Source organism: Acipenser ruthenus, chromosome 2 (assembly GCF_902713425.1).
Source record: "Acipenser ruthenus chromosome 2, fAciRut3.2 maternal haplotype, whole genome shotgun sequence".
Taxonomy (NCBI): Eukaryota; Metazoa; Chordata; class Actinopteri; order Acipenseriformes; family Acipenseridae; genus Acipenser; species Acipenser ruthenus.
Window position 1 is genome coordinate 69,597,698 of NC_081190.1, and position 512,500 is coordinate 70,110,197.

The following is a 512,500-nucleotide window of genomic DNA, read 5'->3' on the forward strand; positions in this document are numbered from 1 at the left end:
ACAACAAAAATGGACACATCTAACAAAATGAAGCCTACAGTGAAACCATCCATATTATCATCTAATTTGGTTTAACTTGAATTGGAATGCATGTGAGCACAAAAACTCAGTCAAGTGTACTCTGTGATCTGTGATGTTTAGTAAGCTTTGAATATGAAACCTGAACTCAGTCCCTCCAGTTGACTGAAGATTGTTATATCAATCTACATTCCTGTCTAAAACTCCAGCAAACTGACAAATACAGATTGTGTGACACCAGACTCTTTCAGAAGCAGATGGGAAACTTAATTCCTTTCTCTGCTCAAGATAGAAGGCGGCCCACCTTAAAACTAGCTGACAACACTGTGCCAGCAAAAATCGAACAATACGCTTATATCAAGGTATAATATAAAAGATAATGTACAATACTTTATAGCACTTAATCCAAGATGAAATTCATTGTTTAAGGTCAGATATGAAATATATATTAAAACAAATGACATTAAAAATAACTGTAAATACTTAATTTAAACAATTACACTTTAAAATTACACAATTTTCAGTTAGAAATCTTTTGAAATGTATTCTACATGAAAGACATGGAGAAAGACTTCTGACCGAAACTGGAACTGGAAATCATTGGATTTCATACATTTTCGTTTCTACTTTTGAGTATTTTTTTTGTTTCGTTTTGTTTTTTAGTTATGAATAGATATACAATTGTACCCAATTGGCTTTTATGACAGTTTTTTGTGTCTGTCACCAATTTTGAATCAAAGTACTAGCTTGGATCATGCAAGAACCATGCATGCAAGTAATAAAGTGGATTCATGTTTCTATTGCAACAGGACCGCACATAAATAGAAACCAAATCCAGTTTTATTTCAAAACAAAACTGCAACCATGAATCAGAGCACTCAAAAACAGTGACTGTAAACCAAGAACCACCACACTTTGAAAATGTAAAACAAAACTACTTGCCGTACGTGACATTATTACAACAGATGGTAGCACAACATACAGATTACAGTACCCCCCCCACCCCCCATTGTAAAATAACTGAATCCTACCATCCATTTGAAATCAGATCAGTCTTAGCATCTTGCAACCTAATGTGTTTCAATGCGATCGTTGAACCAGGACTGCAAAATCTCCACAGGGCTACTGTAAGCAATAAAACAGAATCCCTGAAACTCAGTTTTACACACATGACACCAGGTTACAAGCAAGATATATCAGGTTTCTGTGAAACACCCATTATGGTCAATCCTTTTACTTCATAGAACAGTGCTGACCTGTACTTGCAGTCACCAAACGAACTGTCATCGTAAACCTCTTAGCAGTTTTTTTTTTTTTTTTTTACAAGCACTCGGTCCCTTTGCTAGACCAGTTCCTTTAGGTTTCAGTGCACTGCAATACAAAATAAATAAATAAATGAAATGCTGCAGCACTTACCCTTCCAGCTTAAGGGGAAGTAAAAAGGCAGGAGAATGAACGTCCAATCCAGTTTACCAGTTTCTCTTCATTCACTGTAACCTTCCTGGCTGATGATACGCTTGATTCGATAACGTAAACAGTTTCTCAGAGCAGTCTATAAGCTCCCCCTTATACCCACCGGGAGAGCGTGAGTCCTTACTAGGTGAGCACAGTGCATGGTAATGCAGAGTACAATGAGGATTTGCAAAGGAGGCTGTGTGTGTGCGTGGGTGTGTGGCTGGGTGGTGCCTAGCCTAGCACTCGCTCTGAATACCAGGCAGGTAATCAGATGCTTGCTGTCTGTCCTGAGCCACTGCCTCTACCAGACTTGTTTATACAGATACCTCGTTTATCTTTTGGTTCATAAAAAAATAATCACAAGGCTCTGTGATTTATCACTAATCTCCATTGAGCTTCCCATTGTTTTTTTCTGACGTTACTGAAGACTACGTTGTTAGTTCTGTAGTCATTTCCAGCATGCTTGCTTCCCAGGTGCTACAGTTCTACTCTACCGTGGATATGTGCGAGTCAATAATTTGCATGTGTCGTAGTGGCTGGTTTAATCACAAAAACGTGTGCTTGCTGCTTGCTTTTCCATCCAATGAAGAGATTTCAGTAATGAAGTATTCCCAAAAGCATTTTATTTATCCAAAATCCTAGCTCTTACAATTTCAAAGACCAAGTTAATTAAACTAAAATAAATGTGACTAAATTGTTAACATGCTAATTATCTTTGGTGAAAAGAATTAGTGGGCAATACCCCACAGTTATTACAGAGTAAACATACATATTCTCCTGAGATGTTGTGCTCAGGAGAATAAAACGTTTGTCCCTGTATTTAACACAGACAGTGGATTACCCCCCTACAAATGGGCAGCAGATTACATTCAAACTGATTTCAACTGGGACACTGCTTTTCTTGAATATAACACTTACTGGCTACTGTATTAGGACCCACACCCTAGTTTGCAAGTACAGTATTTACAATAGTTTGATTGGGGATCCAAATAAAGGTAGCTAATAAGTGTATTTAGAAATATGTAAAGAAACTAAATTCAGCACTATTGAGTGTTGAACAAAACCAGGTAAAAGCACTACAATAAAACCATATGACACTCCCTTATACTCTCTCCCTTATAAAAGTTTCTCATAGTAAAAGCATAGAAAAGTGTAATAAAGCACTTTGAAAGCATGGGTAAGCATTGTAAATAATTGTAAGGTATAGTAAAACATTCATAAAACATGGCAAACTATGGTAAATGCATAGTATAACCAAGGGAAAAGCAAGGGGAAAACTGCAAAAATACAGTGCAAAAAAATGTATAAGGGCTATAACTGGTGGAAAAAATAACTACATTATGTTGATGCATATGTAACAGTCTTGATCATAGTTTTGCCAATAGAATTTTTTTTTTTTTAAGTTTTATTGATCTGGCAGTTTTCCGATCTGTTGCTTCTGGTGTGTATGGTCATGTCGCTGTGAAAGTGTCTCATCTACAATTTAAAAAAATCGCATCACATGCGGTGGCCTTAAGAATACATAACATAACATACTGGTCTGAAAACGTCTATATAATAAAGACATACTAGTTATTTTTTGGGCTCCAAGTCAGTCAGGTGTTTTTGTGGCTCATTGTAGCCAGCGTGTCATGTTCTTATTAAAAGGTGCTTGCTTTTGAAATAAAAAAATAATAATAAATTTAAAAAAATAATAATAATTACCAAGACTTTTTTTTAGTTTTTACTGATTTAGTTTAGTTTTTATTGAGCTTCACCTATATAATTTTGGATCACTCAAGAATATTAAAATACTGATTATACTAAGAAAATGAAATATTTCTGGTGCTCAGTTTATGTTTCACAGTGGACCCCATTGCAATTTGTTTGCTACCTCTGGGCTCCCATAGTCTGGGTTTAACCTAGTGGTACTACATATTAACTGCAATGAAATATAATTGACAAAATACACCACAGCATATTTAATTATTTTATCTCTCTCTGTTGCCTTTTTTTCTAATTACATGCTTGCAGCAATTTCATCCGTTTTTAGTTTTTGTAATAAATAAATACTCTGGATATTTTAAATGAAAATAAGAGCCTTGACAATGACATAGCTGACCAGCAAAAGTAATGCACCAGGTGTTTTGTAAAATGTATTTGTAAAAAGCTATTTTGGTATTTTTGCTTGTTTCTATTACAAAAATCTGAATGAATTCTTTGTCATCAGTGACTGAGTGAGAGTCAGAGAAGTTTGGAACAGCAAGTCAAACAGAGCAGGTTGTCAGAACTGGCAAACCCACCAAGGATATTATAAGACTAAAACAAGACTATTACATATCAACAAGTCAATGTAATGTGTGTCATACAGTAAGATATAGTGGTATCATGTATATGTGGTCTGATATATGATACAGAACGTTTCTAAAAATATGGTATGTTGCTAAACACTGTCTTCTATGAATATAGTCCATTACACAGTATCAAACTGAACATTGCTATACTACAAAAGGCATCTAATCTTTGCTGGAATTACCCTAGGTATGAATACTTCAATTGAACCCATTATTCTCTAGTTAAAGCATAACGCAATAAAGATGTACATTACTCTGCTAAAATACTGCAAACCACACCAAAGAATGAGACCTCACACCTCACAAATGTACAGCTGTGAATCATTCACTGTCATCATAAAGACAATGAATGCCTGTATTACCAGTTGCATGATTATAAGGCAATGCCTTGTGGTGCTGTAACATTTGTGGAAGAACTGGTAGCTAAGGAGACCCTGTTTCAGATCTGAGAACAGGAAAGTTATGACTTACTCTGTGCTAAGCTACAACAATTAAACACCACCAGCCCACCTCAAAACAGTGAAACGATAGGACTAAAAAGAGACATAACTAAGGTTTTACCTCCTCCCAACTGCTTGATGCCATTGTGTTTATGGTTTCCAGAGCGTTACCCATAGGCTGCAAGTGATTGGTGTCTGGCAAGCACTGCAGAATGGCACCCCAGTTCAGCTGTAAAAACACATTGTGCACACCGTGTGTCACTGAATGGGGTGGAATACCAGCTTTACATTCCAGTGTTTTACGTGTTCCACCCGTTTAGTCCAGTATCTGCAGGTTCCACAACAGGAATTCCAGCTGTCATTTCCCGTAAGCCAATTGTGATGCTTATACTGAAAACAACTTGGGCTCGACTGGATCCAAAATTACTAGTATTGCTTTATTTTTTTTTAAAACTAATTTCCATGACACTATTGCTGATTAATTGTACATTAAAATGATTAATACATGTTCAAGACTTACAGTGCACTTTACTGGTGTACATCAGCTGCAAGCTCTGCTGTTTGTATCTATGTGGAAGTGTTTGATTTTTCTAGTTTTTTTTTTTAATTTTTTTTTTTAGTTAAACTAGATTATAATTACATTCATTGTTAGACATTAGTAAGTGAACTCCTAAGTATTTCTAGGAATAGTATTTCTATAAATGTGTTGTCTTAAACGAACAGATGCTGTTGTAATTGGTGAGTATTTTTGAAATTCAATTAACTTGTCATGCTTCTGCAAGTTATTGTTTTCGTAAAAGAATTGTACTGTAAGGACTCGATCTTACAAAAAGGACTTGATATTAGAGAAATCTAGGAGATAATAACATTTAAAATAACATACAATAAATCAGTGCTTCACCAAAATACACTGCATCTTAAAAAATGATTTTTTGCAAGAACTGTAAATCTGTCCCTGTGGCAGTGTGGTTTGCAGTGCGTAGGTGTAGTGGCGATGTGATTAGGAAACAGAAGACAGACAAAGTTCACGATCCAAACAGGTTTTATTTTTGTAATCCTGGTCTGGCAACCACAAAGAATAATCCCAGGCAATACACAGCAATGTGTATTGCACCGTTTCAAAACAATGGGTTGCAGTCCCGAAATAATGAGACACAGTTCGTAATTAATGAAACACAGTATAACACACATAAAGACACACGTTCACAAGTCCAGAGTGATTGTTATTGTGCTTGTGGTGAAAATACAATTTATTTGTGTACAATGGTGCAGTGTTATCCAGGTTTAGTGCTGGCTTGTAGTGACAGCTCCGGATCGTGTTAGCCGTCTAATAAATAACAAACAGTACAATTAGAACCGACAATACAAACAAACAAACAAACAAACAAACAAACACTAGACACTCACTGTAATATTTCACTCGTCCTTTAGCATTCTCTTAACCATAAACAAATGGAACAGATCACCAAGCCACGTCCCCTTTTGTACCTTCAGTCACGCCCCCTTGGTTAGCAAGTGCAACAGTTTCTCCTCCAATCCGCGGCTGCCACATCGCTTTCCCTCTGGAGCGACGACAATGTACCGCAGCTGTGCCCCCTTTCTAGATGGCCAACTTCCACCTAACCCTGGGAATTAATTGTCAGGCCATCCAGTCTAGGGCACTCTGTTCCCTTTACACTGCGTCCTTACAGGTCGTGAAGGAGATTTATCACCAAGAATCATTCGGTCACAGACCTAGACTCCGTTTTTATTATTGTTGCCCAAAATGCTGGGTCTGCAGTGGCATCCTCCAATAGGCTTGCACTCCCCTTGTGAGCTTGCTGGGATGCAAATTCCCATCTCACTAGATGGGAGGTCACTGCTTATGCACAAGCATTTAAAGGTCATTTGAATGGCAAATAACTTCTGCTGATCCAGGTTTCATTTTTTTTATAAAACATGTTTGTTGAAAGACTTCAAAATATAACCACTTTAAGGAACAGACAGAGATTGGATTGTGAGGTGAAGCTTGTCCACACTTTTGTTGGAGAAGATTTTACTAACACAATTAATAAAACAACAAGGTGTTCATTATTCAGACATAATTACACACCTGGGACAAGTACTTAAGTGTCAGCCACTGGTCTCAGAACCCAGGTGTGCAATGATATCAGAATACTGGAACGAGTAATGCTGTAATGAAATGACTTATTAAATTAAAAATAAATCCCTTACAGTACTTTTTTTTTGAAGTCTAGAGAGAATGCTGTGCAATTATACTGAGATACAGTAAGTGAACTCTAATAGAACTAAATCAGACAACTAGGTTGCAATGTTGATACCTGCCGTTTTATAAACATGGCAGGACTTTAGTTTACTTGAACCAACCATTCCCTTACCAATGAAAATGCAACTGTCAGGTTCACGCAAGACTTGGAAGTACATAAATGCAAGTTTAAGCAAGAATCATGAAAGGATTAAACAAAATGAAATATAATGCCTTGTGTGATCTTTGCATCCAAGCATAGCCATTGGATATCGTTCAAGGCATGCATGAAATCTTTCCTTATTCTTTCATTATTATTAAATTATTTAGCAGACACTTTTATCCAAAGCGACTTACAGAAATTAAACAAAAAATAATAAAATGTAAAAATAAAAGAAGGAAAAACAAAATAGAAAAAGAAGGATACGAAGAGAAAACACCTATCAGACATATAAAAGCAAATGAAGTTACAGCAATAAACAAACAAGCCTCAGTTTAAAGTGCACCTCGTCGTGGTTTGTTAACACTAGATTTGCACTGCAGTGTCTTGAAGGCCAGTAACAACAAGTCGTCTGTTGAAATCAATTCATACACATCAGGAAGCTGATAATAAAATCATCCTCTTTGGTGCAGGTGGGGTTTCAGGTACTTGCCCTGACCTCTGATTCCGATCACATCAAAACACAGTATTCCGACGCTACCATTCAGTTGAAGGCAAAGATTATGCAAAGCAAGTGCTGTGCTGTAACCATAACAATTCAGTATATGTCAAGTTACTGGTTCTTGGGGGGGGGGGGGGGGGGGCTATTCATTGATCAGCAGTAACATTTAAAAAGGCTCCTGTTTAGACTACATTGTACATTAAAATGATTAATACATGTTCAAGACTTACAGTGCACTTTACTGGTGTACATCAGCTGCAAGCTCTGCTGTTTGTATCTATGTGGAAGTGTTTGACTTTTCTAGGTTTTTTTTTTAATTTTTTTTTTTTAGTTAAACTAGATTATAATTACATTCATTGTTAGACATTAGTAAGTGAACTCCTAAGTATTTCTAGGAATAGTATTTCTATAAATGTGTTGTCTTAAACGAACAGATGCTGTTGTAATTGGTGAGTATTTTTGAAATTCAATTAACTTGTCATGCTTCTGCAAGTTATTGTTTTCGTAAAAGAATTGTACTGTAAGGACTCGATCTTACAAAAAGGACTTGATATTAGAGAAATCTAGGAGATAATAACATTTAAAATAACATACAATAAATCAGTGCTTCACCAAAACACACTGCATCTTAAAAAATGATTTTTTGCAAGAACTGTAAATCTGTCCCTGTGGCAGTGTGGTTTGCAGTGCGTAGGTGTAGTGGCGATGTGATTAGGAAACAGAAGACAGACAAAGTTCACGATCCAAACAGGTTTTATTTTTGTAATCCTGGTCTGGAACATTTAAAAAGGCTCCTGTTTAGACTATTAAAATGGTGTACAGGTTATGTAAATCAAACATGTACTGTAACAGTGAGTACAAGTCATTTCTCTGTAAGAAGAAATAAAAACGCATTGACAATCATTGTTGTTAAAATGAACTGAACAGCCCATTGTAATCATAAATATCAAAACTCACTAGATGCATAATATGATATTTTGATACAATCGCCAATAAAATAAGTTATTCTTTATCTACCAGTAACACTGGCTTTTAAATTGTCTAGGATATAGGGCACACATCCCATTGTCTATCAGAATTTACACATCCCATTGTCTATCAGGATTAGAAAATTAATGAATAAAGGATGGAAATGAAGCAAAACTAGCCCAGAGTTATAATACATCACCAATACCCCATAGTGATACAGTAGCACCGTTGGAAACATACGCTAGCCTTTGAGGTTACAGATTACTGGTTCAAATTCTCTTAGGGGTAACCTACAGGGGGGATTAATTTAAAGAACAGCTTTTCCCTCAGATAAGACATAGAATGTTTTCAGTCTTCACAAAAGAGTATAAAGTTCTGTTTACACAATCATCTCAAAGTCTGTTTCCAGTACATGCCTGTGTAAATATCATTAGACCTCACAAAAGGTTCTCGTCATAAAATGAAACACTTCCTGCTTGAAGAAAAACCCTTGGACTCAAAAGATGTTGTCTATATGGACTATGAATTGGCTTGATAATTCCTTATCTTTTTTTAGTCAGGTCAGTTTGTGTTCAGTCTAGAATATTAATTGTTGGTGTATTTTATTTTTATGTATTTGAGGAAAAGGTACAAACACTGAAATGCACAAACCAGTTTGTAAAATTTGTATTACTGATTATTATTTTTTGAAAAACATATACACAGACATTAGTAACAAATCAGGTTTTGAAAAAAACATTTGAAAAACGTACAAGTGTAAACCATTGTCCCCACGGATACGACAGTCAAACTACCTGATTTGACTGCTTTGTAAATAAACATTCCTTGTTTTGGTTTTGATTTGCCTGTGTAAAGCTTGTCATGGTCCCCTTTAACACATCTCTAGAAAACTAAGTGACAGACGGATCTGCTGATAAATCCAGATTTGGATACTCTCAAATACCAAAAGAATGTCGTAGCCAAGTTTAATCTCAGCTAAATAAGTGGTTCTCGCTGCTTAGATACATACAAGCACTAACGGTAGCACCAAATGGCCAACTAGTCGACTAAATTTGAACGTAGTTGACCTCAGTGCTGGTATTCAACGAACCGGAAATGTCATGTGACCATTCAAACCATTTGCTAAAATGGCGGATGATACATCCGATATGAGTACTTCAGCATCAAAAGAAACGCGTGTCACAAAGATGGCCGGAGTGGGTGGCGTCAGACCAGATGCAGGAAATAAACAGACAGAGACTTGGGGTTTTGGTGAGGCTGAGCGCGTGATCGCGCTCAGCATTTAATAAACAGAACAGAAAATAAAAGGTTTGAAACAAAACAGGACACGGCACTTCACGCCAAAATAAATAGACAAACAAAACGGACTACACAGACAAACGGTGCACGGAGACAAACAAACACGGTGAGTACAAACACTTATATTTACGATCTTATTTTACGTTTCTCCTTCTCTCTCTCACCCGTTCTCCACTCTCGAACACCCAACCCTGACTGAATGAAATGTGCGTCTATATATACTATTGTGCTGGGATTCAATTACTAATTAATTATTCACTTGAATCCCAGCACGTGAATTAATTCTGTGCAACCCCGTGCTCACATATTACATTTAACCAGCACGTGAAGTGATTTGTGCCCTCCTCGTGCCTAAATACAAATCTACACTTTTAAATACACGTGAAACACAGACCCGTTTATATCCCGTGTACCAATGACTATACACCAACATTAACACACGCAACATACAACACATAACACACAAATGCACACAGGGGCGGGGCGCATTGCCACACGCAAAAACTAGTTTAGTGTGGAAGTACTTCAAAAAACAGGAAGACAAACGTGAAGTACAATTCACACTTTGTCAGAAAGTGCTCAAATACAACCAAAGCAGATTGTCTATACATGCGCACCTCAGAGGAAAACATCCATTAAACCTGTCGGGTGAAAGTCAAGCAACGAGTGGTACTGCAGTCAAGGCAAGTGATACGCAGAAAAGGCAGTCAAATTTCTGAATTTTAGAAGCGTCCAATAAATGAAAGACGTAAACAGGAAATAACGGAAAAACTAATAGCATTCGTTGTGAAAGATGTACGTCCAATTTCAGCAATTCATGGGCAGGGATTTCAGGATCTTATCCATTTTTTTGAACCCGGGTACACAATCCTATCCTGCGCTAGCGTCTGGAAACAAATTAAATGCAAGTATGACAATGTAAAAAGCCAGCTTGCTGCAGAACTTAAAACAAAGCGTTTGTCTCACAACTGATCTCTAGACATCGGTCACAATGGATGCTTCCATTACTGTAACTGCACATTACATAACAGAATCATGGCAGCTGAAGTCTAAAGTATTGCAAACTGCAATTATGTCTGAAAGACACACTGCTGTAAATATTTCTGAACGTATGAACAATATTGTGCAGGAGTGGGGCATTTATGTTTTTTGTACGGTTCATGACAATGTCAGCAATATGAATCTGGCAATGGAGATCTGTGATCTGTTCCCGAATGACCTGGGCTGTTCCGGCCATAGACTACAATTAGCGATCAAGGCAGGTTTAAGTCTTCCTGACATCTCCAAAGCAGTAGAAGCAGCAAGACGAGCTGTGGGGCATTTCTGTCGCTCTGCAATGGCCACTTACAAAGAGGATATCACAAAGAGGAGCTGAAAAAACAGCAAGTTCAGTCCGTCTACTAACAAAACAAGCTTCTGAACGACTGCGCCACACGGTGGAACTCTAATGTTCATCATGTTGGAGTGCATATTTGAGCAATGACTGGCTGTTCAGACTGTCCTGACTGATGAAACTGTCACAAAAGTGGCTGTTGTTGAAAAGTAACGTCTGGGAGCTGATAGAGCAGTTGTTACCTGTACTAAGACCGCTGGCAAAAGCAACCACTATTATGTGTGCAGAACAGCATGTGGGGCTTTCTTTCATTTACCATTATGAATTTGTTACACAAGCCTTTAAGGCAGAAGTCAGCAAGCAACTAACGAAGCTATTCAAACTGGATCAGCAAGGACTTGCGGAAACACTTCCCATCATGCCATGCCTGTTGGACCCACGTTTCAAGCACCTGCAGTTTCTACAGAATGACGTGAGACAGGCAGCCAAACACCACCTTTCAGAATTGGTTCTGAATCTGAACCAGTCAAGATCCTGTGATTCTGCTGCTGCCATGGTAGCTGCTGCCACCTGCCAGCCCTGTGATGATGACGCCTCAGAAAGTGCTGCCGCGGACGCGGAGCCTCAAATCGAAAAAGTCCAAAACTGAAATGAACTATGCAGAAATGTTTGGACGTCACTTTGAGGAAGGAAGAAATCCACGGTCAGCAACAGATGACAGCGAAATAAATGATTACCTCAAGTTGACCCCTCACATTCTGACAATGGACAACCCGTTACTGTGATGGAAGAAAAGGAAAGACTGATATCCCCATCTGGCAGCTTTAGCGAGGAAATATCTTGTTACCCCCTGCACGAGGACTCAGAGCGAGAGAATACCCTTATTTTGTTTATAAGGGTAATTCCAGCAATATAATATTGTGTTTCTTATATGAAAGGCTTTGATTTTGTTACCCAAGTTAAAAAAAATCACCAGAGTAAGATTTTATTATTGTGTTCCATGGTAGGCTATGCTATTGCATCAGAACAGAATATGAGTGTTTCTGTTGTTTTCTGTAACACATAAGCATATTGCCTGAACTAATGATTCAAATGCATTTTACTGAAATTTAGGTAGATAGTGCATGTCTGAACCCACACACTCAGGTAAAACTCATAGTAAAATAAGGACTGGATCAAACTGCTATATAATGGGAGTTTAATTTTGAACTCTGGTGTCCCAGAGGTACATTCACATGTGCTAGAATACCTACAGAAACAACAACACTAGTTACTGCCATAAATAAAAGGAAAAACTTAAATGTGTGGATAGCAAAGAAACAATGTTAATCTGTGTCGTTCCTCCTGCAAACTGCCTCCCATCTGCTGAGCTGCTGAAAACATTATAATGAGCAGTGCGATATCCTCGGTATGGAGCAGCAGGTAACACACGGCAGCCCTCCGTAGTGGAAACACTAGACGTGTAGGCACAGCCACTCAACCAGCAGCAAACCCCAGGTAATCTGAGCCAGGAGAAGCGCATTAACAATACAAAACCAGTATATCTTAAAAAAAAAAAAAAAAAGAAAGCCAGCTTGTAGAAACCATGCTCCCATTTAGAATATGTCTGCCGAATGATCTGCAGATGCTCCGTGCTGTTGCTAACAAAAATGCACATCAAGGTTTGAAGGTACTGCAGGAGTACATGCAAAGGGATACTGTTTGACCCTTTCTTCACCTAGACAACAGAAACCTGCTCTTCCTTGATAGAAGCAAATCCTGGTTCACCTAAAAATCAGCCAGAGTTATTGGGCAACTGACTGTACTTTTGTATTACAATTCCCTAGATAAGTATGTACCCGTTATCAGCTGCAGTATCATTATCACTTGTACCATACATTACTATTTGTAAAACACATGGAGCGGGAATTACTGTAGTCCCTTAGAGCAGAACATTTTGTCTTCATACTGGATTTCTTTTAATTAAAATTACTCAATACTTTGGAAAAATGCAAAAAAAAAAAAAAAATCACTGGTGTCAAGTTATTAATATTAGCAAAACAAGGCTGCATGAAACACAAAACTAAATCAATATCATTGTTGACCAAATAACCAGACCTGCAGCTGTGCAGAATACAAGAGGAGAGTATAATGAAGAGATTATGGTTATCAAGCAGCATTTGTTATTGTTTGCGTCAGGCATTAAGCATATATTGCTGTAAGCTCAGTTAACTGAGATAGCCCAACTGAAATACAATGATGCACTTGCATTAGGGCTGAACCATTATTTATTTTCAACAAAGAAATATAATAAAAACATAACAAAACAACTACATAGAGAAGCATTCACCCCTGAAGTTTAAGTGGCCTACACATAACATAGTTTTGTCTCTCAGATTCATGTCCCTTCAAGTGAATTTCACAGAGCTCTGAGAACACATCCATGATTGTCACTCGACCCCACAAAATGAATGAACCTGTGCAAGGATAAGAGTGCTGGGGGGGAGGAAAAGAAAACTAACATTGGCAGCGAACTGAAAGTAGTTAGGAGGAGTCTCGTGAAACCCAAGCACTGAGGTACAGTAAGTACTGTAGCTTTTTTCTGTATCGTAGAAACAACATTTTTGTTTCACACTGGTTAAAAAAAAAAAACTTACCAGAGCTTGTTTTTAGACTATTTACCCCCAAGCATGGATCAGAATGTTGGATTGAATGTCTTGGAAGCCTATTTCAAATTCAGAGTACTACTGATCTCAATTCATGAATTCTTTATTAGAATTTTTTTTTTTTTTGTAAACCAGGACATTTGCATATCCATTTCTTGGAGAATAACTGAAGCAGCATTCAATTATTAAAAGTATAAAAATTAGAGCAGGAGAACAAATCATAGTAAAATATGAATTTAAGTATATAATCCTACCTAGTGCTTTTTTGCAGGTGGTTTTGGTAAGAAATGATGGCGTAATACCAGATTACAGTAATTAAACCACCTCTGGGAGATCATTTATTTTAATATTCTGCAAATACATTTCAATTATAATATTCCTCTAAAAACAATGTGAAGTGGTTGTACTGCATCACTTTGCACGTAGTATGGTAAGTGAACACATTTGCATCAAATGCAAACACAGATTTCAGATTTTGAAGGAAGAGGAATGAATATGAGCTGTAACATATGAACATGAGCTGTAACATAACTAGTGTTCTCTCTTACTTGTAATGTTGTTGTCTGGAGAAGAGGACACTAGTACATGAGGTAATACTCATTTGAATTGCCTAAAGGATTGTAAACTGCATTATACAGAAACACCAACCAATGAACTTTACAGTGCTACCAGAGTTGATTACATTACAAACTGAATACTGTTAAAATTACTGAAATTTAGTACACCAGGGTAACAGACTGTTTAGCAACTGAGAGTCTATCTATCTATCTATATATATATATATATATATATATATATATATTGGATCTTGCATTTAAAGCAATACAAATCAAACCGTATCTATTTTTTTACCTATATACAGTAATCTGTCGCTTTTCCGCACGTCACATATCCACCCTAACCATTTCTCCGCCACGATCAACCTCTTCAGCAACGCTAGTTTATTATTGAACAGAGAAGATTAGTTCAGATCTTGTAGATCTTACCAAAGTTTTCATACACTGTGTTGTATATGCTCCATGCCTATCAACTTCAACCTCCATCTCGCTCTCCTGCCTGTCACTCAGCAGCGAATGTACGCACCCACACATTAATACGCATTAATACCCTGTATCTTTCTAAACAAGGGATTTAGGGGAGCTCCCTAATAAAAGCTGAATCTCAAAACAATAATTGTGTGAATATAGTAATTGTTACAGCTGTGTAGAATGGATTAATTTATCCAACTTTCTACATCCGCCCCTACTCTGGTCCCACCGCAGTCGGATATGCGAAGGATTGTTGTATATTTTTAATATATTTGCTTTCTGTTACTCCCTTGTGCAGTCAATCTAACATTTTCATTTTACTGTGCGACAGAGTAGTTGCTATCTTTTTTTTTCCATCCTACTGTATTTTCTGTTGTACTGTAATAAGGCACAATTGATTATAACCACACTTTCTGCAATTATGTCCATTTACTGTACTCCTAAATAACATTATATATATATATATATATATATATATATATATATTGCATGTTGCGTAACCATTCTCTTACCTAAATAAGGGGCAGCAGAGCTAACCAGTAAGAAGTGAAATTAAAAAATCATTGTACCTGAATGAACGTCCAGTATGTCAACACTGCTCTAGGTGTGTAAAATGAAATAATAAAAGTGACTACAAAAGGAAGCTATAGAAATAAAAATACAAAGTTCTGTATCATTCTTAGCACCATTACACATCCTGAAAAGTATTTTACATAGAGCAACGATAGATAGAATAGGGGTTCACAGGCAGATAGACGTGGAACTAATGTACTGTAGGCAGGCACTTTTTAAATACGTGGATGTAGACCACATTCCTTAAATCTCCCACAATTATTATGCTTACACTACAAACAAGACAACAAAGGGGTAAACAAAGGGGCCTGCTCTGAACACTCCCTCTTCCTCGGTTCTGAGGTCAGCATGTTGCTGCAATCAATCAAAATGAACTTCCCGCAATGATTAGATCTATCCCATTAGCTAACTGCATTAGCTTACAGACACTCAGAGGTTACTTTGCTTTAATACTGCTAATTTTATGAATACGACCTTCAGAGACTTGCAGTAATGTTTTACGTATCGATACACACACACACACACATCACTCATTCTGTATCACTTTCTAAACGTTTTCTATAGACACACTAATGGTGTTCTTTGTAAAAGACCGCAACTGAAACAGAGATGCTGGGATTGACAAGAGAAAAAAAAAAAAAAAAAAAAAAAAAGCTGATCCTAATTGCAGTAGACAATATGTATCTTTTGTGGCTTCTCTAAAAAATATTAATACACAGTTTTTATTAATTATATATATTATATACACACATTTGAGATATATTTTTTGTATTTTTACCTTGCTCTTAATTGTATTATTACTTGTACTGTGATTCTTGAAATGTATTTTTGTTTACGAATGTAAGTCGCCCTGGATAAGGGCGTCTGCTAAGAAATAAATAAATAAATTATAATATAAATAAATTATAATATATATATATATATATATATATATATATATATATATATATATATATATATATATATACACACACACACACACACACACACACACACATACATACACACACACACACATTATATATACTGTATATATAATTGCAACAGGGCGCGGCTGAATCGATTTAGGCTAATTTGCAAGCAATTGTCTGCAGCAAACAGCTCTTGACTTCCAGGGCATTATATAAGCACTGATGCCAATCTAGTGTGCCAGCTCAACGAAGGGCCTCATCACCGAAGGGCCGGTAGTCTACACTGGTAGTCCACACGAGGACCGGCTGCAAAATTTTCTATCCAAGCATCGAACTGAAGGCTCCAACTCCAGACCAGGTTTGCATATATTTCTTTCTTTTCTCTTTATTATTTAATGCTCTCGCTCCTCCTGTACCTGTCCATAGCCATTTCTAAATTCCTTTCCTCTACTGCTTTCTACCATGACTAACTTCAATATCCCAGTAATCCTCTCATTCCTGTCCTCTGACTTCTACCTGCCATCGCAAATCTAACTCCTCTAACCTCATCTCCTTGCCTCTCCCCCTTTCCTCTACTCATCCCCCCTGCGCTCTCTCTGGTGTCCTCTGGAATTGTCGCTCTGCTTCCAACAAAGCTAATTTTAGCTCTGCCTTCGCTTCTCACCTCTCTCTTGACTTCCTAGCTCTCACTGAAACCTGGATCTCCCCTGATAACACTATCACTCCGACTGCCCTTTCCTCTCTCTATGTCCTGTCCCACTCTACTCGTCCCTCTGGACGGGGTGGGGGCCCAGGACTTCTGCTCTCTCCCTCCCTGTTCTTTTCTGTCCTCCCTCCTCTATCTCTCTCTCTCTCTCTCTCTCTCTCTCTCTCTGTTAGCACTAACTAGGAGGTCCCCGGTTCAAATCCCATCTCAGCCACTGACTCATTGTGTGACCCTGAGTAAGTCACTTAACCTCCTTGTGCTCCGTCTTTCGGGTGAGATGTAATTGTAAGTGACTCTGCAGCTGATGCATAGTTCACACACCCTAGTCTCTGTAAGTCGCCTTGGATAAAGGCGTCTGCTAAATAAACAAATAATAGCACCTTTGAGTTTCACGCTGTTGAAATCACCTCCCCTTGTTGCCTCCTCCTCATTGTTCTCTACCGCCCTCCTGGACCCCTTACTCACTTTCTTGATGAGCTTGACTTCCTCCTCTCCTCCCTCCCCTCTCCCACCACCCCTGTTGTTCTACTAGGTGACTTCAACATCCACCTCTCCAACCCTAACCACTCTGCTGGATTTCTTCCCCTTCTTCATTCCTTCGCATTCTGTCTCTCCTCGCCTCCCCCCCACCAACCCACACTCAAACAGCGGACCTCGTCTACACCAGCGACTGCTTGGCCCCCGCCCTTTCGGTCACTCCTCTCGACATCTCTGATCACTACTTTAGCGCCTTCTCTGTCTCTCCCATCCCTTCCTGCTCTGCTGACCCCCTCTGTCACCTTCCGTCAAAACCTCCATTCCCTCTCCCCCTCTGTCTTCCCTCTGCCGCTCTCTTGCACCTCCCCTCTATCGACTCCTTCTCCCAACTCTCTGTAGACTCGGCTACCTCCATCCTTTTCTCATCCCTCACCTCCTGCCTCGACTCCCTTTGCCCTCTCGCCCCTCAACCTGCCCGCCTCTCCCTGGCTCTCCTCCGTGCTCTGCTCTGCTCATACCAAACTGTGCTTTGCTGAAAAGAAATGGTAGAAAACCAATCTCCCTGCTGCCTTGGATCTCTATCTCTCGCTCCTTGCTTCCTTCTCTTCTACACTCACCTCTACCAAACGATCCTACTTCCACTCTATCAGTCAGTCTTCCACTAACAATCCCCGTAAACTTTTCTATACCTTCTCCTCCCTCCTTAGCCACCCCTCCATTTCACCTTCAACTATCTCAGTTGATGACTTTGCCTCCTTCTCCTCCAAAATCACAGACATCAGCAAAGTCTTCACTACCTCGCCTCCTTCCCCACCCACACCATGTCCTCTGCTCACCCACTCCCCATCACCCTCTGCAACCCCTACTATTCTACCCTCATTCTCACCCTCTTGGACCCGGATCTTTGCTCCCTGCTCCAGAGCCATAAACACACCAAGTGTGCTCTGGGACCCCCTCCCCACTCACCTCTTCCAGGCTGCTTCCCCTGCTCTACACCTCTCTGCTCTATGGCTGTTTCCCCTCTAACTTCAAACAGGCCTGCATCAGCCCCATCTTAAAAAAAACCCTCCCTTGATCCCTCATCCCTCCAGAACTACCGCCCTGTCTCCTTTCTCCTGTTCCTCTCTAAAACCCTTGAGCGAGCAGTACATCACCAGCTCTCTGCTTTCCTGTCAACACATTCTCTGCTCAACCCCTCCAATCAGGTTTTTCCACTGAAACTGCTCTTCTCTCTGTCACTAACTCTCTACTCTCTGCCCGTGCCTCTCATCTGTCTTAATTCTCCTCGACCTCTCTGCAGCCTTTGGCACTGTCGACCACTCCATTCTCCTTTCCTCCCTCGCTGACCTGGGACTCTCCGGCACTGCTCTTGCCTGGTTCTCCTCCCCCCTCTGACCCAAACGTTTCCTCCCGTATCTCGACCTGCCTCTCGGCCATCTCCTCCTGGATGCACTCACATCATCTCAAACTCATCCAATAACTGCTTGCATCCAATTCAAAACTCTTGTACTTGCCTATCGCTGTCTTGACCTTTCTGCTCCCTCCTATCTCCAGACTATAATTTCTCCCTACACCCCCTCTCGCCCCCTTGCTGTATTCTACTACTGCTCTTAACTACAACTACTTCCTGTATCTCACATTTGATTTTATTCTTATAGGTATCCTTATTCACATTTTTTGTAATTGCTCTTATTTGAAATCATTCTCATCCATTTATCATACTTGCTATGTGCTCATACTGGACTTTACTCGTACAAGCAAATATTTTTAATAAGTTAACTGCTCTTAGTCGAACCCATTCTCACATGTAATTATTTACTGTATTTTATTTATTGCTCTTATTTGAATTTGGTGTTTTTGCTATTGATTTTCTTGTACTTTACAACTGCTCTTATCTGTAATATGATAGATACTCTGTACTGTGATATTGTGTAATGTAATATTCTTAAATGTGATACTTTACAATGTGATTTTTTTTTTATATACATTTAGTCGTTGCCAATTATTTTTATTATTTTCACCCAATTTGGAATCGCCAATTATTTTATTATGTTCAGCTAACCGCTACCACTCCTGCGCTGACTCGGGAGGGCGAAGACGAACACACGCTGTCCTCCGAAGCGTGTGCCGTCAGCCGCCCGCTTCTTTACACTCTGCAGACTCACCATGCAGCCACCCAAGAGCTACAGTGTCGGAGGACAACGCAACTCTTGGGCAGCTTACAGGCAAGCCCGCAGGCGCCCGGCCAGACCACAGGGGTTGCTGGTGCACGGTGAGCCGAGGACACCCTGGCCGACCTAACCCTCCCTCCCCCTGGGCGGCGCTCGGCCAATTGAGCGCCGCCCTCTGGAAGCTCCCGTCCTCGGTCGGCAAAGGAATAGCCTGGACTCGAACTCATACAATGTGATATTTTGTAGTGTGATATATTGTAACAATTGTAAATTGCCCTGGATGAGAGTGTCTGCCAAGAAATAAATAATAATTTATATATTTCAAAGAAAAACTTGAATAAAATAACATAACATTTCTAAAACAGGCTTAATATCTACATTCCAACTTTGGCTTTACATTTTGTAACAGCATAATTTACATTCATTTACCCTTTTAGAAGACAATTCTTTCAGTGTTACTCAACCCCTAACAGACAAAGAAAAAGTCAAGGTTGGTTCATCCCTTCTCTTTCAACACAAGCATTCACTGCTTTGTCTACAGCCCACAGTATCGACATTCAGATGTCTACAGTGAAGACAGCACGTTTTACATCCAGAAGTACAGATCACTGTTGTTACTCCAGATGCTCACTTGTGCTTTCTTTCCTTGATCTGAAGGGAATGTACAGAAGCTGCCCTTTTTTATAATAAGAACTGTCCTTGCAGAAATAACCTCTATTTCTTCAATAGGAATGTAGCACTGCAGTATGCCATGTTGTTTCTGCTTGTATGCATCAAGAGATTGTCCTGACTAATTTTGTATTGGCCATAGGGCCATATTCACAAAGCATGCCTACGGAGTTAAGGAGACTATTAATACACATTTCTTGGTTTGCATGAGATTTTTCTTCTGTTTTATATACACAAAAATGAATTCATTTAATCCAAACAACAGTGTGATAAGGGCTAAATATTTGTTTTAAATATCATCAACGACGAAGGACAAGATTGTTCAAAAGACAAAATATTAGCTTGTCTTATCAATTGGGAGTCATTTGGAAAAAAATAGATGTACTGGTGTTGTAAAATGCTTTGATAGCCAGTATGTATCACAATTATAGGATTTATATTTCTTCAAAATTACCATGCTGCTGTCTCTTTTCCTCTCTTGAATCAGTTTGCCTTGCTTCAGATGCACCCCCTGCTTTTCTCCCTGCAAACATTTCTTCAATTCCAGCCCGCTTAGATTTTATCTGCTCTCTCCATCACAACACTATTCTCTTATCCCAGCTATCTCAGTCTGATTGCACCTCATTTCTATTGTACCAGACAGCTGTTAAGTAGCTTCTGTCCCCAATCTGATTCCTCAGTAGTGTATGCATAATACAAAAGAAGCATGTTGAGAATCTAGAATACAAAAGACACATTATATGAAATCCGTTTACCATCATTTGGTAATGGCAAATGGTGGCCTGGGTACTAAATACTGTAGAACTCCACCAATTTTAATGTTGTCAGTTTGAAATTCTGACAATTCACAATTCATGATAATTCACATGTTGCTTACCATGTAGCTCTACTATGGATTAGGTTTATATGGGTCGAACTGCCCTGCCCGCCCAAGGAATGCTACCCTACCAGACTGATGAGTGTTTCTTTAAGGTAACATTTGCACTCGGTATTTACATGTTATATATCAATCTGGTCATTTCCAACTCAATCATTAACCCTTTCGAAATAGTAAAACAAACCTGTAAAAGTCTATTTATCTGACCTAAAATGTCAGATTTAAATAACAGGAAGTTATTAAACTGTAGTTTTGTCAAAACATTGATTTTTGTAATCTGTTGAACAGGGAACACCACTTAATTGAATCGATGGTTAAATCAACCGCTTACTGTGGTCAGAACTGTAATTATCCACCTTCCAGTGTTTCAAAAATATCTATGACTTGAATCACAACAACAGGCTTTAGAATATCCCAACTGCCCATATGTTCCAGTATCCACTAAAATGGATGTTGGGATTTTCATTATGAAATCAAAATACAGTATCTTTTTTGACCACACATTCAAAAAGCCAGCAGCAAAAAAAAAAAAGAAAAAAAAAAGAAAAAAAGAACTGCTTGGTTAAGATTTTTAAATTAAATCCCCCACATTTAAAGTAATACAATTAGGTAACTAAGTAAGTACAGGATATTGAAAGGGAGCGGAAAGAGCATGTGGACCAATTAGAACATATTGAAGATTAAATGTTGCCAGTTTTACCTCAGGTTATAAAGACTTGTCTAATGTGATCTCATCCATCTATTAAAGGAACACTACAGAATCTGTGTGGTCCAGTGGTTAAAGAAAAGGGCTTGTAACCAGGAGGTCCCAGCAGCAGTGTCCCCCACCAAGGGTACAGCAGCAGTGTCCTCCACCAGGGATTGAACCCACAACCCTCCGGTTAAGAGTCCAGAGCCCTAACCACTACTCCACACTGCTCCCCACAAACCCCGGCTCAAGTCACTTAACGTCCTTGTGCTCCGTCTTTCGGGTGAGGCGTCGTCGTTGTAAATGACTCTGCAGCTGATGCATAGTTCACACACCCTAGTCTCTGTAAGTCGCCTTGGATAAAAGGTGTCTGCTAAATAAACAAATAATAATAAATAAACTAATAATAATGTCTCTTGAATGGTTATTATAAGCAGCGTTGACCAGTGAGACAAGTGTACAGTATATGGAGAGAAACAGATACCAAATCATAAAAGGATTGCTAAAAAACAAACCTGTTTTTCATTGTTTTCTGCCTCTTGTGACCTGCTGCTCAACATGATGCAATTCACTGCCTGCTGAAGGCACCAGTTCAGTTCTCCTGAGTTTCTCTTTCAGATCTGTGCTACAGCTTGACTCCACTTCAGTCACTACAGCCCTGCACCAAGAGAATGCCAGCCTCTGCCAAGCCCCTTCTCACACGCTCAGCCTGTCTTACAAGACGACCTGCTCCCCAAGGTCCTCGTTTAATCCTGAGGGCAATCATTCAGGGGAACCAAAGAAAACATCTGTTATGCTAAGAGCAGTTTTATATTCACAACGGTTCCTCGTTATTTGCATGGAACAAAACCCTCCCTTATCCTTTTTCTGTGTGTGTGTGTGTGTGTGTGTGTGTGTTTTAAATGATCAGCCATACACTTTGCCCCCCTCACCTAGGTGCATGCCATCTCATTCATTACCAACATTCTTTTAACTCAGGCTTGTATCCCACTCCTGGTGGCTATGCCTGTCGATTAAAAAAAAAATCCTGCAGGCTGCAGATTGCTGGAAATTATGGTTTTAAAGTGGTATATACAATATACCTGTCTGTTCTCACTGGTTCAAATGTTGGAGAGCCAGCAGATACGAAAGTAATGAGTTTGGCCATTGACCTAATTATTTTGCAAGTGTTGGATCCAGCATAGCTAACAATGAATGCACACAATGGAATATTATTGGGATAGAGGGTGTTTAAATGAACATAAAGTGAGAGCATAGAAATGCTGACTTACTTCACTGATATCCATTCCCTTTCTGCCTGCCTTAAAATATCATGCTAATTTTGAGTTGTGCTACACAAACACACCGGTTACTGAATGGCAATGGCCTGCAAACTCAGCTATCTACATTTTTCAATGCTGAGCAATATTGTACCCCGACTGTGCATCTATTCTATATTAACTACCGTACATAGGAATAGGATGCTTGTGACTGATTCACATGTCAGTTCTCATGGAGAAAATATTTTTATTGGAACATTTCAAAGCTCAGTGATTCTGGGCATATATCTTGACATTCACTCTTGTATCCATCTCACGCAAGGCACAAGTCCCTTGTCCACTGTTTGTCAATTATTCTCTTGTTTTCCAGCTTTCTGTTCACCAAGCATATGTTATTATCATTCTTGCTCATTAGCATTGCTAGGCACCAATTCCTCACGGTACGGTACAAGCCCACATTAGCACCATCCAGTGAAATTTAAATAATACAGCATCGGTCTGATCCTTACTAGCAGATCAACGCGACTTCCACCCCTGTTCGAAAATGTATTTTGAAATTGTTTACCAGGATTATTCATTAAATCGCAAAGTCCTGTTTCTGCTGCTTTTTTCAACTGTGTGTACACAGAGTGATAATCCCAGTCAGAAAATGGAATAGTTTTAGAATCTTTTAAATAATAATCCTTTCATTCAGTGATCAGCAATACATTACCGGCCCTTACAAAATGAACTCAGCTGCTGCTTATTTGCTTTGTTGATGTATCTGCACTGGGAAAATGAAAATGAATGACATGCTGGCTAATTCAAGGATGATCCTTGTTGAAATAAGTCAGATATCTTTGATATCAGATGTCTTATGTCAGTGGCAACAATTGTATTTACCTATGCAGCAGCCAACAGTTCTCTAGCAAGGCCACCACTATCTAATGCCCTTGTTATATGAGCATTAGGAGCAAGGAGTATATTGACCCAGTAGCGTAACAAAGAATCTGTTTAAAGATTTACATGTTTTATTTTATTGTGGTCTAGAGAATATCCCCTTCAGTCCTTGGCTAAATAACTCTTCCCTTCCTTTTACTGCTAACCTTGATAGTGTGCTAAATAATGTTCACGTTGAGATTCTTGTAACAGTTCCTGGTGTATGTATACATGGCCTCTGCAGTAGTGTGGTATAATTGTGTCCTACTACTCCACTAAAGGAGCCTGGCTCTTTCAGAGGAGCGGTGTTGAGTTTGCACAGGATGTCTGTGAAATAACTGGAAAAACAGTATGTTTTACGGTTACCTATAATGTGTAAAGAATCCACTACACTCCTAGTAGATGCAAAGACAGATTAGCTTGAATCCAGCAGGGAGGGCGCAACCAGCGTCATAGGACAGTCTGAGGCATTAGGAATTGTGGGTCTCAAAGCGTCAATCCCTGATGAACTCACACTCATAAGATTTCCATTCTTAACTGCAGGACCAAAAAAATTAAAATAAACAAAAAGCACTGTAGGAAGACGTTTGAATAATACTGTAATTCTAGTAATAATAATAATAATAATCATTTTGAAAACGTTAAATGTTAATCTTACAAATTCAACCATTATTATTATTATTATTATTATTATTATTATTATTAAATAAACCCTGCTTAAAGTAGGGAATCAATCAGGGACGAGTTTATGTTTATGAATCGGTGAAAGCTTCACGCTGTATTGCACACTGTACACAAAATGGATCGTTTTGTGGAGTGCGGAAAAGAAAACAAAAAAAGAAAAAAAGACTCCCTTTCGAACACTGATCGAGCCTCGCACTGAGGCACAATCAATGTTTTTTGCAATACCAAGCAAGCCCAAATTTCCCACCGACTGCATCAGCTGCACTGGTATACTGTATATTGTAATTCTCCTTGAAAATACAGGCAGTATTCATCCAAACTGTTTATTGTGAACACAGGTAAAAGAAATAAAAAGAAAAGGACCGCTGTCAGCCACTGATCACGGCAAATAAATAATAATAATATAACTGTCTATTCTCAGTCTCTCACATGCTCTCCGCTTCAAAATGATTATGCCAGAGAATATGTTCTTGTGTGAGTATATATATATATATATTATATATATAAATATATATATATATATATATATATTTTTTTTTTTTAAATAGGCAGTATTAATCAATCACGGGTATGTCAAACTGTATACAGTGTAGTAATAAAATATGTCTTTTAAAAAATAGTCCTAGTTATCAACAGCATTATGAATAGCAGGTTGACGCTCAGGACAGATGAAAACATTATGCTAATGAGGTAATCGTTAAGCTTTCATAGATGAAAATCGTTGGGGCTTAACGACGCATCTCAATGATCTCTTATGAATAGCAACTGCCGTTAAATAGGCGGCTGTGGACTAAATCCGATCACGTACTCCTGTTTTCTCATTTCAACAGGCGTTAACCCTTTATGAATAGACCCCTAAATATACTGTGAGCGATAATCCTCTCTGTATACGCCTGTATAAAAAGGCAAGTAAGAAATCGACTATTACGTCTTCATTTCATACACTAATAGCTGTTACTTTGTGTGTAAATTGTAGGTTATTAAATAGGTTGCAGTTAAAGCTGAATTCCATAGTTTAAAAGAAATAGTTAGTACTCAAGTATTATCCTTTTTATTAAAATGTAGTATTTTTTTATTTTAACTTTATACCATTTAATGTGTAAGTATAACTACAATCAATTATTGATCATTTTTGGAATTTATCCTTTCAAATTTTCATAACCAAATAATTCAGCAAGATGTATTTATTTCGCGATAGTGAATCAGTGAATCAAACGAACAAATCTGTTGAATTGATTCACTAAACTGAATGAATCAAACGACTCGACTCAGTAAAAAGAATCAAACTGCACATCGCTAGTCTTCAGGCCAGAAAAAGAGGTTTAAATAGCGCGCCTAGCAGTGGTTATAGCCTGGTCTCCGTACGCACTAATAAATGATCACTTTAATGCCCACACTAAAATTAACGCCCTTTAGTAAACACCATGTGAATACAGCTCATCTCATTATTCTGAGCTGGATGCTCATTTAAATGCATTAGCATGCATTACCATAAAAATCACATATTCATTCTGATTACCATAGCGTGAAGCACGAAATTTAGTGCGCAGCATAATATGCCAAGTATCGCACTTGAATAAATAATGAATAAAATTGCAATAGTAAATACGGAAATCATTAACGTGCACACTAATGGCAATTATGGTGCACCATAGAGTTTAACGCTGTTTCGTAAATTAGGCACATAGAGTTCTTGGTAAATCACACTATTAATCGGAATGCACCAAGAGGGACACCTACCAGAAACAACTTTAACTATGCCTTAAACATCATACCATTCATAAACTAACATACAGACTTCTCTACCTTGTCCTATCATGGCATTTCACTTTCCAGTCACATTTTTCAAAAAAAGACGACACTGGCTTCAGGATATATTTGAACTAGTATGCATGCTTGTCGGATTCAGTTTGTATAAACACAGGCAAAAAAGGTTTTGGCAGCAATATAAATACTAAACAAGTTACCATGATATGACGCCTATCTAACATTACTGCACACTCCATTAGAAATGAAGCCCACACAGTCAAGCTAACTCATATAAGTGTGTGATTCATAAAATGCTTTGTATGATCATGTACAGGATATAAAAACTATAAATGCCAAAACGTAGCAGTAGTCTTTAGCGTTTACCGATGTCTGCAGGTAGCAATGCAAAATGAAACAATCTTATTTTCTGTAAAAATTCGGTTTACAAAGCTTTCCAGGAGCAGTGACCAATATTTCAGAGTTGGATTTGTAATTTCCTTGTTTGCAGCTTCACTAACTTTCAGTGCGGGAAAATCCCGCAGAGATATTTGAAGACACCAAGCTACTGTATTTTTCACCCAATTTAGAATGTCTGAAACGCTACAACAATCTCTAAGGAAGGTACGCGTCCTCTCTGACACTGCATGCTGTGGGTTTTCCAGAGGCGGTGCTGAAAAGGCAGGACACCAGGGCTGGTTATAATAGCGGTTAAAACCACTCTTTTTGGTGGCTCCCGATTGGCGCATCCAGTAAAGGCGCTCCGCGTGGAGTGCAGGATTTGCCCTGTAGCCTGGACAAATAATTGGCCCAGGCAAAACTAGATTCGCCAGACCACCGAGTTTCGCCCTTAACACACACACACACACACACACACACACACACACACACACACACACACACACATTATATTACGGTAAAAGTCTGAATATTGGCAATTTACTGGTAAATGTTAACATTTACCAAGCAAAACGGCAAAATGTCAGAAATAAACATGACAACTTTATTTCGGACATTTACCAGTAAATCTTAAATAACCAAGTGCCTTTGGCTAATGACCGGATGTCTCACTTTCACACGTTGTAAGGCTTCAGGAGTCCTGTGTAACTCCAAGTGCCACAACAGTCTACCATGCTGCAATAAGCAAGTAAATATATTTATTCAGTCTGTATTTGTCTAATTTTGTTTCATTACCAAAGTGGGATTTTCTGTTGAAAAAACGAAGGTCCTAAATGATTTAATTTGCATTTAACAGAATGTTATTTTTCAAACTGCAATGTATTTGCAGTACAATATCCTTCAACACCATGTGAATTGTTTTATGCGCAAATTTACCAGAATGTTGGTTGTTCTACATAAGTAGGGATCTACCTAAATCGCAATTTCATGGATTTCGCGGAAATCGTGAATTGAGGGGTCACCGCGAAATTCACCTCTTAGGGGGCCAATGCATACAAACAAGTACGGAGAGGAAAAAAAAATAAACCTTGTTTAAATGAACTACTGCACAACGCAAGCTACGTATCTTCCTTCTGTAGATAGCCCTTTTTGATTCCTTCGCCGTCCCGTGTGCATTGCACTTAAGCAAAAAACAAACAAACAAAAAACGCCCACAAGTAACATTTACAAAAGTAATTCTCCGAAGCAGTTAACGTTCTTGTTTACTATTCAAATGACAAAGTCTTAATCAGCCTATCAGTATGTCTACTGCTTTTATGTGACCTGTACTGTGCAGTAGGGGGTGGGACAAAGTTGGTGCTGCATTGTTTTGATTTAGGTTGCTAAAATCTAGTTTTCAGCATTGGAGGTAAAATAGTAGAAATGGACGACAAAAAAGCAAAGTATATTTCGGCTGATGATCATTTTAAGATATTTCCCAAAGAAATTGTACATGCAGACTGAGGTAATTGTTTTGCATATCTTAATGTGTATTTGGAGAAAATACGATTGATGGCTATTTAGCTTCAGAATCACACATTAAACAAAAGGCTACTACAGAGGATGCTGAACAGAGAGTAAAATAAACAGCTTTCAGAAACCAAACTGGAAAGTCAGCCCAGACAAGAAGTATTCCTGTCTGCAAGTTAAATCAGTACTAAAACAATCCAGCACAGCCACCTCGCTTCAACCTGCTGCTTACTATTTTAGACCCGAATAGCCACGTTTTCTTTGTTTTGACTCGGTACTAATAAAATAAATTATTGGATGCCCTTCTGTAACAGAGTTTTTGGGCTGTTTCTAATCGATTTCGCATCTGTATAACTTGGCAAAGCTTTGCCTTAACTTCCAACCAATTCAGTGGATGCAGAACGTGCAGTCTCAGTCAATGTATGGGCAAGTCAACTGCTGGGGGATGCTGCATGCTTGCCTTTATTAACAAATGACTGCACTCTGTTTTAGTAAGGAAGCAAATACCACTATTTTAGGTTTTATAGTGTTCTGAAATACTGTTTATTTAATGTTTAAACAGGTCCACGAAATGTCCGCGAAATCCTAATATTACTCCGTAACATACCCGTGAAAAATACGTACATTTACCGCGATTAAAGTAGACCCCTATACATAAGTGGATCACAATATTGTTCAGTACCATGCTGAACTAGTTTTAAATTGCTGAATTGGGCATTACTGTAAGCTCATTAATGATTTTGTTCATGGAAAATGTGTATGCAAAAATAAATATATTGTTTGACAACCAGTAAATGTCTGAAAATCTATTTACTTTTTGATAATTTCTGACATTTAACTTATTTGGTAAATGATGACGTTTACCGGTAAAACTTAAGATTGACCAGATTTGGACTTTTACCGTAACATATATAAATATAATTAGGCCTACAGTTGCATTGTGCTTTCTTTACAAATCAAATATATTACAAAGTAAGGTGCAAGGACTCCAATAGTCAACTAAGGCCATCAATACAATACAGTATATGGGCTGCAATAACAATAGTCCTAGCTCAACTGGTGCTATTTCTAATTTAATATATGTTAATATCTCCACTCAGCTGACAGCATCAGAAATCAATTCACCGCAGATAGGAACCAGGTCCCCAACGTAAAGACGACTATGATTGCAAAACCTAGATACACCACCTTGACAAATTAACATAAAGATAATGTGAGATATTTGAGGCTTCTGTTATGTCTCTGTATCCAGTTGTAGTTGGGGTTAAATCAAATAATCAGAGGACAAATAAAGACGTCTCTTTTCAAATGAAAAATCAATAAGGCTGTGTTCTTGCGACTGTTAAGTGCTGTATGTCAGTCAGCGGCTGTCAAAGATCCTCCGATTCTTTTCCAAAGGAAATTATGAAGGGTTTCCTACTTCTGCAGTAACATTATTCTACTGAGAGAGAGAGAGAGAGAGAGAGAAAAAGAGAGAGAGTTAAAAGCAGAACAATAAAAACTAATGTCCTGCAAGTTGAGCAGTACATAAACCCCCCAGGGAAGCTGAAGTAGGTCTATTGGGTATAAGTGGTAGACTGGCTTTCTCGTGTAATAGAATGACACAAATCAAGTATAGAAATGGAAATCTTTTTCTGTTGTTTCAGGTCTGATATACAAGATTTGCAGCTTCTAGTAACAGGCATTTTCAGATTGGTTGTTTTTATGCATCGCGCCCTGGTGTACAAGAAGTTGTTACTCTTATAGAATAGAATGCATTGAACAAGAACAATGGAACAATAGCTATTACAATGTGTGTCACGAATGGGACCATTTTTTAAATTTGTATTTTAACACTGGACTTGTGGAGATGGATACTAAATATAATCAATATCATAGCACCAACAGTACACGTGCCATGATAAATGGAGATAAAAGCAGTCACAGTAAGTGTCATTAACGAAGGTGTTTAAAATGCCTAGTAATCTAATGGCACTTTTGAGTTATACTGTAATATAGTTCTGCTGTAGACATTATCAGTGTTGTGGTGCTCATGGCCTGTACCCATATTATCATTATATAATATGAAAATGTTACAACTAGTTTGCTCCATTTCTTTGGTTTAAAGAAAAAAAAAAAACAGCAACGGTTACAGAAAAAACTCAAAACCGTGCCCAAGTCATAACATAATGATCCGTTTCCTTTTTATTTTTTCTGAAATGTCATAGTTTCCAAAGATTTTGAATAAATGTAAAAATAAAATAAGTGGTGGATCTCTCATGTTTACCATTTCACTGCCCTTGTGTAATTTCAAAACTGTGGATAAAGAATTTGGAGATTCAAATAAATCCACAGTGAAGCACAGAGAGTTCAGCTCTGATCCTAAACTGTTTAAGAGCTGCAACTGCACACAAGGTATCAAATTCCACACACCATCTCAAATGAAGGATTCGTTTTCCATTTAAAAAAAAGGCAATCATAAATCTGCCTGCCAATGTTCTGTGATTCGGTCTTTATGATTGTGTACATTGCTTTATCACTATAGTGCTAATTATCCATTTAGAGCCACAAATGCGTTACTGGGGTTGTAGGTTTTAAGAGCAAAGTGAAGGAGCCGAATAATGCACTGTAAAGCCTCAATAACAACTACTGTACTGTTCCTCTACAACACACCAATTTAAAGGAACACCAAAATCACAATCTATGAAAGCCATGGCACTGATTAACTACTTTGTTTGATGTGTAATATGCTTACATTGTCCATTACTGACATGCTAACTCGAGGCAAAACTTTGCCAACTCTCGCTGGTTTAAGTTGGAACTTACACCAACAACAAATAAACCACACTTATAAAAACACCACTACACACAAACAACATGATAGACTACATACAGAAGGAATTAAATACTAGTATCCTTAGGTGTGCAGTGTTTCAGATTGTGTCCCTATGGTTGCAGAGAATTGGGACAAATGGGTCAAAATGAAGAAATACTATATAAAAGAGTATACAAGTACAGTATATGTGTTTGCGAATTCTCATATTTGGAAGTACCAAATTCCTTAACAGCTGTGTTTGTGATTATGAACCACTCTAAATCTCCAACACCACCAGACACAGTGAAACACTCCCTTTCCCAAAATCATGCATCAGTTTTTCCATAGTGGAATACCACTGGTTACTTCATGTGGAACATCAAGAAAGATCTGACATGGTCATTAATTATATTAACAACATGATATGAGAATGCAAGCCCAAACTAACTAATCCCAGCATGTTTACACACTGAAAAGGCAAAGAAATCCTTGTGCACAACCAGTTAACACTGTGATGAGCAAGGTGAAACTGTGCAAAAGGACACTGCTCTGAAGGCTTCGTCATTTGGAGCACAGCAGCAGTGGTGCCTCTCATTCTAAGTTTTAAGGAACAGTAGAATGAGTACAAGGTTGTGTCAATCCTGCCAAATTGTATTGTGTTTTTTGTAATGTGAACTACTCTCCACTCTAAGGACAAAGTTGGGCACAACACACAAACACAACTAGCCACACGTTTTTCATAATAAAGCAGGTATGGTGTGCAAGAATATGTGGAGCAAAGGGAACCTGCATTGCTACTGTAACAGCACTGAAATTATACATTCCGAGAAAACTTGTTATAATAAAGTTATGTAAACAAAACAAAAAAAAAGTACATGCAAACCTACTTTCTTTCATAGGAGTACTATGGAGAACATTTGTTGATTTAACAAACATAGTTTTACCATACCGTTTATGATTGAGAAGTTTCTTGCTAGTTTTTTAAAGTTAAAGTAGAGAGTCAATTATCCAAACTAATTGGAACCGATACTAGTTCACATAATCGATTTGTATGAATTTATAGAATAAAAGTTAACATAAACAAGTATCTACTGATGATATATAGCTAATAACCTATTATATCATATTAAGCATACAAAATGACAAATTCGCCACCAGGCACAAAGAAATAATAATTCTCAAAATCAAAGCAATAACTAATATTAAAAACATATAAATATATTAATTTATAGCCTAAAGCTGTTTCTATGGTTTCATGTTTTGAACACCAATGCAAATAATATCATCATTTTTAATATATATTTACTATATGAATTGCACTGTTCTGCTATCTTATACTAGGGAAAATATGTCATCAAGCAGTAACAGACCCTAAAAAACACATGTGAGCAAACAACCAACGAATGGGGAGTCCTTGCTTTTTGTTTTGACCTGCAATTAACCCTGTCATGAAAACAGGCTTCCCTTTTCCATTCAGAAGATATCCTGTGTTTCCTTTGATCGTAAAATGCTAACGGCAATGTCATCAGTCCATATATCCAGCTCCATTTTTTGTTTACATTGTACTTCAATACTATGCTCTGAACCCTAAGGCAACAATTTTTGGTCTTTGTTCATTTGAAGTTAATCCTTTCCTGCCTATTCACTGGCACTAACCCACACGTCTATTGATGTACAAAGAACAGAGAAAAAAACAATTCTGATATTTGAACACAATGTCATCGATAACTAAACAGAACAAAATATATAACAGCAGAGCACTAAAGTACAGAAACAGAACAGGAGTGTGACTTTTTGGCATACTTAATAGACAAGTAAAAAAAAGAAAAAAAGGTTTTATTAACTTATTAACTTCAGTTTTATACAACATGGTTTAGTGAAGTTCAATTGTACAAAAAAAACGACCTTTAAATCATCCAAGCTTGCTCTTCATGGGCCTAAAAGTATATCTCAAACATTACAAAAACTGCAGGCGTCTGCCTTGCCATGCTATTCAAAACATGCTTTAAACATTACTCAGAACCTTTACTGATTGTGTATGTATTTCTGCAGTTCCAGCAGAAAAAAGCTGTAAATAAATCTGAGCACTGCACCAACAGTACCAGCATAACTCCGTCCAAATCCACTGATCTCCATTTAAGGGTTTGTTTGCATTAGGGTCCAGTGCTAGATAAAGTTGCAGAAATTGAACTTTGCTACCTTGTACATGCTGTGTAATTGTTCAGCATTACTTTGCAGGGTAGGGCCTGCTTACATCCGTCTTTTCTTATTGGGAAACAAAACTCAGGGCCAAAGCTATAAATACTGTATGTGTAAGAAAAACAATGGCAGCAATCTATGCTTGGATATTCTGCTAGTGCATGACCTCTACTCAGATCAGAGTCTTTCTAGAAAACCAGCTTTTATCTTTCTAACAGTTTAATCATATTTAGGTGACACAACACAGGGATATTTTGCTGAAAACAAAACTAATATGTCAAGGGGAGATACAAAATGTACAACATCGTCACGTCAAGATTTTAACTGTGAGAAGTAAATGAAAGCTGTGACATGCTTTCACAGCTCTTGGAATAATACAACACCGATAAGAAAATTGTTTTACTGCCTTTGCAGAATAAAAAAGTTAAGAATTCACAAACCATGTCTTTGAAAGGGCCCCTTATCTACACTCAAACTCAAAACCAATTCCTGGATCTCTGAAATAGCCAATAATTGATACAAGAGTTATAAATACTGAAACCATCAAGGTTCATTGAAAATACTTCACTATTCACTTCACTCTGCTGTCCTCATGTACAGAATATCCACCTGCAATTCCTGCTTTAAAGCTGCTGTGCCCCCATGTAAGAATTGATTCTCATAGAATGGATAAGCTCCTTTTTGAGATTCATTTTGTTAAATCGTGATGATGTGCTGGATTGGCACTGAAGACTGCACAGGGATTGCCATGACAAATCACTCAAGCCTGTCCTGATGAGACTAAGGTAGGGATGGAAATGAGACTCCTATTGCATAGCATTTTCACCCATTCCAGGTTTTAGTACAAGCTTGATTAGCCACAGTGTATAACTAACAAGTCCAGATGTGTCTTTATAGCCTTGTAGTAAAAGTAGGAATGGATCAAACTGCTCTGCAAGTTTTATTTCCATCCCTGCCAAGGGAAAAGTGCCTTTTGCTTTTTCTCTCTCATTGAAACCCCTTGAGGGGTGCCTAGTCCACAGTTCCATATGTTGTGGTGATTTTGTGATGTGAACAACTATCCACTGAATATGAAAAAATCACCAAACTAATTTAAATTGTCCCCTAAGCTTCTTTCTAACCCAAAGCCACCAGTGTAGTTGTCTTCCCCGCTTGCTTCATGAATCTTAGTGCTCCGGCACCCATAGTGAATGAAAGGCATGCTCATCTGTGTTAAACCTGCCTCACTCATTACTCTGCAGTAGAGTGACCATTCTCTCAGGGAGTGAAAAGCAGTGTGGCTTACACTTAAATAACCATTGCAGTTTGAGATAGCTGCCAAGCAGAAATATGTTTTCCACTTGTTCTTTTACTGTGCTTTTTTTAATTAATTAATTTTTTTGCTGCACTATTGTAGGTGATCTCTTTTAGCAATTACACAGTACCAACAAGACAATGGAGAGATTATGAACCACGCATTTTTGAAACAGTATTTTTGCGCATGCATGCTTTCGTTTGTTATTAATTTCTTTAAATGCAAATTTAAAACAAGGCTTTGCTCAGCACTTGTATGCAAACTAGATCTCTGCAGCTACTCATAGAAAAGCTATGAAAAAAGGGGGCAATACCCTAGAGCCTACAGCCACAGGGAGAAAAAGGACTGGAATGCAATTGTCTATCTCTTGTGCCTTGATAAATTACACAGGAGTAGAGGTCTTCACGGGTCCAAATTAATCAACCCAATCCGACCACGAACTGATGTAAAATTCTTGTTATTAGACCCGGATCCGACCCGGCCCTGAAAAAACAGTGGAATGCTTTTCCTTTCCCCAGCTTAGTATATGCACTGACCAGATACAGTACAAAGCAGTGTTTTTTTCCAGTCAACATGGAAAAAACCTACACAGAGGACTGTAAAATTAAATATGTTTGTGTAAAAGATACAAAGATAAATACGTTATCGGAAAATCTAATGAAATGAAGTACAATCTCGTAAATGCGTGATTTTATTACAAACTTACACAAGAGCAAATGGAACTGAGATGTAAAATTTGTGTTTTGCAAAACTTGTTTTCTTTCTTTGTCCACAATAACAACAAATGATTCCCACACCAGAGACTTGCATTTTTCTGTGAGCTTTTGTTCATGGAATTCGTTTTTCTTTCACGTCCTTCATAAACAAATCCATTACTCCTACTTTTAAGAATGATCTAAAAGAAACACCTTCGATACGGGTCACTTGTCTCCTGCTGCACTTTGCAAGTCGTGTGCTACTGGGGGAAGCCAATCCACGCAACAGGAATTATAAACAACGATTTTTAGTGCCAAAATCGACAGCTTGTGTATTACAGAATTAGTAAATAAATAAATAAATAAATAAATAAATAAATAAAATAAAAATTGGACCCGACTTATTTATTATAAAATAAAAATCGGGTCTTGGGTCCGGGTAGGCCTCTACACTGGAGATCTCAGAATACTCACACATTGAGCTTTTTGTTTCAGACCACGGACAGGGTAAGTTACAGAATTACTGTATCACTATGTAGCCCTGCAGATCTGATGGTGTGCGATCATGGATGTGACATCATTATGTTCTCGGCACAGAAAAAAAACTTTTTGCTGATGAGGTATCTCAATGAGTTAAAATAAGAATGATTCACTCAATCATTGGTCAGATGAAACCATAATCAACACTAATTCCACTTGCCTAGGAAGGAGTATCTATTTACCATACTCTGTCAGGGCGAAGTCACCATGAACTACAATCACAGCATGTAGAAAAGCATTGCATAACAAGAGAAATTCTGTGTCATAAATCAGTGCCCCTCCTGCTGAACCTCAAACTTCCCACCCTGAGAGACTAATGGAGCAAACAGGAGCCGCTGCTTGATAGAGGCACTCATTATCAGAGTTTATCAATGTGACCTGCACTGAGGGGCATGTTGCAAACACCCTCCATCTGCTTGGAGAACACACTCCCCTCAACACAGTAGCCTCCTGCTGAGCTGCATGTCGCGCCTCATTTAACACAGTACACAGCTCTCCCAGGTTAGACCCTTGGGTGACTGCACCACCTCAATGTTATTATCGGTAAACCAAGGCATAGGCCCAGGCTTCCCAAACTGGCGACTGCAGACTGCATTTTATTCACATGACTGCTGCTGTTACTGTACTTGGGAACGTAACACTACCTTGATTCCAGCACAGATCTTACATTGTCAGTGCCTGGACTACAGTAACTGTATGTGCCAAAATACTGCACTACAAAAGGAGGTGATTTACAAAACTAGCCAAATGTATAAATGCACTTTATATATATTGTGAGGGATTTGTTAAAGAACACAAACAAAATGTGGGAATGACAATATAAACCAACTGGATGGTAAACAAAGAAAATTAATGTAAAGTGTTTGGGATCAAAAATTAAGTTGGGTTAAAGAATACACTTTGTAAATAATTGTGTGTTAAATAAATGAGAGAAAAAAATAAATAAGTATGGTTTAAAATAAATATTTACCATTGTGCAGAGATGATACATGGGGGCACTAGGACCAGGTGGAAGCTACTGGAGTCAGGGTTGACTCCAGTTCAAATTAATTATTCAACTTGATATGTCAATTGTTTAACAATGTAATTGGTTACCATTTAAAATGTCTGGGTTTGTGAGTGTTTGGTGAAGGATGATGGTAGGAGTTTTGGTTGGGGAGCTGTGGAGTGGGAGTGGGAGTGGGATGATTGTGAAACTGGATAACAATGATTGGAAAATGTATTTGGACTACGATTTGGACTGTGATTTGGTTTTGGAGATGAGGTAACAGGCTTAGCCTGCCTCATTATTAGTTAGAGAAAGCATCTTTTGGGGGCAGCAGTGTAGAGTAGTGGTTAGGGCTTTGGGCTCTTGACCTGAGGGTTGTGGGTTCAATCCCTGGTAGGGGACACTGCTGCTGTACCCTTGAGCAAGGTACTTTACCTAGATTGCTCCAGTAAAAGCCCAACTGTATAAATGGGTAATTGTATGTAAAAAAAAAATAATAATGTGATATCTTGTAACAATTGTAAGTCGCCCTGGATAAGGGCGTCTGCTAAGAAATAAATAATAATAATCTTTTAGATACCCGAGATGGGGTTAGGTTTTGTTTTCTTTATTTCTTTTGTTATTGTAAATAATAAACACACGCTACAGCATTTCCTCGCATCCTGGTTGTCAAGTGTTCATTTGAAGAAGGAAGACCTGTGACCAGAAGGCAATATGCCACTAATTTATATATATATATATATATATATATATATATATATATATATATATATATATAATATACACACATTCACACACACACACACACACACACAGACAGGTAGTGAACAAAAAAATGGAAACACCAATGTAAAGTCACAGGTTGAAATTTGCAGTCAATTGATCTGCACTTGCTCGCCTGTTTTGCCTTGCACTTCGAATTAATGCACGGATATCACGATCCTGGAGTGTGCGCTTCTGCCTACTGTCGCCCTTTGCTGATGATGTCTTTCCCTCGGAGTTCCATGCCGACATCACCTTAGACACCGTTGCTCGTGAAACATCAATAGTCATCCTTCTTTCAAAGTCACTGAGGTCTCATCTTGCAGCCATGCTAGCCATAATTATAGGCAACTAGGTCTCTCCAGCATTTTTATACATGACCCTAAGCATGCTGGTATATTATTTGCTTAATTAACGCATGAGCCACACCTGTGTGGAAGCCCTTGCTTTCAATATACTTGGTGTCCCTCATTTTCCCAGGTGTTTCCATTTCTTTGTTCACTACCTATATATATATATATATATATATATATATATTACACACACACACACACTACCGGTCAAAAGTTTTAGAACACCCCCATTTTTCCAGTTTGTATTGAAATTTAAGCAGTTCAAGTCCAGTGAATAACCTGAAATGGTACAAAGGTAAGCGGTAAACTGCCAGAGGTTAAAAAAAAAAAAAAGTTTAGGTTACCAAAAACTGAAAAATAATGTACATTTCAGAGTTATACAAAAAGGCCTTTTTCAGGGAACAAGTAATGGGTTAACAACTTACAGCTGTTCTGCAGCAATGGAAGTAAATTAAGCCTTGAAAGTTGATGCTAACAATTCCTACAGGTGTCCCAAGTTTTGTTGATTACTTACAAACCCTCTGTCTGTATAAAAGCAGTGTTGGAACAGACTGTGTTACTACACCCTCTTAAGTATTATTTGGACAGTATTGTACTGCAGGAAGTAGTATATTGCTCTCATAATGGCGAGAAAAAGGCAAGTAACAAAGGAAGACAGACAGACCATTATAACCCTTAAAAGTGTAGGTCTTTCCTTTAGAGAAATTGCAAAGAAAGCCAAGGTGTCAGTGAGTACAGTTTCCTACACCATCAAAAGGCACTTGGAAACTGGAGGAAACTCTGACAGGAAGAGATCTGGCAGACCCAAAGCCACAACAGAATCAGAAGACAAGTTTCTGAGAGTCAATAGCTTGCGTGATAGGCGGCTCACAGGACAACAGCTTCAAGCACAGCTTAACACTGGTCGAAGTAAGCAAGTCTCAGTTTCAACTGTGAAGGGAAGACTTCGAGCTGCAGGTTTGACAGGTCGAGTGGCAGTAAGAAAGCCATTGATAAGATGGCAAAATAAGAAAAAGAGACTTGCCTGGGCCATGAAGCACCACCAGTGGACTACTGAAGACTGGAAGAAGGTCTTATGGACCGATGAATCAAAATTTGAAATCTTCGGTTCATCACGCAGGGTTTTTGTACGCCGTCGAGTAGGCGAAAGGATGTTTCCTCGGTGTGTGACACCAACTGTCAGACATGGAGGAGGAACCGTGATGGTCTGGGGCTCTTTTGCTGGATCCCGAGTCGGCGACTTGCACAGAGTGAGTGGCACCCTGAACCAAAACTGCTACCACAGCATTTTGCAGCGCCATGCAATACCCTCTGGTATACGCCTAGTTGGTCAGGGGTTCATCCTACAGCAAGATAATGACCCAAAACATACCTCCAGGCTATGTCAGAACTACCTTAGAAGAAAAGAACAAGACGGTAGGCTTCAAATCATGGAATGGCCAGCACAGTCTCCAGACTTAAACCCCATCGAGCTGGTTTGGGATGAACTGGACAGAAGGGTAAAAGCAAAGCAACCTACAAGTGCAACACATTTGTGGGAACTTCTGCAACAGTGTTGGGAAGAACTTTCCGAACAATATTTGATTTCCATTGTAGAAAGAATGCCACGAGTGTGTTCGGCTGTTATATCTGCAAAAGGTGGCTACTTTGATGAGTCAAAAATTTAGATTAAATTTTGTTAAACAAAACGATTCCATGATTTCTTTTTTATCTCCAATTGTTTATTTGTTCTATGCTTTAATTTCAGAGTACATTGAGACATTAAACTGCGTAAATTTCAATAAAAACTGGAAAAATGGAGGTGTTCTAAAACTTTTATATATATATACACACACACACACACACACACTTCTTAAAGCACTGTTTTTTTGTATTCAGCCGTAGGACATTTGTAATCAATTATTCTACCTTTTTAAAGTACCTGAAATATCCTTTTCTTTTTTTCTTATTGATCATTTTGGTACACAGCAGTTTTCCTTTCTCAAACTATATATATATATATATATATATATATATATATATATATATATATATATATATATATATATATATATATACACTGAGTGTACAAAACATTAGGAACACCTGCTCTTTCCATGAAATAGACTGACGAGGTGAATCCAGGTGAAAGCTATGATCCCTTATTGAAGTAACCTGTTAAATCCACTTCAATCAGTGTAGATGAAGGGAAGACAGGTTAAAGAAGGATTTTTAAGCCTTGACACAATTGAGATATGGATTGTGTATGTGTGCCATTCAGAGGGTAAATGGGCAAGACAAAAGATTTACAGTAAGTGCCTTTGAACGGGGTATGGTAGTAGGTGCCAGGCGCGCCGGTTTGAGTGTGTCAAGAACTGCAACGCTGCTGGGTTTTTCACGCTCAACAGTTTCCCATGTGTATCAAGGATGGTCCGCCACCCAAAGGACATCCAGCCAACGGCAGGCCAGTGGTCGAAAACAGCTCATTGATGAAAGAGGCCAAAGGAGGCTGACACGAATTGTGCAGAGCAACAGACGGGCTACAGTTAGTCAACTGACAGTCCAGTACAACATTGGTGCCGAAAGACCCATAAAAGTATGCACAACTTGTCGTACCTTGACACGAATGGGGTATGGCAGCCGACGACCTAACAGAGTTCCACTTCTTTCAGCAAAACACAAGAAACTGTGGTTGCAGTGGGCTATAACGAAAACACTGGAGGAATGGAAAAACATTGCCTGGTCTGATGAATCCCGGTTCCTGCTGTTTCACGCTAATGGGAGGACTAGGGTATGGAGAAAACCACATGAGTACATGCATCCATCATGCCGCGTGTCAACATTGCAGTCTGGTGATGGTGGTGTGATGGTGTGGGGCGTGTTTTCATGGCACACATTAGGCCCCATGATAAAAGTGGAGCAACGTTTGAATGCCACAGGATATCTGAACATCATTGCCAATCAGGTGCATCCCTTCATGGCGGCAGTGTATCCATCTGCTAATGGATTTTTTCAGCAGGATAATGCCCCATGCCACAAGGCTAGGATTGTCCAGGAATGGTTCCACGAACATGACAATGAATTCAGCTTACTGCAGTGGCCTGCCCAGTCACCAGATCTCAATCCAATTGCACATCTGTGGGATGAGATGGAACAAGCTATTCGGAGTAGAGATCCACTACCAGCCAATTTGACACAACTGTGGGAAGCAGTCAACATGGTCAAGCATCCCTGTGGAACGCTTTCGACACCTTGTAGAGTCCATGCCCCAACGAATTGAGGCTGTTCTGAGGGCAAAAGGGGGTGCAACTCAATATTAGGATGGTGTTCCTAATGTTTTGTACACTCAGTGTATATATATTATATATATATATATATATATATATATATATATATATATATATACACACACACATATACATATATATGACACACACCAATTGTTTTTTTCTAGACAAAGGAGTTTGGATACCATTGAATTAGACCACATTATCAGAAACATACTGTAAATAGACTTTACAGTACAACTGAGTCTCCTTCACAGAGAAATATTAGAAGGATTTCAGGAATATGAAAGGTACGTTTGCAGAGGATTGATGGTAAAAAAATAAAACAAATCAAAATTGTATTGTATTCTTTTAGGATGAATATAATACACTTAAGTGTATTACATTTTGGTGATATTCACACATTTGAAAATAATATTGTAAAAGTAAAAAAATAAAATAAGAAAATGAACATATTCGTTCAAACTGACAATATCCATCAATACTGTTGATACAGCTTTCTGCTTCTGGATGACAGACTGCCGGGTTTCTGTTATCCAACACAGCAGTCTCCGCATATAGGAACACCTCCTAAGAGAACACTTCGGCTTAGGGAACACACTTGTGGTGAAACAGAATTTTCCCATTGGAAATGCTCCACCTAAAGGAACAGGAACTTCGCTTAAAAGAACACCTTTTTAGCACGATAGTGATTCATTGCTAACCGATTCAAAACTGACACAGTACTGTTTTGTAACCTGATAACTCACCATCATCAAACTCAAATTCAAATGGTTTATTCAATCTTTTCCAAATTGACTTGTCATCGCAAGAGTAATCTAGAGCTGCTGCTGCATTTCTTAACGTGTGTATGGGTGCTATGTTAATAACCATTGATTTAAAATTAATTCTCGTATTCATAATTACTGTTAGGGGTGCTTTGCTAATTTAGTTTGTCAGTTTGTTTATGAACGTGTTTTTTTTTTTCTTTTATAAGAATTTAGTCGTCGCCAATTTTTTTTACCCCGGTTTTTCTCCCCAATTTAGCATGCCCAATTATTATCTGTATCCTCGGCTCGGAACACGCGTCCTCCGAAACGTGCTCCTGCCAAGCTGTCATTTTTCGCACTGCAGATCCACAGCAATGCCACCAGACCTATAGTGCCGGAGGACAACACAGATCTGGCAGATCCACTGCAGAACAACAGGCCCTTGGCCACAGGGGTCGCTGATGCGCGGTGAGCCGTGGATTCCCCTGCCGACCCAAGCCTTCCCTACCCAGGTAGCGCTCAGCCAATTGTGCGCCGCCCCCTAGGAACTCCCGGTCACGGTCGGCTGTGACATAGCCTGGATTCGAACCTGCGATCTCCAGGCTATAGGGCATATCCTACACTCCGTGCGGAGCGCCTTTACTGGATGCGCCACTCGGGAGCCCCATTTATTAACGTTAGTTTGTCACTTAATTTATTATCATAGTTTATTAACATACACTTGCCTATTGCTTCTCTTATACTTATTTTGTTCATTTCACATGTTGATGCACGTGCTTCATGACATAATTAATAAATACATTTGTATTTATTGATTCATGACGTGACTGACCTTGGCATATTGTGGTCAACTCTGTCTTAGAAAACTTTGGCTAAGAGAACACTTTGCTTGCTTCCCAAGGGGTGTTCTTTAGCCAGAGACTACTGTACTAATATTTCGTTCTCTCTGTAGCACAATTGAAACCAGTAGCATATCACTTTTTAATATTTAACGCCATAAAAGAACAATGCATAGGATGACTGTGATTTCTTGTTGCTCACTTTTTCCTCAAGCAGCTGCCAAATTAAAGATTAAACATGCTCTGCATTCTTAAACAAACAGCAACTAAGGCTAACTAATTGGGTATATCTCTCCAGCAAAGAAATCATTGAGCAAACAAGTAGGTTTCTCTACAGTGTTGTACCTTCAGAGACATTTCTAGGTGAATAAAAATGTAATACATCTGAAATGTGATTTACTGTAACAGAAATGGTAAAATGTTGATGAGACTAACAAAGGGTGGATTGATTTCAAAACCTTGAGGAGAAAATAAACAAAAAAAAAATAATACATTTTACCAAAACAGAATACAGCATTTGTATTATATGAGCAGTCTAAATGTACTGCTCTTGCTGAGATCTTTTACATGAAATCCATTGCTGAACATTCCAGCGATCTGACTGACAAGCAACATTCCATGGGTGAGTAAATATTTCAGTACAAACACACAGTAGGGTTTGGTCTCTTATTACTTCTTTTTATTTTTACCATTGTATAAGGTTAACAACATGCTCCAGGCTGTACACTCACATCTGTATATTATATAGATGTCTTGGGTGGATGGAAGCACTCGTCTATATATTACAGCCATTCAGCCTGTCGTGAGTTATTAGCTTTCTAAACATTGGACCTTTGCATTGGTGGTACTAAACTGGTTAAACTATTTGACATTACTTGATCATAATTAGTCACCTCAGCCACTTCTTCAGGTTTGTATTAAATAATGATAAATCTGCATCAGAGCAGATCTCTCTAATGAGTAGATCAGCTGTTTAAACAGCAATGGAGAATGCCAGAAGAACCGGAGGAATGCTGCCAGCAGCTCTGTGCAGAACCCCGTCATTTTGCAACTTCTTCTGAATAAAAGGGTGCATTATACCTAACAATAGTGTTCAATCACATACCTGGGGGCTTAGGACTTAGTGACATAATATCTAGTAAACAACTGTGTAAAACAAATTACATACGTAATTTACATAAGCAAATTACATAAGGTACCCTTTGCAAGTCAGTTTCAGTCCTAAGGGGCAAAAGCAAATATGAGATACAGGTCACACTCCTATTGCATAGCAGTTTTACCCATTCCAGGTTTTACTACGAGCTTGATTAGCCACAGGGTGTCTTATTAAGCAGACAGTAAAAACTGGAATGGATGAAACTAATATGAAATGGAAGGGGGGGGGGGGTCTTATTTCTGCAGCTACTCTAATATTGGACTTGGTAAGCAGGTGCTACTGTGTGTAACAACAAGTACAAGGACAAAGGGACATTTTCTGAAAGGATTAAAAGAAAAACCAATGGGTTCAAACTATAAAGAAAAAACAATGTAATTGCAGCTAGGAGCAGGGAAATTATTGCTAATGATCTTCCTGACGATTTTTTTTTATTTATTTATTTTTTATAAAAATGTAGAGTGTCTAATTATTTTACCTATACACTGGCGCTAATCAAGCTCGTAGTAAAACCTGGAAGGGATAAAACCACTATGCAGTAGGTGTCTTATTTACATCCCTGGAATTACCTGGGAGATAAAAAGTGAAGGTGAACAAAAAAATCAATTAAAGTTGTTGATTATTGGTCAAAACACCCTGTGTATTTAGCCATAGTGCCTTCAGTCAGGGTCAATGTGTTGTGCAGATATTGTCAAGACCTGTGAACTCCACACAAAGAGAAACCAGAGCACTGTGTAATTACCATTGAAAAACTATGCATGAAAGGAAGCAGCAGGCACACTCCCATTCCAGTGAGCATGCCTTGGACTACAACACAAACCGTTTGTTAGGACATAAGCCACATAATGTACATTACTGGGGCTGAGCCGCTGAGCAATGGATAGCCCGCTCAGAGCTTCAATATGCATTCAACAGAATGGGAAAGTGATACCTCAGAACTCTAAAAGGAAACAAAAAGCGTTAGATGACAACACCAGGTCTTTTAAAAACAACCCGGTGGGTGCAAACACATAGTGCTGTCGGCACCACGAGCTTCAAAATACATCACGCGCGCGCGCATGTTTCACTCAAATAATAGTTTGACAAAAATGTTCGTTACTTGGTCCCCAATCTTAAGCAGAACGTGACTGGAAAAGTACTTTTCACACGTTTGTTCATATACAGCACCACCGTATCAAGAATTCTTCAATGAACACTCGTTAAAATGTAGCCTGTAGTAATGGTAGGCTTCTAATTTATGTGGAAAACGCCGTAACAAACATGTTTTTAAACCAATAAAACAGCAGGTAGCCTGACGCCACGAGTAAGGAGAAAAGAAACACAAATAAAAAAAAGACTTAATAACGGTTTAATCGAGTGATTTTAACTGAGGTATACCAGCCCTGACCCTTACCCCCGTGCACGCTGCAGCACTACAGATATTTGTAAATAGAACTTTACATATTTACACTGTAGTTTCCCCAGGAACATGATGCAAAAACTATTTTAATACGATGCTACCTTAGAAGCGCCCACTTCTAAAACACACAGCCACTGGCATTGGTATTTGTTTTGTCCTACCTTTGTGATGGTCATAAAGGATGTGTCCAGGTGAAAATCAACGTTTCTCGTGAAAAGTGCAATCTGCTGCAGGGAGTGGATAGCAACACGCTGAAGTGGAAGACTGACGACTAAGACAAACGTTTTATTTCCTTGGGTTGCTAAAGTGTCCAATGCGGGGGTTAGGTCTCAGGGATGTAATGTTCATTCAAAAATCATACACAGAAGGTTTGTTTTTTGAGCCAGAGAGTGGATGAGTAAAACAAAATAATAATAATAATACAGCAGGTGGGTCTGTTAGACACTGCAGTGAGTCACAAAAGGGCTGGCGCTGCACTATGCGAAGGGAGGGGAGGTAGAGAAAGGAGGGGCCGACCATAGCAGGAGCGAGAGAAAGAAAAAAAGAAAGAGATTCCTTTTGTGTGTCTGCGGTTTAGGGGGTGCAGTATGTTTGGCCTTTTGATTAATCACTAGCCATATTGTACGTCTTGCTTAAGTAGGTTTCAGATTCATATATTGCGACTCATCCCATATGGGCCGTTTAAATGTCTTTTAGATTTGATATATTATCGTATAATACACACGTGTTTAATATATTATACACGTACACGACCGGGATTTTGTAATATTTATTCACAACCAATTCATAGGACTAAAAGGCAAGTTACATTTTGTAATGTTGTAATGCGTAAACACTTTATTGAAATATATACGCTGTGCTTATAAACGAATTCGGGATGGCTCAGCTTCAATGTTTTGTTTTTAACCTAGAGATCTAAGCAATTAAGGTGCTCTGGTTTTGTTTCAGCAACGGCCCATGAATAAAATAAATATAGAGAGATCTATACCTTGAATACACCTCAGATGTTATTCTATCTATCTATCTATCTATCTATCTATCTATCTATCTGTCTATCTATCTATCTATTTATCTGCCTGTCTGTCCCCAGTGTGGCCCAAAATATATTGTAGATATGATTTAGGTACATTGGGGCTGATGTAAGGATAGGTGTAGTGCAAACAATTGCGGCTGCAAAATCCAAATTGCCTAGCGACCAGGCAATTATTTTGCATTGTGGCCTATGTAAGCTTAAGAGCAATGCAAATTACTCAACACACACAAATAATGAGCTGCAGTCATGATAATGAGGGTCATAATGAGTGCTGCCTGTGCATCAGGATATTTAGCAGCCGCACTTACAGCCCAGAGTTGAGGTGATTTAGGAGTACAGAGAGCAGTAGGCGCTGTATGAGATTTGTGGAGCCCAAAAATCAAATCAAACAAAAAAATATGTCAGAGGACGGGCAACAAAGTTCTGTTGGCGCACAGAAAAGTTTTCTGAGGAAGCTGAGGTCACTCAGCATGAAACTGAGTTATTTAGAAAAGCAGCCAACATGAGTTATGCTACCAAAGAGGTGATATGGTCCTCTATAGTGGATAAAGTCAATGCTGTCGGTGTTACCAGGAGGACAGTCAACCAGGTGATGAAAAAGTGAAATTAAGCTATTAGGTCTAGGATGATCTGCGGAGTGAGACGATAAAGCCTTACCACGCATCTTACCGCATCCCAAACAAAGTGACCCTGGTTTTGAATATGCAGGGTTTTCTCCTGCCTGTCCTCAACAAGAGCCAAGTGTCGCCGCATCAGGAAGTGTACCCCAGCAGCCACCCTGAAGCCAATGACAGGTCTCTGCAGGTGTGTGCTTTTATACAGCTCTTAGTTACTCGCTTCTACAATGGTTTGCACCTTGTAAGAGGAGGTGCAACATTTTTGGAGGGTCAGCAATTGCCTAAGTGCAAGGCAAAATCCTTACATCTCATTATAATGTCTGCGCCCGCTTAGTATTCCAGATTCCTGCCCAATTCCATGCTCTTTTTTTCATTTGAATACATTTAAATGGCTTAATGATGGCTAATTTGATAGCAGGTGCCGAACGCCCGGTGAAAACCATTCTTTACATACAGCTTTACATTTTCAGTGCCTGCGAAAGTCCCACTTTACAGCCGCAAAACACGGTTTGCGTGTGCAAAATGCAGATTTTGGCCACATTATGGGTGTTTTCCAGCCGTAAATCACTTTGCATGTATCCTTACATCAACCCCATTGTGTCTAAATCACACAGGGATAGGACAGAATCCCTGCTATAATACTGTGAATAGGGTCCACTATGGGGAGTCAGGACACCACTGATTTGACCTCAAGAGTCTCCTCTCCTCTCCTCTCTAAAATATACAGCAGATACTGCATGGTGCAGTATGTAATAATAATACTAGCGTTTTTAAAAAATATATAAAATGTAAAAAAGAAATAGAAAAAAAGAAAAATAAATATTATGAAGAATGCACTTAATAAGAAGAACTGTTTCATCACAAGATATTGATTAGGACATCACAATGGTAACCCACTTTTGGAAATAACATGATTTATGTTCAAGATTGTCAATGCATATATAAAAAAGTACATATTGTTGTGTTAAAAACCGAATTATGCCTCTGCCTAGTGGACTTTTGAATATGGTAAATTTGTTGGGGAAGAAAATATAATATTCACTTTTAAATGGGCTTAGTGTGTTGAAAAAAAGTGTTAGTAAATACATTTATGGTGGCTAAATAAGAAAATTTGAAGTAAACACACAACTATAGGATGAGCCATTCTGGAAAACAGACTTTTTATGACCAGCAGATTTCCACCCCCAACTGTTCTCAAGAACTTCAAGTAATCATTGAGGATGGCCGAGTGTCCCTAAATCTGTGCAATCTGTGACATCCTGACTGCCCATGGTGGCCCTATCCCCAATTGATTATATTATGGCTGCTGTTTCTAAGTAATAATTGAGTATTACTATCTGCACTTTCAGTGCTGCAATTCATATTCCCTATCTTGGCGAGCTTCCTGCTCGTTGTCAGGGGTACCATTACTGTATACAGCGGGATGAGACAGACTCCTTCAAAACTTAAACTGAGGAGGAAGGCAGTCTGTACAAAGCTTACAAAAAACTAACTGGGATAGCGTAACATATACTCAGGAATATATTTTCAATGTATCATTTTTAATTACTGTTTTGAATGCTGCAGTATATACTGGTAAAAAGCACAGCATCACCTGTAAATTTGCCATGCTGTCCTACCCAAGAAGATGTGGTATTTACCTGTTTTGCTAACCCTGGTCATAAGACAAGAAAATTCCCACTTCACTGTTCTAGACAATTTTACCCTTGGGAAATTGGCTGTATGTAAACCAACAACCAAAAGGCAAAAGGACATAACCACTGCAAATCCAGCACCATTTACTATCTTTGTATGGTCTACAGAGATTTGTTGATGCATACACTTTCCCAGCTACCCACAATTTCAATGGAATACTTATTCCCATTGATTATGGTATGGCGCTTTGCATGATGAACTTAGAATTATAAATTGAGTATTGTAATATGAGCTACCTCTATTGTGATGTCACTCATTGAAATACTTAAAGAATAATTTCATAACGGGACATGTAGACGCCATTGTAATCTGTGGCTGTAGTCCAAATAAAAAATCTTTAGGCAGATCTGCAGTCTATATGGTGTAGCTTGGCAGAAATGAGGAATAATTTAGACTTCCCTGCGATTTTACACAAAGCGTAATTTTTCAATACACAATTGACTGGAGACAGAAACCTGGAACGAGTGGAGACACCTTACATTTTGATATTCTGCAATCCCTTGCATCCTGTTTGAAAGCTATGAAAGAAAAAATGTGCCACATTAGCACTGTTTATGAACTGGAATTGTATGTTAGGAAAAATGAATAATAAATAAAACAAAACAAAAAAATCAGCTAATTAGAAAGGAGTCCACTTCCTTGCAATAATACAAAACCCTTTAAGCCTCATTTGACATTTGTTTCTGAAACTATTCTCTTGAAAGAGCTGTTAAATGTCCTAATTAATGAGTGGTCAAGATGTCACATGTCATGAAGAATGTCATTTAGTAAGAGGCAACAGCGATTGAATTAGGACCAATATACAGTGCCCTTGGCTGTGAGGCATTTTTTTTACTAGATGTTTTCAAGACTAGGGTAGGGAGCGATTTACTTATTAGAGTCTGTGACTGTAATTTGAAGCAATTATCTCCAATGAGATTGCGCTCTGTTCATATACCAATTAGCTGGACCTTGGTCGACTCAGAAAAATGAAAAAAATACAGGCCATAGAAAGGGTCTTTGATACAATATGTGCCCAGAACTGAATACTGGTATTTTACTGATTTTTTAAATCTAATTTTCAGTACAATACTTACAGTAAAATGCAACATGTTTGCAGAACATTGGGTGGTCTAATAATACTGACACACCAATGATCTTTTGTGTGAGCAGAAACAGCCTTGATGCTGGGTTCCACCAAAACAAGACTGGTACTCAGGACTTTAAAAAGGGAAACACATAATAGCTGTAACTAGATTTGGCATTGAATGTATAGGAGACAAACATCTCCCTCATAAGTATCAAAATCAGCACCCAGGCCTTTTTGTACACTGCACCCTGTGTATATAGTACAAACCAAAACTAAGTACTCAATCTTAAACAACTGAGAAAAATCTCTCTATATTAAAACTGCCACGTTCACATTTTTTTGGAAAGGTGCACACACGGGTGCATACCTAAACTCAACGGTAGTGTTCAGCATTGAGTCAACAAAAACATCACTAAAAAGGTCAGCATTTCCGGGTATTTAGGAACGCTTCGTTGATTATGGACGTCATTGCAGTGGTGGCTGCAGCTGTCTGAGATTTTACGTGGATAACCAATCAATTATATAAATATCTGACAAAGATGTGGCTATAATGGTAGCTTACTGATACAAAGCGCAATGCAGAGCAAAAGTACATGTCCCAGACGTGGTCAATCTATAATTCCGAAATATATTTCAAGTCGCATTTGAGACTTTCTAGGAGCTGAGTGGGTAGCTATTTCTCCCTTAATGTTATACAATAAAACAGTTTTACAACAATAATGACGTTAATTAGTTAATTTGTTTGCGTATGCACGGTTTTATAAATTAAAATTCATGTTTTTTTTTAACATTTGCAGTTTTGAAGCTGATTTGCTTTGTAGCACAGTAGTTCAATCTGTGAGTATGTTGAGTCTTCGTTGATCCATACATCACTAGCTCTCATCTTTGAAATTAGGAACGTTTTTTTTTTAAGTGTTGCTACTCATCGTTGTGTTTAGGAACGCACCAACAACCTGCAGTAAACTCCACGGCACCCTGTAAACGATGGGTGGGTCCATGTAGCGACATATATACTGAAGCGATCTTGTAACTTTTCGACTGCTGTATCGCTGCCTCTGCAGGGACTGTAAACATTTGTGTGTCTGTTCCTTTGTGTGTCATTCTTGTGTATTGTGAGACCGCCCACGCCATTAGGGGAATTGGGGGGAGGGGTGTAAGAGTGGGTGGGGCAGGTCGTTTGGGGATCTTAGTGAGTGTGTGCGTGTCTGTTGGTGTGTTTGGGGGTAAATAGGGAAACGAGGGTTGGAGGGGTGGTAGTTGAGGCTCCCTGTGACATCCCCTCGTCTTCAGGGGCTGTGGTAGTTCCTGGGGTCGGAGTTTAGTCCGACGCGGGAACCACAGGGGTGCAGCGATTGGGAGGAGGGGATCACGTGTGATGGAACTATAAATAGTGGCCGGTCCTCCACGTGAGTGGGTGAAATAACGTTCCCACAAATTAGAGGAAAGGAGTGTGCTAACGTATGTGGGGAAAAAAAATATATAGCTGGTTATAGAAATGACTGGGGCTGTATAAGAGGAAAGAGCGACTGGTTAGAGATAAGTTTTATTATTTTGTTTTGGCGTGGGCCTGGCCAACAGAGTCCTTAGTCTGTTAGCGTGAGAAAATAGACCTGATTCGGCGGTTGATTATTTTAAGTTAAGTCGATAACAACTGAAAACGCTACAATAATATTTGTGACTAAATCGGAGGTTCATGTCATTTGAAAAAACTCAATTGATCCTCGCCTACCATTTTTTTTTATACAGATTATATTGGGCAGCAGTGTGGAGTAGTGGTTAGGGCTCTGACTCTTGACCGGAGGGTTGTGGGTTCAATTCCAGGTTTGGGGACACTGCTGCTGTACCCTTGAGCGAGAGCAGACGTGTGTGAGGAGAGCTCCTGCTCTGAGTTAAGAAAACAGTGCTTTAAACTTTTTATTTTCCAAATCTTTTTATTTTATCTTTTGTCTAAAGCAGCAGGGCACCTTTTTTGTTAATTAAAACTTTTATTTAGTGTTTTAAAAACACATTTTATTTCTTTTTTCTTTTGTTCTCCTACACTTGCTTTGTTTGCAAGTGTAGGAGGGCAGCCATTTTGGCTTGTTTTTTTTCCTTTTGTTTGTTTTGTTCTTTTAATTTTTATTTCATTTAAACTTGTTTCTTTTCTTTTCTTTTTAATTTTGTATTAAAGAGCACTTTCTTTAGTTTATTTTAAAATCATTTTAAATCATAACACTGTTTTAGTTTTCGTTTTAAAAATACTTTTGTTTTAATCCCCTGCTTCTGCCTTGTGCAGAGTGGGGGAAGGGCAGGCAGGGAGCACAGGCCATGTGCTCCTTTGTTTGCCCTTAGTTTAGTTTCTGATTTTCTTTTAAGTTTGAAGCTATTTTTTAGTTTCAAACTTTGATTTATTTTTGAATTTTTCTTTTACCCCTGCACTATTGGAGTGCAGGGGTGTGTGATTTTGTATTTGTTTATTTATTAAAAAATAAATAAAAAACGTTTGTTTGTTTATTAAAAAAAAAAAAAAAAAAAAAAACACTTTTCTATTTGTTTCATTTTTATTTTGCCCCTGTGCTATTGGAGTGCAGGGGTTTGTGTTTGTGTGTATTTTATTTTATTTTATTTCTTTGTTTTAAAAATAAATAAATATTTTTTGTTTGTTTGTTTTTAATTTTTTTTTTATCTGCCTCTGCACTATTGAAGTGCAGGGGTGGGTGTATTATTTTGTTTTCTTTACTTATCTAAAATAATAATTAAAAAAAAAATAAACAAACAAATAAATAAATAAACAAATAAATAAATAAAATGAGTGGGCAAGCTCTACAAGCCCCTCAAAAATGGGCAAAGGTGGCTGCAGGGGAGGCTGCAACACCTTTTAAAAATATTACCAGGAGGCACGGGGTCAGGTGCCTCCTGAAGGACTCCCTCTCAATCGAGGGCTTTGTCAAGGCCATGGCCAAGGTGGTGGGGCCATCGGCCATCGTGGCGGCCTCCAAGATGTACGGCAAAGCCGTCTTCTTCTTAAAATCGGAGGCCGCCGCGAACACGGCGATTGAGAGGGGTCTCGCGGTGGCGGGGATTTTTATCCCCGTCGAACCGCTCGCGGGCCTGGGCACAAGGGTCGTCCTTTCCAATGTGCCACCTTTTTTGAGGGACGACCTGCTCAGGCCCCATCTGCAAGCCCTGGGGGAGATAAAAACAGCTATCCACCCCCTCCCCCTGGGCTGCAAGGACCAGGCCCTCCGCCACATCCTGTCCTTCCGCCGCCAGGTGACCATCCACCTGGCGGGGAGGGACACCGCGGAGGGTAGCTTTGTGGTCCCCTTCGAGGGGACCAATTATGTAATCTTTTATTCCTCGGAGGAGGTGCGGTGCTACCACTGCAAGGAGCTGGGGCACCAGAAAAAGAGGTGCCCCAAGCTCCAGCAGGGCGCAAAGCCACCCGCGCCCGCACCGCGCCCCTCCGAGTCCACCTCGCCCCCGGGGCCCTCAAAAAGGCCCACAGAGGGGGGCAAAAAGGTACCCGCCCCCCTCCCAGGAACATCTGAGGGGGGAAAGGGAGAGAAGGCCCCCGAGGTGGCCGGACCCTCCGCGCCTCCTGAAAGCGCGCGGGGGGAGAAGGCCGCCGAATGGACCTAGGTCGCCCGCCGCAAAAAGAAGGTGGCGGCCAGGTCCACGGGGGAGGCCAAGCGGGGGGAGACGAAGCCCGCCGCCACACCATCTGGCGGTGGGTCTGGGGGAGTCCCTGATAAGGAGACTCCCCCCACGGCACCCCCCGCAAGGCAGGGCGGCAAAGCCGCCCGAAAAACAAAACACCTCACCCCCGGGAGTGAGGAGAGAGACGCTGCCGGAGGTGAACTCCCCGTCGCCGTGGCAGGGCAGGGGACAGCCTCCGGCAGCTTCAGGGGGAAGAGGAAGGCGCAGGCACGCCTCCCCACGTGTGCACGCAAGTGCACACGTACCGGCCTCATGGTGGGGGTCCCCGGGGGGGCAAAAGAGGGCCCCCCAAAACCAAAGCGACCGCCTCGGCGTCCCCCCTCTGCCGGCAATGAGGGCCCCGGCCCTCGTAATGCCACAGAGGGGGAGAAGGATCCATCCCCCGAGGCGGTCCGGGGCTCCGCGGAATCTGCGGAGCCCATGGAAGAGGCCCCCGCCGAGAGGTCAAAGGGGAGGGAGGAACCCGCGAGGGCAGATGGAGCCCTTCGGGTAGATCCCCTCCCCGTCACTAAAGAGACCTCGGAAGCCGGCCCTGATTCCACCACCGAGGGGCCGGCCGCAGGGGAGGTCGCCGAGGGGGCGCAGGAGGGGCCCCCGACACAACACCTGCCTCGGGCACCGCCTTCCTCCGACGGCGACACGGGTCCTGAAACCTGTGTTGCCGAGGAGGGGGCGGCGGAACCAGCTCCCGAGGCAGGCATGGGCTCCGCGGATAACGCGGAGCCCATGCAGGCGACCTCCGCCGAGGGGCCAGAGGGGGGGGAAGAACCACCCCTCCCACAAAAAGAATTGCCTCTGGCTCCCGTCTCCGGGGAGGAGGCAGATCCGGCCCCCGAGGCAAGCGTGGGCTCCGCAGACAACGCAGGGCCCATGCAAACGACCCCCGCGGAGGGGTCGGATGGGGGGGAAGAACAGCCCCCCCAAGAAGAAGAGCTGCCTCAGGCTTCCCTCTCTTGCGGCGACGGGGGTTTCGGCCCTCGTGCTGCCGCGGAGGGGGAGAAGGAAACACCCCCTGAGGCAGCGGCGGGCTCTGCGGAGCCCGCGCTTACATTGGTCTCCGGAGCGCGGAAGGGAGGGGAAGAACCAGAGAGGGCAGAAGGTGGTGCCCTCACGGTAGATCCCCTCCCCGAAGTGCAACGGGGCCAAGAAACCGGTCCCCGACCCAGCATCGAGGGACCGGTTCCAGTCACCGAGGGGGCGCGGGAGGAGCCCCTGAAACAACAACCGCCTCGGGCTTCCCTTTCCGGCGGCGACGAGGGCTCCGGCCCTCGCGCGTCCGTCGGGGGGGAAACATCGTCCGAGGCGGTCCCGGTGACTGATGCGGAGGAAGGGGAAGGACCCGAAAGGGTGTATCCCCTTTCTCTAGGGGAGGGAGGGGAAGGACCCGAGAGGGTGGATCCCCTTCCTTCGAGGAAAGAGGACGGGCCTGAGACCGTGCCTCTGACCTCAAAGGAGGGACCCAGAGCGGGGACCAAACCATCTGGCTCGGCAGCGTATGCCGAGCGCCCGTCTGCGCCCCCGAAATCGAGGGTGCAGACGGTCCCCGCGAGGGTCCCTCCGCCGGTCTCTCCCGTCGCGTCCCCTGGGGGTGGGGCGCAGGGAGGACCGGTGAAGCTCAAAATAAGGCGCAACGCGCTCACCCACCAACGGGAGTGCGTTGTGCTTTACCATCGCGAGGGGGGCGATGGAGAGCTGAGGGAGAGGGAGGAGGATACCGAGTCCACGGGCAGCGTGGGCTCGGAGGTTCCGTCCGTCTCTCTCCCTGACATCCCTGCGGCGGATCTCCTGGAGTTCTTGGAGGCCACCATCCACCGCAGGGACAAGGTACAGCTGGCCCTGGACAAATGGGGGGACTTCCAGAGGGTCCTAACCTCTGTGAGGTCCTTCCTCAGGGCCAGCCACGCCAACAAAACTTCGGGCTCGAACGTGCACATTCGGGCCCGAAAGTTACACGACCAGTTGGTGAGCTTCGGGAGAACTCAGGATCTCCCGTGAGCGTCACCGACCACTCCTGACAGAAGATCATGTATCACATCGGTGCCGTGAACGTCAACGGGTGTAGGGACCCTTTCCGCAGGGCCCAGGTAATCTCCTTCCTGAAAAAAGGGGGTTACTCTGTGTGCTTCCTGCAGGAAACCCACACGACTCCAGAGACGGAAGCCAGCTGGCTTCTGGAGTGGGGGGGGAGAGTGTCGTTCAGCCATCTCACCGGCACCTCCTGTGGGGTGGCGACGCTCTTCTCCGGGTCCTTTCTTCCCACGGTACTCGATGTGGTAGACGTCGAGCCGGGCCGTCTGTTACACCACCGGATCCGGGACGGCGACAGTATCGTTCACCTGGTGAACGTGTACGCGCCGTCCACGGGTCCGGCGAGGGTCCAGTTCTTTCGCCGGATGTCGACCTACATGAACAACATCGGCGCCGACGAGTGCGTGGTCCTCGGGGGTGATTTCAACTGCACCCTCGAGGCCGCGGACAGGGTGGGGGCGCAAGAGCACTACCCTCTCTCGTCGGCAGCCCTGAGAGAGCTGACCGCTCAGCTCTCTCTGGTCGACATCTGGCGTTGGCAGCATCCGGACGTCCCCGCCTTCACCTTCACCAGGGTGAGGGAGGGGCCGGTGTCTCAGTCCCGGATCGACAGGTTCTATGTCACCAGGAACCACGCTCACTGCGTCCGCTCCTCCGACATCAGGCCGGCGCCGTTCACGGACCACAACCTGGTGGCCGTGGCGGTGGCCCTGGTGCCAGTCGGGCACGCCTCCGCCTACTGGCACTTTAACAACGCCTTGTTGGAGGACGAGCGCTTTGAGCGGTCTTTCCGGGACTTTTGGACGGTCTGGCACGGCAGACGATCTCGCTTCCCCACGTGGCGTCAGTGGTGGGACGTGGGGAAAGCGCAGATCAAGATCTTCTGTCAGGAGTACACGAGGGGCGCGAGCAGGCGGAGGGACTCACGGATTGAGCGGCTGGAAAGGGAGCTGCTCGATCTGGAGAGCCGCCTGGCTCGCGGGGACCCACTCGAGCAGAGCGCGTACGTAGAGAAGAAGAGCACCCTGCGGGACCTGCAGCTCCAGCGGTCCCGGGGGGCGTTTGTGCGCTCGCGGATCCAGTTCCTCCGGGAGATGGACCGCGGCTCACACTTCTTCTACGCGTTGGAGAAAAAGAAGGGAGACCGCAGGAACATCACCTGCCTCCTGGCAGACGACGGCTCCCTTCTGACGGATCCGGAGAGCGTGAACGAGAGGGCCAGAGCCTTTTACTCTGACCTCTTCTCTCCGGATCCCGTCGACTCTGACGCGTGCTGGGTTCTGTGGGACGGGCTTCCCACGGTCGGCGAGGGCGTCAGGGAAGAGTTCGAGGGCCAGCTGACCCTGGCCGAGCTCTCCGACGCCCTCAGTCGGATGCCCTATAACAAATCGCCGGGCATCGACGGGCTGACCGTGGAGTTCTTCAAGAAGTTCTGGGACTTGCTGGGGCCCGCCTTTGCGCGGGTCCTGGCGGAAGCCTACGAGACCGGGGAGATGCCCCTTTCGATGAGGCGGGCGGTGATCACGCTCCTGCCCAAGAAAGGGGATCTCCGCTGCCTGAAGAACTGGCGCCCGGTCTCGCTGCTATGCACGGACTATAAAATCGTGGCCAAGGCCGCCTCCTTGAGGCTCAAGTCCGTGCTGGCAGACGTGATCCACCCCGACCAGTCCTACACGGTCCCGAACCGGACGATTTTCGACAACATCTTCCTGGTTCGGGACCTCCTGCACTACTGCAGGGGGACCGGTCGGTCGGTCGCCTTCCTGTCTCTCGACCAAGAGAAGGCGTTCGACCGGGTGGATCACGAGTATCTCTTCGGAACCCTGCGGGCATTCGGATTCGGGCCGAGGTTCGTCGGCCTCTTCCGAATGCTGTACGCCTCTGCCGAGTGCCTTTTGAAGGTGAACTGGTCCCTGACCGCGCCCCTCGCCTTCAGGAGAGGAGTACGTCAAGGCTGCCCTCTGTCCGGACAACTGTACGCGCTGTGCATCGAGCCCTTCCTCTGCCTCCTTCGCAGGAGGCTCACGGGGTTGGCGCTCGGCGCGCCGGACACGAGGGTGGTCCTGTCGGCATACGCCGACGACGTGCTCCTGGTGGCCTCCGATCCGGTCGATCTGGAGAGGATGCGGAGCTGCCAGAGCGTCTACTCTGCCGCTTCCTCTGCCAGGATCAACTGGGACAAGTGCTCCGGGTTACTAGTAGGTCCCTGGCGGGTGGACTCCCTTCCCGTCGCGCTCCAGCAGTTCAAGTGGAGCGCGGACGGCTTCAAATATCTGGGAGTCCACCTGAGCCCCGCGGAGACCTCGGTCGCAGCCAACTGGGTGGAGTTGGAGGACAAGGTGGCTGCGAGGCTGAGGTCGTGGTCGGGTCTGCTGAAACTGCTTTCCTTCAGGGGACGGGCTTTAGTGATTAACCAACTGGTGGCGTCGATGCTCTGGCATCGACTCACCGTCCTGAGCCCGCCCCCTGAGTTTGTGGCCAGGGTCCAGAGGAAGCTGACGGACTTCTTCTGGGCCGGAAAGCACTGGGTCTCTGCGGCGGTTCTGAGCCTCCCTCTGGCCGAGGGAGGGCAAGGGTTGGTGTGCATCAAGACCCAGGTGCACACCTTCCGCCTCCAGACCCTGCAGAGATTCCTGTACGCAGACCCGGCCCCGCAGTGGTGCACGCTGGCGTCCCTCCTCTTGCGCCAGTTGCACGACCTGGGCTACGACCGGCAGCTCTTTTGGATCGATCTCCGGGGAATCCGTCTCCCCGAGCTGCCGGTCTTTTACCAGGACCTGCTCAGGACCCGGAGCATGTTTGACATCGGCCGAGACGCGGTTCCGACCGAGGGGGAGGAATTCCTTCTGGAGCCCCTGCTGCACAACCCCCATCTAGGTGCGCAGGCGTTGGAATCCCCCGCGGTGCGGAGCCTGTTGATCTCGGCCAAGGTGACCAGAGTCTGGGATCTCCTGGATCACCAACGCTCGGCGTGGCTGACTCCCGGGTCGCTGGTCGCCAGGGCGACTCGGGGGACCCTCAGAACGGCCCGCCGAGCGATCCGGGAGTGCAAAGCAGCTTTGCACCCAGACTCTGTCGGGTATCTCGAGGGGGTCCGGAGAGCCATCGTCCCTCCCTACCCCCGGCTCTCCGGCCCTGCTGATCAGACCAAAGGATCGGGCTCCCCCTCAGCCTCCCCTCGAGAATCACCTGAGCAGGACCTCGCAGTTCTCCTCGACCCCCCTTCGTTCCGTGTCGAGGAGGACCCTGTACGCGATGGCGCTCCACACCCTCCACTTCCTCGCCCTCGTCTCCCGCCGAGACACCGCTTGGCGGGAGCCCCTCCAACCCCCGGAGGGCGAGAGGCCCCAGTGGGAGGCTTTGTACTCCCCGCTGGTCCCCAGAGGCGCTGGGGACCTGGGCTGGAGGGTGCTACACGGAGCGCTCGCGTCAGGAGAGGTCCTGCGTCACTTCACCGACTCGGACCCCGCATGCCCTTTCTGCGGCGAGTCCGAGTCGGTTTTCCACATTTATTTTCTTTGCGCCAGGCTGCAGCCGTTCTTTTTGTTCTTGAAGAACCTCCTGCTGCAGTTCTGGCTGCATTTTTCCCCCACCCTTTTTATTTTCGGGCACCCTGTTCGTGGCTCCACCAGGAAGAGGGACCTCCTGGTGAATCTGCTCCTGGCTCTTGGAAAACTTACCATCTACAAGACCAGGAAGCGTAAGATCACCGGGGAGGGTCTCTTTGACTGTGGGGCCATGTTCAGGGCCCTCCTCCGTTCCCGGGTGGCGTTGGAGCGCGCCGACGCGGAGTCCACTGGCGACATGGCGTCTTTTGTCGACCAGTGGGCTCTGGGTGGCGTGCTCTGCACCGCCCCCCCCTTTGTTTTGAAAATTTAATTTACAGTTTTTTGCTGGCACCCCCTTTTGATTAGGGGGCGCCATACTGTATTTTTTCACCGGCTGCCATTAGGCAGCTGGTGCACCGGCTGCCAATAGGCCGCCGGCGCAGTTTTTACCGGCCAATAAATAGGCTGTACCCTTGAAAGCAAGGTACTTTACCTAGATTGCTCCAGTAAAAACCCAACTGTATAAATGGGTAATTGTATGTAAAAATAATGTGTAAAAAACAATGTCGTTGTATGTAAAAATAATGTGATATCTTGTAACAATTTTAAGTCGCACTGGATAAGGGCGTCTGCTAAGAAATACATAATAATAATAATAATAATTGATACAGACTTCTCAGCTGCGTAATATTAGTTTATGTTTTTATACACATTTATTATCAGTAAACTAAAGAGAGGTGTTTACACTAGTGTAGCATTTTTATTCTAAATTTGCTATGAGATCAAATCATAAATTGTGTTTCTCCACAGCAGTCTTGTTAAGAAAATGTTATTTATATAAACCTTTATAAAAACAAAGCATAATATTTTCAGTATAATAAGGTTTTGTTTAATAAATCTAAAACACAAAATGATAATACAGTACTAGCATTGGGTGTTTATTCAGTTCAAATACCTTACACAAAGGATGCAAAAATTCATACAATTTCATCAGACAAAACAAGTTCTGTTACATTATACAGCAGAGAACATGCTTTGAAAAAGGCACATCTCAGCCAGGTAAAGTATGTTCTGGGTTTCACAGTTTAATCTTGTAAGGAAAGTGACTTTGGTAAGATACAAATGCTTGTGCAGTAATAGACTTTCCTAAAATAAAAGTCCACTTTGGGAGACTCTTTGACTCAGATTGCCATCACATTATAAAACAACAGTACAAAAATAAACGTCTAAATATTAGAAATGTTATCAAATGTAAATGGTCAATTTTTAACCCCACCTTTAATTCTCCCTTTTGTGCAATTACACGTACATAAAACAATCTAATAAAGTATTTTAATATGCAAATACAGTACACAATGTTCTAAATGTTTTTATATGTTTGTATGTCGTTAGTCTTTGACCAGATAATCAACATATTTTAAAAATCAGATGAAGAGACATTATGCAGCCATGCTCCACAAAAGAAAGCTATCCCTACTATCGACACATTAACGTCCATATTTTTATTTATTTAACAACTGGTATTTAAAAACTGTAGACACTCAGTTGTTACATGTCTGGCACCCCTAAGAAAAAAAAAAAAAACATATTTGGAAAAACATTGAATTCAAGCGTTATTAATATATTATACACACACGTGTATATAGCATTGTATGCATCCTAATTTTTCCTTTTCAAGCTCAGTAAAAAATGTTTGTGTTTTTGCTTTTGTCATTTAGATTAGGTTTATCAGAGGTGAGTGAATTAAAACTACCTCTTAAATAAAACGTGATCCCCTGCTGTGTTACAAAATCAACCAATCTGCATGGAATTCATGCAAGACATGCAGGATTGCCATACAATTTAGCATAATTAAACAAAGCAACATATTTCACTTAACTTAGCAATAACTGAACTATGCAGTGTACAGGAATATAAACAAACAACCTCACCATAATAAAATAAGTTTATTTCAGAGGTAGGCTCGTCTAAAAAATCTGGAACCTGGTTGCCATTCTGAAAAGTACCTGGGTAATCTCTGTACTTGTTCAGGTAAATTTGAAGTTGACATTGGTTAGCCTGGCCTTGAATCACATTTCAAGACATTCATGTTCAAGTTTTAGTTTTCTTGGGAAAGTATGAAATAATTTAGTAAATGGAGCTGAATGGAATGGAATTGCTGATTGAAGAAATTCAGACACAGATAGATGACAATTATAGCAAATGGCTGTTTTATGAGATAAGAAACATGTTTGCCCCTCCACCTTTGACCTCTCTTTTTGAGGCTGCTAGGTGCGAATTGTGCTGCACTCTGCGTTGGTTTTGTGATGTGGACGTCTGTCCACTTGGGGCTTAGGACCAGCATACTCCTTTCACATGTGACCTAAACTGGACTTGAAGTCAAGCATCCACAGAATAAGTGTGTGTATATTACCAACACACCTACCTCCATTAATATTCTGCATTCTGGCAGGTCTGGTAAACTTAATTTGTTGGCTCTAAAACATATATCAATAACATACATCACCCACCATTACAAAGTGTGAGCCAGTAACTTAAGAAAGTGGACCACCATGACCTACGTCAACAGTATGTACATGTAAAAATGTAAGTGACATACCTATGTACTTAACAACAGACAGAGGATAGCAGTTTTCTAGATGTATGTGTGACATACACATATATCTATTCCACAGCAGGTAATATTAAAGTGAACGAATGAGTTTAACTAGTATCAGTGATGTGTCAGTCTATTTCTTCTTCGTCTTCGCTGACAGCAGTGTCCAGGTCCTTGTCTTTGCGCTCCACTTGTTGTTCTTTCACAAACTCCTCCTGTATCCTCTCCAGCTCCTGCAGCTCGGCTGTCAGCCTCTCCATGTGAAACTCTCGTCTGTTCTTCAGCAGCTTCATAGGGAAGGGGTTCATATCATTAAACGCTATGTTCATTAGTTTCCTAAAGACAGAGGAAACAAAATGTCACCAATGAAACAACTGCAAAGTTAAAGCACCTGGGAACTCTGCATTTCACCCCCTTTAAAAAAAAAAAAAAGACAATAAAGTATGGGCTTACCAAAATTTAATTTATAAAAAGACAAAAAAAAAAAAAACATACAAACTTGAGAAACAATGTACAGTTCTAAAAACAGGAACAAAATGTAAGTCTGACAAAGTTGTTTATTGCTAGTTTTATCTTAGTAATTTTTACTAAGACCCAATGGCAAGACAATTCCAGTTTTATTAGTATCTTAAACGACTGGTTTCACAAAGTATAATTAGCACTAATCTTGTACTACCTAAAATAACATTAGGTAGTTCAGGATTAGTGATAATCAGGGTCTGTGAAACCAGCCAATAGACTTTCTTTTTATTCACATCTGAAACCTACCATTTCTAAATTAAATTATTCAACATTTTAATAATCTGCTCTCAAACTGTTAATTTAACAACTATACCTACAGTATATCTTTTTTCTGCAAAGATGACATTGTGGGTCTGGGAGGTGGGGGCCCCATTACTTGTATGAAGTGAATGGTAAAGAAGGACTTGCAAAGCATTTTTTAATAAGTTTCAAGGTGGATGCAAAATCACTGTTCAAATCATCAAAATGGTATATGTATGCAGACAGTTTAATGAAATCACTAACTTTGCTAGGGGTTAAATGCATGGCCACTGCAGTGAGTGAGACGAGTGTGAACAGCTTGCACACAGTGATTGATACCAACTAGTCTGATGTGTCTGCTGTACATTATCATCACCCTCATTCTGCCTCACCTGCCATCAGAGATCGTTTTGGTGAAAAAACGGAGGTACAGGTAGATCTCCAGATTGTCGTGGATCTTTAGAATGTCCTCCTCCTTGTACTTAAAGAGGGCCAGCGCATAGCGAAATATCACCTGCAAACAGAAAGAAGGAAATACTGTACAGGTTTAAAAAAAAGGATACTTTCCCTCATCAAGTCGCCACTGGACTGAGCTCTTTTAAATGAATTAGATTTGAGTTGTTTCCATATTTTTTCATTTTTACTCTATATAACTCTAAAATGTATTTACCATAATTTAAAACAATTGGATAAGCAGTTAAAATGTAAGTGTAACATACTGTGCATATTTTCTCAACGATTTGTGTTGAAAAAATATATTCAGCATGTTTCAACACAGTTGGGTAAGTGTGGTTGGTGGCGGTGGTGGCGGTGGTGGCGGTGGTGGCGGTGGTGGTGGTGGGGGGGGGGGTTATTAAAGGATCAGTTACTAACACAGCCAGCCCTGTACCTTTGTTCCCTCATAGAGGAAAGCGTCCCACACTCTGAGCAGGATGTCGCTGACCAGGCTTTCCACGAAGACCACTAGGAACCAGTTGAAGGTGATGAGGGAGTGGTCGATGCTGTGCTCTTTGAAGTGGGCCGTCAGGCGAGGCATCTTCTCAGCAAGAAAGTCACGGAACACTCTCTGATCAGCCTGCAAGGAACAAAGAGCTCTGCTTAGAGCAGCAGGAGTTGCTCAGCTATTTGTCAGAACAAATAGGGACTAATATGGCCTCCTGAATGAGCACATCCACAGTAGTTACTGGTGAAGCAAAGGAGCCAGCATTAGATAAACTCAGCTATAGGCTAACAAGCAATGTCACTCATTCAGAGTAATGTTTTTTTTCCTTCTGCTTTATAAAAATATTAAGCTGTTCATTAATATTTACCACAAAAAAGGGATTTACGGGCTCCCGAGTGGCGCATCCAGTAAAGGCGCTCCACGTGGAGTGCAGGATGCGTCGCGAGTTCGAGTCCAGACTATCCCTTTGCCGACCGAGGACGGGAGCTTCCAGGGGGCGGCGCTCAATTGGCCGAGCACTGCCCGGGGAGAGGGAGGGTTAGGTCGGCCAGGGTGTTCTCGGATCACCGCGCACCAGCGACCCCTGAAGTCTGGCCGGGCGCCTGCGGGCTTGCCTGTAAGCTGCCCGAGAGCTGCGTTGTCCTCCGACGCTGTAGCTCTTGGGTGGCTGCATGGTGAGTCCGCTGTGTGAAAAAAAGCGGTCGGCTGACGGCACACGCTTCGGAGGACAGCGTGTGTTTGTCTTCGCCCTCCCGAGTCAGCGCAGGGGTGGTAGCGGTGAGCTGACCCTAAAAATAATTGGCCATTTCCAAATTGGGGAGAAAATAATAAAAATTATTGGCAACGACTAAATTAAAAAAAAAAGGGATTTACAGTTTTATAAATCAGTTTATAAGTCAGTGCTCCTCTACAGATCCGAATGTTGGTGGACAAATTAGCCTCTTTCCAGAAGTGTCTTCAAAAAATAGGCAGAATCTTCTGATCAAACAAAATCTAAAATAAAGACCTCCACAACAAGGCCAAATCCTCACATATCATCACAGATATAAAACGAAGAAGATTGAGGTGTATAGGATACGTACTCTGGATGGAACAAACCTGTATCCAGAAGGTAGCTCAACAATGGACACTGCAAGGAAAAAGAAAACAAGGAAGGCCAAAAACAACCTGGCGGAGAATGAAATGGGCATGACCTGGAGCAAGGCAGAGAAAGTTGCAAAAGATCGAAACAGATGGTAAATGATTGTTGTGGCCACTGGCGGCAGAACCGCGGGGGCAAGGGAGGTGTATCTGTATATTAAAAAAATGGATCGATTTCCTTTAACCTGAAAAATACGTAAATACAGTATTCTTTTATGTAGTTAACCTTTTTCTGCTTGATGAAAGAAAATCTCCGTTCTAGTACACACCGTCTGAATTTAGGTTTTTTATATGACACGGTCAAAAAGCATTGGCGGGCAAAGGCAACTTAACTAAGCGAGGTGGTTAAACTTTCGTTTTTTACACTGTCAGATGAGTGTTGTGCTGTTGGGTGCACCAACAGAAGAGGAGAACAACTTTGCTGAGCCAGGCAGGAGGGCAAAGTGGATTTCAGCCATTTAGCAGGGCAGCCCTCTGCGATTTGTCATGTTTTGGCAGCAATTGAGCTGCATTTATTGAAGATCTTATTATTTTCAATCCTAACTCATGAATTGTGTTTAGGTGGGAACACTAACAATAGCACTGAGGAAGCTGCCTATGGTTGTGGCCTTATGTCCCTGGAGGGGCGAAGAGGATTGATTGGTTTGAAATCAGTTTTTGTACATACTGTACCTGAGAGGCAGTGAGGGTTTTGCTGTAGTAGTCTCGTGGCATTATGATTTCAACAACAGCCACCAGGCACCAGAAGGCATCCTCTTCATCCTTCAGGACTAAAAGTGCAATAGCTGCCAACCTGCAAGAGGAAGCCCGAACTGTTACCAAACACACCCACCACATGACTTCACAGACAGTGTGCTGCTAATATTCAGGACAAAAGGGGGAATATAGGAGTGACAAGTTGTTGTTTTTTTTGTCCCACACATTTTAGGCCGTATTTTGAAAGATGCATTTTTAGAGAGGAATAAATACATTTTAAGTATGAAACTAGCAAGAAACTGCATACGTAAATTACACAGTTTACACTTATTCTTTATTATTTTTAATCTGCCTCCATGTGGCCACTTGTGCTTTCCACCACAGTAGTCTTTACAGTTTCCCCCCAAAAAGTCTATTCCTTCTAGAGAGAATACAGTATTTTAATTAAAGTTACAGAAACAACCACTAGGTGTCAGTATTTCTCAAATATTTCTTAACTCATTAACTAAACACTTTGAATGTATACTCGTCTTGCTATTTATAATACAACAACACATTGCTCTAGTATAGTGTCCTGGCATAGCTACCTCCATCTAAGTGCTCTCAAATGTTAAACACCTGTAATGCTGCCATTATCTACGACACTGCTTACTGGTAAGAGGCATGTCCGAGAAGTAAAATAAAGTGTTTTTTTTTTATTTGGTGATACGTTTTAATAGGATCAGCTGGATATACATATAAAATACACAAGCTTTGAAGGTAAACGCAGGTAAATTCTTAGTTTTCAAAAGCTGTAATTCCAAGATACAAATAAATGAGCGAATGGTATTGAGGACTTTCACTACAAAAGGTACAGTACCGGTTGAGGCCCTGGCAGTAGCCGATGGTGGGGTTTTGCCAGGAGAAGGCTAGCAGAATGCGCTGCAGCTTTTGGACTGCGCTGGAGGTGGGCGAGGAGAAGTGCTTGTTGCCGGTGAGGGTGCGGTGCAGGTCCAGCCTGATCTGCCGCGAGGCCGGGTGCTCCGACACCTCGCAGTGCTTCGTCAGCTCCTGGTAGCGATTGGGATTCCGCTTCCTATAGACCTGCGTCCGCGTCCTCACGATCCAGCGCCACACCTGCTCCCGGTACTCCACAGGGATCCCACACCGGATCAGGCCCTTCAGCTCCAGAGAGGGAGCCAGCTCGCCCAAGCGACGGTTGCCCAGGTAGTTAGCCCACCTGGTCCGCAAGGGCTTGTCCACCATCTCGTTGCTGCGCAGGTTGTTGGAACGGATCTCCAGGGCCTGGATTTTGGCCAGGAGCTTCATGTCCTCTACTTCGTAATCAGGAATAGTCTTGAATCCATAGTCGTCATATTCACTGGGAAGCAACAGAAAGTTAAACAAGGATGTTGGTATCATGCAGTATTCACATATTCCCTAAATGATCATAAAGATTGTATAGTGCATGGCTACAGGTTTTTAAAAATGTAGTTTGGTGGTCATGCATATGTAAGAACCTCGATGTTAAACTGCACTGTGCCTTTAAGGTGTTATATTTGTAATCACTCCCCTCTGCGAGCACATCTCCTCCCCAACGTTGCACGCAGAGAACAGAGTTAGTTAGTTGAGTTAGCAGCTGAAAGAGCAAGATGGAGACAGAGAGGGAGTAGATGGAGGGTTAGATGGAAGTAACTGTGTTTGAAAGCCAGTAAAATAACCAGAAATGGGTTATGTGTAAATGGTATGTGTGCATTGAAACTAACCTGCCTAGAGTTATGTATGGTGTGAATCCTGGTGATTTTGCAATAAATCATAGGCTTGCTGCAGCCTCTGACTGCTTTTTGGGCATATATATGCCTTCACCGCCTAACATCAACCCTTACACATGGTCCTGGATTTGCAGCACTCCAATCTTTGACCTTTGTTTTTGCCTGCTATGGAGGCCAATACCGATGGTGCCAAATTGAGAAGTGGTATTGTGATGTGGACTACTCTACAGATACCAACAATCTAATTTCAACTGCTTGCATCAATCACTCTAACAGCAGATGTTTTCTGCTCAATTTACCATAACCAATACAACTAAATCTCTGTTTGCAAAAAATACTATTCAGTGAGTTCCTGTGCAGTTGTTAAGACTACAGTAAATTTTATTAAATGAATTCCTGTAATATTGACAAAAATAAACTGTGAGAAAATAATTGTGAAAAGTGCATTTATAATTAGTGCTTCCGTTATTCTTCTTAACGACCATGCATCAAAAAAGAGATCTTTTTTTTTTTTAAAGAAGAGACATAAAGCAAAGTTGTTTTATTTCAATTATTAAATTTAAAAAAGCAGGGGCCAGAAATTGAAGATCATCGACAGCAAAGCCCAGAAGCTACTGCAAGTTCCAATTCTTTTTAGGCTTTCCATTTGCACACCTATTATATCACAATTGCAACAAACCAACTTTTTCATCTTCTGCTTGTTTTTATACTTCAATTAATTTAATTGAAAACGTGCTGCTTGCTGGGAACTGGGAATAGCGTTGCATTTAAAATATTTGGGAAAACTTTTCTAACCAGGGAAAGAAAAGTTTTCCCTGCGAAAGCGCAGTATGGAAATCCTGTTCTGTCTTACCTGACGGGGTTGAGTTTGAGCACGTCCTTAACGTCTCCCTGCAACGAGTCCTCAATGAGCCTTTTCACCATCTCCTGCTGACTGCTGTCCAGCCCTTTGCTGTCCTGCAGGCTGCGCAGCACGATCAGGTACTTGCTCTCAATCTGGCAGTTCTTAGCCTCCAGGTAGGCACACTGCAACACAAAAGAGAGGTTTAGCTCTAAAACAAAACCCAGTAGTTGGTGAAAGCAGTAACCCTCCTCCACCCCCAACTGATTTCCAAGATTGGGCAGTTCAAAGGGAGAGGCTTTCTACTCCCTGTTACTTCTGACCTGGACTGTTGTTTATTAAAATGTAAAAAATAATACAAAAATACATTATAATAAAGGCTTCTGCCTTTCTTGACTTAGTTTTATTTTTAAATCCTCTTTGCTACCTGTGGCAGGGGAGAACAGAGCCCTGCACATGAATAGGGGGCAGGGCAAAACCCTGCTGTAAAATGTATTGTTATGATTTCAAATGTATAGTTTTGGTTATTTTAATGGATGTTGTGTTACTTAAATACAATGTTTTCTTTGTTATTGTTTGGTTTGGATGTGGTCTGGCAGACGCGATGGTAGCAGCTTGTATCTGCCAGACATGACCTCGTGAGAATGTGGCTGGTGACGTTTATTGAATTATTGTTAAAGTGTTTGTAATTATGTTAACTGCGCGTGTGTATAAACCTGCATGTTTGTGTGTTTGGGGTGGGTGTTCGGAGGAACGACAGCGAGCAGAGATGAAAGAAAGAAAGAAAGAAAGAAAGAAAGAACTAAAGTAAAAATTAACAAATGCAACGTGTGCTGGAGAGCGCCAGCACGGAACTTGTTATTTTGTTTGGATTTTGTGTTCATGACTTGTTTTGTTTAAACCTTTTATTTATGCTCTGTGAGCGTTGTTTTTGTTAAAATATTTTAGTTATTTTTGTTTAATAGAACAAACGGCACAACCGTGCTTTCACCTGAGTACCTGCCTATTTGTGGCTTCATTTCCCTGGTCTGACATCACCACTCAGCCATGCCTGTCACACTGCCTTGAGCTGTTTATATTACTACAAGGCTGCTATTTCCTACAGCCAGTGCATACAGCATGTGTGCCACCTGAGTGCTTACTGGACACTGTGGCAGTGGTGGGTCATTTCTTTGAAATTTAAACTGTTGTATACTGTACATGTTTTTCAATTAAGATTTGGAAATCAAAGCGTTTATGTTTTTGGCAATTTTAGTAGTTTTAGCGTAACATGCAACTGAAATGATATATTTTTACATTTTTTGCTATTTTAAAGCCGGTCACCCTAATTACAATGTGATACTTATTAATTCACATGCTCCAAGAAATCCTGAAACAACGCTACTGTAATGCAACAGTTTTTCATGACACAAAAACATGGTCTGATCCTACTTATATCTAAAATAATTTAAAACCATCGCCAATCAGACCAGCTAGATAACACGTTAAATTTCCTGCAATCACACCAGCCAGTAGCTGTTTCATTGCACAGTGCATCCAGGAGATAGCACTATACAGAGCCACTACACAGGCACTAGGACAGATCAAGTGCTGTTAAAAACAAAAACAGCTACAACTTGACCCACTCAAAGAACACACGGATTGGGGCCAACAAGATTAAATGTTAATTTAATTTGCAAACCAGACATTTGTGTTCATTTGTGTGCACAGTGCTGCAAAGAATCGCGGAGATGTGCTGTAGACGTCACTCAACACAGATTCTGCTAAATAAAAAAAAAATAAAAAAAAATACGTTGAAAATGTGTATTCTGTGTCGTTGACAGTTTCATTCAAAACCATTATCAAAATACAGTATCAGTTCACAAAAAGATCTTCCCCAGACACTTTGCTAAGGCTGCAAATACCATCGCTTGATTTAGAAGAAGCGTGTTTGCAGTTGAAAAAATGCGTTAACCAGTGTATAAAGGAATTCTGATAATTGCGGTGTAGAATAAAAGGAACGGTATTAATACCGTAATGTACCTAAACCGTGGTAAACCGAAAAAGGGAAACGTCCCAATCAGTCTGATTTGTTCATTCTGGGAGGCTGCAGCTGGCTCAGTAGCTAACTTACATGCGTTTTTTTATTAGTAATGCATCAACACACCTGTGGCTGCAGACCAGGCTAACAGCCAGCCAGTTAGAATGAAAATATCTTTGTGTTGGTCAAAACTACTATGACAGTCAACTAAGAAGAGGAAGCAAGGAGTCAAAAAAAGCAGGAACACAAGTAACTTTCATGATCATTTGAACTGGTGAGTAAAATTATCTCCACACCTTCAGGGCCATTTTTCCTGTTACTAACCAACCAGCTGCTGTCCTTAATGACTGACATCCTTTGCAGCCATTAAGATCATTGACCCCAAAGCCACTGCTGTGGTGAAATAACCCAGGAAGTGCAAATGTAACATATTGCCCAGAAGGGGAGGGAAGGGAAGGGAAGGCAAGTAAACCTAGTGTAGTACAAGATGTCAATTTAAAAATGAAAATGCATATATGTGCATTATCATATTTCTGTCAAATCTGCATATTTTAGACCGATCTAGTCAATGGAATTGTGTGACAGGTAAGATTTATGAAAGTATTTTGTTAGATACAACCACTTTAACACTAGAACGACCAAGGCTGTCATTTTGACTGTTTTTAGGAATTTAAATTTAAATTGCGGTGCGTGTGTTTAAGATACAGAGCTGTGCTTTCCTGACTTTTCCTAAACATATGTACTAATTACCCTGACAAAGAAAGAATCACGTAGCTGCAAAAATTAGGGAGATAAAATACCGTCATATTCCAACCAGGCGCGGTCAAATTGACCACTACATATAAAACATATTATAACAATTAAATGTTGCAGTATTATTTGTATTTATCAGTCGGGACTTGCCAGCAATTGAGCTGTCTTCTGATATTTATATTGTTTCAATGAGCCTCCTGATAGCCCATCAATCAGCCTTGACAGCTCACAGCGCCCGGCTGTCTGTTGATTATATCAATCTGCATTCCTCAAGTGCCGCGGAACACGCATGACAGCAAAGCAGCGTTTGGAATTACTGCAAAGTTTACCAAACAACGATTTTGATGTAGCTAGGGCTGTATTAGAAGGTTCGAAGGTTCAAAGGTTTGTTCGCTAGCCAGGAATTCGAAGATTGTTTTAAACCTTCGAAGGTTTGTTAGACGGCATTCACGCACTGTATGTTTTTTGTTTTTTTGTTTTTTTCTGTTAACAGATATCGTTTGACAATATGTGAATACTATAAATCACATATTAAATGTCATTCACATGCAAAATTCGATCTTTTGATTTGTATAATGCATATTACTTAAACAAAAGTTGTTGTATTAAAATCCAACCAAATCGTTATACGTAGCAACTCTATATGGCGCCGCTGCAGTGTATGGAGCAGGGTATATTATCCAAAGCACTCGGGGGCACCTATAGCAGTTGTAGTGCTTCAGTAAAATATGTACTGAATACCTTGTGTACAAGACAGCGTAAGAGAAGTGCTATGGTAGAATATGTTTGAAACATACAAAATATACACAAAGACTAATCATTTTAATTTAGAAAAAACTGAGCACCGTCCGTCCCTCTCCACTCCAGCTCATGTTAACCAGAGGCAAATTTCTTCATTCACCATCTCCACAACAAAGCGCTGTATAGCTTAAGCTGTATTGAAAGAAATGTCTCAAAACCACGCTGCTGTTGTTTGGGATTTGTTTTTGTAAAATGCCCAGACAACCAAAAAAAAAAAGTTCAATGCAAAATGTGCAAGCGACTGCTGATGTATCATGGAGGCACATCCAATCTCTGGGGTCACTTTACAATCGAAAGTTCATATTACTACTACTATTATTATTATTATTATTATTATTATTATTATTATTATTATTATTATTATTATTAATAATAAACTACATATTAATGTTTTATTCCATTTATATGGCTTACCTGTAAAATAACAGGATTTTCTATCAAATATAAACAAGTAGCTATGGTGACGTCACCAGTAAATTATGCAAATGAGTACCATTGAAGGTTCAAATTTTCCTTCGGTAATGTGTCCCGAACCTTCGAAGGTCAAAATGTACCCTTTGTTGCAGCCCTAGATGCATCAGAGATGGACAATGACAAATCTGGCTCTGAAGCAGATTGGGTCTGCGAAGATGAATCTTCCAGCAGCAGTGACAGAGGAGGATGCCAGCGAAGTGCCAGGACCGAGTGCGCGAAGAGGGCGCAGGAGATCCCGTGGGAGAAGAATTTTATTCAGTTTATTTACAATGTTTCGGTTGTGTAGATGCTTTATATGATCCTGAACGAAACTACGACTTATATTCAATGTTCTTTTATTATAATATTTATGTTGTTTTTAATACTCCTGTCAAATTGACCGCTCATGATTGTTGTAGGTACGCCTATAAACGCGAGCAGTTTATTGTTCTGAGTAGTTTCCTGTTAGTTTTATACTGTTAAAATGATTAAATTTGCCTTTGTGTTTGTTCTACAGTATATATTTATTATATAGAGGCAGAGTGTAGCAGAAGAACCAGTTAATTGTTACACTCTGGTGCACCAGATGTACTTGCAAGTCCCAAAGTTTACCATAGTAAAAGCAGAGGTAAACATTGTAAAAAAAAAAAAAAAAGGTATGGTAAAGCATATTAACAAACATCGTAAACCTGGGTAAATTATAGTAAATGCGTGGTATTGCCTCACTAAATTAGAACCACTTGTAATTCACATGTCACTAAGCAGTTTGCTTTGTTATACTGTACCTGCATGCTAGTTGTTCTTTAATTTACTGTGGCTTCTTAGTGCAGTCAGAGATGTGTCAAGGCTAAATCACTGGTCTCATTGTGGTTTTGTGGTTAAAGCTATATGAAAAAAAACTAAAACAAAATTCATAGACGCAGTTACTATCAATCTAGGGCCTAGGCTATAAAAGCTGAAAATAAGATGTTTAGTATTAAATAAAGTCAATCATATATTAGCCTTACACAGTGACGATACTACAGTAAAGAATTACCGGTAAGGATAACATATTTTTTTAACATAATTTTTTTTTTTCACAATGGTTAAACAGTTAAGCAAAATTCTAAAATGTATAACATTTGGCTTGTGCTTTGTTATTTGACTTTTGTTTTTTGTGTGTTTGTTTTTTCTTTCTGTTAAACAACAAACAGTTGGTGAGAAATGTAATGTCTAGATCTTAATTTATTTAACCTGGCTTTTCCTTTGCTAGTTTGTTTTTTTTTTTGGCAGAGAAACTTGCCCCTTTTGAGTTATTTATTTGTAGTTGTGTTTCGCAAGATATAAAAAAACAGCTTTGACCTGTTCTCCTTTTTTGTATTTTCATCTATTTTCTTAGATTTTCTGTATTTATTCACCTGTCTCAGTATTTGCTGAAGGCTAGTGTATATAGGATCACATCAAGGGCGTATGTTCTCTTTTCTCGCCCTTTGATTTTCATGAGGTATGTAATCTTCTTGTTTCCATTCCACCTTGCCTGGTGTACAGATCTGTCACACAGCAAGCTGTAAGGCACATACCTTCACTAGGAGGCCCTTCTCCTGTTCTGAACTGTTCCTCCACAGTTTAGTAAGCTGGTAGATTTCAGAGTTGAGGAACTTGTTTTGGATCTTGTGCGCCTCTATATCGTCCTAGTAAACACAGTAAAAGAATGAAATCAGAACACAATTTGTGGTTGTACTTAAAATATTTCTACTATGAGCTCTATTGATTAAGAGCAGGTTTGACCTAGTCCTGACTGATAACTGCTTTTCTTTGCTTTCATAATTGTACTCACTTGTACCCTATAAAACATACAAACACATTTGAAATAGTTGGGATATGTATTTCAGGCATTTCTGTCAGGCATACACAGTAAAGCACACTGCATGTGGCACTTTGCTAGCTGTTAAGGAAGAATTCAGTACTATTGAAGGAATTCCTGCTCTGTGTTTACTTGTGGTCCTGCGTGTGCAGAACATTGGTATAAGTGGGTGTTTACATGGTCCCTTAAGTTTTTGTGCCCCTTTAGTAAATGTTTATTTCCGTAAGAGTGGCATCTCACACATTCTTTGTTTTGCAAGACCAGCAAAGATGCTTTGTTTTATAAAGAATTCTGTGAAGACCCTGATAAAATACTTTTGACCTATTCAGTGTTTACTAGTTTATTTTACCATTTATATGCCTGACATAATGAAATTGAAAAGGAAAACCAGAAATCTTGGCTAGGTAATATTTCAACAATTTTGTGAAATGGATTCTGCACTATGTCGATAATCAATGGTGTGACATCAAGATGTAACTGCAATTTAACTGTCCAATCACTGGTACTGCTTTTTCTGTTCAGTGTTTTAGATCAGCAGAATGCAGTATCTGATAATCTGTTATAATCACCATTGTCCTCATAAATTTAGTAGACAATATTATAGTATTCTAGACCTCAGCAAATCATTTAATTTTGAAATAAAGTAAAGTTAAACACTTCAGCAAAAGTGACTAAAATTAATCTTAGCCTAGTGTAATTTTAATAGCAGGTTAATCTGTTTGGAAATACATGTTTCTATTTTTGTTTTATATCGAGGGGTTGTTCTCCTCTTCAAATGCACAACAGACCGCAAATACTGGCATAGGTTTATATATATATATATATATATATATATATATATATATATATATATATATATATAGTAAAGTATTTTTATTTAAAAAAAATATGAAATGAATAGAACTTTAGTAGTAGATTGTATTATATAATAGTTGGTGAAGTTAGATATTTGATATTCATTATTATTATTTATTATTATTATTTATTTCTTAAAAGACGCCCTTATCCAGGGCGACTTACAATTGTTACAAGATATCACATTATTTTTACATACATTTGCCCATTTATACAGTTGGGTTTTTCCTGGAGCAATCTCGGTAAAGTACCTTGCTAAAGGGTACAGCAGCAGTTTCCCCCACTTGGGATTGAACCCACGACCCTCCGGTCAAGAGTCCAGAGCCCTAACCACAACTCCACACTGCTGCCCTATTACTGCCCTGTGCTGTATTGCACAGGCTGTTTTTATTTATTTATTTATTTATTTATTTCGATTTCAACTCTACCTACGTGGATTGTAACACCCATGTGATCATTTCACCCAGCTTGGAAACACTTCAGTCTGTGAAGAAAGTGGTAGAACTACTGAATTGAGTGATAAGGACATGTTATGGATCCTTAAAAAGTGTGGGTAGCTAATGTAAGTGAATACAGTGTACAAAAACAATGCACTTGTTTTGTTCAAATGACTGAAAGAGATGAAAGAAAAAACAGTTGGCCAACTGATCATGTGTCTGGAATTATTATTTGACTTTATATTAGTGGATTTAAGTTTTGCTAATAAGCAGATAACCGATCTCCTAACTTATCAGAGAGCAGTGTTGTCCCTCAAGCCTAGTAGCCTGGGGTTACACAGAAATAATATTTTTGATACAGTATGTTGATGTTATTATAATCATTTTGGCAGTTTATTGTAAAATCACATCAAGACACTGTGCAAGCCTCCCTCTACAGTACAAAATGAAAGTAAACGTGATACAAAGTACAGTCGAAGCTGTCTTATCCGATCCTGTAAGATACGATACCCTCTATTAACCAATAGACCTTTGGCACGTGCCATTCACACAGGCTGCTACCAACTGAATGGTACTGATGGAAACTGATCATTGCACTTCTTATTATGGGTCTAAACAGTACATTCAGCTCTTGGCAGGACACAATGGATTCAATTGCAGATAAAAAGAAAAGACGGTGCATTTGGGAATTCGGTTTCACTTTCTACATGCTGTCACTTCATGTAACTGCCCAGTGGTAAACAAAATAAATCAAGTAAGCAAGGGGTTAATATAATTAGTGTACTGTTAAAAAGCTAAAAGAAGATTTCATTCCAAAGCCAGTTTATGTTTGTGTGTGTTGTTTATGTCTCAGGTTAACACGCATGATGTAAAAAAAAATTAAATGACTTTGGCAAACACTGAGAAAGCACGTGAAGAACTGTTTTTGGAATGCTGTTTTGAAAACTGCCAAATACTGTATTTCAGTGCTTTTGTAGTCATTTTCACTGATTGTACTTGTGTAGTATACGTGCTGTGTGATACTCTGGTGTTTAAGACACCTGGCATTGTTGATTTATAATGCCCCGATGTTAATAAAGCAATGTAGTATAAGGACTCTGAGACTCCCAAACATTTTTACATCTCCATTGGACCACTGGGACCAATTCAATCGGATATGACAGGTTCTACTGTAAATTAATCATTCTTAGACTGGAGTGGCCAACAATAATTGTGTCTGCTCCAATGCTAATTAAGCCAGTTAATAAGATGCAGAGAAGGTGGGTTACTGTATGTGACAACCCAGCACTGAAAACTTTACTGCTTTTTCACATCATGCAGGATTACATAGTGGCCAAACAAAATCAAAAAAGAGTGTGGTTTTATCATTGTTTCTTGAAAGATTTGACTGCACTTCCCATGGCGGTAATGTGAAAGTAACTTTTTAAAATAACCTCAAGATGCTCAATCTTCTCCTGCAGCTTGCAGAAGGTATCTGTGCCCATGGTGTTGGATATGGTACGCTTGGGGTCGGCCATGCAGGAGTCCACCTGCTCGGAGAGCTTGAGGATGACTTCCTGCTTGGCGTTGTTCTTCTCCATCATGAGCTGCACGTGCTGCTGCAGCTCATTCACTTGGCAGTCCCGCATGGCCAGGCTCTGCTCCAGCTCCTCCTTGTCTTTGAGCAGGGCCTCCAGGCGGCCGTCCAGGTCCGCGATACACCTCTCTTTGTGCCGCACCAGCTCCAGCCGCTCCTGCTCCCCTGCTGCTGCCAGGAACTGTTTGCAGGTCCTCTTCTCCAGCTGTGCTGCCTCCAGGGTCTTGTGAAGGAGTTGCACCAGCTCCTGATTTTAAAACACAAACACTCTGGTCATTTACTCTTAAAGCAGAAGCTTCATCAGCTGCCTTGCTCTGTTGGAGGTTCTGTAACTAAATTATACTGTAGGTGGTCCCTAAAAAATGCACCTGTACTTTCTCTGTAATCTGAACCAGGTGGGACCAGACCCTGTTCAGATCAGTGATTTGTTCTGGAATACCAATAATAAACTGTACCATACTAACAATGCCTTGTATAGTATTTGTTTTACATTTTTGATTCTTACATTTTCTTAAAAAAACCGTAATATCCTATTTCAATTCAAAATACTGTTTTACTTATCATATAAGAACAGCTGTTACCAGCATGCATTTAATTATGGTTCGGATTATTGGTTAATTCAAACTACTGAGCCTTGGATTAGCAACAGTATTGTACAATGCAATTTCCCCTAAAAACTGTTGCAGTATTTTTCAAACTGTGTTCCACAGGAAAATCACATCACAACAAGGTAGTGCATATGAGAAAAGGGCACTGAAGCTCTGCCCAATATTATACCTCAATGGCCTGAAAACCAATTATCAGATTTACTAAATATTCCCATAATAATGTCCTTTTTCAACCAATTATAAAAGATTAATTTAGTGAAGTGGTTTTAGAAATGACCAGCAAAGAGGTTGAAAATTCTGCATACTGCCAGTGGTAATTTCAGTCTGGAAAAAGGAGATCAGCTTAACTTGAAAAGTGTGACAGGCTCAAAAAAGTTTGACAGGCTCAAAAAATACCTTGTTTTTGAAGCTCTTTTCTTTGTACTCTGAAAGAATAAAACAGTGATAACGCAATAAAAGTACCGAAAACTGGACATCCTGTTCCAGTATTACAATAATAAAAATCTCATGGACAATGAGGTCATAAAAAGTGTGTGAACAATGGTGTGTTTTAAAGAGGTTTCATGCAGTCCACGATAACAATGTCTTTAATCAAGACACCAAAACAAGTGATAGTCAAAATACAGATGCAAAATAAAGATTGTCGGTTGATCTAATTTTAGCTGCAAACTCTTGCATGTTGCAGATCAGGTGCATCTGAGCACCGTGTTGCAAGTTACTAACAGGAAACAAGAAGGTGATGCATGATTAAAGTTTATGTTTGGGAAGCAACAAAATATGCTTGTAAAAATGTAAAAGGAAGCTTTGTGACCATAAAGGCATATCTGAGTGGGATTAAAATTAAAAACATAATAAAATGTAAGAAGTATTTTTATCATCATCAGATAGAGGGGGAATGAGTGAAACCCAGCTTGGCATTGAAAATTATGAAAAATGACTGTTCAATAAGTTCACAAGTTAGCTCAATCAAAGACTTTTCTATTATTTGACCCCTGTTTTTTCTCTCCAATCTAGAATATCCAGTTATGTTCCCTCACCGCAGAAATCCCCACAATAGCTCTGGAGAACTGAAGGTAAGTGGGTGTTCTCCAATCTCACGAACAAGCAAGTCAACTGTCTCTAAACACACAGGAATATTGTGGCTGTTTAGATTTAGCCCTGCAGAAACAGTCCCTGCGCAGGGCACAAAACTGCCCCTGACTTTATAACACACTGCACACACCAGTCCTGCCTTTATCAGAGGAGCCTCTCGGGGAGCCCCAAAGATTTTGTATTTGAATACACTTGCATTGTAAGTGTTGGTGACAAGAGTCCAATAACCCAAATTAACAAGCTGTTAAATTCTGCATTTTAACCTTTATGGATTCATATGAATAGTAGGACAGCACAGGAGTTTCAGTTACAGACAATAAAGCAGCAACAGACTCTCTTCACTGCTTCAGCAGTGCCCTTCAACCCTATTTTACAAAGTGCTCTACTGTTAGGTAATGTAGGGGTTATTCCGATAAACGGGTTTGCCTTCACACCCAGTGATACCTCAGCCAAAGAGGCGAGCAAATGCACAGTAATGCAAGCAATTTGTGGTCAGCATGCAGTAACTGAGATAGTGTTCTCAGACAGGGAAAGGTCATTCAACTTCAATAATAGGTGTAATGAAACAAGCACATAAAAATAGCAAATATGGTTTCTGACTTGCATAGAAAAAGAGTTAAGACATCACACAGGTAATACAGTAAATCAGTACCTTGTTTGGGCAAAATCTACACACTTGGATTTGAGTTTGCATTCATTTGTGTAACTGCTTCCCTAAATCCAGTGTTCCTGTTTTAAGTTTGTTTACACCATGCTATTTATAATTACAACATCATATTTAAATAATATCATGACAACCCTTATAAAGTTTACCATGGTATTTTTTGCAGTTTTGCCATACTTTTCCCATGGTTATATTATACAATTATTTTCCCATAGTTTACCATGGTTTGCCATGTTTATTAATATGCTTTACCAAAACTTGCTGGTCTTTACAATGCTGACCTATGCTGTACCCCGCTCTCACTATGCTTTATTACACTTTGCTATGATTTTACTATCAAAACTTTTATAAGGGAAGGGTTCAAGCATTCATTGTACAAGTGCCTCACAAGACATTGGGGGCCATGTATCAAGGAGTGTAAAGTAGCCTTCTGCCTAAGCACAAATTTTACCTCATCCCGAATGTATTAAATTGCCCAAAATTAATGAGGCACGGTGTAAGCGGGCACATTTAAATGCATAAATGTGCTGCCCATTTGGAGCAGTCATTTCTGCTTCTCCAAATGAGCTTCCTCGTATTGCTTGATTTAGGTAGTTTATTTGGAGGGGGGGCACTATTTATCAGACTAGTCTGAAAACCTGTGCTACGGGAGGCCCATTTGGAGGAGGAGACTCAGATTTTCAAAACACCAGCACTGCCTGCATGCAAGCGGTGCCTGGTTCTACGTCAGCCCTGATTTCCTCCAACAAATCCAAAATATCGAGCTATAATTTCATCCTCAGGGAGATCAAAAAGGGTAATGCAGACCCTAAATACCCTTCCTTCTTCTTAGTACTCTCCCTCTGTTCCTGGGTTGTTCGGGAAGGTTAGGAGCCTGCACTCTCCATAGTAACAAATTCATTATGACTGCTGCCATAATTCTCTTTCCTATCAGCTGCTTTCTGACTTTTTTTTGCGCCCAAATAAGACCAATTTGAAATCTGATTTATTTGTGGACCCTTTTAGGGCCGGTGCAGCTGTTCTGCTGCTTCATAAATCTTATTTTAATATCACAGACTTCATTAACAAATAAGCCACATCTACAATTTGCCCATGCATATAATTAAGGCTTGACACGCCTTAAAAAAATTTCAGTCAACCAAACCGAAGATATACCTTTTGTGATTTGAGCTCCTCAGTAAGCGTGAACACCTCGTGCTGAAGTCTGGACCGTTTGTCAACAGAGCTCCCCTCCTTTCCTGACACATTCTCCCCAGAAGGCTGTAGAGAACTGGTCATTTTCTTCTCCCTCTTCTTCATGCTACTTGACGGAGAATTCTTCCCTCCAGTCCTTGCTTCCTGAGCAGGCCCGTTTGTAACTGAAGAAACTGAAGGAGCTGATAGGACTGTAGGTGCTATGGGTGCCAGAGGCACTAGGAGTGGGACACAAACAAAGAAAGTATTTGAAATGGATGCATTGTATGCATTGTATATATTTTTATTTAATATATGCTTGCTGGTTCTTTATTTTACTCTGGAGCCCCCTTCTGACAATATGCCCTTCATAGAAGGGGGGAGGGGTAGCCTATACCTGTACTGTAGTGTATTATTGTTTGTACCACAGTAACAGAAACTAATAATAATTAAAAAAAATCATTAAACAAAGAAAAAAGAACATTATTTGATACTTGTGTACAGTTTATTTCTGGATTTAAAATTGGTTATACGCATAAACAGCATTATCAATTCCAGGGTGCCTAGCCAAAACTACAGTTTGCTACTAAAGAAAATAGTTGTAGAAAGCGCTCGTATTTTTAATGAGAAGGGAAATCGTGAGCTATCAAGTGAGTTTTCTAGAAATGTCTTTAAAAAGGCCTTATTGACACTCATCCTTTATCGTATGAACATGTTTTACTCCTGCATGGTTCACCTTTTAGGAACAGGAAACCTCTGCATATTTATAACAGCAGAAAGAGTTACTACCCTGCATGAGAAGAATGTAATAGTTTTATTAAAGACAGCTACTGTGTTGGTCCCCACATTGAACTAATCCAGTCATGAAGTGAGCAGTCATAGCCTTTGCAGGGCAGTTTCCTGTCAACTGAAGGGCGCACCTGTTGTTTCCCCCAGTGTCACAGGATCCTCACAGGGACTGTCCAGAGGCTGCCGAATCTCGTCAAAGTTGAACACACTCCGCCTCAGCTCCTGAGCTGGCTTGTTTCCACAGATATTGAGAACTGTGTTCCTGTAAGGGCAAAGCAGGGGAAACACAAACCGACTTCTGAAGGCAAAGTACAGAGAAAATTTAACTAAATGCACAGAAATAAAACACACACATAAACTAACGTAGCACACAACAAATAACAAAGTTCAATGCAAGTTCAACTCGTTGCTTCTCTTGCTTATAGTGTGACCATTTAGAAGGTGCATGTTTTGAAAGCCTGACCCATTGTCTCTGCCAAACACACTTGAATTATTTTATCAATATTTTTTGTCAGCCCATTTTAGTATGGTTCCAGGCAGCTGCCTGGATATGACTCACCTGTTTTCATAACAGGCTTGAACAACTTCTCTTAATTTTCAAATACAGAATGACCTTAGGGTAAAAGCACAGGTTGTTTCGCACTAGTGAAGACATTGTTATTATTAAACCCAACAGCTTTTTGTAAATAGAAGCCAGGGAATATATTTTGGTTACAAAATATTTGCTGCTAGCAAATCAGGAGCAACTGACATTCCCTTTAAAAAAAATGATAGCCCTAGCGATTGCCTTTGCTGTGAACAAAAAGCTGCTCTTAGTGCTTACTCTGTACGTAACTGTGTGTCGTTCAGTTTAGTGTGTTTTCCCAATAAGGGACATAAAAACAAGGTATGCAGGTAGTGTCTCACTGTATCTCTGTGATGGGGTGCTTGAGGGAGAGCTTTTGCAGTGCATTTTGTTGCCAGGGGTCTGGCAGATAGGCTGCTGCTTCTCCGACCAGGCCCTTGGGGGTCTTTATTGCTGGGAGGAAGTCCTCGGTCCTTTCTGAAAAAGAACACAAGCATCTCAACCATCCCTTCAGACAAAGTACACATTTCATATATATTAATTTATCATGTGGGAAATACCATTCGAATGTACTGTAATACAGGGAAATAGAGTGCAAAAAACAAATGGTTGAGACTGGAATTATTAAACACACCATCCCGCCCTAGTTATACTGAGGAAGCAAACAAGAGACCTTGTAAATGCACATCTCATATGCACACATCACTGACACAAGTAGCTACAGACTCTGATTGACACACAAAATATCAATTAAAGTTGCTGGCAGCATGTTTTCAGGCATACCCACCTATGTATTAGTACAGTATGCAACCTGCATTTACTTTACCACTGGGCAAAATGCAATAATTATGCTCTTCGAAGGAGTTACAGATCGCTTTGAGGTATAGCTCATGAGGAAAAGTTGCCCCTCTCTCTATAACAAAAAAAAAAAATAACAAAAATACTGTAATGCAGCAACCAAAGTGACACTGCATATTTCATCTGGGTTTTGTGATAATGTTCATAAATGCCGGTTTACTGTGCCATTATTTTCTTAACTCTTTCAGAACTTTATAGACAGACTACCCTAGAATAGATCATTAAATATGTTTCAGAGTCTTGTACTGAAAAACAAGTAAGACTGACATAGATATGCATTTTTAGCGTATTGGATGCTCAGTGATCAACAGTTCTGAGTGCAGTGGGGTTATCTTTCCTGTACTACCAGAGCAGGCTGCATTTGATAGTGGAGTGGATCTTTGGAGCTACCGGTATACAGGTTGGCAGTGTCACAGGAGGTAAACTATCTACACCACTATCTAACTAACTGAAACAGATATGGATTTCTGTGATTTAGTCTGCATTCAGTTTGACATCTTAAATATACCCATGTTTATAGAGCTGCATTAAGGGATTATTCAGGCTGAGCAGGTAGTGACGCCCAGGCGAGGGCTAATTTATTATTCTAATAGAAATAGCTGTTTCCTGAGCCACTGTGGGGAGCAACATGCAGAAGAAATTCAGGCAGATTTTTCTTTCATTTTTCTTCAATTTGAATGGAATGGAAAATTAGCCAAATCAGCACCATCACCTGCTTGCTAAGGAGAGTGCAATCAGAAAACAATTAAAATAATATGTTTTCGGTGATTCTATGCGTTTTCACTTAGTTGCTGGACTTCATGAAGTAAATATAATTAAATTATTAGATATACGGTCTACAAATGTAATTAATGATTAATGCTTTAGCTGTGGCTATAGCGTCAGACCAGAATCCTGTGAAATAGTACTGTGCCTTAACCCTAACTTTAACCTTCACCTTATGCCTAATATTAACCTTAACTATAACACTGACCCTAACATTCACCTCACCCCCTATTTGAAATTTTCTAACTGCCAGGCAAACAGTTGTAGCACTGTATGTCCGGAACCCAAACAGACTTCTACAGATGACTGCCGGATGGATTGACTGTATTATTTGGTTCCATTTGGCATATTTCCAAAATCTGTAGATATATTTGTGTTTTAGTCAAATTAAAATGTATCTTAAATAGTTTACCGAATTACGTGATGCTGCATGCTTCATCAGTTTATAATTGTATATGTATTTGTGGCAGAGCTAGAGCTGTGCCTGTAAACATTGTGCTGTTTGTGTGTGTTTTGGTGGTGGTTGGCAGGGATGGGGTTAATTCCTGTCCCTGCCAAAAACATGTGAGACTGTGACTGCTCCTAAATAGAATAACTGGTGCTAATTGGGAGCAGCTTGCCCGTTTGTTTGGTGTTATTTTGTTTATTAAAGAGCACGTTAGCACTTAAACTGCAGCTTCTTTGCCTCCGAGTCTCTATCCTGCCGCTATCCTGCTACAGTATTATTTATTTTTAAAGATGCTCTCAAGTTCCTCATCCGCAGTCGACAGGACGTTGGAGAAGATTTGCAGTGAGGCTGTCTTCTTGTAAATATCTGAAACTCTTTTCCCAGCCCTGTGTGTTTACATCTTGTGTAACTGTATGCTATTAGGAAAGTAGGAACTTCCCCTCGAGTGTCTGTTAATTCACATGTCAGCAGGGGCTACACACCACGTGTGTCTGCTTCCCTGCACCTTTTGCTTGGGAAAGTTTCTGGCAACATTAAAGAGAATCTCACTGAGAACAGCTGTCAGAAACTGTATATGTGAGCTGTGTTGTTTAAGCTGCTGTCTTAAAGTACAGGTTAAAAGTATATGTTATGTCTTATACCAGAAGAGACAGTTCAATGGTATTTAGATCTGGTGCTGTTAAGACAGCTCTTCTTGTGAGTAGTTTGGGCAAGCAAAAGGACTGCAAAATATCACAATTGTACAGTTTTTATTATCATGGCAAAAAAGATAATAAAACCACCCAAATGGATTATCATAACCCAGTAAACTGAGAAATAAGAAATAAGATAGCATTGGGATTGGGCAATATTAACCCAATTTGGCTTGTAAAATAGCTTGTAAATTCATGACCATGACATGAATCAATGCAGTTTCCTGAAAAGTGATTCTCAAGATGGTATGACATAGATATAAATGGATGCACAAGTGCTAATACTCTCAATAAATACGTTTCTCAAACCACAGAGTTTCATCAGAATGAGATAAGTGTGACATACAGAAGGACAGATGCACAGCCAGAGAGACACCTCCCCACAACAGATACTCCCAATAACTTATCAGTTTTCCAGATCTATGAAAAAATGTATGTGTATGCATGACTACACCTACTATATAATACCACTGACAAAGCAACTATTTTGGCTGTTGTTGTAAAAAGTGAATCCCTGCCTAGTTACCATGTTTGTGTTCTCGGCAACTAAGCCTGCTTCAAGGCGTCAAGCGCAGCAGGTGAGTCATCGGCAGAAATGAGACAACCACCAACGCCTCCCTTTGAACATTCTCAGCATGCGTATGGTGCAGAATTGACATCACCCTTTTATCATCTTGAGTTTTTTTCCACCACAGAGTACCAGCATTCTCCTGTATGATTATCATTTTTGATTGTTTGAATCAATTAAGATTTCTGACTCCAGACACAATAAACAAAGTTCTGGTACTTGAGACACGTTTCATTACTTCACCTAATTAAAGCAATGCATTTCTTGCTTCACATTTCAAATCATGAAAAGATGTTAGCTGTAATTACAACAAAGGACAAAAAAGGAAAAAATTGGTGGTGGTTACCAGAGTATAGCAACACTTTGTACGTGTTTAGAATTAATAACTTTCAATTGGGTTATTCTGATTCAGGAGTACTCAAGTGTCAATGGCTTAATGTCAAGAAAGAGTTTTTTGGGGGGGAGAAAGCCCATGAAACAAGCTGTAACGTTGGTAATTGTTGGTAATGTTGATCATTTCAGCTGCTCTTGTTTTGAATACACACACCTACCCTGGAACCCTTTCCTCCATCCCATTTATATCATCAATCACAAATTGAAGAAACACCACCCCCCCCCCCCCCCCTACCCCCCCAGAATTTGGTTGACTTGAGCTGGAATTAGAACTGCAATCAAAACCTGCGTCACTCAGTGCTGTAGCCTTGGGCTGTCAGTGAGCTTACCTTCCTCAGGTGCAGAAGGCAGCTGGCAGGGCTGTGTGGAGGTAGTGGAGGGCTCTGCAGGTATTTTCACCAGGCTGGTATTGTGCTGCCACCGTTTCATTTGCAGCTGCTGCAACCAATACAGCATGGCTTGGCTGTTTAATGCCTGTAAAACCGAACCAAAAAAAAATCCTTGAACCGAGAGCTCTAATCTGGAACCAAATGCAGCGTCATGTTCCAAATTACAAGAAAGATGGTTGGTAATCCATGTGGGGAAACATGCTTAGGAGGATAGTTCTGTGTTTCAATGCAGCATGAAGGGTATCAAAGCAGCATCTGAAGAGGATTCCCTTTGTTATACTGACAACCTTTTTACCGCAAACACTTACAGAGCTGATATTTTATAGCTTTATAAGAAAAGAAGAAAAGAAGAATGAAGATTAAAATGATAGCCTTGCTCTGGTCCCTTAATTCAAACTATAAAAAGGCTGTGGAAATCTGTTTTTGTTTTACAGTTGTCACAATGCAGTCAAATATCAAATTCTATATAATTGTAAGTTTAATCTTTTGCCTTCAACATGAGGCCTCAACACACCGTACACTAAGTTTTTGACTTTTTTTTATACATTTCTCTCCCACATTATCGTACAACTTCACCAACAATCAGAGCTTTTTCTTGCACAACTGGCTGGATTATGTTCATAAAGGATTACAAATGAAAAGTTCATAAGAAACCCTTCTTTCATAACCATAACTTGTCAGATGGACAGTTTAAACCAATGTAAGAATGGTGTAGAGTACTGCAACTTATAACTGACTATTTACTGTTAGAAGGGAGCATTAATTAAATATAACAGTGCTACTGTTTCAAATGAATTCAACAATCTCTTTAATAATTGATCAAGCTCATTATTACGCACAGTGTTAAGCATGCTCTCTGTGACCCCCTTATAGCTGCAAGCTGCTAGATTGTTAATATACATTTTAAAGACTGTATATTAACAATGTATTTACCTTTGTATATGTTGCCCTTTGTGAAAGAAAGAATGCTTTAAGTTGCTTGCAGACCCATAGAAGAATAAGCACAAGTACAGAATAGCCCCTCTTATTAATGCATGATGTCATTTAGCTAGAGAAATCTTATTTTCAAGAAAAGTATTCACAAAAATCCAAGTTTCTTGTTGTATAATTAAAAATATATATATCTGCTCCCAAATTTAAAAGATTAATTTAATTATTTCACATCGAGAATAAAATCTGTGCTTTATAAACTGGGAGATGTTTCTACACCAAACTTCCTGAAAAGCTGTGTGCTGTGAACTCTTGAGCGCGACGACAAATGTGATGGGCTTAACAAGCATATTTACCTATTGTCAAATACTGATAATCTATTATCACTGATTTGGAATTGTAGGATCAAAGAATGCAAAAAACTGCACTATTACCAAAGTCACCAGTATAGCAACTTTCAAGTTCCCAGTTCTCAAAAGTTAATTTGACAATCTGCACCAAACCACAGACATTCAGAGAAATGCTCAACAATGCTAAAATAGTAAAAGCATAGTGAAATGTAATTAAGCATAGTGATTAAGTGATAAAGTAGCTGTAAAGCGTACAAAAGCATTGTAAAGAACAGCAGGGATGGAAATAAGACCTGACCCCTATTGCATAGCAGTTTCCCCCATTCCAGGTTTTAAAATTAGCCTGATTAGCCACAGTGTATAGGTTACAAGTTCCGACGTGTCTTATTAAACTCAAAGTAAAACCAGTAATGGATCAAACTGCTATGCAATGCAAGTCTTATTTCCATCCCTGGAACAGAGAGGTACGGTAAAGCACATTAATAAACACGGCAAACCATGGTAAACTACAGTAAATGTGTTACTTTACCATTGTTAACTTTTATAAGGGAATCCTTGGTACTGCACATGGGCACTTTCTTAAAACAGTTGTCTGTACCAAGAAAGGCATGTTGTATCAGGTTCATATATATATGACTGTATGACTGTTTACCACTGTTTATGACTGTTTATGACTGTAAGTCGCCCTGGATAAGGGCGTCTGCTTAGAAATAAATTAAATAAATAAATATATATATATATATATATATATATATATATATATATATATATATATATAGTGTTTGTAATGAAGAAACCGGAGATCCTGCACATCCTGTGACTCTGTCCCACCCAGATGTGTAACTAAGCAGCAGAAGATAAAATAAGTGGCAGTCCAAACTGATTAGTGTATTCTCAAACAAAGTGGTTGTAGCTAACAAAATAACTTAATTAAGACATCAGTATAGGCACTTATAACAGTGGATGTTTTTTTAAAATGAAAACACATGTTTGTTATAACCTGTGCTTGTTTGAACTCAAAACTGCAAGATTTATATAATTATTTAATTGGCTATAGCCTGTTACTGCTTCAAATACCTCTGTAGATCAGTCTGGAATAAAAAAAAACAAAAAAAAAACATACCTTGAGAACAACAACCCGTCCTGGTATTTGAATCTCAAAGGTCCCTTCCTCCGCCTCCGCCGGGTAACCAAAAGTAGCGTTAGCCAGGTCAATGCTTCCCAAGGGATTGGCGTCCTGTGACATTCTGTAGTAGTACAGTTGGCACTTCTTCTCTTCGAAAACAAACCAGCGGGCTTTCCAAGCCTTCAAGGGCCCCCCCAGTTTGTTCAGATACCCGCACAGTTTTGTGGAGGTTTCCACTTCAGTTTTCATGACTGGCTTCTCTTGGGTATTGCTCTGGTCTGTGTGTCTGGAATCCACCCCGTTCTCCTTGGTCCTTCCCACTTCCTCTTTTGCACTGGCAGTGAGGTCATGGTGATTGTGTGGGCTTGTCACATTGGGATCAGAGGATTGAGCTGCAGGCCTGGGTTTTCTGACTTGACAGTCCTGCTCCATCGTTATGGTCCTCACCATGTGTGGGGCTGAATGCAGATTAAAAACTGCTTTATCTTTGCCTATTGAACAGATGTGTAGTAAAGTATAATCAATTTTCATTCCTTTTATTAGCTTTTTCCTGCTTCTTATCAGTTAGTTAAATGTTTCCAAACACTTCAGTGAGGGATGAATTTGTAAATAAAATGTTACATCCCTACAGTCCTATGCGAATACAGAATACAGTAAATTGTTATATAATGTAGTATACTGTTATTTTCTGTAGATACTACAGGGGGGGGGGGGTTGCAGCATTTTACATAATTTGCTATGATTAGTATTTTAATGCAGGATTATATTGTTAATGATCCTTTTTGCTGTAAATGCATTTTTTGAAATACTGTATAAAATATAGGTACTATAGTAAGCACACTATGCCATAGTAAATTTAGCAAAATACTAGATATGCATTATTCAAGGAGATTATGCAGTATTAAGGATGGTCACTGTAGTTTGCTCCAGTACAGTAAAAACGGATTTACAGCAAATTACCACTTTAAAATATAGCATTTACTGTAAAACACCACTGTATTTTACAAAATGGCATACCCATGCATAGTGAAGTGATCGAAAAGATTACAGTAGTTACCATTACATAACTTTCAATATAACGTTTTATACAACACAGTAGCATAGTTTGTTTTATGAAATAAATAAACAAAGTACCACATCTTAAATCATCAACAGACAAATGTAATGATCTGATGCAGTGAAGACTGAAGGTGACCTCCATAAGGAAAAACACGTATTCATGTGTAGTAGGCTAATGTCCTGTTTCCATACATAGAGGTTTAAAGCTGCTGCGACAATGGGAACTGTAGGCTATGCACTGGATATTACAGCCTTTTTTGTTTTTAACAAACTCCCTTGCCGTAATGTCACAATTAATTTACTGCAATAGGCTTTCATTTTACTAGAAAAAAAAGCTATTATTATTAGACTTTCACATCGGTAATTTGCCATACAAAACTGAAATATTGTGAAAGAATGGGCATTCTCTTGTTTTATAAAATGTACTGTGGTTAGACGTACCAAAGAGTGCCCGGAATATTTTTAGTTAAAAAAATTACAGGAAACATCACAGTCCCACTTGTGCAATTGTGTTACTGGTCTATATTCTTAACAAGAATACAAACCCGTTCGTGCACTAAACAGGTTCGCTTTTTATCCCCGAACATTCTTAATTGCCAAGATACATTTTTAACTAACTTTAAATTGTCTTCAGCTGTTGGTTCAATATACATCCCACTTTCAAATTCTCTTCACAGTAAACAACTTCTGAATTCCATAACCTTATAGAGCACTTAAACATTGATAACACGTTTCTGACTTTAAAGTTTTATTTTCTCTTGGTTTTTACCTGATTCGCTTACAGGAACGACTTCTTCATTGTCGTAAAAAAGCTTCATAGGAACTTTGTGCTCCTCAATGTTTCACAGAGCTGACAGATTAGGTCAATCGTCTTGTTCTGTCTCCTCTGACGATGATTTTGTATATTCATTTCCTTAGGGTGGGTTATTTCAAGGGTCTTACTTATTGACTAACCTATGCTTATTCGTTTCTTCCTGATTAGTCTTTTGGGAATTCTTGCAATTTTACGTCTTTCGTGCTTGCATAATCCCAGACACCACCTTTTTTTCGGCAAACAATTACACCAGGTTTAGACGCATTGGTTGGTGGAGTGTATTCGCAGGAGACCTGAGAAGCATTTAGCACAATGTGCTAACTTGAGCGGTGTTGAAATCGGTTATAATATTATAGTGTATCTATTTTTGTATGGTGTATTTTTACACCATAACCAGAAACCGCGCACTACCCGTCTCTACAGTAGCATATTGCTTAACTAAATGAAACCTGACGACATGGAAATGTCACATCGTATTAATAGTATGATGGGTCATATGCACTAGCAATAAGTATATGTTTATGTAGGAATTCAAATAGATGTACAGGAAAAAACAAAAAACCGGAACATACCATATACCATACTTTGTACTATATATCATATTATGTCACAATATCACTTCCTGTTCAATTTTCAATTTTAATTTTGTTTTGATAGGTTTCAATAATTATTTTTATTCCTGAAACTATGCGTGACTGTTGTTAAAATAATATTTCACGAATATTAAAAGGCACCAATTTCAATTTTGAAAACATGCTTTATGAATAGGGCCAATTATTGCAAATCAAGGTTTTTCACTGATGGACATATGGTTAGCTTACAAAATGTAGGGGTTGTTTAGAAAATGTGTGCAATGAAGCACTTTACAAAGCACGTGATAGACACACAGTAGATGCCACTGTATACTCTGCAATAGTCCTGCTACACATATAGCCATATGCGTTATAATGTGAATCAATGTCCAGGCAAAGCAGAGTTTACAACACCTGTCCTGAAGGTATTGGCCCTGACCAAGATGGTGTCTGTTTTTTTTCACAGAGTTATAATGTGAGACCAAAAAAATGTAATGAAGGAGGAACCTTGAATGCCTCCTAAGATAATGTTAAAATATGGTAATCTATCTAGCAGTGTTTAATGAACTAAAGTGCACAGCAGGATAAACAATTGAATGATGTAGTAGGAATCATGTTGATGTGCAACATTGAACATGATTGTGGAACACCTTTTATTGCACATCATGCACATAATTTGCCTGGTTTCAGATGCTTATTAGCATATACAAAACGGAGGCGTACACATCAACCTAGATGGATGTTCGGAATCAGCCATATAGAGCTGCATAAGCATTGTCACAATAGAGTTCGTGCTGTTGTTAACAGTATAAGCTGCTCTTTTGACAGCTAGATACTGGTTTTAAATAGGGCCTAAGAATACTTTACCAGAAAAGTGACCATTAACAAACTAGTCATTGACAAACAATAAATCACACTTGTTAACATGTTAGTAAGCTAGTTATTAACAGTTAATAAAACATCAACCATGGAACAATGAAATGCACAAGACTTGCTGAGGAGTTTTTGTACTGAGTCTAGAGCCCAGGCAAAACTTTCTAACTTTCACAATGGACAGAAAGTGTAAATAAGAGGAAACTGTAACCACATCATTATTATCACATAGTTTGGTGGAATATTCTTTTTAAGACTTCATGTAAAATGTGTTCCTATTTTATTGGTACATTTCAACTGGAAATAAAGTTTTTTTTAAAAGTAAAGTGGTTGTTGCCCGATCCTTAATGATAATACAGGTAACAATAGGGTTATGAGGAAGTTAGAAGTCATGGCTGCCCTGGTACGAGTCATTGGTAAAATCAATTTCACAGTGATTATGACTTTTATGTTTTGACAATGACATACACATTGCATTACAATGGTAGAAATCAATTTCCCTGGTAAATAATTACAGTAAGATGTATTGTTTAAATGTATTTTCGCAGTACCATGGTAATATGATATAAAAACATTGCAATGTGTTACTGTATCAGAACCACACAATACTTGCTCTAAATCCATTGTGATAATGCTAATCATTCTGAAAGAGTTCTTCATGGTAATTCAGTAATATTATAATGGTAACCCAGTGGTATTTATTAACCATTTATGTAAGGTATGCATGCAGCGCAAATTCTATTCAAACAGTAGTTGGTTTTGCAATAGTGGTGCTTACACAGAATTAAACATTGGCCCCATTTATTATTATTGATTTATTAGCAGACACCCTTATCCAGGGCGACTTACAATTGTTACAAGATATCACATTATTTTTTACATACAATTACATTATTTTTTACACATTATTTTTACATACAATTACCCATTTATACAGTTGGGTTTTTACTGGAGCAATCTAGGTAAAGTACCTTGCTCAAGAGTACAGCAGCAGTGTCCCCCCACTGGGATTAAACCCACAACCCTCTGGTCAAGAGTCCAGAGCCCTAACCACTACTCCACACTGCTGCCAATTCATATGGATTCCCAGTGGAATGGAATGTATACCTTTATGTGCCACTTCAACTCATTCTGAATATATAGATGGCATTTTTTTATAGTAATCGATATAACTAGTAAATCCAATTGAAAACATAAATAACTACTCAACATTACTAGGTAAAGCAGATTTCACTGAGCATTAGGTAACAATACAATGACAATTATAATAAACATTGGCGCTAGTGTGATGTTGATGTATGTGTTAAAAGTCTGATGATCAAAGTCGATGTAATCGACTGTATAAAAATACTACACTACCAATTTAGCCAATGATCTTCTAAGAATTGGTCCGATTCTGTACAGAATCTGCGCAGAATTATCTCCGTGAACACATGTCATTTGTTTTTGTTTGTTTAAACAGATACCTATTGATAGAGCCGAAATACACTGTATAATTGCATCAATCTACAGCCACATCGAATTGCAGACAAACATGATTTTTTATTGCACTTGTAGTTTAACCTTGTCACACCTGTGTAATTGTAATTATAATGACCGTATACTTGATCAGTTGCAGCGCACCCTCGTTCACAGTTCCATGTTTTAGCGAACATTCTTCTTGTATTTTCAACTGCTTTTAGTGACCCCATTGTTTGAAAACAATGTTCTTTCGTATGTTTTTGTATTTGTACCTGGGATTGCTGCTTGGTAGAATACACAGAGTAAACATGTTAATGTGTGGAGCTATTTTTGTTACTATTTGGTGTAATTGTAATTATAACTGAACAAAATAGCATTGTAATTGCAATTTCAGCAAACAGTTATGATGTAATTGTGATTTTAATTATAATTGGCCCCAGGTCTGATAAAAATGTTTACTACAAAAAACTATCAAGAAACATGAAAATAATTTTGAAAACATTTGCAATGTTTTTTTTTTTTTTGTGAAAAATAGTACCTTTCGCTGGAGAAAAAGCTTAGTAAATCGTTCTTTCATTCACTGGTCTTTGATATATGATACCGCATTGATATGGAACGTAAAAGCACTTTAACCTTCCAAAATTACTTGTCTAAAGTAACAACATAATTACGTTTGTAAAATGTTATGTACGCCGTAGTAACATATTTTTTTTTCCACTTAGAGTCGAGACGGAAATATTCTGGTTGGGGATCTCAAGCATAGAAATAAAGAAACGCTGATGTACGGGTAAGTAAGCTGGGATGAGTTGAGAGGGGAACAGAGGGAGGTGATGCTGGGACACCAGAATCACCATCAAGCCCTCTTGAGATGTCGTGGGCTAGTCGACGAAACACAGAGGACGGAAGGTGCCCCTTGAAGACCCCAGAGATGTACCCTACTTAGCTCAATCCAGAAGGTTGTCATGCTGATGCGCTGGGGAGACTGCATTGTGGTTGATCCCCGGAGCCAGCATAGCAGCCGTTATGTGTGCTGATGCTCTGGGGAGGCAAAATAAGCTGATGTCTGGAGGCAGCATTACACTTCAGCCATCAACACGAGGCAGAAGGATATCTACATCATCAGATGGAAGGAAACGCAAATGGATGGAGACACAGATAGATTACTGTAAAGCTACGTCTTAGTTGGTGCTTATCTTGGCGAGAGCCGAGTTCAAATCAGCATGAAGTTTTAACATCTGCTCTCATGTAATGGAAATCAAGGCAGCTGGATTTCAAGATGAAGACAGTCCATTGAAAATTAAAAGTACCCACAGCAAGCACCTTGGGTCACATGGTCTGAGACTGGCCTACAGTATAGCAAGCAAAAAACTGCAGCAACGTTTTTATTTTTTTTTAATCTGCACTACAGAATTTGAAGAGAACCATATGAACTCCAGGGCATCTTCACTCTTTTATTAAATAATAATGACTGAGGCCGCTGTTCTCTTTTAGTCTGTGTACCGTACATTTTTAGAATTAACCGCGGTTTTCTTTTTTGTGCGTGCAGGTGGTAAACGAGGTATCCCCCTGACTTCAGAAACTATCTAAGGTGGCAGTGGAACGGATGGTGGGATTCAGGATCTGCCAGACCAACATAATATATTCATAATAAAGTTGAGGTCTTGCCTATAAACAACAGTAACAAGTTTAAAGTTTGGGACCCGCTGTCTTTCGATTGGTGTTGTTTACATTACTTTTTTAAAACACACTTCTGGCAGATTCTACTGTAGCTGAAGCGGTTTTCTTCCACTGCTAATTATAAACAAATGTAGCCACTGTGATCAGGTGGCTTGAGTGGTGCGTGTGGATGGTGCCGTCAGACCAGGAAATGAAACAATAACAATGGTTGTACGGGCAAAACGGCGCTGCTGTGCTCGTATTTAATAATTAACAAAATTAACAGTTTAAACAAAAGAACACATAAAATGTAAGCCTATTTTTAGGGACCCCAACTGTTGTTGTTGATTCCAACTTAGGCACTTCACATCAGGACTAGTGTGTTTCAAAAGGTACTTGTCCTTTGGAATTGTTTTCCTCTGTCATCCCTTTGGACTAATACCACAATATTGTTAGTTTCTAACCCTGTAGATAGATTATGTTTACAATTAGACATGCTTAAAATTCAAAGGTAGAGCACAGCACACAAAAGAATCAAGAAGTGCAGTTAACATATTTATTGACTGGTGAAATACAATTTTTTTTTTTTTTTTTTTTGGATTTAGTAGTCGGCAATTTTTTTTTTTTTATCATTTTCTCCCAATTTAGAATATCCAATTATTTTTAGGCTTAGCCCTGTGCTGACTCGGGAGGGCGAAGACGAACACACGCTGTCCTCCGAAGCGTGTGCCATCAGCTGACCGCTTTTTTCACACTGCAGACCCACCATGCAGCCACCTCAGAGCTACAGTGTTGGAGGACAATGCAGCTCTGGGCAGCTTACAGGCAAGCCCACAGACGCATGGCCAGACTAGAGTGGTCGCTGGTGCACGGTGAGCCGAGGACACCCTGGCCGACCAAAGTAACTGTTTATTTATTTATTTATTTTTTCCATTTTGGACCCAAACTCGTACTGTATAAATTTAGGTGGTGTGTCCCATTTGAGATGCCAAAATATATATTTCAATGTTAAGGAACATAACAGCACCTTCACCTTGACCTTTGACCTAAGATGGGTGACATTGTGTACTTGTAACTGTTTGGATTCTGGATGATGAACACTTTGAGATATTAACTTCATACACTCCACACAATTACATTATATGCTTTCATATGCTTTATATGCTGTTCAGTAATGGATAATGTACAAGAAACATTACCATTTGAGACAGTGACTTAATATTTGCAAGGGCTAGGCTATATAAACCCTGCATGCTAAATGAGACCGTGACTGCCATATTGAGGTGATGTGACATAAGTTTCAGGGATTGTTATTGTCTTAATATTTGCTATATATATTCACAGCTGTGTATGCTTATATATATTCCAGCATATTTATATTCCATTTCCAGTCCTGTCCAGTAAAAATGTTTCACTGCCACATTGTTTTAACCACTAACCATATGAATGATACAGAGCTTTTTCACAAATACATTAAATTAGTCAAGAGGAGAAATTGCTTTGCAAATTTACATTTTAAGTATCAAACTGAACAACTCAGTCAAAACATAAACAGTGTTAAGAAATGCACAGATGCTATGTTTACGGTAGTAAAGAAAACTTTTATCGGTTTACTTTATAAGAATAGGAGTGCATATTTCAAAGAGTTCTTTTCTTGTCTTGACCATCATGAGAATCTTGTTTTTCCAAGGAAAGTTTGTCACTGTTGACTGGGGAAAGAAAGAAACGCAGTTCCATGGATCAGAGGGCAAGGATGCTGCCCAGTGCAAACTGACAGTAAGTCCTGTGTAACGCCTGTCATGATATTCAGAAGTACTAAAAGAAAATGACCCAAGAACCTGCCATATCCGATCCTGTGAGATAGGATACCCTCTATTAACCTCTGGCATGTGCCATTCACATGTGCTGCTACCAACTGAATGGTACTGATGGAAACTGATCAATGCGCATTTTGCTATGGGTCTAAAACAGTACATTCAGCTCTCAGTAGGACAGAAGGGATTCAGTTGCAGATGGTGCGTTTGGGAATTCAGTTTCACTTTTTACATGCTGTTACTTCACGTAAACCCCAACCCAGTTTAACCATGTTAAATAAAAGAAAACAAGAAAGCAAAGTATTAATACAATTAGTTAAAAAGCTGAAACAATCAGAAAGCATGTTAAGAACTGTTTTTGGAATGCTATTTTGTGACTTGCCAAATTCTGTATTACAGTGCTTTGTTTTGCAGTCGTTTTCACAGATTTTCTTTGTATATTATATGTGCAGTACTGAACTTGGGTGTTTTAGACACACTGTACCTGACATTGTTAATTTATAATACCCCAACGTTAATAAAGCAACTACAGAGCTAAAAAGCTCTCCTATACATTAAAGACATTCTGGTCTCGCTGAAACGACTAGTAGGATGAGATTGATCTCCTTGTCTTGACCCCGACTAGCACTAATCTTGGACTACCTAATGTTATCTAAGGTAAGGTACTTCAAGATTAGTTTTAATCAGGATCTGTGGAACTACCTGTTATGAGTGTTATGAGTAGACATTCCCTCGCACTTATCTGTCAGGAGGTACAGCCAGCTGTGCCCTGGGATGATTAAAGACCACGTGTCACTTGGAGGGGAGATGGCCAGCTCTTTGCAGTGTGCTGTATGTCCAGAGACTGGTATGTCCCTGTCATCAGCCCCATTCTGATAATATATTTTAGTTCTGTTTAAAAAAAAAAAAAAAAAAAAAAAAAAAAAAAAAAACATTAGCATACGTGCAAAGTGCAGATTCAGAACATACACGCACACAATTACAGGAATCCGTCGCATATCAGACTGCAGTGGGACCAGAGTAAGGGCGGATATGTAAAAGGTCGGATGAATGTATCCTGTTTTAAATAACATTATACACAGCTGTAACAATTACTATATTCACACAATTATTATTTTGAGTTACAAAATGGGCCTCAAAAGACTACAGATTATTATTAATAATATCTATAAAAATGATGACGATGATGATGATAATAATAATACATGTTAAAGGTCCATCTTTATCCTACTTTTTTAACTTTAACACCATTATAACAGCTTTCAATTGGTTCTTTCCTTAAGTAAATAATACTAATAAATAAAAAAAAAAATCAATCCACAGTCCATTTTGTTTCCAGATGCCCGGAAGGTGAGAGTTTGGAATAGATTGTTCTGCAGTCTACTAGCGACAATGTCAATGGGCTGGAACAATCACTTTGTTTGTTTCTGTTGATTTTTAAACAATTTTGACATGCAGCTAAACTGCATGAACTAGGGAAAATAGGCCTGCTTGTCCTTCTTTCTGTTATCTGGTGGTTGAGTGTGTGTAATGCCTGTTAATACCTTGTCTTGTGTTCATTTTTTTGTTTGATGTAATTTTTGCAGTGCCAAACTTGGTGCCAATACTATACCCATTCAACTGAAATTAAACAAGCCACACCTAAATGTTTTTTGTGTTTGTTCACACTTTTGTGTTTTGTCAGTAAGTGCGGTCATGGGAAGTATGGCATGTATACTTCCTCAAAAAGTAAGAATACTGAAAAGCTGCATTGTCCAAGAAATGGAAACACCTACAGAAGTTAGTTTTGATGAAAGATAAGAAAAATGGTATTGTCAGACATGATTGCTCCCCATAGTCCTGCAAGCACGTCCCCTGTAGTTCAATCCTTAGCCCCACTCAAAGAGTCTGTGATGAATTGTGTTTGACTAATGTGCACTGACGCGATCAGACTGTGTTTTTGTTAGTAAATTAGCCTGATGTGCTACCTTGCCCCATGCTATCGTTTTTTCACTGTATAGTAGCCGCCTAAATGCATGCACATTTTTCTTTAGAGATAAATACACCTGTTTCTGTTTTAGACCCTCTGGAAGTCTGATTGCATCGACAGAGGAAACCTAACAAACATGACGTGGTGTTTTTCGAGAGGAATGGGCTCCTGCATGGAGAATTCACCCTTCCTTTTGGCAAGGATCAAGTCAAGGTACATTGTGAATTCTAGTGCTGAACTAAGCAGTCACCATTGTCAGAAATCATACATCAAGCAGCATTATAGAGGCACCTGAAATTGTTCATAAAAGTCAGTCTTTCCAAGTAATTTACAGTACCTAATCAACATCCAACGCTTCAAACTGTGGACTGAAGATAAGACGCGGAGAGCAGTGATTTAGTTATACTACATGTATAATGAAAGTACTGGGAGAAGGTCATTTGAATTTAAATGGCAGTTGTAGGTAATAATGATAGAAAGAGGCGACTTTTGAGTAATAGTGCAATCAAGAAGCTTCTTAATTGATTATTACATTTATTTATTTTTTTATATCAAGACATTAGAATTATCAGAAGATCCAATAACTGAAAATGCTGTTGTGCATAAGTTAAACAGCAAGTCACAGCCTGCATTTTGATTAAAAATAATAATAATAATAATAATAATAATAATAATAATAATAATAATAATAATAATAATAATAATAATAATAAAAAATCAATACTGTTTTTAACAAAAGGAATTTCAATATGAAATATGAAATCCAACAAAATTGGCAAACATCACTTTTCTGTCCTCCCTTTCCTTTACCCCAAAAATGACCACTAGTCCTGCCAGATCCTTTTTTTTTTCTTTTTTTTTTTTTAACATATATTGTTTAGCTGCCATTTTTAATCAGGAAAATGAACATTAAATATTTGAATGGATGCGACTTGTCCAGCGCAAATCGAGAGGCTGAAAGTATGTATCCTGTCAACACGCTGACGTTGGCTACCTACTGTACAATCGCTAAAATAAGTGCATAACTACATTGTCAATGTTATAATGCAAACTGGCAGTGGGAGTGTAATTTAATGCACCGATTCACCAATATTTAATTGAAGTTCGAGGAATTTAAGGACAGATGATAAATAATTAATTGTTGGATCTCTACTTTTGACCTTTGTGTGCATGTGATTGCTGATTGGATTGTTGGAACAGTTGGAATAGACGGACCCAGTTTGATATTGGAACAAGATTGAGTTTTACAGGGTGGTTTCATTGAACCAATGGAAACATAGCATAAGATTGTTTGAAGAGATTTTTATGTATGTATTTACTGTTAACTGAACCCAGCAATGTTTAACTCTGCTGCTATGGTGTTTAGGTGAAGGAGTTGCTGCGGAACATTGACTCGACATTGCTGGCAGTCTGGCTGGAAGATATACTGTCAAATGGAAACAGCAAAGCAAACACCTATGGTATGAGCCAAAGTTGTTGCATTTGATTTATACATGAACTGAGCACCGGTAATTGGCTATGTATTGTTAGGTGACAAATTTCTTCCACTGCCCATAATTCATATGTTTGCAGAGAATGCCTCCCTTTATTCACCTTTAACTTTCAAACAAGAGCATGCCGTATGATGTGGTAGGTAGTGAAAATGAGTTGATTATGTAATCATATGTAGGACCATACTCAGTGGGTGTTGAGAATGTAAAAACGCAGTGGGGTGATGATAGCTGCTTTAAGGGGGCTTGTTTTTTCATGTTTTGCTGTCCAGTTGTGGACAGTAGGGAACTACCACTGGTATTTGAAGCAGTCTTCATTTCGGGAATGCTCCGGAGAGTGCTGTGGAGTCTGTGAGCTGGGATCCAGAGGCTCCCTATCGCCTGCATGTCCTGAGCAGCAGAGAGCAGTACCTGTGCTATGACTGGTACTGGAGCACGGAGTGCAGTACTGGTGATGACTCTGTGGCTGTTATAGATGGAGGTAAGGGAAAGCAGAACAAATACATCGCCCATGACAGATGTCTTGCACTGTATTTACTTACACAAAATAAATAGTTTGTGTTTGGTATTTGAATCGCCACATCAGGTTGGTTTTGCACAATTCCAGAAATTCTTCCCATCACTCACTCAAAGGGACTGTAGCTAACAACATAATACCACAACTCTTACAGTTTGTGCATTCCCATTGGTAGTATATAGCTGTCAAATGTGCAGTTTTTAAATAAATATATATAATAGCAAACATGAATTTTCTGTTTAAAACATTATATCAGGTTCTCAGTTTCTGTGCCTGATTCACAAGTCATCTGTTAGACTTGCACTTTCTGGGTCATTTTGCCTAAGCAGTATTTTCTGGGTCAAAGCATGTTACTGGCTGAAAGCATGTCAGTCATTAGGGGAAGCAGCTGTTTGGTTTACAGCCGTTGAAAGTGGGGACAAATTCACCCTCCAGGTGAAATGATAAAGCAAACGCAACACTAAATGAAAGCACGGCTTGCATAAAATGAGTTCTTTAACCAAGTGTAGCACCATATATCACATTTTAAAATGGAAATACCTGTTTACTGCACAGACTGCACATTTGAGACCTATACAACTAATTATTATTATTATTTATTTCTTAGCAGACGCCCTTATCCAGGGCGACTTACAATTGTTACAAGATATCACATTATTTTTACATACATTTGCCCATTTATACAGTTGGGTTTTTCCTGGAGCAATCTAGGTAAAGTACCTTGCTCAAGGGTACAGCAGCAGTGTTCCCCACCTGGGATTGAACCCACGACCCTCCGGTGAAGAGTCCAGAGCCCTAACCACTACTTCACACTAATTCCCCTAAAATTTTATTTTATGAATATTAAATTTACCTAAAATTATCAAAAGATTCATTAGATATTGTAATTCCTCTTCATTCACACTGGAATCATTATAATAAGTTTTGGGTAGGCTACACATTACATTATGAAAACAATGTGAATCTGTACAGTACGCCTAGCGCACTTTCTTTTTACTTTAGCCTGTAGGCTACCGGTATGGTAACACAAAATAAATCATGCTGCTGCATTGCACACATTGGTGTACAATGTGAATAAAATATTATTTTAAATTGAAACTAAATGTTTTTAGATTATTATTATTATTATTATTATTATTATTATTATTATTATTATTATTATTAACTTGGCAGCCTAGACAATTTACATAAAATAGATCATGGTATTGTATTTACAAGTTATGATACTTACAAGGAGGACAGTAAATTGTCATTAATACGAAAGGACCAGCAACACATTTTGCATTATACCACTAATTCGTATTATCATGAGTAGCCTATAAGCCAAATGTATAGTCAGTTTTTATTTAAGTTAGTCGGGTGCAGTGCTAAATTGTGCACAATTACAAACCACCTGCACATTATACAAAATAGGTGTGTTTCCTATTCCTATACAGATGCTCAGAATGAGCTGGAGGAGTTAGCAGCACATGTGTGCAGTCTATTGCTCCAACACGTTGGGGAAACCAGAAATGTCATAGAAATTTGTTTTCAAGGCTTGTGAGTACACCCTGCTTTTAGGGGAAAATAGGTATTTGGCTGTTTGCCTTCAAAATGCATTGAGCACAATTGGCAACGCATGAGAAAAAGTTCTTATCAAATTGATGCAATTGCTTACCACTTTCGTACATCTCATTATAATATCTGAGAACTCTCATCTCGACCCGCTTTTTGCGAATTTATGCTGGAACACCCATAATTACATATTCATCTACGCTTGAACCGCAAACAAACTGCAGCCACAAAGCATTCCATGAAAAGTCGCAAATAGCATTGCGTTTGTTTAGTACATTTCACCCAAGACTTCCGACTCGTTTGCAGCTGATTTGCGACTATTGCGACAGGCGCAACACTTTACCCCATAATCTCAGAATACAGGTGTTCCATAGAACCACACGGAGAGGCATGGTTCTATGGACACTAGAATAAGAACAGGCTTGGGGAAGTTAAGGATGCTGCAACTGCTGTCTATTTTATTTTCTTGGTATTCTGTGAAGTGCTTTGAGATGCCATGGCATGATAAGGCACAATATACTGTTGTCTAAGGACTTGAATATGTGTGTACATAAAATAAAGCATGTTTAAACCTAAATGAAACCACTGAATCCAGAGACTTGCTTTCCTAAGATCAAGCTGCTCAACAGCAACTTAATTTGGAAAGGTGTGATATGCCGGGCCATCTGTCATTGGATTTGAATGAATGCAAGTTAGATTCCGTTTAAAAAAATAAAAAAATAAATAAATAAAAAAATTCACTCAACAGCATTCGATATGAAAAAGTTATTTAATGCTAGATCTCTCTAAACTTGTTATACAGGGATGGAAACAAGTCTCCTGTTGCACAGCAGTTTCACCCATTCCAGGTTTTAATACCAACCTGATTAGCCACAGTGTACAGGTAACAAGCTAAGCTTTGTCTTATTAAACTCAGAGTAAAACCAGGATTGGCTCAAACTGCTATCCAATTTTCAACCATGTTATATAAAACCATGTTATATATTTTTTATGTTTTAGTAAAGTTTGTTGGTGTGTAGTTTAGTAACTGTATGTAAGATACTTCCTTTGTCAACTATATTACTGTACTTTCAGTGAGGTAGGTAACAGCTGAGGTACTAAGGAAGGGGCTGTTGAAATTAGTGCTGCCATCAGTGGACATTAATCTACATTCCAAGCACTCCATATCACAGTGCCAGCATAGTTGACACTCGGTGGGCACCAGAGCAGACAGTCTGAAACATGGTTTAGATTGAAAGATGATCCCTTCAGTGATGCCAATCCTAGCACCTGGCATGAATACAGATATCTGTCGCAAACTAAAATAAACAAAAAACGAAAACACCTGTGTTACCTTTGAATTCCATAATCTAGTGTTGTGTGATTGACTGGGATTTGTTCTTGTCAAGGTTGTAACCCACAGAACCAGGTGGAAAACCGTACATTTTCCTGTGTGCGTCTGTATCTCTGTAGGCATAGTGACAGCACTGAATAGATTGTGCATCTTACAAAATAAGCTAAACTATTGTGTTTGACATTACTAGAGCAATGGTACTCAATTCTCACCCCTGAGGGTCCTAAATGAGTGACTTGAACTAGAGTAACTCTCATCTGCGGAGAATCATATCCCTGGGAATGTTAACAGGCACACATTGAGAATGCACACATTTTCATATTGCTAGCTCTAGGTTTGTATTTACTGCAGTATGTTAGTAACAACTTGTCTTGTATCTGTTACCCTGTAGAGTCTTCAGGGCCATCTGTTGAAGCGTGGCGGAACAGCAGTGGCTGTGTTACCCAGTTCCCTCAGCCATGTGTGCAGACTGCCCTAGGCACGATCGCAGGGGCACAATCGCAGGGGAGGTAAGGCTCAGTACCATTTCCAGTGCATACTCATTCTTACATTAATAATTTGTACAATTGTTAAATTGACAAGTCATCAACATTACAACTAATAGCAACCCAGGATGAATTATCGATTTTCAAAGTCTTTGGCTTGTCTGTTGTCTGATATTGATGAGTAATGCAATGTAATATACAAAACATAAATGAAAATCCTGCCTTGTTTTGCACTACTTTCTGTTTGGTTGAATTTTGATTTGGGCCGTGATTGTCTTGTGCATTTCAGCAGGAGCAGGTTTTAGGACTTGCTGACTGATCTCGCTTTTTTTTTTTATCAACAACGCTGAGGTATCTCTTTTGTCTTATTTTATACACTGAATGACAATTATAATGATTCATTTTATATCTGATATATTTCAATCGTGTTAGTTTTATATTCAGTTTTGTGTCTACATACTGTACTCCACTGTACTTAGTGATGCTAATACAGCACAAAATGTTTTAAGATGCTGTAATTATACATCTCTTTTATATTTATTTGTTTAAACTATTGCTTTTACAGATTGCCTTTAACATCACCTCCTTTAGACTGTATGATGAGTTTCTTCTGCTTACAACTCATTCGCATACCTGCAGGTGCGTACGTTTACAAGAGGTTTCAATAAAAGGTAAACTAGTAATCTGTTCAGGTTGTTTGTTTTAGGTTTGCGCATGCACCCCTTAACCAAACCCAGTTTTGTTCAGATTTGGAAGCTCGTATGAACTAATGTTTCTGTAAGGCTGGCCAAATTGAACATATGGAACTGTTCCTGAAGCAGATAAACTTAATAAACCATGTGAACCTGTTCCTAACAGAGCTAAAGTAAGTCTAAATTCTGATCCTGAGTTGTTTTTTTTAATGTTTATTTATTTATTTATTTATTTATTTATTTATTTATTTATTTATTTTATTTTATTCATTTTTATTTTTTTTAATAATAATGTATTAGTAATACTAAGAATAATAGAGAGTCAGGGTTTGGTCAGTCACTGACAAAAATAACCATTTCACGATTTGAGCATTTACAAATTATCAAAGAACAAAATGAAAGGTTATTTCAGTCATTGAGCAAATTATTTTGCTCCAATTGCAAAATGGAAAATCTCAAACAAGCAAAGAACGAAACAGAAAAGAAGAGAGCTTCTTTGGTCTTTGAGTAAAGCGATATAATCAAATTGTGAAATGTGCTTTGAGCAAATGCACAGTTCCTGAACAAATTTTGAAGATGCAAGGCTTCTTTTCTTGCAGGTGCAATAAGTTTTGTCAAACAAGGAAGTGGTTCTGTGTGCGTAACCGCGTTCAGTGCAATTCTAAATGCCACAGCAGCAAGCCTTGCAAAAAAAATACAAATACAGTTTTTTTTTTTTTAAATGAACTTCCATTATGGTTTCTTTATATGTATCTAATTTGATTGAACTTCTTTAAATTTTACCCAACTGTTTCTATCTAAACAATCCAAAAGTGTTTTAAAATGAGGCTCAGAGCCCAGTGGAGCTCTCAATATGGTTTCTTTTGAAAATCTTAATTTACCAAAGTTGTCATCATCTAAAATAAAAACATTTAAGAAGGTTTTCTTGTTGTCAAAGAAGCAGTCTTCATCATTCAGGTTTTATTCATTAAAGACTTGAGTGCAAATACAGTATTCAGCCACCAGATGGCCCTATCTGATATGTAAACAAGAACACATTTCACAAGATTTTATCCACAATGTTTTAACATAACAATAACAGTGAGGAACTTTTGGACTAGAAGTGTAGAATTTCTTCAAAGACATTGAAAAAGACTGTTCAAAACGTTTGTCATTGAATTAAGTTTCTTTTAGTATAAACAACACACTAGATTTTAAAATAAAATAAAACAAAATTTGCCACACCAATTAAAATATTTACATTGAACTTGCACTGTGATTTGTTTTTCCTTCTTGTAATATCAGTGTAATATGGTATCGGTCTTCCTAGTGGATTTGAAGGGGTGGTAGAACAAAGTGCAAATCCTAAACTCAAATTGAGCTGTAGGGAGATACAGAAAGCTGTTGTGGGTGCCCCACAGTGCTAAATTTGTAATGCTGGGTAATTTTACAATGTCACCCTGTGGGTTAGGATTATATTCCTGCATGTAACTCATTTTTGATAACATTCAGGGTTAACACTTTAGTTACTTACTGTTTCAGCTCTTCAAACTCTAATAGACAGTTTGAGTGTTGTACTTGTGTTTTATTTTTAGAGAAGAGGATATGACCAAGACAATGTATCCATGCTCATCCTCCAGTATAGTTCAAACAGCCCCGGAGTTTGATGGGAAGAAAGTAGACATTGTCTGTGATGCCCTGACAGTCGCTATGGAGAAAATTGACCCTAATAAGTAAGTTCTGTCTAATAAGTACATTAGTTCCTTTGTGTCCTAATATAAGAATCCGTGGACTAAAACAGTTTGTAAAATTATGCAGCAATCAACAGGCAACGTGAAATCGAAGATACTGCATACTGTCCGAGGGCTGAAAATATTTTAAAGACTTGAATTGCCATTAGTCTCGAAAGTGAGATAGGCCAATAGATCGTAAACCCCACAAGGCACATATGTAGCTAAACATAGGTTACAGATAGATTGCTAACATTCAACACCACACATTTTCAATTTATAAAAACCTTTTTAAAGTAAACAGACATAAAGACATTACTACTTTAATTCAACAAAAAATGTGTTATATAGTTCACTTGATCCGTTCTGGATTGTTGAATTTATTTATTCTAATTGTTGTTAAGGGAAAAATCTTGACGCATTGTGTCTCTTTTTTTCTACAGGTACTGTTTGTCTATATTGACTTCATATGTGTGAAAAAGCACCTCAGAACTGGAAATAGCTCTTCAAAAGGTCCACGAGCTAAGAGGTTAGTTTTGTATTGCAATATTGCACTGTGGAAGGGTGTTGGGCAATTCACTGACACACACGGGAGACAGAAGGTTTATTTGCAACACTGCACTGGTGCCCAGTTTTATTATTTTCTCTTTTTCTGGTTTTATTTTCTCTTTAGCCCGCAGAGGGCGCTGTTGTCTGTGGCCTGAATACCGACCGAATATAGTCAGGTCCACAGTAATACCAATACAGGTGGAGGTGTACATTACCATTTTATATTCCTGTAGCTGCTACGCAAACTCCCCCCTTACTCCAAAGATAGAATTGCCTTGTTGTCTCAAACGATGGTTTGTCTGCGTGAGCCTTCTATGTTTCTGTACACAACACGTCATTACATGGACAGAGTCGAATGAGAGGCTGTCAGACTGTCACTGTCTTGTTCACGCAGAAATTACCACAGAAATAAAACAGAAGTGGACATCAATGAGTATTTAAATTATTAAAGTCGAAAAATATAATGTTCTTTATGATGCCAGTGTCAGCGGTTATAAAGACAATAAAAAGAAAGACGCCATATGGGAAGAAATAACAGAACAATTGGAAATTGATGGTTTGTCTATCTCTCTTTATTTCACCCTAATTTTAGTAATGGGGAGCACCACACACTGGTTTCGTATTTCTGTAAATTTACTAATTTTAATAATGTTGACCAATAATAATAATCACATTCACACACTAACTGAAGATTTTATTAAAACTGAAAATCAATAAAAAAGTATATTAAACTAATTTTCTCAGTATTTACAAAGAAGTTTATTTCGTCTCCACAAAAGGAGCACAAGCAGACAATAGTTTCTCTTCTTTACTAGCTGCAGTTGTGTTTTTTTTTTATGTACTCGTGCTGTATTCGTGTCGTTTGCGTAGCTGTCAGCCATGTGCAAAAATCATGATCCGTCACCAGCAACCCCCCCACCACCCCACTCCAAAAAAAACCTAAATCTAGTGGTTTAGGTTACAATTTTTCAGCAGGGGTCTCACTGGTTTGAACACCTTAGGGGTTGACATGTCTGAGGATATAGCAGTTATAATTTGTTCTGCACAAAAACTGTGCCAAACAAGACTGAAACCTGAAGGATTGTCTCATACAAATTGTTGTTTTTTTGGTGTTCATAATAACAATAGTATCCTTGTCCTTATTTTTGCTTGCCATACCTTACTGTCACTGCAATCAGTTATCTAGGAGATAATTACATTTTTGCCCCGCTTCCACTGCCTGGTGCTCCTGGCTACAGCTGCCCACAGCAACAAAACCGGGTGTTTCCACTGCTTGCCGAAGCAGCTGAATGCGGCTATCTGGTCAGGTTTTGTATCTCACACTCGATGTAGCCAGACTGGCTACAAAGGAAGCGCGTCACCACATAGCCAGGAGGTGTTTTAAGCTCTTTGTTTACAGCCATGATGAAAAATGTGAACTTGATATATAAAAACTAAGCAACGTTCGCCAAAAAAAAGAAAAAAGTTCCTACACACCAGTAGCTGCAGAAGTTATTAAGGCATTTCTTTACAATGTATTATTTTACGTTTAGCAGTTTGAAGCCTTAATTTTTAAAAGAGAACACCCAAACTGAAAGCTAAAAGAAAAAAATAAAATCATCGTCGTGATCTGTTGATGAAGAACAATCAGATTCACTTTGAGGGTTCATTTAATTGGGTCTTGAGAAGGCTGTCTAAAATCGTATGTTGTGCCATAATGAAAAGAGCAATGAACATTCTTTCAATTTCAGCTTCCATTGCTTGGACTGCTTTGTTCTAAACACAGTGTTACTGCCGGTTTGTTTAAAACAAAACAAAATACAATCCCACAATCCTTCGGTGATCTTTGACGCATGGCAAGAATTTCCGAGGTTGGCCAGGAAAAAAAAAAGCACCGAAACGCTCTTTTGATTTTGGCATCTAGCCGTGGGCAGCAGAAGCCTGTAGCGCCAGGCAGTGGAAGTGAGTAATTATTAGTCTCCTGGCCATTCTAGCTTGTAGTTGTGTAGAAAAATGCACAAAGTCTCTTGTTAATTGTGTCTCAGCAGAGTAGTTTTAATTCAATAGACATCTTCATAGCTTACAATGCTGTCATACGGATTGGGTAGCTCCCCGCAGTACAGAGAACTACAAAGAAGCACCCTTTTCACTTGATATTTATAGCCACCAGCACACAGCCTCCTCCAGACTCCTCCAATGGTTACCATACTTCTTATCTGATAACTGGATAACATTTTCTTGTTTTCTGGTTTTATTTTCTCTTTAGCCCGCAGAGGGCGCAGTTGTCTGTGGCCTGAATACCGACCGAATATAGTCAGGTCCACAGTAATACCAATACAGGTGGAGGTGTACATTACCATTTTATATTCCTGTAGCTGCTACGCAAACTCCCTTACTCCTTACTCCAAAGATAGAATTGCCATGTTGTCTCAAACGGTGGTTTGTCTGCGCGAGCCTTCTATGTTTCTGTACACAACACGTCATTACTCGAATAGAGTCGAAGGAGAGGCTGTCAGACTGCCACTGTCTCGTTCACGCAGATAACATGGAATGTACCCAACAAAATGTTCAAGGACACTCTGCTATGCAAGTAGAAAAACACAACCCAAGCATCTCCTGGCCCCGAGCAAACTAAATCAATTTCATCAGAATTTTATCCAATATATCAATACGTTTTCACATACATTCTTCTCTTTTGCTGTGCCATATATAAAACTTAGAAGTTACAGCAGTTAACACCCCCACATTTCCTGCAACAAAACTATACAACTCGTTCCGTAGATGCTTCATCTTATTGCAAGCTTTGTCTTATCAGGGCCGTACTTATCCATATTAACAAGCTGTGCCTGCATGTCTGGATCAGGGTCAACACTAAGAACATTTAGATACACCAGCTAACCACAGTTTGTGTCAGCGTTTAAATGAGTATACACAAAATTAATACAGTAAGTGTTACTTCCAATAAAACATATCATTACAGCCGTGTTTTACTGGCTCAATTGAATAAAGGCACTCAGAATTAGTTTGTTTAGTAGTATTCTTCCATCCACATCCCAGATATGATTTTTATCTATCATCCGGGCACATAATTACAATCCTCCTGACAACAGGATCTCTTCATGGTAATTAATATATATAATTATTGCCTACATATAGTATGGAATGTTTCAGAACCTTGAAGTAGCCCCCATGCCTCGTCCTGAAGCCTGTCTGCAAACTGACACATAGACACTTAAACTTTATTGGTGAGCGAAAAAGCTACCAGGCTGCTTTTGGCCTACAAGCTGACAGCATATAAAAATAATAAGCATGCAGATAAATAATACATTGACAGGGTTGATAAAACCTATATTGAAATCCAAACAAGTTTCAGAGATAATGTGGTCTCTTCCTTTCCATTCCTCAGTTATTTTGTCAGTAAAAAACAGGTGAAGTGAAGTCATTGCGGTGTGTTTGTGACCAGCCTGCCTGTGTATTTTTGTTTCATAATAAACCCCCTTGTGGTTCTCTGGGCGGTCAGTGCAGAGGAAGCTCTTAAGTACTTGCTGTTCCTGGTGAATGTAACTGAACTCTGTGAACACTCTCTGGGAACGTACGACTTTGATTTAGTCATCATGGTTTCAGAGAAGTCTCAGAAGGTAATGTAGGTGCAGAGCTGGAATCAGCTATAGGTACACCTGAGCCAAGAGCAGGGATTCACAGCTGGTGAAGAGATTTCAGGGCAGTATTTTAATTGCTTAAGAGAAAAAACATTCCAGTTTCTGACCTAATTGTTTGATTTAACCTTTTGACTGCCACACAAATAAAGTTGGTACTCCCACTATGCCAAAGTCACAAAATTTAATTTTACATTGTTCTGTGAAAATCCCTTTAAAGCACTGTACAAGCACATGGCACTAAGTTAACCCTACACTAGAACTACAGCCCATATTGATTAAGGATTTCAACTTTAATCTCTAAGTAGCACTGTAGTAGTTGTTGTTGTTGTGTATTTTTTTTTGCTACATATCTGTGGCAAGTACAATGATCCTGAAATAGACAGAGAATTGTCATGTTTACATATCACAAATAGAAATCTGATTTTCTAATCAAATTCTTCCAGGATCCAAAGGAACAACTTCCTTTTCTAAATACCCTGAAGAAAATGGAAATCAACTACCAGCGATACACCATAGACAAGCATTTGAAGCGTTACAAAAAGGCTCTACGTCATCTTAGCAAATATAAGAGGCAGAAGTGATACGGTAAACTTTAGTCAACAATGAACGCTCTTCACCATTTGTGTTTTTAATGTTAAGGCGGCTGGCAGGCTGGTGGTTATTGATTTATTTTAAGGTTATCCTTCAGGTCAAGAACACTTTCCAGAATTTTTAAACCTGGTAAGGGACCAAAAGTTATACAACGAAGCCCTAAAGATGTATCCAGTTGAGAGCCAAGAGTATAAGGGAGGCACAGTTTTTCATTGTGGAGTCCAGATATACAGCACTATTTGCTAGTAGATTGTGGCAACACATTGGTTTATTCCACTTTAGTTACAAACAAGCAACAAATTACAGCTCAAATGTATTTACAGCTTATTTTAAACTTCAGTTATAAGCAAGCTTTTATTAGCTGAATATTCTGGAAATGCTTGTGAACTGCTTCAGTCTGTTACCCGAGAAGTTACAGTTGAAATGTAGCAAGAATGTTTCCTTTTGTTCCCAGGAGGTGAGCTTGTGCCTATGGGGAGTACCTGAGCGAGCAGCAGCACCAGGAGCAGGCCGGCCTCCTCTTCTCTCACTGTGGGGAGACCCAGAGGGCGCTTGACGCCTTTGTGTCCAGCACCAGCTGGCAGCACGCCTTGTGCATGGCGGCAAAGCTCGGCTTTCCTGAGGACAAGCTGGCTAACCTGGCACGCAGCCTGGCAGGTATGCATCACTGAAAGAGACACTTGTCAGTTTTAATCCTGTTTTTATGCAGTATTTAGAGTATGGATAAGGATCTGCAGAAAAAAAAACATTGTGATGAATTTTGATGTTCATAAAAGGTGCAGAATTGGTGCACTAACAAGACTGCTGTATTTATCCATAGAGCAGCAGGGTTAGCATAAGCAGTGGCATTGTGATCGCCCACACATTGCACCATGAACATGTCCCAAGCCTGCCCTGGAGGGACCACCATATTCGTGGGTGAGGGAGCAGTTCATTCCCCTTGCCCGTCCAGTCCCCGGTGTAACGTCATAGATAGTGGTTGTTGCTCTGCCATTTATTTTACCACCTCCAGTTGTTAATGCTTGCATTGATGTTGTTGTTGTACTGCTGTATTACTTTTAATTAATAAATCCAACCCACTGCCATTCAAAGCCCATTCAGTAAGGCTATTCTACTCCTTTATACCTGACGTTGGGCAATGTTTTCAAAACCCATTATAAAATAACAAATACAATATGCATTTACTAGAGACACAAACAAACAAACAATATAAAAGTAATGATGTGGTGCCTGGTGCACCATCAAGAGATGGTTGACTGTCACCTTGTATAACATTCACTCAAGCTCTGAGGTGAAGCTGGACTGTTATGCCTTTGTTGTAGGACTGTGAGGAAGCCATCACTGCTCTGATAGAAGGTGCAAACTGGGATGAAGCTTTAAGACTGGTATCTTTCCACACTATGTATGTTTATACGCCCTGATTTAGTCCTTCTGAGAGGGAGTTGTATTGCAGTTTTATTGGAGTATATCTAAATAGTGTCGGATTAAACACTGCTGCCACTTAAGTAATTAATAATGTGATAAAAAATTTAACAAACTGGCTGCGATATTAAGATCTGCCACTATTTAGATGAAGTAATCAAACCCCAGTGTTTCTTAGCAATAGCTATTTTATTATAGAATTGAATTAAAAGTATTTTGTAGTTCCCTTATTTACTTCATTTAAATATTAAATTAATAACAGTAATTCTGAGAACAATAATTGAAAAGCATTGAATTATTCTTATGAGTTCCTTTTTCTTTTTTCTTTCTTTTTCATAAATCTAGGTTTACTTATAACAGGCATGATGTTTTGGAGACAAACCTAAAACCTGCTCTACTGGAGGGTAAAGTGTTTTTTTTTTTCATTTCTGTAACACTCTTCTGGGACTTCCTGTCCTCCGCTCTAAAACTCAGGGACAGACTGGCTTCAATACTACATTTCATTGATTGTCTATTCAAATAGAATATGTGAAGGACCCTATTTTAATGATCTAAAGGGCTACAGTTCTGAATACTGCTGCCGGTTTTAAATAGAGACGAGACTAGCATGCCCTGTTTTTTTAGAGATGTTGATACAGGATAGGCCTCATCTTGAGGTATCACAGTAGTAGTGTTGCCAAGAGAAGGCAAGGCAGGAGCTTCTAGGTAAACACATTCAAATCCTCCTCTCTACGATTTCCTGGGAGGTGGGGGTGTTTTAACATGTGTTGGCGTACTTAGTAGATGTATGTAAAAAAATTCAACTGAGATTTTAATAAATTAAAATTGAGCAGAAAAGGAATAATACTGTAGTAACTACAGCAATAATACTGGTTTTCAAAAGGTTCTAAAAGATTTATACCAGATGCCCAATTCCATATAAAAACCTGCTTGCCACTGTGCTTGATGCAGATGATGAGATAACAGACTGCCCAGACTCTGACCTATTCTCAGAGGCCAGCAGTGTGATGACAGCCAGCAACATGAGTTCCAAGTACTCTCACAGCAATTCTAAGATCTCTGCGTAAGTGTCAGGGGTCATCTTATTAGTCTGAGTGCTAGTCATGGCTGATAATTCTGGAATGCGGATGATTTAAGATCAGTCTTTTTACCCTTGAATGATCTGGTCACCTAAATCCCCAAAAATACATTATTTCAAAAGAGCAGCCAGGCTAATCCCGGTGATGTGGTTTGCAGGTTAAATAAGATGCGATTACAGTTTATGATCTATATAGTAGATTTACCCTTGTTCAAGAAGCACTGTGTTAAAAAAATAAATAAATAAATAAAAAAAACTATTAGATACTGACCTGGTAATAAAGATGTGTGGGTAAGGGATAAGCCTCTGTGTACCGGGCAACTTCTGATTCTCCACATTTGTAGTACTTGTAAAATGTCAGCTATTCACTTTTTTTCGTGCTTTACACCATTGTGGGAAAATATGTTAAATTCAGTGTTCCAAGCATGGTAGTTATTGTATGTGCACTTGTGCCACTCCTACAAACAAAAACAGGTTTTATTCTAGTTATTTTTTAGCTGTGTTGTTTTCTTTTTTGATGGTTTCTGAAAACCTTATGTAAAATGAAAATTAACCGCTTGGTCGCCATGCAGGAGGTCTTCTAAGAATCGTCGGAAAGCAAGGCGCAAGAAGCACGGCCTGAAGGAGGGCAGCCCACTGGAGAATGTGGCTCTGCTGCAGGCTCTGAGAGAGACCGTCCGGTCCGTCAGCAAGTTAACAGGTACAGCTTGTCCACAACTGAATAATAAACAATTACATTCACTGCCCAGCAATTCATTAGCACCTGTGGCGAATATTGGGTTGGGCCACTATTTACTCTGACCACAGCCTTGAGACAAAGTGAAATGGACTCCACAAGGTGCTGGAAAGCATCCCAATGGATGTTAATCCATTCAGTCATCAATGATTTGGTGCAGAGAAGCCAGGGTTGTGATGATGAATGGTGTGTTAAATCCAGGGCGATACATAATTCTTTAAGAAAAAAAAAAGCTGTCTTAATCATAAAAGCTGTCTTAATCCTACCACAGAAGATGACATTAGAAAAATCATATACAAAATATTTATATATGGTTTAGGTTTTAAGTGGTGGTTTTGTTCTATTAACCCTTAGCGGTCCATTTATTGCTGTGTTGTATTGTTCACCAAATTAAGGCTATAGATAGCAGGTGTACACAGTTATTAAACCTCTTAGTCAGATTTAATTTTCAATCCCTAAATCTAACGATTTTGCAAGCGAGGTGAGGTGCACAGCCTGTTGAAAGCGCTGGTTCTTTCGGGTGTGACAGCCAGGCCCTGATACTGCAACAGACTTTAGAAGAAACATTGCAGCTGATTGACAAATCCATCCCTGAGATCTGGCAGGAGGGCCTCCAGCAAAACACAGGCACTCCAGTAGGTTTCTCTTGCTTATCCATCGCTTGAAACACACGCTGCCGATTTCACTGACAGATTGTGGACTACCTAATGTTAACTTAGGTAAAGGGGTCCAAGGTTAATGCTAGTCGGGGGCAGGGTGGGGGGGCCTGTAAAACCAGTTGTCAGTCATAAGATATAATATAGTGCTAAAAAGAATCTTAAAATTGTAGATGTCTTTTGTGTTATACACAAGTCATGTGATTCCTTAAAGCATGTGCAATTAGTTCAGTTTTATTTAAAACAATTTACCCAGCAGTCCTCATAAAACACTTGCAACAATGCAGGCTTAAGCATTTGTAGGTTTTAGTGCAGAGCATTTAACTAATAATTTTTCACACTTCATACTTCAGTAGTTATACAGCCACTTATTGTTCAGCATAATTGTTAAATCGGTACATCACTTGTCTAGTCTTTTGTTTCCAGCAAGCATGATGCTAATTTGATAAAGTATAAAGACTCACAACAAATGCATGCTACCACAATTGTGATCACCTGTGGCCAAGGTACTCGGAAGTAGAAGAAATGCAATTTGGTTTGTTGTTTTTTGTTGACGCTTTTTTTTTATGTTTCTAAGTTGTTGGTCCAAATTCAAGAGCTAATAGCATAATGGCCTCATACCAGCAGCCAAAACCTCCTGTACTGCCCCATCAAGGTTTGTAAACTAATATAACTAATCGAAAGTGTTGGTGATTTAATGATTTGTGTTATTATTATTTTTACTGTTTTCATTATGATTTGCATTATAATTCTTGTTTGTTTTGGATCGGCAGGGAGTGGGTTAAATTCCTCCCTGTAAAGTACATGTGAGAATGTGGCTGGAGCCTTAATTACAGACCATAAAAGACAGGTGAAATCCTTTGTCTAGTGGAGTGGTTTGGTTTGGTTTGGAGAGACATGGAGTAAGTGTTGTCTGTAAAAATGTGTATAAATACCTGTTTAGTTTGATTTATTTTGTTCCAGTGTTTTGTTGAAAGCCTTTGTTTTGTGTTTATACCTTTTGTTTGGCCCTGGTGCCTTTTTATTTTGTGTTTTTTGTCAATTAAAGTATTTTTTTTTCACTGCATTTTCTGACTCTGAGTTTTCCCTCTGCGGCTATCCTGCCACAGGGCTGCATTCAATATATATTTTTAGCAGAACCAGGATAACAGTATGTATACACTTTCCACCTGAGTTTTGGCACAGTATTGTAGAAGGGCAGGATGTGTGTTGGGGGGGGGGGGGGGGAGGGGTTCACAAAACAATGAAGGGATGTTCTGAGAATGAGGTGCATGTCAAGTACATGTATACAGGCACCGAGGCACATATTAGTGCTCATGGTAATCACACATGGAAGGTAGACAAAGGGGTAGGTATGGGTGGGTGGACCCTCTTACCCAGCAATATCAGGTTTTTGCACTCTCTCATTCCCTGACACCTCACCCATTACCCACTTTTTGCATTAAAATGACTGTAGCGGGGTGTTAGGCGTTATTTCAATACAGCATGAACACACACTGAACATACTGTACTCATCTCTGAATATCTAATTCAAATATATTTTTGGCCTTTTCTGCAATGATGACACTGGTAACAGGTTTTGAAGTCACCATTGCAAAAACACATTCCAGGTATTTTTTAATCTCCGTAATAAAGCACAGTATTAAAATCAGTTATTTCCCAAATTTACTTTACACCCACTGATCTTTTAGTTATCACAATAACAGTGCTGTACAGAATAGTTTTTACTAAAGCATGTAGTTACTCAGTATCACTAGATACAGAACTTTTAATTCCTCCAAAGATGAACAAGAATGTCAAGTGGAAGCTGAATCTTCTGGAGTAGATTACTTTACCTACATCTTCTTATGTACAGATCTGTTAACACTATTTCTTCTCCCAAATTTTTAACAGTTTCCAAATCCAAGAAAGAAAGAAAAAAAAAATAGCCAGACATTTTCTTTTGATTTCTGTCCCAAAAAATGGTATGAAGACCCAGGAACAGTACTTGAAGAACATTAGTTTATTAATGCTATTACTTAAATCATCAAAGTCTTAGGTGTGGAGGGAATTATACACCAGCCAAGCCTTAAGGAACTCTGATTAAGCAATACTGTATAAATGTGGCGTTTAAATCTGCCCTTGGGAATTTAGTGCCACAGATTTCGAATTTCAGCCATGCATGGATTTTATAAAACATATAACCAACCATAGAAGTAAGTATAGAGAAGTCAAATACATTTTTTGTGGCTGACCCGTGATCATCTGGACATCAAAGTTTTGACCTGATTAAAAAACTAAACATACCTCAAATAGAATATTTATGTTATTCAAGAAGTTTTGTATGTAAAATGGATCTATCTAAACCTGTATAATGGCAAACACATGTTATTGTGAGTTACGGGTGGGTTTATCACTGACGGACTGTTGATAAAACAAACTCACGTCTGAATTATCACTCTCGCGACCTGAAAAGGTTAGGCTAGGGTAGTCTAACATTAACAGCTCATAAAGATTTGATAGATAGATAGATATATTTATTTATATTATCGTGAAAAACTGTCAAATGTTTTCTAGTAAACTATTATTCCATGTTTTGTTATATTTGTGCCTTTTAAATGATTTAAAATTTAATACAAAAAAAACGGAAAGTCATTCAGAAGATGCCAGAAGTGCAACTTTGATAAAATAAACAATAAAACGCCCCCTTCAAGAACATTGGTTTGACCCATAGTCCGCACTGCACTATTTACAACATCTAACATTAGCAGTGGTGTGCCGACTATGCTGGGCAGTTTGTGGAGACTACAAAAATGATTACTTAAATATAGGCTAGGTAGTTGTTAGTTTAGTTTGTTTTTGTTCTCTATTCATTGTTGTTACTGTTATTAAGCACTTGTAATAATTTGAAGCTGTGGCATTTCAAGTAACAGAAGCCCGTTTTTACTTTAGTGAAGTAGGCCAACACTTTCAATTAGTTATATTAGTTTACAAACCTTGACGGGGCAGTACAGGTGGTTTCTTAGAGTTTCTTAATTGTAAAAAAATAAATAATTTTTATTTATCTCTACACTGGGCACTTAGTCCTTCAGTTTGCCCCCAACTTTTTAACCAAGGTTGGCATCTATGATTGAGACACAAAATTATTTAAGTTGTAGGTAATTTCTGAATTTCTCTTTCTACAAAGTCAAGTTCAAATTTGCTTCTGAAAGTGGTCCAAAATGGCTGAGAATGCATCTGAGAGCATGTACAATCCCAGAGCTTTGGGGGGCCTAGGCGACCCCCAGAATACACAACTCGCTACCAACTGGTGCTCACGCCCCCAGTCCAGTACCAAACCGGTCTTCAGGTCTTGACCCGCCTGGTCGCCGTCTATAAGCAGATTGAGGCAGCACCTGTACATCTGTATACTGTACACTGCATTGCTTGCTTCTTGCATGCCTGGGTTTTATCCCTGTGAGACATGCAAGGCTAGACTGCCAATTAAGGAGAATCACAACAAATGCTCTTCCTGCCTGGGGCCAGAGCACGCCATGGAGGCACAGACAAACCACAGTTTCTGCAAGTTTTGTGCACCTTTCTCTAAGCACACTCTTGAGAAACATCTCTCCTGTAGCTCTACAGAGCCCTCTGTTTGCCACTGGTAACACTGTTTTTAAATGCCCTGATCATGAAAGCAGCTTATAATTGCACAACTGTGTAATGTCTGTGGGATTCATATGAGATTTAAAAATTGGTTATATCAAATGTGTTTAATTTTTTATTACAGTTTTGGGGATAAATTAGACAACTATATGCTATGAATAAATTAGGCACCTAAGCACCAATACATCCAAAGAACAGGAAAAGATTTCAGTCATTTTTATTTTATTTTATTGTTACTATGATTTTGTTAGTAGAGGGTATAGCTGTTGTCCAAAGTCTTAGTAACATTTGCGGTAGATGACAAAGGGCCCCCTCTCGTCATAGTCTTTCTTCTGAACCCAGAGCTGCTGGAATGATTTCAGAGAAGCAATAACTGATCCACCTATCCACACTAAGTATTACCACTTTGTTCTGCAGGTGATCCGGGAAGACTCTAAACAGTGTGGATCCTCTGCAAACCAGGATGTTCTTCAGCATATCCTATTTCAAGTTAATGTCACATTTATTGATGCTGTTCATGGTTCAATTATGCAGTCCGGGTTCTTGCGATCCTAGGAGGTTTGGGCGGAAAAGTGCTTCTGGGCACCTGAACCTCTCTCCCCACAGTATTCAAGTGCCCATTAGGAAGCTTGTAGTCCACAAAGACATCTCATGGTTTATATTGAGGGAGGTATAGCAGCATTTCTATTTGATGTTGTCCACGATGTTGAGGGAGCTGTCTCTGAATGTCCGTCTGCCTTCATTTAAGAGCTTAATCAGGTACGTGTTTAGGTCGCCTTCAGCATAATCCACCCTGCCGTCGTGTATTGGGACAGCATAAGAGACACCATGTCAACTTTCTACAACTATCCCGGTGGTCCTGCCATAAGAGAACAGGACAATATGGACTGGTAAGCAATGTACAAAACCGGGATGCTGAAATTTTCTAACATGATCTCTGTAAAGTTCTCCCTATTGGTGGTGGGGCTCAGAGAAGGGTCAGACACCATGACTGTGTTCTTCACTGGGGATCTTCAGCTCATTTTCAAAGACAGTTCCAAAGGGATTCCACCGAGTCCCAGTCAGTTACTATGCCGTGCTTCAAAAGATTAATGAGGTCCAGGTTTGGCTTGTCTAAAAACTCTTAAACTGTTTCCAGATGCAAGATCATTTTTTGTTTACCTGAAACTAAACTTCTTCTTATTGCATTCTGTTGCATGTCATAACGACAGAAGTTGACAGTCGATTGTGATGTAAGTATTACCCCATGGTGATGTTCCAGAACGCAGCAAGCACTGAAGAATCTATTAATGCATGATGCTTATGGACTGGAGGGAGTCTTGATGTATGACAATAAAACCAAGATATATATATTTAGACAGAACAAATTGTTAAAAATAATAACTGTGATTGTTGCCTGTTGTATCGCAAATGTTGCTGTTTTTTTCTTTATTGTAGTCCATAATTACTGTGTGTGTATATATATATATATATATATATATATATATATATATATATATATATATATATATATATACACACACACACAAACAACTCACTGGACTCTATGGCATTTTACCTGATGAAGAGCACATGTCTGAAATGTCCTGAATTTATATTGTACTTTGTGTGCATCACCCTATAGAATTAACTAATTTTGCTTCATAAAGTCAAATGAAACCGGCTGAATAATGTTATGTTAACATATTGAATTACATAGGGCCAACAGCTTTGCAGTTTTCCATATACTTTCATGTAATGAAAAAGTGCCAGTGTGACTGTAACAGGGCGAGCAGCCCTGTACATTGTTTTGTTTATTTTATTTTAGAGCGGGGTCCCCCTCCGCCCCTGTGTTATTTTGTATTGTTTATTTGTTTTATTGTAATTTATATGACGGCGAGTGCCGCGGGGCTTATTATGTATTTTGACGGCGTATCCGTTTGTTTATTTTGTTATTGTTTAGTAACGTGGATGGGAAGCCCCATCCACATGGTATTTTAAAAAACTCGTGCAGAAGGTGGCCATCTCCCGAATTAATTATGTGATTTAATTTGTTGCTAATCGGGAGATATAAAAAGCCTGCAGCTCGCCAGCTCGGTGTGGGTGTATGAGGAGCGAGCGAGGGAGCGAGGGAGGGAGGGAGGGAGGGAGGGAGGGAGGAGCGAGCGAGCGAGCGAGGGAGGAGGGAGGAGGGAGGAGGGAGGAGGGAGGAGGGAGGAGGGAGGCGAGGGAGGAGGGAGGAGGGAGGAGAGAAAAACAAGTGTAAAAACATACAGGATCAGGGAAGGCTACAGTTCAGCCTGACCTGTGTTTCGTTTATTTTGTGTTCGAGACTTGTTTATATTTTAAACCTTTTATTTTGCTCTGTGAGCACAGTTTATTTTTGTTAAAAATATTTGATTTCTTTTTGTATTTGTTAATAAAACGGCAAACGCTACCTTTACCTGCAGTACTCCCTGGTGTCAGTATTTTGTTCCTGCTTCTGCCGTGACGTCAGACCACTCAGTCACCCTGTCACAGTGACATTTCAGAATCTAACATTAAATACTGTACTGCTATTATGACTTCTGGTAGCCTTTTGCGATATCATTTTGTAGTTTCATTGATTACATTGTAAGAGGTTTGATTTCTTCTTAAAAATAATTAATCGTGTTCAGGTAAAGTTAATCCAAAATAGTTTATTCAGGAATCAAAATTCAAACAGGAACAAAGCAAATCAAAGAACACATGCAGCATAGGGTAGACCTGTAGGAACGTGTAATGTCTGAGCTGACATCAGTGTAGATGTTAGTTTCTGAGCCGGCATCTTTAGCTGAGCAAAGAAATTACTTTGTACAGCACAGTTATACAGCTAGCTGACGTAATTTCCTTCACTAAATTTGGTCTTATTTCCCTAGCATGATGCATGGTGTGAGACAAAGCACATTGGCGTTTCTAATTCACTTTACCAATGTCAACAGAAACCCAGATAACAAGAAGTTACATTTAAGAACAATGCTATGAGTTTTGCTCTATTCTCACAGGCAGTAAAGCGCTGTACCCACGCATCACAAGGTCGAACAACAAGACGGTGATTACAAACGGCTGATGTGCACCAGCTATGTACAGCTTAATTTTAAGACTTTATTAACCCTGCGTTGATCCAGAGCTTACATTAAACACAGAAAAATCACACAATGTTTACAGACAGTTTCAATGATTTCTTTACCATTTAAATGGGAAGCATAAGTAACAGTAGTATAATGGAACAGGAACAAAGGCTGATGAAACAATAAGGGCTTCTGCAATTTAACTGGAACAATGTGTGACTGCCCCACACAAGGTACGTGGTTATCAGAAAAAAACTATGTGTTCCAATTGTATAGTGTATTATTATGCGTTCTGTGCCATCTAAAGTTATAGCATGTCACTTTTAACAAAAGTAAAAGGTTTGCACATAGGCTCAAAAGCAGAAACAATTTATGCGAAAACAAAAGTGTTATCTGTCCCAAGGTCACAGCTGCACTCTGAGTTATGAAAAGCCAGTCACTCCCTACAAGGCCACGGCAATACATTGGCAAAAATCCTTACATAATTCCCTCTTTGAACCCTGGACACAGCCACAAACGCCAAGGGTTCAGTTATGCTTACCTGGGCAGCATGATGGGCCTGTCGTAGGTTGTCAGATCTTTAAATATCCGATTGTACCCGTCCTGGGCTCCGTCACCTACATTCTACCCAGTCTACCACAAGTAATTACCTTCTTAGATAGCCGATATTCTTATCCTTCTATTTAATCTGACACTTGACAACAGAATATAACGAGAGTGGCCATCAGTGTGAGAACTGGCAGACATACTCCTTCCCTGAATATCCTCAATGTCAGGTAGATGTGCCAAAATCATATTCAATGCATAATCGTCCTCTCCAATTACTTCTATTTTAAGTGGGATCCAAATTATTTCCTGATCATCCAGAAACATTGTGTGTTTTAACCTTGTGCACAAAGAAAATAATGAAACATAAGATGAGGTTTAACTGTTATTAGTAATCTATTATTAACTATACAAAACATATTATATCCCATAGGACAGAATCTCTAAAAACTGGAGCTATAATTACAAAGATTATCACTATACTAAAATAGTACATACATGCCCAATCATCTATTTGTAAGACATTGGGAGCAATTCTTTTTCCATACGCAATTACACAAAATAACATTATATCTTGTGATGTTCTCTCATACAATACCCACAGATGTATCCATTTTGTATAACACACTATTGCTAACCCATTGTTATAAATAACATTACCATTAATTTCCCTACATTCACTTTAGACATATGCTACAGTAAATCATTCAAATTCCACATTGTTTACAAAAAAAAAAAATGTCCAGAGTAGGTGACAATATTATCACATTTCAGGCATTGGATCTTGAGCAGAACAGCAGTCCTGTTGTATGGTCAGCTGCACGTTCCTGCTCCCGGTTGATTCCCCCCTTGTCCCGCTGGTTGAATCGCCATCAGAATCAGCCTGCAAGAAATCAAGTGCAGTATTCATTCTTTTGATAACATCTAACTTTTCTTTATGAATAACAATAGTCACCACCAGGTGGCGGTGTGTAACAAGTGTTGTATACCCAGTAGTTTGACCAATTCCCTATGTACCCTCGCTACAAAGTGTGTACCCTTTATCACTCTCTACTGATAAGGAATACCCCGGTGCCTTTACTGTTATAGAAGCTGTGCTATTTTTAATTGTGAACATATTAATCCAATTTAAGAAGGCATCTATAATTACAAGTATATTTTGTAGCCCCCCACCCACCGCTTGCTGGAGGACAAAATATAAAATATTTGTTCGCAACCACTAGGTGGTACCCATAAATGTATTCAAAAATGTTTTGCATCTAAATCCAACTCACTGAAATTAAGACAGGCATTATTCATGCCAGCCTGTTTTTGCCAATAAATGTATTTGTACTTTAATGGTAGCTGGATTTAACCATTAAAATAACCACTTTTGCAATATAAAAGTCCTTGCTTTCATTACTGTTCAAATTAGTATTACCAATTTGTAATTTAAAGCATACTACCAATTTATGCAATTAAAACAAAATAAAACCACATCTGGCTTCACTTATAATCATTAAAGAATTACCTGTACACTTCAACAACACATTTGAATTTTCCTTAAATTGTTTTTAACAAAATTACATTTATGCAAATTATACTCTAAATTTTCATAGTGTAATGTGCTCTCTCCTCCTATGAAGGAAAGCTGTAATTACTTCAATGCAGACAGGGTAATGATTAATATCGAAAACAGTGACACTCAAAAATGCATGCAGCATCCCTTTTTGCTGCTTTCCACAGTGTCCTTTTAACTAAAATATACCCTCTATTTTTCATGTAATCTATATTTATTGGTGACTTCTAAATTCACCTGTCTCCTTAAAAACATAAAACTCACACACAAACAAACAAACACTTGACAGTCTGCGACGTCGCTGCTAGCACACTTAATTCACACACAAACATTCAATCACGAAAATATTTGTAATAAAATATTCCCGGGCCTACATACATCTTAATTTGTTGCAGATAAACATTTTTCTTTCTCTCTCACTGTAAAAAGTTTTCCATTAACACAGTCATTTTAGCAAAAAGATGCCGCTTCACATCCTCTTATTTCTAACTCTTTGATCATACTCTAATCTGCAGACGATGTGTCCTGCTTTGATATTCAAACATCTCTGTGTCAGACAATCACATGCTCTCTGCACTTTCTCTAACTCCTTCACCAATGCATAAACATCCCCTTATATCCGTTCTATTTCCTCCTCTTTTCCAACACAAACTGCTCTCAACTGCAACTGTGTTGTCGCATTCAGTGTGCTTTCTTGTACATTTCTCTTAATAATTTCACCAAAGTCCTTGCATTGACCCTCGGGTGTAATTTTACGTTCTTTCAAATTCTTTGCATTCTTTCTGCACATTTCCAACTTTACCTTATACACCAAACAGAATATTTCCTCCTTCTTGTTCTTCTTTTTCATGTGTGGATCATATTCAAACAATTCTGCCAGTTTCTTTAGCCAAATCTCCAAACACGAGTTCACAATAGTTACCGTGTTTTTATATGTGTGCCTTAATAAAGTCTTCCATTTCTGCAACCCTGATACAATGCAAAAGTGTGTGCACACTCTGCCTTTCAATCCAGGCTACAAAACAGTTCTTCAAACAGTTCTTTTACCAATGTACTCTGAAGAGACAGAACATGTAATCCTTTTGCGCTCTCTTATCAACTGGTCTGTGTATTTATGGCACATTTAATTTACATTTTTGAATGAGCCTCATTTGGGCTTAACTGGAACTTATCGTCTGATTGTTCCTTATCAGTTCAACCTAATGTGAACTGTTAATTTAAAGGCTTATCCTAATGCCCTTTATCATGACTTGCAAACCGGACAGTAAAAAAAAAAAACAAAGGCAAAACAGGTCTAAGAAATCCTCTTATACAGTCACTTTCACTTGCAAGAGGGTGTACAGTCCCCTTGCTAATTACTCATAACCCTATATACTATAAATACCCAAAAGACGTCAAAATACCCCTGTAAGACACAACGAGGAAACACCATGTAATATCAGCCAATTTTAGACAGTATGTTACCTAGTCACCCAGACGGTTACATTACCTCTGCTGATCAGTCAGAGCTTGTCTGTGGCTATGGCTTTGAATCCCCACTTGCTCTCTTATCACAGCCAGCCACATTATCCCTGCTCAGTGTAGTAAACACACTTTATACTCACCGAGATCAGAGCCCGTCTGCTTCTAGGAAAGTGATTCTCTTCAGGTCTGTTGTCCCCAAAAGGGTCTTGTGGTCAGGGGTCGACGCCTCCTGGCTAAGCTCGCCAGTTGTAAGAGGTTTGATTTCTTCTTAAAAATAATTAATCTTGTTCAGGTAAAGTTAACCAAAAATAGTTTATTCAGGAATCAAAATGCAAACAGGAACAAAGCAAATCATAGAATACATATAGCATACGGTAGGCCTCAGAAAGTGTAATGTCTCAGCTGGCTGGCCCAGTACTCCTGCCGTAACATGGTGGTGGCCAACCGCTCAAAAGCAACCAAGTACGCCTCTGGGTCATCCTCCTCAGTCATCTTTTGTGCCCGCACTTTAGGGGGCACCATCACGGGTATTTGTGGTGCTTGGGGTGCGTTTCTGAGACCGACCCTCTCAATCAGCGCCGTGTATCTCTCCTCTCTCTGTCTCCCGTCTCTGCTCCAGTGCCGGCAGCAGCAAAATGAACGCAGCGACGTCCATCTCCCAACTCTGACACCACGTGTGAACGTGTGTGTTGCAGTGCATAGGTGTAGGGGTGGTGTAGGTGCACCAGACAACAACAGACACAAAGTTACGGTTCAAACAGTTCTGTAATTCAGCCTCCTCCTTTGTTTGAGACAATGGGTATTGCCAGCATATAACAAAAAGGTTTGCAGTCCTAAAATAATAAGACAAAACACAGACTCTCAACAGACACAAATAGATCTCCAGACATGCCTCCTGTGTGCTCTTAGTGCAGGTGCGGTGCTTTGCAGGACACTTGGGAGTCTACAAGATGAGGGAACGTATGTGGGCTCGATTTTATTGGGTAGGGCTTCGCACTGATGTGTCGAAATATATAGCGACAAGCCCAGACTGCCAGCGAGTAACGCCAGGTCGAGTGCGCCCCGTCCCTTTGGTTCCACTGCCGATTATTTCCACCCCCTTTGAGCGCATTGCAATGGACATAGTGGGCCCTTTGCTACCTTCTGATTCTGGGTATACGCATATAGCAGTGGCGGATTTGGCTAGGGTCACAGCTGTCTTGCAGTCTCTGAGGGTAGCCCGGCTGACAGCCAACTTATGTAAATGTGCATTTGCCAAAGAAACCCAATATTTATGATTTATTATGGGACAAGGGCAGGTGAAACCCGTTGTCACCAAAATCCAGGCTTGATGGACGCGGCAATCCCGAAAACCAAGTCCCAGGTGAGGTCTCTATTGGGGTTGGCTGGTTATTATGGACGACTCATCCCTGAATACGCCACAGTGGTCAACCCCCTAGTGATCCTCACTAAAAAGGAGAATGTCAGGGGGACTTCCATACCATTAAGCAATGACTCTGCCAAGCCCCCGCCCTAATCTCTCTAGATTTTGATAAGGAATTCCTCCTCCACACCGACGCTTCGGATGTTGGTCAGTACAACAGGAACCGTGTGCCACATACTCAATGGTTGGGCTGTTCATTCCAGGGGCAGTCGGAAGCTGGCCATTCAGGAAGGGGGCAGCGTCACAGTACCAGGAGTCATCGGCCTAGTACGGTGAGGGAAGTTTTAGTCATGAATTGGAGGAGACGTGACTGAACTAGCTACTGGAGGAGGCGGGGCTGAGGGTACTATTTTAATATTTATGTGGGGTCAAACTAACATGGTCTTGATGTGGTTTCGTCATTGAAATATCTTTAAATAAATGGGTATCTCCATGGGCCTAAAAATATGTCATATCATCACTACTGGTGTGTGTTTACTGAGTAGAGTTAATATACTTATATTACAGGTAAAGAAAATAAAAGTTGTAAGACATAGGAGGCGGTGTGGTCCAGTGGTTAAAATCCAGGGCTTGTAACCAGAAGATCACGGGTTCAAATCCCACCTCTGCCACTGACTGACTCACTTAACCTCCTTGTGCTCCATCCTGCAGATGAGATGTTAAATCAGTGTCCTATTGTAAGTGACTCTGCATATAATAAACAGTTCACAACCTACCTCTGTAAAGCACTTTGTGATGGTGGTCCAAAATAAAGATATTATGTACACTGCATACAACTATATGTCTTTTACAATAATAACATTCAGAAAAACTTTCATTTTTAAACATTTTTATAATTAAATGAGTAACAACTTTACACATTTCCCACCAATTATTGGATTAACATTCAAAGAAGTTGCACACTTTTATATTAGGTGCCTGAAGCAGATCATGAAATTGTAAATAACAACATTTTACAAATGTGAGCTACCACATCCTTAGCACTTATTCATTTACTTGACGTGTTTCCTGAGATAAACAGCGTATTTTAATAATCTTTCTGGTTAAACTCCAGTTCATATGACTATGGCAAGTGCATTTTCAAATGTTCTTTTAACTGAGGAATAGTGGACAGCTCCTTTCTGCAGACATGACATCGGAGTGGCAGTTTAAGCAATTCGTTGGTCCCATCCTTTACTGTGACTTTTCCGTTTCTCTCCACCATTTCCATGACATCTGCCGGATATAGAAAATACATTAAATAACTGTGGGAACATGCACAACTTATACTCAAATACAATTAGATCTGAAAAAAACACATATTGGAAATGTGAAAAAATGCCAATTTATCACAAGTGCCCAGACATTTAAAGTAGAGATATCAAAAACACAAGCCAAGCAAAAAAGCAAATAGGCACAACTGTAAAACCAATGGGGGCCAAGGTTGCCCCAATTGTTTCTACTAACTTGGCTTGTGTTTTAGATGCAGGTTCGATCCGCTTTTTTAGTTGTGCGTTTCACAGTTGTCCACTTTAAATGGCTGGGCACTTTTGATAACTTGGCGTTTTTTCACATTTCCAATGTGTTTTTTTTTCAGATGATATAGACATCACAATAAGTGCGTTCAATAGTATATTTCCATGTTGACATAACAAGTTAATTGTCATTAAACTCAAATGTCCTGTAATATACATATGCGTGGACAAAAGTGCCCTGGGTCTGCAAAAATCTGCAAAAAAACAAAGGAGGACATTTTTACCTTACTTTGGCGACTTATTTCTCTTACTGTATGACAGATATTTACTTTTTTTTTTCTACATTTCACCTAAGAGTGTTGGGAACTACAAATTAAAATTGAAATGGTGCTTTTGACTGATTTGCTGCGCCAATACCCTGAAAACACGTAAACTATCCTTGCTGTATAGAGTCTAATAACAACTTGGCATGAGGAACTACCGTTCCTCTCAACACTATGCAATAATGTTGGTGCAAGGAAAATGGGTAGTTTTGTTACGCTTAGACACATTCTGTTCATTGAAAGCTCTGCATTTCACCTCAGGATTTCAGCTACATAATTGTGTTCTGGTGAACAATAACAAAGCATATGCTGAGACTCATTGTTATGTGAATATTAACATCTGTATTTCAAACTGTGTCTGATATGAGATGTTTAAGGTGCTTCTTGATTCTGCATTGTTTTCTTTGTCCTGATTTAACATAAGAACATAAGAAAGTTTACAAACGAGAGGAGGCCATTCAGCCCATCTTGCACGTTTGGTTGTTAGTAGCTTATTGATCCCAGAATCGCATCAAGCAGCTTCTTGAAGGATCCCAGGGTGTCAGCTTCAACAACATTACTGGGGAGTTGGTCCCAGACCCTCACAATTCTCTGTGTAAAAAAGTGCCTCCTATTTTCTGTTCTGAATGCCCCTTTATCTAATCTCCATTTGTGTCCCCTGGTCCTTGTTTCTTTTTTTAGGTCAAAGTCATCCCCTGGGTCAACATTGTCTATACCTTTTAGGATTTTGAATGTTTGAATCAGATCGCCGCTTAGTCTTCTTTGTTCAAGACTGAATAGATTAAATTATTTTAGCCTGTCTGCATACGACATGCCTTTTAAACCCGGGATAATTCTGGTTGCTCTTCTTTGCACTCTTTCTAGAGCAGCAATATCCTTTTTGTAACGAGGTGACCAGAACTGAACACAATATTCTAGGTGAGGTCTTACTAATGCATTGTAAAGTTTTAACATTACTTCCCTTGATTTAAATTCAACACTTCTCACAATATATCCAAGCATCTTGTTGGCCTTTTTTATAGCTTCCCCACATTGTCTAGATGAAGACATTTCTGAGTCAACATAAACTCCTAGGTCTTTTTCATAGTTCCCTTCTTCAATTTCAGTATCTCCCATATGATTTTTATAATGCACATTTTATACCCTGTATAAATGCTGTACCCAAAAATAACCTGGCATGAAATGGTTAATTAAAAAAAATATATACAATTAACTTGACCAACACAATCATATAATACTTTTGTGTACCAAATAAAAAGAAGATATTTCTAATGCTTGTAGCCTATTATTCAGAAACCAAAAAAACTTAAAGGGTACATCAGCACTACATGAAAGATCAAACATAAACTATCCCACCTTGCTGTTCCAAATGTATTTGGTCATTGTATAATAATCTGCATGCACCCAATCATCTGCATAATGACACATTGCTTTGTCCAAAATCACTGTTCTCGAGCATCTCTTCTGAGCTAAAAAACATGACTTCCGCATGTACCCTCACATGTGCTCTGAAACGTACTGGCGCATGCCCAGTGTGGAAACACACTAGTCTGTGTGACAAACATGGTCCATCTAATTTTGCATAAGGAAGGAACTTGTACCTGCGTTCGTTTTGTGTAGTAGACATCTTTCATGTTCCCTTTGCATGTTGTATTTTGATGTATTATTATGATTATTATTTATTTCTTAGCAGACGCCCTTATCCAGGGCGACTTACAATTGTTACAAGATATCACACTATACATTATTTCACATTATACAGATATCACATTATTTTTACATACAATTACCCATTTATACAGTTGGGTTTTTACTGGAGCAATCTAGGTAAAGTACCTTGCTCAAGGGTACAACAGCAGTGTCCTCCACTGGGGATTGAACCCACAACCCTCCGGTCAAGAGTCCAGAGCCCTAACCACTACTCCACACTGCTGCCCTAATTAATGTTGCATTAATAAAAATAAAAAAAGAAAACCCAAGAATGAGCTGTAAGAACATAAGAAAGTTACAAATGAGAGTAGGCCATTTGGCCCATCTTGCTCGTTTGGTTTTTTGTAAATTATTGATCCCAGAATATCATCAAGCAGCTTATTGAAGGATCCCAGGGTGTCAGCTTCAACTAACTAGTTATATTATCTCATGAAGGGACCTACCCACAATTATAGCAGCATTGTGTTATTTCAATATACGTCCCAGAAGTCTAAGATATAGCTCCAGCTGATTCGGAATGTTTGCAGAATGGACACGTATCAAATAAACTAGCAAATGAGATTTGGAAACAACGTATTTCCTTTCGGAATTAGGTCTTTAAGGATGATCTGACCTAAAAAAAATAAATATTGCAACGTATTTCACATTTTCATTTGCATTTCCTGACACAACACATGCAGAATCATCTACACACCGTTGACTGGGAAAGTCGAATTTGGCCACAAATTCCATCTCCCCATCAGTTTCTGAACAATATAAAATGTTGAAATATTGTCTGGCATTATATCGGACGTTCCCTTTTGTTTGTGGGTATAACTTAAACCTTGTTGTACTTGAGCAAATACTTTGGGTCAATCCACAAAACAAAAACACTCTTGTGAGGGATGTCCTTTATTAATTTAGGTGTTGATTTTATCACTAAAGCCTCTGCAATTACTTGATCTCAATATGTCAGCCATATAGGATTGGAGCTTGCATGATGTCAAGGCCAGCATTTGTTTATCAACCTGAACTGTGTATAATTAGCACCTGCCTTAAATATTTAATCTCAGTTGGACAGCTGCAGGTAAATGATTGGCACCTAAAAACAGAATGCAAATAAAAAACCTCTTTTGTTAAAGACAAACACTAATGTATTACGTACAGTTGGGTTTTCTTTCTTACAAATACAATCAAATTAGGACATTTACTATTGCAACCAAAAACTATGCATTTAGAGAAAACATTCTTACCTTGAGATTCAAGAAAATATTCTGTTGTAAAGGAATTCCAGTGTTTTTTGTTTTTCAAGAAAGGGGAATCAAAGTCTTGGCTGATAACATGAAGATGGACGTGGCTTAAAGAAAGGTACACGTGTGTCGTTAGCAATAAGACATTTGAAAACCTATTTGAAAGCCCTATAAACAAAAACAATTACATATAGATAGATCTTAAAAATACTGAAATCAGTACAAGCATATCCGATCACAGCACCCCCTATAAAAGCGTACCTCCCTCTAGTCATTGTCTTTTCTGTAAAATATAAACTTCATACAACATTCTCTTCTAAGGTTATGGCCACGAAACACAATAGTGCCTAGGACTATGACAAGTGTCCATCTGCCACTGGGACTGTCTTGAAAGCCAGTTTTGAATTAGCCCCAGTTATGATTGTGGTCTGGCAGAACTCACACCTCTTCAATTCCTAAATTACCTTATGATCAGTGCAAAAAATAAAAATGAAGTATGAAGAAATTTCTAGTTGCAGGCTGGATTATAGACTGTAGATAGAAGCAGCGCTAGCCACAGGTTGCTATAGGAATGAGATAAGATTGGTTTCAGGGTGTAGATTGAGACGTGGCATAAGTAATACAGTAGAACCTCAGAGTTATGAACACCAAATTTACAAACTGATCGGTCTACCGAACACCCCACTTTCAAACAGAAGCATGCAATCACTCACCCATGTGTGCAATGCAACCAGATAGGCACTACTACAAGCGGAGTGCTAGTCACAGAGAAGGCAAAATTACTTTACATAGAAATGTATCCAGAAAGGTAAGGCAGATTTCAAAGCACGGGCAATTTTACTCGGAACATTTTCGTTTTAAACAAAGCACATGCATTTTTTTTCCAACCCAAAGGAGGTTGAATGACTGAGCAAACTGCATGAATGCATTTTGATTAAAAACAAGCACTATGTTGACCCAGATTTTCCTGGATGTTTCCTGGGTGTTTCTGCTACACTAACGATTTCAATGGTAACTTAAATGTAGCCTTTTTCCATTTACAGTACTGTTTTAAAGAGCCATAACAATAGGAGTATTGCATTACTGTGCTGTATTGTTGTAGTATTCACCAAATTAAGGCTATAGATAGCAGGTGTACACAGTTATTAAAGCCATTGAAAAAAATGTCAGAGTTATGGATATTTCCGACTTACGAACAACCTCCATTCCCAAGGTGTTTGTAACTGTAGCACCCAGTATGAACTCCAGAGACAAAAGGATAGGTGGTGTCTCAAATTAAGGGACATAGAAATAAAAAAATCAATATTGCTGTTGACAGCCTTTGTATTTTACCTCATGCTTGGAATGGCATGATATCCCAGTCGAAACTGCAGCGTGCTGAAGGCAGGGCAATCTTGTACTATCTTCTCCCCAGCGCTGTGCATGTGCTTCAGGAGGGCCAAATGCTCCTTCTTGACTGCCTTCAGGCTGGAGATCGATTCCCAGGGAAGCACCAGCCAATGATGCCGGGCTTTGGGGTACTTGTCCTTTATAACAACCACTTGCTCGTCTTTGTAAACCTGCATCAAAAATCACAACAGGAGTTAGTATACTTCATTCAGGATGTTTGCCTGAAAACTGAGAAAGAGAGCATTCAGAAAAAAAGTGGCCAGGTTTTATTTTAGTGTTTAACTCTTTTAGTACTGTAACTTATTATACAGAAAGATAATAAATAGTTTCAGGGGATACACACATTTATCATTCCTACAGAAAACAGAAATCTATACAGGTTAGCACTGCTGAAGGAGATAAAATTGTACAGTGCCCAAGAGGTTACGGTTTCATTAAAAAAATATATTTATAACTTTTCTTTTTGTTATTGTTACACATCATATTTCTGGGAGCTAGCTGACCGATTACCTGCATCTTGGGGTCCTGCATAGAGGATTTTAGTCCTTGACTCCAGTGTCCTCCAGACTCCTAGAAAAAAATATATTATGAATATTGCTATATGGCACGTTGCCAGTAACTCATCTACTAGAAGGAGTGCAGGGGGTCATGCTAACACGCACACATACATACACGAATGACGTACAATTTTTAGTTTTTGAAGAAATAAAATACTATAACGTACACTAAATAAACAAATAAAGTAAAATAAATGGATAAATACTCAGTACCATGATGCCTGAAGGTTTAAATAGAAAGGAATACTAGATCATTAACATCATTAACTATGTAGTAAATGACATCACAAACACATTCATAGATTTAAAAATAGAAATAAGTAGGCGTGGTTACCATGACATCAAAACCCTATAACTACCTCCACTGTTTGTTTTCAAACACACTTTCCCTTGACAAAGGTATGTTAAACATACCAAAACATTCAGAAGTTGGGTCTATATATACAGTGTGTGTGTGTGTGTATATATATATATATATATTTATATACTCATTTATTTTTTTACTTGAAAGTCTTTGCCTAACACAGCAGATCACACAAGTTTGCTCAGAAAAGATTTATTAACAGCCAGCACTCATCCTAAGCTTACCTTTCTCTCTGGTGCTTTAGGAGAAGGAACGGAGGTACTGCTGTGGCTTTCCTGTCTACATCTTTCAGAATCCCTGTTTGGTGCCTCCAACCTTGGAATCTTGCTGCTTAGGGGTGCGCTTTTAGCACTGCTGTTTTCAGGGCTGGCCTCCTGTGGTCTCTTTGAACTTGGCTTTCCCTCTTTGGTGGGAGAGATTGTGTTGTCTGCAGCCCCCTCCCTGAACTGCACTGTGTAGGGATACTTCTGATTGACTATGTGCAGAAGTTGCCCTGGCTTCAGCTTCACTTCATTGCCTTTACCAACATCCACCAAGTCCACACTGGTTGGATTTACACCCAGCTTGAGAAGACAATTAAAAAAAAAAATCAACAGAATGAAACAGAATAACTTTTAATCAGCTTTGTAAGGTCACGTTAATGAAAGGTTGTATGTGAAAGACATTGTAAGTCAGTTTCTTCTTGTGTTGATCACACTTTGCCATAGGGTAATACATCCATAAATACAATAAAACTATAAGAAACAATCAACACTGACATTAGCTGAAATGCATGTTTATTTCCTTACAGTATTTCTTATAGTTCTTTCCTTTCCTTTTTAAATGATTCTTATTTTCATTAATATTTTTCCAAGAGCAGATCATCTCTGTTTGTTGCTATGCTTACCTGCTTCACACTGATGTATCCTTTATTGTAGTCTGCCTTTAGTTGTACTTAAAAGAAAAATAAAGATTTAGTGATGTTGAAGTACCTTATTGAATTTATAAGACAAATTTGAGTGTCTTTTCATCTTATTTACAGGAAAGCCTTTCATTTCTTAAAATAATTAAGAATTCATATCCAACACAGAAGGCATTCCTGTTTGCATCAACCACACTGACAACAATTTTTTACATTCTGAGATCATCTGCCGATTGCAGACAATCCATAATATGTTTTATAGAAGCATATGTTTTCTTATATAGGACTGTCCCAGGCTATAGTGTAAAATACAAGCAAAGAACCAAAAGATCTTCAGCAAACAAAAAGAGAAATCTCTGCTAATGTTGCTAGTGCTAACTACAAGCATGTCAGTGACATTCATTCCTCACCACAGATGTAAATAAAAATGTACTGCTATCAGTAACAAAAAACGGTAGGTCACCATGACCTATATTTACTGTATGCACATGCTGAGTAACTGGTACTAACACAAAGTTTCATCAGAATTGAATAATGAACAGGTGTTTTACTTTCATGTGGGTACTGGAGTGTTTTAAACATATCCACTAAAACATGGTTGCAATCTAGTTTTCAAATTCTGTAAAGATAATTATGACTATTTACATCTATATCTTATTTTACACAACACGAGGTGTTGTTTTTCTAACCTTGTTGCCTGGAGCACTTCTTGTCTATTATTTTGGTTTCAGGACCCCGGCCTAACAGGACTGTTTGAAGATGGGCGAGTTTGATAGGCTGGTGGCTCCCATCCCGCCTAACAAGCCAGCAAACACGCACCATTCCCCTGTAATTAAACAATATTTGTAATTACTGTATTGAAATCCTTCTTGTGTGTATTTTTTTCCCCCACTGGCTTTGTGCAAAACATCCAACTAGTAACTCTTGAAATAGAGCCTGAAAATACAGAACAGTAACTATTCACTTGTGCTAAAAAACATAAAACGTGGTATATTAAACTTGGTCGATCAGCGGAGGCTCCATCAAAGACCCTAATTATTAAATAAAACCCTTGACATTCCTAAAGCACTTATGTAGGGTTGTCATTTACTATGGGGGGGGGGGGGGGGGGGCAGTTGCCCCTGCTCCAGATGACCTACATAACATTATGTCTTCCACTTTTTGACCCTCCCAGACACATAATATAATCACATATAAGATGGTCGAAGTTTTCTTCCCAAACGAATAAAATACATTTTTCAAACATCATTCTTTTCTAATCTAACCTGGATCCGGAATGAAGACGGCCACAGTTACCATGGTGATGTAATTGCTCGCTCGCGCTCAGAGTCTCAAGGCGTCGGCTGCATTCATTAATTTTGATCACAGAATGGCACTGCATTTTATTGTTTATAATGATGAGTCAAAGGGAAATGTCGGATATGTTTGCCACAACAGGTGGAAAACAGAAGAAATGAAACACAGCGAGACAAGGAGGGATTCACTTGTGGAAGAAACTATTAATATTGCTGATGGCCAGGTACAATTATTTATACATACTCTAAAAAAAAAAAAAAAAGTACCATCGATTTTAAAATCAGATTTAGGCTGATGTGTAGGGCTGTGCTATCCGTTTTCGGGTTTAGTACCGGTGTAGTGCTGTAAAGTGGTACATCGTTAGATGTCAGAAAGCAATACGTTGTCACATTGAAAGTCAGATTTTGGTACAGGTGCAAGCAATTGCGATGTGATGTGTGTTGTCAAACAGAGGTACATTTACCATTAATTACACATTATTTTTTGTAAACTTACACCGGAAACAGACAATCAGTTATCTAAAAAGAAAAAACAAATCACGACGAGCATGACAAAACGATAAGTCCACCGCAAAGTTGCATATGATAAATAGTTGCTAATATTTTCTTAATGATGGAAAAATATGATAAATTACATTAACAATGCTGTAAAAGACTGGAAAAATATGATACATTTAAAAAAACATGTAAGAGACCATACTATTTTCTTAATGGTGGAAATATATGACAAATTACATTAACAACGATGTAAAAGACTGGAAAACATGATAAATTACAATATGATAAAGTACCAGATTTAAATGGGCGCTCCTCTGCTTTCTTAGCAGAAGTTACTTTTTACCGCGTACCTGAAAATACCAGTACACCGGAATGCATAGCTGCTCAACAATATCTTTTTCACAGTGGATCGGCAGAAAATGATAAATTAAAGTGGTGGACTACAGTATTAGATACACTCTGGTTGAAATGTACTGTTATAATTATTGTTTTAAAATGTTACAAATGCATTTATATGGAAAATAAAATGATTATGCAATGTTATACATGGTTATTTTGGTTATTGCTAGCTAACCCAAAAAGCTAAAATATTAGACATACAAATACAGGCTGGCCCAACTGTGGCCCCTCCCAGAAGAATGTTTCTGAAATTAGGCCCCTGCACTTACGGTGGCCTGTTTTATAGAACCCGCGATAATCACTAATCTTAGACAGCCTAGTGTTTATTAAGGCAAGATAGTGCAAGATTAGTGCTAATCGGGGTCTGTGAAACCATATATTTATTTAATTCTGCCCCAGCTTCAAAGTTTTCTACCCTTGGTATAACCCTAATCTACCAGGTTGACTATATGGCGCCCTGCAGCTTATATTATTATTATTTAAAATGAATTAATATTTATTTTTTAAAAGCAGCACATGTTTCACCACAGCAAATATTGTAAAGTCAATCATGACAGTTGCAATGTGTCCCATGTTTGAGCAGCCAGTCTTGGATAAATCGTAACATTTAAAACAAAAGCATTTATATAATTTTTAAACACCACTATTTCAAATTAAAATCGTAAAGAGAAACATCGTATGTGAGGAAATCAAACTCGAAATATGCATTGAAGTTTAAAAAAAAAAAAATCATTACAACGTAGGTCATAGTTACCGGTATTATTATCTGTTCAAACAGGATTTGAATTTACAATGGCACTGCGTAGATTACATTCATAAACTCTTCAACCACACACTGCATGGGATAAAAACAACACATTGCACCGCTGTGGCTTTCGGGTTTGCCACAGTATGGAAAGCGAAAGGGGACAAAAAGCATTTGTCAGTGGACGTTGAAATAAAATGCGAAACGCTTCTCCACAAAGATTTCTGGAACCTGGATGCTGCGACTGATTTATGTTCTACTAAAAATGCAATTTTCAATAGAACATTTAGTCGTAAGCCCACCGTGCGACTCTGCATGTACATGGTCATCATCTCACGACAGCCGTTTATTTAATATTATTTATCAATATGTTATTTATCAATGTATGCTGTACATGGTCATTTTCTTTTTGTTTGCTTTACAAAACAAACATTTAATTGTTTCAGTATTTGACGTGGTTGTTAAATTGCATTAATTTATCCGTAGAAATACTGCTTTCATTTTTTAAAAACGAAATTGGTAGTTTTTACATGATAGTAATGTTATCTATTGTAGGCTAATGGGAGAAAAATGCCTGGCAACGTGACAAATTTGTAGCCGTAAGGCCTTTTTCTATTGTAAAAGCAAGCAGCCACTGAACTTTAGGCATGTGCAGCTCGACCTCTTGCATTTTGTGATAATTCTGTATTAAGAAATGCATCAAGTAGCCTATTATGTCTTAAAGTGATATATCAGCGACTGTTTAACCTTTTTTTTTCTTTTTTTTTTTTCTACAATAGTCGTGCTTAAAGTTGTAATTTAATTTCAATACATGGAATAGTCCGGGGGGAAGAGATGCCCACCCGCTTTTAGAAAGGCTCTGGCGCCATTGAGATCTGGCTGTGCTCTTGTGTTTAAACCGTTTTAAAGAAGATAAGGTAAACCTCTGCTTTAGGGTGTCAACATATGTTTTGTTCACACTGTACAGTACTGCAGAAGGGAAATTGCTAGACAGTAGCGACTGAATGTGGTTCGCTACAGTTTAACACACTGTTTACTATTGGAAGCCTACTGTTTTTTCAAGGAACTGCAGGACAATTGTTTTTTTTTTCTTACAGAAGGCAAATTTTACTTTATGGGCGGCACTTCTATATACAACGTCACAGGTTTGAATGGTACAAAAAGCCGGATGCTGAAACCAGCCAGAATATTCTGTAAGGCTCACGCTGCTGAGGGGGGTTTGTGTGTGTAATGTAAGTACAGAAAATGTTTCGATTAAACAATCCGTGTACAATAACATTTTTTAAAAATGTAATTATTTACGTTTTTGTGTTGCATAACAGACTAATATTGATATCATGCTACTAATGTAACCTTAAAAATATATCAGCAGTGTGCCATGTAACATATGTGATATTGTATATCTTTATTTTTTATTTTATAAAAGATGTGTTGATATACTTACGTTCCAAATGTGAAACATAAGCCTTGAGTGACGGATGTTAAATCTAAATATATTGAATGTGATGTTTATGATGTATTTGGGCGGTATTATCAATGATATAGTGTTTTTATGTATTACGTTTGTGTTGTAGAAATGTCTCGAGAACCGTGTTACATTTTAAAAATGTGTTTTTATTTTTTACTTTTTCCCTCCTGAACGTTCGAGATCTTCTTTGTTCTTAGGTATCGTGTTAATGTCCCCTGACTCAGCCGTTAAGCCTCGCCTTACACTAAACTGCGTCATTTCCACAAGGAAGATGAGACCCTTATCCAAACCATGTGCAAATCTCATTTTCTTAGGCACTTGGTTGTCATCTGATATTAACTGCGCACTGCAAAAGTTGACTAATCAGACGGTTTATAATATTCTGGTTTTAAAAAGAAGGGCGGGGAGGACATAATTCCAACACTGATTACCACATGATGTAACTACTGCACGTGTTCGACCCGATTAAGCTTTAGATAAAGAAAAAAAGCCTCCTGGCCCATAAAATTCTTGCAGTTGACCCCCCCCCCCCCCCCCCCCCCCTCGTTTGAGTATAGTTCTGCACTGTACTCTCCTCTCTGAGGCGGCCTTTGATAATAGGGGACATTGTGCACCGTTGAAGACGTGTCTGTTTCCCAGTAACAACTGGTTATGTAACTATTCAGATGAAAGCACACATTTTGAAATTGAGAAATAAATAAAACTGTTATTGCAAAATTATTTATCTCAATAACACCAATTTAAGTGTATTGTAAAATCTACCGGAAGCCATAATAGTAGTACAGTATTTCATGTTAAATTTTGAAATGTCACATTTTTTTAATTTCAGTTTTGGAAAACTACAAAGAGGTTAAAAAGTATATGGAAAACTAAAAAGTGGTATGCAGTTTAATATGTTAACATTATTCAGCAGGTTTCATTTGACTATGAAGCAAAATTAATTCTTTTGAGTTATGCAGAACATTTGGCTACATTAAATCGGTCTTTATATTTGAATCTTCAGCCATAAGCTTTGAACCTTGAATAATATGACTGGGGGAGGTTTGCCATACACTAAAATATTAGTCTTTTAACCTACTACCAAAAATATATATTTAATACAACTGAAATTAATGCAACCCTTATTTCTGTTTGCAGACTATAGACTCTAAAGTGAAAATGGTGAAGGAAACTGCATACTATGATGTGTTGGGTGTCAAACCTGATGCAAGTGCAGATGAACTGAAGAAAGCCTACAGGAAACTGGCTCTGAAATATCACCCTGACAAGAATCCCAATGAAGGTGAAAAGGTGAGTACAATGGCCTCATTATTTGTTTTCATTGTTAATACACATCAGCGGGAAGCACTAAATTCCTTTAGCAAAAAACACCTTAAATATATTTAAATATAGAAAGAGACAGGAATAGCCATACATACTGGAATGTATAGGGATAGATAAGGGAAATTTTACAGTGTTCACTTAAAATTGGCTTGCTTTACTGAGGTTTATTTAACAAAGTTCCCTTTTAAAATGAAAGACAAACCTTGTTTTTCCCCTTTTTTAGTAATCAACAAAAATAACATTAGCACCATATGCTAAAATCTGCTCGTCACAAATGCCACTAACTGTGCGGGTGCTGCTTTGTGGTGCAAGTGTCAATACTAAAAACACAAATAGAGTGGAATTCTGGACACACCAGATCAGATAACCATTTCCTTATAAATAAATGAATCGGCGTGACACTGGAGTGGAAGTCACCCTTTTAGACTGCCCTTGTCTAAAATGACTCCTGTAAATAAAATACAACCCTTCCACCTGTTTTTATATGTAAACATTTCTAAATTGCAATATTTAAGTGGATCGTAACCCTATATGCTACTTTTCGATTTGTTTGCTATTAACATTTTATGGTAAACATGTTGTGAACATTATAACAAGGACTGTGGTTAAAGGTTTTACTTCAATAGATAAACAAGTGTTGATGCTGGTTTTGTTTTATTAACATGTTTAATATAATTGCAACCAAATGCATAGCTTCTATCATATACAGGGATTACAGTTTTGTTCAATGGCTTTCAGCACCACCACAATAAATGATCCTGGCGCCACTGTTTTAGAAGCCTCACGTTGACCGAGTTGGCTCCTGATTTAGAAATGTGTGTTAATCATTTGGTGGAGCAGGCTTTGCACTAGAGTACACGTTTTTGGTTAATCTGTCCCCTTTACCTTGTACAGCCGGCATCCACATTTGTTTAAGAAAATTGACGACATCAATCACTTTAACATTCTCATTTTTGCCCCTGTACAGTTCAAACAGATTTCCCAGGCCTATGAAGTGCTCTCTGATTCCAAAAAGAGAGAGCTGTATGACCGTGGTGGGGAGCAGGCCATTAAAGACGGTGGCACAGGAGGCAGTAGCTTTGGCTCACCGATGGACATCTTTGACATGTTCTTTGGGGGAGGTGGAAGAATGCATAGGGAAAGAAGAGGTACATATTTCTTTTTTTTTAACAAGTTGTTCAAAAAATTTAAATGAAACTAAAAATGGAGAAGTTACTTTACTAGTAACCTGCTTTAAAGAATCCCAGGTGCACCCACGATTTTCAGATTTACATTTTACATTCAATGAAGGGTTATAAAATGTAAATGTTTTATTTTATAGGAAAAAATGTGATTCATCAGCTGTCTGTAACCCTGGAAGACCTTTACAATGGGTGCACAAGAAAACTTGCACTTCAGAAGAATGTGATCTGTGAAAAATGTGAAGGTAGTGTAATGATCCCTTATATATTAATACAAGCTCTGCACCTTTTAAGGTTTGGAGCGCTTGAGAGTTGTGCAGAGATATGGGGACTCTTACAATAATATGCATGTATTGGCTATGTGTAGTTTATGTACTCGATTGTGAGGCTGGAGTAACGAAGTATGTGATGAGGAAATAAACTGAAGCCTTTACAAAAGTATGGATGTGTATGTATTCTCTTAAGGACTCTTTCCTACTCTGTTACTCTGGTAAAAACCTTGCAGTAGGTCTGTTTTATCATAACCATGTTTGTAAGAATCCAACAACCATCAGATGGCCTGAATGTAATCTATGTAACTAGGTCTTCATATTCCCTTAGTTGCCATTATGTACTTGGTCTGGGTCTTTAGCTCGGATTCTTGTGGGTATCGGAAGTAAGATCACAATGACATACTTCTGCATCAATGTAAATTTGGAATGCCACACTCTACATAAGATGAGCAGTGTTCATAATTAAATATCTAATTTTTGTATTGTGTAATATAATCTGAATTTTTCTGCCTGTAAATATCTACAGTAGGTATATCTTCTCTTTTTTTTTTTTTTAAATCTCAGGGCGTGGTGGCAGGAAGGGAGCGGTGGAGTGCTGTCCTAGCTGTCGTGGGACAGGAATGCAGGTGCGCATTCATCAGATCGGACCCGGCATGGTGCAGCAGATCCAGTCAATCTGTACAGGGTGTCATGGCCAGGGGCAGCGCATCAATCCCAAAGACAAGTGCAAGACCTGCAATGCAAGAAAGATTGTGCGGGAAAAGAAGATACTGGAAGTTAACATTGACAAAGGTATGGGCATGACATTTTGATGTGGTTTTGTTGCTGGTAATTTTAAAATTGAGCTCTATATATGTTTGTAACTCTCAAGGGGAACTGACTTGCTTCCATATATTATTATAACAGGTGTTGTTAATGTTCAGGGTTATGTGAGGGAGCTACAGTACAGGGCTCTAGAATAACTTTTTTAATTTATTTTTTTAGCTGGACATGTGCGCCTAAATATTGCATTACATTTTCTTTCCCTATCCATTCTTCCACCTCCCCCCAAAAATGTAGGCACACACAAGATGAATATCTACAAATCCTTTTTTATTTTTATTTATTTTCTTTCTTAACACTTGTGCAATTTAATACTTTTGCATCAACAAAATTATAATGGGCAACTTATTTTTTCTAACTTTCAGTTAAAAAAATAAAGCTTTGCTCAAATAAGTAGACTATTATAATTTCCTATGCTGCTGAACATTGACAAATGTTTTCCCCCTTTTTTTTTACATAGCACTAATGCAGTTTTATACAGTTAAACATCAACATTAAATACAATGGACAACTTTTTTCTAACTTAAATGTTTATTTTCTTATATATTTAATAAGCAGAACATGTGTAATGTTCTAGATCTATTTTTACTAATTTATTTAAAGTAATGGGTTTATTTTAAATAAACAAAATGCTAATCCAAACCTAGTAGTGTGACTGTAGAACATTGCTACTGTCACAATGTTAATGTGCTTTTTTTAATTTATAGAAATAAAACATGATAAAGAATGAAAATAATTTACTTACCTTTTGCATATGAATGCTGTAGCATCTGTTGTCCAACAAGCCGATTGACGGGCTTTCCATTTTCAAGAATTCGGACATACACAGTCTCGCATTCCTTGGTAAAGATGTCAGTGTCCCCATCTGTTAGAATTGCCAGGTAATGAGCGGAACTCACTTTGGCTGCTAGTTCATTTAATTCCATAAGCAATTTCTGCACATCGCGTGTCATTTGTCATATGTTGGGTTGATTTTATGCAGAAAAATCAGTGGACAAATTTGTAACCAGCAGTTCTTTTGCAGTACAGTGTGCAATGTTACATTTTATTTAACTGTCTGGTAGCATCTTCCTCAGAATGTGCTGCTTGCCTGTCTGTGGCAGCCTGCATGGTAGTGGGATAGTCTGGCTGGCGTTTCTGAATATGTGCATCTCTGCACATTTGTGAGCCTTTTTGAAGCGCTGTTTTAAAAAAAATATGCATTTTCATGCCTGTGGCTCCCTGTTAAAAATGCAGCCGTGCCTGCCATCGGTTCCCCTGCATCCTGACTGTGCAAAACATGGATGTTTTAACATTGTCAGACTTAAGCCAGGGAAAATCTTTTAGCCACTGTTGGTTAACTTGTTGGTTCTTTTGGTATAATCCGTCAACTGTGAACACGCTATATATAACCTAGCCCTTTTCGGAGTTCCCTGTTCACTTTCATTTTCTGACGGTTTTCTTTTGAAACCTCTCAAATCACATAAATATATATATATTTTTTTTTTTAATTTCCTCATCTTGGTTTGACAAGTTTTCAAACCGCCTGGAAACGAATAGCCATTGCACTGATAAATCAGTCAAATTGACGGGATTTGGGATTTGTAGTTTTTAATGTGTGATTTAACAGTGAGTAGTGGACACCAATAAACTACATTCCCAGAGTACATTACGATTGAGCTATGAGAGTTTAGATCTGTGAGGTTTTTTTTACTTGTTTTGTAGTTTCAGCAGCAAAATCATGTTTTTATGCTTTTATAGTCAACCTTTCTAATAGCACATGTGCACCTAAATTTAAAATGTATGTTTTCACAGGCACATTTTTAGTCGCATATGTAACCAAATTAGTCACACTGTAGATCCCTGCAGTATTTAGCCAGGTTAATGATAATATTTTTAGGGCCATGTCAGTTACTTGATAGTTGCAGTCTAAATTAAGAGAGGAAGCATTAAGTTTACTTTAGAGGGGAGATGCTTTTAAATCTAGCAGTAGGGATATTTTCTAGGATCCTTTGCAGATCTGATCACTTCTACTGCACACTAATGCAATATGGAGAGGAACATGGTCTGCTAAATTAAATGGGGATTGGAATTCATAGTACTTGTTCTATACTTGTACTGACTGTTCCCTTGTGTTTCATACACAGGCTCTCCTTACAATCTGTTATCTTAATGTCCTGCAATCTTGTAATGTTTGATTATAAAGCTTCTTTTTGTCAAATGCAATTCGCTATGCTGCATTTCTGCGGAAGAAGATTAAGGAAGCCACATTTTACCCACTTGGATGCACTTGTTACTAATTTACTTTGAGATCTCCCTAAATTGAAGATTTGTCAAAGTTTCTGTAAGAAACGGGGGGGGGGGGGGGGGGGCGGGACTGTTAATCTAGGAAGAGCACTGGATTCATTTGACATGATGCGTGCAAAAGGATAGTACTGCTGGCACAAGAGCAAGATGTTCTGTAGCACTAGCAGTGCTACGAAAGATTCATGATCGCTGCTTATGGACAAAGAACTCCTGCGAATATGTAATCCTTGCAAATGGGCATCTGGTTACCATAGTCATTGCCCACAGCTTCAGTGACAGGGCAGTAGCACAGACCAGCATGTGGACAAAGAAGGGCCATTCGATCAGTGAGATTGAATAAAGCAGCGCAAAAGCCTTTTGTTGCTTCAGAGAATGCAGCATGTTGTCCTGGTGTATTTAGAATTAACTTTGGCACTTGAAAATGCTTATCGAAGATTCTTGTTCTACCCATTTAGGTGCTCCTTATCCTACCCAAGAGTGTGGTCTGATTACATCATTCTAGCTCTGAAGGGGCTGGGTAATGTAGCCCTAGAACGGTTTGGGCATGCTCTTGGTATGCTTTTTGGTCTGAACTAGATCAAATTGTAAAATGTTTAGACAATCATGATAAATGAAGGGACAGGGTATTTGTGAAATTGACACCAACATGTGCTCTTGTATGATTAGGCATGAAAGATGGACAGAAGATCACATTTGCAGGTGAAGGAGATCAAGAGCCAGGGTTAGAACCTGGAGACATAATTATTGTCCTGGATCAAAAAGAGCATCCTGTGTACACCAGGTAAGCATTTAGTAATTTTTTTTTTTTTTTTTGTCCCCCTTCGTTTGTATTCACGATAGTAAAATATTCTTGAATTCAGAAACCGTTGGGGGGGAGTTGTTGCACACTGTGACCTGTTTAAATTGGTTATTGGTTCTGAATAAAGGTAAACGTCCTGTGTTGCTTTTTTGTATTTCTTTTTATCATTCTTAGACAAGAAGAAGACTTGCTTATGCAGATGGACATTCAGTTGGTAGAGTCGCTCTGTGGCTTTAAAAAGCTCATCACAACACTTGATAACAGAACTCTAGTCGTAACATCACATCCAGGTATGTCTTTAGTTTGTAACATTGCCCCCCCCCCCCCCCCCCCCCCTCACCCCGTCATGACAGACTGATGGCTATTTTGTTCATATTGTAGGTCAGGCAATCAAACCTGGTGAGCTCAAATGCCTTTTGAATGAGGGGATGCCAACATACCGCAGGCCATATGAAAAGGGTCGTCTCATCATTCAGTTCAAGGTATGTTTTCAGCTTCTCTAAATGAAGGGACTATATAATCAAACCAGAAACTCTTCCCCTCTCCACAGATCACAGCAAAAAAAAAAAAAAAGTATATTAGGACTTATAATTCAGCTTTTTTATAAACAGGCTAACATGAAATTATTCAGGGCTGCCACACACACACAGTAGGTTTAACACAAGTGCCTAAACTTGAGGTTCATTATAGATTGTACTTGTTTGCTTTTCATTTTCTCGAATAACTGGTTGGGTTTAGACTCGGTTACCTTGGATTTTAAACTCCATGTAACACTGTTTACACAGAATTATTAGGCTTCCAAGCCCATGGCGGGGAAGCCTATTGTTAAGATTATGTTAAATAATCATATAAAAATATTATAAAAATTCCACCAACAAAACCTTAAGATGCATAAAATGAAAACCGTTGCACAAAAACTCTTAACTTCAGAGTTGTAGACACCAATGGGAATTAATGTCCACAGCTGAATGAACGAGATTGGTCACATGGTTTGGCAGCCATATTTAATTTTACGACACAATTTACAAACATCTTGTCGGAAACCATTTACCGCAGAGTTCTTAAATTTGGTATACATGGTTAGGGATTGTCCAAGATGCACGGTGCTCGAAATGAGCAGCCAATTGGTTCAGTGGTATGGCGGCCATGTTGGATAACCTAATTAACCCTTTGCAGTCCATTTATTAAGTGTGTGTCAGGCGCGTCAGGTCCAATTTATTTTCACAAGCGCAGTTAATTTTAGACTTGCTGTTTAAAATTATTTTTTTTCCACAGTCAAACGGGTTTAAAAGGCCCTGCATATCAACAAAGCACTCACTAGGCATCTCCAGCCCCGCCCCACCCTTTTGTTCGCTATAGCTTTCACATATGCTAATAAATAAATAATAATAATAATAATAATAGTCATACATACCGATCCATCATCTCCTGATCACTCGGTTTATCACCAAACGCCTCAATAACGCGATCCAAGTCATTATTTTATTACTATAACATCTCAAAGAAGTTCTGCAAATGTCCGTGATATTCTCTGAGCGCTGATGCAGTAGCAGCCAGCTTGTTTCCTTATGGCCGTCATTATCTGATGCCAGGGGCAAGTATGACTATTCATGAGATACGCCCCTTTTTTTTTCCGGCTTGTCTCGGCTCCTGTCGCTCCCACTTGGCCATTGAATGGTTCTCGGCTTTTTCCGGAGAAAAAACGACTAGAAACCCATTTTTGCGTCTTTTTGATGATGTCGGACAGGGTCCGACATTGGACCAGATAGGAATAATTGCAATGTCGGACCAGGTCCGACATAGGACCGCAAAGGGATAAGCAACGTCATCCACAGATGTCTAATGTGTGCCTGTCTATAACATAGTTTCAATGTGTGTTTTGTTGTGTGTTTTATATATTTATTTTTTTTAGGTTGTCTTCCCAGAGGAGAATTTTGTCCCACTGGATAAACTGAAGCAGTTGGAAAAGTTGCTTCCCAAAAGGCAAAAGACTGAATCCATTGAAGATGTGGAGATAATGGAGGAGGCTGACTTGGAGGATTTTGACATGTCCCAGGAAAGAAGGCGGCATTATAATGGAGAGGCTTACCATGATGATAATGACAGTCGTCAGAGAGGTGTTCAGTGTCAGACTTCTTAAAACAAAAAAATCCCCTTCCCCCTTCATCCATTTACTTTTAATTTGCTGTCCTTGTAAACTTCTTAACTGCAGTGGCCTACATGTTTTGAAATTTGTTATGAAGCAATTGCCTTCTGTGGGTGTCTTTCCAAGTTAAGCGTTTTCATTTCAATCCAGTTGCATGTTTCTTAATAATGAAAATTATGCTCTCAACAAAAAGTGCAGTGGTTAGCAAAATCTGGAAGTGTAGACTAGTGTCGTTTTTCACATTCACGTTACTGGTAGAAGGTATGTGAACAGTGAAACTTTAATGTCAGTCAAAATGCATAGACCTAACATGAGTCATGTGCCATGTTAGTGTTGCCCCACCATTTTGGTAATTAAGTGCAAATGTAACTTCAAGAATGTTTTAAAAGTGTAGATCAGTTTTTATACATATATTTTTTTAAGAGCTTGTGTTCTGTAAATATGGCATACTTTAACATGGCTTTTGTTATTAAACCTTTTTACAGTGAAAACCATTCAACCTTAAAGATCTTCAGACAGAAATCATGTGAGGAATACTGTATCAATAATGAATCAATACGCATGCATAATGTAAGGGACTCGCATCTATATTCAATGTGTTTTGTTTGTAAAATACATATTTGAAAAAGCCAATGTCCTAGTTCCCAACCCACCATTAATACAAATGCTCTCTAGAACGAAGCTCTGTCAGGACCGTGGTGGCGTCTTTGTCAGTGTACTGCCACAAAAGGGTTAACTGTCAATCAACACATAGAGAATCATATCTTAACCACAATAAAAATGTTCTTGTGATTTCATACAAAAAAAAAAAGTACAACAGTACTTCGAAGATGATACCCACAATTGTGTCCATGCTAATGGTTGAGAATGATATGGCTTTAGTTCTAATGGCATCAGTGCAAACCTGTTTCAGATTTTTCTCCAGTAAACAATTCAGTAGAAAAATGCGAAGGCAAAACAGCAGTGATGATGTTGACTGACAGTAAGGTAGAAGTGGATGGAACGTTCACGTGTGAGGCTCGGTGAGACAACCGAGACTTGTTTTGTACAGGACGTTAATAAAAAGGTGTTCATGTGAAAATGGCCTTTTCCTTCACATTGTTCATAGAGTAGGAACACAAACATAACGTGAACAGGAACGGTATCAGTACTGTAATGCACCTAAACCGCAAAACCTATAAACAGACTCGCCCTTCATGCACAATTTACATTGGGGGAATTTCAAAAATGAAATGTTCTTTTTGTTGAAAATGTACCATTTGTTCCGTCTCAAAGCAGAAACAATATTCATATTCTTTAAAATAAAACTTCCCTCAGTCTACCAAGAGAAACGCAAGGCTGACAAATATAAGTTCTGGTTTAAAATTGTGTGTGTATATATATATATATATATATATATATATATATATATATATATATATAGCTTCGCTTTAATCGCATATTAAATTGATACAATTACTAAATAAATGTGTTTTATTACTGATGCTATTATTATTATTAACTGTAAATAAAATCGTTTAAAATGTATTTATTTATGTATTTGAGACTGAACTCTGTACCCGGTGTACCCCGTACAAATTCCCCATCTTTGTCGAATTATTTATTTTTGGCATTGGCGCAAATAAGTAAAGCAAAACCATTTTTAAAAATGCATCAACACGATGCAAGATTTTTGATTGTCGCATTGCCTGCTATGTAGTGTGGTGCAAGTAAATAATTAGTACACAGTTACAGTTATACAAAAAAAGATGTATTTACGTAAACGTTTTGAAAACTAAATAACTTGTTGAAACAAACTCAAGAAAACAAGCAGGCAATCCTAACTAGACAAAAAAAAGACAAAAACACTAGGGGTCAATTGCAGCGAACTTGGGAATTTAGTACGGTACTATCTCTGGATCATCCTCAGCTCTACTAATTTAGTACCAATTGCAACGAAAGAAGATGCGGAACAAAAATTGAGTATCAAATAATCCCATTTTTAGTACGCAGCACAGGATTAAACTTTCTTGTAGTGTGTTACGAAACAAGAACTGAGGGTGGAGTTCAAAATATGAACCTGGCCCTTGGACCCCAAATAAAAAAAAAAAAATTAAAAAGATAATATAAACACACTGTCAACATCCCGGTCTGAACAAACCGGATGCCATCTCCGCAGTGGTCAACTCTTGTTTAATAAGAACCGAGCGCTGTGTAACTATGCATTCGAAACGATAATGTTTTGTGTTTTTTTGCAATAAAGCTGGAAACTATATTGATCGTTTGAAAATATGAGTAACACAGGCATATCTCTGTGGAGAATACAGGTTGTCAAAAAGCACTCTGTTTTGTTTGTTTTTTGGCTTGCTCAACAACCATGCGGCAAAGCAAAACTAAATAAATAGAATAATAATAAAAAAACGAAAATAAAATATTGAGGATTTGATGAACTTTTTATGTCGGATTAATATGGAATAAAAACTGTGATTCTTGCATGTTGGATTAAGATTTGGTGCACTGAAAAGATTCATGTTTTTTTTTTTAATGAAAAATTCAGCTTCAAATCGGGATTTTTGATTTTTTGTACTGCGTTTTAATTCTTTAACGAATACGATAAATCAAAGTCAGAATACTACATACATGAGACGAACAGATACATGTAATTCTACTTTTATTCACAATACCATCTCATTAACTTACTCCAACAGGTTACCGTTCATTTTGATTGTCCTTTCGCTATAACAAACCACTCGATATCTAACGAACAAAAGGCTTGGACCAGAATAGGTTCGTTATAGCGAGGGTGTAATTATTAAAAACAAGAGTCTGGTTTTGATATTTCCTCACTGCCCTTTCAAGGAATTCTTTCCTTTCACTCTCATTAAGATCTGCAATAGTTTTGTGGTTGGTGTCGAAATGGCATTTTACATTTGAGGTTTGATAAACAACACTTTCCCTTTATGGTCAAATCATTCCTCTGTCCAACCCTCCTGGAAAGATCTACCACTGTCTGTCTGAAGTTTAGCTTTTTTTTTATTGTGCTCATTTTCTTAAACTTCACTTTTCAGAAGCACAGTGAAACAAGCTGTCTTACTGTCTCCCCAGGACAGGTCTCTATACAACAGCCGCTTGCAACATGAACAGCTGTACCACTACTGGAGATATTTGCTGGGTGCTATACCTAATAATAAATTACCACATTTTGCCCCCCTCCTACCAGACCAATAGCCCAACCCACTCCTCTTCCCCTTTATACTTCGGTGGGCACTTAATGCTGGTCTCCCCTCACCTCCCATAATTTCCACTCTTCCCTGAGAAGCTGCAATCTATTTTAAGCAATTCCCTTACATTCCCCATTCCCTGTCCCTTAGTAAACAGCACATTCTGATCTACACTCGCATGCTGTTCTTGCTGGAGTCAGCTGGAGAGCGTGGCTGTGGTAGAAGGCAGGGGGAGACTACTACGTTGTGGACTAGTGGGAAGCAAGGTGAGGCAGCAAGACTGATCAAATTCAGATAAAAATCAAATATATAAACATGCAGGTTCTTTCCATCCCTCCATTTTTGCTCACAGATTACATTATAGTGTATTGTAAATTTACAGACATAAAAAAGCAACAGTGATAGTGCACCTCAACTTTTGTATATTGGACAGTGTGTGGCTCTCTGGCCACACGTGCCATAGGTTCGCCATCGCTGATCTATAGTTATTTTTCCTTGAAGACAGAATTTTATTAATAACTGTATGTATTTATGGAGAAACCTAAAATCATACTGATTTATTTTTGTTACATATTCAAATTCAGTACAAAAGTGAATAGGCTGAATTGAATACAAACATTGCTCTATTCTTAAATCAAATGTATAACCTACTTTTCATAAAGTGGCACTAAAATGAATGAAGTTCGTAATTGAAAAAACAAAACTGTCATTGGGCCTCATTAGTCAAGTCACACATAAAAACATGCATTTGTTGAGGTGTAGCCCATATTAAAAGGTGTAATGAAAGCACAAGCAGCAATAACGGGTGGGTATTATTCAGGCAGACTGTACTGGACGAACATAAGTCTCATAGTGGCTCTCCATCATGAAAGCAGGTCAAAGGGGAAAAGCTTTTTAAAAACAATTGAACACCACTGAATGAAGCATTATATTGAATGAGCTTCTGCACAACAATCTTCCTATAATTTAATTTCTAGGACACAATAAACAAACAAAATCACAAGATGCATTGGTTGGATTTAAATACTACATGCAAAAAAAAAAAAGCAATGCAGCCTACTGCTACTCCTTTATATATATATTTAAAAAAAAAATAAAAATCTTATACTACCCAAAATAAAAGCACAAACAGCTTTGAAGGAGATTTAATTCCACCAGAATGTCCAAACATGTGTATTTCAAGTTTACAGTCTCAATGTTGATCCTAATTCAGGAAAATAGGTACATTAGTAGCTGTGTATTTTAAAACTGGAAGCAACACCAGAGAAAATAAACCTGGAAAGCAGAAAGAAACAAGTTTATAAAAGTTGTGTAAAATGCAACCAAAATTCTTATCAAAACATAAAAATCATGATATGAAAGCAAAACAAGTCCAATTGATGCAGCCCCTCCTCCTCCTCCTCCTCCTCCTCCTCCTCCATATCCATTGAATCCAACCCGGGGGAAACAGCTAGGGTTTCCAGAGTTTGAGGAGACCATCTTCACTGTACGTGGCGATCAGATTCTGATGTGGGTGGTGTGCAATTCCAATGACATCCTTCTCATGGATCTAGTCAAAAAGAAAGGAGTTTAGAATATTTTGTACACAATTAAGTATGTAGTCTCCTAATGTTTTTTTTGTTATCCACTATCCAAAGTTTGTGCCATTTGCTTGGTTCCTCTTTGTAATTGTGCAGATAAAACATCTGGGATTGATGCATGCAGATCAATATGGAGGAAAAGGCAGCTTTATCAGATGTTCAGAAAATGTTTTATTTATTTTTAACACGCACCATAATTCTCAGTCATGGAGTTGTCATTGCTCTGGATTATGATTATGCTTATTATTCACATATGTTCTCACATTAAGCCCAATCTCTCTAACAGACACGTGATTTGGGGAGTTTCTGAATTGTATTTAATTGCATGCACTGATTTAACATAGTTTTTTCAGAGCTCCTTTACAAAGACTGGTAAAGATAGTACTCATGACAAGTATTTAAATATTCCCAATCATAGATTCCATTTAACATGGTTTAATTTCAAGAATCACATCCACAAGACTAAATATGTAAATACATGCACAGCTAAAGTCAGTTTAGATAGGCTTTTTAATATGTTTTAATTTTTTTTTTTTTTTTTTAATTTGTCGTCGCCAATGGTTTTTACCCCGGTTTTCTCCCCAATTTGGAATACCCAATTATTATTTTTAGCTTGGTTCACCATTGCAACTCCTGCGCCGAATCGGGAAACTGCGGCAGACACACGTGTCCTCCGAAACATCCTGCCAAGCCGTCTTTTTTCACGCTGCAGGTCTACAGCAAAGCCACCAGACCCATAGTGCTGGAGGACAACACAGATCTGATTGGCTTCTACAGCAGACCCCGAGACGCCTTATCGGCCACAGGAGTCGCTGGTGCGCAGCGAACCGAGGATTACTCTGCCGACCTGAACCCTCCCCACCTGGGAACTCCCGGCCACGATCGGCAATGGCATAACCTGGACTCCAACCAGAGATCTCCAGGCTATAGGGCTCATCCTGCACTCCACGTGGCGCGCCTTTACTTGATGCACCACTCGGAAGCCCACCTGGCTATTTTATATGTTTAACTTCCTGTATATCTGAATTAACCCTTTGCAGTCCACTTTAAGTGCGTGTCAGGCACATCAGGTCCAATTTATTTTCACATGCGCAGTTAATTTTAGACGCGCTGGTTAAAAATATTTTTTTTCCCCACATTCAAACGGGTTTAAAAGGCCCTGCATATCAACAAAGCACTCACTAGGCATCTCCAGCCCCGCCCCACCCTTTTGTTCGCTATAGCTTTCACATATGCTAATAAATAAATAATAATAATAATAATAATAATAATAATAATAATAATAATAATAGTCGTACATACCGATCAATCATCACCTGATCACTCGTTTTATCACCAAACTCCTCAATAATGCGATCCAAGTCATTATTTTATTACTATAACATCTCAAGAAAGCTCTGCAAATGTCCGTGATATTCTCTGTGCGCTGATGCAGTATCAGCCAGCTTGTTTCCTTATGACCGCCCCTATCTGATGCCAGGAGCAAGTATGACTATTCATGAGATACGCCCCTTTTTTTTTTTTTTCCCCCCCCGACTCGTCTCGGCTCCTGTTGCTCCCACTCAGCCATTGAATGGTTTTCTCGGCTTTTTCCGGAGAAAAAACGACTAGAAACCCGTTTTTTGCGTAATCATCACATAACTGCATTGTGCTGAACACCAAGATCTGCTGCTCAGCTTGGAACAGTGTAAAAACCACCAAGCGCACTTACTGTCAAGGTCCTCTCCAGTTTGCCAGTGACTGTGCTAAAGCAGTACAGCACAAAGTCCTCTCCAACACAGTATATCCATTCACCACGGGGAGACAGTGTGCAGCACACAAAGTCACCACCTTCCCTCTTACCGGAGCTGAAGCTTCTCACAATCTGAAACCGATACACATTTTAAACATTAACTACAGCAAGTTTTCATAACCTATATTCACATAAGGTGAAATGCCAAGCATAAAGTCCGTGTGAACAGTTCATTATCTCATTCAGGTCTAAGTCCAGAACTTAGGTCTTCATAACCTTCTTTACCAGCTTTTTTCTTTTTTAATCCAGCTTGTGGAAGGTGAAAATAATTAACCTTTAAGATATCTCAAAATGTAAGTACTTTATTAACCAATCACCAAGAACAACTTCTTCAAAAAACTGCACTTAACGAGATGGCAAAAGATTCTCATTACATAGCAGGTTAAGCCACTCCAACTGAGTGAATATTTTCCTTGCTACGCTTTGCCTAATTCATTTCAAGTGGACCTAGTAAGTCTCGCAGTAAAACTGAGAAAAATCGCTAAAATTACTACACAACACAAGGTATATCACTAACCCTCTTAATATTTAATGTTCTTATGACCACCCTTTTACCCTTGTCCCCCATGCCATTAACACACCTGTCCCTGCATGTTCATGATAACCACTGTGTTGGATCTGTTACACACTACGAAGTGCTCTGGGTTCTTGGGCAGCAGGATGACGTTGTTTACAGTAATGTCAGTTCCTGCTGTGGTACCCAAGGACTTGAAAGTATTAGAGCACTCTGTTGTCTTCATGTTCCAGATCTGTAAAAATAAAATAAAGTACCGTGAGATTCAAAATGTCAATAAAGTCACAATATACAGGGTGATTAAAAAGTACGTTTACCACATCAATGCACCATGCATTGTAAAATGTCATATGTCTGTATTTTATTTTACTTAAGATGGTATTAGGATAGCCTAATAAAAGTTTTCTATGACCTTTCACAGAACAAAGGCAAGTCTGTGACCATTTATAAATAACCTAGTGTAATATTTACACTCCCAACCATTTTGTATTTTTAATTAAGTCATTAACACACTAATATATATTAGCACAACGCAGTAAATAACCTGGGTTGTTTACTTTTTGCTGTCTAAAACTTTAAATAGAGGCTTAAGAGCTGCCGTGTTGATCCTGTGTGTTTTTTTAAATATATTAAACCTCACATATCACACAGAGCTCTTTTTCATTTGCCATTCTTGAAATTGTCACACAACTTATGGTGAGGTGGTAAATAAGTGCAAGGTTTGTCATTTCTAGCAAATACAAATACTGATTTTTGTATCTGAATACATGTCAGAATATTAATTCGAATATTTGTCCCAGCACTAATTGATTACATTAAATTAATATATATATATATATATATATATATATATATATATATATATATATATATATATATAAATAATTATACACACACACATGAAAGTTGCATGAGGTTACTGCATGATTCGATATACTATAATGTAGGGGTATGAGCTGAATAAAATGTTAGAGAAAATACTAAGTTTTAGTAAATAGTTGCTGCATCTGCAAGGCCACAACCAGAAATGTTTCACTAGCATAAGGGATAAATTTGAAGCAAACAGAATGATGTAACTAGGTCTGTAACGAAGGGTACAGTTTGACCTTCGAAGGTTCGGAACACATTATCTAAGGAAGATTCGAATCTTCCATAGTACTAATTTGCATAATTTACTGGTGACATCACCGTAGCTACTGGTCTATATTTGATTGAAAATCCTATTATCGTACAGGTAATCCATATAAATGGAATAAAACATTAACATGTAGTTTTAAAATATGTTATATAGAACAGTAATCATGTTTTTATCCTATGACTAAAAATACACGTTTAAGTACACGTAATTGATGCTGCGTACGATACTCATATATATACAGTAGTATTGGACAATAATGCAGTTTTGTTAACAATTATCGGCTGTAAATGATCACGATCATGATTATCGACTGAATAAAATATATAACATTTCTTGTAATATCTAACTATTTTACAAAATAAAGTTCTCAGCTGTGTAACAGTTTCCCATTCCAAACACAGATCATATGTTGCAGTAACCCTTGGTTGGGATCTTCATATACAGCTCTTGCTAATTTATTTAACCCACAAAGTAGGGTTGCAACCTTTATAAAGTAATGATTAATTAATACTTACAATTTATTACACAATGCAGAGTAGTTTAACCTACTCCATGCTCAGTTTTCAAAATAAAAATTTAGTGTCAGCATATATTTTATGTTTCATACTTATTCTACTGTAACACTTCTTACGTCTTGTACACTAGGTATTCAGTACATATTTTATTGAAGCAATACTGCCGCTATAGTTACTTCCCCAGTGCTTTGGCATTATACCCTGATCCAATACGCAGCGGCATCGATAGAGCTGCTATGTATAACGATCTGGTAGTGGATTTTAATACAACTTTTGCTTAAGTAATAGGCTTTATACAAATGAAAAGATCAAATTTTGCAGCGACATTTAATGTGCGATTTATAGTATTCACACGTTGTCAAACGGTTTCTGTTAGAGAGAGAGAGAAAGAAAAAAAAAAAAAGTCAAATGTTGCCTGACAAACCTTCGAAGGTTCTGATCTACCTTCGAATTCCTGGCTAGCGAACGAACCTTCGAACACAGCCCTAGATGTAACCAGAGCGTGGACTATTGGGCAAAACAAAAAGCCAGTTATGAAAGATGTAAACATCAAGTGCTGTATAAAACAGGCTTATTTGTTGGAGCCGGAAGATTGCAATGACTGTAGCCTCTCTCTCCAGAACATAGGTCAATATTTCCTTATTCTGTATTTTGCAGTCAATAAAGTTTACTAAACTTAAACCTTGTTGTATTTGAGCAAATACTTTGGGTCAATCCACAAAAATAACACTCACTTACATGAGGCAGTCATTAGCCACTGACAAATATACAGTACTTGCCACATTCACGATGTACCCTTTAACAATCTTTTGTAAAAGCCTGTCAAACAAAATGCTTCTGGTCATTATACCTTGACTGTGCCATCAGAAGATGCACTGATTATGTAATGTCCATCCTGTGTAAAAGTGGCTTCATTTACAAAGGAGGAATGACCGCGGAATTCCTTCAGGGTTTTGCCAGACTTGAGTCCATGAACTCTGCAAACACACACAAAAAAACACCACATGTTGGATGTCTCTCATCAATGCTCGTGCATTACACCCAAATGTTTTCTTCAGCTTAATCAAATGTACAGTGGGGGAAAAATTAATAAATAATGAAGAGCAGAACCACACAATAGTGGTGTTGTGTTATTCTGGTGCTATGTCGTTCAACATACCTGATAGTCTGGTCAAAAGAAGCGCTGAGAAGCTGACTACTGTCCTTGCAGAAGCTGAGACAGGTGACCCCTTTGCTGTGAGCACGCTCAAAACGTCTCAGGCACTGGCCACTCTGAATCTTCCACACCTGCAATTTAAAAGGATGGCCCATCAGTCTTCTGGATCAACTACTAATGTTTGCCTCTCCTGGGAGATGTACACAAAAAGACTGCAAGCTTGGCCTTAATAGTTTACCATATGACAGAGGGTAGATGGGGTTTAGAATCACACGATTTTTATTGGTTGGTAGAAGTATCGGGTTCAAAACACTGAAAGTTACAAACAAGGAGCCATTCAGAAAGAAGCTGTGTGGAAATATGCTGTCTTTGTATATACAAAAAAAAGTAAAATGTCCCTATGTAGTTATTAAAATACAGGATATGAACATGTAAACTCAGTGGCCACTACATGTATCCCCACATAAAAATCGAGTAGACTTGGGAAGGATATTATACGGTACAAAATATTACTTGAACCAAACGACATCCTAATGGCCACTAACTGCTGTAAAACACACACCCAAAGCCAAGGTTTACTGTGCACCTTCATGTATGGACCAAGTGAAGTTTAACAGCCTACATTCCAACACTTCATACCGGTAAAGCTATCTCCAGGAAAAACATGGTCTTATTTTTGCTGTATTGTTGCAGACTGCTTAAAGTGTATAGCAGTTAATAAATAAAATACTGAGTAAAATGTGTAACTCTTACCTTAATCCTTCCATCCTGTGCACCACTGGCCAACATTTCAGTGTCCCGACTGAAGCACATGCACAGCACTGCATCATCCATCATCATGAAGTTGTCTTGAGCCTGGTACTTCAAATCCTAGAACAAAGACAGCAAGCTCTGAAAAGCAATCACTGTTGATCATTTGAAAATACTGTATCCCAATTAAAATAAGCAAAGTATCAATAAAGTGGCATAAATAGCATTGGGAAGAACCATCTCCTCATTTAAGCAGAAATCCCTGATCCTCAGTATCCCAGTTAGGCGGCGCCGACTGTATTCACAGTAATCAAAGAAATTTATTAACAGGAGGCGGTCATTCGGCACATCTAGTGTCACACGGTTCCTAGCAGCTGACTGATCTCAAAAAGGATCCAAGTAATTCAGCATCAAACACATGATTAGGTAACCCAATATATAACCTGACAATGCTCTTGCACTGCAAAAACCTACCTTCCTGATTTTGCCAGTGGTGAAGTTCCACACTTCAATGAATCCATCCACAGAGCCAGTGACCAGATACTGCCCATCAGGTGAGAATCGTGCACACTCAACATGGGACTTCTGGCCAAACTGTTAGGCAACACAAGAGATCAGTTCAAATCCTCATACAGAACTGTATCTGAATTATTATTATGTATTTATTTTTACACAAAGCCAACATGCAAAATTGTGTCAGCATAATTTGCTCTGGATTTACCTTGATGTGTCTGTTGAGCTGTGTGGGGAACTTCTCCTCCTCCACATCCTTTACAGCTGCTTTACCCCTGAACAAATCGATGGTCATGCCTGGTGGAAGGAGCCCCTGGTGCTGCTGCCACTTCAGAGACTGCAGGGAAGCAAAACGTTTACCGATGAATTTTACAGCTTGTGAAAGGTCCTGCATAAGCAGCACTAGAGACTTAATTGCTCTCTATGTAAATCAACAGTGCTTAAACACATTGCCCTACAAGCATTCCATAAGCCAGAACTGGTGGACCACCTTCTTAAGAGCAGTTTGTTTAGTCCATCTGATCCTTGGCATTGAGACTGCCTGTAAATGTGCCCAGTGTCAGTTTGTGACAAACTGCATGCTGGTTTTGTTATGTAGACCATTGTCTACTGTAGAATACATTGAAAACACAAAATCTAATTTCCCTTAACCTGAGATCAAGTGTAGCAAACCCATTATATAAACCCACCTGCCCAAGTAGGGCCATAAGACGTGAAGGGGGAACCACACTGACTTCTCCTGCCAGAGCCTGAGCGATTGCTACTCTCCGTTTCTCTTTACTGCTGCCATCTGGGTAGGCCTGCAAGGAAAGAGATTCACATTAGAGATGAATGTGCTGCGAAATTAGGTACTGAAGTGATGGGTTGCGCGGTCGCTTAAAGTATCACAAACTGTGAACAAAACAAAACTGTTGAATGAATTGTAGGTCTTTATGTTAACTAGTCCTGAGAAGACATCCTTGAGCCGAGGTAGCATTTTATAGTACCCTCCCCCGTCTTTTAATGTATGTGCATACATTTAACATTTCCATCCCTTCAAAACTGCACCTTGTAGTTGGTAATGTAAAGTTTGTTTTATTTCCTAGGCAAGAACACTCACTCTGCAAATGCAAAGTAGGAGAATATTTTGAATAAGTGCTCCGTTACTTCACATTTAAAATCTTTAAATTAAAAAAAAAAAACTTCTCCGAACAAAGAATCTGGAATCATATGGAGTTTAGCTTACCTCTCGGGGATCAAAGTAGGACCTGGCCAGGAGGTTCTCCAGGTGAATATATCTCTCTGGCTGGGTTTGCTTCAACATGATCATGGGGTCTGTCTGCCTTAACAGAGACCTGGCAGCTCCCAGCTCTCGAAGCTCAATCAGCTCCAACACCACCTGTGAGGGACATGAAAAGCAACTCATTAAGAATGCAGCAGGAGGAACATGTGCAACTCAGTGAACAAATAATATCATGTATAATAAAAATACAAAGCTGTCATTGGTTTTCCTTTTCCATAATCATTATTCTGCAGCTCTAATATTGACTATTTCTCCCATACAGCACACAGTATATGCCACTTTTGTTGAAGGTCATGTGTTAAAGTTATCCTTGGATTTCCTCATTCCAGATCTAGGGACATTTATGTGTGGAACAGCACACCACAATATTTGTGCTGGTCTAGTAGAAGTGTGACCTGTATTAATGAACTACAAGCATCAATTCATCCCTCCTGACCTTTCAACTTTGAGCCCACAGAGCTCAGTGTCCCATTGCTTCCTGGAATGAAGGAATCAAAGACATGGTCAAATTAATTGTGCATTTAACTGAAAGCTAGTTAGAAATAATTGTTGAACCATGAAAAAAATGTAACTAGACTCGAACATGACTCCAGAAGATACAATTAATTTAATATTTAAAGCGTGCAATACAATTCACACCATACCTCAAATTTCTGAAATAACTTTCTGTACACTAAGCCCATATGGAGCACCACTTACCTGCTCATAAAGATCAATGAGAGTCTTGTCAGGCAGCTTGAGAGACTGTATAGCCTGCAAGACTGTGTCCCAGTGCCCACTGTTTATATCGGCTACAAAACTCTCAATACTGTCCACAGTGTTCAAGGAGACGGTCGTCTCCTCTTGTAGGGTAACCAGTGTCCGGTGCAAATTGTTTTCTTTCAGGTACTGCATGATCAGACGTATGACGCTGTAAAACAAAATAAAAGGGTTACATTTGCTGTGAATCTGAGCCAAGTATATATATTTGTTTTCATCAATAACCTAATGACCTTTGGGAAGCCTCGCTATTAAAGGCGCTACAGATGTAATTGTGTTGCTGTACATATGCTATGTGCTACCTGGCATTAATAGTAATACGCCCACAGGAATCCCAAACATGATTCAACTCCATTACTTACACAGTAATGTTATACAATTTCTTTACAACTGTATTGTTTTTTTTTTTAATTTTATTTGTCTTATTTCGTTTTTGTGGCGGTACCCTCAAACGCCGAAGCTGGGTAGCACACGTAGCGTGCAATATTAATTACAGCAGAACTCAACGAAACCTTACAACACATTTTGTATTGTTTCGTTGCATGTGCATGTGCCAGCATTTCACTTCGTATATACAGTCCACTGATTTTTTTTAAACGATGCAGTTTTTGGAAGCTAGGCAATTCAAACATTCCCGGATTGGGAAAAACAAACAGCATCCACAGCTACCGCTTTGACTAGGCCTCAGTGCACACACAGCCTCCATTCGCATACATTTAGTGGACATAAACACAATACAATAGCAGTAGTGCAGACTCGTTCTACTTAACACATATGTAACTTCACGAAACTTACTCTGCCGATTCGACTTCCAGAGACATGATTCAAATCCAAAACTAGACCAAATCTAATAAAACAACCTGCACACAGTCTACCCCACAGTGAACCACTGCACAGAATCAGACCCTCTTCACGTGACCTAATACGTATACCCCCTTGTCACGTGACCATGGATTTTGTTTTTGTTCCGGAATAACAAACTAAGCACAAAGAATCAGAATATTAAATTATTTTTATCAATAGTTTTAAAAAGTGGAAGACACAGTATCGTGTGAATTGGTTTTACAAAAAGCAAATTACTGTTTGTTCTGTTCTTTCTAAATCGAAGAAAAACGCTTGATCATTTTCCTTACATTGTTTGGTTACTGGTACCTATAATGTATTTTTTATTTAAATAAAAATCATATTCTCCAAGCATAATGAGGGTTGTTTTGTATTTAATCTAAATTCTAAATAGATTATTAATATCAGGTGGGTAGATCTTTTTTTTTTTAACAGTCATAAACATTGAGGTTATATTGCAACCTCACTCTTGTCCACTAGATGGCAATGTTTTTATTGAAACATGGTTGGACAGCAAGGCTTACCATTACAACATTACCACCAGGGATCCTAGGAATCCGTTTGCTGCAGAATAACACAGAAAAACGCGATGTTCTATGTTTTTGGAGATTTTTTAGTTTTACACTTGGGGAGGGTCAAAACATGCAAGGATTGTTTGTTTGATAATAACCAAATCAATACACGTAATATATAAACATCATACATGCCAACAGTCCCTATATGGTCGGGACAGTCCCGATTTCCTAGCAAATGTCCCGCGTCCCGATACATAGGAAGAAAGTCCCGATATTTACACATAGAAAAAAAATATATTCTGCACGGTAGAGTTAGTGAAAACCACACGCTGTGCTCTTTGTGCGGCTGACACACCTGCTGATCACTAACTTACCGGTATACAAAGGTAAGAACGCTTCATTGTGTCTATGATACTATGTTTACTGTCATGCTGGTCGTGTGGTGTTGAGTTGAAGGGATACGTCTATTAAGGATAGTGTTTTTTTGTGTATGCAAGTAAACGTAAACAAGATGAGGCTGAGTTTGGATCATTTCAGCGTCTTACAACTGCCAAAGAACAGCGTGAAACCCATTTTTAGCCCTTTTATTTTACTCGTGGAATATCGCGGATTTTTCTTTTTTTATCGGAGAATTTCATTTTTTTATTGCGGAAAACTAGGATCCCTGATTATCACCAATGACCCACAGCTCAAAAACCACGTGATTGAACACAACAGCAGTCCGGAGAAAGAATACAAAATAAAGTCTGAATATTCCCACAGGGTGAACCGTACAGTTGGTGGAAAATTCCAAAATGCTACCTATAAAATAGTAATAATAATAATAATAATAATAATAATAATAATAATAAATCAATCTTTATTTTTGTATAGCGCCTTTAACGAGGGCCGCCACAAAGCACTTTACATGAAGAAAAAAATAAAAATATAAATAAAGTAATAACAATAATGGTAATGATCACAAGAACACTGCGCATACAATAGTTAAAAGTATTTAAAATAAATGAAACAGTAAAATAATGTTAACCGAGGGAGCTTCCCTTACAGTACTGGGCAGGTCATTCCATAATTTCGGTGCAATATAGCTGAAACATCTACCACCTGAGTTGTTGTTTAATGGGTATAGAAAGTAATCTGGCCTCCTCAGATCGGAATGACCGATTGGCGACGTGTGGTGTTAAACGATCTTTAAGGTAAGGTGGAGCAAGGCTATTTAGAGCCTTATAGGTTAATAACAGCGCCTTAAAATCTATCCCAAATCGGACATGAAGCCAGTGTAGGGATGCTAGCACAGGAGTGATATGATCTCGTCTCTTAGTCCCAGTTAAAACTTGTGCAGCAGCATTTTCTACAAGTTGAAGACAATATGTCACATTGCTACCAATACCAATTAAAAGAGCATTACAATAATCAATTATTGATGATATAAAAGCATGCATCAATCTCTCAGCATCCTGTCTGGAAAAAATACCTCTCAATCTGGCAATGTTTCTTAAGTGGAAAAAAAATTGTAACATTTTTAATGTGCGCCTCAAATGAGAGGTCTGGGTCAAAAATGACACCTACGTTTTCTTTAATTTCTGCTCTAAAATCTGTACAAAGACCATCAAGCACAAAATCAATACAATTCTTGTATTGTTTCTGAGGTCCCAAAACATCACTTCTGTTTTGTCTGAATTTAGCATTAGGAAGTTTTTTAAGTATCCCATTTTTGATCTCAGCAAGACAGGTATTTAAAATATTAGCAGCAGACCCATCACCCTGCTTGAGGGACAGGTAAAGGTGAGTATTATCAGCATAACAGTGAAAATGAATGTCTACATGTCTACAAATAATATTACCCAAGGGTAGCACATAAAAAATAAATAGAATTGGGCCAAGAATCGATCCCTGGGGGACCCCACATGTAACCTTTTACAAAAAAGAGGTCTCCTCCTCAATTTTAACAAGCTGAAACCTGTTGGAGAGAGAGGGCAGGAACCAGGACAGGACAGTACCTGAAAAGGCCCACCATATTCTCAGGCGGTCAATTTAAACAGAGTGGTGTCAAAAGCTGAACTTAAATCAAGTAAAACAAGAACTGAAGGCGAGCCCGCATCAGAGGACCACAACACATCATTTACCACTCGAATGATAATAATTACCAATCATCCACATTTTCCAAAAGTTTACCGGAATAAAGGTGATGTATTCTGGGCTTATGAAAAGATAAACCCAAACCCTTTCAAAGTGGCAGATTAATTTAAACCGCAAGTAATTTAATTTTCTTTAACTTAATATTAGAAGGGCACAGTTATCCTACTAGGCACATTTGAGAGAGAGAGAGAGAGAGAGAGAGAGAGAGAACGAGAACGGTTTAATTTCATCTATTTCAAACAGCTTAAATGCAATTATTTCAGGATCATTTTGAAGTATCTGTAATTGGAAATGGATAGTCCCCTAATAACTCAGTCATGCTTTCCAGAAGTCTATACACTGACTTTGCAAGATTAGTTAACCTGCTATGTACACCATGCCGCAGCAGTGACTGTCATACTGCACCACTAGAAATACTGAGTTTGTCGGCAGTATTCTGCAGCTTTTGTAGTGCTACAGCTTTCTTTGTGAGTAGCTATTTATTGAGCTCTTATTTCACTGGTCAATTCACACTTCCTCTTTTAGTGGTTGCATAGGCATTCTTATTACAGGTCAATGGTAATCAACAGACAAATGGTTATAGTCCCAATTTTTATATCAAATACCTGATACAAAGAAACCAATATATACATTAGATCTAGGGATAACCACATTATCAACAATAAAGCACTTGGTAGTGCACACAGCTCAGTTTGCAAGTACACTAGCTGATTATGCAAGTTCAGGCCTAATTTGAATTACTTACCAATTCCTTAGTTTTGAATGATAAAAATGCAAAAATCAAGATGACTACATATATTTGGAATGTTTATAATTTTTGGAATTCTTAATCTAGGCAGTTAAAGGACTTTTTGGAAGGCTCAGACCAGTACACTCTGAAGAACCTGCCATATAGTTATATTTAATAGGCTTTATTAATTTGCATGACAATTGGGATGTAACTTGGTATGGACATTTATGTTCTTTAGTATTAGAGTCTAGGTCACAGTGACCTACTCATGGGTTCTGCCTAGATAATAAGTTCTATGCGTATTTGTTTAACCTTAATGTAGGTCATGGTGACAGCAACATTTCTGTCTTGGTTGTGCTAATCATTATAAAAAAAATAATGACAAAACTGTTTTCAATTCAATCAACTACAGTTTACATTAGTGCAATGATGCACAGTCTACACACCTGTCTGATAAGAATCCCAAACTAGAAAGGGTAATGATTACTTTTTTTATTTGTCCACTAGATGGTGCTCTGTTCAACCAATTACAATGAAAGATAAAATACTGCAAACCCTGCAGCCACAGTTGTGCTCCCAATCTTTCTGTTTGGTTTAGAAGAGGTTCCTAGCATGTGAACATTAGACTGATTTAGATTGTTTTGGTTGGGTTTGGACTGCAGGGATTCAGATGGATTTCATATCCAGTAGATTAGTATTTAAAACATCCACACATCCATTGTTTGCCTAATGGATGTCCACAAGTTTTATTTTTCATCATGAATATTCAGTTTATTGCAAATTAATACTACCCTGAGTTTTCAGTTTAAGTTATTGGTCACACAGCTGGATACCTCAAACTTCACTTTGTAAACTAGCTTTATAGTTCATGTCAATGGAATATGGGGTTTGGGTGTACTACTTAACCTACTGTTAATGCACTACTTTAGAAAGTTTGAAACCTCAAGTACATTGTGATGTACAATTGAATTAACTTGTACTTAAGTGAGTTGATAGCAGTGGTATGTTGATGCCATTTTGTAAGACAAGTAATGGCGTTTGCCATGTCCTGAGCCATGTCGAAAGCTCTTTAGATTGTTGTAAATTTTCAGCGTTTAATTGCACAACCTATTTAAAAAATACACTGTGTAGTCAAGGTTGGTCATTGTACTTGTGGCATCAGTTGTACACCTTACAAATTCCTTGCATGCTTTGGAATGAGTAATTCTATTGTCTCTTTTAAAAAGCAAGCCCCCCTCTTTGTTTTGCATGCCTAACATACCACACAGTTCCATACAAAGCAGTAAATAAAAGGAAAAAAAGCAGTGCTACAATCTAGTGGGGGGTCTGGGAAAGGGATGAAACACAGGAGCATTGTGAGTGAGCCTTACATGCAATCTATCCATTGTGCTGCGAGCTCAGAGAGCCTTACTCGCAATCTATCCATTGTGCTGCGAGCTCAGAGAGCCTTACGCATGTTCTATCCATTGTGCTGCGAGCTCAGAGAGCCTTATGCATGTTCTATCCATTGTGCTGCAAGCTCAGAGAGCCTTACTCGCAATCTATCCATTGTGCTATGAGCTCAGAGAGCCTTACGCACAATCTATCCATTGTGCTGCGAGCTCAGAGAGCCTTATGCATGTTCGATCCATTGTGCTGTGAGCTCAGAGAGCCTTACTTGCAATCTATCCATTGTGCTGTGAGCTCAGAGAGCCTTACTTGCAATCTATCCATTGTGCTGCAAGCTCAGAGAGCCTTACTCGCAATCTATCCATTGTGCTGCAAGCTCAGAGAGCCCTACTCGCAATCTATCCATTGTGCTATGAGCTCAGAGAGCCTTACGCACAATCTATCCATTGTGCTGCGAGCTCTGAGAGCCTTACGCATGTTCTATCCATTGTGCTGTGAGCTCAGAGAGCCTTACTCGCAATCTATCCATTGTGCTGCAAGCTCAGAGAGCCTTACTCGCAGTCTATCCATTGTGCTGTGAGCTCAGAGAACCTTACTCGCAATTTATCCATTGTGCTGCGAGCTCAGAGAGCCTTACTCGCAATCTATCCATTGTGCTGCGAGCTCAGAGAAAGCTTGGGCTGCAGGCAGTGTGCCAACACATTGCAGGGAAACATGGATACCTGCAAATACCTTGAGTAATGAGACTGGGAAAGCATCACATCTTGTTATCACATCAGTTTTAAAACACTAGAGGGAGGAAAGGTGGGGGGGGGGGGTGGTGCTTATAGGAGTTTCTGTTTATTCGTTGCTCTTATTATAGTCAGAATATTTTAATCCACCTTTCTGAAAGCGAACAGTCTGTACCATACCATAATCTTGCCATGCGTGTTATGCACAGTTTGTAGTTGGATCCTCAACAGTCTTCATAATGCATGGGACATTTCTCGGTGACACTTGAGCAGCAGCACTTTTTCTTCACTAAAGACAAAGTGTTCCTTAACTTCTAATGTGAAAGTGTTATTAGGGTTAGTAACTTTGTCAATGACCGCCCTTTTTCTTGTGCTAAAGAGCAGCTTGGTGTGGATATGAAATGTTACAGTTGTCTTAACTAATGTAGTCGTCTTTTTGTTTATATTCCCTTTTGTTTAGCATTTTCTGTTTCAGACATCACAACATGTTGCCTTTTTTTAAAGCACCCCTGTGTGATCTCGATAAAGCTCTCAAACATGTCTTCTCTATAAGTACAGGTGGTATACCAGAGTGTAACTATTATCCTGTCCCCTAGGTAACACATCAGAAAATAGTTCAGCAAGAAATACCACAGAGACCAAATGTGTATGTTACGGTTAGTGGCAGTTACACTTCAAATGCAGGCTGGAAAAATATTGTTCATTTGAAAAAGTGTGTCTTGGTTATTACTTGTCTTGGAGCTGAACAATAAGACGTGTTACATCCATCCATCTATATGTCCCACCTACATTTGTGCATATATCTGGAAAAGCACTTAGCCAATTGTCATGAAACTTGGTAATAACATTATTAAGTTTAAATAGTTCAGAATATCAGATTTTAGAAACATAGAGGGGTTTCTGTCTGACCGTTCATCTGTCCCGCAGTTCACACTTACAGTACATTTTTGCATATATATAGGAGGCTGTGTGGTCCAGTGGTTAAAGAAAAGGGGCTTGTAACCAGGAGGTCCCCGGTTCAAATCCCACCTGTGCCACTGACTCATTGTGTGACCCTGAGCAAGTCACTTAACTTGTGCTCCGTCTTTCGGGTTAGACGTAGTTGTAAGTGACTCTGCAGCTGATGCATAGTTCACACACCCTAGTCTCTGTAAAATAATAATAATCTATCCAGAGAAGTGTTATGAAACTAGGTATTATTTAGCATTGCAAGTTATTGCATATCTGATTCTGGAGATATATGGAGGTGTCTGTCATTCTGTTCATCCATGTCTTACAGTTTTGCATATATCTGGAGAATTGCTAATAAAGTTGCGATTAAACATTTCACGTCTAATTCTTGTTTGATACTGTTCTGTACATACTATTGTTATATGTCATGAACTTCATCATACCGATAGCTCTAACTCTGAATTTACAGCCATGGCAGGGGATGCATCTTACTGACATGCTTATTTTAGCAGTGCCTGAATAACCATCATCTTGTTTGCCTGACTAGATGAGCATCTGTATCTTAGCAGCAGTTAAAGCGTGCCTCTTTTGGAAGGGTATTGCTGTAAACCCCAAAGCAGCATTTGAGCCAAATTACACACGATACAGTCTATTTTAATGACTGAAACTGCAGCGTATCTAAAGAGTGAAGTCACTTTCATCTTGGTCTGCTGCGCCACCCGTTCTGTTCTGTTTTTATTGTATGTAATAATGGTGTTTAAAAGTGGTTCAATCAATCACCCCTAGTTAAAGGACAGCTGCATTTTAATCTGCCATTGTTTTTGCCACTGAAATACACCCCAATATGTATGTCATTTTAATTTAACAGTGGATTGACAGTCTCGGATGCCAAAGGATTTATTAACACACAGGGCACTCACATTGCCAAGTCAGAAAGCAGGCTCTGTAAGGTTAGTTATGAGGAAATATGAAAGTTCACAAAACAATGAAGCCATTTAATGTGTGCTGAGTCACACAAGTAGCTGGACGCTGAAGCTGACAGGTGATCCCTTTTTTTGAAAGTGTAAATGAAGTCTGAACAGTGCAGTGCCAAGGGGAATGTGGGAACCCTCAACTCTCTTTTTGAACTGCATATTTATTTACAGTATTTCTGGCACATGTAATAAGTAGTGTATTGACAGAATAGCTAGAGTTGTAAGGGTCTAGTGGTATGAAAGGATAAGCATGATAGGAACCCACTGGCTGATTAATGTGTTATACTTCAGTTCCCATCTGCAGTGATTAATTTTTTCAGCATGAGATAACAAAACTTTTATGCTCCATTTGATATTATGCATCCCCACTGTGGATGAAATCCCCTCTGAAGGGGGAAATAGTGGAGCCAGTATAGTTGTTGTACATGTGTATGTATCTCACACTGTTACATATGTCTGGAGAACCACTTATGAAATTGTCATGAAACTTGGCGTTAATGTTATTCCAACATAAGTTGTTTAGAAAATAAGATTCTGGGGATATGGGAGGTGTCTGTCAATCCGTCCGTCTGTCCAACTGTATGTCACTCTCACATGTTTGCATCAATCCGGAGAACTGCTTATCCAATTGTAATGAAACTTGGCATTGCAATTATTTACTGTTAGTTGTTTAGATTATCAGATTCTGGAGGTGTCTGTCTGTCTATACATCTACCCGTCTGTATGTAATTTTTGCATGTATCTGGGGAATCACTTGTCAATTGTGACTGAACATTTCATTGCCAGTTCTTATTCTATATTACTCTGTACTGTTGATACATGTCACAGCCATCAACTTTTTCATCACACAGATAGTTCTTATTTACAGCCGTGGCCATGGGGGATGTAGAGTATGATGCTGATGATTAAAACAGACATTTTAGCTATGGGCTTTTTATTAGCACTTGTAAAATCCTAGCCTTCTTATTGGTTTACAGAAAGCAAAAGTTATTCATGTTGTCAGACAATATTTGCTTAAAGTAGTTGCAGCTAAGAAAATAATGCTATAAATCCTACCGGTTGTGCACTTCCAGTCACTAATGGTCTCAATGGGAAGTTCTGAAAAAAAGTGTACGAGCGAACATGAGCATTTTAAATGTTATGTTTTCATTTTAAAACATGGCATCAGGTACTAAACTAGGTTAAAGAAAGTTCTAATTTTGTTTACTTCTTTTTCCAGGAAGTCTGTTTCTGCTTTGCTTTCTGGGTCATTTCATTCTAGTCTTTTCAAAAGCAGACCTGGTAGTGGAGTTAGTAATCCTAGCAAATACTGGTCACAGCAGAAACACACAGTGAGACTATGCTACCTTGACACACAAAGCATTAGTTTTATGCCTCCCAATTAAGACTCTTACTATTCATTTAATCATTAAACCACTAATGAATTAATTTGGCGAATTAAGCAAATACGGGTGTTATTTACATAGGTTGTTATTAGATTAGAATCTTATGTTCAAAGCTTTCTGTGTAATTATACAGTAGACCTGTCTTTATCCTGCGAATCCTCAATGCAGATATTAGGATGTGGTTAAGTGGATGCAGTTCACTCTTATCATCTGCCTTCAAAGATGACATGCTCACACTTCCACTTAGTATAATTTACACTGTTATGTTATGTGTAAGTTATATCCCCTTTAAAAAGTGGTGAATGCTCATGGTCATTTTGCAGTTTGCCCAGGCTAATAATCATTTACGATAGTTTGCCATTGATTTATATTGCTTGCCATACATAGCTCTCTGTGCTTGCCTATGGTAAACCCTATTTTCATTATCTTTTACTACACTTTAAGTAGAATTCCTTTATTGAATCAATGCCAGATAAGATACTGTATATTCTGTAACCCAGAGCTTGTGATCCATAGTAGCCACTGTAATGTAAATAACAGCTCTGCATTTAATATTTTTATTTGAGTAAGAATACAAAAAAATCAAGATTTAATTACAACCCAAGATAAACAGTGAAGCACTTTGGGTCTGTGTTTCTCGCTATTAGGCTCAGGACCACAGGGGGTGTCGATTTAATTAAGCTGGACATAATGTCACTCCCCAACCAGCCCTGCTAACTAGTTCCAACTCTCTCTTACAATCCCAGTCCCATGTAGGTGTTTCCTATATGCCCTAAATCTAAGCCTGTGAGCATTGTGTTCTACAGAACTAAAGTCCATAGACTGTTGTAAGAAGGTTCCGGACACATCACAATACACAATATAATGTTATCCCTTAAACAGAAAAAAGAACAACACAGCAATGAAATCACTGAGCTATCATTACCTAAATAATTCTTCTTCTTCTTCTTCTTCTTCTTCTTCTTCTTCTTCTTCTTCAAATGTAAGTGCGGGCCAGACCACAGTAAATGATTGAAAAAAAAAATCAACATTTGTCAGGAGGAGATTCTGTACCTTTAATGTAGTTACATTTCAGAAAATCTAGAAAATAAAAGGGGACCAATAGTAATATTGCTAGTTCTAATAAGATGTAGAAAATGGATTTTAAAATCGTACTTTTCACTCTGAACACTGAACCGAATATTGCCATATTTAACTTATTTTCATATTTGTGATGTGGTTGCTGCAAAACTAAATTTACAACAAGAAAATGTCTAGCGTTTCATGGTTTTGTCAACAGGTCTCTCTCCTTGCGGTAAGATAAGTGAGCAGAGCGATGTGTCACTTCTTGCTGCAGTAGCACATTGCCACCTACTGACCAATATTTACTATGTCACTGTATCTGCAATAATGATAATGCATTGTGTAACTGTATGACCTCTTCCTGAACCTTACCCTGGGGCTATCACTCCCATAATAATGTGGTGGGTAGAGCGCCAAACCTACTACTCAAATGGAAATGACAGAGAAAAAGAAGAGTTGGATAAGAGGGAGAAGAATAGAAGATGCTTAACTAATACAGATGTCTCTCCCCTGACAGAACACACCTTAATTAATGAGTTTTTCTTCTCAGCTAATTAATTGACATATACAGACATGCTCAAATTTGTTGGTACCCTTACAGCTCATTGAAATAATGCTTCATTCCTCCTGAAAAGTGATGAAATTAAAAGCTATTTTATCATGTATACTTGCATGCCTTTGGTATGTCATAGAATAAAGCAAATAAGCTGTGAAAAGAGATGAATTATTGCTTATTCTACAAATATATTCTAAAATGGCCTGGACACATTTGTTGGTACTCCTTAGAAAAGATAATAAATAATTGGATTATAGTGATATTTCAAACTAATTAGTTTCTTTAATTAGTATCACACATGTCTCCAATCTTGTAATCAGTCATTCAGCCTATTTAAATGGAGAAAAGTAGTCACTGTGCTGTTTGGTATCATTGTGTGCACCACACTGAACATGGACCAGAGAAAGCAAAGGAGAGAGTTGTCTGAGGAGATCAGAAAGAAAATAATAGACAAGCATGGTAAAGGTAAAGGCTACAAGACCATCTCCAAGCAGCTTGATGTTCCTGTGACAACAGTTGCAAATATTATTAAGAAGTTTAAGGTCCATGGAACTGTAGCCAACCTCCCTGGGTGCGGCTGCAAGACGAAAATCGACCCCAGATTGAACAGAAGGATAGTGCGAATGGTAGAAAAAGAACCAAGGATAACTGCCAAAGAGATACAAGCTGAACTCCAAGGTAAAGGTACGTCAGTTTCTGATCGCACCATCCGTCGCTTTTTGAGCGAAAGTGGGCTCCATGGAAGAAGACCCAGGAGGACTCCACTTTTGAAAGAAAAACATAAAAAAGCCAGACTGGAATTTGCTAAAATGCATATTGACAAGCCACAATCCTTCTGGGAGAATGTCCTTTGGACAGATGAGTCAAAACTGGAGCTTTTTGGCAAGTCACATCAGCTCTATGTTCACAGACGAAAAATTAAGCTTTCAAAGAAAAGAACACCATACCTACAGTGAAACATGGAGGAGGCTCGGTTATGTTTTGGGCTGCTTTGCTGCGCCTGGCACAGGGTGCCTTGAATCTGTGCAGGGCACAATGAAATCTCAAGACTATCAAGGCATTCTGGAGCGAAACGTACTGCCCAGTGTCAGAAAGCTCTGTCTCAGTCACAGGTCATGGGTCCTCCAACAGGATAATGACCCAAAACACACAGCTAAAAGCACCCAAGAATGGATAAGGACAAAACATTGGACTATTCTGAAGTGGCCTTCTTTGAGTCCTGATCTGAATCCTATCGAAAATCTATGGAAAGAGCTGAAACTTGCAGTCTGGAGAAGGCACCCATCAAACCTGAGACAGCTGGAGCAGTTTGCTCAGGAAGAGTGGGCCAAACTACCTGTTAACAGGTGCAGAAGTCTCATTGAGAGCTACAGAAAACGTTTGATTGCAGTGATTGCCTCTAAAGGTTGTGCAACAAAATATTAGGTTAGCGGTCCCATCATTTTTGTCCATGCCATTTTCATCTGTTTTATTATTTACAATATTATGTTGAATAAAAAATCAAAAGCAAAGTCTGATTTCTATTAAATATGGAATAAACAATGGTGGATGCCAATTACTTTTGTCAGTTTCAAGTTATTTCAGAGAAAATTGTGCATTCTTCATTTTTTGTGGAGGGGTACCAACAAATTTGAGCACGTCTGTAATTGTGTGAAATTGACTTACTTATTAGGATAGGTTTGTAAACATTTGAAATGAACCCTTACAGTGCCCCCTGGTTTTTTTCCCCACAATTTGATAATTAACAATTTAGGTTAATTCATTGTTAGGCCGTACATGTACTTTACTTTACAATATAAGTTACTTCACTTACTTTCCTCAGTATTTCATGCTTTTTTTCATGTGGAATTATGAGCTGCAAGGGTTAAATATTATTGCACTAGATGGTTAGCATGTGTTTCTGTTAGTATTGTACCACTCGTTGAATCCAATTATGTGACTCGCTAATAAAAAAAAAAAGCTATACAAATTAAATGTGATAGAGTTAAGAACTGCACTTAGCCAAAACTTGCTAATATAATTTACAAGGCAGTTTCATTGCTGAATGTGTTTTAAATGTGTAGCATATGATATGTAGCATATAAACAAAATATGTTTTTTTTTTTTTTACAGGAGTCTGTGTGTGATGCAGTTCTAGGCCCCTTTCAGAAATTCCTGGTTATAGAAACAGATTGACAATTAGACATTAACAATGTGAGCGTGAGTGGTAATTATTGGGGACTAGGTGATGCAGTGAGTTAATGGCCCTGCCTTTACCTCAAAATGCTGGCATAGATTACCCTCAGTGGACAGTGGACCACATCACAAAACCAATACACAGGAACAATTGCTACCAGACACTGCAGGCAGTCTTCAAACGTGAGGCCAAGGTGCATGGAGACTGAAATCCCTTAATTTCTGAGAGGGTGGTCCCACTGGGAAGACTGAGGCATGCAACTAGGATAACATAGATAAATCACATTAGCAATACTTGTGTAAATCCCTTCTCTGTGGCAGCCCCTGCATTAGTTAATAAACCTGATCAATAGCGAAACAGCAATAAGAATGATTCTAGGATATCAAAGGACATTAAAACAGGTAAGAATTTTTTTTTTTTTATTTGTTTATTTAGCAAACAACCTTTATCCAAGGCAACTTCCAGAGACTAGGGTGTGTGAACTATGCATCAGATGCAGTCACTTACAATTACGTCTCACCCGAAAGACAGAGCACAAGTGACTTGCTCAGGGTCACACAATGAGTCAGTGGCTGAGGTGGGATTTGAACCGGGGACCTCCTGGTTACAAGCCCTTTTCTTTAACCACTGGACCACACAGCCTGCTGAAGATGTAGATGGTATAAAGCTTTGGATGGGGGTGTTGTCATTCTAGGTAGAAATCTAAAATTAGGATTGGGCAGACACAAGAGTAGGTCAATGATAATAGCTGATAAAAGTTGGAACTGAGTTACAGTACTTTTCTGCTGTAGTTATTTGAGACAGTGGTGTTAATGACCTTTAGTTGGGCATGAAATGAATACTTCGATATGTATTTGTCCCCAGGCTACCGCTGCTGAATCAATTTCCAGCTTCACTGCTTAGCTTTTACTGTAACAATAGCAGAGTGAGTAGAAGAATTAGATTAGTTGTTTATACTTCATTTATTTTATTGATTGTGATAGGACGGGCTTGTTTTAAGGTTTTCACATGCAGGTGGAATTTTGGAGCTCCCAATTTAGTCTTTACTCTCCGGCTTTGTGCCTCATGCAATAAACAAGATGGCACTACTGTGTCTAAAAAGGCAGCCGAAGCTTCACCGAACTCAAGCTTCATAACTGAACAGCAGCCGAGCATTGAGAGCTTTATTTTAGGGCTCTGGTGAACATTGGGAGCATGAATGCGAGTCCATGTAAAAAGGGGCTTTGAAGCAGAGATCAAATTTGTTTTTGTGAGCGTACTTGTAGAAATGTGTTATGTGTTATGTGTGTCCACTGTCCATGTGCATGCAATCAAGTTTTCAAATTGTATTTAGATTTTACTGCTAGGCCACCGGTGTACTTCATAACCACTGTTAATAAATGGTGTATTACTTGCTTTTTTTGAGTAATTTGTTTGTCAGCTGCATGCTCTGGTGTAATTGTAGCCATGTGGAATGATTGAACACTGCTTTCTGAGGTAAAAGGTTTACATTCCTTTCAGCTGCGTTCTAATAGAGATGAACCTGAACCTCCTCTGCGTGTCAGGCTGTAATACAAGAATCTCATACCTCACATACCTGTATTATTGTGTGCTCTGCCCCCAAACTATGATTTAGACAACCCTACAAACACACAGAGAAAGTGTTGTTATTACTATGGTATATCTACTCTACTCAAACCTCACCCAAGCGCACCTTATGCACAATACCATGTAAACTGTTTCAAGTCGTCTGCCTAATTGCTGCAGAGAACATATAACAAGAAGGTTTTGGTCTGTAGTGCGAACATCATTAAACTCCAAACACTAATGCAGGTGGTCAAAATGTTTGTATACTAGACTACGGGCATTTTGTCAGAGAGTTTACTACAGTCTGTAATTTACTCCTATATTTTAATAGAGGTAAAACAGAGAAAGTGTTTCACCTGAGAATGTATGGAGGCACCTGTCTGTACATACTGAGATAACCTGTCATGTTGATCTACTAATTTTTTGTTTACAGTGATGGCTGGGTAAATAAATGTTGCTGTCTCTCTTGTTGTAATTCTGTAGCTGGAAACCATTATTTAGAATTCAGTAGTTCAGGATACAGCCCCAAGACACAGCTTGAGGGCAAATGATTCTTCCATATTATACTCCATAATCAGCAATAAAAATATTCTCATATGCTGGCTGGCTGGATGAGGCGATAGGACAAGAACCAAAGGTGGTGGTGACTGGGGGAGGTGGAGGGAAATGAATCATTTGCACATACGGAGGTGTACATGTCTGGTATATTTATGATCTCCTGATTGGTTGGTAGAGGATGGAATGAGTGTGGGGACAGTCCTTCCTCCTGAACTAAACTTTGATATAGTGCAATAATGGATTCTGCATCTTCAGAATGAAATGGCTTTATGGGAAAAATTGGAGCCACAGCTGTACTGCCTATATGATACTGGTTGTAATTTGAAACTATGTTTTTTTACTAAATACCTGCAGCTCTTAGACATAAATGACTCTGACTTTACATAAGCTAATAGGACCTCTTCAGCTACCTTACAAAATCCGCCCTACAACTATTTTAGCCCATTCATTTGAAGTTTTTTTTTTTTTTTTCGGGAAGAAGTGGATGTCTTTAGCTGTTTAAAGTTGGTGTAATGACAGGGTTTACCCCATATGAAAGTATTTAACCAGAACCTACAATTAACCTTGAAGGTAGAAAACCACGATGCTCATTCCCCAGCTTGTGACAGGGTGATACTTTATCCTTTTTTGTTTCCTTTGATGAAACATTTACATACACCATTTTGTGATTGTATTTATACTTCTTGCTGCTTTGAGTAATTATAGCAAGTTTATAACAGTTTAAAACAGTGCAAAGGAGAGGGGGAGGAAGTGTGTGTACTCTTCCTTGTGCAAAGTAAACAAACTGGACTGTCAAGAGTGCTTGCATTCTAATTAAGTATGGTGTATATATGGCTAAAGTTTTGAAACAGGGAATTACTTTTCATTAAAGTGTAACATTTACGTATGTATAAAACGCCGCAGTTTGCTTTCCAGTTTATAGAAATAATGTATATATGTTTTTCTTTTTTTGAACGCATTTGAGGTTAATTTGAAAACTCTCCAGTGTGAAATAAAATGTGTGTGAGGTGTACTTTATATATCGAACAGAGTAGTTTATTTGCATATCTCTACCTTGCGAACAGAAAAACGCTATTCAACGTGGGAATATGTTATGACAAGTCATATTAAGTATTAAAATAACACATGCTTTTTTTTTGTTGTTTTTGTTTTTTTTTGCAAGTTGATTCATGCTGCCAATTAAAACGATAGACGTGGTGCCGTGGCGTTGCCCAAGGAGATCATAAAATGTGAGTTGCCGCTGTGGTGACTTCATTGTCCCATTGTCTTGTCGTAGTACTCTACTGTTTGTTTTTCAATGCGAATCTGTCTCTTTAAGAAATGTAAGGTGGGTGAGCCCCCTCTCTGACGCACGCCTGGTATGCAAACTTATAAATTTTGCAACAACGTGTCTCAGGCACAAAACTCTTAGACGCAATTGTCAGGTCATTAACTGCATTTTAATTATGATGAGCATTTGGTTTGGAGCAGAAGCTGGCGCGCCCTGACTGAAGAAGGACTACACCTAATCTAAAGGGGGGGTAATCACAGTTCAGCTTTTGAGTGATTCAACAATACAGTAGTCTTCATACTTATTTAACGTTAGACTCATTATAGATAAACACTTGTCAAGAAAAATCACGAACATTTTATTTTTATTTTTTTATTAATCGTCAATTGAAGATGGCAGCAATCTGCTGGAGAAGAGTTGTTGGGATTTTGGTTACAATATCTACTTTATCGTGCGAGGTAAGATTTACAGTATCATTAACATTTGGTTAGGGAAGCGAGATAAAGCATCTTTGTATATTATTTTAGATAGTCATAACAGTGGAAGTACAGGCTAACAAGTTGTGCACCTGCATAGTGACATTCTGTTAAGAGAACGCACTGGCAAGATCCTACACACGGAATACACATATTAAGATTTTAAGATTGACGGTGCTCTGTGATTGGAATTGAAATGAAACCTCTCTGGTTTGATCTATCCACTATCAAGGAAGAGTACAGTGGCACAGCTGCAAAAAGGTGTTTAATAATTATAACTACTGTAAATCCTAATGTCGTTATTACGCAGATGAAACGCTGTATTACGTAATCCGTTAACAAACGACGTTAACAACACCTGTTACCTGTCCTGCAGTGGATTTCCTTTTGCAGGTGTCTGGGACTTTTCAGAATTAGAAAATCTCTTCTTAAAATAGCAATTCAGTTTACAGAATTTTAATTTTTGAGGTCTTCCACATTTCTTTTATTTTTTTGGTGGGAGTGAGAATGCAGCCGCCTTACATGCCAGAATGTTTTCACGTTGAAACATGTGCTACAACTTACCCCACTTGTCCCTTCAAAAATCACTGTTCTTCTCTATTTTGGAGGCAGTATATTAACAGTATTACTGCGGTGCACCAGGCATTATAGCAAAGCAGTAGAACTGTATTGCACCGAATTTAACGTGAAATATCTTGAAACATGAGCCCGTTTTTACTTTAAGTTTTATGGAGTTGTGTTGCTGCAAATCAAACTATACAGGATGTGGCCAGAAATATAGACTACAACAGTGTTAGAAATATGCATTTCTGTAATTTCTTCTGTGTGCCCTCCTAAAATGTAAGCTTTTTTTATTTTTTAAATACATATACCATATAATGTATGTGTCAAAATTACACAGGAGCATTGACACATGAATGTACCCTAGTTTTGTCTCAAGAGGCACAGTTTTTCTATGGGTCTCATTAAGAGTGGGGAGTTCCATAAGTAGTAATGGTTGTGTTTAAAAACTTTTATTTGTAGGATTACAATCAGACATATCTATTAACATCTCTCTCCTTCTCGTGTGTGTGTGTGTGTGTGTGTGTGTGTGTGTAAGAGTTCTGTACATATTATATGTGAAGTGCATTCCCATTACAGTGGATTCAGGTAATTTGCGTTGAATTACTAGAATAGTGTTGCATACCAGAATAGCAGGTTTGCAGCACACAGGTACAAAGTACCTATCTTTTGGAGGTGTGTGCCACTGACACAATTTATCTAACAGGCTTTTCTTTGTGTATTATCAATGATTCATCGTCTGTAATATTTGCTTTCAGTGAAGGATGTTTAAACTGCCCTATTCAAGTGGAATGGCCATATCCTAAACTCCTTGGACAAGCTCTGACCATTCATTTAAAGAACAGTGTCAAATTGTCCCAGATTTTTTAAACATAAGTAAATGACAGCAGTTTGCTCAGCCTCTGCACTAGATAACACCCCTATATGGTCTGTTGCCAAGGTGAGGTTTGACTCTTTCACTGCTGCACTGTAGTCCTCCTTCGCAAAGCAATAACTATTCAGAGTTGCTTAGCGGTGAAGAAGCCTTCCTTCCTTCTGGGTTGCTCCATTGAAAGGAGAAAAGAATTACAATTTGACTGACAAAGTGAGTTCCTTCTATAACGGCCACAGAGTAAAATGACATTAAAAGAAGTAATTTTGTATCCTTCTCTACATATTGTTTTGTCCAATTGTTTTGTCCGTAGGTATGCATTTCATTTAGTATGAGAAAGATTACTTCATAATAAAGATATTTATTACAAGGTAATAGAGCTTTCTTGTTGGCTCAGGAACTTGCCTCTCAAGGTTATAGTTTTTTAAACAAAATATGTTTTTCAATGATACATTTTTCTAATGACAACATAGCTCTACTATAGCCACACAGATCACACCACAATATTTTATTGACATTACATCACATGTAAATGAAAAAAAAAGTGTACATGAATAAGTAGTAATGTGTTTTCATTTGATAATAATAATAATAATAATAATAATAATAATAATAATAATAATAATGTCTAAGAGAACTGGACTAATACAAGGAGATCTTAATACTTCTATTAAGTGGCACCATCTTCCTTCAGGGATGTCACTTTTGAAACTGGAGACCTATGCAGCACAGAGGCCACTAGAGGGCGCTTGATGTGTGTCACAACAGATTAGAATTATTACTTTAATATTTTTTAGTTGCAAGTAAAAAATCCCTGAAGTACTACTTCCACTCATCATTATATTTAACCTGGTGTGGTCCTTCAGAGAAGTATTTAAGTAAAATATCTTTGGTTTATGTCATGACTAGTCATTAATATCAACTAGTTAAAACTTGCCTGTATAATGTGCTAACTGAATAGCTTTACCTGGTGTTACTGAACTCACCAGAAAATGGTATTCAAAATAACCTTTCTGTGCAAATGTAAAATATAAGAATAATTTACTATACCTTAATAAATGCATTCAAATGTTACATGAAAGAATATGGAAGTCCAGCAGGGATATCAAAAGCTGTAGTATGGACATTTATTCTCATAGAGGGTAAGGGAGCCATCCAGTCTCCCTACCCAACCACCCTTGGTCTGTCTTTGAGTATGTCGGCAAAGATGAGTGCTTGCCAATTCAGAATTGTGTGGGGGTTTTGAGATATGGACAACCATTCACTTAAGCAATAACTACTGAGTGCACAAGGATTGGGGATATTATACTAGCGAGGCCATGTAGCTGTAGCTTTTATTTGACAGGGGTTTTGATGTTTTCTTTTGAAGTTCCTGGAGTTAAGCTTCCGCTCTGAATCCAGCTTGAATTAGTCATTCTGCCATTTTGTGTTATTGCAGGGTAACAGAATCTGCAATCACAATGAAGGTGAATGTTCCAGTTTGCAGGTTTGTTCTGAAAGAGCCATTGGTCTCTCTCGAACTCCAGCCATTCTTTTGTTCCTGTATTGAGCTTCAGATGGTCCTTTACCCATTCATTTAGTTAATGTACCCATTCATATCAGAAAATGAAGAGTCACAGTAGAGGAAGGCATTTACCTTATAAACTGTCTCAAGAGGCTGGTACTGAAGACCTAAATGGTCCAAAGGAAATGAAAAGGGAGTTATTTTGTCAGTTACACAATACACAATAGCATTTCTAAATAATTATTCTAGGATCTCATTTAACAGCACAATGCATGCCACTCTTCACACCCTTGAATCTACACAGAAAGACCTCCCCCAGCCCCCAATTAGCTCAGTGTTATTCTAAGAGTTCCCTGAATATTAATGCATGGATGCAGAGGCACACCAGTCCCTAATGACATCATCACTCCATAGACACATTCTAAAGTTTAATAGACAACTTAATAGTGCATGATTTGACTGTAATTTGTGGGTGTATACGAGTGGTTTTCAAAAAACTTGCTCAGAACATCATAATTTGGCTTCCGTACACAGGTCTATTAAGCCATCTGTGATCCTTGGTCCACACATTTTTCTGTTGCCTGTGAGTTTATAAACTTGCACAGGACAATGTGTTCAAGGATTGTTGAGCACTATTGTCCAGAATAGTTTAGTTCTCAATTTGTTGACTGATGTATTTTAATCATACATAGGGAATTCACTCACAACATGTTGTAGACAGTAAATTGACCTGCATGTGATGGCCTTCAGGATTCTGAAAATTACTTCATCCACATGGAGGAGAGGGGCATGAACCTAAACGGATGTTTTACAGGTCAGCTAAAGGAAAAATATAGTCCAGTTAGTGATTGAAAGTAATTTCAATCTGGCTTAGATTTGCTAGATTCAGTTTAATTGTTCCTAAAGGTTTACATTTAGGGATTAAACATGTTTAAATGGTAAAGTGGTTGTTTCATTCTCTATGTAACTTTCAATAATGCAGTTTTGAAGAAAGAAATGCTTTAGCAAACATGTATTAGTAAAATAATGAATGCTTTATCAAAACACGAAATCTGGTAGTGTCTGGTTGAAGAAATCTCTTACTTTACTTGCTTTCAGGAAGCATGTTACTGTTTAATTCCACTGTTTTCATTTCACCTCATTATTGTTAACAAGTCAAAACATGTCACTGGCTGCAAAGCATGCCAGTCAATAAGGAAGCAGCTGGTGACTTTAATGACTTTTAAAGAAGGCATTGAGGCATGGGGTCACCTTCCCTCTGCAGATGAAGTGACCAACGAAGTGCAAGACTACCTGAAAGCAATCCTCGCAAACATATTCTTTTGTAGAACCAGATATGATGTTTTAAAATGAAAAACATGTGTTTCTTTCGAAACTGCACCTCTGAGACCTATTGAGCGAGTGCAAGTACATGACAGGTTCTATTGTTAGCTACAACCACTTTAACACACTGAGAATCTTCTAACCAGTTGGCAAAGATACACGTGTAGAACATTTGTGTAAGGAAAATACTTTGGATTAATATTGAATAAATTACCTTACATATGCATATAGTATCTTACTGTATAAACACTAAATCTATATTTGACATGTAGGACAAATTCACTTGGGAAAACTTTTAAACGTATAACATCTCTAATTACCATCCCTAATTTGGTTGCCGTTGTACCATGAGTTATGGAGTAACAACACATCACAGTTGCACAGAAGGGCTCTTTTACAGGCAGTCAGAGTATTGCTTGGATGGTGATTATTATTATTATTATTATTTATTTCTTAGCAGACGCCCTTATCCAGGGCGACTTACAATCATAAGCAAATACATTTCAAGTGTTACAATACAAGTAATACAATAAGAGCAAGAAATACAATAACTTTTGTTCAAGCAAAGTACAAGTGTGACAAACCACAATTCAATAATACAGCAGATAATAGTGATAGTTACAGGGAAGAGTTGAGACACTTTGGCACAGCGATTATGCTGTATGCTTTCAGTTCAGCCAAACCAGCATCTCTCGTGGAAATTAAACAAATAACGGTAAAGTGTTTAAGGTAGGCACTCTGCAAAATAACATAACAAGAACAAGTAGACAGTACATGTAATAAAACTGTGGTTAGATTTTTAGACTGTTGTGTTTTATTTATAGGCCTATTGAACTTAGTGATACCAGTTTTAGGAATATTTCTGTGTACATAAACTTAAATCATGTGTGCTCTGTTTACTGCTATTAAAAATGAACTGCTAAGAAACATTGCCAGTGTCTGCTACTGCCTTATGTATTCAGAAATGTGCCAGTGAATTTGTAATCCTCGCAGTTTGGTATGCCAGTTGCCATATGTTCAGTGGGCTGCAGTGTAAGCACCTCAGTCCTTACCCTTCATTGCTTGTATGTTCTCTGCTGGCTATAACTCCTTTGTAAGAATTAAACATGTTACCTTTATTAGTCCATATTTATTTTAGTATGTTAACCTCAAAATATCAAGAGTGTATGGATATGGTTTGGCCCAGTGGATTAGGGTGAAGGCACAGATCCTTTCTGGGTTTTTGTTTCCCTTGTAACTATAGTAACCAGTACTCCTACCTCCATAGCAGGGCTTCCCAAACCGAGTCCTCGGGACCCCAGTGTCTTCTGGTTTTCATTCCAACTGAGCTCTCAATTACTTTACTAGACCCTTAATTGAACTAATAATTTGCTTAATCAGACATTTTTAATTGTTCTTAGCTCCTAAAAAGTTGCAGTGTTCAAGTTACTTGTAAAATGTTATAGCTAACTTGAAATCTGCAACTGTTTAAGAGCTGAAAACAAGTAAAAAGGTCTAATTAAGCAAATTATTAGTTCAATTAAGGGTTTAGTTAAGTAACTGAGAGCTCAGTTGGAATGAAAACCAGAAGACACATGGACCAGAGTTGGGAAGCCCTGCTCCAAAGGCTCCCATGAGATGTTCCTCACTGGTACCACTGAGCTCTTGAGCAGTAGGATGTTTAATCCATATGTATAGTTAGAAAACATTAAAACATGTGCTTAAGGTTTTTTTTTAAATTACTTCATATTCTAATAAGACACTTTAAATCAGGTGCTATCACCTGGTAATTTTGCTGTCAATTTGGCAAGTAGTGGCAACATTGGAAAAGGTAATCAATAATAGTAGTGTTTTATGGCCAACTATATGTTTTTATAAATCCAGTGGCATCAGCATTGCTTCTTCAACTGCTTCTTCATATTTTAATTATTAGGAAAACTCACAGAAGAATCTAATGGTACTCTTCACTTTGACCTAACATGGCTGCCACATTGCTATCATGTGACTTTTTTTTCAGATGATAAAGACCTCAAAATAAAAATTAAGGGCCACAGGGAAAACTGTACATAGTACTGTATTCAGAAATGTGTACATGTGTAGGTGAAGAGGGGAAATTTGGGGATATTTGACGTTGCTGAAAATGTGGTCATTAAACCTTATTTTTGTTGAGCTCTAATAGAGTGTAGTTGCTTTAGTCTTACGTTCCGCATATACTTTATAGGTGAGTTCTCCATACAGATTTCCGATTTTCTCCCTTATCGGAACGTCAGTAGCAGTATTTATTGTTATCTAGTCAGTGCAAGAACCTCTTAACTCTGATTACACTCCTAGCCACAACCACGTTTTTTTCCTGGTTTTAAAAAAGTGGGTCTTATCCAGTCCTCCAATTGTATCTGTCAGAACTGACCTTTCTCAGTTAAAAATCAGATATTCAAATCTACTGTCAATACAGATTGCTACCTGGTAGAGTAACATTTGGGTTTACATTGCAGTCTTGTTTTAAAGTCCACATTAAACACAATACAATTATATTATCTCAACTGATGGGTGACAAGTATTTAATGTATTTGCTGTCATGAAGAACATAATTTATGCTCGCCCATATATACAAAACTATTTTGAATGAAAGATATTTGGCATTGGGGTATTGGAAAAACAATTCACATTGAACTTTTTTTTTCTCAATGATTATATAAAGCAAAGCTCATTGTGCAATAGGCTTTGACACTTAAGCTTTTTGCCAATTGCTTCAATATCTTAAATAGTTTAAGTAGAGAAAGCACATATGATTAATGAGCTCCAAAGGATTGTACTATTGTTGATGACATGTAGAACTGAGCTTCCTGTCAATCGTGGCACCTCCTTCAGTGAATTTACTGTAGTAAAAGCCCCTGCTGACAGTCAACGAGTGGCTCAATTGACATGCACTTTGAAGCTAGTTTTGCTTTACAGAGTTGAATAGGGTACAGGGAATAGAGTTTCTTTTCTTGCTTATGCCAACTTGGGAAATAGGGAAAGTCACATCCATTCCAGTGCTGGAGCAGGAGCTCTGTTAACTTGTATGTGTTTGATAGAGTGATAGCACCTGTACAAGAAAGGAAACATTACAGAATCGTACCAACATAGTTGTTATGAAGTCTCTATAGATGCATTATCATTCGCTGTACACCAGCTGTAACAAATAGTGAAGTGAAGCCAGAAATCTCCACTTATTTTCTTTTGATACTGTACAAGCTGGACCCAGATCAGGTGGTATCGGGGTGGTAATGCCAGTCTAATAGGTGAAAGAGTTGTTGGCTGCTGTGCCCATACTACTTCAGTCAAATGGTTCTTGGGACATTCCAGGCATGTCTAACGGGCCTTTTCCAGACCATAGCAAATGACAGCTGTTGGTCGACATGATTGAGATAATGACTGATCAGAGCTCCTTTGACGATTATGATTAACAATTTAGTTTGAGCACAGCAACTGGATGAAAGTGAGATTTGGATCACCTTGATAAAAATTTAGTCATCGCCAATGATTTTTACCCTGGTTTTCTCCCCAATTTGGAATGCCCAATTATTATTTTTATCCTGGTTCACCGCTGCAACTCCTGCGCCGACTCGGGAAACGGCGGCAGACACACGTGTCCTCTGAAACGTGTCCTGCCAAGCCGTCTTTTTTCGCGCTGCAGATCCACAGCGAAGCCACCAGACCCATAGTGCCGGAGGACAACACAGATCTGAGTGGCTTCTACAGCAGACCCCCAGACGCCCAATCGGCCACAGGAGTCGCTGGTGCGCAGCAAACCGAGGATTACCCTGCCGACCTGAACCCTCCCTACACGGGCGGCGCTTGGCCAATTGTGCACCGCCCCCTGGGAACTCGACAATGGCATAACCTGGACTTGAACCAGCGAGCTCCAGGCTCTAGGGAGCATCCTTCACGCCACGTGGAGTTCCTTTACTGGATGTGCCACTCAGGAGCCCCTGGGAAGTAATTTTTGACCACTGTTTCTTCATGCCCATCGAATTCTGCCAGCCCCTTTTTGTTTCGTTTGCTGCCTAAGTGGCTAATGCCAATTGTTTGAATTGTATATTGGTTTTGTGATGTTGACTACTGCTCACTGATTTATTTATAGCAGACATAATCCCGGGCCTCCAGAGAGGAAACTCTGCTGGTAAACTTTAAATGGGGGACATACTGTATATGTTACAGATATTTTTTTATTATTGTATTATTGCAAACCACAACCAAAATCATTTTCTTTAATATGCCAGTGAATAATAACCATCGTCTGGGTTGCGCCTACCTTACAATGATGTTTTGTTTGGATCGTGCATCGGACATTCCTGTCATTCCGTACTACACATTCCTTGTTGAATGCCAGTGTCAGGTCATTTTGAGAACTTAAATAAACAAAAATAACTTGTGGGAGAGATGTATTGACAACCTGTTAAGTGTTTATAAATAACTTTTAAAGGTTAAAAAAAGTTACACCTTTAACTATGCCATTTAATTTAGCTAGTTATGCTTGTAAATGTATGCCATAACAGGTTGAATGTGTGCTAATTTCCTGTCTACATCTTGAGAAGTGAAGAACCATGGATTGGTCATTATGGGTCTGTTCACCCCATGCAATGTTGAAAGGATCTTCAGTGTAAAACTAAGATAACAAGTTAAGGAAGGAATCTTTAACTTGCCAAGTCATGATTATTATGTCAGAATATCATCTGTCCAGTGGTCCTCGAACTATGCTTGTGTTCAAAAGTTGTGACACGAGACCAGAAAGTGCAATACTGATGTAGTCTTAGTGGAACATATACTGTAAATCATCTCAATCTGCTACTCTATGCTCCCAATCTCTGCTTTTGTGTCCTTTTTTTAATTCTATATTTTGGAATAAGTAGTAATGTTAAATGTCAAGAGGTAAAATAATCCAGTGCTGTTGACCTTATGAGAAATACACATATATGTGCTTATGGCCAGAAATCTTTAAGGACCACTTCAAAGTTACACAAGATAAAAACTTCAACTGGCCTTTGGAAGCTTCAGAACGTAGAAATTGCTTCAAGACTTTTGGAGCATATTCAGCCAAACTGCTCAAACTGACAGAATGTTCTATAAATGAGGCATTCAGATGAAGAACCAGATCCATACATTTCTTTGAGAATGGCATACAACAACTGGCATATAGACAACAAGGAACTCTGATTCAAGACATAACAAAATATGTTTGGAAATGACAAAGCCGTAAATAACTCAAATCCTGGCAGCTATATGCTTAAGAAGGACTTAACAAAGTAAATCAATTTGAAAATGAGCTATTTTGCTAGTTATTGAAACACAGAAGTATGAGACCTGGTTTTGCAAATTGTTATAGTGTGCATGAGAATAATTTAAAAAAATGTATGAATCACTCCATCATTAAATCACTAGGTGGATGTGGTTTCGGGGAAACACAAACACAGATAGTCAGCAACATTACTTTGCTGCACTCTCATTTCTGCCTGCTCTTGTACGTGATTGACTTTAATAGTGATTATTATGATTGTGTCTAACTTTGCTTTGAAAAACGGCCAAGGGAATAAACCAAAAGTGTATCGCAAGTTTTTCCAGGAAGAAAACCACATCTGTAGCTGATAATCGTGACAGGGAGGGCTTTGTGAAAACTGCAATCTGAAAACTAAGAAGTCCTTTTATTTCTAGATTTGCAGTTTTAAGTCTATTAAGGGACCATTCTTAAATTGTTGGTTTACTGTTCACCAACTCGGCTCTCTGAGGTTTGATAGGTTAGAAAGAGATTTTATATTTTTTCTGGTCAATAGTAGAAGTTTTCTGGATTTACATGTTGAAGAATGTACTGGGAGAAACTCTCTGTACACGTTGTTTCTGTGAATGCAACACAATTATGAGAAAAAAAGATGATATGCTCTAGAGTGCATGAAAAAATATTTGGGCGGGAGTTAATGATAGGATAGGTGGGTTATGACCTGATGTGCAGTGCTATGTCTGTTAGAGTCTCTGTAATTCCCATTATAATAGCCTATAATTAAGCAATACAAAACTTAAAAGGTATGACATAATGCCAACATTATAGTTATGCCTGAAGCTGAAGGTCAAGAGGTCATTTTTACATCAGGAATGATATTACAGTATGTCAGTACATTTAAGTTCTTTTAATGTAATTATCTTTAGTACTATTTTTTACATTTGTCAAGCACTTAGCATCTGAAAGCACTTTACAAAGCCAATAAATGACAGCGCAAGAGGCCATTCATAACTGGGTCATTCCATGGTAATGGGGTACAAAAAGTGGGACCAACGAAAAAAAAATAAAAAACAAAAAACAGGGAAAGTAAAACTATTATAGTAATCTAAAAAGTGTCTATTTTCTGTATTTAACAGTAAAAAGATGCAGAAGTTTCCTTCTGCATTTCATGATCAGAGCTGATTGAACTCCATGATCATTTTATAAAAACATATATAACATGAACAAAAAATAAATAAATCCCAAATTTGAAATAGAATATATTGTTTTACAGTTTCTAATTGTTTTATAATAAATATGGGTTAAACTAATTATTTTAATTTTGATCAAGGGCAGGAAAATAAGAAATGCATCGGCTACATTGCAATACATATTTGAAAAGTACTGGGACCTCAAGAACATCCATCAGATGTTTTGTTCATTACATATTTATTATACCTATGCAATATTTGTTACTGTATATTGGACTTAATCCATAAGATTGATAAACTAAAATCTTTTGACGGTTTGTTTGAAGTCATGATATAACGGATGATGGTTATTTTGAGCTGGTAGTTTTTGCAGTCCTTATAACATATGTAACAGGAGACAGACACAGTTAGGAAAACAGTTAAGTTTGTCCCAGTTACAAATAAAACCTTCCATAAAGTAATATGAACCAAGACATGTATTATTAAGACTAATATTAATAATAACTTGTGACAAGAATGGCTGAGTGGGTGACGTCAGACCAGAAGACAGGAACACAAACGACAGAGAGATGTGGAGTTTGGTGGAGCTCAGCGAATGCTTTCGCTCAGCATTTAATGAATAAACAGACAGAAAATAAACGTTTGTAACAAAACACAAAAAACAGGACACGGCACTTGCGCCAAAATAAACAGACATACAAAACGACTAACCACTAAACAGACGGTGCAGGACAGACGAACAAACACGGTGAGTGAAAACACTTATCTTTACGATTTTACTTTACTTTTACTTTATAATACCCTCCGTCTCCTAACCCGTTCTCCACTCACCGAACACCAACCCCCAGTGAGTGAAAACATGCAGCTTTTATGCAGTTGTACCGAGATTCGATTGCTAGTCAATCATTCAATTGGAATCTCGGTACAACTGCACGTGAATTAATTAAAGTGCAATTCCCCGTGCTCACATATTACTTTTTACTTGCACGTGATGTGATGTGCCATCCCCGTGCCTAAATACAAATATACAATTTACACACACGTGAAACACAGACCGCTTATATCCCGTGTACCAATGCCTATACACCAACATTTACACACAACACGTAACATATAACACACACAGGGGGGGCACTTTGCCACATAACTGCATTTATCCAGTAAGGACTGTGAGGAGTCAGCCCTGGGACTTGAAATAGGGATTATGTGCCTGTGACTTCTGAAAGACGACATGCTTTCCCCTTGGCTCACGGAGAGCCACCCTCACAGAGGTGAGACCGAAACGATCAGCCTCCAAGGCTAGGAAGCAAGAGCTACTTCCCAAAGGTAAAATTAAGATTTTTTAATTATTGTTAACCACTAGAACTGCCACAGCAGTTATTTTGACAGTTTGAGGTTTTCAAATTTAAATTACTCTGCGTGTCTGAAAGTTATGAGGTTGTCCATTTATGACTTCCTAAGTTATAATCCTGCCCACCTAGAACCGCCAAAGCAGTTATTTTGACTGCTTTTACAATAGATGTTTTTATTTTGAATATATCCTACAATAATCTTTTTTTTTTTTAAATATTCAAGCCTGTTGTTATCTCTACCCCCACTGAGCTTACCTGTGCAGTGCCAGTCACTTTGCCTATATCGTCTCCTGCAGCAACTGCAGGCATGCCAGCCATGCCAACCTCTTCACCCGCAGCATTACCAAGGACAGCGACTCCAGCTGCATCGCCAGCACGAACAGGCATTCAGGAGACTGGGAAGGATGGCACTATTTGGGAAATTATAAATCCCAGTATTGACGCTGATAGGCTGCACAAAATCGATATGCGAATGCTACACCACATTCAATGCTGTACTGTAGCAGAGGCACATAGGATACAAAATGATGATTCCTGGGTAATGTCATTGGAGAAATGTGGAAAATGGTTTGCAGTGCGCAGGTGTAGTGGTGATGCGGTGCTCAGGAATGATAGACAAATACAGTTCACGGTCAAAAACAGCTCTTTATTCAGCTTGGTTGCTTGGTTTGCAACCTGAAATAATAATACCTGGCTCTACACAACGATGTGTATTGCACAAGTAAACCACGGAGTTCAGTCCCGAAATAATAACAGTAATCATACGAACAAGACACACACAAACACGGTCACGCCCTGAAAGAGTGCTATTAGTGTAAGTGGTGAATGTGTACAATGGTGAAGTGTAGTCTGGGAGTTTAGCCTTCTGTAAATGACAAACATGACAGTTTAATAGAGAGACAAAACAAAACCCAGAAACTCACGGTTTCTTTTTACAACACAGTAGTCCTTTACGGGTCCTTTTGTAACCATAACCAAGGAACAGATTGCTTGGCCACATCCCCTGATATACCTTCAGTCACACCCCCTTCGGTAGCGAGTGCAATCACGTATCCTCCAATCCATGACTGACACATCGCCTACCGCATTAAGGCGATGACTTCTGGTATTGTGACTCCACCCCCTTTCTGGATGGCCGACTTCCAACTGACCCTGGAATGAACTGCCAGACCATCCAATCTGGGGCACACTATTCCTGTTATTCAGCACCCTTACAGGTCAGGAGGGAGATTGTTGACTAGGATTAATTCGCTCTCTGTCGCAAGGAATTAGAAGTGTTTATTGCAATCTTGTATGTTCGTGGAGCGAACATACCACTGACATTTTTTTTACTTCACTGCAATTAGCAAAAGGGTTGAAGGGAAAAAAAACAGCCTGGTTGGAACAGTGAACAAAGCAATAAGAGAGCTTCCACCATCTGCGCAAAACTTGCAACCACAGCTGTACTCCAGTACAATTTTTAAAGACAATGACTGTGCTATGCTAACAGTTTACAAGTGCAAGCCGAGAAAGAATGTAATTATTCTCAGCTCCCTTCATATGTCAGTTGCCATCGGGACTGTTGATAAGAAAGAAACGGAGACTGGATTTCTACAATGACACAAAGTACAGAGTACAGACGAGATGGCACGTCAGTACTCTGTGAAAGCCAGTTCTCTCCGGTGGCCAGTTGCGGTATTTTACAATGTACTAGACCTGGCAGCCATCAATTCCTTTGTTTTGTATAAGGACTTAAAAAAAATAAAATAAATAATAATAATAATAATTTCTGTTGTTACAGTTTTGTATGTGCATATACCTGTTTACATCTTTATACACACTAGTTTCTTTTGAAATGTTTATTTTATCATAGTTTTTCATTTTTTGAAGTACTGCTATATATGTTGTAAGTTATAAAATAAACCCTTTTATGTTTAATTGTTCATTTAAATACAGTGTTTCGGCTGTGCAGCTGTTTGATATGATGTGCTTGAATAAAACTTTTGAGTTGTATCCGATAGTTTGTCTTTCATTTTAATATTGAGGTTGTTTAAAATATAAGCATCTTAATGACCGCTGGTGGCGGTTCTAGGTATGAGAATAACCACAGCGGTTCTAGTGTTAAGGACTAATCTCTCCCTTAACCCTTTGCGGTCCTATGTTGGACCAGGTCCGACATTACAATTTTCCCTTACCGGTCCGATGTTGGACCCGGTCCGATGTTGGACCCTGTCCGACATCATCAAAAAGACGTAAAACACAGGTCTCTAGTTGTTTTTTCTCCGGAAAAGCCAAGAAAACCATTAATGGCTGAGTGAAACCGATAGGAGCCGAGAGAAGCCAAAAAAAAAAAAGGGACAGATCTGAGCAATACATATAGCCCCGGCACCACAGAGATAACGCGGCCATAAGCAAACAAGATAGCTGCTTCTGCATCCAGCGCTCAAAGAATATCACAGACATTTGCAGAGCTTTTTGAGATGCTATAGTAATAAAATAATGACTTGGATCACATTATTGAGGGGTTTGGTGATAAAACGAGTGATCAGGAGATGATTTATCGGTATGCACGACTATAAAGAGGTATGTGAAAAATACAGCGAACAAGGGGTGGGGCGGGGCTGGAGATGCAGTACTGAGTGTCCTGTTGATATGCAGTGCCTTTTAAACCTGTTGTACTGTAAAAAAAATACTTTTAAACAGCACGTCTAAAATAAACTGCGTGTGTGAAAATAAATTGGACCTGACGTGCCTGAGATGCGGTGAATAAATGGACCACAAAGGGTTAACTGGGAGGAAACCTCTGGTGGTCCTGGCGGAGAGATGGCCCTCACTCTGGGCATGCTGGCAATATTCTGTTGAAGACCAGCACCCCATTTTTAATTTTATTTTTTTATAATGAACTGATTAACATTAACTTTAGCTGCTGAGGTTGCTGCACCTGAGGGAAATAAGGGGAATAGAACTGAGGGGGCAGACCAGCTTTAGAAATGAGAGCAGAAAGATGTGTTATGATGTCATGGTTAGCATTGGTGAAAAGATGATCAGAAGGGTTGTAGGGGCTGCGGCAAGAAAGATAGGGAGGAATAAGAACAAAGAAGAGAGTTGAGTTTACAGAGGAACACAAATTGACCCTGGCGGAGCTGGTCTATTTTGGAGATACGAACAAAGAGGCGATAGTGTGAATTGGGGTCTGGAGAGAGTTTGCAAGAATGAAGGCCCAGGGATGGAAAACTGAAAGGGGAGGGGACAGCGAATTCGGAACAGCGGAGAAAACCAAAGAAGGCTGAAAGATAAAGAGATTCCATGACTATCATTGAAAGGAGAAAAACAGCCTTGATGGAGGATTGAGATTAGATGCAAGAGAATATCAGTAGTGATGGGGAGATAGGAAGAAGGAAGAGGGGCACTTAGCCATCCACGATGAGGAGGCTGGTTTGGGGCAGAGAGGGGTGGAGTGGGCGGTGGAACCGCACCACAACCGTTTGCATGGAAGCCACTGAAAAAGAGGTCAGGATCAGGTTGGGACCAGTCTATGAGGGTGTTATCTAAAGCGAGCCGGGATGCTGCTTTGGCAGAAAACGCTTTGTGATATTCCAAAAATATGGTGCCGCCATATCTGGCAGAGAACTCAATGAGGTTAAATAAATAAGAGTCCATCTCCTGCATGCGGTGGGGGCAAACTTCACAAAGAATGTCACGGAGAACAGAAAACACAAGAAAGAATTCAGCAAGAGTAAGATTTGTTTTGCAATCTGGGATCCCGGATTATTTAAGGGAAACAGATACATCTCTGCAGTCAGCTATCCTATGATCCAGAAATTCGGAGGTAGAAATGAGGAGTGAGACCAGGTTAACGTCTTTACCTTCAGTAATATTTTGTCTAATTTTGAGGAGAAAGAGTGTTGGTGGACAATTGAAGCCGAGGAGGAGCCAGATGTAGAGGCTGTCGCAAACGTGAAGATCGGCAGCTGGACAGTGGGGGTGGGCACTGCTGACATGGCAGACACTGCGGTGGCTGACGCAGGGGAGGGGCAGACTGCTGGTTCCAGGTGTGTAATTCTATTATCGAGCGATTCCAGGCTGTCCGAGTGAGAACACAGAAGCATTGAGAGGTTGAATTAAATGTTTAATGCCATTGAATATTTGTAGACCCAAGTCGGAGAAATCTAACAGTCAGAAAGTACAGCTAGGATGGGAGGTTAATTGATGGAAATCTAAATAAACCATGTCATATGCTTTGCATTTATCCATTGTTGATGTTGCATCCTCAAAAAAATCAAGCAGGTTAGTTAGACACGATCTCCCTTTCCTAAAACCATGCTGACTGTCTCCCAGGATACTGTTACCATATAGGTAATTTCCCATTTGGGATCTTATTTTAGTTTCCATAAGTTTACATATAATAGAAGTCAGGCTTATTGGTCTGTAGTTACCTGGTTTGGTTTTGTCTCCCTTTTTGTGGATCGGTATTACGTTTGCAATTCTCCAGTCTGTCGGTACAACCCCTGTGTCAAGAGACTGTTGCTTTATCTTGGTTAGCAGTTTGTAAATAACTTCTTTCATTTCTTTGAGTACTATTGGGAGGATCTCATCCGGTCCAGGGGATTTGTTTATTTTAAGAGCTCCTAGTCCCTTTAACACTTCTACCTCTGTTATGCCAAAGTTATTTATAACTGGATAGGAACAGGTCGACATGTGGGGCATGTTGTCTGTATCCTCCTTTGTAAAAACTTGTGAAAAGTAATTATTTAATATATTTGCTATTTTTTTTCTTCGTCTATGATTTTGCCATTTGTGTCTCTTAGACATTTAACATTGTCTTTGAATGTTCTCTTGCTGTTATAATATTGGAAAAACATTTTGCAATTGGTTTTAGCCCCCTTAGCAATGTTCATTTCTATCTTTCTCTTGGCTTTTCTAACTTCCTTTTTGACTTGCGTTTGCTGTTCCAAGTATTTTGTTTTTGGTCCCTTTTAAACACTCTGTAAAGTGCCTTTTTTCACTGAATTTTTTTTTTAAATTATCTATTAAATCATTTTGTTTTAGATTTAGATTTGTCTACTTTTGGGATGTAATTGTTTTGCGCCTCTAGTACTACATTTCTGAAAAACAGCCATCCTTTTTCTGTGGATGTTTTCTCTATTTTACTCCAATCTACTTCAGTTAGTCTCTTTTTCATACCTTCATAGTTTTCTTTTCTAAAATTGTAAACCTTAGTGTTAGTCATTACTTTTTGGGTTTTAAAAATCACTTCAAATGAGAACATATTATGATTTGAGTTTGCCAATGGTTCTCTGACCTCTAAATCAAGGCATGCCTCCCCTCTAGTCTGTGCCTTGACAAATTGCGTTAGGATGCAGTCATTTGTCATTTCCACCATTTCAATTTCGTCCGTCGTGCTCCCCACCGGGTTTGAAATCCCCCATTAGTATGGCTTCTCCTTTGCTACACGCATTTCTAATGTCATTGTATAACAGATTATTTTGCTTGCGTCTGAGTTTGGCGGTCTATAGCATGCCCCTATTATTTTGCCCTTTTGAATTTTTGTCCATTATTCTGACCCATATTAATTTGGCGGTGTTTTCTTCGCCCAGATTTAACACCTGGGCTTCAAGACTATTTCTTATGTATAGCGCTTCCCCTCCGCCTCTTCTGTCCTGTCTGTGTCTTTCCTATACTAATATTATATTCGTCTCCATCACTCTCAGACAAGTTCTAGTGTTTTCAAGTTCTAAAATTTTGTTTCTGAGACTTCTAGCATTTAGATAAATACATTTAATGGATGTCTTACCTGAGTTGTTTCCCGTGTTTTTTATGTGGTCTCCCTTCTGTTTTTTGGTTTTCTCTACCCTTCCTTTGTAGTGCTTCATTTACCACTATACAAAATGCTGGACATACTTAATGTATATACATAACTGCATTTTTAGATTTATATTTTTTTAGAGTACTGTTTAGTAAATCTGTAAGGTTTAACAATTGTGTATACATTTATTTATATAGGGGCATCTATATATTTAAACATATGTTAATCCATTGTATCATTAGGGCAGAATGTACCCCATTAGCATGGAATGACCCAACTTCAAACAGTGAATCATAAATTCAGTGGTGAAATGTTAGTTTGCCACAACCAAAAGCCTAATATAATAATGCCCTTTACTTCAAAGTGCAACTTGCACTCTTTGCTCTACTAAGGTTAATTTAATAACTCAAAGATATGACTGGTGTTTTGTTATCAGTTTGATATATTTTTTAAAATAAAAAATAGACTTTAAAATAACTCATGAAACTTGTGAATTAAGTGTAACATTTTTATTTGATAACATTTTGTGTTGAACAGGATTTGTAACAGCATTATACACTTAAAAAGCAACTGTATGGGCATGAATATCATATACTGTATCTTAACTATTGTAATTTTTGTTGTTATTGTTTAGCTTCACTTTGTATCATTTTCAGAAGTTTAACCCCACCCTGTGGCCCCACTAGAGCTCATAGAAATATGTCTAAGTTCCAAGTACACTTGGTACAAAAGAGTGTAACCATTAAGCTGCAAAATGTGTTTTACGTGGCATTTCTTCCTGATGTATTTCTTACATCGTCTCAAGGCAGTGCTGCAGGGGGACAGATTAATGGTTACACTGTGGTGTACCAGATGTACTTTAGACATGATTCTTAGACCTCTGTTGAGACCAGTGAGTGTTTTAAACACCAGGATATGATGACTGAAAAGAAAATTAAACACAATTTATCTAAACAAGAAGAATACATTAAGAAAACTCTGACATTTTACTCCCATATCAAGTTATTTTTTAAATTGCTGCTAATTGTGCTGTGCTGCATACTGGAAAATACAGTTTTGCTAACATACCGTGTCTACTATTTTTTTTTTTTTTTAATTTAGTCGTTGCCAATTATTTTAATTATTTTTTCCCAATTTGGAATGGCCAATTATTTTTATTATGCTCAGCTCACCGCTACCACCCCTGCGCTGACTCGGGAGGGCGAAGACGAACACACACTGTCCTCCGAAGCGTGTGCTGTCAGCCGACCGCTTTTTTCACACTGCAGACTCACCATGCAGCCACCCAGAGCTACAGCGTCGGAGGACAACGCAGTGAGGATGGGTGGGATGGGTGAGATGGGTAATGAAGTTTGCAGTAATCGAGTTGCAAAATTCCGCAGTGGGCAACTCCGACCTCTGCACAGGAAACTCCAGACTATAGGGGTCGCTGGTGCGTGGTGAGCCGAGGACACCCTGGCCGACCTAACCCTCCCTCCCCCCGGGCGACGCTCGGCCAATTGAGCGCCGCCCCCTGGGAGCTCCCGTCCTCGGTCGGCAAAGAAATAGCCTGGACTCGAACTCGCGACGTCCAGACTACAGGGCACATCCTGCACTCTACGCAAGTGCTTTTACTGGATGTGCCACTCGGGAGAACCGCGTGTCTACTAATTTTGAGTTCCTTTTTTTTTTAGTCAAGTACTAAAAGTGTGTGTGTGTGGTGGGGGGGGGGGGGAAATAATATTTTAATTATTCCAAGTTGTGTTTCATCATTGTGAATATATTGCAGTACATAATTTTCTCAGTTAGCCAACTCTCAAGCCTGAGCGGTATAGTTGCTGGTCTTTGCCAAGTGTTCGAGACCTAGGAGTATATGTTGATACAGGACCTGTCATGCTGACAGATCACGGGGCAGGAGCAAGGCCACCCGAGGTGATGTTTAAGGACATGGAGTTAGTAACAGATGAAACATATACAGAGAGGGGCTCCGCCTCTTCGAAGGCCCAACACATAGAACGGGGGTTCCGTTACTGAGGAGACCCGACAAACAAGAGGGGTCGTTGTCTCTGAGGAGACCCGACATATGAAGAGAGGTTCCATGGCTTGGGGGCCCACATGTAAATAGAGGCTTCAGAACCTGAAAGAGGAGGAAAAGATCATGTGATGCTAAGAGGTGGGGTTTGGCTGGGGGTCCCCTCTGTCTCGTGGAGAACCCTCCTCTAAAAGGTAAATGAAGCACAGCTTAACAAAGGGTTGGAGAAAGTGGAATCACTAACCCCCCCAGAGGAGACCAATGCAAAGGCGGTTGAGATTATAGAGGAGGAAGAGGGAGGAGGAGGAAATGAAGAAACGTGAAATGAACACAAGACAACTACATAGGGGTGACTAATGGTTTAAATAGAGTAGATTTGATTGATGAAAGGAGATGATAGGATAGAGGGGAGCCTAGCATCCGCCCCCTGAACCACACTTAATAGGTTATCATTAAAAAGAAAAAAAAAAAAAAAAAAAAAAAAAAAAAAAACAGAGAACATTCATATTTTGGGTGTTGTCAAAATATGTTACCTGGAGGGCTGGAATTTAATTAAATAGGCCTCATTTTTCTTTCTCTTTTTAAAACCGTGCCAAAATGTCTACTTCATTCTCGGAAGACATGACATTCTTATGTTTCTAATCACCCTTTTTTTTTAAATCCAGAAGGAAAGCATGATGTGCAGTTTTGAAAGAAGCACACTTTTTTTAGCAAATACAAAATGGCATCTGGTACTTCACTAGATTAATCAATCGTTTGCGTGCCTGATTTACAGGTAGTCTTGCACGCCAAACCTTCAATGACGCTTTCAATAAATCAACCAGCTATTGATTGCCATGCTTTGCAGCCAGTAACATGCTTTCAGCAAGATATTGCCGAGGTCAAACGACCTAGGAAGTGAAATAACAGACTTCCTGAAAATAAGGCAAGCAAACCGAGAGCCTTCTTTCATCTAGTGTTGTAGTTTAGCAGCAGACTACAGTACTTGTAGTACCAAGTACCGTGTGATATTGCTAAGAGGGCAGCTGGTGTTGACTGAATGTCAGGGAGGCAGTTTGAGTAAGTAAAGGGAAGCTTGCTTTGGTTTACAGTAGAGGAGCATCATACTATGTGTAGCTTTACTTTAATAGGGTCAGTAACAGCTGTTATGCTGCTTGATATTATTGACAGTTAAAAAATGGTCACTTACAAAGTTAGTTGTGTAAATCCGGTAAAAAAGAATCCAGTAAAAATACCTAGTTGGCCATGTTACAGAGACAGATTGATTCTTGGTGATAAATCTCTCTCCTGACCTGTGAGGGTGCTGTGTAAAGGGACAGACAATTCATTCCCAGGGTTACAAGGAAGTTGGTCTAGAATGGGGGCGGAGGTAAAATACACTAAATCATCGACCCGGAAGAGAAACGACGTGGCAGCCGCAGATTGGAGGAGCGGTTGCACTAGTTAACCAAGGGGTCATGATTGACGGTACAAAAGGGGCCGTAGCGAAGCTGAACAGGAAAGATGTTATTATCGCGAGTGCTTTGTTTGTTTTGTTTGTCGTGTCTAAAGAATACTTGTTTGTTATTATTAGACAGCTAACACGATCCGGAGCTGTCGCTAAAGGCCAGCACTAAACCCGGACAACACTGCACTTTGTTTCATGTTAAACTGTATTAGCCCCACAAGCACTAGAGCACAAACTGTGGACTGGTGATTGTGTTTGTGTTACGTGTCGGTGTAAAAAGAACAGGACTGTTCGGTACCAACCCATGGATTACAGCAAAGCAACACACGCCACTGTATTGCTTGTTATTATTTACTGTGTTTTGTGTCATCAGACCATTGGAATTACAAATACAATATTATTGCACCTGGATTATCGTTGTCTGTCTGTTCATTGATCACTGCTGCATTCCTGCACCTGCACACTGTTAACCAGTTTGCGACTGGTTTTACAGACCTTGATTAGTACTAATATTGGACTAACTAATGTTACTTTAGGTCGGGTTCTTCATGATATATTTTGTCTTTTTAGGCTCCCCCCCCTTGAAGAGGGAGCTCACGAACGTATAACTGATCCGTTTAAAAAGCATAGCGTGAGACGGAACAACACAAGATCCGGGGTCTAATCTGTCAACTGCTGCTGTATACTTTTTAAGGAACATCCATGCTTTGACAGTGCTTTTCATTACCTCGCACAGAAATTGCATGGCATTGAAACAGCATTGTTTGTCACTAGATACGACACCAGTCGACATTCCATCCTGTTATATCAGATTCATTTAATGTATTTTTTGTAAAATAGCAGTTGGGGTAATCTTCAAGCAATGTGATAGTGTCTGAATAGAAATATACTGGCAAACCCTTGTGTTATTTGGTCAGTCAATGTAATTGAGATTTTTACAACGGATAGCATTTTTGGTTCAGGTGATGACTCACACCTGGCTGTTTCAGGGCCTGCAGGTAAATGGCTCCCTGCTAAATGTACAGAAATAATACAGTGCATTAATATCACTTGCTGTCTGCTTTGATACCTAATACTGTCTTGTCACAGAGCTTGTATAATTTGAGGACGGCTAATATCCTAAAATCAAATACATTTTTGACACCTGTATTCATCCATAGAGCAGACATGACACAAAGAATGGCAATGTGAGGTGTTTTTTTTTTTTGTTTTTTTTTAAACATAAATCCACCAGCATCCCCACACCTGCCCTGGCATGACCAACTTACTAGGGAAGGAGGACACAGTTCTGTCTCCATGCCCATCCAGTACTGTAGGTACCCAGTGCCAACTGTGCAGAAGTAAGGGTCATTTTGTGATGTTCAGTGAGGTTGAGATAAGCAAACACTTGTGAACTCAAGCTAGATTTGAACCCAGGCAAAATAACTTGCAATTCCATGATGTTTTCTCTCACAGTACTTTAGCACAAAATCGAAAAAAAAAAAGAGTAGCAGTAAGCACCTTCACCATGCAATTTTCCTTGTCATGTTTTAAGGGGATCGTTATAATATAGTTAGGTGTTGTCTCAGAAAATATGCACGATTTATCAGTCATTTGTGGTACGTTGTGCACAATTTAATTTGTATAGTGTATGCCATTGCACTGCATTGCTGCTTTGAAATACTGTATGTTCTAGTCTGTTATTTTATTCTATGTGGCCATCAGAAAACACATTTATGTACCAAGGCTGTTCTTTCAGTACCATAAGCTCAAGTTCTGTATAGGGTAATGACCTTTTCTAAAACACTGTTTCTTAATTGTAAAGCAATAAAAAAAAAAAAAAATGACCACTTCTCTGCAATGCAAAATATACAGTATTGAAAAGAAAACTGTAACAATGTTTTTGCGGGTGGTGTGTGTCTGTGTCTGCAGTACTGACGTCATCATTACAGTGGAGCAATCTCCCCTTGCCCGTTCCTCATTCTCATCACATTATGTTAAATATTCACATGTGAACTCATGACACAGACTGCATAACCCCTCCCTTATGTTCATATTATCATGTCATCATGAGCTACTGTACATATAAACGACCTCTTTCAAAATTGATGTGGCAAGTAAACACATACATGATTATGTAAATTAATGGCAATTACATAATGTACTGTTGAAAAAAAAGTGCCTGACTGTTAAACAGCAAAATACTTCATATTTGTATAAAACAATATAATTCACATACAACTCCTGCTTAAAGAAGAAAACATTGTTTTCTTAAAGTATAATTGGCACAAAACTGCATATATATATATATATATATATATATATATATATATATATATATATATATATATATATATATATATATATAGCGCTAGTTTTTTTTTCAGTTTGAAAATGTCTGCTCAAGCCTGTCAGAGGCAGCAATCTCCCCGATCCTATTCCCCACGGCATTTACACAACAAAAATCTGGTAATTTTAGAAAACCTTTTTTTTTTTATATAACTCAAATTACACTTCGTGTCTGGTTTAAAATAAATAAAAAAAGGTTATTTGTAGTTTTATAGAATATTGTATTGTTAATTTGAGTAGATTATGTGGTGGTGGGGGGGTTAACCTGTGATTTTAATCTGTTCTATCATAACCAAAACATTGTCTGTTTCTCATTTAGGGCTCAGTAAAAAATGAAGTGCTTTGCAGGCTGAGAGTTGTGTGAGAAAAGGATATAAAAGGCTTGCCGTGTAGAGAGGGAGCTGTACGATTTTACAACCTTCTCATAGTCAAACAGAGCTCAAGTACTCCCTCCAGTCATCACACATGGGCCACTGGTAAGCCAGGGTGTGGCTGTCAGTGCTGGGGGTGTGATTTATGCAGACAGCCAGCAGGCTGCGAGGGCAAAAGGTCTTGTACAACTTTTGTTCCCATACTCATCCCTTCAATTTTAGTCACGGCCTGTAACTTTGAGGGGCTGCAGTGTGAACCTGACAATATTTTTCTGAAGTGCAGTTCAAGGAGTAGGTTATTCTGAAGTTAGCCTAGGAGTCTGGTTCTCGTAAACAACAATAGCTCTCTTCCCAGTATCAGCAGATGTGTTATCTGCAAAGAGAGCTGCTACAGTCAACCAGGTGTACCAACAGTTGATGACTGAAAATAAAAAACAAAGAATGCCCCTCTTCCTATAAGTAAACGGCATTTGCATTATGAAAGTTTGTCATCACAAACGAGCTGTGAAAATCCCTCGTGTGTAATTATTGACGCTATTCAATTCTCAAAAAACCTCAGCAGCCGTTGCCTTCCCGTTAGTCACTCGTACTGCCTTAAAACTTGTAATTCTTTGATTCATACTGTTCTGTTGCCAGCTTACTAGCAGCTAACTCTTACTGCTGACATGATGTCCTCATAGTCAGTATATGTGGTCACGCCTTGTAGTCAGAACTGTTATAAAATGTAACCAGGGATTTTTTTAAATCTAAGTTGTCAAAAGGTAATGTATGATTTATGGTTTAGTTCAAGAAAGGCTCACACCTGCTACTATCTATCCACCCAGCCATATTCTGTACTGCTTATATATTACTATATTTTGCCTTGTTTTCAAATCCCCAAGTCAATCAATGTATTTGGTTTTCCGACGCGTATCTGTCTGTCTAGATTGTGGGAGCTGACTTGGGGAAATCTGATATTAAAAACGATTAGGTTCAAACTTGACAAGCTGGGTTACATTTCCTGCTGCCCCTGCTGCCTGCTTGCTGCTTCCTGCAGGCCCCTCCCTTCCATTATGTCATTTATCTATTATTTCTCACATTAAATCTGCACCGCATAGCATTTTTATTCAAAAATATTAAAGTAATGTTTACCACTTTCTGACCACACGGATAGTCCTTGGTAAACTGCTCTTAGGTGGGAAAATGCTATGCTGCATAGAAGTATAATACATCATCTTTATAATCCATACAAGTAGATTTCGACAGGCACTATTGCTTCATCTAGACCAGGAGGGCCATGCCACTTAAGGATTAATAGGTAAAAATAAATTAAACCACTACATTATATTTTAAAATGTGGAAGGTTACACACTTTAGATCTTTTTAAATGGAAAACTGAAGATATTAGATTCAGCTCTTACATTGACTGAATTAACATAGCATGGAAGCATCATTGGGCTGTGAAGATGTGGACTATATTACTGTTTTCCATGCCATAGCTATAAAGTACCATAAAAGGTCTGGAGCTGTGTGGTGCAGAAAATAAATACTCCTGAGATCCATCAAGTTGGCAAGCATGGATAGTGGTGGGGAGGAGTCAGCAATGCACTGAATTCATAACACAACGGACTCAAAGGTGCTCCAGTGCCACGTGAGATTTGAACAGACCATCCACGAATCCTCACAAAACCCCTTTTTGGTTAAACGCTTAGTAAAATGCTATGCCGTTTTTATTTATTTATTTTTTTTACATTTAAATGTTTACAGCCTCAGTTCATTAATATGAGTGGTGTAAAAATTACAAACAGCTGACATGTTCAGACAGGGTTCCAATATTTATACTTTGTTGAGGTAGTTTTACCTTAGTTTTGCCCAAAGTTGCACTGCAAATCAAGATACTGAGTGAAATCCACACTGTGAGGCTGGGTTTAAACACCATGAATAGGGACTTTTCTCACTACCCACTCTTTAAAAGCAAGTAAAGAGAAAAAATAAATACGTGCAGCCGTGTTTAAATACGACTTTGAAACGCAGTCAAGAATCTGCATTACGATATTCTGTGGTTACTCATATACAGATCATCTTGGGTCCATATAAAAATGTACAATTAGAAACACATTGGAAATCTAAGACAGTTGCCTGCATTTTGGTAAAGCTATGTAGAGGTTTGTTAAGCATGACCTGCTTGGTCTTTATCAGGTTGGGCTATCGGCATCATTTGTTTTCACAGTGAGTCTTCCGCTCATGCTTTCATTCCTATCGCCAGGAACTTACCTGCAGTGATGAGTCATGCTTACTGACCTATAATTACTTATTTCCTGGCCCTGTCTGTATGTTTGGTGAAGATTGGGTCAAAATAAAGGCAGTTATCGTGTTCACCGTGACAGACAGACAGACAGACACATTTTTTGAAGAATGAGGACCCTCAAAACACTCATCCCGAGGTCACATTTGTTTTCCACGAAAGTACCCTGCTATACGATAAAATCATTTAAATTGCGTTGTTACAATTACATATTGTGGCAAAGTGCCCGCCCTGTTGTAAATAAATGCGTGTGCACTGATTATTATTGTTACTGTGTGTATTGTGTTGTGGAAGGGTGGTGGGTAATTCACTGACTCAGAGACAGACAGGTGTATTTGGAGTCACCACACAGGAGCCCAGTTTTATTTTCGTTTTGAGGAGGTATTTGTTTTCTTTAGCAGATGGCGCTGTGTGTCCGTGGTCTGCTTACCAACGATGGTAAACAGAACCACGGAGAATACCAGAAGTCTGGTAAACCAGTGATCGGGCAGTAGCACTCGCAGGTGCTTCAAACAAAAACAATGAAAACAAAAGCCAAAAGAAAAAGAGAAAATAAAACACAGTAATAAACCTACAAAGAAAAAGGTGCTGCCCTTGGCAACGATCTCCCAGTTGCCGCTACCCGCACGACCCGGATCTCCGTCCTACTCTCCCGGCTCGCTATGCTTGCCTATTCAATACTTGGGGTTCTGCCCAAAGGTTCCCCGCTCTCCCTATTTCTCTCTATCAGGAGGCTCCTTTCTCTCCGCTGATCCTCGCTCCCGACCAGCACTTTCCGCACCTCCAGCGCGTCTAAAAAGGCAGACCTGAGGAAACAGCAGAGCATTATCTTATAGGGCCAACAATCTCCCCAAGACCCGCCTCCCAGCCATTCAGAGAGAGGGAAAGTCCACACACCCACTCTCCCACCTCCCCGTGTCACGGCCATGACTGACAGGCGGTTGTTGGATGACTGCCGCCCCCCTCCTGCAGCACTGTGAACACGCCAGCAGAGTCAGCACAGATCTCTCCCCTATCACATGTGTATTATGATTTATTGTAAATGTATGACTGGCGAAAAGCCGGTATTATAATGTATTATTATTTAGAGGGCGGACAAAAAGCTGTCTGCCATTACTGTTATTTGTGTGCATTTTGTATTTTGTATTTGTGTAGCCAACTCTCATGGGAATGCGTGACTGATCAGCTACTGATTATTAAATGAGCTGACAGTCACGCATTTATATTTAAACTCGTGCAAAACACTAGCCGATGGGGTAATAGGATGATTGATAGTTAGTTAAACCCTCGGCTTGTAAAGTATAAAAACCTACCGTTTGCCAGTGTAAGGGGTAGAGTGTCAGAGGAGACGGAAGACGTGAGTCTGAACAAAGACTTAAACAATTGCTATATATTTATATACTTGTTTATTCCGTGTTGTGCTTTGTTTTGGCCCTTGTGCCATTTTGTTTGTTATTTTGTTCGGCTGTTTCAAAGTCTGTGTATTATTTAAATAAATTACTTCCTGGTTCTGATGTCACCGCTCAAACCATCCTGTTCACACATATACAGAAGTTACAGTAAGTTGCTATTTGTGGAATTTCTGCTATGTACTTCTGACTGCTCCAAGAACAATGGCATAAACCAGTTTTGCTGAAGTCAAATGATTAGAAATTTTGAACAAGAACCATCCTGTTCTCATTATATAAACTTGCCCTAGCTTCTCGGCATGTTGCAATAAGTGAAATGAGGTACTGAGTTGGTATATCAACACCTGTGAAGAACTAACTACATGGCAAACAGTCGTTCCAGTATTTCATCCATTTTACATTCCATTCCAGGTGACTTCAATCATTATACAGGTTCCATAGACCTAGATACAGCATGTGTCTTTTTTTTAAATTTAGTAGTCACCAATTATATTTTTTTGTTATTTTCTCCCCAATTTAATAGTGTCCAATTATTAAGTATTCTACCTCATTCATTGCCTTCATTAGGCACGAGGATCTTGAGGTTGCACGCTCGCATCGCTAACCCCTGGGTTAAGCGGTTCTGATGCGCTCCTCGTCTGTTGCCGTTCCTTCTCCCTCGCGACGGCTCTGGTATACTTTCCCATAAGTATGTTTTGATGGTCATCTTCGAATTCAAAGTTAATGTTAGGATACTTACCGTAACCCTGGTTCCCTGAAAGAGAAGACAACCACCAACCAGTGAGTTCGCATCAGTCGCCCTAATGGGTTAGATGCAAAAGAGGAAATGGTCTCTGCGGATTGACTGTTTAATCCCTCGGTAAGCGGGACCGAGGACGTCACTCCACGTAGGGGCCTATCGGCAGCTCTGACATAATTACCTAACCTGTGGTAGACATATCCCAAAAGTAATGTTGGTGGTCGTCTTCTCTTTCAGGGAACCAGGGTTACGGTAAGTAACCTAACATTACCCCTAAACATATGTAGGTGGTTGATCCAATCATGATGGAATGCTCCTGGATTAACTTTCCTGTAACCAAAATAATTCTAATAAATGTACAGGGTGCTCCAGGAATATTCTGTTTATAACTGGCCTTAACCTAATTCAATATGAATTGTTATTATTAACTTATCTTTTCCTTTTCTATAACAATTGAAAATATAACCAAGCATAAAAAAATAAATAAATAAATCCTAATCTTAATTTTCTTTTAAAGGAATTCAAATCAAAACAGTAAACTGCTTTTTAATAATTAATAATAATAATAATAATAATAATAATAATAATAATAATAATAATAATAATAATAATAATTGCATATTCGCAGACGCAAACCCAGTTCTATGAACTGGAAGTCCAGGATGCCACCCACAAGTCTGTGTAGATGGTCCAGGACTCGCGGATGTTCCTGGATTTTTTTTATTTTTTTTTTACAGGACATCAACCTGCACTTAGTTTAACTACTACTACTTCTCATAATCGTCTCAAAGTGGCTACATCCTGTATATTTAAATTACTGCAGCAGTATAAAAAGACCATATTTACATGTGTAACCAATCTGATAAATATCCATATTATATACAGTATTTTCCATGTTGAATCACTTGGATACGAAGACCACCTGTGTATAAAGGCTATTTTTAAGTCCCTCAAGAAGCTTCTATAAACTGGTTTGACAGTAATGCATTTTGCAGTATATGTTCGTCTTTAATGCAATGGGAGAGACTGGATGAAATGATAATGTTGCCATGTTTGATCGTATTTCAGAGTTACACAAATGTGTATTGTTGCTTGAAAAGTAAAGTCTGACAGTGTCTGAAAGTAACCTGGCAGCTCAGGCTGGAAAGAAATTAGGAGCTTCCTGAAGAACTAGGGGGTAATGGAAAATCGAGAGCATTGGACTGAAATACTCAATTTTTATAAAGATTTTACACTGCTCCATTAGTTGATTCTCATACTGTCATTTTATTTATTATTTCTCAGGAATATACAGTCTGATTGATGTATCTAAACACCACTGGTTGCACTGACATTCATGGAAATGTGACCCTGATCGCTGGTAGAAGCACAGCTGCTTGATGTGCAGAGTGACTGTGTGAAGAGGTCGGCTGATGGCACACGCTTCGGAGGACAGTGTGTGTTCGTCTTCGTCCTCCCGAGTCAGCACAGGGGTGGTAGCGGTGAGCTGAGCCTAAAAAGGAAATATTTGGCCAATCCAAATTGGGAGAAAATAATAAAAAAAATAATCGGCAACGACCAAATAAAAAAAAAAAAACAATGCAATCACTGCTGCTCTCTTTAGAAGGTCTGTTATTGGTCTTATTTAACGTTAGTGTTCTAGATTTTGTCATATGCACGAACGCTATACAGTTTTAGCTTTCCCTCTAATGACTCAAATCCTCTATGTGGAAATGAAAAGCAGTGCTGTGTTAAATTTGAATACCGGAGTGTTCTGAATGAAAAACAACAGTGCAGGGGAGTTGCATTGATCTGACGTGGTCCTGAAAAAGCTCTTCAAATAGAGGTGACCCGCTCTGAGGAGTCTGTTTTAAGTTGGAAAGGCCTTCTCTTCAAGGTAATTTCTGTACTTCTCGATCATTACAGATGTTATGACACAGGAATTTATGAAAAATCTGTTTTAAAGTATTAGTCGTCATAGTAGTTATTATTATTATTATTATTATTATTATTATTATTATTATTATTATTATTATTATTTATTTCTTAGCAGACGCCCTTATCCAGGGCGACTTACAGGACATTTCAAGAATCACAGTACAAGTATTAATACTATTAAGAGCAAGATAAAATACAATTACTTCGGTTCTAATACAATTCTAATACAACTACTAGTTGTAGTAGTAGTAGTAGTAGTAGCTCTCATATCAACTGAAGGTATTGGAGTATTTCATCAAGTAGCCTACTACTAGTCTGTACCCAATCCATCCCTAAACATGTATTTCTACTGCAAGTGTATGCTTCTGATTGGATGCCATCATGCGTCGCCGGAGCACCAGAGCAAACATACTTCCGCTGCTCCAAAAATGCCAGGCTCCCTCAATTCCTTGCACAAGGCCCCACATTGTTGACCGTGTTTTCATGTGTGGAACAAGGAATAGGGCCACTTGGATCCTTGCCTTTAGCCCTTAATGTTAGGCTATGTTAATGATGGACAATAGCATTGCCTATAGTTAGGCATGTTACTGGCAGGTGCCATGAAGGCTTTTTCTCACTGCTAAGTGTGCAAACACCTCTGGTCTGATCCTAAAGAGTTGTGTGGAATCATGCAGTCTAATGCCCACTAGAACAAAAAATGTGTTTCATTTTTTAAATGGATTTCATCTCCACTAGAGGCAAAAGATCTGAAAGTCTTGTGAATTTGCCCTCTATCACACTCTCCTTGTTTGAAAACTGTAAACTTTAAAAGATCAGAAATTGCATTTGTTATATTTTAAAGTATCTTAAAAATGCCTGAAATGCTATGAATCTATGTAAAAAATAAAAATAAAAAAAAATTCGGAACCTTGCCATGCTTTGTACAAACCTCAGCTAGAGCACCAGGCGTCCGGTTGCAATCAATAAAACTGAACTCCATAGAAATTGTTTCAAGAGACAGTTAGAAGCATGCAGCAACAATAAAAGACTCCCACACTGTACAAGCCATGCCATGTAACTTAATGCTTATTCTCACTTATGTGTTGCCAGCATCCATTTTGCGAGATATATAAGAAAATACTGTATCTGCATAATAAATGTAAAGGTTTGGAAGAACTTTAAGATCAATATACAAACAAGGGTGTGTGTGGTGTCCGTCATGAAATAGGGCAGCAGTGTGGAGTAGTGTTTAGGGCTCTGGACTCTTGACCGGAGGGTCGTGGGTTCAATCGCAGGTGGGGGTCACTGCTGCTGTACCCTTGAGCAAGGTACTTTACCTAGATTGCTCCAGTAAAAACCCTAGATTGCTCCAGTAAAAAAACAACTGTATAAATGGGTAATTGTATGTAAAAATAATGTGATATCTTGTAACAATTGTAAGTCGCCCTGGATAAGGGCGTCTGCTAAGAAATAAATAATAATAATAATAAAAATAGTCTGTGTTGCTCTTTTTAAATCTATGCCTCTTCAGTGGTTGGGAATTTGGCTTGCGTGTTCATGGTGGTAGTAGGGGTACGAATGCAGATGGAGCGTGGAGCTGGTGAAAAGCTACTGTTACATAATAGTTCTTTTTATATGGGACACCTGTTTCTTTTCTGTGGGATTTTCTTAACTTTGCCAAGACCTTAACTAGAACAGATGAAAATTCAAGTTTTCAGCTCACCGCTACCACCCCTGCGCTGACTCGGGAGCGGCGAAGACGAGCACACGCTGTCCTCCGAAGCGTGTGCCGTCAGCAGACCGCTTTTTTTCACACTGCAGATTCACCATGCAGCCACCCAGAGCGTCGGAGGACAACGCAGTGGGGATGGGTGAGATGGGTAATGAAGTTTGCAATAATCGAGTTGCAAACTTCCGGAGTGGGCAACTCCGACCTCTGCACAGGAAACTCCGACCTCTGCACAGGAAACTCCTGCTCCTGCGCAGGCAGCTCCGTCTCCTGCGCAGGATTTGGAGATGACAGAGCTTCTCCCTCTGGCTCTGCTCACAGCAGACGCTCCCATCTCTCTTGATGTACCTGGAAGGCTTCTCTTTGCAGATGATTGGCTTCCTGTTGTGCAGCATACGAATGCAACAAGGTTTTTAGTTCTTTTTATATCCATTTTTTAATTCATTTTTTTTTATTTCTGTGCTGGGTCCGTAGCGTGCTCTTTTACAGCAGCTACCACCTGTAACATAACCTCTCTCTGGTCACTCTCGTTTGCATCCTTAAACAGCAGACCCAGTCATGTTTTAGCACTTTCATGAACTTTAAAAAAAAACGAACAAAATAAACAAAACAAAAGCCTAGCTCCCACGTACAGCCTAACTAAACTTTTAACAGTCCCTAACTAGCACACTGGACGGCTAAGCCGTTTACCAGCCAAAACACTTGTTTCACACACAGTTTATAACTTTTAAACAAACCACTATGGTTCTTTTGTTCCCAGCTTTTCATACTCTTTTTATGCTTTGTGGCTTCTTTGTGCCAAATACATTCTCACATGTACCACCAAAACACATAACACCAAACACTTTATTTACAGGCATATATATATAAGGTATTATATATATATATATTTCCACACATATATACATACTGTAGTTCCCTAATTAAAATATCAAAATAACTCTAATTGCATTGAAAACCAAGGCTTTTAAAAAAAATCACTATTCTTCCTTCTTGCTAGCATTGGCACCATTATCACAGGTGACCTTATCATGGTGCTGAAGAACGTTTTGTTCTGACATGCCATTTGACCATGTAAACTAGTTGGTCTTTCATTTAAACAGACTTTATCATGTTTCAAAACACTCTCCAACCTAGGAGAAAGTTTACAAGTAAAGTAATTGAGTAAAAGTTTCATGAATATGGGGAGGAGGGGAAAGGAAAAGAGTACAATGCATTTCTGTTTGCTTTTTCTCCTAGGTTTATAACCTTCCAAAATGTCCTCCTCACAGAAAGAAAACACAGGCCAAAATGTTTCAGCACTCACATATGTCATAATGTAGTTGAGAATGGTAGAGTTGTAATACAATAACAAAAAAAGTGTGTTGAGCAGTGCAGGGTCTTCAGAGGAGGCAAAGGGGGCAGTACCTCCTCAAAATTTCAAAGTAAAACAAATATATATAATATAATATATTAGGGCTGTCAAACGATTAAAAAAAATTATCTTGATTTTAATCGCATATTTAATTGATACAATTACTGGAGATGTATGCAATACAATATATTACAAAGACCGAAGAATTTTTTAAAATGAGTTTACTTTGACAGTGTTACTCCTAGCAAAATCAAAATGCGATATACCCCCAACCCCGTTTTCCCTAGCTTTTTCTGGTATCAATTTATTTTTTTATTTTTTATAATAATAACAAATAAATAGAAATACTACAAAGCTACAAGATCATAAGACATTTTATGATGGGAATAAGCTATTCAGCCCATCAAGCTCACAATTGTCCTATAAACTACGTTGTGTGTCTAGCAGCTAGAAATATCACACGGTATTAATGTTAATTTATTCCACACATTAACACTAAGTGTTGCTAGTTTTCTGGGATTTCGAACAAAAAATACAATTCCAACTTGTCTTGCATTTCAACAATATACTTACCAACAGAAGTGGGGTTTTTTTTTGTAATAGCTTTTTTTAAACAATTCACTGCTGCAAGTTGTTCTTTTGAACCATGAGAAAGTCTGTGATAGTCTTGTGTTTCAGTGAGGCAAAATATATTTGCTGGTCTTCACTAAGTTAGTAACTCCCTCAGGAGAACTCATTTTACAGAATTGGCATCCTTCTGCTGTTCATACCAAGAAATAAATCCTCGCATCTGTAGTGCTGCTGTCTTGGCGTCTCGGATAAAGTGGTTCTACTGTGTTGTTATTATTATTATTATTATTATTATTATTATCCAAAAAAGAAGCCAGCATAAAAACTCTGTTTTCCTATTTCTGGATTCTATTTGTTGGTCCCTCTTTTTAGTTTTATATTTATTTACAATCCAGCATTTGTTGTTAAATTGTTTGAACCAACCGCTAAATCACAATGGAGTCAGTTTATTACTCGCCTTACTGCACTTCAAATGATCACTTTCCTTTACTCATTGAAATTGCCTAAACAAAACAAAACATTCACTGAGTAACGGTTATTTCCTCCGTAAATGTAAATAATATCGTTTAAAATAAATGTGGTTATTGAAATAAAGCTACGATGTTAACAGGTCTGCAGTCGGGAGCTGTCCACTTTTCAACAGCACTGGTTATAGTATCGTACTTGGCTTGATTCGTGGGTTTGCAGCGATCCTGAATTTAGAAATTTGTCGGGATGTCGTAAGAGTGTCGGGAGATCGCAGAACCCATTAACGGGGCATCGTAGACCCTCTCACACTTATCGACCATTTTGTCCCCGACAACCTCATTTTGTCCCAGATTTCAAGAGATTAGTCGCCGACTCCTCAGCTCGTCGGCGATCAGCAAAAATCGTGCAGTGTAAGCCTTAAGAGTACTGACGGCTTTCATATATGTTGTACTGTTGTCTGTATCAGAGGAACTACTCAAAAGTGTATTTTGAGACGCGTTTAGCAGCACTCAGGTGGCACAGCAGATTAGATGCACTTTGTCGATACTGGAAATCACTTTGACAGCAGATACCCAGTCAAGTAACCCTCTTTTTATCCAAGTCAGTAAAGTGAGATATATTTTCAACATTTCATATTATGATACCATTTCCTTTCTCTGGGAACAAATTTAGTTGTTGTTGGTGTTGTTTTTTTTCTCAGTTAGTGTTTGTTGGAAGTCGTATTTATATTATTTTAGTCCTTCCTCAGCAGTATTTGTTTATTTTTCCCAGCACAGGTAACCTCTTTCACTTTTTTTTCGCCGGTACAATATATACTTATTTTCTTGGTCATTTATTTAAGTTTAGCAAATTAAGGCTATAGGATGTGCTTGATTTTTGTCTGCCTTTCACCTGCTGTAACAACTTTTGTTTAGAAAATATTCAATGAAAAGTATGTTAGTGATGTGGTCTTGAAATAGATATGCTATATTAGTGTTGTATACAGTGTATTTTTAAACATATGCTGGCTGTGCATAACAGTTAAGTTTATTCGAATAAACTACGATGGGCTACTGTTTTCTTTTCTCTGTTGGCTAGTGGAGAAAATGTGTTTAACAGCCGAATTGGAGTAAAACCTGTTTAGATTACACATGTAGATTGATCTACCCCTCCTTCTATGCACTGGACTTGCCTGATTTATGCTCAATGTTACTGGATCCTCAGCTGATGCACTATTGCACTACTAATATGTAATTGTAGCTATAACTTGTTGTAATCCTAGCTTGTATTCATATTGTATTTTAGCAGTATTATTTGCACTTACTGTAAACTACACTGTATTTAAATATTAAGCTTGCATTGTAACCCAGTACTGCCCTGTAACACATGTAAGCCACCTTGAATAAAGGCGTCTGCCAAATAAACGAATAATAATAATGTGAAAAGTGTCGTCAGTCAGAATACAATAAAACAATTCTACTGCTGTGGGCTCTTCAGGCCTCTGCCTTTTTTCTGCCTTCCCATTTTTCTGGCCACCAGCCAGCAAAGAACAATTTAGAATGGCGAAAGAAAACAGAATGGGATTTTACATGACGGTTGTATCCATGAAAACAAAACAAAAAACTCTCTACAGCAGTATGACACATTTGGGTCACCGATTTGAGCTCCTTGTAAGGTGATCCCAATGAGGATAAACTAAAACATAGATTTAAAGGTCATTGTGGCCAAGCAAAAATCCTAATGGTTTAAGCTATGCATTGTGGCAGCCTGCTGAATTGACATCAGGACTGGCAATATTCTGAACCAGGGAATCTGATTCCGTTTAATTTGCATCATAAATATCATGTTACTATGCACACTGTGTTGTGGATTATCACTGCAATTTAAAGGCAAGTTATATTACTGTAGTTATTTTATAGATAGTTATTTTTTATCCCTATATATTAAATATTAAGAGTCCCCCAGCCCTGATGCTGGGATTTAACCCTTGAGCCAGAACATGTTTTGTAAATGACAAATTTGCACAATGACAGGACAGTGAAAATGAAGAAAAAAAGAATCAAGAAAAAATGGTGAAGCCATTCAAATAAAGGAAAATGAGTATGTTGCGGAAGCATAGCAGTCTTTTCAAAAGCATTTTTTAATTTTTTTTCTAGTTTGTTTTGAAAAACAGTAATGTGAGAAACTGTGTTTCTTTTATTTATAATAAACAAGTAAAATAAGTATACGGTCTAGACTAAATGTCATATAATGCAGTGTAAGGTGGGTTATACCATTATACCAATTTTTATAATGGCCTAGGAAGGTGTCTTCTATTGAAAGGGGCTGCAAGTGCATGGTCTTAGTGATTATTATTATTATTAAATTCTTAGCAGACACCCTTATCCAGGGCAACTTACAATTGTTACAAGATATCACATTATTTTTACATACAATTACATTATTTTTTAACACATTATGTTTACATACAATTACCCATTTATACAGTTGAGTTTTTATAAGTACCTTGCTCAAGGATACAGCAACAGTGTCCCCAACCTGGGATTGAACCCACGACCCTCTGGTCAAGAGTCCAGAGCCCTAACCACTACTCCACACTGCTGCCTCCGGTCATATGGAGGGATTTTACTGTATATGTAATACATATTGTAGGTTTTTGCTTTTGTACAAAGCAATGATTGTTCATCCAGTATGTAAGCACTTGAATTCAGTTCTAAACTAAATTCCGCAGATATATTAGGGTGATTAATTGCTTTAATTATCTTGCTGCAGAGAGTTTGTGTTTCATTAATGTGAAGTTAAACACTGGCTTATTTTAATGATGCTCACTTGCTATGACAAAGGCTTCCAGTGTTGGTTTTCCTAAATATATTACATCTATCTGGACTGTGTTTCTCTGGAGCCTATGCAGCTTCCCAGTGGGACAGTCTAATCAGGATATTCTGGGCCACCTACATAACCTTAATTGCCAAGGTAAACAGCTGCCAGCAGGAACTCCTACCTCAGCCCAATGAAATTGCCATCACATAAAAAAAGACATTTAAAAAAAACAGCAAATGTTTCCCTAATGTCGGCTTTAGTTTTCAAATGACAGGGTAGGTGTTTTATGACCTGTTGACATTTCCACAAGTTTAATTTCAATTTTTAAAATGTATTTCATTAAAGCATCTGTCCTGCTTTTTGTTGACTTTGTAGGTGTCAATTCACAGCTGGAAATGCTTTGTGTGCTGCTGTACTGGTGTGTGTTACCAGCGTGATGCTTTTCTGTAAATGTTCTGGGCAGCAATAAAATACAAAATCAATTATTTTGAATAGTTTCAGTTTTGATTGCACACTTCTGGTAATCATCTCATCGACTTTCAATTAATACAGTAGTTTTGTAACTAGTGTGGTTTTCTTTCCCAAAATGGTAAATGGGGACCATTGTGGCACTACAGACATACTGGATAGAAAAAAAAAATGTATGCTGCATTCTTCCAAGGGAAACAAATTTCAAAGTTCAATAAACTCTAATCTGCAAGCTGATACATTTGGTTGTTCAAGCTGAGGCCCTATTTTAATATTGTTAACATTCTTCACTAATCATTTGTCTTACTGAAATTAATGACATTTCACAGACCGGGACCAAATTAATTTACTTCACAGGTTTCCAAGGTCTTTTCCCTTGCAAACATACGTAACATCCACAGAGAAGCAGTTGTGTAGAGACTGCATATCCTTGTATCTGATCATGTGAGGCAATTACGCTCATTGATATGAGTAAAGGCTGTTGACAGCTCTATATTAATTTTTTTCAGCGCTTGCTATTTTACAGCAGAGATTTAAATTAAGTTTCCACCCCTGGAAATGTGAACCATCTGTCTCACTGTATGGTCCAACCCCAACCAGATACTGGATGGAGTTTTTGAGTGTTGTGACAGGGTGACTGGGTGGTGACGTCAGGCAGAAGCAGGAAGGAAAAATACTGACACCAGGGACTGCAGTTAAAATAAAGAAAGAAGCGGCGGAGCCGCCGTTATATTTACAAATAACAAAAATAAATAAAAGGTTTTAACAAAAAGAAACTGTGCTCACAGAGCAAAATAAAACAGGTAAACAAAACAAAATCACGAACACAAAATATACGATCAATGATCCAGGTCAGGCTGGGCAGTAGCCTTCACTGATCCTGGAATTATTTTTAAGTTTCCCTTTCACTCTCTCTCGTTCCTTTCGCTCTCTCCGCTCCTAAAACACCCACCCGAGTGCCGAGAGCTGCAGGCTTTTATATTCAGGTGACCATCTCCCAATTAGCAACAAAATTAATCACTTAATTAATTCGGGAGATGGCCACCTGCTGCACGAGTTTATTAATTATTCCTGGCAGAGGACGAGCACCAATCTCGCCTCTGCCAGAACACGTTTTTAAAAATAAACAAAACCGCACATTGTTTCGCCGTCATATTTAGATACAATAATAAATCATAAAACAAAACAAATACAAAATACACTGCACAGGGGCAGAGGGGGGCTCCGTTCCAAAATAAAATAAACAAATCAATGTACAGGGCTGCTCGCCCTGTTACAAGTGTTTTAAAAGATTTTCCGTATTTCCTTATCTGCATGCTTCATGTGTCCCCACTTTTCTTTTTCAAAGCAAGCTCTAGATCATTAGGGCTGCCAACAGGGCGGCTGGCTAGGCTGTTGGAGAGCTGAGGCCGGAGAGGTGTTGTGTCAGATTGGTGGGGTGGAGGGGGTGAGTGAAACCACATACTGACACATATTCATTTTCTTTTTATTACAATAAAATGCCCATAGTGCCTTGAGTTACCTAAAAACACTTGTCATTAAATGACTACTGTAAAACCTTTAAGGTTTATAATAACAACTACTGTAAAAGAAAACTAGAGATACTGGTGGCGTCGATTAAAAATGGAAATGTTTTAGCAACTGAAGCAATTTTTTTATTGTTCGAATAACAGAATTAATGGTGATGAGACTCTGCAATGGAGGATTTCCTAACCTTAGACCAGGGGAGAACAACCTGAGCCAACCCCTTCAGGGCCACATGACCCCCTTACGACACGGCTCTGTAATAAGAAGTTTAATTCTTTGATTTTGATAATACATTTGCGATAAGAGAACTACTTTTAATCGTAATTGGAGTGAGTTGTTTTGACTTGATTTTAAAGAAGTTAAAGAACCTTTGCTTCTGTGCATTATCCAAATAACAAGTAGGGTGAGCTCGTCTAGACCATGGTAAGAATGATAAGGTTTAATTTGGTGGGAGGTGAGCATCAAAGGTCACTTCCAGGATAATGGAGGCAGAGGCAATGCTGCCAAAAAGGTTGAGGTATATCACAGGATATGAATAGAGAGACTGATAAGTGTTTGAACAGGGTAGCCTTTGCTTCGCTCCTGAACCACACCAAAGCTCCAACTAAGTTTTTAATTTAGGAGACCCAAAGATATTTGATTCTGTTTAATAGAATCTTTAGAATAGAATAGAATCTTTAACGAGACCAAGCAACAATGCAGCACTTTTGTAATTTGTCAGATAGTCAGTCAGAATGTGTTTTTTTTTCCAGCTACTTTTGATTTACAATGATCTCCTTCCGGTATTTGATACCAGTACGGACCTATATAATGGGATTGCCCAGGAAGGGAGTGAATATTATTACTTAAGAACCGGGTGACCATATTTGAAATGTATTCCCCGGTCTTTAAATAACTTAAAATAATTTAAAGAGAGAGAGAAATATTGGAGCACATCCTAGGCTCTTTCCACAGTGGCATTCTCTACCTGGGTTGCGACTGGGTATCATGCGGGTCAGCTAAGCGTTTTCACACTGCTTTTTGAACGACTAACGGCTAAACTAACCAACTTATAAATACTCAGAATGCCTCAGGCTACTCACAACTTGTTTTGACCTGGTAAAAAAACCTTGCTGAATCTGGATACTATCCTTCAAGAAGCTTTTAAATGGAATGTGACACATTTACGTGCAGGCTAAAATTCCATTATTATTATGAATAAGCAGCATTCCAGTCATGTAAACAGCATATTATGAGTAAGATACAGTATGTGGAATATTAATGTAAACACTGTATTCCAAATGCTTGTCTTTTTTCTATCCCTGTGCATGTCTGTAGTCACGATTTAGAAAATGTGTGATTGGCATTGTTAGCCGGGTTCTGTATTGTTAGAGACCCAGTCACAAACTGAGGCATGTATCAAAGTGTAAATGGTGGAAACACGGCTAAAGAGCAAGGCTCAGTGAAATGAACATCTGGTCAGGTCAAAGAGGCTAACATAAAAACATACGAGATGCTGTCGGTTTCATTCAGATATTTTTACTAAAAACCAGGAGGACTTTATTCAATGGAAAGCTGGTAAGCTGATGAAGCTTGGCCTTGCATAACAGTTGGCTACAAAACAGTGAGGGCCATCTGTATTGAAAAAGCATGAACCTCATACATTTTCACACAGTAGGACCATCTTTCTATTAGGCCTGTCTGGACCTTGTTTTCATTAACAAATAATCCACACAAATAGATAAACACATGTTTTAAGTATGGTCTCTAGCTAAACAGGCAGCATGTGCATTCCCTGTCAATCCTTCCACGTGGAATAACAAGCTGATATCCTGTTTTTTTTTTGTTTGTTTTTTTAATTAAGTGACATTGCTTAAACTGTGCTGTAGTCACAGCTGCTAATTTGAATACGTTTAATTCACTAATTATAAATGATAGCATCCATCATTAAAAAAATAATAAACAAGGTTGTTAAACTGTGACTTTCAAATGGGGGGGTTATACCTACCTTGACCTGACTGCTGCAGTTATTTGTTCAGTAACATTAAACACTACACCATTTAGTGTTATTTATGTAGGGCTTGCACAATGATAATTACAGTCCTTTATAATCAGCATTATTACCTTGAATGCTGTGCTATTAGCCATGCTTGCCTCATTTATTCTAGGACTACATAAAAGCATGCCTCATGGGGAAACATGGCATTGATTTGAATGTGATTTATTTTAGTTAGGTCCACAATACAAAAGCTGATTTTTACATTTTTAGATATTGCACCATTGTGGATTGAGATTAGAGAACCATAATACAGCAGAGTTCGAAACTAACAATATTGTGGTACAAGTCCAAAGGACTGGTACCTTTTGAAACTTGCTGGTCCTGATGTGAAGTGCCTAAGTTGGAATCAACAATAACAGGGGGTCCCTAAAAATAGGCTTAGATTTTATTTTCATAAAAAATAAACACCGTTGGAAATTCAGCTTTAAAAAAAATTGTAATTTAACAACGCCACTTTAGTAAACGCTCCTACGTATCGACCAATCACCTGTTTGCACCTCGTTACTGAGCGACTACTGTACTGTGTGCTGAGAAACTGACACTGACAACACCAGACAGGATGACAGAGGGAAAAAAATCTCTCAGCCATGTAACCTTGCTAACCCATGAAGCTCTGCTTGAAACTGACACCGATGACACAAATACAATGTTTATTTTATTGTTAATTACAGGTGTTATTATTTGCTATTTACAAAAATGCTGGCTGGTTTGTGGAGTTTTGGGTTACAGCCTGCAAGTGATTAAATAACTATGAATTACTACCTACAATAATTAATTTACTCACATACACATGCAGTCTTCACCAAAGTCCCAATTTAAAGACAGTGTTTCACTGTAGCCCTCTGGATGAAATTGTTAGCTAGGTGGCTTCATTTATTTTTTTGAATTAGCAGTGGGAGAAAACCGCTTCAGCAAGTACATTAGAATCTGCCAGAACTGACGGATGCTGAATCTACTAGGTTGGATGAGAGTAAAAGAAAAAACAAGGGAAATGCAGATATTTTCAAGAAAGCTGGGAGACTTTGCATAAATGGATTTAAACATGTGAAGGATCGCCTTCCAGTTTGTCAGAGCCGCCAGTGAATGATTATCTTTTTAAATGCTGCAGTAACAGTTCTGATTGTGAAGTATTCACACTATAATTTGACAGAACAGGTGATTTATTTGCACTGTGTGGGACCTTATTTTCCCCCGTTGGTGCTTGAGCCCCAGAGCACTCACGGAATCGACGCCTATGCAAATTTCTAGTTTTCAAATGAACTGATTATCACCAGTACTGTATTGATATAAGAAAAGTGTGTTTTTAAAAATGTAATTTCAGCTTCCAACCACTTAAAATATGCTGACGATAATGTAAACAACACCAAGCTACAGACAGCGAGTCCCAAACTTTAAACGTGTTGCTGTTGTTTATAGGCAAGAACTCAACTTTATTATGAATATATTTGTGTTGTTATGTTTTAAGCAACATGTTGCGATAGTGTTCATTATGGTAATTGTTTATTTATTAGTTTTAAAATGTTTAGTAAAACGTGGCCTATTTTTTGACCTCCTTCATACAACCAGCCCCTTTGCGAATGACATTCTCAGTCTTTTTTTTTTTTTTTTTTTTATGGTCGCAACCCGGGATAAATGTCCACATTTTTGTAAAATGACTTTACACTTGTAAAGATTGATGGATTTATTATTTGTTAGCAACTCCCCTCTATTTAGAACTGCGATTTTAATTTATATGCATGTGGGAAACAATTGGATAATTGTCACAGAGGCGGCTATTTAAAAGACAGCTGCTGTGTACAGAGAGATAGAGGAGCGGGGAGCATTGTTTGACTGCTGGGTGATCGTTGTTGGTCTGGAGAGCGAGCATGCAGAAGCTGGATACAGGCTGCTGGAACTCTATTAGACAGTCGGTGACTTTAAGTTTGAATTTAATTCACCCAGTCAAGAGATACAGGCTCTTCTCCCCCTCTCCTATTGAACCCTATTAACTGTACTCTGTTTGAACAGACTCTAAAACGGCTGTTGCTGGCACAGGACTATTTTTAGTTTAATTTAAGATACAGTTTGCTGTTCATAAAGTAATTAGTTATATTTATCAGAGAAGGGGTACAGTGGTTGTATTATTGTTATTGAAGTGTGTATTTGTAATTGCTGTTCACCGATAATTGTTCAGTATGTTTTAACGTGTGTGTGTGTGTGTGTGTGTGTGTGAATGACTAATTATAAAGTGGGGTGGGTTTATTTAATTGGTCTGTGGGAGACGTGCGTTGACTGCTCCTGGTTTCTGGTGGGGTGCTTGGCACAGACTGATTGTGGTCCTTGCCTGTTTTATTTTACTGTGTGTTTTATTTTCTTTGGGGTGTTCACTGTGTGGTACTTTAAAAAGAGAAGTTACGATTTAAGATGTTATAAACTGCAAGAGTTACATATCGTTTTGTCTCGTTACTACTTCTGCCAAATGTATGGATCTCATGCATCATCCCATTTGTTAATAATGACATGTCTAAATCTGCACAAAAAGGAATGCTACTTCCCCGTACCACTGTTTGGCACCTTCTAAAGGTCTCCACACACCAGATGCAATGCGATTTTTTAAAATTGGCAACAAGACATTTTTGCAGTGACATGACCGTACGTGCCAGAAGCAACACAGTGGCATGCGACAGGTTTGAAAACTGTTCAAAATTTCTATTGTCAAAACAATGATCAAGACTGGTACATATTCGTCAACATGTTGTGGAAATTACGAGTGTCTTCTCTGACCTGTATTTCAACACATATGGCAATAAATCATACACACCAGGCTTATCCAGTTCCTTCGAAATGGACTCCCATATATTATCTTTCATATCTGTATCTTTATAATTGTGATGCCATTTGTCATAAAGCTCTGGGTATTTTTTAACGAAAATGATTATTGTTTTCTCAGTCATTTTGGATACTGCTTCACCCTGCTGGACCACGTGCATTGAAGCTGTTCTCTGATTGCTCAATGCCCTAGTTGACCTTTGTCAAACTGCAAAAAATCGGATTCAATCCTATTTATTTTGCGGCGCTCCAGTGCCACCCTGGTGTCGCTCCTGCGTCGCCTGTCGCGTTGCGTGTGGTGTGAAAGATACTAGGTTCTATTTATTTAGATGCAGCGCTGCACAGTTCCACTTGCTGTATCGTGTCTGCTGTGTAGCAGCCTTTGACACTCACAGTAGCAGATGTTGCCATTGTCTCAGTGGGAGAGAATTTCGACTAGAAGCTTGTAAAAACCTGATGCGCGTCACTTAATCCAACCCATTTATCTTATAAAACCACACCTGATAGGATAATAGCTCAAAGAGGTTTGTCTTCCGGACACATTGCACTAACCAATGATGTACTTGTTTGTCAACTGGTAGGTGGTTACGGCTTCGGAATACCGCCACAATATTTAAATGACACAAACCTTATATCATAATCATCATGTATTATATTTTGAGAAATTATTATACAGTTAATATAACGTGTTTTGTTGTATTTTACGTTTTTTAGCGACTAAACTGCTTGATTTTTTTGAGGATGCAACATCGACAATGGATAATTGCAAAGCATACGACATGGTTTATTTAGATTTCTAGAAAGCTTTTGACAAAGTCCCGGATAAAAGATTAATTCTCAAACTGAACACAGTAAGGATTCAAGGAAATGCATGCACATGGATTAGGGAGTGGTTAACATGTAGAAAACAGAAAGTACTGATTAGAGGAGAAACCTCAAAATGGAGCGAGGTAACCAGTGGTGTACCACAGAGTTCAGTATTAGGTCCTCTGCTCTTCCTAATCTACATTAATGGCTTAGATTCTGGTATAGTAAGCAAACTTATTAAATTTGCAGATGACACAAAAATAGGAGGAGTGGCAAACACTGTTGCAGCAGCAAAGGTCATTCAAAATGATCTAGACAGCATTCACAACTGGGCAGACACATGGCAAATGACATTTAATAGAGAAAAGTGTAAGGTACTGCACGCAGGCAATAAAAATGTGCATTATAAGTATCATATGGGAGATACTGAAATTGAAGAAGGAATCTATGAAAAAGACCTAGGAGTTTATGTTGACTCAGAAATGTCTTCATCTAGACAATGTGGGGAAGGTATAAAACGGCCAACAAGATGCTCGGAAATATTGTGAAAGTGTTGAATTTAAATCAAGGGAAGTAATGTTAAAACTTTACAATGGATTAGTAAGACCTCACCTAGAATATTGTGTTCAGTTCTGGTCACATCGTTACAAAAAGGATATTGCTGCTCTAGAGTGCAAAGAAGAGCGACCAGAATTATCCCAGGTTTAGACAGGCTAAAAGAATTGAATCTATTCAGTCTTGAACAAAGAAGACTATGCGGTGTTCTGATTCAAGCATTCAAAATTCTAAAAGGTATTGACAATGTCGACCCAGGGAACTTTTTCGACCTGAAAAAAGAAACAAGGACCAGGGGTCACAAATGGATATTAGATAAAGGGGCATTCAGAACAGAAAATAGGAGGCACTTTTTTACACAGAGAATTGTGAGGGTCTGGAACCAACTCCCCAATAATGTTGTTGAAGCTGACACCCTGGGATCCTTCAAGAAGCTGCTAGATGAGATTCTGGGATCAATAAGCTACTAACAACCAAACGAGCAAGATGGACCGAATGGCTTCCTCTCGTTTGTAAACTTTCTTATGTTCATCTCACAAAATTCTGCCTTAAACATCACAGATCCTCATGCAATCAGTTAAGTACAGTGGTCATTACCTTATGGTAGATAACTCCGAGCTTTAGAGCTTTTAAACCTTGATTTAAGGCTCTTGCCTTCAGCTTGGGTCACTAACTGTTGCCGTGGTCAGTTATCAAGCAGAAATGCCCACTGTGTAGATGAGATGCTGGTGCTTAAATAAGCATTGATTTTGGACATATTGGCTTAGAATAGTGATAGGGGTATAGTTAATAACTCAATATTGGAAAAACAGAACCCGAAATACTAAAATAGTAAGGTATGTAAAAAAAAAAACAAAAAAAAAAAAAACAACAATTCAAATGACATTTTAAGTTATTTGCTCTTAATATTTGTGACTGTCTGTCTTGAATATCCACTATATATTTAGCTTGCCTGACAGTTATTTTGCTTGCTGGCTTAGTTTTACTGGTAGGCAAGACATATTAGCCTCAAAATTAGTATATAGTATAAACCAGAAAACAATGACATGATTATATGATATAGATAAAATAGCTTTTGGCCTACTGTATGGAGGGGAAGGATTAGGTGTATGCAGCATTGCCATAAGGGTTAAATATCCCAGTGCATTTCGACCCAGTTGAAGTAATGGATGGATCTCGTGCTCCCCGTATCTCCTTGGGGAATTCCAGCATTTAATTTTCTTCCATTTGTAAACCTTCCATCTCTCACACTCAGCTGCTCTCAGACTCTCTCATACTCTAACTCACTTTTTGTCAAGGGTTAACACTTAAATGAAAAACCAGTTGCTGCAAGAGCTGGTGTTGGTGGCTCAATAGGGCGCTCTCCATCCTCTGTGCTGGTGCTCAGTCTGTATCCCAGTAAATTGTTTCTGGAGAAACAAGCCAGTCTGAGGTTTTTTGGTATGCAGATCAATTTAATAAATGGCATTTACTGAAGGAAATTACATAATGAGCAACTAATATGGCTTGTTGGTAAATGACTTGTGAATACAAAATTGTCTTATTAAATGGACTGTCTCCCTGGTGTAACTGGTGTACGGGAAATCTCATTTTATCCCCTTAAAAGGGGGGTATATTAAATCTGTAGAAAGAGAATGGGTATCCGTTTTTTAAAGGGGAATGCCAGTGCTAGGCCTCCTGCCTACTGGTGATGCTGTCCAGGTCTCAGTTGCTTAATTGTAGATTAACTGTAGAGTGACAGGAAAGGCCTCTAAACTACTTTTGATATACATTGTAGTCTGATAGAGTTTTTGTGGAATTGCCCTTGGCCTTGCCTAACATTTTGGACTGTTATCTGATATTTGGGCTGAACCATATCCACCCTCAAGACTTAACTGACGCAGAAGGTGGTGTAATAATCAATTATCCATCACTTTCCTTTTTTTTATTACATCACACAGGCAGATCCCAGGCTAAGTAATTTATCTGGGTGGGAGTGCAGATCCTTACAGCAGCAACTGAACTAAATGGGCTCAAGGTTACTGGCTGTGGAGATTGCTAATGTTTTTTTTGTGTGTTATGTAGTTAGAGACCAAAATACAAACTGCTCTTCCCATTTCTTTTGCAACGAGATGTCAGTATTTATTGATTGTTTCAATGGGGAATACCAAGTACCGTATGTTTGGCACATGTAATAATAATGAGTTCAAATGGTATTTTAGACTCCTAAGTTTTAATTGGGTTCTCATGCCTCCAAGAAACAAATACAATACAGGCTACATCAGTGCAATTGTTTACACATAGAACATGGACATATTTTTAAAGGATATTTCAGCATGATCGAAACATCTTTTGTACTTGTTATTTCTAGGCCTTGTAATGATATAAACACTGTAGGAACTTTAGATGTTTCCTAACTGTCGCAAGAGTTCATTATATGAGAATGGAGTAGACTCGGTCAACACCTGTTGGTATGCATATTAGTTCCCTTACATGAAATAATGTGAAAAAAGAAAAAGTAGAAATAGCAGTGATATATCACTGTTATACTTTTCAACTGTATTGGAAGTTGACTGGTCTTGTGACAGAAATATAATGAATCTTGGTTGTAAATCTCCCTCCCGACCTGTGAGGGCGCTAAGCAACGAGGACAGAGTTCTTTGGACAGGCTGGCCTGACAGTTCTTTCCCCGGGTTGGGAAGTCGGTCAGTCTGGAAAAAGGCGAGACTGTTGCAAGAACGTATTTACCAGGAAGGGAAACAATGTAGCAGCCGCAGATTGTAAAGGCAGCTGCATTCATTTACCAAGGGGTCATGCGTGACAGCATATAAGGGGGACAGAGAATTGTAATCTGTTCCTTTTGTTGTGGTTTTGAAACTAAACCGAAAGGACCGGTATTTCTGTGTTTAAAAAGAAAGTGAGTGTAAATTCACAACCAGCACTACAGCACTCACTGCGAGAGGTGACCGTGTTTGTGTTAGGGTATTTGCATTGGGATTATTGTTCTTGTGGGATAATTTGTTTATTGTAAAACGGGACTGCAACCCATCATCATTTACTGTGCAATACACATCGTTGTGTATTACCAGCCATCATTGTTTGTCTCTGTTTGGTCATCAGTCCCCTGGATTAAAATAAACAGAAACCTTTTCACCCGTACTTTGTTTGTCTGTCATTTCTTGTTGGATTACTGCACTGTACTTACAGGTATCACATACCGCTCACCACTTTGCCACAGGTCTCCACAGAAACCTTAAATCTGAAGCACAGGGCACGGTGTGGGTTAAATGCATTAAATAACTTGGCCAAATCGTCCTTTCTTAAAACGATTTGCCATGCATTTTACCCCTGTAGGAAATTGGATTTGTGAAGCCCAAATGTCTGTCTCTCTCTCAATTTGTTTCTCTTGCGGTTTCTCTCACACTAATATTAAGGGAGTCTTGCATAAACTTTCCACTGTATCCAATCTAGCTTTAAATTTCCTTGGCAAATATACTGAATGTCCAGGTTTCCACCTAATTTCCTAGGCCGTCACTGACCCTGTCGGATTGGGCGATGTTTGGCTAGTTCCTGTGGATTTGCAAGGGAGATTGTTGTAGAACAATGTTGATTCAAGGCTTCGGTATGAATGAAAGGCATCCCCTGCCAATGTGCTTTCTCAGAGTGCCACAGCTGCACCTGGGGTGGGACAGTTGCAGTTTAGTTTTCTTGACCTTGGCTGTAAAAACTAGTCTGTTTTCTTAAACATTGCAGGTCCCAGTGGGAGTCCAAGGAACATTTTGGTTGCTATGGTCCATTAGCCATTCCGTCCAGCTAACATCCAGTTACTGTGTCCATCAGCCACTGGAGGCAGTCACTAACTTGATGACCTTTAGGCATTGACATTGAAAAGACACAGTGCAAATACAGCTTTTGTTGGTGTGGTTGTTGGAAGGAGGAGGTACTAACATAAGAGTTTATAAACTGTTGTAGCAGCGTTTAGCTCACCGAGTGCCAAGAAGGCTTCAAGATGAAGATTGTGTGCCTACTGAAACTATGTTCAGTGAATGTAAACAAAGAAGAAAGCTAGAAAGATCTGTTTGTTCTTGATTTGTTACACATGAATGATGTATTAAACAGTCCATAAAGAATCATATTACGTTTGGTTTATATGAACTCAATACTGCTACATCATCACAGTCCATTTTGAACTTGCCATCTGTCCCTGCATGCTCTGTCTATGATGAATATTACCTAAACGTAGGCTATATTTGATAAATGGAAGTAGTCTTACTACAGCGTCAAAAAATCATGCATGCTACTTTACTGCCAATTCATTAAAGAAGATGACAATTTAAAGTAAGAAATTATGCACCAATGATATCCCTATTTTGCATTATACAATACTTTCCTATGTATGCTTTACTATGCTGTTAACTGTCCTAGCCTATACTTGTACTATGTATACCACAGCAAAGTTTTACAAGGGAAGTGTCAGTCATGTGCTCTGTTCCGTTTTCTCTTTCCATTACTTCGAGTTAAAATCTCAACCCCACTGGGAGGTTTCATTCAATTTCAATTTCACAGTGAGTGGACATGCATTTGTAGGTTAATAACAGGCAAGGAAGATTGCGCATGACTAGATAATTACCATGTTTTATAACAGAGTTCAATGTTACTAATGCATTTTGCCAGTTTTTAAACAAAAGTAAATTTGCCTTCAATCTGCAAGTTAATAACTGACAAGAAGTTACTTATTTTTCAGTTTTTTTAGAATTAAATGTAGTATTTTTTAGCTGATTAACGTTTGCCTGGTTTTGTTAATTGGTACTTCTTTAAAGCTGAAGGTATCATCTCCATAATTTATGTTTAATCCTAGTCCTGAACGCTTGAAAAGTATGTATACCTCGGATCTGGCCCCCATCTATTGAAAACCAAACCAGAAAAATGGTAAAGCACTAATAGAATAGTACAGTAGAAAGACTGTTAGCCTTGTGTGAGGTTAAGAATACATTTCATAAAATAAATGCTGATGGGGTTATGTAAATACACTGAGAAATACTATATATTTACTGCCCCTGTTGTCACTGTGTGTTCATAAGGCTTTCTGGACCATAAACATGATCCTGACTGTCTTTCACTCTGTTCACTGCTGGTGTCGCCAGTGCCGACACCCTTATGCAGGTGTTAACAGTTTGAAGGAAATAGTCGAAAAAAGGGTCTCTTGAGAAGGCAGCTGCATTTAAAAAAAAAAAAAAATTATATCTGCTTTATCTGCTTTTGTGTTTCTCAGCCAAATTTTTAACGTTTTCATGACCCCGTCCCTCTGCTGGATTTGTTCTGGAGGAACATCTTGAAACTCACAGCAAGAGTTCAATTCACCTCTTAATAGAGAATGTCTTTTAATTGTTCCCTTTTTTGTTGAAATACAGTTGTGCTCTTTGCAAGACATATATAATACACAAAATGTAATGTTTTTCATTAGTGTGTATTCTGTATTGATAAATACTTTTGAAATAGGGTTGTATTCTTGTATTCAGTATCGCAAACAGATTTTTAGACATTTTATTGCATTGTGCATGTATTTGCATACTGGGGAAATACAGTATAACAAATAACTATACCCTTTTCCGGTTTTGGATTGTATTTTCATTTAATAGTAGGTGAGACTGCAATACCATTTGCTATACAAAATATTGACCATGATATACACCTATTATGTTTTATCAATAAATACATTTCATCAGAAAGGAACTTGATGGGCCCATTAAAAGTTTCCAGCATATATACTGAGAAAAATAACTGCACCTCATTGAAGCGCATTGCTTTTGTACAGGCTCTCCCGAGCGCAGTGTGAAGGAAAGGTGTGGTGACAGGATCCTTTCTCGCAAACAAAAGAAGAATATCATGAACTCTGACAAAAGTCATATCTGTGGTGGATTTAGCACTATTGCAGGAAGGCATGTGAATATTTTGAGCTGTAATTGTCATCATTTTTAGCATAGACTTTCGGATGCCCCCGTAACCGTTATTACTTTAATTAACATTTTTACAGGTCCGCCTTCTGTTGAATGTCGCTTGCTCTTAACTTGTATTTAAAACTGAAATATGCTGACCTATTAAAGACAGCACTATAGATGAAAAGTTGCTGCTGATTCTGCTATTAAACTGCAGATAAACTATTGTCAATGTCACACATGTTAGTGAGGCTGTTCCCAAAGCATAACATTTTGAGAGCCTTGATCTTGCACAGAGTTCACCAAGGCTGGAGTGATGCATTAATCCATTGTATCGTTTGATCGATGGTCAAGCATGCACGTCGTTTTTAGTTTTTTGTTGTTGTTGTTGCTTTTGACATCACTTCCTCTGCCTACTTGAGTTTTCACTGTGCAAAAAAAAAACCAACTTATAGGTAATTGTAGTTCATTGTATTCATTTTCTATCACTACATATAAGTATTAAATAAATGATGGAAAAATAACAAAGATCTATTTCCAAAGTAGACCGCTTGGCCAGAAGCATCCCAGCGGGTTTTCAGCAAGATTGGAAGCAAGGTCCGTTCCTTTTAAAGAATGTGAATGCTATCCTGCTTCTTAACAGAAACAAGATATAAGAAATGGAAACGAAGATACAGGACCTTTTTTTGTAAATAAAAGAAGTTGCCAAACATTAACCATACGTTCCCATATGGAAAAAAAATATATACAATAAATATATTTTAAAACATATATTGAAATATTTTTTAAAAAATGACACAAAAATGTATTGAAATACATTGTAAATATATTTTAGACATACATTGACATATATCCCAAGATATAGTACGAAATATAAGGGAACATATTTCAAAGTATGCTTCCATATACTGTACTTTGAAATATATAAATATATAAAAGTATATTTTGATTTATATTGTAATATTTTCTAACATTACTGCTACACGTGTGTTCTACCCACAAGTTTTATTCATCCAACCCATACAGCTGCAGAGCATAACACGAGTCAGGGCATTTCACACACAGTGGGGAGAGACAGGAGGGTCACACCAAACGACACACACGCACTATACGGTAACACGTCACACTTACCCCAGACAGGACGGTGGTACACACAAGGGGAAAAAATAACACAGGGGTTAACATCCGAGAAGGGGAACAGAACAGCTGACTTGTCCTTTGGAGCCGATAAAATAACAGAGGGTTTTAGAAATGGTACATGGTACCCCATTGTGGTCCATATAGGATTAGCATTCCCAAGACTTGTGGGACTTGCCCAACCTAATGCTGAATTTCTAATGGGGACATTGTGGAAACCAAAAGTTAATTGAGTGACGTTAGTTTTGAGTTGATGAGTTTGCACAGATTTGATTTAGCTATCTTTTCCTCTGGTCTGTGTTCCCACAGCCTACAACCTGTATTTGGTAAGGGTTACCTAGCAGCTGAGACCACTTTTTTTTCCAAATTCTGTTTGTCAGGGATCCTGCGTGGCTAAAACCACTTTCTCACTTTTGTTTTTAAATAAATAAAACAAAAGTTTAGACCAAAGAAAGCTCTGCATGCTTCAGAAAAAAAAACCTTCTTATTACTGAGCCCTGTCCCAAGGCCTTGTTTTAGAGCTAGAGCTGTTGGGAGGAAGATTTCTCGCTGCAACACTCAAGACCCTTTATGTTTGTACACTCTGAGGGGAAGAAATTGAGCTTGAATAATTCCTTTAATAAATACCTTTGCCAGCTCTGACACTTGTTCCAAGAAAGGCCTGCAAATATTAAAACAAACTTCATGCTTTCATAATATTCTTTAACCCTTTTGACAGAATAAAAGTCTTGACACTCTAGCGGCCAGATACTGTACCAATATCTTCAAATGGATCTCCTCCCATTTCCCTCCATTTATGTACCCTGGATGTTTCAAGTTAAAAACACACACCACAGTGTGGTAATAAAGATGCCAATGCCAAGGGTTAACAAATGTATAGGCTATATTAAAAAATATGGTGGCATTTAATGAATGCATTGTCACAAAATAACAGTTTGTAAAGATGATGCTATCTGTCTTAACTGTGAATCTAACACATGTCTCTTGTTTGTCAGGTGCTCACACAGCTTACCGGTCAGGTCAGAAGATTTTTGCAGTTACTGTATCTTTGGTTACATTAAGGGGGAACCCTAAACCTGCACACTTATAGTATGTATCTCTTTTGAATAGGTATGGACAGATGGCAGTGAGGGGGCTGTGTTCCTCCGAGAATTCACACTGATCCGGAGTGATACTCTTCAAGAGGAATCCCTGTCGGAAATCTTGGCCAATCACAAGTCGGAAGATCTCGTAAGTTAAGATCCTGTTAAGTTTGTTTGTATTGTCTTACGTATTTCTCAGCACCTGTTAAACAAACTGTAGGTAAACACTACCCCCATTTTACATGAAGCTTTTTGAACACACTGTGGAAGACTTCTCTTGCATAGTCATGTGGGTGCTCTCGCATGACAGCGATTTTAATAGTACTCTTCCATGTCATTTCTCAAAAAAAAAACCAAATCACACTGTAAGGGACACAAAGTACATAAGTATTATGGGTAATGATCATACACACTGGGATATATAAACACATTTACCATATCGCATTCTTTCTTTTTGATATCCTATAGAGTTAATGCTTTCAAACATTTCCTTTAAAGATTCATCAGTCAAGTCTGATTGTACCGGTATTGGGATTGGCTTTACTATGTTTGCTGTTCAACATTCAGCAACTTCAATCTTAACTATTTTTATGCATTCCAGTGAATTGCTAGCTTAAGTTGAAATAGTTAGCACACTTCATCAGTGTTGTAACACATTCTGACATGTTTGTTGCAAAAGATTCATGTTAAAAATTGCATACAAATGTTCTCACCAGATACTTAACCTAACCTTAGTTATGTTGTTCCTGTAAAATATTGCTGTAAGCTATTATACAGAATTTATTTTCATCGTGTAAAAGTTCACTGGTCTCCCATCTGTTTGGAGAATTAATTGCCAATGTTTAAATGTAAAATAAGTTGTGTAAATTAGCTGAGCTCATGCTTTGATAGATCATTCTTGTCATTTATTTTCAACACTCTCTTGAGGATCACATGGAGGAATTCAAAAGGATTTGCTATACTTGTTTTCAGGGTAGCGCTGCAGCCCTGAAGAATTCCCTTTCAATCTTTTGCTTGGCACGCTCCATGTCTGCATAGCAAACAGCCATGAGCATACGTTTCTCGCTTTGTCTGACGGACATGATGAAAAGCACAAATGTATTTATTCATTTCTCACCCCCTAATATTACTAAATACTAAATGCGTGTGTGTTTCCTGTCATGTTTTATTTTACCTTTTAATTATCCCGGTAGGGAATGGTGTAAATATGTAAAAACCTAAGCTAAGGTTTAAATAACTTTTTTTTTTTTTTTGGCCAGGCTTTATTGTTCTTTTGACTCAAATCTAGGATGACCCAAGCATTTTCATCAAACCTGAAATATTGTGGAAGCTTAACTTTGACCAGAAGAAAATAAAGGATAATGATGGTATTAGGTTTTGTCATGTTAACTTTTCAGAATTAAATTCCAGGTTTCTTTTTTTAACAAACATTTGGGACTACCTATGCCTCAGGATTCTATTCTTGCAATAATCATATGTACAGAATGTTTTCTATTCCGTCATATTGTAATACAGTATAAACACATTTTTCACCTAAAAAAGGGTATTTAGAGTCCCAAAAGCTTGTGGAAACTTTGTATCACCCAAGCTGGTCCAAAAAAAAAGATATAAAACAAATCTATTTTTTTTTAATTATCTGTATTCAAAAGAGACCTAGGGAGCAATTGTGATGTCAAGAGCCTCATTATTGTAATAATTAAGTGAGCAATGATTATACATATAGGTTAGCAAATGGTTTATTTTCTGTAATGTGAGAGACAAGACGTGGAGGACAAGACTGCTATGTTTTATTTTCAAAGTTATGGAACTTACTTGGGGGGGGGGGGGGGGGTTGAAGCAAAGAATGAATGCATCCTAACTGTAGAGATGACTAACTTTGGTGTTAAAACTATTAGGTAAACAAGCTAGTTTATAACAGCAGATTGCCACGCTGGGCATGAATTGTGGGGCTCTGTTATGTCTAGCTAACTCCGCCTTATATAATTAGTTACAAAACACCTACTATTATTTTTGAATAATTGTTTTCCAAAATAAGACCTGTATTTTTGTTTCTGTTTTGTTGTTAACAGTCTTTTTTTTTTGTGTAACCGTCCCTAACATCGGTCTATTATATTTCTCATTGACCTGCCAATTTTTCTTTTTTGTTTACCGTTACAAAGGCACATGATACACTGAGTTGAGGCCTGGCGTTCTCTGTATTCCTATAGTTAACCAGTGTAATAAAAACAATAAATACTGCAGTGCATGCCTTGGCTTTTTAACCATTCAATCACACAGTTATGTACAGGCCTTATTCCTTTAAACATATATTGCCACGCTGCATAACCGATCTTCAAAAATAAATATCACTAACGGTAATGTAAGTAAAATATGCAATCAGCTTCTATTTATCTTTGAAAGATGTATTGAAGGTGATTAGTTGAACTTTATCTTACTTTTTTAAAATATAGCTTTGATTAATGGTGCTTAATTCATGGTTGAGTCACAGAAAGTTACATTTTTTGCTTCACTATATGTGCATTATAGAGAGGGAGTTATTTTATTTTGTATTTTAGTCAGATGTGTGTTATGTGGCCCTGCGGCGCCCCCCACCCCCTCCCCCGTTTATAACGCTCATATTGTGTGTCCCCCGAGACCCGCGTTGAATTCATTTGAGGAATACGGTGATAATAGTTGAGGTTTGCAGTTGAATAAATACTTGCATGAACATATACTGTAAATACGACTCAGGTTATACAGTATAAGGAAATTATAACTGGGAGTGGAAAGAGAAATGGGCTATCACTGACAACATTAATTAATCAACAAAAACAATTAAAATACACCCTTATAAAAGTGTTTGCTGCACGCATGCTTTGTGCTGTACTGAAAATAAAACTGCTGCTGACATATCTGGTTGACAGATGTGCACACTTACCAATGTATGAGAAAAGACAAGAAAAACAAAATCAGCATGTTCCGTCAATATAAACGAATTGTGCAGTGTTATTGTTCAGCCTGATGAAATACCTTGCATGCTTTGTTGGAAATATCCTTGAACCTGAAAGCTCATTTCCTGCCACTGGGAAAACCTTTGCTACATGGACAGTGACCTTTGACCTCTTGTAAGAGATACATGATGTAACACAGCAGGGAGGGGGTTAATACCCTCCCTGCAGAAAACATGTGCGTATGCACATTTTGGTTAATTGTTTTATTAGTTTTGCTAATTGTTTATTTTTTTAATTATCACCCACACCTGATTATATTGTAAATTAATGTCAGGTGCAGGGTATTTAAGACATGCAGCTTGTCTGTACGTGGCTGCTGAGTAGAAGGAGACAGAAGACGTGCTCTGTTTCCGAGCAGTCATAAGGAAACTGCGTTTTGTTTTATGCCAGGTAAACGGCTTAGCCGTCCTGCGATTTAGTCAGGGACCTGCATAAGTGTTTAGTTAGTGTGTATGAGAACTAGGTGTTTGTTTTGTTTTTGATTGTTTATTAAAAATAGCGCGTAAGCGCTTTAAAACTCCATTTCCTGTGTCCTGGGTCTGTTGGAAAGGGGCAAACGAACGACCGTGAGTGCCGGCCAGTTACAATGATCACTTGCATTGAACACAGGACCCAGGTGAACTCCAGTGGGTGTTATTTCAGTCACACTCTCCTAAAGAGTAAATCTTCTTCCCTATTAAGAAACCATTTGAATGGATCAAAGGGCTTACACAAGGGTACTCCGTGGGAGGGGACGGCTGGATGTCCTTAATGGAATTTCTGTATGTTGAAAACAGGATGAACTCCATAGGATAATTGTGATGGCCTACTCATTTAAATGGCTGCTAGTTGCACAGTTTACTTAATTTTACTGTTTGTCCTTCATTGCTAACATTGATGCCTTATTACAATAGCCCATTGACATATGTGAGATAGATGTGTGGTCTTAAGCCTTGCAAATAAGTGAAATAATTACACTTGATTATGAATTTAACCAAGCTGGATTCAACTAGGATGCCTACACTTTAGTACTGGATCAGACCTGTGGACACACAGTGCAACCATCTTAATTTGAATGTGAAAGTCATTCTCTATTTGTTTTTTCTTTTGTCCTCATATAAGTCCCAGAATGTAACAGACATCTGGGGCCTTGTTTCAATATTAACATTGTTTAAAGGCCAAGGAAAATACCATTTTATTTTGTTCAAACTTGGGCAACCTAAATTGTTTTCATTTTCGATTCATGAATTTCTGTTTCTGAATTGCTCTGACGAGCTCTAATGAGCCGAAGCAGTGTAGAGGTGTGGGTGCTTCTCTCCTTGACTCTGGGACAGAGATTAATTATTACACATGACGAAAATGTTTATCCTGGCAACTCTTATACTATACAGTAAACCCAAAAAAGTCCATCCTATTTTAGAAGGGGTGGGGTGGGACACTCTAACACAAATGTAAAACAAAAAATAAAGTACAACTCCTCTTCAGAGCTTTATATCACTGAAAGAACTTGAACCATTTCACCAGCAGATAAATAATGGACATAATGGACATGACCTCAATAATGGACATAATGGACGATCTAAAAGGAGCAAAATCCCAAGTTTTTTTTTTATATGTAGAATTAGTATTTACTGGTACTTACATAGTTATGGTACAGTACATACAGAAAAAAATATTCATGTAGTAGCTTTAAAACATGCTTTACTGAATGTGATACTGTTGCAAAGATGAAGCACAGTCTCTGTATAGAATGTATGGGCTGGGTATGGCTGTAAAGGAGCTTAGACAGCAATTCATAACCCTACCTTATCAATCAATCAATCAGTTTTATTTTTATATAGCGCCTTTCACAACAGGTCGCCACAAAGCGCTTCACAAGGATAAAAACAATACATATTACAAAAACAACAATAAACAATAAAAAAGAACAAAATAAAAACAAAACAGTAATATATATATATATATATATATATATATATATATATATATATATATATATATATATATATAAAGGCAAAAAATGTGTATAAGCAATATTATAAATCTAGTTTTAGGAAGAGCAACAGTGGCAACAATATGGGGACAAGAGAATATCAGCTCATCTAGAGAATGCCAGGCTTTAAAAATTGTTTTTTAGTCTACATTTTAAGGCATCGGCTGAAGGGGGCTTCTCTGATTGTGATAGGCAAGTTGCTCTCACCTCTTGACCCGAGTTAAAATTCTAGCAGCAGCATTTTGTACAAGTTGGAGACGAGGAATAATGTTGTGACTAGTCCCAATGAAAAGACCATTGCAATAATCAATCCTAGAGGATATAAAAGCATGCATTAATCTTTCTGCATCCTGCCTGGAGAGAATTAACAATGACTCGGTTTGATTATCATTTTAGCCCAAAAATGGTTTTCTGCAGTAGTACAGTAACTGCCAAGATGGGTGCGTTCCACACTCATATGCCTGACTCAGTGATCTGTCACTCGCAGACATATGTCATTGTAAGGACAATACTCTCATTAACCAAAACCTAAACTTGCAACAGTAAAGAATGTTTTAGTTAAGCTATGTGGGTTTGAGTCTTCATGTTGGCTTTGTTGTGATTTCAAGCTGGGATGTAAGAAGCAATGTTCGATCTGATTTTTTTGGATGGTAGACAGTCATGCTGTTTGCAAGTACTAAAACAGCTGCTTTTAATTATCAAGGCTTTTGTAAGTGAGGAAAAGATTTGTTTCCTATTTTCTGTTGAAGAAAAAATAGACTGTGTTACAGTACAGTAATCCGTAGTGTATCCGCCCGCCGCATATATGCCCTAACTGTTTATCCGCCATGATCAAGCTCATCATGAATGCAAAATGGCTACAGGAAAGCAAAAGCGAGTTGTGCTTATAATTGAAAAAAAAAAAGATCATAAACCTATGCATTTTGCTAGTGTGTAAATTACCCAACACTAACGTAAGTGTATACAGCACTGTGACAGGGAGGATCTTGCGGGATGTGTGCCTTTGTGAAAGCAGCTGGGACGTGCAACAGGACGCGCTGCTAGGCAACCAATTGAACAGGAAGGCTCGCTTGATTCTGAGCTGATCGAGAGGTCCTGATTGGCTAGAGGGCGTGCCTGGGGAACGATTGCACTGCCGTGGCTACACAGACGGGCACTGAGCAAAAGAGAGGTTTGTTTACATCGAGGAGAGCGTCCGCTCCAGAGGAAAACAACAAGGAATTTAGAGGAGCTCCCTAATAAAAGCTGAATCTCAAAACAATAATTGTGTGAATATAGTAATTGTTACAGCTGTGTATAATGGTATTTAAAACAGGATTAATTTATCCGTCTTTTTACGTATCTGCCCTTACTCTGGTCCCACTGCAGTCGGATATGCGATGGACTACTGTACTTAAAAGGTGATCTCTACCTCATAGGTTTAACATGCAATCCTGTTCACCATACAAAACAACAGACCCAGATTAAAACTAATACACAGTAAGACTGCTTATGCAAGACACCTTAGTAGAAGGTATAGAAAAGTTATCAGGGTCAGAGAAACAAGCCTGCGGCTTCGTTTCATAGTCTCAGTTATTTCCTAATGTAGTGGCCACACCCTGTAATTTATTTATTCAAAACACAGCTGGTTAAGTTCCCTAAGCGTTTTATTGTTGACAGCTCTGCTGTAATTCTCTGGCTCTTGGGAGACTATGATACTGACAGACGGACAGACATGATACAGTGGTTGAAAACTTGGAAAAGTATCAATAAAACATATTTTAAATGCTCCGTTGAAAGAATTAGGCATTTCATTTAAGAAGGGCATAGACTGCTCCTACAGATCAAAGGTGATAGAGGATAAGGTTATTTCATGTAGTACCTGTAGCTTTAAACAGTAGTCATCAAATGTAACAAAAAAATCATTCAAAGCTGTCAAACGGCAGGATAAACCTTTCATCAGCCGGGATGTTCCAATAAGCCTTATGTTTGCCAGATCGGATTTCAGATACTGTATGTGGGCTTAGCATGAGTCTTCATGTTGGCAAGGTAGGACACAAGAAGCAACGTTAGATCTGTGCCGATGCCAGTGGATTCCCAGCCAGCTTTGGTGGTGGATGGGAGACATTCATGCTGGTTGCATACATTGACACAAAAGATGTTTTTTGTCTGGTTTTAATCTTTTAAGGCTTATGTTAACACAGATTCAGAAAATGGTGCCCTTGTCTGACACATCTCTTAGGCTTGTTTGAAGAAGTCACTGCAAGGATGGACACAAAAAGATCCTATGACATCATATACTTCCAAAAAGCCTTTTCCACTGAAATCTGTTTTCCTCCTTTCATTAAACTAATTGAGAGCAGCACTGCAGGAGAAATTTAAAGACAGAAAGATGAAAACCTTAGAATAGTTGTTAAAAGTTCCACCCACCAATCCGGAAGCTCCATTGCAGGTCCCTTCCACACATGTCTAGCATTAAAAAAGCGAAATGGCAGGAAAGAAAAACATTGACAAAGCACATCAATCTGTACATTTAGAGGTTTACAATGTTAAAATAACAACGAGGGCAAACAATAATCATTCCTTAAAACACTGTAAAGGAATCATTTCAACGTAAACAGATCCAGGCCTGTGGCTGTGTCCTGGTATACTTGCCTCAGGTGGCTGAGGAGAACACACAAGAGACTGAGGCAGGGAGATTGATGTTGTTACGCCGACTCAGGCACACAGGATTTAATTAATAAACACAAACAAAAATTAAACAATAATGTCATGTGACGCACAGAGGACGGTACAAGACTGTAAAAACACTAAAAAAAATACAACAAACTATGAATCAAAAGTGCTGTGAAAACTGCAGGCCTTGCAGCAGCCCCGATCCTTTGGGATCGCCATGTTTTTATGGTGACGGTCCGCTGAGACACGCCCACCTTCCTGCTGGAACAGCTGATTGCTTTCAGCTGCTGTTCCACACAGACAGGTAGCGGGTCCCAAATGGAGTCCCATCACAATTAAATAATTCAATTAATCTATTTACACAAATCCATATATTTACAACAGTTAATCTCAAATATACAAATAGACATAATTCCCCATGTGCAGGACTTCCGCCCTGTCACAAGGCCTCATTCAAGACTAGCACTTTGTTGGCTTTGAATTTTATGGCTTTAGAGAAGCCTTGTGCAATTTGGGGCCTGATTTTAATTCAAAATTATTGCGCTGCTGTAGACACAGTATTGATAAAAGAGAGAGGGGTGCCGTTCAAAACAGTAGCGGATCTGAAAAAAAAAGAGCTTCGTTAAGCGTTACAGTAGGCGGAGGGCTATTTTAGTTGCATTACCTGTCCTGTTCCTTGATGTTGTTGTTGTTGTTGTTGTTTTTTTTTTTTACCATGGCATAGGTTTTCAACACACTTCAGAGTGCTGTTCCAGTGGGTATAATTCTATGGTAATTAGGAGCTACAATAATATTTTGGATGCCACACATCATAAACAACCATGCTATTAATTAACTCTGCATTGCAAAGAAAGGGTGTTTTACCTTTTTTAAGATTTTACAATTCTATTACAGAAATATTACACAATCTAGATTTACAACAAAGATTTTACTTGTCTTCCTCATATTTTGTTCTCGCTGAGACAAATTTAATTGTTGCATCTCTCCCTTGAGATTCTATAATAGCACAAACAAATGTGCTGTGCTAAAGCAGTGCCAGTACTACGTATTACATTAAAGTGTGTAGTTGCTGGTATGAAATGTCTACTTTTGACAATTGTTGTGATGCATTGGTGCATGTGTTTGCCCATTTTATCTGGTTTAGATAAATACAGTACAATGATAATATAATAACACCACATTTCTAGGAAAATAACATTTCATTCTGGGCCCCATTAACCATTGTGTAACAAGGTCATGACAATGAAACATAAACAGTTAAACTAAGTCTCTGTAGTCTCTGTAAATTGATTAGTTAAAGTTATAATACTAAATACGGCACTTAAATATATTTATTTGAAGGTGATTTTCTTAACCTAAAGTAGGCATAACCCTAACATAATTATTTGCTGTTTCAGACTCCTTGATCTTTTATTAATTATGTCATTTCAACACAGCTAATTTTCACTGTGCTTTCTGTTGTCATTTACCCTGTTAAACCGAACAGAGCTAATGTTGTTGCAATTTGGTTTACACTGGCAAATGCTTTTATTACAGTAACGAACCTCCGAGACATAAATAAGAACAGATTTCAGTTGGAGCCGCTGGAATAATGTTCTGATTCAGTGTTATTTGTTGTTAACCATAGCTTGTTGGATTGGTCTCCTTTTGGTTTTATGTTGCTTATATTTTCCATTGGCAAATGCAGGTTTTTGAAAGCAAGTAGACCAGCGTAACTTGATGTGGTTTTGCTAACGATTTGTGGTACTGGAGTCGCACAATCATTGAGGGATGCTGAGCTACACTGATGTGCTGCTTTTTCAGTTGAACACACATGCGCGCGTGTGTGTGTGTGTGTGTGTGTGTGTGTGTGTGTGGGTGGGCTTTGCCTCTGAGACCTCTCAAAGTAAGTACAATGCTTGATTTCACACCCAGGATCTACTATGCTCACCCAAGATTTGTTTGGTCCTTCGTATTCAATGATGTCTTCATTTAATGGGTAGAAAACGGTCTCTGTGAGAAGCGGCACTCTTATATTTGCTTTTTAATTACTTGCATTTACAACTGTTTTACAAGCAAATGTTACAAGCATCTGTGCATGAAAACCTGTGCAGATGAACAACAGAGTTATTGCTCTACCTGTCTGTCTCAGAAATAGCTTGTGGTGGGATACGCCCTGCCCCTGTTCGCATTTTGTGTTTTGTTTTCTATTTGTTGTATTATGATTTAAATGTATTGTAATGTATTGTTTTATAGCATGGATAGAGTTAATATCCCCCAACCAGCTAAAACGCGTGAGCGTATTGTGGCAATCTCCCAATTAATCAAGTAATTACCAATTGGGAGATGGTCACATATATAAAAGCAAGCAGCCTGGGGGGGGTGGGGGGGGGGGGGGGGCTGATGAGAGTTTGGAGAAAGGAGACGGAGAGAGAGTAACAGTTATAAAACTAAAAACAATTGCTACTCGTGCTGGCTATACACCAGCACGATACTTGTTTTAATGATTGTCTGTTTTGTTTTGGCCAATGTGCAGTTTTCTTTGTGTATCAGTGTTTTGTGTTTTAAACCTTTTATTTAATAAATAAACGTGCATCACTGTTTCAATTTGCAGTACTGAGCCTGTGTGTTTCCTGGTCTGATGTCACCACCAAGCCATCTTGGTCACATAGCTCAAACTCTGTTTTTATTTGAGCTAATTAGGAAAGTAGTGAGACACTGTGACCAGGAAAGAAATTCAGTGGTCATTTATTCTTCCTGTGACCGTGTAACGGGGGGGAGGGGGATCTGTGCTGACTGTCTGGTGCATGCGTGGTACTGCGGGAAAGGGGTAGCAGCCTCGTAGATCCTCCTGTCAGTCATGGCAGTGACACGGAGAGGTGGGGAATAGGGTGTGTTGGCTTTCCCTCTCTCTGAGTGGCTGAGAGGCGGGCCTTGGGGGATCGCTCGGCCCATAAGTACTGTGCTTGGTTATGCATTCGGGTGGCCGGAGAGAGGATACCGAGTGACACTGGCGAAAGACGCCAGTGTAAACAAAGACCAGGCAGGATCGCCAGCGGTTGAAGAAAGAACAAAACAAGCAAGGAAGCACGGCTGAGGAAGACAGCCTGCCTGAAACAAATAAATCAAGAATTAAAATAAGTAATTACATACCCGAAGGGATGTGTGTAGTTATACAGGGAACTCTGGCCACCCCAGTGTATATGGAATAGCAGAGCGTAGGTTGGAGACCCGAACTGACTGGCTTAGCGGCAATGGGGGCACTGCATAAGCAGCACCTTTATTTTGTAGTTTTATTATTTTGTGTTTTATTTTCTCTTTTTATTTCACCTTTGGTTTTCATTATCATTTTAGAACACCTGTGTGTGCTGACGGACACAAGTGCAACCCCTGCTTACCATCGTTGGTATAAGGGGAGTTGCAGCACCCAGCGCCATCTGGCGACAAATAATAGAAAGAAAAAAAAGAAAATTCCCAAAATAAAACTGGGCACCCGTGCAGTGTTTCAAATAAAACCTTCTGTCCCGTGTATGTCAGTGAATTGCCCACCACCCTTCCACAGAATGGCACAGCATTTCCAATGTGTACCATATGATGTTGAACCAAGCAAAAGAGAATTGTATATGCTTTGCTGGGCCTAATGCGTGTCAATATGTTTCACAGTATATGTTTAAATTTGCAGTAGGACTGCCTCTTATGATTGTAAATATATCATCTAACAACTGGAGTGGCTAACCTGATAAAGGCACTGCCTGGTGATTTTTGAGATCTGGTAATTGGCCAGACCACAGTTTAGAATTATACCTGAATTTCCTGCCAGATTCAGTTCTGTCTGCACGTTTTATGATTTGCACAGATAGGAGGCGACTTCCAATGAGCTGTCAGATGAGACTATGAAATAAAATAAAGTACTTTTATTAATCTCTCTCTCTTTCTCTCTCTCGCTCTCTCTCTCTCATATATATATATATATATATATATATATATATATATATATATATATATATATATATATGAGATCAGCATATCAGCAAACTGCTACTTTGAATACTTGGAATTTATAATCTTCACAGATGTTGTGGTGCTCCTCTTCAACAGCGCAGTTCCTTAACGCTGGACATTGCTGTCCGACACTGACTCCTAGTCTTTCTCTGTACTGTAGACTGGGCTGCAGCTTCAATACTCTCCCAATACTGAACAGACTGCTATGGAACACTAAGGTGCCTGCTCTACACTACTGAACATGATAAGGCTGTCACACGTACAGATATGTGATAAAGATTACATCATAATGCTACCATGTAAAGTAATAGTTTGCAGTCCGGAGCCTTCCAAAGTTGATAAATAGATTTAAGTCCTAGGTCTATTACATAGAAATCCAGGAACATTCTACTAATGGTAAATAAAAACCAATGCAGACAACCCATAACAATTCCAGATTTTTTTTCATACTGAGAAATGAAAAAAAATGACACGTTAATTCTGTTGTCAGAATGTAATGTTATGACTTGCTATTTTCAGGTAGGGTGGGAAATCAGTAATTGTAATATACTCTGCTACTGGTGTATCATTACAATCATTTCAGAGTGAGGTGTGGTAGAAAGTTTCTTGTAACTTAGGAATGTCTAGTTTAATTGAAGCAAACTAGTGTAGCAACCTCTTTCTATTGATACTACCATCAGGTCACAGACTTTCCATTGGGGGCTTTCCAGGATCTGGCAGATGTTTGGTCTGCCTTAGGCACACAGGTCTTTTACCTTATTACTAAAGAAACTCCCCAGAAATGACATGCGATTATCAATCGCGTTCCCCTAAACAGGGACAGCCAAAACCCTTGGCATTTCGAGAGATCCAGAAATGTATCTGGTAGGTCTTTGCATGCCATGTTATTTCAAATGCTAATGGTATGTAATTGTATTGTGTTGACTGATTGAGCATAAAGACAGGGGTAGCTTGTCGAGACAACAAAATGCAGTATAATTCCATGATTGATTACTTAGTCTTCTGTCTCTGTTGAATATCAGTTACTTGTACAGGTATATTATCAAGGACTGCTGTTCCTATTGGTCAAGGGGCAAAATTGGTAATTAGTTGAGTAAGAAGAGGAGTAAAGGTAGAACATACTGGATTGATGGATGTTTACAATGTCACAGAATCAAAATGAAGAGGTAAAGGGTTAGGCACAGATTTTCTTTTTTCCTAATTTGAAGCCATCGGTTAAAATCTCAAGGTAGCAAAGTTTTAAATGGCTTAAACAATAGGGTTAGCGCTGGCATTTCTTGTGTTAAGGTACTGTATCAAACCTAGAAATATGGTATCTGTTCAGATATAGAACATGGTCATATACTTTTACAATTACAGCCAATATGAAGCTTCAAATGCAGAAAGTGGAACTTCAGAATTTTTCACTGAGGCTTAAATTACATACCCCCTCCTTTTAAGAAAATATTACCGAAATAGAAAAGTAAGAAATTAAATCTCTACAATCTGAACATGGTAAAAGATATTTAATTCTTTAATGCTACTGGCGGAGGTTTCTCCTGCTGCACTTTTTGTTTTTAATAAATCGTCTCACTACAACCCAGCACCTGTAGGCCTTCATGCATTATTGGAGACTGCAACGTTTGATTCTGGACTGAACCATTTCTTGTCCGGGGGTAAGTTTAATACGTTGTGCATGGCATGTCTCTTATTAGATAAGAGATGTCATTTCGCACAATTTGAGGAGCCAAAACCGCATAGATCCATGAGTTGACATCTTGTACAATAATAGACACCCTACACACAATGTATTAACTTACAATATAATAACAAACACACTGCCTCTATCTGGCCATGTGGGGTCATGTTTTTAACTCGGTGGGAATTTGTGGCATGTGTTTGTAAAACAACTTAAAGATTTTAATAGAACAATTTGTGTTATGCTGAGCCACAGCACATTGTTTTACATTGCTCTGTTTGCATGGAAGTGTGCCAAGTTAGTTGTTTTTCACAATAAGAAAGCACACCTACTGCAAGTGAACATTATTCACTCAAGTGTTCTTTCTGTAAACGTCACTTACAGTAGTGTTCCCTCCAAAGCATGGTAAAGACACATTGGCAGGGCCGCTGTCCATGCTGTGCCTGGCTAGTGAATATGTAGAGGACAGTTTCCAGTGATGTCAATTTACAAGCACTAAAAGGCTACATTTAAAAGGCTGTAATCAAGCATAGCTAAACACAACTTTTTTTTTTTTTCTGGAAACTGTTAAAGGCAACTAGTTCCAAGTTTAAAAACGTCATATTAAACCGCGGTAAATTGCTGAAAAATGTACCTTTTATAAATAGTTTGAAAAGCTCCCAGAAAAAGTTGCCTGGTGTTAAGCGGGCTTTATATAAATTAAGGACAATGTTCCTATTAATGCGATATTCTTTGAGTGTTTGTTTGTTTATCTTAGGGCTAAGATACATTTAGAATAGTTTGAGACACACTGCAATGATTAAACCAGGGCATGCTTTTGAACCAGGATGTGCTCAGCCAGGCAGCAAGCAGGTCTGTTGACAGCTACACCAGTCACACCTCATCATGGAGGGTTTGCTGTGAGCCTATGTGTGAGGAGCTAAAAACACCTAGTCATCTGGAAAGCAGCTATTGTGATTTATTCAAGAATTAATTCTACAGTTAAGGCAACACTCCAGAACATTCTTCAAAATTGACTATTTGGAAATGACAGAAGGAAAGACTATGCATGATGTGACCACCCAAAGTAACCAGACTTGTTTTCAGCTTATTGGACAGGAATCTAAAAGATGGTTAATAAAGAGTGTGCATCTGCATAAACCACTGACTGAGTGCTCTGGTTTTACTGAATATGGGGATTGTCAGCCTTGTACTTGGCAGGCATCAATTTAAGACCGATATTGGTTATTGTGTACAGTATTATGCTATGTGTTTTTATATGGTTGTCACAGGTCGCTTTGTGTGGCGTGTGGGTGGTGGCGTCAGACCAGGAAATGAAACAAATACAGGTTGTACAGGGCAAAACGGCACTGCGCTCGTATTTAATAAATAACAGAAATGAACAGTTTAAACAAAACACACACAAAGAAAAGGGCACTCTGGCCAAAGTAAAACAAACACTAACAATTATAATTATTTTAAGCACACAAGTACCTTGCTCGCTGGCTAGTAGCATTCGCTCTTATTCTCCTCAATTCTTCTAACACCCTCCCCAGCAATGAGCCAAGGCGGTCTCTTTTCTATCCTGTGGCTGGAGCCTTAAGTACCCATTGATCAAACACTTACCTTATGAAGGCTCCAGCCACATTCTCCTGTGTTTATTTAAGAATGGGGAAGTAACCCCATCCTTGCCAGATAAAAGCAATAATGCAGGCTTTTCACTGGCCACAAATAATAAATACAATAATAATAATTATAATAACAATAGTAATTATGATAATAATACAACACAAATACACAAATAATAAAAGGGGTGGGCACCTTGCCACAATGGTCATTAAGGGATCCTCTTCTCAAATATATGGTTGAATCCTTTATTTCATATTTTGTACAGTTAAAGAAAACACACACACTTGGCAAGAAACCCTCTGTGTAAAAAGATAAATCTGGGCATATATTAACCCTACAGTACATTTGCAAAATTTTTAGTCATTTAGCAGATGCTTTATCCAGAGACTAGGGAGGTGAACTATGCATCCACAACTGCTGCTGCGAGTCACTTACAATAGGACCTCGGTTTTACGTCTCATCTGAAGGCTGCTTGTACACATTTTATTATTTGTTGTTTATTTTTAATATATATATATATATATATATATATATATATATATATATATATATATATATATATATATATATATATATATATATATATAATATTCACCTTTTAACATTCTTCATTTTGGCTATCTGGTATAAAATTTGAATAAACACTTTCCCCGTTGAGAATACTGTTCTACTGCGACTGCTGACGGATAATCTGAAACTACTGTAAACCTAAAAAGACAGGGACAGAATTTGTTTGCAACATGAGATGTTGTACTTTACCATAGCCCCACATACTGTTAGGTCACTTGTACTTTAAATTAGTATTTTACTGTGTTTTATTCAGTGAAAGCAGAACCTCTCAGAGGTATGCAGCAAAAACTAAAGAGGGTTGCTTGTCCAGTTTTTAAAAACACTGCTCAACTCAGTTTTCGTTCATGTTTGTTGAGATTATATTTTATGAGTGGTGTTTTTAATGCAAGTTCCAATCGAATGACAAAAAAGCACACCATCTGAATAAACATACAACCTTCAAATGATATTTTATGAAATATAGATAACAATTTTGAGCTTTTGTGCAAGCCGTGAAAGAAACTGGAATCCAATTTACTCTTCAGATCCAAGAACACCCGTGGTCTACCAACTTGCATTCCTTAAACCTTCATTTGTGCCTATATCGTTTTCATAAAGCAATGCAGTGATAGTTGTTGACCCCTTACACCACTGTACGATTAAGAAAAAAAGGGTACGGGTGCTGGCTGTGTGCTCCATAGGTTTGCCAACATTGTATTTAAAAAATAATCCCTAGTTTCTATGTGAGCTGACAGGTTATCACTAGGCTATATGTACAGTTAACATTCTTTTAGACATGTCATTTGGCTGAAGGAAACTCAAACAAGCAGTACAGCTCAAAATAAATGGTCAGATTTAATATGAAAAATGATCAGTAGTCATCAGTCAACATAAGCATATTTAAGATTTAGAATTACTGAAACCAGACACTATAAAAGCCATTAACCTAACCTTAAGTACTTTAATAGTACATTTCAAGGGATTTTTGAATGCTTGCATGATATTATCTGTAACATAAATAATCATCATTCACATCCAATTAGCTGTGCTTTATTGGACTAAACATAAGAACATAATCAATGTCCTATTGTAAGTGACTGCATGTAATGCACCATCCACAGCCTACCTCTGTAAAGCGCTTTGATGGTGGGCCACTATGAAAGGCGCTATATAAAAAAAAAAGATAATATTATTATTATGTTTAGTGCCATACTTACATAGGCCGAAACACAGTTGAGATTGACATTGTGTAAATCAGCCAGAGATGGCATTTGGTCTGATGATGGTGTTGTATCCTGACACCCTCAATAAGTGTACCTTTGCCAAAGCATGGCTTGTTTAACTATAATTTGCCCCCTTGCATTGTGTTAAGGCAGTGTTTGACATTTAACCTGAAATCTTGTGCTTGATCCAGCAGAGGTGTATAATGCTTGTGGTTGTTCCAATGTAAGCAATTATATGTGAATGGAATGCTACGCTTGGATGTTAAAACAGCTCTAAATTGAATTGCTGGATGTAAACCCCAGCATGTGAATAAAAGGTTTGTATTAGACTGATAAAAATATATTTTTTTAATATTGTGACAGGATGCCTTGTAGTGGTGTGGAAGTGAATAAACAGTCCAGCAAGTGTGATGTTGAAATAAACAAATGAGGAGTTTTTTATTATTTGTTGACAAAATAAAAAAGAAAGTGTATACAGGGATCTTGAAAGGAATCTGTGTGAAGGTTGTCCTCCAGGAAAAGGTTACTGTTGTCCTTCAACAGTGGAAAAGAGTTATTTATAAGACAGTCCTTTTGTCTCTTTTTAAACTCTCAAAGGGTTATTCTGGCACACACAAACACTTGTAAATACAAACACAGATTTCTACCTTCCTCCCACACATCTCCTCCTCATGTTTCAAGAACCAACCTCGACCAAGGCAAACATGCCCTTTTTATACTCTGCCCCTGTAGTCAATGGAACACCAATCCCGTTGGGACAATTATTCTTAATCTCACATGACTACAGTGACCGGGAATCTGTGTACTCACATTGTCTTTCCTTGAACCACATAACCCGGGTACGTGCTCAATTTGCCCCCCCCCCCCACACACACACCTCCGTTTCCATGTTTTTAAATTACTCTGGTCCAATTTCTTCCCTCGGGCTGGCTTAAATTCTAATGTCTGAATTCGGGCTGGGAGGAATTCCAAAAATATTCAAATACATGTTTACTTAATGAAATCTGTGTGGTAAAACAGTATCTCATTTACAGTAACTCGTTATACTAGCATCAATGTCACTGCAGCAACTTGGAGAACAACAAATAAGGCATTCTAATCAGTTAGGCTAGCAAGCACTGGTAAAATCAGCTCCATTGCATACGATGCAGAACTCATTTTTGCGATACCTGCATGGTGGGTGTCTAGTGATATCTACAACGTATCAACAATAATAATCAACCATTTTGTTAGTCTGGCATAAACAATATTTACATTTTTAATTTGTATTTATTTATTTATTTTTAATTGAGTGACCAATTATTATTTTTATTTATTTTCCCCCAATTTGGAATGTCCAGTTATGTGTTTTCTCCTCACTGCAGTGAGTCCCCACACAGCATCTTCTGATCTCACAAGCCTAAAGCCAGAATCGCTTTTACGCCAAGCAATCCAGAGCAGAGGTGGGCGGGCTACCGATCCCGGAGAACAGAGATCAGCCCTGCCTCTTATCCACTCTGAATGTGCTCGGTTTCTAGTCAGTAGGGTTCGCTGTTGCACGATGAGGAGAAGCAATCCCTGCCGGAGTCCCATACCCCACCCTGGCAGCGTCAGAGCCAATGTGACGCCCCCCTCGGGGTCCCCAACAAAGTTCGGCCTGTCTGCACAGCCTGGACGCGAACTGGTGCCGTCAAGCTTTGTGTGACTCATCCTGCGCTCCCAGCGGCAGCGCTTAGTTTAACTGGATGAACTATTCGGGGACCCCCTTGGCATAAACAGTTTTGGCTGTTAATTAAACCCTTGTAAAAAAAAAAAAAAAAAAATACGAAAAATGCTAAACATAAAAAAGAACAGTCCTACTAGCAGGCACAGTTTACAGTGCCTCTGGGTTTCTGATCGCATCAGATCAATTCCAGGTTTTTGTAAATCTTTGATGGAAATATCCGGTCTACTTTTTATGTTTTCAAGCAAATTGGCTTCATCACTGCCATTCTCATATCCACTTTGACATCTGACATTATTTCCTTTGTCCAGCGCTTCTTTCCCTGTTCTGCATACCAGTCTGCCAGAGGTATATGTACTGCGTGAAACAAATGTGAAAGAATAACTAGATGGATTAATCTTTTAAATCATTGACAATTTGACTGTAATACCGTCTGCAGCGAATGCACGTCTTTAACTCGCAAGTATTTCCTGCCCAACTCGTGATAACTCGGAAAAGCATGGAAACACCTCCTTTTTCACCAAAGTTCTGGGAGAATTCAGATCAATTTGAGTCGACTCGAGTTGGCTGTCCATGGAAACAAGGTACAAGATGGCACCACCCTGCAAGGTGACTTGCATCACTGTCACATGATCTGGTTAAAGGACATCTTGGTTAGCTCAGCACCCTCAACTGCCAGGAGGCTGAATCCCAAACCGAAACCCCAGTCGCTCATCACAATTATCTTTATATATGCATGCGGCGGAGTGTCCCGCCCCTATATATATGTGCGCTGTTTTATTATTATTTGTATTATTATTGTTTATGGCGCAGATGTAAAGCTACCTCCATTATTTGTTATTGTTTTGTATTTTTGATTTTAAAACCTCGTGAGGATGCGTGACTGATCAGCTACTGATTATTTAACTAGCCTGCAGCTTTCTTTGTTTGGGGAAGGGTGCAGAGTAGAGAACGTGTGTGGAGAGGAAGTAGTAAACACAGCAAAACAATTGCTAAACGTGCTGGTTAATAAACCAGCACGATACTTGTTGTTGGTTGTTTGTTTGTTTGTTTGTTTGTTTGGCCAATGTGCCTTTTTGTTTGGTGTTTTGTGTTTGTTTACATCTTTTGTTTGTTTTATTATGTAATAAACGTACTGAGCGCCGTAGTGCCTCAGTTTCGCCCCGCTACTTCTGGAGTTGAGTCTGTGTTTCTGGTCTGACGTCACCACTGCAAGCCATCCTGTTCAAAATGCAGTAGAACATCCTCTATGGCCAAAAGTTTTGCATCACCCTATAGAATTAATTCATTCATTTTGCTTCATAAAGTTGAATGAAACCTTTTGGCCATAGCTGTATATTATTTATTCTGTTTAGTAATGTTGAGTACATTTCTATCCCATTAAAGGCCTCTTCGATTATAGTTTACATGCTCATGCCATTTTCAAATAATTTTTACAAAATGTTGCCTATTAAGTACAGTTCAGAGAGCAACTTGTACTTGTGTCATTTTCTGATAGCCAGTAAGGAGAGACAAAATAGCTCTAAGTTATAAATAGCACTACTACTATAGTAAAACCCCATATGGATTAATATGGAATTAAAGAGCAGTATTTAGATCTGCCACTGTTTAGACAATTTGGGCAGGATTTTCAAAAGGTCATAAATGATAACTCCAGTGTTAATCAACAAATCGGTATGTAGCATTGATTTTGGCATTTTCAAGAGGTTGTTATGCCTATCTCTTTATTAAATAATCATGCTAACGTGATTTACAAAATTGTTGATTTACAAAATAATGTTAATATCTTAACGAGCAGTGCTTCTTGCGACTTTGTTTGCGTGGGAATTTAAAAGGAAGTCCGTGTTGTCATAATTTATCAGGAGTTAATTTGCACTTTGTAAAGGAGGGTTTTAATTAACAAAAGACTATAACTCACCTTGAAACAGAAATTTAACAGTCCGCGGCTGTGACGGCGACAATACAGAGACTACATAGATAATTCAATATTTGTAGTTAAGGAAATATTTTTGACTTTTATATACTTGTGGTTATGAATGAGATTTGTTCACTTGTTTTAACAATTTATAACCTTAAGCCTGGAACACACTGCCCGATGACATCGCAGAAAGGGATGCATGGATGCATAAAGTACAGTGGCAAATCAATAGGTGAAAAGATAAGGCTATGGCAGTAATAAATATCTACAATTTTGGCTAGAACTTAAGTTGACTTGATCGTGAAAACCACATGACTGGAGACATGCATGTATTCTCGCTCTCTATTACATACATACATACATACATACATACATACATACATACATACATACATACATACATACATACGCACAGTATTCCATTGGTTTGTATATAATGTCTGTGCCGATAATTATACCAAATCACGTTTTTTATTTACAATGCAGGTAACCTGTACTGTGTCGGTCAAATGCCTATAAAGCCAGCAAAAACAGCCAGTTTTCCCGTCATTGTAAATAAAAACGTGATTTTGGAATAGTTTAATTATAACACTATTAATAATAAACAAAGTATTCTGTAAAAATTTCGTCTACTAGTTAAAAAGTGCAATATGGGGCTTGCTTTCAAAAAGATATCGCCACGGACATGAATGGAATACCTAATGTGATCGAGATCATTGACGTGGATGTTGTCAGACTCCCTCTCACCTTCACACGTCTGTATGCACATCTTATAACATCTTATAATACTGTAAGTGTTCGATGGCTTCTTCTATTCATGATGAGTTTATTTATCGAGCAAACAATACCAGAGAAAATGCATGATTAGAGGAATTCACCGAACAATTGACTATAAACAAATTGTGTATTTGGGTAGGGAGTTCTATCATAATGAAGTGTTACATACATGGTATACATGTATAATAACTAACAACTACAAACACAAATGACACTTGAAACATATGTATTTATCACAATCATATATAGTTAAATACATACAAAAGTAGAGTCAACATAAGAAAATAAATTCCAAACAATATAGATAGATGGCTTACCCCCCGCCCCAAAAAAATAAATATATATATATTTTTTTTTTTAAATGTGCCGTCCAATTTTTACCCACATGCCAGGTAATCATAAGTCAGCATTGTATATGTGAAGTTATCTAAATAAATGTACATTCTGCATGACAAAATGCACAATTTTAAATGAAGTTTACAAATTATACACAAAATAGATATTTCCATTATTTTTTTTTTTATTTCATTTCCATTTAGCTGCTGCTTGCAGGTAGGAGAGCCGTCTCGCCGTCTCTGACAAAATTGTTTTTTTTTTTTTTTTTTTAATTTAGTTGTTGCCAATTAGTTTTTTTTTTTATTACTTTCTCCCCAATTTCAAATGCCCAATTATTTTTAGGCTCAGCTCACCGCTACCACCCCTGTGCTGACTCGGGAGGGGCGAAGATGAACACACGCTGTCCTCCAAAACGTGTGCCGTCAGCCGCCCGCTTCTTTACACTCTGCAGACTCACCGTGCAGCCACCTCAAAGCTAAAGCGTCGGAGGACAACGCAGCTCTGGGCAGCTTACAGGCAAGCCTGCAGGCGCCCGGCCAGACTACAGGGGTCGCTGGTGCGCGGTGAGCCGAGGACACCCTGGCCGATCTAACCCTCCCTCCGCCCGGGCGACGCTCGGCCAATTGAGCGCCGCCTCCTGGGAGCTCCCGTCCACGGTCGGCTGTGGAATAGCCTGGACTCGAACCTGCGACGTCCAGGCTATAGAGCGCATCCTGCACTCTAGCGAGTGCTTTTACTGGATGCGCCACTCGGGAGCCCCAGTTTTTTTTTTTTTTAAAAGCAGTCACTATTTTTGCGAGCAGTTAAATATGCTTTAATGTAATACAATAGAATAACATTCATTGAGTGAATGAGAATTTGAATAGTCATTGCAGAACAAGTTTGCACTTAACAATTATTCTTGGTGTGTTACCAGACATATCTATAACTATTTTTGTTTTTCTAACCTTATTCTATTGAAAAAGGGAATTTTCCAGCCGAACTATGCTGTATTAGTTCCAAGAGTTTTTGGCTTGTTCATAATTTATAAACAGGGTAAGCATTTCATCAAAAAAGCAGGCTTGAGGAAAGTGCTGAATTGTTTCCTAACAATGTGTTGATATTGCGTGCCACCTTCCATCTTTCAGATGACAAATATTTGAACCCCCCTTTTTTTGAGGGAAGGGATTAGTGTTGAACAGCTTCCAAGATCCCCCTGTGTGACTATCTGCTCCCAGTTAGCTGCTTGTAGTGATACACTAGCACTAAATCAAAAGGCAGGTTTTTATCATGACTGCGGTAGTGTATTACCAGAGTGCATCGCATTCCTTTCTCTCAGCGCCTCCATGCTGTACTGTTGTCATCGTTTTAATTAATGGACCCAAACATATCGGGTTGTCTGAAGATCATGGGAAAGCCAGCAGCCCCCTTGAGTGCCATGCCCACCAAATTTGATTGACAGATGACTATCAATCAAAGCTGTAAACAATTATGTGTAGCCAGAGTAAGAATAATCAGGAATTTCAGCTCCTCCCTTAGTTTTGGCAGGCAAAACCAGTGACTGAACAGAAACTCACTTTAAGGAATTTACTTTCTCACATTTTATATATTTATTTATTTATTTTCGCTGATCAGAGAAGATTGTTAACTTTCAAAACCCCCACCCACATGGAAACAATCAAAGCAATGCTAATGTTGACCTGACAGGAGAGAACGACTGCATTTGAATTCAGTGCAGCACACAGGTGAATCCCTTACATCATTACTAGTCTTTTTACATTTTTTAAATAAAATAATCCATGTTAATTCAAGGGAAATAATTCATTAATAATTTTGCATTACTCGAGGAAAATGTATCAGGTACACTCTGTGGCAATCAAGTGGATAACACCCCTCATGATGCTCAGCTATCGTCCTTACTGGGCTCTTGTGCAAAATGTAGAAAAAAAATATGAATCTCCTAAAAAATGATATGGATTAAGGCTAAAACAGCGTACACCGAGTCTATGCATTTGCTAGTATTGAGTGGTTCCCTGGTTAGTTACTTTGTGACCTACAGCTCATCAATTAAGCAAACAAGTGAATAGCAGGCTTTGCTAGTGCACCCTTGGTAGAGTATGATTTATGGAGAAGCAAGTAAATAGGATAGGCCATGTCTGCACTTGGAAAAGAATGATGGATCCCCTTTTTAGCAAAAAACACTGGTTGACTGATGATCAATGATAAGGTCATATGAAATTACATAAAGATAAATGGAGGCTATAAAAAACAGATTCATATTTTTCCCGGCAGTGCAGCAATGAATCCTGCATGCTGTATGAGTTCAAACAATATGTTTTTGATTGAGAAGAGTTATATGGTCACAGTGTCAACCTCTTTTTTTAAAAGTAAGCAAATCAATAAAAAAATGACGGTGAATCATGCCATGTTCCTTAATGGAATAGGGGTTAATCCAAAAGGGACTAAACAAATTTGATTTACAATCCCAGATTTGAATGGTTGAAAAATTCCCTGCCTTGCACCCAGAACTTGAAATGTGCCGGAAATGAGATCCTTGATAATTCTGTTTAAAATATACCGGTACCCTATAATAGATGCCTGTTCTCTTCCAGTGGGTACTAAATTAAAGGTAACATGCAGATGTGGTTGGATAGGATAACGCTTGTAAAGGTCATATCGGTTCAGAGCAAATTAAGGATGCATCTGATTTGTTTCTGTTGTGGAAGAACATTTTCCACCTTGAATTATGGTAGTATAGCTAAAAAAAAAAAAAAAAAAGTATGTTATTTTTTTTATCAAGTGTTGCTCTTCTGCCATAACAACCAGTCATTAAATAGATAGGTGAAAACAATCATGTAATCTCATGAAAAAAAAAAAGGGCCTGGGTGTGAAGCTGGGTGTGTATTTTATGGGGTTCTGCAACACTATTAGTCCTACACAGGAGTGATTTATCATAACCAAGTGATGTATAGGGTTATCATTTTGGAAAGCATTTTCTGAAGGATATTTTTTCAAAAACTTAAGACCAGACTTTTTCCAGCTAAACACCATCAGCATCCTGCAATGGCCAACCCAATCTCCAAATCTGTTCCTCATTGAACCTTTGATAGATCACCTTTGGAGACAATCATCCTAATATCGCCACACACAGAGGCATGCAGCATTGCTGCAGGCCGAGAAGCAAGTCGTTCCTTAGTCCGATTTGATGTGGAGCACTGGAGGTGTGAGTTTTCAAAAACGCCCCTTGTGTCTTCATCATTAATAAAACATGCAGCAAGTTTCAATTCAATATACAACCAAATAAGTGCTGTACTGCATTTGCCATTCTTTGTCAAAATTCAGTTTTAAGGTTGAGAATAATAGCGAGCTACCATGAGGGAGGTGTCTTGCGTTAAGTAAAGACTTGAATCTGACAGCAAGCCAAACGATTAGTAATGGTAGAAATACCATAGATTTGTGAGGAATAAGTTTAAGCACATGTAGTTAATTGACTTTATGAGAAGCAAAGCTTTATTTTTTTCCTGAAGAAGTTTTAAGCCATTGAAGCAGGTTTAATAGGGAACAGCTGAGTGGAAGTCCATGCAAGTGTTACTCCAGATGGGTATGTGAAAGGGAGGGTAGTCTGTCACCCGCTGCCTCTTGACTGAACATCTATTTACATCATCTAATGGGAGCAGAGGTCAGATGAGCCGCTATTTCTCAATGCAGATGATGAAGTGATGATGTCCCCTCAACAACTGTTTAACAGCATACCACAATCCTGGCAACACTACATATGGTTCCTTTGATCTCTGCTGCTATGGTGCCCCAGCTTCACCTCCTTGGTCACTTGGCCAGGGCAATGCGTCAGTTTTCTGTATAGTAGGTTGTGATTTCCTAACCTTTTGTTAGCACTCAACCATTAAGAATATGCCTATAGCCTTGAGCTCACCCTCAAGTTGGTGTCTGAACCAAGACCAGTTTCTTGCTTTATGTCCGCCTGTTATTAAGTTCACACTACTTGGCAGTACCTCTGAAACTTGTTGAACAATTAACAGGTTTCATGATGTTTCAATGAAGTACCCAGCTTTGCTCATAACAAAAAAACGTTCCTCTAAAAAGTCAGTGATTTATCACAGTCTTTTGGGCACATGGCTTCTAAGTTTGTGTTGCTGCAGTGCAGATAATTCTTTCTGATGTGTTTTGAGAAAGTTCAGCAGCGAGATGTGAGCTTGTCAGAGATTAGAATCGCTCTTATGAATGTGTTCAGTTGCTATGAATAAGAGACTCCCATTGCATAGCAGTTTGATCCATTTCTGGTTTTACTATGTGTTTAATAAGCCACACCTGAGCTTCTTACCCATATGCTGTGGCTAATAAAGCTTGTAGTAAAACCTGGAATGGGTGAAACTGCTATGCAATAAGAATCTTATTTCTATCCCTGATGTACTGTTCCTGTATTTTTGCTTTGAATATGTACCGTTAAGGACTTCTGAGACTATAGTGCAAACTATAGTATGTCATGTGATGGTGTTTTAACAAATCACAAAACTGATTTTAAAACCAGGGTTTAAGCCAATAATACTGTATATATTATACAGTGGTGGTATACAAAATGATCTGTTATACAAGAGGTGTGCATTATGCAAGTAATGCACATTATGCATAGGTTGTGCAATATACACCGAGTGAATAATAATTTATTATTATTATTATTATTATTATTATTATTATTATTATTATTATTATTATTATTATTATTATTGATGTATTTATTTATTAGCACGCGCCCTTATCCAGGGTGACTTACAATTGTTGTAAAGGATCACAGTACAAAGTACTACATTATAAAATATCACATTACAAGTTATAACATTATAAAATATCACATTACAGAATATCATAATACAGATAAGAGCAGTTATGAAAGCACAATAAGATCAAATTCAAGTAAGAACATAAGAAAGTTTACAAAGTTTACTTCCCTTGATTTAAATTCAACACTTTTCACAATATATCCGAGCATCTTGTTGGCCTTTTTTATAGCTTGCCTACATTGTCTAGATGAAGACATTTCTGAGTCAACATAAACTCCTAGGTCTTTTTCATAGTTCCCTTCTTCAATTTCAGTATCTCCCATATGATATTTATAATGCACATTTGTATTGCCTGCGTGCAGTACCTTACACATTTCTCTATTAAATGTCATTTGCCATGTGTCTGCCCAGTTCTGAATGCTGTCTAGATCATTTTGAATGACCTTTGCTGCTGCAACAGTGTTTGCCACTCCTCCTATTTTTGTGTCATCTGCAAATGTAACAAGTTTGCTTACTATACCAGAATCAAAATCATTAATGTAGATTAGGAATAGCAGAGGACCTAATACTGAACCCTGTGGTACACCACTGGTTATCTCGCTCCATTTTGAGGTTTTTCCTCTAATCAGTACTTTCTGTTTTCTACATGTTAACCACTCCCTAATCCATGTGCATGCATTTCCTTGAATCCCTACTGCGTTCAGTTTGAGGATTAATCTTTTATGCAGGACTTTGTCAAAAACTTTCTGGAAATCTAAATAAACCATGTCATATGCTTTGCAATTATCCATTGTCGATGTTGCATCCTCAAAAAAATCAAGAAGGTTAGTTAGACACGATTTCCCTTTCCTAAAACCATGCTGACTGTCTCCTAGGATACTGTTACCATATCGGTAATTTTCCATTTTGGATCTTATTATACTTTCCATAAGAGCAAAACAAAGAATACAGTAAATTTCAAGTATGATCGAGCAGTTAAAATTTATAGTAGTAAGTATGATAAATGGATGAGAATGATTTCAAATAAGAGCAATTACAAAAATCGTGAGTATGGTTACCTATAAGAGTAAAATCAAATACAAGATGTGGTAAGTAGTTATAGTTAGAAGCAGTAGTTGAATGAGGCAAGGTATGGAGCAGTTCAGTGCAAGTACAAGCTGATGAAAGTACTGGTACAACTGGGTGCCATATAGTCCAGTATGGTCGAGAATTGTGGTGTTTACATATGCTGTCAGAACAGGTGTGTCTTGAGGAGGCACCAGAAGGTGGTCAGGGACTGAACAGTCCTGATATCCGTGGGTAGGTCGTTCCACCACTGAGGGGCAAAGGTGGAGAAGGAGTGGGCTCTGGAGGTGGGGGAGCGGAGAGTGGAGTACAGCTGGTCTGCTGGAGGTGGAGGTGCGGAGGGTGTGACCGGGCGTGTATGGAGAAATGATAGTCTGGAGATAGGAGGGAGCAAAAAGGTCAAGACAGCGATAGGTGAGTACAAGTGTTTTGAATTGGATGCAAGCAGAGATAGGGAGCCAGTGCAGAGATTGGAGGAGCGGTGTAACGTGGGAGAAACAAGGAAAGGAAAAGGCGAGGAAGGGGCGAATTCTGCGTTTGTTGCTGAGGAAGAAGCGACAGGAGCGTGCCAGAGTAGAGATGTGCTGAGAGTAGGAGAGGGAGGGGTCAAGGGTGACACCAGGGTTTTTGGTGGAAGAAGAAGGAGAGAGGGTGGTGGATTCAAGCGGAATAGAGAGATCAGCAGTGGGGGAGGAAGAGGGGGAAGAAAAGGCAGTCTGGTTTGGAGAGATTGAGATTATGGTGGAAAGGAGAGGAAGATCTGGGCATCATCAGCATAGGAGTCATAAGAGAAGCCAATTGAGGAGATGAGGGGACCCGGGGAGCAGGTGTAGAGAGAAAACAGGAGGGGTCCCAGGACTGAGCCTTGGGGAACACCTGTCGAAAGAGAGCAAGAGGCAGAGGGTGAGCCACGCCAGGACACCAGGTACGTGCACTCACAGAGGTTGGAGGAGAACCTGGCAAGAGCAGTGCTGGAGAGTCCCAGGAGAGCAAAGGAGGACAGGAGAATAGAGTGGTCAACTGTGTCAAAGGCAGCAGAAAGCTGCATTTGAAGGAGCCGTTTCTGTTTAAGTTCAGCAAGAAGCTTATCTTTTCGCTGGACTGCAGGGCTCAGTGGGAGCGACAGATGCTGCTGTCATGGCGGATGCTTACGCTCGGCATGAAGCTTTTCTCACTAACTTTTGCAAGTAGATGTGTGTAAGGGCAGTACATGCAGAGAGGATAACAGCTTCAGGAACCTGAATGCCCGGCCAGCGGGAACATGCTGCGGCAGCAGCATATTTATTGGCAGATTGTCTAGGAAGAGAATGCAGGAAGAGAATGCAGGAAGAGAATGCAGTCGTCTGTGCAGCTTATTTTTCATGGCTTGGAGAAAAAATCAGCCATGGCCTTATGATAATGATATTCGGAAACTGGAAGTCAGTAAACCTCCAGGCTGTGTTTCAAACAAACACTCATGTCTTTGATATTTAACAAGTTTGATTTGCCTTACATTGACACTTCAAAACACAAATCTTAATTCATGCAAGCGAACTGAGAATTGATCATTGGAGGAAGTGTCAAAATAAGTGAAAATACTCTCCCATATGGATTATTAACAGCATTATACTACTTCATTGGTAATTTTATGCTATTCACATTGTATAATCGTTAGTGACACAAAGCATTTCCTTTAGAGTTACAAATCAATCAAGCTAATTTTTTTTTTTAGGTTGTAACATACCATGGTCAGTGTTGTACAGCCAGGGCCTGTACCTGGGGTCCTTTACCCATTCCAGGGCTCTACGTTTAGATTTTTAACTACTGGCCCCTTGGGCCACTGAGCTAGTGTTTTTATTGGCCTGGATGCAATTTTATCTGGCCCAATATATTTATATATTTTTTCATGATGGTTTTTATTTTCAGTATGTTTCTAACTGTGTATGGTAACCAAAGAGAGCCCACATCTCAAGAGAAAGTGGCTAAACGAAACCTTTCAATATATGTTACTTCAGCCATTAAACATGCACACATTTGTGTGCTTGTCGGAAAATGAAAATACTGTATTGAAGATTTGAAAATGTATGTATTTTTTCACAAGCAAACCCGCAACCAAGCTGTTACCATATGGTCACAGCAACGCTAAAACTTAATTATAATAATCCTAATTAGGGATTATTAAAAACTATTTGAATAGCATATTACATATTCGAGTACACAAAAAACCCTTATACATTAGCTACTAGTAAAAGCAAACGCGTCTTTATTTTATTTTTTCAGTGCTGACGCTTAACTCGTGTTATGTCAGTCTTAAACCAGTTGTTATTTGCATATTAAATGTAAGAACCCTAATTAATTATGCAATGCTTGAATAGCAACATTCTACAGTAATCGTATTCTGTTTGAAAATGTTGCCAATTTTATTGCCTTGTTTTTAGCTGTTAAGATCCCTGCATGAGTTGCGCTGTAATGACTGTACACAGCAGCTTCTGCAGCTGTTGCTAGCCACTGGTGTGACATCTTTTGGAAGCATGGCACCGGCGAAGTTTGAATGTGTGAACTGAAATAAAACAATGTATATAGCAAGTGCTAGAAGAAGTAATCCAAACTTGGGTAACATCGAAATTAGAAAGGTAATTTAACGTTATGATGAATAAAAAGATACATGATAAGCAGAACAACACAGTGATTAATAAGAAAAGGCAAGATACTTGGAGTTGGAAAGGGGTTATTTTTTTTTTTAGCTCTGGACTGCGGTTCAATGTAAAACATCTACTGTTGACTTTCTGAGAATGGATGGAGTAACGTCAACATTTGCACTGATCATTAAAAGTACAACCAGGTATCCTAGTTTTGAATTATGTCCAGGTTATTGAATAAACAAAGTAACTTGACTTAGATTCATCTGATGTCAGTACTTGATGGCTAGTTGTAATTAGTAATGTTAAACTATTGTAATGTTGGAATGTCTGGGAAACTGACACCAAACAAGGCAGACCGTTACATTTTTTTCACTGTCATAATGAAGCCAGATGAAGCCTCCACTCTAAATGTTCGTCTTTATTTTATTTTTTTCCATAATTACTTTCTTTATGATTTATTTATTTCAGCGGTTTCCTTTTGGCTTATTGGTTGCTTAGTTGTAGAAAACCCGATTTGTAAAAGGTTTGCCATGTCACGGGAACGAGTACCAACACAGCACTGAGGCACGTAGTCTCAGATTCTGACTGTAAACAAATATGACGTGCGGCGGGAAAGTTAGGATTAGTTCGTAGTTATGTTTTTAAAAAATGGTTTGTAAATGAATTATGATTATGATTTTTTTTTCCAATTTTGTAGTCGAATGGTAGGGGAATCACTGTAATAATAATAACAATACATTGATTTACTTACCACAATATGCATACCCGCTAGTTGATCCTTACTCCAAAATTGCGTTTAACATCACTGATCGTTTATTTCATTATATAACAGTTTATTTTGAAACGCCAAAGAAGCGCAAACTATATACAATCAGTTTTCTTCAAAGTGCACAATTTATTTATGTACATTCTCTAACTAATTATATTCTATACATACATACACTAGGCTTAGAAAAAAAAGTTAAATATTTTTGTTGGTTACCATACCACGTCTGTAATGAATAAAAGGCTGTTGTATATAGCTACTGTGTATATGCTCCCCCCCCCCCAATATGTTTTATTTTAATCACTCTGGACTGTCACTTTTCAGACCAGAAGCTGACTTTTCAGAGTAATAAAGGAATCCTTGATCTGAGAACTCCTGTGGCTGTGTTGTGTTTTGGTTTGGTTTTGTGGAGCCTGCAGTGGGAGTAAGATATCATGTAATGTAACATGAGTGTTACACAAGAACATTGTCTTTTGGTTGTTAACCGTTCTGTTTTGGAAACAGCTAAAATAATATAATTTGTGATTTTATTTGACATTTTAACATGTTTTCACGATAGTAAATGTTAATAATCTAATACAAAACTTTACAAAAGTGGACAATATGATTTACATACTCATCTGGGCATTTCTTGGAATCGTCTACGTTGTACTGTTGTCGGTACTGGTAAGCTGTTTCCAGCATTGCGCGGTTGGGACATACTGGGTTGAAGTCTGGGTGACAGGTTACACATGTAACCGGAGGGTCATTATTTTTACAGGTCTGAGTTTTGTCAATTTCCTGACAACAAATGCCCTCCCTTTTGTGTACCCATTGCTTGGCAGTTACCGCAGGAGTGGAATTAGGCCTTTATTCTCGTTTGTATTTGGGAATCTAGTGGATTTTGAAGAAACGTTTCTGAATAGATATGGTACCCAGGAAAACCCTTACCACCAGTCAGTGTTGTTTAAACGATCACCGAGATTGTCTTGATCACTGCTATTTTCCGTTTCATCCGTTTCACTCACGTACAGATCGAAACAATAGGGCTCTATCAGGCCATCTGAAGACAGTTGCTCCATAAGGCTTTCATTATTGTGCATTGTTTCTGAATATAAGAGCAACCAAATCTGAATCAGAGCTGCTGTGGTAGTCTGTCTCTATTGCAGCTGCCATGTCCAACACTAAAGGTGTTCACTCTATGACATTACTGGTCAAGGTCACAGGATTTTTTGCTTGGGCAAAAATACCAGTTTTAAAAGTTTTTTTGAGACGGGAATGGATCTTTAGTTTTATTTTTATTTTGTCTTTAAATATGGACCACGTGGAGTAATTATCAGTATTTTTTATTAGATTTTTTTTTTCTGTTTGGGTTCCCCTTTAAACCTCTTGACTTGGTATATTGCCTATTTGCTGTAGTAAAGAGAACATTTTCTCACTGCTATTCCACTGTTGAAAGCATGAGGAAGAAAATGCCTGGGGCCTGTATTGGAGGCTTTTTCCTAGCTGTTTTATTATTTTGTCTGAGAAAAAATTGAAAAAAGTGTGTGTTTTTTTTTCACTCCGTGATTAGTGGTTAGCCAGGAATGCCATTTTGCATTTTTTTTTTACAATTTGATTAAAATAAAACATATTGTGGGTGTGCAGAGATTGCGTTGTTATGGGAATGGAGTTTCCCTAGATCCTATATTCTTGTATTACCTGGTATATACAGTATTGTATACAAAAATCGACTGTAGTTGATGAGAAATTATGATGTAACTTTTTTTTAGAAAACAAATATTAAGTTGTCTATCGATTTTCTTTTCTTGCTCTCAGTCTTTAAATGATTACAGAAGGTAGGACGTTCATTTTTTATCAGTTACTTGACACTTTTCCCAGAAGGCTTTTTCAGTGTCTTCAATGGCGAAAATACTTCTAGTCGAAACGATTGTGATTGTATGAAGCAACTTGGTCCTTTATGGGTACAAAGGGGTTGATTTGATCAACCTGTATCCTACAAAGCCACAGCTGGATTTTGTTTACCCTTTTTTAGTGTCAGAGAGAACCATGTATAGGTGGTTGATTTCAATGCTGGTCTGCAGTTTTTCATTTGGGGCATGTGGCCCACTGGCCTTTCCACTTAACCCCGGACGCTTAAATCTGAATTTTCACAAGTTTTATGTAAAAAAAAAAAAAAAAAAAAAAAAAAAAAAGCTAACAGGTTTGGTGGTCAGTTCACAAAGGCAATATTTAGTAAGGGCGTATATTGGATATCTTGTTTTAAAAGGATGGGTTTCCCTGGGAGATTTCAGCAGTTTCACTAAGATGACAACAAACACAATGGCTGGGTGGGAATTCCAGAGCCTGGCTGTGGTTACTGCTCCATTGTACAGTCTGCTAGGTGGCTGACATGAACAGAGGAAGCTGGAACAGCTCTTAGACTGCTCCTTGGCACAGGCCAGGCCCAGTAATTGAACACTGGGCTGAGGTGGGATCGCTGCAGGAAATAAACGGCACTGTCATGATTTCTATATTGGAGATCTGAATTTCCTTTCTTTTTTCTTGGAGTGTATAGTACATGGCCTGTCATCCAGTATTAAAAGGCTTATGTCCTTTTGTTGATGCCAATTATTAAAGGAAGGCTAGTGAAATGGCACATGCTAGCATTAGTATGACTTCACTTCTCTCTTGTGGTTTTTATAATGCAGGGTTTAATAGGCGTGCTGAAGTATAATGTTAAAACAATGGTAATATTTTGGCATGCCAGTAATGTTACAATCATTTGAAACAATACTAAATTGTCATCCATTGCAAAAGCACTGCAGGATATTTGTTCATCCATTAGTTCCAAAGTTGAAAAAAAAAGTATTTAAAAACCTCATGTTCAAGCTTTGTCAATGGGGCCTAATAATGCTTAAAAAGAGCGCTTTAATAGTACAACACTGTATATTAAATTCATCTTTGCAATTGGACCAAATGAACACTAGAGGATGCTGTTTTTTACCTATACAGTACTCTCTGGTGGTATTTTACTATGCTAATAACACAGCACCCAGAGCCTAATTCCATGCACTGTTTCATCTGGCTCTGTCTTTTATAAAGGAAAGCTGCTATCTGGAAAAGGGTAATGCTGCATTCTTCTCCAGAAAAGCCTGTCTTCCAAATATACAGGATACAGCAGATGCAAAATAAGAACTGCGGAGGTCTGAACTGACCTATAATACGAACCATGCCATCATAATTAAACAAATCCTGATAGTATACTGTAGTTATATTCTGATGTGTAAAATATTTACAGCAAACTCTGTGTTTTTATAGCTGTTGGTGTTATTTTTATTGAAATGTATGCATCAAAAACATAAAACGAAGAGTAGACAGCATTTGTAGTATGGTAAAGATTCTGTATGGTCAATACTCCATCTGAAATCTAAACCGGTTTGGATTAGCTAGCTTGGAGTCTATTATTATATTACTGTTACTTTTTTTTAAGAGTAAAGCCCCTTTCACACTGGCACTCCTTCCCGGGTTTGGACCTGGGTCCTGGCTACCCGGGTCACAATCCTGCGTAGTGTGAAACCCCGTACCTGGGTCGTACCCAGGTTAAACTGGGTCACAGCAGCCCACCTCAAGATGTAGGTTGACATGCTTTTGACCCGGGTTGAGCGAGAGAAAATGCATGATGGCCGTTCGTGAACTGACACAATAACAAACAGCCATACCTGCGTGAAGGTTTCACTTCCGCAAGGAACATTTATGTTTATTCTGTTCAGCCATATTTTTGTTGATTGAGACACAGCATGAGCCAGGTTGCAGCAAGGCTGTAGCGTTTGTTCTAATCAACATTTAGGCCGACAGTTCAATCCAGAGAAGCTTGGATGGAAGCATCAGTAATAAGCTGTTTCCTGGGCATTGATACGCGTATTGTGCACTTGCGTCTGTCACCTAGGTCAACCCTGCTTTATCAAAAGCAGTGTGAAATCGCGTACCCAACCCACATGACACAAGGTCCTGACCCGGGTACAGCATGCCAGTGTGAAAGGGGCTTAAGTTAACTTCATGTCTGTTATACAGTATATTGCTCTTGCCCCTTTTCTAAAAGGATTTTTTTTATTGAATAATAATTTCTTGGCAAAAGAAACCAAATTTAAAAGAAAAAAAAATCAGACACACAATGTAACAATAATCAAATAATACACTGTGACAGGCTGGCTGCAGGGAGGAACTCAGACCAGAGAGAGAGAAATACACAGACAGACGGTGGTGATGAGAAGCTGAGTGCAAATGGTAGCACTCAGCGTTTATTAAACGAAATAAAAGATTTGAACAGACAGAACACAAAACAGGACTCGGCACTTGAGGCCAAAATAAACAGTCAAACAAAACGAACTAACACTTAACAAACGGTGCACGGAGACAAACAAACACGGTGATAACAAACACTTTACGTTTTATTTTGCTTTTCTTTCTCCTCTCTCTCCCGTTCTCCACTCTCGAACACCCAACCCCGAGTGAATGAAACGTGCATCTATTTATACTGTTGTGCTGGGATTCAATTACTAATTAATTATTCACTTGAGTCCCAGCACGTGAATTAATTATGTGCAACCTCGTGCTCACATACAATTACATCTTAAACCACTCGTGTTACACAGACCCATTTATATCCCATGTACCAACATACACCAACATTTACACACACAACATACAACACATAACACACACATGCACACAGGGGCGGGGCACATTGCCACATACACTCAAAACATATCTTAAACTCTCCAATTTGAAGCTGCACTGTGTGTAAGTGACTGTTATTGGGGCTGTCTGGACAGGTGAGGGTGTACTGTACCTCAGAATAGCTTTGTCAAGGGTTAGTTCACTGAGGTATGGGGCTTAAGTGCATTCAACCATTGAGCTATGTAATGACACTCCAAGACATGAGTATGATTATTTCCTGTTATCAACAGAGCTGCTTCTTCAGTCTGGTCCGTAGGGGGCCTGATGGAGTTCCACAGGATCACAGGTTCGATGTCTGTCTTTCCTCATTCAGATAAAGTACTCATTTCAGAGGCTGGCTGTGCCAGGTCTGTGGCACTTCCTTAGACCAAGCATGTTACAGTTTTAATATTTGGTGCTGAAAGGGCTACAGAGTCACTTTAGGAGCTAAAGCTCTCTGTATGTTTGGCTCCTGGTATGATTCTCCTGGCCTTCAAGGGTCAACACAGCAGTTTCTGCTTAAAATTAAAAAAAGGGGGCAAAACACTGAATACAAATCTTTGTATTACAATGAACAAAGGGCAAAATATGGACCAAATTGTTAGCCAGACTTTGAAAAACAAAGTTCTGATGACATTGAAAAAATAACAAAGCTATTATAAATTGCAAGGTGAAATATAATTCTCAAATTCACCAGGAGCAGGAAAACAACTACACAAGAATTAAACTTTTGGGGTTTACAGGGAGAGGACAAGCAAGATAATAAGCTTTGGGCAAAACTTATGCAAATACCATAAATCAATTTCCTGGCATGCATGGGGTGCAATAAAGTATCTTCTTAATGAACTCATTAGTAACACCAAGCATTTAAAATTATGTATGTGTTTAAACATTGACAAAATGAAGGTGAGCGGGCTAGTGATTTTATAATTTATAATCTTAATCTAATGTTTTATGAGTTTATTTTTTTTTTTCCTTAGTACTGTAACTACCATTACCCTATCTCTGAACTCAAGGCCAATAAAATGTTTATAAAGTTTAAGGTAAAAATAAAAAAAACATGTCTGCCGAATCTGGTCTGTGTTTCATACCCAGCCCATCTGGATAAATAATTTTCCTGATCAGAAGAATGCTGTTTTAAGCGTCTCTGAAAGATATCTGTTAATTTCCATAAAAACAGTAAAAGTACAATATAAAGAGATCTTTGATATAACAAGTTTAAGAGTTGTAGGGTGGCAGTATTTTAATCTGCCACTGTTTTCGATCATTAAAAAAGACTTCAATAAGTCACGTAAACTGATTTTAAAGCAAGTATTCCTTGCCAAGAAATATTTGCTATACAGTACTTGATATTAATGTAATTACCAAATATTTTTTAAAAGCACATTCCTTAATACCCAAGTCACAAATCCATTTCATTGTTGACCTTCTCAATAAAGCAGTCGGCTACATCACAGTTTAGCCTTCTCTTTCTCTCTCTCTCTCTCTCTCTCTCTCTCTCTCTCTCTCTCTCTCTCACTACAGATCAGTGTCCATTTATCTGCCTTATGAATGAGCCCACATACTTCCACCTGGTTTCATTGTGGTAGATAAAACTGTGGCTCACATGTTTTGACAGATGGCTGTGGAACCTGCTTTACGAGATGACTTTGGCGTTTTATTGCCTCTTTGCTAATTTCTTGTGGTATTCTGTTTTTCCAGTTAATTCCTAACCCTGAAAATGGTCCCTGTGGACAGTTAAGCTAACCTTTTGTCGACCAGTTTGGGGAAACATTTTGCTGGAAACAGTTTCTTGATATGTGAATCAGACAGTTGTCCTGTCTCTTACTACAGACATTTCTGGCTGGTTGGAGCTATTTTTTAGGGCCTATTATCTTTCAGTGATACAGACACTTTGCCTATATTACATACAGTATGTCTAAATTTAAAAGAGCATCTGACATCTAGAACTCTGAGGGCCCTTTGCCTTGTAATGTGATTTTGGTGACACTTTGCCCCATCTGTCTGCATTAGTGCCAATGGTTGGCATAACTTTTGGGGTGTGGCCTCATTTTCATGTTGGCTTTGAGCGATTTAAAAAAATGCAAGTGGTGAAGGAAAAGGAGCGAGAGAACACTTTTTTTACACAATGTTCTAATTTGTATATATTTCTTTTTTTAATTAAAATAAACAATAAACATTGTAGCTATGCTTAAATAATACAAAGCCCACACTTCAAATCTGTGTGAAATAATGTATACTAAAAGAATTTGAGAACTTTTTTTTTCATGTGGAAACATATGCACACATACTGAAAGACCCCACACAGGAAATTATTACATGCCTATTCAAATATTCAAAACACTTTGAAATAACTTGCTTCCAGTAATTATAAAGCACGATGTGTATGCATTTAAAAAAACATTTTTCAGAGCAGCCTTAAAGTTAACCCTTGGTCACAAGAACGCAAAAATGATAACTGAATTCCGCCAGCACCGAGCTCAAACTCCCTTCAAAATCACAACATGAGGGGGACAGCACAATCCTTTGCAAATGTAAAACATTTTAACACCCATCAAAAAAGTTAATTATTTTTACAGTATTTAAGTACAGTAGTTGCAATATGAACCACTCATAATGATTGCAAGTATTGTATGAAAAGGTGACAGTAAACATTGTAATTGCAACTGTACTTGGTCTTTAATTTGTTTGCAATTTATTATTATTATTATTATTATTTATTTCTTAGCAGACGCCCTTATCCAGGGCGACTTACAATCGTAAGCAAAAACATTTCAAGCGTTACAATACAAGTAATACAATAAGAGCAAGAAATACAATAACTTTTGTTCAAGTAAAGTACAAGTTTGACAAACCACAATTCAATAATACAGCAGGTAATAGTGATAGTTACATCAGGATATGATTAAATAGTGATAGTTACATCAGGATGTGATTAAATACAAAGTACTACAGGTTAAACACTTGGCAGATTACAGTATTCTGAAGTACAGGATTAAATGCAGTAAAATAGGGGCTGATAAGAGCAAAATAAAGCACATTTACATGAAGGGTGATAGTGTCCCAGGATACAAACAGAGGAGTTCTACAGGTGCTCTTTGAAGAGGTGAGTCTTAAGGAGGCGCCGGAATGTGGTCAGGGACTGGGCAGTCCTGACATCTGTAGGAAGGTCATTCCACCACTGCGGAGCAAGGGTGGAGAAGGAGCGGGCTTTGGAGGCAGGGGAGCATAGCGGTGGTAGAGCTAGTCTTCTAGTGCAGGCGGAGCAGAGAGGTCGAGTGGGGGTGTAGGGAGAGATGAGGGTCTGGAGGTAGCTGGGTGCAGACTGGTCAATTTAGTTCAGGAGTTGCATATTACACTATAAGTACAAAAGAACATTACATAGTTCTCATTAAGTATATTATTATTATTATTATTATTATTTGTTTATTTAGCAGATGCCTTTATCCAAGGCGACTTACAGGGACTAGGGTGTGTGAACTATGCATCAGCTGCAGAGACTTACAATTACGTCTCACCCGAAAGACGGAGCACAAGGAGGTTAAGTGACTTGCTCAGGGTCACACAATGAGTCAGTGGCTGAGGTGGGATTTGAACCGGGGACCTCCTGGTTATAAGCCCTTTTCTTTAACCACTGAACCACACACATTGCTTGCAAGTACCCTTATTTTTCTGAAGATATTATGAAGATCCCAACTGACATCATGGAAAGTGTGCAGCAAAGGGAGTTTAAAACTTCAGGTGGAATACCTGTTGCACTGTGAAAATGGGAACAAGAGGTAAGAACATGTTTTTTTCTGGGATATTGACTCCTTAATTGTTAAACAGATTTGCAGGCAGAAAGTCTGTATTTGTGCTCCTACTGTAATTCTTTTTGTAAGTGTTCTCTAACGATATAGAGTATTTTAAAACAGGATTACAAACCCTCTTTGGAAAATGAGAATGTTTGCCATTGTAGGATAGAGACCCAGGCAGCTCAACATGGTATTTTTCATCAGTGGGACTCAATGGTGCATTACAAAGCTGGAGCTTGTGATATTGTATTATCTCACATATAAGCTGCAGTTTGGCAGTGTGTAAACCCATAAAACAGGGATTCTTGGTAATGAGTTACAATGATTGACTGGTGTCCCAGTTTGCAAATGCTTAAAATAAAGTATTAATTACTAACTGGTCTATAAAAGACACAGCAGCAGGTTTTAGAGCAACTAAATAAGCTTAGAGGCCGATGTAAGGATACGTGCAAAGCCATTTGTGGCTAAAAAAAAAAGTTTAGTTGCCGTAAAGTAGGACTTTAGCGGTCATTAAAAATGCGGTGTATGTAAAGAGTGGTTACCTTTCAAGTCCTTTTGTGCCCTCGGGGGCAGGCCATGACTGCGTCAGGCTGAAAGAGCAGCTTTGTTATAAAATATTCAGGATTCGGGTCTTTAGGAGGTAAATACCCATTCGGTAATGGTTACATTTCTATTTCAGGGAACCAGGGTTATGATAATAACCTAACATTTTCACCTGCCGTTCTGCACCCGCAATCAAATTAGCACCTTAAATGGTATTGGAATGTATTCAAATGAAGAGTAATTGTGAGGATATCTGGAATACTAAGCGGGCGTAAACATTGAGATGTAAGGATTTTGCCTTGCACTTGGGCAATTGCTGACCCTCCAAAAACTTTGCACCTCCTCTTACAAGGTGCAAACCGTTGTAGAAGTGAGTAAGAGCTTACCCATTCTGTATTGTCTAAGCACCTGTAAAATAAATGCAGATAATTCACTGTAAAGAACATTAATTAAATGAGGGCGGGACAGGGAAATCTTCAGCGTTTCGTACCACAGTGATTCTTCATGAACACAACACAGCTATAAATGCAATACAATGACAACTATTAAGTATTAAAATAAAAGTAATAAAAACAGTACTTGGGGGTAGATTTAATAAAGCGTTACGCCTGTCGCAAACCAACTACAAACGAGTCGGAAGTCTTGTTTGAAATGTACTAGACAAACGCAATGCCTTTTGCGAATGCTTTGCGGCAGCAGTTTCTGTTTGCGATTTAAGTTTATATAATTATGAGTGACCCTGCATAAATTCACAAAAAGGGGGCAGAGATATTGCAAATGTTCTCAAATATTATAATGAGATGACTGGCCCAATTTAGTACACCTACCCCTTAGCGTTTTGAATGCTTCATACGCTGCTGCAGACTCGCTTAGTATAAAAAGAAAATATGTTCAATCAATCACACTATTTGAACCTTGCAGGACTGTTCTGTGGATTTCATCATTCACACTTTTGATAGTTCTGCGAGATTTGTAGGCTTCAGACAGTCTCAGCTGAAAAAGCATTTAAAAAAAAAAAAACTACAGTGTGACACTTCCGTAGAACCCCAGGTGTATACATGTAAGCAAGTCAAAACTAAATGAGTCGTTTCACTATAGAGGACAGTGTTCTGGCTCAAAACCTAACGGCTTTAGAAATTCTTGCAACAGGCAAAACTGAGGGGGTAAAGGCAGTAACGTCGGATGGTGTCATCTATTGCAATGTACTGTTTAATGTCCTTGACGCAAAGCTTGTGAGATATTCTATTCATTATTTACCTTATTGAGTAAAGTTTATTTTAGTGCTTAATTTTCATTTAAATGTTAATTCATTATTTAGTTTTTAGTGATTTTTGTAATTTTCACATTGTCTCTTGTGAGGGTCAGACCCTCACTTTAATATTGAATTGCCTGTTATTGTGATTGTTATTGTGGGATAGTGGCTATGGCTTGCGACCCTGGGTGATGACATTATTGGGCAATGCAGAAACCGAAGCTCAAGTTCGCTATAACCATACCCATGTAGCAACACAATGTGTCATCAAGAGAACTTTTGACATCCTGAAGAGGGTTTCGCTGCCTGGACCACAGTGGGAGTGCCCTCATGTATGCCCCTAAAAAGTCTCATACAGCGCCTACTGCTCTCTGTACTAACACATCTCCTCTGGGCTGTAAGCGACCCTCGTTACCATGATGGCGGCTCATTATTTGTGAGTGTTGAGTAATTTGCATTGCTCTTAAGCTTACCTAGGCCGCAGTGCAAAATAATTGCATGGCCGCTAGACAATTTGGATTTTGCAGGTGCAATTTTTTGCACTGTGCCTATCCTTACATCAGTCCCTTAAAACCTTTATAGCAATTTTTAAAAATAATTTCACTGTTGATGCACTATAACGCATGTCCATCACCTTTGTTTAATTTCAGATGTTTACATTGGTCAATTCATTACCTTACCTAAGCACTACTCACTCCCATTGGGGTGACCCATCAGGCCTAGCCCGCTTGGCTCAGTCCAGCTCAGTAATTATGCCCCCAGGCACTGCCTCCTACTCGCTCCCATACTGGGGCCACAGAGAAGTGCTTTGACAGGCAACCGGTTGGCGATTTTATTTTCAGAAGAAAAAGAAAGAAGGGAATTCCAAAATGCAAGAAAATATCAACTGTACAAGCATGCCAACTTAAAAAGTACAGCTGTTAAGTTTATGGGCAAGTTTGCACATTAAAATTGTACATTAGATACTGATACCTATTTCTGTGGGCTCAAACCCACATTTGAGTATTGGTATCCCTTTTCTTCAGTGGGGAGTGGCAAAGTGGTTTGCAGTGCACAGGTGTAGAGGTGATGCAGTGCTCAAAACAAGGACAAACAACAAAGTACTAGTGAAATGATGGTTTATTTATGATCCAAAGTCTGATGACAACAGTAAAGAATAATGAGAACTGGCAATACACAATGATGTGTATTGCTCAGTTAAATCCACGGGTTCAGTCCTGAAACAACAATAAACACGGTATTTAAACACACCCAGTTAACACAAACACAGTCACAAGTCCAAAGTGAGTGCTGTAGTGCTTGTGGTGAAAATACAATTTATCGTGAACAAATGCAGTGTTGTCTGGGTTTAGTGCTGGCCTGTAGCGACAGCTCTGGATCGTGTTAGCCGTCTAATAACAACAAACAAGTAGACAAGACAAAACAAACAAAACACTCACAATAACAATTGCGTTCTCCTTCCGGTTCAGCGTTAACCATACAAAAAGAGCAGATCACCTCGCTACGTCCCCTTATGTACCGTCATTCACGCCCCCTTGGTTAACGATTGCAACCGCTCCTCCAGTCCGCGGCTGCCACATAGTTTCCCTTCCCGGTCGATGACTTGGTGTACCGTAGCTCTGTCCCCTTTCTAGATGGCCGACTTCCAACCAACCCTGGGAATGAATTGTCTGGCCATCCAGTCCAGGGCACTCCTGTTCCCTTTATACAGCGCCCACACAGGTAGGGAGGGAGATTTATCACCAAGAATCATTCTGAATCAGTGTAATAAGATTATATCTTGTTTGAATGTTTCTTGGACCAATTATTATTAAATGATACTAACAAATGATAAGGTTGTTAATCTCAAATGACCTTTTTACAGTGCATCTCAAATGTATTTTTAGGGAGGTTTTTCAATATATATAAAAAAAAAACTGGTATGCTATTATGAGGTCCTGTGTTTGGACTGAAACAAAACTGTTATCCCCTATGTTGTCACATAATACTCCGTCATGGGTGTAGCTTTCTGCTTGAATAGCGTATCCAAATGTTGTTCCCTCATTAAAGAATCGGATCCCTAAGAAGATAACATTCAAGGTTCTGTGCGTGGAATGTGCAGCAGCTGCTATGATGTTAATTGTACCTTAGTTGGCAAGACACTGGGACTTTTCATCCCTTCTGTTGTGCAGACCCAATGGACCCCAGTCCACTTGTTGTAGTGCAGTGGTATGTATTGACCCCAGAGCCCTGGCTGGAATCCAAAGAGAACCTTCACTCCATCCCCAAATGTGGGTACAGGGCCTCCTTTGAAATGAAGACGTTTGTGCAAATATCTGCCAGTAATAACCAACTTAGAAAGGATAATACTGTTGACTTCATTTTTTAAACCCTAGCTGGTTTGTGTATTAAAATTGGAAACTTATTTGATAAGTGTATTTGATTAGTTTTGGGGGGAACAAATCATGCATAATTCGATATGCGTGAAGTTGCCAACATTCCTGTTGCCTGTTTTCTAGATAAGAGTGTCTGGCATGGACCCAGCAACAATATTCCTTTGGAAACATTATCTGAGAGTGTGAAATGCTTCAAGAGTTGGAAAATACAGGCAGTGGGGTGTGTGAGGAGAACCGCAGCAGTAGTAAATCCACAGGCCTCGCAGTAAATTGGATTTTATATATTTTTTATATTTGAGCATGTAGAGCAAGTCCTGCAGTATATGTCATTATTTTATATCTGCTTGACATTTTTATCCCCGGCTGGGGATGTGTAAGTTGGTGGTGGGGTTATAGAGATATAGTACATATTTGTCACGCATGAGACTTTGTATATCTGAAATTCTAATGTATACACTCATGCTGTTTAAATTCTAACACCAATGCATTTTCTCTAAAGCAGTTGCCATAAAATCATATCAGAGGTGAACCAGGTTCAAAGTCCGTACTGTAATTACCTTGACTTTGAGAAATAGAAACAAAAATACTGGCAGTATAACTAGAGGAAACAGTCATTCATTCACAAATGTTTAAGAAACTGGAACATTGGAAAATAGCAAGAATTTTGTAAAGCATTATAGAAAAAGTTTATTTTGGGATTGCCTGTCACTTTGTTTATCTTGCACTTGGAAAAAAGGATGAATAAGGAGGACACACAGCAGGGGTTACTTACTATTCTGTTTCAGCTGTCAGAAAAAAAAATACCTGCGTGTGCGTGTGTGTGTGTGTGTATCTATACTATACTTTAAAAACCTTAGCTACCTTAAGCAAACCTTTTTCAGGAACACTGTGAAGCTTTAAGCAAGACACAGCCACCAAGTCTCTAAAGTACCAGCTTATTGGCCAATACTTTAGAGAAAAACATCTGGAACAGACTATACCATGCTGGTCTGTGCTTCCGGAGGTCTGTCATTTGCATCCCTTTGCAAGCATCTGGCCACATGCAGGGGTTTGAGTGGGCTGGAAAACGTGCACATTGCGGACCTGAGGAAATGTATCCCGTTTTATTTTCAGATGGGTCCCCGTCCCGGGCAATTCCAGTTGTATTTGTGTGGGTACGCATTTCCCTCCATAAAAGGAATGCCTGTGGTGGTGGTGGTGGGACTGTTGTGGTTTGTGTTGGCACATGCAATGTGGATACGTAGGCCTATCATCATCTGTAATGGTTCTGTCCAGATGCAAAAATTGCTCTAGGAAAGGTGGGCAATAACGCAAAACTACATGCAGTGAACTAATTCCCTCCCTACTACAGTACATGTGCCCATACTCTATATGGAAATGTGATGAGGGATGCATATTAATCCACAGATGGTGTTTTCTTGGCTGATGGGTGTTGCAATTAATAACTTCCACCTTCTAAATTAAAAACAAATGCTTTTTATCAACTACAAAGTAAACTCTTTCCTTGGTGATTTTATCATTTACAGTTGCCAGGCTGAGGAAAAGAAAGAAAATAACTTCCATATGAAACAAAGTTTTTATAATTAAGAAAAGACTGCAGCTATTTATTTTATAGTGCTCCATTTGAACTGAGAAAACTGCATATTTTCTTTCTCAGAACTGTTCTTGATACACAGAGCAGTCCACCAAAATCGGTTAGAATCAAAGTTTTATCACAGTTTAAAGGTTAAAATTGAAAAAGTAGTAGGCCGCTCTTCACTTGGGACTCTGAAGGGAGCATCGTATTGGCTTTGGCGCTCCCGCTCCTGTGGATTAGGGAGTTAAAACCGTCAGGGACTGTTTCTCCTCATCGCTCTACAGCGAACCCTGCTGGCCAGGCGCCCAGTGTGCTCAGAGCGGACACCTGCAGGGCTGACCTTTGTCCTCCAGAGGTGGTAGCTCACGGACATCCGCTGTCGAGTTCTTGGGTGAAAAAGGAAGCTGGCTTGGTCGTGGGATTGGAGGATGCCCACTGAATCTTTGGGTCTCCTGAACCATATGGGGAATTGCTGCGGTGAGGATAAAAGCGATTGGGCATTCCAAATTGTGAGAAAATTGGGGGGAAAATGATAATTGGACACACAAAAAAAATTAAATTAAATAAAAAGGAAGAGAGTGTAACAAAGTGTTTTTATAAGACCTTTTATAAGAATCTTTACACATCTGTAAGGCTGATTGTATTCATCTACGTGATGCATAATAAAGCATTAAACTGTGAAAATAATTGTGATGTTTTTACTGAAACCCATTTACTTTATTTGTAAAAAAGGTACAGTAACATTTCCAATTGCTGAGCAAGAAACAGCCTAAACTGCAAGCTGACCCTTTTTTGTTATTTCTACAGAAGTACAGGAGACAGATTAACTGTATGATTTTTTTATTTTTATTTTGTACTACACAGTAGTGCCTTGCATTTAATATAGCAATACCACCCCTGCCTGTTACACTGGGAATAGATATCTGCTTGGATCCCATAAGTGGGTTTTATGATTGAGTAAAACACAAACTGTATGGTTATGTTCTTTGAAGCAGCTATTGGAAACCACACAGCAGACCTGGCGATGAAGCGCAGCTTTTTGACAAAGGATAGTCTATCCATGTGAATAAATATTATTTCTAACTGTTTTTAATGTTAATCTTGCTGGCAGATTGGATACAGTCCTTGTTAGGATATAATTTGATGTGCTTCATCTAGATATTTTACAGTTAACTATAACAGCTGATTTTGAATGCACATACGGGCAGTTCCTGCTTATGGAGAATCAAGGGCGATCAAATAAAGTACTTTTTTAATGGCTCTTTTTGGTACACCATCTGTGAATGTACTGATCTGAGAAAGCAAGTTAATGGGAGAGGTATTTACTATTCTTCGGAAGTATAGGAATTCAAACAATATGGAAATATAGATGCAGGGACGGGCATAGCTACATCAGTGCTTCCCCACCATTGTCAAAAGTACATTCTTAGGAATTTCAAAACATACACCCTGAACAATGTCAAAACAGGTAAATCTGTTTATACTGTACATTTTGTATACATATAATTTATAAATACAATATACAAGTTGATACACATACCTCCATACTATGGCTGATAAGTCATTGAAATCTCACAAACGAGCTGAGCTCTCCATTTAGATCGAACAATAAACCTTTAGCTTTTATGGTCCTTAAGATCATAGCATTGAATCCCACTGTTGGAAATTATTTTAATACAACATACTTATCTTATAATATTCATAGTAGTTATAGAATTTCTTTGAAAATATATCAATCTGAAGTTAAGAATTGTACATGTTTTACCGGACATGTTTTTTTTTTATGAAGTTCATGTTGCAGTGTAGCGATTCCATTCCATCGTCACTATGCTGAGTAACCAAAAAATAATGCACATACTAACTTAAGTTGTAAAAAATAATAATAATAAACTTACTTTAATTTTTAGCAGCAGTAACCTGCTGACACAGCTTTAGTACATTTAAGGAGTCCCTTTTGTGCTATGAGGGAATCTTAATAGAAATATTTAACAAATAATAACATTTAACCACCCTTAGAGATCTACAAAAAAAAAAAAAAGATGACCAACACAGTAGGCTGCTCCAGTCACAGCTGTTGTAAAGCTGGATGGCCACGATTAGGTAAGTAAAATTTGAACTTTTCTGTAATAGCATTCCAAAATCTTACAAAGTCGTTGTAAACACCCTTTTTAATGCAATGCACGTTTAATTATTAGTATGTTCTTATGATGCATGCTACATGAAATATTAACATAGACCCTCCTTAATTAATAGTGTGACAATTACAGTGTGCTACCTGTGATTTTGTTGTAAATGTAGCCAGTGGTAATGAAAAATATGCATTCAATGGTAATCAGAATATGTTCATTATTCTTTAAGATACTGAATTGCCTTTATGGAAATGGTGGCTGTTAAATTGGTGACACACAGGAATCTAAAACGCCAGGACCAGGTATTTGTTCTAACCATTTTCTTAATTATGTAATTGAACATGTTAAGGCACCAAACAGGCATCTACGCAGTTAATTATTTCATTATACCTATTAAAACTGATGTAGAATGGCACCAGAACCGTAGTTGCCCATTCCTGATTTATACAAGGTTAACGGTACAGATTAACCTAAATGAAAAGGGCATGGGTCACTTTGAAATGCAATCAAATTTACTGTAAACAAGGAAGACATCTGGCAAGCTTAATATATTTAAATAAAGAAAAAAAAAAAAAACACTTCATCATGTATACCGGTGTAACATCAATTTTTGCTACTTTGTCAAAAATTGTTACAGGTAGCAAAATATGACATGTATAAACGTCAAATTTTGCTACCTTGTAAAATGTAATCTGTAGCTATAAATGTTGTTGTTGTTTTTTTTTTTTGTTGGTCAAGTTAAAAACAATCCAACAATTCATCTTGGTGGTTATATAGAGAGTAGTTTAAAATAATGTAATATAATTAACATTACTTATTTTTAAACTAATATCAACAACATGATCGGAATTCACACCAGGAAATATCTCTAATAAATAATAATAATAATAATAATACCTTTGCAAAACAATTTTACAAAGGTGTACTTAAGGGTTACTTATAGTGTTAAGAAAACGCTACACTTCAATGTAAAAAAAATTGCAGTTAGCGTATAGTTGCCTTTTTATATTTTTGCTGTTTTATTAAAAAAATGTACCTAGCTACAGCATACTTTACCATTTGTTTACACCAGCTGTCTCGATTTAACTTAAAACTAATTATTACATGTGGAGTAAAATGTAACTTTACAAAACACCTACTTTCTCATCCAAGAAAAAGGTAGCAGTTTTTGGTGAGTGTCCTCTCGGTCTTAAGGGGGGAAAAAATCTGGGCATACGCAGTGCAGGTGAAAAAAGTCTGGCCATGCACAGTACACAAAGTAGGAACATTTGATAGGTATCATAAATTGACGTGACACCGGTAATTTGAATAATGTGAGCATTGTAGACTTCTGGCAAAAAACACAAATCGCAATACCCAGTCATCAATCAAAATAAACTGGCTAAAAAACAGCCTTTTTAATACTTAAAGGGCTTGGATAACCTTTGTATTTTATTGTTGCTTGACTTGGATTTATTATAGTCTGCCTTGGTTGAAAGTGGTTCAGTTTGTATCATCAATCTGGTAATTGGAACATGCTTCCATTTTTATCCAGATTAGTTCATGCTTTTCAAATTCATTTGGTTTTCGAAGAAGCGTGTGCCGGCAGTTATTTCTTTTGATTAAAAAGAAATGTAGTTAAAAGGCAAAAGTATTTGTCAATGTTTCATCATTATGATATGAAATTATTGTACAGCACTGTGGCAATGTGCCCCGCCCCTGTGTGCATTTGTGTGTTAAGTGTTGTATGTTGCGTGTGTTAATGTTGGTGTATAGAGATTGGTACACGGGATATAAACGGGTCTGTGTTTCACGAGTATTTAAAAATGTAGATTTATATTTAGGCACGAGGAGGGCACAAATCACTTCACGTGCTGGTTAAATGTAATATGTGAGCACGGGGTTGCACGTAATTCATTCACGTGCTGGGATTCAAGTGAATAATTAATTAGTAATTGAATCCCAGCACAACAGTATATATAGACACATTTTCTTTCACTCGGGGTTGTTGGGTGTTCGGTGAGTGGAGAACGGGAGAGAGAGAAGGAGAAAATAAAACAAAATAGGAACGTAAATTAGAAGTGTTTTCACTCACCGTGTTTGTTCGTCTGTCTGTTTAAGTGTAGTACGTTTTGTTTGTCTTTTTTGTTTTGGCTCGAGTGCCGTGTCCTGTGTTTTTGTTTCAAACCTTTTATTTTCTGTTCTGTTTATTAAATGCTGAGCGAAAGCATTCGCTCAGCTCCACCAAACCACAAGTCTCTGTCTGTTTATTTCCTGCTTCTGGTCTGACGCCACCCACTCCGGCCGTCTTTGTGACACGTGGTGTCCTGCGGGGATCTACAGCGCCTCCAGGACTCAGGCCAGAGCAGGAACCGCATTTTTGGATTAAAAAAAAAAAGAGAAAAAAAAAAAAATGGCAGAAGACGCCATCAAACTGCGGGACTGGATCCTGGAAAATGCTGGGCTGGAGGCCCAGTCTATGCCAGTAGCCATCCGGTTCCTGCGGTTGATGGACAGGGAGCGATGGGAGGCTTACGAGAGGGAACAGACCCTAAGCACCTGGGAGGAAGGTGTGGAGTTGGTCCTCAGCTACCTGGAGGCGGTCATAACTACAACAACAGCCCAGGTAGCAGGTCCACCAGCAGTGGAGTACCTGCTGTCCCCGTCTCCACCAGCAGAGGAAGAAGGCCTGCTGGTTTTGCCTCCACAGCCCAAGTGGGAGGAGCCCGAACGTCCTACGTCTGAGCGGGAGGAGCCCGAACGTCCTACACCTGAGTGGGAGGAGCCCGAACGTCCTACGCCTGAGTGGGAGGAGCCCGAACGTCCTACGCCTGAGTGGGAGGAGCCCGAACGTCCTACGCCTGAGTGGGAGGAGCCCGAGCGTCCTACGCCTGAGTGGGGGGAGCCCGAGCGTCCACAACCCGAGTGGGGGGAGCCCGAGCGTCCACAGCCCAAGAGGGGGGAGTCGGTGCATCCACAGCCCAAGAGGGGGGAGTCGGTGCGTCCACAGCCCAAAAGGGAGGAGTCGGTGCGTCCACAGCCCAAAAGGGAGGAGTCGGTGCGTCCAAGCCCGAAGAGAGGGAAGTCGGGGCTTCCACAGCCCTAGAACCCAAGCTGCCAGCAGAGGGAGAATGCCTGCTGGTTTCCCCATCACAACCAGCAGAGGAAGAATGCCTGCTGGTTTCCCCTTCAAAGGCGGAGCCGCACCAGTTCCCTGCAAGAGAGGCAGAGCAGCACCAGTCCCCTGAAAAAGGGGGAGACTACACGCTGCTCCCACCTCCATCGGCAGGAGACTACACGCTGCTCCCACCTTCACCGGCAGGAGCAGAGCAGCCGGAGCTGCCTCTGCCTCCGCCACCTACACTGGCAGGAGCAGAGCAGCCGGAGCTGCCTCTACCTCCGCCACCTACACCGGCAGGAGCAGAGCAGCAGGAGCTGCCTCTACCTCCACCGGCAGGAGCAGAGCAGCAGGAGCTGCCTCTGCCTCCGCCACCTACACCGGCAGGAGCAGAGCAGCCGGAGCTGCCTCTACCTCCGCCACCTACACCGGCAGGAGCAGAGCAGCAGGAGCTGCCTCTACCTCCGCCACCTCCACCGGCAGGAGCAGAGCAGCAGGAGCTGCCTCTACCTCCGCCACCTCCACCGGCAGGAGCAGAGCAGCAGGAGCTGCCTCTGCCTCCGCCACCTCCACCGGCAGGAGCAGAGCAGCAGGAGCTGCCTCTGCCTCCGCCACCATCAGGGGGAGAGGAGCAGGAGCTGCCTCTCCCTTCACCAGAAGGACCAGGACGTGAAGCTGGCGGCCCTCAGCAGCCCTTGCATAGGCTGCTGAGGGAAGCATGGGGAAGAACCGCCCGGCCGCAGAGGCCGAGAAGAGTGCCAACATCCGCACCCCAGCTTGTCCTGACTCCCTGCCTCGCTTCGCTCCAATGATGCCGGGCTCGCTTCGCCCAAGGTTGCCAGCCGCTCCGCATCGCCTGGGGTTGCCAGCCGCTCCGCATCGCTTCGGGCTGCCTGTTGCTCCGCATCGCAGCAGGAAATACTGTGGCCGGAACCCCACCAAGGGGAGCTGCCAGCCACGAAGAAGGTGGGGGAGGTCAGGAGACCTGCTCCCACCGCAGCAGTTTCGCTGCCGGAGATCGTGGGGGAAGTCCGGAGACCTGCTCCCACTGCAGCAGTTTCACTGCCAGAGATCGTGGGAGAGGTCTGGAGATCTGCTCCCACTGCAGCTTCTTCGCTGCCGGAAATACTGTGGTCGGAGCCCCACCAAGGGGAGCTACTGGCTACGAAGAAAGGGGGAGAGGTCAGGAGACCAGCATCCCCCGCAGCAATTTCGCTGCAGGAGTGGACCAGCATGCTGTCAGCCGTGCCACTACCGGCAGGGGTGCTGACAGCATTGCCAGCCATGGGCCCACTGAAGCCTCCCTTCCCAGCCCGAGACTTTCTTCTGGACTGCTGGATTTTTAAGGGGGGAGGTGGCCGTTGAGGCCATGTGTGCTGCGCACAAGGGGGGGGTATATGTGGCAATGTGCCCCGCCCCTGTGTGCATTTGTGTGTTAAGGGATATAAACGGGTCTTTGTTTCCCGAGTATTTAAAAATGTAGATTTATATTTAGGCACGAGGAGGGCACAAATCACTTCACGTGCTGGTTAAATGTAATATGTGAGCACGGGGTTGCACGTAATTCATTCACGTGCTGGGATTCAAGTGAATAATTAATTAGTAATTGAATCCCAGCACAACAGTATATATAGACACATTTTGTTTCACTCGGGGTTGTTGGGTGTTCGGTGAGTGGAGAACGGGAGAGAGAGAAGGAGAAAATAAAACAAAGTAGGAACGTAAATTAGAAGTGTTTTCACTCACCGTGTTTGTTCGTCTGTCTGTTTAAGTGTAGTACGTTTTGTTTGTCTTTTTGTTTTGGCTCGAGTGCCGTGTCCTGTGTTTTTGTTTCAAACCTTTTATTTTCTGTTCTGTTTATTAAATGCTGAGCGAAAGCATTCGCTCAGCTCCACCAAACCACAAGTCTCTGTCTGTTTATTTCCTGCTTCTGGTCTGACGCCACCCACTCCGGCCGTCTTTGTGACAAGCACATACATTTTTAGTTAAACTAATTCAATAAAAACAAGCAGTACGGTGAAAGAATTATAGGGCCTAACAGCAGTCTGGAAATTTAAAATAAAAAGATTAAGAAAAGTAAAATGGTATTCCGTTTCCATTTGCATTCTCATATTCTCACAGGGATCTTCAAGACCAAACGGAAATTCAGCAGAGAAGAGGACCCCACAGGTAGCACAGCAGTTGTCTGAGCAGCTGCCTGCATTGTAGTGAATCCCATGTCGATCCCCTAAATGATGGTGGTACTTTAAACGTGGAACTATATGATTAACTATGGCATCATTAAACCTAAAAATATAACTAACATAACTATTCATTTTTATTTTTTGGTCAAAGTGTTTTTTGTTGTAGTACCCTACCCAATTTGGACATATTTATTACAATTGACATTACGAACTTTGAGAATATGGGAAAACTGCAAAGCGATATGTAATTCAATATGTTAACGTAACATTATTCAGCAGGTTTCATTCGACCTTTATAATGCAATATTAGTTCATTCTTTCGGGTGATGCAAAACTATTGGCCATAGCTGTAGATGATGTGTGTCTGGGTGGTTTAGATGAATATAAAAATAAAGTCCGCAGTCTGGATTCTAAGACACACCCAAAGCAGTATTTGCAATGAGGGTGAGGATCTTTAATTGAGGTTCAGGAGTTTTTTCTAACATCTTTGAACAGAACACAAAAACTTCTCTGCTAATGAGTTTTCAATTGTGGCTAATCAAACAAACGGAAATGTGACCAAAAAAAAGCCAAAATACAATGTGTACTTGCCAAGTATGTTTCTTCTTGTCCACATCTCATATCCTATGTGGTCTCCCAAATGAGGTTGCATTTGAAATGATTTTTAGAGTGATAAGATTTGTACAGATGCACGTTTCTTGAAGACAGCGTTTCAGATTTTCATCATTTCTGTGCATTCCAGATCAGCTTAAGAACTCTTCATCGCTGACAGGTCCATGTATCTGCCTGAATGCACTCTTAGTAAAATTCCTTCTGTTCAGGAGATGTTGCACCATTGGTTAGGGCTCTGAACTTGACCGGAGGGTCGTGGGTTCACTCCCAGGTGGGGGACACTGCTGCTGTACCCTTGAGCAAGGTACTTTACCTAGATTGCTCCAGTAAAAACCCAACTGTATAAATGGGTAATTGTATGTAAAAAATAATGTGTACAAAATAATGTAATTGTATGTAAAAATAATGTGATATCTTGTAACAATTGTAAGTCGCCCTGGATAAGGGCGTCTGCTAAGAAATAAATAATAATAATAATAATAATAATAATAATAATAATAATAATAATAATACAGTATATTTTCAGCATTGTTGACTTGCTTTTTCATTTTGAATTTGAACCAATTTAAATGCCATTGTTATCATTTGAGGACAGGCTACCTGTTAATTTTCTTTAACTATATTGTTATGACTCTGTTATTACTCTAGTTAAGTCTAAATGTAACTGTATTCTGTAAATATAGCCCTTCTGATGCTCTTATAACACCTCTTTATAAAATAAGGAACTGATGCATGAAAATATAAATTTCTTGGTGTTTTCCTACCCACAGTGACGATTAAAGCTCAACTGTCTATGTGTTAAGCATCAGAGCCGGCGTGAAATTTCACTGGTGTGATTACGGGCACGTCTAACTTGACTGTCCTCAAAATAGGATGTAGCAGTTTGTAGCCAAAATGTATTTAGTACTTAATGGGTTAAAACAAATGTAATTTGCTATAAAATATCATGTACAGTGTTTGACCCCCCCGCCCCCCCCAACACCCACTGCTTTCATATCAAACATCTTGGCATCCACTGAGCAGACAATCGTTCCATAAAGGCAAGAACGGTACTACTCAAAAATGTAGTAATGACTATAGATAGATAGTCTCTTCTAAAATAGGCAAATAATATGGGTATTTACATTGTGACCGAGGGATTAACTGGCTATCAGTTACCTAGTTTATCCCTCGACCACATTCGGCACAGGTTTTATCATATGCGTTGTCAGCAGCCAGTTTATCAATAAGCACTCGCTGTTGACCACGCATTCTCACCAGTGTATCTGGATGGGGCATTTTAACCCCATCCAAACTGTCAAACAATACAGTTTTTAACACACTAAAATATACTTTTTAAAAAAAATTTAGTCGTTGCCAATTATTCTTTTATTATTTTCTCCCAATTTGGAATGGCCAATTATTTATTACTTACGGTCGGCTCACCGCTACCACCTCTGCGCTGACTCGAGAGGGCGAAGATGAACACACGCTGTCCTCCGAAGCGTGTGCCGTCAAGCCGACCGCTTTTTTTCACACTGCAGACTCACCATGCAGCCACCCAAGAGCTACAGCGTCGGAGGACAACGCAGCTCTCGGGCAGCTACAGGGGTTGCTAGTGCGCAGTGAGCCGAGGACACCCTGACCGACCTAACCCTCCCTCCCCCCGGGCGGCGCTCGGCCAATTGTGCGCTGCCCCTTGGGAGCTCCCATCCTCGATCGGCAAAGGAATAGCCTGGATTCGAACTCGCGACTTGCAGGCTATAGAGCGCATCCTGCACTCACGTGGAGCGCCTTTACTGGATGCACCACTCGGGAGCCCTAAACCATACATTTTAAATAATAATACAACAAATAATACAGTACACACAGGGGCGGGGTGTACCCCATCACACATGGTAACGCTTATTTTCTTTCAGAAAGTTGGAAGTATTCACCCTCTAACACACCAAAACATGTCTCTTCCCATTGAATTGCTTTCATTTGTATTTTGTTATGAGGCACAATTTCATTTTATGAGCAATCCTTTATGACAATTCCTTTAACTCTCATTGGAATGATATTTTCGTGTTTTGGGTATAAAACAGACTTCTTATGATTTGTACGGTGTTGACATTTTGCCTAATTGGTACCAACTTTATTTGCTTCTTAGTCAAAAACAAGTTAGGTGAAGTTGTGAGAAACAAATAAATTCCCCACCCACCACTGAGCATATGCATAAAAAAGCCTGGCCACATTAAACAGGACAATCTCACTCTACTTGCTCGATGACATGCTTTGCTGTCCTACAAGAAGGAAAATACTAGTTTACAGCCCATGGGCCCAGATGGTTGAAACAGATGTTAATTTAAACACAAAAGAAATTGCAATGGTGCTTATTTTGAAATGTGTCATATATATTTGTGTGTGTGTGTGTTGCTGAGTCATTGGTTGCATATCACTGTGGCAAGGTGGCTGCTGATTAAGACCAGATGCAGAGGTGATGCAGTGCAGAAACAATCACACATGAAAACTGTAATCCAATTTGGAAAATGTTCTTTTTATTTTTACAGAAATCCTGCTCTGGCGACCAAACAATAATCCTCCGGCAATACACCCCTGGTGTAAAGCTCGGCAGGAAAATAATAACGATTTGTAAACAAAACAAATAATAACACGTTATCCGCTCCCACAATACTACAAACACAAATCACCAGTCCGGGTGCGTGCAGTAGTGCTCGGTGGTGTGATAACAAATAACAGTGACTGTGGTGTTGTTGTTCCGGGTAGTGCTGGCCCAAGGCGACAGCTCCGGAGATGTGTTAGCCGTCTAGTGAATTTACAAACAAAAGACAATTACTAACAGTGCTACAAACAAACAAAACACTCACAAATACTTATTATTTATTTTTGGGAACTCTCCCGGTCCTTCCAGTTCCGTGCGTCTCTGAAACCAAGCAAAGGAACCGATTACAAGTCTCTGTCCCCTTTTTATGCTGTCACGCATGACCCCTTGGTAAATTAATGCAGCTGCCTTACAATCAGCGGCTGCTACATTGTTTACCTCCGGGTCAATACGTTCTTGCAACAGAGACTCGCCTTCTTCCAGACTGGCCAACTCCCCGACCCGGGAAAGAACTGTCAGTCCAGCCCGTCAAAAGAACTCTGTCCTCGCTGCTTAGCGCCCTCACAGGTCGGGAGGGAGATTTACAACCAGAACTCATTATATTTCTGTCACAATCACTCTCAATGACATATGCATTTACAGTAGGCTGCTTCTCATATTGTCTCCAAGGGTAGCTTGAACTCATGCACATGCGTTTAGCCAAACCAAATAGTTTCAGAGCAGTAGCTCTTGTTTTGAACTTTTTCAAGACTGATTTATGCTAGACAAAGTTTTAACCATCTTTCTGCTTGTGTCTGTAGTATTACACATTACCTCCTGTACTTAAACAGAATTAATAACATCACTGAATAGTATGCCAATTTGTGGTCAACACTGGGCCTGTGTGAGAGCTTAAGGTGGGTGTCAAAAAACAGGTGTATGAAGAGTCACATCCCTAGTACAGGTGTCTTGAGCACGACTGGCCTTCCTTCCAGCTGTGGTCCTCAAGCAGAAACTGAATTGTGCAGTGGTTTTGTGTTCTGGGCTATGGATCAGCTGTCTGCACCACCAAACCTCTATTATGGTGTCTCTGACGTTTATGCCACACTTCACTGGAAGAATCCCCACACAGCTCACTTTGGCAGATTCTCAGCTCATAGCTATAGAAGAATTTCAGCGGATTTTTTTTGTTTGTTTGTTTCCAAAACTAGATAATTAGAGGTCAGGTAATTGTGTCTGGTATGGAGCTGCTTTAGTCTGACTTGACGTTATGACTGAAGGAGGTTTTTTGAAGCACCCTGGGCACAAAAGACAGAAACCCTTGGAGAAAGCTGTGTTCCTTGGAGAATTAGTAATAAGAGGTGTGCTGTAGGCTAATTCAGCAGTTTTTAGATTTTTTAATTTTTTTATTTAAGCCACTAAGAATAAAATCTATCTGTTTTAGGGCATTGGAGCCCACTTCAATATGAAAGCTGGCATCTGAACTGACCTGGGAGGTTCATCAGTGGTAGGGGCTGCACATCAAAGCCCAGAATTGTTTATTGAAACAAGTCAGGGAGGCACATGGAGATAAAATAAGGGAGGATGCTTTCATTTAGCTGGGTTTATTTTTCCAAATGGCTGGCTTGAAGGATCGTTTTGGATAGGTCTGTAGCAGTAGTCTGTCTGGTTTGTTTTTAAGTGTTCCGGTGAAGCTGGACATGGGCTTTTTATGTAATTGCTGGTCATAAGGGATTGAGAAAACAGAGTGACCAGGAACTGAATAGCCTTTGAGCAACGGAACGTCTTGATCCAGCCTAATTGGCCAGTCGGCGAGATGATGACCTTATTCCAAGAAATCCTGTCGAGGACTATCTTTAGGATAAAGCTTATTTACTAATTGCTGCCGCTCGCAATGTTCTGCTGACAATAAAGGGGTCTGGATAGAAATGTTTAAGCCATATTTTGGCTTAAGTGTTTACTCCAGTGTTTAATTAACTCTCAACTACTAATGGAAATTCCATGTTACAGGAAAAAAAGAAACTGCAATTACAATGAGAAAGAATGAATAAGACCCAACTGAAGTGCTAATCTACTGAATGCACTTTTGCTTCCTGAAAACAAATTGCTTTGGAGTAAAGGTTTTGAGAATCTGTTCACATGTTTTTAAATCTAACAAATTTATTTATTTATTTATTTATTTATTTATTTATTTATTTATTTGTAAAATCTTACCATTTTAGGCCTAAAATATTTTTGATTCGAGCGAATGGCTTAATACAATAAGATTCTACTTCCATAGTTAAGGTGTGAGTGTATTAAATTCACCTTTTGTATGCCACAATATAATGTCAATTTGTGGTTCCACGTACAGACCAGGTTTCATCAGCAATCAACCTCAAGCAGTAGCTTCTTGAGCCTATGTTAGAACAAATGATCAAAACTAAAGCATAAAAGTTTGCACTCAGCACAGTATGAATTACTGAAGCCTCCCTGACATTTTGCACTTTTGCTTTTTTTATTTTAGTTGATAATACCACCCTATAATTTGATAATATTAATTCGCTTTATTGTACTCTTGTTCACCTTTCACTTGCAGTTCTTGAACTGTTACAAAAACAGGCTTGCTAAGGCTTTCCACAATTTGGGATTACCTGGCAAACGTTTACGTTGCCTACAGTACGTTGGAGCTGTTCCTAAATGGCACTTTTTTTTCTTTGGTCACTGGATTCAAAATTGTGGCTTTTATTTAATTTTTGTTGGTCAGTTTGTTTCTTTTACAGGGCTTTAAGATGATTGTGACAAATTACACTTTATGAATTGGATCATTGTTGCTGCTCCTGGAGATTTAGGTTGAATGTACTGTAGATTCCAACATGGCGCAGTATAAATCCCTTTTTTGGATCCCGTCGGTAAGGTATTTTATTTGCTGGACGGATGACGGAGTGAATGCATTTTTAAATAAACCTGTGTCTTGGTAAAGTTCCCTACCACTGAACTCGGACTGAGAGTGTAACAAGATATTCCTTCCTGGCTCTTGCAGTAGCAGATTTGCTCCAGTGTAGCTTGGCTGGCATTTAGTTTTTTTGGAATTCTAGTACTATTTTACAGTGGCTGCCTTTCAGGGCAAAATCTCAAGGAATTGACAGAAGTTTATTTTTTCTTGCCTTAGCCCAGGCATGGGCTTTTTTTTTGGAGCTAGTGACCTTTTGATATCCCTTGTCTTCCTTCTCTCAGTGAAGGCCCTGCTTGTGCTGCCAAGTTACATTATCGCTATCAGCTCCTCTGTGGGATATATATATATTAGTTTAAGGCTACTCAAGCTTATTTTGTTCCCTATCGGCACAGGAATTTATCACATGTTTTGAGGAGTGTTAAACTGGGTTAATTTGAAGCAAGGAAAACAAACAGTGCCTTGAAACTGGTGGTGCATAGGATGCATGACAGGGTTTTTTTTTAGACTTACTGTGTACCACTGAGTACAGATCTGTCATCATAGTGGGTTAGCTCTCGTAACCTACTCGAAGTTATGCATTATCTTTATTAGAGACATGTGAGTGTTAAAAAAAAATGTAACCTGTCAAGGTCGAAATTGTATAATTTCTTTGAAGTGGGACCCACTTTGTTCCTAGGGATTTGGGAATGAATATCTCATTGTTCAACACAAGTGCACTCCAATAGCTATTGTTAGTTTTTCATCCACTTGGTCACATGTAAAGTACTTGTCACACTTTGCTTAAGCCAGTGAAAGTCCATTCTAGAATTTCTCGTTAGGATATACACCACTACATTACAGCTTTATGTACTCCATTTTGAACTTACAAAAACCCAGACATTCTTGTTGTAAAAAAAAACAAAAAAAAACAAAAAAAAAACAGCTGACCGTTGTCAGACTTTGATAACCCTCCTTCCAGAGGTAAATTAACGCTGCTGGTCAAATGCAGTTGTATATTCTCGTGCCTATTTGACAGGTTTCCTAGATTGCTGATATGAATGCTTTGAGTAATATTTTTTCCTTCTCTGGGAACACTAACTCAGGATAGTATCTTTGAGTTTTGCTTTAGTTAAAGGGCTGCCAAGATCACATAATACCAAGCTAAACAGTTGATCTAAGATAGTTAAAGAGCTGGTCGAATATAATATTAATATATTACTCTTGGTATCTATTTATGGACCTTTCATTGTTACTGAACACCAGGGCTGCATTTGACGAGAAGAACATTTGCAAAAGTTTCTGAGCATTGTTTTTTTTTTTTGATTTGCTGACCTGAGTGTGTGGCTTTAATGCAGCCCTTGTTATTTTTAGAATACTTTTTCTATACATATCACTACAGTATCTTTTTCTACATCATTGAGAGTGCTTTGATATTTCTTATTTGCATTCCCAGGCTCGTTAATCAACTGTGGAATTAAACCAGACAGATACACTTGTAAAAGCTGGTTGAAACTAAGTTCAAACCAGAGAACTCTATCTGATTCACTTAATACTTTCCCTTTACTTGTGCTGTTTCTGCTGCTGGCTTTGTTGATACTGTGCTCAGCATGGTTTCTGTTTGAGGGTTTTAACATTCTGTTGAAGAGTTCTCCAGTGTGACCCAAGGTTCTACCAACTTCACTGATTTAATGACCCAGGCCATGGAAATACAGTTATACATATCAAAATAATCTTAATTATGTTCAAAGTCATACATTTTGATTGTGAAACTTTCCCAAAGAATGAGATGAATGGCAGTGTTCCAGTTTACATGGGTTGTAAAATCAGACAATGAGGACCGGTTGAGATTTATGAAGGAGCTACTGTACATGAATGCTTGGCCCAAAGGGTGGTCACACTTTTATAGATCTGCAATAGCACTAAAGTTGTATAAAAGCTAGATCTAAGTAAATGGTAAAAAAACAAACCATCACATTGTTTTCCCATGAAAATAAATATGGGTTCTGATATGCAAAATCAAGAATATATGCAGTGTCCCCAAATCCTTTAAGTATCACACTAAGAGCACAAATCTGTGTTTTAAATGTGTGTTTAGCCCCAACCTAGTAAGCTACCAGCACTATATTTTATACACATCTTTTGGCAGATCATTATTAAAAGTAGTAAAACATTTATTGTATTTGTTTTAACATTTTCTTTGCAGTGTTGATGAAGGTAATATGATTTACAGATACCCACAATATCCAACAATGTATTACATATGCAAATATAAATAATAACACATTTCTTATAATCTCCAACTACACTTGAAGAGACATTAGATGTCTTTAAAGCTAGTGGTTGTACATACAGTTCATTTAAAAAACAGTATTGGCTCTTCAAATCTATTAATATAGGTTTCATTTAACTCCATGCGCTATAGAATCCCAGTAATGCACGTCCTAAGCCAACAATCACGCTCATATCCCAGGGAAAACATTGCAGAATTGATGGACAAAGCAATGCAACCATTGACAAAGCAATGCAACATTATTTCAGTGTTTGCTAGAAGCTCTGGATGAAAAGGGGTAGCTATAGCCCGTACGGTAATTCTGTTTCATGATAATTAAAATAAATAAATAAATAAATAAACTAAAAAAAAGCTTTCCTGAATGAGTGTGTCAGTCACCACAGATTGGTAGCACAAGCCTCTAGTTCTGGGACTGATTCTACCCTACTCTGGCACAGACAATCAGCAGCAGTGGTGAATGAAAATATAATAATTGTTGTATTTTATTGTTTGGTGAAATATTTATTACAACGTTTAAAAACTTCTCACTGGCGAAAAGTTGAGGTTTGTCCCTGTCGCTGTTTAAACATTACATATAGTATTTTACCACCATGATGTGGGGACAGAAATTACGTTTAACAAGGCTATTGAAATATTTGAAATATGTTCTGGTATATTTTTAAAAAAATGTCAACACACACAGATATATCCAAATACAAGTCGCTTAACTGAATGTGTGTGTGTGTGTGTGTGTGTGTGTGTGTGTGTGTCTATATATATATATATATATATATATATATATATATATATATATATATATATATATATAGATATTAATTTACGGGCATTAGTTAATTAACTAGTAGGCTAATCGGTAGATTAATCCATGCACAATGAGAATTTGGTCTTTTAATTATGATTTTTATTTCAGTAAATTTTCACAGAACAATGTCAATCCATGAAAGAGTTTAAATGCAAAATATAATGCACAAGAACTGAGAATTGATTTTCTTTTGTCTTCCATGCAAACATAAGTAATGCTTTTATGGGCTCCTTATGAACAACCTTTTTTTTAACATTATATTCAAAGAAAAAAACAAAACCAGTAATTTAAAAAAAAAAAAAAAAAAACAGCTTACATATGTTGCAGAATCTATCATCAATCTAACATTCTCCCCTACTGTTGACACATTAAATAAATATCAAGGACATTCTTTTCCTTTTAATTTATACCCCAAACTAGGTTTGAGCTTTCCCTTTAACGGTTCGTAACCCTCCATTTTCTGTTCTCTCCAACTATCTCTACGTGATACCGATACTTGCGTAATTTCCCATGTGTAAGTTACTTTGGATTTCAACAAATAATTACAGGAAAATTCTTTTGTAGCAAAAATTTTGCTTTTGTGGATGAGGAAAAAATGTTACAAGAAATAGATGTCTACAATTACAGCAATTTTTTTGCAAAACTCCAAAAATGCTAATTCAAAAGTATTCATACCCTGACAAGGAAAATTAAATTAATAGCTAGTTGAGGCACCTTTAGCAATAATAACCTCTTTTAAATGATTAGGATATTTGTCAATGAGCTTTTGGCATGATTAGTGATTTTTGACCATTCTTCAACGCAAAATTGTTTCAGTTCATTCAAATTCCAAGAACTTCACAGCCTTCTTCAACTCATACCAAAGATTCTCACTCAGATTTAGATCGGGACTTTGACTAGGCCATTCCAGAACCTTGATTTTATTCTTCTTTAACCATTCTGAAGTAGATTTTGATGTGCTTTGGATCGTTGTTGTGTTGGAACGTCCAGTTGCACTTTAAACCAAATTTTATAGCGGAGGGTTTCAGGTGATTGGCCAATATCTTTTGGTATGCTGTGGAATCCATTTTACCATGTATTGGAACTTTCTCCAAATGTAACGACTACGGTGTGACCCAAATAGCTTGATTTTTGTTTCATCACAAAGCCTTTTACCAGAACTCATATCCATCATTCAAATGCCGTTTTTCAAACTTTAAGCGATTGTCCTTGTGACGTTTTCCTAAGAGTGGCTTTTTCCTTGGCATGTGACCATTGAGACCTTCACCATGCAATACTCAACCTATGGTTGAAATGGAAACCACAGTCCTACTTGCATCCAATTCACTTAGAATATCTTTGGCAGTCAATCTCGGATTGTAATTAACCTTCCTCACAATTTCTTCTTGTTCTTGGTGAAATAACCTTCTTTCTTCCAGACCGAGGGAGCGTTGTGACAGTACCATGAGTCTTGTACTTCTTGATAATAGAAACAATAGTTGAAATTGGGATACTCAAATGCTTGTAAATCTTCTTGTATCCTTCTCCAGCCTTATGACAATAAATCATTTTCTGCCTAAGGTCTTCAGATAGCTCTTTACTTTGTCCAATATTAATGACAGCAATCATCTTATGCCTAACCCTTTTATACTCTCTAAGAATTTTCACCTACAATCCAGCATTTTCTCGACTTTTCTAGAATTAGGTTCTGCATTATCATATTGACATTTCTACCACCTTGTAGACAATACTATCATAGCATCAAAGGCTATGAATACTTTTGAATTAGCATTTTTTGAGTTTTGCAAAATAATTGCTGAAATAAATAATTGTAGACCTCTATTTCTTGTAGCTTTTTTTCCTCATCCACAAACGCAAAACTTTTGCTACAAAATGTTTTCCTAAAATTATTTGTTTTCAAGAAATTTCTAGAAATTATAAATTTCCATTTTGTAGACTAAAGTATTGGCACCCTGTACTTTAACATAAGATCATTGAATGTTCAATACAAGCATTTAGTGAACATTAGCCAAACTACAACAAAGGAAATGGCTACAGAACAGTATCAGAGAAATATGGAATACCAAAATCCACAATGGAAAAAAAATGTTGTTATTTTGACGCTGAGTGCAGCTGTACTGAACATGCACATTACGTGGCTTTTTGCGGTCGGTTTTTCCCCTTTATAAATGTGGGCCTCAGACTTTTAATTCAATGGCTTGAATGAAGTATTAAGTTGTTTCTTATTCATTTTAGCCTTTTTCATTGTTGTTTCTCTATTGAGAAAACAATTGCGTTGATGTTTTGGAGAAAATGGCTGTTAGGATCAAGCCCTAAGTGTACTCTTAGAGCTGTGCAGGCTGTGCTACTTTCATATCCCCTCGAGTTACACAGGAGCTTAAGTGAACTCCTAGATCTCATATAAACAGATTTCTTGGAAAAGTACCTTTTACTATTAAATCTGGGTGCTTAGAAATCTCACACCATCTTTCACCAGCCTATGAATTCTAAATCCCACACTTGTGTAATTGTTTAAAGTGTGAGGTATTTGTATGGCTTATCTTGCCAGTTTTAGACCCTGTCAAAGAGCTTTGCTGATTTAATGTGTTTATGGCAACATACAATAATATTTGGCATCTCCTCCATAACTAAGAACCCGATGTTGGCTTGGAAGCACTTGATAAAATGTCAGCTCTTTTGATGAAGTGATGGTGTTGATTCCTTTTGACTCTCAGCCACGCAATTATCATTAGGTACTTCCTTTTCTTAATAACCTAATGCATTTCAGTAGTGCTTCAACTTGACATGTAGCAGACATACTTAGGATAACAAATGTTGAATTACTTGGGGCAATGTGTATAATGGGTTGTGTGAAGCACTTTGGTACATATTTTACATGACAATTAACCAGTTAAACCATTCATAATGCAGTGCTTTTGTGTTTTAGGTTATATTTGTATATTATACAACAGTGACATTGGCCACTTTGTTCTATACTATAGGGATTCCAAAACCGTATATATCCTACGATATACATACAGACGTGCTCAAATTTGTTGGTACCCTTATAGCTCATTGAAATAATGCTTCATTCCTCCTGAAAAGTGATGAAATTAAAAGCTATTTTATCATGTATACTTGCATGCCTTTGGTATGTCATAGAATAAAGCAAAGAAGCTGTGAAAAGAGATGAATTATTGCTTATTCTACAAAGATATTCTAAAATGGCCTGGACACATTTGTTGGTACCCCTTAGAAAAGATAATAAATAATTGGATTATAGTGATATTTCAAACTAATTAGTTTATTTAATTAGTATCACACATGTCACCAATCTTGTAATCAGTCATTCAGCCTATTTAAATGGAGAAAAGCAGTCACTGTGCTGTTTGGTATCATTGTGTGCACCACACTGAACATGGACCAGAGAAAGCAAAGGAGAGAGTTGTCTGAGGAGATCAGAAAGAAAATAATAGACAAGCATGGTAAAGGTAAAGGCTACAAGACCATCTCCAAGCAGCTTGATGTTCCTGTGACAACAGTTGCATTATTAAGAAGTTTAAGGTCCATGGAACTGTAGCCAATCTCCCTGGGCGCGGCCGCAAGAGGAAAATCGACCCCAGATTGAACAGAAGGATAGTGCGAATGGTAGAAAAAGAACCAAGGATAACTGCCAAAAAGATACAAGCTGAACTCCAAGGTAAAGGTACGTCAGTTTCTGATCGCACCATCAATCGCTTTTTGAGTGAAAGTGGGCTCCATGGAAGAAGACCCAGGAGGACTCCACTTTTGACAGAAAAACATAAAAAAGCCAGACTGGAATTTGCTAAAATGCATATTGACAAGCCACAATCCTTCTGGGAGAATGTCCTTTGGACAGATGAGTCAAAACTGGAGCTTTTTGGCAAGTCACATCAGCTCTATGTTCACAGACGAAAAAATGAAGCTTTCAAAGAAAAGAACACCATACCTACAGTGAAACATGGAGGAGGTTCGGTTATGTTTTGGAGCTACTTTGCTGCGCCTGGCACAGGGTGCCTTGAATCTGTGCAGGGCACAATGAAATCTCAAGACTATCAAGACATTCTGGAGCGAAACGTACTGTCCAGTGTCAGAAAGCTCTGTCTCAGTCGCAGGTCATGGGTCCTCCAACAGGATAATGACCCAAAACACACAGCTAAAAGCACCCAAGAATGGATAAGAACAAAACATTGGAATATTCTGAAGTGGCCTTCTATGAGTCCTGATCTGAATCCTATCGAACATCTATGGAAAGAGCAGAAACTTGCAGTCTGGAGAAGGCACCCATCAAACCTGAGACAGCTGGAGCAGTTTGCTCAGGAAGAGTGGGCCAAACTACCTGTTAACAGGTGCATAAGTCTCATTGAGAGCTACAGAAAACGTTTGATTGCAGTGATTGCCTCTAAAGGTTGTGCAACAAAATATTAGGTTAGCGGTCCCATCATTTTTAAGAACATAAGAACATAAGAAAGTTTACAAACGAGAGGAGGCCATTCAGCCCATCTTGCTCGTTTGGTTGTTAGTAGCTTATTGATCCCAGAATCTCATCAAGCAGCTTCTTGAAGGATCCCAGGGTGTCAGCTTCAACAACATTACTGGGGAGTTGGTTCTAGACCCTCACAATTCTCTGTGTAAAAAAGTGCCTCCTATTTTCTGTTCTGAATGCCCCTTTATCTAATCTCCATTTGTGACCCCTGGTCCTTGTTTCTTTTTTCAAGTCAAAGAAGTCCCCCGGGTTGACATTGTCTATACCTTTTAGGATTTTGAATGTTTGAATCAGATCGCCGCGTAGTCTTCTTTGTTCAAGACTGAATAGATTCAATTCTTTTAGCCTGTCTGCATACGACATGCCTTTTAAACCCGGGATAATTCTGGTCGCTCTTCTTTGCACTCTTTCTAGAGCAGCAATATCCTTTTTGTAACGAGGTGACCAGAACTGAACACAATATTCTAGGTGAGGTCTTACTAATGCATTGTAAAGTTTTAACATTACTTCCCTTGATTTAAATTCAACACTTCTTACAATACAGTGCCTTGCGAAAGTATTCGGCCCCCTTGAACTTTGCGACCTTTTGCCACATTTCAGGCTTCAAACATAAAGATATGAAACTGTAATTTTTTGTGAAGAATCAACAACAAGTGGGACACAATCATGAAGTGGAACGAAATTTATTGGATATTTCAAACTTTTTTAACAAATAAAAAACTGAAAAATTGGGCGTGCAAAATTATTCAGCCCCTTTACTTTCAGTGCAGCAAACTCTCTCCAGAAGTTCAGTGAGGATCTCTGAATGATCCAATGTTGACCTAAATGACTAATGATGATAAATAGAATCCACCTGTGTGTAATCAAGTCTCCGTATAAATGCACCTGCACTGTGATAGTCTCAGAGGTCCGTTTAAAGCGCAGAGAGCATCATGAAGAACAAGGAACACACCAGGCAGGTCCGAGATACTGTTGTGGAGAAGTTTAAAGCCGGATTTGGATACAAAAAGATTTCCCAAGCTTTAAACATCCCAAGGAGTACTGTGCAAGCGATAATATTGAAATGGAAGGAGTATCAGACCACTGCAAATCTACCAAGACCTGGCCGTCCCTCTAAACTTTCAGCTCATACAAGGAGAAGACTGATCAGAGATGCAGCCAAGAGGCCCATGATCACTCTGAATGAACTGCAGAGATCTACAGCTGAGGTGGGAGACTCTGTCCATAGGACAACAATCAGTCGTATACTGCACAAATCTGGCCTTTATGGAAGAGTGGCAAGAAGAAAGCCATTTCTTAAAGATATCCATAAAAAGTGTCGTTTACAGTTTGCCACAAGCCACCTGGGAGACACACCAAACATGTGGAAGAAGGTGCTCTGGTCAGATGAAACCAAAATCGAACTTTTTGGCAACAATGCAAAACGTTATGTTTGGCGTAAAAGCAACACAGCTCATCACCCTGAACACACCATCCCCACTGTCAAACATGGTGGTGGCAGCATCATGGTTTGGGCCTGCTTTTCTTCAGCAGGGACAGGGAAGATGGTTAAAATTGATGGGAAGATGGATGGAGCCAAATACAGGACCATTCTGGAAGAAAACCTGATGGAGTCTGCAAAAGACCTGAGACTTGGACGGAGATTTGTCTTCCAACAAGACAATGATCCAAAACATAAAGCAAAATCTACAATGGAATGGTTCACAAATAAACATATCCAGGTGTTGGAATGGCCAAGTCAAAGTCCAGACCTGAATCCAATCGAGAATCTGTGGAAAGAACTGAAAACTGCTGTTCACAAATGCTCTCCATCCAACCTCACTGAGCTCGAGCTGTTTTGCAAGGAGGAATGGGCAAAAATTTCAGTCTCTCGATGTGCAAAACTGATAGAGACATACCCCAAGCGACTTACAGCTGTAATCGCAGCAAAAGGTGGCGCTACAAAGTATTACTTAAGGGGGCTGAATAATTTTGCACGCCCAATTTTTCAGTTTTTTATTTGTTAAAAAAGTTTGAAATATCCAATAAATTTCGTTCCACTTCATGATTGTGTCCCACTTGTTGTTGATTCTTCACAAAAAATTACAGTTTCATATCTTTATGTTTGAAGCCTGAAATGTGGCAAAAGGTCGCAAAGTTCAAGGGGGCCGAATACTTTCGCAAGGCACTGTATATCCAAGCATCTTGTTAGCCTTTTTTATAGCTTCCCCACATTGTCTAGATGAAGACATTTCTGAGTCAACATAAACTCCTAGGTCTTTTTCATAGATTCCTTCTTCAATTTCACTATCTCCCATATGATATTATAATGCACATTTTTATTGCCCGCATGCAATACTTTACACTTTTCTCTATTAAATTTCATTTGCCATGTGTCTGCCCAATTTTGAATGCTGTCTAGATCATTTTGAATGACCTTTGCTGCTTCAACAGTGTCTGCCACTCCTTTTGTCCATGCCATTTTCATTTGTTTTATTATTTACAATATTATGTTGAATAAAAAATCAAAAGCAAAGTCTGATTTCTATTAAATACGGAATAAACAATGGTGGATGCCAATTACTTTTGTCAGTTTCAAGTTATTTCAGAGAAAATTGTGCATTCTTCGTTTTTTGTGGAGGGGTACCAACAAATTTGAGCACGTCTGTATACAGACGATATACAGACACCATATATTAAATGTATTTTTTTATTTTTATTTAAGCCAGCAGTTTTCCACCCTGGTCCCCAAGAACACCCAAAAATTCAAGTTGTTTAAACCAGTTCTATTTTTTTTTGGTTTTCTGTATTGCACTCTGGTAATCGAAGACTCTTACCATCACTTTTGCTCCACAAAGTCTCTCTAAGTGCTATCTTATGTTCTCTAGTAAAACAAGGCATGTTTTAAACAAAATTCATGTTACTATTTAAAATAAAAACCTGGACTGCTTGGGGTTACTCAAGGACCAGGGTTGAAAAGCATTGATTAAAGCGATAGTGCTGATGGCTCTATCATCTGACAAGCCGTAAATTCCTCATAGCCTTCCGCTATTGACATTTGCAGTGACTTTGACATTGGAATAGAGATGTAGATAAAGATTCCATTTAAAGGTTACTCCTAGCATTCCAGACCTTAGTATTGTGTTCTGGTAGTAAGGAATGATTGATGTAATGCATGCTTCTACTGTTCCTAGAATATATTTAATTCTGTTTCCAGGAAATAATATAGTTCTTTCATACCCATAGGAAACAAGAGCACACTTAGTCCTTTTAAAGTAATTGGAATTGACTTGTTACCTCAACAGTACTTGGACTCTCTTGTTCTGAAGTTTTTGTTAAACCCCAGAGTCCAAAAATTATACATTATTGGTATGTTTTTTTCTTTTTTTTTTGAATAATGTACATTTAATTTTATACAATACAGTTTTATACTAGTCTTATGTACATATGTGTTTGTCTCCTTAAAATCACTGCAAAAGAGGTGGAGGTGCATACAGTGATGTCTGGCAGGAAGGTTGTAGCGTGATTGTGAAAGTGAAATAGTCTAAATACTGTTTCTGAGAGCCGTATGCACTAACACTACTTTTGTTTTAAATGATTTTTACCAAATAAACTGCACTCCATACAGGTAAATGAATGCAGAACTTGGGCTAGGACATTTGTTGTCCTTGAATTTGCTGACAGAGAATTGAGTAAGAATGAATACAATGTATTTATAGTGTCATTCCAATGGTTACAAAAAAATGTTTATTATCCAAATAAAACTTTAAAATGCAAAACATGTGTTCCTCTAAACCTTTTGCCATATTTATTTAAAGTTTAACAGAGGTAGAAGGTAAACAAGTACTAGTCAATTAAGGTTTTTTTTTTTTCCATGAAATACTGCATCATTTGTACCAAAACAAATTAAAATCATAATTTTAAATGTTACATTTGTATAACTTTCTGACATTTTATACAAGTATTTATACGGTTTCGTTTTTGCTTGTTTATGCTTCAGATTTGAATGTGGTTCTCAAATAAGCAGGCTGGCAGTCTATTTGTGTTTCTGACCTCAACTGACCTTCAAGCTCTTTTTTTACAAGATGTCATGCCAGGGTAAACTAGCTGGGTCCTTGTTTGGGGCCCTTACTGTTACATGGTGTTACACCAATGCTAGAGGTTAACACTACTGTTATTTCTTCAACAGCCTGTCTTTCCTGAATGCTATGGAGTTAAATATGCAGGGTAGATGGAGAGTGTGGAGGAAATTAATTAGTGTCAGTATAAACTCATGAAGGTCAGGCTTTGGAGCATCAAATTTATAAAGCATTTACATAAATTGGACAAAAAACATTACAGTTGCTTTGGTAATTAGTGACTGTATTAGACATTTATGTTAGAGCTGAACCCCAGGTGACAATGCTAGTGTACTTATGTGGTGGTAAAGAACATATTGCTTTGGTATACTGTACCCACCAATGTAAAGATCAATTGATTTGTTTTTGTACAATCAATTAATAAATTGCTTATAGGGTGTCTCATATGTTTTATAAGAGTTGCCATCTCATGCTAAAAGGATTGGAATACAAGGTTGAAACAGAGCAGCTACAGCATAGGAAACTGCAGAGTTTCCCTACACTGTCCTGCAACTGTGCCATAATCCCGCCCTGGAGACCCTACCCTCTTTATTGGTATTTTTGTGGCTAGAAAAACCTGCCCACATTCCTGCACTCTGTAACCTGGAATTGAATTCAGCTAATCAGAACAAGATGTTATTAACCCAGTGGAGTCACTTAAACCTTCCATCCACAGAAACACACAACTCATTTTTAGTAAAATGATGTAGTCTATTGGGAGTCTTCAGACTTTACTTAGAATTCCCATGTTAGAAGGGTACTGTGGTTACTGTGGGTTGAATCACTACCACCTTTGGCTGGAATTAAACAAGAGAGATAAAATGATTCACACTGTATTAACAATTTACAGAGCTATTGTACATTTGCGATGTGTAAACCAGTGGCAGCTTGTCATTCACTTTAATACAGCTGCTTTGGTTGGTTTTGGACTGCCTATACCTAATATTGCATCGATTTTAGTAATTCTTAATAGACATGTGTGCACTGAAATATGAGCAGTTTTAATCAACAAGGTTTTACTGTGCAGTCTCCAGAAAGCTTGCAATGAAGTAAAATAATTGTCACCCACAGTGGTAAACAAGTGGATGTTAATAAGTGAGATTAAGCAGCTATGGAGCTGAAATGGAGAAAGATTTTGGTCTCCCAGACTCAGTCACTCCATCTTATTGAATACTTACCTGAAGCTTCTTGGGCATTAGCAGGTCAACAGTGTAGGGGGTTCAAATACTGTATTTGTTATGTTGCCAGTTTTCAGTATTTTTGGCAAGAATTGCCAAGCTTAATATAACACAGGCCTATTTCTAAGGGACTATTCAAAGTCTGTTTTAATTACGTACAGAAGAAAAGGCTTGGCAAGCTGTAAATTATCCATCTTAATCCAAAGCCTTTTTAGTTAGGCCAAAATCTATTCACTCGAGTTTGTTCTGGTTTTAGAATTGGTCAGGAAACCTTCTAAATGATATTTAAGCATACATTGTATTTACAATTGTAATGAAAAGATCTATCTACTGTATAATTAGCGAAGTGCAGTATTTTTTGTTTTTTCATTTATACACAACCCTATCTGCTGAACGTGTCATTCCGTCTGTCTGTCGCACTCTACACAGGGAACACAATAATGAACTGCCTTGATTTTACGACAGTCTTCACCATTTTTTTTTTTTCAATCCTAGCCTCCTGTAGACACTTCTTATTTAATTTGTTCATAATCCAATAAACTCAGAGTTTTATACTGTACAAATATTTCTAACCTTTCAGGTATTGTTCAGTAATTCTGCGATTATCAGGACCCTCTGTATGTGCCTGCACTGACTAAAGTTATGCTATATTAAAAACATACGGATGAGAGGAATGCTATAGTGGAAAATTATTGCCCCGAGGGAAGAATGTTGTTACCGACATGGGGCTATATAATGCCCGTAGCGGCAGCCTGAGTGCATTGCCCCCGAGGTAACAATAGTCAATAATTCCCGAGGGGCATTTAATTTTCCACTGAGTCTACAGTACATATTTAATATATGAATCAGTCAAGAAAATAAGTGAAGCAACTTTGGATAGTAAATATTACTTTATTTATTTTGTTTAACTATAACTGATACAGCATAAATAAATAAATAAATACATAACATAAATAAATAACAGAAAATGTTTAAGTTCATAGCGCATAGTTATCATAGTTTTTTTGGCATACAGCTCTCCGTCTGGCTTGCTGACTGCTGCATAATCAATAGTCCAGTTTATATCCCGGCATATTTGTTTACATCATTGAATTTGTTTGAATTTCAGAAAGTCAGAAAACAATGAGTGATGTTTTAATCACCATTTTAGTGTTTGGAGCATCTTTCTTTTGTAGTATGTTTTTTGTAATTAATTTTCTGTTAACTCACAGAATCGGTATTCAGCAGGTTATTTTCACATCCAGCTATTTTCTCTTGTTGTGAGGAGTGCAGAGGAGAAAGGCATTTCTTTGAAAAGGGGCGGGACTGAAGGCGATGTGAATCAATCACACGACAAAGGGAGACTATTGCCCAGTGGTGGAAGAATGTTAGCGCAATAGTTCAATCTGTTTTTACTCCTATGATGAGGTTTTAACCAGTGGCGGCTGGTGGGTTTTTTGTAAGGTGGGGCAGAAACCTCTTTCTTGTTCTGTCATCGTTCACTTTCTAACAAAAATGGCTGCGAGCTACAAACTACTTCTTCTCTTTCTCCTTGTTTAATGTTCTTATAAATATAGCAATATTTTATAAACCGCCATCTAGTGTGTCTAGGTGGTAACTGCATAGACTCCCCATTGGGCGTTAAATTTGCCGCCCCAAATGGGATTAATAGGAGCAGCAAAAAGCTAGGCTACAATTTTGGCCGAAAAGCATAACTACACATGCTCATAAACGGTCATCCTCCGGGCGCGACCCCCCGGAACCAGGAGAAGAGGCATACGATAAACATAACAAGCGATTTGGCATAAATACTTTTTTTTCCATAAAATGCACATTTGCTGTGGATAATAACAACTAAGAACGTGAGTAAATGTCAGAATTAAGCACTTAAATGTTCACAGTCGTTTTTATGCTTTTTATTTTTTTTCTTGTGTTCTGCTATGGTGGAGCAGCGCCCTAGCGCCCCTAGTGGACGATCTGCCCTTGTTTTAACCAATCACAGGCCAGAATTTCCAACCACTGATTCATATATATATAATTACTACTTTCTGATACACTGTGACCAAGGCAACAGTGACCAATAAAAAAAATGATTTAACTCCAAGGTTATAGCAGTAAATCTGTAGGTTTGATTACAAGCCATTCTTACTGTTTAAACTTTTGTAGAATACATTTCTAATAAAGGTAAGGTAGGGGTAAAATAAAATTCAGCTTAGTTAATGAACTACGTATAGGATAACTGATGCAAAGCTATTGCATATTACTTTTTTTATTGGTGATTCTTCAACTATAAGCTTTTTGGGCCACACGAAATGATTAAAAAACAAATCTATTCAGTTTTGTGTACAATTCCTACAAATAGGAAATCATTAAGAGCAGTGACTGATTCTTTCAAAGTTATTTACTTTTTGAGCCATTTTCTTGAGGTGTTTACAGAATCTCATTACCATCACAGTTGTCAAAGTACATTAATTATATTAAATAAATATGTGAAGACAGAATGAGTGTAATAAAAAGGCACATTATCTTTTTTTTTTAAAGTTAGGTGTAGTGCAAAAAAAAACATTATAGTATCAAGAACATTTTTGAACATTTTCATACATAGAAATACAAATGATCTATATTTTCTAATAGTTTAAAGAGTAAGTAGCAGGTTTTACGAAAAATATAGTGTTACACGTCCCCACGTGTTGCTACAACTGTTTAAATGTACTTGTAGTTTTAACTTCAAAATGGCAGCTATAGTGCACTGATAGTGTAAGGATTATTGCCCACATTGTCAAACGGGTAACACAGCAATAACAATCCATGATGTGTTGTGTAAAAGAAAAGCCAGAGCACTTGTTATGTTTTTTTTTTTTTTTTTTGATCGCTCTTCCTGCAGTGATTTAGAGGACAGATCTCAAACCCACTTGAAAATAGCTTTGAAACAGACTTTCAAGTTGGTGAAACGTTCTGGTAATGACTTTCAAAGCTTTTACTTTGCAAACTTTTTGTTTATTTATTTTCACACCATAATATAGAAAACTGATGTTAACCACTAGACTTAAATTAACCAATCATTCTTCATAGGTGAGAAAAGGCCAAATCACAGCATCTGTTATAGGCCAAAAAACTAAAAATAATAACCCTATACCAATTATGCTAAGCTATACAATGTCAAAACAAGGGTTACCTGCATAAACAACATTTTTGCACAGTGAACTCTAATTACTAACAAATCTAATGTTTTAACCTTAACATTTTTTATTGTAAAAATTCTCAAATATAACCAGTTTCAAGCACTAGCGAGTAATTGTCTTAGGTGTTTGTAGATGAATGAAAAAGTTACAAAATGCGTCAATAAAAAAGGATATTAAATAAACTAAAATGACCTTTCCCGTAATATGTTGATGTCAAATTATATAACTCAAACATTTTACTAAAATTGTAATTCTTAGAACAGCAACTAAAAAATAGACCATTTAATGGAAACTATTTTTAAAAAACAATTTTGTATTGTATTTAACATAAACACCAAGAATCGTTTTGTAAAGATTATGATACTGAGTTATTGAATTATTTGTAAAGATTATGATACTGAGTTATTGAATTATTTGTAAAGATTATGATACTGAGTTATTGAATTATTGTCATTATCCTTACACTCCTGTGATGGTAATAACAGCAAAACCGAGGAAAACTCGCTGTTTTTGGACAAAAAAAAATATATAGAAAAAATAGTCAGGTGATTAAAATGTTATTAACTTTCAACACAGACGTATAGAAATGTTACACCAATTTATTTATTTTTTTTATTTCTTAGCAGACGCCCTTATCCAGGGCGACTTACAATTGTTACAAGATATCACATTATTTTTACATACATTTGTCCATTTATACAGTTGGGTTTTTCCTGGAGCAATCTAGGTAAAGTACCTTGCTCAAGGGTACAGCAGCAGTGTCCCCCACCGGGGATTGAACCCACAACCCTCCGGTCAAGAGTCCAGAGCCCTAACCACTACTCCACACTGCTGCCCCAATGCAACATTTCCACAAAAAGAAAATAAATAAATAAACAAAACATCAGAGAAGGGACCAGTACAAACATGAAATGTATAATTGATATCAAAATACATATTAATGGGAAAAAAAAAAAAAAAAGATTTGGCATAGATTAGTAACATTCTTGTATTACTGGCAAACCAGAAATGATATCATTAACATACTTCTGTTAAAATATCACTTTGGGACATCACAATCCTTGTAGTTGAAGAATCACTTGTATACGGTTATGTATATCATGTTCTGTCAGTAACTACACCATGCTTTCCTTGTTTTAGTTTTATGTCGGCTTATTGTCACTTAAACTGACATTAATCTACTACTGTAAGTTAACAAAGTTACTGAGGGAAGGAAGTGTGACATAGGTTTGAATGTACTGTAAACTGCAATATGAATAAAATACTTAGAGTGAAGTGATAAATGCAAACATACTTTATAACAAAAACTGTCAATACGGTTCAAAGCCGGCAGATTGTAAAAGTTACAGCCTGCAATTTTGTGGAACTAGTAGGTTGAACAGAATGATTTATGACTTGTCAGGCTTAACAAGCGTGGTTTCTGTTTCTGCCATTCAAGAAATATTTTCTTTAAGTCACTAATTTGCAAGCGATGAGAGCAACCGTTTGAAAACTGTACACATGTCCTCAATCAAAGGGCTCCAAACAACTTAATTTTCCAATACATTTTAATAATTCATCTCCCTGACCTTAAAATACACATGGAATGTGTAATAATTGTTGCGTAAAAAGAGTCATACAGTAATCCTGGAGTCCTGGAGTGGGACCACAGTAAGGGCAGATAGTAAAAAGCTGGATGAATGAATCCTGTTTTAAATACCATTATACACAGCTGTAACAATTATTATATTCACACAATTATTGTTTTGAGATTCAGCTTTTATTAGATCCCTTGTTTAGAAAGAGGTATTAATGCTCGTGACAGAGTAGCCGTGTGGGTGCGTTCATTCGCTGCTGAGTGACAGACAGGAGATTGAGACGGAGATTGAAGTCGATACGCCCCGCAGGTGAACAAGATTTATTTGCTTATCAAGGCACTGAACAGCTCACGTGACACTACCAGCAATGGCAGCACACGGAGCACATACAACACAGTGTACGGAAACTTTGGTAGGATCTATCTGAAATCATCTTCTCTGTTCAATAATAAACTAACGTTGCTGGAGGTTGACCATGGCGGATAAACGGTTAGGGCGGATATGTGACAGGAGGATACGGGACGGGTTACTGTACTTGGTAAATGAAAAGCCAAGGATCCACCAGCATATAATGATTATATTATATAACCTGGGATAAATAAAAAATTGCTGAAATGTATAGTGTGTAAACTTTTCATGCTGGTGGTAGAATCTATCTTACATTTGCTAGATAAATGACAAGGTTGCACTGTATAAAGTTAAATTCCTGTTGTAACAGGTAGACCCTGTGTTGCTCTACTTTGTTAATGTATATTGGTGCAAAATGAGGTCTCTATACAATTACCCAGAAGTAAGAAACAGTATAAAGGGAGACAAAACTTTGCAACAAGTTTTTGTCTTTTTCAGTGTCTTCAGTGACACCTCTTGTGTCCTTTTATTGACCCTTGGTTAAAATAGAAAGGGCATACTGTATGGGTGGTGAAGGCAACAGATAGGAACTGTTATTAATAGCAATGGTGTTCTGTTAATTAGAAACCCCAGGCTTGTTTCTGGCAATGATAAGGGAATTGTTTTATGAATACCTCTAACCCTGTGAGACCAACTGAACTTGGCTTGAGAGATGGGGCGCAGCTATTTCAAACTTAGCTTTCTCAAGAACACAGCGCCGTCTGAAATTCATTGTCCTGTATTTTAATGATGCTTGCAGGGGTAAAACCTCTGTTCTTAGTGAGGGACAGTTAACACTGAAAGCAGTGTGGTCTGATGGAAACGAAAAAGAGCCAAAAACTGTTTAGAGTTTATTATTTCGCTTGAAGGCAGCACATTCTTGAAATAAAGAGCTCTGTGTCATGTTACTAAATACAGTAATGACAATGAAGTTACTCTATGCTCAATTGAATGGTACATTTAGAGATTTTGTTACAGTATTTAGGCAACAGTCAGTCTGTTAAGGAGCTTTAAAGTAGTTCAATATCTGCTCTTTAGTTCTAGTTGCCTGCCATAGATATCCAAATCAAGGCTAAGTCAAAGCCAGCGCCATCTAGTGATCTACTACAGGGTGTGGGAGCAGTTCAGTCTCCAGCCCTATCACATACATGCTCTCCATCTGCCTGTAAAGCTGCCCGCTGACTGCATAGTGTTCTGAATGATGTGCTGATTTGATGGTGTGGATTAATTTCATGTGTGACCAGCTGGATATAAACTCTGAGTTAGAAGTTGAAGGGGTAACTGGCTCCTGGTTGGTACCAGAAAGCAGCAGCTTAATCTTTTGTTTTGCAATATCCCACACTGGCTTCTCTGAGCACCAAAAAGTAATCATGAAATGGGAAGATAATTAAAAAAAGAAAAATGTAAATCTGTCTACAGTGACTTTGAGGGGGACAACAGGCAGTGATAACAATGGTCCAAGTCAACAGATATTCATAGGCCAAATTGAGTAGACAGGACAACATCAGGTCTCCAGTTAGGCTGCAATGCTGCTGTTGCACATTGCTTTGTTATTTTAATGCTGGAATGTCTCGCTTGCTTCAGACAGACCTTCGCTTCTTTTAACCCAGTTGTCATCTCCACCACTGTTTTTGTTTGCTTTTCCCCTGGGCTACGACTCCAAACATGTGTTGTAAGGTTTCCGATGTCTAAGCTGCCATCAGGTTGTGTATTATTTTACCTGCTTGATGTAGAAATATAAAAACAAAACTGCTCTACAGAAGCATGTTTCCAGTAGTTTGGGGTGAAAAAGAGCACCACAATAACCGTGCTTTTAGGGTGGTCCACACGTGCCTCTGCCAACAATTGCAATAATATTTGACAGAATCTCTGCCAGTAGCCTCATATAAAACTTACATCAGCCTTCCGTCATTATTCATGCACTTATATAGCATGGCATGAGGTTTTATGACTTTCCATCACTCACCCAAAGTTTTATAGGAGTTCTGCATTTGTTGCGAGATAAAAAAAAAAAAAGATTCGTCTTTTATATGTGAGCAATGATGAACCGTGACATCTCTTATGCTTGTGTGTGTGTGTGTGTGTGTGTGTGTGGGTGGTGGTGGTGGGGCGTTTATACAGAATGCACATACCTACACTACAATGTCCACTTTATTAGGACATGCTCAACTGGATTAGGATTGAGGGATTATGGTGGAATATGCATAAAGTCACTGTCATGCTCTTCAAATCATTTGCACACAATTCTGGCATGGTGGTGGGCAGCATTTTCATCTCAAAAGCATCTTTCCCAATCGGGGTACATATGCAGCATTGCTGGATGGACTTGAGCCGCAATAGTACTTTAAGGATTCTACAGCATTAGTTCAGTTTTCCAGAATATCCAATGGACCAAGACCATGAAAACATGCCCCACACCAGGGCAAAGCCAAATCCAATTGGGTAGACAGGTCCTAGTTACGTGGCCAGACAGTATATATAATTATTGGAAATAACACATGTGAACAGGGAAATCACACATATGGGCCCCCAGTCAACTCGGACGACAAGGATTCGATTGTGTCTCGGCTTGCACTCGCAAGGTATACTGGATGTGCAACTGGGGACCACAAGTTCTCAAAGCTCACAATGAAAAGGCATAAAAACATTTTGTATTTTTCCCCTTTTAAAAGCAAAAGAAAACTGCCAGTGCTGCTGTATGTTTATTTTGATAAAGAGAGCTGGAACAAGTAACACTCCATGGATTTGTGGACTTCTGTCTACAGCTCCCTTATCTGCTGCTCTGAGAATACAGAGGTCATTCATTTGTTTATAATAGATGTATTATATAGCCAGTACCCTATGGGAATCATAGGCTGGATAACTTTGCACAGTGCACTTAAACTTAAGCAGTTGGAAGCCTGAAGGGCATTTAAATCTTGTGATTAGACTATGGGCTATTAAGAGGTTCAGATAAGAATGACCTGTAGTAGATTCACTTTCTGTGCTTCTCATGAAGTGCTGCAAGGGGGAAAAATGCCTTTAACCCTTTATTTCCTTGGATGCCACTGCAGTAGTAGCAGGTGCTATCTGAGATACAACTCTAATCATAGTTCTGACATCACCTTTTGTTCACGCAATATCTAATACTCTGATGGCAGAATCATTCTAACAAAAGATGATGTTAGTGCTATATCTGGCCACAGACAAATACCACCTGCAGCTATAGTGGTATCCAGGTTAAAAAAAAATTAAAAAAATTGTTAATATAACAACTGGGTATAGTTGCTTAGCAATATGGAATAACAAGTGTTTTTTAAATTTCCAAAAAAAATATATAACAGTGGGCGCTCCCGAGTGGTGCATCCAGTAAAAGGCGCTCTGCGAGGAGCGCAGGATTACGCCCTATAGCCTGGAGGTCGCTGGTTCGAGTCCAGGCTATTCCACAGCCGACCATGGACGAGAGCTCCCAAGGGGCAGCGCACAATTGGCCGAGCGTGGCGAGGGCTTAGGTCGGCCAGGGTGTCCTCGGCTCACCACGCACCAGCTACCCCTGTAGACTGGCCACGTGCCTGCAGGCTTGCCTGTAAGCTGCTCAGAGCTGCGTTGTCCTCCGACGCTATAGCTCTGAGGTAGCTGCATGGCGGGCCTGCAGAGTCAAAAAAAGCGGTCGGCTTACGGCACACGTTTTGGATGATAGCGTGTGTTCATCTTCGCCTCTCCCGAGTCAGCGCAGGGGTGGTAGCAGTGAGCTGAGCCTAAAATAATGCAATTGGCCATTTCAAATTGGGAGAAAAATGGGGTAAAAATTTAAAAAAAGATAACAGTAAACTGTTTTGCAGTGTCGTACACACATTTTCTCAATGAAATTTATTTTAACAATTATGTAAGAAACTACATGCAGTATATTAAAAAATAACTGGCATCAAAAAAATCTGTTCAGATATCTGGGAGCGATTCAGGACTGTGCTTCTGATAAGGGCTGTTCATTTTGAAAATATTTTGCGTACTATCTTAAGGGTGTCTTTGAAGATACTGGGCCCTACACAAAAAAAAACCCAAAAACTTGTTTTAAAGAATATTTTGTAACAGTTTTTGTTGATAAAATACAGTTTGATATTCATTAAACTAGTCTAGACTGTTGGATTCCTGTTGGAGAGTTTCAGGTACAGTATATAAAAATGTTTGACCATTTAAGGTTTAGTTCCCCAGTGGATGATATCATATGCAATGTGTGTTCTACTGAGATTGATTTAAACTAAATTAGGTATGTAGTGCAGCTATGTGGTCACCATTACAAATTAGTGTGTACATTTCAGTCTTGGCTCACTCATTCAAGACTTGTTGTCAACAGGAAAGTAAGGAATGTAAAACATACAGCAGGGTGGATGACAGATAAAGCAATTCCACAACTAAACGAAAACTTGGCACCAACATGGAATGGCAGGAATTCAGTTTGTTTATTGACCTGGGTTGTAATATGGAATATTGTTGTCTATCAATGCCTGTGTTTTGTAAATAATAAGAGAAGAGCTCTCCCTCCGTGAAGCCTGTTTTGAGTTCCCTTTCAAGTACAAAATGTAACCATTACCTTATGGGTATTTACCACCTAATGACCCGAAACCTGAATAAGATATATCAAAGCTACTCGTAGAGGCTGTGACACAGTAATGGCCCACCCCCAAGGGCACAAAACTCAACGCCATTTTTCCTTTCTTGACAGGACAGCTGGTTCAGATAAGAACTTGTTACTTGTTTCTGCTATATATTTTGCATTTATTGTGTTTTTACACAAATGATATGTGATATTAAAAATAATCGCTGTATTAGTTTTACTAATTACATGTATTTGTGCACTATAGCCTGTTAGTTACGTCCCACTGCAGCCTTGTGCCCCGCGTGAAGCCAGCAGCTTGAGTTGCTCCTTCCCAGGGGTCAAGCAACATAAATCGGCTGACTTTGTGCTCTCCCCCCAGGCTACAATAGCTGCGGCTGGAGTTATTTATTTCTTGTTTTGTCTTTTGCTAAAATTCCGAGATGTTTTATATTATTTATGTAATTGTTAAATTACTGTATTGTGTTGAAGTGTCTACAATGCGGTGCTACAGCACACGTGTAGTGAGAGCAGCTGCTGGGCTAACTGCAGGACCAAGATACTTGCTTTGGTTGTGGTTGCTTGCAGTCTCTCCAACAGTATCTTGATGCCGTTTTGGTGACTGCTTTACCATCAACATTACGAAGGCTGTTAGTTCATTCTAACAAGCAGGCTTCCCTTAGTCTTGTGTGAACACTGACTGAGTGGTTTTGCCAGTGGCTTGTACAGGGTTACCGACCCGGTACCATACTGACCCCGTGCTAAAGTCACTGACTGGTACCGACCCAGTGCTAAAGTCACCGAACCGACCTGGTATAGATCCGGTACCGTACCCTACCAACCCAGTGCTAAAGTCATTCCAAAATATTGCCCTTGCGATGGCTTAAAATGACATTGAGGTCTGTGACTGCAGTGCTTTTATGCCCTCGGGGGCGGGCCATGACTGTATCGCAGGCTCTACGAGCAGCTTTGACACATCTTATTCAGGTTTTGGGTCTTTAGGAGGTAAATACCCATATGGTAATGGTTACATTTCTATTTCAGGGAACCAGGGTTATGATAATAACCTAATGTTTTGTCATTTGAGAATGTGAGCCACAGTAAGGGCTTCAGGAATAATATGGCTTTTTTTAAAATCAGGTGCAAAAACAATTGTTATGGTTTTCTGCACACTGTAATTCATTGTGTTTGAACTGACCCAAACAGTACAGTATGTTTAAAAGAAAGATGGAACTGGTTCAAAATACTGAGAGTACTGTAGGACTAGAGGACTGTAGGACTAGACCTGGAAGCTATAAAGACGTGTGGAAGAGAGTTTACTTTATAAAGGAGCTGAAACTTCATGGGGAACAACCTCTTCTATTCACACAAGTCATCTAATGGTTTAAACCTTTAGAAACATGTTTTGTATTTTACCATAAAAAATCATTAAAAAATCAAGTTGCTCATCTGGAAGACACAACTGTGGTTTTCATGGTTGGTGGAGAACAGTTTCACATCCTGGCTGTAACAAAGCACATTATATTGGGGGGGTAATGTACTGTAGCAAGGACTATTTCTCCTCACTACAGTGATCTCTGCAGGGCTGGCCTTTTTCCTCAAGGGGTGGAAAGCTCATCAAACGTTGTCGTCGAGCTCCTGGGTGTAAACTGACCTTCAAGTCTCATGAACTGGGAAGGAAAATATGGGTAACTTTATCAGGCATTGATACAGTAAATAATAAGAGTTTAATGATTAGTAACTATATTTTAAAATCTGATGAAAGAAGGGGTGGGAATACATAGTTGAACAACCAACACAGTTTCTATGCTGAACAAAAGACTGCAAAGATACTTATCTGAAAGAACATGTCTGTGGTTAAACTCAGCTTGAATCTCTTCTGTCAGAATGATTGATCCAAACAGCTCTTTGTGATATTACCTGGTGTCCATGAATATTATCCACGCTTGACCTGATCTCTGTGGAAATGCTTGCACCTCTCCAGCAGCTGGGTGTCGTGATTGATGACTGTGTCCATTCCCGAGCATGTTCCAGAGAGGAGGGTGTTCCTGAGAGAGGCAGGTGTTCCTGAGAGAGGCGGGTGTTCCTGAGAGAGGCGGGTGTTCCTGAGAGAGGCGGGTGTTCCTGAGAGAGGCGGGTATTCCAGAGAGAGGAGTGTGTTCCTGAGAGAGGCGGGTGTTACTGAGAGAGGGTGTTCCTGAGAGAGGAGGGTGTTCCAGAGAGAGGAGCGTGTTCCAGAGAGAGGAGGGTTAAGTGGTTCTGATGCGTCCCTCGTATGCTGCCTTTCCTTCTCCCTCACGACGGCTCTGGTATATATTTCCCATATGTAATGTTGTTGCTGGTCGTCTTTGATTGAAAGGGAATGTTAGGTTACTTTCCCTGAAAGAGAAGACGACCACCAACTGCGAGGTAGCATTGGTTGCCCTCACGGGTTTGATGCAAAAAGAGAAATGGCTTCCTTAGTATGACGGTTTTAATCCTTCAGTAGGCAGGATCGAGGGCGTCATCCCAGGAAGGGGCCTATCGGCAGCTCTGGTATAGAGAGCTCAGAAAATACCTACCAATAGGCAGGCATATCCCATACGTAATGTTGTTGGTGGTCGTCTTCTCTTTCAGGGAACCAGGGTTACGGTAAGTAACCTAATGTTTCTTTTTTCATTAATTTGTTTAAGTTATGGATGATATAGCAGTAATGTCTATTTCCTGTATTTGTTGGAGGGCAGTGTATGTTTGTGATTACCGTACATTACTTGGCTTCAAATAGAGGAAGGGTTTTCAGCCATCTGATTGAAAGACATGTAGTTTAATTATATAGCACAAAGTCTAAGCAATGTAGATAGTCAGAAATGCAAAAAGTAAATCTAAACATTTACATTGAGGCAAACCAAAAATATTTAAAATAAAGCACATTTTTTAGTCTTTTCTGCTATCTTTCATATGGCATTACTGTACTAAGAATATTGAAGAATACTAAAGGTAATTGTATTCAGTTGTAAAAGTGTAATACTGGGTGGCATTAACTACAGTTTTTGGGGTTAAAAAATAAAATAAACCCATGCAATAAGAAGTATTTATATAGATGATACACAGTGGGTTTCCTTAAGTGCTCAGACCTAGTATGCACATAGGAAGAAAAAAAAAAAAAACGGAGGAAAAGATAATTGAGGAAAATGCACAAAGTAGAAAAATAAAAAAGTTATCTTCAAACTTAGACCCTCAAACTGAAAAATATACAATGCAAAATCGATTAAACTGTTCTCATTCTACACTCAACTGTAACCCAACCTGTCTATAACCTAACCTAACTAGTCTATATTATAACTTTTGAGTATTAAACAACACGTATTATACACAATTAAGCTTTCTAAGTAATTGCACCAATTCAGAAAGGAGTTCTGCAGTGGATTCTAAGCAGTAATCAGTGATCAGGCAGGTACTGCACAGTACTGCTGTAGCAGTTGTCAAAGCCCACAACCGCCCGCCTGTTCTTTTGTATTTTTTTTTTTTTTTGCATGTCTGGTAAGAAGGGGCCTGATTGGCCAGCATAGTGCACCCTGAGATTCCATTCTGCTGCCCCCACCCTCAGAAACCTGAGCAGAATTTAATGAAAATGATAGGAGACTATGTTATGAGCACAGAACTGGATGTGACTGCAGTAGGAAGGGCAGTATACAAGAGCTGGTATTTGGTTGAGGTTCAAGCGATTTACTTTCTCCAGGCAAAAGGACCTCTACTCTCAGGATGGACTACTTCTGCCACTGGCCAGCCTCTGGCACTGTATTGTTTTTGCTAGGATTATTAGCACTGGTAAATCAAATTTAAATACTTTAAAAAATCCTTTAACATCAGTATATATTGTATAGCAATATAAAAATGTTTAACATTGTAGTAATAATAATACACTATAGTACTGTAATAATAACAATGAATGTCATTCATGCTGTGTGTATTTTTTTTTTTGCATGATTTACTGACTGGTGGTTTTAGTATGCAAGTACTGTGCATTGCTTTGAGTTGTGTAAATGTCTTTTATGCATAGTATCAAAAGGGGATAGTGCCTATTTTCACTTTTAAAGTTTTAAAGGCACATTTTTTGTTATTACCATTATTATTAGGAAAAAAACTGAGCTCATCATTTATATTAATGAAATAACAACTGTTTTTATAGTAGGTTACAACATATAGTTAACTTCAGGTAATTCATTTGATGTTCTGCTAGTTGAGTTTTGTTTCTTGATAGTCCTATGGTAATAAAAGTACATATGTTCTTCCAGTTTATTTTATTTATATATTTTTTCCTGAATGTTCAGTGGCCTACATAGGTGTTGTATTACCATGAGTTCTACCCTCTATAGTTTGCAAAAAATTCTGTTTTGTATGGTGTGAGTGAGAGGCAATCAAGCAATTTCTCCTGACTGATGGAGCAGATGTCCTGATGCTGAAGAACGTGCTTGTAGTGTAGGCTATTGGATTATAACTTTGAACGCATTTATACATGTTTCGTGAATTTAATTAATTGGTATCGCTGATAAATTCCATGAAGGGTGACTGCTGGAAAAGATTATGTTTAGAATCTATACATCCAAAAGAAGGATAGCCTTAAATCAAGCTTACACATGTATACATTTTCTTTTTTTAACTGACATTAACTTTTATTACAATTTTTTACAATAAAATAGATGCAGGTACATCATAATGTTTAAAATATATTTTAAAATAGGATGCACTATTAGTGCTGGCACGAATAGGTGTAATATTTAAACCAGCATTACTTGAAATGTATTCATGCATAGATTCTTCAGAGCAAAGTGTCCGCCAGTTTCTTTTCATTTGCAAAGAGTGAAAAACAAACTTGATTAAAGTAAGATTGAACATGAAAATAAATTAGATCCAGAATGAAGACAGACGGCGCTGTTGTCGTTGCTACTCCTTAAAGAAGAAAAATCAGGCTGACTGTAAACAAGAAACAACAATCTATTTTATTTTTAAATTAAGAAATCACTTTCCTGGAATACAATACTTTTTTGTTTAAAACAGGAGCTTTGTTTCTTATTTGAAGCTGAAACTAGACCATTCCAGCTAGTTAATGACCTCCTTGCAACCAATCGAAAATCTGCTTTTGTTCCATGACGTTTATAATTTCAATTAACATGACAGAATGTCAGGAATATTTCTCAGTTTCAGAGAAGTGTGATAAAAAAGTGAGAATATATACCATTATTAAAATAAATGCCAAATTCATCTATCAACTAAAAATGAATTAAAAAAAACTTTTGACCCTCTGGATATAAATCACTATCACTATAGTGTCTGGGGCAACACATGTAATTTTGGAAAATGTATATTGAGTTTGTTGTGGCCACATTTCAAAACAGTTTTATGGATGAAGATTTTGGCTGATCTCGGCATGTTGGCAAGCAATTCTGAGAACATGATGACTTGTAGTTTTTTTTCTTGTCTTGTTGCATCTGTGTAGGATATCCTCAATGTTTGGCTGTGGGTAATGTATAATTTAAATTTAAATGCTTTTTGTGTGGGCTTGTGGTGTCCAAAGACCCCATATTATATTAGTGCAAAAGTGACCCCATAAGAATCACAGGGTCACAGTTGGCTGTTGCTAAAAAGTACAACCAGAAGTTTGGAATTCTTCAGATCCCATATTATACTGCGTGGTATGCATTTATTGTGTAGTCATTTCCTTGGTAGGTTAGTGTCCCCTTTTAAGGCTGGGATGAATCCAAAATTCCCTTTGACCAGATATTTGAAGAATAGGGGTGTGATACATTGTTGGTTGGAGAAGGAGATTAAAATCCATCACATTTAAAAAAATTAAAATGAAAGAGAAACTTGATATGGATATGAAACACCACAGTTAACTCATGTATTCTTGTTCTTGTTTAGATTTGCTTGGTATATCATTTTATGTTTCAACCCCACATCCTGGTGACTTTTTTTTTTAAAACTCAAGAGGTTTAAAGTACCCATGACCTCTTGAGCTCTCAGAAATATGCCTAATATCTAAATAGTCCACAAGACTGTAAACAAGTACACCCTGCAACACTCTTCCCCTACTTGGTGAAAGATATACCACACATGTGTTATTTCTTATTGATGTGTTTTGAGATAAAACGAAAAAGAAGAATGGGTATTTTTACAAAGTTTGCAGGGTTTTGTTTTGTGAAGCTGAACTGTACTTAAGAAGAAGCAAACCCCATTTGTCAAATGTAACTGTACTGTGGTTCATTGTCAGGTTATTAACTGTTTACTTCTCAAACAGGCTCTTTGAAGCAATTCACTTTGTTATACAATAACATTTGTTCTAAATTGATTTTAATGGGACTCATGCATTTGAATTCCAGCTATACAATTATACCATGTATACATTTAATCAGAAATAGCTTCGGTTTTCTGCATGTCAGCATGTTCAGTTTTCTATAACGTGGATGCATGGACCAAGGTGCCTTTATCTGTTCAGAAGTATCCATGCTGCGCATTTCTCCAGAACGTCAGCATATACAGACAGGGCTGATAGTGATACAGAAGATAAATCGATACTGGTAGATAAGATTTGCCATTTTTCTTACCTTGGTCATGTTTTGAGCCACATTTATTCAGAGATTTTTTGGTTTTCAACGGCACAGAAAACTTGAATGTGAACCGATGTTTCAGAACGTTATAGCCTACATAATGTCCTTTGAGTCTATTTTTTAAATTTGTACTTGCTGTTTGATTTTGCCGCTTCCAATTGTTTATTATTTTGAATGGTGACATCGTAGAATTCCACAGGAATAGCTGAGGTTGCATCTAATGGTTCTCTTTTGATCAGTCCAACAAATTTCACTTTCAAACCCAGTACTTCTCTCGCACATCTCCTCACTCTCACGTGACTTTTAGACTCACACATGTGGTTCGCTTGCGTGTTGGTGGACAGACAGACAGCTGTGTGTGTGTGTGTGTGTGTGTAGATATATGTATATATACCGAGCATCAACAGAAACGTATCACTATTATAACACTTTAAAAAAAAAAAAAAAAAAAAAAAAAAGCTATATAAATGATAAACATTGGCGAAATGTTTTTGGTTTCTTTTTAATCACTCGATCATTCATCCTTGACCATGACACGCCTGAGTGACTGTGACTGAAGCATATGCACTTAATCACCGAATTAGTGAGACAGTTGATTGGACACTGGATATGGAGTGATTTCAGCTGTTGAATTGCAAGCTAGAATAAAAGCAATAAAGAAAATCACAGAAAAAAACAATATGCCACGTCTGTCAAAATAGCAACGCCTTCGTGCAATCGGCATGTTGGAGGCTGGACTAGGCAGCGTGCTGTGGTTCGCCGTCTTGGGTGCTCGAGTCACAGCCAGCAATTTCAAACCTGGCGAGAGGGTATAACCAGACTGTCAATGACAGGCCACGAACTGGGAGACCAAGAGTCACACCACCTGCCCAAGATCGACCGATCATTTTGCAGCATCTTCGTGATGTCAATTGTTAATCAGCACAATAAAAAGTCACGGCACCTGTCATTTTTCGATCACATCTAGTGAATTTTATCCAAATATAAGTGATAAGTTTCTTTTGATGCTCAAATGTAAGCGATAAGTTTCTTTTGATGCTCAAATGTAAGTGATAAGTTTCTTTTGACGCTGAAATATAAGTGATAAGTTTCTTTTGATGCTCAGTATATATATATATATATGCACAAATTATTGTATAATAGATTATGTTTTTTTTTGTTCGTTTTTTTTTTTTACATCGTCACAAAACTATATACAACTATATAAAATCATCACTCTGGTTATAAACGATAGTGACATCTACTGTCAGCTCTACAATGACAATATTTATGATAAATGGATTCTACCACCATGCATGAGCTTAGAGTTATAAATAACAATTGATACAGGATACGCAGGTTATTTCAAACACATCGTATTTTCATTGTACTTTATTTGTACAGTATCTCTCTGCCTATATGGTTACGCCTGCCCTGTATACAGATCCACGAAATTCAGATGTAAAAAAATACATATAAAGACTATTTTTTACCATAGATAAATTGTTTATACAGATTTAAGTATGTGGTTGGTTTGTAGGCATTTTAGCAAACAAAATTCAGTATAGTGGTAGCAGTTTTTCCTACATCTATTTTATTAAGGAAAAACTATTGCACTCTACAATAAGCTTTTAATGAATTTGTCATCATAGTACCAAAGATGCATTGTGAGCGACAAAAGGCACAGCATTAATTTGTTTTTCCGATAAAGCATCGCCCATTGATTTTGAGACAATGGTTTTGCATGCAAAGCCTTCTTTTAATTGAGCCTTTTCCTATTTTGTGTGGTCTTCATGTTAAATAAAACCAGGCCCTTATTAGGACCAGTTATTTGAAGTCCTGTTTCTATTGATTTATTGTAGTCAATCATTTTCTCATGCATGACTCTGTTTTTTTTTTTTGTTAAATTAGGATTCCGACTGGTTCAGCAAGATTGGAAAGATCCTGCGGAGTTCAGATACATTTCTTGTTCTTTTGTGATTGTTCCTAGTCCCGCTTTGGGAGGCTTCAACAAATACTAAAAAGGCAGGTGCCTTAATGCACTTGTTGGGTTTCTTTTGAAGCTTCACTCCCCTCTTATGGTGACTATAGTATTTCTAGAGCCCCCCACAATAGCCTTGCTTCCCTAATTTATATGTACTAAGCACTTGGATACAATAGAAAGGCCCCCTCAAACGGTTTGGCATTCTGCCTCCTTGCCCTGAGACCACAGTCACAGTGCAATTAGTTTGGGGAGCTAGATCTAGCCCTTTTTTATTTTCTCTGGGTTGGCAATCTTTTTCTTCTCCCGCAAGGACACCCGTAATGTCAGCTGGCATGTACAATTATTCCAGTTTTGGAGCTTTGTTTGCTTAATCGCAGCCCCCATTTGAATCCCTCGTAGAGAATCCTGTTGCTTTTTTTCTGTATTTTTTATGGCGTGCAGATTTCTAAAGAAGTAGAAATCTGCACTCCAGTCATTTCTATCCCTGAAGTGAAGAGGGGGAAACAATTGCTTAAAGCTTTTGGTAAATTTGTAGGCATCAATAACTCGACAGAGAGAGATTTAGCTTTAGAAATGGGTAGTTGTCCCAGTTGGACAGTGATTCTTGCACACTATTGGGGAACCTTTGTATGTAATATGTAAAGAGGTTTCCTTTATGCCAACTGAGCTTTGATGTTAAACTGTAGGTTCTCAAATTTAGGTGCACTTGTCTGTTGTATTTAATATGGTGTCAGTCAGATGAGCTAGAACAATGAAAGCCCAAGGTGCCTAATATAAATGCTTTATTTATTTTGAATGTCTATGTACTGTAGGTGTTTTTAGAGCTGTGCAGTTGACAATGATACAATGACCAGTCAACACTTCTTAGAACAGTCATTTCGTAAGAAAACTTGTGGTGTTCAAACCAGAAACTGCACTGTCCAACTTGTGAGTTTTACTGCAAGTTCCTTTCACTGTGACTTACAATCCTTGTTTAGAGGGGTGTTTGTGGAATAAGAGAGCAATGATTTGGTGAATTGAGAAAATAAACAACCAAATGTTAGTTGTGGGGGTAATAACCAAGGCTTTACAACATTTCTCACAAGCCCTCATTATCATGTACAGTATTTTATTTTAGATTCATGTACATCAGGTTTTCTGTACTGCACACTTTAGTTGGGGTCCTAATACCAGCTACCAGTGAAAGGATAATTGAACTTCACTAAAGTCAAAGTTAAAATAAAGTGTGTAAACCTAAATGATATAAACTGAAATATGGGACTTGTAATGCTAATCAGTTAACCCAAACCCACCAAAGTAGTTCAGGTAGTGTGAAATGTCAAGCCCTAAAGGAGTGTGCTGAATGATTGGGCCAGAAGGAAGCCTGATTGCTTTGGCTGCGTCAATGTGGGTGTGGGTAAAGTGGTGCTGAACCACAGACTCTTTCTCTGTCTCACTTCTGAAGTGATAACCAGCGAGGCAGATAATGAGCCATGACCAAGGCCCATATTCTAGGTAATTATCAAGCAGTAAAGCTAGGAAGTGGCCAGCTGAGGACAAAACCGTTGTGATTCTTGAAAGCTGTCCAGCTCGCAGCAGTGCAAGCCTGAGGTGCTGGTACACTTGAGCGTACTGTACGATTTACAGGGGCAGTGCTATGAGTTTAAAAAACAAGACGTGGTGTTTTTTTTTTTCAAAAGCTCTAAAATGAATGGAGAGTGGCACCTAATAATACTGCAAAATTAGGAGCCTTAAGGTTATTCATTTCTAACTTCAATAGGCGCTTTACTTCTTTGAAAAGAGCCACTGGTTGTGTCTACAGCTACTGAAACTATCCTTCACATCCTGCTCCAATTTAGTGTGTTTCTAAATGGTATCCAGTCATAAATTATAGTGCTCTGGCATTTTCATTATTTGGCTCAGCATCTGTGACTTTTTTCATCTTCTTTCGTCTCCTTAAATACCTCATTTGGAGGTAGTATTTCACTGCTCCTTGAAGTGACAAGTATAACTACTGCTGTTTTAAGCATCATGCCCAACGATAATAACCACCATCATCGTTAGCAGCATCAGTCTGGAAGGACAAATTCATGAGAGATTCCTGCTCGCTTTCTACCAGTCATAAGTCCTGTCCATAATGTTGTAGCAGATATTTACAGTAAATTATGCAAACATATGCTATAGTTTGGCTGTCTCTGACAAGCTTGTTTATTTGGTATTGTCCAATAAAAATTAACCATTTGCCAACAGTCCGCCACAATCAGTTTCAACCCTCGTATCTCAGAAAACTTGATTTGAAAGACTTTTCAGGGTTAAAGTATATACACACTTCCGGCAATGCTTTTGACTCTGGCCTAATGTGGTTTCCATATTACAGTCATGTGGCTTTTTTGCTTTTAAACAATTGACATTAAGTCCGAATAGGGGTATTGCCTAATAAAAATTCACATCTAGTTATAAGACTTTTTGGCTTTATAAAGGCTTTATTTGATGTTTTTTCTCTTTCTGAATAAATTGAATGTAGGCAATGGTGACCCAGTTCTGACATCAGATTGGCTGTTATATTGAAAACAATATTTTATTAACTTTGTATGGACATTGTTTTTACGCAATGTTATTCCACGCTATACATGCGTTTGTATTATTTGTAAATGTGAAGTTTTATATTGTGTGTACGGTAGTATAGTTGTAATCAATGTGGATTCATGAGAGCCTTCTTGCAGTAGTGGCGATTTTTGTGATAGCATAACTTGCTATCACTGAACTGCTTTAACTTGAAAAGGACCTATTTGTCTGCCTGTCTCTCCGTACATGTGCCACACTAATTGTTTTTACATTTATTTAGAGAAGCAATTATTAAAATGTGATGAAACTTCACCATGACTTTTAAGATCTACTGAGTGTATCAGATTATGGGGGTAATTGATTATGAAGTGAAGATGATCTTGAAGTAGTAAGCAGTTGTTTCTTGATGAGTCCTTTTCTTCAGATATTAGTTTGGTTTATTCACTATATGCAGGAAATCGTTTTCCCATTACAGAGCAAGCAGATTAAAAAATGCATACATAAAGAAGCTCTTTAATACCCATTTGCACAGGTTTTTCCCCTACTGCTTTCCTTTGTAGGTCCAGTCACCACGGGGCAACACCCTGTGGAGGGGTCCCATGTGCAGAGACAATGACATGTCGTGGGCTAAAGTGATCTAAAGGTTGCTATTGCAGAATGTAAACTGATTCTGGCTTGATTGTGTTTATGTTTTGTACTTGTTCTTTTGTGCTCTCACACGATACCTAAACTATGCTAGTTCTTTTGTTCTTTTTGTTTTCACACTATGCATAAACTATATTATCTTGGGCGTATCAATCCCTCCAGTACTGGGTGATTCTAGTTTCTTCAGCTGCTAACTGCCGCTGTTGTTCTATGCACAGACCTGTGGGTTTGGCTGATGTCTGCCAAATAGCACTACTTGATGCAGTCATGCACTTATCAGCATCTTGTACTGTCTCTGCCACTTTTTCTGCAAAACCAACAGTGTGCAAAACTGTAAATGCTTGCATTTTATATTGCGTTAATTCTTTGTTTTCCATGTTTTCCAACACGAAGATATACTGTATGTTAGTGTGCCAATCATATATTTCTCCATGTGCATACAGTGGATATAGGTTATGGTGATCTACTTTTTAATGTTACTGATAGATCTAAATTTGAATCTTCATGGGATGAATTTCACTGACTGTAACAGGGAGAGGTCTGTGCTGACTGTCTGGCGTATGCATGGCTCTACAGGAAGAGGGCAGCAGCCCTGTAAGATCCAGCTGTCAGTCATGGCAATGACACGGAGAAGTTGGGAGAAGGTGTGTGGTCTCTCCCTCTCTCTGAATGGATGGGAGGCAGGCCTTGGGGGATTGTTGGGCCTATAAAATAACGCTCTGTTGTTCCTTCAGGTCTGCCCCTATAGGACAACAACGAGCTAGCAGAAGCTGTGCTCTAAGACCCTGAACGACTGGAGCAAGAAAACAAGAGAAAAACCAAAGAAAAGAATATAAAAATATTAGTAGCGGGGAACCTTGGGCAGCCCCCAAAAGTGTATAAAAGCAGGCTTAGGGAACAGTGGAGTATAAGACGGAGACCCGGGCCGTGCCGGTAGTGATGGTTGGGGAAACGCTGCAAGGTGCAGCAACTTTATTTCATAGTTTTATTAAAAGTGTTTTATTTTCTCTTTTTCTTTGTACCATCTGTTTTTGATTATTATTTATTTAGGCAGCTGCGAGTCTATGTAGTCATTCTCTGTTACCATTACTGGTATGGGGGACTGCCGGTAAAAAATAAATAGTGCACCCGAGTGGTGTTTACAACACTAACTTTCTGTCTCCTGTGTCTGTGAATTCCTCACCCTTCTACACTGGCATATTTGTTTTGTTAGCTTGGATTATTGTATTTCTCCGGTACACTGATTAAATGTATAGGCTGGTCCTGGGAGTTATCAAACAAACACTGACAAAGGACTCCTAGTGGTGAGTTTGCCCTAAAAACTACTATTATGATAGAAGCTGTCCCTCATTTACAGATCAGAAGATCCAGCATTTTACTTGAATTATCATTAGTCTGGGAAGAAAGTTATTATCTCTGCAGCTTCTAACCTGCTTTTTGACATTCTGACCAAGATTAAACTCCTCTACTGCAGTCACGGTTTTCTTTTTGAATGCCAGGCCCTGATAAAGTCTTGCTTAGCTGAAGCTGTTTTAAAGACTAGGAACCAAGGTCATTTTAATTCATTTTGTTTTACATTTCCATTTCAGTTATGTTTACAGTAATTATTAGAGATCATTGATCCTGTTGCTCCAATATTGAGTTCTTCATATGAATAGAAGGTAGAGCAGATTCTTAAGACCCATTCCAAGCAAGCTCAAAGCCAAGTGAATACAGACATGAAGAAAAATAACAATTCAATTTTGGAATAACGGAATCCAGAGCCACTCAGAATAATTGCAAGCATTGTAAAAATGTTAAGGAAATGTATAACATAGCTATCAAAATGACTTTTGAAGCTACTTGCTTTTAAGTAAACAGAATCCATGCGTCAGAGACACTTGTAGATTGCAAAGTTGTGGTTAACATTCTTGGACTGACATCCTTGAACTCTGAAAATACTTGAATTGCCATAGCTTGAAACAGTGTTAACTTCTATTTCTGGTGAGGTTTCTCATAGTTTCCAAACATTTAATTTAAATGTTGTAAGAAAACATATATTTAGTGATTGGCTGTCTATGGTTACAAGACCAGTGATCTTTTTTTCAGGGTTATATACACACTTCCAGCAATGCTTTTGACTCTTTGGCCTAGTACAGCTTCATGTGGCTTTTTGGCGTTTGTATGATTAAGACCCTTCACTTTAAACAATTGGCATCAAGTCTGAATAGGGGTATTGCCCAATAAAAACAGACTTCCAGTTGTTAAGACTTTTGGCTTTGTAGAGACCTTTCCAATATTGGCTTCAAATTTGAAACACAACTGTATTTTATGTTTGTTCTCTTTGTGAATAATGTGAATATAGTGTTGGTAATGGTGACCTAGTTCTGATACAAAATGTTATATTGAAAACAATATTTGATCAACCTTTGTATGGTCTTTTTTTTTTGTTTTTATTCCACGGTATACATGCATTTTTATGATTGATTAAATATGAAGTTTTATACTGTGTATACAGTAGTATAGTGGTAATGTGGATTCCCGAGAACCTTCTAACTTCAGCTAAAATAATTAGAGAGATTTATGAATCTAGTATTAAAGTCATTTGGGATGGGGTTATTCTGAGGTCATAATCCAACAAAATCTTTATTCCCCTTCTCGGTCATATGAATGTTGGTAGATTTTACCAGAACATAAAGCTGCTTTTCACTTCACTGAATTATGACATGGGTGTCCAAAAATCAGGAAACTCAGGTCCAGGGGCCCACTGCGCCCCTTGAGTCCGGCCGTACAGATCACTGGCTCTGGCCCCCTGACGTCTCAGTAACTACATAATTTACTGTACGTTTCTGTTAGTCAGTGCCTTAATGTTGAATTGCTACCTTGTTGTACAAAGCAAGCCTTTGACCTTTCTTAGATTCTGACTTTTGTGCCCATAGGACCTTGAACTCTCAGTTTGCTTTATAATTTGTATAATGTGTTTTTTTTTTTTTTTTTGCAGAGCTCACGGACTGCCCGCTCGGAGGAGGACAGGGACTCCCTTTGGGATGCCTGGGGCCCCTGGAGTGACTGTTCGAGGACCTGTGGGGGTGGAGCATCATACTCATTACGACGATGCCTCAGCAGCAAGTAACTCACAACCCTTAGTATCTTTTATCTCTTCTGAATGAAGAAATGTCATTAATCACAACCTGACACAACAAATTACTTGCCAATTATAGGTCATTATGTCTTACAAATACAGTAGTTTAATTAAGTGATAATTGCTTACAGCATGCACACATTGTTGTATTCTTTATATTAATGATAGCAGATACTACTGTACGACTAAATAATGGCACATGCAGACTTAATTTGTACTTGACAATTACAAATGTATTATGTTATGATTAGTCATTTACGCAAATGGTTTTTGATGTACATATAAATGTGTTAATTTTGAGAATTCTTGTTAATCGTCATATATATCATTATATTTAAGGGGACCAAAATTATGTTTTTTCGTTAAATGATGTTTAAATATTGTAATGCATTGTACCCAACGAAAATACTACAGGCCCTTTTTTAAACGAAGTGCGAAGGCAAGTTTGCAGAGAGAAAGAAAATCATGTTTAACAGTATAGCATAAAACAACACTCAGTAATAATCGAACAGCTCCTTCCAGCCAGTTGTTTCTTGAGAGTTTAATGCATTAACAAGTTTTTTTTTTATTACTCCAAAAATGTGCTTTTACACCCCATGTGTGCAATTAGAACTTTGGTTCCAACTGCTGGAGCTGAGAGTTATTGCACAGGCATGGTACCTGTGGGTGGGCATGTCTTGCCCTCTTACTGATAAGATTATAAAGTTGCTCTTTATGGATGTATGCTTTTATATAAGTAAAATAAACACATCCTCTACAGATTACATAAAGAAATACTCTCCCATTCAGTACAAAACTAAAAAGTGAATACAATAGTGTTTTTTGTTTTCTCCCACAATTTATCGCAGAATGGTTCCCATTATAGAAAAAGTGCTTGAATATTAGGTATGGACCATTCCCCTGTAGTTTATGGTCTGCCAAACCTTCTCAGACATGTCTCCTAATAGTGAAAATCAATCTTAAAACGAAACCAGCCCCTCAGGGTGTAATAGAAATACTCCAAACACATTTTATGTGACTGTTAATGCCCTCTAGAGGGTCACTAGAGAAACGTGTTGCGTTCCCACAAAACTGGCTCCAGTTACAAACCCCACACTGGTCCCAAGCCTGTAATTGAGCAACAAGCTTATCACATATGTAAGAAACCGGATATAATAGTAATCTTTTACCATGCAGCATGCCAAGCCCCAGTCTTTTTTATGGTATCTCTTATCTTTATTATAAGCACAAAAAATGTAAATTCTTCCTTATTTTGACAGTGTTTAGATATATTTAGGTGCAGAGTTTTTGGACATTTATTTTATGACTGAGTTGGTTTGGTTGTTTTTCCTCACAAAAATTAATTGTTACCAATTACTGCCTTGTATGTTTTATACTACTGGAAAATTAATAAATGATTTAATTGCTTTGGAAAACCCACACATAGGAGAAAATGACTAGCATGCACAGTGACATTTTTTGCCATACATACAGTGGCTGTAAGCCCAGGTTTCACAGGTTTACATCTCTCAGGTTGTGTTGATGCACACAGTGCTTTAGAACTGCTTGATACTACGTATTATGAAACCAAACTAATAAATCACTGTTTCCTCCCATTTTAATGCCAGTTAGCTAAATAACAGTTACCTGCTTGAAGCATAAAAACATTCCTTGAAATTTAGAAAAGTAGAAAAATGAAATGAAGCTTACATTGTTGATGTGGGTTTTTTTTTTCAGAACAAAATTAAAAGCTTTAAAAAATACCCTTTGAGATGTCAAATAGCACAGTGTTAAAGTTGACAGTTGAAGGAATGATAAGGTTAATAGGGCTGTCGTGGTCCGTAGCCAAATCAGTTCGCCAGCAGTTGGCTTTTGTGTTGGAATCAAAATTGTTTCAGGTGATGTTTGGCAGATCAAAGCCTTATTCAAGTTCCACTACAGAGGCCCAGGTGTAGCTGTGAAGTGGTTGTAAATACTCTATGGACAGCAAGGCCCCCAGACTGCATATGCTAGCCACACACCACTCTGCCAACGGATTTGCTACAACTGTAAATGAAACCTGTGCTGTACCAACACACAGCCCCAAACTGTAATGTACCAACACACAAACACACAGCCCCAAACTGTACTGTACCAACACACAAACACACAGCCCCAAACTGTACTGTACCAACACACAAACACACAGCCCCAAACTGTACTGTACCAACACAAAAACACACAGCCCCAAACTGTACTGTACCAACACACAAACACACAGCCCCAAACTGTACTGTACCAACACACAAACACACAGCCCCAAACTGTACTGTACCAACACACAAACACACAGCCCCAAACTGTACTGTACCAACACACAAACACACAGCCCCAAACTGTACTGTACCAACACACAAACACACAGCCCCAAACTGTACTGTACCAACACACAAACACACAGCCCCAAACTGTACTGTACCAACACACAAACACACAGCCCCAAACTGTACTGTACCAACACACAAACACACAGCCCCAAACTGTACTGTACCAACACACAAACACACAGCCCCAAACTGTAATGTACAAACACACAAATACACAGTACCAAACTGTAATGTACAAACACACAGCCCCAAACTGTACTGTACCAACACACAAACACACAGCCCCAAACTGTAATGTACAAACACACAGCCCCAAAGACTGGTCCTCAGAATGGTATGTTTCAAGCCTCCCTTATAAAAGTTTACTACAGTAAATGTGCACAGTAATTTTGCAGTTTTCCCCATGGTTATACTACGCATTTACCACGGGTTACATGGTTTGCCATGTTTTTTAATATGCTTTACCATACCCCTCTGGGCTTTACAATGCTTACCTATGCTTTACCTTGCTTTCACTATGCTTTTACTATGAGAAATGTTTATAAGGGCTGCCCTGAAGGGACCACTCTCTCTGGGTCTTCATGAGAGTAAAGTTGAGCCCACCAAACCACTTGTGAACAATCACACAATGCATTCAAAATGCTGAATCTATTGAATTCAAATACTCTTGGTTTGTACAAAATGTTCTAAAGACATGAATACTATGTTTGTTTTTACAGTGATTGACTTTCAAAGGAAAACAAACAATTGAGTACTCTGGATTTGTCAGTTTTCTAACAAGTACACAGTATTCTTTGCTAAATCCAGTTTTCAGATGAATGCACTGTTCTCAGTAAAATGTTATCAATTAAAATATCAAAGGGTGGCGTCATTGAAATGTTTTAATTGCTGTTAAAAGTTAAACTTTTGAAGGAGTGTTGATCGAATGTTTAAAAAAAAAAAATACAGGGCAAATAGCCAGCTTTGTGCAAACAAACTTTTATTAGTTTCTCGCTGGTTACCCCAAGTGTCTATAAAATCCAGCACACAGACCTATTTAAGAGTGTAGATAACAATCAATTGGGAGTAGAATTTAAAAGTATAAGAGATTTAAGACATTTCTTTGTTTTTTGTACTGGAATTACATTCTCTTTAAACAGCACGACCAGCTGAAAACCAGCAACAGTGCTGGCCATTCCTGGAATGTGTAACAGACAGTGGCATTTGTGTAACACTAGGGTAGCAAACATTTGGTTTACATTGTTATGATCTAGTATCAAATCCTAAGTACTGTATATAGTAAGACTAGCCAAACATAATAAACATGTTAAAATAGCCTAGGTACTAGCAGAGGCACTGTATTGTTTTGATTTGGTTTGCCCATTTAAATAGGTGAAACATCTTGATTGGCCAAACATTTATGAACATTTTTTTTTTTTGGGGGCTCCAGAGTGGTGCATCCAGTGAAGGCACTCTGCATGGAGTGCAGGATGCGTCCTGTAGCTTGGAGATTGCCAGTCTGAATCCAGGCTATGCCACTGCCGATTGTGGCCGGGAGTTCCCAGAGGGCGGCACACAATTGGCCAAGCGCTACCCCTGTGGCAAGCTGGGCGCCAGAACACATCTCGGGAAGCAAACTAAATGTTCACTTAGCCAAAGTGTTCTCTAAGACGGAGGACTAATGTACTGAGAAGTGTTTCATAGTAACTGTTTTAGAATAGTAAATGTAGCTGGTATGTTTTGCTGTTTAAAAACCTATAGGTGTTGGATAGTGATAAACATCTGTGGGACACAGATAATTTGACACAATATGAATCAATCAATAAATATGTATCACTTGTCATGACACACGTGCATCAGCATATGAAATGAACTGAATAAAAAAGAGAAAAGCAATAGGCAAGTAAGTGCATGTTAATAAACTATAATAATAAAGTAACAGACAAACTAACGTTAACCACCTAGCTGCCCATTTATTTAGGCAATTTCCATGTCAAAAATTGGCTTTTTTTCACGTCATATACTGTGTCTTCCACACTTTCAGGTACGGGAGTGTATCACTGTTATATATAACAGTGATACTGGAGTATATCACTGTTATATTATAAGTGTAGGTTACTTCAGAATAAATTGGTTGTTTTGACCAGTACCTATCCTGAGAAGGTTCCCTTACAACACCAACAAAGAAAAAAATACCCTCATCTCATTCTCTGTAGCAAGCGTCCATTTTTTTTCCCCAGGTGTGCTTATCTAAGGATGGGCCGGTCTGTGAAGCACATTTCTTAGGGACTGCTGTCATCTGCCAATGAAAAACAAAACTGCAGACTATAGCAGTATATGTTCTGCTTATTGATTTAGTGTAGCATGTCGAATCTTTGCAGAGAAACGCCTGCACGCTGTTCTCACGGGAGCGACAAATTTGGACACGTTTCCATGCCACGTGGAAATCGTGGGATAAGCAGCTGGGTGGTTAATAAACTAACTGTCAAACTAAATTAACACAGCACCCCTACACATGTTAAAAAATACAGCAGCAGCTCTAGATTAATTACGAATACATGTACAGGAGCAATATTCAAGACACGCACACAATTATTTGACAGAATGGTGAAGCAACTCACCAAAATGGGAAACTCCAAACTGCTTGACAACTTTCTTATTCTGATGTCTGATTCAGGCTTTTTTCAGGAGCTCGAACAATTTCCAGCTTTTTGTAGCAAGAGAAACAGCGGTGCTTTTCGCTGTTTGTTTACATGCCATTTTTGTAGCGATCAGGTGCACTTCAGGAAATTCAGAATACAAAATGTGCATCAGGTGGATTGGTTTAGGCAGTGAAACTTGTTGGTGGAACTAGGCCTAGGCCATTGGGGTAGTTTGTTTAACAGAAGTAGAATGGACCTTTTTTTTACTACACATCACACCACAGTACATTTTTACAGTAAGTTAGCAGTTTTCCCATGGTTATACAATGCATTTACCATACTTATACAATGGTTTGACATGTTTTTTATTATGCTTTACTATACCTCCTCTGGGATTTACAATGCATACTTATGCTCTACCATGCTTTCACTATGCTTTATTACACTTTGCTTTTACAATGATAAACTTTTATTTGGATACTAAAAGAGGCCAAACTGAAGCACTAAGTGCATGTGGATTATCCCGTCAGCAGAGTTTTCAAATTAACTTCTGGCCCTGCTGAGTGTGTGTTTTGGATTTTGAATTGGACCCATTAGAGAAATATTCACTGGCAACCATGTTGCTACATAAACTCACTTCTGTCTTTTCAGCCTATATTACTTTTCAGCCTGTGACAGGAGCATAGGGGCTGGACAGCAAGATGACCATGGGTTTAGACTGAAATGCTGGTATGACACAATCTTATTGAATAGAGACTGGACAGTTCCAGCTGAACTGGGTGATTTTTTCTTTTGTTTTCTCTTTTCCCCACTTTTGGTTTACAACAACATAGGAATGATTATTTCTCTTTAACCAGCAAAAAGAACAGAAAACAATAATTGTGAAAAACACTATAAAAACAAAGATGAATGTGGTTTGTTTTAGACATGGTAACTGCCCCACACAATAAAGTATAGCTATTTCCCTTACTATACTTTTAACTTTTTACTACAACCTTATCAATATGTTCAGTTTTAATTTTCTCACCATGACCAGTCACCCACTCCTTTCAACAAAATGGCCCCCAATCTGTCTTAGCAGACTTTTTCTATCCTCCCACCTGATCATTGATAAATTGAATTCCACATCTTTCCTACTGAAAGCATGCAATTTCCAGAATATACAATTACCCAGTTACCCAATTAACCAATTAGCAATTAACCTAAACACATTTCTTTTTAACCTGTTACTTGCCAGCTTTTATCAGCTCCCTGCAGTCCTTTCTCAGGTTCGTAACAGCAGGCAGGCTTTGTTCCTGGTCCACTTTGTTTACCCTGCAATGACCACTGCCTGCCCTACTGTTACACAGCTCATTAGAACATGTAATGTCATTTAAAGTGTGCAGAAGCATGCTGACTGTAGCAGTGCATAATGAAGTACAGCTGCGATCTTTGTATTCTCTCAGATGTCAACTTTACTAAATGAATGCCCCTGATAAGTGACAGAAAAGTAAACTGTTGGTAAAAAAGAGAAAAAGATTTAATAAAAATAGTATTGCCTCCTCTTTTTGTATCCCTTGATCTTTCCATTGTTGATTTTATAGCTTTTAAGAATACTTGCTAACCATCTAACCTATTGTTGTGGTAATTGCTGTGCTGGTTTTCAAAAGGGGTTAATTTTTTTATATTATTTAAGCCTTTGTGTAAATCCTTTCGATATATGAACCAAAGTGGCAACTGTGCTTATAAATATATTTACTTGGCCTGCACAAATTCACAGAATATTTATTTATTTAAAAAAAAAATTAAACAGAAGGACAGGAACTCTTATATTTCAAATTCTAAAGTGTTAAGCTGGACATGATGAAGTTTTAAGTGCTTTTGCTTTCAAGGGTTGCTTAGTAACCACAAGTACCATATAACACTCCAGAGATGCCAAAGCTATACATTTGCAGTTTACTGAAAAGGGATTGCACATTGAAGTCTGTGGCTCTTGAGGCCTATCCCAAACAAATCGAGGTATACAGAAAGTAGCTGCAGCAAATAAACTTTAACGTTGTCAGCGTCACGGTTAATGGAATGGTACTACCTCAATAAAAACTGCAACGTTACATTGTTATCTATAGTAAAAACTGTATATATTCATATTGATATGACAGTAACAGGTGCCATTGGAGTGTCTTCCTTTCTCTTTTGTTGCTTTTTCTATTTCACAAGCATCACAGAGACATTTGGAACGATTATAAATAAGTCAAGTTAGAATTGCATAGTGCCCAGTTATTTTTACTGATGCCTTCTGATAAATAATCCAGATTCTTATGTTTTTACTCATGTACTGTAATTATGAAAGCTTGTTATAATGGGATAAGACATTCCAAATATAAAATGAGTAAGTCTAACTTAAGCTGGAGTGAAATACGTGCTGCTATCATTTAGCTGAGAGCTGCCTCTTAGGGTGTAATTCAAGCAACAAAGTTCTATTCTAAATCTATAAGCATGATGCCTTACACAGCACTACCAAAGTACATACTGTATTTAACTTTATTATCCCTTTGAAAAGGAGTAAGCTGAAGACTTGAGGACCTTATCTTTCATAACACACCATAGAAGCTACCCTGAACCTGAGTATTGCATAAATGAGATACAACTATAAAAACTATATGCAACTATAAGAAATAATTCTAAGTCAGATCCCCATTGGGACCTCCACACCATCCACACTTATGATATCACTGAGACTGTAGATCTGGCACTCAGAATGTCAATGAAAAAGCATTCTAAATGTTTAAACACAACAGGTTCTGTAAGAAACAGATTAAATATGTTAATATCAGGTTTATATTATGACTTATAGTATTGTAGCGTGCACGGGGGAAGGCAGCAGCAGGGCTGGTAGGTGACGTAATCACACACAAAGACATAAGCCCGATATACGCTCCTTGCAAGGGAGCCGGCTCTTTTGTACAGCGATATAGGCGCTATGCTTTAGTGCGAGAGGTCCCAGGTTTGCGCCCGCCCTCCGCCTGTGTGTAGATTGCCTTGCCCTGTGTGATGCGCTTGTCTGCGGGAACCAAGATCGCTACAGTATGTTTATAAGTGTTTGTGGCTATCTCTAATCAAGTTGAGAGTGTGCTTTCTCTTGCACTCTTTGCATGACAGACCCGAGACAGCAAAGAGTGTGCGAGAAATACACTCTCAACTTGGTTAGAGGTAGCCACCAAACGCTTGTAAACATTCATAAGAAGGTAACGTGTCACATAAGACTTCATTAGTACATTAGTTGAAGTGTTTGTCATACGGTTGTGTTTGAAGTTATGGATGCATGCTGTAGATGACATGTTTGTGGTTCCTGGGGGTGTCATTTTGCGCATGTTCCCTGACCTGGCAGCCTGTAAATATTTCCTTTGTAACCAAGGATGTTTCTGACGGTTAATGCAATAATTGTGAGCAGTAACTATTCATATGGAACCCCTGAGTTATCCATTGTGGTGAGTGGTGTGCTCTACTATTTCATTCATTAGTGTTAATGATACAGTGATGTACCCTGGGTGGTCTACCTCTTGTTGCTTGGCAAGTAGTACTCCCTGTATTCTGCCCACCTCCACTCTGGGCAGCAGGTTGGCAGAGATCCTCTACTTGCTTGGACTGCCCTGCTTTCACCTTGCCCTCTGTTTCTTGCAATCAATCATGTCTTACAGTGGGTGGTGCTGACAGCTTTGACATGGCCACCAGTGCCTTGCCAGACCCCCCCCCCCCCCACCCCCCTCCCTTATGGCTAGCTCTGTGATATAACAATATCCAGACTTTACTTGTTTATAGGAAACTGGACCCCCCACACATACATACATTACTGTAAAACAGTTTTTTTGTTGTGCTATCTGCTAGTATAAGAATATACGTAGTTCTGTTGGGTTTATAGGGTTGTCATCGCCCTGTGTACAGAACAACTGTATAAATCCAAGAAGAACAACAGAAAGCAAACATATTTGTTTTGTTTTTTATACAATTTTTTAAACATTTGGTTTATTCTAAATCAGATGCTGGTATGAAAATAGGGCCCAATAAGAAGTCTCATTTCATGTGATGTGATGTTTTTGTTTAACAGTTTCTAAAGATTTTACTGACAAAAATGCTTGCTATATTAAATTGGAAGTACTTCACCCATAAATTGTTTGATATGATTGTGTTTACTTGATTTATATTTTTGTAAGACATTATTAATACAAATACTAAACACATAAAGTGCCCTGCAGAACACTCAGCAGATATCTACTTCAAAATTCTGCAGTTTTTGGATACATTGGACTGCCTCCTACTGATGGGTATTTTGTTTTTGTTTGTTTCTTATGTAGGAACTGTGAAGGGCGGAATATCAGATACAGGACATGCAGCAATGTGGTAAGTAAATTTTAAATATATAATTCAACTGCGAATTGGCAACTGAGCAGTCCTGTTCCCTAATGTGCAAGTGAGCCTCACACCACAGACAGGACAAACTGTACATATTTAATAATGTTTTCCAGCTGAGGTGGATTAAATTATTTAATGCAAAGTAGTTTTAGCTGTTATCAGCTAGGTTTACAGCTAGGAGAAGATGAATTATGTCAACAATACAAACCAATGCAAACTCAGCATAGATAATGTTCAGCTTTTGAGTGCCAAGTATTTCTGACCAAGACTTTGCTGCTACACTGCGTGTGTGCTCCAAACACTACTGTCTGTGGTGAACATAATAAAGGCTCTAAGGCCAGGAGCACTGTAACAACTTGAATTCGGTTGGGAGGTCTGGCCTACTGCAAAAGACAGACAAAGCAGTGTAAGCATTGTATATCCCATGAAACCAGAACTTTCAACAGCCTGCTAAGACATGTCTGACCCCACAGTATCCCCTACCAATGCTAGCGCAGAGGATCCCAAATCAGCCCTTTACACCATCTCACTGTCTGTTCCACATGCTTAGCCTCAAGTGACTTGAATGCAACCCAATGCAATTAAAACAAAAGAAGGATCCTAATTTAGACAGGAGATGATAAATAATGTTGGAGATTGTGAGTCCCAGTTGTAAATTTGTTCCAGTCAAACTACCCAGTGCATTTACCTATTACCACCATAGGAGTAGTTCCCGCTAATGTGTTACAATGTGGTTTGCTTACTAAAAAAATGTAGTGGCGCTCAATGTTTAGACAGATCTGTGTTGATTTAAAAAAAAAACAAAAACAACTAACTATTATTTAATCCCAGAAATATCGATTTGAAGTAATTTAAAAAACGAGGGTTTGGGGAACAATTATTTTTCACCAAACTGTCTGTGATCTGAAGGAAACGGATCGAGTTATTAACTGTGGGTATCCAGTTTGCTGCCGAGCAATATCAAAGACGCAACATCTGTTTTTTTGAGTTTGTGAGTCTTGGCCCTAACGTTTTCGTTATTGTTAAATTGCACACATTTGGAAGAGTTAAGAGACTGATTTATTCTTGATGTGTTTTTTTTTAAAAGAAGATATACAAGCCTAGTTTATTTATTAAATTATTTCTTTATTTATGTATTTATTTTTTATGCTTTAGCAAGACAGTAATTTCTGTGTTTTTACTATCACTTAAAAAAATTCTGGGGGACTGTTTATATTCTTGTCAGTTCTTTTGGAGCATCTTTTGGGTCCTTTCTGCATTAATCCATAAGGCAGTTGTTTCTTATATGGAACATCTGGGATTTAGACTCAATTCTAACCAGATGGATAAGGCCTAAAAAAATGCCATGAAGTTTATTTAAATGCAGGGTGTAAATGGAATGGCAGTCTTTATTAAGGGGAGAGCTCTTTTAAGTCATGCGATGTGCTTTGGTCATTTTCCTGCCTGGGAGGGGGGATTCATTCATTTAAAAGTGCCTCAGTTTATGGATTATTACTAAAGCAATGTGTTTATCAGCTGGTGGTCCCCCCACATATTCATTGAGATTTATTTGTGAAGAACAAACCAGTTTCCACAAAATGTGAGATTCTGGGATCAATAAGCTACTAACAACCAAACGAGCAAGATGGGCTGAATGGCCTCCTCTCGTTTGTAAACTTTCTTATGTTCTTATGTCCTTATGTTGTTTCTGTCATAGTCAAGTTAAAGAGAGTAACTTCTTGGTGCTGGGCCTAATGACTGATATGAAAATGGAGCCCTGAGGTGTTCTGACAGTGACACTTAATATCATTTTGTCTTGTTTTCATTTTTTTTGTTACCTTATACAGGGCTTGAATTTCAGCGCGGGGTCACGGGAATCGCGCATTTTCCAAGTTACTCCCGCATATCTGCAACTTTTAGTGCAGGAAAATCCCACAAAGATATTTTAAGACACCAAGCTACTGTATTTTGTACCCAATTTAGAATGTCTGAAACGTTTCAACAATCTATAAGGAAGCGGGTGTCAGTGACAAAAGCACTATGAGCCGCATTCTTAGTTCTGTTTAAAATAAATAAATAAATAAATAAATAAATATAAGTAGTGCTGGATATTTTAAGTCCCGCAAGACTTTATTCTCTCGTACGTGATTCTCGGCCGCTATCTTTAAGCATTATAGAAACAGTACACTGCAGTAAGTAAACAGTTTTGAAGAAAAAAAAAATTAAGTCTATCTAGGTGTTGTTTTGCAAGCGGTGACTTTCGCTTTAACTCTTAAAACTCAGCCCCATTCATTTTGGGGCGCCAGCACACCAAAGGTTACACACATATTACTCAGGCACCGTAAAAGCCACCTACCTGGTTCCATGGCTTGTTTAAAAGTACAAACTCTGGGTTTTCCAAAGACGTATTCACACATGTCTGTGTTGCTTTATTGCTAAATGGAAAGGGACATGGATCTGCAGTAATCAGACCACTCCTGTTAGAAACATAATGTGTATCATTCTGCCCCCATAACTGCTTCCTTCTCTTGTGACTGACTTTACATGTTTCTCCTCAGGACTGCCCTCCGGACTTGGGTGATTTCCGCGCCCAGCAGTGCTCTGCCCACATTGACGTCCGGTACCAGGGGCAGTATTATGAGTGGCTGCCTCTTTACAATGACCCCGAGAACCCTTGTGCTCTCAAGTGCAAAGCTAAAGGAACATCACTGGTGGTGGAGCTGGCACCTAAAGTACTTGACGGCACCAGGTGCTACACGGAGTCATTGGACATGTGCATTAGTGGCACTTGTCAGGTAAGGGATTCACTTCAATGTAATATTTACCTTGGGAAGTGGCGATAATACTGTAACACAGCAGGCATTATCAGGCAGATATTTGACCAATAAAATGGGTCCTCTTATGTTTATGCAGTTGTATTGCATTTAAATGGTAAATGTTTGCTTAATTGACAAGGTTCAAGTTGGTGTTATGAACACAATTTAAAACAGTATATTCTCAGTACAAACAAAATGACTGTTACTCAAACTTACACAACAGCGTAGTAGTTTACATAAAGGTATTTAGTCTCATTTTGATACAATGGAGATTACTTTCCATAAAATCTGACAAGCTTTGCTCGTTTAAAAAAAAAATGGACAGCTGTAGATCAATAACAAGATTCTTTTTGAAGGCACATCTGTTTGTATATGAAAAAAACATCACAGATGATTTCAGGTTGTCTGTCCACTGAATTTCCTTACATTGTGTACTCTTTTCTTATCTGCAATTCCCTCGTGTCACCGTTTTGGCTTTCTTCTGGGTTATCCAAACACACAGTTGCCTGTTTACAGAATTATCATTTCCTTATTATGAATCTGACAAGTGCAATCTAAACTAGTGTTGACGGGCCACAAGGGTAGAAAATACACAGTTCTTCTGCTGGAAAATTGCTTTGAAGACCATTCCCATTATGATAACAACAGATCAAAGATAGTTTATTTCCTTCCTATTAATCTTGTGGTTCCTCCTTGTCTGTTATGTAAGAAGCATTTGCAAGATAAACAGTGGATTTTTTTTTTCATTGGTCAAATATGTTATTACTTTTATGGAAGTTAATAAATTGTGTTTGTGATCTCTTATGTCATCTTATGGTCCCAGTGATGGGGTGTTGTGGGTAATCCACTGACAGACCAGGAGAGACACAGGAAGTTGATACAGACACCCATGATTTATTTACAGGAACAATGACCGTGTGACTATATACTAGAAATGGTATGCCACGGGCGATTACACAACAAGTATACAAAAAGGCAAAGCAAATAAAACTGATCCCGGGTCCCAGAGGTTTGGCTTCTTTTCACAAAAGTCAGGTTTGTTGTCAAGAGGTAGTGTGGACGGTGCTGGTCCTTGGCTTACAGCATCGAGGTGCTCGGCTGCGATTCCTTGTAAACAAACATAGCTGGGGGCGCGTCTCAGTCACAGCGCCCGGTTCTCTAACAACAACACAATGTACAAAAACACGAAAGAAAAATAAACAAAATACACAACACACAATATATACATGTGCAGTACCTCGTCCTGCCACAGCCCCCTACACACAATGTACTGTATTAACTTCTTATAAAATATGTTCTTTTCACAACTGCACTGGTTCTGTGCCATCAAGATGTGTATATATAGTAGCTAGTCAGTATTAAGGTAGCATTTTAAATGCTTTTTACATTTCCCTTACTATTTTTTGGTGTTTCAATCATTCTGAGTGGTTCTGGCATATCTTGCTTCATTATTGAGTGCATATGACTTTCTCTCAGTCTTCCTTTACCTGGATTTGAACTAGTCCCGGAACTGAACAGCTTTCCTCATTGCATTTAAATCATGTAACAATGTGACCTGTTAACTGCCAGCACCAGTGTTGAAAAGTCACAGTGTGAGATGATTTCAATGGAATCAGGATGGCTGTTCGGCCCCTACACTTAGGATGCTATAGACAAGCTCAAAGCAAGGCAGATTTAAAGAAAAAATATGATAACTATAAATATTGGAGCATTAGAACTCTGCTACTTACTGTTTAATTAGAAACAAAAGTTCTATCTCCCTCTTTACTGAAGATACCAGAGCTTCTGTGTGACTTGCACGAGATGAATGTGTGACTTATTTTGTGTGATCTTTTAAAATATAACTATAGAATGACTTTGAACGGCAGAGAATATAAATGTGTACCTATAAAAGGTCATAGTGTATGACACACTGTATGACTCAAGTGGGATTGTATCAATGTCACTGAACTGTTCTTCTGAATAAAGAGGCCAAAGTTGCACATTACTGTTTTTTTTGTTTTCCTTTAATTGTCCGTTTCAGATTGTTGGCTGTGACCATGAACTGGGAAGCACCGCGAAGGAAGATAACTGCGGAGTGTGCAATGGAGACGGCTCTACCTGCCGGCTTGTCCGAGGACAGTATAAATCCCAGCTCTCAACAAGTAAAAGTAAGTGATAAAAAAATACCCTCCGCTTTTGCCTTAATATTTTCCTTTTAAAAAATGTGTAACATGTTTTGGATAAAGCTATGACCGTTTTGTTATGCTTTGGTGACCTATATTTTATGGTACAGATTAGGATGAACCTGTTATGAGACAATGTCTATTGTCTATTCCACTTGTGAATATTAGTACAGAAGCCAATCGGCCAAAAGTGGCTTAAATTCAGGGTTAGCGTTCCCGGCAGTAGCTCCACAAAATGTGTTCACGTGTTGGTCAGACACACTCTTGGGAATAAGAAATGAGTGGGTGATTTTGAAAAATTGAATTGTCTTGTGTAAGAAATGTAGGGCCATATTCATAAAAGATGGTGGGAATTTCCGGCCATTAAAAAATATATTATTATTATTATTATTATTATTATTATTATTATTATTATTATTATTATTATTATTATTAACAGTATGTACAAAACAATAAGGCATCTTATAACAATAGTAGTATTACAGTATGGGGTCTAGGGATTTTACTATGTAGCTATGTTTTTTTGGGGGTTTTTTTTAAACACAGTTCAAGTAAAAGTCTAGAAATTAAAAAAAATATTCAGAAGTTTTTCAGCACATATTGATTTACATATTTTCAATGAGCTGATATATAGAGGTAAGTCATTTTAAAAAAAGGCAAATATACAGGTGGGACGATTCTGTTATTGTAAAGGGGCTGTGACGTTGTCACACGACAAATCATTTATGTCCTGGATGTCCTAGCCTGCTGTGCCTCACATGTCTAAATGTTTTTAAATAACACTGAAGCCAAGTGGAAACTGTTTTAAAGACAATTAAAGACAGTAAGTTTACCTTTGGTATTATAGTAAATAAACAAGATACAATAATGGTAAACAATGTCCCCGATATTTTCTTATCTTTGTTAAACTGATTAAAGGCACAAGCAAAAATGGGTACTTGCTCAAAAGTAAGATTTCAAATGATTTTTGACAGATTCTATAGAAAACTAAAGTACTTTTGTGGTACTTGTTGTGTAGTACTTCGCTGATACTGTAGTACTTTTTTAGTATGTCTTTAAACCTTTGTAATGCTGGTCCTACTGCAGAAGGTACTGCTTCTGTCATTGTATTGTGTATAAAGTGTTGTTTAATACTTGGCACTTTTCATTATTATTTGTTTATTTAGCAGACGCCTTTATCCAAGGCGACTTACAGAGACATGTGAACTATGCATCAGCTGCAGAGTCACTTACAATTACGTCTCACCCGAAAGAGGGAGCTCAAGGAGGTTAAGTGACTTGCTCAGGGTCACACAATAAGTCAGTGGCTGAGGTGGGATTTGAACCGGGGACCTCCTGGTTACAGGCCCTTTTCTTTAACCACTGGACCACACAGCCTCCTCTGAATTACTGCAAGAACCAAGAAGCAGCACAACCACGTGGCTCTAGGACATGAAGCTGAAAACTCAGTTTTACAATGTATGTTTTATTCTGTAAGAAAATGTGCTATTTTTCAGTTACTTTTGTAACTGTTGAACACCTACAGACTATAAAACATTACTTTCACTCGCAGTTTTTCGCTATTGTTACCTCAAGAAGACACTAGACAAAATATTAAAACAGAAGCCCTTTTTATTAAATGCTAAAATGTAACACATACATTGTATTATAACACCTAGTATTCACTAGTTAGTGTGGACAGTTCGATTCACTTTCAATATGTGCAGTCGATTGCCTGGGCTGCCTCTGCACCACGTTTGCACAGGTGTTTAAACGCTTGACTGAAACGTCTGCCCGTTCCGGGAATTCATTCTTTATTGCATCTATAATAGTATTAAAGGCAGCCAATTAATGGAACCATGTCACATTGAAAATGAAATGCCATTTGAAAATGCATATTATTGAACAGTGCGTAATAAAAAAAAGGAATGTTTTCGGCCCTTTCAAGGTTTAATTGAATGTATGCATATAGCAGAAAATAAATCGTATTTATTGAAAAGGGACATGTTTATAAAATGCAAAGGAAATAGATAAAAACTGAAAATATAAAGATGAGTATTTAGATTAGCAAAAATAAACAATTCCCTGTGGCTGAGAGTTATGTGCCAAACATTTTTATTCAAATACTGATGTTTTCTATAATAATAATAATAATAATAATAATAATAATAATAATAACATATTTTCCTCATGATGATGATGATATCAATTCTATTTAAAAATAATAAAAAAAAATAAACGTTTGGCAACGCGACAGAGGTTTGACTATTTTTTTCTTCTGTTGTAATCACAGCCATTACCAGTGACTTCATTTTCTATAAACTTTGTGCTCGTACAGTTGCGTGGTTTCCTGCAACTAAATAAATTATCACAGTGGCGTTCTTTCAATTGTTTGTCCATAAAGTTCATTATTAGCAGCAGCAGAGCAAAAGCAATAGTTGATTTGCCTTTTTAACACAACTGCAAACTAAAAGGCAGGTAAAATGGGAGATAGGCTAGATGGGATGCGGTAGTGAAATACTTAAACGCCGCATATCACATTCTGACGTGTTTCCAAATTAGCGATTCATTTTAGAATACATTTCGCCACACCAAAGCTCGCTTTGTTGCATTTTGGGACAATTCTGTATTATGAAATGCATCAAGTAGCCTATTCTATTTTGCGGTGGTATACCAACATCTGTACAAACAAACACATACATGCATATGTATTTCTCGTGTGTTATTGATTACTCATTTTTTAAAAAAAGAAAAAATGACAACATAACTCCCTAACAAAATAATCGTTAATATCTTAAAAACCGTAGATGCAGTAACGTTAGCTTCAACGGCACAAACGAATGAGGCACGTTTGGTTCAATTCCGGCATTGTAGGGGGCTGAGTGACGTCACTCCCCTAAAATAATATTGTCTTATCTCAGAAACAATAATAGCAAAACACGTTCATTTGAACTGGGCAAACCGGCACAAACGTAGTACAAACGAATGTGGCAAATTTGGTTCATTTCCGGCATTTTATGGCAGCTGAGTGACGTCACTGCCCTAAAAAAATAATCGTTAATATCTTAAAAACTATAGCAGCTGTTTGTAGGGGGGCAACTTCACGGACCTCTGTACCGGATATGTCGGGAGACAAGTTGTCCGAAATAGCAAGACGTCACGTTAACAAACACACACACACACACACACACACACACACACACACACACACACACATAGTGCTCGGTTTATTTTAAATTTATAATCATTGCGCTGAGATAACATTGTATGTGTATTGTATATGTATTTTCCGTATACATTACATTAGCCTATATCAAAATATAAATCTGCACATAAGGCATAATACAGATATGGCCAAAAGTTTTACATCACTATATAATGGACCAATTTTGCTCCATGAAGTCAAATGAAACCTGCTGAATAATGTTACATTAACATATTGAATTACCGCTTTATCGCTTTCCATATATTTAACAAAAACCTGACCAAAATAACAAAAATTGACATTTAACATGAAAGTCTGTACTACTGTTATGACTTCCGTTAGACACTTGCAGTATAATTTTGTAATTTCTTTGGTAACATGATGTTAAATTGTCTCAATCCTAAAATTCTAGGTGATGCTAAACTTTTGACCGCAGCTATATAGCACAGTAGTAAAATCAAGATAGCCCTAATTCCTAGCGTTACACTAAATTGATTATGATCGAGGACATATTAGGCATATCAAATGTGCGGCATAATGATATATAGCAAGGGACTCCTGTGCTAAAAGGTGCTGGACGCCAGTTAGAGGTTAAGAAAACCTACATTCACTCCCCAGTAACTCGCATTATTAAAATAAGACTACTATTCAACACAGATCAGCTGTTCGGAAATGCAGGCTCTGTGTCTGAAATGACATGGCAGGAGATAGCTGATCAGGTTAATGCGGTTGATACTGTAAAAAGGGAGATCATATACTGCTAGTAGAAGCACTCATAAAATGATCAGATTGTAAACAAAACTGCAGGATCTCACGATTCTGGATCATGTTCCAAGATATCTCCCTCCTTTTGAAGCCTGGCATTTTCTTAGAGCAACGGATAGGCTACAAACGTGTTTGTAAGTAACCTATCCTGTTCAGACGACTTAATGCAATTTAATATATGCGTTACAAATAACAAAATACTTAAATTACATAATTATTGGATAATTAAACATATACGCAGGCGCGTAGCGTCCATTGAGGTAGCCGAGGCGACCGCCTCGGTAAAAATCGGCTCAATTCTTAATTGTGAAGACGAAAAAAAAAAAAAAAAAGATAAAAAAACCAAAACGTACCCACGTTTTTTAAGAGTGCAAAATTTTGATATATAAAATATGATTTTTAATTTCTTCACATTACTGTGATCTCGGGCTGTACAGACACTGGGGTATATCTCAAATTCGCGCCACAAAGATGTTTCTCATTAGTCAGTTTCCCAAGTTACTCTGTACTCTGGTTTACAGTGCAGCACCAACATGAAACGGAGAAAAAACCAACCAATTAATTACACATTTCTTTCTAAAGACGCCAACTCTTGGTAAGAATCAAAGTGAATTTATAATTTATATTGTTGTTTTTCCCCTGCGCAATGTGATGTTTAGCTGCAATACGTTTTGATATATATATATATTTTTTCATGTAGAATGTTTAACGCCAACACAGCAAAAATCAAAGTACCTGTTTTTAAGATTACATTAAATGTGTAGCTAAACCGGTATAGCTGGCTGTTATTTTTTTGTTTGTTTTGTTTTGTTTTTCTCTCATCACGTTAACTGGACAGTCAGCTCGTCCAAGTATCACCCTACCTGCCATATCATTGCGTTTTATTATAGCATAGTGGCTGTGTATTTGCATGTATAGCGGGGCCTGTGCGCTAGGCAGCACCAGGACCTCTATCGACCGGTTTCCCCCGCCTGAAGTACTGTACTACTTCCTATCGTCGATTTACATTGACAAAAGAATATTAGAATTGAGTAAGAAACTGTGTAAACGTTCAAAGGAGATCTAGCGTTCAGAGGTGGGAACATCATTATTATTATTATTATTATTATTATTATTATTATTATTATTATTATTATTATTTTTGGTGAATACTTTGTCAAAGTAATATAGTCATACAAATATTGTACACGAACAGCACCAGTCCCAGCAGTGTTGGCACCAGCGTCAGCACCAGTCCCAGTGTCGGCACCAGTCCCAGTGTCAGCACAAGTCACAGTGTCGGCACCAGTCCCAGTGTCAGCACCAGTCCCAGTGTCAGCACCAGTCCCAGTCAGTGTCGGCACCAGTCCCAGCAGTGTCGGCACCAGTCCCAGCAGTGTCGGCACCAGTCCCAGCAGTGTCGGCACCAGTCCCAGTGTCAGCACCAGTCCCAGTGTCGGCACCAGTCCCAGCAGTGTCGGCACCAGTCCCAGTCAGTGTCGGCACCAGTCCCAGTCAGTGTCAGCACCAGTCCCAGCAGTGTCAGCACCAGTCACAGTGTCAGCACCAGTCCCAGCAGTGTCGGCACCAGTCCCAGCAGTGTCGGCACCAGTCCCAGTCAGTGTCAGCACCAGTCACAGTGTCAGCACCAGTCCCAGTCAGTGTCGGCACCAGTCCCAGTCAGTGTCAGCACCAGTCCCAGCAGTGTCGGCACCAGTCCCAGCAGTGTCGGCACCAGTCCCAGTCAGTGTCAGCACCAGTCACAGTGTCAGCACCAGTCCCAGTCAGTGTCGGCACCAGTCCCAGTCAGTGTCAGCACCAGTCCCAGTGTCAGCACCAGTCCCAGCAGTGTCGGCACCAGTCCCAGCAGTGTCAGCACCAGTCCCAGTCAGTGTCGGCACCAGTCCCAGTCAGTGTCAGCACCAGTCACAGTGTCAGCACCAGTCACAGCAGTATCAGCACCAGTCTTACCAGTCAGCAGCAGTTACCAGGCCCAGCAGTGTAAGGCAACTTAAGTAGCAGTGAACCAAATGCAAGTCAATACAGGTATGAACCCATCTACTTATTAATATTGATGTTATATTCTTGTCCTTTTAAAATCACATATTTCTGACAGTGTGAATATGGTCATGCTGTGGTTTTGCTGGGAGACAATTTGTTTTAATCTTTGAAATAATATGGGTCATCAAATTTTAACATTAACATCATCATCCAAGGGACTTAATATTGTTTTGCAGTTTGCAAAAAGTCTCCAGGCTTTATAAGATGATAACTTTTACCGTTGTAACATGAACAGGATCAGCAAGAGGTTTGTTCAACTTTTTTTTTTAAATTAAATTTAATTTAATTAATTAATTTATTTATTTATTTGCCTCAGTAAAAATCTAATCCTAGCTACGCCCCTGTATACGTTTTTATTATTACTATGGCACGTGCGGTGGGGTAAAGCTCTGGGGAAGCAGACTACAAGACAGACCAAAAAAAAATCTTGAATATGTTCATCTTTTTAAACTATGAACGTAACATGAAAAGTGGTGTATTTAACAGTATTAGTCACAGTCTCCTGATTGGATTTATGAGCATGGTCCCCATGACTTTATGTTGGGGTTGTACCACAAAAACACAGCATTAGTAAACATTGATTACAAACACCACTAGGCGATGTCCCCCGATAAACTAACCCTAACAATTTCACAAAGTCTTAAAAAAAAGGCTGTTCACAGCAGGCCATGCACACGTTTACTTTGTATCTCTCTTGTTTTATCTGTCTGATCTACAACATTTAGGCTATATCAATTCCTGTCAACACCGTGTGCGATATTCACGTTTGTCCAGTTATTGGCCTCCACATCAGTAGCCTATTTTTAAAAAGGACACCTTATTATGTTATGTTTACTTCTAAAACCTTCAAGGTAACTTATTTTATAAGTTACGTCTTAAATTCAAAATTAATGACATCGCGTCGGGTTCACATGTATTATGATGGCGAATGAAATTAAATAAGAGCAGAAAAACACATTTTACAATAAGGCATCGCCATATAGGCTAAGTCACGTGTTAATGGGAAAATCGGTCTCTAAGGGCATGTTATTCTAATGTCATGATGAGTGAAGTTTTCTGACGGTAAATAGCGTTTATGCATCAGTCAATGAAATACTGTCATGTTAGACACTATTACTGGCACGGTAAAGGAGACGGTAAGTTTTATGAATATGGGTGGTAGTGTTTTGTGTTATGATACATGGTAGTTATTCAGCATCCATTTGTTTTTATACAATTGTGAAAAGTATGGTATATTTGTTATGGTTACTTGGGACCATTAAAATGTATTTTATTCATAATGATTCAATTTCCAATGTAAATATTTTACAAATGTGAAGCTAAAGAGACATGCCAAATACAATTAAGCACAAAACATTAGGAATGTATTCTAGAAACATTTGAATACTTTATATACATTCTTAACTAATGTCTTCTGTGCCAAAATAACCAGGCTGTGTCAGCAGAGCAGACAGACACGTCTCTGTTGTTTTCCCTTCTCAAATAACTCAGCTAGGGGAGATCCATGCTTCCCCTACCTAAGCGAAGCTTGTCATCTTTTTTGGCACACATTTTTAGACATAACAGTTGGCTGAAGAATCTTTAGTAGAGACAATTGATTCCCAAATTTGAGAATCGGTCACTCCACAAAGCCGAAATGTTATCACGAATGAGTGTAAGAGTGCACTTGCAGCCCAGCTTGGTTTTGTTCACACCATCATCACCACACAATAGCAATGATTCAATGCCACTAGTAGAGTTGCTGATCAGCTCTATTCTGGACCACAGAGTGGAACTTCCTGATCACTTCCAGGAGGCAGAGATTTTCTCCATCACCAGCCCTGACCACACAACTTCTTGCAGTTACTGGCAACCATATGACGGTACAGACTGTTGTCAACACTTTGTCAGATCGAGGGGCGCATTCAGGCCACTTTTGCTGCACGGCCAAACCCAAGGACACACCCAGTACTGAATGCAAGTGTGATTTTCAACAGCACCATTGGCATTTTCATAACTACCTGTAGCAGAGTGAATTCAGAGCTGCTGTTTGGGGCGACATTTACATTCACAACCATCATCGACAGCAATTAAACAATAATACCTTTTGATATTCAGTTATTAAAAGATGATGTGATGCTTGGTATAATGGCCAAACAATCTCCTCTCCAGGTTACAAATGGTTCTGATACAGTAGTTCATGTTCTTACTAAAAACCAAGATGGCCAGCATGATACCTTGAACTGCCAGCACTCTGAATACAGTATATCTAAGCTTTGTATGCCAGTGAACAAATGTCAAGGCATCATAAACAATTGATGTTTATTTTGCATTCCTTATGGGAAGCTCTGCTTGCCAGTCTATAGTACTGGTTTCTTCCTTTAATATTGCCTTCAACTCTGGTTTAGTTTCTGACTGCAGGAAGTCATTCTTTTTTCTAAGTGATCCTGGACCTTGATTTAATATGCTAGCAATACAGTGTTCCCACATTCAGTCAAATAAAACCCACTATAATAATACAGAATGTAGACAGCTTCATTGCTTAAATATAAACATATTTTGTAAAATAGTATGTGTAATTTCTGTGCTACTAAATAATATCCCTAGTTTCACTAATTGCTGTGGCGCATATTTGCGAGTGGTTTAGTGGTAGTAGTAGAAATCTGTAACCAGTTCCCAAATGCCTGATATTCTGAGAAACTATAAACAAATAGTTCCTGATTACACCAATGCACAACATGTAACTGTATGTGACATTTTAGTTTTGAAAATTACTACACCCTGACCTGAAACTGTTAATAAAATGGGGAAACGTACACAAAATATAGAACAGATTTACTTAGTGTGACCTGTTCATCAGTTATGTTTATACTTTCAGTTCATGTAACATACATTTGGTGTATACTAATTATTGTGATTATGACGATACATATATTTAATTGCCCACTCTTTCCTAACTCACCCGCATACTGGCTTTCAATTTCTAGCAAGATTATGAGGAAGTACTCCAGGAGCAGCCTCCCCACTTCATTCTGGACCCTGGCTTCTGGACTGTATACTCTAGGTTATGCTAACGTAATTTTGTATAGAACATTCTGTAATGTGTATACTTGCTGTGTATGTAACCTACAGTACATACCCGTTGATATACATTGACTCAATATCTTTTTACTGTTCATTCCGAGTCAGTGTTGAAGGTGCTATCGCTCCTAGCAGTCATTGCCCTGTGTCAGAGCACAGTAGCTCAGGAAGCGGCAGATACAACTGCAGACGTACCAAACTAAACGAAGGTTATTCTTTCCTTTTACTCTTCAGTGGAGGACACTGTCATTGCGATCCCGTATGGAAGTCGACATGTCAGACTGGTACTGAAGGGACCTGATCACTTGCGTAAGTACTAACAGGCATCATCAGGATACAAAATGTTGGGCGTGAGAAGAGGATGTTTGTCCCATCATGCCTCAGCCTGTGTTCGCACACTTTTTAATATATTCTGTACATTTATTCATATAAAGTGTTTGTTTTCTTTAGGGAAATGGCAGCCACTGATTTTATGTTTAAAGTGGTTTGCTACAATCTTCATTTTCTGTGTACAAAAATATCAGGTGGTTTCCAGGCTTTTTTTTTTTTTCGTTATTGTCTGTGGGAAATATGAAACATGTTTGTCCTATGAAAAACACATGCAAATCTCACAAGTTACACAAAAGGCAGTGTAAAACAAAACAAAAAACGTAAAAAAAAAATGAGGCTACCAATGCTAGCTTGTCATTTTATGTATGTAGGATGATGCACGATTCTGAGAATTCTTCTAGTTATTCAGTTAAACAAGGGCAGCTTTTTAGTGGTTGTTAAGCAACCGGGAAAACAAAGAGACATCTCTGAAGTCTGAACCACAGCAATATAATTAAATAATACTATTTAAAACATAAACATTAACATTGCAAAACAATAAATGTTAATGTTTAAACAATCAAGTTAAAAAGAAATACAACTGCCCATTCCCTTTCCTCATCGTACGTCAAATTAGTATTTATTGCCATTGCCTTGGTATATTCATTTGTTTTAACAATACTAAGTGGAATATGTTTGATCCCATATGGTAACTCATTATCATGTTAGCTGTAAACACACTATAGTATCTGAGCTAATTGAATGATAAAGCCAAGAGAAACATGTAGAAACTTAAATGTAATTAAATGCGGTTTGGGAACTAAAGCTTTTAAATGATCTCCATGTGCTTTATCCATTTTCCTGTATTTTGGAGATTGTTGCCAAAGGTTTTGGATCACATTTAAATAGGCTCAGTATATGTTCTTTAATCAATCTGTAGGTCAAGCATTTCTTTAAGAGTTTGTTGGTTTGTGTCATGCTCAAATGCATCTGTTGTCTGTACTTTGTAGTCTGCCGATTTTATTAACTTTACATTACATATAAAACTTGTCTGTTTAACATTTCACATTGTTTGTTGGTGCGAAGCCTGTTCATGCATGGTTACTGAGTTAGGCTTGTATTATTATATGTATTATTTTGGGGTTTAAGAACGGGTGATTGAATGTATTATGATTTAAAAGAATGGTTTATTGGTGTGGTATGGGTTTTACTGTGGTATGTGTTAAATGTGTTATTGTGGGTTTATTTAATAGAATGGGTTGCTGGTAAATGTATTGGTTGGTTTATGCAGCACTGGTGATTATTTGTATTGTTGTTTAGGTTAAATGTGGTGTTAGCAGCTCTTCTTTGCCAGACAGCTCATGAGAATGCGTGGTCATCAGTTAGTGATTATTGACAAATTGGCTGTCGGCCACGCAAATTAAACTCTTGTGGAAAATGTTGTCATCTCCAGATTAATTAATTTATTACTAATCTGGAGATGAACACATGTATACAAACCTGCAGTTTTTGTTGTTCAAGGTGGGTGTTAAAGTAGGAGGAACGTGAATGAGAGACTGAAGGAAAAAAGAATATAAAAACTATTGCACACGTGTTTTAGGTGTCAGTTATTTTGTGTTGTGAGATTTGTTTTGGTTTTGTTTTTGTTTGTTTGTTTGTTTGTTTGTTTGTTTTTTTTTTAAATTTAGTCGTTGCCAATTAGTTTTTATTATTTTCTCCCCAATTTGAAATGCCCAATTATTTTTTAGGCTCAGCTCACCGCTACCACCCCTGCGCTGACTCGGGAGGGGCGAAGATGAACACACGCTGTCCTCCGAAGTGTGTGCCGTCAGCCGCCCGCTTCTTTACACACTGCGAACTCACCGTGCAGTCGCCTCAGAGCTACAGCGTCAGAGGACAACGCAGCTCTGGGCAGCTTACAGGCAAGCCCGCAGGCGCCTGGCCAGACTACAGGGGTCGCTGGTGCGCGGTGAGCCGAGGACACCCTGGCCGACCTAACCCTCCCTCCCCCCGGGCGACGCTCGGCCAATTGAGCGCCTCCCCCTGGAAGCTCCCGTCCACGGTCGGCTGTGGAATAGCCTGGACTCGAACTCGCGACGTCCAGGCTATAGAGCGCATCCTGCACTCTAGCGAGTGCTTTTACTGGATGCGCCACTCGGGAGCCCCCTATGAGATTTGTTTTTGTATGCACTTTTATTTTGCTCTGTGAGCGTTGTTGTTGTTTAATTATTTTATTTAAAATAAAAACACACACCAGCGCATCAACCCGCAGTCCTCTGTCTCTGTCAGCTTCCTGGTCTGGGGATGTCACCACTCAGCTGTCCTGCCCACAGTATATCAAACTAATTTTTGGAATTTTTAGATTTAGAAACTAAAACTCTACAAGGTCAGGAAGGAGAGAACAGCCTCAGCACTACCGGGTCCCACCACATTGACAACACAACTGTGGACTTCCAGAAGTTTCCAGACAAGGAGATACTAAGGATGAGTGGCCCTCTTGGTGCAGACTTCACTGTCAAGGTAAGAATATGTGTATGCATATCAAATACAGGGGTTGGAATACTTGGGTATTGGGGAACCATGAGCAGCCAATGCAGGATTGATTTAACATGGCTAGTCTACAAGGTGTTTAAAATCATTTTGGAGGAATTCCTAACTATTCCTCAGTGACTGCCAGTATATGGTGGATGAAATGGGCCAGAGTATTATCACTTTTGAGGTTCTTCTTGGCTATGTAAGCACATGCCAGCTGAGATCATACTATAGGCACTCTTTCAAAGTGTCCACTGTATGTTCTCTGTTTACTAACGTTACACAGATGTGTAAAACCAAAAAGTATACACAGTACTGTACTGTACACATAGTACTACAACAATGTACTATCAGTATCCTTAAAAACAATAAACAAACTTGGCATACGGTACTTGCATTCAATACAGAAGCATCATTTTAAAAGAAGTGTTTTTTTTACGATTCGGCACCTCCAGCTGTAAATCTTTTTCAATTTTGCATGCAGCTCCGTAGCCAATTTCAAAATGCGTGCTGCAACAGATTTTGAGATGCCAAACTTTTCTGCTACCCGTACTTGTTAAGCACCAGGTTCACGTAGTGCCTCCAGAATCCGAACTTTATCGGCTATAGAAAGGTCTAAATGTTTTGAAACATGATGACAGACGACAATTAGACTCAATAAACGGACACATAAATAGACACTGCGATGCACGCGCGATGTATTCGTAGCGAACTTCAGTTCCCGCAGGCAGGAGTTTCTCACAGGCGGAGATAGGAAGTGAACCCGGGACCTCCCACTCTGAAGCATAGCGCCGATACCGCTGTACAAAAGAGCTGGCTCCTTTGCAAGGAGCATATATCGGGCTTATTCGTGTGTCACCTACCAGCCCTGCTGCTGCCTTCCCCCGTGCAAGCTACACTATATATATATATATATATATATATATATATATATATATATATACACACACACACACACAATTGATCATATTGCCAGTAGATTTGACCGTCAAGTCGCCACATTGGCGACTAAGCTTTTACAGTATATACATCAGAACTTCTGCTTCACTGTCAGAATCTGCACCGCCCTGTTGATCTCGCAAAGCCAATCCTTTCGTTGAACCAGATCTTGTTTCTATAGTAATGTGCACCAGCCAGTCAAGCTAGGGTAGAACAGTGGAAATTATCATTTCGAATTCTGCGTTGTCTGCAGTTCGGAAGAGCCGGCTATTGCCAACAGAAAATTAAGAAACTAAAAAAGCAAGTAGATTCCCCTCACCCCAACAACAACGAGGGATGAAAGCAATGTTGAGGTGTCTGTGCTGCCTTACAGCACAGACGGGGGGGTTAAAATAACTGCACAGCTTTTTAAAAGTTCTCCTTGTTGCAGGAGTGCTGCTGCAGCACTATAGCCAATTGAGTTTCCCTGACTTACTCGGCATGGGGGGGTGGGTGGGGGGGGGGGAATTTTCTCAAACTATCTCTTACTTACCCTAAATAAAATGTCAAAGAAACTGAAGCAACAGCCAAATCTATTTGCATTTGTAGCTGGAAAATCCACATTTGGCCAACTCCATGAAAATGAGAATTTAACTGAAGATGAGGAGGAGGAGTTAACAGAGTGAGGGGGACATGTATCAGGATCGACCGACGCACCACTAAATTGGCGGAGTGTAAAGTAGTGCTCTGCCACAGCACAAATTTTACCCCATCCCAAATGTATTAACTGGCCCAAAATTAATGAGGCATGGCATAAGCTGGTACATTTAAATGCAAAAATTCACCTGCGCCAGTGTTTTGAAACCCTCAAAATGGGCTACGGTAGCACAGATTAACACTGGAAGCGCTGGAATTTTGAACTACCTAGAAGAGCCAAACCGGTCCATTTAACTGGTAGCTTTTTAAACAGCTGTAATATGATAATGAAAGACAAACGATTGTATAAAACTCAAAAGTTTTATTTATGAACATCAAATCAAACATTTGCATAGCAAAAACACCATATTTAAATGGAAAACAAAACATAAAATATTTTTTTCAAAAGGAGCAGTACAAAACAAGAAAAACATAAATAAAACATAAATAAATTAAACTTTTCGTATGTACAGGTCTCTGTACATACAAAATTGTATAAACATTATCCATTATCTGGGAGCCCATTCAATAATAGTATATAATGCACTACTTCAAAACATAAACAACTATAATAACAATATTTACATAACATATTTATTTAGCCTACATACCTGTACAGTCCACACACAATACACGCTTCTCCACTTTCCCTGAGAATTTACCCCACACTGCCCTTCCACAACCGGTGCAGACATCCAAAGTTTCGTTGTCGTTGCATTTTGCAACCTGGCATTGTTTCCTCTTGCCTGTGGGTGCAGCGGCTACAGCACTGCCAGAAGGGGGATCTGTCTCTGCCCTTTTCTGATCCATATCTGTTTGCTTGCCACTGTTTTGTGCATAGAGCTGAGAATGAACCTGCAGTGCTATACACAGGGGGGTATCTGTGACTCAGAGATGAGTGTTTTTCAAGCATTCAAAGACAGGTAGATGCCACTTGATCACGGGACTGTATTGAAAAGGACAGGTGATTGTATTGAAAAGGACAGTCAGGATTATAGGCTATATTTGATAAATAAATATGTATTGAAATAACTGGTTAAAATGACCGGTTTGGGTGCTTCTAGGTAAATATGCTTATAATTATCAATTTCTTGCAAATATGCTGCTCAAATGCCGTCAGTATATCTAATACATATATTTAGAAAAAGTCATGAATGGGCATGTGCATTACATTCCGGAACATAGAGTATTTAAAAATTTAAAACCCAAAACGGTCACATTGACCTGCTTGGTGCTTCTAGTGTTAACAGACGAATCTGAAAAATCGCGCCTCCCCTCCAAATGGGCTACCTCAATTGAACAATAGGTAGGTCATTTGGAGAGGCAATGACCCGTGTTGACTAAGTGTCTTGACTTTATAATATGTTATTATTATACGACAGATAAAACCAATACATAATGAAGGATGTATTGAACCAAGTTTATTATACGACCAACACAAACAATTGAGCTATAATTTCATCCTCGGGGAGATCAAAAAGGGTAATGCGGACCCTAAATACCCTTCCTTCTTCTCGGTACTCTCCCTCTGTTCCTGGGTTGTTCAGGAGGGTTAGGAGCCTGCACGCTCCGTCGTAAGAAATGTGCATTTTGTTTTCCTTACATTATTTTACATTACTGTACTCTTCACCTCCCTTGTTGATTTTATAGTTTTATTAAGTAGAAGCAGCGCTACAGTAGCTGTACATGGTCAGGCTCAATGTCATGCATTTGGTTACTAAGGCACCAGGGTCAAACAAATACCGGCTTCATGTTTGGTGAATTCCTCATACGGTACAATGACATTTCTACATATTGCTAATGTACAGTATGTATAAAGAAACACAAAAGCTTCGGTTTTTGTCATTTCAGGTTTGCAGTTAACGTTTCCCCTGTGTTTAATATTTTGGGGTCATTTTAATTGATGTGTCAACATAAGTTTTAAAGGTTTACAAAACTCAAACATGTTGCTGAATTTGTCATTCAAAGTTGTGTGTTTTTTTTTTTTTAATTTAGTAGTTGACAATTAATTTGACCCCGTTTTTCTCCCAATTTGAAATGTCCAATTGTATTTAGGCTCAGCTCCCACCGCTACCACCCCTGCTTTGACTCGGGAGCGGCAAAGACAAACACACGCTCTACTCTGAAGCGTGTGCCGTCAGCTGACCACTTCTTTTCACTCTGCAGGCCTGCCATGCAGCCAACCCAGAGTGACAGCTTTTCTCGAGGCAGCCTGTGAGATTCTTTTTTTTTTTTTGTTCTCCAACTTTGTGTTTTTTATAACAGGTAAAGTATATATATAATAACTGGTGAGCAATTTTTTTCAATGGGCTCATCCAGTTGGTATTTCCCATACTGGTTAATACAGGAAACACGCGCTCATTAACACCAGCAACCAAGCGCAACCCCAGCGCGAGCTGTCAAACCGAAACTGAAAGGAATTACAACCATACCTCACATAGTTGCTGTCTTCTCTCTCTTGCCTCTCAGCCAGGGAAAAAAATGCTCACCAGAGATTATAAAATACTGCATGGGGTAGTGTATGATAAATGAGAATGTAATGCCCTTCCTCGTGAAAATGGTAGAAATGAGTCATTAACAATAATAGTTTAAAGATAAAAAACAAAAATTTACTATACACACAAAACATCCTCAAGTATGACCAGTAGGCTATATCACTTAAAAGCGTGTCCATCTCCAGACCAGCTTCACCAGCTTTACACCAGCAGCCACCTACTTGTTTCACCAGCATGACCATCTAAAACGCCGGTTTACCAGCAGCAGACCAGCTCATTAACCAGCTTGACCATCTCCAAACCAGCTTGACCAGCAACAGCCATCTTGTTCCAGGCTGGTCAGTGCTAGAATTTCCAGCAGGGACATGTCCCCCTTAGTATTTTAGCTTGTCTATGACAGTAACTGAAAAATAAAGAAATGTTCACTTGCCTGGAATTTTTATATAGTTATCTTCCCTGGCATTTGATTGGTATAGTTCTATGTCCTGGCATTTTATGTATATACTTCACTCACTGCCATTTTATACACACAGAAAATAGTTCCCTGGCATTTAATGTAAATACGTCCCTGGCATTTAATGTATATAGCTCCCTGGCATTTTATACACAAAATATAGTTCCCTGGAATGATTTTGTATATAGTTCCCCTCCCACAATTTAAAGACAATAAACACCCATTACATGAAAACAAAACAATGTGTGTGCAAAATATACACATTTCCTCATATTGTCCCCATTTGAAAATGTTGGCCACCATAAAGGTTCACTTGGCCACCAGATTTTGAAAGCTAGTGGCCAAATGGCCACCAGCATACAAAGTGATTTGTCCCACAGTTGTATTGAATTATACAGGACTGGAGAATCACCCTGGACTGCATCAGTTACTTTTCCATGGTTATCCGGGGTCACCCCTAAAAAATAGGTGGTTGATGCAATCCAGGGTGATTCTCCAGTGAGTAAAATAATCCAATAAAACCCAGATGTGGCTTATCTTATTCAAAATCGTATCTGTAACACTTGTGGCAATGTTTCTGTAGATTTCATATTTGCATTGTATTTCTTTTTTTGGTCGAGTTTCATTTAACATAATGCAAAACATATTTCTGGAGTGTATGCTTACATGCACCTTATATAATACAAGTACACTGAAATATAGTAAGTTTAGTCCTTAATGTATATAAACTAGCACAGTTTCATCAACGCTGAAGCTGCAAAAAAACTGTTTTGATATCGCTGGACTTATGGACCGGTATTTGATGGTCTAGTGCTGGTTATGGTGGATTACAGGGTACTGTTGCAATTACTTGGAACTTCAGGCCTATAAAACAATACACAGTACAGGTGACAATACACAGTACACTCTCCTGAGTGAAGGGCTGCATGTTTCCACAACGCCTGGATTTTAAGTGTTGTATTTCAGCAATAACACACCTGTGCACCTACATTTGTGTGTGTGTTCACGTCACATTCCGACCCTCAGTTAATGCACTGTTACAAGTCTGCTCTAGCAGCTTACCAGGTGGATGAATTGGCCCATTTCATTCAACTGATTGAATCCATTAAACTATCAGGGTAACTTTGGGTACCCGTAACACATTGCAGTGAAACAGTACTGTCCTTTTTTTTGTGGGTTTCTATTTAAGCTGAAGTTCTATGTAACATTAAGGAGCCCTACAGTATTTTAAAGAGCATATTTGAAAGGAATAAGTCAGTTTTAATTGTATAATACCAACAAGAAACAGCTAGGTTGCATGTAGGAAGAGTTAATCTTCAGATTTCTTTCTTTCTTGCTTGCTTACTTGCTTTTTTGTGTGTTTTTCTTAAATCACGGGACACGGGACATTTGCTAGGAAATCGGGACTGTCCCGACCATATAGGGACTGTTGGCATGTATGGGTTTGGGGCCTTTATATTTACAGGAACTGTTAGTGCCTTATGGTCCTAGTCGCACCTTGAGATCAGTGAATACTGAACCTTTGGTAGTTCCTAGAAGTCATCTAAAATCAGGAGGTACAAGAGCCTGTAGTTGTTCTGCTCCCTGCCTTTGGAACTCTGTCCCGTCATGTCAAGAATGCTGGCACTGTTGAATCTTTTAAATCAAATTTAAAAACATATTTGTTTGTGATAGCTTACTTCTGAGCTGGATTGATTAGCCAATGGCTTTTAAAAGTTTTTATTGTAAAGTGCCCTGGGATGCTCCTAATGAAGGGCGCTACATAAAAGCAAATTGTTTTGTATTGTATAGTTTTGTATTTTTTAATACTTTTGGACATGAATTTGTTTATTTATTCTTTTCAGAAAATGTGCCTTTGTCTTTTCACTCACTTCCGATTTGGGCCCTGTATTTTTTTGATTTTTGGAATGGATTACCCACCGTTAAACACAGAGACTCTGTAGCAATAAACAGTATTGTCTTCTAGGTTTTCTTGTCAGGGCAGGCTTGGGGCTTGGTTTTAGGGGAATTGGGGGAAGACCACATTACCACTAATTTTGTTATCCCGGCCCTGTAAATAACACAGGTGACTTTTGTTCCCAGTGCTGCCTATTGAGCACTTTTCACAAACAAGAAATGTATCTTAAAAACAAAAAACTTTTCACAAGTTATTAGTATTAATTTAATCAAGTACGTTTTTTGCCGCTCCAAAATCTTGCCAAGTGTCCTTTTTGAACTACAGTATCTTTAGTACTGTACTTCATTAAATGCACATAGAGGGGATAAAATAAGGCCAAAGATTTGTTTTGGAAGTGGATCAGGCACCTACATGCATACATTACACCACGTGGCTGTGCCCACACTGAAAACAGTAGGAGATAAGTATTGGAGCGGACTAACAGTATGCAGGGTTACTGCTTTAATGCAATGTCTCCCCCCCCCCCCCCCCCCATTTCCAGGCCTTAAGAGGCATTCTTTCACGTCTTATTTCTTGCAGATCACCCTCTCTAATTTGTATACACCCATTATGTTTGGGCACTGTGAGTGTGCTTGATTTAATTTTAATGCTGTTTTTTGTGGCAGGTGTTCGCCACCTGCTTTGTCCTGTGGTATTTCTCCTAGGAAATAAAAGTCACTTTCATGTGCCAGAGTAGGGCTTTTCACACATCTGAATTACTATGTGTTTGCCACGCAGAAGCAGACAGGTGATTCATGAATACCTAATTGGCAGAGATGGCCAAGATGCAGTGCCTCATACTGACACCTAAGAAGCAGGCCCAAGTATTTGTTTTCTTTTATTGATTGGGTGGGCCTCTTAATTACCTTTGAACCTTTAAGATGTATTAATTCAGTGTTTTACGAGTGCTTTCCCGTTGCTTAAATACAGTTTTTATGGTCCAGCGCTGGCAGTGGTTTTCAGAATTCTTCTGTTTATTCAGAACTCTAATACCATAATAGATTGTAAAAAAGCCCTCTTAAGTGATTGGGTTTCTTCATGTCTAGAGTTGGAGATGTTTTTAATTTCTAAATATTTGGTGTATAAATCTACTTTTATGGCTGTATGGTACTGTGGCAGGGCATAAGCCCTAAAATGTAAATAATGTATGTGGGCAGCAGTCCAGATAAGCTTTGTAGCTGGCATTTTTTACACATTAAAAACCGCAAAAAAAAAGGTGCCTATAATATCAAACAGTTTTTATAACTTATTAATGCATTTCCTTATTTTATTTATCTGTATGGCTTTGTATTGAAATTAACATGTTCACTGAGTTTAAGAATTGAATGTTAAAATATAAGTAACGTAATTAATTTGCAGAGTCAGTGTGGTACCTCGAAAAACATGCACTGATCCGATAAAGAACCTTGTAGAACACACCCGTGGTTGTACAGCAGTTCAAAGTAATATTGCAGTTAAAATGTAAGGCTCTTTTTTTAATGCCTACCCCATTAACATAAAAGATTGTACAGTATTTATTGAGATTACTCATAACTTCAGGTAATGTTGCATTTTACCCTCTGAAAATACTCTCCTGTGTTAAAATCAGAGGGTAAGTTACTCCCAGACCCAAAACTGTATCTGGAGTGCTGTGTGTGGGAATGTAAGGTTGGCAGGGATAGGGTTAAATCTGTCCCTGCCAGCAATTACAGGTGTGGCCATTCCCCAATTAGATAATTGAGTGCTAATTGGAGAGTAGCCACATGTATTAAAAGGAATCAAAATCGTTTGTTAGTTTGGTTGTGAGTTTGTACAGTGATTTGTGTACCATTTTTAAACTTTTCCTGTGTTTTGTTTGTTTTTGTTTAATAAAGTGTGCAACAGCGCTTTAAAACTGCAGCTTTCTGTTCGTAGCCAGCCTGGGCCGTGACACTACCCTGTCACATACTGTATTTGCTGTATACTCAATTTGTTTATACTGTTTGTCAGTTTGTGAAGGCATGTTTTGCTATTGTATTAGAGTTTACTTTTTATGCTTACAATTTAGAAATTTTCTTTAAGATAAATCCAAATTCATAATTCAAATTATGAATTGGCATAAAGCTTCAGCTCAAAAAATGTCCATATTTTGTTAAATGTTTTTGTTTAGATCTAAAAAAACAAGTTCATTTACATGCTTTTGCAAAAGGCTTAACCCCTTTTTTTGTGAAAAGACTTTAATCATCAGTGCAGTTAAAACAATGATGTTTGATGCGTGTAAATGAATCCAATCTGGCCCCAGATATCACAGCTCTTTGGAATAATACATGTTGTCATTACTCAGAGTGGTTTTAAATGAAACCATTGTGTCTGTGGCAGCTAAATTACTACCGCTCTTCAGGATGCTTCATGGTTTAAACTTGACCGATATTTCACATCTGATATGAGGCGACGCTACATACAATTCAGAATAATGTTGGACTGGGGCAGCAGGAAGGAAGCAATTGCACATTCCATTTGTTTTGAAAATGAACATCTTTTACTTTGAAGTCGTCAAAGAATTTAACCCCTCCCATGCCCAGTGACTTTTGCTTTGATCCTCAGGGTTTTTCAAGACCACACCATTATGTCAGCCAGTCGGACAATTGTTGTTAGTTTTCATAAGATGTCTTGTCTTGTAGCCAAATTAACCATACAATTAAAGCAACAGAGGCACATCACAATCAGGAAAATGTGGATCCTGTCCAGAGTGGGGAAGAAGTGAAGGGTTTCAGCAGTGAAATACAGTAGTTTTAATTCATTTTGTATAAATGAAAATCCAGGGGCTACTGTAACTTGTGTGGGAGTGCTTAAAACATACTGTAGGTGCCCTAAAATGTCATTTTAATAGATGTTTTACATTTTCACATTTTTACAATGTTTGTAATCATTCTGAGTGGTTCTGGGTTCTGCTGCTAAAATACTGAGTCACATTAGTCACATACATTTGACTACATTACAGACTACAGGATTTTCTTATTTTGCCTACTTTACCAATTTTGGCAAGCCACTGAAGTACAGTATATAGATACAGACAGTGATTATTATCAAGCCCCCAAGTACCAAAGATTGTAGAGCCAGAATTTCCTTAATGAAATACATCTGAGAAATGTGCAAAACATTAACTCTGTTGAAAGAAAATAAGTTGTTGCAGATGTTACTTATAAAAGCCAATAAAAGGGTCATGAATGCAGACTTGTCTTAAAAATTGAAAATAAATAAAAAGCAAAGACAAGGTAAAGGAATTGTGTACTCTTCAATGATGCCAGGCTGACTGAGAATTCCGTTCTGTGTGTCCTGCATCAAAGTGGCAGCGACTTTCGTAGAACTCCCAACCAATGCACTTTTATACCTGATGTCACCAAACCTTTGGGGAAAGAGTTTTTATTTCAGTATTGGCTGGTAACTCCAGTTACCTAATTGGATATCATTTTTCATTGACCCTGCAGGGCTCTCTGGATCTACCCAGTGATCATGAAGATTATTTTTAATATGAGGCTAGAATTGCTGGATCAGCCTGTTTTATTACTGACTAACAACCAACATGAAAAAGAGAATTTGGGGTCATGAAATCTAGTGTTTTTTTTTGTTTTTATGTAACAGAACTAATGAACATTTAGCTTTTTAAATCTATTATGACAAATATCTTGACCAGCGCATCAACATATTGTTTCAAATGGCTAAACTCATAATTGTTTTTGATCAACTTGCACATATTTTTGTGCACCTATACTGTACATGTAACTTGATAAAATCACTAAAAATAAAAATGATTCCTCTGCCTTATCTAAATGTTGCATATTTTTTAAAACTCTGGCTATGTTTTCTGGCCTCATAATTTTAGGAATATGTGTGCTTCATTATCCATTTATTATCTTGATTGATATTCCAGATCCGTTACGTCAGTGCCTCAGACAGCATGGTCCAGTTCATCTTCTACCAGCCCATTATCCATCGCTGGAGGGAAACGGATTTCTTTCCATGCTCAGCCACTTGTGGTGGGGGTAAGAGACTATTTTCAACCGCTAATTGTTGTGATTTAGTATTTACTTTTACAGATTTATTTTGCGTTAGTGTTTATCTACCTAATATATAAACAGATGTTACCGTACATAGAAAAAACTATTCACAGCCCTACCTGTTATTTATGCTATGGTGATTTAAGGACATTTTTACTCTCTGTCACTGGATTAGCATTCGAAGATTCGAGTAGTGATCACATACTCAATTTATTACCATACACCCTGTGACAGGGTCTTGCTTGTGTCACGTGTGTGGGTAACCGCTGCTTAAGCAATACAGAGAGACATGGGAGGTGGAGCTGAAACGCCAGCACAGGCGTGCAGGATTTATTAATACAAAAAGAAAGTAAATAAAGGCGTCATGTGACATTACCAGTGATGGTAACGTACAGCGGACACATACAGCAAGCTGTACAAAAGGCAAAATATAACACAGTACAAAAACTACAAATAAAAGGTGCCACAGAGGGCAAGCGCTAGCCTTATAAACGAGGCGGCCCCCTCCAAGAACCGGCTACACTACGTAACCCTCTGTACATTACTTCCTGGGATCACTATCTCCTAAACTAACCTACTTATGAGCCGGCATTCATACAACGACTCCTGCTGCTTCATACGGCCTTGGCTGGGCACTGCCTTCACAAGCACCGCTTGCAGTTTCAGGGTTGCGTAGCTGCCGTTCCTGCAGAGCGGACTCTCTCCTCTCGAATATACGCAGCTCCCCTCTGGAGCATGGCGTTGCAGTCGCCCCGAGCAATTTCCACTGGATGTTTTTAACGGACGGACACTCGGTCGAGACCCGCCCACCTGCTGATTGAGGACCAGCACAGCCAATCATCCACTGCCCCTCCTCTCAACCAAACCCAGCAGACAGCAAAGTCTCAAACCAGAGCCCATCTGTAAACAATAATTTAATCACACAAATCAACTCCAAAAAAGACACACAATAAACCCATTTCCCCTTATAAAATTACACAAACACAAATTTACACATGTGCAGGGCAATCACCCTGCTACACACCCTCATTTCAGGTAATGACAATATTCAAGGGAGCTCAAGAACCCATAATCTGGTTTGTCCAGTACTTTAAATTTAACGTTTGTGTTTCAGGCTACCAACTGACCTCCGCTGAGTGCTTTGACCTGCGCAGTGGACGTGTGGTAGCTGACCAGTATTGCCACTACTACCCTGAAAATGTCAAACCCAAACCAAAGCTACGAGAGTGTAACATGGACCCCTGTCCAGCCAGGTAGGTGGACAGTTCCCATAAATACTAGAACTATAACTCTTAAAAACTAGGGACAATTGTAGGCAAATGCTGCAGGTGTTAACCTTAGCAATCGTAAGTGGAGCTATAGCTGTTACAAAGTACCATCTAAATACTGCGGTGCCATAAACTTTGATTTACGCCATGCCTAAATTTGTCTGTAACTGTTCTAAACTACTTGAATGATAGTGACTAAACTGCACTGCTAATTTAGTGAAACTAAAGTATTTATTTCCACGGTATATCATTCAGACCGAAACCCATTGATAGTGTCTCTTTAATTGTTGCTGATTGTGATACATGAGGTAACTGGTGCAAGCTGACATCAATAAATTGATGATGGTCTAGGTACTGTATATGTGTTTGTATCAAAGGTGTAGAGCCATGTACTGTACTGTAATGTGATCATTTAGTGTTTATTTTGTTGTGTATACCTTCTACTCAGAGGGTTGGCATTATTGTTCCTAACAGTGACGGCTACAAGGAGATCATGCCCTATGACCTCTACCACCCCCTACCACGGTACGTACAGCAGCCAGTCAATGTGAAGGAATACCAGTCTCAGCAGTAAACAGGAGTTTTACAAGAAACGGACACGTGATAATATGAATGTCAGTTGTTTAAACAAAATGTATATTTTAAATCTTAGATTCAGTCTCCAATATATATATATATATATATATATAAAGGGGATTATGTTTAATAATTACCAGCAGCACAAGTGTACCATATTTAGATTTAAAAAAATGGAAATTATCTAGATTACTTATTGGTCCAGATTCTGAATGCTTTATACTCCAAATTGTGATATATATATATATATATATATATAACAGTAGAACCTCATTTATCCGCGCCCTGTTCATCAGTGACTTCAATTATCTGCGGCTCCCTGATGAGTTTTTTCTCTGACATATAGTACATTATTGTCAATGTAAACTTAATGCCCGCTGTGATGGACTTTCTCAAGGTTCAAAAGAAAAATAATGCAGCAGCGAATTGTTTAAAAATAAAAAAGCTTTTACGAAAAAAAAAATTCTGTTGGTACGTATTTTGTTGAAATGTAAGACAAGTTTAAATTACACAGCAGGCTTGTTTATTTGAATATGTAATTATGGACATTCCTGCATAAATTTGCAAAAAGAGGGTGGGGAGATAGTGCAAATGAGAGTTCACAAATATTATAATAAGATGTACTAAAGCTGTCGACAGTTGCAACAAATTTCTATGACATTTCTGGTTTTCCCAGCATGTTGGGAGCAGTAGACTGCACACATGTGCCACTAACCCCTCCAGCACATTCTGAGCATCTGTATAGGACCATGATCTATTGTGTGTTAATTGTCTAGGCTACTAAGTAAGCCAAGTTAAAAATAATAATAATTAAAATAAAATAAAAAAACCCTAAAATCATTTAGTTTCAATTTAAAATAATCTTTTGTTTGCACTGTACACCAATGTGTACAATGCAGCAGCATGATTTATTTTGTGTTACCAGAGGCTAAAGTAAAAAAAGTGCACTAGGTATTCATCTGATTTGACTACTGTACTGTATACTGTATAGGCCTACTGTACAGATCTATATTTTTACATAATATAATGTGTAACCTACCCAAAACACATTGGTGTTATTTCAGCGCAATGATTTAGATTTCAAATACATCGAGAACTGTAAATGTATGTGTGTGCGATTTTATTGTATTGTTTTTAAACCCGACACCTCCTTATGTCGGACAAACATGTCCGGTTTAGCGAGGGGCTACTGTATGATTATGAAAAGCTTTTTGGGGGTGAAGGTGGTGGCCCCACTATAGAATCTGATGGGATTAATCTGCCTTTCATTTGTTATATATATATAACAGTATTAAAATAGGTAAAATTAAGACAAACAGAAACCATTGTACAGATGACATTTACATTTAACAAAAACAATGTTATTTGGATTCTTGCACCCTTGCATGCATAGGCGTTATCCCTCGGGCACCCTCTGCTGCAGCAAAACACAACTCAACTCCCGCTATTTATTTTAACAGTGTCGCGCAACACTCGCAATGTATGCTAGAGATCTCACTAAGAAGACGCAACAAATATTAAAATGAGTATATTGCGGCTCTTTTCATTAACATATTTTCTCTTAGTACAGACAACAAAGTGTATACTTTGTAAATTGTAGTAACGAAAATGTAAATTGCGGTACGTTTGCACTGCAACTGACCCATCTTAGTACATCTACCCCTTAGTGTCTTATGATTTTGTATTTTTTTTGTTTGTATAGTTATTTATTTATTTATTTATTTATTTATTATTATTTTTGGGTAATAGAAAACGCTAGGGAAACAGGGTTGGAGGTGTATCATTTTGAAAAGATTTTGCTAGGATTATCACTGTCAAAGTAAACTAACTTAAAAAACATTGTTCTGTCTGTAATATATTGTATTTCATGCATCTCCAGTAAACTCTAATTTGGTTTACATTACTAGTTTCTGTATTTTATTCATGCATTCTAGTCACACGCAATGACACCTCATTTATCCGTGGATTTCACACATCCGTGGACCCATGTCCCCCCAAGCGCGTGGATAAACGGAGTTCCACTGTGTGGCTGCAATTTTGGGGAAGGCAAATTCTATTAATAATTGGTAAACCATGGAGTTTCAGAACATGCATTTGAAAAACAGGTTCTACAGTAAATTGTGATAATTTATTATAAATATTAAAGCTACTTCAAGTAACTGTCAGCCCATACTTGTTTACAAGGGGAAAATTCAGAACAGCAAGTTTGTTGATGTGCTTTGTAGTTCAAGAGATTTTTTTTCTGTAGTCTAATGCATGCTAAAAGTATCTTATACATGTTTATTTAATTGTGTTAGCCTGCTTAAAATACCAAAAGCCTTTGTACATTTTCAAGAAGGGACTTGCATTGTTCATTATTTCTATTTATTCTATGAGACATAACTTTGGAGTAAAACATTTTTTTGATTCTAAAATGAAAAGAGAAATGCAGGTTTTGCAAAAATACTTAAAGCTCTATGATGTTTTCGTTAGAACAAATTCAGCAAGCTTATGGGCTAGCAGAAGTGATAACTAACACACAAGCAAATGAGACTGGCCAGCCAAGCGTTGTTTGTAATGGGCAGTGTTGTTTTGTCAGATGGGAGAGCAGCCCATGGACGGCTTGCTCCAAAACTTGTGGCGGGGGGATCCAGAGGCGCTCTGTGTCCTGCGTGGAGGAGGACATCCAGGGCAACATAACCCCTGTGGAGGAGTGGAAGTGCATGTACACCCCCAAGATGCCAATCATCCAGCCCTGCAACATCTTTGACTGCCCCAAGTGGCTTGCACAGGAGTGGTCCCTGGTGAGTCGCTTCTGAGAGACTTTCAATCCCTAAACACGACCTGTTAATTACAGTATATATGCATTGACTGGCCAAATAAATACAGAATGGCCTTAAGTGGGATATTAAAAGTATTGAAAGACATTCATGGCTACACATACCCAAATACATTTTTGTTTATGACCTCCTCTAGTGGGCATCCTAATTTTCTATAACCAGAAATCTTAACATAGATGCCTTATGTTTAGCTTCCTGTTATGCTTGGAAATGCAAAACTTAACAGGCCTTGTAGTTTCAAGTCCACTCTGACATTTTATCAAATCACATAATCAGAGACACATGTAAAGTAATCCCTAAGAAAATATTTCTGCCCAGAGTACGGATGGTGGAAGGTCTTGGATCTAATCATATTATTACACTGTGCAGTGTCCACATGGTTTATTCCCCAAATAATCTAGCTCTTATCGGATGGGAAAAGTGTCTTAGTTTCTGTCTTCAGTTCTGAGTATGAGAGTGTACCTCCCAGGTTCTTTCCTCGTTTGTAAGACATGAGTGGTGGTTCAGAGAAGATATTCTCAGCAATTAAAGGCCTTTAAATTAACCTTTTTAATAGGGCTCATTATTTTTTAATTATTTTATTACAAACTAATATTTTGATTTCCCAAATTTTGCAAATGTCCTGTTCAAATGTATCTTCAAATGCCACTTATCATTATATTTTCAATTATATAAAATATTTGCAGTTATCTAAAAAAAAAATTAAAAAAAATGTAATTTTAAAAGCATTTTACTCTCTTAAATGATGTAGAGTTGTACAATATTCTTACTTATGAGCCCTAAACGCCTCATTCTCCATGTCGTTCTGTTTAGTACTTTGTAGCAGCATTCTTCAGACAAGAAAAATAAAACACGCACAACCTTGTCTAGATAAGGCCTTGTTATTGTGGAAACAAATTTAACAGCAGAGGTAAACCCCACACACAGGTCACTTAAATTAAAAAAATAACAGTAAACATATGTGCTCATTTTCATTAAAATTCAACCTTTCCTTTTTTTTTTAACAGTAAAAAGAGGGGGTGAATATTCAATTGAGATACTATACAATTGTGCAGCTAGCAGCTAGCCCAGAGGGTTCCCTGTTTGGGATTCATGGAAGGTGAACAAACCAACCTCCTTGGCTACTGCCGATATAATTTTATGGTGCTATTCATTTCCCTCTCCCGCAAACACAGCCTGAGACATGCAAGTCAGATTTGTAGGCTGTTAAAATGCAGGGTTTTGTTGACCTAATACATTCTTCATTCTGATCTCCTAGAAAATGCTTGTCTTGGCAGCAGTGATAAATAAAACACTTTACAGCCAGCCAATCCATTTATTTATTTATTTATTTATTTATTTATTTATTTTAAACATTCCCATGATGATTTGAGTAATATGTGTCTCTATTAGGATGTTGTGTGTAAATGTTGTAAAAATATAAGTAGCAATTCTATCGCACTACTGAAGTGTAAGGATGATTGTGTTTGTAGTGTAGTTTTCTTACACTGTACCTTTCTATAAAAATCCTGATTTGCCTGATTCCGCACTATAATTGTCATCAATGGCGGCGTTTACATGCACAAGTCATGACAGTTTTTGTAATTTCCAATCTATTGTGAACAATGTTGGTTGTGTTCTATATGAGGCATCTTCCAATGGTGTCGAGTGGAGTGTTGTATCTGACTGTGTGCTCTGTGCTCGCTGCAGTGTACAGTGACGTGTGGCCAGGGCCTCCGCTACAGAGTGGTGCTCTGTATCGATCACAGGGGACTGCATGCGGGAGGCTGCAACCCTAAGACCAAGCCTCACATTAAAGAGGAGTGCATCGTCACTATTCCCTGCTACAAACCAAAAGGTAGGCTGGTTCTTTGGAAAGGAAGCACCATGATGTTCACAGAGTTAAACACATGCCAGAAAAGCTGATAACATCAGCTTTTTGTTTGGTTTAATGCATACAAAAATATAACTTTTAAAAAAATAAAATGGTAGTTTTAAGTTTGTAAACTGGGCCCATTGCTTCTAATAAATTAAGTTCAGTGGACAAATGCTTCAGCTTTTGCCTACTTGCCTTTTTCTTAACTTAATTTAACCTTTTTAAAGTATTTAAAGTTATGGATGAAACCTGAATGAATGAAGCGTAGAATGATTTTAAAGATGAACAGAGATTGCGAGAGACCCGTCTGGTGTCCTGCTAAGGTGTTTGTTACTGTATTGTAGAGAAGCTCCCGGTGGAGGCGAAGCTGCCCTGGTTCAAGCAGGCTCTGGAGCTGGAGGAGGGAGCAGCTGTGACCGAGGAACCCTCGTGAGTACACAGTTAAAGAACACCTTGTCTGAACTAACTCCTGCTTCTTTTCTTGGAAGATGGGTGACTCTGTTTAAGCTTGTTTTTAAAGTTTCTCAATGTGTTTTTCTTTTCACTGGAATTATAAGAGGAGTTTGGATTGTGACAAGCATCTCATGAGACACCTCTCCTGTCAAAGCTCTTTGTCAAACCTATCATTACTATCTTCCGCTGCGCACATACTTTATTACAGGGTTATAGACATTTTATATTGAGGGCGTGTTAGACACTGTGGCATTTTATAAATTCAGGAAGTTGCTTTTTATGCTGATAACAAATTGACACATTTATAGTACAACAAATACACTGCACTGAGACAATTGTTTTTCATTTAGTTTTAACCAGGTGATATGTGTTTTATCACTGTATCACCCAGCCTTCACCCTGTTACATTGGTGCTGTGACCCGGATCTCATAGATTGGCTACAGCCAGTTGCCAAGGTTGAATGAGAAGAGTGTAACAGGCAGCGTTGTGTGGTGCACTGTCGTTATGCATTCTGACTCTTCCCTAGCTCTTTTTTGCATAGGGGTTAAGTTGCTCTTTTGCAGTGTGTGTGGTTAATGGTTCACACCCTGCCTCTGCCCTGGTAAATGTGCATCTTTTATCTAGAAAAATGTGGGATTTACTAAGTGATGGTAAGATTCGCTGGGGTTATTTTATTAGTTCTCTGTAGTTATTTTGTTTGCTTTATATCTGTGACTGTTTCTTATTTATCCCCAAATCTCTTTTCTCATCAGTGGAAGTTCTCAGCGCCTAAAAAGTTGCAGATTTCAAGTTACTTGTATGATTTTACAGTTAACTTGAAATCTAAGAGCTGGAAACAATTAAAAAGGCCCAATTTTAGCAAATTATTAGTTCAATTAAAGGTTTAGTTAAGTAATTGAGAGCTCAGTTGGAACAAAAACCAGAAAACACATAGGGTCCCAACGACCAGGTTACTTAGGTTACTTAGGACCAGGTTACTTAGGTTACTGATCCGTAACCCTGGTTCCCTGAAAGAGAAGACAACCACCAACCAATACTTTTGGGATATGCCTGCCTTAGGTAGGTATTCGCTGAGCATTTTATGTCAGAGCTGCTGATAGGCCCCTGCGTGGATTGACGTCCTCGGTCCCGCCTGCTGAGAGAATAAGTAGTCGCTTCGCGGAGCTCACTTCCTCTTTTGCATCGAACCCGTGAATGCGAGTGATGCGACCTCGCAAGGTTTGGTGGTCATCTTCTCTTTCAGGGAACCAGGGTTAGTAACCTAACGTTCCCTTTCAATTCGAAGACGGCCACCAACCAATACTTTTGGGAAAGTATACCAGAGCCGACGCAAGGCAGCGTGAGTGGACATCATATGAGGGATGCCTCGCTACCGCCAACTAGTGTTGGTGGTGTGCGCGTACAACCTGAAGGACCCTTGTGCCTACTGAAAGCTTAGAGGGATCTACCACATTAAGTCGGTAGAACCTGATGAATGAATGCGGCGTAGCCCAGCTAGCCGCAGTACAAATGTCAGTCAAAGAGGAACCTCGAAAGAGAGCCCACGACGTAGCCACACCTCTGGTAGAGTGCACGGCCATCCTCCCAGGTGGGAGTAGGCCGGCATTATTGTACGCAGTCGATACTGAGTCCACAATCCAGAGGGCCAGTCGCTGCTTCGAGAGGGCTTGACCCAGGGTCCTTTCACCATAGCAAACGAAGAGCTGGTCAGACTGACGCAGCGCTTTAATCCTATCCACATAACCTCTCAATGTCCTCACTGGGCAGAGGGAATTCAGTTTCCTATTCTCCTCCGAACTGAAGGGAGGGGGATGGAAGACCTCTAGTTCCACTGATTGGTTCAAGTGGAAAGCCGTAATCACCTTAGGTAGGAATGCAGGTTTCGTGCGCAACGCTTGTTTCCATTATTCCAAACGCGCATACAGGAACTGTGCACAGAAAAAGGCTGTCTTCATAGAGAGATATTTCAGCTCTGTGGAATGTATAGGCTAAAACGGGGCCTTAGTGAGAGCCTCCAATGCCACATCCAGACTTCACTCAGGGGACGTCCTTTCTAGTGGGATGCAACTGCCGAGCACCCTTAAAAAACGGGTTGCCAGAATATGGGCGCCCGAATTGAAGGGAGGGGGATGGAAGACCTCTAGTTCCACTGATTGGTTCAAGTGGAAAGCTGTAATCACCTTAGGTAGGAATGCTCCTGCCTGCCCAGACCACACCCCAACCCAAGTTGGATGCGTCTGTCGTCACCACTTGACGGTTGTGTATCACTCCATCCTTACGCCTTTGCTCAGATGAGAGGCTTGCGTAGGGCTTCCCAGCATAGGCGAGACATGGTCAGCCAACGGTGTCTGTCGCGCTTGGGGTGTATTAGAAAGGCACTGAGCCACGCTTGGATTGGGCGCGTGTGGAGTAACCCCAGTTGGATGGCTGATGAAGCTGTGGCCATCAGACCCAATAGTTTTTGACACAACACCAATTGTACAGTGAACCCTTGTTGAAACAGGGCCAGACAGTTGCGAATGGCAGCTACAATGTCGTCCAAAAGGTAGGCTTACATCGTAAGGGAATCCAGCCGGAGACCCAAGTAGATCGTACTTTGCACCGGTATTAATTGGCTCTTGGCATGGTTGAGGGTAAGACCCAGCCTCAACAGATGCTTCGTCACAATCGCTGTGTGGGCCACTGCTCCTTCCTGTGACTGGGAACAGATCAACCAGTCGTCAAGGTAGTTCATCAAGGGAGCTAGGATGGCATCCATGCACTTTGAAAACGTGCAGGAACTAAGGAGAGGCCAAATGGCAGCATGGAAAACTCAAAGATGCTCCCCTGAGATACTTCCTCAGGGCTCTACATTTAGATTTTTTACTACTGGCCCCTTGGGCCACTAAGGTAGTGTTTTTATTGGCCCTGATACAATTTTAAGTGAGTAATATATTACGTTGTGTATTTGCGCCATTCAAAAATTAAATAAACAGTTTTACGGATTATTTGTTTAACCATTCCGATTATGTGTATACCATATGTTTAAATGGTAATAGCTGATCTATTTTTTAAATCTGGCTTTTTGTACATTTAACATGTTTTGACTAGATGACAATATAAAAATAAAATGAGTTATTACCTGAAATAAATTCACCCGATGTTTAATTTTTAAACTATTATTGTGTTGTTTTATATACTGCTATTTTTGGCTTCAGAGTTGCTGTTGCGTCAGTGAATTAAACAAGAAAAAAAAAACGTCCCATTTTTCCCTGTGGAAATCTGGTAATCCTAAAACTACATGGACAGTGCGAGAAACTGAAGTTCTGGTAGAAATTTTGGTCAGACACCAAAATCTTGACGAACTCGACAAACTCACAAAATAGTAAAATATATTCAATCTTTTCTCAAATTACTTTGTTTAATGCTGACATTAGGAGAACCACATTGTGAACACAAACAAAAACTGAAAAAAAACGAAAGGGGTAAAAAAAAAAAAATCTTTAGCTTGTATGCATATTCTGTCATGATGGTTTTTCATTTCCATATGTTTAGTAATTTATACGGTATTCAAAGAGAGCCCATGTCTCAAATAAAAAAAAAAAGTGGCAATGAAAATACTGTATGCAAAACGTTAGACAATTTCATTCCATTGTCCAGCTTCCATGGTGCGTATCTGGGTATTCATCGGTGCATCTTTTTTCGCTGCAGTCAGACAGACATCTGCTATCTTGCGAACTATTACTGTGAGACTGGATATGAAGGCAACTAAATGTTGAATTCCCAACAAAAAGCTGCTGTTTTATCTGCAAGTCTGAGAAACTGACATTTCACTGTCATCATGAAGCCAGATTAAGTCTTCAACTTCAGAATTTTTTTCTTTATCATTATTGATTTAAACGCTTTACTTTTGGCTTACTGACTTATTGGTTGCAAAAACAAATTGTAAAAAACGGTCATGTCGAGATAACGATTATTACCAACGGCACTTCAGTCTGTAGTCTCAGATGCTAACTGTACAACAAATACGACGTGCGGGGGGGGAAGTTCAGACGAGTTCATGAAACGGAAGCCATGTGCACTATACTGTATACATTATACAGTTAAAAAATGTTACTGGCCCAGTTGGGCCTGTGGTGCTTCATAACTATCAATCAATCAATCAATCAGTCTTTTATATAGGGCCTTTCATAGGCCCTGTCCACACTACATAACCGATCTCGAGAACCGTAATCGAAACCGCTCTAATTAATACAGCTCAAAGCGTCCACACTGAAGTACCGTTTCATGTTTAGTCAGGCTTAATGCATCCACACACCATTAGAATAGTTCAGTTACAATTCCCAGCAGCGCAACGAACCGTGGAAATTAATACGATAGTATCCCACCATGCACTGTATTTTATTTTAAAATAATGTGTTATGCCCCATATTAACAGAGGTCCATATTGCATAAATGAAATATAACAAGTATTGCGGAAAAAGTAAATCCGAACACACACACACACACACAAGTAGGGCTTGAAGTTTTCAGGTTTTATTTTTAATCAGGTGAAGTCCCTTTAAACAAATTGAGCTGATTCTGTTTCATAATTAAACTCAGAAAAAGCTGTTAATTACAAAACAATCTTTGTTTTTACCTTCATATCTTGCCTGAGCCTAATTCTGGTCCTCTTAATTTTATTTCAAACAGAGCTGACACGTTACGTAATTTTTTCATCCCAGATCCTACTTTTAACTCGCATTTCATTTTTGCAGTCGCCTAATTTAACGTTGTGTTTTTGTTATTTTCTCCACTAGTTTAACACAGATGTCCTGACAGATTTTTTGAAGCATAAAAATGAATACCTAGTGCGGAGTGTACACTGATAGCAAGTCCTTCAGGCGTCTGCTCTTAGTATTTCGCCAAACATACCACAAAGCATTTTGGGATATTGGAGGATACACAAAAAAATGTAGTTTGGTATTACAGCGTCCACACTTGTGATAAACCGCACTACCTGATGCGATGTAATTAGAACCGGACTCGAGACTACCTCCTGAGGTGGTCTCGAGTCCGGTTCTCGAGTATAGTATTAAATGCTGCGTAGTGTGGACGCAAACCGTATTTAGCACTTTTAAGCCGGCTTAAATGCAACTAATACGGTTTAAAGGCATAGTGTGGACAGGGCCATAGTGGACCACCATCACAAAGCGCTTTACAAGATGCAGTAACAACAAGAAAATCCATAATACTTTAAATACAGAGAAATGCATAATACATGATATACAGTGGAAAGTGCATAATACATGATAGTAGCATAATAGATGAAATAGTAGCAGCAACACAGCAGCTAATAGCAGATATCAGGCTTAAAAAGCATGGAAAGCAAGAGAGAACAGGTGGGTCTTGAGAGTTGATTTAAAACGAGTGACGGTGGGAGCGTCACGGAACAAAGCTGGGAGAGAGTTTCAAAGAGTCGAAGCCATGAAGCTAAACGAGCGTTCTCCAAGTGCACTTTTGCTTGGGGATAACAAGCAGGCCAGAGTTGGAGGACCTCAGCTTGCGGGCAGGGACATAGCAGGTCAGCAGGTTGAGGAGGTACTCGGGACCTGTGTGATGAAGAGCATTGTAGGTGAGCAGGAGAGTTTTGAAAATTATCCTGAACTTTAGAGGTAGCCGGTGCAGCTGGGCAAGACGGGGGGTGATGTGATCACATTTTTTACATCTGGTATGGATCCTGGCAGCGGCATTCTGAACTAGCTGTAGTCGGTTTATGGTGCAGCCAAACTGCGATCTCTACTGGCCCCGGGCTGCCGGGCCATGGTTAATGTTGAACCCTGCTTCCTGTGCGCTGGACGAATAGGGACGTGGAAATACGCATCCTTTCGGTCCACTGTTGTAAACCAGTCGCCCGGCCGGACAGACTGGAGAATGTGACAGTGTGCATAACCGGTGTGTACGGTGGCGAGCACCGAAGTGGGGGCTACCTGGGGCGGCGTTAGGAATACCTCCGAGATCGCTGCTGTGTTGGAATCCCACGTTCGGCTCCCTCCTGTCGCTGCGGGAATGCCTGGCTGTTAGCTGCCGCTGAAGCCTGAAGGCGGTGCCTCAGGTCATCACACGGGGCAGTGTGGACCGTCCGAGTCACCGTGCGAGTACAGCGGACACCAGCGTCTCGTTCTCTCCCGTACCAGAGTACGGAGGGGAGCACTGAGGCTACCTGCCGAGATGCCTTGCGTTCTCGGTGAGAGCGCTGCAGCAATTCCTCTACCGCTGGTCCAGAGATATGGTCAGGGGAGGTAGGGGCTGCTTCTGAAGGAAGTAGCCACCTTCCCATGAGGCCACAATCGAAATCGCATCATGGTCCTGCTCAGCAATGCTGACATCTGGTTCTGTAACATCCGGGGTGACCACCGGTGCAGGCGGGGTCAGCTCCTGGGCCTGCGCTATCGGCTGAGCTGGGGCCAGAGTAAGGGCTTGAGCCTGCTGCCTGGCCAGGGGCTCCGAATGCCGCGCACGGCTCAGCCGTGCAAGCAGGGGACGTTGTGCAGGACATGCAAGCGTGGAATTTAGCCATGCTTGATGTCTGTATGGCCCAAGGGTGTTGTTTAAACACCAGAGGGTGTAGACCTGTGTATTGAAGCAGTCAGGCACCAAGGGTGCAGAAGCACCGAGGACACTGAGTGAGGTAGCTTACAGTACTGGTGCACTGAAGAATCGGCACTGAGTGCAGGTGTTATTGACATGCTGGGGCGCTGAAGCACCGAGTCATGGAGCGTCTAAGCACCAAGGGCACCGAGGCTCTGAGGCACTGAGAGGCGCCTAGCCGTAACCGCATGTAGTCAACACAACCCAGGGTAGTGCATAGCATACACTGGGGTGGATACACAGGCTCAAGTGGCTGCAGTAGGCAATCGGGAGAGCAGTACAGGGAAGCACGCATCTCTTTTTTTTTTAGCTGCAATAGCAGAGGAAAAAACACAAAACAGCCAGCGCTGTAAGGTTAGAAAAGCAGACTACAATCGCAAAGCGACTTAGGCTGTTGAAAATAAAAAGATTAACCGTAGCGCAGTTGTGCAGCGTTTATAGCTGAGTTCACAGAAGCAGAGTTTCTGATTCCAGGGAAGTGGCAAGCCGGCTCGAGAGAGAGAGCTGTTTCACACAGGCTCAATCACAGCAACTGGACAAGGGTGTCTAGCCTGGACTGCGTGCAGTCACACAACCGGGGCAGTGCGTAGCCTTCAGAGGAGTGGAGCACCGTCTACAGGCAGAGGGCATCAATGCACCAAGCCCCGTGCCGCGTGCACCAAGATGCTATGTGCACCAAGGCATTGAAGCACCATGCGCACTGAGCACCGTGTGCACCGAGGCACTGAAGTACCAGGGGCTGAGCGTGTGCCGAGGTACCGAAGCACCGGGGGGGCATCTAATGCAGCGGTGCCTATCCAGCCGCGTGTAGTCAGCCACCTGGTCAGTGTGCAACGTGCACCAGCGGAGACACACAGAGGCCGAAGCCGCGGCAGGCGAGAGCTCAGTTAGTAAGAGAAAAAAAAGGAGAAGGGTCGAGGCAGCCGGCGAGGTCTACTTGACAGCGGGGCAGGTTAGAACACAGCCCCAGGAGGACACACGGCTGACTGGCTGTTGTTGCTCGACTGCGGGGGCGGCAAGCCGAGCCCGGTGGAGGAACTGTGTTCTCCTGGAAGGTGTAGGTTGAAAGACAGCACACTCACACACCCTAATACTGCACAGGCAGTCGCACTCATACGACAGACAGCCGAGAAGATGGCCTGCGACAGAAGCGAAGCGGGCTGCGGTAAGGGGAAAAGACACTCAAATGCTGATTCCACGAGAGCGGCAAGCCAGCTCTCAGCACGAATGCAAGGGAACTGCAGTCGACTCAGAGGAGCTCTTTCAAAAACACACTCGGGTTAGTGACACAGAACTGTACCTTACCGTAGGTGAGAGGCAAAAGAGGAAGTGAGCTCCGCGGAGGGGCCTATCGGCAGCTCTGACATAAAATGCTCAGTGAATACCTACCTAAGGCAGGCATATCCCAAAATTATTGGTTGGTGGTCGTCTTCAAATTGAAAGGGAATTACTGACCTATATGATACCAAAACTAAATATTACCACTGTTTTTAAATAATACAAATATTACCCCTCTGTGTTGTTTTATATATTTTCAAAGACAAAAATACACTGAAGAGACTTGCATCCACTGCAAGAGATACAGATAATCTGTAATGGACCTCCTTTATTTCTCACATACATTTAATGTATGTTTTAACAGGGGTGTTTGTTATGGGTGTGAGTATCCGCTGATTGACAGGAGAGACACAGAGATTTTCTTTGCCACGCCCCGCAGGTGCACAGGATTTATTACAAGTATTTACAGTAAAGGTGCAGTGGTACGTGGACGCCACTAGGGTAACAACAGTGGTAGTCTAATGCAGGAGGACACACACACACACACAAGTGTACATGAAAATAATAAATACAAAACCCAGTGGGCAAGATAGCTAATAAAACACAAGCCTGCCAAACACTGGCCGAGCGCTGCTCTAACTATAAGGGAGGGCCTGCTCCAGGAACCTTCTCCCTAACTAACACACACTGGCATATACTTTTGTGGGATTAAAATCCTAAATGAATCCATTTTCTAAACACTCAGATCCTGGCTAACACACATGGTGATCACGAGTGGTTGCTTTGTTTGCTCAATTATTGATAAGCAATTAGTCAGTCAATACCTGGCCTGTGATTTTAACCCCATCCCTGCCAAACTTAAATTAAAAATATATTAACTTTTAATTTACACCAACTCAAACAAGAAACAAAGACAAACTGTTTACATGTGCAGAGCCTCAGTCCTGGCACAATCTGTTTGTAAGTGTACCGTGGCTACATCTGATCCAGTGGAATCGAGTGAAATTTGTGAAGTCTGTCATACAAAGCGTGCAAGAGAAAATACACTTGATTAGAGGAAGCCACCAAACACTTAAGTACACAGTATACCAAAAAGCTCATATTAACTTATTTGATCTGTTTATGTATATTCTGTCGTGATTTAAACGTTTAGAATTGTTTGTCATTGACTACACACTCAGCGTGGAATTGTACATGTAGTTATTGCTGAGGTTCCAATGGGGATGTGACTTGTAATTGGTAGCTTTTACTGACAAACCACCAATAGCAATGCCTTCCCAGATAAACATGTGTAATTAACCCTTTAATGACTGCTATGGTGGATAGACACTGCTGGATGAACTTGTTATGTAATAATTCAGATTATTTTCTGATTTTACAAATCTAGTGTAAAATAAAGTCCAGTCCAGCTTATTCAACCATCTCTATTTATATAAAATCAAAATAAAAAAACATTTATGTAGATTAGTTCAGGCAATGTTTGTCAGGTATGCCATCATAGTGTTGTATGTACTGTACGATCCAAAAATCTGCCACATGCGTTATGTATTGTGTTTCACACTGTTAGATTACTTTTGCCTTAATGTATAAGATATAAATAATCGTGGCATATGTAATACATCTGTGCTCTAGAGCCAACAATAATACCTGCATGCCATATGGCAGCACATTTTTAGGGGATTAATGCTATAAGAAAAGGGACATTTTTGGCAGAGACTTTCTCCAGCCCTAAGTCCCAGAGGTAACACACATGGACACAGTGCAGAGGTATCAACATTTACATTACCAATCATTTACAAACTAACTAGCATTAAGATATCAAATATATTCAGATCTGGCATGAGAAACCCCTTAAAAAATACATTAGGATTTGTAATGGTGCATACAAACCAAGGGGTATATTGTGTTGTTTCTCTATAGAAGTTTACAAAGGTCAGTTTGCACAGTTTACCACTGCCATGATTTACTGTCTCATTTGTACATCTGCTTGCATTCCTATCTTTTGCCATGTCTTGTAATGCATTTAATATGCTGTGTTTTAGAATGATTTGATATGCCTCCCTATGCTTCACTGTTTTGCCATGCTTACCTAAGTTACCCACTGCGTTTATCTCACTTACACTAAATCATGCTTCTGTGTGCTTGGTTTACTGTAGTTGTCAAAAAGGATGAATTAAACTTTATAGGTCCTAAAGCATTCTTCAATGGAAGATATCTGTTATTAGCTGTTGTCTAAATTGCTACTTCAGGTTTTTCACTACCATCTTATTTGTATGATCCACAATGTTTAGAATTCACATCCTAACCTTGTATTTAATGTATTTGCATTGTTTTTACTGTTTGTATTTAATGTACTATGCCCTGTATTTCACTGTATTTAATGTATTATGCATTGTTCCTCACTATCTTGTAAAGCGCTTGGTCCACTATGAAAGTCGCTATATAAAATAAATATTGATTGATTGATTGATTGATTGATTGATTGATCTGTAGCTAAAAATATGCACATGGTGTTTCCTTGCGTTTGTGTCTAGGTTCGTCTCTGACGCCTGGTCCCCCTGCAGCAGTACCTGCGGGATTGGGAACCAGCGACGGAGAGTGAAGTGTCAGGTTCTGCTGTCCTTTTCCCAGACCGTGGCAGACCTGCCTGATGACGAGTGCGAGGGGCCCAAGCCCCCAGCCAGCCGGCCGTGCTACAGTAGACCCTGCGGAGGAGAGAGGGAGGACCACAGCCCAGAGGAGCAGGACAAGGTTCTGCTCTTCCAGCTTGACGACGATGATGAGCTCCACGACTGGGAGTATGAGGGCTTCACCGAGTGTTCCGAATCCTGCGGGGGTGGTACGTCTCTTGTCTCTTTTACTTAATACCCCTTGAGGAGGTGATGAGAATGTTATACTGCATCTGCATGTAGGCTCGTTGTGTGATAGGTAAGCAATAACACATGGCACGAGTTGTGTTAAAGCAGTGTGAGGCACGTGAGTCTAGTCACACCTTCCAAGTGTACTATTATACTTATTAATAAGGCATAAGATAACATAATAAAGTATTGGTGTGATAAGGCTAATGAGATCTCGGAATGCTTTTCAGTGCTTGGTCCCTTGAGCCCATTTTTATAATAACTTTTATCTTATTTTATACAATGTGTATTATAGAACAAGGTGAAGGAACTGCTATTTCAGATAAATGTGATATTTTATCTCTGTGGTCGCATGTAACAAAACTAATACTATGCACATTAATGCTGTGTTTTAAGGTTTGTTTTATGGCCTTGTAGTCCTAACCCAACCATAGTATAATCTATGGATCCACAGTAGTCCTAACTCAGATTTAATGGTTGAATTAGCATTGTTTATGTTAATTATAATTAGAAATAAAACACAATGGTGGTTGTATATTTTTAAAACTAATAAGGAAAACATTACAGTATTGATAATGTACTTGACCCTCAAAATATAACACCTTCACCATTAAAAAGCTTCTAAAGTTTTAGCTCACCAATATCTTGCATCCTGTTTATTACACTAGAACAGGTACCTTTTGTTAGGTTTGCCAGGTGCCTTGCTCCTGGAGGCATGTGAACAGAAGGGCAGATAAGTCTTGTTATGTAGTTTAGTCAAAGCAGCAGTGGTTCCACTGGATTTTTTGTTTTGTAAAGACACACAGAAAGCCCTTGGCTCTGACTCCTGTTTTCAGTTTCCTACACTGCAAGTCGGGTCAGATTATTCCTGTATTTCATCTCTCTTAATAAACACTACTTGATAGATCTGAGTTAACCTGTGACTTTGGAGTGTTAGGAAACCCAATAGCATAGTAAGTCATTGCATTACTGATTAGATTTTGTATCGGATATCCTCATGAAACTTCATGGTGTTGCTGCAAGACATTGCCAGTTGTTTTAAAAGCAGCAGGCTGCAATTTACAAATGACATCATTGACATGTTAAAGAAAGGCATTTATAAAATGAACACAGTTGTAATTATATAGAAGGTTGTCAGGGATCAATATAAAACACACAAGTTATGAAAAACAGCTGTCTCTGTTCTAACCTGATTGTTTGGGATAATAGATTCAGTGCTAGGGGTGTGCTGATGCTCCTACTCGTAATTGCCTTTGCGAAGTATTTATAGGCAGGTATTAAATAAATCTCTTCATTAATGTCTTAAAGGAAATTACGAGTATCAGCACACCTCTATTAGATACCACTAATAACTGTTCAATATGTTGGTCCTAACTTCGCATATTTAAATCTGGTTATCTGCACAGCTAATCCCTTGTGTTAACATATTAGCTTGCTAGTTCTGCTTGTATATTACAATGATGTTGTGTATGACCGCACTTATGGGTAATCTTCATAAATGACTAGGCTGACCAACTAGGGGCTCCTTGGCCTCCACAATATGGCTGTTTTCATTTATACATCAAGTATCCCATTTAAGGTTTTTATTGGTAATGAAGGGCAAGCTGTAGCTTTTTGGTAGAACCAAGCACAGTCAAGATGCAGCAAAACTGATGTGTTTTAAACACACATGAAAAATGTGAAGCAGTGTCTAATGTAGTCTGCTTATTTTATTTTTTTCAATTTCTTTGCTGCTAGTTTTTAGATTTACTAGATTATATTTTTTTCTGTTATTAAAATATATTTGTATTCTTTTGTATGGCTTTTGAGAAAAGATGGAGGACAACATTCTCTCTAAACATTTGGCATCCATTTGTAGTCCCTGATGTGCTGCTTGTTTGTGTTTATTCTTTGACAGCAGAGTTCTCTCCCTCATTTGTGCTGCTGAGCCCCACTCTGACAATGGACAGTTTTGCACACTGTCAGAGCCTCAGATTCATGTGTGACCATGATGAACCCAGAGGCTCCCAAAGAGAAACTGTATACTGTCTGTCTTTATACTGTCCTCGGGCATACGTTTTTTAATCAGCCTTCTCTGGATTTGTTGCATCTCTCAGAAGAATACTGCAACTTTAATACTGCACTGTTTAATATGTAGTATTTTATCAGTAGTACTTAAAAATACCCAAAAGTAAAATAGTTTTATTGACTGTTTGTGTTGGGTGAAGTGAAAAGCCAATTTTTCAGAGGCAAAAACAAATGAGAATTGTTTTAAAATGCAACAGGTTTAAACAACACAAGTTTTTTTTTTTTTTTTTTTAATGGAATTAAGAACTTCCTGGTCTTTGGTCGTCACCAAAAATGAAGCATGTCTTGGATGTGTTTTTGTTAATAAGGTTTTGACAGTGAGTCTCTGTGTTTCCCGGGCAGGGTTGCAGGAGGCGGTAGTGATCTGCCTGAACAAGCAGACGAGAGAAGTGGTGGAGGAGAGCCTGTGTGTGAGCCATCGACGCCCCCCTCAGCTGCTCAAGGCCTGCAGCATGGAGCCCTGTCCACCAAGGTACTGTGCAAGCATTACAGTGAGTGAACACAGGTGAATACCAGGCAGAATAGTATCCCTCAGAGCCTCACTGCCACAATTCTCAAACGGATTAATGCCCCCCCCCCCCTTAGCGGTAGACGCGATTACAATTGTGTTTATGTTTTGTATTATTATACAGTCGTATACACGTACTGTACGGAAGCACTGACTGCGGCAAACATTGCTTCCCTTCCACCCAATGAAACCATTTACACAGCTGACCAAGTGCGACCAATGAAAACGACACGTACAAAGGCTAGCTGACAAAATTCAACCAATTAAAACTATGTATGTAGGTGATACCAACGTTTTCCAATTTAGAAAAGTACGTGGTTCGCTTCTAATTGAAATCAAATATGACGAAAAATAAAATAACACTAATATAATTAGCCTTATTAGAAAGTTAAACATTTGATTTGGCGGTTGAATTTTCTTTCGAGCTCAACACTATAGTTACTGCCAAATACATCATTACTGCATTAAAAAAAAAGTTAAAGAAGAAAAGTTAAAAGCTATTGATTGAGTCAAAAGTGGGGCTAAACAACTGGATGTGGTGTGTGATTTAAAAGTTGGCAAATGCGAATCAATTGTGAGAGGATGGATAAAAGCATTTGTCCCAGCATCCATGTGAACAAGAAAAACAAGCAGAATAAAGTAACTGAAAGTACCCCATTGTACACTGCCTGACTGACTAACAAGGAAGTCACAGGTTTTATTTATTTGTATTTATTATTATAGGCAGTGCTTAATTTGTAAAGAAAGAGGTGCCAGGGCACAAGCAATGACAATAAAACCATCCTTAAGAACCACACATTCAAAATCATAACACTTATTATTATTTGAAAGAGTGTTGTACCTACTAGTGTTAGATGTTTGCATTCACGTATTCTACATCATATACATAGTAGTAGTACGTGCAGAGAAATTAATTAAAGGCAACCACAGGACAAATAAGAAATAAATTTTAAAAAAGCATGTATAGGAGGCTGTATGGTCCAGTGGTTAAAGAAAAGAGCTTGTAACCAGGAGGTCCCCGGTTCAAATTCCACCTCAACCACTGACTCATTGTGTGACCCTGAGCAAGTCACTTAACCTCCTTGTGCTCCGTCTTTTGGGTGAGACGTAGTTGGAAGTGACTCTGCAGCTGATGCATAGTTCACACACCCTGTAAGTCGCCTTGGATAAAGCTGTCTGCTAAATAAACAAATAATAATAATATACATGTTTTGTTATGGTTTTGCATTTAAATGGTTTAAAAAACAAACAAATTAAAGGGCATTCAGAGGACTCCAGAAGGACGGCATTGATTTAAAAGAAAACACGCACCCCAATACGAACATTGGTTTGACCCACAGTCTGCACTATTATCAGCGATGTGTATGCAACAGAAGCCGCTGGTAGATTACAAAAATGATTAATTAAACTTAGGCTAGGTAGTTGTTATCTTAGTATGTTTTTATTCTCTATTAATTAAATTATATTCATTGAAAAAGGCAACAGAGAACCAGATCGTAATTATTTTTTATTGTTTTGGTTTAATATAATATAGCAGGCTAATGTTCCTTTTGAAGTAGGCTACAATACATTTTTTTCATTAAAGTTGTCGTTCTTTGTTGAAATTAATGTTCAGTTTCCATATTTTGTTGTGTACTACTCATTTAGTCAAACCAAGTAGTGTAGTTGCTTGCATCCTTCATGACATTTTTAAAATCAAGTAAGCTTACTTGTGTATAAAAAACGACAATAGAGTTGCAGCCAGTGTCATTTCACTTAAAGGCACTCAAGCTGAAATCGTAATTTAAAGTAGGCTACAAACGTGGCAGCGGACTTTAGCGCGCACTTAAGAAATTGCAGACTTGATACAACTGTGTTGAGAATTTAAAAATAATGCATTTTATGAGATTTTTAACTAGAGGTACCGGGAGTATCACTCTGCACGCCAAGAGGTTCCGGGGATGTGCCTCGGCATGCCCCGGCACAAATTAAGCACTGATAACACTGTGTAACAAATTTTTTTTTTTTTTTGGTTCCTGGGTAGTAAGTGTTATTTCCTAATTGCTTATGCCTCAAAAGTATAGAAAATGGCTATTATTCCCCACAAACTTTGCGTTTGTGACCAGGACAGTGATATTTTGAAATTTCACATAAAGTCAGAAAAAAACAACATATGAATCCAAATTAACATGAATTTATACTAAAGTAATACAAAAATGACTACAAAAGATTTAGAAGTGAGTAGTTTTTCGAGATTTACGATTATACTGTAAATCACTTTCACGAATCAGCCCCCAAATGTAGTCTCCCATCATGTTCTCGTTATACTGTCCTTGGTAGTGGCGTTCAAAGTCCAGTATATCCTGGTGGAAGCGCTCGCCTTGCTCCTCCGAGTACGCTCCCATGTTCTCCTTGAATTTATCAAGATGAGCATCAAGGATATGGACTTTGAGGCTCCTGGATGAGCTGTCAATGAAGGACAGTATAACGAGAACATGATGGGAGACTACATTTGGAGGCTGATTCGTGAAAGTGATTTACAGTATAATCGTAAATCTCGAAAAACTACTCACTTCTAAATCTTTTGTAGTCATTTTTGTATTACTTTAGTATAAATACATGTTAATTTGGATTCATATGTTGTTTTTTTCTGACTTTATGTGAACGAAAAGACACAAATCCGCCCGTTTTCTCATTGGAAATAGGTAAATTTCAAAATATCACTCCTGGTCACAAAAGCAAAGTTTGTGGGGAATAATAGCCATTTTCTATACTTTTGAGGCATAAGCAATTAGGAAATAACAAAAAGGAACAAAAATTGTGTTACATAGTGTAATAGGTAACATTACTGTTACTTGTAGTGTATGCAATCTGTTACTTTTACCCTACTGTAAACAGTGATTGCCATTCTCATCTAGCAAGACTGCATAATTGAAAAGCTTATATTAAGTTTAGCCTCCTATTTCTATGTGTTTCTGGATGTATTGCTGCCCTGTTTGTAATATTTCAGGCCCAAGATAAAACGAGTTTGATTGTATAGTATTTGTGATTTTTTTTTCTGTGGGTCTCGCTATATTGCCGCCCTAGATATATTGTGGTTTTATATAGGACCCTGCCCCCACGTACGATAGTGTGGTGTATTTTCTGGACCTCTGCAACTTGGCAGGTAACCTGAGCCCTCCCCTAAGGAAAATCTGGGTTGCGCCCCTGATCAGTTTCCACCACTTGCACTGGTGTCTGAAGCAATGTCAAAAAAATGTTGAAAGTATTTTTTCTTTCTCCAGATTATTTTATTTTTGTCCTTCATTCAGTGTTTTCCTGGTGTATGCCCTGTAACACAGTCTTATGTAAATGAAACACTGTCTGTTGGTAAGTTGTACCAGATACAGATAATGCATTGTCACCAAGTATTTCCAGTCAAAGAATTTTACTACAGGTAGTTTATTTTAGAATTGCTACATATACTACAATAAACAGTTTTATAGTTATGGGTGGCTATTTATGACGCCAGGAAGGTACCTATTGTTATTGTTATCACGGTTGACATACATTTTTATAGTCTGGGTTTCCTTAATGCTTGCTAATTCCCTCCTTTTCAACATATCACAAACCACAATAAACAGAAACAGATTTACCATTCATTTGGTTTGACTATTCATTTCGCTTGTCAAGATTAACAACACTTTTCACCACCAAGTAAATCCTTCTCCACTTTCATTTTGTTCATTGCATGGACTTCTATTTTATCTAAACATGCTATTTCAAAGCTCCTGGGATTATTGATTAGTCACCATGCCAGGAAATGAACTCCTGTGGTACGGTGCATCACGCTTTTCTGCTGTTTCTCTCAGGTGGGAAACAGGAAAGTGGAGTTCCTGTTCCGCCACCTGTGGAGTGGGCCTGCGGACCCGGGACGTGACGTGCACCCACCTGCTGTCCAGAGAGAGCAACAAGACCGTCACCCTTAGCGGTGAGAAGTGCCGGCCGGCCAAGCCCACCCAGGTGCAGGCCTGCAACCGCTTTGATTGCCCGTCCGCCTGGTACCCACAAGACTGGCAGCAGGTGATTCACTTTGCCATACAAGGGTTTGGTTCACTGATCAGATGCAGTTAAAAAAGGGCCCAAGTAAGATCAGGATCATCAGTGAATTTGTTTTTGCATTGGTGTCCAAATTTGCCTGTGTGAGCATTGCATTTTCAACTCCCCAGATCAGGCCAATCATATTTGCACAGGACATGAAAAAAGCCAAACCATCTGTGTCGGATTAATAAACACAGCAACATTTTGCATGATGACTCACAGTAAGTGTTGTGTGGAAATTACATTACGCATTATTGACAATCAGTTGGAAAAAAATCACAGTTTCTGTGAGAAAATGTGTTCATAATTAAGAACCCCCTTTTTTAGTTTAATAACTAAAACCCAGAAATAAGATTGTCATCCCAGTACAAATTAGACCTGACAATTAAAAAAATGAAAATAAATAGGCAAGCTGGAATGCAGGGTTACGTACTCTACTAGTAGAGCTTTTTATTACAATATTTTTCAAGGCACATGTGGTAGACCTACAGCCAATTGCATTTGTGCTGTCATCAAGTGAATAGCTGCATTGCAAAACCTCTAAACATAACTGTCTTGAACCTAAAGGGCGTAGAACACACAACCTACTGTAGTGCAGCAGTGAGTGTTTGATATAGTATTTCTGGGTATGCCTCTATAGCCCTGCCACTCCACGTGTTCGCTGTGTTTATCACATATCTCTTACGTCCTCTCTTGTTCACTCGATTTATCACCAAACTCCTCAATAATGCTATCCAAGTCATTATTTTATTACTATAACATCTCAAAAAGCTTGGCAAATGTCTGCGATTTTCTTTGAGTGCTGGATGCGGAAGCAGCCATCTTGGTTGTTTATGTCTGTGTGAAGGGACTATGTGTTTTGCAAATGTATTTTCACACCCTATGTAACTGGTGAATAAAACATCCTTTGTAACTCCCTACATCATTTTTCTTTGTTTCACAGTGTTCCCGCAGCTGTGGAGGTGGTGTTCAGACCCGGGAGATTCTCTGTAAGCAGAGACTGGCTGATGGCAGTTTCCTGGAGCTGCCTGAAACCTTCTGCTCTCCTCCGAATCCAATTACCCAGCAACCCTGTGAGAACAGGGCATGTCCTGCAGAGTGGGGGTCTCTGGAGTGGTCACAGGTAAGTAGGTCGTAAATACTTTTTTCAAATATATAGCTTTTTTATTCTGTTGAAATCTCTCATAAGTATAAATGCATAATATGAAAAATAAAATATGGAACTCTGCATGTTTACCACTGAATAAAGTTTGTTTTCTTAAGTTAAAACTGTTTTACTTCATTGTCTTCTTGCTCGTTTGATGAGCAGTACACTATTTTTTTTTCAGTTCCAATTTACGTATTTAAGTATTATTTGGGAGTCAAACCATATTTATTTTCTCATAACTTTTAATTTGGAAAAAAAAAAAATCTTCCCAAGTTAGTTTGTTTCGTAACCTTTCTTAAATATATGTTTAACAGTGAATCCTTGGCCTCTCTTGTGGACTTCCTTCTCAAGTGCCCAGTGCCAGTAGTGTTAAATTGTGTGCATGGTTTTGTGATTTATATTTATTGTTTCTGCCAGTGCTCTGCAAGCTGTGGAGAAGGCACCCAGGTTCTTCCAGTGGTCTGCAGGAAGATGGATGAAAACGGTCAATATGTGACCCTTGACTCTTCATCCTGTTCAAATTTACTTCAGCCTTCTTCTGTCAGACCCTGCTCACTAGCATCCTGTGCAAGTAAGAAGTTCTGTGGTCTGTGTGAACTAATGTAGCAACCTGGTTTCTTTTCCTTGTTGTATAGTGTGCCAAGCACAAAATTGAGTAAACGCACACACACTCACACTCACACCTGTCATCTCAGTCTTTATAAGGTGTGGGGTAATTCATCTACTGTAGGTGTGAAGGGCAGGCAACTCTGGGTGGCCATATTATAGGGAAATACTGTAATTAAATTAGTTTGTTTTCTTCTTATTGGAAGACTGTAATAAATAGACACCAATTAATATTGTTTTGTATCATTTAAACCTTTTTGAGACGATTCTAAAATTCTGCTTGTAAAGCTGGTTCCAAAAGAAATTTCCTTTTTTTTTTTTTGTTATTTCATTCTAGGATCTTTGAATCTTGGCCAAAAACTGGCTCCACACATAATAACTTCGAGGAAAGTTTACATGCAGTTCAGAAAAGAGAGAAAGCTGCAGTTTGTCATGGGTGGATATGCTTATCTGAAACCAAAAACCTCCATCGTTCTAAGGTGTCCTGTCAGAAGGTTCCGGAAATCTCTAATCAACTGGGAAAAGGATGGCATGCCCTTAACCAGCTTACCTCACCTTACAGTCACTCCATATGGATATATTAAAATCCACCACCTCAAGCCATCTGACATTGGGACCTATACATGTGTGGCAGGGCCAATGAGGGAGAGCTTCATTGTCAAGCTCATTGGTGGTAACCATAAGCTCATTGCCCCACCATCTGCAGCAAAAATTAAAAAGTCAAAAGACAAGCCATGGTTGATATCCAATGGTAGGACAATTACAGAATCCTTGGGTAATGACAAAACATGGGTCTTCCGGGATCACTTTAGCCAGTACGACAACATTGTTCTACGACTTCTTGAGATGAAAGGGCTGGCTAGGGAGAGCCCAGACTCTTGGGAGCTGCAGGAATCATTGGAGAGAAACATCTCCTTCTCTGAGGAGGACCATAGCCTGGAGGCAACAGCTCCACTGACCATGGTCGCCGAGCAAAGAAGGCTGGATGAGATCATCAAGAATTTGTCCGCACAGCCCGAGGAGCTCAGGGGCAATTATGCCGACCGTCTCCTCACCCAGCTGTTGGCGGAGGTTACAAAGAGCCAGGCTGAGAGCAACGAGTCCACCATGAGGCATCACGAAAAAGACGACTCCACTTCACTGGAATCTTTGATCCATAAATCTAATCCTGGAACCCCAATCACACCACATAGAGATTTGTCAAGCTCTAGCGAGTCTATGGGGCACCCCAGGCAGCATCTAAGGGCTCCTTCAATTGTGACGAAGACACATGCTCATCTGAAACAACACTTGTCCTCTCCTGAGGTTGTTGTCCATGTTGGTCACACAGTCCTCCTTCGTAGCTGGATTAACCTCTTGGTTGTCAAGTGTGAAGCTGTAGGGAATCCAGAACCAACCATTAGCTGGTCTAAGAATGGAGAGCAGTTGAAAGCCAGCAGTAGGTAAGTATTACTCACATCTGTGCAATAATTGTAAAATTGAATTCAATGCTGTTGGTTTTGCATTGCCCCGGTGCAAACGGTTTTGTCTCCTGGGATGTGAAAGGTTCTTATAAGTAGTATTCAGGATCTTTCCTGTTGCATTGCATAAGGTGTGTAGGGGCCTTAATCATGACTACATAAATGTCATGTGGGAAACCTGTTCCTGTCTCAGTAGAAGTGTTGAAGGAAAAGGCTGAATTGCTGTATTTTTTATTTTTTATTACAGGGTTGGAATGCTCCCAGATGGATCCCTGCAGATTTTTTCACCCAGTGAGACTGATGTGGGATTCTACACATGTACTGCAAGGAACAGTATTGGCGCCACTGCCCTCTCCTCCACTATCACACTGACAGGTTTGAGTGCCCTTTCAGTTTAAAACCACACTCAGCAGTATTGATGTTTCTAAAAACTAATATGTCCCAAAAGACACTAGATAAAACAGTACATATTATGTAAACCTATGGTAAATGAAATAAAAAACAGATATGTAGCTTTCTTTGCCATTTTGTTCCTATCACGTGGTAGTTCAGAACCAGTAGCGTTGAGTTTTAATACATTTTCTATTTGTACTATTTTTTGTATACAGACATAAAAACATTAACACACGTAACTCAAACAATGTTGGTTGTGTTTTTTGCTTTTAACATGGTTTAATGCAAAACATCTCCTACTTACCTGCTTACTCAGTCTGCTTCAGCATACATGTGTTATCCTCACATAGTCTCTTGAAGTCTGCTCATTGGTATTGCATGAAGCCTGATACTTGGTGGAATTTCAGTTTCCATGCTTCTATTACAAAATAAAGGTTGTAAAATATAATTTTTGAAGTTACGTTTATTCTTGTTTGTTGTTATCCTATCATTACATACCGATGTTATATCAATTTATGTTATTTTGTTCATTAGTTTATTTTTTGTTGTTGTTGTTGTTTTACTCTCACAGGAAAGCCACTGATCCAGGGTTCCAAAGGCGAGCATGTGATCCTGGACTTGAGCTCTGTGAGTGTAGTAGATGTGGGAGGCAGAGTTAAGGCCCGTCTCGGTGCCAACATCACCCTCAGGTGTCAGGCTGAAGGTGAGCATATCATGAAAATATCACACAGTAAAAAAATACCTTCTCGGGTAACGTGCAACATACATAGGGCTTCTGATTTTCGGTTTTAACCGATAAAACCCGATAAAACTCCCCAGATACAAAAAAAATGAAGCCTTCCAGACTTGTATCTATCATTGATTCGTTCAGAATACTTTAAACCCGCCCAAGCTACTGAGTGACAGCACATTCCTACATTTCTATTGGAGACTCCGAGGACACCCTGGCTGACCAAAACCCTACCCGCCCTACCCCCCACTTGCCGCCCCCTGGGAGCTCCCATCCACGGTTGGCAGTGGAATAGCCTGGACTATAACCAGCGACGTCCAGGCTATATCAGATGCGCCACCCCCGGGAGCCCCCTCTACTATGCATATTTTGATAGAAAAAAAACGCTCAAGCATTTTGGAAAGTAACCGAAAACACTAATTTCATACAGTATATCAAAAACGAAAGCCCTGAAAAAAAAAAAAAAATTCATAAAACTTGCCATTTCTTGGTGGTAATTGCTGTATTTTGATTGCGGTTGTATATAGGTTATTTATTATTTTATTTGGTTAGAATTCTGCAGTTGAGCTTCTTACCTCATCTGATGAACTCCACACAGAGTGAACTCCTGGTCTCCATTTTGCTTGGGTCAGGAGAACAAACAGATCTCTAACCCAGAGATCATTGTAATATAGTCCTTTTTTGGCATCAAAGTAGGTATCCTTCCCCCATAAACCCCCTTCCAAATAAGCAATGTTGTCCAAATTTCTCATGCAATTGCTTGGGTACGGACTCAGTATTGGCGTTCACGTTTGTGCATTTTTTGTGTTGTAAGTAAAAAAAAAAAAAAAGGATATATAATATAATGAATCATTTTCACTGGCTTTCAGCTTGTGGGAATTTTTTTCTCTTTTTTGTAAACTCTTTTATTAGTGTGTTTGTGAGCTTTGTTCTATTTCACTCTTGCTGTGGCCGCGCTGAAAAAACGAGTGGATTTTCTTCTGCGACATTTTACAGTATTGGCAAACAGTTTTGTTTTTTAATTCGCGCGCACAAGTTTACCGCAATCATGTATTTATATTGATGATAAAGTTATAGAAAAGAAGGCAAAGAAAAGTTCACTATCTACGCATCTCTACAGCTGACCTCAATACGAAAACATATTACTGGCATTTTTTAATTATTGGTGACTAAAACGTACAGTACTGATGCTAATTAAAAAAGAATAATAAAACGCTTACCTAGTATCAGTGTGATGGATGTCCCTGCTTGTTACCACACAAATCACTGATGATGGCAGGGAAATTGGAGAGCTTCAGTCGAAAGACATTTGTGGCGTTTTTAATCTTTGATTGTATTTCGTCTTGATCGCCCTTTGCTAGTAATGTACTAGTATTGAGCAAACAACCCACATTTTTTCACTGGATTGAAAGCTAAAAACATTGGGTTACCTGAAAGAGAAGACGACCACCAACATTAAGTATGGGATATTCCCTGCCCTAGAGGTAGGTAATACTGAGCTCTCTATATCAGAGCTGCCGAAGGCCCCTTCCTGTGATGACGCACTCGGTCCCGCCTACCGAGGGTACAAAACCGTCACTCACCGGAAGATCTCCCTCTTTTTCCGCCGAACCCGTGAGGGCGACCGGAGCGACCTAATGGTTGGTGGTCGTCTTCTCTTTCATGGAACCAGGGTTACGGTAGGTAACCCAACGTTCCCTTTCAAGTCGAAGACGACCACCAACATTAAGTATGGGATAATGTATACCAGAGCCGTCGCGGAGAAGGAACGGCAGCATATGAGGGACGCACAACGCTGTCTAACCAGAGGTTAGCGGTGCGAACTTACATCCTCAAGGACCCTTGTACCCACAGATGGCACAGCAGGATCTACCACATTAATGCGGTAGAATCTGGTGAAAGTATGCGGCGTAGCACAGCTAGCCGCAGCACAATAATTAAATTCAATATTACTCCCATTTGCACACCCTTGCGCAGGTGAGAGGGAACCCTCCACCAGCGTAGGGCCGGTGAGCATGTGTGAGACACAGTCAACCTGCGGTGTTTGTCGCGTCTGGCATTGAGGTGAAACGCATTGAGCCACGCTTGCAGCGGGCGCATGCGAAGCAGACCCAGCTGGATCGCTACTGTGGCTGCGGCCATCAGACCCAGTAGTTTCTGGCACAACCTGAGGGTTACCTTCGATCCCTGTCGAAACAGGGAGAGGCAATCTTGAATAGCTGCTATCCTGTCGTCCGACAGGTATACGCGCATTGCATTGGAGTCCAGCCGGAGCCCCAAATATGTGGTGCATTGCACTGGTGCGAGCCGACTCTTTGCATCGTTCAAGGCTAAACCCAGCCTGACCAGATGCTCTGTCACAATTGCCGTGTGGGCTAGAGTTCCCTCTCGAGACTGGGAACAAACCAACCAGTCGTCGAGATAGTTTAAAACCCTGATCCCTTGCAGTCGCAGGGGAGCCAGTACAGCGTCTACGCACTTTGAAAACGTACGCGGAGCTATGGAGAGCCCGAACAGCAGCACAGCAAACTCATACGCGCTTCCCTGAAAGGAAAACCGCAGGTATCTCCTGTGCTCTGGACGAATGGGGATATGAAAGTATGCGTCCCGCAAGTCCACAGTTGTGAACCAGTCGCCCAGCCGGACAGTCTGGAGGATGTGACGGTGTGTCAGCATTCGGAACCTCCTTTCTTTCAGAAACCCGTTCAAGAGCCTCAGATCTAAGATGGGGCGAACCCCTCCATCTCTTTTGGGTACCAGAAAGTATCTCGAGTAGTACCCCTCCTCCTGGGAGACGGGGTCTACTCGACAAATGGCCTGCTTGCGCAGCAAGGCAGCCACTACTTCTTGAAGTACCAAGGCTTGCAAGGGGTCTGTTACGGAGGTGTTTAAAACGCCCCGAAAGGGAGGAGGTCCCGAGTGAAACTGAAGCGCATAGCCGGTTCGCACGGTGGTGAGCACCCAGGTATCCGTGGTGCAAGCGCGCCAGTATTGCAGCTGTTGTGCCGAAAAGGGGGTCTGAGGCCGCCAGCCTTTCGGGGCCTTGCTGGTGCTGCTGGGGCTGGGGCTGAGTAGTTTGGGGTGAGCGCGTCCATAATATCAGGTCCATAATATCCCTTGCCTGCCTGGAGCGTTTTACCCGCTTTGCGGCTGGAGACGGGGAGCGGTTACACTGCGCACTCGGGATGTCAGGCAGGGAGTCCAGGGGCGCGTTGTCGGGGGAACCAAAGGCCGCCGACGACCCCACCGCGTAGGACGCGGAGCTCTCCTTTCTGGCTCTCTCCAGACGAGCCTCTTTCACTCTAGGCTGAAAAGCCTCGCAGACGCTGCAAGCCACATCCCTCTCAAGGACCATGGTGGCATGCGGAACACCCAAGCACCGCACACAGAGGGTATGGTTATCCTCTTGTGGGATACTGGCGTTACAAGCCGTACAGGCATGGAACCCCGGCATGGGTCTGTTCATATTCAGCATCGTATCCTACTTTTCATCCAACTGTGCACCTCTTTTAAATGTATTTTTGTAATGTTGTCTGAGTTTTTATTTTAAAAAAAACTTTAGTTTTAACATTTTAAAAAGAGGAAGAATTGAAAGGAAACAAAGATTTACTGATATGTTTATCAGCTATGCAGTAATCTTGTTTATACAGTCAGAGTCACTGGAGATTAGAAGTCAGAGATAACACTGGCATTTAGTTCAGTATGAAAGAATTATCTTTTGGAGTTCCTAAATCCTGGGATACTGGAAAGATCTATTGCACACACGCAGTGGATCATCGTACAAATCCATCATTATTATCTTCAAAGGACCACTTAGTCTACACCTCCAACAATTAATTCAATGTTTCTCTTTCTTCTCAATTTTGTATTATTTTTCTCATGATTCTAATGACTTTGCTGGGTATTTTATCAGCTGAAATGTTACTTGTAGCTTCATAAAGACAAAAACAAAACTTTTTACGTTTACATTCCCAATTCTGAAATGGACACTATATACAGTAATGCCGAAATAATTATTTCTGAATTATATTACAGGCATCCCTAAATCAAAAATCTCCTGGACAGTAGTGAATGGCAAGTCTGTCCCCAACCACTATCAGTCAAAGGATGGATCTCTGCTGATAGTGAACGCTTCTCTGCTTGATCAGGGGCGATACACCTGCCAGGCAGCGAATCCTTATGGACAAGTAACTGAAGTAACACAGCTTCTCTTGCTAGGTAGGTCACTGAACCAAGGTAGAGGTTTGATTACAGTATGGTTAGGTACTAGGCACTACCACATTGGAGATGAGAGAGGTATGCCAACTTTGGACATGCAATCCTAGTCCTCTTTGTCACTCAAATGACCCACTTTTGTTTTGATATGTACTACTTTTCATAATACTGACACCAGTAATGAGATATTTATATCCTTGGCGGGGTGTATGTACTGTAAGTTACTGACATATCTTATTTTGTATTGAAATGGGTCTGTTTTTTAACGGCAAGTAACCATTCATAAAATGTCTTGCCTTTTATTACACACTTCTTCAATTGAACCCCATTTTATCCTGACACAAAAGAGATGTACTTGTTTTGCTTTTCCATGGTTTGAAAGGACCCCACATGTGACCCCCTAATAAGCGACTCAGAACATGAGTTTAAGGGAGTATAGTTTCTAAATACTGTCACTGTTAGTACATTTAAAATGTGTTATTTTGGGTACCAAGGTTATGAAAATGAAACACTGTACTTCATGTGTGTGTTTTAGTGTATTACTTTCATGAAAAATATGTGAAAAGTCAGGGAGGGTCCTATTTTAATGATTAATATAATGATGGTGTTTAGATCTGCCACCTACTGTACTGGATCAATAGAATATACCCAGTAGTATTCAGGCAGGGAAAAAAAAATAACTTTATCTGAGTGGCCTGTGAGTATGGAAACAAAACCATGTACAGTAAAATGATTAAAGGAGAATTGTTTTACTAATACAATCTTCCAAACGGTAACCATGTTATGTCATGGTAGACCTCTGGTTGCAATGATTTGGAGGGGAATATACATCATAAAACCTCTGGCAGCAGCTGTGTAGGTTTCTCCCTTCCTGCAGTGCCTGGCTCTCTCCCCAGCAGGTCTCTTTCAACACTTCCTACCCTTTCAGATCCCCCACAAGCCTTCCCAGAGTCTGAAGACTGGGCTGTGGTGACCTCAAGAGCAGGCCCTGGAGTTCACAGCCTCCTCGTTACCACCACTGGGACCAGACTAGCGCTGAGTGCAGGGAGCCCCCTCCTCGTAGGCAAGTACTGCTCATCCCCTCTAGTGTTGTTGTTAATATGTATTCCATGTGAAAATACAACTCTATATTAAAACATTTGTAATCCTGCATATTAAGTTGTAGGTCAGTGCAAAAAACATAATTTACAATAACATATGGTCTCTTGCATCATGATGCTTTCCTGCAGTTTCATTTGTAAACCAACCTTCCTAGGAGGCACAGGACAAAAATAAATAGGGCAGGAGTATTGAAACCAAACTATACCAGTTCAACAAAACAAACAGACAGTAATTCAGACACAAAATATACACCCTGGGATTTCAGTCTGAATATCATATTTTAGAATAGTCTAATAATTTTGGACTAGCACTAATAATTGGTGGAGTTGCTACAGTTCCATATTTTTTTATCCATAAAGATGTTTAAGTCTATGTGGCCATCTGCTGGAAGCATAATGCCAGAGAACAAAAATGCCATATGCTAATAAAAGGAACAAATAATGATTTGATTTTTATTGCACAATTATTTATTTCTTAGCAGACGCCCTTATCCAGGGCGACTTACAATTGTTACAAGATATCACATTATACATTATTTCACATTATACAGATATCACATTATTTTTACATACAATTACCCATTTATACAGTTGGGTTTTTACTGGAGCAATCTAGGTAAAGTACCTTGCTCAAGGGTACAGCAACAGTGTCCCCCACTGGGGATTGAACCCACAACCCTCCGGTCAAGAGTCCAGAGCCCTAACCACTACTCCACACTGCTGCCCGTCTGCTAAGAAATAAATAATAATAATAATAATATTGCACAAGGGTGTTTGGTGCCTTAACAACAGTACATAATGTGTTCATTTGCAGTCGAACATTATCTATTGAGCAGTTAACAGGTTTCTTTACATTCTTTAAACCTGACCTGAGCGTCAAACACGGGCCTGCTGAACAGGTGTGGTTGTGCATCCCTGCACCCAAGGTTCCAAATCCAGTCTCATAACAGGGACCACCTGCATAAAGCTATATGGAAACACTGTTCTTTTTTATATACACTACCGGTCAAAAGTTTTAGAACACCTCCATTTTTCCAGTTTTTATTGAAATTTACGCAGTTTAATGTCTCAATGTACTCTGAAATTAAAGCATAGAACAAATAAACAATTGGAGATAAAAAAGAAATCATGGAATCGTTTTGTTTAACAAAATTTAATCTAAATTTTGGACTCATCAAAGTAGCCACCTTTTGCAGATATAACAGCCGAACACACTCGTGGCTTTCTTTCTACAATGGAAATCAAATATTGTTCGGAAAGTTCTTCCCAACACTGTTGCAGAAGATCCCACAAATGTGTTGCACTTGTAGGTTGCTTTGCTTTCACCCTTCTGTCCAGTTCATCCCAAACCAGCTCGATGGGGTTTAAGTCTGGAGACTGTGCTGGCCATTCCATGATTTGAAGCCTACCGTCTTGTTCTTTTCTTCTAAGGTAGTTCTGACATAGCCTGGAGGTATGTTTTGGGTCATTATCTTGCTGTAGGATGAACCCCGGACCAACTAGGCGTATACCAGAGGGTATTGCATGGCGCTGCAAAATGCTGTGGTAGCAGTTTTGGTTCAGGGTGCCACTCACTCTGTGCAAGTCAGCGACTCTGGATCCAGCAAAAGAGCCCCAGACCATCACGCTTCCTCCTCCATGTTTGACAGTTGGTGTCACACACTGAGGAACCATCCTTTCGCCTACTCGACGGCGTACAAAAACCCTGCGTGATGAACCGAAGATTTCAAATTTTGATTCATCGGTCCATAAGACCTTCTTCCAGTCTTCAGTAGTCCACTGGCGGTGCTTCATGGCCCAGGCAAGCCTCTTTTTCTTATTTTGCCATCTTAGCAATGGCTTTCTTACTGCCACTCGACTTGTCAAACCTGCAGCTCGAAGTCTTCTCTTCACAGTTGAAACTGATACTTGCTTACTTCGACCAGTGTTAAGCTGTGCTTGAAGCTGTTGTCCTGTGAGCCGCCTATCACGCAAGCTGTTGACTCTCAGAAACTTGTCTTCTGATTCTGTTGTGGCTTTGGGTCTGCCAGACCTCTTCCTGTCAGAGTTTCCTCCAGTTTCCAAGTGCCTTTTGATGGTGTAGGAAACTGTACTCGCTGACACCTTGGCTTTCTTTGCAATTTCTCTAAAGCAAAGACCTAGACTTTTAAGGGTTATAATGGTCTGTCTGTCTTCCTTTGTTAATTGCCTTTTTCTCGCCATTATGAGAGCAATATACTACTTCCTGCAGTACAATACTGTCCAAATAATGCTTAAGAGGGTGTAGTAACACAGTCTGTTCCAACACTGCTTTTATACAGACAGAGGGTTTGTAAGTAATCAACAAAAGTTGGGACACCTGTAGGAATTGTTAGCATCAACTTTCAAGGCTTAATTTACTTCCATTGCTGCAGAACAGCTGTAAGTTGTTAACCCATTACTTGTTCCCTGAAAAAGGCCTTTTTGTATAACTCTGAAATGTACATTATTTTTCAGTTTTTGGTAACCTAAACTTTTTTTTTTTAACCTCTGGCAGTTTACCGCTTACCTTTGTACCATTTCAGGTTATTCACTGGACTTGAACTGCTTAAATTTCAATAAAAACTGGAAAATTGGGGGTGTTCTAAAACTTTTGACCAGTAGTGTATATATACAAAGTACCACCTGTCTTTAGCATGCCACTTTTTTATGAGGAAACATCTTGATGTCTTTACTGCCCTTCACTTTGAGAAATGTATGTCCCAGAGTGCATTACCATACACAGTTTATAAGGAGAAACATTCCTAAGGCAAGCCTATTGTTTTTTAATGTTTCTCCCAAACGCCTACATCTGTGTTCGTTCCTCAAAGGCTCGTTGCGTGCAGCTCTGCTGCGGCATGTGTGCCCCCCTTCCAGGTTGGGGGCAGTCAGCTTTGTAACCCACATTAAAAAGTAGTTCACATTTTGTTTTGTTTTACTTACAATGGTATTCATTCCCATAGGGGTGTGCTGTTAATTCATCCATTCCAGAATCAATGTTACACAACCCTCTGGGAATGACATTTATTGAAACAAAAGGTTCTCCAGCTCCATCAGAATGCTTGAAATCTGCAACCATTCATCTCCATAATACTGTCAGGGGAAGTAGAGTAGTAGTGTCATGCTTATAATGCACTTTTATGTCAAACCCGTTTATGCTTTTGCTTTAAGAATTTTGGACTATAAATATATAGTAGCTTTCTGGCGCTGGCATCCTTTCCAAGGCTTCTTGGTCCCTTGTCGCCGTTTCTTTTGAGATGGCGCCGAAGACGACCGCGGACCCAACCCCCACAGAAGAGGAACCAGCCAGAGGTATCGAACGGACCGGTGGTGCCATTCTAAGGTGGGGGGGGATATGTGACAGGGAGACCCTGTCACTGGTTCTTGAGTGCAAGCAGCTGGGACGCGCATCAGGAAACGCGTTGCTAAGGAACTAATTGAGCAGGTGGGCTCACCTGGTGCTGAGTTGACCAGGAGGTCTTGATTGGCTGGGGGGAATGCCTGGGGAGGCTGCGCGGAGCTCAAAAGGCATCTGTGCCACAGCCTGAGGCGAATGCACTGCCTTGTTTTGTTGACATCGAAGAGGAGAGCATCCGCTCCATGGAGAAAACTACTACACGAAACCCTTCCACTCCAAGATGGTGCTCGTGAAGGCATTGCCCAGCCGAGGCCGTTTGAAGAGGCAGGAGTTGGCGTAAGAATGCCGGGACTCTGGGAGCCCAGAAGTATATCAGTTTAGGGGATGTTGATCCTACACAGTGTACAGAGGGTTTGCATAGAGCAGTAGGTTCCTGAAGCAGGATGTTCCTTTTTAATGGGACTAGCGCTCGCCTTGTGTGGCAAACTTTTATTTTTAGCTTTGTTTTGTTTTGTTTTGTTTTGTTTTGTTTTCTTTATTAAATGTGACACTAGGGCTACCATTGCTGGGACCCTAGTGTCAGCACTTGTGTTAAATACATCTGCTAGCCTGTGCGGCAGGTCAACACCCAATGCTCTGTGTCTGCCTCAGTATTTTTCAGTGACAACCCATGTATGTAACATCACACTGTTACAGGATCCCACAGAAAATGTCTCATGTTAGTCAATTTTCTGAGGAAGTCGTATCTTGTTAGTTAATTTTCTGATGAAGTCGTAACACTAACATTAGCTTTGTTTCAGGAACCTTTAAGTGACTTGCATAGACATGTATTTTTTTTTTTGCCTTGGTGTTCAGTTAAAGTTGCTGGTGGATACATTACTTGCAAAATCTCTGTTCATACACATCTGTGACTCAGCCTTTGGCCCTCTGTCCCTGTGGCTGTTGTGAGCCTGTATATTTAGCCTCTAACACCATTTCGTTCTACTGGAGAATGAGAACTCAAAAGAGGTATTTTTCATGCTGGATTTCTCATTCTTTGGGCAGTTTGCCCATCCCTCTTTTTAGTTTTTATTTTTACAGATTCCCCTAGTGGGCCTGACTTTTACAAAGCTTTTTGTTTGGCTAGTTTATAAAGTGCATATTCAGTTGTATGAACAAGAAAATAATTATTTCCGTGTGTCTGTTTTTAAAGAGCACACAGATACAGGAAAGCAGTAGAAAAGTCAACAGCCAGTGTCTTAACCAAGACCAGCTTGTGTCCCATTCATAAACCTCTTGTCCATCATCGACAGATGTTAAAACTTCAGGGGCCTGTTTCATAGAAGTTCTGCGATTTGCGAGGACGCAGAGGTCGGTGCTGCATGCGTTTCATAAAGCACTTCGCAAGTGCTGTTGCTTGCGATCACTGTTTTGTGATCTGCGCTCAAAAAAATCAGTAACTCGGTAATCCACTTTAAAGCCCAGTGGCCAATTAGGTAACAACACAATGGCAAGGGCTGCAAAGAAAAACACATTTTGTCAAAGAAGAAATTGATGCAATTATAGAAATGGTTGGCCAACACAAATCTGTTCTATTTGGCAAGTTGTCTGGAAGTTTAACTAAAGAAGACAAGAAATAAAAGTGACAGATAATCACGGATGCAGTAAATGCTCTAGGGGTGGAGCAGAGAACGGTACCTGAAATAAGAAAACAATGGATAGATCTAGCAAGTAGAACAAAAGTAAAAGAAGGGAGATGAAAAAACTCAAATGAGGAGGAAAAAATTGTCTAAATATAATTGGTTAAGTAGCTGTTGCTTATATTGAGAGCAAAAAAAGCACAGCAGATAGCTCTTCCTGCTGCCTTTAACCCAACGCAAGTAAACCAGACTAAGTTACACAACTTGTTAATAAAATACATTATTATTATTATTATTATTATTATTATTATTATTATTATTATTATTATTATTAATTCATATATCCATCTATGGCAATTTCTTGATCTAATAATCAGATTACAAAATGTGCACTTTTTTATTTGAATTGTGATGTTATTTTTATATATATATATATATATATATATATATATATATATATATATATATATATATATATATATATATACACTACCGGTCAAAAGTTTTAGAACACCCCCATTTTTCCAGTTTTTATTGAAATTTAAGCAGTTCAAGTCCAGTGAATAACCTGAAATGGTACAAAGGTAAGCGGTAAACTGCCAGAGGTTAAAAAAAAAAAAGTTTAGGTTACCAAAAACTGAAAAATAATGTACATTTCAGAGTTATACAAAAAGGCCTTTTTCAGGGAACAAGTAATGGGTTAACAACTTACAGCTGTTCTGCAGCAATGGAAGTAAATTAAGCCTTGAAAGTTGATGCTAACAATTCCTACAGGTGTCCCAACTTTTGTTGATTACTTATAAACCCTCTGTCTGTATAAAAGCAGTGTTGGAACAGACTGTTACTACACCCTCTTAAGCATTATGTGGACAGTATTGTACTGCAGGAAGTAGTATATTGCTCTCATAATGGCGAGAAAAAGGCAATTAACAAAGGAAGACAGACAGACCATTATAACCCTTAAAAGTCTAGGTCTTTGCTTTAGAGAAATTGCAAAGAAAGCCAAGGTGTCAGTGAGTACAGTTTCCTACACCATCAAATGGCACTTGGAAACTGGAGGAAACTCTGACAGGAAGAGGTCTGGCAGACCCAGAGCCACAACAGAATCAGAAGACAAGTTTCTGAGAGTCAACAGCTTGCGTGATAGGCGGCTCACAGGACAACAGCTTCAAGCACAGCTTAACACTGGTCGAAGTAAGCAAGTCTCAGTTTCAACTGTGAAGAGAAGACTTCGAGCTGCAGGTTTGACAGGTCGAGTGGCAGTAAGAAAGCCATTGCTAAGATGGCAAAATAAGAAAAAGAGGCTTGCCTGGGCCATGAAGCACCGCCAGTGGACTACTGAAGACTGGAAGAAGGTCTTATGGACTGATGAATCAAAATTTGAAATCTTCGGTTCATCACGCAGGGTTTTTGTACGCCGTCGAGTAGGCGAAAGCATGGTTCCTCGGTGTGTGACACCAACTGTCAAACATGTAGGAGGAAGCGTGATGGTCTAGGGCTCTTTTGCTGGATCCAGAGTCGGCGACTTGCACAGAGTGAGTGGCACCCTGAACCAAAACTGCTACCACAGCATTTTGCAGCGCCATGCAATATCCTCTGGTATACGCCTAGTTGGTCCGGGGTTCATCCTACAGCAAGATAATGACCCAAAACATACCTCCAGGCTATGTCAGAACTACCTTAGAAGAAAAGAACAAGACGGTAGGCTTCAAATCATGGAATGGCCAGCACAGTCTCCAGACTTAAACCCCATCGAGCTGGTTTGGGATGAACTGGACAGAAGGGTGAAAGCAAAGCAACCTACAAGTGCAACACATTTGTGGGATCTTCTGCAACAGTGTTGGGAAGAACTTTCTGAACAATATTTGATTTCCATTGTAGAAAGAAAGCCACGAGTGTGTTCGGCTGTTATATCTCCAAAAGGTGGCTACTTTGATGAGTCAAAAATTTAGATTAAATTTTGTTAAACAAAACGATTCCATGATTTCTTTTTTTATCTCCAATTGTTTATTTGTTCTATGCTTTAATTTCAGAGTACATTGAGACATTAAACTGCGTAAATTTCAATAAAAACTGGAAAAATGGAGGTGTTCTAAAACTTTTGACCGGTAGTGTGTATATATATATATAATGTTTTTATTACATTTTCTACTATTGAAATTCAATGTTCAGCATGTACAGTAAATCCAAAATGGACTTCCGGGTTAATAATGAGCTGATTTTTGTGCATTAAAGGGCTTTAATGGCTTAAACTTTTTTTTTGGTTTGTTTTAAATAGCTTTAAGTTAGTTAGGTTAAAACTGATTCGTAAAAAAATCAATTTAAATGTGTTTCTGTTTAAATCTAAAATACGTTTGACCATCCTTAAGGCCACCATACATGGGCCAATTTTGTCGCCAACGATCTGTCGGTCCAACAAAATCATCCCGTCTATGAGGGAAAATCGTTTCTTGTCTGTGAGAAACTACAGGTTGTCAGAGAACAGAGCTCCCCTCTATTCTGGACGACAAGCCGCTCGGAAACAACCAATAAGCGCTGCTGTTGATGTCACGTGGTAAAAGTCATTAAAAAAACTTGGAGAAATGGTGTCTGTAGTTACGTGGCAATGGGAGTGCGTTGAGAAATTGATTGCTCTCTACAAGAAATATCCATGTTATAGAATATGAAAAGGAAAGAGTCATCATGATAAAAATGAAAGGAGCAAGGCAATTGAAGAAATTGCAGCTTAAATTAACATGTCAGGTGAGGTTTTGATATTTAGATGTGAAAAGCCCAGGCCGGACAGACCTACCGGTCAATCTCTAATATTAGAAAATACATTTTTAAGATACATTTAAAAAAGGCATAGTCCATCCCTTGCTAAACCAGGCATGTCAGGAGACAGACAGGTTGTCCAAAGAAATTAGGTGTCCGGTTTGAGTTTTTGATGTCGAATGAATGACAGGAGGGGAGATTTGGCAATATTATCAAGTACTAGAACATGATTATATCACAGACACAGCCTTATGTGAATGAGATTATTTAGTGGATATAGGCGATGTTGTACAAATCCAACTAAATCGTTCTCATTTAACTTTTTAAAGACATGCTGTAAAAAAAAAAAAAAAAGATGCATAAGAAATGTTCCTCAGTTGTGTTTTATTATTACTCAATTTGTTTTTTGTTTGGCAACCTCGGAACCACCCAAGCTTTGCAAGTTTACACTGGGGAAAAACAGATGCTCCTGGAACTGTGGACAATAGTGCTCGATTTCAACAAGGAACAGCCTCCAAGGCTATTCCCAGCTGACTGAACCTCCAGCTATCATCTCGAGTCCAAATACCAGTGATTTACAGCCCTGTGGTGGACAATCATTCAGATTAGCAGCCCATTGTAAAGTTATTAAACAGATTTTGAGACAGACTCATGGCAGAGGATTGCCTTCTTTAAATAACTGACAGATGATTTGCCTGTTGGAAAATATCCTCTAGGTGCAATCATGTCACTGTAATGCACCTGGTTTCTCAAAAGAAGGCTGTAGAAAATGCTAAGGCAGATTATTTGAATGAAAGCAAACAGTTTAAAAAAAAATAAACTATAAAGAAACAAAATAAAACAGTAGTTAGATTATGCTTCTAAGTATGCAAATGTGACCTTTTGAAATTAATTTGAATACTTTTGCTTTTTTACTTGCTTATGGGAGCTGACTATTACTCATGTGCCTGATTGTTGATGGAATTTTGAATATTTGTGCATAACATGATTTTGAACTAAGGGCTCTTCATAAAGCTTTGTGAATAGGGCCCTGAGGTTCCAGACTTCAGTTCATGAATCCCTAAAGCGATATATCTCCTCCCTCTTGAATCAGGTTGTCCTGTGAAGGGCCACCCCAGACCACACATCTCCTGGTTTCTCAACAGCCAGCCTCTAGGCAGTGCAGCAGAAACAACACATCAGCTCCTGGCAGAAGGGCAGGTCCTGCGACTTCCAAATGTTACCAAGCACCTTCATGGAGAAGTGCGCTGCCTGTCCGAGAACGACGCGGGCACGTTACAGCAAAGGGCAGACTTAGATATACGAGGCAAGTCATTTTCCAGTGTTACATATAGATTTGTTTGTATGTTTCTGTGATAGGTGGTTGTTTGTTATGAGTTTCAAGGGTGTTTTCTGAATTTTATAGGTTTGTTTTGTCTACATGATAACAATTATCAAGGGCTGTTTCATACAATCAAATCTCAAATGTGCTTCATGGAAAGTGTGAATTTCAGATACAGTATTGTAATGCTAGCCAAGTGACCTCAAGAATTGAAAGATGTAGTCCACTGGCCTCTCATACGAGGGTGAAGAATATTCTACTATACCCCCACCCCCACCCCCCTTATTACCCTAATCACATTTGCCAATACATTTTAAAATGTCAGTTACTTCAAAACTGTAAACAATTGGGCCTGGTGGTCACCGGTTCAAGTCCAGGCTATTCCACTGCTGACTGAGGACGGGAGTTCCCAGGGGGTGGCGCACAATTGACCGAGTGCTGCCCAGGTGGGGAGGGCTTAGGTCGGCCAGGGTGTCCTCGGCTCACCGCGCACCAGCGACCCCTGTAGACTGGCCGGGCGCCTGCGGGCTTGCCTGTAAGCTGCCCAGAGCTGCGTGGTCCTCCGACGCTGTAGCTCTGAGGTGGCTGCATGGCGGGCCTGCAGAGTGAAAAGAAGCAGACGGCTGACGGCACACGTTTCGGAGGATGCGTGTGTCAGTCTTCGTCCCTCCCGAGTCAGCGTGGAGGTGGCAGTGGTGAGCAGGGTTGAAATAAAAATTTGGCAGCTCACATTGCCTCTGCTTGTACCTCCCCTGCCCTGTGGATAAATTGAGATTTCATTGTTGTCAGTTAATTGCCTTTGAAGGACAGGGAAAAAAAAATTAAATACATATTCTTTTATATTTGGACAGACTATGAGTGGAGGGTTGATGACCTGATGCCATGCTCTGCTCCTTGTGGTAACAAAGGCACCCAATATCCGAGACTGAAGTGCCTGTGGGACAGCCTGGAAGTCAACCGGTCACTCTGCAGGGACAAGCCTAAACCTGCTCTGAAACCAGTTCCCTGCAATATCAAAGACTGTCTTCCCAGGTAGGGTTCACTATTACTAATTTTCACTGTACAGGTTATAGAAAAAATCCAACAATGTGGAATGATATTTATCCAAAACATTCTGTTTGGTACCTTTTATCAAACCAGGGCTGTGTCTAACTATACAGACGTTTCCTGAATGTGTAGGCGTGCTACCGTAGCTCTCCAGCGTGCAGGCCAGTAAAAAAGCGCAGTAACATTTGCGTAGATGATCACAGACCAGTACTTGGCTGTGAGTTATATCAGATACCTTTTAGTTCAGATGTACGCAATTACATTTACAAGCAACTTTGTTTTGTGTTGTATAACAAAAGCCACTAATGTGCTGCCTTGTGCCCTGCTCAGGTGGCTAGTGACACCCTGGTCTCCATGCTCACAGAGCTGTGGAGGGGGCATGCTGAGCCGCAAAGTCACCTGCAACAAGGTAACAGCTGCTGGAATCTCTGTGACCCTGATAGAAGTGAGCTGCACCCTTGCTGGCAAACGCCCAGCAGACATGCAGCCGTGCAACACTCTTCCCTGTGTGGAGTGGGCCACGTCCACCTGGGCGCAGGTGAGTGTGGGTAACTGGGGAAAGACTTCCTGTTCTGCTACTTTTTTTCATTGGTACAAGTAGAATATCCGCCATCTTTAAGATGTCACTGATGCCAGACTTCATCTCCCGTCACCCCAGTCTGCCATTTGTTTTTCTAATTTAAGGATCATTTTTGAACACACAGTTAATAAACTATAAAAATATAGATTTATAGTTATAACACATTTATAAAATAATTGTTCATATAAGCCTTGTGGGTTGGCAGTGATACAGTTTTATATGTTACCTGACAATCTTCTCTGTCGGTTATTAAATGCAATTTAATGCTATTTAGCACAGGTCTGAATTTAAAAAAAAAAAAAAAAAGCTGTGTTATTTTGCAATAGGAAGTTTTAAGTACTTGGTTACATCATGCAAGGCATGAAAACAGATATTCAAAAAGTAACTGTGCTCAAACCTCATCTTGTCAGGATAGAATTGTACCTTTCACAGGTTTTAACGTAACTGGATAGTGTCTGACAGATTTTTTTTTTTTTTTTTTTTTACTCGGTGGTGGGGGGGCGGAGGGGGGGTGATTCAGAAGGCTGAAGAGTGTAATTCCTTTCAATGCACATGCTTTTCACAATTAGAGACTCAGGAACTCATTATTGGCAGAGGATCAATGGGATTTCATTCCTGCTGCATCATTGGTTTCTTCTTAAAGTTGGCTAAATTGTGACATGACAATTTTCAATTGTAGGTTTAATGTTAAACAGGTTTATGTGTAAGGGGCAGGGGAGGGTCAATGAAAACCATGGCACCCTCAAGCTCACAGACAATTGTTTAGACAGCTGCGTGATTGAGCCTGCCAGACCACTCGACATAATTAACATGTCTGTTTTTTCTTTAACAGTGTAATGGCCAATGTATTGGACTAAAACAAGCTACACAGCACAGACAGGTGTTCTGCCAGGCAAAGAATGGTACTGTGATGACGTTTAATCAGTGCAGTAGTGTGCCCAGGTAAGATGTTTGTTTGTATTAAGGAATTTCATTTTGTAACACTTCTGCTGCTTTTGCACTAGTGGAATCAGACACTTGTATACCAGCCAATACATAGATCTGGGATCTAGATTCATTGCAGGCTAATTGTCTATTGTCCTATATTATAGGTCACTTGGACTTAGAATTCAGGCATACTGGGTTAAAATCACAGAATCCCAAAATAACTAACTTTTTTCATTTTCAAAATAAAAATTAAAACACTTGGAAATGTAGGTGATCTTAATTTGGGTTTAGACCAGCGTTAAAGGTCACAAGTGCATGTGTTTAATCTCAAAGTAAAGCCTGGTGTGCTTGCGTGTGTGATTGCCTGCAGGCCACCCAGCACCCGGAGCTGTACTTCCGAGGCCTGCAATGTGCAGTGGCATGTGGGCTCTTGGACTCAGTGCACAGCCACCTGTGGGAACTACGGCTTCCAGTCCAGGAGGGTGGAATGCGTACACCTCCAGAGCAGCAAGGCCGGGAGGGAGCAGTTCTGTTCCTGGAGACAGAGACCCGCCAACTGGCAGCGCTGTAACATCCTCCCCTGTGAGAAATGTGAGTCTCTTGTTTATGATTTTATTAAGTTTACTATATATAGGAAGTCTAAGACTGGGTAAGGTTACATTTATTGCTGAAAGAACACAGTCCCATTGAATAATGGATGTCTCCATGTGGACAGTGTATCTAAATTGTTCAGCCAGTGCCAAACTCTAATAGGGACAGACTTTCAAGATACACTTTTTAGCAGCAGTCAAGCCAACATTAGAGAAAAATTGTAACTTGGGACTTCGTCCTTTTACTAGTTAGCTATCTCTTTTACTCGCTATCCTTTTCTGAACACGGTACAGGTCTTTAATGCCGTCATTGTTTTCTTACAGTAGAGTGCCGGGACACCACCAGACACTGTGAGAAAGTCAAGCAGCTGAAACTCTGCCAGCTCTCCCAATTCAAGGTGCGCTGCTGTGAGTCATGCAAGGACACATGAGGGAATCTGCTTGTTCAGTTCTGTGGGTGAAAAAAAAGACATAGAGAGATGGAACCTTTCAGACAATACAGAGGCAATGACAATGGGCTCTTCCACTAGGCTGATGAAACAGTGCTAGGGCAGAATCATTACTCTCTCCTTTGCTTTGGAGGGATTTGGGGGGGGTGGGGGGTGGTAACCATGGATCGAGGATATTTTTATATTATTGTAAAGAACAAATATGACCTGAAGAACCGTTGTGAAAATGGTGAAGGCCAGGGATCCAGCATCCTTTCTCAAACTAATCCACACTGTGACTGAGCTGGAATCTGGGTTTTTTGAATTGCCTGTTAAATTCACGGATGGAGCTGATATGCTGTATGAGCAGAAGGTTAATGATATTTGCTTTTAGGGTAAAAGGTATGACAGTATTAACCCACTATGGGCCTTATTCCATACCCGCCAGCATTGCATTGCCAGTAATAAACAGGGGTTCAAAATTTGATCACAACTGTTGGTTTAGTCCCGGACCAAGCTATCCCATGCTGAAATACATTGTGCCAAGGTAAAATTTAATTATGAAGAAACCCAAAGCCAGAGGGAACTAAATTTAGATAAAACAAATCTGTTTGGAACCAGTCCAAGCTATGATAGTGTTTGGAAGGAGAGGAGAAAGAAGCAGCTTCCCACTTAAATTAATAGCCGATATAACAGTGATGTCTCCTAGATTTTCTGGTCACACACTGCCGTCTGACTACAGAATCAGGCATCTAAAAGGTGTCTGCTAGGCAGGCGGTTAATTTTTGACAGATGTATAAAGCTAAATTTTATTTGTGATTACAACCTGATGTGCCGTTTACGTATACAAAATAATTTCATTTTTGGGTCTTTCAGTGCAGTAATGACGATGTATTTTGAGTTGTGTAAACTGAGCACTGCTAAAAATATAGTCACGTTGTCTGATTTGCATATGTCTGGAGGATTCTAGTTAATCATGTGCCTTATTTTTCGGAATAGAGCTGTTTGTTGTAATTATAAAAAATATGTTTTTTTTAAGCATGCATGGTTCATTAACAGTTAGTGTTTCAGCAGAAATCATTTTAAACTTGTTTGATATGGTATATTTCTGTCACGAGTGGGATCGGTTTGATTTGTTAGTTTTTCTGCATTTGGTGGATGTTTCTCTATGTAGAGATTGTGTAGCAATAACACTAACTAAATATACAGAGAATTTCTTGTGTCTGGTTGGGGTCTACCCAGCAGAAATGTTGTGGTCATTGGCGCTTTCATTTTTCTATATTCATGCAGATATAGCGTAAATACAATAATCAGCTTAATCAGTTAGAAAGCAGTTCCCCACAAATCAGTTTCTGACAGCTCTCTGCAGATATGTACAAGAGGGAGCCTCGTACTGTAGTGCTCCTCTATTAACTTCTCCTAAAATATTGTGTTTTAAACATTTATATTTTGAAGGCCATCTGCACCAATATTAACTAAACACAGAAGCACCTGCATTCCCCCTCCCCCCCCCCCATGTATGAACATATATCTCTGCTTTTACATTGCAAAACTACTATTGTATTAAACTCTCCATAACTGAAGTCCTTTTGCGGGCTGGTATAAATAAAGTGTCCTGGAAAAGATGTACAAACTGATGCCAGGAAAACAGTTTGTGAGAAATGATGTATGTGGCAGGGAATATTCTCCTTTTTGTAATGGGTCTCCTGTGTTTTGTAAATAATTTAATGAGAAATGTTTTTTGTTTTGTTTTACCACATTGTATCTATTTATTAGATTGTCAAGTATAAAAAGTGCAATATTGTGATTTTTTTTTACCTTTTTGGTTGTTGTAAACTTCTTCCATTGTTTTTAAAGCACTTCTGAGATGTTCTGCTGACTTATTACTGTTTCTGATTCACTGCTTCCTCCCCAAAAGCAGCTTACATATTTGCATTCCTTTAGTAAATGGGCTGGTCCGTGTGTACGTACCATACAAGGGTTTTCATCAGTCTTTATTCTTTACACATCAAGAGTTTTTGTAACACTGGTCACATTGACGGTTCAAGCTGTCTGACTGAGTGGTTTAATTACAGCATGTGACAATGATCTAGCAACATGTCTTTTCCTGCAAATATATTTATATGAATACTTTTTAATACAGCTATTTATTAAAATATTATTTTCTGTGTGTGTTTTGTTTTGATCATCATACCAGGAGCTATTTGTTTTGGGTGGTGCACGTAAGATTCATTTCTGATTCATGTAACACTATCGTTCACCACCACACACTGAGTAGGACTCATTTTCCAGTACTATGCTCTGTGGCATCTGTCTTCTACCATTGAAAACTTTACTGTATTTCTGTGTCTGACCAAAAATGACAATTTACTTAAACTACCTATTGTTTAAAGTTGCTGGTGAATACTGATTGCACCTAACCATGGAAAGGTGGCATGTAATGCCATAGGTAATAACAATTTTAAAAAAAAATCAGTGTGAGGGGAAAAAAAATGCTAAGAACATTTATAACTGTCAATCAATACCCATTATAGCTGATGGCAATCTTGGCATTCCACATTCTAGTTCCAACCAAAGATTACCCTTCAAATATTTCCTAACACCTTAAAAGCACAGTTTTAATTGGATAACACCACGGATTCAATAGATCCCTTATTTATGTAATGCCATTGTGTATATATTGAGTACCCCCCCCCCCCCCCCCCCCATCTCTTAATTGACACAATATCTCATCAATTGTATAAGAAACCGCTTGTGAACTAAAAAGGTAGTCGGATAAATAAAAATTTAAAATATGTTTGTCAGAGATATTAAAATGAAACTTTACATGGCATTTAAAAAAAATATATATATCTGAGTCTTGGGAAAGGACTGACCTCTGCTTAAGCAGCTGAAGCATTTAAGCTGCGTTAATTATTATTTTGATTAATTACAAGTGTAGTCCAATACGCTATTTACTTTCCTCTCTGCGTTACCAGTGTTTCAGAGTGCAAGCAGGGGCATGTGACGCATAGTTAGCCCGGAAAGAGGTTGTGTTTTCAAATGGGCCAATAGGTTTCTCTATTTGCTTTACCCTTCTGATCAAGGGCACCACCTTGGCATCCCATGACTTAGTCATCTTTCGTAGTGAACTTGGATTCAAAAGGGGTACATTTCCAGGCTTGAGTTTGAGGGCGGTCTGCTAAGCTGGTGAAATGTTGTGCTCCACGAAGTCCGCGTCAGCTGGAGTATGGGTACATACTCCTGTGCACTGCTTTAAGCTGTCTTGTGTTTTGAAGTTTTCTCGTTTTTTAATCCCCCATACTATGTAATCATCTGAAATCAATACAAATAAAAGGTTTTAAAGTAAATGTAATAACTTGACCTCGGTACATGTGAGGTGAATGCTCCCCTGGTTGAAGACTTTTTTTTTTTTTTTTTACAGTATGTAGCAATGTTACATTTAAAAATATTCTAGTATTTTTTTAATTTCCACATTGAATGTCCTGTTGTGAAGTTACTGAAGTCATATAAAATGTCAAGCCTATACAAATGAAGATAAACAAACACCAAGGTGTCCATATTAATAGACAAGCGCTAGATAAATCAAGCTTGCTACACTGATATTTCTACAAACATCCATAAATATCAAACACTCAGTAGTGTTGAATTAAGTACTAAATTAAGCTTAAGCTAATAAAGTCTTTTTCAATTTCAGAAATTATTGGCACAAGTATTTTTTCACCTTGGTGTTGGTTTTTAACTAATAAATCTGGTATTTGCATGGTACTTATACTGCACATTTTAACATGCAAGTATGTAAATGAAAGCTGAGCAAATGCTTTTTCTCACAATGCAGTATACACAAAGTCGGTCTCTTTTCAATACATATAGTATGCTTTTTCAAGTAAGAATTGTGTTTATTAAGTAGGATGTACAGTATTAAGCTTTAATAAAAAAGGGGGAAGAAGGTACTGGAACAAGCAATGTGTAAGGTGCAACTACTTTAGATGTATTAATTTTTTTAAGTGCTATTTTAACTTTGTCACACAGATCTGATGAGGTATAGGACTTACTGTACATAACTGACTTTCATATCATTCTTTAGTAGCTCTCTAGTTAGTAGAGCATTTACAACATCCTTCCAGCTCTGTTCTCTGAATATGATTTATTTTGGTTAGAATATATATACTCTGCTGCATGTCTAAAATGTGCTGCAGAAAACGTAAGGTTATGAAAGAGGTAGATCCGCCTGGGTAATTAAAGTGTCAATTACTACCATTTCATATTTCCATATGATGTAATGACCTAAACTGCATTATTTTGGCATTAATTTCAAAAATCTAATTCAAGAAAACATCCTGTTTTTTACACCACACTGCTCAGAACAATCAATTCAAAAGCACATCACTGCATTGCACTTCACTGTGCTTATAGGTCCCCTTAAAGGTTTACTTGACTGAACAATATGATTGGAGACCTTGAAACTGGTTACCCAAGTGCCCATATCGGATTACAATAAATCTGTGACCTAGTGATTCCAAACCTTTTGGCAAACTTTTATAATACAGAACATAATACTAGAGGCTTCCTTAGACAGGCATTATAAATTGAACGTTAAGTCAAAACAGTGGTAAAGATGATAAGTTGTACAACGGCTGTGAAAAATCAAAGCAACTGCACCGTGAAATGCATTACAAACACCTTTAGGTGGCACATACTGTAGCGTACTCAGCACCAATCTTACCTGAACGTGGTGGGGCTTTCCGTTTTGTCTGGGTTCCTCTGATAACGATGTTTTGGGTCAGCATGACAGTGCTGCTCCAGTGTTGCTGTGTGGGTAGTAGTTATCTTGTACTCTGATCAAACAGGGTTTGTCACACTTGTAGAATACTGTAGGAAGGTGTGGACAGCGGTGACGCCTAGAATGGAAATATGAAGGAATAAAGCGTAAAATATTAGAACATGTGTCAGTAATTCAATAAATGATAATAAAAGACGTTCCGGCTTTTACCCCGTCCCTCATTTTCTGGTGAAACTGTAAACTACTCAGCTTGTGCTGTTGACAAGTTGCCCCAGAAAAATACAAGTAAACATGACTTGGAGAGTCACTCCTGAATTTAAAAAAAAAAAAAAAAAAAAAAAAAAAAAGTTGTACATTATTGTACAATTTTTATTCCCCATTAGAACTTACAAATTGCAAAATACTTAAAATGATATAATGAATAATACAGGACAGGCAGTGTATTATAATACCATCTAGATCAGGGCTTCAAACCTGGTCCTGGGGACCCCCTGTGTCTTCTGGTTTTCATTCCAACGGAGCGCTCAATTACTTAACTACAGTGCTCCCTTGTAAGGCTCTCATTATAATGCACCTCGAATATAACGCTCCTAATTCCCTATACCAGTGATGCACGCAATATTTCTACAGTAAATACAGTACCGGTGTTGTTCAAACTACAACCAACTTCTCAGTCTAACTTCCGTTTCGGTCTCTCCCTTTTGATACAGTATCTGATCTGAAGAAACGCTGCGCTGGCATTTTATAATTCAGCATTCGTTTTATAACTACATAAATATTAGGCCTATTACGTGGTTCTTTCCTAATGTGTTTACTTGCTTTATGCATTGTTAATTCAGGGCAAGTTATTTTTTTTCACTATATGTGCATTATAGAACGGGAGTTATTTTATTTTGTATTTTAGTCAGACGTGTGTTGTTATGTGTCCCTAACGCTCTTTGGTTAGAACGCTCATATTGTGTGTCCCCCGAGACCCGCGTTATAGCGAGGGATCACTGTATACCCTTAATTGAACTAATAGTTTGCTTAATTAGACCGTTTTACTTGTTTTCAGCGCGTAAACAGTTGCTGAGTTCAAGTTACTTATTAAATGTTATATTTAATTTGAAAAATCTGCAGAGTTTGAGAAGCCCTGATCTAGGGTATCTGATAGAGAAAACACTGGTATATTCACTTTCAATTCTGTGTATTTCCAAAAATCACTTTGTTACATAAGAGAAACCAATCCTGGTTCCATACAGGGTAGAAATACCAGTATCAATGTAAAATACATAGTAAAGAGCATAATGTAAGGGTGCATGTTTGCAAACTCTTTACATTGAGAAGGCTCAAAATTATAAATGCTTCTTTACCAAAAAAGTTATTAATATCATTTTCATGTCTTTTTTTCTTGAAAAAACAGCAAAAAAAGAAATGTATAAAATTCCACTTTCCCAAAGAAGTTTTCTTAGTACAATCAGGTAATATTTGACAAGCATTTGGCAATACCTGTTCTTTATGTGCCTGCTAGTACCATGTCAGTGTCCATTTGGGGTTATCCATTATAACACTTGACTCAAAATATAGGTATATTAAAGTACATGTAGTTACCATTTAGAAACATTTACTACATGAACTAAACACCCAAGTATGTGATTGTTCTTGTAGTGTGTTTGCAATATGGGCAGCAGTGTGGAGTAGTGGTTAGGGCTCTGGACTCTTGACCGGAGGGTTGTGGGTTCAATCCCAGGTGGGGAGACACTGCTGCTGTACCCTTGGGCAAGGTACTTTACCTAGATTGCTCCAGTGAAAACCCAACTGTATAAATGGGTAATTGTATGTAAAAATAATGTGATATCTTGTAACAATTGTAAGTCGCCCTGGATAAGGGTGTCTGCTAAGAAATAAATAATATGAACAGTATTTTCCTGATCATACAAGTGTTGTAAATACAATTATAACAACATAACAGATGTTTCACAAGAATATGCCACCCCCTTCACTATTTAGATCAACTTCATTAATCCCTTTGATTTAATTGAGAAACGGGAAACAAACCATTTCCCCCAATTCAAAAGTGAGTAGATTACAGTAGAACAAAGGAGAACATTTAAGAAAATCAACTACTTGGTTTATTATGGCTCAGAGAAGCTTTTAGACGTTTTCTCTGTATGTCACAGTTGTAATTGAAGACCTGATTAGATAAAAATCTTCAATGGCTACATTCCAAAACATTCCAACTTACAGTCTGAAAGCCCAGAACAAAACAGAAAAGGTTACAGAGGATGAGATTTTATTTCACGTGCAAAGAAAAAGACCAGCACTACATGGACTCTGAAGCATGGCCTTTTGTTGCCCTGCCCTTCACTAGCAGCACAAAAGAACCCCACATTCCATCTACTAACACATCTGAATGCAACAACACAATCTGGCACTTGTTCAAGAATTGTTAGCTATACTTTGTGAACGAGACACCCAAACTCACTGAACAAAACATGCCAGTATGGTTCTTGATTCCAGTTATACAATTGTCTGCCGTATCCTCTTTGAAAGAGGTGCTCAGTGTCATTATCAGGTTTTTGTCATTATCATTCATCTTTTTGGGGTCGTGAAGAGAAATGTTGAACAAAATATTAAGCAACTGCAGCATTTATAAATTGAAAAAGCGTTTTCATTAAATTGAAAATGCTCAAATCAATCCCCAATCAATATTGTAGGAGTGGTAAGGAATCGAAAAAACATACAACTGCTATCTTCCAAAACTGACAGCACATACCAAACCTGCGTGTAGGCCACTTATATAGCCCTAGACCCTCAAAGTTGCAACAATCATGCAAAATAGGCAATAGTCTTGTTCGGATCTAGTCCAATAGAAAGGCCAGGCCTATCCAGGCTGTCCAATTAATATCTAACATTATCAGCGATGTGACTGCAGTCTGCAACAGAAGCCACTGGGCAGTTTGTGGTGATTACAAAAATTGATTAATTAAATTTAGGCTAGGTAGTTGTTAGCTTAGTATGTTTTTATTCTCTATTAATTTAATACTATTCATTGAAACAGACTTTAGTGTAGCGGCGGAACGAAACATGGACTATGCATGAGGAAGGAGAAAAGGGGTCAGAGAATGAAAATTATAAATAATTAGTGTTAGAATGGGAGTGTGCTTGTGTATGCGAGTTACATTAGTTTATTATTATTATTTATTTATTTATTAGCAGACGCTCTCATCTAGGGCAACTTACAATTGTTACAAGATATCACATTATTTTTTACATACAATTACCCATTTATATATTTAAGTTTTTACTGGAGCAATCTAGGGAAGTGCCTTGCTCAAAGGTACAGCAGCAGTGTCCCCCCCACCTCAGAATGAACCCACAACCCTCCGGTCAAGAGTCCAGAGCCCTAACCACTACTCCACACTACACCCATGTGCTCTGTTCTCTGTCTTCCCCCTCCCCATACCTGGCTGTCAGTGAGTGGTGATGTGTGTGCTGCCTGTGTGCCATATGGGATGGGTTATGGAAAACATGCAAATGAAGGGTATGTGTGAGTGTCCAATGAGAGCCCGAGGCGGCAGTATTTAGGAGGGGAAATGTCGCTGCCTCGGGTGAAGTCTGTTCAAGTATGGTTCGGTTCTTGAGCTTCTTTGGATTATTAAAAGAGCAGTTTCAATAAAACGGACTCCAGTTATTGCCACCGTCAACACCTGTGTCACCTCCCACTGGAATCCACAGCCCTCCCACTGGAATCCAATGTTACACTGGTGTCAGACAGAAGCGGGATTTAATGAGCACAGCAGAGCCGAAGGGAAATTGTCCGGGAGAAGGAGCGCCCGAGCTGGGGGAACTCGACACAACTGTTGGGAACAGAGAGTGGATAAAGGCGCTTTGGAGGGGTGAAGACAAGACGCTGCGCAGACAGAGACCTACAGCAGGCCAAGGGAGAAGATTCAACCCAGCTGGAGAAGCAGAGAGGGGCGCCGGTACAGCACAGCCTGGTCTGGTCTGAGGCAGACATCGTGCTGGAGCTGGGAGCTCTCTCGCTGCTGACCCCAACCCAACCCCCCATAGCAGAGGCCCACGCCTGGCCTGAACAGAAGAGTGCGTACTGCTGAAATGCTCCTTGATCTTGACCTCAGAGAGAAAGCATGCTACACCTCCGTTGTTGAATCCCTGACATGCCGTTTTGGGGCGAGCAAATCACCTTACCACCTACAAGATCAACTCCAACATCGGTGTCCAACTGAAAACCGTAACCGGATAGCAGGCCCCAATGGAAGGGCAGGGCTGGTTGAAGGTAATCTACTGTGGCAAGACCCTGCGCCATTAAGTGTGGATTGCCAGGGTGCAGTACTACTCGATTTCCTCTGGAGAGTGGGCGCCTCCCTCGACTTGCAACACGGGCAGATTTTTTCAGCCACCGAACCCCATTCAGCTCTACGGGGTCCAGAGACAACGACAGCTAGCCAAAGAGAAGCACACTGCGCCCGGTCTACTCTTCAGCCCAATGATCCAAGAAATGAGCGAGGCCAATGTGAACGAACCTTCGAGATAGTCCCTGGGTCTCACAAGCTTTTGCAAACCCAACTATTCCTATAGTGTTTTGATCTGTTAGGAACACAATGAAAATACAGTACATTTAAGAGGACTGGAGCATAGAAGCTTGATCGGGAGGCAAATTAATGTTATACTGAAACCTTGTGGTCACATTTAGTACTACTAAAGAGGTGCAGTATAATGTAATCTGATCATGAGGGCAACTACAGTACAGCGATTCAGAAATAGACATTGCTTGTAGAAGATGCAGCTTTAGCAAAAGGGCCATTTACCCAGTACAAAAACAACAAGAATTGACAAAATCTTTGCCACTATAAAGAGAATTGAAGCAGAAATGTCTAGGCTACCAGTTACGTAAAAAACACGAGTCAGAAACAGTAAAGAGAAATCAAACTCAAGTGTGGCTTTTGGGCCGTTTTATATCACTGAAATTCCTTTGTTAATTACCCCCAGTAATGATGTATTTACATCTAATACAGAAAAATGGAACAAGTTTTGTAAACAAAAATTCCTAGCACCAGTATGCAGGTTACAGTCAACCAACTCCATCAACAATTTGCAGTTTTCACTAAATCCCTCTCTTGCACTAGGCACAGCAATGATACACTTAAAATGGATATTAAAAGAGCATTAGTTTCCCATTAATATAGCATGATTGACCTTACTGATAGAACAGAGTTCTGTACATCATGGAGGACTAGGCCTGCAGTGTACAGTATGAACTGACATCTCATTACTGTGTAAAGCATTATAGCCACAGTATTTCATTTTTTAAAAATGCTTATGAAAAGTGGTACATTCTGTTATAAGCTGGTGTATGTCCACCATGACAAGTATTCAAGTGTGGTTCAAAACTTATGATGAAACACAATTTTGGTAGAAACGTGTGGTACAGGGGCCATTTACATAATACAAAAACAGTTTGTCACCCAGCTGTTAGGTATGCAACCTTACCTTGCACTCCTGTGTGTTTAACAACAAAAAAAACTTTCGCTTTTACATCTGTGTTGGGAACTACTGATTCCGATAATATCTTCAAAAGTGAACTTATTTTTTTTTTGTTTTAGGATAGCCCAGTATATGTTGGCATCCAGACTTCACAGCTGTGTTACAAATAGGAATGTGAGGGGTGGGGTCTTTGGAGTTTCTCAGTTAAGTACCCTGATTTGACACATCAATATTGCCAAGTTTGTCTTCGTGAATGTATTTTTTGTAAAGTGTAAACATATAAAACTGGCAATTTCGATAAACGTTTTGATAAAACACGCTGTTAGCTTATCTCGTGACAAATCTCTCAAGAAAAAACAGCAGCACCACTACATTAGAAAAGCATTTAGGGTCTCGTATAGTGGCAAGTCTTATTTATATGTGTGTTAATATTTTCACTGTGCAAATGGAGACTATACTGGAGCTTGTTTTGTAAACACACAAAATATAAATCAACTACAATTTTAATTTGACACCATTCATCAGCAGCACTTTTGCTACTGATGAATGGTGTCACAGACATGGCTCAGACAAAGTTAACACTGCCATGGCTCAGTTTGATCACACTTGGCTTTTCAACAGGGTAACGATTTAGCTTTAGTAAATACTGTAGTTTACATACAGAACTAATTAGCTTGCACCAATTGTGATTTGGCCGATTTGAAGAGAACGTTTCGTGCCCACAGCCACAGAATCGCAATAACAATTGTACCTGCCATGTATTGTACAGCACCCTCCATTACGCTGTCCATATTAGGACATCTTTGCATATTAGGAAGAAAAAAAAAAAAAAAAAAAAAAAAAAAAAAAGTGGAGTCATTAATTATGTGCTCCCTCCTCTGAATCTCCATCCTCCAGGTTCAGACACCATTAGCATCACCCCAACACTCATGTAAGTTTGTTCAATACATTCTTAACCAGCGGTCCAGATATGCTGCGTACCTGCCGTTTACACACAAAATTAAAACTGAATGCATAAAAATACGCATAGCAATTTTGCGGCACAGATTGTCTGCCTCCCCGAAAACTTCCACTAACAACTACATCTCCCAGAATACAACGTCTTTAGTTACTTGGAATCTGTACACAAGAACCAACCAACAAACACTATCCAATCTCTGGCTAGGCCAGATTGCAGCCAATCACAGTAAGAATACGAAAAATACGAAGCTACATAGGTTGAAGCGTAAACACCCCAGCCCAGATACAAATTGCTTAACACACAACGTTCTACAACACCCGCTTGAGAGAATTAAAGGGTAGCAAGACAGTTCATTATGTAACTTAACAAATATAAAATTGTTACCGCTTGATTGACTTACCCGCAGATCTCACATATACACGGTCTCTTCATTGTTGTCGTGGTTTGTGTTCAGTTGACTTTTCTGTTTGAATTACGTTTTATAGTGTAGCGATTTTCACTACTTTTTCATTTCTTTATTTTGCTCCATCGTCTTGTCAGTGCTTATTAAAACTTCCTTCTTTGTTTATAACAACGTATTTGTAGTTTTTAAAATTACTTTTTACATGATAGTATAGTCAGGATAGTGGCAACTAAGATCAATCCGTGACGTAGCAATGTATCCGAATCCTCCACAGGAATGTAAGGCTTACAACTCTCCACTGACCTTTAAATTCCACAATACTAAATTTTGCAGTTGCACATTATAGCTTATGTCAAATGTACAGCCATGTTACATTTTTCCCCACAGAAAAATACTTTCCCCCCCCCCCCCAAAAAAAGAGTAATTAAGATAAATACGTTGGCGTTTGGAATACCATTTTTCCACCCTCTGGACACTCATTGTGTTGTATAAAAATGAAAAAGAAAAAAAAAATGCTGGATATAGTACCTTGTTTATTACTCTTGTAATTTCCATGTGCTGCCCGTTTTATTTTGCTCTTAAATCTAAAAACACAGTTCAACAAAAATAAAAAGCAATAGTGTGTTTGTTTTAAGGGAGTTCAACTTAGAACAATGTTATTGAAAATGATTAAGCCGGCTTTTCGTCAGAGTACTGTACTGAAAAGGAAAATAAATATATATAAATTTAACACCGAGTGCAAATTCCATTGTACATAAATTCTATACATTTCACTGTTGAAGTATCCCTTAACTTCTGGGAACTTATCTACCAAACAGAAGTTGTAATAATAGTTGATTATGCAATATTACAGTAGGGAATTCATGATTATTGTACTTCACATTTTTGATAATTGTAACTGATCATTTACTTTTAAGTTTGCTCTTAAATGTAAAAAAAAAAAAAAAAAACCAAGCAGGATGTCAACTGTATTTTACTACCGGCTACACTGGGATAATTTGAGGATTTCTATTGACCTAAAAAGCTGTGAATGGTCTGGAGACTTCTCATTTACAGCATCTGTCAGTTGACACCTCAAGTACTGGTCAGTACTAACTTTGTTAAATTTTGTTTTTGTTTCTTTTAGTGTGAACACAGCATTCAATAGCCAAACCTTTACTATAGACATGTCCTGTGACTGCTTATAAAATTGTATGGCAATTTGTTTTTTTCCTGTGTAGTAACCTTGTCAATGCCCTGCTAAGTTTACCAGAGAAAGTAACAAGGTGAATATGTTCTTACAGCAGGTAGCTGGTACATGCTATTAGACTGATCAGAAATGACATGTGTATGTGACCTTTCTTGAAAGGTTGGTATACAAGAGATGCTTCTTATGCAGGTTTGTAACTAAAAGCTGCATGTTAAAACAGGGTTCATGTTAAATTCCAAACATTATTTACTTTATCTTGGGATTTCCATCAAACAAAACAAATATACAAATAAAACTGTTACAATGTTTATTATTCCTTCAATTCTATTTACAATTTCAGAAAATAAAAAATAAACAAATAGTCTTTCCCACTGGCGGTGTTAAACAGTACAAGGCATCACACCTTGACAATAGCAGTTTCATGCAAGAACAAAAAAAAAAAAAAAAAGGTTTGTAACTACTGTTGCATACATCCCTTAACATGGAAGCTGTTGCTTATTTTCCAGTGGCTTGAATATAGAAATATGGAAGTTTCTCTCAAGGACAAGTTTTACTTGAACTTTAAAGGACCACCACGGTTATTTGCCCATGAACAAAACAATTTAACAGAACAGTGAAACAAATGATGGCAGCAGTTAGCTTTTGTTATACAGTAAAAATTCCCCAAAGTTGTACACTTAATCACTACAGCTGTAGACTCCCATTAGATCAGATGAGATCAAAATCTTCTGCTCCATCACCCAGAACACTCCGAACATCATTCAATGGAGAAAATGTTGCCAACTTTGGGAGAGTCAATCTCTTATCTTTACTGGTGGGAGTCAGGGTTTCCAAGAAGTCCAGATCCAAAGTGAACACCCGATCCGCTTTCTCCCATTGCGCAGGTTCTGGGTTTACATCAACAGACTGGAGACTAGTCTCCACATGTGCCTCCTCAACCTCTTCAGGGGGCAAGGTTTCTGAATAGGCCTGCTTGATTTTCTCATACCTGCTGCGAAGCGACTGCAAGTCTACCCTTGGCTCTTTACGAACCTCTGCCAGGTTTGCTGCAAGACAGTAGTTTTCCTTTTCTGTCACTTTATTGCAATCCATGCCTTCATCTTCAGATCCAAGTCCATCTTCAGAACAAAGTCTCCCAGAACTGTTAAGACTCTCATGGCCAAGCATTTCAGGGAGTGTTTCATTGGAGATTCCAAATTGGACAATATCGCTGCTGTCAGCACTGTCTTCAATTCCAAGCATGCGAGTAGAATTCCAAGATACTGTGGAGTGCAGTGAACTACTCTCTTGCCCGTATAACAATCCACAAGAATCAGTCAGTTTTCTGTTTGGCAAATGTCTGTCAGCTTGTAAAGCTGGTTTCATATTTAAGAAAGACACTTCAGGGCTTAATTTATGTTCTATTACAGGGTCATGACCTGGGCGCCCTGCTCCATTACTTGCACTATTCCGTGAGGAAACCTTACTTTGTATGTCTGCTATTCTTCCTGTCTTGAACAATGTCTTTGTCTCACAACTGGCTACAGGTGTTTCCAGTGTAGGAAAGTCCATCCAATTTGCCAATTTATTAACTGGGTCTGACAAAGTCTCTTCAAGTTCAGAGCCTTGCGGCGACATAAAGCAAGCTATGCTGGAATCCACCCAATTGTCAAGTGGCTCCTCAGCCTCATCTAAACTCTGTTTTCCTGACAATCTTGCCTGTTGTGCTTCTCCTTCCACAACAGCTTTTCTCCATGAAATTCTTATATCTGAAACTGAAAAGAAACCGTTTAAATAATAATAAAAAAAAAAACACACAAACTGTTACAAAACAGTATCAGAGATGCAATCTGGAAGCCCTGTCCCTTCAGATAAAACCATAAAAAGAGTCTAAAGATGCAACCACATTGGTTTGTCAGCCTCGTATCTGTCCGTTGTGATTTCTCTCAGGTTCACCCCGGTTATCAGAATGCAGTTATTTTTGTAGGGAAGGTTTGTGGTAGCCAGAACACATCTTACTTTACCTGTGTATCACGTTGAAAAACCAATTTGTCCAACCAAGCCCTAAAGCAAAATCACACATTTTAGTAACCAATGGAATTAGTTACCCCTGATCTACACTTACGTAAGCTTTCTGGTGTGCGAGGAAGCTCCTTCCGTGTCATAAATGGATCCGAAGTTAATGTGCTTAATATATCCTCCAGTTCAAACGCTTTCCTTCCAAAACCAGCAGGGCTGGTTGCCACAGCTTCAGCAAACTGTAGAACAAATTTATAATTTTAAGAAAGAAAAAAAGAAAAAAAAAAAAAAAGGTCACAATTCTATAGTTAAATAGTTGTTAACAGTCTATGCGACATGCTTGTCAGCCTCGTATCTGTCCATTGCGATTTCTCTCAGTTCGCCCTGGTCATCAGAAGGCAGTTTTACTGTAGGGAAGGTTTGTGGCAGACAGAACACATCTTACTTCTACCTGTGTATCACCCTCCCATGAATGTGTAGCTTAAAAAGAATGACATGTTACAATAACAGCTTTAACCATTTTTGCTTTTCAAAAATAGCCTGCGTCTTAAATTCAAGTACAGTATAGTGATGCGACTGACCGACGAGCAAATACACAAGCAGCAACGTGACACTGCTGAGAAAAAACAAACCAAGCTTCCTGAGGAATTCTAAGAGGAACGTTTACAATTTTAGCATTTCTAACAAACAGTAGCAGCTTGGACAGATCGGAAATGCTGATCAGACCCCCATATTTTTCGACATGCCAAGTAATGTTCAGTGCTGTTGTGGTTGCTGGGTTACATGTTGCCTGATGCTGTGAAGTGTTGTGTCGTGCTTGCTGTTGCCAGGATGTGTGATGCTGTAGGTGGTGTGTGTACGACAGAGATGCCATCTTAAGTATTATACAGTGCGCAGCACAATAAACAAGCTCAGTGGTTAATCTACAACACTGTTTTGTACGATACAAAACTGTAATTGAGGTTTTATCTTTGTAAATGCATATTTATTTGATGTTTTATTTTTTCCTCAAATTGAGGGTGGTAAATTTGGGCTGTATCAAATTCAAGGGAGTCTTAAATTCAAAGGATTATGGTAGATATATATTGCATAACAGCTACATTGTGGCTATGCAGGGTATTGTAGTGGAGCTGGTCTCCCTGTATTAAATTAATGGCCAAGCATAACATTTGACCTTTTACTTCTGTGAGGGCGAGACCCTAGCTATAATATTTAAATGCATGTTCTTGTGTTTGATTGTTATTCTCCTGGTGATAGGGTCTCGGGTTATGCATGGTGCATGCTGTTAAGCAAGTGTATTTGATATACGATGGTATATTGCTTTATTTAATTTAAGGTGCATACCTTAATGAAGTTGCCGTAGCTTTTTATGCGGGACAAGTGTTTTGTTACAGCCATATCATGTTCGGTAATCTTCCAAAAGAAGGGGTAATGCTAATGTTCAGTTTACTAGTAAGAGAGTTTGGGGCTAGAGGAGGAGAATAATAATAATAATAATAATAATAATAATAATAATAATAAATGTTATTACTATAGTAAACACAGAATAATGGAATAGTTTATCAAATCGCTGTTTGCAAACAAAAGGCGGTATTCATGCTTATTTAATGCTGTGTCTTTCCTGTGCATTGTGTCATTCGTGATCTTGTCTTTGGGAACATCAGTCATTTTATGTACAACCCGTTAGTCAGTTGTATGAAGTATTCTTCCAGTGCCAAAATAATTGTTATGCCTGTGAACACTACCAAGTTGCTGTTTCCTGCGTTCCAAAAACGTCTGCTCCTGAGTTAAAAGAACACGATTGTGGGTGAGGGTAAGCTTGGACCATGACCCCGTTGCAACTTCACTATCTTACTAAAACATTTTCAATGGTTTTTCATTTAGATGTGAACTTGAATAAATAGCCAGGGTTGAGTAGTCATTTAATTATGTAGTTGTTTATACATGTAAAATGTTTGTATCTCTTTAAGAATGACAATACCTGATTGAAGGGGTGGAGTTGTGAGAAAGAAGGAGCACAATCACCTGTAGTGGTGTGTTCTTTAAAACCTATGTGTGGTTTATAACCTGCACTCTGAACTTTTAGCGAAAACACAGCAAATCTTTAACAAAGTGGAGTGTGTGTGTGTCCCAGTCATCTATCAGCCCTGTGACACTGGCCAAGAGAGTTTTGATGGGAATTAGTAAATTCTGCACAATTAATTTTAAACAATGCCTTTGCCATACTCTGCTAGATATCAACTGTTAAAATAAAGATTGGTGTACCTTATCTGCCAGGTTGTCATATTCCTTGTGAAGAACATTGGCTTGGATCCTTCCCAGGCTCTGGGATCGTTTTCTCTTGGAGCTAAAGTCATTAACTGGAGTGAACGATTTAGATACCTGGACTTCATTCTGCTCATTTGGTTGTGCACCACTCACATCAACAATGCCAGATTCAGTACATGGCTTGTAAAAAATAAAAACAGAAACGTCAGTAACATCGCAACCAATTTCAACGCAAAATTAGACCCATCAGTATTATTAGAAAGTAAAATCACAATGAGCTACATCCAATGTATGCAGAAATGTTAAGAGAAACATTACGTACATACCCTAGGACAGATATTAAAGCAATCAACCCCAATTAACTACTGCAACCTGTTAGTGTTTAACATACAATTCATCCGTAGCTAAACACAAGGACATTGAAGATTTCCGCTAAATGCATTTGGTCTTGGGTGTCAGCCAATATGTAATCCAGAAATTACAGTTAAATTATTCTACATGTTTGTCAGCTTCGTATCTGTCCGTTGCGATTTCTCTCAGTTCGCCCCGGTCATCAGAAAGCAGTTTTAGTGTAGGGAAGGTTTGTGACAGACAGAACACATCTTACTTCTACCTGTGTATCGCCCTCCCAGAAAGGGCTACATCTACTCCAAATAGTTTCAAAGACAACAATAAAATAAATATAAAAAAACAGAAAGAAAATGAACTGTGAAGATATCAAACTGCCAAAACTAATAATAAATAGTAAAGCTTCACATTTTATTTTCTTAGTTTGTTTTCCTGTCCCTTTACATTTTGTCATGTTTGCAATGCTTCTTGGTGGTGGTCTTTATTGTGATTACTCAAATGCTGAATTAAAAAAAAAAAAAAAAATTAAAAAGGTGCTTTCACCCAATTTCACGAGTTCATTACAATTTAACAATTGCAATAGGAACAGGGTAGGGGTCATTTGAACACAATGTTGCTAATTGCAATTTTGATCCATTATCAAAATTGGGAATGGGAACTGTAAATTGATTTTCAAAAGGAATTTAAAACAGGAATTGACTCCAACCCTGAATAGGAACCAATCACCCAAATTCAGGTGTTTATTACGATTGAATAATTGCAATAGGAACCACGTAATGACTGCAATTATAAAAAAAAGACAATGGCTTACAAACACGCTAGAAAAAACAAAGATCATTTTAAAAAGGGACCAACCTCTGATAGACTTGTACATTTTGCTCTACCAGCTGTGTTGATTATTCCAGCCAATGAGGACCTGAAATTGATAAATAAAATAAATAAATAAAAATGACTAGCAATCCAGGCAAGTATTCCAATGCTGAATATACTTATACATTGCAATATGCTTGTCAGCCTAATGTGCTTAATATATCCTCCAGTTCAAACGCTTTTCTTCCAAAACCAGCAGGGCTGGTTGCCACAGCTTCAGCAAACTGGAGAACAAATTGATAATTGTAAGAAAGAAAAAAGGTCACAATTCTATAGTTAAATAGTTGTTAACAGTCTATGCGACATGCTTGTCAGCCTCGTATCTGTCCGTTGCGATTTTTCTCAGTTCGTCCCGGTCATCAGAAGGCAGTTTTAGTGTAGGGAAGGTTTGTGACAGACAGAACACATCTTAATTCTACCTGTGTATCGCCCTCCCAGACCTATTTTCAATTTATACCATATCAAATCAATATGATGGAATTCAGCATAGTAAAAATCAGTAAAAGAGGAAAAACATACTACATAACACACATCTATTAAAACCCCAAAGGCTTATCTATTGCAGATCTACAGTATATACCTGTAGATTTTACCAGTTTGTAGTCCGAGTACACAATCTCTTTCAAGAAAGTTTAGTTGCTCCCTCAAATGTCTCAGTAAGCCAGGTACTGGGTTTTAACACTAGATTTGAGATGCCATCTTAAATACTCCCCCTTCATAACCACACCCTTCACGAATATCAGCATGTGCTAACTACTAAAGCAGCTATTGTCGCTTACTTGGCTCTGCTGTTTCCACACTCCTTTCTCTGGCATCAGGTGTTGATGCTGGGGTCATTAGCAGAACATCAGAAGTGAAAAAGATACCAAACTGTTCATCTACTTGACTAAGTTTATCTTATATAGTACCTAGGGAAAACTATAAGTAACTTAGTCAAGTAGAAAAACATCAAATGCCTTCATAAGTTTATTACTGATCATGAAGTAAAATTAGGAATTGCCTGTATGGTGATTGATCATGCCCACGATGCACGGTATGCATGTTTTGCTGCCCCATGACAATATGCCCTTCACAGAAACTGAGGCTTGTCTTTTTTTTTTTTTGTAGCACTGTACTTGAAAGCTAAGCAACATTGATTCGATTGGAAAAACATTGTCATTTTGTGCTGAGATTTAAAGGCCTGTTAAAAATGTATAGGTATAGATAATGGTTGTTATCTTAATATGACATTATTCCATAACCAGTGTTAAATCCATGGTTGTCAGGCAGTACATTGCTACAGGGGAGTAGACAACCATCAAATTACTTTCTATGAATTATCTAGTCAGTTTTCCAGAAATGTCTAATTTTCAAGGCGACCGTGGTGCATCTGCTAATAAATAAATAATAATTATATATAAAAACTCAAGCAACAAGCATAAAGTCTAGCACCGTGAAGTGCAGATGTTTACACCACGAAGAGTGCATGGTCAGGTCTTTCTCTCGTATGAATATTGCATTATCCCCCAAGCTCCTGCAAAACTGTAAATATGTACATCTTTATCAAATCATACCTTCTGAGATCCGATTCCTTTTCCGTATTCTTCCCCCAGTCACACAAGAAGCTGTTTGCTGAGGTCCCTTCCTTTGGTGAATCTGATCCAAATAGGCACATTTGATTTAAGCAGGGAACCAACTACAGCATACAGTCCTTGTTATTTTCCTAGTATAATTATAACTGATTGGGTCAAAAGGCTCACTTTTGGAATGGCCTTTGGAAAATACACCGATATAACGCCATGGTTTTCTTGGACATTACCTAAGTGGTTTATGACAGGGTACTGTATACATTTTTTTTTTTTTAAATAGATAAATACAATAAAGTCTAGCTAAGTCTCATCTCGACCTGCAATAGTTTTATCTTTCCATGGATCACTGCAGCTGATTTACCATTTCATAAAGGAATTGTGATGCAAAACAGTTGACACACTAAACAGCCTTATTATGTATTTAAAATCAAATTGTTAACTTCTAAATGCTTTTCAGTTATGTATTTATTAAACCACCAAATTACATAAATACCATATGCATAAAGTATAGCATCAAACTTATTTAAAGTAAAATACATGTTTTGGAAAACTGTAAAATGAGCAGCAGTCATAGAACTAGCAATATTAAGCATTATAGGTCCATTTAGGACCAGAGTAATATTTTGAAGTTAAAACGAACTTTGTAATCTGTAAACACCAGACAATGGACTTAGTAACTCAGGGATGGTTCACACAACTTTGACCTACATAAGAGATGCCAACACCTCCCTCACTACTTGTCAAATTACAAAAGCAACTGCACAGAACCCACCTGGAAATGCTGCTGGATATTGAGAGAACACACTAATTTTGTAGCCAGCTTCTGTGGCAGGCTCAAAAGACAAGGCAGACATGGCCGGGAGCAGATCAAGTGCCTGGGGGAGACAGACAATACAGTTATAAACTACACTAGGATTTCAGCTACATTTTCATTAATTCATTTTAACTTGCAAAGCTTTTCATTCCAACATAATAAATCCAGAAGTAGCCAAATCCCTAAACCCCACCAAAGAATATACGTAGTATGCAACTACTCACTGGATTCTCATTGTTTAGTAGACTGAACGGATTCTGCTTCAACAGTTCTTCCCACTTCTTATCCCAGGCCTTTTCTTTTTCAAGTATCGATGCTTTTACATCAGGGAGAGCCTCCTTTGTAATTTTCTCCCTAATTCAGTAACAAACACACACAATAACATACACAACTTTCAAAACCTGGGTAAAGTCACAGAAAATCCACATGTATTGGCCTTTGTATATTGAACATTCTTGCATCACAAATAGTCAATACCTCAAGAGTTTCAAACCCTGTAAAGTTTTAGTCTGGAGCTTCATTTGTCCCTCAATTAACTGCACATCTAACTCCACTTTACAGGGGCCTGTCCGCAACTGCTCTTCACAGAGAAGCTTCAGGGCATCGTTCAATAGCTCAATGATTCTTATGAAATTTATATTCCCAGCTTCATACAGATTTCCAGTGTGTAACTGAAAGAGACAAAAGGAGTTTTAAACACATTGATTTAAAAAAACCAAGGTATAATATTTAAATATCTACATCGTAGTTGCTTGAAAGGTGAGATGGTCAAAGGCTCCCAGTGCAGGAATATGTTGACATTGGTCTTAATAATATTTGTAAGCCACGAGCAATGACTGCTTTTTGATTGACTAATAGGTCCATCATTCAGGGCAGACATCACTTCTCCAGAAAGATGGTGTTGGCCAACTTATTGGTTAAGGGCACATGACAGCCGTTTGTTATACAGCAGTTATCCCTATGGGATCATGTCATAGTTGATTACAGACAAGGCAAGATGGATCAAGACTTGGTAAATGTGTGTTTAGCCATACATATTCTCATTCATACATTGCGTTTACTTACTGTGTGCACAGAGTTTTCAATCTTTTCCAGCAACAACCTTGGAACCTTTACCGAAACATCAGTGCCATCAAGAGTGTACTGGTCAACATTGCCTTTAACAACCGAGTCCACAACCTCTTTTTCATCTTCCAGATGGGAAATTACTTCATTTAAACATGCCCAGAGGGATCGAACCTGTGGGAACAAAATTGTTTCATCCCACTCACAATCAACACAAAAAGGCCATTGCGAGTGTCCAACCTTTATTAAATCTGCAGTGTCTCCATCACAGTTGAATTAATACCAGCATAGGATTACTAAATTCCATAAATGTACATCAGAGACACTTGACTGTCTTGTTTGAATTGCACAAATGTTGATTTCTCTTCAGGCACTCAAGCAGAATCCCGTCTTAGCTCCTTCTTACTACACAATTACTATGATCCAACATGTACGGTCCTGATGCAGGATGTAGTGACATCTTCAAGCTCTGGGATAGAATTTAACAGAAAACTCCTATATAGCTGACCTTTTCAGGCCACACGTGTTAATTCTCATGTGTTCCTGTAAACATGTACGATGCTAAAATAAACCATAGTAAAATTATTTGACAAAGGTTTCAACTAGAACAGTGGTTCCCAACCTGTGGTCCACGAGTAAACTCCAGGTGGTACGCAAAGAACTCCCAAAATTCAGTTACAATTCGCAAAAAACAATCTACACAATGACAATGCTACTACAATATGTATTACTAAGCAACACAACAAGTAGCTTTGACAACGTGATACATAATTATAAGATTCTGTATGTAGTCTGCATTTTCCTCTTTATCCATTTTCTTTTATTACAGGTGTGTTTAATAAATATATATATATATATATATATATATATATATATATATATATATATATATATATATATATATATATATATATATATATATATTACAGCTCCCTTTGATGCAATACCAAGCATCACCTTCAAAGCCACCATTAACTGAGTTTTCTAATGTAAAACACATACTAACTAAATAACTTACACATTATGAAAGCACATTTGTCTTGTCCAGCATTATTTAAACAAAACAAAATCTAGCATTCACGTAAATGCACTGCTTTCTAATCTGTGCTCATTCTACTGCTTGTGTTCATTGAACTTCAGGAATAAAAAAAAAGGTCATCTGGCTGTGCCAGCCTTTTCGCTCGGCATTAAAAGTAGCGTACTGCATTGAATATTCCTAACTCAGTTTCAATAACTAAATAACAAACATGAAAATCACAGATTTAGTACTTTTCATTTTCAACAATATATGTCCTACAGTGCCAGTATAGGCATATACCATTATTTCAATATGTTTTTGGAGAGGTTAGCTGCATATAGTAACAGACGTTAACGTGAAACAAAAAGAGGCTAGATTTTTAAGTTGACTTGTGAACTGTACCGTAGTGTGAATGATCGATTTCAGAGCCATGTTATTATATGGGTTTATTCAGCCAGGTTTAATATCTCACAAGACTATATGTCAAAAGGAAATTCTATTAACACTACTTCTGGAAATAGTGTAGTCTGCTCTTGACGATTTCATATTTAACCAAAATGCTATAAATCCTATCGACTGTGTGGCTCCAGTACCATTTAATTCACACACCACCAGAAGTGGTATGTATCAAATACACTCTCCAATCATTTTTTTATTTTTCAAATTGCTTCCCACCCACCTCGTCTTCATATTCTGGTGTTTGTTATATGTACATCGAGTGAAGCTGGCGATCAGCGAGTGCAATAAAATTGCATTAGAAATGGATTAGATTAATTTGCTACACAAGGTAATGGTTGCGGGGACCAGCACTGGTATTTAAATTTACTGGATCCGAGGACGACCCAAGCCCAGTGCATTATTTGTCAAACAAAACTTTTAAACCTGCAAAATTGAGACACCATTTATCTACAAAGCATTCAGAATGTGAAAAAAACAAAAACAAATGTAATATAAATATCTACTTTCTACATGTACTCATACAAACTAGTTTCAAAATGCTGTTGTGAAAAAATGCATGGCAAGTGGTCTGTGGGAAAAATCCAAACACCAAGGTGAAAAAAGTTGGGAACCACTGATCTAGAAGTATTTCTCAAAGTCTTCAATACTGTAAACTGTAAATATATGGTTTAGGATACTTGGGTAAATCACAAACCTTTTTAATCTTCCCAGCTCGAAGACCTCTTTCTTGGTCGTCTTGATCATTTTTCAGTCTGGCAATAAAAACATAAATAAATCTGTACAAGTGGGGTTTATGTGTTTTAACGTCATACGCAAATGCATGCTACAGATGCTTTGCAAGGAGTTATAACCATTATGGTAACATTGTTATATTTTGGTGACATGCTTTGGTCTTTGATAGAACTATATACGTGGCACTACTAGCAATTCTCAATTTAAATAAAGGACTACTCTAAAAAGAGACATGGGTCTAATTTCACAAAGTATTTACATAGCAACATAACAAAAAGGCGCAAAAAGAGTATATATATATACAGTATATGTCACTTACTTCTGCAAATTATCATATTCAACACTTTCAGCTCTTAGATCCCTCATAGATTTTACCAATGACCTGCAAAATGACAACAGAGACAAGTGATCAGATAACAATTACATGTTTATCTTGTGAGGATTCACATGAACAACTGGTGAACATTGGGGTTACTAGAAGTTACAATGAATGAATTTGATATATTAATAGAACCAGCTGAATATGTATAAAATATAGCTTTCAAGACCACAAAGGTCTCTTTAGACAAGATGCCCACAGTCATTCCAATGTATCATGTAGCATTGAACATAAGCACACCCTCAAGGGAACTGAAGCTAGTGTCCTGGATTCAAGTTAGCCTCCAACTGGTGTCAGCTTTACACACTGTGTGGATAAGACGGTGAAACAGTAAGCTGTTAAATGGGCACTGCAGTATTTAAAAACTAAACTTTCTTTAAACTAATACAGCTGTGTATCCATGTCAATCCTCTATTTAGATAAAAAACTGTTGCATAATAAGTTTGTTTATTTTCTTAAATGACAAAAAAAAAAAAAAAGAATTTGGTAGTACTGCTCAACACTGGTATATCTGTCAGAAATGTGGGCAATTTGCAACCTGCCCGCTGACTGGGCAAAGCTAGAAATAAAAATTAAAATAACTTATTTCAGGCTTTGCCCGGGCAAACCACGGTCTGCCCACTGCTTTTCAGGCAGAGTCCGAATCACAGCCTCTGTTTTCATTCCTGTTCTGAGTGACAGGCAGACCTTCGGAACAAGGAATTAACATGAGAAACCCCACGAACACTTGTGTAGTACCATCGGCAAAACCGGATAGGAATCGAGAGATATAAAACCTACGTCACACTTCAGAACAATAAAACCCACAACTTCAGAATTAAATTTATTAGGATTTTGTATCTTGCTCTTAATTGTACTGTAATTCTTGATATGTATTGGTATACAACTGTAAGTCACCCTAAGTAAGGGTGTCTGCTAAGAAATAAATAAAAATAATAATAATAATAATAATAATAATAATAATAATAATAATAATAATAATAATAATAATAAATTAACATGAAAAACCCCATTGACACTTGCATATAAAAAAGGACAGTATTACTAATAACAACCAACTGTCCAATCAGAGACTAATGCAGTTCCTGGGTGGAACATGAATGATTAGTTGATTCGCATTTGACAATGTTTATGACAAGCAATTTAAGAGTTGGAGAGCGTACTGAGTGGAGTGACAGAGTGTAAGTTAAGTATGCAAATCATATCTAGATTTTAATAATTTATTTAAAACAAATTATTCATAGGTTATATATGTCTCATTAAATATTTTAGATTGTCATGTCGTCAATAAAAACACATTTTTAAATATAAGCCTATTTTCTGAAACTGGACATCCTGTATTGTTTTTATGAATGAGATGAGTGAGTGAGTGAGTGAGTGAGTGAGTGATGCTACTCAGGTAGGCGGGACAAACAAGCTCTTCAAATCGTAGCTCTGTCTGTCCCCTGAACACATAAAATGAAAGCTCTGAGATTCATTTCAGACTTTGACCGGGCATTGTTGGGCACTCCTAGATCTGTCCGAGCAAAACCCGCAACGAAAGATCTTTGGGATTCATTTTGGACTTTCCAAATCCGCTAATTGCCCAGTTTCGGGGTTTGCGTGTAACATATATATTTGTATACCCATGGAAACAAGGTAAAAAAAGTCTAAACAGAGAGCACAGTTGATTTTGTTTTACTACTACTTACTGTGCTTTTTTCTGGTACTCCTGGATCACATTATCTTGCCTCAAGGCTGCTTGTTGAAATCTGTTTTTTACAAGTTGACATCTCATTTTTTTTGTCTCCAAATACTGAGCCTTTGAACCTGCAACTTCTGCTTCCCATGTATCATCGGCTTAAAGAAAAAAAAAAAAAAGTGCAACATTTAAATACCTTGCAAGAAAAATGTGAACAATTACGCACACAAAATATTCTTCTATGCAATCACTATACTTATTAAATGATTTGACACTTCAGATGTTACTTGTAGCAAACTTCTAAATTAATCAAAACCTTACAATTTGAAGATCATTTTCATGTATCCAGTAAAAACACAAATGGTAAAGTCTGATGTGTAAATGTGTAAAGTAATCTGGAATCAGGCATCATACTTACCCCTGACATGTTTCTTTATGACCTGCATCACAACATACTTGGCAAAGTGGAAGATCAGATTAATAAACTTGGCACCACCCGGAGAAAGAAATAAAGAAGCAACAATTTTGGGAAAGCAACCCTCGCATTCATTCTACGAGAAAACAAAAATAGATATTAAATTATTTGACAACTACTGTTTTAAAAGTACACATAATCGTATCTGGTGTGCACCAACATCCTTTTTTCTACTGTAATTAGGTCTAAATTCCAGGGATTCAAAGAAAACATGGATGGGGAAAAAGACCACCACTGCATAGCAGTTTTCTGCTTGGGAAATTAATCACACTTGGTTTGTATGGTTAAATTAAATTCATATAATAAAACTGGTACGCAATGGGTGTCACTTGATTTTTTTTTTTTGGTAACACAGCCAGCTCACCTTTCAACTAACAGGGAAGCCTTTCAAATTGAAAGAAATTTATCATAAATGTGTTCTAGGTGTAAACTGAATGGCCTCAGTTACTGTCTTCTCTCTCCTGATAAAACTCAATGTTCCACAACCCTCCAACATCTTATTAACCAACAACCATCTCCCACTACAGCTGATACGATTTGAAGTAAATCATTGAGGCACTTCATCACTAGATGGACAATATATCCCGTTTGAACTTGGAACTATTCTAGAGTGACACCTTTGTAGACTTACATAGATTTCCTGAAGCCATCCATAGCTCATCTTACGAAACTCTGCATCAGTCTTTCTATCCAATGGAGGCCAGCAAAACCTTGATGTAAAGAGGGAACAATTGATCAGTTACAATTTTAGTCCAAACCACACATTTTATCCACATTTGTCAGGATAACTATCAACTCGAATTATAATATAAGCAACTACAGTATTGTGTTAGTTCCCATACCTGAACACATCATTGGCACGTGTGGGGTTCAATTTTTCAAATAAGAAGTGGGCTACAATGTAAAAAGCATCCTTGTTGGGTTTGTCAAACATATGCCTAAAAGAAGAAAAAACAAACAAAAGGCTTCACTGCAAAATGCATAATCAGGAATACATTGAAAGCCAACATGCTTTCAATAGGATTACCACACTGTACAGCCTTAACTACAAAATACTATCCTTGGATTTAATATTTGTGTAGATACACAAATCAAATTATTCAATCCCAAGTAATACAATGGTCAGATTATTAACAATAAAAAAATAATTTGTGCATTTTTTTTATTTTTTTTTTTAAACAGACTTGACTGCACAAAGTAATTGAAGTGCTGGCATTAAGAAGTTGAGTGCTCAGATAATCTAGCCTCTGTCACTATTTTGTTGGTGCACCATGAACTATAAGTCAATTACAATTTTTGGAAACATTTCTATATCGTTTTTGCTTGTGAATGCATACAAAATCATGCATTTAAGTTAGTCATATCACATTTTGTTTAACTGTCAATTACATTTGCAGCCCTGGAATATTTCTTAATATTCTGACAGGCCATCAAAAAAATGTCATTCATCACGTTTACGATTAAATAAAAAAATATGGCAATTTACAAAACGACTGCATTTACTTCTAACTAATTTCACTCTAGACCCTACATTACAAAGAAATGATATATAACCAGAATGTAAAGCCTTCCTTTTTAAATTCCAAAAATAATGTAATAGTTTATCTTGTGTCCAAATACAGTAAGGAGTAGATAAATTGCTCTTCTACACTAATCAATACACACGGTATCTCTTACAACTTCCAACTACAGTCGTACTTATATTAAAAGCTACCCATTGTGCAATCATTTGACAAAGTATCATCCTATATACATTCAAAAGTACACGATATACTGTAATTTATCTGAAAAGCAACTTTTATAATACTTTAGTTATTTTACACATGTTCGATTTGGCGATACAAGTACAGTCCTGCACTAAAACTATGTTGTGTATGTGCTGAATGATATTTAAAATTAACATTTTAAATCTACAGACTAAAAAAACACAAGTGCGTGGCCTGTCCGTCTTTAAAAAGCTATCTACTGTGTTGTTTTAAGTTAAAACTGTTGTTTTGTTTACTCACACGCCAAGGCCGACATGACTAGTAGGTTTGCCGATTGAAGCGGCGGCGTCACCCGGCCGAAACCCCAAAGCCAGGAGGGACATCCACAGATAATCCGCATTATTGCAGATTGAAGACTGGACACTAGGCATCCTCTTGTGCGGAATCAGAAGCTATATATTAAATGTTTATACATAACGGTTCTCAGACCAACCGATGGAACTTCTGGAAAAAAATAAAGAACAAAAACAGAAAAGTTCTTGCTGTATTCATCTTTCACAGTAGTGGTACGTGCTATATACTATACCCAGACAACAAAAAAAAAAACCTTTGCAAAAGGCATCAACGTCGCTGTTTGATTATGATATCCACTGCACAGTTAAATATTTCCTACACAATTAATTCAAGAAATTACATCAGAACTAACCTGTCTTCTGTCTTAAAAACAGGCCGTCTTCATCAAACCGCCAAATACGTTTAAGGACGTCCCGCAGACGTCACGTGACGAGCCCACGCTCCGGAACCTATAAAAACGTACTGCTGCTTCCACCAATCATAGGCGCTTGTTATCCTCAAGGGACCAACCTATGCCTGATGATAATCAGAATGTAATTTCAAATATTAATTTCACCAATACTCAGGCGCCGAAGCGGATATGAAATAACCATAAAAAATCTTTGGTGGGTGTATTTCAATGATCTCTGTTTTATATCTAGCACCAAAATAGGAGGTTGAATATAGACTTTATCATTTGAACAATACTTTTAAAGTTAAGTGGGTGAAACAACACTTGCTTAACGATGACTCAATTTGGTTCACCATACCAAACTTAATTTTTAACAAAGTTTTAAAATGTCTATTAGGTTGCAACTATGCGACAAAAAAAGCTTGTAAATGATCGAAATTCCATTTGCAAGCCGTATAACAGCCTGGAAGTTACGTCATATTCACGATATTTCCCCGAACAGTTACTGTGGAACAACAAGAATGTATTTTTTAAAAGGGAAATCTTTATTTATTATTTCAGATTTATTTGATGATTATGGAAATGTTTTGTCTTACAAAGCTTTTATGAATACTCACACTGCCATACAAATCATTTTGTTACATTCGAATAGTTTCCCTGATTTAAGGATCAAATCTAAACAACTAGATTCTGCTTGTTCACATGTTTATATTAGAAACACTTTTATTAGTCAAGATTATACACATTCTAAAGGAGTTTCATTTTGGAACGGCAGTCTTAAAAATGTTAATTGGCATTTAACCTGGACCCTCTTATTTAAATATTGTATTAATAATAAAGTTAGAGAAACTGGCTCTTAAGGAAACACATTTTTTACACCTTAAAGCTGAGCTAAATAACTATCTCCAGTCTCATCTTTGTGTGAGAAATATAATTTAATTGAACCCATGGTATATTAAGAAGTAAAGAAAGTTGAAGGTAAAAGATGTTATGTTCTGCTTTACACCTCCTGATATGTTTCTGTTATGGTTTTTTTTTTTTGTTTGAACTGTAGCAATGTTTGTTCATCTCTATGTGTTCTTGGCATATATATATATATATATATATATATATATATATATATATATATATATATATATATGATCTTGTATGTTAATGCAGCTGCTTTTTAACTCTATATTACTAATTGTACTATGTTTCCCTTGGAGTTATTTATTCACCCACATTAGAATTACAACATACAATAAAAAATGCAGTGAAAATAGACCCACAAAAACAGGTTTATGAATTTCAGGGTAGTGTTATATATATCCGCCAGTGTTTTAAACCATTAATATAGACCAGAATATGTAGGCTACTAGAGGAAAAAAACATTCTCAAAATCAAAAAATTGTCAATTAACCAATTTGGTTGTGAAAAACTGAATACATATGAAAAATATTTAGCTAACTTCAAATCATATGTAAAGTATTTTGCAAGCATTTGATTGACTAAACATAAAAAATGGATAAAAATGAAAAGGACGAAGCAAATATATGCATTAAATACATTGTTATACATTTCCACTGATGAAAGTTTTAGCAACTGCTGGTGAGCTGTTGACCAGCCAAGAGTTCAGTAGAATTGGAACAAATGTGGAGCTTTTTATTAGGGAACCAAGCAGGTACAGTATATAGCATCCCAGACAAGGTTTACAGCAAATATGTAACAGTTAACTTTAGAACTTACTTACTTACGGAATTTTAATGGACATGCTGGTTTTTCTTCAACTGGCTCAACCAACACCAAGTCTCCTGAACCAGCAAACCATCAGCTTGAACCAGCGCACACCAGTGCTGCTCACCATTGCTGGGACTTCCTTCAGGCAGGGCAGGATTAATCCATCACGGCGCCCTAGGCAAACATACACTTCCTACCTATTTATATGAATAACAACAAATAGCCAATTATATTCAGGGGTTGTTCAAAGTGACATTTAAAACTGGTGTCCTACAATCATGTTTGTACATCCAATGTGTGTGTGTACATATATAAATATGCATACAAATGAATTGTTCATGTGAGCGGTATACAGTTAAACACTTGTGTGCTAAATATTGCATATTTCAATGTTGTACGAGCATGGGGAGGAGGGGGGAGTATTGGTACAAGCCATTTCCTTTATGTGCAGTGCGTACAATATACAAACAGTCCAGTAGGTGGTGTCACAACACTGCTTTTTATTTTTACCAAACCAAAAGCTATACAGAAAACTCAAATGTCCTTCAAAACACATTTAGGTGAATTCCACTCCATTGAACACTAAATTATTTTCTTTACTAAAGTATAAAACAAAATCAACCATAGAAAGACTCATTATCAACAAAAAGGCAGAAATGGCTCTATAAATGTGTCATGTAAAATGTTAAATATACAGCCAGAGCTAACTTCATACTTTTCATGATGTTGCAAGTCTGAGTGGTTGTTTCTCCAATAATGATAGTTAAACATTTTACTCTTTGCAGGCACCATTGCATGTTTTGCTGCTGTATAAGTGCTAATGCTACTTAAAACTGCTGCTGTGGATTTGCTATGCCTGCTGCAAGTTACAAAGGTCAGCAGGTCTAGCTTGGTCTGTCTAGGCCGACATGAGGCCAGGCACCATCCTGCAGAAGCTAAATATAAATACTGCATTGCGACGGACAATTAAACCTTTCAACCATAAGTACTCAGATGTTCTTTGGGCATACATTTCATGGCCTGAAAATGGTGCCAAAAAGATAAGTCAATGGATTTAATTGACACAAATTAGCAATGACCACATCATGCACACATAAGTGACTACACTTGGCTCTTTCTACATCCTCACATGTGCAAACCTCCTTTTGGAGCAGAGCATGGCAAGACTTGATTCTTCTCGACAACTTCTCAGCCACTCATCATTCGCATACAGTCAGGTGAAATGTCAAATCCTTCATGTAAATGGAAGGGTAAACAGCAATGTAGTTAATAGCCCATCAAGAAAGCAGAATTATGTTATAATTTAAGTAGGAATCTTTGTGATTGGCCAAAAAAAAAAAAAAAGTCTAGGTAAAGGTTGTGAGGTTTTTTTATGAATATATTGCAAGTATTCTAGAAAAATAAAATGTAAAGGGCACGGTTTAACTGCTATTCCAACAAAGAGACATTTTTGTTTCCCAGTATAACGAGTTGGATATGAAGTAGCTATGGAAACAATCATTACAGCACTGAATCGTCCCCTCAGGAACATAATATGAAGGAGGATGAGTCATGGATGTACTAAATATTCACTAAGTTTTTCCATTTACAGGAACTATAACTCATAGTTTGACATTCCCCTTTTAAAATGTGTGATTCCTGACAATTTTACTGTGTCTAGGTTTTAGAAATTGTATAGCATTTAAAATAAAATAAAAAAAAACACCACCCCACACATTAGCTGCAAACAGTTTTATTTCAAGGCATTTCCAGAACACACCATGTGAGAAGCCCAAGTAACACCAACTATTAAAACAGGAGCACCCACTACCATCATCATTAACATCAAGTGCTTACATTCAAAATCAATAAAGTAGAAAAATCTGTATAAGAAACACACCAAAACAAATACAAAAAGATACATTCCATCAGATAAATAAGTGAGAATGCAGTGAACATCTTGTGCAACAGCAGGCTGCTTTGTTCCTATTCTACATAGGCAGCCGACGTGGGGCCGTTTGCTCTGGAGTAGTTGTCGTTTTGGACACCATCATACTCCACCGCGTACGGATAGTCATCAGGCTCAGAGGAAAGGTCTGTGATGGTGAAATCTGGTACCTGTTAATTGGGAAAGAAAAAATAAATACATAAAAACAGGTAACACCCGTTTCGGGGTTTAAAAAATATATATATATATCTCTATCTATTTTTTTTTTTTTTTCTTAAATTCAAAAGTGGTAGTGAGGAGGAGGGGATCAAAAAGCTGCTTCACCAATACTTAATATTTGCTTGCCTCTAAATCACTGTTAATTTTGTTACTGGTCCTCCATTTTATGTTCTAAATATCTTTTGGTATTTTGTTTTGGTTAATATAATGCTAGAAGAACTGTGGAGTCTTTGCTACAAGTGATTAGGTACCAGGAAGCAGCAGCAGCAGCAACGTTCAATCTGTAGTGTTTGAGAGATCTGCATATTTCAAAATAGAAGTACAAAAGAACCAAAAGCTCTTCATCAGAATTGGAGAGAGTCCAGTGGTATTACTAGGTTAAAGAAACGTGTATTAGAAGTTGATAAAACATACGATTCAATTAACAAACAAGGTTTCCTTTAAACAGTCAGGTATTCCATCTAAAAAGACAATGTGTACACTTTTCCATGCCCTGTGTAAATTTAATGATCGTCATGTTTCTCAATAGTATATTGGTTAAGAATGAAAATTACTTTTACACTTTTCACATTACCTAAAAAAAAAAAGTGTTCATGTGTTGGAAAATGAATCTCAAATCATAGTTCAATGCATGTTGACTGCATATTTAGGAGTGGAAATGAGTATTCTCTTTACTTGGAACTTTGCCACTATTAGGAGTGTCCAGTAAGGGACATTTATGGTTGTCTGGTTCTTACAGTATTGAGTAACTGAAGATTTATTAAAATGTATAGCTATGGCCTAAGTTTTGCATCCCCCTATAGAATTAACCCATATTCCTTTGAATTTAAGACCCACTTTTTAAACCAAATTTCTCTTCTCAAAATGGCCTGCATCTTACAGTAGTGTTGCATGTATTTAAAAATAAATAAAAAACATCCCACACAAGACGCAACTAGACAAAAACAGTAACAGGACTTGCTGCAGAGAAAATAAGTCACTGCCCAATCTCAAATCATCCATGACAGACAGGCAGCCATTGGGAGCGTGAAGTAAGCAAGCCACTCGGTGAAAGAACACAGCATGCTTGATTTCAGTGATCTGAGTGAGCCCTTTCAAAAGCAGCATCATTAGCTTCCTGAGGAATTGGAAGAGAAACTTACTATTTCAGCATTTTATTAGGCTCCATGCTAACAAACAGTAGCAGTTTGGACAGATCTGTGTTGCAAATTGCTGTATGCTCTGTGTGACAGCAGACTGCCTTCATTTGCGCAACTTATCTTATTCAAAGTGGAGGGTGGGAAATTTGGGCTGCGTCTTAAAGTCAAAAGAATAGGGTACATTTTGCTCCCTAGAGGAAGAACCCTGCCATATGATGTTACGCAACATTGAATTACATACTGCTTTAGTTTCCATATAATTAATGAAAAACTGACAAATTGAAAACATTGGGAAAGCCAACATTAAATACTGTACTGCGATTATGGCTTCTGGTAGACTTTTGCGATTTCATTTTGTAGTTTGATTACATGATAAAACAAAAAGATCCAAATTATGTTTCTAGGGGTTCTCTAACTATCAATCCTAAAATTCTACGCGATGCAAAACTTTTGGCTGTATTAGCCAGGTAGTCGGACATTTCGATAGTATGAAGCCCATTTCCACCATCCTTATTGCATTCTTCCTGCCAGCAATTAAGTGCTTAGCTCTCAAGTTACTTAATCATCAGATATTCCTCCTTTAAAAGAAATCAAGAACCATTCTCTCCAACATTACTTTTCTTCCATAGCCAGTTCCTCTGCTCACAAAAAGGTGTAGAATGCATTTTGTATTTCTTTTTTCAGGGATCCTCTACTCTTCTGTACATTCAACTCAAATCACCTTTTTTAAAACCCCACCCACACAATACCAAAGCATGAAAAATGTTCAACCTGATGTATGACGTACATCCCCTGAAAAACATGCATCTAAAGATGAACGTCAAACTCGCAGACAACCGTCTCCCTCGCTTCTATAAACAGCCTCAGGAACCCATCACCCTGCACACTGTAGTTCTTGCTCAAAAGCTCAGCTGCATTAGATCCAAATGTTAATCGTTGACCAGTGACCTCAGCCACAGAGAATGAAATGGATTTATTCAGGTTATCTCATTATGCCTGATCAGTGGCAGCGAACTGGTGAATAGGGATTACATGGATTAAGATGAGTTTTGCTAGTCCATCTGGGCACTCGACAGTGTAGACGCCTTTAGTAGTTTTAGACAGTAGTTTTAAAAACTGATACAAACATCCTATTACCACCAATGTACAAGTCTCCCCCCCCCTCCCCCCTTTAAGCAATTTTCCTGTAGTTGCACCCCTACCCCACTCTAATAAAAGGGTAGATATGAAGGATTATGCCAACGTACAACATATCACTGGCCAATACAAACTAAGAAAATAGATTCAGACAAGAATAGCCCAGAAAGTTGTGAACGCACATTCAGATTAGTTGATTGATATTAGACTAATTGAAGATATATTGAAACCCAAGCAAGCCAACCAATTTGAACAGCAATAGGGGTTCATAGTCATTACTGGGCAGGAGGGTAGGGAAAGGATGCACAACTACTTAAATTGATTTACTGAAAATGATTTGGACAAATGGAAAACTTAAAAAAAAAAAAAAAGGTACAAACCAGAATTTAGAAATATAAAAAAGGGTTCAAAAGTAAAAGGTTGTTATATAGTTACCTTTTAAAAGACGCAAATCAGTGAAGACTCAAATGAGACAGAAATGGATGCTTATTAATTTATTAATAAATGTGTACAAAGTTAATTATGAAATACATATTCAACGCGGTAGCAAAAGCAGCTTAAAAAAAAAAAAAAACACATCCTTTTGGCAAAGAATTGTCAGGTCTCAATTTGAATTTTATAACAAATTGCCAAACATCAGGTTTTTCCTTTTCTATCTCACTTTCCAAAAGGCACAGGGGAGAACTCAAGCACAATTGGGGTAGACAGCAGCTATCCATTGCCAATACAAAAAACGCACAAACAGACATTGGGATCAGAAGCCTTAATGATCCTGAAACCAACTGGTTTTCAAATTGCTGTATGCTGTGTAGCTAAATATGTACCAAGAAGTGCTCATAAGTGATGTACATAATGGTTATCATTGAAGCCTGATGACACAACATTAAAACAAGTCCACTTTAAATGAATGTGTGCTCTTAGGCACAAATATTCACCAAAGGGCATCATTACATGAGAACGTCATGATTCGCATCATCAAAACAAGTAGATGTGATCATATCAGGGTTAGTTAGATAGTTTAAGACAGTACAAATTCCTGGTTATTACTGCGATGCTCCAAGATCTAAATGGGATTAATATTTTAATGTACGAGGTTTAAACCATTTAAAAAAGCACTGCTGTATGGAAGATAGCAAATATTTATTAAAGCGAATGTCCCAGCTTTGATTGGATATAGAATTCCAGATATACCAAATGACTTGTGTACATCGAGATCTTGGGCCCCTATTCCTCCCGTTTGGACTTTTTCTTCTCTTCCCCATTTTGCTCAGGTGGCTGGGATTCAGCAGCCAGCCTTGGGTAAAAGGGACCTACCAGCCAGTTGAGAGGGGTGTTGTTGACCAGGTAATCCATCACACCATCCAGAGAATCCTTCATTTTGGCAAGTTGCCCTTTGCTGCTGGCGAGGACTGTGTCAGAGACCTCGCGGAATGAAGAGACGGAGCTGAAGTTCTGGTAGACATCGGTTGCAGAGCTTGCGAGGGAGTTAGCCTGGTCCTGGATGTTCTGAGGCAAGCCCTGGATGCTGGAGACTAGGGTAAGGCAAGTCGTCTGGAGCTGGTGTGTGAGTCCACGGGTTATGGCAAGAGTGCGAGATTCAATGTGCTGTTGGAGAGAGAGAGAGAGAGAGAGGAGAGAGGAGAGAGAGAAAACCATTATGTTACATTACATATGATCTAACTGATCTACCAGTACATATTATGAAGACAACAAAAATTAAGTTACCACTCAAAACAGAGAAGATGCAAGGCCCATCATAGACAATTAGACCAAGGTTAAGGGGTGTTAGTTTTAAAAATGTACTGTCACTAGCTTTTACTTTATAAATAAGAAGTTCATACAGGTGCCAAATTCTTATATTCTCATAATGTCGTCACCATATTTCAGAGTTGCTTAACCCTTTGCTGCGGACGTGCTCTAATTTCGATACTATCATGTCGATTACAAAACACATCATCTCAGCCGTCTAACCAGCAATTCATAAATAAAAAATAATAAAATAGATGAGACATTTGAAACGTCTGTATCTCCCTTCTACACACCCTAAAGTGCTGATCTATAACCCATCCGAAAGCTAAGAATTGGGGGAATTTAAAAAAAAAAAAAACCACAACACCACACACACACCACACTTAAGTTACTTTTTTTTTTTTTTTTTTTTAAATTTAGTCATTGCCAATTATTTTTTATTATTTTCTCCCAATTTAGAACGGCCAATTAGTTTTTAGGCTCAGCTCACCGCTACCACCCCTGCGTGGACTCCGGAAGGCGAAGATGAACACACGCTGTCCTTCGAAGTGTGTGCCATCAGCCTACCACTTTTTTTCACACTGCGGACTCACAATGCAGCCACCCAAGAGCTACAGCGTTTGAGGACAACGCAGCTCTCTGGCAGCTTACAGGCAAGCCCGCAGGCACCCGGCCAGACTACTGGGGTCGCTGCTGCGCGGTGAGCCGAGGACACCCTAGCCAACCTAACCCTCCCTCCCCCCGGGCGACGCTCAGTCAATTGTGCGCCGCCCCCTGGGAGCTCCCATCCACGGTTGGCTGTGGAATAGCCTGGACACGAACCAGCGACGTCCAGGCTATAAAGCGCATCCACGCGGAGCGCCTTTACCGGATGCGCCACTCGGGAGCCACCCCCCCAGGTGTAATTTAAATATTTTAATTATTATTAGTGTACTTTACCTATGTTTTCTTAGTTTCCGTGTGTGTAAAACAATGGATAATTTAGATGTAGTTATCACTTATTTAGCTGTATTTTTACTGGTAGTACATTTGTCTTTTTACCAATACAGTAACACTGTATTCACAAGTTCTTTTTGAATAAAAACTCCTCTTGTGTCATATTGTATACAAAATCTACCTCTATACACAAAATTCTTATCACAAACAAGATATTACGTTTCCAGTTTCATTTCACAGCTGACCTGCATTCGCCATTACGGCTCTTAAATACACACATTACAAAACCCTGTATAGCGCTGCAACTACACAAGCAATTTCAATTTCGATTTCCAATTTGAAATCCTTGTAAAATTCACAGCTCCTATATACTCTTTCTACATCGTTTAGAAAAATAGTACATGTTGTATGTTTTACATACAATTTAATATTTTGGGAGGCGTGGCTTGTGAAAATATAACACCTCCCACAACCAAACATTATATCATTGGAAATGTCTACTTCATGCCCTTCTGTTGATATATTGGGTTTTAATTTCTGATTCACGGATACCAAAATACAAGCGCCAACACAAAGTTGTCATATATTCATGCCCAAATATGGTCATTCCCAGTAGGTGGCATAGGGTTAAGTGGTTCTCAAATTGTGTAACATACACCACAGGGTTATATACATATAAAGACATCAGGAACTTGCATCCCCAGCAAAAAAAAAAAAAAAAACACACCACACAAACCACAGGTTCCTCAGGATTGAGGAAGTATGTCTCCTATATGCTTGTGCGTAGTTTTAGCTATAGAAGATGTCGATTCAATATTAGCATGAAAAGGACAATCCCAGAGCAAATGCTGCATTGTGAGTGCCAAAGTAAAACTGTTCAGAGGATGCAAAATGTTAAGATATGGAGGGACACAAGCTGAAGGACTGTACCGACAACTGAAACCGTTATAAAAGCATCCAAACCCTCCAGTACCCTCTTAGTGTTAGATTGAATCTTTTTTTTGCCAAACTGATAACTAAATTTCCATACCTCAGCATTTTGAACCTCGTCACTGCATCCTGTCTTTTTCCTCCATTCCAGCCAAGACTGCTGCAGCTTATCCTGGGCATTGTGAAACTTCTGATTGGCACTGTCCATGTTTTGTCTTGCATATTCAATCTAGAAAATGTGTTAGCAAAATTAGTCAAAACGAATAGTTTTAAGATTAACTATTCTGGCTGAAACTGAACAAATAAAAATCAGATTCCACATTAAAACCTATATATTTCAGAATATTCATAGAGAATACTCCATGGAGTACTGAAGTTATTCCACATTTGTAGATAAGCCTCAGAAGCCATCCTCGAGTAAAATAACCCAAAATGTAGCATTTGGTTTATATAACAAGTACAACATATGAAAAAGGCATTTAAACCTACAAATAATTACATATGTAGAATGACTTCACTTAAAATCAACCTCTGCACCTGCTTAGCAATGTAGCTTAAATTTGGACCAGTGTGATTAGCCCAGTCACCCTGTCGCTGGATCTGAATGAATGCAAAACAATCCAATAGTTTAAATATGGCTACTGCTAGTTAAATGCCCTCTGTCACTACCAAAAAAATGTGGAATTTGTGCAACTTCCAGCAAGATTTACCAAATCCACAGTGTGGTGAAGCTCCGAAATGGCCTCCTGACTCCGCTGCTTTGCATCCCGTACTTTGGCAAGGGCCTGATGGTAAGCCCGCTTGCGTAGCTTGGTTGAAACCGATCCCAACCTTATATAATAGCTTGGCTTATTGGCTGCAACTTCAAACCCATCTATATTTTTGGCCTCCGTAGCTGAATTTTAAACAAAAAAAAAAGCACATAAAACAATTCCGGTTTTAGAACCATTCTAAGCATACACATAATGGATTAAAGCCAATTATATAAGAGGATAACAACTTTCAAACTAAGAATGTCCTTTGCCGATCAGTGTTGCACAAAAAATACACAATCCCTTGAAGGAGAAAATCTTTGAGAAATAAATAAAAAGCTGCTTGGAGAATTCCAAAACGAGATCGTACATATATTTCAGCTCCACCAAGAGAACTCGGTAGTTTGGTGAAAGACTTACGGTTCAGCTTAATCCTTTTGCAGAGGTCACGATTCATGCCAACAAAGGGGGTGGGGTGTCAGTGAAAAGGGTACTGAAGCCAATATAGACATTAATAAATATGCTACTACTGTATGTCTGTTCTCATTAGTGACTGTACATTAAGCCATTGTGTGATCTTGAAATAAATCTGTTATTCATTCTCTTCAGATATCGTATGCCTTTGAATTGAAGACGCACTAAGCGGATTCTCTTAATGTCCTGTGTTGTAAAGGAGTATATGCATGTATTACTTGCCAAAGAACGCAACTGCCCAAGTACACAAACAGGAACGTGACTGACAGCCCGAGAAAAGACCAACAAAACCATTACTGCCCGATCTCAAATCATCCATGACATACAGGTAACCATTTTCAAAGAGGCATCGTTAGCCTCCTGAGGAATTCAAAAGAGAATCTTCCACAATTTCAGCGTTTCAGCTGAAAATTAGTACCAGCTTGGATAGATCGGAAGTCATACCCCCGTATTTTGGCATGCCAAGCAAATGGGGTCATAGCTTTGTAAATGCATTTGAGGTTTTATTTTTTCCTCAAATTAAGGGTGGGAAATTTAATGCGTCTTAATTCACAGGAATACGATACATAGGTTCCCAATTTTTTTTTTTTTTTTTTTTTTTTTTTTTTTAACAGTAGTTTGTTCTACCAGATACAATGCTAAATTGTCCCTCAGGTTTTGTTAAATACTCAATTCTCATTGGCCATCTGGCTCTGGAGGTAGTAAAAAGTGAGTCTTACCCAGTTCTTCCTCAGTCAGGGGGAGATACATATCCACCAGGGACTCAGACTTGCTCAGCGCCGTGTCAACTCCAGTGCTCACCATCTTCACTACACGGCTGCCCATAACAGTATTCACACTGCCGCTCACAACCGCCTTGGTCATCTCCACACTCTCTTGAACGGCTCCTTTGGTCTTATCTACCACCCCGGTGATAGTGAAAGACACCGTCTCCTTGGCGCCAGTCACGGTTGTTGTCACTGCATCTTTTGCACCAGTCACGGCATCTTTGGCATGAGCAACAATCTTAGAATATAAAAAGGAGGGAGTGTTGCATTTATTACAGGAAATCCTCGCAAACATTTCACCATGATACTCCCAGAATATCAACAAAATTAAAGCAGTAAATGATGAAACATTCCAGTAGTTAGGCTATTTGTGGGGGGGGGGGGGGGGGGGAGTGGGGGGAATAAACTGGGAACAGCATTTACTGCAAGTTTCAGCAGCTGTTCAGAATGCAAATAAGAAAATACCTTTTCAGAGGGCTGGTGAAGAATTGGCAATTTCTCTTCTATCTTATCCAGACTTCTGCAGGCAAACGAGTTTGCAATTGCAACTGTAAAGATGTAATCATACCAGGAATTTATTGTATGTACAACTTCAAGCTGTCAAGACTTAATTAAAACATAAAAACGAAGACACACAATGACACTCCTTCACGAAGATAAATCACATATGCTTTTAAGAGATGCACGCTGCCCTTTACCACGGCACAATATGAAATACTCAAAACTGGGTTGGGTTTTGTGGGAAAGCAACATGGGCAGTGGCACTGCAACAATTTATAGAGGGGGTGCAGACAGCCATTGAACAAAACTGTAACCCCTGTATATGATGGAAGCAGGTGCACAGCAGGTCAATCCAGGGGGTGCTGCCGCACCCCCCAAACACCCCTAGTTCCAGCTCCCCTGAACATGGGTTGTGAGAAACCGTAACATGTCTAGAATCACTTGGAGGTGCCAATAACTGCCTTAGCTATATAACATACAATACATCTGCATGTCTCTCGTGGCAAGAATGATACAACGCAGAGCAACTCCCTATTTCGACAAAAAAAAACTGAACGGTTTGTATCATTAATGTTGTTTAGTTATAATAAAATTACCCCCCCAAAAAAATAAATTCAATGTTTAAAGGCTTTCTAAAAAACAAAAATGTTTTCTCCTTTAAGTTATAAACTAGACTTCTGTTTATGCAAGTTTGCACTGTCAGAATTACATAAACCCTTAAAAAAAAAAAAGAGGAGTATAGCTAATGTAACAAATAAATACCAGAACCATATTTAAAACAAACATTTGCTTAAAATAATTGGAAACTCAAAGCTTGACAATCACATTAACATCTTGTACATAACAGCTTCCAGGGACATTCCTATACCAGATTAGCAGTGTTCTGAGGGACAAGTTGAATGACCAAGAGGGGGAGAGAAATAAATAAATAAAAATTAATTAAAAAAAAAAAAAAAAAAATACACCACACCACAGTCCCAGGGACATGTTTCTCTTACTTGAGTCAATAAAAAGGCCAACAAGGAAATGTGGCAACAGCATGTAACAGAAACTAGGTAAAAGTTCACCCAGAAACAGAATGAGTCACAGGTCACGGCTTAGTTTGCTTTCAAAATCAGTTGTTACAGGGTGCAGCATTGAAGGGACTCAAGTACGTCATATGATTATAGCCTTATAAAGCTGTAGGGAATGCATATGAAGCTGTACAGAATGCATACAAAGCTGTAGGGTAAACAGAGCTTAATTTCAAGTAACCAATTTAAATTGTCAAGGCTATATTAAGCTTGCTTACAGTGTGGCCATCAGGAGCTACATATTTGTTAGCATCACTCTACACATTCAAATTGCAAGGAGATAAAACTGGATCTAATTCTATTCACAACTTACTTTAAACTCAGATTTTAGAATTTAAAGTATTGAAATATTTTGATAAAATGCCACAAATGTTGGAGCATACAAAGAAACATGGTTTGTTTACAACACTTAGGAAGTTACCGTCATCATTTACATGTGAAGAATTACTAAGTGTTGGGCTGTATTTAAATTATTATTTTTTTTAAACTTTGCGTTACCGATTTAAAGTAAAGTAATTTACATACATTTTAAAAGAATATAACATTGCAACATGTAAGTTGCACAACGTTTGCTTCAGAACAGTTCTTACTTTGGGGCTCCAGCTTTTGGATGATGGGCATGGCGCTGGTTAGGGCCACTGAAGTGATGGTCTTCACACTTTTCTCTGCCACCTCGCACACCGACTTTATATAGGGGTGGTTCTCCTTGGTGTTGCAGTACACAGTGGAGACCATGTCATAGGTTGAGCTCACCAGAGGAAGGTTGGCCACCCTGGCTACAACATTCTGTGGAGGTTAAAAACAGAATTAACACAAGCCATCCACACCCTCAATAACAAAGTCAGTAACATACATATCTTCACCATTACTACAACAAGGCAAGTGTTACATATTTTCCGCAATAACTCAGGCAAAACACCCTGACCAAGTTCCCCCCCCCCCCCCCCCCAAAAAGGACCTGTTAGGCTTAAAATACCTTACCTGTTGCGGTTCAACTACCACCATGTCCATGGCTTTACCTGCAGTAGATAAATCAGAACTTCAAAATATTTATCAAGGCAGTATTTCATAAGGTAACCTATATTTTGTTACAACTATGAATATGATTCTAAGTTGTATTATCAGTCAATTAGACACTATAAACCATGCGGCGACTTTATGTGATGAATTATTTAAAAAAAAGGGAGAGAGAGAGAGAGAGAGAGAGAGAGAGATATGGTTACTTGGAAAAGTAATGCTCCTTAGTCTTCATAAAAAAAACATGATTCCTGCTCTCGTTTGACTTACACGAACAAGCACGTCATATCTGTAAGAATGCGACGCCCTGAAACAGCATCAAGTCATGCAATTTTTAAAAATTACATTTCAATTCGTAATGTTAAAAAAAAAAAAATGATACGATGAAACTCTTGAAAATAAAGTATATTGTGGCAGACGCACCATTTGTTACAACTGTTTACCTATTTAAAAAAAAAAGGCAAGATAAAACAATGCTTAGAAAAAATGGCAAACTATCAATAAATACATATGCATCTACTAACCTGCGAAATGAGTGACTAGTAACTAGAATACAGTTCCGCTGGTACTCGTAGACTAACTCAAAATGTATCTCAAACGTCCTTAGTAATACTTAATTCGCTCGCCAGCTGTATTTATATGCAAGCAATGTCTTTCTCTCGCGAGATCACAGCAGTAATCCTGAAGTCATTTGATCGCCGTGATGAGCTGAGATTGGGCAATTTTTGTTGTGTGGAGCAAGGGTTAGAAGGGGATTTCCTTTTTATCCGAAAATTATAAAATCTAGAAGGTTACTCGGGTGTAATGGTAACTGCTGGGCTAGCCAGTAAAGTGTCTCACTGATGACAGGGGCATTATTACCAGAACGTTCCACAATACTTACATGTTTCCATGGCAACAAACAAGCACAGCATACTTCCTGAAGTGGAGGATGTGTTATCATGTTTGGGTCAAGTTTATTTGAAAGCAAAATGTTTTGGTGATGTTACACTTAAGTCTAATGTTTAAAAACACAACATTCTGCCAGACTTAAACAGTATTTTCTGATTGTATTGGTTTAACCGAAGGCGTAAGGCAGAGAATTCAGACCACTGATTAAATAAGTTGAGAGGAAAGACGGTGTGTGTGTGTGCGTGCGTACGTGCGTGTGTGTGTGTAATGGGGGTCGTTATGTCTTTTTTTGTTTGGGAGCCTGTTAAGTCAGTCAGCACGTGGGATGAACAAGCTAGGTCACTTTAGAATATTTAGCTATATTTTGTAAACATGTTTATAATTTGTTTAGAATGTTATTAATTATACCGGACTATTTTTTAAAATATTACTTAAGTGTAACGTAACCAATGTTTTTGGGTTGGTGAAACAAACGACTACATTTTTGTCCCCATATTTTTGAGGATTTCTTAGTGATATTTTGGTTATTTATTATCGAATGACCTTTTCAATCTCAGTGGGTAAAATAATAACACTATGTAACACAATTTTTGTTCCTGGGTAGTAAGTGTTATTTCCTAATTGCTTATGCCTCAAAAGTATAGAAAATGGCTATTATTCCCCACAAACTTTGCTTTTGTGACCAGGACAGTGATATTTTGAAATTGACCTATTTCCAATGAGAAAACAGTCGAATTTGTGTCTTTTCGTTCACATAAAGTCAGAAAAAAACAACATATGAATCCAAATTAACATGTATTTATACTAAAGTAATACAAAAATGACTACAAAAGATTTAGAAGTGAGTAGTTTTTCGAGATTTACGATTATACTGTAAATCACTTTCACGAATCGGCCCCCAAATGTAGTCTCCCATCATGTTCTCGTTATACTGTCCTTGGTAGCGGCGTTCAAAGTCCAGTATATCCTGGTGGAAGCGCTCGCCTTGCTCCTCCGAGTACGCTCCCATGTTCTCCTTGAATTTATCAAGATGAGCATCAAGGATATGGACTTTGAGGGACATCCTACAGCCCATTGTGCCGTAGTTCTTCACCAGAGTCTCAACCAGCTCCACATAGTTTTCTGCCTTGTGATTGCCCAGGAAGCCCCGAACCACTGTGACAAAGCTGTTCCAAGCCGCTTTCTCCTTACTAGTGAGCTTCTTGGGGAATTCATTGCACTCCAGGATCTTCTTTATCTGTGGTCCGACGAAGACACCGGCTTTAACCTTTGCCTCAGACAGCTTAGGGAAGAAGTCTTGAAGGTACTTGAAGGCTGCCGACTCTTTATCTAGAGCTCTGACAAATTGTTTCATAAGGCCCAATTTGATGTGCAGTGGTGGCATCAGCACCTTCCGGGGGTCCACCAGTGGCTCCCACTTGACGTTGTTCCTCCCCACAGAGAACTCGGTCCGTTGTGGCCAGTCCCGCCTGTGGTAGTGCGCCTTGGTGTCCCTGCTGTCCCAAAGGCAAAGATAGCAGGGAAACTTGGTAAAACCGCCTTGGAGACCCATCAGGAATGCCACCATTTTGAAGTCTCCTATGACCTTGATGCCATCTCAGAAAAATGCAGATATGTATCCACTTAGGCAGCTGGAACTAAACTGAACTGGTGGGCTTAAGGCCCCTGTATTTATACTACTATTTATATTACTGGAAAGTTCTGGAAAGTTCTAGAAGTTACTCCAAGTTTACTCAGCACTGAATCTATCTGGAATGTTCTGGAAAATAGGTAAATTTCAAAATATCACTGTCCTGGTCACAAAAGCAATGTTTGTGGGGAATAATAGCCATTTTCTATACTTTTGAGGCATAGGCAATTAGGAAATAACAATTACTACCCAGGAACAAAAAAAAATAAAATAAATTTGTTACACGGTGTAATTAATCAAGGGGAATTTAAGTATCTTATTGAACCCGTATTAATGATCTTTGATCAAGCTACATCATCTGAGCAAGACAAAAAAACTATAACGTATGCTTAATGAATGTTAAAAGACGATTGTTATCTGATAATCGTTGTGTAACTGCAGTATTACAGGAGTGCCGACTAGGATCTAAAATTAGATTTTCCATTTAGCACTACAACATTATGCTGGTGGGAAACTAATGTAGATCTAACCTAGTACTAAAGTCGAACTTCAGCCACACAAATACAACATACCCACGGTATCAATCAAATGCAAGAGTATTAACACAGTAAAGTTACAGTGCCTATAAAAATCCATACCGTGGTTCAGAATCAATTTGGAAAGCATATGCTGGAAATTTCAATTAGTCTTTGTTCTTCAACTATGTCCACACTGAGACAGGTACTGTAATAACATGGAAAGAGGCTAAAAAAAACCTTATTGTTGTTATCCAGGCTAGTGAGCAAAATTTTTTTGTTGGTATGTTTTTTTTTTTTTTTTTTTTACTTTACCATCACAACAAATACTAACCAAATGACGCACAGTCAAAGTTACAAGATTTTTTTGATGATATTTCTAATAGGATTACTTATAATACATCGTATTTGTGTTTGAGTCCATTGCATAAGGGGAGTGGGAGTTTGCTAAACACATTTTTTATAAAAAGAAAAATCCAGTGATCATATTGTGTATTTCTATTTAATTACAAATTAAATATTATTATTATTATTATTATTATTATTATTATTATTATTAATAATAATAATAATAATAATAATAATAATAATAATAATAAAAATGTCATTTACCTGTTTGTTTGTTTACTGTTAACAATAAGCTTACTAACACATTAACATATGTTATTCTTCATTTTTTGTCAATGATAAGTTAATATAAGTGCAATATCTGAATAATTATGCAAATTGTATTCCTAACTGAGTAAACGAAACCACTGGTTTGTTCGGTGCATGGACATTGCCCTTTGACTGTCATGCTCCTTGTTGCTTACTTCCATCTTGGGTAACTACTGTGTCGATGATGTCACCAAGATGAAATAGGATGAAGTTTCGACACAATGGATCGTTTTAAAAAAATGAACTGACTAAAAAATTATTTATTTTCAAATAATGACAGAAAATAATATTTATGTTTCAGTTCACAAGTAGACTCTCGCTACTCTGAACCAGATGGGACCAGACCCTGTTCAGATGTACCATTTGTACTGGTTATTATTTTGTTCAATACTAAAAACGTTTTGTCCATCTTTTATTTTACATTTTTCATACTTATATTTCATCAACACTAAGTAACAGTCATTTGAATAAAAAGCAGTGACTGCTGTAAATGTTTACATACTTATCATAGAATTATGACATTGAAGTTTCTACAATTGATCAGAAGGTATTTAATTTTTATAGCATAGCTCAGATTATAGGCCAGTTTGGACTAGTAGGGTTCAGATTAGCAAGAGCCTTTTGTATTTTGTAATCTCTTTAAAGTGAATTACATTCCTTTTTGATTGAGAGGGGAATCATTGTCCCCAGTCTTTTATGTGTATTAAATTCACAAGCACCAGAAGTGTGAAATATATATTCCTACAGTATGCAAATGCAGTTGTCCATTTATTTATTTATTTATTTATTTATTTATTTATTTTAATTTAGTAGTCACCAATTGATTTTCCCCCGTTTTTCTCCCAATTTGAAATAGCCAATTGTATTTTAGGCTCAGCTCACCGCGCTGACTCGGGAGCGGCGAAGACGAACACACGCTGTCCTCCGACTGCTTCTTTTCACTCTGCAGGCCCGCCATGCAGCCAACCCAGAGCTACAGTGCCGGAGGACAACGCAGCTCTGGTCAGCTTACAGGCAAACCAGTCTACAGGGGTCGCTGGTGCGCAGTGAGCCGAGGACACCCTGGCCGACCCCTGGGCGGCGCTCGGCCAATTGTGTGCCGCCCCCTTGGTCGGCAGTGGAATAGCCTGCACTCGAACCAGCAACCTCCAGGCTATAGGGCGCATCCTGCACTCCACACAGAGCACCTTTACCGGATGCGCCACTCGGGAGCCCAGTTGTCACATTTATAATAAAATGTTACCTGAAGATTGCAACTATATAACGTAAGAATTTAAACTGTCGTCAGATATATTTCAATGTATTGCAGAAAGAGGTTACTTCACAAACCACACCCTCAGTTACTCAGAAAACTGTTACTGATTAATGTTGCTATCTTGGTATGTGCTGGTATATGACTGTCTGCTTTGTTTTGCTTATTTGTTCAAATTGTTCAAAGTACTATAGTATTATAGGATCATAATGCCCTTTCTAGACACAGACATGACTTAATACGTGTTCAGGTCCGAACAAAGTCACACAGTGGTGAACTTAGCACTGCAGTAAGCTATAAAGTATTAAATGCATTACATATTCACATGTATGCTTTTGTAAATTGGCTAGATTATTATAATGTTTTGTTTGCTGGCCTTCGCAATTCTAATTTACATCAGCTCCAAATAGTTCAAAATGCTGCAGCCAGAGAGGGTCTTAAATCACTGCACTGGCTTCTTGTTAAATTCAAGATTGATTTAAAAATTCTTCTGACTACTTAAAGTCCTTCATAGTTTGGGGCCTTTATATTTACAGGAACTGTTGGTGCCTTATGGTCCTAGTCGCACCTTGAGATCAGTGAATACTGAACCTTTGGTAGTTCCTAGAAGTCATCTAAAATCAGGAGGAACAAGGGCCTTTAGTTGTTCTGCTCACTGCCTTTGAAACTCCGTCCCGTCATATCAAGAATGCTGGCACAGTTTAATCTTTTAAATCAAATTTAAAAACATATTTGTTTGTGATAGCTTATTTCTCAGCTGGATTGATTGGCCATATAAGTTTTTAATTGTAAAGCACTCTAGAATGCTCTGCATGGAGAGCACTATATAAAAGCAAATGGTATTGTGTTGTGTTGTATTTTATTCTGTATATGTACAATTGCACATCCTGATATTTATTCGATTACAGACCTTGGTTAAGATAATTAGATTTTTGATATTCAGACCAACAGCAAAGTGACAACAACCTTCACCTCAACTGTGAATCTTTTAGAGAATTCATGAAAATCAGAAATGCAAATTAACACTGACACTGACCACTTGTGAAAGTTTTGATTTTCACAAATGCTCTAGATTTACTATTGAAGCAAAGGTTGTGACAATTGTCAGAAAAGTCGGTCCCGCAGTTTTCACATGTACCATGGATAAGGAGAGAAACTTGTGAATGTGTGCTTGAAGCTCTTCGGGACGTCCTTGAAAAGGGTTTTTACATTCCAACCTTTTGTGGTGAAATTGAGATAATTAAATACGTTAGATTGAAAATCGTCTTTTATAGAAGTTATGTTCTGAATAGGTTCCTTATCGTACCCTTTCCGAGTGGCGCATCCAGTAAAGGCGCTCCACGTGGAGTGCAGGATGCGCTCCATAGTCTGGACGTCGCAAGTTCGAGTCCAGGCTATTCCTTTGCCGTCCGAGGACGGGAGCCCCCAGGGGCCGAGCACCGCCCGGTGGGGAGGGAGGGTTAGGTCAGCCAGGGTGCCCTCGGCTCACCGCGCACCAGCGACCCCTGTAGTCTGGCCGGATGCCTGCGGGCTTGCCTGTAAGCTGCTATATATATATATATATATATATATATATATATATACTGAGTGTACAAAACATTAGGAACACCTTCCTAATATTGAGTTGCACCCCCTTTTGCCCTCAGAACAGCCTCAGTTCGTCGGGGCATGGACTCTACAAGGTGTCGAAAGCGTTCCACAGGGATGCTGGCCCATGTTGACTCCAATGCTTCCCACAGTTGTGTCAAGTTGGCTGGTAGTGGATCTCTACTCTGAATAGCTTGTTCCGTGTCATCCCACAGATACTCAATTGGATTGAGATCTGGTGACTGGGCAGGCCACTGCAGTAAGCTGAATTCACTGTCATGTTCGTGGAACCATTCCTGGACAATCCTAGCCTTGTGGCATGGGGCATTATCCTGCTTAAAAAATCCATTAGCAGATGGATACACTGCTGCCATGAAGGGATGCACCTGATTGGCACTGATGTTCACATATCTTGTGGCATTCAAACGTTGCTCCATGTTTATCAAGGGGCCCAATGTGTGCCATGAAAACACACCCCACACCATCACACCACCACCACCAGCCTGCAATGTTGACACGCGGCATGATGGATGCATGTACTCATATTGTTTTCTCCATACCCTAGTCCTCCCATCAGCGTGAAACAGCAGGAACCGGGATTCATCAGCCCAGCCAATGTTTTTCCAATCCTCCAGTGTCCAGTGTTTTCGTTCCTTAGCCCACTGCAACCGCAGTTTCTTGTGTTTTGCTGAAAGAAGTGGAACTCTGTTAGGTCGTCGACTGCCATACCCCATTCGTGTCAAGGTACGACAAGTTGTGCATACTTTTATGGGTCTTTCGGCATCAATGTTGTACTGGACTGTCAGTTGACTAACTGTAGCCTGTCTGTTGCTCTGCACAATTCGTGTCAGCCTCCTTTGGCCTCTTTCATCAATGAGCTGTTTTCGACCACTGGCCTGCCGTTGGCTGGATGTCCTTTGGGTGGTGGACCATCCTTGATACACACGGGAAACGTGAGCGTGAAAAACCCAGCAGCGTTGCTGTTCTTGACACACTCAAAACGGCGTGTCTGGCACCTACTACCATACCCCGTTCAAAGGCACTTGAATCTTTTGTCTTGCCCATTTACCCTCTGAATGGCACACATACAGTACACAATCCATGTCTCAATTGTGTCAAGGCTTAAAAATCCTTCTTTGACCTGTCTCCCCTTCATCAACACTGATTGAAGTGGATTGAACAGGTTACATCAATAAGGGATCATAGCTTTCACCTGGATTCACCTCGTCAGTCTATTTCATGGAAAGAGCAGGTGTTCCTAATGTTTTGTACACTCAGTGTATATATATATATATATATATATATATATATATATATATATATATATATATATATATATTAAATACCCATGCACACAGCACGAAATTGTGCAATCTAGCCAGTATAATACCGTCATAACAATTTCACAGCGCCAAATGGGTCATGTGAGTACAACTTTCAAACCTGACAGTCAACAGATCGTTTTCATGGCAACGGCGATTCGCCCATAAATTACAGCATCACGCACCACCATCACGCATACCCATAAAGGTAACAATTCCTTAACTTATTCCGGAGACCAATTACTACCTCATTCTTGATCAGCCATTTTATTTGAAAATGAAAGCGTGTAACGCCGACGACAAAAAGACCCAACACGTCCGGTATACAGTCACGTGGGATGTTGACTTTCAATCCACGCCCACTACAGCGATTCAGTACCAGCATAGCATTCTCATAGAATTTACTCGCTTCAGTGCCGTCTCTGAACCACCAGAGACGGCATAAAATATGACGTCTCTGTGACTGTATAGGCAAAAATGCCGCATCAGTACCGGTTCTGAGCCGACATAACTCGTCTGCGTGAAAGGTTTATAATCCAGGGCTGGGAATGAAGCCGCAAGGTGTCCGTATATTCGACATATACGGACACGCTGTCGTGCCTTATTTCACTCAGACTGCTCAGAGCCTTTCAGCCAAACAGAGCGCACGTCTCGCATTCTGTATAACAGGACACATCACGGAGAAACCTTATTCATGACATCAACCGTGCCACTTCAGTTTTTACATTGCTGTATTCTCCATACCAGTCACCTGCTTTAAGAAAATTATAACTGAGTCATCTCACAGAATTCCATTCAACTGCAAATTCCATTTAAAACCGTGACATCACAAATTACAATGACAATTACATGGACAATGGTCTATATAAAGGTTTGTAATGATTAGAAAACAAATATAGTGGATATATATATGGCATATTATATTACAATTATGCAGCATGGGAATGGGAAGCTTTGTGAGCTTATATTATAACACAAAAAGAGAAAATGCCTGAGCCTCCTAAACCTTTACAGGAACTTGTTAATTGCTCTCTTTTTCCAACATGATTAACTTTTCAACTGTGCAGAACCTTCTTATGAAGGTTCAACTAACCATGTGAAACCTTTGAAATGCTGCTGAAAGCACACTTCCTGAAGCTGTCCAGACGCATGTTATGCAAAGGCTGAAAACTTCAAGCAGCTGCATGGGAACCGATAAGATAACAAACACAATTTTCTGCTGAGTTCATCCAGGAAACCGGACACTAAAATAAACAGTAAATGACTGTTAACTATACAGACGACATCACTGGCAGATTTACAAGTCTGACGTTTTCAAGTTTTTTCTAAACATGTTTGAGGTAGTTCTGTCTGACAACAAATTGTGTTTATTTTATCTTTTTTTCATGCACTCCTAATGTTATTTTTGAATAAATCTTTATTAAACCTTTGGAAAAAACAGAGAGGCAGATGTAAACATTTGACTTGCTTTTCATAGATGATATTGAGGTTTCTAAAACCTTTAAAAAAAAAAAAAATCTTATGATGTTTCTGATTACAAGTCAATTCTGACAACACAGTATATCCAGCAATTAATATGGATACTGGTACTGTACATTGTATATTGAAGGGGTATCTATCTATGGTGCTTCATGTAACTGGCAGAGGCAACGATGTGTAATTGTATTATTGAAAACAATGCTACATAACAGAATTATTGAAATTAGCTTTTACCCCATTTGCATGACTTGAATGGGTGAGGGAAAGCAATTCAGCCTCCATCTTCAGCCAGCTTGTCCTCTGCCTCTCTTATTGAGATGCCGGAAAAGAATTACCAATAGTAGTCCTGTGAAAACTAAGGACTAAACTAAGGACTAGAAGTGAAGGGTTAGTGCATTAGCCCACTGCATGCTTATTAGAAACTAACAAACAAAAATATGTTGCAAACTAAATCACAATAAAACATTAAATAAATCCTGATAGCATTAAAAAAGTGTTTGGTACAGTATTTGTTTTTAGCCTTATAGTCATTAAGTGTAAAGCTATATTTTGTTTGAATTGAAATCTGCAGTATGAGGTATTGTGGTCTGAGGTATTTTCATAATAACCAACCAAAGAATGCACTTGAAATGCCTGCTGGTTACACCTTTGGACAGTAGAGGGGGATGCTGTAACATATTTGATATGCTTGTATGCAAATAGGTGTAGACAGAAGATGTGTTTTTCTTTGTTGTGCTTTAACAATATTTGAAGTGCTAACAAAGTTTTTAAAATCCATAGTATAAGCAGAGTATCCCCTTTAATTGTGTGGAGAGATCTTTTGTTTTTTTTGCTTATATGTTTGACTTCTGGTATATAAAACATGGCATTCTGGTTGTGGGATGCAATATGAATGTAGTAGGCTGTCTGGTGCTGCAAAATGTATAGAAGATGCATATTTCAATTTTTCCAACATTGTGCTATATACTTAGCCGCAGTCTTTATTTTTAAATATAGGGTAGAAAGTGTATCGTGTGTGTATTATTATTATTAGTTTATTTAACAGATGCCTTTATCCAAGGCGACTTATAGACTAGGATGTGTGAACTATGCATCAGCTGCAGAGTCACTTACAATTACGTCTCACCTGAAAAACGGAGCACAAGGAGGTTAAGTGACTTGCTCACGGTCACACAATGAGTCAGTGGCTGAGGTGGGATTTGAACCGGGGACCTCCTGGTTACAAGCCCTTTTCTTTGTGATTTCCTGATTTGTGAAGTTAAAAGGGTGTTTTACTGTATATCATTTTATATCCTTCATAGATCATATTTATCTTGCTTACAAACTATTCCATAAAAAATGGGGCTTCTGAAAAGAATCCCCAAGGCAATACTAATATACCCCCCCCCCCCCCCTCCCCCAGGATTGTTTTGTAATCTTGGAAAATAATGACTTTAGCACAACACACATAATAGAATAGTAACCAGGTGTGCCAAAATGCTTTGCAGTGAGCAGCTGTAGAGGTGATGCGGTGCTCAAGTAATGATAAACAACAACGTTCACGGTGAAATTATGACTTATTTATAATTCAAAAGTTACTTGAAAACTGTAAATAATAACCACTGGCAATACTATGTGCACTGCTCAGTAAAAACCATGGGGTTCAGTCCCGAAATAATAATCACAGTAAATACACACACAGAACACAAACTATCCAAAGTGAGTGCTTTTAAGTGCGAGTGGTGAAATACAATTATTGGTGAACTGTAGTGCACTGTTGTCCAGGTTTCGTGCTGGCCTTTAGTGACAGCTCCTGGATTGTGTTAGCCATCTAACAATGACAAATGAGTATAATTAAAATGACAAACAAACAAACACAAAACACTCACGGTACTTTTTGGTCCTTTAGCGATTGTCTTTCGTAACCACTACAAAAGGAACAGATTGCTTTGTCACACCCCCTGATATACCCTTAGTCACGCCCACTTTGGTAGCAAGTACAATCACGTATGCTCCAGTCCATGACTAACACATCGCCTACCGCATTAAGGCGATGACTTCTGGTATTGTGACACCAAAAAGGGCTGGAAAACTTCCAGCATTGATGGCTGATGTCATCGACCCCTAGCAAGTCTTAGAGATAATGAGGATGGATCAGTTTACCTGGGCTCAACTAACTCCGCTATTCCCTACAATAATTGTATGCTTTAAAAAATACACGACTATATTTCATATAAAAAGGACAGAATAAAAAATGAATGTGCCCTTTACTTTAGAAAAAGGCAGACAGCAAACAAAACCACACCTATTTCAGCACCGTCATCCAACATTAGGGTTAAGCTGTGATGATTTACAACAGGATGCATGAAAAAATATGCAAAATTTGAAATGGTGGCTGACTGTGTTACTATTATCGGAAAGGTTAAGTAGAAGAGATTCCCTTTTATTGAATCCACAGACAGTAAAGGAGTCCTGTCAAAGTAAGCTGACCCATTACAGAGTAATCATTACTGTTACTGTGCAACAGGTACTTTATAAGGTTTAACAGGTTGCACCAGACAGGGTTCTGAACATTATGACATCATTCTAACTCACTCATGTGTCTTAATGGGACTACAATTTGACAATCATTAGCTGCAGTGGGTTACCTTATTAGCCCCCTTTTCCTTTTACCTATGGAGGCCAGGGCTCAAATCCAGCTCAAGTAACAGATGAGTTTATCAACACATATTGAGGAAATTGAGTGTAAAATATGGGTGCAATATGTAGTGTACTATTTCACAATGTATTGTGATTTGCCAAATATATTATACAATAAACCAATATCTAGCATGTAAATTTATTTAAATATACTGATAAATACACAGCCTGTCCACTTCATTAGGTGGCACCTAATAACGGGTTGGGCCTCAGTTTACTGTCAACACAGCATAGACTCCACAAGGTCCTGGAAGTTGTCTGGAAGGGTGTTATTCCACTCAGTAAACAAAATTTTGGAGGCTGTGTGGTCCAGTGGTTAAAGAAAAGGACTTGTAACCAGGAGGTCGCCGGTTCAAATCCTGGCTCGCTCACTGACTGCTCCGTCTTTCGGGTGAGATGTTGTTGTAAGTGACTCTGCAGCTGATGCATAGTTCACACAACCTAGTCTCTGTAAGCCACCTTGGATAAAGGCGTCTGCTAAATAAACAAACAATAATAATAATTGTCGGACTAAAACCTTATCGAATTATCTTTCCCTATGTCCATTTGTGGTCACAGCTTTGTCTCTTGTTGTTATTATTATTAATGAATTCGTCATTTAGCAGACGCTTTTCATCCAAAGCGATTTACAGGGACTAGGGGCGAACTATGCTCAAGGAAGTGACTTGCTCAGGGTCAAACACAGTGAGTTGATGGCTGAGCAGGGATTTGAACCGGGGACGTGGTATCAAGCCCCTTTCTGTAACACCTGGACCACCAAGCCTCCTGACCATTTTCCCTTTGTTTTGTCATTTGTGATACACTGATGATTGATACCTTGGAGCACTCTACTCGACATTTGCGTCTCTAATTCAGTAGGATAGACAGGTCCTAATAAAGTGTCCAGACAGTGTATGGTATTTTATCCCATGTATTCTCTTACATATCTAAGGGATAATGGCATTGCTGTAGTGTGAACTTACAAAGTAATATAAGATAGACAATGAATGACTGATAGCTGAGAGTTTTTAATTAATTAATTGAAATAAACAGTTTTGTTACTTCATATTAGCAAGGGCAACCTTATCCCTGCCCCTTTCCTTTTAAGCTATTTGCTTGACTTTTAAACTTAAATTCACAATATGCAGATAGTTCAAACACTAAGCTTTAGAATGAAAGTTCCTACTGCTTTCTGATACTTAATTGTTAAATATTCTGCAAGTCACTCCCACTTACTTTATCTAAGCAGCATTTTTTAGGTGATCTATAGCTTTGCAATTAAACAATCTGATTATGCTAAATTTAAAGTGAAAGGTATGAAATGGCTTGATGTATGAGGATGAGTTATCTCAACTGATGTATTATTTTGGTTGTTTTGATTCACTTTATATCATTTTCTGTTGCAGTCATCAGATTCAGTGACTTTTGAGTTTAAGCACTCATGTGGTCTCAACACACCTCCCAGAACCATATATCTAACCCCGAAGTACATCAGGTACACAAGAAAGTAACTGTTAGCATGTACCCCTGCAACTCTTAGTCCCCGGCAGATGTAAGAAATACTGCTACTACTTGCATTCCATTTCTAGCTCATGTATTTCTTACATCAACAAAAGGGTGTTCTTTAAACATCAGAGTTTTATAAAATCACCAGGATGAGATGAAGAAAAGCAGACAATAATACAAAGTGAATCTCAACAAAAAGAAAAATAAATTAGGTGAGATCATTTTAGAGTACACTGACAAAAAAAGGCACTGGGCAAAACGTTTGTTCACTTGATAAAAATAGAAAAGTTAAAGATTAGATTGAGAAAACCAGAAAAGGGTGGGAAAATCCAGTTTCTTGCTGATGCAGTATTCAACCACATTACTTCAAACTGGAATTCCCCTTGAAGGTAAAACATTTTTTTAGAGAACAAAACCATTATCGATTCCTGTATTTTACTGAAAAGCATTCATACTTTTCTATCAAGTCATTCATATACAGTGTGGTTATTTTTAAATAACGTATTTCAGGTTCACAATCCTCTCGCTATTCTTTAAACACATAGACCTGTGATGGCTGCAGTTGTTTAGATGCTCTAATTGAGCATATAATATTGTTAAACTGCTTCTGCACAATTTTATGGCCAACTAACCAACAGTTGACTGCTCTACTGTTTTCACTACACAGTTGATCATGTGTCACATGATTGTACTACATGTATTTGGTTTTGGTTTTCTAAATAGTTCCTAATAAAGCGAGCAAACTGGTTCATGTTAATGAAAATTAATATTTCACTTTTTCAGTGATCTTACCAGGTTTTGAGCTTTATTAAAAAATGTGGGAAAACCGTATAAACGTGTACTTTCTTGAGAATAATGGTATGAAAAACGCAACCAGTAATCATTAATGCCTTTTGCAATGCATTAACTATCAAGAAAATGACATGTATATATACACTACCGGTCAAAAGTTTTAGAACACCCCCATTTTTCCAGTTTTTATTGAAATTTAAGCAGTTCAAGTCCAGTGAATAACCTGAAATGGTACAAAGGTAAGCGGTAAACTGCCAGAGGTTAAAAAAAAAAGTTTAGTTTACCAAAAACTGAAAAATAATGTACATTTCAGTTATACAAAAAGGCCTTTTTCAGGGAACAAGTAATGGGTTAACAACTTACAGCTGTTCTGCAGCAATGGAAGTAAATTAAGTCTTGAAAGTTGATGCGTACAATTCCTACAGGTGTCCCAACTTTTGTTGATTACTTACAAACCCTCTGTCTGTATAAAAGCAGTGTTGGAACAGACTGTGTTACTACACCCTCTTAAGCATTATTTGGACAGTATTGTACTGCAGGAAGTAGTATATTGCTCTCATAATGGCGAGAAAAAGGCAATTAACAAAGGAAGACAGACAGACCATTATAACCCTTAAAAGTGTAGGTCTTTCCTTTAGAGAAATTGCAAAGAAAGCCAAGGTGTCAGTGAGTACAGTTTCCTACACCATCAAAAGGCACTTGGAAACTGGAGGAAACTCTGACAGGAAGAGGTCTGGCAGACCCAAAGCCACAACAGAATCAGAAGACAAGTTTCTGGGAGTCAACAGCTTGTGTGATAGGCAGCTCACAGGACAACAGCTTCGAGCACAGCTTAACACTGGTCGAAGTAAGCAAGTCTCAGTTTCAACTGTGAAGAGAAGACTTCGAGCTGCAGGTTTGACAGGTTGAGTGGCAGTAAGAAAGCCATTGCTAAGATGGCAAAATAAGAAAAAGAGGCTTGCCTGGGCCATGAAGCACCGCCAGTGGACTACTGAAGACTGGAAGAAGGTCTTATGGACCGATGAATCAAAATTTGAAATCTTCGGTTCATCACGCAGGGTTTTTGTACGCCGTCGAGTAGGCGAAAGGATGGTTCCTCGGTGTGTGACACCAACTGTCAAACATGGAGGAGGAAGCGTGATGGTCTGGGGCTCTTTTGCTGGATCCAGAGTCGCCGACTTGCACAGAGTGAGTGGCACCCTGAACCAAAACTGCTACCACAGCATTTTGCAGCGTCGTGCAATACCCTCTGGTATACGCCTAGTTGGTCAGGTGTTCATCCTACAGCAAGATAATGACCCAAAACATACCTCCAGGCTATGTCAGAACTACCTTAGAAGAAAAGAACAAGACGGTAGGCTTCAAATCATGGAATGGCCAGCACAGTCTCCAGACTTAAATCCCATCGAGCTGGTTTGGGATGAACTGGACAGAAGGGTGAAAACAAAGCAACCTACAAGTGCAACACATTTGTGGGAACTTCTGCAACAGTGTTGGGAAGAACTTTCCGAACAATATTTGATTTCCATTGTAGAAAGAATGCCACGAGTGTGTTCGGCTGTTATATCTGATGAGTCAAAAATTTAGATTAAATTTTGTTAAACAAAACGATTCCATGATTTCTTTTTTTATCTCCAATTGTTTATTTATTCTATGCTTTAATTTCAGAGTACATTGAGACATTAAACTGCGTAAATTTCAATAAAAACTGGAAAAATTGAGGTGTTCTAAAACTTTTGACCGGTAGTGTATGTGTGTGTGTGTATTTATTGCAATTGTTTGAATTATGTATATGTGTAATAGTAACACAGTCAGTCACCATTTCAAATAATGCCTATTCAAAAGCATGTGTATGATAAGTGCACATTTGAGGTACTGAGATATTTGTTCTCTGTAGAAAAGAAAGTAGCTGTAAGTGGAGAAGAAAGCAGGATATGGAGAAATAGGCTGAAACACAACCTTGCACCACTGGAGTCCAGCTTTGGTGACATTTGTAATTAGTTTGCTGGTCTCAGTTTAAAAAAAAAAAATACAACACACAAACATATAATTTAACACTGTTGGAACATTTCTGCCGATGTCTCAAAAAGAAAAGCCAATTGATTAATGCTACCTGTTTTTAAATCTGTAAGCATTGCCTCTGGTCCTGATTTACACCTGGCTGAACAAGCAGAAAGCATGTAACATCTATTTCTGGGAGAAAAAGCCTATTCAGCTTGGTATCAAAATCTCTTGTGAAAATAGATCTGAGGGTCTAAGATCAGTTTTGTGGAACTGATATTGATCCATTAAATATAACTAGAGCAAGATGTACTGCCTGATCCTATAACCCACTGCAAAGAAAGACAGATACTGAAGTATATGCCAAGTGTACTGTATTCTAAAACAGACTATTACTGTTAATTGTGGTATTCATTGTAGAATAATGTAGACAACTGTATACTTTTTTGATAATGGTAGTAAGGCTATATATTTTTCCATTGGTTAACATGCGTCATGACCGGTGGAAGGTACTTTCAGTAATTGCTGAGTGGCAATTAAAAAGGCACTAGTGTGGCAGGAAAAAAAAAAAAAAAAAAAACCCAGTGCTTTTGTGATGCAAATGCCCTTTCTTCGGTAAAGTTGTGTAAATTCCCATAACAAAGCTTAGAAATATCTTGAACAATTTAATGGCTGAAATATTTTAGGCACTATGCACAACTGTGATGGAGACAAGCAAGTCTCGTTTAAACTAGTTGCAATAGTAAGAATGAAATGGTCCATTCTCTTGTTACCCCCATTTAATACCTGTGTCTATCGACAAAGGAGTGAGACAATTGCAAACAGACAGGCAGTGTTAAGATCTAGTGCGTTAGAGGGATAACACGCCAGTCACTTTGTTCTGGGCGGTTCTATTCCGCCTCCAGCAGCAGTACCAGAGCTCACAAAAGTAACAACACAAATATGGCGCCCGCTTCTGCAGTCAGCAACAGATAAGATTACCGCAAACAAGTGAAAAAGAAAGTTTCCAACTATCTGTAAAACGTGCAAGTCAATGGTTCCAGCGGCGTGCTTCTGATCTGCAACCAGGGTGGGAATCTAGGTGAAAACTGCACATTGCCTTCATGCCAGCATTCTTAGCGGTGTAAAAAAAAAAAAGAAAAACAGCTGGTGAGTACTTAAGTTGTTTTTATAGTAGTAGAATTGAAAAATGTCTGAGTAAGAGTTAGACGAAAGACACATTGTTGTATCCTTGTAATTTATGTGGAGGGTCTTGGGAGTCCTCTCCGGCCTGTGTCGTATTTATATAGAAGACAAAATGCAATTTTGTATCGGAGTGTGACCATCGCAACAACGTACCTCTTATTTTGACACCACTATCTGGGTGCTTTCCTTTCATAGCAACTGAACTTTCAAAAGTATGGTACTTGTTATTTAAACGAAGTCAAAATTTCCACACACACACACACCCAATGCAACCTCTAAAGAAAATGAAAGTTGTGGGATGTTTAGGCGGATGTTTTGGTATTTTAAAGATGCATTTACTTAGTTGCTACGATCTTACTCTTTTCTTCTTAGGCCCGGATAAATGTTGTGTGGGATAGGTTACTTCTTGCAGGCGTACATAGGGCAGGTGTTTCAGGTGTGACACTACAGGTATTGCTTGCATAAACCAATATGGTCGTTGTACAGTTCGCCGTCCCCTCAAGGATATACTTATGAAAGTTAAAAGTGAAACAAATAAAATGGAATACGTTGCTTGTGTTTTTTTAGTTTCTAATCCAGTGCTTAACCCTTCGTATTCGTGATGATATTGTCTTTAATAAATCGTCTACCGATTTATTTTATTTTTTCACACAAACCACACGCTTTGGCCTCCGGTAGTACATTTAAACCCGTTGCTGATCATCATACAATCATACAAAATGGAAATCGGAAAACAAGTGTAGCAATTTCTTCCCTCCATATTACACAGCCACAGGATCACCTTTTAAAAGCAGTAGTATCACTATATTGCTTGTATAATAATGCTGAAAATACGTATGTGTGGAGATTGAATGTGATATGTTTGTGTGTGTGTGTGTGTGTGAGTGGCGATTGCAAGGATATTTACAGTGGCACTGAAAGTGGTTCCTTCTTGAACAAACACCAACAGTCAGGTTTTCCATGGGTTTTATGTACCGGTTGTGTTTCTGGCTGCAGGACTTGTGCACGCCCTTTGCATGCTTCTAATTACAATGTTTTTTTTAAAACCTTTTCCAGAAGATTTTAGTTAATGTGAATCAGTTTTGACTTGGACAGGTGACATTAAAAAAAAAAAAAAAAAAGTGTGCGATGAGTTTGCAAAAACTGGATTGACAATCCATAATCTGCTTGCACTTTAAATCAGTGTGCTTGTGTCCATAATGTTTAATACAAACACAACTAAAACATTTGAACAAAGTGGTGTCCTGTCAAAATCTCACCATTATGAGCCAGAAGAGGTATTTGTAAAGAGAGCAATTACTGTATTTACATCAAGGTTAAGTTTAGCAGTTGGAGAAGGGGAGTATGAATCAGAGAATTACTTTTCACTCCTGGTCATGGGTGAGAGGTCTTAGGAAGGAAGTTTCAGACTGTAGTACAAAAGGGACCTGTTTATGATGTTTTGATTTTGTTGCTTGTTTTGAATGCCTGATAAAATGCTGAAGTTGTTTTGATATTTCCTGGGAATTTTTTTTTTAAGCATATAAAATTGATTTTATTATTATTATTATTATTATTATTATTATTATATTATCATCCAAGTCCTAACATGTTGCACAGCCAGTATTTTACATATTGTCAACTTACCAGAAAATGTGTTGCATTAGAATTGCTTTGGAATATGGAAGCGCTACAAACTGCATTCTTAGTTTTATAGTAACTGGCGGTTTTAATTGCTAAATACAAAGTCTTCGTCATTCAGCAGGCTGTTTGGAAGTTGGTCTATTGGAATTAAAAAACGAACAAACAAACAAAAAAACACCTAACATTGCAGCCAGAGTCTATTTTTTTTATCTCTTGTATCTCAGCAAGTCACAGGTGGCTAATTTAAGACTGGAAACGTTGTTTAGGAATTCATTAACTCATTTTCCACCCTTCAGTTTTGATTTGAATGGAAACCAGTATTTTACTGACACAGCTGAGCAGTCTTAGGTCATTGGTGTAGGGTCACTTGACATGAATTGTTCATAGATGTGCTGGGGTGGAAAGTGTGCATTCTAGAAAAAATGAAACTTTGCCAGCAGCAACAGTAGTGCAAGAGGTTGGTATTGCTGAACCCCTATGTGAAAGAGGTCACAGCATTGTCTTCCTTGTGGTCTACTAGTGCTTATTATTATTATTATTTAGAATAACTTTGTCTATCATTTTCTGTTTCAGTCACTACACTATAGGCCAGGTTTAGAGTGCTATTCTGGAATTCTGAGTCAGGGTTTTTTTGGAATTCTGAAAGAAAATGCACTACACTTGTTTTTAGACTAATAATTCATTCAATGTTTTATTAAATTACCTTAAAACTATATATCATTTAAAAGATGAAAACATGAAGATTATTATTTTCAAATTATTTACAGAATTCAGAACATGGTACAATGTAACAGGGTACAGATTGGCAGAAAAAAAGGTTAAACATTTTTTTTTTGTTTCCCCAATAACAATGTATCATCCTACACCCCCCTGTGTTTTAGATCCCAAAACATGGTACTACAAATAAAGGAATGTCCCCACAAGAGATACAATAGTACTTTTTCTTCATATGAAGAGCTGGGTTTAGACTTCTAGCTGGAAGTTGCCCAATAACAATGCAAACGTTTCGGTCAATGTTTGACCATGACTAAACTAAATAAATAAATAAATAAATAGTTAGGCCAAAAATTAGTTAAGTTTTGTGCCATTTTCCAAAACGTGGTGCAGTGCAAAGTGGAATGTTCCCGCAAGGTATGCACTGGTATTTCATCTCCACTCGTCTTCTTGCCTCACCCAGCTGATGTCGGTGACCACAACCTGTATTGCACACTCTGCACTGTCGAAACACTGTCTTGTTCTCTTTGGAGAGGATGAGACTTGGGAAATGATGAGCTGTCAGCCACACGGGATGCTTGGCCTGCCTCCCTGATCACCTGCACTGAGGTCGGCACTGTGCAGAATTTGCTTCACAAGGCTCATGCGAAATGACAGTGGAAATGGTGGTTTCTGCTGCTTCTGCGAGTATAATATATGCGCATTAATAATTGCCACATCATTAAGATGAAAGGCAAGCTCTTTATACCATTTGATGGTTTTCCGCAGGAAGCTGTAGTACTTCAGCAGCTGGTTGCTTCTGTCAACTCCTCCCACGATGGCATTATAATCTGTAATCACATGAGCTTTGTGAATGGGCTGGCCGCCTTTGGTCTTCTTTCCTGTATTCCCTATGCTGATATCATTGCAGTTGGAAAGCATGGTGACGTAATTCCGGTCACGCCAGCACAGTGCCATCAGCTTGTGAGTTGTTACCTCTCCTTTCTGCAGTGATGTTCCATCTGCTTTTGTTTTCCAACTCTTTTGGCATACCACGGCATTTACCATGCACCGTTCCCAGGCAATGTGTCTTCCTGTCATACAGAGACAGGCAGAGTTCAGGACTGTTGTAGTTGTTTACAGTTAATCGGTACCCCTTATCTAACAGTCCCTTCATAAGCTCCATCACAACACAGAAACTGGAACCATGTTGACCATCAAGCAGTTGCTGATCTTGCCCAGAATACAGCAAGTATTTACAGGTGTAGCCGGTCTTCACCTCACAAAGCACATATGACTTCATCCCAAACCGTGCCCGTTTGTTTGGGATGTATTGCTTGAAATGGAGCCTTCCTTTGTACAGTAAAAGACTCATCCACTGAAATATCTTGTGCAGGTGTATAGACGCTGGTGAATAAGGCTATAATGAGGTCGAAGAAGGGGAAGATTTTCCAACGGCGTTCATTTTCAGTTCTGACAGCTTCATTGTCCTGGAAGTGCAGTGTCTGAAAAAATCTGCTTGTAGCGATTCCGGCTCATGATGCTACCGAAGAAGAGAGTGTTGATGGTGGGGTCTTCAGACTAGTAGCTGTCGAGACATGGCTTTTTCACTATCCCCATCAAAAATGAAAGCCCCAAAACCTGCCACAGGCCATCTAAAGTGACATTTTTCCAGCTCCTCATTCTTACATGGGGTTTATCAGCTGGTATTTTCTCCATCTGCTCATTGGAAAATGTATTTGTCTGCTTCTTAATGTTATCCATAACATCATCGGTCAGAAACAGCTTCAAACAATCCAGTTATTATTATTATTATTATTATTATTATTATTATTATTATTATTATTATTATTATTATTATTATTTCTTTCTTAGCAGATGTATAGGAAAGACACAGGCAAGACAGAAGAGACGGAGGGGTAGTGCTATACATAAGAAATAGTCTTGAAGCCCAGGTGTTAAATCTGGACGAAGAAAACAACGCCAAATCAAAATGGGTCAGAATAATGTACAAAAATTCAAAGGGCAAAATAATAGGAGCATGCTATAGACCGCCAAACTGAGATGCCAAGCAAAATAATCTGTTATACAATGACATTAGAAATGCTTGTAGCAAAGGACAAGCCATACTAATGGGGGATTTCAACTTCCCCCATATAAAATGGGAAAACCGGTGGGGAGCACGACGGACGAAATTTAAATGGTGGAATTGACAAATGACTGCTTCCTAATGCAATTTGTCAAGGCACTGACTAGAGGGGAGGTATGCCTTGATTTAGTCTTTTCAAATAACGAAGACAGAATAACTAAAACAGAGGTCAGAGAGCCATTGGCAAACTCAGATCCCAACATGGTCTCATTTTGAAGTGATTTTTAAAACCCAAAAAGTAATGACTAAAGCTAAGGTTTAGTAAGCAAACTTGTTAAATTTGCAGATGACACAAAAATAGGAGTGGCAAACACTGTTGCAGCAGCAAAAGTCATTCAAAATGATCTAGACAGCATTCAGAACTGGGCAGACACATGGCAAATTACATTTAATAGAGAAAAGTGTAAGGTACTGCACGCAGGCAATACAAAATGTGCATTATAAATATCATATGGGAGATACTGAAATTGAAGAAGGAATCTATGAAAAAGACCTAGGAGTTTATGTTGACTCAGAAATTTCTTCATCTAGACAATGTGGGCAAGCTATAAAAAAAAGGCCAACAAGATGCTCAGATATATAGTGAAAAGTATTGAATTTAAATCAAGGGAAGTAATGTTAAAACTTTACAATCCATTAGTAAGACCTCATCTAGAATATTGTGTTCAGTTCTGGTCACCTCGTTACAAAAAGGATATTGCTGCTCTAGGAAGAGTGCAAAGAAGTACGACCAGAATTATCCCGGGTTTAAAAGGCATGACGTATGCAGACAGGCTAAAATAACTGAATTTACTCAGTCTTGAACAAAGAAAACTACACGGTGATCTGATTCAAGCATTCAGAATTCTAAAAGGTATAGACAATGTCGACCCAGGGGATTTTTTCAACCTGAAAAAAGAAACAAGGACCAGGGGTCACAAATGGAGATTAGATAAAGGGGCATTCAGAACAGAAAATGGAAGGCACTTTCTTACACAGAGAATTGTGAGAGTCTGGAACCAACTCCCCAGTAGTGTTGTTGAAGCTGACACCCTAGGGTCCTTCAAGAAGCTGCTTGATGAGATTCTGGGATCAATAAGCTACTAATAACCAAACGAGCAAGATGGGCAGAATGGCCTCCTCGTTTGTAAACTTTATGTTCTTATGACTGACCAAAAAAAAAAAAAACACTGACCTTGTTTAGAACGTCGCTGTATAAAGTAAATCATCTACCTAAATAATTATCGATAAGTGATCATTTTGACAGGCAATTTATATATAAACGCAATAAATGATCGAACTTGCAAGGAAACCGGCAAACACGATAACATTTAATAAATATACTCCTTCAGTAACTACAAATTTACCCAGGCCTCGTTCAAAGTTCATTTAGCCTTCCCTTCAGTCCATGTGACTATTTTAAGCCTATCCGTACACATTTCAGCACCATTTTAAATGATGCATTTGAATAATCAGCCAGTCACCGCTGTGAAGGGGCGCGGCCCGAAATACTCATTCTCGGCCCTCAGTTAATTGTTCCGGGGGCCCGAAATATTCGGACTCGGCCTTCAAAGGGTTAATCTGTCTCCCTGCAACATTCCAGTTTATTATGAAATGCTTTTCTGTATGCCGTGTCTACAATATAGTGACCTTCTCATGACATCATTGAAGTATCATTCATGTACTTGGCGGGAGATGTCTTGGCTATTAACACATCTTGCTAGAAGAATAGATGGAATATTAGCTCTATTAGGTTGCACATATTGTACATTCTTCTATGGTTAAATAAATGCATTTTCCCAAGGCTCCAATTATGATTGTGCACTGTATTTGAAATATTTATGGAACAAAGCCCTGAATGATTCTATTGATTTGCATCCATATGCTTTACAGACTGTAGTGGCGCTAATTTATGGAAATACATATTCTAATAGTGCTTTAAAGCTTATTCTATGGAACTTCTCTCCTGTCCAATGCAAGTTCAACAGTAATCAGAGTTGCTATTGACAAGAGCATGTTTTACCTCTATCCTTCTGAAATTGTTCCTTGGGGACTGTCATTAGGTGGCATCTGTTTATTCTGCAGTAAATCTTTAACCACACTCTGGAGCATCCAGTTTCAATTTACACAAAAGGTTTAAATGAGTAAAAAAGAATTTACTTCAGGATGTTTCTGACAAAAGCCCTTTTTCAGCTCTGTAGAAAGAAAAGTAAACAGTGTACTAAACGTGTCGTTTAAGAATAAAAAGTTTACTGCACTGTTTATAAATAGTATCAAGTCAAGACAGGGGTGTGCAATTTGTATCGCCCGACACCCAGGACAAAAAGGCTTGTGTGAGGGACAACAAGTTTTGCCGTTACACTTTGTCCGTTGGACAAGTAGTTTTTATTTATTTTTCCTATGTTCGTTCTATTGCTTGAAAGATTATTTATAGTCCTTCCCATAAATAATGAAGACCTTCTATCCCTCTGTTAGCCCTTGCAGGTTATGACACTGCGGAAGCTCTAGCAGGAACGGTGGAATACCCCAGTTAACATGCCTAGAGTGTAAAGAGCAGAAAAGGAAAAGATTCTGGCTTGGATACAGGCGGTGGTGAAGAACCACACCAAGCAAGTGGAGACAGCTGAAAACGAGAGCCGCTTTTTTTCGTTTACAAAGTCCTCGCAATGGGACATTCTTTTGTTGTAGCTCAGGGAGATCTGGGCAACCCCCACGAAACTAGTGAGGGAATAGGAGAACGTTAAGTTACTCTCGTGCCTCGCAGATTAGCGGAGGTAGCAAGACCCTGCGGAATAGCAGCACTTTCTTTTGTTTTGTTTTATAGTGTTTTGTTTTCTGCTTTTGCTTATGGATTATAATTTCATCACACTTGGTACTTCAGGAGGATACCATTGTTGGTAACAATCCTGAGGGCACTCAAACCACTGCTGAAAAATAAATAAATCTGGTGCGCCTGGGCAGCTTCTCAAAGACACTCTGACTCCTGTGTTGTCAGTGACTAATCCACGTACCCTCTCAACCATATTTACATATTTAGATTTAAACGCTATATTAAAAAGATATACAGTATATATATATATATATATATATATATATATATATATATATATATATATATATATATATATATATATATATATATATATATATATATATATATATATATATATTATTATTATTATTATTATTATTATTATTATTTTATTTTTTTTTACTAGATTTGAACAGAAGCAATATTAGTTATTTATTGGACATGTACAATCCATCGATTTGTGAAACTATCAAAACATGAAGATTGTCATATGTTTATAATGATAGAAATGAAATGCTTATATGTGAAATTATCTGTGCAATATTTTTTAAAAATAAAATCGACTGTAAATCTCGTGGCAATGTGTTTATGTATTAATTCATTTATGTATTTCTTATAGAGAAATTTGGGTCACAGGGAACCTTTTGTGTATCTTGAAGAATTTAAAGCTACAAGGCTAGATCCGCCCCTGGTAATCACTAATTGATAGATTGTGTTCGCTGTTAAATAAAACCAAAATTCTACAAGTTATGTTCTACTTTTTGTGTGTGTTTTGTACAATGGGGAGGGGACAAGTCGATTTATTTATTTATTTATGTATTTATTTTAAATTGCACACCCCTGCAAGATATAAATTCCAAGAATCATGTTTGTTATAAGCATTTGCAAATTATTTAAGAGATGAGTTTTCTAAGCTTGTGGTCCTGACCACAGTTGAGAATAAAATGATTAAAAGAGACAAAATTAAGTAGTTATTATAATGTTGTAGCCATAATAATAACAATAACAATGCATAATCTACAAAGAAATTAATACACAAAAAAGGACGCTTTTTAGAGTTGGTTGATATTCTTTACCTGAGTGGTCGATTCCATACTGAGCATGCCATTCTCTGTAGTCTTGATGGGTGGTGAAAGTATTCAATGTGTCTATTCCCTCCTTTATGTAGTCATTTCCAGGGTATAATGTCTTCACCATGCAACTACAAAGGGAGCATAAGCCCTGCCCCAAGCGTCCAACACATTTCTCTATTTATTTTTTGACCGGTGTTGGATTCTAGCTGATAAACTCTTTCTTTTGGGGAAGTTGTCATGCCTACAGTAGGAGAATACTATTTACGCAGTTCTGCACGGTTCTCCGAATGTTATGCATTAAAAAAAGTAATTCTAGAAAAGGCTGAAATATTTAACTATTTTGGTGAGTTTTGTCCAGTTTGGCAAGATTTTTGTGACACTCAGGATTTTCCCAGGATGTGTGGTAACCCTAATGCAGTTCCCCAAGACTTTGTTTGTTTGTGTATGTGCAAAAGGACAGAGTCCAGCAGTCGTTCACGTTGACGTTTTGCAAGCGAACCAGACTCTGTGCGTTTGCCAAACGGACCGAAACCACCTCTTTAGGTGAACTCAGTACGGTTTGTTTCCCAGGTGGACTTTGTTGTTCACACTGCACACCAAACGTACTGAACCGAGTGCGAACCAAACCCTCTAAATACAACCAGTGTGAACACAGCCTAAGGCAAACCCTAACTATAAAATAAATCCTGGACCTGGATCATGTGGAAGCATTTTAAGGTGCAAGCAGAAATAAAAGCAGGCACACTCCTAACCAAAGGTTGTATTATTTGTTAAATTATTTAGCAAGGTATCTTCATATAATGACGGTAGGCGCAGTATCTTCATATCTCAGACTGTTTTGTTTTGCTGTGCATTGTGAATGTTAAACGGCAAGAATCAAATCTCTATTGTGTAGTTTTCCCTTGGGTCGAGTACAGTATTTAAGAGCTGCAAGTAAGCTTTTAAAGACGTACTGGCAGGAAATCCTGTAGATGATGCATCTCGGAATCTCTCATTTTTCTATAAATATGTTCAACCCATGCTCTTTTGTTAGATGTCACTATCGATATACTGTAGGACTATTTATATGTGGTCTGTGTATTTGTGAACAGGATAGTTTTCAGTGTTGAGGATTTTTTGATGCTGAAAAGCTAATACAATTGTAGTATACAAAGAAGTGCAATACCAATCTCCATCCTGTGCCTTTGCATTCATTTTTTATTTGATGTTCTTTCTTATCTTTACAGGGGAGTAGATTTCGATGCTGATCAGAACTGATTTATCAGACCTATAGCTGTACATTGTGTGTGTTTCTACTTTAAATCGGCCTCAAATTGTCAGCCTTGTTTTCAAATTCATTCGAACAATTCCTCAGCCTGGGTTTTAATATTAGGACAGCCAGGCATTATGTGAAAGTTTGGGGTTACTGTATTTCAATTTTTGAAATACTAAAATAAACTAAATGAAGACCTATGGTCGAAACATTTGTCATTACCAAGTTTCTTTTCGTATTTCTATTGAGGGTTTTAATGATTATGGATGGCATATTTCAAATGTAACACATACACCTTGACATCGGCTCCATCATACATTTATAATCATCATTTCCAATGCCAGTGCTAACAGCATGTACTATTATACAATAAAAGGGCATGATTTGTAAGGAACGACAGTTCACTTTTCTATAGATTCATTGAGTGGGGCTGTTCAGTCAGGAGCTCATGTTATGAGGCCTTGAGCCAAGACAGGTTGAGAACCCTTGCTCTAAACTATGGCTCTTGATAGACACTACAGACATTGTATGACCTGTGACATTTTGCTGTGGACAAGTGCCTTGACTTAATTTTTATTGGAAACAAGTAGAAGTGTTTGCAATAGTTATAGTTTCATTTTCAGCATTTCAAAAATCTAATTATCTTGCTTGACCAAGTGAGTATTTAGAGTCTTGTTTGGCCAGCTCCAGAAAGATTGTGACTAGCTCTCAGGTATACGAAGTACTATTCTTTTATACTCTGTGGTGCTTTAGATTGATCCCAACGACTGTGACCTCCACCCTCAAAACCAGATGATTTGGATAAGCCTGTGTACTTCATTCTGCTGATGCCAGCGGGAGTTTGAATTCGACTTTTATGCTTGGAGTGTTCCTCCAGTTATGTATTGTAAAGGATTGCTGCTAGCTCAATACTTGGCATCTTCTAGGCCGGTGTTGGGTTTATTGCAGGTTCTAGTCCTGTTTAATGGAAAACGACAGTATGTAGGCAGTAGAATAATGAGTGGATGTACTGTATGTGTAAGCAGCAATCAAAGCAGGTACTATACATTGAAGCCTACAATAAGCTTTGTTTGCAGTTTTCCCAATGGACAGGTATTGTACTGTGTATTTTTTAAACTAGGTTCAATAATCTTCTACAGTGTTAGAACTGCATGTTCTGCTACAGCGTGACAAGACATTTGGAGGCCGCAACTCATTTCAGATTAGTTCTGTGGTTTATCCCTTGCTGAATAAGAGTCCATATCATAAACTACCAGACAATTTGCTGTGGTTGTTGGTGTCTGATTGGAAGTGAATGGAAGTGGTGGTTGTTAAAGTCTGGATTTAGTTATGGTTTTTGGAGGAAGCTTGTCTAGTGCTCCACATTTTTGTCTGACTAGTAAAGACACCTTTTTATGATCATGAATGCTGCAGTTTAATCTGCACATTGAAACTAAAGACCGCCACACACCTGGCGTGATTTTTTTTTTTCATTGGGCGACAATATACTTTTGCAGCACCATGACCATAAACAGCAGAAGTGACACAGAAGCAATGCAACAGATAAGAAAACCGCTAGATCAATAAAACTATACAAAAATTGCAAAACTATGATTAAGACTGGTACATATTCGTCAACATGATGTAGTAATTAGGAGTGCCTTCTCTGACGGTATTTTAACATATCTGGCAATAAATCACATCGGGCTTAACCAGTGCCTTTGAAATTGACTATCTCTTATAATTGCAGTGATCTTTGTTATAAAACTCTGGGTATTTTTCCTCTGATTTTGGATACTGCTTCACCCTGCTGGACCACGTGCATTGAAGCTGTTCTGATTGGTCAATTCCCTATTTGCCGCACAACAATTTGCAAAAAAAATAGGATTCAATTCTATTTATTTCGTGTCATGTTGCCTGTCATGTCACCTGTGGTGTGAAAGATACTTAACAGTTTCGCTTGTTGCATTACGTCTGGTGTGTAGGAGCGTTAAGTCAAGTAAACAAACGTGTTTATTGCCTATGTCTGATTTTAAGTTTATTTAGTTTCCATATGGCAAAACCTGATATATAAACTTCATCACCTGTGTGCATAAGACAGCCCAAGTTAAGTGTTAATTAGGGTCTTTTGAAACCAGTCATGAGTGTTCTTGATGTTCTGGAGGAAGAGAAAACAAGGTAGATTCAAAGCTGCACAGATACTTATATCTGAAAAAAAGGAGGATGGCTGGGTTTCTTTGCTTGAAGTAACATGAGTTTTTTCTGTTTTCTAGGGGAAGTTTTATTCAAATTATATTTAACTGAATTCTGCTCCCCTGGTTTAACCACAGTATGCACTTTCTTTTCTCTCTGCACATCCCTGATGTATTCAGATTGTTTAAAGGTATGTACTGCCCCTAATGAATCCCTGTTCACTGCCTTGTGCAAGAGCCCTGTGCATCTCATTCCCAGAATCCTACTAGAAAATGACGTTGCCGTTCGAAAGTTCACCTCTGTATGCATATGATATTAAACTAGGTGAAACAAAGTGGTTTGACCTCTGTTTCAAAGCTCCTGTAGATGTAAGACCTGAAAACCAGCAGCTCATCCCATAGGCTAAAATGGGCCTTTGGAATGCATTAGATCTCTACATAGTCACAGTGAAAACATTTTTTTAAAAGATTTGGTGTTTGACACCATCTGATTACATGAGAAGGGGCATCAGTTAGATAAGAACATAAGAAAGTTTACAAACAAGAGGAGGCCATACGGCCCATCTTGCTCGTTTGATTGTTAGTAGCTTATTGATCCCAGAATCTCATCAAGCAGCTTCTTGAAGGATCCCAGGGTGTCGGCTTCAACAACATTTTCTGGGGAGTTGGTTCCAGACCCTCACAATTCTCTGTGTAAGAAAGTGCCTTCCATTTTCTGTTCTGAATGCCCATTTATCTAATCTCCATTTGTGACCCCTGGTCCTTGTTTCTTTTTTCAGGTCAAAAAAGTCCCCTGGGTCGACATTGTCAATACCTTTTAGTATTTTGAATGCTTGAATCAGATCACTGTGTAGTCTTCTTTGTTCAAGACTGAGTAGATTCAGTTATTTTAGTCTGTCTGTATACGACATTCCTTTTAAACCCGGGATAGTTCTGGTTGCTCTTCTTTGCACTCTTTCTAGAGCAGCAATATCCTTTTTGTAACGAGGTCACCAGAACTGAACCCAATATTCTAGATGAGGTCTTACTAAAGCATAGTAAAGTTTTAACATTACTTCCTTTGATTTTAAATGCAACACTTTTCCAAGCATCTTGTTGGCCTTTTTTTTATAGCTTCCCCACATTGTCTAGATGAAGACATTTCTGAGTCAACATAAACTCCTAGGTCTTTTTTATAGATCCCTTCTTCAATTTCAGCATCTCCCATATGATATTTATAATGCACATTTTTATTGCCTGCGTGCAGTACCTTACACTTTTCTCTATTAAATGTCATTTGCCATGTGTCTGCCCAGTTCTGAATGCTGTCTAGATCATTTTGAATGACCTTTGCTGATGCAACAATGTTTGACACTCCTCCTATTTTTGTGTCATCTGCAAATTTAACAAGTTTGCTTACTGTACCAGAATCTAAATTGTTAATGTAGTTTAGGTATAGCATAGGACCTAATACTGATCGCTGTGGTACACCACTGGTTACCTCGCTCTGTTTTGAGGTTTCTCCTCTAATCAGTACTTTCTGTTTTCTACATGTTCACCACTCCCTAATCCATGTGCATGCAGTTCCTTGAATCGCTACTGCGTTCAGTTTGAGGATTAATCTTTTTATGCTGGATTTTGTCAAAAGCTTTCTAAATAAACCATGTCATATGCTTTGCAATTATCCATTGTCGATGTTGCATCCTTAAAAAAAATCAAGCAGGTTAGTTAGACACAATCTCCCTTTCCTAAAACCATGCTGACTGTCTCCCAGGATACTGTTACCATATACAGTACCAGTCAAAAGTTTGAGTACACCTGCTTGAAACCAGGTTTTTCATGATTATCTATGCTTTTAACTGTATAAACTTGTCTATAAACACTTAATATTTCATTATATGATACGTGTACTTATATAAGCTGATAATCATAAGTGAATTGCATTCAAAAATTTTATTTTTAAATGAAAATGTAAATCTTGTCAATTTCAATGAAATGGTCACCCAAAGCAAGGGGATTTCAGTCTGAAGCCCAAGTCTGTTAAAAGTCTGAAATGTGTATAACACGGTGTTAGAACACTGGCCTAAGCATAAGTGTCTTTGTTAGATGTTCTCCGAGTTAACTAGCATGTTACCTAATTAACCTTTTGTCACCAATTATTGTTAACATGTGAGGGTCCATGATTACTATAAATATAGGTAGCATAGGCACAAGTTTGCCATTCCTGAATGTAAGGGAGCAGAAAATGGCAAAATACGCTCAGTTAAGCAAAGAAAAAAGACTGTAATTACTGTAAAAGTCTGTAATTACTTTAAGAAATGAAGGACCATCAAACGATTTGATGAAACTGGCACTCATGAGGACCGAACAAGGTCAGGCAGGCCAAGGGTGACCTCAGAATCAGAGAACAAGTTCATTCGAGTCACAAGTCTGCGAAACCGGAGATTAACTGCCCCTGAAATACAAGCTCAGCTAAATGCTACTAGAAGTACTGATGTTTCAACATCAACTGTTCAGAGGAGATTGCGTGAAGCTGGCCTAACTGGAAGAATTGCTGCAAAGAAACCATTGTTAAGAGAGCAGAATAAGAGGCGAGACTTGCCTGGGCCAAAAAACACAGAAACTAGACGTTTGAGGAGCGGAAGTCGGTCTTATGGACCGATGAGTCAAAATTTGAAATATTTGGGTCCAACCGCCGAGTATTTGTAAGACACAGAGAGGGTGAGCGCATGAGTTGTGCATGTGTGGTTCCCACTGTCAAGCATGGAGGAGGCAGTGTCGTGGTCTGGGGTTGCTTTGCTGGTGACAGAGTTGGTGATCTTTACCAAGTCCATGGCAAGCTCAACCAGCATGGCTATCATAGCATACTTCAGAGGCATGCCATTCCATCAGGATTATGGCTAGTTGGGCAGTCCTTCATTCTTCAGCAAGATAATGACCCGAAACACACCTCAAAGTTGTGCAAGAACTATCTGGCGAAGAAGGAAAGTGAAGGACAACTCAATCTAATGACCTGGCCTGCCCAGTCTCCAGACCTCAATCCCATAGAACTTGTATGGGACGAACTGGACAGAAGAGTCAAAGCAAAGCTACTCAAGTGCCCTACATCTCTGGGAATTGCTGCAGAAGAGCTGGGAAGACATGTCGGGTGATTTCCTGATGAAACTTGTTAACCGAATGCCTCGTGTTTGTGAGGCTGTTATTAAGGCAAAGGGTGGCCATTTTGAGGAATCCAAGATTGAGACAATTTTCTTGAACATTGCTTTGATACTCCTTATGTTTTGTTTTGTATATTGTAACATGTGTTTTCATGTTCAAGTATTTACAGAAACGTATACAGCGTAAAACATTGTCAATTATGAAAAAAAACCTAGTTTCCAGCAAGTGTACTCAAACTTTTGACTGGTACTATAGGTAATTTTCCATTTTGGATCTTATTATAGTTTACATATAATAGAAGTCAGGCTTATTGGTCTGAAACAAGGTGTTTGATTACAGTTCAAGAGTCCACACAGGTTTTATGACTGGAATAGTAATCATGCTGCTGACTTCAGTGGAGCCTTCTGGGTTTGTATCCCATTGCAAATGTCATTATGTGTGCAACCTGAGAGCCCAGCTGCATTACATGTCAGGGACCTGCAGCACAGCAGTTGGAACATGTGAAAAGCTGTAACAATTGAAGGCAAGCACACATTTCAGATATTTTGTAAACATTTGTAATTAATCCTACCAAGCCCCAATGGCACTTCCACTAAAAGTACAGTGGTATCACACTCTGAATGACCTATATAGGGAATGCTGATTTACCGTACCCTCTGAAGGTGGTCACAGGGTTGGTTTCTTAACATAATGCAGAGGTATCAAACTGCCTAGGAGGAGTTTTATCTTTCATAGGCTGTCAAACATACTCATAAGGTGTGTTTTAATGGTTGGCTGAGAGATTCCTAATTTGTGGGGTACAGGGATGGAATTTAGACTCCTATGGACTGTGTTTGGGTGACTGTGACTTAGCCCTTCTCTCTGCTAAAACTATACTCCAGCTGCTCCGACAAGATTCCAGATTTTACATTTTAACTCAATTTTATACCCTCATCATTCTCATGTACTCTTTAAAAAAAATAAAACTATTTTAATGAGTGAGAACTTCAGCCTTTATTGATTTACAGCAATGTGCCACTCATGTGACTGACATCATAAGCTGTTTACTGTCTGTATTTGAGGATGAAAAGCAAGGTCTTTTCCATTTTTATCTTCATACCAGTCAGTGCAACAAATCTGCGCTCAAGAGTGTAGGTTGCTTTCATGTATTGGTTATTCATACTCATAATGGGGTAGTCTTTCAGTTAAACTTACTTTTCAGTACATTTTAATGAAGCAAGGTGAGTAAAAGATGTTTTGCATTACATACCGGTACTGTAAATGTGTGTTTTTTATTTATTTATTTGTATAATATAATATAGTTGGCCTACCAATACTAATTTACCATCTCTTAAATGCGTATTGTGGAAATTGCTGTTCTGTTTTTTTTTTTAGTTTCTGGGCCTAATGCAGTTTGTACCTTGTGAGAATTTAAATGTTGAAAGAAGTGCTGAACAGTTCAAGTGCACTTCAGCTGCTGTATTATCATGGATTTCCAGTTTGATTGTTTTTCTCTATTAAAGAGGATGGGGTTCACTATTGAATATACCTGCCTGTGTCCCCTTCTCCTTAAAGCCCCTGCAACTAAATGGACTGTTGGAAGTGGCAGTATAGTGCTCAGAGCTTTGTGTAAAGGACTTCCTGATGAAAAAACAAGCTCTCACACAGAGCCCCGTTATTACTACTACCTCCTTCCTTTCAGATTAGGAGCTTATTATATGTCTTTAGCCTGGGAAGAGGAAATATCAATGGTCCACATTGTGTTTTAGTTTGTTTTGTATAATATGTTGATTTTGTTAACTTGTTAGTGGACTACTTCTTTTTTTTAAGACTTGAAGGGAAAGGCCAATGTGGTTTACACCCACACAAAACAACAAAAACAAGCACTTGGGGAGATATCTTTTATGGTCTCCGGGTGATATGACAAATTGGAATAAACTGTTAAGCCTACACAATGCAATGATTGAAGTAAGTGCTGCAGTTTGCATCTGTTGTCCAAGGCATGTAAAGCTAAGAGTTTTATGTTTGATACTTAGCTGACTGTCTAGCTACCGATGACATTAAGGCATTATCAGACTGTTAAATGCCATTAGCAACTGACTGCAGTAAGTTTATTTGCCTGGTTAATGGCTTTTACCGTATAACCGCAAACAATTTATTCATTTTCCACTCGCCCATTCCTGAAAAAAAAAAAAAAAAAATGTATTTGAATGAATTACTGAAACCTCATTAACATTTTTGGCCTGTTGGGAACGACACATTTGACAGTAGCTAATCCCCTGCATATAGGTTTGGTTTTAATCATCATAGCGAGTGCATAATATCCTTGCCACTGTAGGATTGCTTCCACTTTGGGAAAAAAATATTAATTTATTGCAATAACGTTTGGGACCCTAATTTAGTGTCAAGTCAGGAATAAGGTAGAGAAAACAGGTTTCTTAGGAAAATTGAGTGTCATGGTTTTGATGTGCTGACATACATTTCAGATAAACAAACTATTGCATAGTATTAACGGTCTATTTACATTTTGGTTTAACTTGAATTCTGGCTGGTTACTGTCAATGTGTGTAGCTGGTGTATGCTAACACAGATTGTTTTATCAGATTCCTTATGCATCAGCCCATACACTTTGGGAGAAGGTGTTGACAGAAGTAACATGAAAAGTGGCAGGTGGAAAAACATTCCAGGGATCTGCCAGTGAAGTGCACATCATACAGTAGATGCTTACCTTTACATTTTACCCTAATAGGCAGAAGCTGTCATTGGTCTTTATTCAGTGGACCAGAACCTAGCCTATACAGTACATGCAAGCTTGGTTGAAAGTTTATAGTGTAGGCTCTGTTTCATTTTTCCAACAAGAAATTTATGGTGAGATTTTTATGTTAATCAATCCTTCTTGCTTTTATTAATAGCAGCTGCAGTAGTGTTGGTAGACATATTCAACAAACTATCATTTTTGTATAGAAAATGTAAGAAATATTAACTGTTCTTAAGCATCCCATGTGAAGGGAGCTATGCAGTTGTCAATCTGTTGCCATGGCTAGTTATTTCAATAGCTATATATCCCATAAACCATTCGAGATTCCATGATGGGATCTTGTGACTTTTTGGTTTCCAGATGATAAAGACCTAATACTTTGAGACATTGGCTTCATACTCTGTACACAACTGTATTTTAGGATTTCAAATTTGATCATGAATATTGTGTAGGAAAAATGAACGATGTGTCAGTAATTTCACAATGACTCGACTTATTGAAATATTCTTTTTGATAAGACGTTCCCCCTACATTATGCCCCAGGGATGCATTATTTTCAGGTCTATTCGATATTTGAAAAGAATTACGATTATCGATTATTCTAATAACATCATTCTTAGGGGAAAAAAGTCACAAAGGTTCCTGATTTTAAATGTGTGTGTGTGTGTGTGTGTGTGTGTGTGTTTTCTATATCTAATTAAAACTACAATAAAACACCTAACTTTTTTCAACAGCATTTTCAAACCTACAAAACATACAGTATGCATTATATTGAAGTAAATAATAATACGTGGCTGGCAGTTTATTAACTAATTTAAATATAATGTAATAAAAGAATGGCAACCTGAAACAAAATATTATAAAAAAAAAGAAATGTCATTTAATAATTACCATTTCTATAATAGTTTGTTTCAGGTTAACATTCTTATGTTACGTTTCATTTAATAATTACTAATTATTAAATGAAATGTAATACAAGAAATAGTAATTTGAAACATTTGTTTATTTAAAAAAAATGTAATTTCTTAACCTGCCTTGCTGACCAAACTAAAATAAAAAACAGAGTCAACGATAACCGATACATACAAGTGAAATTCCCAGTAAAACAATACAGTAACTTTGGGTAGCTCACTTATTAATACATATTTATATCAAAATCCATGAACCTTCAGTTTCAAGGGTGATTGATCTGACATGGACTGACCCTATATTTATAACGTAATATCTGCCTCTTTTCTCTTGAGGAACGAAACGTCGTTAATAAGGTTATTGATAAATGTGTAAATAAAAACAGTTTGTATTTATGAACTTACAGTATTTAAACACTCGCTCACCTTCAGTAAGCGAGGTGACACTTCTGACACTACGCTACGCTCCCTGCATGTTTTTGTTCGTGATGCTGTTTTGTATGCATTATGGGAGCTTTAACAGGAGGGCAGGTCTCGAGGTCCTCTTGGACTACAGATCCCAGAGTGAGAGCAGCTTCAGTGGCTCTGACGCAAACCGCTGGAATCGAAAGTGGCTGGAATGTGGAAGTAACTGAAGTTTTATAGTATAATAATCAGTCGATTGTGCAGTTTATTAATCGGTCGAAGGTGGTTTTGGTGTTTTAATTTAATAATCAGAAATTAACCGTATTTTACATTAATTGCTCATCACAAATTTATTTTTGTTCGTAATTAATTAAAAAAAATATTATACATCTGTTTATTTGTTTTCTGGGAAGAGCCTAAGAGACCGACAGCACATGTCAAGGGGCAAGCAAAAAGCGTATTCGTTTCACCTATGGAATCAAATGAATCAAAAAAGTATTGGGACATTGCTGCTGGTTTGTGGTATTTGGAGTAGGACCTTTGTTTTCAATTTGATACCTGCTTTGGCAGTTACCATTTCAGAAACCATGTTTGGGGGGTAAAATAAAGAACTAATGTCCCATCCAGTAAACAGATATACTTTTTAGGTTCCTATTAAAAATATTTAATTTTTGAAGATTTTCTATTCATGTGCACCTATAATATATATATTATATTTTAGAACAGGTTTGTGTGAAATAAATAGTGTCCCATCTCAAATTATTCCTAGAAAATGGGTAACATTTTGGGATACCACTGTTCCACTGAAATGGCTTTCTCATGTAAGGTATTTGTCCCAATTTTGGGTGAAGTAGGCAACAAATGTCTCGCCCCTTGCATCGCAATCGTTACCACTCTTATGTATTTACAATTCTTTGGAATGGAATAACTGTTCCAGTACTTCTTTCAGCTTGTTGAGCAAGAACTGAATGAGATGAAAAGAATAACCTTGGCCTTCAGTGTAATTGGAAGAAAAGTCAAGTAAAACAACTTTGTGTTCAAATGGAATATTGTGATTTGAAGTTGCTGTAAAGCCTGTGGGCAGCAACACTTCATTTAATTAAGAAGGACACGCACCAAACAATAGTGCAATATTTTGGTATTGTGCAGCGAAGATGAAAGGCAAAAGTCCAGTTATTTGCTGAGCTTGTCCTTCTCTGCAGCTCCTCAAATGCAGTCCTCAATCTAAATTTTTTAAATAAGTCCCTTAAGAAAACACATGCAGCAGCTGAAAACGCTTGCTGGGTCAGATGGAAAAGGATTTAAATTCCTGCCTTGACTTCTTAAGCACTTTGAAGTTTCTGTCGACATGAGTGTTTATTTTAACATTTTTCAACATGGACTACTCTGAACTGAAGTTTTACTGTCATGGAAATGAAACGGCAGTGTGTGTGTGTGTGTGTGTGTTGAAAAGGATGGATGCCATGTCAGTTTTATGTGCAGTTATAGTTCCTCGGCTGCGGATCAGTTTTCATACTTTAAGACCTTCAAGTTTATGAACCCAGTAGTTAATTAAACCCACGTTGGCTTGCCTGACGAGCACCATGTGTACAGAACTTCCATCTTATATCATTAAGTCAGTGTTGTCCTCCAGCTTTAGGTTGGGTATAGTGGAGATGCCACTTGGTAGATCTTGTGGTGTGATTGACAGGGTTGTACGTCCTCAACTTTGTAAACCTAAGCAGGTCTAATACCGCAGCTGACATTTGCCTTAAGAGTGCTGTACATAAAGTTGGTAGGGTTACAAAAAATTTTATTTTTACTCAGGTGGTTTTCCAGCTGTTCAAGGGGTGTTTTATTTAATGTGTACTTTTTATATTTTCATGTTTTAGCTGCTTAACAGTCTTTGAAACGTGCTTTGAATTGTCTTTAGTGACGTGAATGACTCCCTTTCCATAACATATTTTGAGGTACAAACCCTGACTCTTTACTCGCCGCACAGGTGTATTTCATCATGGATGTCGTGCAAGAAAAAATACCCCTTTCCTGCAAGTTTATTCTTTGTAGTAAGATGGAAGTTTTGCAGGGTTATATAAACCCTTCATGCAAAATTTGTTGCTCACCATGAAACTGACTTCAGACATATTGTGGACACCATATTGAGGCTGCACAGTACACTGAGATGTTGTATTAATGTTTGGTACACAGCTGTAATATATATATATATATATATATATATATATATATATAAATTTATTTTAATGTAAATTCCTTTACCAGTGTTGTCCAGTAAAAGTGAACCCTTTCACCTGAGGGTTTTTTTAATTGGTACACAGTTGTGTTCTATGAATATCACAAAGTTCCATTAATACAGGTGATGTCCAGGGAAGATTAACTGTTTCCGTGCCAATGATATCATCTTTTTTACATTCCCGTTTCTAGTTTTAGGGTAATAGGTACAAGTTTTCTAGGGTGCGAATAGCCTTAGTTACAAGAGGCTCCCCACAGGCTTGCAGTCCAGTGTTTTTGTTTTTGTTAGACACCACTCTTTTAGAAGAGGTCTGGACATTGACAGTGTCACAATGCATTTTTCTAAAGCTAACACCACTACCAAAACATCAACATGGAATCAAAACAAATTAGGTGGTGGTTGTGTGTTTTTTATTATGACTTTAAAGTATTAAGGTTGTCCCAATACAGAGCTATTTGGAAAAAAGAAGTAGGTGTAAAGTAGAAGACGGGCTGTCTAGACATAATGAAATCGTTCATTGTGGACAATTTGTGAGAAATATTGGCAATTACTTTTCCTGTTTTTTTTCTGAGTAAAACTTCCTTTAAAGGGTACATAAGGACCTTTTTATTTTAGTGTCAGATGTTCCCATGTGGTGCTACAACTGTTTACATAAGGTGTCTGTATTGTTGTTGTGTTTTTTTTAACATTTTGACCACTTTTTTAAACTTTTAAATTGCACTGCCTCAAGATGGCTTCCCATGTATCCGCATAAACCTCTCAGAACTGCATTTCCCATCGTCCTCCTGCTCGCTGGTAAATCCATCTCAGTTACACATGTTTTTATTTTGAATATAACCTACACTATATCTATATCTATATCTATATCTATATCTATATCTCTCTCTCTCTCTCTCTCTCTCTCTCTCTCTCTCTCTCTCTCTCTATATATATATATATATATATATATATATATATATATATATATATAATCATGTTGTTATCTGTACTGGACCTGGCAGCCATGAATTCCTTCGTTTTGTACAAGGAATGCACCAGGGAAAATCAGTAGGAAAGATTTCATCTTGAAGCTAGCCACAGCGCTTCACCAGAAACATTTCAATCATAAAACTGCAGGCTTCAGCAGCTCAACCTGGATTCTGTGCTGCACCGAATGACACGTGCAAGAGCTAGCACACGTTACATGTACCTGTTTACACACTAGTTTCTTTTGAAATGTATATTTAATTGTTTTCATTTTTTGAAGTAGTGCTTTTAAATGTGGTAAGTTAGAAAATAAACCCTTTTATGTTTAATTGTTCATTTAAATATGCTGTTTCAGCTGTGCAGATGTTTGATATGATGTACTTGAATAATGACTGCCGGCAGTGGTTCTAGTGTTAATGTAATAAGTTTTGTGGCACATAAATTACTCGAAATTCCCAGCCCTACTATTTATACCCCTAGAAGCAATTTGCGGTCCACTGATGTGTCTCCACGACCAGACTACGAACTGTGGGTGATCGGGCCTTCTGTTCCTATTCCCCTAGGTTGTGGAATGCCCTTCCCAAAGAAATTAGGGACTCTGAATCCTTGGGTGTTTTTTTTAAATCTCGCCTTAAAACTTAATTGTTTAAACTGGCTTTTTTTCTATATTTAATGTTGGATATTTTTCTTTCTGTCCTATTTTTATTTGTGTTCTTATGTACAGTGCTTTGTGATGACTTGTCATGAAAGGAGCTTTATAAAATTATTATTTGCTAGGTATACTTTTTTAAAATTTTACTTACAACTGCATTTTCAATAAAATGCACCGCATTTTAAAATGCACATTTATAATGAATATAATTGATTTCAGTCTTACTTCAATAAAAAAACTTACAGCATGGATTTGGCTTACACTCCTGATAAGAATTACAGCTTTTTTTTTTTTTTTTTTTTATTGGTCCCTTAATTCCTAACATTTATTTCTTCAGGTCATCCCCACATAGAGAAATAAAAGGTCAAAGGCTATCGAAATTGACAGCTCGTTTGTGTCATCCACAACTAACAAAAGGAAACTCCTTCCTTGAATTTGGTCCACTTGAGCTGGAATGAGTTGTTAGAACTTTAGGCTGGCAGACTAATATATTTAGGTTTAATCAGCATCTGGTTTGACCTGTCATGTTTTTTTCCATTTTAGGTACGTCCAGCCATGATTGAAGACAAAGGTCACCGAGTGACGGACTACTTTGTAGTCGCAGGGCTCACGGACAAGTCCACACCTCTAGACCAGGAGATCAGCCTCTCGGATACCAAGTCTAGCGGCCCCAAGGCCCCCATAACAGACATCTCAGTCATCAACAAATCGGCAGGAGAAACAGTGCCTGAGGGATTCACTTGCATCGAAACCACATACACGGGACAGCCGGCTAACCTGAACCATGGCAGCCTCAAGAGCCCAGAGTTATTTCTGTGTTACAAGAGGGGAAGGGATAAAGCACCACTGGATGATATTGGGTAAGAACCAGTTAAGCAAAACAGGTTTTTCTTTTATTTGAATAAGTCCACCCATCATTTTAGGGCTGTTTTTTGGTCCATCAACCAAATAGTGGAAACGACATGTAATACATGGCTGCGAAACTGATTAGGTAAAGTCATTGCAAGTACTCCCCCCAATGGGTTTTGATCTATTGATGTGCTTTCCTGCTAACTGAGGGTGTCAGCCCTGCACAAACACCAGTTCTATTGTTGCAGAACGAACATATGTTATTATGAAGGCATTCAAGCACAGCAAAGCACCCACACCAAAAAGAGGGGTGCCGACCATAAGCCACTTGATATATTAATGTCTCTACAGAGTTAAAAAATAGTCAACAGCAATGGCAAATCAACCATGCATACCCTGCTCAATGACGCTGTAGGAGGAATATTAGTGGTCAAGTGTTGAAGAGATTTTTGATTGTGCAACCAGCCCCGTCTCTACGAGCGTCTTTGAGCAGAGTATGCATGGTTGATTTGCCATTGCTGTTAACTATTTTTTAACTCATATATATACAATACTGTGCAAAAGTTTTAGGCAAGTGTGAAAAAATGCTGTAAAGTAAGAATGCTTTCAAAAATAGACATGTTAATAGTTTATATTTATCAATTAACAAAATGCAAAGTGAGTGAACAGAAGAAAAATCTACATCAAATCAATATTTGGTGTGACCACCCTTTGCCTTCAAAACAGCATCAATTCTTCTAGGTACACTTGCACACAGTTTTTGAAGGAACTCGGCAGGTAGGTTGGCCCAAACATCTTGGAGAACTAACCACAGTTCTTCTGTGGATTTAGGCAGCCTCAGTTGCTTCTCTCTCTTCATGTAATCCCAGACAGACTCGATGATGTTGAGATCAGGGCTCTGTGGGGGCCATACCATCACTTCCAGGACTCCTTGTTCTTCTTTATGCTGAAGATAGTTCTTAATGACTTTCGCTGTATGTTTGGGGTCGTTGTCATGCTGCAGAATAAATTTGGGGCCAATCAGATGCCTCCCTGATGGTATTGCATGATGGATAAGTATCTGCCTGTACTTCTCAGCATTGAGGAGACCATTAATTCTGACCAAATCCCCAACTCCATTTGCAGAAATGCAGCCCCAAACTTGCAAGGAACCTCCACCATGCTTCACTGTTGCCTGCAGACACTCATTCGTGTATCGCTCTCCAGCCCTTCGGCGAACAAACTGCCTTCTGCTACAGCCAAATATTTCAAATTTTGACTCATCAGTCCAGAGCACCTGCTGCCATTTTTCTGCACCCCAGTTCCTGTGTTTTTGTGCATAGTTGAGTCGCTTGGCCTTGTTTCCACGTCCTGAGGTATGGCTTTTTGGCCGCAAGTCTTCCATGAAGGCCACTTCTGACCAGACTTCTCCGGACAGTAGATGGGTGTACCAGGGTCCCACTGTTTTCTGCCAATTCTGAGCTGATGGCACTGCTGGACATCTTCCGATTGCGAAGGGAAGTAAGCATGATGTGTCTTTCATCTGCTGCAGTAAGTTTCCTTGGCCGACCACTGCGTCTACGGTCCTCAACGTTGCCCGTTTCTTTGTGCTTCTTCAAAAGAGCTTGGACAGCACATCTGGAAACCCCTGTCTGCCTTGAAATTTCTGCCTGGGAGAGACCTTGCTGATGCATTATAACTACCTTGTGTCTTGTTGCTGTGCTCAGTCTTTCCATGGTGTATGACTTTTGACAGTAAACTGTCTTCAGCAACCTCACCTTGTTAGCTGAGTTTGGCTGTTCCTCACCCAGTTTTATTCCTCCTACACAGCTGTTTCTGTTTCAGTTAATGATTGTGTTTCAACCTACATATTGAATTGATGATCATTAGCACCTGTTTGGTATAATTGTTTAATCATACACCTGACTATATGCCTACAAAATCCCTGACTTTGTGCAAGTGTACCTAGAAGAATTGATGCTGTTTTGAAGGCAAAGGGTGGTCGCACCAAATATGGATTTGATTTAGATTCTTCTTCTGTTCACTCACTTTGCATTTAGTTAATTGATAAATATAATCTATTAACATGTCTATTTTTGAAAGCATTCTTACTTTACAGCATTTTTTCACACCTGCCTAAAACTTTTGCACAGTACTGTATATATATACAGTATATATATTAAAAAAATGGCTGTTATGTCTTGTTGCCGATGGGAACTGATAATACCTGTGAGTGTCAAGGTGCTATGCACTGGTAAACGATTTGAATTTAAACTGGGTTCTTATTGTTAAAAGTTTTGTATTTTTTTTTTTTTACATGTTTGTAGGATTTTCAAAATTTCTGCTTGGAATGTTTCCTCAGTAAACTTACTTTCCTGGTGGTCTACACCGGTATTTCTCAACGACCGATCCATGGGATTTAAATAATTAAATAAATAAATAAATACATAAATAAAAAGCATGGTTACGTTCACCCCCTGAAGTGCCTTAATTGGGTTGACCTCAGTTGCCATGGTGCTGCCCCTTGCAGTTGGCACACGTTGGCGCGCATGTCTTCACAGTACTTAGTAGTTGCGGATAGCAGAAAGTGAACACTTGATGTGTTAAACTAATTTTTTTTTTTTTTTAATTGGTAACAGCTCAGGGAAGCGTAATAGAGATGGTAGTGACAAGGAATGTAATGAAAAGGAAGAAGGGTCAGAAAAGACAAGAAAACGTTTGGTGTTCAACTGAAAATACAATTCCTCCTGCGTTAAGTATCGGTTTGTTCCAAGCGAGGATGTAGAAAGCCCCAAACCTTAGTGTGTTGTGTGTAGCGCAATTCTGAGCAATGATGCTTTGAAACCTTAAAAAGTGCTTTGTCACCTTAAAACGAAACACCCAAAAACCCGTGGAATTTTTCCAACGGAAGTGAGATGAAGTAAAGGCACAATAGAAACTACTGCATGCTGCCACAACAAAGCGTCATACCTGCTGTCCCTTCGCGTAGCCAAATGCAAATCACCATTCACAATTGGCAAAGAATTAATACCTTCAATAATAGATGCCTGTCGCAAAGTCTTGGGTGATATGGCTGCCAAAAAAGTAAGTTGCATTCCTTTGTCAAATGATGCTGTCTCGTGTAGAATCACTGATATTGAAGCACAGTTGATAGAGAGAGTGAAATCATCAGGCTGGTTTGCAATTCAGTTGGATGAGTCAACATTTCTAATAGTGTTGTTTTTATTGTTTATGTGCGCTTTGCATATGAAGGTGCATTTCATGAAGATCTACTCTTTTGTGAAGAACGCCGCAAAATACAACCCGTGCTGAAATTTCTAAACGAGTATGTGACAGTAAATCGATTCCAGTGTGACCGCTGCGTGGGAATAACGAGTGTGACGGGACATCGATTCCAGTGGGACCGCTGCGTGGGAATAACGAGTATGTGACGGGACATCGATTCCAGTGGAACCGCTGCGTGGGAATAACGAGTGTGACGGGACATCGATTCCAGTGGGACCGCTGCGTGGGAATAACGAGTGTGACGGGACATCGATTCCAGTGGGACCGCTGCGTGGGAATACCGAGTGTGACGGGACATCGATTCCAGTGGGACCGCTGCGTGGGAATAACGAGTATGTGACGGGACATCGATTCCAGTGGGACCGCTGCGTGGGAATAACGAGTATGTGACGGGACATCGATTCCAGTGGGACCGCTGCGTGGGAATAACGAGTATGTGACGGGACAGCGATTCCAGTGGGACCGCTGCGTGGGAATAACGAGTATGTGACGGGACATCGATTCCAGTGGGACCGCTGCGTGGGAATAACGAGTGTGACGGGACATCGATTCCAGTGGGACCGCTGCGTGGGAATAACGAGTGTGACGGGACATCGATTCCAGTGGGACCGCTGCGTGGGAATAACGAGTATGTGACGGGACATCGATTCCAGTGGAACCGCTGCGTGGGAATAACGAGTGTGACGGGACATCGATTCCAGTGGGACCGCTGCGTGGGAATACCGAGTGTGACGGGACATCGATTCCAGTGGGACCGCTGCGTGGGAATAACGAGTATGTGACGGGACATCGATTCCAGTGGGACCGCTGCGTGGGAATAACGAGTGTGACGGGACATCGATTCCAGTGGGACCGCTGCGTGGGAATAACGAGTGTGACGGGACATCGATTCCAGTGGGACCGCTGCGTGGGAATAACGAGTGTGACGGGACATCGATTCCAGTGGGACCGCTGCGTGGGAATACCGAGTGTGACGGGACATCGATTCCAGTGGGACCGCTGCGTGGGAATAACGAGTATGTGACGGGACATCGATTCCAGTGGGACCGCTGCGTGGGAATAACGAGTATGTGACGGGACATCGATTCCAGTGGGACCGCTGCGTGGGAATAACGAGTATGTGACGGGACATCGATTCCAGTGGGACCGCTGCGTGGGAATAACGAGTATGTGACGGGACATCGATTCCAGTGGGACCGCTGCGTGGGAATAACGAGTGTGACGGGACATCGATTCCAGTGGGACCGCTGCGTGGGAATAACGAGTGTGACGGGACATCGATTCCAGTGGGACCGCTGCGTGGGAATAACGAGTATGTGACAGGACATCGATTCCATTGGGACCGCTGCGTGGGAATAACGAGTATGAGACGGGACATCGATTCCAGTGGGACCGCTGCGTGGGAATAACGAGTATGTGACAGGACATCGATTCCAATGGGACCGCTGCATGGGAATTTGCACCGACTGAGGTGCAGTGACTAGAGTGATGGGACTTTATTTTAACAAATACATACAGAACTGAAATAAGTACAGAACTGGAGAACAGCTCTTAATGAATAAAACAATAGTCACTGTGCTGGTGCACTTGATAGCCCCTAACTAAACAGATTATTTTTAGACTTTTTCTGTCAGGTAATTAGCAACCTTAACTTAGTTTTTTTTTTTTTTTTTTTTAAAAAGGTTTTTATTTTACTCAAGTGGTCCACGACAGTTGAGGAAGGCAGCTAGCTGGTTCCTGGTGTCTGAAAGGTTGAGAAACTCTGGTCTACACCAATGTATATATACATTGGGACAAGAGGTGGGTGGGGAAGGTCCATTGCAGTACGGAATCCCAGAGAATGAAAATAATCTGTGTTTTTGTCCCTTATCTGTAAGAATGGACTTGTGTGTTTGTGTCTGTACTGGAGATCTAAAACAGGCCGGTTATTTGTAGAGCTACTGTAGGTCTAGCTAAAGATTGCAGGGTGCACTGAATTAGAGTTTTAAAATCCCAGCTGTAGTTCAGTTTCCATTAGAAGAAACCAATATGAATAAGTGTAAATGATCAGTGCATATAATCGCTTAGTGATGGCCATCTGCAGGTGAAATAAACATTGCTACTATCACTCTTTTTTGTAAACTTTTTGCAATAGTTATTTGAACTTTTATAGTTTTTGAACTTTAATTTATGTAAATTATTATGTCTCTATCAATAACTGTTTGTTGAAAATTGATCATTGTTAATTTTCTTTGCTACAAATCAAGAAGACTTTAATTGAAGCACTTGCTATTATGGGTATTTTATGCTGAAAAGAAAATCTGTCAGGACAACTGTTAAACGAGTGAAAATGACAAAGCACAGCAATAAAGAATGAAATGCAATTAGGAGCAAGGATGAGCAATCAATGTAATTTGTTATAGAATCAGGCTCAGTCAAGATATGATGGTAAAAACAAGTGACATTGTTTTGTAATTAACAGCTTTATCTGGGTTTAATTAGGAAACAGAATCAGCTCACAATTAGTTTAAAGGGATGTCATGTGCAAAAATAAAATTCAAAAACTTTCAAGCCCTACTTATCTGTCTGGGTGGGTGGATTAATGACTTTCCCGACATTAACGCAACACAGTCATGATGTTCTCCTGTTTTTGATGGTTTTAATGGAAGTTACTTTAATGTGTTGACAATATTCCTTGCATTGTCTAAGCATCTTCAAAGCTCCGTCCCTACAGAGTTCAAGCAGGTGTTCTCCTTGGCTTACTAGGCAGCCTGAAAGTATTTGCTTTGAACTGCCTCCACTGTAGAGCAGCTGTATTATCTGGCATTTCCTGGAGATCAAGGCATGCAGTTTACTACTTTCCTTGCCACCGTATGATTGTAGCTGATTAAGGTACCATGGTGCTTACAGGTGTAGGGTGACCAGAGTAAAGGGCCTGAAACTTAACAGATCTCACAATGTAAAGATGTATGCAAGTCTCTGTTCTTTGGCAAAGAAGTGGAGTGAATGTAGTTGTAGAACAAAAACAAGTTGGTGGTTTGTACATATTGCAATGTAATAAACTACTGTCCTGAGAATAAGGCAAAGCTGTTTTGTACTCAACGTGAGCAGAATACAAATTTAGACATTTTATTATTATTTTTTTTTAAAGCTGTCTGGTGGGGGGGATTTTGAGTCTGGACATACTGTACAATAAGAAATTGGCTACCGAAGACAGATATTAAAGTCTGCTGTTTGTTTGCATAATTGGCTGATAACGGTTTTGCAGTGTTCTGTCAACTTATGGAGTCCAGGCAGTCAAAAAAAAAATACATTTAATCAGAAAAGCAAGGAGTATCATCAGCCAGTGGAGCAATTTAAATATTTTGATAGTATTTTATTCAAAATAAGAGTGTTCTTTAGAAAGGTGATTTTGCAGTGTCAAATTAAAATCAGTCATTTAACAGAAATTACTGGCATTTCATTGCACTGAAAGGATCGTAAATACAAACAAGGCAAAATGACTAAAATATTTAAAAGTAAAAATACCAAAAGGAAAATTCTGTAATGGAAATGTCTGATACCCCTGGTTAGAGCAACTTATGCTTGTGAATAAACAGCCACATAAAAAGTACTGCTCTTTTCTGCTTGCCATTTGGTAAAAGTACACTGACATGCCAAAAAAATAGATAGGGATTTGGTTTGGAAAGGCCAATATTTGCAGCTCCCGACACATCGTTTGAGTGGAAACTAAACGGTGCACACATCTGTGGGCTTGATCTGTAATTCCACACTTGCAGGATCATCTAGCAGTTGGATTTAGTGTACTGTACCAGACATGCAGGGAAGCAAGTAAATAAATAAATAAATAAAAATGAAAGACTTGAACAAGTTCAATAATCAGATAATTTCTGTATAATTGTGGAAATATCTTGTATCTCTTTTTTAAACTGGAATATTTACACATCCCATCACATGTTTTAAAGAAAATTAAGAAACATGATTGATAATTTCTCAGTAGTAGATTCAGTGTTCTTGATTGCTCATATAGACACATTCCCTTCATGTAAGCGTATGCACTTCTTTGCACCATTTTACGGTAGCTTGCTCAGCAATATATATTTCATGACGAGTCATCACAAAGTGCTGTACATAAGAACACAAATAAAAATAAACATTAAGAAAAATAGTTAAGCTAGGATAAAAAAAATTCATCTTAGAGCAAAGCCATTGATAGGCATGCTGAAACTGTTAGATTTACGCAGTTGGTGCCGAGAACCTAGTAACATGACCTCAGTTTTATCACAGTTCAATTGCAAAAAAAGTTGTATGGTCCAGGTTGACTTTTAATTTTCTGTGTTATGGTGGAGGCAGCTGTATACAGAGAAACATTGCCTAAGACGGTCGTATTAAATGGAATAAAATCTTGGTCATGAAACCAGCAACAAGATTGGCTTTCTGGAGCACAATGAGTCACTGAGTCTGTGAAGTGCAGGCTGAAAGCACACTGTTATACAAAGCTACTGTAGGAGTAAAACTACATCATTCATAGGAAAGCAGTACCGGTATCGGAGAACCCTGAAACAGCCAGTGCACCAGAGTATGATGTGAAAGCATGATGAAAATCAATTAAAAGCAACCGCAGGACAAAAAAAAGAAAAAAAAAAAGAGAAATATGCCTGTATACATAGGCGCCTAACCTATAGGGCAGAGGGAACAGGTGCCACCCCCACTTTGATTACGGGGGAATGGGGGGGGACAAACTATATTTTGCCCCTTCCCTTTTTTTGCTCAGCGTATACACATTATTCTATGTTTTGTTATGGTTTTCTATTTAAACGGTGGAAATGGAAACGCATTCAGAGGAGTCCAGAAGGCTGACATTGATAAAAAAAAAAAAAAAACACAATAAACCGCACCTTGCATGAACATTGGTTTGACCCATGGTCCGCACTGTGTTACTATCTAACATTTATGAGCGATGTGACTGCAGTCTGCAACAGAAGCTGCTGGGCAGTTTGTAGAGATTACAAAAAAATGATGAGTTTAGGCTAGGTTTGTTTTTTTTATTCATCAACCCTAAATAACGTAATAATAATCTGAAGCGGTGGTATTTCAAAATAACAGAAGCCCATTTTTACTTTAGTGTAATAGCTTACAGTATTTTTTTTCATTAAAAACTTGTTTATTGAAATTTAATGTTCAGGTTTCAAATTGAAGCTTGTTGTATACTGCTCATTCAATCAAACCAAGTGGTGTAAGAATTTGCTTGTGTCGTTTAAGACGTTTTTCAAATCAAGTAAGCTGATTTGTATGTACAATAGTCACAGTCCTTCTTTCAAAGCCAGTGTCATCTTACTTTAAGTTAAAGGCATGCAGCTGAAATCGTAAAGTAAGTACGAACGACCTTGGCAGCAGACTGTCTCTCTTTATCGCACACAAAAACTTGCAGAATGGATAATTAAGAAAACGCATTTGAGAGAAACATTGTATGAGATGTGTTACTTTCATAACTAAAGAGGTACCAGCTGTATGATAGACAACACAAGAACTATACAAGTATGTATATATGCATCGCCTAGTCACTGAATTATTGGATTAAATATTAAATATTGTTTTAGCTTTATCTGTATCAGGCAGGTATGTTACAGATAATAGCTTTTAAGTTTTTACATTTGTTTGGGCCAGTAAGCAGAACTTTGTGTAAACTTTTCCCATGTCAATGTCTAGACTGAAAAAGCTGTCCATGTTTCCTTCCTTTTTTCCTGTTACCTCTACTTCCAGTGATTTTATATATGACTGTTTTTGACACTGCATTCACGTAAAAGGGTTTTGTTTTTGGTTTTGTTTTTTTTGTTTTTGATTTTTTTTTTTTTTATTTCTGTCAAGTCAATTTATGGAGTAGAAGACTTAAATTATTTGGTGGGTTACTTTGATGGTTGGAAAAAAAAATTTGGAAGTGAAAAGGAAACTGTCAAGATGATGTGTCAGACTGCCTAATTCTTATTTATTTTTTTATTCACCGGAATCCTCCTTGCAGTGGTAAAGGCTGCAGAGTTTTTTGAGTACCTACAAATTGTGTGTGTCTCCTTCCTTCATTTTCCACGTACGCTACAATATTAATTGGGCTTGTAAATCATTTCAGGAACAAAAATGCCAATATTCATTACAAGCTGAAACACAAATACGGTCTCCTAATTATGGACCTCAACAACCGCATATATATAATATAATGTGTGTATATATGTATGTGTGAGTGTGTAAAAATGATTCATTAAGTATCACGATAGCTTTTTGATGTTACTTGCTTTTTCTTAAATCTTTAGAATTCTTTATTTTTTTTATATATATTATGTTCGTATTTCCAGTCTGCATTATCCATAACCATAGCAGTGAAAATGTTTGTTTGCTTCCTCATTTTCTGACTCCCATGTGAGTGATGCGTGAATTGGCTGCTTATCCTGTCTGTCATTGGGGGTGGCGACAAATTGATTAGAAAAAGCAGTGTGGGAAGGGTTAGCGAGCATGAGTGGGGTAATAATGTCAGTGGGAATTTCTATTTTAAAAAGAAAAGAGGAAGTTTGTGTAAAGTGGTATTTTACTGGTTTGTGAGATTGTCTACTGTCCATTTCAGGGGACACATTCACTTTACTTAACTTGTGACCCAAGCTGGATTCAAATCTAGGATTCCGTATGTGACCCACTGAGAAGCCGTTCATTTGACTGTCTGACAGAATGCCCCTCTATTCCAATCTGCTTCCCATTTTATCTTGCAGGGTTTTGTATGAGGGGAAGGAGAGGCTAATCCAAGGCTGCGAGGTGATCCAGGCCACACCCTACGGACGCTGTGCCAATGTCAACAACAGCTCAGCCAACTCCCAGCGTATCTTTATCACCTTTCGGAGGGCACCGTTAATAAGGCCTCAGAACTCGCTGGCAGTCACTGATATCTGCATTATTATTACCAGCAAGGGAGAGACCCCACCACACACTTTCTGCAAAGTTGATAAGAACTTAAACTGTGGGATGGTAAAGACACGTTTTGCTGCTCTTCAGAACGCTGTGGTTTCTAAAGCCAAACCTTTAAACCCAAATCTTTATCAACCCTGTCCAGAGTCAGAAATTATTGGTTATATCAACTAGTGTTGAATGAAACCTTTACTAAGTTGGATATAAAATGTGTGATATCCAACCGATGGTTTCCATTAACTGGAACCTTTGTTTTTTTATTTTTCCGTGTGTCACTGTTCTACAAGCGGTTTTGTTTTTCAGTAACTGCCCAAGATAATAGGGTAATGGGTGCTGTACTGCTGGCAGTTGAGAAGCATTTATTTTCATGTGCGGTTCTGCAGTTTATTGTGTATATTTACCAAATGAAGGTACATGCAAGTCAGTTACAATTTGGTACTTCAGTTGTTAGTGTGTAACATAGAACTACCTTTATGAAAACAGGGAATGCAGAAGATGCCAGCTTCAGTGTAGAATGTGTTGTCGCTGAATTTCACTGCCGCATTGTTTTAACCGCTGGCCAATGTACAGACAACATTTTATAATGCTCTCAATAAAGCTCCTTTACAGGTGGTGTCTAGTAGGAATGAACCGTTTCGGTATCACGTTGTTTCAACCTCCAGACATAGCAATGATGCAGATGTTTTTTCACATTTCCAAACTCCGATTTCTAGTTTTATATTTTTTCCTTATTTTTATAGCAGCCTTTTGAATTAATTATTGACAACTTTGTATTTTAAATACTGCAGATGTAGTAATTAATAAAGCTAAAACTTCTACGGTCATCTGACCGTTACCAGTGCCCTTTACTGTGAATTATACTTAAGTGCCTGTTTCAAAGGAAAGTGCAACTATATTTAGTCCTTTTCATGTATTCTTTTGGGCTAGCCTGGTTTTTTTTTTCCCTGAACAAAGGTCATCTCTTTGTAAATCAAACAGTTTCATTGTGTGTTTTTGTTTTAACTTTGTTTCAGTGGGGCTCCAGTGTATATATTTGTTACAAGAAGTCAGTCTCTGCTTCCAATTCAATAGCATACAAGGCTGGTAAGTTGCTGTTTTTATGCTTCTGTGTTTCACACTGGTGGTCAAGCATATTGACACATCAAGTGTGGCAAGTGAAATTCAAATTATTTTGGAGTGTCTGCTGCTTTCGTCAAACTCTGTAAGCAATGCAGTCTTTCAGCAACGTTTTAAGTTCCTAACAGATGGAAGTAATACTCCTTCATATCCATGTCTCCATGTTCATTGACTGCCTGTTGCTAACATCGTTGTCCTGCTGAATTAAGATAAACGTAATGTTCATATTTCTACTGAATGTCTGTTCTCCTAAAGGGATTGGATTTATTTTGTTACCGTTCCTGTATAATAATAGTTTCTTAATCTGTTAAGGTGTGACTTTTGCCAAGTCCTTGCATTTGTAATGCGTAGTGTTGTGTGATACGCTGCCATTATAATTAAAAACCTCTAAAACCACAAAAATGCAGATGAGCCCAACTCTTGCACGGTGGTTGACGCCTTCTTGCGGTGTGCATGGTTCATGCCCAGCCTTCACCCTGTTACACATTGTTTGCTTTAATTGGAAAGTTTTGATCTGTGTGCCTTATTTTGCACCACAAGGTGGTAGTTTGTGTATTGGTGCATTATTTTTATCTAGCATGTTGACCTATTATTCTTAAATCAGTGGAAGAGCAAATATTTCCTTAAGACAGGAAAACGACAGAATCGGATCCTCAACCACGCTTAAGCGAACACAAACGTCTACAGATTTACACGATAGCTGTAATGCAACATGCAAACATCATGCATTTTAAATATGTAAACATACATTTACAGTACAGAGTCAGCAGTGATTTATTGAAGTGCACCTTTATGCATTATCGTAAATGTCTTAAGGAAAAACAGGACGTTTTTGTTGAGGGTGCCACCACTTATGGTCACCGCTGTATAAATAACAAAACTCCTGAAAAGTGGAACTAAAACGTTGTGTTGTGTGACAGGTTTGATCTTCAGGTATCCAGAAGAAGACTACGAATCATTCCCCCTGTCAGAATCAGTCCCCCTATTCTGCCTTCCAATGGGAGCTACCATAGAGTGCTGGGCTCCTAACACCAGATATCCACTGCCAGTCTTCTCAACATTCGTCTTAACAGTATCTTCTGGGGAAAAGGTGGGCGGTTCTTTAATTACTCACTAGTAAAAGTACAGATGTAAGATTGATTGATTTATTTATTTACTTACTTAAGAAATGTCCTGGTTTCCTTTGATGTAAAATATATATATTTTGTAATCTATATTGTAATCCGTTTGTTTTACAAATCACTAAATGAACCAATTCTGATGTTCAAACTCAAACGTCCAAGTTCTATGAGTGCGTAGTGCAAGCTACTTTTAACATATTTTTTTTCCCAGGTGTACGGTGCTGCTATTCAGTTCTATGAGCCTTACTCCACGGAGATGCTGACGGAGAAGCAGAAACTGCAGCTGGGCCTCATCACTGCGGTGGAAAAGAAGATCATCCCCAACAAGCGTGTCAACACCAACAAGTGCATCTGTCTGCTCTCGCACTGGCCCTTCTTTGAGTCCTTCCGCAAGTTCCTTATGTTCCTCTACAAGCTGTCTGTCTCTGGACCTCATCCTCTTCCCATTGAAAAGTAAGCTTTACATTTTAATTGACCAAAACACCATACGAGGATTTAAGCTGCAATGAGCCACAATATCAAACAGCAGACCTTGTTGATGGTCTGGTTTTTATATATGTACTGTAGGTAAGGACACAAACCAGCTTTCCACTAAGCTGCCATTTCAAAAATTAAATCTGGTTAGGAGGTTTAAAATGACACATCCTTTTTTAGATGAGAAAGCAACCCCATCATTAAAAAATGTGGGGGAGGGCAAAAGGTATTTTTTATTTAAAAGGATAAATCTGTTCATATTTGTTTTGTTTTTTTTCTTGGAGACTTTCAAGTTGAGAAGCATTTCACCCTTTGAGTCCTGGGTTAGAATTTGTTTTGGCCTCAATCCATTTTTTTTTTCCAGTGCAATGAGGATAAGCTATGTAGCTCTGTTTCTGAAGATCTTATTTATGTATTCTGTCCTCATTTGCTGTTGCAATTCGCTTCAGGGAAGCAAGTCTAGGGCAGTGTGGAATTATTTGTGAACAGACTGTATATTTAAGACATTAAAGAGAACTTATAAAACCTGGGAAATACAGCATCAATTATGTATGGGAGCTAAAGTAAATGTGATAATGATGATTTCTGTTTTAGGCACCTCTCCCACTTTATGCACAGCGTTCCTTTCCCGTCACCACAGAGACCAAGAATCCTAGTTCAGGTAAGACATCCTAAATATGTTTCGCCAATGTTGAGCCTCTCTGGTATACTGTGTGCTCTGATTGATGATAGAAGCTAACCTGCATTTTTTTTTTGTTATTTTATACAGCTCTCTGCCCATGATGCCTTGATACTTTCTCAGCCTGTTTGCACGCCTTTACCACTAAGGTATGTTCAGAATCAGAAAGCTTGTCTTCGGTGTATAGTTTATAGAACCATTGCTGGAATGCTTCATACTAAGTAGTTAGGCATTGCCTAATATTCAACAAGTATATATGGATGTTCTATCTCTAGTTGGTCAACTAAGCTTTTTTTTTTTTTTTTTGGATGAGGTCATTTATGAGATTCCATACCCATCAATGTATCTCAGTGGTATTGACATTGTGTTTTATTTTTTGTCTTTGGAGATCCTCCAAGGGCTTTTAGTTTCATACTTCAATGTCTCCTGCATCCAACTCTTAAATTGATTTAGCTGCTTGCTGACTCTTGTCATTTGTATTAAACACTTAACCCTCTACAAGGTATTGCAGGGAAAGCTCTTTTATCATTTATTCTGTTCTGTTTTTACTGTTAATTCCCTGCACAGTAATTTTTTACTTTAAAATAACATGGCATTTGGGTAATATTTCTATTGTGTACAAATGTACAGGGTTACATTGCAGCTACCCTGTTAAAGTTAAACAAACATGACTTTTTACTGGCATCTTGTTGTGTTTTTTTTTTCCCTCAAACGAAGACATGAGTGAAGATTCTTTTAATAAAATACACATTGATGCCACCATTCACCGTTTTTATTAGTTATTCCAAAATGATACAGTACTCCAGTGAAGGTTATACTTGTTTTGTATGTAACATGGTTTCAGACATATTCTACCAATTCATGTTACCAATGTATTTAAGGAATATATAAGAATATTGTATATGGTACAAGTTAATATCCACCCCACAAGAGGTGCATACCTAGGCTCATCCATTTTTTTCATTCTCTAGTGATTAAACGTGTCAGTATCTGTATCTATCGTATGTCTGTCTGTATTGATCGCTTGCGACAGACTCTTGAAGAAACACATTTGGGGTCAATAGATCAAATTCTGGTCATTCATTGAAATTTTTTAGCTATACAGCTAAATACATACGTCTGTGACTTGTATAGAGGTACAGTAGAAGAATTGAAGACCTAACTACAAATGTATCCAGAACCATTTTTTTGTACTGGAATTTGTCCAGGACAAAAAAGTAGACAGGACTTGTGCTTAACACATCATCTTAACCCCATGCTGAATCATTGGTGTCTACAAGGTTTAGTCTTAAAGCTAAGCATGACACACTGGTCCCTAAAGGTTTCTGAGCATTAGTAAAAACATAATTGTCTGTATTATGTGTTCTTTTTTGCCTTCTTAAGGGAAAAAAAAATCTGTGGAAATTAACTGAGGGGAAAAATAATACATTCTGGGAACAAGGAATTTCAAATCACTTCCAACTCCTCATAATTTGAAATCAAGTACGACCACTCTCCTAGACAAAGTGATTTAATACCTCTTTTTTTGTTTGTTTAGTCTATCTTTTTAACTTGGAAATGCTCCCTTGTGAAACTGATTTTACACTATTGGTAAATAGCCATTCAGTATTGCAGTAAATGCATTATTCAGCATTGTATCAGTATCTGCTTTTTATGTACTTTTTTATTAGGGCTTTGTCTAAATAATCTCTTAAACTGTTTCTTTGCCTAAATTAATTTGTGTTTAATTTAGGCCCTGTCCACACTACATAGCCGATCTCGAACTGTACTCCAAACCGTTCTAATTAATCCAGCTCAAAGCGTCCACACTGAAGTACCGTGCAGTCTGTGAAGGCAGTGTGTTTTCGAGTTTTATTTTTAATCAGGTGACGTCCCTTTAAACAAATTGAGCTGATTCTGTTTTCATAATTAAACTCAGATAAAAGCTGTTAATTACAAAACAGTCTGTTTTTACCTTCATATTTTGCCTGCTCTTAATTCTGGTCCCCTTCATTTTATTTCAAACAGAGCTGACAAATGACAGGAATTGTTCATCCCCGATCCTACTTTTAACTCGCATTTCATTGTTGTAGTCGTCTAACTTAACATTGTGCTTTTGTTATTTTCCCCACTAGTTTAACAGAGATGTCCTAACATTTATTTATTTTTTTAAGCATAGAAATGAATACACATAGCGGAGTGTACACTGATAGCAAGTCCTTCAGGCGCCAGTATTTCACCAAACATACCACAAAGCATTTTGGGATATTGGAGAATACACAAAAAATGTAGTACGGTATTACAGCGTCCACACTTCTGGTAAACCGCACTACCTGATGTGATCTAATTTAGAACCAGACTCGAGTCCGGTACTAAGTGCTGCGTAGTGAAGTAACCGTAGCGTGGACACAAACCGTATTTATTTATTTATTTATTTATTTTTTTATTTATTTTTTTTATAAATTTAGTCGTCGCCAATTATTTTTACCCCGGTTTTCACCCCAATTTAGCATGCCCAATTATTATCTGTATCCCCGGCTCACCGCTCGCAACCCCCCCGCCGACTCAGGAAACGGAGGCTGAAACACGCGTCCTCCGAAATGTGCTCCTTCCAAGCCGTCATTTTTCGCACTGCAGATCCACAGCAATGCTACCAGACCTATAGTGCCGGAGGACAACGCAGATCTGGCAGCTCTGCTGCAGAGCCACAGGCGCCCTATCGGCCACAGGGGTCGCTGATGCGCGGTGAGCCGTGGATTCCCCTGCCGACCTAAGCCCTCCCTACCCGGGCAGCGCTCAGCCAATTGTGCGCCGTCCCCTAGGAACTCTCGGTCACGGTCAGCTGTGACATAGTCTGGATTCGAACCAGCGATCTCCAGGCTATAGGGCACATCCTGCGAGGAGCGCCTTTACTGGATGCGCCACTCGGGAGCTTCCACAAACCGTATTTAGTACTTTTAAGTCGGTTTAAAGACAACTAATATGGTTTAAAGGCATTGTGTGGACAGGGCCTTAGATCGAACTTGTTTTGCTTCCTGCATTACATTCATTATGTTACTGTTTCACTTCCTAGGACACCACTGCAGTGTCGAGGGTGTAAAGCATGTTACTAGCTTCAAAGCATGTCAGTCAATAGGGGAAGCAGTTGTTTGGTTAAATGACGGGAAATAAATTGCCCCCACCCTTTTAATGGGTAATTTCACTGTCCAGGTGAGATGACCAAGGGAATGCAAGACCACCTTTTAAGCAAGTCTTTCAAACAGATTTATTTAACCTAGTGTAGTACCTATTGTGTTTAAAAAATGAATATACACTGCTGTGCAAAAGTCTATACTTTTTATACTACCATAGAATCAACCTGCTTTAATACTACCATAGAATAAACCCACGCCGTCTACAGAGCGTCATGTCACGTATACATTTTAAATTTTAAAAAGAAATAAATAGAGTTTAATTTTTTTTTTTGACTCTTCTCGTGCGCCCCCTTTGGATTGCTTTGCACCCCCTGTATAGTATAGTATAGTTTACTTTTGAGTTGTTGTGATCACAAGTTTTTGAAGATTCTGATCAATGTGAATTAGATTGCTAAATGACAAGGTTGGTTTCTTTTCACCCAAACTAATCTGTATTAATAACAGTCAAAGTTGTTATAATAGTGGAAAAAAGCTCTGAGTAAATTGTTGTAACTCCTGTATGTGTCTAAGACTTTTGCACAGCAGTGTATATTTTTGCCTTATGTTGCTTTCAAAGATGAACATTGTATACCTATATTGTTAAGAGGTGCACAACAGTTAAGATTTTCAAAATTATTTTGTTAGCTACAACCAGTTTAATAGCACTGCTTTTGCAGTGAGCAGCATGATTGTTTTACATTTTTGTCTCCTCCCCGTGCCACTAATCACCAGTCAATTGCACAAAGTACAAAATGATCATGTAAACTCCAGTTGACATGGATTAATGATCTTCTCCTGTAAAGAAGAGGTGCTGTGTTTGCCATAAACCCATACTGCATTTTGATATAATATTTCTTTTTTCTTGTTTTTCTTCCAATCAGTGGAGCAAATTTTAGCACTTTGCTAATGAACCTTGGTCCAGAAAACTGTGCCACTTTACTGCTGTTTGTCCTGCTGGAGAGTAAAATTCTGCTGCACTCACTGAGACCTGCTGTACTGACTGGAGTAGCAGAAGCTGTGGTAGCAGTGAGTGATCTATCTATCTGTCTATCTATCTATCTATCTAGGCTTGTGAAAAAT

At 38.8% G+C, this 512,500-nt stretch overlaps 9 protein-coding genes, 4 non-coding genes and 2 pseudogenes across 22 annotated transcripts in view; 4 read left to right on the plus strand and 11 right to left on the minus strand.

Moving 5' to 3' along the window:
• The window catches only part of LOC117408545 (coronin-2A-like), a 72,643-nt gene extending 27,097 nt beyond the window's left edge, over positions 1 to 45,546 (minus strand). The window contains exons 1-2 of one of the 5 annotated variants that reach the window (XM_058999901.1): positions 1,435 to 1,642; positions 1,050 to 1,143 (exon numbers count right to left, since the gene is read on the minus strand). In XM_058999901.1, coding sequence (XP_058855884.1) covers positions 1,050 to 1,052 — 3 coding nt within the window. In that variant the 5' untranslated portion in view covers positions 1,053 to 1,143; positions 1,435 to 1,642. Of the gene's footprint in view, positions 1 to 1,049; positions 1,144 to 1,434; positions 1,643 to 4,367; positions 4,481 to 22,014; positions 22,120 to 45,206 lie in introns of those variants that run through there. The other 4 variants (XM_034013624.3, XM_058999888.1, XM_034013623.3 and 1 more) reach the window with 4 other exon arrangements.
• Positions 45,547 to 59,600: 14,054 nt separating this feature from the next.
• Positions 59,601 to 89,901, minus strand: LOC117408316 (TBC1 domain family member 2A-like). The gene is made up of 14 exons (XM_034013211.3): positions 89,440 to 89,901; positions 87,609 to 88,102; positions 85,146 to 85,290; positions 81,434 to 81,569; positions 80,659 to 80,789; positions 79,721 to 79,977; positions 76,059 to 76,448; positions 73,050 to 73,160; positions 67,476 to 67,648; positions 65,731 to 66,231; positions 64,848 to 64,968; positions 62,982 to 63,167; positions 62,485 to 62,606; positions 59,601 to 61,666 (listed from the first exon to the last, which is right to left on the minus strand). The coding sequence occupies exons 1-14, from the start codon at positions 89,486 to 89,488 to the stop codon at positions 61,459 to 61,461; spliced, it is 3,024 nt and encodes a 1,007-aa protein (XP_033869102.3). The 5' UTR covers positions 89,489 to 89,901; the 3' UTR covers positions 59,601 to 61,458.
• A 5,813-nt stretch (positions 89,902 to 95,714) lies between these two features.
• Positions 95,715 to 115,286, plus strand: LOC117409131 (elongator complex protein 1-like; annotated as a pseudogene).
• Positions 115,287 to 118,181: 2,895 nt separating this feature from the next.
• On the minus strand, positions 118,182 to 119,477 carry LOC117409130 (actin-like protein 7B; annotated as a pseudogene).
• Positions 119,478 to 126,774: 7,297 nt separating this feature from the next.
• Positions 126,775 to 136,992, minus strand: LOC117408685 (aprataxin). Of its 2 annotated transcripts, none has more exons than XM_034013915.3 (8): positions 136,836 to 136,992; positions 134,579 to 134,715; positions 133,875 to 133,921; positions 133,213 to 133,551; positions 132,578 to 132,637; positions 132,011 to 132,237; positions 130,682 to 130,785; positions 126,775 to 127,177 (listed from the first exon to the last, which is right to left on the minus strand). In XM_034013915.3, the coding sequence occupies exons 2-8, from the start codon at positions 134,709 to 134,711 to the stop codon at positions 127,026 to 127,028; spliced, it is 1,062 nt and encodes a 353-aa protein (XP_033869806.3). In that variant the 5' UTR covers positions 134,712 to 134,715; positions 136,836 to 136,992; the 3' UTR covers positions 126,775 to 127,025. The 2 variants fall into 2 exon arrangements, with proteins under 2 accessions (XP_033869806.3, XP_033869805.3); XM_034013914.3 differs by lacking the exon at positions 136,836 to 136,992 and adding an exon at positions 135,155 to 135,409.
• Positions 136,993 to 137,645: 653 nt separating this feature from the next.
• LOC117409681 (dnaJ homolog subfamily A member 1-like) lies at positions 137,646 to 148,357 on the plus strand. The gene is made up of 10 exons (XM_034016004.3): positions 137,646 to 137,743; positions 137,924 to 138,058; positions 139,432 to 139,584; positions 140,585 to 140,765; positions 140,939 to 141,043; positions 141,635 to 141,862; positions 144,845 to 144,959; positions 145,152 to 145,267; positions 145,359 to 145,459; positions 146,890 to 148,357. The coding sequence occupies exons 3-10, from the start codon at positions 139,453 to 139,455 to the stop codon at positions 147,115 to 147,117; spliced, it is 1,206 nt and encodes a 401-aa protein (XP_033871895.1). The 5' UTR covers positions 137,646 to 137,743; positions 137,924 to 138,058; positions 139,432 to 139,452; the 3' UTR covers positions 147,118 to 148,357.
• Positions 148,358 to 151,452: 3,095 nt separating this feature from the next.
• LOC117408603 (WD40 repeat-containing protein SMU1) lies at positions 151,453 to 161,252 on the minus strand. Its single transcript, XM_034013730.3, has 12 exons — positions 161,118 to 161,252; positions 160,263 to 160,473; positions 159,507 to 159,659; positions 158,971 to 159,081; positions 158,490 to 158,618; positions 158,243 to 158,362; positions 157,772 to 157,888; positions 157,022 to 157,149; positions 156,713 to 156,839; positions 154,277 to 154,444; positions 153,615 to 153,767; positions 151,453 to 151,872 (listed from the first exon to the last, which is right to left on the minus strand). The coding sequence occupies exons 1-12, from the start codon at positions 161,141 to 161,143 to the stop codon at positions 151,774 to 151,776; spliced, it is 1,542 nt and encodes a 513-aa protein (XP_033869621.1). The 5' UTR covers positions 161,144 to 161,252; the 3' UTR covers positions 151,453 to 151,773.
• A 16,062-nt stretch (positions 161,253 to 177,314) lies between these two features.
• On the plus strand, positions 177,315 to 412,758 carry LOC117409129 (ADAMTS-like protein 1). Of its 2 annotated transcripts, XM_058999955.1 has the most exons (30): positions 177,315 to 177,622; positions 231,230 to 231,349; positions 326,803 to 326,930; positions 336,241 to 336,286; positions 338,836 to 339,072; positions 341,117 to 341,243; positions 350,542 to 350,616; positions 352,979 to 353,136; positions 363,537 to 363,648; positions 364,778 to 364,916; positions 365,406 to 365,456; positions 368,086 to 368,290; positions 370,016 to 370,163; positions 370,526 to 370,610; positions 381,057 to 381,361; positions 383,790 to 383,919; positions 387,786 to 387,996; positions 388,958 to 389,137; positions 389,579 to 389,732; positions 390,105 to 391,209; positions 391,475 to 391,602; positions 392,192 to 392,323; positions 396,386 to 396,568; positions 397,494 to 397,628; positions 406,487 to 406,699; positions 407,566 to 407,746; positions 408,092 to 408,299; positions 409,174 to 409,283; positions 409,639 to 409,859; positions 410,183 to 412,758. In XM_058999955.1, exons 1-30 carry the CDS (start codon positions 177,557 to 177,559, stop codon positions 410,287 to 410,289), a joined length of 5,400 nt encoding a protein of 1,799 aa, XP_058855938.1. In that variant the 5' UTR covers positions 177,315 to 177,556; the 3' UTR covers positions 410,290 to 412,758. The 2 variants fall into 2 exon arrangements, with proteins under 2 accessions (XP_058855938.1, XP_033870659.3); XM_034014768.3 differs by lacking the exons at positions 177,315 to 177,622; positions 231,230 to 231,349 and adding an exon at positions 315,683 to 315,890.
• A 10,775-nt stretch (positions 412,759 to 423,533) lies between these two features.
• Positions 423,534 to 439,303, minus strand: LOC117408547 (HAUS augmin-like complex subunit 6). Of its 2 annotated transcripts, XM_034013629.3 has the most exons (17): positions 439,197 to 439,303; positions 438,791 to 438,994; positions 437,627 to 437,722; positions 437,416 to 437,494; positions 436,728 to 436,860; positions 436,320 to 436,467; positions 434,569 to 434,631; positions 434,212 to 434,269; positions 432,041 to 432,214; positions 431,453 to 431,646; positions 431,200 to 431,329; positions 430,934 to 431,036; positions 430,147 to 430,228; positions 428,579 to 428,639; positions 427,373 to 427,555; positions 425,214 to 425,346; positions 423,534 to 424,863 (listed from the first exon to the last, which is right to left on the minus strand). In XM_034013629.3, exons 2-17 carry the CDS (start codon positions 438,919 to 438,921, stop codon positions 423,818 to 423,820), a joined length of 2,814 nt encoding a protein of 937 aa, XP_033869520.3. In that variant the 5' UTR covers positions 438,922 to 438,994; positions 439,197 to 439,303; the 3' UTR covers positions 423,534 to 423,817. The 2 variants fall into 2 exon arrangements, with proteins under 2 accessions (XP_033869520.3, XP_058855968.1); XM_058999985.1 differs by lacking the exon at positions 439,197 to 439,303 and having other exon boundaries at positions 438,791 to 439,187.
• LOC117409699 (small Cajal body-specific RNA 8) lies at positions 424,999 to 425,114 on the minus strand. Its single transcript, XR_004545548.1, has one exon. It is a non-coding gene; the product is annotated as a small Cajal body-specific RNA 8 (non-coding RNA).
• LOC117409698 (small Cajal body-specific RNA 8) lies at positions 425,446 to 425,576 on the minus strand. Its single transcript, XR_004545547.1, has one exon. It is a non-coding gene; the product is annotated as a small Cajal body-specific RNA 8 (non-coding RNA).
• Positions 427,876 to 428,006, minus strand: LOC117409696 (small Cajal body-specific RNA 8). Its single transcript, XR_004545545.3, has one exon. It is a non-coding gene; the product is annotated as a small Cajal body-specific RNA 8 (non-coding RNA).
• LOC117409697 (small Cajal body-specific RNA 8) lies at positions 428,900 to 429,030 on the minus strand. Its single transcript, XR_004545546.1, has one exon. It is a non-coding gene; the product is annotated as a small Cajal body-specific RNA 8 (non-coding RNA).
• Positions 439,304 to 442,670: 3,367 nt separating the features above from the next.
• Positions 442,671 to 454,245, minus strand: LOC117409566 (perilipin-2-like). 2 transcript variants are annotated; one of them, XM_034015810.2, is made up of 9 exons: positions 454,100 to 454,245; positions 453,540 to 453,577; positions 453,149 to 453,344; positions 451,450 to 451,532; positions 450,937 to 451,222; positions 449,702 to 449,886; positions 449,092 to 449,220; positions 446,691 to 446,981; positions 442,671 to 443,051 (listed from the first exon to the last, which is right to left on the minus strand). In XM_034015810.2, the coding sequence occupies exons 2-9, from the start codon at positions 453,567 to 453,569 to the stop codon at positions 442,920 to 442,922; spliced, it is 1,332 nt and encodes a 443-aa protein (XP_033871701.1). In that variant the 5' UTR covers positions 453,570 to 453,577; positions 454,100 to 454,245; the 3' UTR covers positions 442,671 to 442,919. The 2 variants fall into 2 exon arrangements, with proteins under 2 accessions (XP_033871701.1, XP_034763350.1); XM_034907459.2 differs by lacking the exon at positions 442,671 to 443,051 and having other exon boundaries at positions 445,856 to 446,981; positions 454,100 to 454,244.
• Positions 454,246 to 470,466: 16,221 nt separating this feature from the next.
• The window catches only part of LOC117409214 (DENN domain-containing protein 4C-like), a 76,953-nt gene continuing 34,919 nt past the window's right edge, over positions 470,467 to 512,500 (plus strand). For both annotated transcript variants that reach the window (XM_059000005.1, XM_059000009.1), the window contains exons 1-9: positions 470,467 to 471,014; positions 494,382 to 494,698; positions 504,686 to 504,938; positions 505,892 to 505,961; positions 506,915 to 507,084; positions 507,327 to 507,568; positions 508,184 to 508,250; positions 508,359 to 508,417; positions 512,302 to 512,446. In XM_059000005.1, coding sequence (XP_058855988.1) covers positions 494,394 to 494,698; positions 504,686 to 504,938; positions 505,892 to 505,961; positions 506,915 to 507,084; positions 507,327 to 507,568; positions 508,184 to 508,250; positions 508,359 to 508,417; positions 512,302 to 512,446 — 1,311 coding nt within the window. In that variant the 5' untranslated portion in view covers positions 470,467 to 471,014; positions 494,382 to 494,393. The remainder of the gene's footprint in view (positions 471,015 to 494,381; positions 494,699 to 504,685; positions 504,939 to 505,891; positions 505,962 to 506,914; positions 507,085 to 507,326; positions 507,569 to 508,183; positions 508,251 to 508,358; positions 508,418 to 512,301; positions 512,447 to 512,500) is intronic.

What these genes read in the sequence shown, in the direction of transcription:
- LOC117408316 (XM_034013211.3), bottom strand. Translation starts at nt 89,488, where the DNA reads ATGAAGCTTTTTTACGACAATGAAGAAGTCGTTCCTGTAAGCGAATCA. An exon ending in AGAAGATTGAGCATCTTGAG is followed by an intron (nt 73,161 to 76,058) that starts GTTATTTTAAAA and finishes TGTGTTTACTAG; the next exon opens with GACGATATAGAGGCGCACAA. An exon ending in TACTGCCAGGGCCTCAACCG is followed by an intron (nt 64,969 to 65,730) that starts GTACTGTACCTT and finishes TTCCTCTTGCAG; the next exon opens with GTTGGCAGCTATTGCACTTT.
- LOC117409566 (XM_034015810.2), bottom strand. Translation starts at nt 453,569, where the DNA reads ATGGACATGGTGGTAGTTGAACCGCAACAG. An exon ending in ACGAGGTTCAAAATGCTGAG is followed by an intron (nt 446,982 to 449,091) that starts GTATGGAAATTT and finishes TCTCTCCAACAG; the next exon opens with CACATTGAATCTCGCACTCT. An exon ending in ACACCCCTCTCAACTGGCTG is followed by an intron (nt 443,052 to 446,690) that starts GTAGGTCCCTTT and finishes CCCAATTAACAG; the next exon opens with GTACCAGATTTCACCATCAC.
- LOC117408547 (XM_034013629.3), bottom strand. Translation starts at nt 438,921, where the DNA reads ATGCCTAGTGTCCAGTCTTCAATCTGCAATAATGCGGATTATCTGTGG. An exon ending in TTGAAAACTCTGTGCACACA is followed by an intron (nt 431,647 to 432,040) that starts GTAAGTAAACGC and finishes TGTCTCTTTCAG; the next exon opens with TTACACACTGGAAATCTGTA. An exon ending in TACTAAACAATGAGAATCCA is followed by an intron (nt 431,037 to 431,199) that starts GTGAGTAGTTGC and finishes TGTCTCCCCCAG; the next exon opens with GCACTTGATCTGCTCCCGGC.
- LOC117409681 (XM_034016004.3), top strand. Translation starts at nt 139,453, where the DNA reads ATGGTGAAGGAAACTGCATACTATGATGTGTTGGGTGTCAAACCTGAT. An exon ending in GATCTGTGAAAAATGTGAAG is followed by an intron (nt 141,044 to 141,634) that starts GTAGTGTAATGA and finishes TTTAAATCTCAG; the next exon opens with GGCGTGGTGGCAGGAAGGGA. An exon ending in GTCTCATCATTCAGTTCAAG is followed by an intron (nt 145,460 to 146,889) that starts GTATGTTTTCAG and finishes TATTTTTTTTAG; the next exon opens with GTTGTCTTCCCAGAGGAGAA.
- LOC117409129 (XM_058999955.1), top strand. Translation starts at nt 177,557, where the DNA reads ATGGCAGCAATCTGCTGGAGAAGAGTTGTTGGGATTTTGGTTACAATA. An exon ending in TTGCACAGGAGTGGTCCCTG is followed by an intron (nt 368,291 to 370,015) that starts GTGAGTCGCTTC and finishes TGCTCGCTGCAG; the next exon opens with TGTACAGTGACGTGTGGCCA. An exon ending in CAGTTGAAAGCCAGCAGTAG is followed by an intron (nt 391,210 to 391,474) that starts GTAAGTATTACT and finishes TTTTTATTACAG; the next exon opens with GGTTGGAATGCTCCCAGATG.
- LOC117408603 (XM_034013730.3), bottom strand. Translation starts at nt 161,143, where the DNA reads ATGTCTCTGGAAGTCGAATCGGCAGA. An exon ending in TCATGAACATGCAGGGACAG is followed by an intron (nt 153,768 to 154,276) that starts GTGTGTTAATGG and finishes TATCGGTTTCAG; the next exon opens with ATTGTGAGAAGCTTCAGCTC. An exon ending in AACTGGAGAGGACCTTGACA is followed by an intron (nt 151,873 to 153,614) that starts GTAAGTGCGCTT and finishes CTTTTTGACTAG; the next exon opens with ATCCATGAGAAGGATGTCAT.
- LOC117408685 (XM_034013914.3), bottom strand. Translation starts at nt 135,270, where the DNA reads ATGCAGTGCCATTCTGTGATCAAAATTAATGAATGCAGCCGACGCCTT. An exon ending in CATGCCATTCCAAGCATGAG is followed by an intron (nt 130,786 to 132,010) that starts GTAAAATACAAA and finishes CCTTTCTTTAAG; the next exon opens with CCACGTCCATCTTCATGTTA. An exon ending in ATATTTTCTTGAATCTCAAG is followed by an intron (nt 127,178 to 130,681) that starts GTAAGAATGTTT and finishes TATATCCGGCAG; the next exon opens with ATGTCATGGAAATGGTGGAG.